Source organism: Carettochelys insculpta, chromosome 1 (assembly GCF_033958435.1).
Source record: "Carettochelys insculpta isolate YL-2023 chromosome 1, ASM3395843v1, whole genome shotgun sequence".
Lineage (NCBI taxonomy): Eukaryota > Metazoa > Chordata > Testudines > Carettochelyidae > Carettochelys > Carettochelys insculpta.
This window is the reverse complement of record NC_134137.1, coordinates 150,919,624-151,496,339: the sequence shown is the minus strand read 5'-3', so window position 1 is coordinate 151,496,339 and position 576,716 is coordinate 150,919,624. Positions and strand designations below refer to the sequence as shown.

General features: G+C 44.2%; 2 protein-coding genes across 6 annotated transcripts; both read right to left on the bottom strand.

Moving 5' to 3' along the window:
* Positions 1-99,548: 99,548 nt before the first annotated feature.
* On the bottom strand, positions 99,549-144,392 carry BEND2 (BEN domain containing 2). 3 transcript variants are annotated; one of them, XM_074993773.1, is made up of 12 exons: positions 144,348-144,392; positions 139,207-139,368; positions 124,602-124,756; positions 120,571-120,642; positions 120,303-120,377; positions 118,187-118,291; positions 111,905-112,430; positions 109,592-109,792; positions 104,728-104,849; positions 102,356-102,572; positions 101,053-101,256; positions 99,549-100,602 (listed from the first exon to the last, which is right to left on the bottom strand). In XM_074993773.1, exons 1-12 carry the CDS (start codon positions 144,370-144,372, stop codon positions 100,367-100,369), a joined length of 2,100 nt encoding a protein of 699 aa, XP_074849874.1. In that variant the 5' UTR covers positions 144,373-144,392; the 3' UTR covers positions 99,549-100,366. The 3 variants fall into 3 exon arrangements, with proteins under 3 accessions (XP_074849874.1, XP_074849866.1, XP_074849882.1); XM_074993765.1 differs by lacking the exon at positions 144,348-144,392 and having other exon boundaries at positions 139,207-139,498; XM_074993781.1 differs by lacking the exon at positions 144,348-144,392 and having other exon boundaries at positions 99,550-100,602; positions 139,226-139,339.
* A 17,069-nt stretch (positions 144,393-161,461) lies between these two features.
* NHS (NHS actin remodeling regulator) lies at positions 161,462-542,498 on the bottom strand. 3 transcript variants are annotated; one of them, XM_074993741.1, is made up of 9 exons: positions 541,939-542,498; positions 201,575-201,727; positions 195,212-195,342; positions 180,734-180,796; positions 178,404-178,596; positions 174,224-174,355; positions 170,060-173,029; positions 169,534-169,660; positions 161,462-165,607 (listed from the first exon to the last, which is right to left on the bottom strand). In XM_074993741.1, the coding sequence occupies exons 1-9, from the start codon at positions 542,312-542,314 to the stop codon at positions 164,983-164,985; spliced, it is 4,770 nt and encodes a 1,589-aa protein (XP_074849842.1). In that variant the 5' UTR covers positions 542,315-542,498; the 3' UTR covers positions 161,462-164,982. The 3 variants fall into 3 exon arrangements, with proteins under 3 accessions (XP_074849842.1, XP_074849847.1, XP_074849856.1); XM_074993746.1 differs by lacking the exon at positions 180,734-180,796; XM_074993755.1 differs by lacking the exon at positions 201,575-201,727.
* Positions 542,499-576,716: the final 34,218 nt, after the last annotated feature.

The following is a 576,716-nucleotide window of genomic DNA, read 5'->3' as shown; positions in this document are numbered from 1 at the left end:
TATTTCCCCTCTTTTTTTTGTTGTTGATTTCTTGATTTCTTTTTGTTGTTGTTGTTGTTGTTGATTTCTTGATTTCTTTTTGTTGTTGTTGATTTTTTGTTGATTTCTAAGGTCTAATAAGTTAAAAGGCTATTAACCCAAGGAGGTGAAAATTGAGGACTGAGTGTGGGGTGAGAGGTAATCTCTCTTTTCCTCCTTCTCAGTCACTAGTAAGCCACTTATATTGGGTGAAAAATCTGCTTGTAAAAAGCACTGTTTGTTTCCCTGCCCCACTTCTCAAGGGTTGGGTCTTTCTGAGACTGGAGGAGAGAAGGAGACTCTAGTTTGAACTTGGCACCTACACTGCTGGGTCCATTTGCTCATGCTCTTGACGCTCAGTGAAGATGTCTGAGGGTGTGTCTTCACTACCCAGAAGATTGACTCAGTCAGGGTCTGTCTTCCGGGGTGCAATTTTGCATGCCTGGGGGGCCACACAAAATCATACTATCTGGGGTTGACAGTTGACCCCTGTACTCAATCTCGCAAGGGGTGAGGGACATCAACAGGAGAAATTCTCCCGTCAACCTCCCTCTGTGAGGATGGCCAGGTAAGTCAATTTTGGAGAAGTCAGTTCTGGATACATAATTGTCATACCTAGAACTGCTATTTAAGATCTAGTGTAGACCTGGTCTGACTTAAAGTGTTTGGCCCCCCACTTGCTCCACCCAGTGATAACAAAGTAACTATTCCTCCCACCCGCCACTCCTCACTTGAAAGAGTGAGAGTAGTCAAACTGCCACTGAATTGCTAATGGAAAGATTTTCGTTGGCAAGTGTTGGATTGGGCCTAGAGTGTGAACACATATCCAGTGTTCCAGACAGTTCCAAATTGATTCTTGGAGCTGGCTTTCCTCCCAAAAGCTTAAATATGCCTTTCTGCGATTTCTGCTGACATCATATGACCTGGCTGGAGGATCTGAACCAACGTAAACAGAGGTTTTTAATTATTTCTTTTGAAACAATGCAAAGACACAGAACAAGAAAAAAAAACATACCTGTAGAAGCCCCCTTACATATGTCAGTGTCTCCATTAGTGGCTTTTCTAAAACCTCAGAACCATTAGATAAATGATTCTCAACTTTCTGGCATCCTGGGTTCCTTCCTTCCTTGTTGGTTCCTGTATCCTGCATCCTGTCTCTCTCCTCCTATTCACCTCTAGCAGAACACTGAGCAATACAGAAAAGGCAGCAGCATCAGTATCCTGGTACCTGCTCATTGCACCCTCCAATGTGTGAACTCTGAATTAGCTTGCATTAATGTGCCAATCATTGCCCATATTTGATTAAGCAATAACTACTCAAAAGTAGGCTCTATAATGCAAGTGTGGAGGCAACCTTAACTAGTGGCTTTGTGAACACACAGTGACTACCATGATGTGTTCAAGCAAGTCCTTATAATCTTATGGAGAGGCAGTGGATGACAAACATGGGAAGCACAGGCAAGAGAAAGTGTTAAAAAATAATTCTGAATAAATAAAATCTAAGGTAGATGAAGGGAGCCTTCGGAAACATGTAAAAGGTAGAAAATGAGGCCATAATGCTGGCAGGTGAACTAAAGAAAGTGTTTTAATGACTTAATAACAGGGATATGTTGGGAACCAATGAGGTTAATGTGTATGTGACATAAAGCAGTGGGGGGTCTTGGGTGAGATTTATTGTGCATACTAATCAAGGGAGGCTGAATATCAAATCATGGCAGAAAGATGGGGCTGTGTATCAGCATACTTGCTTTGGTTCACCTAGGGTGATCTGACACAACAGAAGAGCTGCACAGTGTCACTCAGACTGGCACTTTAATAGGGGAACAAAACACAATATTATAGTGCAATATAAGAGGAAGTCACAAGAAAGGATCAAAAAAGATAACTGGAGACCAAGTTGGCAGCCTTCAGATTAGAATGGAGTAGTCTTACTGTGTTCTGTGAGAAGAAAGATTTGTAAACATTGTATTTTCAAGATTCATCTAAAGTACTGTTATATTAAATCTAGCCTCAAAGTTACAGTTCATAAGCACAAGCTTTTAGAAGGTTAAGGCCAATATAAAATTCCCTATACATTTATTTTAATTATTTTATTTATTTTAAAAACAGCTCGTCAATGTTTGAATCCAAATACTGCAGCCCTAGAAACTTCTAGCTAAATGGAATAAAAAGAGAGACACTGTCTTCATTGATCCTCACTATACAAGTAGTAGAGGAAAACATAGAAAGTAATTACATTAAATAGAGACAAGTAAACTGGATTTTTAAAATTAATTGACTGTTTAAAAAAACTCTGAAGATGCAATTAGTAACAAAGGAAAAGATATTTTTGTTTTTTAATGCAAAAAGTGTTATTCAGAAAATATTTGCCTCTGGAATTATCATGGTTGTCTCCAAGGGGTGGTGGGGCAGGGGGAACTTTGGTTGCAAGCCGTGTACCAAACCATTTAACAATGTCCCCTCTAATTTTTTTTCCATCCACGTGCAGAGCAAATTTTGTTATGTGCAGAGCCACACCACCAGTAAAAACACAGGCTGCCAGCTGTGGGCACTCTGCTAATCAGCTGGGTGGCATTTAAATCTCTCCTGCGTGGTCACCCAAGCACTCCGCTTTTTGGGAACTTTGCTTGTAACACACCCAAACAGAAAAACTAGCTTTGAAAGCCAATGAATAGCCCAACAATGTTACAAGAAAAAGAAGGAAATTATGATCTTCTGAGATCCTATCCACTGAAGTCTAGATGAGAAAACTGATTATTGTTAACTTTTTGACCAAAACAAGTATGTGCAGGGGAGAGGGGGGAGGCAGGGGAGTGGGTACCTGTATCAATGAGTACCTGTACATGGGGATAGAGGAGATGAAAAATCTGAGAAAGACAGTTAAAATCATAAGTAAAGCTGCTACTGAGCAATTAAGCATAGAAGTCAGAGCATTTAAGCTTTCCTCCATCTCAATTACTCTGTCTGTATAAAGGCAGTAATGATCTTTGTCTCCTTTTAAATAACTTTACCCAAGGTTACACAAACACATGTGGAAAGATTAGATCCCAGGTCTTCTGAATGCCTGAGTCCAGGCCTGCTATATCACACACTGTTTCCTTCACCTGCATTTCTCTTATCAATAGATAGCTTGGATCTGAGTTTTATAGCCTTTTACAGAGTTTTACTTCCTGTTAGGAAAGGCCCCCTGCAGAACTAGATTGGAGTAAGGGACTGTCGAAGTGGGACGCTTATTTCAAAGGTGCCCCCATCGTCACTGTCAATCTGAAAAGTGAAGTTTGTTTGTGCGGCCGCCATTATGCTAGTGAGGTGCTGAATATGCAAGTCAGCGCCTCATTAGCTTGCTTCAAATTGCCTCGTTACCATGGCCCCTCCAGTAAGACGATGGTAGTGTAGCAGCAGCCTTATTAGACTCAATGGCTACATCTATATTAGCCCCTTCCTTTTGGAAGGGGCGTGGTAATGAGTGAGGTCAGAAGATGCTAATAAGGCGCTCCATGAATGTGTAGAGCCACATTAGCATAATGGCAGCCGTGGCAATTCCAAAGTGCCGCTTTTGAATCGCATGCCGCCCGTGTAGATGGGGCCTTTCGAAAGGACCCCCCCCCCCGACTTTGAAAGCCACTTCTTCCTAAAACCAAATAGGAATAAGGGGCTTTCGAAGTCCAAGGAGTCGGTTCAAAAGGCCCCTGTCAACACGGCACTTTTGAATTGCTGACACTGCAGTTATGCTAATGATGTACTGCATATTCATGGCAGTTCCTCATTAGCATCTTCCCAACTCACTCATTACCATGCCCCTTTCGAAAGGAAGGGGCTAGTGTAGACACAGCTAATAAGAGCAATAGGGGCTCTGGGCGGGGAGCGCCCATGGCAGCTGCTTCTGCAGGGCTCTGGGCAGGGGGAAGGAGGTTTTAGCCTGCCTGGCTTCCCGCAGCCTCAGGCAGCTAGGACAGCTAAAAACCTTCCCCCTACCTTCCCAGGGTGGTGCCTAGCACCACTCTGAGAAGGCAGGGGAAGGGGGTCTTAGCCTGCCTGGCTGCCTGCAGCTGTGGGAAGCCAGGCAGGCTGACAGCCCAGCAGCTTCACATTGTGCAAAACTCACGTTAAAGCAAGTTTTGCACAATGTGAAGCCGCATAAAACAAGGGTTTACTGTATTTATCTTTTCACAACGGATTACTTGAATAAGCTGAAGATGTATTGTTATTGGAAGACACTGAGTGGCACAATCATAAATGGTTTAGCTAGGTCCAAGTAGCTGACCAAGAAAGAGTAGCATGCAGCCTGTTTGAGATGCTGAGCGGAGAGCCAGTAAAGCCTGTCCTACCAGGATCTCTAACCCAAAATCTTTTTCTTAGGTTAGGCCAACACAAAGTAGCAAAAACATTCTGGGCCAGATTGTGAATCTCCAACTCACACTGGTGGGCAGCTGCTCTCCCCCACAGTTCAACTCCAAAGAGAATAACTGCTGGTCAACCTGTGCAAAGAGTTTAAAACTGGCTTGTTATGGCACCAAACAATTGCAGAAAACAGAATGGATTTTCTTGTTGATGAAGTGGGAGGGTCTTTTCCTGCATTTTGACCCAAATAAGGTTTTTTTGGCTGTATTACAGCAAATTCTGTTGTATCTAGCAGCCCCAGGACTGGGAGGTTGCTGGATATTTAAGAATTCTGGATAAAAGAGACGCACAATAAATTAAAACAAGATTAAATATTAAGAAACAAACAAAACTGTAGGTAGAGTACTTTATTTCCCACGGCAGTAGTATTGTACACTGTAATTTATACTGTATTTGCTGTATTTCTAATTACTCTCACTGTACTGTACTGATGGAAAATGTAACTAAAGTTTACTTGTGGATAAATGTTGGTTATTTGAGAGTTCTGGATGATAGAATACCGGATATGAAAGAGTTTACTGTATAAAACAACATGTTCATGCATGGAACTCAGAGGTAGATTTGAACTTGTTTCACACAAGCCAGCTGATGGGCTGGACATGAGGGTGTTACTGTAGTGAAACTGGAAAAGAATGCAAGGCTAATGGAAGAGTTTTACCAAGTCCTATGGTGCAATTCATGCCTATTCGTATTTCTGTAAACAGGCTGACAAGGGATTAAATAGCACAGATTGAAACTAAGAATGATGAATGAATGGAGAAGAAAGAAAGAAAAGAAGGAGAATGCTAGTGGGGTAATTAGGAAAGTGAAAGCACAATTGGAACTGCAGCTGGCAAGGGATGTGAAGGGCAACAAGAAGGATTTCTGCAGGTAGGGTTAACAATAAGAGGACTATCAGGGAGGGTGTGGGGCCATTACTGGATGAGGGAGGTAACCTGGTGACAGATGATGTGGGAAAGGCTGAAGTACTCAACACTTTTTTTGCCTCAGTCTTCACAGACAAGTTCAGCTCCCTGACCACAGTGCTAGGCTATGCAGTAAGGGAAGGAGGTGGGCAGCCCTCAATGGGGAAAGAATGGGTTAAGAACTACTTGGAAAAGCCAGATGCACAAAATCCATGGGTCTGAATTTAATGCATCCAAGGGTACTGAGGGCTGATGTCATTGCAGAGACTTTGGCTGTTATCTTTGAAAACTCATGGAGATCAGGAGAGATCCCAGATGACTGGAAAAAGGCAAATGTAGTGCCCATCTTTAAAAAAGGGAAGGAGGACAATCCAGGGGACTATAGACCAGCCTTACCTCAGTTAGCAGAAAAATCATGGAGAGGCTCCTCAAGGAATCAATTTTGGAGCACTTGGAAGAGGGGAAAGTGATCCATGTTGACATGGATTCACCAAGGGCAAGTCATGCCTGACTGATGTGATTAGCTTCTATGATGAGGTAACTGGCTCTGTGGACATGGGGAAATCAATGGATGTGATATACCTGGACTTCAGCAAAGCGTTTGATACAGTCTCCCACAACATTCTTGCCCATGCGTTAAGGAAGTTGTGATGGAGTTCAGGGGTCCCCAGGCACTTCACTCCACCCGCAAGCAGCAGTGACTCTCCCTCAGCAGGTAGAACAGGAAGTTTATTAGTTGACAGAGGCACAGCTCAGCACAGAGATGTCAGTACAGCAGGCAGAGATAGGCATTCCAACCCATCCTGGGGAAGGACCCTGAGGGGTGCTCCATCTGGGGTATAGCTTCCCCTCCAGCCAGGCTGGCTGCCTTCCAACTCTTTCTCCCCCACCCCCCCGCTTCTAACTGCCCACCTCCAATTCAAACCCCGCTCTGCTCCTCCCTGCTCTTTGTTCAGATCAGAGGTGTTACCTGCCAGCTTAGGTTACAGCCCCAGAGGTCATCCTTAGCCACTGTGAGCTGCTCTGCCTGTCTCACACACACATCCAGCCTGACTCTCTCACACGCACGCCCCTCCCCCCACCCCTTCACAGAAGTATGGATTGGATTCACGAACTGTAAGATGGATAGAAAGCTGGCTTGATGGACAGGCTCAATGGATACTGGTCAATGGCTCAAGGTCTGGTAGGCAGTCGGTTTCAAGTGGAGTGCCCAAAGGATCAATTCTAGAGCCAGTACTGTTCAACATCTTTATTAGTGACCTGGATGAGGAGATAGATTGCACCCTCAGCAAATTTGCAGATCACACTAAGCTAGGGGGTCAGCAAGATACATTAGAGGGTAGGAATAGGGTCCAGAGTGACCTAGACAAATTGGAGGACTGGGCCAAAAGAAATTTGATAAGGTTCAACAAGGAGAATTGTAGAATCCTGCACTTGGGACAGAAGAATCTCAAGTATGGTTACAGGCTGGGGACCAGCTGGCTAAGTAGTAGTTCAGCAGAAAAGGACCTGGGGATTACAGGAGGAGAGGCTGGGTATGAGTCAACAGTGTGCCCTTGTAGCCAAGAACGCTAACAGCATATTGGCACCAGTGAAGCTACGTCTGCAGTATTGCATCCAGTTCTGGGTCCCCCAGTACAGAAAGGGTGTGGACACATTACAAAGCGTTCAGCGGAGGGCAACGAAAATGATTAAGGGGCTGGAGCACATGACCTAAGAGGAGAGGCTGAGAGATTTAGGCTTATTTAGTTTGCAGGAGAGAAGACTGAGGGGCGTTTTCATAGCAGCCTTCGACTTCCTGAAATGGGGCTCTAAAAAGGATGGAGAGACTGTTCAGTGGTGATAGAGGGCAGAACAAGGAGCAATGGTCTGCAGTTACAGAGGGAGAGGTGTAGGTTGGATATTAAGAAAAACTATTTCACCAGAAGGGTGGTGACACACTGGAATGTGTTACCGAGAGAGGTGGTGGAATCTCCATTCCAAGAGGTTTGTAAGTCCTGCTGGACATAGTCATAGCTGGGATGATTTAGTTAGGGTTGATCCTGCTTTGGCTTCCAGCCCCAGGATTCTAAGAAGGGGATGCTGAATGGGGCATTGAAGGAAGCACTGAGATATTTAGAGTAAGCAGGCTCACTCATCTGGGGGGCCCCAAAAATGAGGCAATTTCCCCTGGGCCCAGAATGTCAAAGTAGCTTGGCACTCCAGCCATTGCCAAAGTAGCAGAGGTGGCAGCCAGAGCTCTGGGCCCATTTGAAATGCTGGGCCCAAGGGCAACTGCTTCCTTTGTGGAGCCACCACTCCATTTGCAGCTCAGAGGGAGCGTGGGGTGTGGGGCAAGGCTAAATGTCCTAAGCCCCATCCCTTCTGCACTTGGCCCCACCCCTTCTGGGGGTGAGAGCCAGCTCTCTCTCACCTTGTCCCCGGGACTGCTGCAACTCTTGGTGCCACTCAGAGTAAGGCAGCAAATTTTTGTGTTCAGAACCTTACACAGTGGGATTCTGGTCCATGACCAGTGCTCATTGGCAGTATGGAAATACAAATACTTTGCTGTTCAGAGTTGGCTTTAGCCATGGTTTCTTAATATGTGACTTCCACTTTTGTATAGGTGGGTGAATGGACTATCTGGCAGTGTGGGGTGGAGAGGAAATATCTCACAATTATTCTCCAGACTCAAAACAAAACAGCAGTCCTGTAGCACTTTAAAGACTAACAAAGTAATTTATTAAGTGATGAGCTTTCATGGGGCAGGCCCACTTCTTCAGAAAACTCATTACCCATTAAATTATTTTGCTAGTCTTTAAAGTGCTACAGGACTGCAATTTTGTTTTGTGAAGATACAGACCAACGTGGCTATCCCTCTGTGACTATTATCCAGTCTCTCTGCTTCCATTAAAAAGTCTCTACCAGTTATGATGATGAAGTGTGAAGAGAGTATAACCAAGGCAGCAACAGCCTGATGCAATAGCTTTGATGGGCAAGCCTTTCCAGTCATTGCAGTGATGCATACTTCAATGGCAATCATGATAGTTTACAATGTTGACACATAAAGTATCATTCTGTTTAGCAGGTGAGGCAGGTGAAGAAATTTCATACTTCCCAAAGCGAGAAAGGTGGGACATGAAAAGGTGTATCAACTAAAATATTTTAAATTACTTTAAAAACACAATGTTTGTGTGCAACCGGCATGATTTCCCAGACATTGAACATTTAGCTTTTGAAAGTGTGGGAAACACTGTTTTCAGCAAACCAGCATCCAATTTAGGGTCTACATGTTTATTTGTTTGCTTTCCTTTATATCATTTTTCTACAGAAGAAAATAGGTACTTTAAAAATCTAATATGTCTTTGAGTTTCACTTATTCTGGAAAACCCTTCCTGTCAGGGTCTGTATAATTTTAAAAACACAATGTTTGTGTGCAACCGGCATGATTTCCCAGACATTGAACATTTAGCTTTTGAAAGTGTGGGAAACACTGTTTTCAGCAAACCAGCATCCAATTTAGGGTCTACATGTTTATTTGTTTGCTTTCCTTTATATCATTTTTCTACAGAAGAAAATAGATACTTTAAAAATCTAATATGTCTTTGAGTTTCACTTATTCTGGAAAACCCTTCCTGTCAGGGTCTGTATAATTTTTCAGAGTTAGTGCTTGTGAAAGACACTAGCATCACAGCCCTGAAGACTGAAGCTTTCTAAGATGTTATTTGCAGTCTCTGTGGTGAGGACCGAAGATTATCAGAAGACAAGAGCAAAAGTAATGGAAGTTGGGGTGAAAATTCAACTTTCAAATGTGATCTGATGCTCCTTCTCTCCGTGTGACCTCTAAGCATGGCAGCTGGCTTTATTGTGTCTCAGTTAACCCATGTATAAAGCCATGTGATAGCAGGATCTCCCTGTGAACAATATGCTGCCACTGAACTGTTTGGTGGGCAAAGTAAATTTAAAACTCCTCAGCAGTTGTTTTACAGTTGGAAGCTGTTTCTTGTTTGCTTGAATCCACAGTCCCAAGTTATCACTAGAACATGGAAAGGGACAGGTATAGGTTTTGGGGTATAAACTGAGGGACCTCCCTGAAAATCAGGAACAGCTGAAATGCAGCTGACATACCTTCTGTCTATGGGAGGCCCCTCAAGAGCAAAACGTCACTCAAGGAGTATCAGAATAGCACAGAAGAGAAAGAAAAGAGCAGGAACAATTGCATCTTTGGCCTTGTCTCAAAATATTCTGATCAACCACAATAACTGAAAAGGCAACGGGTACATTGTCTCATGGCTTTTCTTCCTGCAGCTATGCACTCTGCAAGTCAGTATTGATTCATTTCTATTTTACAGGTTTTCTTTATAATCCACGCCTCCCCCCACCGCCCCGACTTGTTTTTATTTGTGGCTATCAGGAGATGGGAATGTCCCGTAAAGAAGTCTGAACTTTATCCCTAGGCATCCTATTGTGCAGAGTATCGTTATTACGCAACACAGAGAGCTGTCAGATGAAGAATCGAATTGAAATTACCGACCAAATTCCTGTGGTGAGGCTGTTCTTTCTTCATAATGAGAAATAAAACAAAGCTCCAGGGTGTTCATCAGCCAAAGTAATGGCATGAATGAAGTGTTCAAAATGTCTTGCTTCTCCTCTGCCCGTTTCTCAGATACCATCCATATCCTGCTCTGCCCCAGCATCAACCAGAGATGTTTCTATGCCAGCTAACACTGAAATGTGTGTAAGACAAAAGAAGAGAGAACATTTTTTAATAGAAACCATCTGATTTATGCTTTTAGACACAGAGGCTCCTTTGAGAGTTTCAACATGATATCGGCTCTTCTCTTGCTAATTAGGAGACCCTTTGTTTTTATGTTTTTTCTCAAAAAAAATCACACTATTTTATTTCCGTATTTTTAATTGAATTTTGAAGGATGTGTTACAAAAGTCTTTGGCATGTAGACAAGCAGTTAATTGAACAAGAGAATCTCTTTAGCTGAAATATTATTCAATATTTCACAAATGATGCTAATGGCTAATTTGTAGCCATGGATATAGCTCTATTTGTGTGACATTATCCTATCTTCTTTTATTGCAAGCATGTTTTCATTCTTAAACTATTTTCTTATTTCTCCAGTGGGAAAGGTGTCTTCATCTATTCGCCTTATACTTTTAGTAAATACAGTAGTCCCTTGAATTATGCGAGGGTCGTGTTCCCATGCGGTGTGCGGGGTAAGCCAGAGCTGCACAGTGGGGGGAGTGAGCTGGGCCACAGGGGAGTTGAACTGGGGGCAGGGGGCAGGTTGAACCAAGGCCACCTGGGGCTGAGGGGTTGAACCAGGGCCGGGGGAAGCGGGATTTTGAGTTGTGCTTAACTCGCGTTAATGAGAGTTAAACTCAACTTCAAATCGCGCATTTTGAGGGATTACTCTATTTGTATTATAATAATGCCAAAAGGCATCAACTGGGCTGTACTAGGTGCTGTATGAACACATAGTAAGGGACAGTCTCTGCCCCAAAGGCAATCTGAATAGACAGCAGGAGAAATAGAAGCACAAAATAGGGAAGTGATACCAACTCAAAGAACAGGTCGGGGTCAAAGAGGAAATGGAACCTAGCTCTCCCAAATTCTAGGGCACAGCCTTACCCACTAGACTACACTGCCTCCCACACAACAGCTGACAAGTGACTAGTGGTGTGTGGTCTCTAACTTACAACACCTTAAGGAGGTCTGGTTTACAGGAAGTACTGAGTATCCCTCCTGTGACAATCGTCTCATTAGATGTCACAGGTTGGGCACCCAACGATCACTAGTGACTTTTTAAAATCCTGGCATTCAGCTGTACAGTTGGAATCAATATTGCACAGTAGTAAATTTCATCCTGGATAATAGTCTCTAACGTCTACTTAAATAAACTGCCAAATGAGATGCCAATACATCTGTCTGAGATCAATTTGCTGCCAACATTCCTCTGCCAGATATCTGTTTGGGCTGCCTGCAAACCTCCCGCTCCACAAGGATCCTGAAGGTGGATTAAGACAGCCAGGAAAGGGACAGAGAGCAATACATTAAGGTAATTTTGTGACCTAAGAACACCCCCACTTAAATCCCCTGTAAACAAACCCTATTGTCTCATTGTTACACAGAGACCCACTGGTGTCAATGGGCAAATGGTTCATTATTTTCTGCAAGTAGCTGCTGTCTCAGACCTGACATACCTGCTACACCAAATACAACACTTCCATAGTGTTAGTCCATTAAGGGTAGCAGGTAAGGGCTCACTTATGGTCTTAATGTAAAATTTAGTGACAAAGGAATTACATGTCATGAATTGGTCTAGGTCTGTTCCATTCCAGAACAGGCAATGTAAAACCACCAAAGACAACTGCAAGCAATACCACTTGGAGGTAAAAAGGAATATTACAACAAACAGGGGATGGCCCTGTCAAAAGACAAAAGATAGGCTTGATATATCAAGAAGGAACCTCTGTATCTGTTCACTGAGATCTTGCTGAGCAGATGTGTTTCATGAAAGATTAGATTCTGGTTCTTGTCAAGCCAGCCAGCCAGCTCAGTGACAGATCAACCTTTTTGGGGAAAACCAAAAACTCCTTCATCAGCTAGGAAAGGTAACTCAACTGTACAGCCTAGCTCACATTTTATGGTTTTTATTTTTTATTGTAACCGGAGCTGTCAAACTATTTAAAAATTAATTGCAATTAGTGGCAGTTTTAATCAAGTGCTTAAACAATAATAGAATATCCTTTTTTGAAATATTTTTGACGTTTTCAAGTATATTGATTTCAATTCCAACACAAAATGCAAAGTGTATAGTGCTCACTTTTTACATTATGAATACTTGGAATAAAAATATAAATAAAAGAAACACTATTTCAGTTCACCTCATACCAATACTGTAGCGCAGTCTCTGTCATAAGAGCACAACTTAGAAAGAGAATTTTTTAACATAGCTGCATTCAGAGCCAAAATAATGTAAAACTTTACCTCCTACAAGTCTACTTGGTCCTACTTCATGTTCAGCCAATCGCTAAAACAAGTTTGTTTACATTTATGGGAGGTAAAGCTGCCTCCTTCTTATTCATAATGTACAGTGTTGACAGACACTTGTTTGACTCTTCAGACTTTGGCCACCCTTCCAGAGGACATGCATCTATATTCATGACAGGTTCTGCTCGATAATATTCCAATGCAGTATTCATGTTCACTTGCATCATCTCAGCCAGAGGCAGCCAGCAGAAACTTGGATTTCAACTTTGGTGTCTCAGCTTCTATAGCTGCTGAATCAGAGAGCTGCTCTTTTTAGACTTCTGACAGCCTGTTTCACACCTTGTCCCTCTCAGATTTTGGAAGGCAGGTCAGATTTTTAAGCTTTAGAAAGTAGCTTTAGAAATCTCACATTGGTAACTTCTTTGTCAAATCTGCAGTCACAGTGTTCTTAAAAAAAACATGTACTGGGTTGTCATCTGAGACTGTTTTAACTCCAGCTATACGGAGGGATGTGGATAAAACCGGGGGCTCGGAGACATACAATTCTCTCCCAAGTAGTTCAGTCACAAATTTAATTAATGAATTATATTTGTAACAAGAGTTATCAGCATGGAAGCTTGTCCTCTGGAATGCTGGTACAAGCACAAAGCGGTGAGAGGAGGGGTGAAGCATTGTCTGCTGCTAGGAGTAACCAGCAGCCAACTTCCTCCCTGTGAAGGAGCTATTTCCTCCCCCCCGCCCACCTCCTGCACGCTCCTTGGTGGTTCTACTGCAGTTCTCTCCATGTACTTCTGCTCTTCCATTCTGAATTTGAATTTTATTGCAGGGTTCTGTTTATATTAGGATGAAGCAAAGAAAAAAAGGGAATTTTAAATTTAAATTAGAGTAAAGCCATGATGTCTCATTTCCCTTTCCCCCTCTGGGCCAGAGCACAGGCCAAGCCATCTTGGACCTGGCTGTGCTCCACATTAAGTTCACAGTAAATGAAGTAATTTCCAAGTGGTCACAGTGACCCCATTGTCTTAGATCAAAATTTTCACTTTAGCTGGTATTTCTGACTCATCCACGTTTGTAACTAGGGAGCTGGGCATTTTGCCGGAGACAGGCATTATCTAACATGGGTTCGAACACCTGCCATCTGATTTAGCTTCATAAAAAGTGTTTTATGGGATGGGAACACAGCTGAGTATCCTTAAATTAAAGACATGGCTAACTGAAGGCTCTCATTTCCATCAGTTCTAGTGTGGAGTAATTTAACTGAGGTAAATGAAAGACTTAAACCAGGAGATAGGAGCATAGCATTCGGCCTAATTACTGGAAGTGTTAGTTGGGATTTTCAAGCAAGCCTAAGGAAATTTCAAACAACAAGAAGTCCTGTGGCACCTTATAGACTAACAGGTATTTTGGAGCATAAGCTTTCGTGGGCAAAGACCCGCTTGGGAAGTTGGGCATCTAATGCTTTTGCTGCTTCAAAAATCCCGGTTGTTACTTTATCCCCCAGCTATTGAAGTACATGTGATGGGAGTGGCTACAAAATGTAAAGTCCTGAAACTTGGCTTAAAAAGAGATATTTTTCTCCCAAGAGATCCTTTGTTAACTGAGTGCAGTACTCTCTAACCCTAGCAATACCATTATGGCTGGGATGGTTTAAAAAAACTTCATGGTATTAGGATGGAGGTGGATTCCTAATATTTCAGAATGTTCCTGACATTGGACCTGATCCCACACTTGTGGGCATAGGGCCTGCTTCACCCTGTCACTGCAGACCTGGTTTTCCTTTGTCCTGCATCTTGTGCTGTTGTTTACACCAGTGCAAAATGACTAAAGTGCTACTAAAGCAGGTTTGCACCTGCTTTGCCCCAGGGTAGATGGCCATGCATTGTAGGGCAACGGAGAATCACGTCTAAGGACTACTCTGTGTGCAAGGTGGGGCTCAGAGTCTAGATCTACCTGTCCCTTACTGCCCCCTCCACATCCCTTTTTTCTCACAGTGCAGTGAGCACATGATGAGCTTGGCCAGGGGCAGGGACTTGGGCTGAGGAAAAGGGTGTGGAGATGAGTCAGCAAGGGGCAATTTGAGTGCACCATGTAGTGACTAAAGTGTACACAGCTTTTCTGCACCCTAAAGCATGCAGGCACCACACCTTTGGAGACTCTATTATCCTTACTAAGACTGTTTGCTGTTAAGTGAAAAACTGCATCCAGATTTTCACCGAGAAAATCTTAATAGTCTGAGTTTTTCACAACCCAACCCCCCCAAATACACATTTTGACACTGTTGGCAATTTTTCACTAAGAAATTTAAAAAAAAAGAAATGGAGGTAACAAGGTCTTTGTCAATCAAAAGTTTGTTGCCCAGCTCTATTAATTATTGTGTGCTGCAGAGTTTGAATGGCAGAAAGAGAAACTGCAGCTGGGAGAAGAATCAAACCATTTAGACAAGAGCGTAGTACTCCTGCATTGTCAAGGTTCTTTCCTCCACATACATAGATGGACTTAAGTAGGTTGCATGACCTCCTTCTGTCAGAAGCTATTACATTAATATATGCTATTAACACTCTTGGCAATATCATCAACCAATCTCCCATTTAAAAAAAATCAAAAGTCATCCCTACCCCTTCCATCTCTTTGAGCCATTGACTGCCTCAAGTGTCTCTGAAATTGTGGTTAAATAAGTGTTCCCATACCTCCTTGCTTATCAGTTGTCTTTCAGATAATAACTAGTTCTTACTGACACTGGCCTGTGAACAGGAGCACAGATGGCCAGAAAATATGACTGGTAGGTGATAGAGCCTGATGTTTGCAAGGTGAGTGAGTGGGAACGGACAAATGAGAAGACACCTGTATCGCAGTTCATAGACTTTCCTCAACCTGGTTGTTCTCCTGCCTTATACTCCTTTCTCATCTATGGTACCTATATGGGTTCTATCGATACTTTGCAAAACCTCTGAGGCCAGTGGGCCTTCAAGAGACATGAGGGCAGAATATGGTTCCAGTGCTATAATTCTTCTGGTCAGGGAGGACTGGTTAGGACTTCCTTGGCCAGCTGGAGGAATAGTTCTTAAATGGCAATAATCACTTAGTTCCTTCTAGGGGCTTAGTGCATGGCTACCTGCAGCATCTTATGTTCAAAGAAAATTGTCTCTGCTGTGTCATTAGCAGGGGTGATTGGGCACGGAAGAAAATATGTGCTATACATTCAAAGGCTTCAGAAGTTTGAATCCATGAGTTTCTTGAAAGTCAAAGTAGGAATGGGTTTCTTTTGTTCTGCAACCTTATGTAGTAAACACGTGTAATATATCAGTTAGCAAGGACACTGCACAACTCCCGAATGATTCAGTAAAAGTACAAAGTCAATTTCTGTACACAATATTCAATAAGAAATTTTCTTGCTCTTCAGATTGACTCCTTGCATCCTGCACTGGAGGTACTTCCTCTGCTAACCAACCGTGACTCTAGAAAAAATTTCACAGCTCGTTAAGGTTGTAAAATTCATGTCAGTATTCCTACTTTAATAGCATAGTAATACAAGTGTAACAAGCTTTGAATATCTGACATTTCAGAAGGGACCACTAACCCCAACCAATCTACTGGTATCAAGCACCTCTCTCTAGGACAGTGGCTCAGGAAAAGTCCACAGTACACTACTAAGCAACCAAAGGTGGGAATAAGCATGGCAAAAAAAGGACAATTTGGTCTTGGTTCAAGAATTCCAGCATGTGTCCCCTGTCTAATTAAAGCTTGGTTTGTGATTTTTAGCGACCAGGTTCTTTTATTTAATAGTTATATAGCACTTGATACTTCCAAAGGACTATATAGATACTACCTAATTAACCTGTACAACATCTCTGCGAGGTAGGTGGATTTTATCCCAGTCTCATAGATGGGGAACCATAGGCAGAGGGCGTACTGACTTCCCTATGCACAATTAGCCAGATGAGTCTAGAGTTAATCAAATAGCTCATGTATTATTTGGTTGGAAGTTATGAAAAAATGCTTCATTCGATTCATCCTTTTGAAATATTTTTGAATTTTCTAGTAAATGAACTTCAAGGAGATTTTGAAACACATTTATTTCAGACAAAAATTAAAAGCAATCATTAAAGTGGGACATTTGTATTAGGGAGAGAGAGGCTTCAAAACAAGCCAGTGAAAATGACATTTGTGCCACACATTGGTATTGCTGAATCTGTACTTTTCACTGAAAAGAGTTTGCCAAAAATTTCCACCCAGCTCTCCTCTGGCCTGCCTGACTCTTGGATGAGCTCTTACTCCTCCAGAGAATCATTTAAGCTAGTGATCAAAAGAGGCTGCTCAGATGCCAGTTCTTTGCTCGGCTGTCAGACTTCATTCCTGCCTGCTTAAGACTCCCTTGCTTTTCCCTTTCAAGCTTATCTCTATTACTCTTCCGACCACTGCACCTGAGTCCTGTTCTCTTCCCCACCTCAGGCCCTTACTTCACGTACATTCAGAATATTTGCTCTCTAGTTCCAGTTTTAATCCATCTTCTTGAGCAGTTGGAATGGAAGTTTCATCTATTCTCAGTCCCACTCTGTCCCCCAGACCAGTAAGTCACCTCTAATGCTAATCAGACTTCAGAGAGAGTGTTGGGTTTCAGTGGACTTCTTTGAAGTCAATACTTGTACAGATTTGAAAGTAGCTGAAGCATTCCTCCTGTCCCTAACGCAGTGGATAAAATAAAAGGCGACAGCTAAGCAATGCGTTAAATACATTCCAGAACCAAGCAAAGGTGACAGGGCACGTTATTCCTTGGGAGAAAACATGGTATAAGGGCCAATGTACAGAAACAGCACGCAGGAGGCCTGTAGGCTGAGTTCCACCCCTTGCTTTGCTACCCTTTTGTTTCACTGTGGGTAAGTTACTTTCACTGCTCTGTGTCTGACATGGGGATAAAACTTCGTAGAGGTGGCATAATGCCTAATAAACAATTGCAGAAGTGCTTCACTGTCCCTGGTTGAAGGTGCCAAAGGAAGGTTAAGCATGGTTACTTCTCTGTGTACAAACGGTTGTTACAAAAGTGAAAAATAATGTAAAAATAAAACTGGGTCTAATTAAGCTCCCTATTAACTACTGTATGTGTAGGAAGAAGTGTCAGAGTTACCTTATAAAAAGCAGTTGGTTCGGTCATGTTGCCGTTGGTGAAAATTCAGGCCATGAATGGAATTTAAAAAACAAACAACTCAACAACAACAGACTGCTGTGATCTGTTACGGCTCTTCACAGAGGAAAGGATTAGAGGAAAGTGCATGGGGCAGATAATTTCAAGTGTATCAGCCCTTTGGGACTGCTAGGTATCTATCTTCACCTGCTACCCTAGCAATTTAACAAGCTTCCAGTATTCCCTGGAAGAATATATGTATCTTGTGTTCAGCTGGGCTCGGAGTCAGGCTAGCAACAAGAATCATTCTTGGGAGTGTTTTCATACCTGTGTTTTTACAGGCATTCACAGACACCTGAAAAGAATATTTGTGAAGTGAACTATGATCCTTGACCTATGGTACACACAATAAATCTGCCACCTTAACCATTGCCAGCTCTTTGGAATGAATAGCAGTATTATAAAGGCACATGTGTACAGCTACAGGGCTGTATATCTTATTGGACCCTAATTCTCAAATCAACATTTTTTAAAATCTATATACAACTATCTGTACATAAATTCTTTCTCAGGGATTTGACTCTCCCTCGCCTCTTTAAGCCACAATTCTAAGGCTGACATGTTAACTGACAGCCATGAGCATCCTTTGTCAACCTGATCAATTGCTTCAGCAATACAATCTTCAACAGATACTAGGCATAATTCACTATAGAGAATGAGATCTTTTTTCAGCTTCTCAGTGTTAATGAATAAGCTTTAGATAATATTTAATAAACAGGAATTGAAAAAATCATGAGAACCAAGGAACAAAAATATTGGTGGTAGCAACTTAGTGAAAGTTAGGTGTGTTACGATAAACTTTTCACTTCCCATTTTGTCATCTGTATAGATTTCATTGACATTGTCCAGCGCCTCTGAAAACCAAGACACTTAGATGACAGTATGTAAATGTGGCTATAGGAGCCTAACTTTGGGCAGCAAGTATGAAAATTTTAGTCTACAGAGGAAATTGGCATTTGACAGAGAACAAATCAGATTACAGATGGTAGCTATTGACCTCCTGTGGAAGAGTTAGCTATAAAATTTTAGGTAAATACGACAAATTTTAAAAATCCATGTAATTTATTCTGTAAAATCAGCAATACAAGTAAATATAAATCCATGATTCCTTTTGCTAAATTGAGCTTCTCTTAACTAACTTTAGTTTCCTAACCTTTGCTGTACTCCTTAACAGATAACACATAAAGGCTACGTCTACACGTGCACGCTACATGAATAACGTCTACACGTCCTCCAGGGCTGGCAACGTCGACGTTCAACTTCGACGTTGGGCAGCACCACATTGAAATAGGCGCTGCGAGGGAACGTCTACATGCCAAAGTAGCACACATCGAAATAAGGGTGCCAGGAACAGCTGCAGACAGGGTCACGGGGCAGACTCAACAGCAAGCCGCTCCCTTAAAGGGCCCCTCCCAGACACAGTTGCACTAAACAACACAAGATCCACAGAGCTGACAACCGGTTGCAGACCCTGTGCATGCAGCATGGATCCCCAGCTGCAGCAGCAGCAGCCAGAAGCCCTGGGCTAAGGGCTGCTGCACACGATGACCATAGAGCCCCGCAGGGGCTGGAGAGAAAGCGTTTCTCAACCCCTCAGCTGATGGCCTCCATGGCGGACCCCGCTATTTCGATGGTGCGGGACGCAGATCGTCTACACGTGCCCTACTTCGACGTTCAACTTCGAAGGAGGGCGCTATTCCCATCCACTCATGGGGTTAGCGACTTCAACGTCTCGCCACCTAACGTCGATTTCAACTTCGAAACAGTGCCCAACACGTGTAGCCATGACGGGCGCTATTTCGAAGTTGGCGCCGCTACTTCGAAGTAGCGTGCACGTGTAGACACAGCCAAAGACTCATACACTTCTTGGGAGCAGCCACGTGAGATGCTGAGATACTCTTTGCTTAGAGGTGCTTTAATACCATGAAGAGCGATGCAATATAAATAGATGGCTCTCAGCAGTTTGTCAGATTGGGATTTTCACATGTTCAGGGATGCATTTGAATATCTATCTTTTGTGCATTAAGGGCCATGTTCTCATATTACTACCAAAGGCACTAGCCACCTGGATAAATCCCTGTAAGGAAAAGACAGTGTGTCACTAGAGCTGTTGTGCTTCTGAGATTTCTTCAGCAGAGGGCACCACAAGAGAAATGGAATTAAAACCCAATATGCAATTCTTCAACTTGTTTCTTTCCCCTTTTCCTGGTGCTCAGAACTCATTGGTCTTTTCTCTGCCCAAAAGACCATTTCCTGCCAGCTGACTTTGTGGTAAGAGGGGGAAGGGGGGGAAAAAAAAAGACATGGGTGCAGTTCTGAGCTGGACTCTTCACAAAATGCAGCCCCAGGGCTACAAAAGGTGGTTTTATGCTACCTCTGGGATCCTGGAGCAGCACGAGGCTGATTTGCTCTGCGATGTAAACTAAAGCCTACTCTGATTTATGGCAAATATCCAAGTGTAACGGGTCCGTTGGTCTGTTGAACCCCTAGGAGTGGAAGGGAGACACCGCCTCCCTGGATGGCTAGTGTCACACCCTGGGCCCTTCTGAAGTGCTGCAGCAGCACCACGCCACATGGTACTGAGTGTAGGGGGCTCAGCTCTGTGGTCCAAGAAGCACTGAAGTCTCCCTGACCTTTGGCCCTGTCCCTTCCAGGGGTGCGGAGCTGGACCTGGGGCCCCTGGTGGATATAAGTCCCACTAGTCACACCTCTACAGGGCAAGTGGGCTTAGAGGCGGGAGCTGTGACAAGCAGTGGAAAAGATGTCCAGCAGTGTACCTCTCGGGCAGGGGAGCCCCAGCAGGAGTCAGGTCTGTGCCCCTCAGATGCTGGTGTTTTGGACACGCTGTTCTGGTTCTGGTACTCCTGCTCATATGAAGAGTAATGGAATTTTCAGCACAGTCCCTTCGTCGGAAACAGAATAAGGTATTTCAAAATAATTTATGCAATTTGCATAGTGCAAATTGCATAAATTATTTTGAAAACAACTTGCCACGTAGACATTGCCTAACAGTCCAATTTACAGTAGCTTCATTAACAAATTAAGATGCAGAGTTACACCGTTTAGGTGGTGGCTGGTAGCATTAGCTGGTCTGTTGGTAACCCACAGGTGGCATGGCTTTGAGCGAGCTCCCAGCTGTTAGCAGTGGCGGGGCTGAGCTCCCACCTTGAGTGCCAATGAAAATTGGCTTGCGTGCCACTCTTGGCACCTGTGCTGGTGGTTGATCACCCCTGTCCTAGTGGAATGTGTCAGTGGAGGAGTGATGAGCAACTTCAAAGCTCTCTTCAGCTAGATTAAGTCATATCAAAATCAGCTGTAATTGTTTTATCTTCCTCTGGACACTTCAGGCAGAGTAGCTGAAATCCCACTGGATCCAGGTAAGGCAGTGCAGAAGATAGAACACTATTTTGTCACCTTAATCCTGCAGAATCTTTTGCAAGGAGAGTAAGCATGTGTGGAGGGGTCAGGAGCTGATGAATCTATGCTGTTAATGGCATCCTTCCCCACCCAGCACTATGGTCAATGCCTAAGTAAGTTAATGCTGACCAAGGGAACACAAACTTCCTTCACCTTCTGCTGTGACCCACCTTCCTGGGGGAGATGTGGTTCTGGGAGCAGAGGCTAATAGGGCTAGGGCTGGCATTGCTTCTCAGGGGATCACAGCAGGGTGTGCGTGTGGAAGAAGTTCCCTAGATCCTTCTCTCCCACCCCCACTCCCGGGAGGAGTCAAATCCTGGGGGATACATAGAAGGATGTGAAGGAAAATGCGCTAGGTTGGTTTAACCTGAGAATAGGAAGCTCTGTAGCTTGAGTGTTTCCAACACATCACGAAGGGCCTGCTCTTGCAGTCACTATTTACATGAGGCGTCTCACTGAAGCCTCATGTAATGTGGGAGCAGGTCCTCAAGTGAGTTACTGCCTTTCTTACTGAATGCAGAAGCTCATTCCTTGGGTTCAAGGCCCAAGTTTGAAATCTTCATGATTTCTTTTAAATGCCCTATGATGTATATAAATCATTAGCATTGAGTGGCTTTACAAGAGCAAGTGGAAGCAGCAGCAAAATAGCAGGGTAGCCCTGGCTTTGTTCAAATAATTTTAAAGAGGGAACACCTGTGTTCTAATGGAATGATCCATGTTAGTTGTAGAACTACATGTTAGTTGTAGTATCCATAAGACGGCAAGAGGGGACTGTGAGAACAGTACAAAAAGGGTTCTTAGATTTCTCAAGCATTCTCATTCCTGAGTGGTTCTGGATGCTGAGTGACTGAAACAGTATTTATAACCATGATCTGGATGACTCATAATTTAGGAGTTTACACCTTTTAAAAATGGGATTGTCGCTGAGCCTCTTGCACACCAATATTAGAAAAGGCTGAAAAACAGTGCTTTGAAAAGACTGTCAACTTCACTAGCTCATGCAATGATCTCTCATACCAACACCAGACGTTTTAAATACCATCCACAAGCATGTCTACCTCTTTCCCCATCTCATAAAAATCACAGCCAATAAACACAAATCACCGCCCGAATGAACAGGGCCTTTCTTCTGACTTTAATATACTTACCCATACTTCAAAGAGAGGCTGAGAGATTCTTGTATCTATGTTGCCCAGGCTTCACAGTCAGAGGCAAGGCTTAACCATGTGTGCACTTGGAACAATCTGCTCTTACTTTACTTTAACATGCTTTTTTGTCCTTCTAAATCATGCTTTGCCATTTGACCTCCCAGCACACTAATACATGATCTGCTTGGGGTGGGAGGAGGCTATCAGGAAACCTCACTTAAGTCTGTAAGAACTTTCTCCTCTGTTACTGGCTGCCTTTCAGAGTCTTTGTTCCTGACCTGTCGTTCTTTCCCAAAGGCAGGTCTGGAAGCATTTTGGGATGCCATAAGTGAATGGCAACGATTTCAGGGCAAGAGAAGACCTGATTCTAAGCAGTAATAGGTGACATATAGTTAATTTAATTTCACATGATGCTGTTGGTGGCAGTTGGCCATGATGTAAATATTTTTGAGTGTTACGTTTGCTATTATTGTGCTACATACCTTCTTCTTCTATGTAATTCTATTCTCTGTTCGCCAAGTTTATGCCCAGGGTTCTGACTCCTGTGATTAAGATCAGCATCCTTGGCCAATGGCATGCCTGGATGAATGGTTTCCAACTACATGCATTCTTTGCTTACAGAAGTGATCTTCAGAGGTGCCTGACCTTCTGCACGTGCTGCTCTCGTGTGAAGTGATGGCAGGAGTCAGCTTGCAGGCTTGAGTCACTGTGTTAACTGGTGTGGAATGCTAAAGCTTGGGACTCACAAGCGTGTTTTGTTAGCACTTGCAGGGCCGGTTATTTCTCCCTTCCCCATCCCCCACTATCCCAGTGCAGATTAGAATCCCCCACTTTGGACAAAATGAATAATTTCAAATATTAAAACACAAGATTAATTTCATTTGGGAATCTTCTGGGAAACAGCAGCACTTAAATGTTTTCAAAGTCTCACATGGGATTTTAGCCATGTGACTCCCAATAAAGTCAACAAGTCACGTACTGAGCAACCCCCAGCTGCTGGGAAGACAAACTTCACTTTATGTTCTTATGATCTTTGGGGCTTTTTGGAATTGTAAAACAGGGTGTCAAGGCAGGCTTGCTGAGATGCCTGTCTTGCATTAACAGCAACGAAGGGTCCTGTGGCACCTTATAGACTAACAGAAAAGTTTTGAGCATGAGCTTTCGTGAGCACAGACTCACTTCATCAGATGTCTTGCTTTAGTTACACCTAGGACATATGGGGACAGAAGAGAAGCAATCAGCTCATTTGTGTTACAGAATCCCTTGGAATAGCTCCCCATCAAATTAAGCCCATATAGTTACTAGTTAAACCTGGCATAAAAGCAATGCCTATGAAGGAACCTGAGTGGATTTGTGCAGGATCAACTGCTTTTAACAAAGCGTCGTAGGAGGGTGACAGGATTACAGGATTAACAGAACAAGCAGGGCATAAAGGGGACAAGTGATGTCGAGTGGGTTTAGCACTAGATTGAGTTTCTGTGACATATATAATTGTGGTGGCAGCAGCAGGTGCTTTTGTTTTACACCAAGCACCCTAGTGCTGTTTGGTATGTTAGGTCCTGCAATGGTGGGGGCGTGGAGGAAGAGGGTAGGTACTATTCATTCCATTCACCTAGGGGGGGCACCCATCCAGGGTGCTTGAACAATTTGTACAGTTGGGATGCTGAGAGTCGCTGAACTAGATTGTAACCCTGTACATAATAGAAACCACTTCACACCACGGGATGCCACATTCATAGTTCCTGCACCCTGTCCCTACAATGCACTTGGAATCATAGAATTCTAGCACTGGAAGGGACCTCTGGAGGTCATCTAGTCCAGCCCCCTGCCTAAAGCAGGATCAACTCCAGTGAATTCATCCCATCCTTGACTATGTCAGGCTGGGTTTTAAAAACCTCTTGGTATGGAGATTCTACCACCTGTCCTGGTAACACATTCCAGTGCACCATGACCCTCCTGGTGAAATAGATTTTCCTAATATCCAACCTACACCTTTCCTTCTGTAACTTCAGACCATTGCTTCTTGTTCTGCCATATGTCACCATTGACAACAATGTCTCTCCATCCTCTTTAGAGCCCCCTTTCAGGAAGTTGAAGGCTGCTATCAAATCACCCCTCAGTCTTCTCTTTTGCAAATGAAATAAGCTCAAATCCCTCAGCCTCTCTTCATAGGTCATGTGCTCCATCCCCTTAATCATTTTCGTTGCCCTCTGCTGAACCCTCTCTAATGCGTCCACATTCTCTCTATAGTGGGGGGCCCAGAACTGGATGCAGTACTCCAGATGTGGTCTCACCAGTGCCAAGTAGAGAGGAATAATAACTTCTCTAGATCTGCTGCAAATACTTCTCTTAATGCACCCCAATACGCCATTAGCCTTCTTGGCTACAAGGACACACTGTTGACTCATATCCAGCCTCTCATCCTGTAATCCCCAGGTCCTTTTCAGCTGAACTGCTACTTAGCTAGTCGGTCCCCCAGACTGTAACTGTTCTTGGGATTCTCCTGTCCCAAGTGCAGGACTCTGTACTTCTCCTTGTTGAACCTCATCAAATTTCTTTTGGCTCAAACCTCCAATTTGTCTGGGTCACTCTGGACCCTATCCCTGCCCTCCAACATATCTACCTCTCCCTCTAGGTTAGTGTCATCCACAAATTTGCTGAGGGTGCAATCCATCCCCTCATCCAAGTAATTAATAAAGATATTGAATAGTACTGGCCCCAGAACTGATCCTTTGGGCACTCTACTTAAAACTGACCGCCAACCAGACATTGAACCATTGACCACTACATGTTGGGCCCATTCATCAAGCCAGCTTTCTACCCATCTTACACTCTGTGTATCCAATCTGTAATTCCTTAACGCCTGGGCAAGAATGTTGTGGGAGACAGTGTCAAATGTTTTGTCAAAGTCAAGGTATATTATATCCATTGACTTCTCCATGTCCACAGAGCCAGTTACCTCATCACAGAAGTTAATTGGATTGGTCAGGCACGACTTGCCCATGGTGAATCCATGTTGACTACTCTTGATCATTTTCCCCTCTTCCAAGTGCTCCAAAATGGATTCCTCGAGGATCCCCTGCATGATTTTTCCAGGGACTGAGATAAGGCTGACTGGTCTATAGTTCTCTGGATTGTCCTTTCCTTTTTTAAAAATGGGCACTACATTTGCAACTGCCATGAAGCCACTATGAGCTCCATGCCAGACCCAAGCCTGGATGAAGGATGAGGGTTGGTCAGGTGTGTCGATGCACTAACCATGAAACAACAATACGAATGAAATCTGATGCCAGTACGACTAAATTATAAAAGATGCCAGCTCGGACATTACCCTGGTAAAAAAGGTCCATGACACCAATCAAATGATTGGGGTTGGGCTGATAAGTTGGCTACCAAAAGAAAATTACAACTAATACATATGCTATCAATTGGAACATGGAACGTCCGAAAACTATGGGCAACGGGAAAATTAGAGCTGCTTTGGAAGGAGATAGAGAGATACCGATGTGATATACTTGGACTGGGAGAGATGCATTGGACAGCTTTGGGAGAGATGTGCAGTTGCAAGGTCATTTGGTCAGGAAATGAAATGAAGCATGAAGCAGCAGTCAGATTCCTTTTAGCAAAACAGCTAGAGCAGCATTATTAGGATACACACCGGTGAGTGCAAGAATGATGGTAGTGAGATTCAAAGCAAAACTGTTCAACATCTGAGTCATTCAGGTGTATGCACCCATGTTGGACAGTACAGAGGAAGAGATTGGGCTATTCTATAAAGACTTGACAAAGACAGTGGAGGAGATACTGAAGAAAGATGTGTTGAGCTTTGGAGGACATTGGAATGCGAAGGTTGGAACAGATAACGAAGGTTGGGAGAGAGTCATGGGAAGGTTTGGATACAGAGAAAAAAACAAACAAGGTGAGAAACTACTAGAGTTTGCTACAGAGCATGAGATGGTGATCGGTAACATAAGATTCCAAAAAAAGGACTGTAGAAAGTGGATATGGCGATTGAATGACGGGAAGTCCAAGAACATGATAGATATGATTTTGACAAGCAGAAGATGGATAACATCAGGACAGCAGTGCTGAACTTTCCAAGGCATTGATATAGACTCAGACCACAGTCTAGTGATCGCAGACATTAAGATAAAACTCAAAAGAAAATGTAAGACACAGTTTAAGAAAAGAAGAGACGTGGCAACGCTATCTGAGGAAAAAACAGGGAATGCATACAGAGCAGCGCTCAAAGAGAAGATTAAGAATATCGTCACAGAGAAAGACCTAGATAAAAGAGTCATGGGGATAGCCATCACTATAGAAGAAGCAATTGAGCAGACTGTTCCAGAAGAAGAAAAGATCAATAAGAAGTGAATCACTCAGGAGACAATCAAGTTGGTACAAGAGAAGAGAGCATTCAAGATCAGAAGACATGTTTCTGAGATGCCGGGACAGAAATATAAGGTGAAATACAATGAGGTGAGGAAAGCAGCCAGAAAGGATAAGGAGAAATGGTTACAGGATCAGCATGAAGATACAGAGAAGTATTACAGTAAATGTATGACCAGGGAGGTGTATAAGAAGATTAGGAATATCAACAGGAAATGGCAACCAAAGCAGATGGCGATCAAAGATGAGAACAAAGAAGTGCTCATGAACAGGGAGAAGATTGTGCAGCAATGGACATGATATTGCACCAATCTACACAAAGCACAGTTGGACCCGAGTGTCTCAGAGAGACTGACTGAGGAACTGAAAAGAGAAATCTCCACTGAGCATCGAGAATGAGACCAATATTTCGAAGGAGGAAGTAGAAAAAGCCGTGAAATGAGTAAAGAATAACAAGAGCCTTGGAAATGATCAGATCACGGGAGAGATGATCAAATACAGTAGAGAAAGCATGATTCAGGAAATACACCAACTAAGTAATATAGCACGGAAAGAAGGTAAAGCACTTAAGGAATGGACAAAATCCATGCTAATCACAATACCCAAGAAAGGAAGTACATTGGAGTGCAAGAATTACAGAACGATTGTCCTTATGAGTCAGCTAGGCAAGGTGCTGGAGTCGGCACAGGTCTGGATGCTGCTGCATAGCTGGAGCCAGTGGTTGTTGGCACAGCGCCTGGCTGTCTGCTGTACTGTTCTTCTGGCCTCTCTAAGTGCTTGCTGGGTACTCTGGCTCGGTGAGCGTTTGTACTCCAGGAGTGCAGCACGCTTCTTTTCAATGACTGGAATCATCTCATCAGAGTTAGCTTCAAACCAGTCGTTCGTGTTTCTAGCTCTTCTTCCAAACACCGACAAGGCCGTGTTGTAAACTGTATCCCTCAGATGTTGCCATTTGGATGTCGCATTGACGCCCCAAGGGCCACTGCGCAGATTTTCCTGGAGGGTCTCTCTGAACTTTACAGCTTTCTCCGAGTTTGCCGTCTTTCTGGCGTCAATGCGGGGCCTTCCAGCAGGTTTAGAGTGGTACAGCTTCTTGGGTCTCAGCTTGAGTTTGGAGCAAACTAGCGAGTGATCTGTATCACAGTCAGCACTATGATAGCTGCGTGTCAGAAGGACATTTTTGAGGTTATTACGCCTAGTGAAGACCACATCAAGTTGATGCCAGTGCTTCGAGCGTGGGTGTCTCCACGACACTCTGTGCTGTGGCTTCGTTCGGAAGAATGTGTTTGTGATGCACAGATTGTGGTACGTGCACAGTTCAAGGAGACGCTGTCCATTGTCATTCATTTTTCCCACACCGAAGTGTCCTACGCAGGAAGGCCATGAGGCCCAATCAGCTCCAACTCTTGCATTGAAGTCACCCAAGATGTACAGTTGTTCATGAGCAGGTATTTACGCTACAGCAGCACTAAGCATGTCATAGAACTTGTCTTTTACTTCTGGTGTGGCGTACAGGGTTGGGGCATAAGCGCTGATCAGGTGGACAGGACCAGCACAACAGAGGGCATCTTGCTGCACACAAGATCTGATGGGAAACTGTTTAACCTTGCAAGGCTGAAAGCTAAGACTAAGGTGCGAGAAGTCCTCATCAGAGACATGCTGTTCGCAGACAATGCTGCTGTAGTGTCTCACACAGAAGACCAGCTTCAAAAACTGCTGGATCGGTTCTCCAAAGCGTGCAAGGACTTTGGGCTTACCATCAGCCTAAAGAAGACGAATGTACTCGGTCAGGATGTTGCTGAATCCCCATCAATCAGCATTGACAACTATACGTTAGAGGTTGTCCACGAGTACGTTTACCTCGGGTCCACCATCACTGACACCCTGTCGTTGGACACTGAGCTAAATAGGAGGATCGGAAAAGCGGCCACAACTCTGTCCAGACTCAGCAAGAGAGTGTGGAATAACAACAAACTGTACACTCACACCAAAATGCAAGTCTACAGAGCCTGCATCCTCAGCACCCTCCTTTATGGCAGCGAGACTTGGACCCTGTGTGCCCTCCAGGAAAAGAGGCTGAACGTCTTCCACTTACACTGCCTCAGGCGCATCCTTGGAATATCATGGAAGGACAGAGTGACCAACACAGCCGTCCTCAAGCAAGCTGGAATCCCAACCATGCACATCCTCCTCAGGCAGCGTTGGCTCCGCTGGCTTGGCCACGTCCACAGGATGAACGATGGAAGGATTCCAAAAGACATCCTGTATGGTGAGCTAGCCTCTGGCAAAAGACCCCCCGGATGCCCCCAGTTGCGTTACAAAGATGTCTGCAAGAGAGACCTCAGAGAGGTAGACATCGAGCTGGACAACTGGGAAGAACTAGCAGATGACCGCAGAAGATTGAGGCAGGGGTTACACAAGGGCCTTCAGAAGGGCGAGTTGAAGATCAGACAGCTAGCAGAGGAGAAGCGAGCGCACAGAAAGCACAATAAGGACTTGCCAGACACCCACTACATCTGCAAGAGATGCAACAAGGACTGTCACTCTCGTGTGGGTCTTTATAGTCACAATAGACGCTGTAAATGAAGTCTTCAATTGAAACTTTTAATGGCGCAATCCATAGTCTATGCAGACTGAAGGATGCCTACTACCAGGCTAGGTGCTGATGATGATACTGACTGAGAAACTAAGATCGCAGATGGAAGAACATGTAGCCGACAAGCAAGCGGGGTTCAGAAAAGATAGAAGTATCATACAGCAGATATTGGCACTGAGACTGATAGTGTAGAAAGCTTGACTAAAGAACAAGAATGTATATGTTTGCTTCATGGATTTTCGAAAGGCATTTGGCAGTATAGATCAGAAAGTGACTTGGGCAGTGCTGGAGTCGTACCGAGTGGACAGCAGACTGATACGGTTCTTGAAGGATATCCATGACAGAGAGACGGAGGCAGCAGTGAGAACATGCAGGGAGTTGGGAAGTTGGTTGAAAATAAGTAGAGGTACAAGACAAGGAGTTTCAATATCACCAAGTATCTTCATCATGCATCTGGAGAGAGCGATGGACAAGATCAAAGAAGAGGTAGAAGGGATATCTGCACAGGAAAATAATTAGCTATTTGAGGTTCGCAGATGATATAGTTATCATTGAGGAAGATGAGAAGAAGCTAGGGAAAACTGCAGGTGTTAAATGAAGAAGAGAAGTGGTACAGACTGATTATGAACATCGATAAAACAAAACCAATGGTATTTGGAGCTAAGGAAATAGGAAGGAAGATCAGTATAGATGGTATTGAACTAGAAAATGTAGAGAAGTTCACATATCTGGGGAGCAACATAACAAATGATCTAGACAGTAAGAAGGAAATAGCAACTAAAATAACAAAAGCAAGAGCGAGTTTGACGGTGATGGATAAGATCTGAAAAAGCAAAGTGATTAGCTTAGGAACAAAGCTGAGAGTCTTGAAAGCGTGTGCATTCAGCAGCATGTTGTACAGATGTGAGACATGGGTGATAATGAAAGATTCAAAAACAAGAGTATTGGCATTGGAAAGGAGTTCTTACAGACAGATTCTGAGAGTAGGATGGATGCAGAAGGTCACCAATGAGGAATTATATAGAAAGATACAGCTAAAAGAGAACCTGCTGCAGAAGGTTATAAAATAACAATAATTGAAATGCAAAGGGCAAAGTTTTCAATCCACCATTAAGGAGATTTCTATTTTTGCAGGTACATGGAATTGCAGCTGCAGTTTTGCTCCCAAAAGTGCATGTGCTCGCAAAGTTAGGTCACTCTCATGTCAAAATCTCAGCCTGGGCCCAGACATCATGGCCTTTGAGCCAGTATCTCAGTAGCCAACTCTAAACGTACAAAAATCCTGAGGAAGACACACATACCCCCGCAAAAAAGTATCTTTTTTTTTTGGGTCAGTCTTGCCTTTTGGCTATCTGGTAGCTAGCTGCACCCCATTACCAACATATTTGAGAGCCCTGCAACCGTCCGAATTTATTTAGTCTCACAACAGCACTCACGAAGTAGGAAGATGCTATCCCCATTTTACAGCTGGAGAACACAGGCGTAGAGAGACTTCGACTACGCCTACGCTATCATTGCTATATCAGGGTACAGATAGCAATTCTGTACTAACCACTGAACTTGAAATAGCAGCACTGTTTCGAGCACAGTATTCCTGTTCCAGTACTCCTTGTTGTATGAGAGGTATCAGAAACTTTGAAATAGCCACTTATTTCAAACTACAGTAACATTTGGATAGCAGCAAGTTCAAAGTGAGTTGACTTACAATAAATTTTGCAATTTGCATTGTGCAAATTGTGTAAGTTATTGCGAGTTATGGCTGGAGTATACCCATAGCTTTAGAGACTTGGCCAAGGTCATACAGAGAAAGTCCATGTTCATGAAGGGAATTGAAAATGGATCTCTCACACTTCCACCCCTACCCTAGTCCCTGAGCCTCCTTTTTACCTTAGTTGCTGAATTCTCCTGCCCCCATCTAATGCGTGTGTGGCCACTAAAGTGTTTCCAATTCTCTCCAACAGATCAGGGAGGTTTGGTTCCCATGCAGGAGCTTCCACTAGCTACCTGAGGGAGCAGAGCTTCCAGCCTCTCCCCACAGCTAGGAATTCTGGTAGTTAATTAATTACGAGTTGCTTTGGCGATTACCTGGCCTGTTCACTCCCTCTGGGGCATCTGGCATTGGCCTCTGTCGGAAGCCAGAATACTGGGTTAAATGGTCCTTTGGTTTGACTGAGGCTGGCCGTTCTTACGTTCTAATTCTGGGACACACCTGGCCATCTCCAGCCACCCCTGCCCATCCCTGCCCAGCTCAGCAATTAATTAATAAACCCCTAAAACCCATGTCAGTTTTGTGCCCACCAGCCCAAGTTGTCCCTTCCCTTCAGTGCGTCTTGTCTCCCTCCGTACACCTCTGCTACTCCCATAGACAATGTGTGGGTGTGGGGGGGAGGACATTTACAGGGGACCACATGCATCCCCCCAGTGTCACTCCCCTGCATACACTGTCAGTGCCATACCATGTCTGATGAGTGCTGGGCTGTCCTGCTCCTCCCCACAGAGCAGACGGCCTGAGAGCAGCACAAACTTCCTAACTTGCACTGCTCTTGGACCGCTCTGCTGCGGGGTGGGCTAGGGACGGCCCCCGCACCTATTGGAAGCAGCGCCGCATTTCCACAGGAAGTGGAGGGGGATGGGAGGTGGGGGAGCAGGCGGAGGAGGGGCAGGGAGAGGCAGGGTACGGATGGAGCAGGGGTGGGCTGGGGGCAGGGAAGGGGAACGTGGCCCCACTGGAATCCCCATACCAGCTCCTCTGGAACTAGCGCCTCTCCCCATCTCAGGCTGGTGGGGGGAAGTTCTTGAGTAGGGTGAGGGAGAAGCTGATGCCATTCTTGGGAGCCAGAGTAAGGAAAGAGTAAAATCCCAGCAGCTAAGAATCGTTCAGCTGCCTCTTCCTCACCCCTTTCTTCGTGTGAAAAACTGGTGCCTGCTCCAATGTGTCTGATGTCTGACTGTTCTGCCTCCCTATGTTACCACTCAGCCTGGGAAAGGCAAGAGGGGCAGTTAACACACGAGGGCACTGCTTGCCTCCAGCCACAGCTTCGATCCAGGGCTGGATTTTCTCCCACCATAGCTAGACTGCTTATAGTGGGGCCAAACATCACAAGCTGGACATACTGGTATGTTGGAATAAGGCCCTTAAATGGGTCCCGCTGAAACTGACATGCATCCCAGCCCCTTGACAAGAACTGCATTGTTGCCACCCGCACAACTGAAAAGGAACTGGTGCAAGTGATAGTGGAACAGAGAGCCCAGAGAACGTCACATGTTCTTAATGCTGCCTGCCAAATTTTGCGGAATCTATGGATTGTTGCATCTATCACAGAATTCCTGTCACCCTTCCCTAGACAAAACGGAGACATGATGCTCTTGTATCCAAACCCAAAATGTGAAGTGTTGCTTGAGACAGTTCCTCAGTGCAAGGGCCATAGAGGGCAGGGGACCCATCCTGCTACAACCTCATATCGTGCCACGGCAGAGTGAACCCCCACCACTTTGTTGGATTTACTCTGTGCCTACAGGTCTGGCATCACTGTGAGGAACAGCACCAGCACCTCTGGCCGGCAGAGCTTGGGCGTGAAAGAAGGCAACTTCATGTTTAGTTGGGTTTCTGGGTTGGCAAGAAAAGAAGGAGGGAGTCGGGTTATGCCATGTATGTCCCCTCGCCCCCCTGCAGCTCCAACTCACTCACAGCCACTGTTGCGTTAAATAGAGAATTCTAACACTGTGGGAATAGTTCTGACAAAGACCCCCTCAGAACAAGAGGTTGCCTCCAGAAACTTAAAATTAATCAGAACATAAGTGATAGGAGCCTCCCTGCACTTAACTCCTGTAACTCTGGCTGTTCATCTTCTGTTAATCTGATTTACCTTTTTTGTGGTCATTCATTTAAAAAAATGGTTTAAAGAAATCTGTATTTTGCCAGGGTTTGTCACCTCACACTATGCAGGACTTTGTGATGGTTACTGCTTGGTTGATATCCAAGAGGCATCACTGCAGCTGATTCCCTAGTGCATCTTGAACGTGCTGATAGACAGTGTTCTTATCTAGTGAAATTATCTGTCAAGAAAGTGTGTGTATTAAGCTCCGACTTCATTTGGTCTTTAAATTTATGTCTAGTACGTGGCTTGGGAGAATTCAAGAGGCAGAATGAGAGGAAGGCATCTGAACGTCTTCCAGCTCGCTTAAGTTCCTTCACACATCTAACTTCAGAACTATTTCCATGACAATAGATTACAGGATGACAGGAGGTGAATTCCAAACCAATCATTTATTGTCTAAGTATCATTGTTAAGAGATGCATCAATATTGACAGACACAGCACACTATTCAGAGCTAATTCACAGGTGGCTGTCAGAAGAATCTGGTACTTTGCAAAATTCCATACTTAACATTCACGCCACTACTGTTCAGTTCAACATCACCCACACTCATCTGATCATCGACAAGGGGAGAATAGATGCAGCATGTCACAGATCACTCATCATTTTGGCCTTGTACATTTTTAGTGGTTATTTTGCTTTAATAGTACAATGTAAGAGAACGAAAGCAAAGAAACACCTCTCCTGTGACCGTGTCCTATCTTTGGTGTAAGGAAAGCATGGGCTGGTTGTTTGACTAGGGTTCTGGAAAATGGGGGAAATCTGTTCTCAGGAATGGAAGGGAAAGATAAAGCAGCCCCCTTCTTCTCCTTACAAAGGGTCTGAAAGGGGACCTACATGGTTTCAGATTTGTTTCATTGATGGTACAGTACTGAAGGCTTTGAGGGATTTATTTACTCATTGTCTTTATACAGCACATCAGAGAATGAAAAACACATAATTATTTACCTTATATGGCCTTAACAAAAACTCAGATGACCTAAGTAGCAGAAAAGAAAAGCATACCATCATAGAAACAAATAACTTTTAACCAGAAGCTTGACTGAGCAAAAATTCCCTTGCAGTGGAATTGGGCATTCACACCAAAAATGGCAGCCATAATGTAAGACAATGAGTACCATAGAATCTGTATCATTGTGATGGAATAGGAGGGTTGTTTACCTCATAAGGACAAAAATGTCTGGCTATAAACAATACTGTGCATCTTTTAAATCCAGAGCACCAGGAATCAGTTGGGTTGAAACTCACTAGTCCAGCATTTTCTCTTCCAGTACCATCCTTAATCCGGCATGATTTTCGTTAGCCAGACAACCACTTATCATGGGTGTGGCCAAGTTTCCTGTGGTCCCGTAAGTTTTTTTTTTTTTTCACAGCCACCAGTCCTGGTTCTTGGTGTTCTCTGCTGTTATTTAGCTGTAATTCACCCCTAATGTCTTCTGAGAGCCCAGTAAGCAGTGGAAAAGTTGTTAACATACTAGGCAATATCGACCTCTCAAGGTCTGGCAAATTCACTCGTTCGGCACTGGTCAGCTCCCGAGGAAGCCGGACTAGTAAAATCCAACCTGTAGTCAAAACTGTAAGCATAAACTATTGGAGTCTGATTACTGGTCTCCATCACATTCTTGAGGTATTTGCTGTTGTAACTATGACCCACAGCACCTCTCCGGACCAGAAAATGAAGTGCAGTCTCCCGTTACAGATGGGGGTTTTTTAAAAAGACTTAACTCCTTGTTTCCTGGGTACCCATTTGTATACTAGACCACCTGCATGCCTAGCTGACAGGACAGAGGATTGTACAATATACTTTACATTTGTTCACAGTCTATTTTTCACAACCATTGGATCACAGAACCTACCACAGATTCACAATTGTCTTGCTAGCAGCACTCATCTTGAATGCATGAAAATCTCAGCAGGAGGGTCAGGCAATGACATTTCTATATCCTTGCTTGTTTTACTTTTATCAACCATTTCCTTATTTTTCTTCACAAGGAAGGACAGCGAATGGAATGAACAGGTCTGATAATTACTAAAAAGGAAGTGACTAAAGCTATTCTAATATTTGCATAGGCCCCGTTAAAGCTCTCCTTCAGTTTTCCCTCGTAATGGGGTCAGGGCAGCAGACCCTGGGTGCAACCTCTTTGAGGTCGAGGGAGCGGGCAGGCACAAGCCCGCCCACAGCTACAAGATCCCCCTCGGTGGGTCCACTAAAAGAACACGGTCCCGAAATGAATCTGGGGGACAACTGAAAAAAAACCAGGGATGAGTGTGGAGGTCATAAGGCTAAAAGGAAGGAGCCAGAAGGAGACACCGAGCAAAGCAGAGAGCGGTGGACAGCACCCACTGCTCCTCAAAGGTGTTGACCGGCTGGAAGGGCGAAAGGCAGCCCAGAACCCAGCCTGGGCCAGGGAAAAGACAGAAGGAGTTTTTAAGCTCCCAGGTGGAGGCAATAGGGAGTGGTACAGGTAATCAGTTAGCAAGATCCAGCTGAGCTAACTGCTGGGAGGCTTAAAAGCAGGGAGGCAAACAGAGCCAGGGGAGGAGAGAGGGGAGAGGAGGAAGAGGAGTGTGAGAGATACTGCGAGAGAAGAAAAAGTAGGAAGGACAGACCAGGAGAAGGAGGAGAGTGCCAACAGCAGGCCTGGGGAGGGAGAAGTGGTGGGCTCCCTTCCCCAAGCCTGGCCAACAGATTTGTTAGGGGAAGAGACAAGGGGCCTAAACCAAGGTTAGATAGATGTCTATCAGGGATGGTTTAGACTGTACTTGGTCCTGCCATTGGGGCAGGGGGCTGGACTGGATGGCCTCTTGAGCTCCCTTCCAGTCCTAGTATTCTATCATTCGAGGTGGAGGGGGCACTTTGCTACATGCTGGATTGGGAATTAAAAAACCCTATTTTTAAAGTTTGCCATGGTTAGGGCTTGTACCCACAGTTTTGTAGGCAAAGTGTAACCACATTAACCCGTATTCCACTTAACATCATCGGTTTTGAGATTTTACTGAGCCACATCCTGCAGTGAGGTCCTTCCCTCTGCAAAGGCTTTTATTTTCCATTTTGTTTGCACAGATTACAGCGAGTGCGAGCATTGCAGTTGTTCTAGAATCAAGGTGACTTATAAAGCGTTGGGCTGACAAAGCTTTAGTACTCTGTCCAGAGTTACCTAATCATGTCTTTTATTATCTGCTGTTTCACAATAGACTTCCGCTGCAGCTTGCATAGCTGAAGTAGGCCCATGGTGAAGATCAGTGTCGGTAAGGCCTGAGCGGCTGGTGAGGAGGAGAGCTGCAGCCAGCAAGGCAGCTGGTGGAGGGGCGCAGCAAGAGCGGTGAGCAGACAACCAGCAGAAGGGGCTGGTGAGCAAGGTAGCTGGCAGAGAGGGGCAGCAAGCACATGCCAAAGCAGCAGAGCAAGTGAGGTGCCTCTTTACCTCCTCCTGGGCCTGGGGTGGGAGGTGAACACTGCAGGTGCTCCTCTGAACTCTGGGTCAGGACTGACCAAGGACAGCAATTTGAGAGGTGTGCAGAGAAGGGTCCAGCATGTGAAATGGACTTTTAGGATGCTGCCCTTAAGAATCCGAGAGGAAAGGGACACGGCTCCCAACTACTTGGGGGTGAGTCTTTTCCTCCTGCTTTGCGTTTATGAACCCTGTTTGTGGTATTTGCACAAATTTCCTCCCCTCCCCCTTCTATGAAACATTTCTTTTCTGCATGCAGACTCTGTGCTGGCAAATGGGGAAGCATTGCCTCTCGGAGGCACTCGGGTGGTGCATAATTTTCCCAGATAATAAGGTCGGGTATCTAGCTCGTTCTGTGCGGCATCAGTGGAAAGGAACCCATAGATATTGAACCTAGCCCTGGCTGCTGCTAACTCACATGGCAGAAGGGTTACAAGCTCAAAGCAGTTTAGAAAATTTCACTCAAAACCAGCGATTGTCAGTAAGAAATCTCCTGATCACTAACCAGTGTCTCTTAAGAAAGTTTCCTATGTTATTCTTGATTTGGGTGGCTAATATTTTAGCTTTATAAGTTGAACCTGCATCATTTGTATCGGTTAGCCAGACTTACTAAAAAGCATATAATAGGGATTATATCTCTACAGTCTTTTCATGTTAACCAATCAATCTGTTTGACATCTAATCTCTGCCTCTCCTCATCCTTCTGTAGCAGATAAAATATTTAAACACTGTAATAAGAATGAAGTATTATTTCAAATGAAATCCAAAAACTACAGTGATTTCTTTATTTTGTAGACATGCCCACTGACATTTTAAAGAGACAAGGAGGGTGAGATGCCATCATTTATTGGAAAACTTCTGCTGGTAAGAGAGACAAGCTTTCAAGCTATACAAAGCTCTTCAAAAATGCTTTTTTTCTGAAAAGGAAATAGTTGCATTTTCCCACCGTTTTTTAAAGAAATGTAAAATTTTCACATTTGATCTTTTTTAAAAAGCTCTTCCCCGCCCCCCACTTTTCACAGATTTAGAATTTTATCCTCTTTGGATTTTTTTTTCTGTTTACTATTTTCTGACTAACTCCACCTCAGACATTTTTCTTGCTCTAATTAGAAAAGTGGGTCTCAGGTTCAAGACTATCGCAGCTATGGTAAAGTAAAGTAATTGAAATGATAGGTAACTATGCGAGACCCAAGCATTTGACAATTTCAGATGTAGACCAAAAATTGTATACAGTGGAGAGTTTCTTGTGACTACAGTACTACCAACATGACAGAAATAGCTGGTACATTCTGACTAAAGAAAATGACTCATTACAGGCTAACTTCAATATTATTGAATTAAATTTACCAGGGATAAAAATAAGGATGGTAGAAAGAATGAGAACCAAATTCTAAAACAGTTTGGAAAAATTTTCTGCGAAAACGACTATTTAAAGAGCTGGAACTCGCCATTATTTACCCTCTTCACTTTCATTTTAATTTATGATCCCTCTGCATGTTACTAAGGAAAGCTGGCAGTCTAGAGAGCAGAGACACAGACTGATGCCCATAGGTAGCCACCTATATATAAGTATGTATGGAGTTGTAGGGCCCTTCCAGGAACTGCAGTGGTGAAAGGAGCAGAACAGAGAGCTACTGCTCCCTGGAGGCAGTACTTCTCACTGGCAGCTCCACCAGTGCAGCTGTACCAGTACCACCCCCCCACTGGGACAGGCACAAGGGTCACCAGTACACCCTGTACAGGAGATGCAGAGAGCTGTATGGAAGGAATGGGGGAAGGGTTTAGCAAGATACAGCTGTTCTGGAGGAGTGGCCAATGCAGGGCATGGGCTCCTGGGACCAGCAGCTCTATGTTCTGCTCCTTTTGCCACTGCAATTGCCCAGAGAGCCTTGTGGTTTTGCAGATCTGGATTTAAATCCAGGGATACACATTCGTATCAGCAGAGGGTTCCACTTCTTTCCCTATTCCCTGGAAGGCACCCTTTGATGGCCAAACGTGGATATCTCTTTTTGAGACTGGCATACCATTTTACACTCAGCTGGGGTGGGATGATAATAAAGCGCCAGAGAGCTCGAGTCAGATCTCATCCATGCTGGGTACAACACCACCAACTTCCCTGGAGGTGCACCTGATTTACACTAATACTCAGACGTTCAGACCCAAGAACTGCTTTAGAACACAAAAGTGTCACGGCACACTTACTGAAAAAATGCTTACTTTCTCATTTGAACCATATAATTATAAAATAACTCAACTGGAATGTAACTGCTGTACTCACATTTCAGTGTACAGCAGTGTTTCTTAACCTAGGTTTCATGGCACACTGGTGTTCCCAGAACAACTCACAGGAAGTATGAAGTGTTAGAATGCATTCAGATGAATTCCTTTGTATGCTAATAGAGACCAAGAGAGATGTTGATTGTATTGTTTTTTCATAGAATTATAGAAAATTAGGGTTGGAAGAGACCTCAGGAGGCCATCTAGTCCAATCCCTGCTCAAAGCAGGACCAACCCCAACTAAATCACGCCAGCCAGGGCTTTGTTAAGCTGGGGCTTAAAAATTTCTCAGGATGGAGATTCTACCACCTCCTTAGGTAACCCATTCTAGTGCGTCACTAGCCTCCTAGTGCAACCGTTTTGCCTAATATTCAACCTAGACCTACTACACTGCAATTTGAGACCACTGTTCCTTGTTCTGTCATCCATCACTTCAGAGAAGTGGCCTGGCTCAGTGGTGGGCAATCTGCAGCCTATGGACCACTAATGGGTCATCAGCAAGCTGCTGGTGGGCTGCCAGACAGGTTGGTTATATTGCATCCACTGGTACAGCCACCTGCAGTATCCATTGGCCATAGTTTACAATTCCCAGCCAATGACAGCTGCAGGAACCAGCGGATAGCATGTCCTTTTATCCCACCTCACTTAGGATAGCTTCTGAAAGTTGCCTGTAGCGAGAGACTGAAAGTAGATCTCACCCCCAGCTCCATGGATAAGGTCCAGTGCAGATTGTTTTCATGCCCAATTTCCCCCTGCCTCCCTCCATAATTTCCCTCTCCCCCACACACTCATTGGTTCAGCATTGCCCTGGAGCCGTTCATATGTCCTGTGTAAAAAGCATCAGGCCTTTGCATCAAAGGGGCAGCTGAGGCTCCATCTGATTGCTTCTGGACTGAGCAGTGGGTCAGCCACCTGGAAGAAGAGGCGTGTCTTGCACTGCAGATATTGTTAAGTTACAGGTGAAATCACATTTTGTGCATGTCAAACTTGGGCTGTTGGGGCATGATCTTGCCATCCTTGCCAAAGCAAGACAGCCATGGACTTTGGATTTTCCTTCCAGGGACTGTAATTGACATGTTAACGTCCTTGTCTGCTAACGACCTATGTCCCTTACACATATATCTTGCAAATGCCCAAAGATGTAGAGCTTCTCCTTAAACTGCTCCAGATGACTAGATGAGTAGTTGGTTTCTTCCTTAGCACTTTATATTCCTCAGAAACCAATTATTTTTATTTCAGGCACTGTGAATCCAGGGAAGTTCCTTCTCCTTCTTCAGTTCTTTACCTGACAGCATCAGTGTTCAAAATTAAGGCTGTCCTCTAAGGTTGTGTGTCCCCAGCACACACTTGTCTTAATGCAACACCGACACTGGAAATCTACACACACGAGAATTATCTGATTTCCTTGTCTGTAAATTTCCAAAGTTAAAACTCCCACCACAAACCTAATTCAGCTTCATTGCAGATTCACATTGCACACGGTCAAAATAATCTTTCCAGAGGCTGCATCTCAAATGCACACATACAGTGTACAGCCATTACTTGAGGATAACTGGTGCCGTACACACAGCTCCCTTAGCAGCCACTTATTCTGTACTGCATTATCATGCCAGAAACACATGGATTGAGCCCAAAGCCCTTCCCAGTATTCTTTTAGTGGTCTCCCACTCTGTTCGCTCATTCATGCCAGACTTGGGGGACAGTTTCTGAGAAGTATGTATAATTTACACCATCTTAAAGTATGTCAGTACACTTCTTCCCTCTTCCCACCTTCAAAGGAATCTCAAGGAAATACATTTATTGAACTACAAATGGGTCTCTGGCTGCTCACATTCTTGGGATGTTACCAAAGAGATGTGTATTTTCCAGACTGGGATTTTTGCCATTTTTTAACTTCTTGACTCACAAGTTTTGAGAGGATAGAAGCACAGCAGCTTAAGAACTAAGAATGCATGGCGGGGGGCGGGGGGGCATCAAAATCTTGCTGCTGTGTTTCTCCTCCATCTCTGCTTTTCCAGTCTTGCTACTCCTATCTAAATTAGGTACATCAATACTTACTTCAATAATAAAAGCTCCATTACTAGACCAGTAATCCCCTGGGAGTAATAAAAGGACATCCACACCATACCGCCTGTATCTTTTAAAAACTCCCCTACATCTGCCCAGCCATTAAGGAAGAAGGATCCGCTTCAAACCACAATCTGCTTAAATTCTTTGTAAGTAAATCAAACAAAAAAAGAGCCTTACCAGTTAGTGGCATGCTTATCTACTTCCAACATGATGAATGGTGGTCCTTTGCAGCATGAGCGTTAAATATAGCATTTGGACTGGCGGCTATTATTGTTTAACTTGTGTGTGTTTTTTTCCAGTGTGTTGATTTAAACCACTCAGCTCTGGTTATTTCTTTTCTGCAAGTTCATGAAAGTTGTATTCTCTAGTGAAACAGCCAGCGCAGCTGGGCTAAAAATATCCTCAGGAGCTTGAAAGCAGGATAGATAATCTGGCATAGGAGGAAAAATACCAGTGAGGACCCAGCCAGCCTCCTGAACTGCATTTAGAAGCTACAAAGAACACGGTGCGGAGGCATGTGAATTGTAGATGTTAGGCATGGAAACACTGCAAACACACTGCAAATCAGGGAAGATGGGAATCTGAGATTACTAAAGCCTCGCTATTAGGGAGCAGGGGCACCCTTGACGGTGAATTATGCACAATCTCAAATTTGGATTTTCAAGTAACTTATTTCCTGTCTTGCGGGTTTTTCTTTCAGATTTTATCAACAAAGGAAATTTGCAGTCTTGTAACTTCACTGTAGAATGCCTAATTTTCTAACCTGGGCTTCTGTTGTTGTTTTGGGAGTTTTTGAGAACTCCACCATTCTTACAAGACATTTATGCTCAAGTTACTGATATGGACTTTTTCTACTTAAACTCATCTTAGTAAATGTCTTGTTTCCCAGTACCAAATGGCCCTTTAGCCTGCATAGCCCCTGCAGAAGAAGCTCCAGAGGCATAGCAAGGAAGCGAGGCATGCCCTGAACACTCCGGTGCTACGCTCTGGGGCTCCCCAGCTGGTGTACCTGACATTTGGAGTAGGCACAAATTATTGAAGCCTCTAGCACACTGGAAGGATGCACAGCCACCATTGCACACACTCGCCTTAAGATGTGCTGCAACATCCTCAGCTGAAGAGGAGGATCCAGGACACAGATGCTTTGTTATTTTTATCTGTATCTGTGTTTGTGATGTTCCAGCTGGACTCTTTGTTCTTTCACAAAGGGAAGGATAGCACTGCAGTTGGTGCATCACGAGGAGATTAACTCTTTGTTATGAAAGACCTTTATACTAAAATTGAGCCTGATTCTGCTCTTGGTTTTCCTGATGTAAATTAAGAGTAACTCAAATGAGGTCAATGCCACTACTCTAACTGTGCATTATGCAACTGATAGCAAAATTGGATCCGTTTTCTGTATTATGGAGAAACAAAAGAAGAGAAATACTTAAAACATGATACAGGACATAAATATTTCTAAACAGAATGTCTTCCATACGCCATCATCTGCTCTCCAGCCCTTCCATTTTCAGAATTTACAGCACCAATAATAACCATATTTTCTTGCTTTACAAGTTTCTCTGCAGGTTCTAAAATAGTTGGCTATCAAACTAAATCATGAAAACTTTTAGATGGCTACCCAAGCTAAAGCATAACAAGATACCAGGACATAGTACAAGTGCAACCTAAAATTTTCTAAAAGTCAGCAACACTAAATAGTCTTTCAGTATTAGTACAGGTTTTTTGGAAACTTGTCAAGTTCACTCCAGAAACTCAGGAAAGTCACATATCCCCACACGTCTCTTCCCCCTACTGCCACCCCACATTTCTTTTCATCTTTTCAAGAAAGCTTAGAAAACAGATGGAACACTATCATTGTCATTCCCAGATGCTTTGCATTCAAAATGCCCTCTTTATTTCCTTTTCCTGGTTAGACGTTTCCATAGCCATTTTTGTTACTTGCTAAAAGCGTACACCCCAGCAGGAGAGCATGCATCACGGAGGAAGTTAACAGTAAAGTAAAGGAGACTTTCACTCAGCTTTTGTGTGTGCATGTATAACCCCTGCACCCATATATAACCCGCTGTCCTGTGTAGTAGCACCTACGCCACTTGCAGAGAGTGAGAGACTGAATCTCCTCTACAACCTTAGCTGAGGGCCAGCTGACTTTTAGCTCCAACTATAGAGGCTCATGCACTAAGCTCCAGAGTTCCTGGGTCCCAGTTTCCCTGTGGGTGGTTATACGTGTGTGTGTGTGTGTGTGTGAGGGGAAGGCCCAGGGTATCTTCGTAGGCAGTGGAGAACCCTGAAAAAGTACAGCAACCTCAGCTTTAAATTTATTTCAACTAGCAAAATCAGTAGACTCATCAGGCCAGCCTGATGCTCTTTTATCTCTTAACAGCCCACCAAATAATGTCAGTACCTAATGCAGTCTATATTCTTGATAACTTGACTAACAGCAGCGTGGATTAATAGTGAGTTATTAAACCAGTGTAACAAACCTAGGAATTATTTTCAATACAGAAAATTATATCATTTGTGTACATATCCAGCACACTGCTTACAATTTTGCAAGTCATTTGTCGGCAAATCTTTTCCTCACTCTGTACCCTCCTGCTGTGCTATATAGACCCGTATTCCCTAGCAGAGTTCTAGCTGAGATCCATTCTTTCTATGTGCGGGGATAACAACATGGATTACAATATCCTACTATAGACGTATTGTAAAACTGCTGTTCTGGTGTGTCAGTGACACAGGAAATTTCATTTTCAAGGATTCCCTGAGGGGCCAAGACAAATTGCAAAACTCACAACTTGTCATAATTAAACACTCATGCCCATTACACACAAAGGAAATTATGTGCATTTATCTAGGGCATAGAAACATTCCTATGACAATATTGTACATGAATGCCCATTATTAACCTCTAAGAACTCAGTGAAAGAACTCTCTGAAAAGCAATGCAGGTCTGGCTCAGACTAAAGGTGTGATAATAATAATGTGTAGGGTGGGGAGAGTGGGATTGTTAATAGATTTCCAGCAGGAATACAAAAGTACTAAGGTGGATACAGTCACTGTTCTCTGTTAGCCAAGGAAAGCAGAGACATATTCATTGGATAAGCTTGATACATCAACATTATATATTAACATCTTACTGCAGGCATGGCTGTGGTTTAAGAATTTAGATAACCAGGGTTGTTCTGCTCAGTTGTTTAAGAGCTCATCCATTTTTCTTGTACTGAACTATAGATTATTTGGAGGTTGTACCCAGAAAAATGCCTGCCTCCTATTTTCTCAGACAATGGCTGTCAGTCCGTAATCTGAATGGCTGTAGATAGTTCCCAAAAAGAGGGCAGTAGCATCATTGTTTGTACTGGAGAGGCCAAAGATATTTTTCTTAATTTAAAAAAAGACAAGGGGGAGAAGTTATTATGAAGAACAATGAAGAGCTTAGCAACACTAGCATCTCCGGGGGAATTTATGACCAGCTGGCATTAATACCCATTGGCTTTGCCTCAACCCCAGTCTTAATCCCTGGAACAGGGCCTGCACTTTATTGCTTCTTCATTAGAGCACAAGTCTAAAAAACAACACCAAAGCTGACTCAGGCCCACAAAAGCAGGGAAAATTCAGTGTTAAAGCAAAATAATTCTGGGAAGATTCTCTCTCACTGACATCTGTGCTATTAAGTCTAGGGAATTCTTTCTGTTACAGCAAATATATTAACAGAGGGGACAAAACGTTGATTTAGTTGGGATTGGCCCTGCTTTGAGCAGAGGGTTGGATCTGATGACCTCCTGACCTCTCTTCCAAACCTATGAGTCTATGATTCCAAAATATTTGTAAAATAATGTGATTCACAAATGTTTTTAACTAACAGAGCCAACTTTGGTTGTTTTTGTTCATGGGTGTGGTGGTCATGTTACTTGTTATGCACAAGAATGTGGACAACAGCCATGAGATACTCTTCTGAACATTTGCAGCAGAAGCATCACATTCACTATTTGCTACTCTCTTGTTCAAGTGGTTTCAGTCATCTAATCAGCGAGCATAGATGTTACCACGTGACCAGCAGTGCAAGCGGGGCAGTAGGGTGTGGTATGCCATAGTTGCAAGAGATTTATAATTAGTCCTGGAAATAGGAGCAGCAGCACCCCAGCAGCTCCTCTGGCGAAGCTGTGCAACCCCGAGCCCTTCCACACTGGGTGTCTGAGTTCTCCATCTGAACAGCAGCCAGTCCTGTCAGAGGACAGGGCAGGTCAGCACAGCTGCACTGCAAGAGATGAGGTGTGGGGCAACCTACTGGCCCAATGTCGTGCTCCATTCCTTGCTGCCATCCCTGGGAAAACCCTGTGGTTCAGGACTCTCCCAGGAATCTCAGTGGGAAAAGGAGCAGAACAGCCAGCCAACTTTCTCTCTAATCTCTTCCATCTGTGTGCTGAGGCATGTGCAAATGTGCCCCACCAATAGAAAGCAAACCCAGCCGCGGGCACTCTGCTAATCAGCTGGGCAGCATTTGAAGCTGTTCTGAGCGGCTGCACATGTGCACAGCTTACAGGGAAGAGTATTTCCAGCACTGCCCCTCGCCCTCCACCCCCGCCTGTCCTTCCACGGAGTTGTGTCTCTACCATCTCCCAGCAGCAGCCTCACCAGAGGACAGGGCTGGGGCAGCAGGACTAGTGGTGGTACCACCACCAAAGGAGTGGCCACTGTTCTGCTTCTTTCCCGGCTGCGGTTCCCTGGAGAGCTCCAGTCATGCCCCCTCCCCTCACCCTGCCCTCCAGTGGGGCTGGCTGCTGGAAACCCTGGGTGGAAGGGCTGAGGCTGAGGAGAAAGAACCATGCCAGAAGAGTCATGAGTGTGCAGCTTCCCATGCAGAGTTCTAAAGCGCAGAGGGCGAAAGGCAGAGCCTTCTAGCCTGAGGTAATGGGCGGGCGGGGGCGATCTGGGGAGTGAACAGGGAGAGGCAAGGGACCTGGTACTGGGTGCAGGGTGGGAAGGTCATATGCAACCCGTACAGAAAAGAAGTGACTTAGGAAATCAACACAACAAAAAAAAGGACGAATAGCTAAAACAACTTGTTAGAAGATCTCAGTCTGAATGGCCTGTACAAACCGCTTAAACACTACTTATGAACATTACATAGTCATAGCAAATCGGGAGTGGTTCATGAACCATGAAAAGCTGAATTAAATTTGTAAGGAAGATTATTTTTAATGAATAATTTAACCAGCTCTGTCTCAAGACATTTACCAATTTCCAAGGCATGCAACAGCTGGCAGACTGTGGAAGCAGACACCCACCAACCTCAGTATTAGAGTGGCTGATTCAGGGAGGGCCAGTTCAGTGAATGCAGATGACATCTGGTGCAATAGCCAGTTAATTTCCCTTTCTTAAAGAGTCACTGGCCTAGTGAAAGGTGTGAATGTGACATATCTTGATTTTTCAGAAAGGATTTTAACTCATTCCCACGACAGTCTAAAAAGTGATCTAGATTAAATTACTACGCAGTGGGTGCAAAACTGGTTGAAAGGTCATACTCAAAGGGAAATTATCAATGATTTATTGTCATACTCGGAGGATGTATCTGGAGGGTTCCCAAAGGCATCCATATTGGGTCCAATGCTAGTTAATATTTTTATTAAAAATGTGAATAATGAAATTGAGAGTACGCTTATGATATTTGCAGGTGACACATAACTGAGAGGGGAGGCCAGCACTTTGGAGAGCAAGGTGAGAATATAAAAAGACCTCGACAATGGGGAGAACTATTCTGAAATCAATGCGATGAAATTTAATCAAGACAACAGCAAAGTACTGCACTCAATAAAGACAAATCAAATGCACAATACAAAATGGGTAATAACTAGCTAGGTAGTAGTACTGATGAAAAGGAGCTGGAGGCTATAGAAGATCACAGATTGAATGTGTGTCAACAAGGTGATGCAGTTATGGAAAGGGCTAATATAATTTTGGGGTTTATTAACAAGAATGGAAAAGTAAGAGAGAAGCAGTCAAACACAGCTGTACTGGCAGCTGGAGCTCTGTGTCCAGTTCTGGGCACCAAGCCTCAGGAACGCTATGGACAAATTGGTGAAAGCTACACAAGGAGAAAAGGTTTCAAAAACCTTGAACACTGGGGACAGGTAAAAAAAACCTGGGCATGTTAAATTGTCACAAAAGACAACTGAGAAGGCCCTGCTAAGAGTTGTCAGATACGTTAAGGGCTGTTCTAAAAGGGATGGTGACCACTTGTTCTCATAAATAGCCACATCCTCCTTGACTGAACTGACCTTGTCAACTCTGGCCCTTCTCTTGACTGGGCCGCCCTCCTTTTCATGAGCCTATAAATTTAGACCCTACGCTGGAACCACCGCTTATGCATCTGACGAAGCGGGTCTTTGCCCATGGACGCTTATGCTCCAAAATATCTGCTAGTTTATATGGAGCCACATGACTTCTTGTTGTGTTTGAAGATACAGATTAGCTCGGCCACCCCTCTGATACTTGTCACTTGTTCTCAGTGACCCCTGAAGGTGGGCCGAGAAGCAATTGGTTCAACTGGCAGCCCTGGAAACTTAGGTTGGATATCAGGGGAAACTTTCTGACTTATGAGGATAGGTAAGCATCAAAATAGGCTTTCAAGGGAGATTGTGGGATCTCTGGTCACTGAAGGTCTTTTAAAAGTCGGACAAACAACTACTTGGTCCTGCCTCAGTTCAGGTTGCTGGACTAGATGGCCACTCCAAGTCCCTTCCAGACCTACATTTCTATGGTTTAAAGCAAACAGAAGAAGGATGCCCTTTTGCAGCAGGGATATCAGTTGAAGGGACAGAGAAGTCCCCCCTTCATTTTTCGGCGCATGCCTGACAAATGAGTCACACCACAAATAAACCCAGTTCTTACCACTGTTACCAGAGCATGGCTTTTTTCCTGGAAGAATGCACCAGAACGGAGGTCCCATGCTGTTTTTTCTCAGAGTTGCCATTTGGGAAGCCGGCTGGGCAGCTCCTGCTGCTGCCACCACTCACTCCTCTGACTCCCTGCTGCACTGAAAGAGCAGAACTTGATTTAATTAGTTTAACGTTGGCAGGAAGGATCCGGCCGTTAAACCAATAAAATGGGCTCCTGCTCTTTCAGCACAGCAGAGTGCTGGGAGCTGCCCTGCTGCGCTACTTGTGCGGGAAGCTGGAGGGTGGGTGGGGAGCTGCACAGCTGTGGTGAAGAGGAGATGGTGGCTGCTGAAGGAGCAACGCAGAGCTCGTGGGAAAGGTAAGTGAATCCTGGGTTGCGGGGAGGGCAGTTTGGGGCTGTGAGGGAGTTAAGCCAGAGGATGGTTTGAGGCTGTGGGGAGTTCTGGTACCATTTTTCTAGGAAAAAAAAAGCACTTGGTTATGCCCCTACTCAGCTGTCTCAGAGAGCTCACATGCAATACAGCTCTTTATTCTGAAAAATATGCTGAAATGACTTTTGCCAAGCTTCCTAGCCAGACAAAGGAACCAGGAAACCAGATCCAATCTCACATGAGTTGTATAACCCATTGAAACCAAGACGCCCCTCTCCCTCAAATATGTGGTAAGGATGAGGGAGAAGAAAGCCGTAAGCTTTTCAGTCATTCTAACAACAAACAAAGCTACCGGAAGCTTCATCACAAACATATCAGCATTCATAAAACAAGTCCAGACTGTCCCGGGTTTGTGAATTCAGAAACATGAGTTTAGCCAACTGACGTTATGACGAATAGAGAATTTTGAGGAATAAAGATTTTACTGCACTTATTTCATCCAGCGCTATACAGAACCCATTTATCTGAGTGTACCATGGAATACAGTTGACAACCAATAAAGAGGCACTTATTGTACAGTACACAGCCCATGGGACTAGAGTATAAATCAATCCATAATATTTGTAATAGTCTTGCTTTTGAAGTCCTGCCCATCCAAATATGGGCTCTGTGTTTTACCACTCAGCTGGTTAGTTCATAAGCAAACTCTAATAGCCATTTGGGAGCCAGAAGAATGTATATACCATAGCCTGTCTGGCTGCATTTTGCAAGTCAGGAAATAATTGCTACTTAGCACATACGATCCAACTGCTCTGATGGTCAAGGGATAAAATGCATTAAATGAAGGTTTTTTTTATGCACAGTTGCCATGATGCATTTTAGCTAGTGAATTGGATTAGTCACCATTTGACAGTAATAAAACCAAGGTACTATGTTGTATTTGTTTGGCACCCTTGGTGTGCTAGGTGTGGCCTGGAGAGAAGGTAGAATGGTTCCCCCTGCAAGGAAATAAGAGATGTAAAATAGCATCCCTTTTTCATTATTTTCACTTCATGTATATATAAACCATTAGGCTATGTCAACACTTCCAGGAAGATCAGCCTGGTCAGGATATGAGATAAATAGAGACACATGTCTCATAGAACTTGAAGGGACCTCCTGAAGTCCAGTCTCCTGCCAGGAGCAAGCACATTTCCCCCATTTGCTTTTTTTTTTTTTTTTTTTTTTTTTTTAAATCTGTGTGCCCCAGGATCCCTAACTGGCCCCCTCAAGGTAGGAACTTATGATCCTGGGTTTATCAGGCCAATGCTCAAACCACCAAGCTAGCCCACCCCCCTAGCTGCCAGGGTTCAATTTTGTGCACCTGATAGATAGAGACATGTGAAATTGAACTGTCTGGGGTTGTCAGTCAACCCCGTACTCCTTATGATAGCAAGGAGTAAGGGAAGTCCAAGAGAGAAACTCCCCTGTTGACCTCCCTCTGTGTGGAAGGTCAGGTAAGTTGATTGCATATAAGTCAATTCAAGCTACACAATTGCTGTAGCTAGAAATGTGTATCTGCAATTGACTTACCTGCCTAGTTTAGGCCAAGCCTAAGATGACTGAAAGGGAAGGTGGCAAACAGTTGAGGGTGGGTGTGTTTGCATAGTGCAGAGTATGGGGAAGAGATAGGAATGAGGCAAGCTTAGATGAGTAGGAAGGGGCAGAGGTGTACACGGTATGTAAGGTGGTAATGCGTAGCTTGAATATGATGATAGCTAATGAGTTTCCAAGAGGGGCATGATAAAAATAAGGGCGAGAAAGTTAAGTTTCACTGCAGCATTATGTCAGCTCTGGGGTGGGGAGGTACTGTGGGCTTTTCATTTACCATTGCAATTCTGATAGGTCAGATTAAGTTGTAGTTGTTATTTTGTAGGTAAGGGGGGACACTTCAGCTTGCATAGCAGTGACCCCACTTTTTATGACCTCTCGGATTCTTTTTCCTTTAGGTCACATACATTCACATGTCACATACATTCACATACATTCACATGTGCCTTATTTTTCCCTCATTTTTATGTGACATAGCTAGGTAAAATCTAACAAAGCATTCCGTGGTTGCAGTTGAGAGTTAGCAGACATAAACAATTTAATAAATACAACAAAATAAGCTGCGGGCTCCAAAAGAAACACAATATGTAATGCTGCTTTTTCTTTGAGACACACCTCATTAACTGTTAATAAACTCAAGATTCAGAAATCCCGGAGCAGTCATCTCAGCTTTTAAAAATGTAGTTGTTTTTTTTTTAAAGTACTTTTTATCCTACCCTGGGTAACGGTAACAGGGCCCAGAGGTGCCCAGGTGCATTCGACAAGTACATTCAGCAATATCACATTGGACATAGTTTGGCTGCATTTTATAGAACTTTTTATGAAGCTGTCCAGGCCTATGAACCTAACTGGTCTGGAGCACGTGGTGTTACGTGCACATTGGTTATCAATTAAGCCAGGTCTGGGAAGGCGAGCCAGTAAGTTGACAGAACTCATTCTCATGAAGGCTATGAAAGCGGATGCAGGCTCGGAGGGGGGTAGGAGACCATGCAGCTGCCTTGGGCGGTGGGAGACAGGCAGATCAAGAGCTCCTCTGCAGAGCGAGCTTAGTTGTAGCATGAGACATAGAGCAGATTCCTGTTGCTGGAAATTTTTATTTCCCTAGTGGAAGCTGACCTGGGAATTTCACAGTCTGTGTGGAGTGATATGGTATGCATGCACTGTACTGCCATTGGTTTTAAGGGGGTGTCACTCTTTAATTAGCCAGGTGGGATATACAGGGCATTTCCACAAAAACAAGAGAATGCTGCTTTGTTAAAACTACATTCCCAGGTGCTGACAGGAATAACAGGGGAGATGGCTGAAACATGATTTCAGCTGGTGAATTACCTGGTTTCTACAACCTCAGGTCCACACCTATCTATTGCAAGCCTGCATGCTGAGGCTGGTGTCTGCAATCAAAAGCCTGTGCAAGCTTTCTAGGATGTTTATACAGCAACAATCACTGGAGTATGCCGGAATGAAAAACAGAGAGAGAAACCTGGAAGCAATTTTTGTTTTGTTTTCCAGACTCTGTAAGGATGGGTCGTCCTATACTAGGGCCACTTCCTTCTTCCTCCATCTTCTACCTCCTCCTTTATTTCTCTTCCCAGCCTACTCATTCTATAGCTGTTATTGAACACAGGCAATGGTGAAAAAGGTGCATTTTGCACCTGGTTCTGAAACCAAACTGTCTCTTGTTCTGTTCTTTGGCAGGCTATTCCCTACAGAGGACCCTACCTAGCATCAAAAATGTGCGTCCTGTGGTTCACTCCATCTACCCGCCACCACCTTCTGTTTCAAACTCAGTGTTCCATGTTCCTCATACCCACAGCTGCGTTGCTGAATCACGGATGGAGAGAAGCAGTCCCTGTGGCACTGAGACCAAAACCACTCATGCGTTTCATGATTGGTTACGACCAGGAGCCCACACTGAGCCCAGACGTGAACAAGAAGCTCATGGAGGGCCTGGCATCTACAGTGGCTGGTTCTTCTCAGGAGATGAACCTCTTGCAGGTTGTGCACATTTTGATCGCTAGCAGCAACGAACGGTCCTGTGGCACCTTATAGACTAACAGAAAAGTTTAGAGCATGAGCTTTCGTGAGTTAACTCACTTCTTCAGATGCTGGTCCTGGAAATCTGCAAGGCCAGGTATAAATAGGCCAGAGTAAGGCTGGGGATAAGGAGGTTAGCTCAGTCAGGAAGGCTGAGTTGTATTCTCATCAGTAGATCTGGAGGTGTGAACTCCAAGGGAGGGGAAGCTGCTTTTATATTTAGTCAGCCATTCACAGTCTTTGTTTAATCCTGAGCTGAGGGTATTGAATTTGCAAATGAATTGTAGCTCAGCAATTTCTCTTTGGAGTCTGGTCTTGAAATTTCTTTGCTGCAGGATAGCTACTTTTAAATCTGCTACTGTGTGTCCTGGGAGATTGAAGTGCTCTGCTATGGGTTTTTGTATATTGCCATTTCTGATGTCTGATTTGTGTGCATTTATTCTTTTACGTAGAGACTGCCCAGTTTGTCCGATGTGTATGGCAGAGGGGCATTGCTGGCACATGATGGCATAAATTACATTGGTAGATGTGCAGCTGAATGAACCCACGATGGTGTGGCTGATCCAGTTAGGTCCTGTAATGATGTTGCTGGTGTGTATATGTGGGCAGAGCTGGCAACGAGGTTTGTTGCATGGATGGGTCCCTGAGATGGAGTGACTGTGGTGCGGTGTATAGTTGCTTGTTAGGATTTGTTTTAGGTTGGCAGGTTGTCTGTGAGCAATGATAGGTCTGCCTCCCAAGGCCTGTGAAAGTGTGGGATCATTGTCCAGGATGGGTTGTAGATCCCTGATGATGAGCTGTAGAGGTTTTAGCTGAGGACTGTAGGTGATGGCTAGTGGTGTTCTGTTGGTTTCTCTCTTGGGCTTGTCCTGTAGCAGGAGGCTTCATGGCACACGTCTGGCTCTGTTGATTTGTTTTGTCACTTCCTCAGGTGGGTATTGCAGTCTCAAGAATGCTTGGTAGAGATCCTGTAGGTGTTTGTCTCTGTCGGAGGGGTTGGAGCAAATGCGGTTATGTCTAAGTGCTTGGCTGTAAACGATGGATCGTGTGGTGTGTCTGGGATGGAAGCTGGCGGCATGAAGGTAGGCGTAGCGGTCAGTGGGTTTACGGTACAGGGTGGTACTGATGTGTCTATTGTGTATAAGCACCGTGGTGTCCAGGAAGTGGATCTCCTGTGTAGATTGGTCCAGGCTGAGCTTGATGTTGGGGTGGAAGTTGTTGAAGTCCTGGTGGAATTCCTCCAGAGGCTCCTTCCCCTGGGTCCAGATGATGAAGATGTTGTCAATGTAGCGTAAATAGAGCTGGGGTGTTAGTGGACAAGAGTTGAGGAAGCGCCGTTCCAGGTCAGCCATGAAAATATTGGCATATTGAGGGGCCATGCGGGTACCCATAGCTGTGCCGCTGATTTGAAGGTATATATTGTCACCGAATCTGAAATAGCTGTGTGTGAGTATCAAGTTGCAGAGCTCAGCCACCAGATGTGCTGTAGCATCATCAGGGATACTGTTCCGGACAGCATTTATTCCATCTTTGTGTGAGATGTTGGTATAGAGAGCCTCTACATCCATGGTTGCTAGGATAGTGTTTTCTGGTAGGTCACCAACGTATTGCAGTCTTTTCAGGAAGTCAGTGGTGTCGCGGAGGTAGCTGGGGGTGTTGGTGACATAGGGTCTGAGGAGAGAGTCCACATAACCAGACAGTCCTTCAGTGAGAGTGCCAATACCGGAGATGATGGGGCGTCCAGGATTTCCAGGCTTGTGGATCTTGGGTAGTAAGTAGAATAACCCTGGACGGGGCTCTAGAGGTGTGTTGGTGTAGATCTGTTCTTGTGCTTGTGTAGGGAGTGTCCTGAGCAGACGGTGTAGTTTTTTAGTGTATTCCTCGGTGGGGTCTGAGGAAAGTAGCCTGTAAAATCTGGTATTGCAGAGTTGTCTGGAAGCCTCCTTCTGGTAGTCAGACCTGTCCATGATGACAGTAGCTCCTCCTTTATCTGCCTCTTTGATTATAATGTCAGGGTTGCTTCTGAGGCTGTGGATGGCATTGCGTTCCACACGACTGAGGTTGTGAGGCAAACGATGTTGTTTCTCCACAATTTCTGTCTGTGCGCGTCGGCGGAAGCATTCTATGTATAGGTCCAGACTGTTATTTCTGCCCTCGGGAGGAGTCCACGTGGAGTTATTCTTCCTGTGCTGCTGGGAGGTTGTCTGTGTAATGGTGTGTTGGTCAGTGTTGTGTTGAAAGTATTCTTTGAGTCTGAGACAGCGAAAGTGGGCTTCCAGATCACCGCAGAACTGGATTGTGTTTGTGCATGTGGTGGGGCAAAAAGAGAGTCCCCGAGAAAGAGCAGACTCTTCTGCTGAGCTGAGTGTGTAGCTGGACAGATTGACAATATTGCTGGCTGAGTTAGTGGTACCACTGCTGTGGCTCTGTGTGGCAGGTAGGAGTTTAGAAAGTTTGCAGTCCTTTTTCGTCTGTATAGTAGTGAAGTGTCTAGTGTAAATCTCTTGTCTTATTTTAGTAAAGTTCAGTGGCGTGGAAGTTTGTGTTGAACGCTGGTTATTGATGAAAGACTCCAGATTGGAGAGCTCTTTTTTGATGTTCTCCTGTTTGTTGTACAGGACGCTGATCAGGTGGTTCCTCAGTTTCTTTGAGAGTGTGTGGCATAATCTCTCACTGTAGTCTGTGCAGTATGTAGATTGCAAAGGATTTTTCACCTTCAGTCCATTCGGTATGATGTCCATTCATTTGCATTTGGAGAGAAAGATGATGTCTGTCTGAATTTGTGCAAGCTTCCTCGTGAGATTGATAGATTTCCATTCCATACGGCTAAATGCAGTGCCTTGCATGTTGTCAAGTATCAGAGGGGTAGCCGTGTTAGTCTGGATCTGTAGCAGCAACGAAGGGTCCTGTGGCACCTTATAGACTAACAGAAAAGTTTAGAGCATGAGCTTTCGTGAGTTAACTCACTTCTTCAGATGCTGGTCCTGGAAATCTGCAAGGCCAGGTATAAATAGGCCAGAGCAACTGTGTTTCAGCTCCAATACTTCCAGCCGATGGTCTCTTCAACATGGTAAATGCTGATTGTGCTTCAAGGCCTTTCCAAACAGTTTCAGAGAGGCTTGTGTACTTCTGAGGATTCACAAGGATTTGCCTTATGGACATTCTCTTCTCCACTTCTGGAGTTCCCCAGATTCATACTGGAGTAAGTGAAATCAGAACAGGGACCATAAGGACTAATCCTGTGTGTAAGGATTTGCAGGATTTGACCTTAAAGCAATAAATGGAATATTGGTTATTTTTACAATATAAACTTCACAGCTCCATGAACCTTTAACTTAAATCCATTTTCCCTACCACGTTCCAGCTGGCTATCAGGAAATTATTTTGGCATCAATTAAATCAAAGTTAAAAGTTCTCCTTAAGGATTTGCTAAACCACACCTAAAAATTTGCATTTTTGCACTCTAGTCTGGTGAAGATGGTCTATTCCAACAGCACAGCAAACACAGCCTCTGTGAGTGGCGTAAACTTTGTCGCTCGTGCCGACATAGCACAGTTCACAGGACGGCTTATGCAGGAGCAATTTATGTCACTGAGCGGGAGGAAAATTCACGTGCCTAACTAACGTAAGTTTATTTAAGGTGACTTAAATGGAGACACAAAAAATCACTACTCAGTTTGGAAACCTTTGACAGGCGCACTCCCTGGTGCTGAGTCCTAAGAGGCATGTCCCTGAGCTTGCAGCCTCACCCCAAATTCTCGATTGCAAAGGGTGGCTTTCTGAACCTCCTCTAGACTACATATTCTAAAGCTGCTACACTTTTGGAAAAAAAGCAGGCACTCTGAAGGAGAGGTCTAGAACTGAAATAACAGGCAGGGCAGAACTGTGATGTGCTGATAAAACTGCCTGGCTGGAATGGCATATCAGAAACATTCGCCTTATGGCTGACTTTTTTTAGAGGGTGCTACGAAGTCCTTCAAGATCCTCATTTTAGTATGCACAAAAATTCATCTTTTTATTTTTACATTAAGATAGTGTCACTCTACGTAGAAGCCACAAGCATTCCAAGCAGTTTAGTGAACCCCCTGGGGACTTCACCAGAACAGAAGTGCACTCTCATCAATAATTGTACTGTTATGTTGTTGTGCAGTTTCTCCTCTAGGGCCATTCCAGCTGACAGCAGATAGCAGCAACACTGTCTTTCAGTGCTCCAGCCAATGAAAACAGAGTCTGATTCCAAAGTTGTGCTGCAGCTCAGGTTTTGGGGTTCTGACGACTTGCCATGAGCTTTAGCGAAGGATTGGTGGCTTTCCAAGAATCGTTTAATAGCTGATGAGCTCATCACTTTGATTCCTCAAAGCTCCAGGACCAGATGATCATAGAATCACCTCACCATCCTCATAAACCAAAATGCTGTTAGCTACAAAGTGGAGTCTTGATAATAGTCTACCTTTCCTTATGACAGTGAAATTATGCTTCTCCACCATATGCCATCTATATTCCTCTTCCAAGAATGTGCTAGGGCCTCCATTAGCAGCATTGTCTGTTTACCAGGATCACAAAGTAGAAATTGTTTGAAATGCTCCTATTCCCTTGGGCATATTATGCTAATATTCCAAATATACTTCAAAACAAACACAGAAATCAACTGAAAACAACAGTAGGAGAAAAATCTCCCTAGTATTTTAGATATCATCATCATCATCATCATCATCATCAATAACCGTGGGCTCAGTGCCCATTGGTGTCTGATGCCTCTCTCACTATTTCCTTCCATCTTTCCCTGTCCAGTGCAGAGTGGCTCAGTTTCTGTAGACTAGCTCCGCACCAAGATATAGACACATTTTATTAACATTTTGAGAAATACACTTCCCTCAAGAGCAACCTGACCCTCAAGCAGAGACTACAAACCAGGGGCCATGAGCATCAGCAGGGTTTTCCTCTTCCCAGATAGTCATTTAACCATGGTCAAACCTTCCCCACCTCCCGATCCCCCCAAAAGTGGGTAGGGAGCCATAAACATTAATAAACCCACAAAACTCTTTTCCTGTATGAGCAAGTATCATCTGGGTATTGAAATGCAGGTGGAAATTAAAATAATTTAATTGGATGAAGAGTTCTTTTAAAGTTGTAAACTGGTGGGAAGAGACCATGGCCCGGGGGAGGGGGGGAAGGATGGCTATCTTGGCTTTAAGCACCAAGAAGGCCTTACATTTAAACACTTGTTAATTTTGTGGCATTTGATACATTTTGCAACTTGTTTTTATGTGCATCCCTCAATAATTCGTGCATATGCACAGAAGAAAGCTAGAAAAGCATTTGTTACATTAACAATATTCAAATTGTATCTCACTCTTTGGGAGGGATTTGTTTTGTTCTCATATAAGTCTGAAGGAATGCCTGACATAGAGAATGCTGGTGGAAAAGGGGTAGGGTTAGTTTTTGAAATAAAAAAAGAACACGTTAAAAACCATTTGGAAAAATTAGATGTCTGCAAGTCACCAGGGCCTGATGAAATGCATCCTAGAATCCTCAAGGAGCTGATAGAAGAGGTAGCTGAGCCGTTAGCTCTCATTTTTGGAAAGTCATGGGAGACAGGAGAGATTCCAGAAGACTGGAAGAGGGCAAATATAGTGCCCATCTACAAAAAGGGGAATAAGGACAACCCAGGAAATTACAGGCCAGTAAGCTTAACTTCTGTGCCAGGAAAGATAATGGAGCAGGTAGTTAAGGAAGTCATCTGCAAGCACTTGGAATGTAGTAAAGTGATAGGGAACAGCCAGCATGGTTTTGTAAAAAACAAATCATGTCAAACCAACCTGATAGCTTTTTTTGACACGATAACAAGACTCGTAGATAAGGGAGAAGCAGTGGATGTGGTATACCTAGACTTTAGTAAAGCATTTGATACGGTCTCGCATAATATTCTTATCGACAAACTAGGCAAGTCCAACTTAAATGGGGCTGCAATAAGGTGGGTGCATAACTGGCTGGCTAATCGCACCCAGAGAGTAGTTGTTAATGGTGCTCAATCCAGCTGGAAAAGCATAACAAGTGGGGTTCTGCAGGGGTCTGTTTTGGGACTAGTTCTGTTCAATATCTTCATTAATGATTTGGATGTTGGCATAGAAAGTACGCTTATTAAGTTTGCAGATGATACCAAGCTGGGAGGGGTTGCAACTACCTTGGAGGATAGGGTCATAATTCAGAATGATCTAGACAAATTAGAGAAATGGTCTGAAGTAAACAGGATGAAGTTTAATAAAGATAAATGTAAGGTGCTGCACTCAGGAAGGAATAATCTGTTTCACATATACAGAATGGGAAAAGACTGTCTAGGAAGGAGTATGGCAGAGAGGGATCTGGGAGTTCTAGTGGATCACAAGTTAAATATGAGTCAACAGTGTGATGCTGTTGCAAAAAAAGCAAACATGATTCTGGGATGCATTGGCAGGTGTGTTGTGAACAAGACACGAGAAATCATTCTACAGCTCTACTCTGCGCTGGTTAGACCTCAGCTGGAATATTGTGTCCAGTTCTGGGCACCCCAATTCAAGAAAGATGTGGAGAAATTAGAGAAGGTCCAGAGAAGAGCAACTAGAATGATAAAAGGTCTGGAGAACATGACTTATGAAGAAAGGCTGAAAGAATTGGGCTTGTTTAGCATGGAAAAAAGAAGATTGAGGGGGGACATGATAGCGGTTTTCAGATATCTTAAAGGGTGTCATAAGGAGGAGGGAGAAAACTTGTTCTTCTTGGCCTCTGAGGAGAGAACAAGAGGCAATGGACTTAAACTGCAGCAAGGGAAGTTTAGGTTGGACATTAGGACAAAGTTCCTAACTGTCAGGGTGGTCAAGTTCTGGAATAAGTTGCCAAGGGAGGTTGTGGAATCTCCCTCGCTGGAGATATTTAAGAACAGATTAGATAGATGTCTATCAGGGATGGTGTAGATAGTGGTCGGTCCTGCCGTCGGGGCAGGGGACTGGACTCGATGGCCTCTCGAGGCCCGTTCTGGTCCTAGTGTTCTATGATTCTATGATTCTACATTGTCCTTTTTACTATGGCTAAGGAGCCTCGAACGCTGGAAGTGGCCTGGGCCTCTCTGCAGCGCTGAGAGGGCCTGGAGGAAACCTAGGGCCAGATCCTCAATACCAACAGTCTGGTGGCTTTCTCAAGGACACCACAGATTGTATACAAGAAGGGCCCCAGTGATACAGAAGTGAAAGAGCACCTTATCCATGTGTGCTAGCTGAGTGTGTACGTGGCCATCTAAACTTTTGCTGCATTGTACCTTTGCAGGAGTGGAGCAACTGAAGGAAAGTATTGGTGCTGTCTTCTACACACAGAAGACGCGTCTACATGTGCCGGCTACTTCGAAGTAGCTGTGCCAACTTCGAAATAGTGCCCGCCACAGCTACACGTGGCGGGCGCTATTTCGAAGTTGACATCGACGTAAGGCGGTGAGACGTCGAAGTCGCTATCCCCATCAGGAGATGGGAATAGCGCCCTACTTCGACGTTCAACGTCGAAGTAGGGAACGTGTAGCTGTTGCGCGTCCCACAACATCAAAATAGCGGGGTCCGCCATGGCGGCCATCAGCTGAGGGGTTGAGAGACGCTCTCTCCAGCCCCTGAGCTCGATGGTCGCCACGTGCAGTGGCCCCTTAAAGCTCCCCGCCCCCTGCCTTCCTGTGCAGGAAGCTGAGAGAGCATGCAGGCGGCAGCCCAGCCACATGGCCAGCCTGCACGCCCCTCTGCAGCCACACACACCCCCTCGCTGCAATGGCTGCCCCCCAGCACCCCCAGGGCACCCCCCCAAGGGGAGCCAGGGCTCCCAGCCTGGCAGCCAGGCTGGGAAGTGGCAGCGGGGCCCCTCCGGGACGGAGGCCAAGCTTCAGGACCTGCTGGGGCTCTGGAGTGAGGAGGAGGTGCTCCAGGTAATGGGGAGCAAGAGGCGGAACATGGATGCGTTTGCTCGGCTGGCCGAGGGCCTGGCCGCCCGGGGGTCACCCTGCCCGCACTCCTGACCACGTCAGGAGTAAGGTGAAGGAGGTGCGGCAGGGTTATGCCTGGGCCCGGGATGCGGCCAGCCTATCTGGGGCCGCCCCCCCTCACTTGCCCCTTTTACAGGTTGCTCAGGGCCATCCTGGGCCCCCGGCACACCTCCTCCCCTCCGGCCACTCTTGATACCTCGGCTGACAAGCCCCAGCAGGCCCCGGAGGCGGAGTCCACCCCAGAGGTAAGCCCCGCACCCCAGGGCCCCCCCCCAGGAGCCCACCCCTGGGGCACCGGAGGAGGAGGAGGAGGAGGGGGAATCCTCCTCCAGCAACGGGGGGCTCCGGATCGCACTGCTGTCCTGGAGCTCCAGCAGGGCGTCCGCCCACCGGGTGTCCCCCAGCCGTGGGAACAGACCATCAGGTATGTACCCGCCCCCCCCGGTGCACACCCCTGGGGTTGAGGGGCGGGGGTAATAGATATGACCAGGGCCCTCCCCATGCCCAGATGACCATGGCCCCAAGGACAGCAGTGGCATGTCCCTCAGAAGAGTGCATCAGCCCCTGCCCCCCACAGCATGACAGTGCCATGCCCCATCCCTGGGGATGGGGGGAGCGGAACCTAGGGTGCCCCGGGGGAAGGGGGTGGGACACCCATCAGCAGAAGCAGCATCTCCCGGGGACAGGGATGGGGAACCTGCAGCAGAGGGGTTGGGGGACAAGGGCCATGGCTCAGGGCCCACACTAACGGCTGTCTCCACTCTTCTTCCCCCACTCCTGTGTTCCGCAGCTGCACCATCGGAAGGACCAGAGAGCACCGGCGAGGTGACAGTGGTCCCAGAGAGCCCACCGGGGCCATCAGTCCAGGCCAGCCCCTCGGCGGAGCAACGACTGGCCCCAGGGCGGGGACGATGGTGGAGCCAGCACTCCAGGATGGCGACGGACCCCCAGCTGCTGGCGATCCTCCATCGGCAGCTGGAGGTCTCCGAGCAGTGCCTGCGGGTGGAGGAGCGGCGCCTCGACCTCCAGGAGTGGGCTCTGGCCTGGCTCCAGGAGGCATGGGGGGCCTTTATGCGCACGTTCGAACATGTCGCAGACTACCTGGCCTCCCCATGCCGCGCTGGCCGCCGCTCTGCCCGCCCTGCCTGCTCCACCCGCCACTCCACCCACTGCTCCACCCGCTGTCGCACTGCCATCCGCCACCGAGGGCCCCTCCGCCGAGGGGGACCTGGGGCCAGCCGACACCCACCGGCCTTATCTCCCGGTCCGCCTGGCCCCCAGCCAGCCCTGGCCAGGGCTGAGGCCGAGGCGTGGGTCGCGGCCACCCACCCCCGGAGCTGGACATTAGGGGGTGTGGGGCCCAGGACATGCCCCCCCCCTTTGAATATATCCCCCTCACTTATCATCTTTTGTAAATAGTTTGTATTAGACCCCTGTTATGTTGTTATGATGATACCTGCCCCCACCCATGTAAATAATTCTCCCCTTCCTTGTCTTCCCCTTTTTTCCTGTCATCTTATCTTATTTATAATACCTATATCTATAATATTTATTTTGCCTGTAAATAGTTACGATAATAATAATAAGAGTTCAACATATATTCTGGTTTGACAAACAACGTCTGTTTTTATTTACAAGAAAAGTGGCGGGGGTGCTCTTGGGTGCTCTGTGGTGTGGGCGTAGGGGCAGGGAGTGTTGTGGAGGATGGGGGGGGTGCAGTGGGGGGCCTGCCAGCGTTCACCCTGTGGCGTCGTCGAACTGGGCCCGCAGGGGCTCCCGGACCTGGGTCCCTTCGGGGTCCACTTGGTGACTGGGGGCAGCGGGTGGCTGCACATCAGCCCTGCCAGCCTCCACAGCCCAGCCCTGAAAGAAAGCCTCCCCCTTGCTCTCGACAAGGTTGTGGAGGGTGCTGCACGCACCCACAGTCTGGGGGATGTTGGTGGGGCCCGCATCAAGGCGGGTGAGGAGACACCTCCAGCGCCCATTGAGGCAGCCAAATGTGCGCTCCACCACCTGGCGCGCATGGTTCAGGAGCATGTTGAAGTGGTCCTGGCTGGCTGACAGGTGGCCCGTGTAAGGGTGCATGAGCCAGGGCTGGAGGGGGTATGCCTTGTCTGCGATGACGCAGAGGGGCATGGTGGTGTCCCCCACAGGGATCTCCCGCTGGGGGATGTAGGTCCCCACCTCCAGCCGGCGGCACAGGCCCGAGTTCCAGAATACCCGGGTGTCGTGGGTGCTGCCAGGCCAGCCCACATATATGTCCAGGAAGCGGCCCCGGCTGTCCACCAAGGCCTGGAGGACCACTGAGTGGTAGCCCTTCCTGTTTAAGTAACATCCTCCACTGTGCTCCGGAGTGCGGATGGGGAGGTGGGTCCCATACAGAGCCCCAAAGCAATTGGGGAAGCCCAGGGTGGCAAACCCTGCGATGGCGGCATCTGGGTCCCCAGGCCTCACGAGCCTGTGGAGGAGCAGGGCATTGATGGTGCGGACGACCTGCAGGGGAAGCACATGGGAGACCACCAATGAGGGGTGTGCAGGGTGTGTGTGGCCCTCCCCTGCCAGGGCTCCCCTCCCTGCCAGGGCTGCCTCCCCCTCCCCCCGTGGGTCCTCTTACCTCCATGAGGACAGCCCCGATGGTGGCCTTGCCGACGCCAAACTGCCGGCCCACGGTTCGGTAGCTGTCGGGAGTGGCCAGCTTCCAGACAGTGATGCCGACCCATTTCTCCACACTGAGGGCACGCCGCATGGTGGTGTCCTGGTGCCTGAGTGCAGGGGTGAGCCACTGGCATAGCTCCAGAAATGTCTGGAGGCTCATCCGAAAGTTCTGGAGCCAGCGGTCGTCGTCCCACTCTCCGAGCACCAGCCACTCCCACCAGTCGGTGCTGGTGGGTTAGCTCCACAGCCGACGGCGTATGCAGTGGGGGGGAAGCGGGGGGGGCTGCAGGGTTTGGGGTTGCTTCCTCCTCCCCTGGGGGCAGCTCCTCCTCTGTGGCTAGGATGTGATCAGCTGCCTCTTGCATGGCATGGAGCAGGGCGAGCACTGCTCCTACAGGGGCGTCTGGGTGGACCTCTGGCTGCTGCTGCTGGGTGTCCATAACTGCGTTGCCGAGGTGTGCATGCCTATGGCATCAAAATAAGCTATTCTGATGTAGCGTCCCCGTGTAGACATAGCCAGAGAGAGACAGGTGAGTGGTGCACAACCAAAGGAATGGGATGCAATGGCAAGACAGCTGCTGCATCAACCAGGTGAGTAGGGCAGGATGGGTGCGCAGAGGAAGGAGACTGACTGACAAACATGCGCTGTTGCCATAGGATTTGTTTGTGGATTTCCGGGCTCCATGAGGATTTCAGTGGTTCTGGCCCACCCTTCCCAGTACAGTGGCAACCCCCTCACTCTGAGACAGAAAACTTACAACTGCCAGGCATTTCAAACTGGTCTTCTGGGAGCAGTCTCTGGTTCCCCAAGACAATAAAGGGATAAGAATTACTAGGCCTGGCGTTAAAGTGTCTCTGCTGGTCACTTGCAGGGAAGTAAATTATTTCACAGCTTCCATCCACGCACTGCTCTCTCTTGCTGCCCTGGCACAGAGGGTTTTTTGATGGGTGAGTAAAAGATCAGCCCAGTTCTTGCTCTGTCCAAGCTCCTTTCAGTAGAACTCAGAAGGGTAGTGGGAAAAGCCAGCATTAAGCCACCTGAATTCCCTCTCCTGCCCCAATCCTGGGTCAGCTGGTCACTAGACTATCATATCATAGAATCATAGAACACTAGGGCTGGAAGGGACCTCGAGAGGCCATCGAGGCCAGCCCACTGCCCCAATGGCAGGACCAAGTACTATCTAAACCATCCCTGATAGATGTCTATCTAACCTGTTCGTAAATATCTCCAGCAATGGAGATTCCACAACCTCCCTTGGCAATTTATTCCACTGTTTGACTTCTCTGACAGTTAGGAACTTTTTCCTAATGTCCAACCTAAACCTCCCTTGCTGCAGTTTAAGCCTGTTGCCTCTTGTTCTATCCTCAGAGGCCAAGAAGAACAAGTTTTCTCCTTCCTCCTTATGACTCCCTTTTAGATACCTGAAAACCGCTCTCATGTCGCCCCTCAATCTTCTCTTTTCCAAACTAAACAAGCCCAATTCTTTCAGCCTTTTTTCATAGGTCACATTCTCTAGACCTTTAATCATTCTTGTTGCTCTTTTCTGGACCCTCTCTAGTTTCTCCACATCTTTTTTGAACTGTGGTGCCCAGAACTGGACGCAATACTCCAGCTGAAGCCTAACCAGCGCAGAGTAGAGCGGAAGAATGACTTCTCGTGTCTTGTTCACAACACACCTTGTTAATATCAGTAACAGATTCAGAGGATTGCTGTGAGTGCCCAAATGTGGCACTATCCTGGCAAGCCCCATTTCTCCCAAGCACATCTCTCATCCACCAGGGGGACACACAGCCGTATTGGAAGACTCCTGAAGGGGCTGGACCCACACAGCTTTCTTGTTGCTTTGTAATGCCGAGCAGCACGAAGCAGCCTGAGTGGGGCTGGGGATCAAAGCCTTAATTTTTTCATTATCAAAACCCATCGTAGAATCATAGAACACTAGCACTGGAAGGGACCCCAAGAGGTCATCGAGTCCAGTCCCCTGCCCTCAGGGCAGCATTGTGAACGACAGGCAAGCACGTCTTGTGCCTAAGCAGAGAAACTTTGCAAGGCTTCAGTACACACTCAAATGGCCAGTTACATCCCTATCAGTGAGTGCTGTGGACCGATCAAGAATCCATGATGCATTACTATAGATTATGAATTTGCACAAGTGTGTGTGTGTGTGTGTATATACGAACAGGTAATACAAAGTCATTCCACTGCAGGAGTCTGGTGCTGTGTGTGTGTGTGTGTGTGTGTGTGTGTGTGTGTGTGTGTGTCTGGGTATGGGTGTGTATCACTGTGACAGGGTGTATCAACTCTGCATTGGCACAGGAAGGGTTAACACATCTATCTGATGAGGCCCCACCCTCCCCTGGCTCTGCAGGGCATGCTGCAGCTGGAGGCCAGGTATAAAAGGGCTGCAGACCTGCTGTGTCTGGACTGATGGGGAAGGAGATGTTGCATTAGCTCCTGAAGGAGGATTCCTGCACACCAGGATGCTGATGCCAGCCAGTGGGAGACTGCTGCTGACATCAGCAGGGGATGTTGCTGAGGGGGCGAGATGGAGGACCCCAGAGATGGGGAAACCCCAAGAGTTGGGTAGGAAGTAACCCAGGAGCTTTTGTGGGGAACAGCTGCAGTACCTGCATCAAGCTTTGCGTGTTTTGGCTGAGGTCCTTCCAAGCTGAGGGAAGGTAACTCTCTGCCACCAACAGGGCCCTGGCTTGGCACCTGGCAGAGAGGATGGGCCTGTGTCCCTCAATAGTGGCTGCAAACCCCTGCCCCCTCAGGTGGTGGCCTTGCACACCTTGCCAGCGACTCTGGCCACTAGTCTCTGCTGCCCTGGTATGGAGGCCGAGGTATGGGCTAGGCCATGTCTGCTGAGTCCCACCACGTTGAGACCAACCAAGGCACTGTAGAGCACCACATGCCCCCTCTCCCCTGCCCTGGAGGGTGATGGTGCATATCAACCCTGAGAGACTCACTCAGAGAGATACACATTATGCACTCTCTAAAAGTCAGATTCTGCAGATGGCTCTGTGCAGGCAGTTCCCTGTACCTGTGCAGACCAGCTGCAGCACTGTGCTTCAGAAGGAAAGGTTGTCGTTTAAGGTATTTGCTTTTTGCATTCTACTGACTGTGTGCTTGTAGATAAATCAAACTATTTGACTCTTATCCCAGGCCTCTAACATTGACCAATTCATTTTCGATTTTGGCTCTGAAGAGCTATGGAGAGATTTTAGTCGGAGCTGCCGGCAGTTCCTCTTTTATTCAGCTCCCACAATGATTAATGAACATGTGTATGAACTGAGCCACTGCCTTGTAAAGTGTGGTTGTGCTAACTCCTGTCACTGGTGCAGAGAAAGCTCAGCTGTCAGCAAGTGAATGGGGCTGGGACTCAGCAAGAGAATTATTAAGCAAGGTTCAACTGCTGGGGCATTTGTACCAGTGTAAACCATTATATTAATTCAGCTGGAATGGATGGGCCCGAAGAGTGAAAACTGTTACTGTGACCCAGGCATCTGATGAAGTGGGGCTTTGCCCACAAAAGCTTATGCTCCAAAATATGTTGTAGTCTATAAGGTGCCACAGAACTTCTTGTGATTGTTACTGTGCCCCAATCACTGTCCAACATTAAACACTATAAAATACACTTCGGTATTCCTGACCTTCACCTTATGTCGTCGCATGGGAAATGAGCGTCAACAGCTCTTTTAGCCTCTTATTAATGACTCAGAACAGAAGGAAAAACAATCGATACTTTCCAGGCCAAATGCTTTAAGTAAGGCTTTCACTTGGACAACATCCCTAGATGTTCTCCTCCCCAAGAAAGCATTTCTAGACAGAACCTCCTTCTCTTCTGTGACGGTCACTTAGACTCTTGCTACACTGTGAGCTAGGGGTGTGAATGCCTTGCTTTTGTACACAGTAGCTCTCACTGAGCCAGTGCAAGTATAAATAGCAGTGTGGTAATGCTACCCGGGTGGTGGAGGGAGGCACGGCTGAGCCATAGCTGGTACTGACTAGCCTGGAGAATGCTGGAACAATTTGTACAGTGGGGCACTGAGAGCGCCTGAACCAAACGATAAACCTTCAAGCCAGGGTGTGGCAGCAACCCTAGAGCCAGTACTGCTGCAAAGTGGCGAGCATGTCCTCAGCCTAGCTCAGCCATGCCTCCACTGTGGCCACCTGTGTTACTGCAGCTACACTGATATTTATAAGTGCATTAGTTCACTGAGAGCTAGCACAAGTACGCATACAGAATCAGATGATGCTGAGCTAGGGCTATGAGTCCAATCCAGTTTCCATGAAGACAAAAGATACAAGAGGGCAGAGAAAAGATCAGGAAAGTGAAAAAGCACCTTCAGTCTCTGAGGTTGACTTTCACTCTGCTGGGGGAAGGGGAAAACAATCCTGCCACAGGCACAGTTTTATCAGCCATGCTAGGTAGGGCTACACAGCAATTAAAAACCTGTGAGGGGGTGGTGCCAATTGATTTAGGCTCACAGAACTTGGTCTAAGGGGCTGTTTCCTGTGTCAACATCCAGTCTTGGCCAGGACCCTTCAAAGTGACAGAGTTGGAGTTCCCTGTAAGCTGAGCACTTGGGCAGCTGCCCAGGAGCAAGTCAGGTGCCTGTCAGCTGCATAGCAGACAGCCCACAGCCACCCACAGAGGGGAGCATGTGTTTCTATTGCTGGTGCATGTGTGCACATGCCTCAGTGCACATAACAAAATTTATTCTTCCCCAGATGGCAAAATTAGAGGAAACGCTAGACAGGGTCCCAATGCTTGGGTACCACCTCAGCCAGAATATCTATCCCATGGTTAAACAGCTCCATAGCTCATGAATTCAAGCTAGCAGACACAAGCCACACATGGCAACCTATATATGTATCTCATAGAGATGGACAGGGCCACAAGAGGTCATTGAGTCTAGTCCCCTGCATTCACTGCAAGGCCTAGCTCCATCCCTAACAGGTTGTTGCTGTTTTTAAAATCTAACCTGCCGGGGGACCCTTAAAAGGAACCCTCCCCTGCTCAAGGATTGCGCTCACAACCCAGAGTTTATAAGGCCAATGATCTAACCGCTGCCCTATCCCACCCTACTGGGGGCAACTAACTTCTGTGTAAACATACTCTGAGAACCCTGGGAAATTTGTACCACCACCAGGCTGTCTAGAACATTGTTTTTCTCTGGTCACAGACTTGCAAAATACACAGTCTTGGCAAGATAAGCCAAACTTTTATTAAAAAGAGAGGAATGGGAGAGACGAAATCAGGTGGGGAAGGCATACATTCAGCCATGCATTTAATTTTAAGGGCTATGATCATTCAGGCAGGAAAGGAACAGGTCACACAAGCAAAATGTGTGTGTCATAAAAGCTCAACCCAAAGGTGGTGGTTGGGTTCTATTTGACATTGGTGATGTCATCTGGGTCTCTTCCATCTGATCTAGTCAGGACAAATCTCAGGCCTAAACACAATAGGATCATGCTGGGTTCCTAGGAGCCAGGGGATGGTGGAAGTGGCAGCCATCATGGTGAAGGGCTCTCCTTCCCTTGTCTATCTGTCAGCAAGTTTTTACGCCTGTCTCTTCTTGAGGACCCCAAAATCGTGTGACAGGAGGAAAAGACCCTCCTTTCATTGTCTTGGCCACCAAATAGACCTAATTACTGAAGTACTGATTTTAGTGTATTGATTTCTGGTCCCGTATTTCTCTCATGTCCCAAGCGTGATCTTAACACAGTCCTTGAATTATACCAATAGACTTTTTTGCTGATGCTAATTCAGTCTGTCTATTCTGCACCTTTTCCCCTCAGCATTTCTTATTCTAGATTAGTGTGACATTTTATTAACTTTGATTCACTTTGCAGAGTTGAGCTCTGTGTTAGGCTGAAGGTGTAGGCCCCGTTCTGAGCAGCACGGTCAATGCAGGCATCACAGGAGACTCTGGGGCTGCAGAGGCAGAGCAGAGAGCTGGGAGATGCTTGCAGAATCTGTACTATTGGAGATGATGCGTAAGCCAGGGAAAAAAGAGAGAAGAAACAGATTGACGGTCAGATCCTGGGGTGAGTGTTCAGGTGAGTGGCAGCTAGAAAAGAAAAGGCTTTACTTCTAGAGCGAAAAAAATTCCTGTTGACAGCAATAAATGCGGAAATCCAATGTGTAGTTGTCAGTCACTATTGAGAACAGAATTGCGATATAAAATAACACAAGCTTTAGCATGTTATGAATTTCTTCCCACCATTTATTTACAGGGGCAAGTTAATAGTTCAGGAAAGGGGGTTAAAAAAAAAATCCAAAATACCTTTGGTCAGTGGTTGAGAAATAACTCTGAGTGGTGATGCCCAAATGTTGTTACAATTCAGCAACAATACCTGACTCTTAAATGCTTTTCATCAACAGATCTCAAAGCACTCCACAAAGGGGATCAGTATCATTGGCTCCATGTTACAGATGGGTGAACTCAGGCACAGGGAAAGAAGGTGATACAGCAGGCCAATGGCAGGACAGGAAGTGAATGAAGGTCTGGCCTCTAGACCCCCTTAGCTGCTCACGTGTCTTACTATAGTGAAAGCTCCTACTTAAAAATTCCAACTGGTTCCTGCTGTTTTCAGTAAATGATTCTGTAACACAGTCTCAGAAGGGTAAGTGTTAGTCTATAGCTTCACAAAAGCAAGCAGTTCTATAGCACCTTAAAGACTAACAATTTTATTTATTAGGTAATGAGGTTTTGTGGGTAAGACCCACTTCCTCAGATTGGAGCGGATGAGAAGCCAGGGTTTATATAGCCGGGAGACAGGGAAAGAAGGGAGGCGGAGGGAAAAAAGTAGGGGGCAAGTCATTTGTCATTAATAGGACCAGTGAAATATGTAAATTAAGGGGCTTGGGTACCATTCCTGAGAATATCAAAGGTGGGGCAATTGTCCTTGTACTAAGATAATTGAGATCTCTGTTAAGAGCCAGGTTAAATGTGTCAAACTTGCAAATTCATTCCAATGCAGGTGTTTTCCTCTGTAATCTTGTGGTAAAATTCAGAACCCTGGGGCTCCAGATTCAGGTGGAGGATCAATAACCCCAATAGTTGAAGGAGTTTAATGTGGTGCTCTTAGTCCAGTCCCTAATTTGCAGATGTCCTATTTATAAAAGCACATCCATAACTGCCACTCTTCTTGACATTCCCAAAAGGGCTTAGGGTAGGATGAGAACAGAGAGCAACCCAAACATTTTACTCCCAGAGGTAATCCCGCCAAGTCAAGATTGAGGCACACTGGTGGGACAGGGTGGGAAAAATTGTGCTACGTCCCCTACTACACTTGCTTTACAGGCAGAGGACATTGTAATTCAGCACTTTTCAGAAGCACTGACGGTGCTTTTTAAAAAGAACTCCACAAATAAGAAGCTAAACCTCCCTCCAGCGCTGAATGTTACCTACTCAGACACAAAATAAAGTTGTCACTGACAGCATCCAAACACTGACACAGCAAAGCACAGTTAGAGGCCCAGTTGCCTACTTTTGAAAGGACATTAACAGGAGCTAGGGACAATTTCATTGAACTTTGCCTCTGAGGGGAATGTACCTGGGAAAGACACGAGGTGATGCCAGGAGCTGGGAAGTAAGCATTACCAGCAATGCTGCCTCAGGAGAATCCTAGATATCTCTTGGGAGGACAGGCGCACAAACACCAGAATTGAAGCCATCATCATTCTCCAACAACTTCGTTGGACTGGTCACATCGTTTGGGTGTCTGATCAGCATCTCCCAAAACAGATTCTGTTTTCCAAGTTGGAGGAAGGACAGAGGAGCGTTGGGGGCCAGAGGAAGCCATACAGGAATGTACTGACAGTACACATGAAAAAGTGAAGCATTGGAGTCCAAGACCATCTTCAGTGGAGAGCGGTAATCTGTAAGGGGGTGGCACAATTTGAGAGGTCCCTTCGCAGTGCAGCCAAGGAGGGTTGGAGAAGAAAAAAGCTGAAAAAAACTGCCTTGTGTCTCTCTCTCCCACAGCTGCCAGCACCTGGTGACATGAAGACTCATTATTGCACAACCACTGAGAGCAAGAGAGAGCACAACTCGACAGCAGAGTCTGCATGGGGTGCTTGCAAGGCTGGCGATACAGAGAGGCAGCAGGGGCCAGGGAGTTGGGTGGGGGGGCCATGGGCAGTAGCACAAGCCTGGGTAGGATGGGGCAATACAAATATAGCTCCCCTAATCAAGCAGGAAACGTAAACGTGCTTAAATCCAAGCGCATTAGCAGTTCCATTGATTTCAGTGGGGCTGCTCACTTGCTTACAACTGAGCACATGCCTCAGAATTTGCTGGATTAGGGCTGTAATGTTAGAATATATTATACGAAATAAGAACTGGGAAGTCACACTAATAAACTTCCTTGGCGCAGTAGCTAAAGTGAGCCAGTTGTGAAGCTTCAATCCAAATTCAAGCACCTAAACTGCAGAGCCAAACACAAAAGTGCTGGCACTTGGGGTTCTGAATTGGCCCATTGTAAAAATAAACCTCAGCTGTGAAATTGAAAGCAGGATCTAGAGCTCACTGTTTGCAAGTTTGAGTGATTTGGATTCTGGGTCCTTGTTCTGGGTCCCCCTCTAGCTAAGGTGAAGTGTACAGAGAAAACCAAACATGACGTGAGCCTCCCTGCTAACTGAGCTGGGCACACAAGATTGAGCCTAGAAATAAGTTTTAATTTATCAAAAATTCTTCCAAGCCACTATCCTCCTGCCATGACCTATGTTCTAATAGGTTTGTTAGTGATATCACATCACAGTATGATGAATATGGGGGACTACAGATACCTGAAGATCCAGAAGATACAGCAAAGCCACCAGGAGGGTTAGCAAGAGATTTCTGGTACTTGTGACGGCCAAAAGAGACACGGTCTCCCTGTAAACCCAGAAAAAGAGGGCAGTTCAAATGGAGAAGGAAAACAATTTCATAAGGTAAACTTAGAGCCAATTCCTAACACAATTATTGGGTACTGGTACTATCAGAGGAGTTCTAAAAGCTCGTATCAAAGGATTTGTTTGCCACTAGCCCTATTCCTCAAATTGATAATATGCCAGTGTAATCCAAAGCTTCTTCATGTGTAGCTCTTTTTAGATGATTCTCTGCCTGCTGTTAGCTAGTAGTGTAAAGCAGGACATCAATAGTAGCTCTAGAAATCAAAACTCCAGGGTCTTTTGTGCACCTTCCCTGAAGCCCACTGCGTACGATCAGAACCTTTAAGTTGTGGGAACCCCTTCTACTATCAGCGAGTACCAGTCTCCTCTGGTTAAAGCAAAGGTGATCACTGAGAGACAGGGAAGACTTTGGCTTTTGTAAAGGCCTCGGCCACTGAAACACTGTGTTCCTGGAGCAGGTGCTAACTTCTTTGTGCCTGAATTAACGTGGATAGTAAACCAGATGAAAACACGATGGACCCCATTATGCTACAGTACTCAGCACGTGCCACTGTCGATAATGAATAAAGCATTCCCAGTTAATACCCCCAAAACAAAAAGTAACCAGCAATACCTGTGGCAACATCCAACGTCAACACCATTGTTTGCATTGTGTCCTGAACAGCTCTATATTTTCCTGGAGTGAGTGAACCATATCCTATAATTCTACATATAATGCATTGTATTAAAGATGCTGCTGCCTCTTTTCTTGCAGTCTTTATGTAATTTTAATTTATATCTCAAACACAAAGCAATGGAAAAACCTGAAATAACATGTGCACAGTTCCAGATTATACTGGTATAGATACACCCAAACTTTCACATGCTCTTATCTGTCTTCTACGTGGAATGGTTAATCAAGATATGAACTCTTTCTATTTTAAAATGTGTTTGCTTTTCAGACTAATTAATCAATTAGCGCTGTGACTTCTGTGTTCCGTAACGTACACTACATCCATTTCAAAAACGTCTCAAAGTAATAAAGGCATATACTATGCAAAAATGTACAATGAATTTCTTTTAATGAAATACCAGATTGGGGCCCAGTTCAGACAAAGCAGATTAAGTACATATTTAGCTTCAAAATGAGTAATCCCACTTTGCTGAATAAGAATGGGATTACTCACTTTGAAGTTAAATATGTACTTATCTGTTCCGGCTGAACTGGGGCCCAATCCGGTATTTCTTTAAAAGAAATTCATTATACATTTTTGCATAGTATAAGGCATATATAGTACTGAGTTTACTCATGGTCTTCAAGCTGAATATCTGCTTACATTCTTTGCTAACTTGAAGCATTTGTTAACATAATCCTAAAATACAATAGAAAACTTCAAGAGAGTTTTGGAGTCACTTCATAGGTTTGCCGTCTTTAAACACCTCATGGAATAACATAGGGCTTGGTCTGCAGAGCAAGCATTTTTTTCTGATTACTTTTGGATGATTTTGGAACTTGTTTTCAAGTTCAGCTTCAGGTGTAGGGAACACAAGTATTTGCTGTTTGGTTGCGGGTCAGAACCTGTTATGAAATTAATTTGGGTTCCAGTGAGCAGGTGCCTACATCACAAAACCACCAACAGAATTTGCCCCTTCCTCGATCATTTCAGCAAAAGACTTCAGTGAGTGAATGGTCATTCAGGAATGAACTACCTGCTCATCCCAATATGCTTTGTTTTCACCACAGCAGTTTTTTTTTTTGTTTTGTTTTTAAAGCAGGTAAGGTGGGGGAGCTTATAAATAGAGAACTTCAATTTTTAGTTGAGAAAGGACACAATGATTACTACTGAATTGTGAGGAACTTTGGCTACAAAGTCTGGTGTTTGGTTTGGCCCCACTGAGAGATTTTAGAGAAGGTAATCTGTCACCTTTCACAAGTAGTACATTCTTTCATCTGTCATCCTGATATTTCCATAGCTCTGCGAAAGCTCCATTCCCATCCCTCACTTGTACTTGCTTTGAGTAAAGCAGGAATGTGTTATTAGTTAAGCATAACAGGGACTGTAAAAGACACTCAAGTTCTAGGTCAGTGAAATCTGGCATGTTAATCCATAGCAGACAACAAACCTCTCACGCCACTGGAACCCATATCTCCTACAATAAGAACTAATGATTTTACATGCCCTGTGGCTCTGTTACCATATGGTAATATGGAACATAAGTCATGCCAACTCCCCGTCAACTCAATGGAAAAGTGCTGTTCTTTTGGCCTACGTGTGCCAAGATCAATACAATTACAATTATAAAATACATCTGTATCACTGTGTGTCTAATCTCAATGACGCGAGGAATAATTTTATAGTATTAGGACACTCCCCAACTGTCAAGCTATAGCGAGAACCTAATTAGTTTATTCATGATTCTCAGTGCCTGATTGGGTTTCGGAAGGATGCTGTCACTGCAGCTGCTTTACTATTAATCAGACTCTTGGCTTTTCATTTGTAAAAGCCACTATCTGGGAGTGGTTTTTTAGTTTTTTGTTTTGTTTTGTTTTGTTTTTTCTGTGGCTGGAAAGGTTAATGAGCAGCATTGTATCAGCGAAGCAGCAGCAATAGTAACAAAAAAGGGAGCAGATTTGGAAATATAAACTGTGCTTGAAGGATGCAAATGGAGAAAGGACACATAAAAGAAAACAAGCTCAGAGACCAGGAGTCAAATTCTTGTCCAAGTCACATACTAAACCCATTGACTTCTTGGGTAATACTGAGGAGAGAATTTGGCCTTGGTTTTAAGCCATGAATGATGGAACAAAAAGAAACAGAGGAGAGTGACCTAGACGTGCAGTGCTTATTCGCATGGCACAGAGAGTTCCAATCTGAACTATCGCTTTCATTTGCTGCACCCCCACATTTGTTTAATTTTGAAGAGATGGATACTTGTGTGTTCTGTCAAACTGCTAATGCTGTTGGATGCTGTTCCTCAGTACTTTACTGTGGCTCATCTTCCGCAAGTAATTGGGTGCGTGGTATGGGTTGGGTTTGTAGTTATGAACCCCTACCAGAGTGTTTCTGCACTAGAGTTAAAGGTTTCCAGTTTGGGGTGATGTCCCCGTGACACTAGGGCTGATCAAGCTAGCAGGATGAGCTACATCATCCCGAGAATGTATCCACAGGATGGGATTGTTATCTCTTTTTTGGTGCCCTGGCATCAAGAGTAAGCCTCTGCAAGCTGGAATTTATACCTTCCAACACGGTACAGCCATACTGCGACACACAGTACAGGCACACTCTGTGGGGAGGGAGAGAGCTACACATTGCCATTGGCACCTCCTCTTGGCTTTCCTGGGGATTAGCTCTGCCAAGCCTTGCACCCTCCTCTGAGAGTGTCTTCATCTACCCTGTCCTGCCCTGGGGCCCCTCTCACAGCCTCCTGTTTGTGACTCAGCCCTTTGGCTGGGTCACTGTGTGGTTTTCCCTCCCAGGGCTACCCAAAGTCCTTCAAAGCAAAGTGTCTCAGGCAGTATTCTCTGGCGCTGCCCTGAAGGAGCCACCTTCCCAGTGGCCAGTACGGTAACTCAGGCCTGCCTACTACTTCAGGTGCCAGTCCAACTCCGGCCTGTTTTCACTCAGCCCTTGTTTCTCTTTCCCTGGACTCCTTCCTGCAACTGCTGGTTCCCCCACTGTTCTCGAGGGCTATGTCTACACTACAGCGATCTGTCAGCAGAAGTTACTGTCGGAAGAGCTCTTCCAGCAAAACTTCTGTCGACAGAGTGCAGCCACACATGACAGCAGATCACTCGCTTGAGCCGCTCTGTCAACACAGCAGTCAGGCTGCCCAGCCGCTTGCTTGGCAGAATGGCCAGCAAGAAGGAGAACAGACAGGGCGGCCCAGTGTCCTGGAAGCCCTGTCTGTCAAGAGAAGGACCCCCCCGCAGCAGTGCCCAGATTGGCTTTCTGTCAACAGATCTGTCAAGAGAAGTGTTCCGCCTCTGGGGGCGGGGTTGGCAGAATGCTGCCGACAGAAGGGCTGCAGTCTGTCGACTGTGGACAGAACGCATTTGTAATGTGGGCCATGTCTACGCTAGCCAAAAACTTCGAAATGGCCATGCAAATGGCCATTTCGAAGTTTACTAATGAAGCGCTGAAATACGTATTCAGGGCTTCATTAGCATGCGGGCAGCTGCAGCACTTCGAAATTGACGTGGCTCGCCGCCGCGCGGCTCGTCCCGACGGGGCTCCTTTTCGAAAGGACCCCGCCTACTTTGAAGTCCCCTTATTCCCAGCTGCTCATAGGTATAAGGGGATTTCGAAGTAGCCGGAGTCCTTTCGAAAAGGAGCCCCGTCTGGATGAACCGCACGGCGGCGAGCTGCGTCAATTTCAAAGTGCCGCGGCCGCCCGCATGCTAATGAGGCGCTGAATATGTATTTCAGCGCTTCATTAGTAAACTTCGAAATGGCCATTTGCATGGCCATTTCGAAGTTTTTGGCTAGTGTAGACATAGCTGTGGATGTTCTGTGAGTTTAGTCGACAAAACTCTCTAGTGTAGACACAGCCAAAGTATGTTGGCTCCAAACACTTGTCCTTCTTCCCCAGCAGTGTCTCCACACTTTGCCCCCGGCCTCCATCTGTTGCCAGCATCCAGGCCTGGCTTGGTTCTGCTAAGCTGAACCTCCTTTCCCTCCCACTCCAGGTGAAGCTGCAGAATTAATTGGCCTGCCTGGCCATCTCAACCTCTTACAGGCTAATGAGGCCTGGCCATGCTATCACACTGGCCTTAGTTTGCTGGTGCTTAGTTTACTTTGGTGGATCAACCAGGGCTGTCAGCTTGGCTCAGTTAAAAAAAGGCCTTTAGTCCAGGGTCCTGGGCTGCGGCCAGGGCTGTCCTGAGGGATGGGGCCTGGGGCAACTCCCCTCCCAGCCCAGTACCCCAGCTGCAGGGCCCAAGGCATCCCCCTTGTGCCAGTCCCTCCCCCACTGCACCCCTGCCTGACCCTTATCCCCTCCCGCCAGGCAACAGAGCCCAGGCATTAGCTGGGGCTAAGGGCCACCACCCTGCCCCCACCAGTCAGCTCACAGGCAGTGGGAGTGGCAACCTTCTCCATCCTGCTGCACCACTGCACTCTCCCAGCCTGCTGCACCTCGCTTCCACGCAGGTGGTGGGAACCGGGGGACAGAGGAGTGAGGCACAGCCAGCCAGGCGGGGGCAGGGTGTGGCATAGCTCAGCAGGGCAGAGCAAACTGCCACTCCCGCCATCCACATGGTGAGTGCAGGGGGTGACGGGAAACGACTCCCACAGCCATCCCCACCCCACTCTTGGTAACTCCCTGTCCCTTCTGGCCATGGAACAGTTAGGGCAGCTACCACAGGGCCCCCAAAAGTGCAGGCCTTGGGGTGGCCAGCCCTGTTCACCCAATGGACGGGACGGCTTGGGCTGCAGCCACTAAAGCCCCCATGCTCAGTGCCAGCCCTTCCTGGTGGGTGGGCAAGGAGGAGGTGGCTGCATGCATGGCTGGTCTTCCTCCCGCTGCCCCCGGCTGGAGCTGCACCCTTGTACGTGCTGGGAAGTTCAGTCTGACCCTGCCCTCACCTTGAGGCTCCACTCCTGCAGCTCCCACTGGCTGTGATTCCTGGCAAGGGGGCGGTGACTGCAGGTGAGCACAGGGCAGAATGGAGCCACCTGGTCCCTCCAGCACCCCTACGTAAGTGCCCCACACCTCAATCCCCTGTCCCAGCCCTGACCCACCCGCACTGCCTAAGGCCTTAACTCCCTTTCAGACCCTGCAGCCCAACCCGGAAGCCCCTCCTGCATGCTAACGCCTTCCCAGACCCCACATTCCAATACTGAGTCCCCTTCCACACACACCTGTCACCCAGACCGCCCCCTGCAACTCCTAGCATCCCTCTCTGAGCCCCTTCCTGCACTACAAACCCCTTAGCCCCAGCTTGTAGCACCTCCTGTGCCCCAAACACCTCCTCCTCATCCTCACTCCAGAGCCCACAACCCCCCACCCATGCTCCTGCCCCAGCGTGCAACCCCCCACCCCCACACTGAATCCCACAATTTTAGTTCCACCCTGTAGCTTAGGGAGGGGCCCACAGAATCTAATTGCCCTGAGTTCGCTTAAGAGTTAAACTGGCCCTACCTGTCTATGTGGACTTTACAAAGGGGCCTTAGGAGAACTCCTTCGCAGCCCATGAAAGTTCACTGCAGACTTTGAATTTTGGGACTGGGGGCGGGGGTGGGAAGGATTTTCAAAAAAGGCTCAGGAACAGGTTTTTCATCTGTCCAGCCCCCACAACTGAGACTGTATTTGCAAAGAGCTCAGCTCTCACCCAAGAGCCAGATTTTCTTCCCAAGTCTTCAGCACCCAGAGGAGTTCCCATTGTGCCACATCATCAGATGCCCAGAGGAGCTCATCATGTTGGGTACTGGGCCTTTTAGACTGAGGCTGACCCCTAAAATGTCTGTCCAGCCCAAAGCTAACTAAAGGCTACATAAAGGTGCCTGCTGACTTCAGTGGGATATGGGTCAGGTTTTTCTCGAGGGCCTTAAACAGGAGCTGAACTCCTGCACAGTCTGGCCCCATTGGTGGGTGCTGAGCCCTTCTGACAGGCCTGGCCCCAGCGAATAGGTTGGTTGTCACAGCAATGCAGAAGACATGTCTCCACACTGACTACTGGCTCATGTTGCTGCAACTCCTATTTAGTGTCACAACCTCTTCTATGAAAGTGGGGTGGGGACAGAACTCCTGCACCATTTGTGGTGACGTGAGAAAACCCACTTAGCTTCTCAGCAGACTGACTGAATCGTGCAGGCTAGCAGTTGCTGTCGGCAATTACATTAACAGTGCTCTGTGGTTAAAAAAATGTTCTGATTAATTACTTCTTATCTGGTGGGAAGCAATGAACACATATCACTACAGGTTATTTTCTCACACTGCAACTTTCCCACGTCCTTGTGACTTGAAAAAAACTGCCTCCTAAAATGGGGGAGAAAAGGAGTTTAAATTCTCTGGCCAGCCTACAGGAGAAGACCTGTTTCAGGAAGTACTACTACAGGCATGCTGGGCTGCTATTGCTCTCCTAGGTATGGGAGACTGCTCCATGATGTATTTGTCTTTAATAGCCACATTCTTTCTCAGGGTGTCCTTTCATTTTAATAGGAGGCATTTTCAGTCCAAATGGCATTGCTGAAGACAGGTGCAACAGATGCGAGAATGTTTTAGGGGCTTGGGATTCATTCCCTAACAAAAGAATAAAGTGGTTTTAAAAAATAATAGAACCCTATGCTACAGTGAAAAGAAAAAATAGTGAACAAAGTCATGAAAAGAACAACTTGAGTGGGTTCAGAAGAGATAAACCTCAAATAGTTTCCACCTCAGAACAGTGCGAGGATAACACAGAGCCTGGTCACAGTCTATGAAGTGTATGTCCCATTCATTAGCCAAAAGGAAGGCACCAGTAAAAACAGAGGGCACCAGTAAAAATAGATGCAGTGCTGTGTAATTATGTTGGCACAGTGGTTACCAGGAATGCATGGGAACCTCTCCCTTCTAAAGTGAGATTAAAAAGAAAAATGAGAGAGCAGCTACTCTTATCATTCACATCACTGAAAACCTACAGAACAACTTTATGTTCCTTCATGGTGGTTAAATCACAAACTTAGCAGGCAAGAGAGTGAAGTTCTGTTCCTAGACCTGCTGACTTGGAGTAAGTCACTTAACAGCTCAGTGCCTCAGTTTCCCTACCCAGGATAATTATGCTTCCCTGACTCACATAAGTACTGTGAAGTTTAATTCGCTAATGCTGTAGCACTCTGAGTTTCTCTGATGGAAATGGCTATCTGCACCGGTGCTTTTTTCATTATTACAAATGTAACTGACATGGAATTAAACACTAGAACAAGGACAGCAGCTGTTTTTGCAGGCTGGATTGTACAGAGCTCTGTACCAGCTAAGTACACACACTGTAGAAATCCACTTGGCTGGAACGTTATTGTTCTAGCAATTTTCAGGAACATCTGGAAATTCAAAGTTAGGGGTCCCCGGGCAATCAAAAGGCTGTCCTCTCACATATGCATTGTAGTCACAGTGGACTGCGAGACAGTTTGCCAAATATTTTTTCTTCAGATATGGATTCAGTAAACAAGCCCACCACCTAAAACATTTAAAAAAAATGGCAGCACCAACATGACATACTCAGCGTATGCCATTGTTTGCTCTGTGTATCACATTGCTACTGTCCAATCTTTAGTCTATCTTGTTAATTTACATTAGTGGTCCCCACATTCTCACACTGGACCTGGGGCAAAGTGGATTAATCTGGAGGGATCGTTACCAGCTCTTGTTCTTCTGAGCCTTTCACGTTACGTCCAGTGCTGGATTGCTGCATGCCAAGTGCTAGCATTACTGTCACTTTTCAGCCAGCAGGTGACGTTGGAGAGACAGCTATTAGGTACCAAAATGCTCTTGGGTATTTGAGCTAAAGTTGCATCAAATCAGAACTCCTTCAGAATGCTAAATGTAATTGTTTGCTCATAGTAATGCTGAAAGAGGAGTGTTCATATTAGGGAAATCTCTTTTGCCAAAATGAACAGTTCTGCACTGGAGAAAAAAAATCACAGATGGAGCTTTGTTCCTTAAATTATAACTTGAAATGAACACAAGGCAAACCTTAACTATAGAACACCTTAACCTGAAGCACTGTGACCCTGCTTGGGTTCAATAGCAGATGTATTATTTACACACTGGGGAGACGGTTAGAATGGTAAAGTGCTGCATGATTTGGCATGATTTAAAAATCTCTTTTAGCTCAGCCTCAGGTTTTGGAAACAAAGGCATTTGCAAGCCAGCATTGAGGTGGATTGGCAGAGCTGTGTGGAGAATTATGCAGATTTTTATGCCTGGTTTATACAATGCTTCATTGGGAAGCAAATATTATTTTATGAGCACCAAATTCAACTTCTAAGTTTAAAAAAATCCACACACTGCATTCTTCTTGCAAGAAAGCAGAATCCAAAAAACACTGACTAATTTGCCTTAAATAGCTAGAGCTCAGAAGCAGACAGGCTGGCACTGAGTCAGTTTCTAAAATAATCCATTAACAAGTAATGTGAATTGTCTGTAGGTGTTGTATAGTGGTTTCATTGTGCAGCATCTTTGACCTTTCCACCGCTCCTTTAAAGCTCATCTAGTCAATCAACCCATTTGGGGTAACGGGTTGATTCACTGAATGGTAAAGCTGCTGTCACAGTTCAGGGCAGTGGTACCAGCATGTCCCATTCATGGTCCAGCAAGGGTTCTTAAACTGTTATGTCTATTTAGCAGAAACCCCGGGTCTCTCTCCTGCTGGAGAGTTTTCTAGGCTGCACGATTCACTGCCGACATTGTGAAGTCCCCAACAAGACAGACTCAGCAGGTTTGCTTTGCTTTTCTCATCAGAGGCTACAAACACTATGGCTTGCCTACACAGGTCGCTTCTTCCGGAATATGCTAATGAAGTGTGTATGCAAATTTTCTGCATCTCATTAGCATATCAGCATATGGTTCGGAGTCTAGAAGAAGCTCTTCCAGACTGCAACATACATATGCAGACATGTGGCCTGCGGGGATCTTCCTATTATATGTTGTGCAAACCCACCTCCTTCCCCCGCCCCAGAGATATTAGTAGGACTTGAGAAAGTGGTAATGAAAGGGAGGCAAGGGATAGCTCAAAGGGCTGAGCTTTGGCCCGCTAAATCCAGGGTTGCAAGTACACTCCTTGGGGGGGGCGGGACGTCATATACAGACCTGAGGCAAACAGATTGAAAACAAAAAATCTGCCAAAGATAGTGATGGTGATAGGTCATGTAGGGGACTGGACTCCATGCTCTCTCAAGGTCACCAGGGCAAGGCCTGCCTGACCAGTCTGATCATGGATTTACCAGGGGTAAGTCCTGCCTGACCAATCTGATTAGCTTCTGTAACGAGGTAACAAGCTCTGTGGACATGGGGAAGGCAGTGGATGTGATATACCTTGACTTCAGCAAGGCTTTTGATATGGTCTCCCACAACATTCTTGTCCATAAGTTAAGGAACTACGGATTGAATCCTTGGACTATAAGATGGATAGAAAGCTGGCTTGATGGTCAGGCCCAACGGGTAGTGGTCAATGGCTCAATAGCTGGATGATGGTCTGTTTCAAGTGGAGTGCTGCAAGGTTTGGTTCTGGGGCTGGTGTTATTCAACATCTTTATTAATGACCTGGATGAGGGACTGGATTGCACCCTCAGCAAGTTTGCAGATGACACAAAACTAGGGGGAGAGGTAGATTCGTTAGAGGGTAGAGAGAGAATCCAGAGGGACCTGGATAAATTGGAGGACTACGCCAAAAGAAATCTGATGCAGTTCAACAAGGAGATGTGTAGAGTCCTGCACCTGGAGCGGAAGAATCCCAAGCATTGTTACAGGCTGGGGACCAACTGGCTCAGCAGCAGTATGAGGGAAAGGGACCTAGAGGTTATGGTGGCTGAAAGGCTGGATATGAGTAAACAGTAGGCCCTTGTAGCCAAGAAGGCTAACGGCATACGAGGGTGCATTAGGAGGAGCATTTCGAGCAGAGCTAGAGAAGTAGTTGTTCCTCTTTATTTGGCACTGGTAAGGCCACATCTGGAATATTGTGTCCAGTTTTGGGTCCCCCAGTATAAAAAGGATGTGGATTTGCTGGAGCAGGTTCAGCGAAAGGCAACAAAAATGATTGAGGGTCTGGAGCACAAGACCTATGAGGATAGGCTGAGGGATTGGGATTTCCCTGGAGCTCTGGGAGATTTGGGCTTGTTTAGTTTACAGAGGAGAAGACTTAGAGGTGATTTAATAGCAGCCTTCAACTTCCTGAAGGGGAGCTCTAAAAAGGAGAGTGAGAAACTGTTCTCAGTGGTGTCAGATGGCAGAACAAGGAGTAATGGTCTGAAGTTGAAGAGGAAGAGGTGGAGGTTAGATATTAGGAAAAACTACTTTACCAGGTGGGTGGTGGAGCATTTGAATGCGTTGCCTAGAGAGGTAGTGGATTCTCCATCGCTTGAGGTTTTTAAGTCCCAGCTGGATGAGGTCCTGGCTGGGATGACTTAGTGGGGGTTGATCCTGCTTGAAGCAGGGGGCTGGACTAGATGACCTCCTGAGGGCCCTTCCAGCCCTGTGATTCTGTGAAAGTCCCTTCCAGTTTAGGTAGGTAGGTAAAATATTCCATGCTACTCTGGCACCAAAATGGAGGAACACAGGCATAATGGTGTATTGGATCTTCTGTGCAATCCTGCCTCTACTGCTGTTAATGGAAAAACTCCCATTGACTTCTCACCCTGATTTGATGAAGGAGAGCTTGTCATCCTTTATGGGCTATACTGCTCAGTGGCAGACTAACTCCACTCCCACATTACTGAAGTTAAAGGCAAATACAATGGGACTAGACTTCAATTAACACTGAGCACTGCTGCAAATTCTACCCCTACTCTAAGTTTTAAAACCCTCTCATTTTATACATGCTGTTTGGCACCTGCCTGTTTGTGCAGCCACCTGCATTTATGTGTGCCAGTAACACACCTACCAACCCCACTGCCACATGCAGATAGATTTTTTTTATGTGCACATATGTTGTAAATAGATGGACAAGCTCCCCTGCATGAGCATGTAAAGCAGATATGTCTGAAAATATGACCCCAAGGGTTCCTTCTTTTTTCACTTCATACACAGAAGTTTCGGTTTATAATTAAACAGTGCTCCGTATTTGAGTGACCTTTTTTTTTCTTTTGAAAAAGATGACAGATTGTAAAATACAGTAATTTTCTACTAGTAACCTGGACTCAGTCCTAGGCAATCCAATGAACAGCAAACAAGAAACGAACGTGGTTTTTTTTAGTTTTTCAACAGAAAAAGAGTAGAAGGGTACGGTGACCATCCGTCCTATATTAGGCGGGACAGTCCTGTATTGGGGATGCCAAAAAGGCATCCTGACATTTTTTAAAAGGGACTCATTGTCCTGTATTTGGGCAGTCCCATCCCCCCCCCAACCTTTTTCACCAGCAGCTGCACAGGCACAGCTGCTGGTGGGAGTCACTTCCCTTATCCTTGGGGACTCTGCCACTTCCCCAGGGCTTCTGGGGATCGTGGGCGACTGCCACTTCCGTGGAGCTCTGGGAGATTGCTTGCAGCTGTGGTTTCCCCAGGTCTCCAGGGGAGGGCCGGCAGCTGCCACCTCCTTCCTGGCTCCCCGCGGCTTAGAGGAGCCACCCCTCCAAACCATATCTCCCTGGCCTGTATTTGGGACAGGGAGATGTGGTCGGCCTATAGGTGGGGAAACAGAAACACAGACATTTGTCCAAAGTCAGACATGAGGTTGGGGCAGATCTTGGAGTAGAGGCTTGGTCTAGTGCACCAGACTACACTTCCTCAAAGACTGATGAGGGTCTCCTTCCTGCTTATTCACTCTACGTCATCCCCAGGCTTTCTTGTCTGCCCTCTGCTTTGCTGTCTCGTCCCCTTTTTCTGCTTTCTTTGCGTCCATGCGTCAGGCTGCAGTGAGATGCCCCTTTTGCCTTAGGTCAGGTAGAACCTCATTTCAGATTGAAGGGCAGCGTGGGGAAGCCAAAAGTGTGGCTGGCTGCTCTGTACCTGTTCTGGCCATGAACAGAGGCTTTGCGTCTCTCAGGCTTTCAGGCCGGCACCTTTCATAAACACTTAATAAATAAATAAAATGCAGACTATTTATCAGAGAAATCAGATTGGCTTCTTTGCAGCTGTTCCATTTGTCTCTTGGGCAAACGCATATAATTAGATAGGATTTTTTTTAATTAAAAACCCTTGAATAACTAATTTGGAACCACTCCACTTCATTGGAAAAAAATGTGTTTCTAGGCACATTTTGAAGTCTGTGCGTAGAACCAGAGAGACAAGAATAGTGTTTCCCAAATGGTGTTCCGTGGACCCCTGGGGTTCCACTAGAAAATTCCATGACAGTAGCTGACTCCTCTGTGGCTCCCTGCCCTACTGCCGATGAACCACTAGTACTAAATTTAATGGCTGGCAGGGCACCAGGTGGGATCCGGCCATTAAAGCAACTGAATTTAGTGCCATTATTTCAGTGGTGGCAGGGCTGGGCATTGCAGAGAGCCCCTTACTCGCCATGCTACCTGAGCGGCCGCACCTCTCCCATGGGCCTGGCTCGGCTCACCCCCACCAGTGGAAAACCTCCATGCCAGCCTTCCTTCCACGGGGGGCATATGGCCGCCCAATGTAAGCTCCCCAGCCAGCGTCATGAATGGGTTAATCCCAGGGGCTGATCTGGGGCTGAGGCAGGTTAATTCTGGGGATGAGGGGGTGGGTTTGAAGCTGAGGTGGGTTAATCCTGGGGATTGGGGCGCGGGAGGTTTGCGGCTGAGAGGGGTTAAGCCTGGGGGATGGGGGTGGGGTTGAGTGAAGTGGAGCCTGAGAATGGGGTTCTGCAAAATTCTTTTGAGTTTAAAAGTGTTTCATGGCCAAATAGTAGGCATCCTTCAGTCTGCACAGACTATGGATCGCGCCCTTTAAAGTTTCAATTGAAGACTTCATTTACAGCGTCTATTGTGACTATAAAGACCCACACGAGAGTGACAGTCCTTGCTGCATCTCTTGCAGATGTAGTGGGTGTCTGGCAAGTCCTTATTGTGCTTTCTGTGTGCTCGCTTCTCCTCTGCTAGCTGTCTGATCTTCAACTCGCCCTTCTGAAGGCCCTTGTGTAAGCCCTGCCTACATCTGCCGCGGTCGTCTGCTAGTACTTCCCAGTTGTCCAGCTCCATGTCTACCTCTCTGAGGTCTCTCTTGCAGACCTCTTTGTAACACAACTGGGGGCGTCTGGGGGGTCTTTTGCCAGAGGCTAGCTCACCATACAGGATGTCTTTTGGAATCCTTCCATCGTTCATCCTGTGGACGTGGCCAAGCCAGCGGAGTCGACGCTGCCTGAGGAGTGTGTGCATGGCTGGGATTCCAGCTTGCTCGAGGACGGCGGTGTTGGTAACTCTGTCCTTCCATGATATTCCAAGGATGCGCCTGAGGCAGCGCAAGTGGAAGACGTTCAGCCTCTTTTCCTGGCGGGCATACAGGGTCCAAGTCTCGCTGCCATAAAGGAGGGTGCTGAGGATGCAGGCTCTGTAGACTTGCATTTTGGTGTGAGTGTACAGTTTGTTGTTATTCCACACTCTCTTGCTGAGTCTGGACAGAGTTGTGGCCGCTTTTCCGATCCTCCTATTTAGCTCAGTGTCCAACGATAGGGTGTCAGTGATGGTGGACCCGAGGTAAACGTACTCGTGGACAACCTCTAACGTATAGTTGTCAATGCTGATTGATGGGGATTCAGCAACATCCTGACCAAGTACAAAAATTGCGAAAACCAGACTATAAGGAAATCTCAGCTGTGGCACTTCCAGTTTAACCCTATATGTATTTGAGCAGTTTTTAGAACATTTTTCTGTAGTCAGTAAGCTTTTAGGATTGTTTATAGACAGACTTGTTTTAAGGGGCATTTTTATTGAGAATCCTATTAGTGATCTGGGCCAGGATACAAAGAGTACTACCAGCCTATTGTTGTTATTTGCACAAGAACAAGCCAAGCTATTCTCCGTCTCTCACCAAGCAATAAAACAATTCTTTTGGCCTTTCCACACACCATTATGCACTAACACCACTTGCCCGCTGAGATCCCCTTCTTGGGATGAGAGGTATAGCTAAAGATAGGAATTCTTCTAGACCACCTCCCCCTTTTAAACAGAAGTCTGATTGACATTTGATTGTACATCTTGATCTGAATGAAGGAACAGGCTTTGCTTGTGCTCAGCGTCTCCGATTCTTGGCTTTTAAATTATTTCCTTCCATTAATAGTCTAAATGATTGCATTGCAGTCAGGGAACAACAGGAGAGCCCTCTGGGGGTCAATTTTACACCTGTACAGTCTGCTGAATTGAAACCAAGATTGTGTAGCCTAATGGATAAACTATTTGAGTTATGTTGCCAGGACAGTGCATGCAAATCCTAAGGGAAGGGGGGAGCTATTAGAAAGTCCATCTCATTTTCAGATGAGTATCACAGCATTTTCACCACTGTCTGTCTCCCCCTTCTCACCAAGTACCTCTAAAAATCTTTTTGTTCCACCAAGCCTAACCCATGACCTTATTCTGCACCTCGCTTGCAAAAAGTGGTGCAGTTATAGAGGGCCTTATCCTGCATTGGACTCAGCAGCCTCATCTCCCTCTGATGTGGCAAGGATTAAAGCTAATGCCTTTGACAAAGCAGACAGCTCTTCTGAGCACTCTGCTCAAAAAACCAAGCAAGCCAAAAAGACAGCCTTATTATTATAGTGCCCTCTTCTGGCTACATGATATAAAAACAGAGAGGTACTTTAGGAAAGATAGAAGCTGTTTGGTTGTTTCATAATGTAGAGTTGCATAAACATATTGGTCTCAAATTGGGGGCTATTTTTGCTTGTATTTATTCTAGTGGCTACTCAGTGACAGTCACAACAGCAACAGCACAACTTCTGAAAACTTCTTTTGCAAGAGGGTGTCTACGCACAAAAAAGCAGCTCAAAAGAACACTCTCCTCTTTTGACAGAGAGCGTCCACACAGCCTTTGCTCTTTCGAAAGAATGGGCCAGGGATTGAAAAATCTGATGCCTTGAAGACGGCTCTTTTGAAAAAAAGGGCCCACGGAGCGTCCGTGCACATTTTCTTTCGAACGAAGCTTTTGAAAGGGGTGGGGGGCCCTGTTCTTGGAAAGGGAGTGGAAGAGCGCTTTTGAAAGGAGCACCACATTTTTTAGATATACTTTCTAAAGAACGTTTTTTGCGTTTAGATGCACAGGATATCCTGAAAGAGCCCCCTTCTTTCCAAAAATATTTCAAAAGAACTTGCTAGTGTAGACGCAACCAACCAAGATACTAGCTCAGTCATGTGGGTAGGTACTAGACAGTGCTTTTATTGTGCTGGTACTGAGTATTGGCACCTCAGCAGCACCAGCAGTGGGGTTGGCCAGGGAGAGGGGAAGGAGCCTGCTGAGTATTGGTGTGTTTATTTATTTATTTTGCTATTTTAAAGCAAAAAAAGCACAGTGGGTAGGTAACAGGAATGGTCTGGAACAGCAGGAGGTTTGGGTTCACCTCTGCAAAAACAGATTTCCTGAGTGACCTTGGCAAGTCATGATCTGTCTTAAGTCCCCATCTGTAAACAAGATGATGATAATGATATTTCCTGCCCCCAACTTTGTCTACTTAGGCTGTGACAGGGCTGTACCTCTTAAGTGCATGTACACCACTTAGCACAATGGGTCTAAGTCTAAGTCGCAGGCCCTCAGCATTACTGTAATACAAATTATTCTGAAGCAGTACTTCACAATCAAGTAGATTATTTAACTATTCCCATGTGTACTAGATCTACTGTAAGTGTGCATCATTTCTGTTATTCTTTACATGCTAGGATCTGTGCTTTCATAGAAAGGATTTTACAGGTCCCTTTGCAAAGAAATATTAATTAAAACTCTTTCTTTAACAGACTTTTATTCAAAGTGATTTACTATTCTCATATGTATATTTTACAGTGCATGAGAAAACAGAATTCATGGCCTTACAGAAATCCCCAGAAAATACTACATAGATCTGAGAAGGGAAAGGGAAAAAGTCAGATAGGCAGGCTTTGGAGATAGACTGGATTAAGGAGGGCATCTGTTTTGAACTGTTAAAGCTTTGTACATTTAAATGCAGAAGAGCCTCAGTACAATTCCTTCTACTGGAAGGGAAAGCCATTATGTACAGATATAAAATGGAGTCTGTACCTTCAAGGCTAAGCTAGTATTAGTCATTTTTATTCCTGATCCTTTTTTCTTTTCATAACTTTTCTTCTCTTCAAGGGCATTTTTTGCATAGCTTATTTCAGCACTAGGTTATTTCTTTCTATGAAATCCTTTGCAATATACTTCAACCACTTTCACAATGCACAAGTTTATATGCCAAATTTAATTCCTGTGCAGTCATGTCCAAAGATAGACATTTTACTCATTTCTTATTTAGAGAACAACTCATTCTCTGAAATTTTTCACCTAAGAATCCTACTGAAACCAAGCTAAATCATACCCTTCCAGGAAACAATCTTACTGTAACATCCTGAGACCTCCAGATCTCATATGCTCTTCTTTGAGTTTATAAACAAATGTCCCTAGGTTAGTAGACCACCTTTGGTATTATGATTCCTTTGTTCCTAACACACATCTGGAAATTTCAGATAGTCAGAATTAGGAAAGCTCAAATCATTGAGCTGTATTTGTTTAAACAACAGTGCTTCCCACTGGTCTTTTCTGGCTGCAGGTCACAATCTAAAACCCAGGAGTGTCCAGGGTTTAGAAATTATTAGGGTGTTACTGGGTAGGCAAGCAGAATAAAATGTCATGAAGTAGTACAATGATCCCCCAGTATGCGCAATTTCGATTCGGGCTTAACTCGCATTAACGCGAGTTAAGCGCAAATTGAAAGTGCTTCAGCCCCCGGCTCCCCCAGCTGGGGGAAGCAGGGGAGAAGCCACAGCTGCAGGGCTGCTGCCCACTGAGATTCCCCCAGCTGGGGGGAAGCCAGGCAGGCAGACAGCCACTCTGCTGCAGAGGTCTGTCCCCCGGTTTCCCTCAGCTGGAGGACTCCCAGTGGGCAGCAGCCCTGCAGCTGTGGCTTCTCCCCAGCTTCCCCTAGCTGACACCTGGTCCCCTGCTCCCCTCCTCTCACTGGTCCCAGGAAACTCACCAGGGCTGGTGCCCTCCTTAGTTTCCTGGCTCCCCTGCATTATGCGGGAAATTTGATGTACCTGGGGGTTGCAAGAACACAACCCACGTGTAAGTCGAGGGTCTACGGTAAGTCTCACTGAAATCCCACTATGAAGGGCTTGAGTTGGAGCTAATTTGTGTGTGTGAATTTTTGGGAAGTTCAGCAAAGGATTAACTGAAAGCAACAGAGTGCTAGGGATGGGCCAAGAGAGGTGAAGTGTGGTAGACATTGGACAGTGGGGTCTATGAAGAGCAAAGGAAATAAACATACCTGTGTCCCCAGCATAAATATAACTGAGTCATCCTATTATCCTTGAATTCTTTGGGATATCATCTATGTTGTTTGGGGGCAGAGGATTGCAGCAGGTAGGGAAGGTTATAAAGCTGGTCTGTTTAGCAAAATGACTTAGGTGGAGGAAAGGTGGGGGAGAGGGCTAGCTCAGTGCTTTGTTCAGTAGCCTGCTAAAACCCAGGGTTGTGAGCTCAATCCTTCAGGGGGCTGGTCTGGGGTGAAAAATATTGCCAGGAATGGTGATAGGCCCTGCTGTGAGAGCAGGAGACTGGACTTGGTGACCTCTGAACGTTCCTTCCAGCTCTATGAGATAGGTATATCTCCATATAAAAAAAATTGTAGGAGAGCAAATGAGGAGCATGAGCTCAAACACGCTGCGGGACAGGAAAGATTGAGGTAGCTCAGAAACTGGTATAGGCACAGCCTAAATCCAGGGGTGGGGAAAAGAAGTTTTCAGTGGTAGGGAAATTGGTTAAAACCAGTGCTTTTTTGCACAAGTACCCCAGCTGCAGGATTGGCCAGGGGAGTGCACCAAGTACCATCTCTTCTTCTTCTTCATTTTCTTAAAAAAGCACTGGTCAGAACACATGCCGGGGGGCATGATGGAAGGTTATTGATTACACAATGTCCAAGGTGGGTATGAGGTTTGCATTACATGCAAATAAGACAACATCTGCAAATATTCACGTCACTGAAGACACAGGATTTCTGCTATCAGTGCTTTTCCCACAGAAGTGCAGACTAATGACAATATCTTACATACAAATACACACAGATTACTTTAAGTATTTAGCTGTGTAACAAGGGTCTGATCTAAAGCCCACTGAAATCTGTGGACGCTGACTTAAATGAGCTTTGAATTAAGCCATATAGCACAACTTATTTCATTTATTAGTTGTATGGTGGTAGAGTCTGGCAACCCTACAGACCAGAACCCCAATGTGCTAGGTGCTGTATAAACACAACACAAAGTGATGTTCCCTGTCCAAAAGAGCTTACCTTTCACTGCTTCAGTATCTCCAAGACTGAGAAGGGCCACAGTATGTTTCTTTGCAACTGCTGGAATTTGGAGAATACTGAATTTAAACTTGGCCTTCTGCAGAGAAGATAAGACACAGGAAACATCTCCCCATTTAAATGTTTTGGAGATCAGATTTTCATCAATTTTGTAAGGATAGTTACAGTCATTTATTATTACAATTATTTAAGTGCTGATAGTGTTCTCAGCTCTGTGCAAAGCAAGTGGATATTTGCTAGCCCATACATTTGTTCACCGTGATCTCTTTAGGAGGGATTTTAGTACCTGGCTCTCGTTTGGTGGCTTCACAGAACTTTAAGCCTGATCCTACAAATACTTAACCATATGTTTAAATTAAGCACTTGGGTGGGTGTTTGCAGATCAATCTATAGTAAGCAAACAGTCAAACTATGGCTACATTAGTTATCATCAACCCCAAACGAAAGCCTTTACGCTGCACGTTGGCTCCCAGACGCACATACTCAGAGTAGCATTTCTCTCTTGGTTTCTGAGAGAGGCCCCACAGATTCAAACAGAAATATAGAGTAGCCACAAAAAATATGAAAAGTCATAACACTGGCTTTTTAGTGGGATGAACATGTGCTCTCTTTGCCCTCTGGCTGCCTAAGAAGAAACCTACACATGTATTACTATCACAAGGATTTGAAAAACAAAAGTGATACATGAAACTCTCGCTCCTGCTACTTTGGAGAATAGAATTTCCCATCCCTAGTGTCCCCATGACTGCTAGAAAGATAGTTAGTAAAACGAGCGTTTAAAAAGAGAAAAGCCTGCTACCTGCTGTTGCAGAATAGTCATTCTATACAGGACTTTGTATACCAAAAGGGATTGGTAAAGGCTGCTTGTCGGCTGTATTTTTTTTTAAACAAATTTATTACAATTGTATTTGCATCTCTCCTCAGAGCTAAATCAGTAGGAAAAATAATCTCCATTTATAATTCAAATGCATGCAAAGGGAGAACAAAATTTTATTGAAAATGTCTTACTAGGATTTGAAAAGGAAACCTTCAAAATGCACAGAAGACCAACATTAATTGTTTTTTTTAAATGTTTGTTTTCTAGAATACAATAAGCAGCCATTATTGATGCATTTGCTTTTCAGCAGGTCACATGCCTTAAAGAAAAACTAAATCTTCATTCAGAGTTGTGGCAATGAAATGGAAACTATTTACAATGAAAAGTCTTTTTGACCTCTTAAGTTATTTAAAAATTATTTAGCTCTGAATTCAAATGGTTTTAGAGATAAGTGCGTACAAATATAAAGTAAGGTCAGTAAAGGCAAAGAGGAAAATATCACTGAAATGTTCTAGTTTCTCTACTTTCTTTGATAAGATTTTGTTTTAACTGGAGTCTATATACACTGCATTTTCATGACATAGACACCCCAGCACTATATTTTCTCCTTCTCCACCGCTTAACAAAGAGTATAGAAGAAAGAGTCTTTGCATTTAAAATTTAAACAGGTTATCAGCTCACCCTACATGGCTTCCGCAGTCCTCTTTCCTCCCCTACCCCCCAAATTTCCTACTTAAGGGAGAGGGAATTATGCTGTGGATCGAGTAACTCAGATAACCCCCGCTCTACGTCTCTAAAGACTCCTGATTCCACTGAGCGAGGGTAGGAGGGAGATCAAGGGTACTACCACTGAATCTAGATCACTAAACCAGTAGCAAGTAAGAGTACAGAGATTCAAATAGAATGTTTATTAAAATAATTTTTACCATATTTGCTCAATGTAATCAGGATAGTTCAGCAAGTCTCTATTCAGAGATGGATTTCCAGATTTACATATAGCTACACTGTTACCAAAAATCTAGCTTCCATTAAAACAATAAACATTTTGCTAATATCGTCAATTGAAAAATGTCAACAAAAATATAGTTCTTTTTAAAATTAGGCTATTTTTCAATTTAAAGAATATTGGAAAAATTTTGACCAGCTCTATTAATCAAGAGGTGTTAAGCTGAACATTTGAAATCTGTATGGTCAGCTAAAAACGAAACTCAGAATACTGCATATTGATTGTGAAGATGCGTAACTGTATACTTTAAACAACACAACTTACTTAGGTCTTTGCTAGAGGGTGCTGTAAGCATTTCTAATGGTTTCTTATCTTTCTAAAACTCCCACAATGTAAAAAGACTACAAAAATAGTAAATATGGTTATATTTAACCTTGCATTTAAATGATAAAAAGGAATTTAGTATGAAGTTATGGGCAAGTTTTACATAAATGTAAAGCTTAGGCAGCTAATCAAACTAACAAAAAGAACATTTACAGTCAGCATTTTGGTCCAATGCCCTGTCGTCACACTGTTGGAATTGAATCAGCGATTACATGAGGGAATTACAGAGTGACTTTTACATCAAAGAACACTTATAAACACAAGCTAACAATAAATGCGTTCCTAACAACGTATCTAGGCCAGTGGTGGGCAACCGCAGCCTGAAGGTTCTAAGTGCATCCCACAGGACATGTTGTTTACTCTTGCCTTTGGTGGGATTGTCAGATTGCTCTGGTTTCCATCCACACGTTTTTATCCTACTGATATTTCTACAGTGACATGCACATAAAAGCAAGTGCATGTGACGTGAGGTGTGTGCTGACTGCATGCAACATTGTGAAAGCTGTGCGCGCCCTGTGCATGCCAATCAAAGGGCTGCTATGATTCAATCAGCACACCACGCAAGCACAATGAACAACTTAATTCTGGTTATGACAATCCTGAGGCCCTCTGAGATGGAGGACCACTCATGTGGCTCACTCAGTGCCTAAGTTGCCCATCACTGTTCTGTATATATACCCTATTCTGCACTCTCCTCTGACTTACTAAAAGGGAACACACATTCATCCCAAAACAAAGAAAATCTAAACAAATATGAGACACAAGCAACTTACTGACCTTTGGGGAAGGCTCAGGCTACGTCATAACCTCGGGCTTATGAATTCGAATTTAAGTGTCCACAAAACTTCTTGAAATTTGACCCATCATTTTTCTGGGTTGAGTTTCATGACCCCGTTGCCCTATGCAAGTTTGACAGTGTGAGTAGTGCATTGTGGGTACCTATCCAACAGTGCCTTAGCCCTGGTTGCTTGTGGGTGTTTCATGTTAAAATCCAGAATGCAAAGCAGTGTCCTAGAATTCAGAGCACCCAGTAACAGAATTCAGAATTCTCACAAACCCAACTGGGTCCCTTGTGCCACGCGTCTTCTGCGGACATTGGTGTAGCAGTGGGCAGCTGTGCTATCCGCCCTGTCTACCCCGGCTCAGTTCCATCAGCCATGCGTCCACTGCAGACATTGGTGTACCAGTGAGCAGCTGTTCATCCCTCTCCCAAACCCACACGTTCCCTGTGCCTTGCATCCTCTGTGGATGTTGGTGTAGCAGCAGACAGCTGTGCTATGAGCCCTGTCCACCTCTGCCCAGTTCTGTCAGCTGCACATCCAGACCTTTATACTTGCAGGTCTGGGTGCTGCAGAATTCAAATTCAAATTCTCCTTCAATCAAAAATTCGTGGGCTTCCTGTGACCTTCTTCCTGCACACTTGGATGCAGAGCAGCAGAGAAGGAAGAGGCCATAGATGGAGGGTCACCATGTAGCTTTGTGAGATACATTCGGGACACTTCTGGAGGCTAATAAATTCTCAGTTTAACATAAGGGCAAAACCCAGGTTTCATGACTAAACATGAATGTTCTTTCAATTTGCATGTTTTTCTTTATTTATTGGACTGCACTGAAATGTGCAGATGCTATGTTCATCACTCACAGATGTCTGCAATGGAGACATCAATAATGGTTTTGGTTTTCTAAATGTTATAGTTACTAAGTAGACAAACAGTGGCCCTTTGGACTTAAATTGTGTCAGGTGCCCTTTAATTCTGATGAATAAAGATGTTAGAACAAGGTCAGAGCTTCCAACCATCAGTAAATTTACAGACAGTCCATAAAAATTGGCTGAAATTGGACTTGTTCATAAATAAAGTTTGTAAAAAAGATTTAGGTGTCTAAATTTCACAAAAGTGCAATAAAATTTCAAAGGAGAGCAATTATTCTATAGCAATTAAATTTCTTCTGTGCTGCTTCAGCCATTTTACTGCAGAGCAGTGGAAACTGGACCATTTAGTTGTTTGTTTAGCTCAATCGTTGAGATGATGTAATGTGAATCATGTGATCGGCCTGTTATCATCATCTATGTTATCCCACCAAGTTAGCATCAGTGTGTTGGCAACATGACTAACAAAATGAAAGTGAGTTAAATAGCATATTATTCTTGTGATGTATGAATGCCAATGATTACTTTTCACTTTTGGCCATTTATGTTGTCTTAATAGAGTATAAAAATTATGTCCATAAAAAAATTTGTCTGTGTGTAAATTTTTCCCATTTTGTCCTAAATGAAATTTCAATGGGTTGGCAACCCTGAGCAAGGGCCTTGAATCTATTTTCACACTTAGATTCTGACAATATTTTAGAATAAGATCTTGCCGAAACAACACATTTGCACCAGTTTAAATAAATTCCTCCAATGATTTACCTATATTAATGCAAGTGCCTGTGCATATATGCTTATTCCAAGTTTCTGGTGGTTTATTTTAGGTTGCCTGAAAACAGATTCCTAATTCTAATCTAAGATACACCCAAACAAGAGCATGCACATAAGGGATTGTTCTTGCTTAGCTAAACCAGTTTAAAGGCCTAAGATGACAAATGAAGAATAAATGTTTTATTTTATATAATAAGATTTTGTATGAAACTTGCTTTCTGATGTGTTATCTGGTTACCTATGATTATAATGGCCAAACTGAGCCAATTGTATAACATGAAGAAGCAGTTAGCTAGTCTTAGGCAAAGTTACTCTTCCCAAAGCCTGTGTCCCTGACAGGAAACCAAACACAAATAGCCACCTTTCAAGGGCTGCGGTCACACTAGCCCCTGCTTTTGGAGGGGCCAGGGTAATGAGACACTTCGGCAGATGCTAAGGATGCGCTGGCATGGATATGCAGTGCCTCATTAGCATAACGGCGGCCGTACATGCTTTGAAAGTGTTGCTTTTGAAATGCACGCTGCCTGTACAGCTGGGGCCTTTCGAAAGAAACCCCTGATTTCTAAAGTCATTTCTTCCCAAAAGCAAATGGGAAGAAGGGGCTTTCGAAATCAGGAGGTCGTTTCAAAAGGCCCCCGGCTACATGGGCAGCATGCGTTCAGAAACTGGCACTTTCGAAGCATGTGTGGCTGCCATTATTATGCTAATGAGGTGCTGCATATCCATGCCAGCGCCTCATTAGCATCTGCCAAAGTGCCTCGTTACCAGGGATCCTCTGAAAGGAGGGGCTAGTGTGGCCACAGCCTAGTTAAAAGTACCAAACTACCTTTCAACCATGATGTGGTCCAATATGCATTATCCCCAAACAAGGAGGACTAATATTTAATACACAGTCAGTCAGTAAAGGAGCAAATATAGTCTGGTTTTATTTGTAAAATACTCTTTCCGAAGGGCAAAATACATTTTACAAAAGTTAGCAAAAACTGGTACAATTATGAGGAAAGTATTACTGTTTTTTGTTCAGTTATTTGGGTCTCTTAACAATGGAAGATACAAGTAGGTACCACATTGACAAAATTCAGCACTAGTTAGCTAAGTCTATAAATATGTCATTCGGACATTATCATCATCTGTGGATGACAGTGGAAAAATTCGCTACATATACTTAAAAAAAAAGTAAGAATTTTTGGTATTTTTCTGAGTTTTGTAACTGGAAATACCTATAAACTAGTTTCTGAAAGGGTTGATGTTTTTGCAAGGAGAATCCTAAGGAAGAATAATTATAGTTTGTTGGTCATAAATAAGAGCAACGCTGTTTCAAATATTAAATCTGAGGACTAAACAATAATGCATAAAATGTACAGTGAAAAATAAATCCATTCAAATGACTCATTCAATTCTAAATGGTAATGAAATATTCAAATGTGAATACCGCTGCACACAGAACCACCTCCATGCCCCACACAGCCCCAGTGACTGGGTTTTACTAAAAGATGGCTGCACTGAATTATTGGTAAAATTGGGATCTGTGGAACAAACTATGAAGCCACTTCTGATTCTCAGCTAAGATGCTATCAATCTGGTGTAACTCTGCTGTTTCCAGTAGCATTACTCCAGATTTACAGTGGTGAAAAATGGAATTTGGCCTCTTTACTGTTGGGGGGGAAAAAAAAAAAAGTCACACAAAACTAAACAACATGATTTTATTTTTAAGCCCAGCAGCATATCAAGAAATTGCCCACACTAGTTAAAATTAAAGCACAAAACCCCCTTTAAGGATATGTCTACACTTAAGTCAGGGGTATGTTTGCTACTTGTATAGGAATATCCAAGCTAGCTTTAGTATTGTTAGTGCAATTAAGAGACAGAGGCATAAGCTTCAGTTCTGCCACTTTGCTGTTACTTATTGTTGCACTAGCTAGTCTAAAGCTAGTTCTGGTATAACTCCATTACTGCAATCACATCTTTGATTGAAGCATAGACATACCATGAGTTACGTTATGCTAATAGTGATGAACACGCATTCTTTAGATGTATGTCTTAAGCCAATGAACATGGGTCATGAATAAGCTAGTTTTATAAATATACTTGCCTTAAAAACAGGCACAGTATACAGAAACATAGTACTGCTAGGAGACAAGCCATGACAATTCTTGTAATGGAATTTGCTTCCAAAGAATGTTTCAGGAACATGCATGATATAAATCAGATCTGAAATTTACTGGAATAACCTCTATCTCAAGTTACTGGATTCAAAAGAATTTTATACTTTTACCTTCAATACAGAGATCTTATACTCTACATACTATTTAGTAAGCAAGATAATTGTGTTATAAGCAGAAATAAAAATGAAAACAAGTAAAATACTTCTGAACACCAGTACCAGAAATCTGGGAGACCATAAATTAGTTTAAAGATGAAAAAAGCCTTCTGCAGTATGCCATATTCCTAAAGAAAATTCACTACTGTTTTACCTTTTATTATTAAACCCCCTAAATCTTACCTTAGCAGTTAATGGATTTTTGGCTAAATTATGTCTGGATATAAGCAGATGCAGCTCAGTCAGAGATAAGAGCTACATCAGCTTCTAACAAAGCTGAATGTGTTATTCTTATTTGTGAGCCTTCCAAAGCTCTATTTCTACACCCAGCTTGGACAATATATGCTACATTTAGATGTGATGTAAATGGTCACATAAACGTACACATCAGGAAGTCTGTGTAACTTGCATAGCAAGAGAAATGGAAGATGAGGCTCTTGCAGGAAAAGCAACCAACAGGAAGTTGTAAGATAAATCAGACACACCCCACCTTTGGTGTGAATATTACACAGGTTACACCATCATTTACCTCTTCTGCTGAAGTTAGCGCCAGATGTGTAATTTCCCACTAATTTCCTTCTTCATCTAGCATACATTATGTTCTTCCAAACTTCATCCCTTGTCAGTTTTGACATGACCTTATCCAGTGGTGTTTTTTTATTCCATTACTTGCTGGTCCTGAGCATTGACACCCTGCAGCCCCAGACATGGGATTGGCTGGGGATGGGGAGCTGGCTGAGTACTGGCTCCTCTTTTATTTTTTATTTTCGTTCCCCCCTTTTAACAAAAAAGGCACTGACCTTATTTTGCCTATGAACCAACTACAATTAAATTTTTATAGCTTCATTATTACAAGGAAAAAAAAAAGAAGGCCACATTACCTATGCAATGGTCACAACTGAAACAGCTCTTGGCCAGGGACAGAAAACCTTCTCTTTTGCAAATGAAATATTTAAGTTCGGTGTCCAACTATTGCTGCTGAATTTCAATTTATGAATGAAACTGTTAGTGTTGCAATGAAATGCATCATGAGCATATGCAGACGTAAAAAATGGCAGAAAAGTTGCTGTCTATTCAGAGATTTATTATGACTACTGCAGTCAATGATTTCCAAAATATAATGCTTTATTACCATATTGTGTATAAAATCTCATGGGAGAAGGAGAATAAAAAGGAATATATGTAACTATTTCTGAGGAACAGCAATCCTGACTATCTTAGAAACAATTAAGGTCTTAAAAAAGACTCTACAATTTCACCTTTAAGGGTCTGACTTTGTAAGGGTAAGATGCCAGATGCTTCTAATTACTAACAACCAACAAAACACGGAGCAAATATGCTGGATAGTTCACACAAACCACCCAGAAACCTAAAAGCTGCAATCATTATGGGTGAGTCTGGATAGGTTTAACAATTGTAACCTTAGTCATGACCGAAGACATTAAGCGCTAAAGTATGAGTCTCGATCTTGAGGACTGGTGGATTGATGCCATACCCAAGCCTTCCATTAACTTCATGGGTGGATCAGACGCATGCTCTCTAGTTGGAAGCTGAAGCAGACTTTTCCTATCCTCTGTAGATTAGGCACAGAGGGGACATGTACCAAACACAGAACAGTGGGTTATATAGATATGCTACTCCTTGATTATCCCTTCAGAAGAATATATTTTGTAATTTCAATTGAGTAAAAGAGAACCAGGATATATATACAAAAAATATTCTCTCTTAATATTCATTTCAGGAAAGAGCCAAACCACTGGGAAGAGGGAAAACATTACTTACTAACAATGGTATTGCTGTACAGGGTGACCCTCCCTGATCCAGAACTCTCCTGTCCCACAACATCCGTAATCCAGCATGATTTTAGTTAGACGGATGATCACTTGTCAAGGGTGTGGCCAAGTTTCCTGTGGCCCCATAAAGTTTGTTTACAGCCACAAGTCCTGACTTTAAGGCTACGTCTACATGAGCCCCAAACTTCGAAATGGCCATGCAAATGGCCATTTCGAAGTTTACTAATGAAGTGCTGAGATGCATATTCAGCGCTTCATTAGCATGTGGGCGGCCGTGGCACTTTGAAAGTGACACGGCTCGCCGCCGCGCATCTCATCCCCACGGAGCTCCTTTTCGAAAGGACCCTGCCTACTTCAAAGTCCCCTTATTCCCATCAGCTCATGGGAATAAGGGGACTTCGAAAGTGATGCGCCTCGCCGCCGAACGGCTCGTCCCCACGGGGCTCCTTTTCGAAAGGACCCCGCCTACTTCGAAGTCCCCTTATTCCCGTGAGCTGATGGGACTAAGGGGACTTTGAAGTAGGCGGGGTCCTTTCGAAAAGGAGCCCCGTGGGGACGAGCCGTTCAGCAGCGAGGCGCGTCACTTTCGAAGTGCCACGGCCACCCACATGCTAATGAAGCGCTGAATATGCATTTCAGCACTTCCTTAGTAAACTTCGAAATGGCCATTTGCGTGGCCATTTCGAAGTTTGGGGCTCGCGTAGACACGGCCTAAGTGTTCTGTGCCGTTATTTTGCTGTAATTTACCCCTAAATGTTTTCTAAGAGCCCAGCATGCAGTGGAAGGTTGGTAATGCTGCTAGACAATATTGACTTCGCATGGTCCAGCAAGTTCTCTCGCTTGGCACTGGTCAGGTCCTGAAGGTTTAGAGAGGTTCAGCCTGTAGTTATCTTTATCTTTCCTCATCCTACAGCAAAACCTCTGCTATAGGATTGGGAGGTTGGGGGAAGAAACATGATCTCTGAATGCAAAGTGGTGTAATACGAACCACACTCTTTTCTGTGTTATTTTTTTGGATTATATTATCCAGCTGGTAGAACAAGTTTCCCTCCCCAGACTTAACAAGCTTGACCCCGACAGGCTTTGTGAATCTTTATTCTTTTGTCCAGGGGGACAATCATTTTCTCTTTTTGATGTGCAGTGTACTTCCTCAAGGCAAAATGATCTCTCCTGGCGCAAGTACTTCACTGAAAGTAGGTGCTTGTCAGACTAGTGCCCATCATGACACCTAGCTTTAATGGCGTCAGTCATCTCTATGATGAGCATTAGTGCCAAAAGCTCAAGAAAAGAGGAACCCCAAGTCATCTGTCATTTTGGCTTTGTGAAGTATATTACATAGTGGTGCGGAAAACCCAGCAAGACTGACTTCTTTATAGTAATTTGACCAACCTACAGCATGACTGCAGCAAGGTATCAGATGGTTGTAGGACATGTTGCATTTTAGTCTGTAAGGTTGATAGTGTCGCTTTCATACGGCTTTACTGAAGTAGGGCTTTGCGGAGGACTCTTTTCACTTGATGGTGGTGTAGCCAAGACTTTTTTTCGAACTCCAATTGCAGCCTTCTTATGATCATGTCTAAGACTGCGAATTGTACTGTTTATGGCGGCTACACATGCTTTCCAGTCATATCCAGTTTCCTTTAGATCAAAGGATGGGTAGTTCTCTTGAAGAAAGTCTAATGATAAACAAACAAATAAGTAGGGTGTTAATTATTTATGCATGCTTACATATTTTATTTAGATACAATTGGGCCAAAAGAAATCTTCAGAAGCCTCCCAGTGTAGAATACATTCAAGTTAACCTGTAAGTTAAAACAATCAAAGCTAGAGTGACGATGAAATTTATTTTTAAGCAATGATGGGAAAAGTTGAAATATATGGCATAGGAAAATAATATTGGGAGAGGGTTGTTTTATTTTCTTTTTTAATGTTGTAAAGCTCAGGAGTTGGGATAAAATATATCCCCTCTTCATTCCTCCTACTGGTTGTGCCTCTAATCTCATGGCAGTTTCATAAAATATTTCATATAATGTTCAGCAAGCTGCATGATTTATTACTGGAATACAAGTTTAGTAATTTTTATTTATTTCTAGCCCATGTTTTGGAAAGAGTTTATCTGCACATACCTCTGAGAGCATTAATCCTATTGCAGTCCAGCGGACACATGCCACGTTCCAGATTACCATATACATTGCTCTTCACTAATACTTCTTCTGTAAAGAGGTGTCGAATCAGATAGCGAGCAGACAACTCTGGCCGAGACTTCCCCTTGGCTACATAGATAACTGAGAAGGGCAACTGAACATTGCGCCATGGACTCCCAAGATGTTCTAGAGAGGAAGTTGGAGAGATGCATATTTTATTTTCATTGCAGAGATGCTGTTTACCATGCTTTCAAAGGACCACGACACTGGAATAGAAGATGATGACAATTTTTGCCCCTGACATCATACTACTTATGTGAGAAGGCCAGAAGAAATAACATATCATCTTTCATCCTGAAAGATTTTAGACCACTTAACAAACTATGCAAAATATGTGCACGCTCATGAAATGACTCACCGTAGTTAGACTTTAAAATTCAGCAGCTCCGGGATGAAATGATGATAGCTAGCTACAACCAGTGTGCAACATATTGAATGTGGAAGAAAGGAAGAAAAGTTTTCATTCATGACCTGGTCTTACAACAAGAATCATGGGATCCTCAAAAATCTAATTCTATCTGAGCGAGTCTTACATATATTAATGTATAAATCTCCAGGTATCTAAATGATTGCAATAATCCCGATACAAATATAATCTGGGATTTGAGGCTTAGATTTGCAAGACAACCCAAGCAGCCAAAAATATATATATTTCATTTGCTTCATAACAGCACAGCAAAGCTCTTGCTATGCCTTCAGAAATGCTAGCTATACAACATCACTTGCTGCAGAACTATTTCCTGCTCCAAAAAAACAAACTAGTCCTTCCAAGAAATAAAAGCAGTGCTTCTTTCTAATAGGATTCAGACTCCGTGGGTGGAAAATTAAAAGAGGACAAATATTCTTTTATATTTGTCTAAACCTACTTCATTTCAGTGAGGTAGTGAACAACAGAGCGAATGAAAGTTACAATATATGTAGTAAGAGAACAGTCAATTATCAGGCCTGTTGAGTAAGAGGGTCTTGCCAATTCTTTGGTGGGCTGATTATACCTTACACAAGTCCCACCCAATCAGTCTTCCCAGGGAACTGGACAGGGAATTTCCAAAAATCGTGATCACTGACAGCCATTACATGCCACATGTGGTATCTTGTTTTACTGCTGTATTTCTAAACCATGCACTTTTGTTAATGGAAGAAAATAAAACTTAACAGCTGCCACTTCTCAATCAGCTCTGTAAAATGCAGTTTGCTTTAAACCAAAGGATGAAAGTTTCTAATTTACCCATTGGTTCTAGAGACTGCAGTTTATTGGATGCAGGTGCATGGAACATCTCTGGGACTTTATCCCAAGTGGCATTCTGAAGTCTGTTTGTTGTTGAGGTGGTCATTTTCTGAGAGGATTGAGAATTGACTTCACTGTCGTCTCCATTATAATTTAAATCCACACAAATAGATGTGTCTGGAGTGTCGGCAGGTTTCTCCTTCCCTTCAGTAGTCTCCTGAAACACACAAACAGGATTAACATACACTTTTGGAGAGGCCTGCCAGCTTTCCATTTAAGTGTGTCCAATGATTTCCACATTATTAGGAATTAGATTCCACAAATTTCAGAAATTGCTAACCATATTTTTCAATTACAGGAACCGCATGTCAGCCACTTGTTGAAGTCAGGTTCTTGTGTAACATAAGGCACTTTGGAAGCTGACCTGCATGGAGTTCCAGGTATTGTGGGGGGTGAAATTCCAGTATGATTCAACAGCTGGAAATACGTAACAAGATATGGGAAGGCCTACAAAAGTTTACAGTGAAGGTACAGTCTTGGGGAAGCATAACCTAGACCAGGGTGGTGAACCAGTTAGAGATTAAGAGCCAAAACAGTTGTGGATAGAGTGCAAAGAGCCACATATATTTCTCTGTGTGTGTGCGTGCGCACGCGCACACACACACACACAGAGTCTATAGACAGCTAGATATATAAAAATATATAATTCAAATCATTCTCTTCACCTCCCAGAGCCAGGCACCCCCAGCTCCCCTGATCCAACACAATCCCTGCTATCCTTTTCCAGGCACCTTCAGACCCCTGCTCTAACCAATCCTCCTCCTCTTCCCCAGAGGTGGCCACCCCCCAACTCTAACCCAACGTCTGGGACTCATCGGAGCTGCCACCGCTGCCGTGCACTTCTCCCTCTGGGTGTTGGGGGCACGTGCGCAGAGTGACGATGAGCAGTCCGGGCACATGGCTCCAAGCAGGAGCTTCATTTCACTGATCAAAGAGCCACATATGGCTTGAGAGCTGCAGCTTGGTCACCCTTGACCTAGACACTGAAGACTCAAGGTTTGCAAGATGGAAAAGAAAAATGGATAAAGTGAGAAATGCTGGAAGGTTACACCAGAAATACTCTGGGATGAACTGGGACTATTACCTCTGAGCAACAGGAGGACAGATGACACCTTTGTTTTGAATTAAAGACGCTAGAAGAATTATAGTACAGGTAGAGTAATGATGATATGGTTATTGCACTCAACACAAACCTCAAAAGATACTACTTGCCAAGGAAACGTTTATTGCTCACTGAACAAATGCAGCACAGAATCTTGCACATCAAAGTAACTGTAACTTAGCAAACCACCTAACAGTGTTTTGAGCGCCTGGCTATTGCAACACAATACAGGATATAGGAGTGTTAAGGCTTCTAGGAAAGAATCCTGCCCTACAGTTTTCCATTTTAACAGAAGACTGCTGAAATCAGCGCAGACTACTTTGGAAGGACACTGATGGAAGGGGTTTTGTAGACGGGGATTAACAAAGGAGTGTGCAATAATGTTAATAGACTATAAATAAATTAACTGGTAAATAAATTCCAGTGCCATGGAGAGAGCTTATTGTCCAGTACTAGATTAAAATAAATTCTTTCGTCTCTAGTATCACTGACATGAAAAACAAAAAGGGAAAACACTATTAGTTTAACCAAACAAGGGCACTTGCAAATGGTTTTATTTAAATAATACTGAAAAATTTAAGAAATAAAATATTTTAGTTCTTAAACAGTAATTTATGCTAAAGGTTAATATGTTGTGGTTTTAAACTTTTTTTTTAAAGTCATATTTATTCATGACCATTAAAAGTGTGTTTGAGTTGATCCTTAATGAGAAGGTCTTAAAAATAAATTCTAACAAGGAATAATCTGCACTAATTGTATAAATCACAGGGAGTGGGGTTGCTAACTATTCATGATCCCAATTCTGCAAAAGTTTATGCATAGTCTCAAACAATTAGGTGACTGGAAATAATTTTGACCTCAAAGGTCTTGTAATAAATAGCTTCATAACTTTGGTAATGGAGGGTAATTATTCTATAAAAATTATTACAAGTTGCAACAAATTTTTAGTACTTATAGGAAAATATTACTGTGTTTTTATTTCAGGATTCTGTGTGTGTGTGTGTCTTTTATTAATACTAAAAAACAAAGATGCTTACACCGTTCCATACATACTATCGGGACTCAAGTCAGTAGAGCTATGCTGAACCATGACAAAATAAGTCCTGAGGAGTCTTAAATTATGGGGCTCAGGTGGTAAAGTACTTATGTATCTAATTCTGTAAGAAAACATTTATCCTCTCAATAACTGTTACACCTGGAGATGACTTACTGGGTTTATTTTGGTTTCACAGCGTAAGCAGCGGATCATGGCATTGACGTTTGTGATACAGGTTTTCCAGTCTCTTCCATATTCACTCAGGTCATAATTTGGGAAATGAGTTGCAAGAAATTCTGCACACAAAATGTCAGAAGTCTTTTAAACTATGTGATAATAAAGAAGCACTAAAAGAGAGCTTTAATCAAATAAGAGAACACAATGAGAAAAATTTCAAGTGTTTACCAAGGTTATTAATGAGTTTTAGATTTTAGTTTACATTAAGTAAATGTAGGGTAGATGGGTATTTTCAAAATAGGCAGCAGTATACTTCTGCATGACCTTACAAAACCAAGATGCAGCAGAAAAGTTTCCCTGCACCTGGTAAGGAGCATTTTCATGATTCCATATACATAGACTGACTGGTCAAACTACATATCTTTAGAGATGCCAGGACTAGAAACGGGGCTAGCATACATGATTCAGTTGTTCATATGAACTGTGGTTTACTTTCTGCAAATACAGAAGAAATGAATACTTGATCTGTGAGTCTTACAAAAAGGAGTAGATAGTGTGTGCATAGATGCATGCCTTTGCATTGGGGGCTAGGAAGAGCATTTTGCAAAATATTGCCACTCTTACCACTTTTCAAACAAGGAATAAATGGAGAGTTAGGAGAAAACTGCTGACATGTCCATAATTTGTGTTCTATGCATATTATGACCTCATAATATGAAATTAATATGACCAGCACTGATTGACGAATGAGAAAAATATAACATTTACGAGCGATCAGTGAAATTGCTATGAACATTGAAAGAGTTTACAATGAACATTGAAGGGTAACTAGATCAAAGTCCCCCTCAGAACCCAAAGAAGCAGTGTGAAAAGAGTTCCCTGTTCTGTAACTGGTGTTCTTTGAGATGTGTTGCTCGTGTCCATTCCAAGTTGGGTGTGCGCTGGTGCACGCACAGTGACCAGAACCTTTTTGCCCTAGCCAGTAGCTGTAAGATTGGCGTGGTGCCCCCTGGAGTGGTGCTGATGTGGATGACCAATATATGCACTGCCCTCCCCCTCCTGCGCTCAGTTCCTTCTTGCCAGCTACTCTGACAGAGGGAAAGGCGGGATGGTTTTGGAATGGACATGAGCAACACATCTCAAAGAACACCAGTTACAGAACAGGTCTTTTCTTCTTCAGGTGACTGCTCACATGCATTCCAAGTTGGGTGAATACAAGCCAATGCCTAGGAGGCAGGGCTGGATCTCCGAACAGACTGCAGGACAGCCCTGCCCACCACAGCATCGTCCTGTGCATGCTGTGTCAAAGCATGATGTGCTGTAAAACGTATGAATTGAGGACCAGGTGGCCGCCCTACAGATGTCCTGGATAAGCACCCATGCCACATACGCCACAGAGGATGCCTGCACCCGAGTGGAGTGAGCCCTAACTGGCAGAGGGGGAACTCCCATAAGCTTGTCATGCTCCTTGATGCATGTCACTATCCGAGAGGAAATCCACTGGGAGGAGACCGGAAGGCCCTTCATCCTACCAGCTACTGCCACAAAGTCTGCATCCACACTTGCATTCCTCTTTCAAGAGAGGCATGCAAATGAGGGAAATCAAAAATGCAAATGATGTGCAGATTTACATATCTGGCACCTCATTTGCATAGTCTTATTTCAAAAGAAGAAAACCACTGCTCTTTTAAAAGTAAGCCCCATCTTCGAAAAAACCCTTCTTCCCTTTTTGTTATGGATCAACATGTAGATTGACAGGTGCGGGATGGTCCTTGCTGACGGGCCCTTGCTGGTGCCAGCAAGATGATCAATGCCTCTCCTGAGCGAATCTTGCGGAGGACTCTGTGGACTAGCAGAATTGAAGGGAACGCATACATCAGCCTGCCTGACCAGAGGACACTGAGGGCATCTGCCCAGGATCCTGCGTTCTGATTACAGGAGGAGTAAAATGCCCCACATTTCACACTGAGGTGAGAGGTGAACAGGTCCCCCTGGGATAACCCGGCTTCCAGAAAATAGAATGAATAACCTCTGGGTGGAGTGACCCATAAAGGACCTGCTGAGCTGGTCTGCCAGTGAATAGTGCACACCTGGCAGGTAGAGGGCTTTCAAAATGATGCTGTGCTGTATGCAGAAATCCCAGAGCATCACGGCCTCATGACACAGGGGAGAGGAACATGCACCTGGTCTGTTTGTTGATATAGCACATTGCCATCGTGTTGTCTATAGTGACTGACATGCACTGCCCCATCAGGTTGGCCTTGAAAGTCATACATGCTAGTCTGAGGGCTGTGAGCTCCCTTACATTTATGTGGAGTTGAAGGTCCAAAATGCTCCAAAGAGCCTGGGTTCACTACTGCCCCAGGTGTGCTCCCCACCCTCCATCCAAAGCATCCAATACTAGGGAAAGGGAGGGCTGCTGGGGGGGCAAAGAGGACTCCTGTGAGGATGGGCTGCTCACCCAACCACCAGTGCAGGTTCGACAGAGTCCACAGTGGCACCATAACCAATCCATTCTAGCCATAGTGGCAATTCTTTTGATTATGGGCAGAGCCACCTTAGTGGGACTTGTGGAGGACAAAATGTCCATGATGGGGTCCATCTCATCCTGGACTTCCTCCAGCTGCACCCCCAAGTTTTGGGCCACTCTCCTGAGGAGCTGCTGAAATGCCATGCCATCCTCCTATACCGGTGAGGCCAATGAGCCTGCCGCTGCCTCATCCAGGGAGGAAGAGGATGATAACGCTAGTGCCTCCATTTGGAGGGGAAGGGCAGTAGGAACCTGTTCAGTCAACTGGCCCCCCTAAGGGAATTATGGGGGTAACTGGGAGGCACGGTGGGTGGAGCAGGCACAGGTTGGCCAGAAAAACCCCCAACAGGTGGTACAAATGGTGCTGGTACTGCACCCTGTACTTGAGCCAGTACTGGTACCTGCCCTATCGGCACTGGAGGGACGATCACCAAAGGCGCTGGCACCACTGGGGTGCAGTCCCACTGCAAAGGTGCTGATGATGGTGCCAAGGTTGACACCAACAAGATAGATGCAGGTGGCTCTACAACAACTCTGCCATGAAGCTACTGAGAGCTCCATGCCAGTCCCAAGCCCGAATGAAGGTTGGTCAGATGTGTGTCGATGCGCTGACTGTCAAACAACAATACGAATGAAATCTGATGCCAGTACAACTAAATGTTAAAGATGCCAGCTTGGACGTTGCCCGGATAAACAAGGTCCATGATGCCAATGTTCACTGCTTCCTGCTTTTGCTCCGGAGGTGGGTCGCCCAGTGACGCCGACAGAGCCGAGTGTAGGATTGGTGGGGCTCCCAGCACTGTTGATGTTACTCCCATGCTCTAGCCCTGTGCCTCATGAAACGCCCATGGGGTCAAGAAAAGCCACTGTTGCAACACCTGCAAACCCTACAGCCGACCCATATTGTCTAAAACGACAACTATGGGGCCTGCAATTGGCATGGCGTGACCTTCTCGAGCTCCCATTGTGTCTGGAGCTTAAGTAGAATGGAGTCCAACTCCGACGCTGATTCGGAAGCTGATGACCATGGCAAGGCCCCCGGAGTCAGCACAGATGTCAAGCGTACCAATGCTGGTAACGGTGCTGGAGCATAGGGCACCCGAAACTGGTCCAGTCGCTCCCTGACTGATTGGCATCAGAGCGTTCGGCATCGAGTACAGTGTCAGTGCTAGCGTTGATGTGAGGACGGGGGTTGGACATCCATATGCCCCAACCGCTCAGTCTCAATGCTACAGCGTTGGTCCTCCATAGATGGAGGAGGACCTGGCACCGTCATTTGAAGAAGGCCTTATGCCACTCAAAACGCTTCCAGCATTAAAGGCAAGTCCAGCTCTTGAGGGCTCCCACTTTGCACTGGCTTCATCGTGCATGCCTCCTGCTCCTCAACAGTGCGTGATGGAGACTTGGACTTTGGCTGCCACGCTTGGATGTCAGCCACTGATGTCTGTTGTGCCTCTCCTTTTTTGGCACTGGAGATTGACTCCTATGGTGCTGAGAAGGCGATGGTGCCTGTGCCTGCTCCCAGTGCTGAGAGTCCTTGGATGGCACTGTGGTAGATGGTGCTGGTGCACTTTGCACGGAGGAGGCTCCACTCTCCGCTCCTGCTGGGGACTCCTGGGGTTTAAGAGCTGCCTCCATTATCAGGACTTTATGGCGTTGGGCCCAATCTTTCAAAGTTCTGGGCTTAAAGGCCTTACAAATAGGACAGCAATCACCCAAGTGTCCTTCCCCCAAGAAAATCAGACAAGCTGAATGGGGGTTGCTCTTGGGCACGCATTTGCACTTGCAACAAGTCTTAGAGCCTGGGGAGCCAGGCATTCCCCAGTTCCAAGGTGCTGACAAGGACAGAAAGCCCTGCCTCAGCTTTTAGTTAAGACACTAAGGACTAACTACCAAACACTAGAACTATTACACTTATTTGAGAACTATTTACACTACAATAGGCTACTAGCTAATAAATTGAAAGGAGAATGCAAGAGCTTCAATCACTGGCAGTATCGTGAGAAGGAACTGAGTGGGGGCAGTGGGGTGTGCGATGCATATGTTGGTCACCATATTGGTACTCCTCCAGTGGGTGCCACATCGACCCTACGGCTACTGGCTGGACAAAAAGCTTCCAGTGACTGGGCATGTGCCAGCGTACACCCAAACTGGAATGCACATGAGCAATCACTCGAAGCAGCAGCAATATTCACTACTAGGTCATATAATAGCTGGTGGATAATGACTCACCAAAAAGGTAGACTGAAGGATAAATGTAAGGTTCGTAATTAAGAATTCAAGAAAACTGCTAAGGATGAAAAGTACTAAATGTTTTATAAGTTAGCATACCTCTTACTGCAGCAACCTTGTTAGGATCCAGTGTTCTGCGCCCCCGTGCGCTGACACCCATAATGCTACACAGCAACGTTTCCTTCGGGAACAAGACACGGACTAGATAGCGTGCTGCATACTTTGGTTTCGTCTTTTGTCTGGCTTTCATCAAATAGTTTCCAAGAACCTTCACATTTCGTTTTGGGTCACCAACATACTCTTTGTAAAGCAAAAACATTTTTATAAGATTAACACAAATCTGCTAAAAGAAGGAGCTCTTCCACAAGCCTACTTTTATGACACAATCTTACATTTCCTTACATCAAAATAAGGTTTACTATACATTACCTGTCTTTGTACTCAAGGAGTTACAGAAATAGCTTCCATCAGTACCTTCTGACTCAATTAGCCTGCTTGGCTCATTTATATCAAGCACCCCAATTGATTAAGTAATAGCAACAGCATTTTTAAGAAAAGTATTTAAGTGCTAGGACGCAACATTTCCAGATGACTTACTATTTACAGACTTGCCTATTCATTTTCAAGAAAACATCTCACAAAGGTATGGGGGGGCGTGATTTGTCCATTTTATCAGGAGTGCACAAGCAGAAGTTGAACACTTCACCCATTATTTATATTTAATGGCATTCAAATTCACTTATTTTTTAAACTCGAAAAATGTCACCTTCCACACAACTGAGGCTATATATACACATTATGCACCATTACGTCTGCCTGTGTCCTGTGTGCTTTTCTACTGCCTTTTATGGTGACGTATTTCATGGAGCTACTTACAGCGATCCACAAAATTAAACATTTTGGAAGAATAAGCACTGGAGGATTTGGAGGTCTCTCTCTTAATAAAACAGCCCACAGAATCAAAACATTGCAAATCTCTGCTTTTTCCCATTCAAGAATTAGTGTTCCTTACGCACAAAATAATTAAAATGTTTTCTCAAATGTAGATCACACTGTAAGTTATGTTCACCCTTTGCTTTACAGATGAGACATTCTTTACATACTTATAAGTATTTAATAGATAAGAGAATATTTGGTTTTCACAGGAAAGCCTTTTCAAGGAAATTCTTAGATGCGCAAGTATCAGAAAGGTAGCCGTGTTAGTCTGTAGCTTTGAGAACAACAAAAAGTCTTGTGGCACCTTGGAGCAATATCTGTTAGTCTATAAGGTGCCACAAGACTTTTTGTTGTTTTAGATGCACAGAAACTCTAACACACTGCACTTACATTGTGTATTGTGTACTGGAATCTTAGCTGTTCTATACCACTGATAGTATGAGTACACAGCAGGAAAGAATCTTATACAAGTTGCACTTCTCTCGCCCAGCACCCTCGGGACTGGTCCCAAATAAGGGAATTTACTGGATGAAGGGATGTCCCTCCCGTCTCTGTCCACCCAGTCTGCAGCCCCTTCCTGTTGCCTGCTCTGTTTTTGTTCCTCCTGCCACCTCCAACCTGGTCCTAGGCCCCCACTGGGCTGACACTAGCCTGGCCACACACAGGCTGCTGGTTGCAGAGGCCAGCTCTAGCCCCAGCTGGGCTGCTGGCAAGGCCCTGGTCCTGGAGGCTGGCTCCTGCTCCAGTCCTGACCTGGGTGCTGGATGTGACCCTGACCCCATGGGTGCTGGATGTAGCCATGGCCCTGCAGGCCCCAGCCCCACAGGTGCTGGAAATGGCCATGGCCCCTGCCAGCTCCAGATTCAGAGGCTGGATCTGTCCCCTGCCAAGCTGCAGCATGATCCTGGCCCTGACTTCGCTGGTGCCAGGTTTGGCTCCCCACCAGGCTGCCAGCACAGTCCCGGCTCCCCAGAGGCTGGCTGCCACCTCTGGCCAGGGACGCAAACTCCACTGGGCTCCCCTGCCCAGGGTGGCTGGGCGCAACTATCCCATGGCTCTCACCCCTCCTCTCCCACCTGCCTCCCAACCTTCAACCTATATCAGTAAGACAGCAAAAGAAGGTGGTGGCTTACTGAAGCATTGTATCTGCTGCAAAATTAAGATATGTTAAAATGCTCAAGTTATTCTGTACCTCAAAATAGTCCATAACACGAAGAACCAACTGAGTATTTGTGTTAGTACAGTGCACATACTACGTTTTCGAATACCTGACTTTGTTAAAGTGACTTCCAGGCTACGGTGAACACCAAATAACCATAACAAACATGCTGTAAGCTTTAATACATTTTTAAAATGCAAACTGAGAAAGTCAACTCTGTTCATTTATTTTTGTTAAAGAAAAAAATGGAATGCCTTATATGCATTTTATTCACTGCAGTTATCCACCCCACTGAGCACATGTGACTTGTAACTCACCAAAACTAGGATTGATAGAGACAGAAGATGATGGAAGTTCTTTACTAATATTCGTGCTTCCTGAAGAGCCTCTGTAATTCATCATCATAGCGTTTCTTCCCAGATTGGTTTCCGGTGGGGTAGTCATCACTGATGACACCAGTGGGGAACCCAATGCAGAAGATGCTACATTGGCAGTGCTTTCCACAACTGCAGTTACGAGATTTGGTTGTGGAGGAAGGTCAGGGATCCTGTTAGCCACTGAGTATGGTGGATGCAGGGAGTGGGTGGAGACGATAGTAGGTAGGGGTGGGCTTTGCCTATGCACAGGTTGTTGTGATTCTAGTTGAAGGGTTTGTTGAACAGGCTTTATTGCCGTGTTGGCCTGGAGATGGCTCTTTTGCAGCCTAACCCTCATTGATGTGCTATGCCCTCCTTGTCCTGGGGGAGGGATGTGAAGACTTGACTCTCTTTCCATTGGCTTCTGTACTTTAATTTTTCCATGGGGTAAATGACTGGAACTTCTGTATGTAAATCCAATGGGCCTCTGTAAATGTGATTGGAAAACAATAATTAAGGTAAAGCTGCACAAATCTCTATTGTTTTTTCCTTCTTGAACAAGACAGAGTGGATGGCAGCCTAAGTAGTACCTTCTCAAAAAGCTAGCTCTGACCTCTTGACCATCAATCTAACTATTGCATGTTTTTCCATCTCTACCTTCATTGATTTCCACTTGGCACCCAGACACCAACATAGCATTCTTCTCTTGAGTTTGTATCCTGCTTCTAAAGTATTTTCCAATCTCCTGCTAGCATAACATTGTTTTAAGAGCTAAATAAATACCTAATAAAGAACAGGCTGTACATATGTTAGTAGTTAATAAAGGTTGTATCTTTGTACAATATTTGCTTAAAAATGGGGCAGCTGGTGCTGTCACCAAGCTGCCGTGTTCTAAGTTCACGTGTCTGCTGCTGTATGAAAGGAAAACATTTGGTTTTGCACCTTTTATTTTGGTTGGCTTTTTTACAATGTATGAAGTAGGCCAGGAAAATGTGATTTCGTCTCAGCCTGACGCTCTTTTTTTCTGTTTATCTGACGTATTAGAAGAAGTTCAGGTCCTATTTAGCCTGGAAGACCACATGATGGTGGGAAATTATTTGTGAAGTGATGACATTAAGGGAATAAAACTAGAGAAACTGAAAGAAGAAAATTTTTAGTAAGACACCTATTTATTTCAATGATTGACATTTTGGAAACAGAAAACCTTGTGAGAGTATGAAACAACAAATAATTATGTAACAAGGGCTAAAAATATATATCCTATAAGATACACAATTCTTCCAGCAAAAACAGGAGAGATCACAGGTGACAACAATGATTTGTAGTCTGGAAAACAGGTTTAACTATCCGCTTTGTTTATTAAAGGAGAAGTTTAAGAGACAATTTCACCATGGCCTAAGATTACCTACAGGGGGAGAAGCTATTTGAGACTAGAGGACTCCTTAGTTTATTAGACAAGATTGTTACAAAGTTCAAAACTTGAAAGCTAAAGTCAGCAAAGTTCAAAATGAAAACAAATTTAATTTTTAATAGTAAGAAAAATTAATTATTGGAACAGATCATATGGTGTGAGATATGTTTAATCATTTGGAGTTTTTAATCAATACTAAGGCCCAGATCCACAAAAGGACTTAAGCACCTAAGCCTTAGACTGAGGTCCACAAATCTCAGTTTTAGGAAGCAACACAATCCATAAAACTTGGTCCACTGCCACCTAACTGTATAGGTACTTAAACTCACCTCAGCATCTAAATTTTCAGGGGAAAAATTCCCTGAGAGCATGTATTTCTGCCTTTGGGTGTGCACACTGCTGCCTCACTCCAGACACCTAACTCCTCTCTAAGCCCAGTATGACTCATGAAGCAGAAGAGGCCATCACCTAGCTTCCCGGCAGAGCCCGACTCGGAAGGCATGCTCACAGCACGCTTTTGAAGAGGGGGCATTACCCCTTTTATAAAACTTTTAGCACAGTAGTTGTAGCACTCAGACAGGAGATGGGAGACCTAGGGTCAATTTCCCACCTCCCTGCCAGAGAGGGAGTGTGATGGGGCATACAAGCTCCCAACCCCAGCACATCTGCAAAGCTTGCACAAGATAGAGGAGGGAGTTTAAAGTGGGAGCACAGTAGCTCGATGGCAGGAAGCCAGTGCAGGTGAGCTGATCTACATCCCTGTGAAGCAGCAGTAAAGGAGCCATTATTGCTCAGCAATAGTGAACTGACCAAGTCTACAAAGACGGGACCCGCAATTTTCTGAAGGTGGATATTTTCTTTTTGTGTTTTATCTACTTTACCTTGTAGGAAGAGGGGACAGGTGGGAAGTCTCCTCAGAGGCAGCTGCACAGCACCTCATGGTGCAGGTCTTAGATGACTACTATCGGACCTTGTACTGAAAGCCTTATCTACAACCACTCGGGGGGGCGGGGGGGGGGGACCTATGGAAGCCTGGCATGGAACCTGCTTGGGGAGGACAATGGAGGTACAGTGCTTCAAAGCACAAGGCCACAGGGAAAGCTCTGAATCCCTCACTGAATTCTGAAGACTTCCCAATAATTAGACTCTTGACTTGAAATCCAAAAGGGATGGACTGAAACTGTAACCTACCTGGGGACTCACTAAAAGAACAGGACTGTGGCAGGCTAGAGCTGTAGTGAGGAAAAAAAAGAGGTCTTTCCTCCTAGGCGTCCAAATTAGCACACCCTTTTACAGCCAAGATTCTAAGGCCATACAAGACCACTGTGATCATCCAGGCTGACCTATATAATACAGGCCATAGAACTTCCCCAAAAGAATTCTAAAGCATGTCTTTTAGAAAACATTGCATTGCGATTTAAAAATTATCCAAGATAAAAGAAGATCCAGCACAACTCTTGGTAGATAGCTCCAACGGGTATTTTCTCTTACAGTTAAAAATGTACAACTTATTTCCAGTTTGAGTTTGTCTAGCTTCAACTTCCAGCCATTAGACCTTGTTGTATCTTCTCTGCTACACTGAAAAACCCATTATTTAATATTTGTTCCCTAGGTAAGTACTTATAGTCTGTCTTGAAGTTACCCCTTAACCTTCTCTTTTTTTTTTAAATCAAAATTCTGTGTGACAAACAGTTTTCAGAAGTCTATTATGTAAACATTACCACCTTTTTCAACCAAACTTGTAATTTCATAAAAAACAGTTATCAAGTTAGGTTGACAGGGTCTGTTTTCCATGAATCCGTGTTGATTGACATTATATTGCCCTCCTTTAACTCTTTGTTAATCAACTCCAGGAAAGGATGATACAGGTGTGATTACTAAGGCTACATCTACACTACAAGATAAATTCAATTTTTAATAAATTTGATTTTAACCTCATTCTTATGAATTTGATTTTAAATGTCACCTTCTTGAAATTCGACCCACCATTTTTCCATGTCAAGCTTCCATGTCCCCATTACCCTATGCAAGTTCAACAGCGTGAGGAGTGCATTGTGGGTATCTATCCCACAGTGCTTTAGCCCCAGTTACTTGTTGGTGTTTCATGTTAGAATCTCAGAATGCAAAGCAGTGTCCCAGAATTCAGACCTCCCCTAAACCCACCCACGTACCCTGTGCCACACGTCCTCTGTGGACATTGACGTACCAGCGGGCAGCTGTGCTACATGCCCTCTCCAACCTGCCCCGTTCCATCAGTTCCACGTCTGCTGCAGAAGTTGGTGTACCGACGAGTAGCTGTGCCTTCAACTCTGCCCAAACCCACCTGGGTTCCCTGCGCCACAGGTCCTTTCAGGATGCTGGCGTAGTGGCAGGCAGCTGTGCTATCAGTCCTGTCAACCCCACCAGCTTCTAACAGCTGCACATCTGGATCTTTAAAATTGCAGGCCTGGGTGCTGCAGAATTCAAATTCTAATTCTGATTCAATCAAAACTTTGTGGGTTTCCCACGACCTTCTTCCTGAGCACCTGAATGTAGAGCAGTGGAGAAGGAAGCAGCCATACAAGGAAGGTCACTTGGTAGCTTTGTGGGATACATATGGGACACTTCTGGAAGCTAATAAATTCAAATTAAAGACATGGTGCTTCCACGCTAGCCTTTATTCGCAATTTGAAATTGAAGCTATACCCATCTCGTAATACTGACATTTTGTTATCGGTGTTGAGGCTCACTAATTTGAGCTAATGGTATTTACAGTGAAGACAGTGAAGTTTTAATATTGGGCTAACTCCTTTAAATATGATTTTTATCTCATAGTGTGGACACAGCCTCAGAGAGAGAGAGAGAGAGAGAGATCTCTCCTGCAGCCTGGACTTAGGTACCTTCCTCTGTGAGGGGGCTGAGGATTATCACGTACCCTGACCACTGGCATCTCCCACTGCCTACATGATGGCTTTGTGGACTGTATGCTATGGCAGCCATCTTTCCAAAGGCTTTGTGGATGTGGATCCTATTGTTGTTCCATGATTTTATGGATGCCTAAAAGTTAGGTGCTCCAATGGCTAACTCCCTTTGGCCATGTTGACACTACAGAGTTTTGGCGACAAAAATTGGTCTTTTGTTGACAAAACTCAGGGAGCTTCTACACACAAAAGGCATTTTGCCAACCAAGTCTCAACAAAACAGAGCACTTTCCCCAACAGCATTATCACTCTCTGCATTGAGGAATAATACTTCTGATAATAGAGTTCTGTTGATAAAAGTGCAGTGTAGATGCTCTGGGGCCCTTTTGTCTCCATACAGGGCTTCCGATTCACTGGGCAGCCCTGTTTGCAGACCTTCTGGTCAGCCATTCTGTTGAGAGAGGGCTGGGCTGTCTGGCTGTTCTGTCGACAGAGTGGATTGCTCTTTGGATTTGCTTTTATGTGTAGAGGCAATCTAAGAAATTTTGCCAGTACGTCTCTTCTGACAGTTACTTCTGTCGACAGATCGCTGTACTGTAGATGTAGCCTTTGTGAACCTGGGCCTGTATCCCTCAAATGTCTATCTAAAATGGACATGCTAATTCAACATCACATTGTTGGGCAAGACACATGAGTTATCAGATTTCTTCTATGGCTTGAGATCAATGTTCCCTCTAATTTTTTCCATCCACATGTACTCAGTTTACATGAAACTGTACTTGTGATACAGGAGGTTACACTCCATGATCTTGATGGTCCCTTTTAGTTTTAATATCTATGAATCTTTGACATTCCTGTTGTAGTGATTTAAAAACGCTAACAGGCACTTTACAAAATAAAACTAAGGAAAGGCAGACTTAGAACTGTTTTCTTCATACATCATAAAGAAGTAAAATGATTAAAGATATTTTGAAAACTCTCTCTGGGGTCACTTTTAGCCTCCGGAGAGTTTTAAAGCAGTTGCTTCCCTGTGTGACCATGTGCGGGGAGTGAGAGAGAGAGAAAGAAAGGTAGGTCTCAGTGCCCCAGAGTGGTTGGCAAGATTGCTCTCTTGGTTTTGGATGGTTGAACATTCAAGTTCATGGAGTTGCCAGGACATAAATTATAACCACAATGTGCTGCTTCCATCAACTGTAACGAATTCAGAACTCCTCTGTTTGGCCTGGTGGCTCTGGTGATGAACAGACAGACTAATAGTCTTTCATTCTGTTCTGGTTTCACGACATCACAACTGCCGAATAGCTTTACTTCAGAGCAACTGCTCAGTACTGTTGATGATGACTACACAGATCTCTCAGCAATCGCAAGAATCATCACTAATGCTTTTCTTCTAAATGCAGTTTGCTAATCAATTGGAAGCCTTAATATTCTGTCTGTTTTAACAGTAGATTTAATTGTAGTAACTTGATAAAGGTGTATTTATAGGAAAGCAGTTAAATGTAGTTAATTCCCTTAAAAAAATCATACCAGACAATGTGAGAGTTATATGGAAAACTTTATTGTCAGCAAACGTCAGCAGATTAATGGACCAAAGCCCCATCAAATATAAATTGGCACAGCGGCTTTGAAGTCAGTAGAGCTTCAAGAAATTATACTAACTGTCCCTGAATCTGTTTGTCCTCCCCTCCTCACTGCAAACGGATTATACTGCACCTAGTCTAGCAAACTGATTTGTACTGGGGCCTCTTGCCACTAGCATGCCAACAAGAGGACTAAGCTCATTAATGTCAAGAAGCATACAACAACTTGCCTCTAGTAGTGGATGCTTCACCCACTTTTGTCCACAATAGAAAGCTAAAGGAGGATTGAATCCTCCAGTTTCTACTGATGCTTGTAAAAGGACTAGAAATATTATAGATCTTTACTACTCACAGGTTTGAGGAGCAATGGCTTCATCCGGCTATGTTGCATTTCTGAAACCTTTCGATGAAGCAGGTCAAATTTCTTATCCAACTTCTGAATGGCATCATACATGGCCTGGCAATAAACATGAAAGTTAATAGAACATTTCTGCTTTCAGAGGAAAAGTAAGTAAAAAGCTTTACATTTACATTTGACAAAAGCAAGGAAGTCTCACTAATATTGAAAGTCCTTCCTTATGTCTAAACTTGGAAAGTTCAGTAGATAAGAACCACATTTTGTAAGCGAATTAGAGGTTGGCTTATTTATGCACCACAAGGAAAGGCAACAACAGTACATTTTAAGCTTGAAAAAGTATGTTTCTTTTGGAAAATCTAATTTTAGTGAAAGATTCACTCTTGCTGTTTTACTATCCTGAACATGGTTGGAACTGAAAGGTGTCACATTAAAGAGACATCAAGCAAACTTAGAAGTAGTACATAATAATTCTTCTCGTGCCACTAGACTATCTGAAGTGCTATATGTGGACTTGACCACCTCCTGAGGTCCCTTCCAGCCCGAGGATTCTATGATTCGATGATTCTATAACATTTAAATAACAGGCTCAATACTACTTTATGGGCAGTTAGAGACCTTTAAAAACAGAATTATGTATTTTCAAATATGCAGCTATGCAACTGATAAATAGGTCTTGAGGTACTGGTTTCTACATTACAAACGGGAAATACACATTGGAGGGATATGCACTCTAAAGTAAAATGACAAGTGTAGGTGAGCTAGAGAGCAAAAGTTTCAGCTCTGAGCCTCAACATGATTATAAAGCTGAAGTCAATTGCACGCCCATAGACTAGAAAAAAACATTAACAGAATTTGAAAACCACTTATTTCGTTGAAAGTACCCAGAATATTGTGGCCGATCATCAGTCTTTTTTTCATGCTCAGCAATTTGCATCTCGCAGAGATTTACAAACTGACTTTGCCTTGCTTCTGCAATCAGATGAGGGTTTTAAAGTAACAGTACTGTAAAGACTCAAAATTTCATAGCCACCGGAATCACATAAATCAAACTAGAGTTCAAAGGCTAACAGCTGTCCATATATACAACTTAAAAAAAAAACCCACAACCAAATAACAGCCCTGAACAATTTTGTCCGCTATTTTTATAAGCAATGCATAAAGTCGCTGAACTAAAGGAGTAAAGGGGAAATGAGAGGTGTTTTTCAGAGTGTATGGATCACTGTTGCCCTAGCACAGTCACATTTTCCTGCTGTTTTGTGAGGTTTTGTCACACAACAATTGGGGAGAAAATAAAGACATTTTTAAGCACAGAAAAACGTGGTTATAAAACCACAAAAATTGACAGGACAGGTGAAGAATCTGAAATTACATTCAAATAAAAATGAAACGGACTGTATTTTAAAGCACCACAAAATACCCCAGCACAATGAGGTTCAATAAAATCTTAGCTTTGTAATACACAATAATTAATGTACCATGACTTCATTATGCAAGCCTGGTGCAAGCAGTAGGACATACATGACATTAACTTTTAGCCATAAGTCACTCCAAAAGGGTAGATGCTCCCTAAAAGGCACTCATTTCTTTCAGGAGTAGCCCTGCTATTACTGCTTCCTTGTATGAGTAAGGAATTCATTTAGTTTTACCTTCACTGGTGCAGTTATTCAGCTTGTCAGTTACTGCTTCAGGTAATATGAGCAATAAAGTGTCCTAAATTCATCCTGAATAACAAGAACCTTAAGATAATATTTTAAAACCAAACCTACATTGTTTCAAAATCTATCTGCCAAATATTTCCCAATATCTTTCAATTTCTTGAAGTAAATCAATGGGCTCTATTACATTTGCTGTATTAATATAAAAGTTTTGGACACACTCTGGTTGATTATGATGTAAAAAGCTCAGTAGCTGCATATAAGAACATTAATCAAAAGTGAGCAAAACACCTTTGCAGTTAAGTGAAGTTTGTGGGAATGAACAACTGGATGCAACAGAGTTGCAAATTGATGGTAGAGTAGCATATACATCAGGGATAGAAGTGTGACACACTTTTACCTTGGGTTTTTCTGTAGAGGTTTATAAACTATCTGCAAGAGAAAAAATGTGGTACCTGACAATAGTTGAGGACTTCCATCAGGGTCTTCTGCTGATCTCCTGTATAGGACGCTTCAGACACAACACTTCCCTGTTTCATTTCAAAATAAAAATGTTAAGCTGAAACTTAAAATCCTGAAGGTTTGCAACCAGCAACATAAACACAGAAACAGCTTTAGGATCTCGTATCATGTTTAGAAAAAGAAACAAAAACTGTTTTTGTAACGAACCCTCCTTCCCAAAGTAACAGTCATTACAAACAAAAATTAAATAAAAAGACTTACACATTCATAATCTGGTTCATATTCATAAATGACACTTCCACCGTCTTCATATTCTGTGTCCCTGGATCTTATCTAGAAAAAAAATTAAGAAACACATACTGTTAGAAAGAATCACAGAATACAAGGCATAAAGCAGTCTACATGTCCATATGTTTTTCAGGATCTCCAAACACTGGCTTAATATATTAAGAGTAGAAAATAATGAGAAGGATGATTTAAAACTGTGAATTAATATATTTTTCATCAGCTATTAGTCACATGAAAACAGTGACACATAAGTTGTCAAGTCAATTTTCCTTTATAAGAATTATAAATAGCTTAAAATAAAATACACAGACATCTCCATGTACATTTTATTGACATTTAAGTTTATTAAAAAAGATAAAAATACACTTTTTTTCCCATCTTATAATGCTTGCTGCATGTCCCTCAGCTATGACAAAGCTACACATATAAAGCACCTACAGTTTCACTTTTGTTTGAAGTCAGTTGCTAGTCAAGATCATTTTTGGTTACTTACATAAAACAATGGCAATAGACTGTTTACTAAAAATAAACCGCAATTTTTTAAAATTGAAATCTTTCCATTCACTGTTGCACAAAAACATATTTTACAGCTAAGTCCTTGCCAACAAGCAAATAGGTTTAATTTAAATCAGGTTCAAAGAGATTTGTTAGAACCAGTGCAAAATCATGTCAGGTGTTCTTGTTTAATATCAGGTTAGAAGTATACAGGCTTTTGTGATTGTGTAAATGAGTCAATTTAAAAACCACACATTTGTGTAAACCAGTGCAGTTTTGTATACAGACAGACCCTTATATTTTGGGAGTGAACGTGATCTGACACTGTATATCCTTGAATCCTTTAAGAACGAATGTTCTTTGGCATGACTATTGGAACAATTACTATCACTATGTGTAAGGGGACCGTTAGCCCCTTACTAAAACTCAGTGGGGGTTTTTAGTTGGCTAGCTCTTAGCATTAAGAGGGGAAGGGACCATGAGAAACCAGGGCCCTGAGATTGACAGTCCCCAGGGACCATGGGAAGAGGCCAACACTCCAGGTCAGCCAGATTGACTGGTTGGGCAGGCCAATGAGAGAATTTGGAGGCCAGGTCCTGTCCTCCATGTGAGCTGGAATTTTGCTGGGTCACTCTGAGAAGAGGAGAGAGCTAAGAAGAGCCCAAGGAGCACAAGCTATGCTGGGAGGCAGACCGGCAGTGACAGAGCCAAAGACACATGCTGCCCAACAAGTGCAAGTTGTGCTGGGAAGCAAACATGCAGGGACAGAGCCAGAGGCCCATACAGCCCAAAGAGCGCTGATTCTGTGCTAAGAAGCAGACCTGCAGTGATCAGAGAGCCAAAGAGGTCAGAGAAGCAACGCAAGGAGATGGAGGCCGGCAAAGCAACAAAGTCTATAGCTGGGTGTAGTGAGCAGCTGGGACCAGCAAAGGTGGCAGAGGTGGTGGGGGAAGAGGCTCTGGACAGGAAGACACCACCAGCCAAGAGGTCTTGCAGGCCAGACTTGAAGAGGGATTGTAACTCCAACTGGAAGAAGGGCCCTGCCATCTAGAGCCTGAAGTCCTGTGGTCACTGCCTGAGCAAGAGTGTTCAACCTGCATCCTCCACACTTTGCCTCCCCCCTCCTCAGCACAACCAGGGCCTGAGAGAGAGCCCTGGGACTTGAGCAATAGACTGTGAACTGTCCTTACATTCAGCAGACTGCTGTTTGTGAGGTCCCCGTGCCACAGAGCAAGGCTATGTAGTCTCTTTTAACCTTCCTCATTTTTCCTTATTCTTTTTAATCAGTTGCTGTTTAATAAATTGTATTCGTTTTGAACTATATGTAGTGATCAGTGGCTCAGGAAAGCATCCAGTGTGAAGAGAGAGCATCCTGGAATGGGGATACCCTCGCCCCTGCAAGGTTGAGGATTCAGCCCCGGGAAACCTGGGCCCAGACTTGTTGGGACTGCAAGGAGTCAGGGAGGCCACTGGGTAAAGGAAGTGGGAGCGAGGACTCAGATCCTTCCACTGGTCCACTTCACTGGGGTAGTGTGGAAGCTAAGAAAGTTCCCCACAGTGGTGGGACTATTCCTCTGCTTACATATGCAAGGGTGTGGCTGAAGAGCTAAGCGTAGCCTTTTCCATATGAATGCAAGGCTCCATGAACATTTTCAGAACAGAATGCTACTTAGGAGTAGGCTCTACATTGTGTGACGCTAAAGCAGATATAAAAAATTAAAAATAAAGATCTTTTCCTTGTTTATTATGTGCTCTTCTTGCATTAACGGGAAGAGCACAACAGCTATGGGCTGGTCTCTTCTCCAGGAAAGACCACTTTAAGTAGAACTGTACACAAAAAACCACACAGGTATATTAAAAGACAGCACTGGAATGCCTCTTCTTAAACTAGGAGAAATACGTTATGTTTACACTGTTGTTATAACCTGTGGCTGGCCCATACCAAAGGATTTGGGCTCTGTGACCCTGTGAGGGGAAATGGTCCCCTAAGCCTAAATATTTTATCTACAATTGAGGAGTCCCACAGCCCAAGCCCCAAGAAACCAAGTCAGCTGGCCCAGGTCAGCTGCCAGTTTTTCACTGCAGGGTATACATGCCGGTAGTTTTCCATCACATGAAAATTGTCTATAGACAGACACCACAGAGTGCCACCTGGTGGACAAAGTCACTTAAAAATAAAAGTAAAATTAAAGACAATCATTTTACTCAAATTGTGGGAAGCCATTCTTGACCAGCATAAACTATTTTGCATTTGATTAAAAAATTACACTACATTTCTGCCACATTAGTCAAATGAAAAATTATGTAATACAGCTTGCACCTCCCTGATCCGGCATGATCAGGACCTGACTGATCCCAAACCAGAGAATTTGCTGGGCCAGGGAAGGTTCCCTTGCCACTGACCTCAAAGCCACCCCCACCTGCTACCGCCCACGATTCCCTCTTCACTCCTGCAGCCCCTTGCTGGGACACACCACCAGCCCTGCTCAGCTGCAGCCCCCTTCATGGGGCTATAGGGGACCTGGCTGTGACCCCCACAGGACTGCCAGAGGATGCAGGCTGCACCCTCCTGTGTGGCTCTCTGATCCAGTAAGATCCCTGGTCCGGCCAGGTAAGGGATGTTGCCAGACCATAGAGTGCCAGTTTTAGGAGGTGCAACCTGTGTTGGCCAAGTTCAAGTACAATTTGGCACCCCCTTTTAGTAATCATGAGTTTGCTGGCTATACTTTCTTCCTCTTATTTTCTTCAGCTGGCTGTTAAAGCATAGATCTCTCATATTCTGGAAACTGAAAGAAGGAGAACAAGTGTCCCTAATGAACACTGTTTCTCCGAAAAACGAGGCTTTGCCTGTCAAAGGTTTGTTTGCAGGACCAACCTAGACTGCCAGCATTTCAGGAACGGAGCTGTCTCTTCTTCTGTGCATGTACAATATCTAGTGCTCCAACCCTAAGAAAAGCTTCTTTTCACTATTGCAATACAAATACTTCCCCTTTTGGGGATTGTTATAAGTCAATCATTCTACGGCTATGGATACACTAGAAGCATCTGTCGACAGAAGTTACTGTTGACAGGGCAATCTCAACAGAACCTCTGTCAGTGGATTGCATCTACACACAACTTGCTCTGTCGACAGAGAACTGCCAGACTGCATTGCCCTCTGGTGAGAGAAAGCAGAATGGCAGCTCCGTAAAGAGTGCTGCTCGGCAACCAGACGCCCTCTCTGTCGACAGAAGTGTCCACACGGTACTTCTATCAACAGTACTCTGTCGGCAGATTGTTATGCCACAAGTTTTTGAGGGGTAATATTGTCGAGCCAGATGCGGAGTTCGGTAGAGACTCTGTCGGCAGAATGCTTTAAGTGTGTAGACGCTTCCTGAGTTGTGTCGACAAAGACCCCTTCTGTCGACAATACTCTCTAATGTAGACCCAGCCTATATGAGAACTGAATTGCTAATAGCAGTGCAATTTGTCCAAAAAGGCAGAACTAATGTTTGTTTAGATACACTTACCATGCTATCTCTCACTAGAGAGGGGGTAAGTCGTCGTCTTTTATGCAATAATACATACTCCATTTCTTCTGGATTCCGCCCATCTCTCTGCACACTCGTAGAATGACTCATCTGTGACACCACTGGTTCACTCAATACTGACAAACCTTCCCCACCTACAAAAGCCAGAGGTAAAAGAAAACAGGTTGGAAAACTCCTCCCCCAGCAGTAACAGGAATCGTTTCAGGGTAAATTCCATGGCCTATGTTATACAGAAGATCAGACTATACCTGCAATGTCCAATGTTTGCCACTTGCCACATGTGGTGAATATGATTCCATGTTGTGGCAAATAAAGCTCTGGAGCCGTATGCAGCTCTGGGAACTTTTAAAGGTGGCTCCTCCTGAGAGCTGCATGTGAGGAGCACTGTCCGCCCAGTTCGCACATGTGTACCACCACTTGGTGGGAGAAGTGTGTGGCAGCCCCAGTGGTGGCTCTGGTGAGTAGCTGGCATTAAATTAGAATGGAGGGGTTTGAGAAGTCTGGCTCTGGGGGAGGGGCAGGGCTCGGAGTGCTTGGGGGAAGGCATTCAGTTAGAGCTGGGGGTGTGACGAATATGGAAAGATGACAGCCAGAAGTGTGGTGATCTTTAAATTCCTATTGGACACTGCTGGACTATATCATCATGATGGTCACTATTTGCCTTGGAACTTATGAATTAGACATCTTGCCATGAAAAGCAATAATAGTAGCTTATTTTTAAAACTTCAGCATCCTGGCCACTTAATATTAACTACCAAGCAGTTAGGCCAGGTCTTCATTACATTGAAAAGTCGATTTAAGACACACAGCTCCCATTACAACAACTGAGCAGCTGGAGTCAACATATCGTAGATCAATTTTTCTGGCCATCCCCATAGTGGGAGGTTGGTGGAAGAAACTCTCCCCTCAACCTCCCTTACTCCCTGAGACAGTGATGAGTACCAGGGTCGACGGTAGAGCCCTGATGGTGTGATTCATCGCATCTCCCTCTAGGTGCACTAAATCAAACCACGGAAGATTGATGGCAGTTGAGTTTATCTTCCTGTAAGTATAGACGTATCCTCAATTATTTGCCCATTATATCTTCTAATTAAATTTTATTAAATTTTCCTTCCAATTCCTCCTCAAAAATGCACTTCACTTGCCATAATTTCCACTGCTGAGTTTCATACCTTAGCTACCCATGCCTCTCTTCCTGCCTCATATCATTCTCCACATACAAGACACCACCCAACAAAAATCTACAGTCAGAATTTAAAGACATTCCTCACAATACAATACATCATTCGTATTTGCTTTACCCTCATCCCTCCCTTCCTTAAGTATTTGCTCCTCTTATCTTCAATTTTTTGTTACCTCTGCAAAGAGTTATGCAAAGAAAAAGACTGGGTTGTAATCTCTGCCAGAAAGAGCTGACGATCTAGAGCAAACTAATGGATGTTGTTTGATAAACATTTAACAGCAATACTGTGCCAATGTCAAAGCGTTTGTTTGCGGATGTAAACTTGTATTTTAATACTTTTGCAACTTTTACATGACTAATTAATCTTGCTTGGGAGTCACTGCTTCTTGAATGAGAATCATATGTCAAATTTTATCCTAAACTTTACTACTAAGTCAGAGGGCTAGATCCTCAGCTCATCTGAAATCTCCTTTGAAAGGGGATAAAAGAGATTAAAAATAGGGACAGGAAAGGAAGGCTGACAGGTGATGTGACCCTGGTTGGCATCATTGCTCCTTGAGCGCTGCTATCTGCCAGTGCAAGAAAGGGAATGATCCTCTCCTTATTATCTTGTGCTTCCCCTGTTTTTTGTATTTCACCTGCTGATTCTCTTCTTATATTTATTACGCATTTCTACAGGGCCTAGCACAATGGGGTGGTCCTTGAGTTCTATTGCTTTAAAATCACATTTAATTAGTTCGGAGGAGTGCAGCTGGAGCAGCCCCGTCCATGGTAGGGAGGTGGGCTAGCGTAGCCTCCCCAACACCCCTCTCTCATTCCCAGTCCCCTCCCCAGGGCTGCCGTGGATGGGGGGCTACTCCAGCCTGGGTGGAGTGCCCCCACCCTGGCGGCTTCGTGGAGCTGGAGCAACTCCTGTCTATGGCAGGCAGGGCCTGCTCCAGCCCCTACCGATTAACTGGCTGGTAGGCCTGATCCATTTAGGGCGAGGCTTACCAGTTAACCTGTTGAATGTTAACATCCCTAATAGTTACCTTAAGAACATGTCACAAATACCCCAAGTGCTGCTTGAGGGCTCTTGGAGATACGGCCCAATGTAGTCGAGAAAAAAAAAAAAAAAACCACAGGAAGTCCTGTATCACCCTGTAACAGATTGATCGGCACATAAGCTTTCATGGGCAAAGACCCGCTTCATCAGATACAACTAACACAGCTATCCCTTTGATACTTGTCAGAAAAAAAAAAATGGTTACTCACCTTTGTAATTGTTGTTCTCCACCATGCGTTGCTCATATCCTTTCAAAGTAAGTGTGCGTGCACCATGTGCATGATTGTCGGAAAGTTTTACCTTGGCTGCTACCCATTGTCTCAGCTGTGGAGGCTCCTGGTGTGGCACCATTGTAGAGCCCCATATATGACCCTGCTGACCTGACCACCCCTCAGTTCCTTCCTGCTGGCTATGCCAACAGTGGGGCAGGAGGGTGGGTTTCAAATAGCAACACATCTCAAAGAACAGTTACAATGGTAAGTAACCATTTTTCTTCTTCGAGTGCTTGCTCATAGCTATTCCAGTTAGGTGATTCACAACCCAAACCCAGGAGGAGGGATTGGAGTCAATGCATGGCTGACTCAAGGACAGCAGCCCTGAAGGCTTTGTCCTGCTAGACTGCTACACAACTGTATACTGTGACATAAAAGTGCGTACAGAGGACCACATTGTGGCTCAACAGATTTCCTGGAAAGACACATGAGCCAGGAAGGCAGTTGAAGAGGCCTGAGCTTGTGTAGAGTGACCCATAACAGGTGGCATGAGAGACAGGCATGGGTAACTCAGGTGTGAAAGTCAGCAGTGGAAATTATGGCAAATGAAGTGCATTTTGAGGAGGACTTAGAAGGAAGAAAGTTTAATAATATCTTAGCGAGGCTGTAACACATTTGTATACAGGATGTGATCCAGGAAGAGATGTGCTGCAATGAAATTGGAAGCCCCTTCATATGATCAGCAACAGCCAGAAAGAGCTGCAAGGTCTTGGGCCAGGGCTTGGGCCATTCAACATAGAAGGCAAGCACTTGCCTCACAATGAGAGAGTGCAGATGCTGCTCCTGCAGGGAGCTGCAAGGTTTAAGATAGAAAACAGGAAGGAAAATGTCTTGGCTGGTATAAAAGCCAGAGATCGCTTATGGAAGGAAGGCTGGGTAAACGCAGAGTTGAACCTTGTCCTTATGGAAGGCCACATGTAGGGGTTCTGACATGAGTTAGCTTCCTTGGATTTCAGGGCTGGAGCCTGTTGACCTTGACACTCCTTTTCATAAACGGAGTCCACCACCCAGGAGCAAGGGGGAGTGGGAGTGTACCTGTACTCAAACCCCTTAACCAGCACAAAGTGTTTACACTCCACCCCCGGTGCAGCAGGAAGGATGAAGGCTGGAGTTTGCCAGATGGTGGTGGCAGAGGACAGAAGGCTCTTCTTAAACAGAAGGGCAACATGTGAAGGACCCTCCAATGTGAGGTTATCTACTGTGGAGTCATCTGACTCAGTGACCTCCTCCATGGGAAGGTTGAGGCTGATAGCTGACTGATGGAGGAGGTCCTGGAGCACCCGGAAGTCCACGGGTGGAGGACCTGAAATGAAGGTACCCACCACTGCCTTGTACGGAGAGGAGCTGAAGGAGGCCAATGGGGGTGTCGTCTGTGCTGAATCCTTCTTGAGGAGTGGAAAGTTGAGGGTTCAGAGGATGACACCTAATCATAGCCTCGGGAGCCAGAAAGGTGGCCAGAGGCTGAGGAGGATGCATGGTGCCCTGTGCTTGGTGGTACACCCAAGGCATCCAGAACTGCCACTGGGGTGGAGACCACTGAGGAGCTTCCATATCCCTATGGAGAGCAAGACCAGCGCGGAGAGTACGACTGGTGTGGAGATGGGAAGTGGCATCACGATCTGAACTGATTCGCGAACGGCACCCATGCCGACAAGGAGATCAGAGATGGGAGCAGGAATTGGCATGCCAGTGAGGATCGATGTAGAGAGTGAGACTGACGTGTCGAGCATGACTGATGTCGAGATGAGGTCTGGTGTGCTGTGGAAGATGGGTGCTCAGAGCCAGACCCATGGGGAGACTCGCATGCCAGGCTAGACTGGTGTGGAAAGTTGGGTATACTCATGAAGTGAGAATGGTGCTGAGGTGCACCCATGCCTACCACTGGCGGTGGCTGAGGTGGTTGGCCCCAGGGTCCAGACAATAGGTGGAAGACCCAAACTGAAATGGCGTTGAGATGGATGTGGACCCTGAGAGACATGGTGCCGAGTGATGCCATGGTGGGCAGACTGTGTTGAAGAGCTGGTATCAGAGCTGCTCGGCATGAAGAACTTGAACAGGAGGGGCCATGTGTGGAGCGCGATGGAGACCGTTGCTGCGAGCGTGACTGGTGCTACAAGTCAGACCAACAGTACCACAGATGACCAGTTCAGGACTCAGAGTGGTGCCATGATGCCAGGCACTTGCACTGGAACAGGCACACCCATAAGTTGAGGTTTGCCCCTGGAGATATCCTGAGGGGCAGAGACCTCTTTCTGCACTGGGGACTGCATCATTTTCGTAAGTCCCCATGCCACCTGGCATGTTTCAGGTGTTGACAAAAGGCCAGCCAGCACCAGATCTCTTCTTAGTGAATCAAGGAGGATAAGGCTTGGTATATGTGATACTGAGGCATCAGAGTCACGGGTCCTAGAAGGGTTGGGTGCTGCTGGCACTGAAGACGTGCAGGTTGACTGAGTCCACGGTGGCTACTTTGGCATCTTGGAGGCACATGCCAGAGAGAGGGAACGGTGCCACACCAGAGGCTTTGGGTAATGCTGATGCTGAGATGTGTCTTCGGTGCGGGCCTGGAGTTGAAGATGGCATGCCATGCACGAAGGGCTGGGGGTGAAGAGCCTTCCCACGAAGGTTGAAATGCCTATTCTACGAGGAGCTGATGGAGTTGAAAATAATGCTCCTTGCAAGTCTGGGGCTTGAAACCCTTGTAGATTTGGAACTTAGCCTGAAGAGCTTCCTCCAGACAAAGAAGACAGGTGCCATAGGGGTTGCTCATCAGCATAGACTTCAAGCCCTGAAACATTTTTTCATTTCCCAAACTCTTAGAGGTGACGTGGGAAAAGAAGGGAGACACTTCCTCAACCACTGACTGCCTAACACTAACTAGAAAACAATGGCTATGTTGAAGAATTATTTACAACTATTTGCACAAGAGCAAGCTAAGGAGACATGGTCCTAGCAACAAGTACTCTACCACAGTTCCAACAGCCTACAGGAGCTATTGAAGGGCGGTTGGGTTGGCAGGCTCCACACTAGTGTCACTCCAAGGAGCTCCTCAGCCAACCTGACAGGTAGAAGCTAAGGTAAAACCTTCCGAGTTGTACATGTAGCGCACACACACCTAACTTGAAAAGAGATGAACAAGAACTTGAAGAACATAGGGTAAATTAAAAAAGGTTCCTTGCAACACAAACAATGTAAAAGATTGTTTTCTGTTTCAGACACACACACAAACACACCCCACCCTCGCCTGCTCTGCACTGTCTCAGCAAATGGCAGACCTCACCAATTTCACCTCCTAGGCAGTGAGAATGTATCTCATCTCTTCATTCTGATCCTAGTACCTTCCATCTAGACACCTGAGGTCCCACAAATCATAAGACAGCTCCTTTGTGCTGGAAGTTCTGTTGCATCTCTAACTACATCATCATCAAAAACAGTGACAGTACAAGTACATATAAATTCTATGCTAACCTTGCTAACACACCAGGATCAAAACTGACCATACACATAAAATTCTTGGAAACCTTACAATAACCCTTTAGCAAATTTTACTGAGCATGTGCAAATGGTAATTTCCTGTATCTTGGAACTCCGCCAGAGTTTTCATAGGGAAAGCAAAAAGCACATCCTTCAACCCAATTTTCCTGCCAAATTTCTAGTTCCTGCCTCAAATCCCAAAAGTAGAATTCGTTTAAGAAAAAAGCTGGAGCTAAGACAATATTAGCAGAACTACTTATTTCTGCTTAATTTCATTATTTGTATTACTAGAACACCAAGAAGCTATAGTCTTAGATCAGGACCTTATTTTCCTAGGTGCTGTACAAAAAGACAGTCTCTGTCCAAGATCTAAGTATAAGATAAGGATCTACGGATATAGACAAACTTATGGGAGAATACAAGGAAATAAGACAATATTTGTTAGCATGATAGACAGTGATCTCAGCACAGAGGTGGTTTAGCTGCTGTCAATATTTTTGCTGGCATCACAGCAGATCATTGTTTTAAGAAGGGATTTGAAAGAGAACAACGAAGTGGTTTTGCAGATGTGTATGACGAGCTCTTCCCAAGGATGAAGATCAGCATGGAAGAAAAAAGAAAATAGCTGTTTGAAAATTAAGAAGTGGGCAATTCAGGCTGGTATCATTGGCTGTTCTGAGGCAGGAATCAACAACTTTACGGTGAATGAGAGGCAATAGGCAGGGACAGGATAGGACATGCAGGGCTTTGCAAATGCAGACAAGCAACTTATGTTCTTATACAAAACAGAGGCACCCACATAGGTATATGAGGACAGCGGTAACTAGAGCTGTAACAAGGGTGAGGTAATTGAGGCACTTGCCTTGGGCGCGTGTGCGTGCATGCACACACACACACACCTTTCAACTGGCAGGTAGAACCCCCTGACTTTATACCTTGCTAAAACCAGCTGAACTCACAGGGGGTTTCCTTTTCTGGTGAGGCTCCTATTTTATTTTCCTGGCATGTGGTGAATCTGGCTCACAAAGCCGGCAGCAACGCCATTTTTAAAAGCCAACTAGGCAGCTCTGAGCTGCATGTGGCTCTTTAAGGAGCCAGTTGTGGCCCCAGATGCTGCTGCTTGACTCCTTCTCTGGCTCCCTGTCCAGCCACAGTGAAAGGGTAGAACTCAACTTAATTGGCTTAATGTCCAGCAGGAGGGATCCTGCAGTTAAACCAAGTCCCATTATTTTAATATAGCAGGGCAGGGAAAGAAAGGTTACTCACCGTAGTAACGGTGGTTCTTCGAGATGTGTCCCCGTGGGTGCTCCACATTAGGTGTCGGGCTCGCCCGGCGCCGCAGATCGGATCTTCCAAGCAGTTTCTGCCGGACCGCGCATGCGCCGGTGCGCGCCGCTCCCCCGCGCGCTCCCGGCCATGTGCGCGATCCGGTCCCCGCCAGTTCCTTGACCAACCGCCTCGGATGCTCCTGCAAAACACTAAACAGAGATCCGGAGCGGGGAGGATGGGCGGGTAGTGGAGCACCCACGGGGACACATCTCGAAGAACCACCGTTACTACGGTGAGTAACCTTTCTTTCTTCTTCGAGTGTCCCCGTGGGTGCTCCACATTAGGTGACTACCCAGCAGTAACCCAAGATAGGAGGTGGGTAATCGGATTATGTGCAGCTTGTCCCCGAGAGGACCGCTGCCAAGAGACGGGTATCCTCTTGGAATACCCTGTGAAGGGCGTAATGTTTGGCGAAGGTGTCACAGGATGACCAGGTCGCCACTCTGCAAATGTCTTTTAGCGCAACGCCCTTGAAAAAAGACTGTTGATGCTGCCACCGCCCTAGTGGAATGAGCCCTGGGCGTGGCCAGTAAAGGAGTCTTGTTGAGTTTGTAGCACATTTTTATGCAAGATACGATGTGCTTAGAGATTCTCTGCGAAGAGAGACATTCTCCTTTTGATTTGGGAGCGATAGAGACTAGGAGCCTATCCGTTCTCCGGAAGGACTTGGTCCTGTCCATATAGAAAGCTAGCGCCTGCTCACGTCCAGGAGGTGTAGGCGCACCTCTTTGTTAGAGTTATGAGGCTTTGGATAAACAAGGGTAAACAATAGGTTCGTTAGTATGAAACTCAGAAAGAAACTTTAGGAACAAAGGCTGGATGCAGCCGTATGGTTACCGCCTCCTTGGAAAAACAGCGCAGGGCGGCGTTGCCATAACTGCCTCAAGCTCGCTCACCCTGCGAGCTGACGTGATTGCGAGAAGAAAGGTCGTCTTCATCATAAGGAGGCGGAGGGAAACCGTGGCCAAAGGCTCAAACGGTGGTCCCCTTTTCGCATTAAGCACCAGGTCCGAGTTCCACAGAGGTGGAAGCGGTTTCTGAGGGGGGGTATAGGCTTACCAGCCCTTTGAAGAACCTGGTAACCATGGGATGGGCGAACACCGTGTGCCCTTCCTCTTCGTGTCTGAACACCAAAATGGCGGCCAGGTGGACCTGAAACGAGGATAGCGAGAGTCCTCCTCTCTTGAGGTCCAGTAAATACTCTAATATCACAGCCATAGGCACCGAAAGGGGGCTAGCTGTTTGGTAGAACACCATGCCGTAAAGCGAGTCCATTTCTGCTTGAAGGTCTTCCTGGTGGAAGTCCTCCTGCTACTTTCTAGGACTTGCTGCACTTCCTCCGTACATGTGCTCTCTAGGGAGCTAAGCCATGGATTAACCACGTTTGTAGTCGCAGGCTTTGGGGGTGCGGATGCACTATGGACCCCTGGGCTTGCGTGAGCAGATCCCGCGCCACCGGAGGGGACCTCAGTGGCCGGTCCGACATGCGCAGGAATAGGGGGAACCATTGCTGTCGATCCCACGTCGGGACTATCGGGATCATTCAGGTTCCTTCCCTCCTGGCTTTCTGCAACACTTTGTGGATGAGCACTGTGGGAGGGAAAGCGTAAAGCAGGGGGCCCCTCCATGAGATCGCGAAGGCATCCCTCAGGGACCCCCGTCCCAGTCCTGCCCTGGAGCAGAATTGTGGGCACTTCTTGTTGTGCTGAGTAGCAAACAGGGTCTATCAGGGGAAAAACCCCATGCGTGGAAAAATCGGTTGCAGCAGATCGGGACGGATCTGCCACTCGTGCGTGAGTGCGAAACGCCTGCTCAGCTGGTCTGCCTTCACATTGCGAGCGCCTGGTAAGTACGAGGCTTTCAAGGTTACATTGTTGGCGATGCAGCAGTTCCACAACCGGACTGCTTCTACACATAAGGCACGGGACCGAGCTCCTCCTTGCCGATTTATATAAAACATGGTGGAGGTATCGTCTGTACTGATCCCGACTACCTTGCCTTTCAGTTGGTCTCGAAAGTGTCTGCAGGCGTTGAACACTGCTTTGAGCTCCAGTATATTTGTGTGCAGTGACTGCTCCATAGAGGACCACAGCCCTTGCGTCACCTCTTCGCCCATGTGTGCTCCCCACCCTATGAGGGGGGCATCTGTAGTAAGAAAAACCAATACGTGTGGTTGGTGGAAGGGTACCCTTGTTAGCAGGTTCTCTGGGTTTACCCACCATTGCAGGGATTTGCGCACCTCCGTTGTGGGCGACGCCATCCTGTGAACAGTGTGTGCTGCCGGTTTGTATACGCTCGCCAGCCAATGCTGCATGCTGCGCATGTGTAACCTGGCGTTCTGTTGTACGAAACGTTGCTGCTGCCATGTGGCCCAGCGGCTGTAAGCACGTCAGAACCGGCACCATAGGGCTGAAGGTGAAGCCTTGCGCGAGGGAGCCGATGGCCCGAAAGCGAGTCTCTGGTAGATACGCCCTCGCTGTAATAGAATTTATGCGTGCCCCTACGAACTCTATGTCCTGTGTGGGGTCTGTCTTTGATTTTGTCAGATTGATAAGCAGGCCGAGCGAAGAGAACGTGCCTGCTGTGACACATATTATGCGTAGTACCTCCTCCTTTGAGGCCCCTTTGAGTAGGCAGTCATTCAGATACTGGAATATAAATACCCCCTGTCTGTGCAGGTAGGCTGACACCACTGCCAAGGTCTTGGTGAAGACTCTGGGGGCTGAGGAGAGCCCAAACGGTAGGACCTTGTAAGTCGAGGGCTGCGAACCAATCTCCATCGTCTAGTGCCGTAAGGATGGAGGCGTTTGTGATCATCCGAAAACGTTGCTTGCGCAGGTACCGGTGAGGCCTCGAAAATCTAAGATGGACCTCCCCGTGAGGAAGTACCTCGAGTAGAACCCTCTCCCTTGCAGTTGCTCCGGCACTCTTTCCACTGTCCCTACGAGCATGAGATGGTCTACCTCCTGCTTGAGCCTCGCTACATGGGAGGTCTCCTGGAGGTGGGGCCCCGGGTGGAGGTCATGGCGGTGGGAGCAACTGGGAGGGGATGGCGTACCCCGTGGCTATGATCTCCAGCACCCATGTGTCTGTGGTGATCCTTTGCCACTGGTTATAAAATGGTCGGATGATGGCCTTGAGCACTGGTTTCGTGCCCTCTGGAAGCGAGTCCATGAGGGAGGTCAACCTAATGTGGTTGTTGAAATTATGGTTCGCTAGATGCGCTGCGTAATTTGCCATTGGCAACAGTAGCGTGGAGGAGGAGTAGACCTTTCTGCCCAACAGCTCTAGCTTTTTGGCATGTTTGTTTATTCCCCCACGTTGCGACGACTCCGCCACCAAAGAATTTGGTTGTGGGTGGCTGAACAGGAACTCCATGCCCTTCGTGGGCACGAAGTATTTTTTTTTTTTTTTTTTTTTTGCTCTTTTGTGGACAGGCGGAATAGTCGCGGGAGTCTGCCATATCATAGTGGCAGGCTCCAAGATTGCGTCATCAGCGGTATTGCTATTTTGGAGGAGGCCGGAGGTCTCAGATTTTTGAGGAGCTTATGGTGTTGCTCTTGCACCTTTGCTGTCTGGAAGCCTTGCGTGAAGGCCACCCTCGTAAAACAGCTCTTGGAACTGTTTGAGATCGTCCGGAGGATGGACGCCCCCCCGGGGCCGTAGCCTCATCCGGGGAGGAAAGCGAGGAACCGCTGGGGTACGTCTTTCTGGACCCTTCCGGTTCCTGCTGATGATGGTACACCCTCTCACTAGAGGTGTGCGAGGAAAAATCTCGGGGTTCCATAACCAGTCCCCCCTGAGATGCTTAAGTCTCTGTCCCCGGTCACAATTGCCCTTGGGGGTACGAGATCGTTCGTAGGGATCTTTCCCTAGTAGATTGCCGATGGTGTCTATGCCGTGCGTGGTAGGGGCGACCACGGCAGTATAAGCACTGGTCTTGGGAAGGTGACCTAGACCACTCCCTTGGTGCATACCCTTTGCGTCTGGGGGAGGGAGACCGTCGAGACCCTGGAGAGAGCGACTTTGCCTAATAGTCCAGCGGTTCAAATCCCAGGAAGGGTGGAGGTGGTCCCAGCCAGGGTGAGGCTGGTTGCAGAAATGGAGAAGGGGGCTCTGGGTAGGCCAAGGAGGGGGGGGACCCCTGCCTTCTAGTTGGAGTCTGCAACATAGCGGAGGGCTGTGAGAAAGCAACTACACAGCCCTGTGCGGAGAGGGGCTGCAATGCCTCCTCTTGTGTGCAGTCTTCCCCCTCCCTTGAGGAGGTAACTCCGCCCCTGACATACAGGGGATCCCGGCCACGTCCGCACCGAGCTCGGCACACTCGAAGTCGGTGCCGCATGTGCGGTGTCCTTCGGTGCCGGCAGGCTGCGTGCCTGCGCGCTCTGCACCGCCGGTTTTCCGGGGGTAGGTGGTACCGGCGCTTGTTTAGCCGCCGCCCTGCCTGCGGTGCGGGGCGGCTGGCTGATTATCGAAGGGTGAGCCGCTTGCACGTGGCTCTCCGTGCCGCCGCCGATCAGCTGTTGCTGCGGCTGGGGGCTGCTCGCTCCTCCCGTCCCGCTCGTTGTTGCTGCCGGCAGGGATCGGGCTGGGGGGCATACAGGGCATTCCGGCTTCCGCACCGAGCTCGGCACGCTCAAGGGCGGTGCCGCACGTGCGGTGTCCTCCAGTGCCGGCAGGCTACGTGCCTGCGCGCTCTGCACCGCCGGTTCCCCAGGGGTCGGTGCCGCTGCCTGCGGCGCCGCTGGTACCAGCGCTTGTTTAGCCGCCGCCCTGCCTGCGGTGCGGGGCGGCTGGCTGATTATCGGAGGCTGAGCTGCTTCCACGTGGCTCTCCGTGCCGCCGCCGATCAGCTGTTGCTGCGGCTGGGGGCTGCTCGCTCCTCCCGTCCCGCTCGCTGTTGCTGCCGGCAGGGATCGGGCTGGGGAGCATACAGGGGATTCCGGCCCCGTCTGCACCGAGCTCGGCACGCTCGAGGGCGATGCCGCATGTGCGGTGTCCTCCGGTGCCAGCAGGCTGCGTGCCTGCGCGCTCTGCACCGCCGGTTCCCCGGGGGTCGGTGCCGCTGCCTGCGGTGCCGCCAGTACCGGCGTTTGCTTAGCCACCGCCCTGCCTGCGGTGCGGGGCGGCTGGCTGAGTATTGGAGGCTGAGCCGCTTCCACGTGGCTCTCCCTGCCGCCGCCGATCAGCTGTTGCTGCGGCTGGGGGCTGCTTGCTCCTCCCGTCCCGCTCGCTGTTGCTGCCGGCAGGGATCCGGCTGGAGATACTTTCCTCCGTTTCTGCGCTGATGGGGTGAGGGAGGCAGCTTTCCTTTTAAGGGCCCCGGAGGGTCCCTCCTGCTGCGGCCGCTCCGGCACTTCTGGCTGGAGGGCCTTGTCAAGAAGCAGCATTTTTTTTTTTTTTTTTTTTTTTTTTTTTTTAAAGCCTGAAGAGGACATTGTTGGTGAGTCTTTGTGTTTTTAAGTGGGTACTTAGCACCTTCTTTGTGCCGTTTTCCCCGTCCGATGGTCTGCCTTAGCCGGAGGGCTGATAGCCCTAGCTCCTGGCCTCCGGCGCTTGTTACTGGGACTGGCTGAGCTGTCCCTCTCCTAGCTTGTTCGTTGTTGGTTTTTTTTTTTTTTTTTTTTTTAACAAAATAACAAACGGCTAGCTTATAGTAGCCTAAGTGCCTGAAAAAACTTTAAGAAAAAACAGATAAAGCCATTGAATACACTACTTGGCCTTAGCCTAGTTGGATTCCGTCTGCAGCCGACGGCGGTTAAGAGGAACTGGCGGGGACCGGATCGCGCACATGGCCGGGAGCGCGCGGGGGAGCGGCGCGCACCGGCGCATGCGCGGTCCGGCAGAAACTGCTTGGAAGATCCGATCTGCGGCGCCGGGCGAGCCCGACACCTAATGTGGAGCACCCACGGGGACACTCGAAGAAGAACTGCCTGCGCTGCAGGTAGGGGAAGGGAGTAGGAGAGCTGGGGGAACTGTGCAGAGGAGGAGGAGGAGGAGGCAGCAGCTTGGAGTGAAGGAGATAGAAATCTCTGGAAAGGAACGAGTGGGTCTCTTTTTTGATGTTCTGATTCTGAGGGGCAAAGATTCCTTAATATAAAGAAGAGATCCCCATGCGGTGTGGCTTGGCATGGATCAGGTCTAAATGATCTATAAATCTGATTATAGATGCTTACATTATCTTTTTAAATCTAAAATTAACTTGTTTGTGTGTATGTTTCCCATTTTAGCCTTGTAAATAATTCACTCAGTTAATAAATTTTGGTTTGGTTTATTATAGGATTGGCAACATGCATTGTCTGGTTTGAGATTTGAGTACAGCTGACTCGGGTAAGTGACTAGTCCTTTGATGGCCCCAAATAAATACTTTTCTGATTTTTGATGTAAACTGACCATCTATAACAGTCCAGGTTGCTTTGGTGTTCTTGACGTTTATACTTGTTCCTGGGTTAGTGAACGCTAATCATGGAAAATACAGTCACTTTGGGATTCTGCCTCTCTTGTATGACATTTGCTCAGGAGATTGGCACTCATGGTTGTGAGCCACTCAAAATATACGACACAGTTATCCGCTGAAAACAGGAACTTATAATGGGGATAGGATCAGACATCCTCAAATGTAATAACTGCCAACTCCTATTAAGTATGGCAGCTATCTTTAAAAATAATATCCACCCACCATTTGGGGGGGCTACAAAACATCCACCATCCTCTCTCCCTCTCTCTCTGTGTTGATTCTGATACAACAGTTAAATTACCTTCTGAGACTTGCGCTGATGTTCATCTGTGACTACTGGTTCACAAACAGATGAACTGGAATGTTTATTCAGCTGTATTAAAAACAAAACCCAAAACACACTCTCTTATAGCAGGCAAGATGTGGAAAACAAGAGATAACAATGTGTGGCTAAAGGCCAGTTTTTCTGGGCAGCCAGGCTTCTCTGCTCTAGTGAGGTTTTATTCCAAATTCTAAGATATACCTCTCACAAAGATGTTATTTTGAACAATGAATTCTTGTGCAAATACAAAAAAAAAAATTTTAAAGCCTCATTTCCATTGAGCTCACCATTAATAGAAAAGATTCTGCAAGGGAAACTGATTTTAAAGTTGCTTGTTTTTAAACAAATAAATTCAAAACTATTATCTATTTATAAGTAGCTTTTTTAAGGTTTTGGAATCACGCAGAACAGAAAAAGGAATGGACAATACAATGTTAAAGACACAACGACTGAGCACTCTGGATAATGGGCATAAACTGTAAGAACAATTAACTGCATTTACCATATGTAAGTTGACTCACGTAACGATCATCATTGTTGACTTGAGCATTTTGTTCCACTGACACACAGTCTTGTGGGGACAGTCCATTTTCCACATCTTCAATTTCAGAATTTTCAATTATCACAGCTTCAACATCATCCTCAACTCTCATGGAAACATAATCTAAAATCATGTACAGAAAGAAAGAAGTCTGAAAAACCATTCTACACACCATTCTGACGGCTGTAGCACATTAATCACAACTAGTATTACTCACTTATTGAGCTGTACAATACTTGACTTAAACCTTTATGCTCCACCCAGAGTACAGGTCACCTACAAGTCTCCTCCACTTCACTCTGTCTCACTAAAAGCTAAGCTGTTGTACAGTTTTTTTAAAGCCTCCACTAAAAACCCATACTATAGCTTAGCTGTAATTAAACTATTTCAGTGTTTAAGAGTTAAGTCACCTTCCAACACCTGTGTTGTATTTCTAAGTGACATTTACAAGGGAGAAGCTTACAAAGCAAGTTGGGTGAGATTTTTGAAAGTACTCACATTGGCCTAACTCTGTTTTTGCAAACCGGCAACTGTTAGGCCAACCAGTACTTGTGAAGATCTCACCCTTTACGTTTAAATATTCAGTGGCACTGAAAATGGGGATTCATTATGAAAACATAATTACAAAGATTTAGGCTCAATTCCATCAGTGTAAATCAGTGAAAAATTCCATACTTACTTGTTACAGCATGGGACATACTATGGTAGCATTTGAAACAAACCAGGAATGGCGTCCCAAAAAGAGGGACACTGTGGGAGCATACAGAAAGACAAGTGCCCTGTCCCAAAAGGCTTACAGTCTAACTGTGACATGCCAAAAGTTTACACAACTGCAGTAACTGCTTTTGGTTCAGAATGTTTGCACTGCAGTTAAATCTTGCGTTTGCTTTATTTTGGGAAAATAAAAATTACACGCAATACTACGTTAGACGAATGATGAGACTGAAAAGTTAGGAAGTGTCAGAATTCAGGCTGTTTGTGCAAGTGTCACTCAGCTTGCTAGTGTAGGGTATTACTCTTGGGGGAAAATAAAAATTTTGTATGCAATATTTTAAAATGTTGCAAATTTTATTTGTCAAAATAACACTACATAATTGTGTCAGTTTCAATTATGTTAGTAATTTATTACAATATACCTGTCAACAAGCATTCTCTGTAACAACACAGGCACATACAAAAATTTCCCCAAGAATAGAGTAAAAAAAACACGACAATCCAGTTCCTGTTGCTCTGCCCCTTCCATCTGTCCTCAGACACATAGACAACCTCTACTTCCAGTTGTAGTGTCTCGCAGCCAATACACCAGAACCCCCCTCCTCTCAGGGCCCAGTTTTACAGCTCCCTCTAGCCCAGACATCCATCCCCTCCCAACCTCCATCCAATACCCACCCTCACATCCCCCAGAACACAGGGATCAGAGTTTCCTGCAAGCTGTCGTCTCCTTCCCTCAGGATGGACTGGGAACTGTTGCTGCCAGGATCCCTCTTAATCCCCCTGCCCCCCAGAAGTGCTTTCTATATGCCTTCTGAGCTCTGTTGGGTCCACGAGCCCCTTGTGGCACCCCCATAGCACTGCATTTTATGAGGAAAGGAAATTCTGCACATTCACTATTACAGTAGAACCCCCGACTTAAGCAGGGGTTGCATTCTCGCAAGTTCCATGTAAATCAGATTTCTGGCGCAACATGTGGGGAGCCAGGAAACTGAACAGGGCACCAGCCCTAGTTGGCTTTCTGGCTCCAGTGAGTGGAGGAGAGCTGAGGACCAGGCAGCACATCGCTGGTCAATGTCCTGGCCCTGGGAGCCAGGCATGATTTTTTTTCTCTCCGGCCTCCCCCAGCTGGGAGAAGCCATGCTGGGCAGACAGCTACAGAGTGGCTTCCACTTGCACTTAACAAGTCATGCATTTCAGGAGTTTACTGTAAGTTTCTGTAAAGTTCTTGCACTGTGCAGTGGTGCAAGATTCTCCCAGGAGTAATATGTATTATGATACAATTTTTAGCCTAATGCTATTTTTCCACAATACCTCTACCCGAGTTAGTGCATAACATGCCCTATGCTCTAGGAATGAGTCAAGGTTGTGTAATTAAGAAGGCTCTTTGCCCTCTACTCCTATCCAACAATCCCACCCCAACTGATCTAACACCTTTCCCCTTTGCTGCTGTCCAATTATCTCACAGTGTTCTGATCAAACCAAAACTAGGATATTCCCAACAAAAGTGCTTCAATAACACAATTGAGTCCTATCCACTCTTGCAAGAGCAGATCCTACAACAACAGTACTTGGGCACTATCCCATTAATAGTACGGTTGTCAGTTAATTACAGTTAACTCATGCAATTACATTAAAAAAATCATGATTAAAAATCACAGTTTTAATCACACTGTTGAACAATGTAGGATACCCAATGAATTTTATTAAATATTTTGGATTTTTTACATTTTCAAATATATTGATTTCAGTTTCAACACAGAATAGTAAGTGTATGGTACTCACTTTACAAAATTTTATTAGAAATATTTCCACAGTGAAAATACTCCATTTTAGTCCTGTTGTGTAATCTATTGTCACAGCACAGTAACAAATGTAGATTGAGTGTAGTTGTATAACAAAAACAAAACCCTGTAAAACTTCAGTGCTTACAAGTCCATTAAGTCCTACTTCTTGTTCAGCCAAATGCTAACGTTCACAAGCATACGTTTAAAGGAAATAATGCTGTCTTCTTCTTATTTGTATTGTGACCTGAAAGTGACAATAGGAATTCACATGGCAGCTGTAGTTGTATTTAGGTGCCAGATTTGCTAAACAGTCATATGCCCCTTCATTCTTTGGCCTCCATTCTAGAAGACATACTTACATGCTGCTGATGGTTGTTTAAAAATGCATTAATTAAATTTCTGTCTGAACACCTTTGGGGAGAACTGTATGCTTCTTGCTCTGGTTTAATCATATATTTCATGTTATAGCAGCTTTGGATGATGACCCAAGCACATATTGTTCATTTTAAGAATGCTTTCCATGCAGACTGGACAAAACACAAAAAAGGTACCAATGTGAGATTTCTAAAGACAGCGATAGCATTCGATCCAAAGTTTAAGAATCTGAAGTGTATTCCAAAATCAGAGAGATGAGGTTTGTCATCTGCTGTCAGATGTCTTAAAAGAGCAACACTTTTATACAGAAACTACAAAACCCAACCCCCCCACCCCCAAAATAGCTCTCTGTTGGTGGCATTGACCCATATGATGAAAATGATCATGCATCTGTCACCACTATTTTTGATGATTATCAATCAGAACCTGCTGTCAACATGGATGCATGTCATTTAGAATGGTGATTGACGCACTAAGGGATGCATGAATCTTAGTGCATTTGGCACAAAAATATCTTATGTTGCCAGCTACAACAGTGCCATGTGAATCCCTGTTCTCACTTTCAGGTGACAACAACGAACAGATAGCATTATTGCCTACAAAAGTAAAATACCTGTTTAGGTGAACAAGATGTAGAAATTAAAACTTCATATAAAAATTGAATTGTCTTATTTTTGTATATAGTTATTTTTGTACATAATTCTATGTTTGTAAGTTCAACTTTCATAGCAAAGAAATTGTGCTACAATACTTGCCTTAGGTCAGAGGTTGGCAACCAAAATACAGTAAACCCCTGATACATGCAATGTCAACTTGCACTAACACGAGTTGAAATCCTGAGGTTCCCAGAGACTGGGGACTACTGGGAGTGCAGCTCTTCCATCAGCTCTCCGCTCCAGCCCCCAGCTCCCACTGCTGCGGGAGTTGGGGACTGGAGTCAAGTGGAGCTGGTGGGGGTTCTAACTCCCTCCCAACTAGTAGGAAACTGCTACTGTCAGGGGTGTCAGGCTGACTCTTGCCACCCCTGACAGGAGTGGTTTCCCAGTCCTCGGGAGTAGTGGGGAGCTGGGAACCAGGTGGCAGCCTGGCTCTTGGCTTCCCTTCACTGACAGGAGCCAGAAAACTGACCAGTGATGTGCTGGTCAGTTTCCTGGCTTCCACCAGTGGAGGGAAGCTGGGAGCTAGGCTGCCACCCAGTTCCTGGCTCCCACAGTGGTGGGGAGCTGGGAAACTCACCAGCACTGGTGCCCTGGGCAGTTTCCCAGCTCCTGCAAGCCCAGCTGGTGCACTGGTCAGTTTCCTGGCTCCCACAAGCCAAGGGGAGCCAGGAGCCAGGCTGCCGCCTGGTTCCCAGCTCCTCTCAACTTGAGCAGAATTTGAGTTACATGAGCTTGCACAGGAATGCAACCCTTGCAGTACTCGGGGGTCTACTGTAGCAAAAAGAGACATTTTTTTCAAAGTCAGTAAAAAATAATTCAAGAGCTGCACTGTATGTGAATGAGACAGTCCTTAACATCAAGCCATACTTTCTGTGACCCATTTTAAGAACTGCGCACACTATTTGTAATGCAATACGTTTACTGCGGAACATTTATGAGCTTTTTACCTATTCTGTTTCCTCACACTTTACATGTGTGTTTGTACCACTATATTCCTGACTTTCTCTCATGAACACACTTTAATTATGCCAAATTTACTTCACGTTTAATTAGTTTTCTTTCTTATAACATGTTGCCCTTCACAACAGAAATTCCACAAGCTTCCTTTTCCTTTTCAAAATGAAGACTTTTTTAGCAACATGATCTAAACCAGCAACAAAGGGTCCTGTGGCACCTTATAGAGTAACAGAAAAGTTTTGAGCATGAGCTGTCGTGAGCACAGACTCACTTCATCAGATGCTGGTCTTGGAAATCTGCAGGGCCAGGTATAAATAAGCCAGAGCAAGGGTGGGGATAACAAGGTTAGCTCTGTCAGCAAGAGTGAGGCTTACTACCAGCAGTTGATCTGGAGGTGATCTAAACCAGTGGTTCCCAAACTTTTTGGCATCACACCCCCTTTTGGTTTTTGAGAAACCCTCATGATGCCCCACCTCTTTTTTTCCCCACGGGCCAGGCACCCCAGCTGCCTGTGAGCTGCCTACTTGAGCCCCTCCCTTCCGTCAAAGCCAGGCACCGCCAGCCCTTCATTTAACCCCATCCTCCTCCTCCCCCACAACCCACATTCACTCACCTTTGCAGGAGGCAGCTAGCTCCATGTGGGCCTTCGCCAGCTGCCTGCTTTTTATAGCGGCTGCACCGGGTCGCCCATGTGAAATGGCAGGGTCTGAGAGCTGGAAGCAAGGGACAGCTTTTTCTTCAGGTGGGGGGAATGACTGCGGGGTGGGGCAGCGCTGGGTTGCCTCAGACCCCATCTGGAATTTCTTCATGCCCCCCCAGGGGGTCACACCCCCCAGTTTGGGAAACCATGATCTAAACACAGGTACAGTGTCATATTCCACAATGAACTGCAAATATTAAAGTGGGAGTTATCTAACCTTAAAACGATCCCATATAATTTGCTATTTAGATATGAGTTGTTCATTGTTGGACTTTTAGACGTTCACTGTCTAGCAAAAATAATCAGGAGTGTTTTTTTAAACAAAAAAAAAACAAAACTTTGCAATTATAGCATTGTGAGCCACAAAAAAATCCTTAAAGAGCCACATGCAGCTCTGGAGCTGCAGGCTGCAGATCCCTATCTTAAGTGAAATGCAATTCTATTTCTTTTTGCAGTGCAAATATTTGTAATAAAAATAAAGGTATGCACTGTACACTTTGTAACTGAAATAGATATATTTGAAAATGTACAAAACATCCTAAATATATAAACAATATTAACATGATTAATCCTGATTAATTACATCAGTAATCCCATTGATTGCTGTGACATTACTCATGCTTAAACACCTCTCTGAAAGGACCATTAATGTGCTTAGTCTAAGTGTTATTAGTTGAGATGTCAGGCATATAAAAATTCAAGTTCAGCACTTGTTTAAAAGGCTGACTTGTTTGAGTTCTTGTGCTTGTATTGTTATGTATATAAAATAATGAACTGTCTGCATCTTAGTCAGGAAAGTTTGATCTGATATAGCCATAAACTGCAGCTAGTTTTGCAATTGTAAAGTTCTAAAATAAACCCAAAATTTGCTATCTTCTTGTCTGTTGATGCCAACAAAAGAGTTATTCCTCATCACACAAAATTATTCCTCAACATATGAGAGGTTGCAAATTTTACAACTGTTTTCAGATTTTGTTTAAATTAGTTTCTTATGAAATAGTATAGATATACAGGTTGAACCTCTCCAGTCCTACACCCTCGGGACCTGACCAGTATTGAATAAGAAAACAAAAATGTTTCTCCTGTTCAAGTTAAAATAGTCACCCTTTTAAAATGTTAGTATAAAAATAACATTCTGGATATTTAGTCATGTTTTATCTATATAAACTTCTAAATGTCTGTGCTTTTTGATACTCACAAAAATGAGGAAGCAATGACACACAGCAGACAAGTGCCACATAATATGCCCCACAAAGAAACTAGAATTAAGTCCCTGAGATCTTTTTTATCAGTGACATAAACCAACATTTTAACCCTAGTTCCTGCAAGTAATGGCTAAAGCATTAACTGACTAACTTCACAGTCAACATAAGAACAGCTGTACTGGGTCAGAGCAATGGTCCATCTAGCCCTGTGGTCAGTGCCAGATGCTTCAGAAGGAATGAGCAGAATAAAAACAAACAAAACAAAAACCACAGGGATATTTGCAAATTTCCAATAAATCTCTAATGGGGCAAAAAAATCATAAATAAGAAAAACAGTGTTATTCTTCAGCATCTGAGTTGCATCTTTTCAAGGGAAAAATAACTTTTTCCATAAAATGGAAAAAAAAAAGCCATGCTGGTCTTTGTTGAGTCGTAAGTTAAATATTACAGTAATAAAGTAAATATATTTAGTGCTAGTTCTTTAAATAATTTATTCAGTTAATCCAACATATCAATAGGCTAACATAGTGCTGCCTGGAAATGTAATAAAGAGTAAGTGTAAGCTTCAGTCATTTAACTCGCTTCTTCCTCAGAATCATTCTGGGTTTATAAGATGGCCAGTTAGTTTCAGTAGATCAGCAGGACACTATGACCCTATGGATATTCAAATACATCCCATATTTTGTAGGTTCAGAGCACAGGAAGATTATAATAGATGGAGCAGAGCTACACTCTGACTAAAGCATTCTGTGTCAAGTTTTGTCAATATTTATTTGTTTAATTTAACATGTTATGATTTTTATTTGTAGTTATTTCAGCATTCTTCAGTACACGGTTTATAAAGAACTCTGGCTTGTACTTATACAGTGCGACCAGAATCCCTTCATGAAAGTTAAAAGCATTTAAAAACACAGAGCAGACTGCTTCGTGATTCATATAGAGATAAAACTCTTCAACGTTGTATTTGACTGCATCAGAAATTTTAATTATCCCTTAAACTATTTCCTGTTTCTAGCAAGATCAAAATTACTTCTGTCAAAAATTACTACTATCAGTAGTGACATTTGAACACAAACTCCTCTGAAGCCTGGTTTCAACACAGCAGATAGCTTGCTGACTGTTACATCACTTTCCTAGTGCATTTTTACCTGCTGGAAGTGCTTCCCAAAGCACTTTGGTCTGCTTGCACTATCAGCTGACACTGTACAAATAACCTTGTTCCACTGACTTCCACATTCTGATGAAATATCAGCATGAATTACAAAGTGCATAGCACATGTATGTAGTTTTTGAAATTCAGAATGCCTGTATTCTGAAAACCTTGCAATATATACTGCAAGGTTTTGGAATCTCTTTGAGATATGGTTCGCTCTGAAATTAGTGGGGATAGATGTTTTCATGGGAAACAGAATTGTGACTTCATTCACAAATGCAGAATTAGATAACCATTATTTGATTCAGATGTATTTCTCTTGTTCATGTATATATATGCATTCTTTATTAGGAAACATTTTCAATGAGGTACTCTTCCTTGATTTCTGTCAATATCCTCCCCCTATAAACAGATTTTGTATCAGACTATCTTGTCCTTTTGGCTGAGAACAGCTGTTATATTCATATGCCTTAGGAAAAAAACAGCTGGAATATTGGTATACCTTAGAAAAAAATAATACCAATCATACTATTTACTGATTTAAGAAATGCATGGTATACTACAATTCTGATACACAAGAATGCTGGCAAGACATCTATTTCCTGGCCTAAATCACATGATTACAATCATATGACAGGAGGTCATTCTTCACTGCCATTAGGGCTACTGTTGCAGAAGACACTCTACCTTCTCTGTTTGTCAGCACAGTGTATTTCCAATAGTCTATTCAGCAATGTTTTTTTTTTAAATTGTTACTTGAAGGCTCAAATAATTTTAACTGAAAGCTTGCAATTTAGCTGTAGGCCTCCCACAGCCCAACAAACAATTGTTTTTTGCTTATAAACATTTGTCTCACTGGCAACCAATTTGTAGCCATTAAAAGCATAGACAGGAACACAGTGCAAACAGAATGAGATGAATAAAAGTGAGAGGAACACAACAGAACTGTTTTAAGAAATACATTGCAAAATCCACACAGAAATAAAGGGTTTGATGATTACTAACAAAAAGAGTTTTTCCACAATAGGACAGAATATGAGGGTAGGTCTACAGCCATGGAGGATCGAATGCTTAGGTTCGATTCTCCAGGGTGCTGTTTCGCACATGCATGAAACGGCGTGTCCCTGGATCAATGTTGAACATGGTACTCTATGCAAGCTGCAAGGTTTCAGGAATGTCCGTGGGAGGAGTGCTCCTGTTGATGTTCTGCACTAAGGACAGGGACCAATGCCAATGGCAGCAAAGTCGATTTTAGGTATGCAATTGGTGTACCTAAAATTGCATAACAGCAGTTGACATTCCCGGTAAGCATAGACGTAGCCTGTGAGACTCCCATCACAGCCTGCTCCAGAGCTGCCTGGACAACCTTGTGGGAATTTCTACAGAAAAACTGGCTCTATTAAAATTTCCATTTCCTATCAGTTTATAAGACCCTGTTTTTAGTTACTTACAATTTTGCTAAGTTCAAACATCTCTGCTGAAATTTTCCATGGTGCACATCTGCCTCGTCCTTAATTTTTTTAGACCATTTCAGTAAAAACAGCTACACCAATTCTTAAAATGAGCTCATGGAAAACGTTGTTTCACGCTTGCTAAAGCTTCTTGCAACTGTTTTAAGAAGCTGTAGTCTGAACATGCTTTGAAAGGGAAGCAGCTTGAAATTTGGAAGGGGGCTAATTTTATGACAGGAATATGACTTTTGCATATACAAGAGCTGCACCAATCTGGCCAAATCACGGGCCTTTGAAAAAAATCGTAGCATGCACATGCTTAGCACAGACATAAAGCTAAATTCCCCGAAGAGCCACGTACTAGCCCTGCTCCAGCTTCTTCTGTGTCTGTTCCTCCCAGGGACCCATGGACACAGAGAGCAAGAACAGGGTGGCTGTCCCACCTGAGCCACCAGCGCTCCCGGTGCTGCCACCCAGGGGAAGGAAGACGCGACCTGTCTAGACCGCAGCGGGAACAGGGTGAAGGGAAAAGGTGAGGGCGGAGCGGAGGTGGGGGGGAGGGGGGGTACGAGGGCAGGCCAGGAAGCGGGGTGAGTCAGATCTGCAACCACTTGGGACCGCGTTGAACAGATGGCGAAAGGAAGTCACGGTGGCAAGTGAAAGACTGAGGAGCTGGGCAACGCCCGGGCTAAGGCGGGGGACAGGGCAGCACATCCCGATCCCCGCGCCCACATCGGCCCTACGCGTCCGGCGAGAGGCGACGCCTCTGCCCCGAATAGCCCCTGCCGTGGGGCGGGCACGGCCGGTCCGGCTTAGCCACCTCCCCCAGACCCCCGCCCCATCCGCCGGTGGTTCACAGGCGCCTCACGCCACAGACAGAACTCGAGAAGCAGCCCCCCCCCCACAATAGGAGGCCACCGCCTACCAACCCCCCAATGACGCCACTGGCAACGAGCAGCCGGAAGGGCCAATAGCAACAGCAAGGTTGGTCGGAGCCGGCCAATAGAGAGGGGGAGGGTGGGCGTGGCTTGGCCGGCTCGGCAAGGAACGTTTTTGGGGTCGGGCCGTTGCGAACGATGGGGGAGCGTTTCATGCGCGCGGGTGGGGGCCGGGGGGCATCTAGGCACTTACCCTCCACAGACATGGCGCCGGCGGCGCTGCGGGCCGCGTCCCGGGCGGGCGGGAGGGAGGCGAGCCGGCCTCCGTGCAGGCAGGTGTGGCCGGAATGTGGCGTTGGAAACGGAAGCGGCTTCGCCGACGTGAGCAACAAACTGTTTTGAATCCGCGCGGCTGCGCAGTGGGGACGGGGGCGCGTCCGGCAAACGGCGGCCCGCCCGGGAACGGCCCCCGCGTCTGAGCCCTCCCCGGAGCGCCCCCTGCCCCGCCGCTGGGGAGGGGCAGCGGCTTTTTAGCGGCTTGTTCCACACCCGGCGCGCGCAGGTGGGGCCGTCCGCCGGGTTGCGGGGTCCCGGGCCGTGTCTCCGCCTGGGCGTCTTGCGCGGGGCGGGAGACGATGTGGGCTAAGGTGGGAGAGGTGAGCGCTCCCGCAGGCCCTGAGCGGGGGCTGTGCAGTTCCCGGGCCTGATCTGCGTTGCTGGAAAGCATCGGGGCCCATAAAACGTACTGTCCCTCCCTCACCTTGTGTCTCTACTAGCCCCGGACGTATCCGGCTACCTCCGCCCACTGCAGGCAACGCGGGGCGGATTGACACCCACAGAGGTATCCTGTATGGCTGTGGTCCTCGGCCTTGCTTCCAGTCGCAGCTGTAATGTGTGAGTGGGGCAGCGGGCCCTTCTCTCTGTATCTCTCTGCCCAGGGGACGAAAGTAAGGAAATGGAAGAGACCTAAACAAAGTAGAAATGATGAGCGAGGTGAGACTGTCCAGCGAAGGCAGAGAGGAGCAAGGAGGGAACACGCCCACATTAAACAGAGGAGACAGGATGCGGGTATGAGTAACATGTCAAGCTTTTTTTTTTTGGTCTTCTGCACTTATAAATGTCAGTCTGTATTGGAGGTGAGATTGATCTGATGACATGGGTCTGTCCCACGAAAGCTCATCACTGAATAAATCATCTTGTTAGTCTAAAGTGCCACATTTCTGCTGCTTTGTTTGTTTGACTACAGAGTAACAGGGCTACCTCTCTGTTACTATGTCACACTTTAAACTATGGAAACAAGCAAACTTAGCAGGAGGCATTGAAAATGACAGAAGATGCAGTCCAAGGTCCTAGTTGAAGGAAAAGCGGGAGTTTTTGAAAAGAAATGGAAGATAAATAGTAGGTGGTAGAAAGTTTTGCTTTGCACAACAATTGAAGAATGCCCTTATCTGACCAGTTCAGAGGTGTTAAACTGTACTGTAAGATTAGTAACAAGAGTGTAGTATTCTGTCTGTAACCTTGGCTAGTACTGCATAATTCAGAAGAAGAAACTACACACAAATTTGTAAATGGGGAAAATTTTCACTTAAATCTTGTTTTATATCATGAAGAATGAGGCTTGGTGTCCCACACCCTAATTGGCTTGAAATGTATCGTCTTTCAGTTTCGTTGCCTTTGTTCTTGTATTATGAAAATAAATAGGTGTGCTTGACTATCTTCTCTGTATTAATTATTTTATTTCATCACATCCCTCCTACCTATATCCTTACTATAGTAAACAGTCCCAGTTTTTTTCACTCTCATGTCACCTTCCTACCATGGTCAACAAAGTAAAGCATATTATGTCGTGTCATACTGTCTATCTTTTTTTTTTTTTTTTTTACCAACCCAGTTAATCATCTGTCAGTATTGTTGCATTTAAGAACCATTTGTAAACTATGATCTTTTATAACTTCAGAAAGTGGATGAAGGCAACTAGGTTAAGGAGATTTAGTAACTCACTGGGTTTTTTTCCCCTGCATGCCATGACTTCTGTATGTAGCACTTACTGTAATATGCCATCACCTTCAAGTCCTCATTTGTGGGCCAAACATGACATTTTTACACTTGTGTCCAATATTAAAGGAATTTTGAGACAGGCAAGACAAATCTAGTTGTAAGAGCTTTTATATGACCCTAGAAATGTCTAATTGTGCTATGAGTATGGGTAGGGTTTTTCTTCCCACTTACTATTTTGTTATGTTGGTACGTAAGTAGTAGTAGGTAGATCGTCATGTCCGACGATGACATCTTGAGCTTGCACAGGCTCATTGGTTGTGGACTCGCATGTGGCTGAGGAGTCCAAGCTTTGAACAGCATGGGCGTTCACAGTGGGGGCAAGGGAATTTTCCTGGCTCTGTTGGTGAAACTGCTGCTGTTGCTTTCTTCCTCTCACAAGCATCAATGAGGTGTACATGTCACTGCTCTTCAAAGTTGTCATACGCATGTTGTACGAGAGCATGCCAGCCTGTTCAGTCTTTTGCATGCTGCTCTAGCTGATCTGGTTTTAAACCAGCATGAGCAACGTTGGCCTTCACGCAGTCTTTATACCTCTTGCGATGCCTACCTTGATTCCTTTGCCCTGGGAGAGCTCAACGTAGAGGAGGAGTTTGGGGATTCTCAACTCCTCCATTCATATGACGTGCCCTGTCCAGTGAAGCTGGGCTTTCAGAATCATGGCTTCGATGCTCGTGGTTCCTGCTCTGTCCAGGACTTCCAGGTTCACAACTCTGTCCTGCCATCGAATGTGCAGTATTGACCTCAGGCTGCGTGTGTGGAAGCGTTCCAGCAGTTTTATATGTTTTCTGTACAAGGTCCAGGTTTCACAGCCATACAGGAGACTGGTCAGGACTACAGCCTTGTACACTTTCAGTTTAGTGGACTGTCGGATATTGTGCTGATTCAACACTCGTGTTCTCAGACGTCCTAGTACCTGGCTGGCCTGGCAGATTCTGGCATTGATTTCTTTGTCAAGGGAGCCATCATTGGCTATCACACTGCTGAGGTACTTGAACTCCTCTACCGTTTTTAACTGTGTTCCTTCAATAAAGATTGAAGGGGGAAGAACAGCAGATCCTGGAGCGGGTTGAAACAGTGAAACAGTAATTAGAGTGCCTTTGAAAACCTTGTGCGCATCTTGGTGTGATATGTGGTTAGGGGAGTGCAGTGGGTTTTTTTTTTTTATTTTATTGGTCTGGAAACGTCGTCTTCACATCTCAAACAGTATGGGTTACCTTTTAATTTTTTTAATCAATTCACATTTTTTGTTCATTTTCATATAGATATTCTTAAGCTGAGCACAGGCAATTTATAAGTGCATCACTCACTCTCCTAACAATTTTTTTTAGCGTGTGTCAATAAGATGTGTGTAACATCAGAGAGGCACACCCTTGCAGTAGCCTGCTACTGAGCAACTTGAAGGGTATAAAACCAGTCTTCTCTGTGTCTTTCAGATCTATTTCTATCTGCTACCAGATGAAAGCAACAGCCATTTCAGAAAAGCAAACTGTCCTTGCTGTAGCAGCAAACTAATTATCTAATGTGACTGATAAGAATTCTGTAAATACATTTTCCCTATCATGCTTGCAATAAGCAGTGCTGCCAGCATTCGTTCCCCATCACTTTGGGAAATACATGGAAACAAAATGTGTAGATGTAACAATCAGAGAGTATCAAGAGGACAGAAATTAAAGGAAGTATAATTGGTGAAAAAAGGAATTGATTAAAACGTCCTTAGACAAAAACAGATCTTGAAAACAGCAAATGAGAACCATATGAAGAACCTCAAGTATATGAACATGTGTCACTGACCACACTAGTGCTTCTGTTGGTATAACTGATGGCGTTCAGAGGGTAGTTTTTTTTCATATCTTGGAGCAACCTAAGTTGTACCAACAAAAGTGCTAAAATAGACATAGCCTTGTTTTTCATTATGCGTTATTGATCATGAATAGCTTCAGGAGCCTCTTCTGTCTTTAAAATTGATAATCTGGTAGATGCTTTTTAAATAAGCTGGCATTTTGAAGTACCAATTTTGGATCATATCAGAAAAGAGCAACCACTGTCTTGTGAGCCTGATTCTTCATCAAAATGCTTTTCAGACATCACTGTTTCTCCTCCATTTAAGTATGAAGCACTATGCTGGAAGAATGCTAGGTAAAACCTGAGTGTTCATTCCTTTATCTCTTTTGCTTTAAGATTCCTCTTATGCCAAAATATACTAGATGCAAAGGTCTTCCGTAGGAACACTTGCTTCTCAGGAACATTCAGAAGTCTCTTAGACCACTTTCTTGGTTCAGATGACTGAAATATAAAAAACGAGCATCTTAAAATGGCTTGCTGCCCTGTAGTTCACAATTGATTTCCATTATCTTTTCCTTCTTTGGAATTGACACAGGCCATTGTTACAGATTCATTTTCTGTAGGTAGGACAATTTGCTTAGTACACACACTCATATTTTGCATAAAGTGGATGGAATAACCCTGGCCAACCAAATATCCTCCCCTATTTTCACAGATGACTTTCCCGGCCTGAAAAGAAAAAGAAAAAAAAAAAGCAGTCAAGTAGCACTTTAAAGATTAACAAAATAATTTATTAGGTGAGCTTTCGTGGGACAGACCCACTTGAGATAGGCGTGGCTATTGATTCTGATGCTACTTCTTTACACAGCAACTACCAGCAAACTTATTCTTCAGGCTTCCACCAGCTGCTAACTTGCTGCTGAGCTGAGATGTTGGAGTATCAGGCCAGGTCTCACCAACACATGCATATTGGAATACGTAACTATGTTGCTTGGATTGTGAAAAATCCACACCCCATAGCAAGATGGTTATACTGACTTAACCCTGAACCCTCATGTAGGCAGCACTGTGCTGATGGGGAGGGTTTCTCCCTTTAACATAGCTACAGCCTTTCATGGAGATGGATTAAATGTGAGTTACCTAGTTGGCCTAAGTAAGGGGTCGGCAACCAAAAGAGCAAGAGCAGCTTTTTTTTTTTTTTTTGGTAATTCAGAAGCTGCAATGAATGTGAATGAGATGATTCTTAATAAATAACATCTAACCGTCCTTTTTGTAAACCCTTTTTTAAGAACAGTACACACATCCCACAATGCACTGTACATATTGAAGGGGGAGTTAGCCAAAGTTTTGAGATTGTATGTCATTTACTATTTAGATAGGAGTTATTCATTGTTGGGCTTTTAGATGTTTTTCGAAAATCAGGGTTCTTTGTTTTTTTCTTTGCAATTAAAGTGGCAGGAGCCAAAAAGAAGTCCTTAATGAGCCGCATGCAGCTCTGGAGCCACAGGTTGCAGATCCCTGGCCTAAATACATCTTCACTTAAGCACTACAGCCAGTGCAGTAGCTTAATTGTCAGTAGTAGTCTTTTGCCAGTAGAGGCAGTTCTGATGCTTCACTAGATATTTGTTTGCAATAAGAATCTCTCTTGCAATTAGCTCTCCCTGGGTTCCCCTCTTGCTGGCTTCAGAATCTGAGAGGTAGGAGGTAGGCTGATGGGGCATTGAGAGCTGAGCGTGGTATAGAGACCTCCTTTGGAGGTAGCTGGCAAATGGTTTTGGAGGGAGTGTATTGGACTTGGGCCCGTGGGTATCAGTACAGAGGAGTGGGAATGGATACAGGAAGACCTTGGAAGAGGGAGTTAGAGGCTAAAGGAGAAGCTGGAAAAATGAAGCAGTGTTTCAGGAAGTAAGGAGAGCAGTAAGTGTCAGAAAAGGATTAGGGGATATTGCTCAACAGGAAGGGAGAATGTCAAGGTGATAAGTGAAGTCTTGTGGGTGATGGTGGGGAGGAGGTTGGATCAAGGAGGCCATTAGTGATGTATAGTTTTTTTTATAGTCCAGTGAGGCAGATGGATATTGAAAGAAGCAGAGAACTTTGGAGGTGCAATTAGAAGGGAGGTAGCTGGGGAGGGAGGAAATATTAGGGTGATTTTAGGAGACGGGTGACAATGTGTGAAAGTGGTCATGATGAGGATCTAGTCTGACCTGTTGCAGAATACAGGGCATAGAATTAATCAAGTATTTCTTTCATCAGACCCATAATTCCATTTGAGCTGCAGCATATATATATTAGAAAGATTATCCAGTTTTTACTTAAAGCTGTTAAATGACAGAAAAGCTCTCACATGGAACCCACAAGAAAAACTCAAAAGAGGAAGACCTCAGACAACATGGAGAAGGTCTACTGAGAGTGAAGGACAACAACTGGGTACTCCTGGAGCCAGCTAGAAGTTTTGTCCCAAGGCAGTGTGAAGTGGAGGAAACTTGAAGATGACCTATGCTCCATGTGGAGTACAAGGGTTAAGAAGAAGTAGGAGTAGGAGTAGTAAAGAAAGGATTAAGCAAATAGCATATGTGGAAGGGAAGTCACTGTCAAAAAAAGGCTGAAAAAAAACCCCTTACCTACAAAGGCTATCTGGTTGAGATATTTCAAAAGAATTTTCCTGTAATTAATAAGATGGCCCTTATTATATGGTTATTGGACACAATGAAATCAAAATGTGAGTTCATCCACTATACCTGGTTCCAAAACCTCTTGTTCAGTTTAAGTTTGATATGCTTTGTTCTCTGGTTTTGGGCTGCTGCAGGGATTTCTTTGTATATTTCAAATGACAATAAATTAGTGTTTTTTTTTTTATACAAACAACTATACTTCAGACTACAAAGCCTACACATTGTAATGAATACTGAGACACTCAAGACTGTGTCTACACTGAGCCATAGTGCTGGCAGCTTGATGCAAAAGAGGGATCTCGAAAATGCAAACTGCTCATTTGCATATTTGTGCAACTAATTTGCATACACGAGATCACCAAAAACCAGCAATGTAGCTGTGGTTCTTCTGACAAAAACCTCCTTTGTCAGCAGCCCCTTATATATGGAAAAAAATCAGCGTCCATTTGCATTTTCAAGTGCCCACCTTTGCATCATGCTGCTGGCACTATCGCTCACTGTAGACACAGTGTCAGAGTATTGTGTCTGGAGTTAAGGAAAATATGAGAAATTGCCCCACCCCTTACTTTAAATTATCAAAATATTGGATAATGTAAATCATCTGGTTCTGCAAAGTGAAATACACGTTACAGAACAGGGGTGTGTTAGGAGGAGCCAGTAGACATCAGTGTCTGGGGAAGGGATAAAATCAGAATCAGTTTGAGGGTCCAAGATTGCCAAATGGTCATAGGCCCAATAGCCCACTTGGTTCTTGGACATCCTGGACACTTCCCTACTCCTCCCCTTGCTCCCAGCACTTCCAGAGAAGCCATGAATCTCCTGATTTGCACTTCATCCCCACTCCTTCCTCCCAGAGCTGGAATGCCACCAATCAGTTGTTTGTGGCATTCCAGTTCTGAGAGGAAGGGAGAGGAGTGGGAACTGTGTGTGGGACAGACAGGGAGGCTGGAAGGCCTCAGGTGCAACCTCAGTGGACTGTAGGCTGCTGCGGCCCACTGAGCTGAAGGAGGGCAACTTGCCATTCATGGCCATCCACTCCTGATCTAAGAAGCATCTACTGATTATCAAGCCAGAGCACATCTTCGAAGTTATTTAAACAAAAAACCTATAAACAAACAATGTTAAATATAAATGCTACACAGTACCACACCTACAGTTCCTCACATTCTCTCTGGTTATGATCAGTTTTTTTCAGCACCACACGTTAATAGAATTTAAAAGTTGAGCAAACTGAAATTTTACAAGAAGCTGGCAAAACCACACTTTGTACCACACACTATCTGCATAATTCTTAATGTTCGGTTTCGATTTCCATAACTCCCATGCTCACTGCTTATTCTATAACATTAATAATACAGGTAAGAAGCCTAACGTTCTTCTGTTCAGGATAAAAATCTAAGTATTGCAAGAATGTTAATAGAAAGCAAGGCTTCTTTTCTTGCACAAAAGTAATTTTTTTAATAACTAAAAATGTTAAAAAGCATGTTTTAGTATTTTAATTCAGGAGCTTTCAGATAGAAATCCATATCTGATGCACAAAATAGTCTGCATAGTTTGCCAGTCATTTAGAGTGTGAAGTTAACGCAGCTCTTTTCTGTTATAAAAAGTGAACCCCCCCACACCTTTCTTCTCCCCTTTTCTAAATTTGAGGGATCATCCCAGAACCTACAGGTTGAATGTCTCTACTCCGGCACTCTTGGAACCTGAGAGAATTTGCTGGACAATGGAAGGTCAATATTGTCTAGCAGCATTACCAACATTTCCACTGCTTACTGGGCTCTTAGATAAATTACAGCTAAACAACAGCAGAGAACACTGAAAACCAGGATTAGTGGCTGTAAACAAATTTTATGGGATCACAGGAAACTTAGCCACACCCATGATATGTGGCTGGCTGGCTGGCTGGCTGGCTGGCTAACTAAAAATCATTCCAGATTACAGATGTTGCCGGCCAAGAGCGTTCCAGATTAGAGAGGTTCATGTCATGGTAGTTTGCAGTCGTAAGATAATGGGGATAGTTTCTGGGTTTACATTAGAAACCATTGAATTAGAAAATGGAATAGCAGCACTAGTAAAGCACTAGAGAGTCTAGGTGGTTATTTAGCTCTTCTATAAAAGAGCTGTTTTCTCAACAGCTATAATTCTATGTCTTAATGTCTAAGAATCCGCAAATTTCATTAAGTACAGGTTGAACCTCTGTAATCCGGAACTCTCTTGTCTGGCAACATACTTAATCTAGCATGATTTTAGTTAGCTGAATGCCCACTTACTATGGGTGTGGCCAAGTTTCCTGTGGTCCCATAAAGTTTCTTTATAGTCACCCGTCACAGCTCTCAGTGTTCTGTGCTGTTATTTAGCTTAATTCATCTTGAAATGTCTTCTAAAATCCCGGCAAGGACTGGAAGTGTTGGTAATGCTGCTAGACAATATTGAACTGCCGTGGTCCAGCAAATTCTCTCATTCAGCACCAGTCAGGTCCCAAGGTGTCAGATTAGAGAGGTTCATCCTTTATTTCAAAATGTTCCATAGGAAAAATTCTTGGATATTATTTTTGGTTTGTTTTTTATATTAGTACTGATATACCTTTCTGAAGAAGTCTAATTCACAGCATGTAGAGGAATGGATTGGAGAACATGGATGTATCCTTATCCAGCTACATGCACATGCTGTGGAGTTAGCTATGAGCTTCCTCAGAAATGTTAATTCACATCAGATACCTTTCTTCTTGACCTCATTCTTTTCTTTTGTGCTGTGTTCTGTTACCACACGATGTACAATGCAAATAGATAGAATTTCCCTTCCTATTTTGAGTTACTTTAACCACTGCATTTCTTCCAGAGAGCGATTATGAAAGTTTTAGATATGTGCTGCTGCACTTTTTAGCTATCATCATCATCATCATCAACAACCATGGGGTTAGCACCCATTGGTGTCTGATGCCTCCCTCACTATTTCTTCCCATCTTTCCATGTCCAGTGCGGAGTGGCTCAGTTTCTGTAGACTAGCTCCACACCAATTTACGATATCATCTACCCATTCTCTGTGGGGTCTGCCTCTCCTATTTGAGCTGTACATTATGCCAAATACCAGGGTCTTGACTTTTTGCTGGAAGTTCATTCTGCAAATATGCCTGAATAGCTGTAGCTTCCATTGTACAACCTCGTGCAGTAGGTTCTCTTGGCTATAGCTTCCTGTATAATTCATCGTTGGTGACCTTCTGCATCCATCCTATTCTCAGGATCTTTCTATAACAACTCCTCTCGAATACCAATATCCTTCTCTTCAAATCTTTCGTTATCACCCATCTCACATCCATACAACATGCTGCTGAATACACGTTTTGAAAGCTCTGAGCTTCGTTTCTAAGCTAATCACTTTACTTTTCCAGATTTTATCTGTCACCTTCAAACTCGCTGTTTTCACTATTCTAGTTGCTATTTCTTCTGACAATCTAGATCATATGTCACGTTGCACCCCAGATATGTGAATTTTTCTGTGTTCTCTTGTTCGATCCAATCTACGCTGATCTTCCCTCCCATTTCCTTATCTCCAAATACTATTGTCTTCGTATTACTGATGTTCACAATCAGTCCGTACCACTTCCCTTTCTCAGTTAGCACATGCACCATTCTCACTAGCTTCGCTTCATCTTTCTCAATGATAACTAGAGGTTTGCAGATAACATAGTTAATTCTTAGTCCGGGCACTGATATCCCTTCTACCTCTTCCTTGATCTTGTCCATTGCTCTCTGTAGGTGCATGATGAAGATACTCAGCGATATCGGATCTCCTTGTCTCGTACCTCTACTTGTTCTAAACCAACTTCCTAACTCTCCTCTGCTTCCACATTGTCATGGATATCCTTCAGTAACCTTATCAGTCTGTTATCCCTTCCGCTCTCCAACACCGCCCAAGTCAGTTTCCGATCTATACCATCAAATGCCTTCTGAAAATCAATTGTAGATGTCCTTGTTGTTTCGTCAGTCTCTCTCTGCTGTCTTATTGCCAATATCTGCCTCTATCTTCCCTGAATCCCATTTGCTCATCAGCTAGACATTCTATCTGTGATCTCATGGCGGAGTTTTTTCTAGGTTTACTGGTCCCTTTAACCATAGTTTTGTACTTTTTTTTTTTTTAAAAAAAAGAATCCGGTCCTGATCTGCAGCATCAGTTTCCATCACAGAGTTGTTAAAAACTTGGGCATCATTTGCCTAAGTGCCTAAGAAAAGCCTCCATGCCACAGAGGCATTATAATGGCCTTGTTACTAACTGATGTAATTTGGAGGTACTGTACTTATTGTACACGCCCAACAGACCTCTCACTTGTCTAAGTGTTTATTAAAACAACTCGGCATCAACATGGGTCTAGTGAGACTAGCACAAGGCATGTAGCTGGGGGGAAAAAAAAGACTGCATTCTTTGGAAAAGCACAGGTATGATTTTGATGCATTCCCAGGACAGCCTAACTGGCTGAGCTTTCCAGGAGTGGATGAAAAGCAGAATCTGTTTTTGCTATTGCACACATGAGCTCTTTCAACGACTCTTACTCATTTCTGTTTCTTGGTTGAGAGGAGCACATAACATTAACAGCTAAACGATTTACACAGTCATTAACTGGTTCACCTGCTGAATAAAATACATTAGTAAGATGAATCCTACCTATTTCAAGGCCCCTCCCACAAGAAGAAATTTCATTCACTTGATTGAATTTTAAATAAATTGGCTGCATTCCCTAATACTAATTTTCTCCAAATCCTCTAGACATCATCACTGCAGATGTCAATTCTTCTGTCACATGCATCTTTTCCTTTTTAAGTGTCCATGCAGAGCATCAGAAAGCCATCCACGAATGCTTAGACTATATTTTATTCTCCTGGCATATTCAGAAAGGTTAAACATTTCCACCATTTCTTCCACAATTTTTTTTTTCTTTTTAAGTACAAGGACTGTCATTTTAAGCAGCCCTGCATTAAATAGATTTAGAGGGACCTTTATGTCCTCCCCCGACTATGAGTTTCTGATCACAACTTCCCTCACCATAATCGTGGTATTTAAGTGGCAGCAAAATCTGTTTTATTTGTATATATTATAATCTGCCTTTTGACCACCCCTTGCATTTCCAAGTGACATTCAGTCCTGGGGCTTAGTTATACCTCGGATTTTCACTGTACAGGCTGAACATCTCTTGTCCAACACCCTCGGGACCTGACCAGTGCTGGATGAGAGAATTTGCCAGACCATGGGAGGTCAATATTATCTAGCACATTCCAAATTTTTTTCTGCTTATTGGGCTCTTAGAGGACATTTGGGGGTAAATTGCAGCTAAATAACCATACAGAACACTGACAGCAAGGACTGGTGGCTGTAAACAAGCTTTCGGGGACTGTGCGAAACTTCGTCACACCCATGACAAGGGGTCCTCCAGCTAATTAAAATGCTGGATTATGGATGTTACCTGAGGAGAGAGGTCCAGATTAGGAAGGGTCTACCTGCGCAGGATGTTTGCTTTTCTGTGGTTGGAAGACATAAGACTTGTCCTTTTTTTTGTCTCCTTCCCCACTTCCAAGCAATAATCTACAGGCAAATCCAGCAGGCTTTATACTTAAGCAAAACTCCCATTAAAAACCCTATTAAAGTCAATGTCCATTTTGTCTGCATCTGGACTGTAGGGTTTTGTCCTCTGTGAACTAAAAATCTGAATTCAAGGAGAAAGAAGAAGAAGAGACCATGTGAAATGTGTAATATACTTAGAAACTTACCTTTGCAAACTGCTACATTTGCAGACTATTGATTAAAAATAATGTTTCTTTGCAGGACAGTAATGAGAATGTATGGTTTAATTGCAGTCACATTTATTTGCAGTTTCTACACACGCTGTCTAGGTAATCAAACTTTTCTGACACATTTTTGAGAGGGGTTCACAATGAAACTCACTGATTTTACGAAAAATAAATACAAGACTTAGTGTTGCACAGCTCTAAAATATACAAAGGCTTGGATTTAATGTAAACTTTGAAAACATTTTACAAAAGAAACAAATCTTTGCAACAATTTAAAAAGTTCGTATTTACAAATATTACAAAAATACAAAATGGATGCAAGTCCATAAACCATTGTCTTTTCTGCCAGCGTGAACTGGTGCTAGTACCAAAATAGTTACACTGTAACCTTCTTAATGTTTTTTAATCTTTAAGTCATAACCTACAGTATTTATCTAAATCTGCCACCATTGCAGCAAATGCACTCAATCACTGACCTTTGGCAAAAGCAAACGTTTGCTTTATTTGCTACTATTATTATTCCATGTCCTTTATGCTGCCACAAAAGAGAAAAAAAAGAATTAAGAAGAAAGTTATAATTCAGACACAGAAATAGCTGCATAATCCCAGAAAACCATTTCCATAACATCAGTGCAAACAGAACAATAGATTGAAATGGTGGTGCAGAAGTTACATAGTGTAGCATTGTACCCTGTTTCATGATGTGTTATTTTTGTTCTAAAGCTTCTCTTGAGTACCTTAAAGATACAAATCTCACTAAAGGAGTTTCCTTTTCATTTTTTTCTGACTCACAGTCTTGTTATGATTGTGAATTCTTTTTTCTTAGTGAATTTACAATCCAGCTTTATTTGGGTTTAAATCTGTTAAATAGAAAATAGAAAAACTCTGTCATAGATTTTAGATTAAACAAAATAAGTAAAACTATATTTGATGTGATAATTCTTTGAGCATTACATACAGAGGGTATATTCCTGCCTCATATTCAAGTAAAAATGTTTATCTTTTTATGGTGCCACTATGAAATTAAATACTTAATTTAATACAAGGTGATAGCAACTTATCAAAGTCAACTCACCTGTTCTTTACGTAAATTTTAGAATAAAGCATATATAACATCTTTAAGGATATTATAAAAGGGCTGTTAATATATATTTTAAGGTAAATGATTTAAGTTGACCAAATAAGACTGTTCTGCTTGATTCATCAACTTCATTTATTCATGTTTTCCAAAAAAATATTTTGAGATATGCTAAACGTATCCTGGTAAAAAAAACCTACTAATTCATTTATTTCACCTTCATTTAGACTCAGGTTTTCTTAGCTCACCTTGTTTTACACAAGCAATGAGGCTTACTTTCAAAACCCTGACCTAGTTATTTTTCTTTAAATATCTCCAGGTTTTCCTGGTATTTTTAACCATTTTTCTGATTTAATTCTTGCCTCCGCAACACACACATCCACATGCACACCCTGACCACAGCCCACATACTGCATGCTATCACACTGTATAGAAGATGGTAGGAAACCCTGAATTATATTTTTGTGGTGTACGCCAGATGAAATAGGACATATTCTAATCAGAAATAATATTTTTATTGTCATTCTAGTTTATTCAGTCTTTCCCATTTTAAGTAGAATCTTCCTCTTTAAAACATGATTTGCCTTTTTTTTTTTTTAAAAAAACCTCTGCTCTGCGCCTTTTGTAAGAAAAACCTAAACCAATTAAATTCCTTTCACACATCCCACTTCTCTAATGTTCTTTACTTATACCTGAAGTCAGCTTTTGATTGATTTCTTTAGTATTAAAGTCCATTCTGTCATCCTACTCACTCTGTCCAACTGCTTGTCACATTCCTTCCTAAAAGCTGTCCTGTGCATTAAACTATCCCATGTTCAAAAGCATATTCTACTGTAAGCAATATCAATTGCTTAAATTCTGGGCAAATAAGGCCTGATTCTCTGCTTGGCTTAAGCCATGCTACACTTTCGGAAAACTGGTGTGACAAAAGGGAATCAAGGCCTACCTTTTTAAACATTGGTTTTATTTTGTTTAAAAAATAAAGGTATAAAACAACTTGTGGTTTGAGCTCACAGCTACATTTTCTTTCAGTTTTAAGACAAGAAAATTCAAGTAACTTCAAGTAACTCGGCTTTTGTTTCCCTGCCTTCATTTTTATCAAAGCATTTGCTCTGACTCATCACCTCCCCCCCCATTCCATGCCCTCACCCTGATAAGCATTTCTGGTAAACCTAGACAAAACTAAGCTGTATGTGGCTGGCATAAGGAACCAGAGCATTCCCCATTTAACAATGAATATAAATAATGCGTACAAACACCTGTTTCCCAGCTATGTTTTTCACAGTGTCATTTCTGTAAATATTTAGGTAGCATGAATCTCATCAGCACAAAGAAAAAGCTTCACTGAAAATTCATTGCAAATATTTACTGGTAAATCAGTGGTGCTTGTTGCATGCTTATAATTTGTTTCCTTGAAGAACCAGAAACTAATCATGTTTAAAGATTATAATTCTCAGGTTATGACTTATGTATCCCAATAGCCTAATAAGAATATGAAAATAAGTACTATTTCCTTGTATCTTTTCTCTCTAATGCAATCCATGTCAGCATAAAGGGCTAAGAAGATGCTGTAAAATGCGACAGCTTGTGGCTTTGCATTAGAAATGATTTTGTTCTGTTAAAAGCATGCTTTCCATCCCTACCAATTACCACATTGAAACTCACAGCTGCACTTTGCAATTAGCTTGTTTTCAGCTAAATTTTGAAAGACAAATGGTTATTGTAAAATGAACTGGCTCTTAATTAGCCTTAATATTCTATTAATTTACATTGATCATTTCTGTCATAGAGCTGGAATTCACATCTGAGGCTTTTTGATCACATTGAAAGTGGTATTGGTGGACATGTAAATATGATGTTTGATATGAAAATGGTATTCACAGAATACAGTTTGTCTTACTATTTTTGTCTTCTATAAAGAGAGTTGTAATGCAGTAAATTATTTGCCACATGTCCACTTTTCTGATCATTCTATTTGCAGATTTTTATCAAAAATATGGTATTTACATATGTTGTTATTTTTTTCTAAATTTTGTTTCAGTTCATTGTAGTTTAAAAAAAAAAACAAAAAAACAAAACAAAACAAAACACCAATCCTGAAGCACAATTTCATTTTTCCCCCTAGGGAAGCACTACAGTAAGAGGTTTTATTCCTAAATGAGCAACTTAAAGTTATTTTTAATGCTATGAAAACTGGATGATTTTGAAATCTACAACAACAACAGAAATGAGAGTAGGATAAATGACGCTAAAGGTAAACAGAAGAGACATAGCATATATTTCTTTTTAGAAAATGTAATCGTTAGCTACAGCTCTAAATTTCTGTTTTCCCAGCATCTTATAAACACAGACACTTTTAAGCACTGATATTGCCCTGCAATTGTTTTAACTGCTACAGAGTTGGCCTGTTATATTCACATCCTTTTATAACTCCAGCACTTCCGAGTTAAGTTTCACAGTCAACAGTGTGGCTCTCTGGAGTGTAGGCAGCCTATGTTGAACTCTGAGAAGACCGATCGTCGTGGGGGCTACCATCTGAATTCTCAGTTTCTCCTTCTGAGATGGCCTGCATTGGCGTATTATACAGCCTACAGCGTACACTATAACGGCTGCTGCTAGCTGCAGGAGGTGCCCGTGAGCGCCCTACTCTCGAAGATGCTGACATAGAAAAACTCTTTGAGGAGAAACCTTCTGCGTTAACTCTAGGGGAGCAAGGAGACAGAGGGGATAACGCTTCAGGAGTTGTTGCCTGGGGAGTGTCATCAGTGTTTTGAGGGGAATCCACAATAAGCTCACTGGGAGATTTGGGCAAAATAGGGCTCTTTAGTATCTCAGTGGCTGACATCCTATAGCTAGAATCAGATCGACTGCCCTTTTTAAGGAGCAGTAGCTTAAATTCCTCATTAGATGTATTGGACTTTTTGGCATTCCTGTAAATAAGACCCGGAGACCTCTGACTGCTTGTTGGAGCACCCACGTTGCTGGCAGGTGGCACGTTGTTGGCGGGTGATGTGCTGCAAGCAGGTGCCGTGCTGCTGGCCCCAGATGAAGCTCTCAATCTGTTTCTTACAGAAAGATCTCCTGAATCTTTTCTCCCAAGTACTTTCCTTTTTGATCTGTTTAAATTTAAAAAAAAAAAAAAAAAGGCACGTATGTTTGTACATCGTTCACATGAAATAATACATAGGATTGCTACAGCACTTTATGGAAGTAGGCACCTATTAACTAATTAATCCATGCAGCACTTTCCACCAAGTGATGTAGGTTAATAATCATTGGAAAACTATAAATAGCACGTAAGAATTGCGTGTACATCAGGCATTATTTACAGAGAGGAGCTCCTGTCCCACTCTGCTAGGTCCAGTCTATACAAAAGCTTACACAGGTTTGGGGAAATTATGGAGTAATGCAACAAAAGGTGACATGTTTCCTATTTATGGCTCCCATCCTCTAGCAAGATGCAACAGATCAAATCCAACCAGGCAGCAGCAGTTGACAATTTGGCCTAGCTTTTGAATTACTGGTATGTTTTCTTAGGTGTAGCTATTATAAATTGTAACCTCTTTTAATCCACTGTAGTTGATATTAGAAAACTTCTGTTATACTTTACACATGATGGAAAAATTTCTTAAATAAAAAAATTCTAGAGCGCTGTCTTCTCTTGGGTGTCAATATCATTGCCAATTCATAAGAACAGAGCCAGAAAGCAGAAATGATCGTAGGTATTTTGCTCAGGAGATATGCATGTTGATAACAATAAGTGGCTCTAGTTATATTTGTAAATTTTCCTACTCGTTCCATAAAAATATTCAAGCAACATGGTATGTGCTTATAATAAAGCAGACTTTAACAGCCCTTTTAAAACATTAGCTAATAAGATAGCTATAGAACAGACAGAAAGGAGGAGGAGATGAATCCCAAGTAAAAAGCCAAAAATAGTTATGCAGTTGTCATCGGAGCACAAAGTCTCAGAGGAGTAACTGTCAAAACGAAAAAGCAGTCCAGTAGCACTTTAAAGACTAACAAAACAATTTATTCAGTGATGAGCTTTCGTGGGACAGACCCACTTCTTCAGATCAGAGCCGTACCAGAACAGACTCAATATTTAAGGCACAGAGAACCAAAAATAGTAATCAAGGTTGATAAATCAGAAAAATATTATCAAGGTGAGCAAATCAGAGAGTAGAGGCAGAAAGGGAGGAGAGTCAAGAATCAGATAAGCCAAGTGTGAAAAAGAGCCCCTATAATGACGTAGAAAATTCCCATCCCGGTTCAAACCACGTGTTAATGCTTTTTTTGTTTTGATAGTGTATAGACTAGCATGGCTTTCTCTCTTACTATTCAACATGCAGGGGTAGCTTTGTTAGTCTGTAGCTTCACAAAAACCAAGCAGTCCTGTAGCACCTTAAAACTATTTTATTTATTAGGTAATGAGCTTTCTTGGGTTTTACCTAATATATAAAATTGTTTGTCTTTAAGGTGCTACAGGAAAACTTATCCCAGCATAAAGTTTTTCTGGGAAGACTGGTAACAATCAGAGTTTAAGATTATGATAGTTTGAAAAAGCTATGGTTTACTTTGAAAATAATTCCATGTCTTTTTGACCCATTGTATGTAGAGCAATATTTATAAACTGATGTTCTTCTACTGAGCTACTAGTGTGAGTTAGAGGGGACGTGACAAAGCAGGAGTTCAAAATAGGTAGAGAAAGGGATGGGCTGAGAGGGTCATAGACTGCGGTTAGGGTTCTTAAGGCATACAGATGGGTAGCATGAAATCATACCTCAAAGTTGGATGCTATAGAGGAGAGAAGCAGAACACTGATGGGATGGAAGGGGGAATGAAATAGGGTTGAAGAGTATCAAAAGCATGAAATGGGAAAGAAGAGAGAGCAAGGACGGCAGTGCAGGAAACCAGGGAAACATGTATCATGTTCATTTCGGGTACATAAGAATGGGAACAGGGAAAAGCAGAGTGCTTAAAGTTTTCTATGGTATAAAAGCCCCATCAGATCCTCCACTGTTTAACCCAGGCTGATATAAGTCCCACTAATACACATACCTCCATTGGACTTCCTAACATCTGGAAGAGGGGAACTCTGCTTTGGAGGGCCTTATAAACTGCTGAAGTACAGCTGCCCTCCTGTAGCTTTTATACACCCATCCACTTGAAGCTCTTGGCTTTCGATAAATACACAGGGAAAATATCTAACCAAACAACTGTTTAAAAACAGTTAAGACTGAAGACTTATTTTAAAGGAACCTAGCTAACACCCAACAGGATTGTACTTTCTTTACAAAAAGCCAACTGTGTGGAAGTCCATAAATGCAGATTAAAGGGATATGGCCAATCTCCAGTTGCACATAAACCTTCATCACTTCCAATGACATCAATAAAGCAAAACTTAACCGCATGAGTAAGTCCATCCTTAGTCAGCAAAGCACTTGATGTGTGTTGGTAGGCAGGCATCCCTATGGGACAAAGATTTGTGATTTGAAGTATGGTAGTGCTAGGGGCTGAGGTACGCATCTCAGTGGAGGAGTAAAAGGTATGTCATGTTACATGCCTTAACTTTTCATGTCCTTTTGTGTAAGGGATTTTCTATAGAGAATGATCACAATTCACACCCAGTTTTGTGTTTTCAAATTGCCATTTTTTTTTTTAATTTAGAAAGAATCTCCAACGCAGCAATGGCTACTTTGTGAAAATGCCCACTTGGTGCTGTAATTCTGCTTCTTAACTGGCAAAACATTTTGACAAAAGAACAAGATCTTCAACACTGGTGGCTGTTGCTTTTATGAAGACAAAGAATCCCTGAGCACACTGAACAGTTTCTCAAAGAGCAAGGCCCTCGATAGAGTAGCTGTTGCTTTGTCATAAGTACTGTTCTTTGTGGGGTTGTATAGCTAAGTTAGGTGCTTTGCTAATGAAGACTATAGTTTTATGAACACCAACTTCATTCCTGAACTGGCTGAACAGTTTCGCGGAACTTTTTCTATGACAAATCAATAGTTATTGCTTCACAGAAAATCCTGGTTTTCATAAGCAACGGTGTCCTTCAGCTCATCACAAATTAAACCAACAGTTATGACAAGTAGCCCTAACATTTTTGGTTAATTAATACAATTATTATATAAACCTCAGCAGCTCCACCAAACATACCTTTAACTTCCTATACCTTACCATTTTTAAATTAGTGACCGAAAACCTTACGAGATTCAGAATGTGAATACTGAGGGAACGGATTTCTAATTGTACAGACTTCAGAACCTAGGAGACTGTTTTTCCTGAAACTGTTCAGGAAGTTCAATCATTACGCAGTGATTATGTGCTAAAAATTGGAGTTAAATACACAGTGGTTTTCATACGAAACAGAGTCTAAATCCTGCTGTTAGCGTAAAACACAACAATTTTAATTATGGCAGCCTAATGGAACTTCCCTAATACACAGGCTACAGTTACACTAGCAAGTTTTGCTGATGAGCCCTTGGTGGAATATCCACACACAAAATGCATGTTGTCAATAGTTTGTCAACAAAACTCAGCACTTTCACTGGCAGCTGGGGGGCTTCTCTCAACAGACAGGGCATCCAGGTCAACTGGTAGCCCTGTCTGCTGTGCTTCCCAGTACCTGTTTTGTTGAGGGTGTGGCTGGCAGTTCAGCTGCCCTGTTGACAGAGTGGAGCACTCTTCCAATCGGCTTTTGTGTGCGGCCACATTCTGTCGACAGAAGTTTTGTCATGAAATCTCTTCCCACAGTGACTTCTGTTAACAGAGCGCTGTAGTGTAACTGTAGCCTTACTGTCAGTAGAAATAGAACTCAATTCTCAGCACCAAAACTCTCCACCTCTTGAACTAAATAAGTACCTCCATTAGCTAATAAGAGGCCCTTATTCTCTTTAAGGTCCTGCTAGTAAGCAAGAACACTACTTACTTAGCCAGCATGAATTTACTTCTTCAACACTGTTAATCGTTGCTTAGCTGCAGATTTTAGGAGGAGATTGTATTCGTGCAGATTCCAATAAGAGTAATGCTAGCTCACCTGTGAATGACAGCAAATAAATCTTCTGTAGTGCGAGGTTTGTTTGGAGACAGAAAAACATCTTCTGCTTCAGTCTGAGAATCTTCACTCAATGGTGAAATTATGGAATCATCACTTGGAGAAGATTCTTAAATAAGAAAAGAAGAAAGTCAGAAATTTGCTACATTTTACAATAGGACCACTAATGCATTTCACAAGCTTAATTAATAATAGAATTTTCTATACAATAACATACACTTTAAATCTAGTCTAAATATTTCACTCAACTGTCAAAGTATTATTTCTTACATAAATGGTTTAGTGTGCTTTTCTTAACTGAAATGAAATAACAGGAAAATGCAAAATATATATTCTAAGAATGTTTGAAGTCAGCTAGATACTCAGCTAACTTAAATCAGGATAGCTCCCTTAAAGTCACTGACGTTAAGAAGAGTTACTCAACTGAAAATCAATACTTTTATAGGATCACTAAAAATCATCTCATGTAACCACTTCTTAAAATTACAGAATTAATTATAAAACTGACCTTTCAGTGAAGCATCATCTGCACTCCCCTTCGTCTCCTCTGCCCTGCTGTCATCTGAGGCACTTTTGGTTGGAATACCTGATGCAACATCATTTTCCTGCTCAGAATTTTTTTCATTAAGTGAATTTACAGTTGATATCTCTGATTCATAGCTGATACTCCCAGGCACTTTGTCATCATGGTGACTTACATTAAGCTGCTGCTTAGGCTGATTGATCTCTGCTCCTCCAGCTGGTGGTTCAGACTGGAATGTGGTTTCATCCACTGGTTTAGATTCCAGCTTTTGTTCACAGTCTGCAAATAATTCTTCCTTGATCTGCATAGGATCAAGGCTCCCTTTGTTTTCTGTTTCCTGGTAAATTATCTTAACTTCATCATCACTTGTGAGGACAGGTAAATCTTTCTGATACCCTTCTGTAGATGTGTTACAGGTTTGTGTGTTCTCTGATAAAGGCTCACCAACTGGATGCATTTGGTTTTTCATGGTGTTTGCTTCTAAACTACCCACATTTGCTGGAGTTACAGTTCCTTGATCACAATTGCTCTGTACCCTGCTAGATGAAACTTTTTCTGAATGCAGTTTCTCAAGGCCTGTCTCCACCGCAGAGGAGTCAATATAGGACATTATGGAATCTTCAGTTGCGTACTGACGTGATACTAATTTCTTAGCTACAAGTGGCCTCATTTTGCCTGGAGAAATGGCAGTCGTCATTAATGAGGTTTCTTGTGTGCAGAGAAGGTCTGTATTACTGTCTTTTTGTTTCACTTCTTCAGGCTTATTAATTGATTTAAGATGAACAGATTTTAGAACCAAAGGTGTAATAGCAAGGGCTGGTGGAGGATTAGGGTTTAGTGCTTCTCCTATCACATTCTGCTTATTGTGATTAAAAGCATGCAACTGATTTCTATGAGTAAATGGTTTATTCAAGACATTATGAAGAGCACTTAGGTCAAGATGAGTAGGAGGTATAATTGGAAGTTCTAGATCTTTGTTTAGAGATGCAGTGCCATCTTTAGAAGAAGGCTGCTGTAAGGAGGACTTCCTTTCTGGTACTTTTGGCTTTCTTTTACTACCCCCTGGAGATAAGGGTCCAGAAAAGAAAGCTGTGGGGAAAGAGGATGTCGGTGTTTCAGACTGACTGGAGTAACCACTAGAGGGTGATGCTAAACCAGCCAACTTTTCTGGGGAAGCCAGCTTAAACTCATTATCAACAGAAGGGAGGGATGGGGTCGTAGCTCTTGATTCAGATTGTGATGTTTGTGATTCAGAACTTTCTGGAGACTTTATGCATTCTATGACTGTAATACCCGTAGCAGTGCTTGAATTGGATAAAGACCTATAAGGATCATTAGATTTCAAGTCATTTAGAAGCCAGAGATCTGCATAGTGAGACTGTTCAGCACCTTCATCTTTAAATGATGGCATATCCGTGGTGTCAAACTGAATGTTCTTTAAACCACTGTCATTCTGATTAATCCAGGAGAGTTCCTGTTTGCTTGGCAGATTAGAGTTTTCCACTCTAGAAGGTGTATTTGAAAACTCAAGTGGCAGCTTCATTTCCCTGGAAGTGTGAGGCATGTGCTGCCCACTGTTTATCTTTGGTTCTTTCTTCTCAGGAAGATCTGTGCTGCCATCAGATTTCCTCAAAGACGAACTGCGTTTTGGTGGGGCTGGCTTTGCCTTTGGTTTCTTAAGAGAGATGCTCTGTCTTCCCTGCCTTCTGTGGTTCACATAATCCTGCCAGGCGCAGTCAGTGAGACTGGAAACAATATCTGCATTCTGGCCACTCTCAAAGCCTGCAGCTGCATAGTTACAAATATAACTCTTATTACCTTTGAGACCACAGTCAAAGTGCATGGAGGTATAATATCCTTCATTGTCCACAGAAAAGTGTGAGCTAGTGTCTGCTCTGTCAGATGGGGTTTTTTCCAGAAAGCTATCATAAGTGGCCATACTCGTAAAACTTGGGCACCCTAGGCTGTCGTCCTTTGGGCGTTCAGGGCTGAAATCCTGACGACAGGATGCATCATGATGATGATGCAAGTAATTCCATTCACTGTCACTTGTGTTGCTGTTATTGGGGTCATCAAGTAAATCTGCTACAGTGGAAGTGAAGGAGCTTGCCCTGTGACCTCGAACCTTATCTATGTGATCGCTGTATGGCTCTGTTATAAAGACACTAGATTCTTCATTGGCATTAGGAGCAGTGTTCAGTGACAATTCTGAGTCACAGTGTGAAGAGCCAGTCAGTGGAGGAGAGGCAGCAGGAGGAATGGTTTCTGAGGTCTGTGAAGGACATGTTGAGCTACTTCCACTCCAGTTGCCACTGGAGGATTGATGGTCATCTTTCTGGTCCATGTGACTGCTGAGAAGGACCCCTGCCGTGGAGATAGAATGAATGGGGCTCCCAAAGGTGTCAGAGTTTGACGAAATCTCACAGCTTCCAGAATCTGCCATTCTTGACAACCTTGACCTTCCTCTCTCGTTGACATTATGTTCTGGGCTGTGGTGGTGCTGAGAACAAGTTAAACCTATGGGCTGGTGTTCTTGTGATCCCTGGTTATTGATGGCATCATTACCCTTTTTGGGGATTCTTTCTTGGCTTGCCAAAAAGTGTTCTGCTTCATATACTGAAGTTTTGGCACCAACATCATGATTCGCTTCAGTGGCTCTAGCACCTTCACGAGGAAGACTCCGTGATCGGATACGGTTGCTCACTGTTGTAGTGAACATTGCGTCACCGTTGTCTGTCAACACTAAAATATTACCAGTTGAATGTGACAGGGAAGCTACAACACTTTGACCTCTCTGAGCTCGGATTCTTCTTCTGGATGGAGCAGCAATGAGAATTTCTTCAGTCTGGCACTCAGAGTCTCTGGTACCTGATCTCCTGTTGATTGTAGTGGAGAAGTCTGGATTTGCATGCACAATCACATTCCGTTCTCTTGCTACTGGTGATTCATCAGAATCTAGGATATATGTAAAACTGTGTGAGTTACGTGTTCACATTTGCTCACTAACAATGACCCACAGAGTAACCCAAGAAACATATTTGTTGTGGACATTTTTTCTTGCTGAGTATTGTACCAAACGTAACTTTACTATAAAAAGCGTATAAGGCACTCCTTATCCTGGTAAGATGGGAAATTCTCCTATTCCTGCAATGTGATCTTGGCACTCCTATTCCTGCAGTGTGATCATATGCTGAGCTGATCTTGCTGTGACAACACAAATATTAACTTTTTAGTTTGTGTCACTGAATGTTAACTAATAAAGACTGTTTTAATGAACTTTTGCCTTACAGAAAACTTTGGAAACATTTTTTTTAAAAAACAAAACTATTTTGATTGTATACATATGAATTGCCCTTCCCCAATTCTCTACCACCAAGGGTATTTGCATAACAAAAAGGACCCCTTTGTTTCACAGACTCTGTTTGCTTATTCCCTAATATGAACACATTCCTGGCTGGCTTCAGGAGAAGATGTATGCTAAAGAAATAAAGATGCTGAATATAATGTTGATCTCACACTCATGTTACACTGGAGCAGACTTCCACTGAATTATTTCTGATTTAAGTGAGACCAGAGTTAGGCCTCCTGATTTTATCCTAAGTTATAAAGAATGAGTGGGAAGAGAAATAAGGAAAACAGGTCAGAATAATGTTTGACAAAGTTTCTGGAAAAGCACATACAGATGTCTAATGCAAATAATCTTTTGCTTATATATGTAAGTTGTTTTTGTACAGGGACAGCTCATCATCTTGCACGATAACATCTGTCACTTCTTCACCTTAAAATCTCTTGGACAAGAACAAACTTTCACTGAATCTAGTTACTTTTTATGTACATAACTATGGTTATATAACAAAAATAAACTGAAAAAAATTAAGTAACTGATTACATTTAAACAATAAGGGTTGAACATACATATCTATATTACTCAGTAAGGCCTGTAGCATGTCAAGACCATATTGAGTAATACAGCTTTGCTTACTGTAGTAAAGAAAAACAAACAAACAAACAAGCATTTCCAAACTCTACAACCATAAAAGCATAAACTTTTCCGTGGAAAGCTCTTTGGAAAGCAGGCTACCACCTCAGATCCGTGCAATTTAAGTCAGTTATAATGCTATCTATTGAAGATTTTTATTTATACTACACCTATTTCTTGTTGCACTCTTCTGGGGATGCCAGAGATGGTTTTCCTCCTCCTCAACTTTCGTCTTCGTTGTAGTACTGATTGTGAATGAACAAGAGAGCAGCGTATACTAGCCTCTCTGTCAAAACCAACTCCTGCAACCCATAAATAGGTCTCATTAGCCTTTAGAAATGATAAACAAATGGCATGGCTGGAACACAGTGGATGTATGTGAGACTGGATTAAGCCTGTGAATAAATATAACAGAGCCTTTATACAGCTCTTATGTAAATTATATCATGGTATATCACAGTGTTACTTCTAACTCCGGTTCCCTCTCAGAAGCCTGCATTGCCAAAAGAAACAAAGAGAAAAAAATATAGACAAATAAGAAAAGGAAAACATTTAGAAATTGTCCATGGCAGGCATCTTTATCACAGCTACTTATCTGTTTGCCATGAAGACAATGATATCAGCACCTCTGCAAAGAATGGTAGTAGCCAAGATGATAACCTGGAGCTTGTCAACTATACTCTGCCTCATTTAAACAAACTAACTAAAAAACTTGTTCATAAAATCATTTTGCAGTAGTTTAGCAATTCTTGAGGAGGCCAGGGTGCTAAGGAACTATATATATGCCAAGCTTTTCAAGAACAGGCAAATAAAATATTTTTAATCCACATACAAGTTTTGAGAACATTTTTCTTAGCTGTTATATGGATCAATAGTTAAATAAACATGGAGTTAAAATTCAGTTTCTAAACCCAAATTTAGCCACTCCTAGAACTGGCATGATTTTTTTAAAGCACTCAGCACCCAGCAGCCTCCCTTACGAATCAATGGTAGCCGCCAGGTGACAAACACTTGAAAAATAGGCCAGAAACTTAGCAGCTGAAATGTGGATTTAAGAACTGAACTTTAGACACTTATAAATCTTTCGCTATACAGAACAGATGAGAACATCTCATTTTGTTTATATTTGCATGTTACTAAAGGATGGTTGGTTTTTCCTGCGCAAACGAGAGAGTTCAATGGAAGACAGCCAAAAAATAGAGGACTTAGGAGGTGCACTGGACCAATGTGTGTATTGGGGTGCTGAGAGCCACTGAAGCAAACTGTAAACCCTGCCTATACTAGACGACACTTCAGGTGGGAGTGGAGCAGCACTCCTTGTTCCAGCTCCTATGACACTATACTGTCGCTGGCTTCTCTAGCAAATGCAGAGTTACGCTCTCTAAAGTTGGCAAGGCTCATGTTTGAGAAAGTGGGCCAGGGACATAAACAGTCCAGTTGGGATGACTCTTCCAGTGGTTTACAGTCTTTAGAAAACAAAACAAAACAAAAACAATCCAATCCTGACTTAAAAAATAAAATAAAAGCTCTGTGTTAAATAGCATATAATTATATTATACATAATTATACGCAGACATACACATACATATTACACTACATAACAATGTAAAACATTAAAAAGTAACTTTCTTGTAAAAGTTCTTCTTGAAATCTACTACAGTGTAATAGAGGCTTCAGACAGATGTCCCGTAACCACCAATGCCCCTGTAATAAGCAGAGGAAGAACTTTGTTTAATAATAAACAAAAGTGCTTTAAACTCCATTAACTGTAATTCTCTAACATGAATGTTTATCAGTTTTTTTAACAAAATCAAATTGGTTTAAATTGCCAAAATTCCAGCAATTATCAGTTATTTGCACATGACCCTTGTGGCAAATGTGCCAGGTCATTTCCCACTGACAGGTAGCCTAGGGTAGTGATCACAAACCGTCGATCATGATTGACTGGAGATTCTCCCAGGCAATTGTGATCGCTGGTGGTACAGTGGGGTTGTTGCTAAAGCAGGCTCCCTGCCTACTGAGGCCCAGTGCTGCCTCTGGAAGTGGCCAGCAGGCCCCTCATGTGGGGCAAGAAGGGACAAAAGTCTCTGCACCACTGCTCCTGCCTGTAAGCAATGCCCCACAGCTCCCATTACCAAGCGCAGAGAACCAGGGCTGCCCCAGGCTCTGTGCTTTGGCTTGCAGGGCTCAGGATGGCCTGGGGCCAGCAAAAGTGGTCAGGCCTGCCTCTGCACCCACCAGTGTGGCAGGAACTGTGGGAAATAGAGTGACCCAGCCCAGCACACTCTGTTCTGCCATCTTCCAGCTGAGTCCTTTAGATTCATCGTAGTGATGGGAAAAAGAGTAGCCTGGCCCCAGCGCCATTCTGCTCTCCTGAGTGACACAGCTGGGAGCTGGGCATGGGTTGTGGAGTGGGCTGGAACAGGCTTTTAAGGGGCCCAACTCCTGCTGCCAGTCCTAGGCCTCCTGGTAAAATTCCCTGGGTTGTGTCACTTGGTTGAGGGGGTTTAGGGACAGAGAGCAGAGGTGGGGCAATGGGGGGAGCGGGAGGTGGGTGGGGGTGGAGCAGCAGTAGGAAAAGGTGGAGAGGGCTGGGGGTTGTCTTCACCTCTGCACCCTGCTAGGAATGGCCCTGCAGGGAACTGCGGCCAATGGAAGCTGCAGGGGTGGTGTCTGCAGAGAGGGGCAGTGTGCAGGTCCACATGCCCTCCCCCCCAGGATCACAGGGGCCTGTTAGCCCCTTTCTGGGAGCAGCATGGGGCCAGGGCTGCCTGAGGTAAGTGCCACCCCCTTCAATGGGTAGGTTCTGAATGGCTCTGTAGCATGAAGACCAAGAGTAGCATAAGTGCAGCAGGACCAGCTATGCTGGACCAGCCTTTCTCTTTCACCAAACAAATCTGCAGCACCCCCCCCATATGCGCACCCACATCCAAAGCCAAGCCCCTGCTCCAGCCCTTAGCCCCCTCTGAGAGTAAGCCCCATACCCGGTTCTACATCTCAAGCCCCTGCCTTGGGCCTGAGCTTGTACCACATGCCCTTGCCATCAACTCTGACCCCCACCCATGCTCCTCTTGCATACCAGACACTCTGCCCCAGCCTGGAGGCCTCTCTAGCACCCCAATCCCCTCTCCCGGAGCTTTCTCCCCTTCCCTCCCTACTGAATCCCAATCCCCTGTCCTTCTCTGGTTATAGCAGTACAAAAAGACCCACAAAGAATAAAAATACTTACTTTTCTGTTCTAAGCAGAGCTGTGCACATAAAATAATTTTTGATTCACTGGCAATTTTGAAAAGTTAAAAAAAGATGTTTTGTTTTTGACTGAAAATGAAAGTTTTCCAAATTTTTGCTACATAAAAACGTGAATAAAATTCCTTCCCAAAAACAATGTGGAAAAATCAACACTGATGTATAGCTGAATCTGCATTTTTAATAGGAAAAAAGATTCAGCTGAACTATTTCACCCAACTTGAGCTATAAGGTTACCAGTAAGCACACAGCTTTTCTTGCTGTTCACAACACTCACATCTTTAGTCACAGAGGCTGCCTAAGTTTATACTTTTAAATTAATCAAAATTGATGCAAGGTAGTTTTGGAGGAAAACTCCGATGACATTAACACTTCCTTCACTGAATCATACATGAGAAAGAAACAGAAAATGGAAGACAGGCAGAAAGAAAAGCATGCTTATTTTTGATTTTCAGAAATAAGTTATCCCTCACATTAAATCATCCATATACCTGCTGCACAGTAATATGTAAACAAATTCTTAAAATAAATAAAACATAAAAGCATAAACTAAGAGTTATAAATAAATCAAGGTGCCATACCTTTGACTTAGCAGCATGAGAAAACATCTCAAAGCAATGGCTTACATGCTACCTGACCATTACTTGCATATTTAAAATAATGCAAGTACTGTAGTATTTTCTCTGCCCTTATTTGCTCAGTTACACATGAGCATCATATGATTAACCAACTATGGCTTTCTGCATTATTTCAGTTAGCTACTGTCAAAGAACTATTTTATGTCCTTTTAAATACCAGTTGCCAGTCACATACATAACAAAATTACACATCATACTGTGTAATTTAGTATTAGATAACAGTTTGTAATGTGACACAAACACATTGGGCCAAATTAATATTAGATATAATGCCACTGATGTCAGTGGATCTACATGAGGGAGGAATTTAGCCCATTTAGCGTCTTGTAAAAAAATTAAATTCTTGAGTTCTTGAGTCAACGTCTTTACTTGTACATTGTAAAGTCCTGTGTTTTGAAACAGTATCATAAGATGTTCTGAGCTGACCACCCTTGAATCAAGCAAAAGAAATAGAAGAGACTTGTACCAGTGACATTGATGGGGATAATGCAAGAGGAAATCACTTGGGCATCTTGTTTCATTTTCTCCTCTGGAGTTGGGAGAGGTAGTGCTTTGCTCCAATTGGTTTGCTTATCCAGTGTAGAAGGGATATTATGTATTGGATTTTTCGGCCTCTGCCCTAGCATGACATCTGTATCTTCCTCCTCTGGTGGATGGGACTGTAAATGAATACATTCAAAATCAGTGTTCACTGTTTAGTCACACAAGACTAATATTTTACACAAAGCAGTAGAAAGGGATTAGAGGCAGATTACAGGGGAGCAATGAAGAGTTACAGATATTCAGAACAGTGGTACTATGGTATGATGTACAGCAAAAGACAAAAATACCTCAATATACTGAAAACATTTCTGTGTATATTAAATTTATGTGGATACATTTTGAAAGGGTGGAGGCATGCACTTCATGTGCATCTGCTGCAAGCATGCACAAGTCCAACTGATTTTAGGTCTCTAAATACTCCCTGGTACATGCCACTCTTATATGTGCACTTAACAGTGTGATAAATGTGCACACAAGGTTTTGGTATTCACAAGTATACTGACTACCAGTGAAAACTGGTGTCATGTATGTATTAATTTGAGAGTATGCATCAAGAGGTCCAAAGCATGAGTTATTAGTTGAGAAAAAAATATACATTTCACTTTTACTAATCAGCCAGGAATGCAACCATATTTATGAATGCAGGAAGAACTACTGTTTGCGTGCAACAGGTGGTGGTGATGAAATTGGTGTCAAGCAGAATAATAACCAAAGAGAAGTTTAGCTGCCAATTTAACAGGTTCAAAGTATTACTGTATTGAGAAACCATGCAAACATTTTAGAACATACTACACAAACCACTAGACATGGAAGTATAGAAAGCCAAATAGACAAGAGAAAAGTCAGTTAATTGGAAGAAAAACAGGCATTTGAAATAGAATAAACACCCAAAACTATAATGTTATTGTAGTTTCACCTCCCAAAATAAGTGAAAAACATTTCTCCTCACTTTATGATTGAAGATATATAGAAACTCTTTTGTTTCCATTTTATTTGGAAGTGGGGCGGGGGGTAAGTAGCCACATGCCTCACTCTATGTCTGTCTTACTTTCCATTTTTTGCACTTAATACATTTCTTTGTAGTGAATGATCAGTCCATGACTGGTTCAGGACATCTGCTTATGTCTTTCGTTAAATACTATGGAATATTTTTGACCCTGGCCTTCTTTCCAGTGTTAGATTCCCAGCTGGCAAACTAGTGGGGATCTTACATTTCCAGATTTTTAATTTTGTACACATTTGTTTGTTTGAAAACAAGCATTTTTCTCCCTTTCCTTGGCACCATATAATTACCTAATATTACACAATCACACCAAAATTATCATGTGTGCCATTCCTCTTCATAAAATTCCCACTTATCCTGTAGAAGCTGAAAGTCTGAAACTGGACAAACAATATTTCCAAACAAGGTTCCAGAAGTGTTTAAGAACATACTTGGCAGCCACTTATTTAAACTATTCCAGAACACTTACCTTGTAAGCGTGACCTGCAAAAATACCCACCAACCCAGGAGACAAGGTATTTTCCCTGCTTAAGAAAGACTTTTTTTTCCATATATGGTTTTAGGAAAGCTTTGCAGCCTACTTTCTCTCCTCAGCTTTTGTGCTGATCACCAGAGGACGTGAGTAGCTCTTATAAACTTTGGGCACAAAAGACTTTGTTTCCTAGGTAACTGCCCCCCACCCCCGCAAAATGTTTGGGGCATTGGGGAAAAACACACACACACACACACACACCCATTTTGTTGCTGATTGCTGATTTCTTTCCTGACTGACAATGGATTGCTGGACAAAGAAAGCATAGTGACCTGACTGCAGGCTCTCCCTGGCTGCCAAAGCTACTGTTTGCAAACAATGGGAATGACAACTGTTCAGAGAATAAATTCATGTGTTTGCTCTGGCATCATTCTGATGCTTCTTATGATTTTGAATAATATTGGTCTATTCTAAAAGTTGTAAGAAAATAAAATGCAATCATCCACATTATAGAGTCCATTTCAACCTAGATCTTAAAAGCTAATCAATAGGAGGACATGATCTTGTGGTCCAATAAACCTATTAAAGTTACCCAAAAGGGGGAGGAGGGAGTGGTTGTTGTTCCTTATTGATATGACAGTAACATAATAAAAGTTTTCTTTTAGATACTGCAACAGAGCAAGAGGATAAAAGCAAGGAAAAGAAAGTTCAGAGGTTTGAAAGGGAAAAAATGAATGAGAGAGGGCTGTTAGTTTAAGAATGCTCGTTTTTCCAATACCTTTCTACTCCACGGGGTCATGTGGCAACACTCAGTGGGGGAGGGCGAGCGGGTGCTGTTAAACTATAAACATGAAATGTGGGGGAGGAAAAAAGATAAAAATTAAAAACATACACAAAATGTTTTTGATTAAAACACATCAATTCTTTCTAGAGAAACTGGTAGAAGATATGAGTTGAGCTGTAAATGCAACCTAAATTTCCAGCTGACAGATTTGGTTTCCTGAAAAGGTGCCTTTTGTCCAGATAAACTCCCATCTCATCACCTGCTGCCTATAATCTTGTTCACACCCCAAAAGTGACTGATTCTGTACAGACTTAGCTAAACTGGCATAGCAACTAATACAGTTACATTAGAACAGCCTCCTGGTGTGGCTGCTGTTAAATGATATTCAGCTAAATATATATAAGGCACTCTGAAGTAAATTCCTTACAGATTTAAGCCAAAGCTTTGTTTTGTAAAGTGCTCATCTGAATTACACGTCAATTATCTATTTAATGATTAAGTTACAGATTTATCTGCTCAGCTAAAAATAATGGTTATAAATATGGCTGAGTCTAAAGATGATATATCTAAATCTTTCAGTTTTAATGGTAATATCAAAAATTCAAACAGCCTAAGTTTCAATCATTTGTCATTCTGGGGTAAAGACAAATGCCTTGCTATGCTTTTGCATAATGCTTTAAAGGCAAAAATAATGATGTCCAGCACATTACGTGTTCTGGCTGAACTGTAGGATATTTTGATGTCTTTTTATCTCCAAAACCTTTGATTAGTGTCTTGTTTTAATACTATGACTGGAATATTAACATCTTTCAGGTGATACATTAAAAAAACAAAAAACAATCCCATGAAACCTTGAAAAGGTTTGATTATCAGGTGCTTTGCAATTTGTTTAATAGTAACTCTCAATTGGTCTCATTTTATAGGTCACTCTCAGTAGAGAAATGCTATTATGAGCCTTTTCCCCTCCAGATTGACACATAGATTGACATATCTGCTTTGGTGACTCTCAGACCACAGTGTGAGTACCACGGGAGTGAGTATCTTTTTGCGCAGCAAGCAGACAGATGTACTGAGGCTTCTAGGTCTTTGGGTTTTTGATATTGAATCAAGACAACCTTCCTTGGAAGTATCATCATCCTGTACCCAGTACCTACACAGCAGAGACCTCCCCAATATTATTTTGCTTCCTTGTGATGCTTCCAAAATTAGGTGCCCACACATCTGATTCAGGAAGGAGGAGTAAATCAATTCAGAGACCACCTCCAATTTTTGAAAAACAGTTAGCAAGCCATCTACATTAGCTGCAAAACCAATTCTCTCAAAATGGGAAAGGGGCTAGGAAACAGGATCTTCGCACAGAACCGTGTGTGAGACTCCTGCAAATGGTTTTCAGATTTTTGAAGGGAACTGAAAGAATAATGTACCAAAAAAAAAGTTTCCACTAGCTGTTCAAATCTGGATGGTGTTATCCTTTCATCACCCATCCCAGTCATCAGACATCTGTCCAAAACAGAACCACAGCAGTACGCATTATCCCTGAAATTCAACTTTGCTGCTGAACGTTTCAAAGGACTCCTAAGAAGAGTGCTAATCAGTCAAGATGGACCTCTTGGGAGTGACAGTTTCTTAAATATGGAAATCTTTGTGCTGGTAAACAAAGGACCACATAAGGCCTATCAGCACAGAGGTACACAAGGGAGAGGAGAGAGCATCAGGTTTCCTTCTCTCCAGCTTCATGCCTCTGCTCCATGAAAGTGAGTGCAAGGACTACTGCATTTTAGCAGGCAAAACAGCATCTGCCTCCCCAAAAGGAGCAAGCAATTGGAAGACTAGGTATCCTAGAGTGTGCATTAGCTTACTTGTTCACAGAATTACTGCGTCTGTCCTAAGCAGCGGCTACCGGTATGGTCTTCCTCCTCACCAGCTCCTCTCAAAAGCCACAATATCCCCGTATGTGCCACTTATGTCCCCTGATCTCTCTGCCAACATTTACAATATTTTTTATTTACTAAGGAGTGGAGCAGCAAACGGGATACAGTAATGTGATTTTCCAGGTATCACAGTAACAAAACCAGTTTAGTTTAATAGTAGGTTTTGCTTTGCTAGCCAGCAGCTACTGTTATAATACAAGCATTTTCAGAAGTCAGTGCACAACAGAAGCTTAGAAAATGCAATCCTTTGTGAGACAGAGGCTAATCTTACATACTGATGGGGAATGATTTTTTTAAAAATCATTAATAATCATCAACAATCATAATAATAATTGCTCAATGTAGACTGCATGATGCTGGAATTACTTTCCAAGAATGACTGTTTTTCTGAAAATCCTTAAGTGGAATACAAAAATTAAGAAACTCTGTTCCAGTGCTAAAAGCAGCCATAAAATACCAAATATATATTTGTATTAACAGTCTAAAAATTATCAACACTGACAAAGGCATTCAGTACACACAGAAAGGTTTCAGAATTTCTGAATGACTTAATAAGGAAGGGTAGGTCTACATAGCAAAGTTAGTTTGAAATAACTATACTAGTGTCCACACAACACAACTGCTATTTTGAAATAATATCAAAAAGTGGTTGGCTTGTTTCAAAATAGATAAACCTCATTCTACATGGAATAATACGTATTTTGAAATAGCTATTTTGAATAGGGGTTGTTTAAACAGAATAAGCAGTATAGACAGAATAAGGTAATTACATTGCAATTGTGGCCAACAACAACAAAAAACTAAGAAGGTCAAAGGATGATGAGGGTATGCCTGACAATCTGCCCTTACCTCATTCCATTATGGAAAAAATTAAGGTAGGATAATGAAAAGAACACAGTGTCATTATTGAAATAGTTCATATCCAGAGGGTTGGAGGTTGGGTTGTTTTAAAAAGATCTCCCACAAACTCAAAAGATCAGTTTTGGGAAATATGTTGTCAGTCATGAAATCATATTAAATGCCCTGGACCATTCTGGTCTGTCAGATAATTTTGCATTTAGGCAGCTTTTCAAATTACATTTTATTTGTGTCATTGACAAACAGTGATGGCAACAGGCAGTCTGTTAAATACACATTTAGAACTGTTTTTAAAGACATTTTTCTGCATGAGACTATAAGGCCATTCCAGTCTAGTGTGTAATTAATTACTTAGGAATGTATGCTGCAAACACTGACACATGTGAGTACAGTTACTTTTATGAGAGACCCCGTCATCTTCAATGCAATTCTTTTCATAGGTGTAACTGTTAATGTGCCAAGTCTTTGAAATATCAGGTTGTCCATATAAAAATCTTGGTTGTACATATACACCATCCTGTGTTCAGCATCTCTTTGATATTAACCACTTCTGTGTAGTGTAACATACCAAACCTTAAGACTAAGCAATGCAAGTGACTATGAGAGACACCTGCTACAGCAATAAGATGAAAGAGGAAATGCAGCTGGTCCAGAGTTAGTTAATTAAAGCCTATTACATCCGCTGGCATGTAGGGCAGCGACGAAGGTCCTCAACTTCTGTCTCTCTGTGGCCATTTTCTCTAGCGTGTCCCAGTTGTAGTTCATTCTCTTCATGTCTGCCTCAACAGTACGTCAGCATGTTGTCTTGGGCCTCCCACATTTCCGTCGTCCTTCAGGCATCCACTGAAGTGGTAGCTTTACAATGGCGTCTGCCTCCCTTCTCATCATTTGCCCTATCCACCTCCAGTGTCTCCCCGTGATGATAGTGGTCACGTCCTCCAGGTGGCGTCGCAGGAGCAGGTTGAGGTTGGAGACTGTCTTTGGCTGTAGGGAGTGGAGAATCACTACTCGATTCCCCCTTTTCTCTTACCAAGAGTTTTGAGCTCCAGTGTCATTTGTGGTTTGCAAGTACTAAGGCAAGGTTTGTGGAAAAAGCAGTGTCCATCTTGCATGATGCACCTATCATGTCGCATCTGAAGTGAAAGTATTCCACAAAATGTTGGCATATCAAACTAAGTGACTGCACTTCGGACAAATACAGGAGAAATATAAAACCAAGAGCAAACTACGTATTTGTATTCCTGTATTCAAAGCTGTTTAGTGAGTGCAGGAAAGTTTTCAAGAGCGCAAAGCTTTAATTATTTATATGTTTATTTAATTTAGAGATGGCTAAACATTTTTTTCCTTCAAAATAAAATTGTATATGCTAAATGCCAACCTGCAGGAAATTTTGATGGTTGATTCCCAAACCCCGGCAAAGAGAGCAAGTGCTGACAAAGCTTTAACAGTAATGTGACCAGCGCCACAGTTTATAATTGCAAAAACATTATTGTTAACTCATTAAGGGCAAGAACAAACAAAAAGGCAAACAAAGGGATTAAGCATTGTTTATAGCTCCTGATTTCTCTACCACTGGACAGGTCAAAAAGAGAGGGCATGCTGGAAACTTCATTTCTGGAATACCTTATGAATAAAATTTAAAAAAAAAAAGCTGACCTTGACTCCAGTGCAGAGGGTCAGTGAAATACCACTTAAATTCCATAGGACTTGTATTGGCTTACTTCACCAAAATGAACATATATCTCTTCAATAACAGGACTCCACAAATTTTAAATATGAAAACAAAACCCTATATAGCGGGAAAATAAACTGTAGGACCATTTCTACACAGGCAAGATCTTCTGGAAGAACGGTGCCGTCTTTCGGAAGATCTGCGGAGCACCTACACATGTAAGACGCTCTTTCGGATTTCTTCTGGAAGAAGATGCCCCCTCTTCCGGAATCTGTATTCCATTCCAGAATCAGGAAGCGGACCTTCTTCTGGAAGAAGGCATGTGTCGATGTTCCCGGACTGCTTCTTCTGAAAGAAGCTGTCCTCCACGGCAGCAGCCTCCTGGAGAGCAGGGCTGCTCTAGACACCCCCAGTGAGCCTCTATGGTCCCCAGGTCCTTGCAGCCTTTAAAGCTGCAAGGACCCGGAGACCCCGTGGCAGGAAGCTGAGAGTGAGACAGGCAGCACATGTGGAGCTGCCTGCCACACTCCCCCAAGGCCCTGCAGCGCCCAGCGAGTACCGACCCGCAGGGATGGCTAGCCACCCAGTAACCTGCACCACCCACGAGAGCCCCAGGAACCCGGACAAGGGCAGGCAGGACCCCAAACGGGCTCCAAAATGAAGGGCCCCCTCCTGGACTGAACCAAAGCTCCAGGACTGACGAGGATGTCCTCCGGGACACCAGCGGGCACCGGAGGAATGCCCTAGCCTTCGCCCGCCTTGCCTAGGGCCTGGCTGCCCATGGCCACCCCTCCCGGACACCAGAACAAGTGAGGTGCAAAGTGAAGGAGCTCTGGCAGGGGTACACGGAGGCCCAGGATAGCACCTGCAGATCTGGCCGTGCCCCTGCCAGCTGCCCCTTCTACCGGGAGCTGCGGGACCTCCTTGCTGCAGATGACACCTCTCCACCCTGCGTCACCATGGAGACAGCCGCAACTGAGCCCCCTGCCGCACTGGAAGAGGGGGATGAGGGACCCGCCACCGTGGACATCCCATCTGATGGGGACTCCACAGACTGGTCCCTCGTCATTGTGGTGCCCTCCACCGCCTGGAGCCAGGTCCCCTCCAGTTGGGCATCACCCAACATATATGAGGCCATCTCGGGTAAGTGCGCACAGTGGAAAAGTATAGTGGGGGGAAGGGGACACCTGGGCCCCATCCCCGGGCCCTGAAGCCCTAAAGCCCTTCCCCGGGCAGGGCCCAGAGCACACCCTTGCCTGCGAGCAGCACCCAGCTCCCTCTCTCATGGAGTGCCCCCTGGGCATGCTGAGGCCCCCTCCGGGCAACAGAACTGCATCCCGAACCCCCCATGGCCATGCCCCGCCCCCAGCCCACAAGCCCATTGCTAGGGTGGGCCATGGTGGATAGCACCCCGGCTCTGCCATCATGCCCCAGTGGCCACCGTGGCAAGTGCACGCAAGCCTGCACGGCGGCCTCCCCGGCACATGCCTGTCCCATGGGTCCGTGGAGGGGGTAACCAGCTGGGGAGACTGGGGCCATGCCACCCAGGTCCCAGATGTGGTACTGACTTCCCCCTCTACCCCCACCCTCTTTCTCTTAACAGCAGTACCATCCGAGGGCTGGGGCAGCTGGATGAGGAGCCCAGGGCCCACCAACCCCATCCAGCCGGAGGACCCAGCAGCCCACCAGCTGGGCCCACACCAGCCCCCGCTGCGCTGTGGCCACTGGTATGCCGGACCTGATGCAGCCACTGTGAAGAAGAGGTCGCAGCCTACACTGCAGCCCTCCACCAGCAGAATGCCCTCACCGAAAGATGGCTGGCCGTCGACAAGGCCGAGCTCCAGTAGAGGTGGGACACTTGGGGGGAGATGGTAGAGATGCTCTGCACCGTGTCCGGGGCCCTAGCAAGCCAGCCCCCCAAGCTGCCCCCCAACAGTCCCCCCGAAGGTCCCCACTATTGGCCCCCCGTAGTGCCCTGAGGCCCCCGCTATTGCCCCCCCCGAGCCTCTCCCTGCTGCCCCCTCTACATTCCCCCCTGCTAGCCCCTCAGCTGCTCCCATGCCCCCAAGCCATGACTCTGAGGCCCTGGCCACCCTATTGCCCCCAGGCCTGCCTGATGCTGCGCTGAGGGACTTTGCAGCATGGCTTGTGGCCATGGTGGGCCCTGTGGAAGGTCACCCAAGCCACAATCCACCCCCCCCTCCAGCCCCTCTGCTGAGGCTGGACAGGATACTGACCGGCCCTACCTGCCAGTGCTTCCAGCCCCATCAGCGCCACGCAGGGGATCGTGCACCTGGGGTGGGAAGGGCGCCCACGCATGTGCTGGGGCTCGCGGCCTTCCACCCCATCCCTTGATTAGGGCTCCCCAACATTCCTGCCCCAGTCCCCATCCAGGTGTAGGTTCCCCTGCCCTCTTACCCCCATGTATATAGTTCACTCCCTATCAGGTTTTGGTTGTTACTTTTATTATTTACCATTTACATTTTTCACATTGGTAATGGTTCATGGCTAAATATATGGTAGCATTCAACACCCCCTGTGTCCCTGATTACTGTGGAGGAGGGTGGGGGGTTAAGGGGTGTGCATATGGGGGTGTGCGTAGGGGGTGCAGGGATTAGTAGTCCCCTCAGCTGAATGCCTCCCGAAGCGCCTCCCGGATCTGGAGCCCATCACAGTTAAGCCACTGGTCGGGGGCCCGCAGTGGGCTGCTGGTAGTGGGGGGCCAGCTCCACCGTCCTGCCCTGGGGCAGGGTCCCCTCACGTGCCTCGATGAGGTTGTGAAGTGCGCAGCAGGCAGCTATGACCTGTGGGACATTCTCCACCGCTACATCAAGGCACGTGAGCAGACACCTGAACTGCACCTTCCGATGGCCGAAAGCACACTCGATGGGATACCGGGCCTGTGTGAGCCAGGCATTAAACAGCTCCTGGGAGGGTGTGGGGTGGCCCATGTATGGGCGCATCAACCAGGGCTGGAGTGGGTAGCCTAGGTCGCCCACAAGGCAAAGAGGCATCATGACGTCCCCAAAGGCGCGGTCCTGCTGGGGCATGACTGTCCCGGCCTCCATCCTGCGGAACTGGGCAGAATTCCGCAGGATCTGCACATCATGTGCCCTGCCCGGCCAGCCAACGTAAATGTCTGTGAACTTCCCACAGACGTCCACCACCTCCTGGAGCATGATGGAGGGGTACTCCTTGCAGCTGATGTATCGGCTGCCACTGTGGTCCAGGGCCCTGATGGGGATATGCATTCTGTCGATCGCCTCGAAGTACTGGGGGGAATGTGAGTGCAGCGAAGCCCTCAACAACTGCATCCAGGTCCCTGATGCTCACCAGCTGCTGCACCAGCACGTGGTTGATGGCGCTCACGACCTGCAGGGGAATGGGCACACTCGTGGGTATATGCAGCGGGGTCCCTGCCCTGCTCCCCTTCCACCCCCTCCCTCCCTACCGGGCCCTCCCTGCTGAGGGACCCCTCCAGCAGCAGCCATGTAGTATCCCTTCTGAGCTAGGCCTGCCCACCCCCCAGCCCTGCTCCCTCCCAATTGGCGCCTGGGGTCCCCTGAGCCTGCCGGCCCCCTCCTTCCCTCCCTCCCCCCGGTGGGGCAGGGTCTGGGTCAGGGCTTACCTGGAGAATGATGGCCCTGACGGTAGATGTGCCCACCCTGAACTGCTGCCCAATGGATTGGTAGCTGTCCGGGGTGGCCAATTTCCAGATGGCGATGGTCATGCGCTTCTCTGGGGAGAGGGCTGGCCTCATCCAGGTATCCCGGCATCGTAGCATGGGGGCGAGCCATCTGCAGATCTCGAGGAAGGTCTCTTTCTTCATCCGCAGGTTCTGCAGCCAGCGGTCGTTGTCCCACTCCCCCATGACGACCCTGTTCCACCAGTCTGTACTGGTGGCGTGGGTCCACATGTGCTGGACCAGTTGGAAGGGGCCCAGCAAGGGTGGTGGGGGTTCAGAACCCACAGGCCTGGGCCTCTGTCTCCACAGGAGGCTGAGAAGGGTGGCCAAGAGGATGGCTAGCATGCGGGTGAGGGCAAGCCTGCTGTCCTGCGGCTGCTGGGGGTCCATGCCTGCTGGTCTGCTGGCGCTGGACAGGGAGTTGGGTCTGGCTGGTTGGGCACAGAGTTGGCTGGCCTCGGCAGCGTTTGCAGGGAGGGGCTGTTTGGGTGGGGCCCTTTAAGGGGCCGTGTGGCCAGTGGCCCCGGAAGGGTTCCCTGGCTGTGCGACCCCATCCGTGCTGTTTCCTGTCCTGTTATTCCGGAAGAGCACCATTGCATGTGTAGATGCACTCTTCTGGAAGAAGGGGTGGCTCTTTCGAGGTCCTATTTGATGTGTAGAAGCACTCTTCCAGAAGATCTTCTTCCAGAAAAAGTACCAGGTGTAGAAACAGACTAGGAGAAGTGTGAACTAGCAGTTTTAACTCAGTGCTAAAACCAGGATCTTGACGTGCTAATTCTGTCTTTAGCACTGACTTTGTCCTGGGGACTTAACTGCCCTGTCTTAGGTTGTGCATTTGTAAAATGGAAGGATTACTACTTCTCTACCTCACAGGCAACAGGTGCCAAGGATGAATTAACTCACTTTTGTAGAGTCCTTTGGAACTGCAAAGCACGTGTATGCGTTAATAATGTTATTCTCCCTCATACCAGAATTTTAAGAAGAATGGATAATTTGTCTTATGTAGCCATAACAAAATTACTGAAAGAAGTGTTAGTAAAATATCACACTATTTCCAGTGGTTTGAGCAAATAGTTGTGTGCTGTATTTAGAGATTAATATTCTGTAAGTACATGGTATCTTTTTCATGTAGCCAAGCAATACTGGTAAAAGGAAATCAAAATAGCTCTTAGTATGCGATTTTCTCCCCCTTTTCTGCTATACAACACTGTCTTGCTTGCCTGCCTACTCCCACAATTCACATCTCCATATGTTTTACTTTCCACTAGTTTTTGTTTTGTCTGCTTGTGGGTGTTTATTTTAGTTTGGAACATCACAAGTGTGATCGTTAAGATGTTGACAATCCTTTAATGATTAATGTAAGGCTTCTGTGTTTTGACAAGATAAATACAAAAATAAGATTTGTTTTCTGACAGAAGTAATACCACACATGAGCTGTGTCTATACTAGGAACTAACTTCAAAGTTAGGTGCTACTTGGAAGTAGCCAGCAGAGAGTCTACACACATTTTCCCTTACTTCAAAGTTAACTTTGAATTCCTTACTCCATTCCCAGGAATGGAGTAGGGTGTTTGTAGTTGCTCAACTTTGAAGTTGTTTACCAGTAAGCAACTTCAAAGTTATTTTTGTAGTGTGGATACAGCCATGGTGTTCTAACCAAGCACATATAATAATAATCCTATCACATCAGACTGTATGTACTATGTGTTTATACACTGCTTTACATATTCAATCGGCAGATTCAGTAGTGGGGGGGATGGGGTGGAGTGACAAATAGTAGATGCTGTTTCTGGATTGGAAGTGCACAGCACAATTAATGAAAATCCTTCAGCCCATTAGTATGTCCGGTGTGAAACTCAGTGTGTTTGACTGACTTTCCCACTGAATCATTTAAAACTGGTTTATACAAAGCACTGGGGTACATTCCATTATACAAAGCACTGGGGTACATTCCATTTTTGGCGGCCAAAGCACTGGGGTACATTCCATTATACAAAGCACTGGGGTACATTCCATTAGGGAATATTTCTAAAATGGAAGGGAGATGCAACCAGAAAACCAGTGGGCCATTTCCATTCATTAGTTGTTCCAGCTGACATCTTATCGAAGGCTGGGGAAACCACATGCTCAGAAAACAGAAGCCTCTTGAATCTTTTTCCAGACTGTATTTACAATCAAGCTTAAACTGAACTTTGTGTGTGTATATGTCATTCTGTATTTCAATATGTGAAAATGTCCCCCCTCATTTCTGCAAAGTATTTATCTCCTGAAGCTGAACAGCCAGAGATGACTGTGAGAAAGCTTGCTTTTACAAGATTTCCAGATCAACTCTGTAGAATCAAGGCTCTGAACTCAGACTCCGCACTTTTGAAGCTTCATGCTTCACTAGACTGAGTGGGGCACCAGAAGAAAAGACTGAAGAATGTGAAACAAAAGTTTAAATTGCAGCCACAGTGACACAGCATCTCAGTTTTCAGTGGCTATAGTTGGAGGTGTTACACATGGGGTTATCATGGGAACATGTCTGAGGAATAACAGCCTTGCTCTGTCAAGTCTGTGTCTTTCCCAAATTGTCTTTGTTTTCATCAAAGGCAAAAAGGGCAGAATATATTTACACTTCTAATTAGTGGAAAGTTAGACAGTAAGATGAATTTTGAACAGATCATGTCCTGGACACCTAAAAAAATGATGATCCAACATTATGTTTTTTTTTTTTCCTTACAAAATGTTATCCTTAATTTACTACTTGTGGTTCTATCTGTTCTTTACCACACACCACACAGCCTACATCTACACTACAGCGATCCTCTGAAAGAAGTTCTTGTGGAAAATCTCTTCAGAAATAACTTCTTTCAAAAGAGTGCATCAACAGATAAAAAAGAATAAAAAAAAATCTGCTCTTATGATAGAGAGCATCCACACAAACCCCCATTCTTCTGATCAAAAAATCCAGCGCCATGGAGGACTGCTCTTTTGAAAAAAGGGTCCCCGGGGCATCTGCACACGTTTTCCAAAATAATCTTTCAGAAAAAGGTGCTCTTCCTAATCTGGGAGAAGAAGAGGGCCACTGGAAAACGTGCTGTGTTCTTCCAATTTAATATTGAAAGAACACATTTTGTGTATAGATGCTCCGTGGGACTTTTTGAAAAAGCCCGGGCTTCTTCAAAAAAACTTGCTGGTGTAGACATAGCCACAGTGTTTAAGAAAGCCAAGACATCAGTTTGAACTTAAAAACCTTAAAGAACTCCAATTACATCAATGAGAGCTACTGCCAGCCACGTTTTCTGAAAATCAGGCCACATACTGTATGTTAATGTACCCAAATTTGAAAAGTTTGGCCTGTAAATTTTTAAAATTCCTCATGAATTTCAAGCTTTAAAGGTGCATTGAAACTGGCTTTTTGTTAAAGTGAGTTAGTAATGTATTTCTTTCACTGTCACATTCCTTGCAGGCAATGGAAGGTAGTACAGAATACGCTGCTGTTTCATGTATGAAAATTCTGGTTGGGTTTAACCAAATTTCCTGTCAATTAATGGCTGGGCAACCTAATCAATAATTGGCATAATGTACTAGACATTACCCATCAGCTCCCACAAGCATTTAGAAATACACAAAGAGAAGTCAACAAGCTTATTCCAGCACCTGTAAACACACTGAAAAAGTATTTTCAACAGTATTTTCAACTTTTTAAAAATAATGATGCCATTATCTTGGGGGAGGAAGTTCAGACAATTTTTGAGTAGCTCTTACAAATTTTCAGTCAAACACTGTTTGCCAGTCAGTATCTGTTTTCATGCACACACAATACCGCCTTGCTATATCGTCTGCTTTCGCAACTCCCCCATGAATATGGAGTGATCTAAACAGTATGGAGAACACTGTAGAACACCCTGAGTTTGAACTAGTTGTAAAACAAGACATTGCCACATAACTAGAGGCCAACAGGATCAACGCTCCAGTAACATTTGCTTGCTCCTGCTCAGGGGAACATTGAGCCCTGGCAGTTTCTAAAAAAAATCCAGTCCAGATGCACACAAGGCATGACTCCTCCTTACAGGGAGAAGGTGAACTTCTGGATAAGCCAACAAATTCCTGCAGTTAATGTGGCTTAACGTCTGCGAGTACAGAGCTCAGAGGGGTATTTCATATTATACAGGTGAAAGTAGTGGTTAAATCTACTAGAAGTTGCACTTCTCAAATCCAGTATTTTCTCTCCTGGCAAAATCTGTGGTCCAACAGGGGTATTGCCAGATGAGAAAGTAAGTGGCCTGTACAGGAGCCCCAGTGGGACTGGGAGCCAGAGCTCCCACCTGCCCCAAAGCAGCAGGGGCCAGGTGTTGGAGTCGCTGCCTGCCTGGTGGCAGCAGGGGCCAGGAGGCTGCCACAGGGCTGAGAACTAGAGCCCCTACAGCTGGGAGGGCAAAGGCCCTATGGTAGCCCCTCTCTGCTTGCAGAATCCTTACACTTCCCCTCATCCTGCAAATACTTTTGTTCAGGACCTTTCAGGTCTTCAGCATGCCAGATAAGGTAGATGCAACCTGTAGTCACTTGCCAAACACAGCTATGTTTCAGTTCTTCCACCACAGGACACACAATTTCAAAGGCAAGCTTCTTCCTCATCTGATACTAGCTAAGGAAGCTTTATGTCCAATATACTTTCAGAATGATTATACTAAATCAGTTCAGAGCCATAACCTGGGGTCATCTTGGAATGCTTCCCCCCTTGCCGCTCATTGACCCTTTTTCTGCCTATGCTACCACCATTCATCTATTTCTCCTTCTCCTTTTCTTCTACTTGGTCCCTAATCCCAGAATGTCTTTTCTTAGCTGAGTCACAAGACTCCCATCCTTGTTCAAGCACATAAGACTCATCTCTACGACGGTGCTTCTTTGAAATTAGGCACCTAAAATGTCCATTTAGTTAAAAAATAAAATAAATTGAACTTAGAATGCAACTGACGTTTTCCAAAAAGAAACAAAATCCTTCACAAGTTTGTTAAATCTGGCTGCACATTTTACCACTGCACTAAGTTGCATAACTAACTGGAAGCATACATTACCCTCAGATCCCTTTCCCATTGCTATACATAATTATTCATTTATTTATTCATAAACTAAGTGTGTGAGTGCACACTACCTAGCTATGCACTTATTCAGACACAGCCAGAGTATCTAGATGCAGAGCTACGTACTGTGCACATATTACAAAACGGTGAAATTCATCCCTGTGCTGATGCCAATATAAGGGCATACCTTCATTACAGGATGGATCGATGGGCAGCAATTGATTCAGCAGGGCCGATAAATGGACTAGCAAGCACTCTCCCATTGACTCTGATACCCCATCGGAATGAGATGAGTAAGCTCAGTTGACAGGAAAGCACCAACTGTCAACTTACTGCTGTGAAGACAGCACGGTAACTAGACCTAAATACTTAGGCTTCAGCTCAGTTAATCATGTAGCTGAAGGTATGTAACTTAGGTCAATGGCCCACAGTAGTATAGACAAGGCATTAAGTTGTACATATTACTTAACTACTATTAAGCCTGATTTCGGGTGAGTAATACTATTTTTACGTGTTTGGCCGTTCAGTTAGTCATTCAATAAACACAACATAGTATCTGAATGTATAGTACTGTACAATGGTACAGCAGAGTCCATTAGTAATAAAAACAACTGGTTTTAGATGGATGTGTACTCAGGACCCAGGTGTGTAACTGTGATACTGCTATCTCTAATCATTACTTGAAATTCTAGAATTTGTGGTTCTTGACAATGGTACCTTCCAAGACTCAAATTACAAACAGTAAATTCCCTTTTGGAAGTATCACACTTTGCTTAGGTGTTAGTTAAGAATGGCATATGAAGGTATTGTGGCACCTCTCTAGGAGGAATAAAATCTCAACTGTCTATCCATCTCCTAAAGCAAGCTCCCAAATGCAGCTCATAATAGCTTTACTGAAAACTACTCTGTGTTTTATTACTAATCAGGCAGAGACCAAGGCCACCTGTATTGTAACCACACAAATCCATAGGGCAGCGTTTCCCAAAGCATGGTACGTCTAACATCAGAAGTATGCAAAAGGATTTCAAGGGGTTTGGGTCAGAAAATAAATTACTAAAAATCATGAGATCAACACTGAGCCAACACTGGGAGAGGGGGTCTGCCAATAAGGTTGAAGTCCTGAAATAGATACATGAATGTTTTAAGTTTGGCTAACACTGCCATAGGGCAATTATTAAACATGATGATAACAATCATGATGAACAGCATTGTTATTAGGTCCAATAATAATATGCAACTTTAGCGTTCAGGAAAAGCTTACTGTTAGCAAGTGCCGGTCTTTTATCTCTTTCCTCTTCTGATTGTAGATTGCTGGGAAGGGAAGAAATGGGGGAGTCACCACTGAGATGGGCCCTGGGACTTTCTGCTCTCTCTTATCACCTCGGTTTCGTTCTATTTTCGAAAAGGAGAAACCAGAAGTCAGTTTTTCTTATTGATGGATTAAACAAAATATCTTCATTGAGATTTAAATAGATATAAAACAATGAAATTTAATCATCCAGCAATGAATCAGGCTGGTGGTCTTCCTCACTATTATTATTTCTGCAGTAGCAGGTAAACTGTGCAGAGGAAGACACAGTGTGTGCCCCAAGGAGCTTGTACAGTAAACCCTTGAAACATGCGACTTTGAGTTGCACTTAACTTGCATTAATGCAAGTTAAGCACAACTCAAAGCTGTTCTGAGGCTGTCTGCCCACCAGGCTCCCCCAGCTGGGGGAAGCCATGTGGGCAAACAACTGCCACTGCTGGGGGAAGCCAGGGAGAAGCGGCGCCTGGCTGCTGCCAGCGGTGAGGAGATGGGAACCAGGCTGCCACTTGTTCCCAGCTCCCCGCCCCGTGCTTGCGGGACCCGGAAAACTGACCAGAACAGGGCTGGTCAGTTTCCCGGGTCCTGGAAGTGGTGGGGAGACAGGAACCAAGCGACAGCCTGGTTCCCAGCTCTCCTGCACTACAGGGACCTGGGAAACTGACCAGCCATATGCTGGTCAGCTACCACCTGGTTCTTACTCCTAGCCACTTTGGGAGCCAGGAAACTGACCAGCTGTGCTGAACATTGATATTAGCACATCATTTCCATTTGTGAATGGCTGCATTTATATGCCCCTTCTGAAAGGGAGGGGTAGTGCAGCATGGCCAGAATGAGGTCTACCAATTTTGAAATAAGCCAACCGCTATTTCAAAATTATTTCAAAATAATGGTTGTGTTGTGTAGAGTGGTGCCAGGTTAGGTATTTCGAAATAACGTCTGTTAATATTTGCTGTGTATAGCCATCCTAAGTAAGAAAGAATAATAATGGAACTACATGATACCACTTGTAGGTACACTTTTCAGAGTATAAATGCATTTTTAAAAGTATAAAAATACAGAAAAAATAAAAAATGCCATAACACCATTTCTCATTTCTCTTCACTGCCTTTCTGCTTTGGTTGTTAGAATTTCTCCTGTCCACAAGATGGCAGAAGCAGATTAGCCTGATCGAAGGACACTTTCTATACTCTACTGACTGACTAAGGGAAAAAAAATCCAAGTTCTGCTCTAATTTTAATGCTACCCTGATTGTAATTCCTTTTAATGTCTCTCTGCAGTATTGTTAATACATACCATCCATAGTTTGCTGCAGAGTTAAAATCTACAGAGAGGTCAAAATGTGGAATTAATTGTAATTTTTAATTGGTTAATATAAGATTCACAGATTTGATCAATTATCATTAATAACAAACGGTTAACAGAAATATTGATGTTGATGCAAATCTATTTCAGCTAAAGAAGACTGCTGCTGAATATTTTAAATGTGAGTTGCACAAAAAAGTTTGTTTCTTCTGCTTATTATTTTTATTAGAAATTACAAAGAAACAGCTATACTGGGTCAGACCCATGTTTCATCTAGCCCAGTATCTTGTCCTCGTACAATGGTCAAAGCCAGATGCTTTAGAGGGAAGGAAGAAAACATGGCAATTTACTGAGCGTTCCATCCCTTGTCGTCGATGCCCAGTTTCTGGCACACAGAAGTTCAGGGAGAAGTCAGAGCATGGGATTATGTCTCAGACCATCTTGGGTAATAGCCATTGATGTGCCTGTCCTCCATGAACTTAACCTAGTTCTTTTTTGAAACCACTAATATTGTTGCCTTCACAACATCCTCTGGCAATGAGTTCCAGAGGTTGACTGTGCAGTGCATGAAGAAATATTCCCCTTTGTTTGTTTTAAGCATACTGCGTATTAATTTCGTCAGGTGACCCCCAGTTCTTGAGTTATGAGAGGGGGGTAAACATTTCCCTATTCACTTTCTCCACACCATGAATGATTTTATGGACCACTATCACAGTTCCCTTTAGCTGTCTCTTTTCTAAGTAGCCTTTTTAATCTCTGCTTGTATGAAACTGTTCCATAAACCTAACTGTTTTGTTGTCCTTCTCCGCTCCTTTTCCATTTCTACCATATTTTTCATAGAATTCTAGGGCTGGAAGGGACCTCAAGAGGTCAACTAGTCCAGCCCTCTGCCCAAAGCAGGATTAACCCCAACTAAGTCATCCCAGCACTTAAAAACCTCTAGGGACGGAGATTCCACCCCCTGTCTTGGTAACGTATTCCAGTGCTTCACCACCCTCCTGGTGAAATAGTTTTTCATAATATCCAGCCTACACCTCTCCCTCCATAACTTCAGACCATTGCTCCTCGTTCTGCCATCTGTCACCATTGAGAACAGTCTCTCTCCATCCTCTTTAGAGCCCCCTTTCAGGAAGTTGATGGTTGCTATCAAATCGCCCCTCAGTCTTCTCTTCTGCAAACTAAATAAGCCCAAATCTCTCAGCCGCTCCTCACAGCTCATGTGCTCCAGCCTCTTAATCATTTCTGCTGCTTTCTGCTGAACCCTCTCCAGTGTTTCCACATCCTTTGTACACTGGGAGGCCCAGAAATGGATGCAATACTCCAGATGTGGTCTCACCAGTACCAAATAAAGGGGAATAATAACTTCTCTAGATCTGCTGGAAATACTTCTCCTAATGCACCCCAATATGCCGTTAGCCTTCCTGGCTACAAGGGCACACTGTTGACTCATATCCAGCCTCTCATCCATTGTAATTTCCAGGCCCTTTGCTGCTGCACTGCTACTTAGCCAATTGGTCCCCAGCTTGTAAAAATGCATGGGATTCTCCCATCCCAAGTGCAGAACTCTGCACTTCTCCTTGTTCAACCTCATCAAATTAATTTTTTTGTACAATCCTCCAATTTTCTAGGTCAGTCTGGACATTATCCCTAACCTCCAATGTATCTACCTGATCCCCTAGCTTAGTGTCATCTGCAAATTTGCTGAGGGTGCAATCCATCCCCTTATCCAGGTCATTAATAAAGATGTTGAACAGTGCAGGGCCTAGAACCAATCCTTGGGGAACTCCACTTGGAACTGAGCACCAACCAGAGATTGAGCCACTGACCATTACCCATTTGGCCTGTCTGTCAAGCCAGTTTTCTATCCATCTTACAGCCCATGTATCCAATCCATACCTCCTTAACTTATGGGCAAGAATGTTGTGAGAGACTGTATTAAAAGCTTTGCTAAAGTAAAGGTATATCACCCATTGACTTCCCCATGTCCACAGAGCCAGTCACCTCACCATAGAAGCTAATCAGATTGATTAGGCACGACTTGCCCTTGGCAAGTGAATCCATGTTGACTACTCTTGATCACCTTCCCCACTTCCAAGTCCTCCACGATTTTTCCAGTGACCGAGGTAAGGCTAACTGGTCTATTGTTTCCTTTTTCAAAGATGGGCACAACATTTGCCTTTTTCCAATCATCTGGGACCTCTCACAATCTCCATGAGTTTTCAAAGATAATAGCCAAAGGCTCTGCAATGACATCTGCCAATTCCCTCAGTACCCTTGGATGCAGTAAATCCATACCCATGGATCTGCGTGTGTCCAGCAGCTCTTAACCTGTTCTTTCCCCACCGAGGGCTGCCCACCTCCTTCCCATACTGAATTACTGTGTGCCATAGTTGGGGAGCTGGCCTGTCCATGAAGACTGAGGCAAAAAAACATTGAGTACTTCAGCCTTTCCCACATCATCTGCCACCAGGTTACCTCCTTCATCCAGTAATGGCCCCACACCCTCCCTCATAGTCCTCTTATTGTTAACATGCCTGTAGAAACCCTTCTTGTTGCCCTTCACATTTCTTCCCAGCTCCAGTTCCAATTGTGCTTTCACTTTCCTGATTACCCCATGGCATTCTCCAGGCATACTCCTCCTTAGTCATCTGTCCAAGTTTCTACTTATATTCATCCTTTTTGAGTTTAAGCTCGCCAAGGATTTCTCTTGTAAGCCAAGCTGGTTGCCTACCATATTTGCTTTTCTGACTGTGCATCGGGATGGTTTGTTCCTGTGCCTTCAGTAAGACCTCTTTAAAATACTGCCAGTTCTCCTGAACTCCTTTTCCCTTCATATTAGCTTCCCAGGGGATCCTGCCCATCAGTTCTCTCAGGGAGTCGAAGTCCGCACTTTTGAAATCATTGGTCCGTATTTTACTGCTCACCTTTCTTCCTTTTTTGAGACACAGTAATCAATATTCAAAATATGAGTGTTCTAGGGATTAATATAGTGGCATTATGATATTTTCATTCTTATTATCAGTCTGTTTCCTAAATGGTTCCTAACATATTTTGAGTGCTGCTGCAAACTGAGTAGATGTTTTCAGAAAACTATCCACAATGATGCCAACACTCCTGAGTGTTAACAGCTAAATGAGACCCCATCACTTTATATGTATAGTTGGGATTATGTTTTCCAATGTGGATTAGTTTGCTTTTATCAACACTGAATTTCATGTCATATTTTTGCCCAGTCACCCAGTTTTGTAACTCTTTGTAGTCTGCTTTGGAATTAACTGTCTTAAATAACTTAGTATCATCTGCAAACTTTGCCACCTGACTGTTTACCCGCTTTTCCAGATCATTATTGAATGTGATGAACAGTACTGGTCCCAGTAGAGATCTTTGGAGCCCCTGCTTTGCCTCTTTCATCGTGGAAGCTGGCAATTTATTCCTATCCTTTGTTTCTTTCCTCTTTCCCAGCTACTGAACACCGAGAAGACCTTCCCCTTTATCCCATGGCTGCTTACTTTGGCTAAGAGTCCTTGCTGGGGGACCTTGTCCAAGGCTTCTGAAAGTCCAAATAACTACACCAATTGGATCACCTGTGTCTGTACATTTATTGATACTCTCAACCAATTCTAATACACTCATGCAGAAGGCTATGATGTAGCCATGGGCTCTTCTAGTAAAAATCATGGACGGATCACTTGCATTAGTAAAAGTCATGGACAAGTCATGAGTAATAAATGAAAAGTCAGACAGTCACCTGTTCATGATGTTCACTTAAAATACCCCTAACTAAATCTTAAGTGCTGGGAGAAGGGTGTATTCCAGTGGACACTGCTGCTCTAGGGAGGGGCAATGCTCTGGAGGTCACTCAAGAGCCCTGAGGCCACTCTGGGCACGGGTGGCCCTGGGTCCCACTGTTATTGCTGCTCCTCTGGAGAGGTACGTGTGGTATTTCTGGGGCATTACTACTGCTGGGCGTGTGTGTGTACAGTCCATGAAGCTGTAGAAGTCATGGAAGTCCCAGAAAATCATGAAATGCTGCACAAGTAAAGCTTAGAGTCTTTCATGGAGGTAATGGAAGTCATGCATGATTACATAATTACAAAGGCTGTAGAGATTCTTCCCCAACATATCATATTGTTTATGTTTTGGACAGTCCTGTTCCTTCCGATAGTTTCAATCAGTTTGCTTGGCAGTGAAATTAGGCTTTACTGGGTTGCAATTATCAGGCTTGCCTCTGGAACCTTTTATAAAATCAGCCTCACTTTAGGTACCTACCAGTCATCTGGTACTGATTTAAGCAATACGTTACATACCACAGTAGATAGCTCTGCAATTTCATATTTGAGTTCCTTCAGAACTCTTGGGTAAATTCCATCTGTTCCTGTTTAATTAATCAATTACTGTTTAATTCATCAGTTTGCTCCAAAACCACCTCTACAGTTCCTCAGATTTGTTGCCTAAAAGGAAGGGCTCAGGTGTGGGATTTCTCCTTCGTATCTTCTACAGAGAAGACTAATGTAAACAATACATTTCACTTCTTTCCAATTGCCTTCCAGTGAAGACACTTAATGCTGAACAATTGCAAAGGAAAGGAATTCAGTCTGTCCGTTTACTAAAACATCAGATTTTTTTCTATTTTGCAACCATTTAACACTTGGGAGAAAAGATGTCTTTGTTAAAATGCAACATTTCCATCCATTGAGCTTAAGAGTGAGAGCTCACAGTACACAGCTCTGAGAGACCAGTACATGATCACAAGAACACCCCTGGAATACATGCATGACGATCCTAATATTTCTAAGGTTAAAAAAACAGAAAGAAAACTTTAAAAAATAAAAGCTTTTAGATTTTTCTAGATAAGAAAGAAGCACAGCAAGGGGCAAACCCTGCTTAGCACTGCTTTAATCACTAACGGCTTCATCCAAGCCTAGCAATTGGGAATCTTTCCATTGACTTCAGTGGGTTCTGGATCATGCCCACAGCTTGGGCAAAGTGAGTGAAGATTGTGGAAGAGGTTACCTCTACGCAAGGCCCGCAGGTTCTGTTTGGCGTGGTGATGTAGCTCCTCCACACAGGGCGGTCTGGTTGAGGGGAGGAAAATATTTCTTTGCTGATGCCAAGGTGCTCGGTAGTACACACTCAGTTTACTCTCTGCGTCCAAGTTAGAGACAGCTATAGAATCAAAACCAAGAAAATCAGACATTTACTCACTGTTATATGCAGTTTATCTGAAACAACAAGCTAGGCATTATACTAGGTTAATGCCAGAAAGGGTGGTTCTGAAGGAGTCATGTCATGTCTCCCCCGCACCCAGTGACATGGATCATTATTCTTCAGTCTTCTTCTACATAACCCAACCACTCAGCATTTCTGTAGTGCTTTTCTGCTGTAGCTCTCGCAGGGCTTTATAGAGAAATCCAAGGACTGTATCATTATCTATACATTATACCCTCGTGAATAGTAACAGAGAGGTAGCCATGTTAATCTGTATTCTAACAAAGTCAAACAGCAGTCCTGTAGCACTTCAAAAACTACTTGTGGGTCTGTCCCACAAAAGCTCATCATCTACTAAATCATTTTTTAGTCTTTAAAGTGCTGCATGACTACTGTTTTGTTTTGTTATAGCTTTGTGTTATATATGCTGTGTGCGTGTGTGCATGTGTATGTGTAATAGATTTGGGATGGGAGAAATGCCACTGTGAAGACAGGGGACTGGACTGGATGACCTCTCAAGGTCCCTTCCAGTTCTAGTGTTTTATGATTCTATGAATCACAGCCACTGCCAGTGGTGCGGGGGAGGGGGGGCATTTTCCCACAGCACACAGTCTCATGAAGCCATGTGTGCCCCATCCCCATGTGTGTCAGGTAGGTGCCCACCTTCCCAGATGCCACGCCTCTGCCCCCACTCTTGCACCCTCATCCCATTCCTGCACCTTCCCTCCCACCTCACCCATCTTCTGCACTCCCTTCCAGACCCCCCCAGCCCACTCCTGCACTCTACCTCTCACCCAGACCAGGCAGTCCAAGTTCACCCCACATCCTACCTCGTACACAGACCCCACATCTTCAACCCAGCCCATTCCCCAGCAACCCCTTCTTGTGCATGGCATCCCTCATTTCTGGCTCTACTCCAGAGCTTGGGGCTGGCCCACAAAAATCTACTAGCCCCAGTCCCTGTAGCCTCTGGGGGGTGGAGCTTGAGGGTAGTGCGTTGAATGTCCTTTTTTCTGCTTCTCAGTTGGGTGGCACATCTATGAGGTTTTAGGGTGGTGGGTCTCTTCATACAGGCATGGAGGCAGGTCAGTGAGATGGGGATGTTTTTGCTTCTCACTTGTGTGTGGCTCCTGACTCATTCCTATGGGTCAGTGGCCCCCCAACCCCAAAAGGTTCCCACCCCATGCTAAATCTATGTTAGCTATTTAAGAGTCAAGGCTCGTGATCATTTTCACTTTCAAATGGCAAAACCAGGGCACAACAAAGTCAAGCAACCGCTCAAATTCACCCATTGAATCTGCATCAGCATGGAGAACAGAACCCACCACCCCAATCACCCACTAACTACTAGATTATGGCACCTTGTAGATGAACAGATATTTTGGAGCATAAGCATTTGTGGGGAAAAACCTGTTTTGTTAGCCTACAAGGTGTGCCAGGACTTCTTGTTGTTTTTGCAGTTACAGACTAACACAGCCACCTCTCTGATACTAGATTATGCTGTGTCACTGTAATATACTTTATCTTCACTGTCTCACAACACTGATTATTAGTTTACTGCATGTCAGTGCCAAAAACTAAGATTACTGAATGTGTCCACTAGGTAAATTCAAATGCTATATTTTAAAAAAGGTACTTTTTAAACAGGCATTGGCTTGTGAGGGACTGAAAATATCAACTTGTCTGCCCAACAACCTCAGAGGACTTCTTCTGAAAGTTACATGAGCTAGTCACGCATTGAGGAAGGCCAAGGGGAGACAAGTTTAAATTTAGTTTGTTCAGTCACATGGGAAGTAAGCTAACACCAATTCTGCTGTTCTGTGGTGGCCAAACAGACCTGATTTGTATCACTGTATTTAACAGCTCATTTAAAACAAAACAAAACAAAAAACAAAAACAACTCTCTCTCTACTGTTTTGTGATAAAATTGCCTGCATAAAATCTAGATTTTCTGATTATTTCTCTTTGGCAAGTTACTCAATGACCTCCACTTTCTGCCAGAAAACTAAGGAGTAATTTGTATGGTGCCTAGCACAATAGGCTTCTGTACTTTGTTGGTGTCTAGCCACTTTACAAAAAACTAAGTAATAATAAAAAGATTAGGCATACAACAAGAGAAAGAATCATGAAACCTGAATGAAAGAAAGGGCTAACATGGAGTAGGAGAGTGGAAGGATTGGAAAAAGCATGCATATTTTAGTTTCACATGCACCGCACCTTTCCAAGTTTTATGAATCAGTTATTTGCGAGGGCAGTTGCCATTTTGTGAGGGAAAGCTGAAGCAGCATGTTATAAAGAAGATAAACACTGTGCTCTCTCCTGGAGGTTTTTGTTTGTTTGATCTTTGTTTTTGTTTTCTTGTTTCCTCTACTGTAAAAATAATAATCATTCAGATTGGAAGTATATGGTTGTATTTTTTGTACGGACAGAGGAAGGGCAATCTCAGAAGGAAGTACTGGGAAGGGGGGACCACAGGACAGTGAAAGAAAAGAGGAGGACACTGCAAAGGGAGAAAACACCTAGAGCCAGCCTGGCTAAGCATAACAGAGGGAGTTGGCAGGCTATTTAAACTCTCCCAGTGATGACAACAGGTCATCCGAAGTATTTAAGCAAGGGTGTCTGGAAATGGAGAATTACAGAGCACAGTGGGAGGCCTCTTGAGTCTAGGCAAAAGCCCAAGCTTTAGGATACTTACCCTAAATTTTAGGATCACCTTTCCAGTACTTCCCTCTGGGATTTGCCCTTCCTCTCTCCATACACAAAAAAAGCCCAAACGGTATACTTTCAAGCTGAATGATTATTATTTTTAGAGTAGGAGAAACAACAACAAAAATCTCCATGAGAGAGCACAGTTTGTCTTCTTTATAACGTGCTGCTTTAGTATTCCCTCACACAATGGCAACTACCCTTGCCACTGGCCTTAGCATTGCACAGTTCTTCCACTGGTTTAATATGCACCTTTGCAGACCAACACTTCTCATGATTTTCGCCACTGTGTATTGCAACATCCCAGTGCAATATACTACATGGGGCTACGGATGAGCATGTATGTTGATGGTAGACATTTTTTGGGGGGGGGAGGTTGGGAGTTACCTTTAAGTCTCTGTTTTGAAGCCATACTCGTTCATTATTATAAACATCAGCAGACTGCATCTGCAAATCCTTGATGGCTTCTCTGTCTACTCGTAGGCTCTCATCACTGAAGAATTTGACGCGCACAATGACTAATGGATTTTTTTCACTTTGAGGTAGGGAAGCCTTACCCCCATTTTACAGAAGGGAACTGAGACATGGGGCAGATTAAATGACCTCCTCAAGGTCACATGGAAGGACTATGACTGAGCTGGGAACTGAAACTAGGTCTCTTGAAACCTAGTCCCTTGTACTATCCACAACTCAAGGCTTATATGCAGAATTGTCCAAGGGGGAAAATATATGCATGTTGCTAATGATGCTAATGACGGTAAACATGCTTTGTATCACGGGGGATAGAGGATGTTCTTCATCACTGATTTTATGACTGAAGATGCAAATAAAATGGTAGGCACAAGCCAACCCCTTTCCATCCCGAGAAAAGTTGACTCGACTTCAGCTCACTGTGTGTGGTGGTTGTAGAGAAACTCAGAGTTTTACCTGCTAATGAAATGTTCATGTATATTTCATTACATCAGCTTGAGAGGCAAATTATCGCAGTAAAATGAGCTGGGTTTGGTTGAACGTGTTTCATGGAGGTTTTAAAAATAAAAATGTTTAGTACTGTTGTGTTGTGCATTAACTATACAGTGCTCTAGGCATTCATGGTACTTTACATGGAAATTGCCTGTGCACTTTCCCTACCCTGCTGTCCCTTCCACACAATAATTATTCTCTATCAGGTAAACTTGCGCAAGCTAAATATAGGACTACATTAAAGAACAAACACGTAGCTCATTCTCAAAGGATATGATGCTAGGAAGCTTATAAAACACTGGGCTACATTCTCAGCTGGTGCAAATCAATGTATCTTCCCTAATTTCACTGGAGGCATTTTGATTTATTCCATCTTGGGGGTCTAGTCCACTAGGACAAATGAATCATAGCTGTTTGCACAATGCCCACAGAAATGATTTAACATCATTATGAAATTCTAGGGTTTCCCAGAACTATCCATTCTCCTTTTAGGCCCCCCTTTTCAGGGGTACGATTCTTCTAGATTCTGGCTGTACAAGCTCATCTGTTAGTACAGACCCTTATGTCCATTCACCGACTCATTGATTTGGAAAGTGTGTACAAAGGCTGCAAGTCCAAGCAAGTGGATGCAATGCCAGAACTGGGGCCTTTTGCTGTAAACTGTTTGAGGAAGCAAATATATCTGTGCCCAGAGCTGAACCTACAGTCTATACTAAAATAAGCAGGGGGAGAATGATTTCATGGCTAAATATAATTGGGCTAGGGCTCAGGAAATCTTGGCTCCCTTCTCATTTCTCTGCCCCACACTTGATGTAGATGCTTGTGTTAATCATCTATTCTCCCTGAGCCTCAGTTTTCTAGCTCTAAAATGGAGGTAAATATTTCATCCTCCCAACCCTTCTTTTGTCTCCTCTCTTTGGAGAGTAAGTTGCTCAGAGCAGGAACTATGTTTGTACAATGACTAGCACTAGCCTATATGGGCACTACTGCATTGCAGATAAAGTAATATTGTACATCAGCTGTAAAACAATAATCCCTATATTATCATGTCCCGACCACCAAAGTAGGCTGAAAAATCCAGGACAGGTACATGAAATATAACATTTCTGTCACCACACACAGATCTTTTTTTGCCTGGGGTATTATGCAGGTAGACAGACTAGATGATCCAAAGGTCCCTTCTGACACTAAAAGCCGATGGATTGGTGAAGAGATGATCATACAAACGATCACATTTATTTCACCATGGATCACTGTAACTATTTTATCTCTTGTGGGATGAAAAAAACAAGCTTGATTTAAGGTAGACACCATTACATTCTGGTAGGTAACGTTGGTTGGTATCATGTCAATAAGAGTCAGACACACACACACTCTAATGGCTATTCTGTTAAGCAGACTTGCAGTTTTCTAAATGGAGGTGGAACCAAGTTGATCACATTTTGCATTCATAGACCCTTCACTCCCCCTTTCCACTCCCTCCTATCCCCCTCCACCTTTTGGTTTTCAAAATCATAATGTGGCAGAGTTGTGCATGGATGCTTGAAGGTAACACAGCTCAATTCACTCAAGCGTGTGTGTTACTAATAACAACAACATAAAGGCCAAGCAAGAAAGCTTTCTGCTCTATTTATTTTGATAGATTCAGGGGGTTTTCTTGAGTCTCTCACGTGCCGTCCCACACCCCTCAGCTCCTTAGTTTCTTAACTTTCTAGTTTTTGTTATGCTTTTGGCGGTGGTGGGGATTATATTTATTGTTGGGTATCACAGCACTATTTTTGTACCAGTACTTGCCAGTACAGAGTACTGGCACCTCTGCAGTCCCAGCCCCAGGATTGGCTGGGAGGGAGGGGCAGGGAACCAGCTAAGTACCAGTGCCTCTTGTTTAAAAAAAAAAAAAAAAAAAAAAGCCCTCTGGGGTATCAGGAAAATAATTCCATATGCTTTCTGGTTGGAGTGAAAATGGGCAAAACCAAGAGTGGATTTTTTTCAGAGAGGGAGGAGCCTATATGCTAAGGATTAGAAAGCCTGGAACTGTAATGCAATGAATCTCTGCACAACAGAAACAAAACCAAAGAGGCTGCTGAATCCTTCTTAAAGTATATACACTCCAAAAGGGAAAGTAGAAAAGGACTGGACTAATGAGTAAGCCTATTCTAGAGTCTGGAGCAGAGCTCCTTTTCTGAGAGCTCCTTTTCTGATGATAATGCCTCTCGAATCTGCCAGTCATTGTTAAGAAGCCACAAATGATAGAGTAAGGGCTACACAAAAAATGAAAAAAAACCCAGGGCAAAAACTGTTTCACTATTATACCGTGTACGGTAGCCAGGTGGTCCAGTAGCCTACAATCGTTAGACATGTGGGTTAGTGGTTGGGAGTTCCTTTATCTCCATTGCTGCTGTCCTGTATTCAAGAGCTTCGCTTTCACATTAATAAGTGTATTTTTCAAGTCCTTTTCAGTTAATAAAGGCAGCATATTTCCTGTTTAGTGCAATGTAATAATAAGGCTGTATATTGACCCAGTTTAGTACTCATCTGTCTGCAGCTAGCGAGGCTCATTAGTAGCAGCTTCTGTGTACTCAAACTCTTCCATGCCTGTTCCATTGGTCAATGGTAAGTTATTGTTTGAAAAGTTTATATGCAGAATAGTCTACGACATGCAGAAAATTCATTCTGAGAAGAATTAGTCTCTCTCAAAAACAAGACCATCTGGGAACACATTCAACTTCATCATGCATATTAGTGCATAAATGTTTCATGGAGGCAATTGCTCAGTCTGACAAATTTTATTTATAACCCTGAATGTCTCAAATGATTTTTGCCCCTTATGTACTTGTGTCTTTGCTGTTACATCTGGGTGGGATGGGGTGGTGAAGCCTATAATGCTGCAAAATGTACAATCTCTTGTCTGTGGTGCATGCCCCACATTGTGTGCAACATATCAACAATCTCTGATCTTTCATGGCAACCTCTTCCGCAGCTGCTGCTCTCCTTTCTCCTGGTACATGGATGCCTGCCCAGCTTTATCCAACACATGACAGAGACCCAGAGGCACAAGTGGCCAGGAGACAGAAAAGCTGCTGGGAGATGTGAAATAAACAATGCTGCTACATGGCTGGAGATCATATAGACATCGAAAAAAAACTCTGTTGGTGCCATAAGATAAGAAGCTAACGTGATGTCAGTTTTTAAAAAGGGCTCCAGAGGTGATCCTTGCAACTACAGGCCTAACTTCAGTACCAGGCAAACTGGTGGAAACTAGTAACAAAGAGAAGCGTCAAGCATATGAACATAATTTGCTGGGAAGAGTCAACATAGTTACTCTTAAGGGAATTATCTCTCACCAATGTATTAGAATTCGTTAAGGAGGTCAACAGGCATGTCAACAAGGGGGCATCCAGTGGACACAGTGTACCGGGATTTACAGAAAGCCTTTGGCAAAGTCCCTCACAAAAGGCTCTTAAGTAAAGTGAGCTATCATGGGATAAGAGGGAAGGTCATTTCATTGCTTGGTAACTGGTGAAAAGATACCAAACAAAGGCTAGGGATAATGGTCAGTTTTCAGAATGGAAATAATTAATTAGTAGCGCTTACTCAGGAGTCTGTACTGGGGTCAATCGTATCCAACATATTCAAAAATAATGTGGAGATAGGGGTAAACAGTGAGGTGGCAATATTTGCAAATGATACAAAACTATTCAAGATAGTTAAGCCCACAGACTGGGAAGAGCTACAAAAGGATCTCTCAGAACTAGGTGAGTGAGCAACAAAAATGGCAAATGAAATTCAATGTGGATAAATGTGAAGTAATGTGTATTAAGAAAACATTATATATATATATAGATAGATAGTTGGGTCTAATTAGCTGTCACCATACAAGATACAGATCTTGGAGTCATTGTGGATAGTTCTCTGAAAACCTCCACTTAATGGGCAGTGGCAGTCAAAAAAGCTAACAATGTTGGGAATCATTAAGAAAGGGATACACAATAAGGAAGACAATATCATATCTATATAAATCCATGGTACGCCACATATTGAATACTATGTGCAGATGTGGTCACCTCATCTTAAAAAACATACATTGAAATTGTAAAATGTTCAGAAAAGTGCAACAAAAATGATTAGGGGTTTGGAACAGCTGCCATAAGAAAAGGAGATTAGTAAGGCTGCGGCTTTTCAGCATAGAAAGGAGAAACTAAAAGGGTATAGAACAGACGTCTATAATATCATGCCTGGCCTGGAGAAGGTGGACAAAGAAGTGTAGGTACAGGCTGACTTTTCTAGTTTGACACCATCCTTGGTCCTCAGGCTGAATGGAGCAATCCCAGGGAAAAGCCACCCTCCCATATTCTACAATTCTTTCCCTACCCTCCCATAGCTTTTGGTGTTCAACAGCTCAGGGCGAGAGGAAAGAGGGAGGGAGAGAAGCAGGGATGGGGGAAGAGGCAGGGTGGTTGTGGAGCCCCACAGCATGGGGCCAAAGACTGCAGGCCAAAGTCAGTGGCACTTATAAGGAGAGTACCCCCCATCTTTCACATTCCCTGACTCAGTCATATTTAGCTACTGTTGGCCAAATATGAATACTGTTTTAAATGCTTTTCTCTCACAGCAACAAATAACCTGCAGCATGGTTTCCCATAAGCCTGAATGTTTCAAGGCTTCATGAAGGGATGGACAATAACCTGACCGAAGCACATTCTAGCTTTCATTTTTAGGGCTTCATTCCTGGGAAGCTCCCTTGATCAGTGGGTTCATTTTCCTCTCTCTGTTCTTATCAGTGCCCTAGATTGTGCAAGCAGGAGGATGCTGCAGCTGGAACAGCAGTGGCTTCATGAGCTCTGATGGTGATGAGTATGAAAGAGTGTCTGTAAAGACAGAAGGCTTACGTTTGAGTGATTCATGAGCAGCTTTGTCCTTCCAACCCTTGAGGAAGGCTAAGACTAAAAACAGCTCTTATACTGTATAGCTGTGTCTACATTTGTATTCCTCTTTTGAGCTAGGTATGCAAATGAGGTAAATCAAAAATGCAAATGAGATACAAATTTGCATATGATACCTCATTTACATATTCTTATTTCAAAAGAAGAAAACCAGTGTAGACACTGTTCTTTCCAAAGTAAACCCCATCTTCGAAAGGGAAGAAGGATTCTTTCAAAGATGGGGTTTACTTTCAAAAGAGCAGTGTCTACACTGGTTTTCTTCTTTCAAAAGAAGCTATTTTGAAATAAGAATATGCAAATGAGGTGTCAGATACACGCATCTGTACCTCATTTACATTTTCAATTTACCCCATTTGCATACCTCTTTCAAAAGAGGAATGCATGTGTATACACATATTATACATACCTGTGTATATACATGCACACCCAAATGTGTATTCCCCATTTTACAAACCCAGAGTTCTGCAAAGAATAAATCTCTCTGCAACCCATCCATTCTAATGTACTGTGACAGAAAATACTGAGAACTGTAACTTGTGTATCGCTTAATAAACACTGAAATATTCAGTAATGTTATGTGCAGCTATACTGCTTCTGTGAGCCCTGTTCTGTGATAGGCAGAAACAAATCCATCAGTGGAAGCAGCTTAGTGAGCAAAATGAAAAACTTACAGAGGTGCTCTGGCTTTATTTGCAAGGCTGCTGAAGGCATGTGACTAACCAGTGTTTTCTCAGTGGTGTCTGCGCATAAAATTAAAATCCTCTCCTTTGACGGGTTCTACAGAAAGGTTATTCTGCCCCAGCTGAGCTTCTTCATGTTTATAACAGAGGGAGAGGGCTGCCTGAACATGCAGCAGCAGTGCTAGAGAAGGTCGGAAGAGTATGTTAATCAGGACAAGTGCAAAAAAGGTAGAAAACTGAAGAACCTCTGGCAAGCAAATTTAAAGCTGCTATTTGCTCAGTTTCCTCTCATGCCAAGCTACTATTTATGCCAATTTGCCACTACAGTCCCCAAAATAGAGTTACCCTATATCTGGGTTTTCCCAGACATTGATTCTCTCTTGAGCCTCCTTTCTCTGTCAGACTCCGGGTGGAATTTTCACACAACAGGGAAGGTCTGGGGGTTTCACACAGCAGACAAGCTGAAGCTCAGAAAAACCCCCAATTGGTCTGCTTCTTCATTGGTTCCTCCCCTGCGTCTGCACTGGTTGATCCACTCCCCTATAGCCACAGCTCCTGCGATCTAACCCAGTCAGGCCCGGCTCCCATGCCTGGGTAGGCGTACCACAGACAGGCACTGACTGAGGACTGTCACTGTCAGCCACCTGGACATCATGACAGTAAGGAACTCCGCTCCCCCTCTCCAGTGAGTTCCTCCATTACAGTACCCACTCCAACTCCCTAACTGCACCTCTGCCCCACACAACCTCCGTATCTGGGAAACCTGAAATACAGTAACCCTACCCAAAAAGCCCTGCAATAACAAAACAACAACGACAATGATGACTCAGCTTACTCTCTAGGAAACCAGGAGCATTTCGTTCAAATCAATTTCTCAACCGCAAACGCTTCCAATAGACATTTTAATGTACATCCTCCCCTTATGGTCACCTCTTCAGCCAGCCCCGGGGGAAGCAGCTACTCAACCGCTTTTGAGTAATTGAATTCGCGAACCTTCAGTTCACAAATTGTGAGACTCTAGTGTATATAAAAGCTGCTTGTCCAGGACCATCCCCAGTGGAAAGTGGTAATCTGTGAGGTAGTGGTACAACTTAGGAAGTCCTGCTGCAGTGCGGATGAGGAGAGGTGAAGAAGAAGAAGAAAAAAAAAAAAAAAAGCAGCAAAAACTGCCCCACACCCCTCCAACAGCTACCGACACCTGCCCCTTCTGCGATAAGGTCTGCAGTTCCAGAATCGGGCTGGTCAGCCATCAACCGACTCACAAATAGGAGGGCGACATGAAGACATTAATGAGTGACCACAAGAGAGAAAGCAAACTCATAATTCATACTGCAACATTCAGCTCCATCTCACAGCAGGGCAATGGGCAGCTGGGCAGGGAGTGGCTTCCTTCCAGCCAGATGCAACTAACACTATACATCCAGGGAAGAGACAAGTAAGAGTTAACAGGCAAGCTTTGAGACATCCAGGCTAGAATTTCCTCAACCTAAAGAGCCATGAGTTGCCCTACAAGGAGAAAGATGAAGAAATGGGGAGGAAAAAGCCCTTTAAAAGGAAGCTCAGAACAGAAGCTTTTACACCGACCTGAGGAATGGTATAAAAGTCAGAGGGCTGTATGTGCATGCTGGATCCCCCAAAGGGCTAGGGTACAATCTGGGAATCCATCAAGGCAAAAAGTAACTTGTATTAGAGAAGGGAAGTTTGCTATCACATGTGTGAAGCCTGCCATTATATATTTCTGTGTAACGTGTATGCATTTGCCTTTCCATACTAGCTCATCTTTGAATCTGTGATGTTTCTACTAAATCCACTGTTTTTGGTTTACTTTAACCCCAGCAGGCCTGTGGACGGAGTAGGTATGCCGAAGTAACATGACACGTGGATGACAAAGCAGAGAAGAAAAAATCCAAGTGTCTGGTAGTTAAGAACTTGGAAAGGGTAACTTTGGGGAGAGTTGGGACTGGAAAGGCCATTGATGTTACCCTACAAGGAATAATGAAGGTGGGACCTTTATGCTTGTGAACTGCCTTTTGGCACAGGGTTCCAAGCCACAGAAGCACAGTATTAAGGCATATCATGGTTATAGGACAGGTGGTGATGGAATCCCTCACTGGGCCAGGTCATTTGCAAAGCATCACACTTGCCATGAGTAACGGGGTGTCACAATTCTGGGAAGGAAAGATAGAGAACAGGAAAAATATTAAAGAAATACGAATAATAAGAACACAGGCTGAGGTGTGTAGGCTGTATTTTGTCTGCAGCAGAATGGCATCCGGGATCCATTTTGCTAATGTTTCCCCCCATCTCTATCTTTAATTACTCCTGACATCTTATTTATCATATGTGAGCGCCCTTACAGAGAAAGAACATTTGTTGTCTGACCTCAAGGAAAACAACTGTCCTGACTTTTATGAGGAAGAAGCTTCAAAATATAGGCAAAACTTCAAGAGCAATTAGGAACTTGAAAAAAAGAATTTGGTCCCTCAGTCACTGGGCTGGAAGCTGCATGAACATTACCTTGAGGGAAAATGAGAGAGCTTTGCCTTTCTCTTAAGCAGGCCCTTCTGGCTGGTATTCAAAGTGGCACTGACAGACTCCAGAAGAGGACTTTGTCCAAGCCTCCCCAGTCCAAGAGAAGGTGTACTCGGCATGAAACTGAAGGTAGAGGGGGAAGAGCAAATGTGGGGGAAATTGGTGGCGAAGGAGAGGAGGGAGAAAATTATATAAAACCCTCTGGGCCAAATTCTTGCCTTATGTGCACTTTTGTACCCAGAAATTGCCTTTGATATGGTTGCATTAATGACCCAGCAACTAAGGGCAGACAACAGCCACACAAAAGAAAACAATACCGTAACATTTAGGCTGGGTCTACACCTACCCCCAACTTTGAAGGGAGCATGTTAAATCAGGGCGATGGGAGATTACTAATGACGTGCTGTGGTGACTACGCAGCACTTCATTAGGCTAATTTGCCCCCACAGCAGCTCTGAAGCTTCAAACTTCGAAGCGCCAGCATGCATGTAGGAAGTGCCCGTGCTACTTTGAAGTCCCTTTACTCCTCAAAAAAGACTGAGAAATCAAGCACACAAAAGTCAGGAAATTCAAGAGGAGAGAGGCCAGATTCTGATTGTGTTTTTGCCAGATATTTCCAGACTCATTCCGTTGATTTCAATGGAAGACATGGCCACATAAACGTGCTCAGCAAGTTCTACCCACTCTTAGGGCTTACACAACTACCTGCCGCACCTCATCCCCACTATCTGCTTTCCCATAGTACAACCAACCTACTTCCCATCCAGATGGATTTTGCATCTGGATTCATTAGTATTTACCTGGCCCCCATCACCACAGAATCTGAGCGCTTGGCATTCTTTAATGCATACTGATCCTCATAACTGAGATAAGGCAGTGCTATCAACTCCATTTCATGGATAGGGAACAACAGTAGAGGGACGTGAAACCTCAGGCCCTCAATGGTATTTTACTTTCCCCCAGCCCCCCAATTGATTTAAATGAAAGATGCATGCCTAAATTCTAGGGCTGTCAATTAATGCGCATTAATATCTGCGGTTAACGCAGGGCAGATAAATGATAACAGGGACAAAGAGACTTTAATAGAAAGAAAAAAAGAAGTGGGTCTGTCCCATGAAAGCTCATCACCTAATAAATAATTTTGTTAGTCTTTAAAAAGCTACATGACTGCTGGTTTGTTTTATTAGAATACAGACTAACACCATTACCTCTCTGTTACTAATAAATTATATTGTTAGTCTTTAAAGTGCTACAGGACTGCTTTTTTCGTTTTGTGAAGACACAGACTAACATGGCTACCTCTCTGAGACGCTGGCTTACAGAATGGGAATACTTCAGTGAAAGTGCAGGTTGTGGTTAAATTTTTCGAATGGCCTGGATGAGACCAATATCCTTTGTGATGAGGGATAATGGAATGTTATGCTTTAGGTCACAGGCTGAGAGCTCTCAGGTAGGAATTCCCCTTACTCCTGTCCCCACACATGAGCCAGGCTGGCTGGTTCACTTTCCTGTGTGAGAAACTGGCCTCAGCCAGAGGCACTATATCAAATAAAACCCTGGACCTGCCACGAGAATGGCTCTTGTGGATGCCTTTTTCCCATCCTAGGGCTCTGCATGGATCTACATTAGCAGAACTCATTCTGGAATTATCACTTATAGGAAATCCAGTGCGCAGTGGGCAAAATTGCATGCTGCACCTCCCGCTGTATTGCTAACCCCAAGCATTCAAAACCTGGGAGATTTGATTTGCAAATCAGGAGATCTGTAGAAAAATAAAACTTGAGTTGTGTTTGCTTTCTGGGCTCTGGTCCCTTAGGGTTCCCATGTTCAAGTTTTTTCCTCTACAACCTTAAAGGCTAAATTAAAAAAAAAATATTGTTTTACAGCACAATTAATCAAGATTAATTTTAATTGTGTGATTAATCTGTATTAATTTTAATCACATGATTCATCAAGATTAATTGTTTTTTTTGCTTGACAGCCCTGCTAAATACTATTGAGACACTGGGCCAAATGATGTGCTCAAGCTCACATAAGAAGCCTGTGGAATAGCGGGGACTTGAACCCACATCTCCCACCTGGAACTAAGCAAATAATAGGTTTTTTTGGATTGCTGAAATTCCAAAACCATAAAACCTACTCTTTTTCAGGTTGGACCAAAACCTTTTAAAATGTTTTGGTTCAGACAAAGTCAAAACGTTTCAGCAATGTCAAAACAAAATGTTCCATTTCAGCACTGAAAAAGTCTGAACATTTGGTAACCTAGCCTAAACTATTCACACACATAATCTGAATTCATGAACAGTTTCAGTAGCTCAGAAACTGCATTTGTGGAGAAACAAACTATTCGTCCCCAAAATTTCATCCAGCTCTGCCCACGCCTAAGTCCTAGGCTTCAGCTATAACCATTAGACTATCCTTTCCCTTTGCAAATCTGCACTAGTAGAGGCTCATAAGGATCATGGAGTGAATCAGACCCTAAATATATGAAGTATGCATATGAAAAAAAAATGAATACCTTCCCCCAATTTTTCCCTTGTGAAGGCACATGGAAAAACAGGGAGCTAGAAAAAAATGTTTTTTCCATAGAATGATGACAACCACCAAAGTATTAAAAGCAAAAATAAACCTTCATATTTTACTCTCTCTCAGTCTTGGCTGGCAGCACCAGACTCTGTTTAACTGCTGGTTCAGGTAGCTATCAACATTTTCAGTTGTACTGAGTAAATTATTATGCACAATTTTAACTACTCCTGGGCACAGCAAAGGAAGACAGTCTCTTTTTTCCCTTTAAAAACACTGAGCGAAATTCTCCTCAATCCCAGTAGTCAACTCGGCTGACTTCAATGTGTTTGTCTGGATACAGTAAAAGTCATTCATATCCAGCAGCCCCAGGAGCAGGAGGCTGGCAGACATTCAAATACTCTGGCTAATGAAGAGGTATACCTAGCAATGCATAACACTAAAGAAAAACAAGATTGTGTATAATGAAACAAATAAAAATGTATGCAGAGTACTTTATTTACCAACAAAAGTAGTATTGTACCCTGTTAACTGTAAACTATTTTCTGTTGTATCATCAACATGACGCATTTCCTTTCATACACTGAGGTCTACAACTTGCCATGGTTAACGGCTGGAAGGATGCAATGCAAGAACAAGAATACAAATAGCAGATTTAAAAAGAGGAAGAAACCTACAGTGCTGGGATAGCACCTCGTGGCAGAATGACAAACTACGGTTGGGAAACCACTATATTCACGGCCAGTTAAACTATGTTTTCATGCCAGTAGATGAAATAATAAAATGTGATCTGTCTTATGGTTAAAATGCGAGTGCAATACTGGTTATTTCCAGAATTCCAGATGATAGAATGCCAGTTACAGCAGAGTTTTTACTGTGTAACAGAGAGTTGAACTTTAGGCCAGTATGTGCCATCTCCACCAAAATTACTAAACCTCTTCCAGGTAGCAGATAACTGATACTTTTTTAGTGATCCAACAGAAGGGTTGTATATGCATCCAGTTTTGGCGACAAAGTTCCCTTTTCAGATGTCCGTTCTGAACAACGGATTGCATATTGTAAATTATATGCTTACATTCTAAGTTCCAAGGTGAAGGGACCACCTTTTTGTTATAGGCTCTGTAAAGCAATTAGAACAGTAGAATCCTAGTCCATGATTTATGCTTCCAGGTGCTACCACAACATAAACTAGTGACAACAACAATGTATAGATCCAACTAAAGGTACAGTATCTTATGATCCCTATTTGCCCTCCATTATGGCTGAATATAATTTTGGTGAACATGTGGTAAAATAGTGCAACAGCCTCTTCCAACACTCCTAAAGAGGACACAACCTTCCCTTTCATAGAAAGTTAGCTAGAATATGGATATAAAAGGTCAGAATCATTCTGGGGTAGCACATAGCAAGAAGGAACATAATGCTACGGCCATTTAACTTGGGAGTTTTCACTTGCTGAAATCATATCAAACACAAGACAGGGGAGTTTGCATTTATTTCAGTCTTTGTTTTTACAAGTGAGGACATCTTACCTGGAAAATATTTTTTCTCTTGAAATAACTTTCTATGTATTTTCTAAAACATATGATTTATACATAAAACATATCTAGGGATAGATTTTGGATTCTGTAATTTCTACTTCCATCCATCTGATGAAGTAGGTTTTAACCCTGAAAGGTCATAACCTACTAAATTTGTTAGTCTCTGAGGGTAATGCTACACTATAGTTTCTATTTTGGGATACAACTGTACAACCAAATACTGTGCTCAAAATAGTAGGGTATTTCCTTCCCAGTAACCCTCGTCATATGAGGGTCACCAGGAAGCTTGAAATAAGCGCTTATTTCAAACCCCAGTAAAGTGCAGCCTACACTGGGTTTGAGATAAGGGAGCTTGAAATAACTTCACACAGTTTGCGCACTGCAAATTGTGTCAGTTATTTTGAGCTGGGGCGACAGTGTAGCCCTAGCCTAAGAGTTGGCCTACACAGCAAATTTATTTCAAAATAACAGCCCTTATTTGAAATAACTTTGCTAGCATCTATATATCTCAACTGCTATTTTGAAACAGCGGTTGGCTTATTTCGAAACAGGTTAACATCATTCCATGAGGAATAGCGTCTATTTCAAAATAGCAATTTTGAAGTAGGGGCTGTGTAGACATGGAATAGAGCCTATTTCAAAATAAGCCATAGTGTGCCCAATGGCTCTGTTTCGAAATAGTCTCCAATGAGTGTAGATAACCTATTTCGAAACAGTTGAGGGCTACTTCAAAATGCATTTTGCGCATAGCAGCATTGTTTTGAAATAAGCTCTTCGGCTCTTTCTTCACATGCCACAAAAGTGGCATGCTAATAAACGGCCTGAAATACGCTAATGCAGGGCAGATGTAAATTATGGGAAAAGGGGCCTTCCGGAAGATCCCCCAGGGCCCATGCTTCTACATGCTGTTTTGTTTGGAGTCCAGAGCTTCTTCTGGACTCCAAATCATGTGACCTTATGCTAATGAGGTGTCGGAAATTTACATCCGTGGTTTATTAGCATATTTTGGGTCGTTTATTAGCATGCCACTTGGAGAAAGTGCCATGTGTGGAAACGGCCTCCCAGAATAGCTTATTTCAAAATAAGGCTGCTGTGTAGACACACTAAGTTGCCACAGGACTGCTTGTTGTTTTTGAAGTTACAGACTAACATAGCTACCCCTCTGAGACTGAGTGGATGAAGTCAAATCAAAATGCTTTGAAAACTATTGCTTTTGACAAGTTGTTGCTATTTGCATTTATTTTTTGCATGCATCTAACATGGAATAAACACATATATTTGAGTCTCTGCTCTTTGGATGGACCAGGCCCTGTGTCTCTCAGTTCTTTCCTAATTCTCCACATCTTAGTTTATCACTGAACTATTTAAAAAAAAAAGTATGCAAATCAATAGACCAGTACTTCGCAACCCTTCCATTCCCTCCCTCACCTACCAACTATTACAATATTCAGTACATTGAAGTGATCGCCCTTTCTCATTCTCCCCCCTGACATACTTGCAGCTGACACTTTCAGTGGCTGAATTGGCTTTGTTACATGAGAGTCAAGAACCCCAAACAACTCTGTGGAGAGTCTTTGATCCCTCAAAGTATTGAAAATAACTTCTTTGAGGCCTGGCTTATAGTAAACACTGAGAGATCAAATACAAATGTCGGCATAAACAAGGGAACAAAATAGTCTTTCCTGAACCCAGTGGATCTGACAGCCACTGCAGGTTCCAGGGCGTGGGAGGGAGGATCCTGGGGGGCAAAGGGCAGAAGGGGCAGGGCCTAGGGCAGTTAGCCCTTAGTGCCACCTGGACTGTGGTAATGGCCATCTCTCAGAGCCATGCACAGCTGTGCTGCCAAGGCTTTTCATAGGGGTCAGGGGCAACTGCTCCCTTGTAGCCCCTTTTCCTCTGTCAGCGGGCCTGCCTGATGCAGAGGCTGTGAAAAAACTGAGCCAGGTCACTGCTGTCTGAGAACGCTTTTATTGGACTGCCACTGGATAACGGGGCAACAACAATCTTCAGGAGAACTTTTGTACAAAGAATTATGATACAGAAATCATGGCTAAGCACGACGGCCTGGAACAGGTGACACCTAACATGAAAAAAGAGCATGGTCTTAGATATGACAGACATTTCTCTTTATAAAAAGGAGCTCCAAAAAGAAGACCAAGGGTTGAATCTTTGCTGTCCTTCCTCAGGCACAGCTCAGAATGGCTTCAGTGGAAGCTGCCAAAATACAGACGTCAGGATTTGGCTCTAATTTGATTGCCACTACTTTACTGCATTCCCTCCTCTGTCACTGGTTGTTTCATGTATATCTTAAAAGTAGCACATTAAAAAAAAAGTGCAGTTAAAAGTGCCAGACGGCTCTAAAAACACAACTTTTTTGTCTGCTATCAGCTAATGCACAGACAACACTCACCAATATGCTCCAATCCCTTGAGGGGTGTGTGACAGTCAATCTTCATGTCTATTCAAATTTGACTGCATCTGTCAACTCCGAGGGCAACTGGCGTCAACAGTTTTTTATAACAAGGAAACTGTTCATTAAAACAGAGGCCACCAAGTAATTTCAATCAAACACAGATCAATTCTCAGGCATCTGCTCGTCATCTATGTAGTGTCAAAAATGTGCTAGGAGAGCTACAGAGAATACAAAAATAAATTCTTACAGCAGATCTTAAAATATGAGAAGACTTAGAAGCATAGGAATCATAGAACCATAGAAGATTAGGATAGAAAGAGACCTCAGGAGGTCACCCAGTCCAACTCCCTGTTCAAAGCAGGACCAAACCCAACTAAATCATCCCAGCCAGGGCTTTGTCAAGCCTGGCCTTAAAAACCTCTACAGATGGAGATTCCACCACTTTCCTAGGCAACCCATTCCAGTACTTCACCACCCTCCTGGTGAAACAGTCTTCCTCATACCCAACCTAGATCTTCCATGCTGTAACTTGAGACCATTGCTCCTTGTTCTGTCACCTGTCACGACTGAGAATAGCCTGGCATTATCTTCCTTGGAACCCTGCTTCAGAGGGCTGAAGGTTGCTATCAAATCTCCTCCTGCTGTCCTCCCAATTCTTCTCTTCCGCAAACTAAATAAGCCCCATTCCCTCTGCCTCTCCTCAGAAGTCATCTGTTGCACACTCCTAATCATTTTCAGTGTCACCTGCTGGACTCTCTCCAGTTTGTCCACATCCTTCTGTAATGGGGGTGGGGGCCCAAAAACTGGACGCAATACTCCAGATGTGGCCTCACTAGCGCTGAATAATCACTTCCCTTAATCTGCTGGTAATGCTCCTGCTAACGCAGCTCAATATGCCATTAGCTTTCTTGGTAATAAGGGCTCACTGTTGACTCAGATCCAGTTTCTCATCCACTGTAATCCTCAGCCCTTTTCCGCAGCACTGCTGCTGAGCCAGTTGGTCCCCAGCCTGTAGCAGTGCATGGGGTTCTTCTGTCCTGAGCACAGGACTCTCATACTTGTTTGGGCCAAAAGAAATCTGATGAGATTCAGCTCAATCCTCCAGTCTGCCTAGGTCACCGTGGAGTTGAGACGCAGCCAACAGCAAAGGGATCAGGAAGATGGTGTTTAACAAGACAGACAGAACAGAGAGCAGGCGTCCTGATTTATTTTAACAAAGGAGGTAATTGCCCTGTATTCAGGCTCCCTGTTGGCTGACCCTGCCCCCATCCCACTCAACAGTGCAAACATAGCTGCTGGCTGGAGAGCACATACTCAAGTGACTCCTGATTCCCAGCTACTCAACTGCTAGGGGGAGCTGCACCGGCACAGCTGCCACCCGGATGTTCCCAGTCTGGGGAAGCCGGGAGAAGCACCAGCCGGGAGGAGCACCCAGTTCCCAACTCCCTGCAGCTTGGACAAGCTGGGAGTACACTGGCACGGCTGCCGCCTGGTTCCCAGCTCCCCGCATCTTGGGGAAGCCGGGAAGAGCACCAGCACGGCTGCCGCCCGGTTCCTAACTCCCCGTGCCTGGTGGGAGCCAGGAGGTGCCCTGAGGCATGGGGCAGCTGGGGAGGTCCTCCACAGGGGCAGCAGCCCCATTCCCAGCACCCCGAGGCATGGGGCAGACAGGGAGCTGCCCTCGCCCAGGGTGTCCCGTATCTCACCCTAATCAGAAGCGGCAACAAGTCCAGCACATAGAGCACTGGATCAGACTTAACAGACTGAGGTTTTATTTCTAGCTCTGCCACTGAGCTGCTCCGTGACTTTGGGCAAAGCAGTTCACCTCTCTGTCCTACAGCCTCTCCTCGTGTCTATTTAAACCCTAAATGCCCTGCGGCAGAGCCCAAAACTGTCTCTAGCTGTGTGTTTGTACAGTGCCTAGCCACAGTGGAGCCCCAAATTGCTGGCAAGGCCTGTAGATGCCACTCCAATACAAATAAGAGGAGTTTGGTTTTTGAAAACATTTTTGTCAGGTCATAATGAAGGTTGGTTATTCCCCAATATGACTGGACCTGAACCTTTATGGAGAGGTTCTGGTTTGCACTGTCTGAGCCATCTAAGTAAAGGTCACATTTTCAAGGTAAAGGCCCTAGCAGGATAATGAGCTAAAGCATCTCTGCCAATTAGGAACTGTTTTAGGTCAGTTGACTAGATAAATAATGGATAGAGTATCATTCACCAGACAGACCACCAGGGGGCTTGCAGGGGACTCTCAATGAGCAGAGGAACAGGTTGTTCCCAGAAACAATGCCTCTAGAAAAAGATACTTCAAGTGCTGTCCAAAGCACTGCACAATATCCACTGGAATGTTTTCACCAGGACAGCTCTGGGGTAGGGAGATCACACAGGAAACCTATTCAGTGCAGACAGAAGTTGGACTTGTGCACAGAAATGAACCTGCTCAAAACACCCCTAATTAACTCATGATACTACAGATGTCTGGGGTATTTTTTTTTAGCTTTACTTATGAGAACCATTAAAACTTCTAAGCACATGCACATTTTTACATCCTCCAACAATAACATGCTACAGATTCCTCCAACCCAATATAAATGAAATGCCTCTCCTTCAACTGAGTTACCAGTTCAATCCACTCTCCCTGGGAAAGCTGGAAAGCGTGTGTCTACACCTCACTGTAAACCTGGATCTGTGGGATCTGGGCTAGGGGACTCAGTGTTCACAAGCTCAGGCATGAGTATCCACACTATACTGAAAACCTGGATTTAGAGTTGCTGGACCAAAATCTCACAGGTACACTAATACATCCACATTGCACTATACAGATCTCCTGAATCTGGTGTGGGGCTTCACTTGCATCCACACTACGAAATGACAGGTCTTAGGCTTGAACTCTGACCCACCCTCCCAGCAGCTCCTAGGACCTTCTCAGTGGTGGCAGACAGAACAAGGAGCAATGGTCTCAAGTTGCAGTGCGGGAGGTCTAGGTTGGATACTAGGAAACAACTATTTCTTTAGGAGAGTGGTGAAAAACTGGAATGGGTTACCTAGGAGGTGGTGGAATCTCTGTCCTTAGAGGTCTTTAAGGCCATCTTGGCAAAGCCCTGGCTGGGATGATTTAGACAGGGTTGGTCTTTTTTTGATCGTGTGTGTGGGGGGGGGGGGGAGGGAATTGAGGTGACCTCCTGAGGTCTCTTCCAACCTGAATCTTCTATGATTCTACGACCAAAGTCCTGATGCAAGTTGGATTGATTTGATGTATGGAAGAAAGGGATTCGGGGTCCAGCTGGAATCAGCACACCAGCTTGGTGCACAGTGTAGATGTAACCAGAGAGGCCCTGAAAAGTGCAAGAAAGTAAAGAAGTCCTGATTGCCAGATCTTCCCACCCAGCCAGCTCTTACTGACTGCCTTTTCTGGAGCAAAGAGGGGCTGGGAGCTGAGGAGCAGTAGGAAAGGAAAGAATGCTAAAGCCACCTGCTCCAGGACACCAGCAAGACCAGCAGTTGCCCTCACTGCCCGGCTCCAGCTTCCATCTGCAACTTGGCCAGTGGGTGGGGAGAGGAGATGGGGGAAGGGTGAATGTTCTCCCAGGACTGCTGTGCCCTTGGGCTGCAGTATGGAAGGCAGCAATTTCCTCCACGTCCCCAACTCAACCCACAGGCTCCGGGCCTCTGCCTGACAGGGAGCAGTAGAGCTCAGGGAGTCAGCCATGCATGGGGGATCTGAGGATCAGGACTTCAGCCCCAGCTAGTGACTTCAGCTCCGAGGGGTTGCTGAGGCTCAGATGTGAGGTCTTGAGAACTCCTCCCCAAAAGCCACAGACCCCAATTAAGAACCACGGCTATATCCTATTTAATTAACTTTCTTATATAACTGAAGGAGGAGCTGCTGACATGTGCTTAACAAGGACTGACCAGTGAGAAGGACAACAAGCAATACAGCTTCAGCAATAACAGAAGAGATGGCTGGATGAGTCGTTTCAGTGTGACCACACATCAGTCACTGGTACATAGGTAGATGGGAAATAAAAGTCAATTCTTTGGTTGGGAAGAGAGTCTCTTGCGGCAGCTCACTTGCTCTCAAATCAATCTAGGCTCTGCAAGTGGTACATGGGAATTTATTCTCTCTAACATGGTTAAACTGAGATATCCAGTTAAACAAAAAAATCTAACTGTCCATCAGAATTCAATTCTTGATTAGCGCTAACGGTCACAAACAGTGTGTCTGGTTTTGATATAACACAATGGAGACATATTAAGGTTAAAGAGTATCATGAATGAATGCCAATAAAGGGTTAACACAGGGCTTTCAGCACAGGGTGGCCAGGTAAGCCAATGGGAGGAAGAGAAACTTTTTTGAACTGAGAACAATTGCAGTCCAAGGGTCTTTGTGTGGTGCAGAGAGAGAGAGAGAGAAACGATTGCTCTTAAGCAGTTGGAATGAATCCAGTAAATACCTCGGCTGCCTCATAATCAGCCATAGATCTGTAAGTAGAAGGGAAATGTTTAGATGCATGCAAGCAGTTTATTTGTTATTTTGGGACTTGGCGTGGAGCTGCTCTGCTTTATGATTTCTTTTACCTGTACTCTGTAACTTCTAAGCTGAATCCCAGGGAAGTAATTCTCTGTGCTGCAACTGAAATGTTCGACTTGTTTTCTCTCGTTTTGTGAATGAATTACTGTTTTTTAAGCAGTGAATTGATCCCTGTGTCCTTAACAAGAGTCTGTGTATATTCACAACTTAGATAAGTGGTGTCCAAAAGAAATTTAACAATCACCACAGCACCCCTGACCTGCAAGGCACCACCCTGCCCAGCCAGGTACTCCCCACCCTGCACACCCTCCTCTCAGCCAGGCACATACCCTTTCCACGCAAACTGCTGTTGACCCACCAGAGCCGCCACCAGAGCGCCCTAAGCAAGCCACCCTGCCCTGAGCTGCCCTGTGCCACACCATGCCAGCCACCCCAAGCAAGCTGCGCCAAGGTGCCCAGCCCTGAGGTGCCCTGTGGCCCCAAGCAAGCCTCAGGAGGAGACGCCTCCGCTGCTGCCACCACACACTCGTCCCACCACGTGGTGGGGCGCGAGTGCAGAGGGGAGGAGGGTGCTCCATGGGTGCGGCTCTAATGAGCCATTTCACCACATCATGGTGTCCAGTTCGCCACATGTGGCGAACAGACAGCATATTGGACACTGTGGCCTTAGACTGAAGGGTCAGCTATCAGATCTTTGTTTCCAAGCTCTCTCCTGAGGCAGGGTTAAGAGCTTGGGGTTTACCCCACAGGGAGCCACCCCAAGTGCGTCTTCCTGAGTTAAAGGGTTTTTTTCCCTACTTGGGAGGTGGCAGTCTACCAGCCCAGGGTCAGGGAATCTGTGAGCTTTGTTTTTTAGCAGAGCCTGCAGAGGCAAGGTATTTTTAAGGTTTTGTGGGACCCCACTTTCTGCACTCAGAGTGCCAGAGTGGGGAGCCAGCCTGACAAGGAATGCTTCACTCTGAGCATTGTACTAGCTATTTTCCAGGCTTCTTTCGGGAGGTCCTCCATAACAATGGGAAAGGCAGACATTTTTGGTCGCATAGTGGTCTGTGGAAACAGGTGAAGTATTTGCCAAGTGTAGGCGCACCAACAAGGGAGGCGGGGTTTGGGGAATTTGCACAGGGCCCCTTTGACATGCACTGGCGGTGTTGCTCCATGCAGCTGGGAGGAAGAGGGGGCCAGCACTACTGCCTGGGCAGCACTAAAAGCTGATTGCCTGAGCCGCCTCTCCTTCCATGTTTGGCCCTGTCCCTTCCCAGGCATGGAGCCAGGACTCCCTCCCACCTCGCTGCAGGCCCATGGCGGTTGTTGGCCTCGCTGGCCAGCTGCATAAAGACAAAGGCCCTTCTTACGTGGGGCCAAAATTGCAAATTTTCATTCAATGAGGCTGAAAGTCTTTTCTGATTCTAAGGTCATAAACTGGTCTGGCCAAGAAACACGACTGCCCCTCACAGTCCAGTTGACTCCAATTCTGCCTGTGGCCTTTGGGCCATGACGCATAATATAAACAGTTTACGGAGTTCTTTGAGAGTATGACTAACTGAACGGTGTCTATTCCTAAACTCTGGTGGTCAGAAGATGACCCTGTGTTTGGACTCTTCCACTCTGAAACCAAAGTTATTCCTTAGACTCAGAGGTGATTGTGCCAGGGTGGCTGGAACTAGAACTCATTTGGAATCTAAAAACTTGATAGGCCAGGCCAATGAGTAAACTACATTCTCTTCCTGCATAGTTTCCGTGAAGAGCACATCACTTAGCTATCCACAGCAGAAATAAACCTGCAGAAAGAACAAAATAGTTATTGTGCCGCAGTCTACTTATCTGGTTATGTCGAGTGAATCAGATAGTAAATCAAAGCTACAACACTATTCCATATATCAATCTCTTTTCTTGCTCATTAAGCTACCTCTGCCAAGGTTGTTACAAACAGCTTGATCATCATGTCTCTCCTTGTCATTCCTCAACTTGATTTTCTTTGGCAAGTGCTTCAAGCAGCTAGCAGCAAAGCCATCATACTCTCAGTGTTTGTCTTCTCAGCAAATACTCTTTCTATTAAAAGGAGAACTGTTGCTGTCTTTCTGCCTTTTCATAGTTTGGAGAGCTATCCCAGTGCTGACATCATGAGTTGCCTGGAAGCTGGATCTCACACTCAAACTGCCAGGTGTCTCCTACTTTATTGTCCTCTTTGGAGACTTTTAGTCTGGAATTTTTTCCATCTCCCATGCAAAATTCTTTGGAAAAGAACAGAGATTGGAAAGGAACGTGGTAGGTTATACACATATGTAGATCTCTCAGGGGGTATGTTTACACAGAAGCCTTATTTCAAAATAAGCTATTCCAGAAGCGCTTACTTTGAAATAATGCTGCTACACACAAAATGCATTTCAAAATAGCACTTTGCTATTTCGCAATCAGGCGTCTACACACACATACAGATTATTTTGAAATAGAGACATCAGATGCACCATGGCTTATTTCAAAATGGTCTGTACAGTCCCTGTCTTAACAGCATCTATTTTGAAATCGCTATTCCTTGTGGAATGAGGTTTGCCAATGTTGAAATAAGCCAACCGCTATTTTGAAATCATTTCAAAATAGTGGTTGTGTTGTGTAGATGCTAGGTTAGTTATTTCAAAATCATAGCTGTAGACCTATCCTTAGAAAAAAGAAGTCACCAGATTCAACAGCTGTAAAAGGAACACAACAAAGAAAAATAAATTAATCACAAAATGTAATGTGGTCCTCTTGTGAGAAAACAAAAGGCCCAAGCAATGAACAGCATCACCTACTGAGGGTCCAAACAACAAAGCTGGAGTTACTTAAAGCACAATAGACCAACACATCCATCAGCCGTCAGATGAGGAAGTGAGTCCGAGCCATTAAAATACCTTATTTTGCACATTCATAACCACTGAATGAACCCAGAGAGAGAGAAAGCAAAGTTGTAGAAGGGCACATGCGCAGGGATTGTGTGCGCACAAACTACCGCACCGGATTCCTAAGGCATTTCATCACATTTTAGACTGGGTCAACTTGCCTGTCTGCTTACATACCCCTGAATACTGCAATATCTGAGCACCTCAAAATCACTAGTGGATCTTCTCTTCACCACTCCCCTGTGAGGCAGGGAGGTGGTATTGCCCGCACTTTGTGGAAGAGGAACTGTAGACTAAAGTGACCTAACAAAGGTAATACAGAAAGACTGCAGCTGGACCAAAAATTGGATCCTCTTCTTCCGAGTCCCACTCCAGTGCTCTGCCCACCTCCATATTCTTTCACTCAGTCAATATGTAGCCAATTCCATGTTTTTACGGTTCTCTGGTACCCATGACATTGTTATGACTTGCCTGCCCTCCTTGTTACAGGTTGAGTTAAAACCCCATACAGATTGAAGGGTGAGTTCATAGCTATCAGTGAACATGGCTCGGACCACGTGTGTGTGCGGGAAACTGTCCGGGAGCTTCTGACTGAAAATTGTTTTGGGTAGGTGGGGTGGGGGAGAACACACAGAGATTAAGAACAGAGAGACAAAGTTGAAGGCAAAGAGCAATGAAGCCTAGCAGGAGCTTGTCGGTACAGTGTAACCCTGGAGGGGCGGGGGGGGGGAAAAAAAAAAAAAAGAGAGAAATTTTGAGTGTGGTATTGGTTAAAGAAGGTTGGGGGCTGTATACCAAGCAACTGTTCCCTTTGCTTTGGGGTTCCTCCTGCATTTGGAGAAAGAGGAATTTGTACATTCCTTGCAAATAAACAAAATAGCATCAATAAAAACACCACATTTCATCAATGTCTCCCTCCAACTGGAGCGGCCCCAGAACCCTGAAATTTAACTAACTGCCTGAGTCAAAAAAGGGGCAACAATTTGTCACACATGGAACATTTTGGAGACTAAGGCCATATTTTCAAAAGTGGCTAGTGATTCTGCAAGTATGATTTGAGGTACCTTAAAAGGGTCTGACTTTAAAATACTCAGCAGCCCTCCCCATGATAAACACTCTACTTCTCACAGAATTGGTAAAGCTTAAGAAGCTTTTTGGCAGTGATTCCACATCAGGTATCTTAACATGAACCTCATCAGCAGAGGGAAGAGGATCATTCAGTCTCTGCAACAGCCTTGGCCTTTCTGTTGGGACTTCTAGCCATAGTGCCTGCTGCTCTGGGTTTGTTTTTGTGATTTGGACTAGGATTCTGCACGTGGAAGCCAATGGAGGATGCAGATTGATTTCATACAGACCATCAAACAGCCCCCTGATGGTGACGACTCTCATGGGAGGGAAATTCAAAGCAACAGAAAGGTAAAGGCCTCGTTTTTATGGCACTGAGTTTGTTCCCAGCTGAACACTCTCTTTCTGATCATGTTCAGCGATGCTCACTGCTCTGCAATTAATTTGAAACAAATATAGAGAAGGAAAAGAAAAAAAAGAAGTTGTTTGGATCCCTACAAAACACAGAAACACATTGCAATGCACTAGAAAAAGGGCCCCTAACTGCCCTGTGTCAACGGTACAGAGTATAAAATAGTTACAGTGGTTCTAGCAGAGGTTTAGGTTCTATAGATAGAATATATTGTACTAGGTGGCCACCGACGGAACATTCTTCCTGCAATCAGGTCTGTCCCAGACCTCATGTGTCTATAGCAGGTGGAGGTGGGGCAAGCGGATTGGGCCTTCCCAAACCACTTTGCTTTAGACATCAAATCAGCTATGAGCAGCATGTCCAGGCAGTGGTTCGCAAAAGCTGTTGCTTACAGAATGGTTACCATTCTTCTTGGTCTTTTCCCGCTTTTCACACTTCCCTTTCTGGGTGTGCAGGTTCACCCTGCAGCTGGGAGCGTACTTCATACTGCAGGTGGCCAAACACATTCTTGCTCTGCCCCAGCATGCATGCTAGAAGTAGTGTGGCCATGGTGGCCGTTTGGGCTAGCCATCTGGGCACAAGCCCACCCAGTTCCCTAGCGGACCTGAGGACAGACAGATGCACGAATCTCTAAAATATGTAGGTAGATGGTAAAAATGAGAAAGGAAGCCGCTTTTCTGTAACAATGTGCTTGTAACACTTGCATTCTCATGTCTGATTTTGTAAACCAGTAGCGTCTAAAGGAGATGAAACTTTAGGGGTATGCAAGACAAGTCAGACTCCTGAAAGGGCTGTGGTAGCCTGGAAAGGTTGGGAGCCACTGGTCTACTTAAGGCACCCTGTTCTTCTGAAGGTCTGCTCCCAACTATGGATTGCAATATGCATACAAAGACCCATAGTCAGCTGCACAGTCTGTGCTCTGGGGGAATTCTGTCCCTATGACTGCACTCTCACTGACATCAGCTATATTCTGTTTAGTAGATAGAAGGCTTGTGAAAGATGCTAGGCTGACAGTCCTGGAGGATAAGGCTGTCTGCTTATGTAGAGAATAGCTCTAGTTCAGGAGTCTGCAACCTGCGGCTCTGGAGCTGCATGTGGCTCTTTAAGGACTTCTTTGTGGCTCCCAATGCTGTAATAGCAAAGTAGAAAAAAACCCTCTGGATTATTTTTGATAAAAGGTGAATGTTTAAAAGCCCAATGAACAACTCATATCTAACTAGCACACAATATAGGCTCTCGAAACGTTGGATAACTCTCTTTAAAACAGGCAGTTTGTTGTGGGATAGGATACTGTATCTGTGTTTTAATTGTGTGAGGAAATAGGATATGTAAAAAGTTTGTGAACGTCCTGCAATAAACATGTATCTCATTGCAAATCATTGTGTGTGCTCATTCTTACAATAGAGGTTACAAAAAGTAGGGTTTGACATTATTTATTAAGGACCATTTTGTATTCGCATACATTGTGGCTCTTGGATTGTTTTTTATACTGAATTGGAAAAAAATGGCTCTTCTTGCTATTTTGGTTGCTCACCCCGGTCCAACTCACGCATCACTATGTACTCATCCTGATTTGGAGAGACAGACTCTCCAAGCTAGAGGGTAGTTCATTCCACAGGCCCGTTTGGTTCCTGGCCTCTCTAGCAAGAAGAGAGCACAAGCCTCATAACAGGAATTCCTGTTTTCATTGTGGACACTGAGGCCCTAGGAAGTGGATTTAGGGCCAGTCTATACAAGTGCAGTACTACTATAGCACATCTGGTGGAGACACTGATCGATGGGAGACACTCTCCTATAGACATAATAAATCCACTTCTGTGAGAGGTAGCAGCTATATCACCAGTAAAAGCTCTGCCTCTGACCTAGCCCTGGCTTGATCCGTGTCAGTGTAACTTACGGCACCTGGGGAGGTGGCTTTTTCACACCCTTGGGCACCATAAATTATACAGAAGTAAGGAATTGGCCTCAGATTGTCAACTTGTTTGAGGCAGTGATCATCACTCACCATGTATTCTTTGTAGAGTCCCTCACATACTTGGGCACAACCTTGCTGAGATGTTCAAGTGCTGGTACATAAGAAATTTCAAATAGGCCACTAAAACGTTATTAGCTGTTAAGAACTGGCTGGTAAGGAGTGGGTCACATACAGACCAAGGACTTAAAGCCGAGAAGTACCACTCTTGGCTCTAGTTTCTACTGCCAGATACAGTTCCTTGCTATGGAATTATCAGATGTCAGAACCACTCTCTTTTTCCCTCAACAAGACTACAACATTAAGGCCAAATTGTGCCTGCTTTGCTCAGGTGAGCAGCGGCACCAACTTATCAAGCATTTAACACCCTAGATCCTTTTTCCTGAAACTCCAAGGCCACTTGCATTTGATTATTTCAAACTGCTAACTAACTTGTTCCAGCCCACTTCATCCATCCAATATCCCAACTTTTCTTGTGTTGGTCCCATCCCACCAATACACAATGGGAAGTTCACTGGTAGTCAGCAGTGTTACTCCATACAAAGTGAGAGGAGAAACAAAGTAACAAAATTAACTGATTCCCAGTTCTTCTCCCGTTGATTTCAGCCAGACTAGCTTTGGGGAATGAGGGGTCTCCTCCATTCTCTGTACTTGGAAGCCATGAGACATCACTGGGGCTCTTGGCTTTCACTTACAGAAAGACAGACATCAGAGAAACCAGAGCCGGCTTATTTTTCAGGCTCAATAATGTGGGTGCGATTAATACCCTAGCCCTCAACTTTCTCTGTGTATCAAATGGAGGGACATATCTGGGCTGTTCCTGTTCACCTTTTCATTCATAGAAGACAGCTTGTATCTTTAATCACTTTGCCAGAATAAAAGCTGAGAAAAAAGTACTTGATTGCCTGTGTTATCAGACACTATTGGAAAAGTCTAGATAAGGCTGCGGAACGACCTTAGCCTATTAGTATTCCACATGCAAACACTTTCCCATAACCCACAGTCATCTGTATCCCAGCAACCCTTAAAATTTCATTCTCACTGAATTGCCAGATCTTTATCAAAATATAATTATAGTCTTAATTTGGAAGATAAATTTTGATTGCCTGTGCTGTGCCACAAAAAAAAAAAAAAAACAGGTAAGACACAGCTAAGTACAATTCTTAAAATGTATATCTATATATCCAGACAAGGCAGCAGTTCCCTTCCCCCTCCAGTTGGGAAACGTGAGCTAGGACAGAATGTTTGAAAATTCTGGGTGGACAGGGGAGGGTGTGCGGAGGGCAACAAAAAGACTAGCAAGACATCCAATGAGGTTTGCAACCAAAAAAGCACTACAGTGATTTTAAGTTAGAAGCCTGCTGTTGCATGTGGATTACAGGCATGCTATTCCAAAACTATCTGATGCAATGTGACTGGCAGTGTCATAGGGTGCATGCAGTAAGATGTGCCAGCACTTGTATTATAATCTTAAATGCCCTGAAATGCTTCTGCTATGGTGGCTCTCTGCCTGGGACATGCACTGAGCCAGCAGGCACTTCATGTTCTGTACACTATAGAGCTCTGAGCCAACCACTTTGAATCCAACAGTCTGCCAGCTGTTATCAGAGACATTCTGGTCTTATCTTTATCAGAAAGTCCAGACTTAGCTAATGCTAACAGGAGACCCCCAACACACCCTTAGTCCTGAACTTTCCCAAGCCCATGTGCTCTGCAATGACCAGCTCTCTCCTGTAACATTCAAAGGAGTAACAAGGTCTTGTCTTTTCTTTGAAAGAGAGACAAAAGCACATTACGACTCACTGATTTAAGTGGAGTGAACACATGCCTTCCTTCAAACTCAGGACTGAGCTGGTTTATAGTAAAAATAAAACAATTTATAATGCCAGGACACCAGTTAAGGGACGCCAAGTGAAAGAAATAAAAGGTAGAGATGGTAACAACCAAATGAAAGTGAAAATATGAACTCAAATGTCTGAAACTTAATTTAGCAAGGTACAGGCTTTCTTCAAGGTGGTTTCTCTCCTCATTCACTTCTCCCAGCCATGGATTACTTCTCCTCAGTCAGGACCTTCCACAAACTCAGACGGTGCTGCCTTCCCTTGTCTTCCTAGTTGAGAGATCTTCATCTACACAGGTTTCTTACTTATAAGAAATCTTTCCTTGGTTGAAGGACCCATCTGTGTCAGCAAGCTCTGACCCCCATTTCTCTCTAGTGACACATACCAAAAATATCATTCTGTCTCTGCAGCTCTCTCTCTCTCTCTCACAGTTCAACAGCCGTGTTTTCAGGGGCAGGATAACCTGCTGTTTTCCCCTTTCTGTGGGCCAGAGTGGTCGCCTTCACTAAATCAGATTGTAAGTGGGGATACTGTTGGTTTTGGTCACAGCTTGTTTTACTTCACAAGAGACAGTTTCTCCCTTTGTTCCCAGACTGTAATGAGTATCCACAATGCCTTATATAATGTTGATATATGCAATTTATAATGATTTTAAATCACCATGTCAGATGTTTTCATAGAACACATTAATTGTTACGCTTATATAAATCAACTAGTTGATCAATTGCTTACCCCTTGAGGTTTAGGCCTCATATCTTTATATCCCAGATAAAGTTCCTCTTTCCTGCTAAGGTAAAGACACCAAGCTATCGCCTTCGCTGTATATTAGTTTGTTTATCCAGTATGTAAATGGATCTTCACTGTCTCTGCCTGATGACTGGGCTGGTCAGAGAAGCAAGTACACATTCCTTGGTCAAGGGCAGACTTGTTTATCATCTTCCTTTAATGTACCTGGTTTAAATACACTTTAGTCATAATTTCAGCATAAACCATAACCCTTAATGCACATCCATTACATGAGAATATGAATGATCAGTGGGTTTACCAATGACATTCAGTGGCCTCTGTTAGATACACATTATGACCTCAGTGAGTTGGTGAAAATAAAATTGTTTGGCCAGATGAAACTCATTCCATGATACTTTTGAGCCCCTTCTCCCTAGGATGCTTCTTGGGTGTCAGTCTGGTATGTTTTGAGTCTGATCACTTTCTAAGGAAAGTGCTGATGATAAAGGACCTGCAAATTCTGTCCACTGTCATTCCTCCCTACCATCTCAAGTTTCAGTCAAATCACCAGGTTGCTTTACAGTCACTTCTAAAGGGATCTTTAAGAGTTAGTGCCACACTGACCTTCATATTCAGCAAAGTGACCAAAGGCTAATATTAATTCAAACCCTACAGAGGTAGCTTTCACAGCAATTTCCTTTAAATGAAGTCTTCTTACCCTAGAACTCTTGCTATTATGGGGATAAGCTAAAGAGGGTGCACTTTTCTTTTAATGATGATAGAGCCCTAGGTATAAAGACACTGACCATGCAATTGCCTGGAGTCTTCTAGAATGTAAAACAGCTGTTAACCCACTTAAGGTGGCCAAGATCTTTTTCACAAAAAAGACCCATACAAGTTACGCAGCATACCATAATCCTCTGCATGGCTAAACCATGTACTAAAGATAAGCTGGATCTCAGTCTGTTCCCATTCACATGGTGCAAGATCAGATCATCCATTAAGTAGTATGGAACTGGTATTGGAAACCCTGTCCCTCTGCTCACAAATAAAAGAAAAAACACCATCAAGGTCATACTTCTAGGAGAGGAGAATTGCTCCAGGCGTTTCCAAGAACTGAAACAGTTCTGAGAGTTAAAAGGATTTCTCTGTAATTCAAACATATAGCCTAAAAATCAACAGAAGGTAGAAGGGTTTAGAACCAAGAGGCAGTTAGCTGTAAGCTACAATGATTATTTAATTTTTAAATCAGGAAGGCCGTGTCTACACTAGCCTCAAACTTCGAAATGGCCATGCAAATGGCCATTTCGAAGTTTACTAATGAAGCGCTGAAATACATATTCAGCGCCTCATTAGCATGTGGGTGGCCGCAGCACTTCAAAATTGACGCGGCTCACCGCTGCACGGCTCATTCAGACGGAGCTCCTTTTTGAAAGGACCCCGCCTACTTTGAAGTCCCCTTATTCCTATCTGCTCATAGGAATAAGGAGACTTTGCAGTAGGCGGGGTCCTTTTGAAAAGGAGCCCCATCTGAGCGAGCCGCGTCAATTTCAAAGTGCCGCGGCTGCCCGCATCCTAATGAGGCGCTGAATATGTATTTCAGTGCTTCATTAGTAAACTTCGAAATGGCCATTTTGAAGTTTGGGGCTAGTGTAGACATAACCAAAGAGTCTGACTCTCCTTCCAAAAACCATACTGAAGTCCAATGGGGGTGAGGAGGGAGGGAATAGTGATTTGACAGCAATGGTATCTCAAAATATAATGCAATTATATGTTTGACCTTAGTGGTTTGCAGTCACATGCACAAGCTTGAGCTCATTGCTGAAGCTGGGGTTGAGAAGGCATTCCCTGCCCCCCCACATCCAAAGATATAGTCATAGGGACTTTGAATTATTTTTAGTGCCTTCTACAGCACAGAGTTAGGTTTATCTTCTTTAACTTGTGGGTATATCCCTTGCACCTGCATTTCTTGTAGTGGCCTTGAATTGATGTAAAGAAACAAGGCAACCAACTAGGGGCCAGGTCCAAAGCCCATTGAGTTCAAAGAAAATACTGCTATGAAACTTCTGTGGAGGTTGAATCAGGTCCTAACTACTTTTGCATCAGCTACATGGAGAGTCTCCACTTTATGAAAACCACCACTACTGACATTACTTGGCACCTCTATGGGCAGTTCATTAGGAAGATCTTGGGCTGAATGGACTTGGAAGCTAAACCATTCCCATCTTGGTGGGCGGACCCCTCTGAACAGGAGCGAGGGATGTTGGTCGGGCCAGTGTGACAATCTGCAAGTCACACACAGTCCCCTGCGTTTGGGACAACCTTACAGGGTTACCATATAAAAAAAAAGAGGACCCCCCGAAGGGAGTGTATCTGTATCACTATCTACCAACTCACCTTGTATTAACGTGTTGTAGTGTATATAGTACTTTAATACAAGTTGAGTTGCTAGATGCTGATACAGATATGCTCCCTCTCAGGTGTGTCCTCTTTTTTGAAAGATCAAATATGGCAACACTACAAAGTGCTATTGTCTCCAGATAATAGCAGTTGCAGCTCTTTCACCTGAAAAGAATCAATGTTAAAAAAACAAAACAAAACAAAACAAAACAGCCCACTGGAGTAGCAGGAGAGCAATATTCAGTCTTTACAGAAGCCCTCAGATAGGCAGGACAAAGCAAAATGCTTACCCCAAACCCATAATTTTCTCTCTCCATTCTGAATGAATGAATTTGCTTCCAGTGAAGGGTGTCCCACTGAAATCCCTGGAGAATGAAATTCTCTGTTCACAGGCAGCCAATTCGGTCCAGCAGCACACAGGTGGATGTCTCCGCATGCCATATGCATTATTTCAGCACTGCAAAGTCACCCCTTTCCTCCCAAAACTTGCACACACTTACTCAAACATAACGCCCATCAGTACTTTCTGACACCAATGACAAAGAGGCACGTAGCCAGATAAAACAGAGTTCTTGTAATCCGAAAACTAGACTGAGCCATAAGTGCCACTTTTAAAGCATTGATTCCCTTACCTCTTCCATAGGAGCCACACTGGAGGTGCAGTTGGGGTGGGAGAAGGAAGAGAACAGCGGCTTTACATTCTCAGTGCACCATGATGTGTTGCAGGAGGAAGAGTTCAAAACGACTTCTAGTCAGTAACTTGTCCATAATGGATTGTAAAAAGAACCTTATGCCTCCCTGACATTCCCCATGCCAAGCTTGTTTATAGGTTGCAAAGAATTCCCCATCTGATACAGCCATTAATATTCTCTGTAAGTAAAGCATCATGTTGATCAAAGAGCACCATTGCTCTCAGTTTTCCTCAGTCTTCTGCATTCTTGAACCCAAACCTCTGATCTAATCGCTCTTGCCATCATAATCTAAATGATACTATAACCCATCCTAGCAAGCAAGAAGCAGCTTGTTTGATTAGTAATTTCAATGCTTCTGTCAAATAAAAGGCAGGTAAGTCCTCCCCACTGGTGAGTGGGAGTACAGGAGAGGAATTATGTGACTACCTTAGCCAAGTTGACTTTTAAGCATAGCTATCTCTGCCTTCAGACCAAATAATATAAAAACAAAGCAATGACCCAACATGAACTGCAAAAAAATTTAGAGATAGCAGCATCACTTAATAACTGTTCACCATCTTGGCCTGACCCTTGTACCCATTATGGAATATCTTTAATGACTTTTATTAACAAAAAACAACAAACAAACAAACCCAACACAGCCTGACTGCAGCTGAAGATTTCAGATACAGTACAAGCAAGCAGAAAAAGCCAGCTGTGCTGCTGTGTGTCCAAGGAGCAGCCTATGACATTCTATTGATTTCTATGAAAGACAGCAACAGGGTAGGCGTGGTGAAGAGACCAGCCACGAAAGGGTTAAAGCACAGTATTAAACATCTTCTTTCAGACAATTAGAAACACCCCCACTTTATGCTCATATTTTGCACCCAGTTCTACTACAGTGGACTCCCTCCCAATAAAGACTAGCTATCGAAAGAAAAAAAAAAAAAGCACTAGAAGTCACCAAAGAAAGATTCAAATGTTCTCTGCATAGATGAATAAGTCTGCTTTCCTTCTACATCAGCATTAAATGCGACAAAATACCTGAGCCTTCTTCCTTCCACCAGTGATTTGAAAAGTACACAATTTCCTTTGCAGCAAGCTCTGTGTCTGGCAACCTCTGCATCTCCATACCTGGAGAGCAGCATAAATGCTGCATTCTAACTCTTTCATGCAATGACAAGGATTCACACACAGATACAAATCTACTACTACTAGCAAGGCAAAACTTCAATAAGCCAACAGGCATTTTGAAAACCCAACAACGACTAAAATCAAAATCTCACAGTAGAGAGAAAAAAGGGCCTTTGCTAGACCCAAAAATAAAGGATTACAAGAATTGGTCTGCATAGGAGCGAAAAATAAATTACCAGTCTGAGGACTCTCAGGCATTTAGAATCTCCAGTCAATGCTGAGAATCATTCTGGGACTGCAGGTTTTTCCTCTAACTTCATTTACCAGCTGTGAGGAATTAGTTAAAAATGACATCACTGCTGATTCTTATCAACCTCCCCCCCCCCCCCCCCCCCCGCTTCCATTCACTTACTAAAACAGCTCAGGCTGCTCCTCTCACCCCTGCAGTGCCTACTGAGCCAGCAGTCCTATGCCAGGTCTGGGGTCTGCAGCTGACCATGCCAATTTGTGTCAATGCAGGACAGCAGATGCATGTCTTGGAAGTCTTGTACAAGATCCCCACTGGAATATCTTTTAAAAATACAGTATTCTAGCCCTTAAGAAATCGTAATTGTTCTAACCTCATTATGTGTAATGCACTACAGAACCAGGTCCATTGAAAGGCAGATTTCAAGCAGTCAGGCAGTCTTCATGTTTGAAGTAATAGTGAGAGAAACAATCTCTTTTGGATTCTGCTCTTTTCCTCTTCTTTCATAAAGCAGAGGGCCCTCTCTGGTGGTTTTCTGTATCCATGTTGCATTAGGACTGCAATCTATCTCTTTCTCTCCCCCCACCTCCATATGACATCATCAGAACCTGACTGCAACTCTACTACTGTAGAAAAAATAATTCTGAACAGGAAGTACCTGGGATGAGGTCATCTAGAGGACCAAAGTGATCCTGAAGCCTGGGTAGCTTCTTACAAAAATGTCATCTGAATTTCTAAACCTCTTATTTGCTTGAAACCAGGCCACAAAACTGCCATTCTGAAATCAGGTTTGTTTCCATCACAGTTAGGCTCTATCTTCCCTATGCATCTGGGATGCACAGTGCATCCATACAGCCATAGCATTTCCCTAGCATATATAATTCACTTTGCAACTATATTTACATCTCTCACCTAACTGCTGAAGAGGAAGCCGCAGCAAAATCCCTCAGCTGCCAGACAAGGCTGGTGCAAAGAAATCTGCTTGCAGGCACACAGCATAAGCACTCCTCTTCCCTCTAAAGATCTTATGTCTAAACATTACTAAAAGGGAACCTGCTAAAAATAATTTCACCTCTGACTCATAGCTGCAGCACCTTGACTACAGCTGCAAACTCAGCAGCGAAGCAGAAGGCCAGCCCCAATGCAGGGTCTGCTGCTCAGCCTGGCTCTCTGTTACTAAGGTCACAAGCATCCCTATTTCCTGTACCTTTGTATTTTCTTCTTGGGTACTGCTGGAGCTTGTACTGGGAGTTTCCCATCCCTGATATGACCAGTAGATGCCACACAACATCCTTGGTAAGCAAACTGGCCTAACGGACAACAGCTACTTGGTTCTGCATCCTCTCTCATTCACTTCTCAGGCTAACAGCAGCAGAGTCTGAAGCAGCAGCAGCAGCAGCTACAGCACTGGCAGAAAAGAGGAGTCTGTGTATTTGTGCATGTGTATTACAAGTCTGTGTATGTACACTGTAGACATCTACGGCTACGGCTACACGTGAAGCCTACATCGAAGTAGCCTATTTCGATGTGGCGACATCGAAATAGGCTATTTCGATGAATAACGTCTACACGTCCTCCAGGGCTGGCAACGTCGATGTTCAACTTCAACGTTGCGCAGCACCACATCGAAATAGGCGCTGCGAGGGAACGTCTACACGCCAAAGTAGCACACATCGAAATAAGGGTGCCAGGCACAGCTGCAGACAGGGTCACAGGGCGGACTCAACAGCAAGCCGCTCCCTTAAAGGACCCCTCCCAGACACAGTTGCACTAAACAACACAAGATCCACAGAGCCGACAACTGGTTGCAGACCCTGTGCCTGCAGCATGGATCCCCAGCTGCAGCAGCAGCAGCCAGAAGCCCTGGGCTAAGGGCTGCTGCCCACGGTGACCACAGAGCCCCGCAGGGGCTGGAGAGAGAGCGTCTCTCAACCCCTCAGCTGATGGCCACCATGGCGGACCCCGCTATTTCGATGTTGCGGGACGCGCAATGACTACACGGTCCCTACTTCAACGTTGAACGTCGAAGTAGGGTGCTATCCCCATCTCCTGATGAGGATAGCGACTTCGACGTCTCGCCGCCTAACGTCAAAGTTAACTTCGAAATAGTGCCCAACACGTGTAGCCGTGACGGGCGCTATTTCGAAGTTAGTGCCGCTACTTTGAAGTAGCGTGCACGTGTAGACACGGCTTACGTGTTCTGGACCACAGTATTGAAGATTACTAACACCATGGTACAGATCTACAATTTTTATCAGTAACAAACATAACACACATACTATACGTGTATGTGTACAGAGATGTATGCAGTACATTCATACACATGAATCTCTACACACATACTCACACAAACATTTGTGTATGTGCTCCCTCTAGCCCAATGGGATCATGATGCAGGACTGCGGCTCCTAGGTACTACAATAATACAATAAACAAGTGACAACGACATGACACTAAGTATTTTATATGTTTAAAATCTAACAGGCAATGTATCTAGATACATAATATTAATCATTTGCACACCTATGGATTGATTGCTTATACCTGGAATCCCAAAGCACTGCAAATGTATTTATGAGCTATTTGTCACACCACCCTTGTGAGGCAGAGAAGTGCTGGTTTTGGTTCACAGATGGTGGAATGGAGGCACAGGAAAGTTAAATGAACTGGTCATACAGAAAGTCTATGTTAGAGTCAAGAATAGAAGTCAGAGCTTCTGGCTTCAGCCACAGACCTCATAATTCCCCAATATCTGTGCTGCCTAATAGCTGACTTAACTAACTTGTATTAGCACTAGGCAAAACACTCCTGAAGAGTTTTGAAGATGCTCAAAATGAGCCTGGGGTGGAAGTGGAAGTTTACTGCATGTTGTGGACTAGAGCAGAAGATGTTTATGCAGCAGGAGTGATCAAGAACCATGTTTGAATATCTTCTCTGTCTAACACACCTTCTGTACATATCCCTCTCCCCCCTTACTACTGTCTTCAAGGGGCTCTTTTGTTGCACCTTTGGTCCACATGTGAGGGCACTAGCCAATGGTTTCTCAGAGAGATAGAAAGAGGCCGCCTTCCGCAATAGCACACAAGAGTATCTTGCTGGATGGTGGGAGGGGGATGTTTTATGAGTTCTTTATATTTGAATCTTCACACAAATTTGAAGGAGTTTGTTCTCTTCCATGCCTCAGTAATCAAACTTCAGCATTCTCAGCTCTCTACTGTGTGTATCATATGCATGAGTGATTAGGTATTTCATCTACATATGGCAGCATCTGTATTACACCTAGAGCAGAACATTGATTATGTGTTGAGTACCATTTCTCTTTAATCTAGCTGTAGATCAAACCAGAAAGAAGGAAATGATATGCAGGTGTGCCAGCTAAATTGACTCAATGACTGAAATAGGTTTTGTGTTATTGTTGCATTCTTCCCCTGCGGTATGTCTATACTTAATGCGGGATGGGGAGTTGTCACACGGCGATCGATTTTCCAGGAATCATTTTTGTTGCATGTGTGAAGATGCAGCAAAATCAATCTCTCTGGGCTTGGCTGTCGACCCTAGTACTGCAGGCTGACGCACCGAGTAAGGGATGTCGGCGTGAGCCTGAAGACCCCTGATCTACACCAGGGAAGAGAGTTGATCCTGATACATTAATTCTAGCTATGCAAATAGCATGGCTAGAATTGCATACCTGTGATCAACTTTGATCCCTAGTGTAGAACAGGCCCTAGGATTGCTGTGGAGTTCTGATATATTTTAAGAGCATTGGCAGGTGAGACACATGAAATCTATTTCTTGCATTCGGATCTGGACTACAGGCATGCAAATTGTAGAGCATTCTACATGTTAGCCTCTGGCTGCCCCAGGCAGACCCTGCAGCTGCTGCACTCTAACAGGTACCAACACCCTGTTACCATAATCCTGTTTGAAACAGGACGACACCAATGTGAGGGAGGTACACTTTAACCAGTGCAAGGACAGTCTACCTCCGCGGTGTGTGGTGAACTGCAGCTCAGGAGAGCTGCACACATGGGGCGCCCGTCTGGCTGCTCCGCGCATGTGCCCCACAATAAGGTAGGAGAAGTCCATGGCAGCCAAGGCAGAGGCTGCCCCGTGGTAGTTTCTCTGGCACGGCACCTGCAGTGCCAGCTGGGAGCCATGTGACTCCTTTGGCTCCATCGCGGCTCCTGCTGCCCCGGTGCCTGCGGCCTGGCGTGGCCCCGGGGCCCACTGTGGTGTCTGCGACGCTGGTGGCCTCGAATCCAGTGGGGGTGACTCCAGTGAGTTGGGTGGAATATCGGGGGGGGGGTGCCTGGCTCCGGGAGGGGGAGGGCATTGATTTAGAGCAGGAGGGGACTGGGGCAGCCTGACTCTTGGGGAGGTGGAGGCAAAATTGCAAGGATGACAGCCACAAGTGCAGCAGTCCTTGATTTACTATTGGACTCCACTGGTGTACGTAGACAGTGAACAACAGGTTAAAGTGGTGCTCACCAACCCTTAGCTTGGGATCTGCTGGTAGATCCTGAAGCATTTGACAGGCGATCCTGACTGGTTTGGTAGGGAGGCTATCAAGTGCCAGGAATTCAGCTGCTCCTTCCCCCACTGCCAGGCTTCTCTTGCTCTCTGCCTTGGAGCCTGCTGCTTGCTATGCAGGGTGAGCAAGGGGGCACTGATGTCAGGGTGTCGCCCATCCCTCACCCCTGTACTCCATCTCCACAGAGAGAGGGGACAAGACACAACTTGGGAGGAGCCTGCGGCAGCTGCTCCTGTGTCTGAAAGGGACAATGCGAGTCTCTGTCACTCGCATACCCGCTGTGTCTCTGTCACTCACATGGACACGCTGTCCGTCATCCACGCTCACCACCTGACCGCACCCACACTTGGGGTGGTGTTACTTCCTTCCATTTCGAAGCGTGCTGTTGTAGGGTTCTGACGGGCCTGTGCTGTTTTAGTTCTCTCTTATGCTTAAATTTAGTTCTCTGCGTAGTGAGTTCCGGAATGCCTAGAGTCATTATCCCAAGGATAATTTCTCAAAACCTGCATCTCCAGATGTTTGGCTTCTAGTGGTGCCGCACAGCCGCACATTTCCGCAACATTGGTGCACGTATGTAAATTCATGCCCTTCCATGTTTTCCATCTGCTGGCCGGGAGTCTCCTGGAATTGGGCTTGATCTCCTGGAACCTCCTGCAGCCAAATTAGACGATTGGCTGCTAACAATCCAGCCAGGCAGTGGGGCTCAGGCACCCTCTCTCCTGCCCTGGTCTTGTGCTACTCTTGGAAGGAGCTGTCATGTCCCTGCAGCCAATGGGGGAGTCAGGGCAGGGGGTCTCCACCAGCTGCCTTTGCCTGCAAGCACCACCCCTGCAGCTCCCATGGGTGAGAATGGGGAACCACAGATAATGGGAGGGTAGGGGCGGTGCCTGGGCACAGTATGCAGAGCCACCCACTCCTCTCTCCCAGTGTTCCCTGTAAGCTCTGTGCTTGTACGGCCACTCAGGAGAGATTCAGATGCCGCCCAGCTGATTGGCAGAGTGCCCATAGCTCGGTTTTCGTTTCTAATTGGTGGCGTACATTGGCGCATGCCCTGGTGCACATAAAAATCCAAACATGGATTGAAAAGATTAGAGGGAACACTGATACCGCCTAGGAGCTGCTGCTGCTCATGCCGGTTGCTTTCAGGAGTGGCGTAGGACCATAGGGGACGTGACCCTGCCTTAGTCCCACTGTGCCACTGCCTGGGAGCCACCTGAGGTAAGCAATGCCCAGCTAGCGCCTGCATCCTGAACTCCTCCCTAACCCTGATCCCCCTGCTGCTCCCCAACTTTCTGCCCCCGCCCTGAGTCCTTCTAGCACATACCCTCCCTCCCAAAGCCCTGCACCTGGAGCCCTCTCCTGCATCCCTGCTACCTGCCTCAGGTCAGTCCAGAGCCCTTCCCACCCTCCAGAATTCTTGGCCTAAGACTAGAGCCTGCACCCATTCCCAAAGCCCAGTCTTCTGCCCAGCCCAGAGAAAGTTAGTGAGGAAGCAGGAAGGGAGATGGAAGTGGGCAGGGCCTCAGAGAAGGGATGGGGCAGGAGTTTGGCAAGGGTATATGGGTTTGTGGTAGATCCTGGATTGCACTTAAATTCAAAATGTGATCTTGTGTATAAAAAGTTTGGAGACTGATGCATTAGTGCAACATACAGCCAATGCAGCCCACAGCTTACATTGTGAATCCAGCTTCCCCAATCCCAGTGAAAATCACCATGGTTTTACATGCTGATAGATCTTGGAAAGTGTGCCGTAGAGGCAGTGGGGAAGAATAGCCTGCTACAGACTTGCTGTGTTTGGGATTTGTATTTAGTTGCACACACTTGTATAATTTAGAGAGGCCATGCCCCATGCCCCGTATACAAGAGCTGTCGATGCATTTTAAGAAGTAGAGCCGTGCCTGAAAAGCAAAATTTAAAAAAGTGATACCGACAGCAAGAATTTAAACTGAAGTCAGGAGTGCTGAAAAAGTGCCATTTGATCAAATAACAAATGTTATATTCTTCCTCAACTGTGAAGCTTCTTTACATGAAACCAGCAAGAACACTGTCATAAGAAAAACAGACAAGTCAAAAATGTTCAAAAAAGTCTGGGTTTGTGGAGAGAAAAACCTCCACATATAAGAAAGTAACTGATAAAATACTGCACATAGTTTCAAAATTCCATCTCTGAGTGTGAAGAAATCCCTCTGAATAGAAATGAACCAGGAGGATTTCGCATCCCCTTCCCTCCCTGTTTTCTACCTTGCTACTGTATATTAGTGTTAACCGGATGGCACAGATCATTTGGCTCAAACATCTGGGAGACCTAGGCTATATCTACATTACAGACTTACAGCAGCACATCTCCACCATTGCAAGGTTTCCTGTATAGCTGCTCCATGCTGTGGGAGAGAGCTTTTTTGCCAGCATAATTAGAACATCCCCAAAGAGCAGCAGTAGCTATGTTGGCAGAAGATACTCTATTGTTTACATAGTGCTATCCAACTGCTGCTTTTGTTGGCGAAATTTATGTCTGTTGGGGCGTTTTGTTTTGTTTTGTTTTATTTTTGCACCCCGACCAAAAATATTGCTAATATAGACAAAATCTTAGAAAATAACTAGTGCTCAAGAAAACAGGAGAAAGATAGCAATACTTATGAGTTAAGTACAATGCTGTGGACACTTGGGGCTATACTCGTTTCCTAGGTTTAAAAGAGGGTAAAAGTTGTTCGATGCTGTAAAAACTTACTATACTACTGGTCAATACACTTAACTCAGGATTTGCAACGTCCCTTTTGGCTCAGGGCTAAACCTTCTGTGAACAAATCTCAAAAGCGTGCCATATTATCCAGCATATTTTAGCCGTGTCTACACGTGCACGCTACTTCGAAGTAGCGGCACTAACTTCGAAATAGCGCCCGTCACGGCTACACGTGTTGGGCGCTATTTCGAAGTTAACTTTGACGTTAGGCAGTGAGACGTCAAAGTCGCTATCCTCATCAGGAGATGGGGATAGCGCCCTACTTCGACGTTCAACGTCGAAGTAGGGACCGTGTAGTCACTGCGCGTCCCGCAACATCGAAATAGCGGGGTCCGCCATGGTGGCCATCAGCTGAGGGGTTGAGAGACGCTCTCTCTCCAGCCCCTGCGGGGCTCTATGGTCACCGTGGGCAGCAGCCCTTAGCCCAGGGCTTCTGGCTGCTGCTGCTGCTGCAGCTGGGGATCCATGCTGCAGGCACAGGGTCTGCAACCAGTTGTCGGCTCTGTGGATCTTGTGTTGTTTAGTGCAACTGTGTCTGGGAGGGGCCCTTTAAGGGAGCGGCTTGCTGTTGAGTCCGCCCTGTGACCCTGTCTGCAGCTGTGCCTGGCACCCTTATTTCGATGTGTGCTACTTTGGCGTGTAGACGTTCCCTCGCAGCGCCTATTTCGATGTGGTGCTGCGCAACGTTGAAGTTGAACATCGACATTGCCAGCCCTGGAGGACGTGTAGACGTTATTCATTGAATTTCGATGTTGCTACATCGAAATAAGCTACTTCGATGTAGGCTTCACGTGTAGACGTAGCCTTTGTTTCTAAAACCCGTTAGGACTCAAAGTGGGTTGAGGTCACTGAACCATTTTTATTCTTGGACCAAGACCTTCAAAGCTAATCAGCAAGGACAATTGACATGAAGAAAACTGTAGATGTGGCACTGAACCCTACACTTAAAAATCCTTCTCTGTATTTATGGCCTTGAAATGAGAGACAGAAAAAGTAGCATATGAAGAAAGTTAGGATTCCTCTCTCTACAATCTTCCCTGGATTCTGCAATTTTTTGTAGATGTTAAGTTTCACTGTCCTGCCAATTCAAAGACAAAACTATCACAAGAGAAGCCTATGTGCAGTAGTTTGATGGTCTTTTACAGATGGCCTTGTAAAAACTGACTTCAGTCAAATAATAGTAGCAATCCAAAGAGGAATTCATCCTGCCCTCCTGTGTTCACCTCAAGGAAGTCTGAATTTCAAAGCTGACTGGATTACTTAAAAGCTAACCATTAAACAGAGGCAGTTCAGTTTCTCTCTCCTGCCTCCCCTGAACTTTTTTTGAAAGAAAAGAAACATTAAAGACTAAACATTTTGGCGTTACCTGTGAATAGTCACAAGATTTTTTTCTCAGATCTTTTTAGTACGAGAAGAGAACAACAGAGGCCAGATTTTAAAGTGAGCACATTCAGCACACTGGGTGCTGAGCTGAACTGGAGATCTGACCATCAGTCGCACAACGACAACTGTTGGGTGCTGAACACTTTTGAAAATCTGACTGATAAATTCGGATTCCCACAGGAACTGTAAATCACTCACATTGTACAGGCCAAATTCTGCTGCTGTACCCAGGCAAAATCTCAGGTGCTGTAGGTCCACTTAACTTCCTTCGCCCCTACCTTGCTCAGCCTGTGACTCCTCCCTGTCCAACTAAAAGTAGCTTCTACAGCCTTCTACAGCCAAGGATTTCTTTTAAAATCTTTCCTTGCCTGCTCTGGTCTCTCCCCTCCCTTAATGGCTACAGGGATTACCTCCTCCAACACAACCCCCTCAGTGCATCAAATCTCAGGTTGTTATTCAGTCAGTCACTGCTTACTGATGCAGGGAGTGATTAAAATGGGACTCTCTATCAGCTCTGCTGATCTGAGGCAGGACAATGAGATGGCAACGGGCCATGTGTCACATACTCACAGGTGGTGCCAAGGAATCCATCTGAGCTGCAGTTTTTTAATTGCCTGTTTTCCTCTTTGATTCACTTGGCTGAATGGCACATCACACATAGGCTACCCATGCCTCCTATTCCCTCAGCTGGGTAGCTCATGGAACATCTAACAGAACCCCAACACCCCCTCATTCCGTAGCTAAACACTCTTTAATTGCAAAAGAAATGATTGGGCTAACTCAGACTTTACTCATAACTTATTCAGCCAGGCCTGCAATACTTCACAGGCCTCAGTACTTGCATTCTGGGGAAGGTGGAATTGTGGTAAAAAGAAGCAAGAGAGGAGAGGGAAGGCAGGGAAGAAAGTGAAAAAGAAGGAACTGAGAGTATTGTACTTTCTCATCTCCATGTGCATGTTATGCAATTCAGAAGCTATGCATGCAAGGCACATATTATGCAGCTCACATTTTACTATCTTGCTTTGAAAAAGATTTAGGTGTAATGGCGGCTAATCAGCTGATCAGGAGCTCCCAGGGCAAAACTATGTCCAAAAGGGCTAATGAAATCCTGGGCTGCTTAAACAGGGGCTTTTCAAGTAGGAGTATGGAAGTTATTTTACTTCTGCCCTTTGCACTGGTGCAATCACTACTGGAGTACTATGTCCTGTTCTGGGCTTCACAATTCAAGAAGGATGATTAATTAGAGAGGGTTATAAGACAAGCCACGAAACTGATCAAAGGATTAAAAAACATGGCTTGTAATGACAGACTCCAAGAGCTCCATCTCTTTAGCTTAAAAAAGATAAGGTTAAGGGAAGACTTGGTCACCATCCAAGTACTTACATTGGAACCATATATTTGATAATGTGCTCTTCAGTCTAGCAGACAAAATGATCCAATGATCCAATCAATGGCTAGACAGATTCAGACTGGAAATAGGGCATACATTTCAGATAATTACCACTGGACCATTTTACCAAGGGTCACAGTGGAATCTCCATTGCTTGCCATTTTAAAATTAAGCCTGGCTGTTATCTAAAAGATATTTGCTAGGAATTATTTCGGACAAGTCCAAAGGCCTTTGGCATACATAAGCTCACACTAGATGATCAAATTGTTTTTATCCGGCCTTGGAATTTATGAATTTTTGCAAGTCACCAATCACAGGAGGGAAGTCATCCAGACTGCAGCGGCCACAGTGACAGTGAAACACTCTTCCAATCTCAAATTCTTTATGCTGGTTCCTTGTAAAGATCTTCACTGATTTAAACATTCTTTAAGCTATTGAGACACGTATGGGAACTGCCCAAAGGCCCCTCCTGTCTGTTTATTTTGATATTTCTTCCTCACATTCTAAAGTGATTGGGCTCATCCTTGACTTGTCATGATTTCAACCCTGACATGTTAGACACATGGGCACCTCTCACCTCCAGCTGTTATTCCCAGCTGTCAGTCAGTGATTGCTCTGAAAAGCAGGTTAGAGAAATGTATTTCTCTCACATCTCCCAGTTGTCCTTCATCACTGTCTTCTACATTTGGTTTTGCATGCAGTGCTCCATGTTTTAGTCCCCATGCCAAAGCCAGGTGGGGAGTATTGTAACTCAAGCTGCTGTTGTTGAGAAGAGCAAAGGAGGGGTAAATTGGTGGGGGAGGGAAGTTTTAAAAATAAACATTCTGTCACGCAGAGAAGGATGGGTAGTTCTGGAATTGGAGGGCTGAGCATTCTTGAGCACAGATATGTGGGAGTAAATGAGTGAGAGGGGCTAAAGTGGGAAGGCAACAGACAAGAAACCACATTTCAGTAGAATAAGGATATCTCTAAAGTACCGCATGTCTGGTAGTAGTCACATCCTTGGGTAACTGTGGAGGAACATCCACATACAATAGGCATTGTTTTGTTGAATGTAATATAAAACACCTTGTAAGCTTGGGTTGAAATGGAGAACATACTGCCTGGAAATCTCCAGAAAATCTCCAGTAACAAGTATTTCCTTAGAGGCTACAGCTAAGGTTTTTCCAAGCAGTTTCAAGGAGAGTTAGGCACATATCTTCCACTAAAGATGGAATCCCCTACATAGCTTTGAATATCTCACCTCCTATCTTACATGCCAGGATACAGAGAGCTATTTTGGAATACAGAATATAAACAGATAGTATGCCAAAGAGAAAGAACGTATACATTATTAAAATAAATGAGAACTAGGGAGCTATGTAGTCTGTACAACAAAGATAGATCTTGAGGCTTTGGGGGACAAGTCACAAGAGCGGGTATCACCAAAACTACTTGATGGAAATCTATTTTGGTCTCATTTGTTTATTTATGAGGATTATTTTGTGCATGCACACGCATGGATTCATGCACATATCCACAGATACACACTCTTACACTTAACATAAAGGTTTAAAACCACCTCTCCTTATTATATACCGACCAATACAGTGTTTCACAGCTACTCTAATACTGCAGTTGTTGGTTAGAATGCTGTATAAAATGGCTTGTGTTGTTAATCACTTAAAAATATTCATCTTTTGGAGCCAGACTGTTATTGAACTATAGCCCTCTTGTGTCATCAAACTCATGAAATATGACTCTTCTGCTAGCTGTAAGTTGGGCTCCTGTTATATTCAATTATATGTTATATATACTGCAATTTCTGGAATACGTCTGAACGTCTGAATTAATGAATGAATTCCCAGTGAAATACACTGCAGTTTCCTCACTAGTTTTGACATGGATGGTGTCACTTAAGAACAATGTAGCTGTGCAATAGGGTTTTGGCTTTTTGATTAAGTGATTCTATAGAGCACTCTTCACCTTGAAAATGTCTTTATGTCTGATTATTTCTATGTCTGTGTAGCTCCTCTTCTCCTGACTTATTTCACCTCATCGCAAAGGAATGAAGTATGCAAATTAATCAGAGGTAGCAAGTGACTGGCAGCATTTTCTTTGATGTTGAATTGTACATAGGGAAAAAACAGACGATGGGGTCAGTGAAGAAAAGGTAAAGAAGACAGAAGATGGACAAGAGACCCAGAGTTAGAGTTACAAGAAAACTCTAAGAGCAAGAAGTATGTGGGGAAGAACATGACCAGTACTGAAGGGGATGAGAGACGAAGGGTAAGTCAGTCAGTCTGCAGCTTCAGCTTCAGCTTCAGCTTCAGCTTGAATGGGAAGAGAGAGAAACAAGAGGAAGGGTAAAAAGACCTGATGTAAGAGGAAAGTGGGAGACAGATTAAAATGTCGAGACCTATAGGTTAGAATATGCTAGTCTGTTATTGTATCCTCCTGAAACAAGGTTCAGGTAAGTTTGGTGATAATACAGTTCCATGTGATAAATTTCAGCCATGTAATAAATCAGAGCTATATGACTGAAACGTTTCATGTAATACGCACTCTTGGCCACCTTGCCTGGCTCTGTGCTCACTAAGGACTTCATCCTGCCCTGCTCAGATCAAGGGGAGTTTTTTCATGGACTTGAATGGGAACTTCTGGGCTTCATCTGACATTTTCAAATATGTCCCCCACTAGAGAAATGGTTCCTTTTCATCCCAAATATCATTCACTCCCACAAATATTATAGTGACCCAATGACCATAACACACATATTTAGTCTTGTCCCTGGAGAAAAGAGTGAGATAGAAATGTAAGCTCTATGCAAGGACATAGGAACAGCCAAACTGCATTATTAGATCAATCCATTGGGTCCAAAATCTCGCACATTTTGTACATTTTTTACATTTAATTTCTACAGGTTTAATGGCTGTGGCAGCCATCTTGTACTGAACCTCACAAGGAGGCAGCTTCTACAGATGCTTTGGAAAATTTTAAAACTCTCCTTTCCCTTTGCTGTTAGTTAGGTTTGTGTCCAAAAGATTATTTCTAACATACAGTGCAGTGAAGAAAAACAAGTTTTATTTCTGTTTATCGGCTTTGTACTGTGATAATGATCAAAGTAGCTAAAGCTAATAGAAGAGCTCAGGGAATCTTGTCTCCTAATCCCAAATTGAAGTTGGCTGCTGTGTGTTCTATGGGTAACTGGGATTTGATCTGATACTTAAAGGTACAACACTCTGAAAGTCACTGGTTAGAAAAAAGTATACTTGTATTATTTCAATATTTAGTATTTTACAACTCTGATGTCAGAGAGGAAAAGACTCAGTCTGGGGAGAATAAGAACTAGGCTATGGCAACTGTTACCATAGCAGCATCAGACCTTGTAAAGAGGTGATCTAGGAGGGGTGTTGCCTTCAAGAAAATTAGCTTCCTCCTTTTTTGGCATAGTCAGCTGTAGCCTGGCTTTCTGTGATTGCTCTGAACTGTCTTCGTCTGGAAGACGGAGCGTGGAACTGGAAAACCAAACCACCTCTCTCTTTCCTCTTGTTCTGTTCTCAAAACAAACTCTCACCATTTTGGCAATCTGAGCAGGAAACCAGCTCTGTGGGGGAGGAGTGTTTCTTCCTTTTTGTCTCCAGAGACCACATAAAAGTAGATTCCCTCCCATGATCATCCCATTATACTCTCCAGGTCAACCCTCTTAACACCTCTCCTACCTGGCTAAGCAAGGGGTTACAAAGCTCTTTGAACTGCATAATTATCACGACCCTTCAGAGGGCAGTAGAGTTCAGGCTCTCAGCTTAGTCTCCCTGTTTTCTGCACCTAGGTCTGGATTCTGTATCCATGGGATGGTAAAGTTCCCACTGACTTCAGTGAGGCATGAGCATTCACCTACAGAGTGCTGAGTGGGGTCATGAGGGTCAGTTCTTTGTAGCACATATTTTGAAAGTCTGGGTTCCTGATAAGTTTTTCCATAGAACACATCCCCTTAATATGTAAGCACTGCATGGGAAAATTAGCTCTTCCTAGTGGAATATGTATTGTCCTCTGCTTCAGTCTTTGAATACAGAAAGTTCTACTTGAGGTATATAATATATGTTCACACTCAGCTTGCAGTATATAGTTCATGTTTTTCACAAAGACACATACTTCTTTAATTTGATGACTAGTTTGCAAGTTTTGGGGAGCCTACAACGGGTGCTCCCAGATCTCAAAGCCAGAACTACAAGTGAAGTTTTATGCTGGATTTAATTACGACACTACAACTTTGAAAAATAACTTCTGTGACTTGCTTGCTCTCTCATTCGTCACTCGCCCTTTTTTCAAACTGGCTGCTGGTTTATTTTAGGCCTTACCCGTTAAATATACAATGTATTAATTGCAATTCTATTTATGTAATGACCTATTTATAGTGAAGTGGTAAGTTTTGTCACTGGTTAAAATTTTTTTGTTTTTTGCTTTTTAACAACAGATCACAAAAACTTTTCTGACATGTCATTTCAAATGAAATGTTTTAATTTTTTTAAAAAAACAAACCCCATGTGCTTGCTTAACAAAAGGTAGGTATTTGTAAGAGACAACGGCTACAGTTACACTACAGCTATCTGCTGACATAAGTCACTCTTGGAAAGTTATCCCAACAACAGCTCTGTTGACAGACCATGCGTACAACACAAAAGCCAATTGGAAGAGTGCTCCGCTCTGTCGACAGAGCAGTCGGACTGCCTGGCTGCTCTCTCGATAAAATAGGGACCCAAAAGCACAGCAGACAGGGCTGCCCATTGTTGTGTGTGCCCTGTCTGTCGAGACAGGCCCTATGGGGGTGTTTACGCAGCAGTTTCGTCGACAGAAATTTGTCAACAGTAGAATTATGCCTCAAAGTTTGGAAGCAGAACACTGCGGGCGAAAGTGCTGGGTTTTGTCAACACGTTTTTTTTTTATAAATGCTCCACAGATTTTGTCAATAAAACTCTCTGGTGTAACTGTAGCCAATGGTCTTTCAGTCACCTGTGAAATTTTGTGGCCTTGTTTTATTCTTTTTTCAGTTCTTTCCAAATTACCTTTTGGTGATGCTGTGTATGTTGCTAATAGGATTATAGCCCCAAATTGCAGCCCAGGCTGGACTCTAAGGGAGAGTAAGACTTCCCCTGGTGCTTGTATATGGCTTCCTTAGAGCTTGATTCTGGGCATGCAGAGATAAGCACATACTGCAAGCCTGCCACTCCCTGCTGATGGGCAGAAAAGGGCAGGGCATGGATGGAGCATTTGCTTCAGTTCTATCCAACTCAGCTGAGCCATTGCAGGTGCCCTTGTGGGAGCAAATAGAAGATTACTACTCCCCCAGCGAGATTATTATTTTCCTGTGCTATTCCTGGTTTACAGCTAAATGATAGCCCATGCTCTGGGTAGCCTGTTAAATCATAATCCATAACTGGAGTTTTACAATATATTAAGCAGGACAGGTATTTGCCTGGTCCCTGTGCTACTGTAACAAAATAAAAGCTTTTATAAATGGGAATTATGCTAATGAAAATATATGGGATCATAATATACCCTCCATTGACATAGTTTTAACAGTGTTGTGTGATCCCTCAGCATCACTAATGCACCAAAGACTGATATTTGGGTGCTAACAATTAAGTTAACAATTGCATAAAGAATCCTACTGTTCACCACCTTTTTGTTCAACAGCACATATGAAGACACTTTTTTTCAGTATTCATGACTTTCCTCAATCCATATTTAAAGAAATTAGGATGCTATTTAGCACCCCTGCCCTCCCCCCTTCAAGACTACACTTATGTAGAAAGGTGGGTCTTGTATTGTGTCATTTTTATGTTGTGTTTATTGTATGTTAATAGAATTTCCCCCCTTTACAATTTTTTAAGTTCATGGGACCTAATAAATCCATGAACTACAGATATGGATGTCTATTTTTATTTTTTGTTGCTAGACTGAAGCTTTGTATTTTTGTTTCTCAGACCAGCTACACAAGTACAGCTTGTGAAGAGTGTAAATGTCTATTTTTAAAATGATAATGCAAACTACATTTAAGTAACCTTCTAGTCAAAGTATCAGAGAGGTAGCCAAGTTAGTCTGTATCTTCAAGAACAACAAGAAGTCCTGTGGCACCTTATAGACTAACAGATATTTTGGAGCATAAGCTTTCATGAAAGTTTATGCTCCAAAATATCAGTTAGTTTATAAGGTGCCACAGGACTTCATGTTGTTCTTCTAGCCAAAGAACCTTCCATATTACAGTTGTAATATAATTTTTATTTCAACATCTTGCCAGCCATCTGGCATAAACTACCATATTCTGACCTATTAAAACAAGGAACAGCTGTAATAAAATCCTGCAATTTAAAGGATGGTACTGGCCACAAATATATAATAATAAGGGAATTATCATTCTGTACTGAATGCCCAGGTAGAGATATTCAATAGTGTTCTATGGAAACGTAACATGGCCAAATGCACAAAGCTGACAGAGCACAATGATGATTTCCCTTTACTGAGGAGGAAGCAGTGGGAAAAGAGTTGCATTTCTGCCTTATTCCAATCTGTTCTGTGTGAGAGGAAGAAAGGAACATACACAGCCAAAGGGGAGAGAGAAAAGCATTGAAATAAAGATGTACTTCAGACAGCATGCACAATCAACACCCATGGAAACAAGACTAGAATCTTGAGTCTTCAAGGCCTCAAAACAGGCCACTAGAAAGGATTGTTTGACCTGGCACCCCTCCATCTAAAATGGTGGTAGTACAGCAGTCTTCATATGAGGCCCTACTTCACCCCTCCATCTGAAGTAGTCAAGGCATCAAATTCTGTCCTCGTTGAAGTCAATGACAGAACTGCCAATGACATCAGTAGGGCAGGATAACACCCCAGTTTTGGTGATTTCTCAAGACGAATCCTGCGACTTCCCTCTTCACTCATGTTTCTAGGACTGGTGAAGCTTGTGGGGAGTTAGTTGTTCTGGAGAAGAGGGTTCTGTTGTGGTGTGCTGCTCTTTAGCTAGTGGGTTTATTTGTTAATTGATTATTAAAAAGGATTGTTAGATGCTTTGACTGGAAGATATTTTTTCTGGTATATTAGAAATTTAGATAAATATACATCTCTGACAGTAATAGCAGGTCTCATCCTCCTAGAGGGGAAAGTATACACACACAAAGCAAGTACATGACATTATGAACTGCATGAAGGCAAAGATCAAAGGGTATCCGCCTGCATGGCATATGTCAGTTATGAATTTCATGGCTTTACCATGTAATTAAGTGTTGGCAAGACAGTTAACAAATCCCAACAATTTAGTTCATATACAAGGAAAAACGTCTTAGTTAGATGACGTGCTGTGTCACAGTTTGTCCCATAGGACTGAACCCCAAAGGTGGCAACCCTTGGTGAGAAAGGGAAAAGGAAGAGCTGCACAAATACATACAAAGGAAAGATAGAAAAAGGGGCATAGAAGGAAGAAAAAAACAGAAGAGTGGTCATTGGAGAACTGATAAACAATGAAATAAAACACTTCCCTTGCTATTGTTCTAAGACAAATGTACCTTTTGCCTGATATGATACTGAAACACTGCCTGACAGGTCATATTCTCCCATGATCATTAAATCTGTTAACTACAGTTTAATGTTGAAAGTATTTCCAATGGTTTATTCAAAATTCCTCATTTGTCATAGACTCTGCTCTGTTCCTATTTGATAGGAAAACAGCTCTTCCCTGTTAAAATTCAGAACCCTGGTCATCTCTTTTTACAGTAAGTCAGGGGCGACTTTCATTTTCAGTAAAAACTTCTCTCTTATAATCACATACTGTGATGCTAGTGACACATCATATTAGCACATACATTGCTAAGGCTTTTTAGTTTTGTACTTACAACAATCATTTAATTCAGTTAAATATTCTTCCTTTCCAAATGAGCAGTGCTACATAGAATCAAACAGCTGTCCCATATTTGCTTTCCCTAGTATGGCTTAGAAATAGAAAAAGGAAATAAGCTAAATCCAAAGCATAACAAAAGTTACCTTCCAAACATGCCATGATGTTGCACTTGAATCTGCAAAGACAGACTTGCTATGGGGGGAGAGGGAAGAGAGAGCAAGTGTGTATCTGCGTGTGTGTGCATGTCCCAGTGTCCTCACTGGGATTCCATTGCACAGATCCAATTGTAGGATAAGGGCCTGAATACCCTTCACACCCCAAACAACTTTTGCCTTAGCTAATTAATCATGGTCCTTATACGGCACCCATTGCTATAGTAGCCAAGACTAAAAACAATGCATGCCATGAAAGGAAAACAAAACTGCTAAAGTAATCTTTCCTCACCAGCATTTAAAAATTGCTTCCATTTGTGCTTCGAAATATGCTTTCTACCAAATCTCCCTGTTCTAACAACCACTGTGCATTATGGAGTAGATTGGTCACAGATTTCTTTGTTCTTCACCCACATAAAATTGAAAGTGACACATTACTTCCATCGCAGGCCAGACTTCAAGCAGCGGCATGTCCCCACTTATAGTTTATTTAAAACCCCAGCTTTAGGGATCAAAGGGAACGGGGTGCAGGGGGAGTGCTACTTGGGGAAGACAGGGAACAAAATTGCCCAATTTAGCTATACTCCTGTTTGACTGCTTAATGTTGGGTTCTTAAATTGCTGAAATGTAACATGGCAGGGAAATTAAGGAAAACAGAAGACAGTAAAAGTGGCCTCTACAGCCATTTTACCTTAGAAAAAATAGTATTGGATGTTCTAAAGTAATGATCCAAAACACAACAGACTGATTTTGGCTGGTGTAAATCAGTATAGTTTCGTTGCAGTCCATGGCACTTTAGTGCTTGAGACTCCTTTGAAAATCCCAGACTAAATGCTTATAATGTGCTAGGCACTGTGGAAGTACAAAATATGCAGTCAGCATCAGACATTTGGTGTGTTCGGAACGAGAAGATAGTTTTTTTTTAATCATCATTTGGCTTCTGTTTCAAAGCAACAATAGGTAAAACAGATATGGGATTGTATGTATAGATTGGGAACTAATCACTCCCTCCTTGTCATGGGCCAAAGCAAGTTCTTTTGAAAAGTTGGCCCACATGTCTTCTGGTTGTCAAACCTGTATTAAAATAGTTTGGAAATGGTTTATTTCTTACAGTAGATTCCCAAGCTGCCAATGTCACACATGGATTTATCCCCCCTTGTTCACCCCTCTTAGGCTACGTCTACACGTGAAGCCTACATCGAAGTAGCCTATTTCGATGTGGCGACATCGAAATAGGCTATTTCGACGAATAACGTCTACACGTCCTCCAGGGCTGGCAACGTCGATGTTCAACATCGACGTTGCGCAGCACCACATCGAAATAGGCGCTGCGAGGGAACGTCTACACGCCACAGTAGCACACATCGAAATAAGGGTGCCAGGCACAGCTGCAGACAGGGTCACAGGGCGGACTCAACAGCCAGCCGCTCCCTTAAAGGGCCCCTCCCAGACACACTTGCACTAAACAGCACAAGATACACAGAGCCGACAATGAGTTGCAGACCCTGTGCATGCAGCATGAATTCCCCGCTGCAGCAGCAGCAGCCAGAAGCCCTGGGTTAAGGGCTGCTGCACACGGTGACCATAGAGCCCCGCACAGGCTGGAGAGGCAGCGTCTCTCAACCCCCCAGCTGATGGCTGCCATGGAGGACCCCACAATTTCGACGTTGCGGGATGCGGATCGTCTACACGGTCCCTACTTCGACGTTGAACGTCGAAGTAGGGCGCTATTCCGATCCCCTCATGAGGTTAGCGACTTCGACGTCTCGCTGCCTAACGTCGAAGTTAACTTCGAAATAGCGCCCGACGCGTGTAGCCGCAACGGGCGCTATTTTGAAGTTAGTGCCGCTACTTCGAAGTAGCGTGCACGTGTAGACACAGCTTTATTTAGATGGTCAGCATCTCAGACAAAAATTATTTTCAAGAACAACTCAGAAGACATTTTTGCTGAAAATTGACCTTATCTTGGAAACTTTCACTAAGCTAAGCTAAGCAAAATTTGATAAAAGACCTAATCAGAGTTGTGAACATACCTAGTAATAACAGAATGGATTATGACAAATATTAAAGCTATAGAGACTTACTATGCTTTTAAGCAGGAGTCCGAGTAATTTTACTTTTTATATAATTGCTTCATCAAGTTGCTCAATATAAAACTCCAGAATAAAAAATATTACAACCTACTGATGTTGTGCTTGCAAATTCAATTTTATTCTTCTCTTTCATACAGACACACACAGAGAATTGTAATATAGAATACAGGTTGAACATCTGTAGTCTGGCACTCTGTTATCTGGCAACATCCATCATCTGGCATGTTTTTAATTAGCTGGATGACCACTTATCGTGGGTGTGACCATTTCTCGCAGTCTCATAAAGTTTGTTTGCAGCCCCTGTCATGGCTCTCAGTGTTCTGTGCTGTTATTTAGCTGTAATTTACCCCTAAATATCTTCTAAGAGCCCGGTAAGCAGTGGAAGTGTTGGTAATGGGCTACACGATATTGACCTTCCATGGTTTGGCAAATTTTATTTGGCACCAGTCAGGTCCTGAGGGTGCCAGACTAGAGGGGTTCCACCTGTACTATGTACATAGTTCTGCCATATCAAATGGATTTACATGTAAAGATTGGTGTAGTCCATTTTTAATACCGCCTTGTGTTTCGCAGTTCCTGAGCCTTATTTTGCCTGATGGTTCTTTTTGTACTACTGCCTGTCAGGGCCCTCTTTCTCCCCTTAGACTGCTTAGAACGCCAGACTTAGATTCCTACTCCGTCCTCAAAACCCATCACTCCCTATCCTCCTTTTGCTGTCTTTGAATTTTTTTCTGCTCTTTCATCATCTTTCCTTACCACCTAGCTAAATATTTTGATTCGTTCAAATGGGACATAAATCCCAGGTCCCAACTACTAGTAATTATTAAAAATTGCATGCAGTGGCAATGCATGGGGGCATGCACGGGGTCACATGCACCCACCAGTGCCCAGTCCTTCCAGTGCATTCATGATCAGCGCTGTATGAGTGCAGGGGTAGTCCTGCCCCTCCTCGGGGGTGGCGTAGCCTGAGAGCAGCACAAGGGACTGCCCTCGCACCACAGAAAGTGGCGGGCAGGTATGGGGAATGGGCGGAGCAGGGGCAGGTCAGGGTAGGGGCAGGGACAGAGCAAGGATGTGGAGGGGAGGAACTTTGGGCAGAGAGAAGTTGGGGGGTCACATTGTCGGTGCCCCCCCGAGTTATGTCACCAGTTCCCCTGAGTCCATGGCACTTTCTGTAAGATTAACAACTATCTCAATGCCTTCCCCCTTTCTGTTCCCACCATAATTTCAGTTTGCCAGACCCTTCTTTCCCCCTCCCTCTTCCTGTGGCTGCCAAATTCCTGACTGAAGAAAACTGAACCCCCCCACCCCTTCTTCACAGTCCTGCCACTTCTCTGAAGCCTCACCCCCACTCACTCCATCCCCCTTCCTCCAACTCTCACTCTTTTCCAACTTTGCTTACTAGCTTATTTTCTTTGGGCTGGGGAATGGGGTTGCTGTGAGGAGAGAATGAGGGCTCAGCTCAGGGTGTGGGCTCTGGGGTGGAGCCAAGGTGTCTAGGAGACAGGAGCGGTCCAGGGCTTGGATGAGTCAGAGGGGCAGGTTGGAGTACAGGAGGAGGTTCAGGGTGCAGGAGCCAGACAGTGCTTACCCTTGGCAGCTCCAGGAAGCAGCTGGCCTTTCCCTGGGGTTCCTTGGTACATGGGTGGTCAGGGCCCTACATACCGCCCCTGTCTGCAGGTGCCATCCCTGCAGCTCCCATTGGCTGTGGTTCTTGACCAATGGAGCAGCAGAGTTGGCACATGGGGTGGGAACAGCACACAGAGCACCTCTGGCTGCACCTGTGCCTAGGAGCTGGAGGGAGACACTAGTTGCTTCGCCGAGCTGTGCAGAGCCACCTGTGGTGGGCAAATGGACTTTCAGCAGCCTGGTCACTGTAGCCACCAGGGTCCTCTTTGGCATAAATATTCCAGAGGAAAATTGGATGCCTGGCAACCCTACTCCCTCACATTTTGGGTACCACTGCTATGTGTTATTGTCTTCCGCCTTTGGGATGCTTGCACATGTCCTTAAGTAACAGCCCAATTCTCTGAGGTGCTGTGTACCCTCAATTCCCGGCGAATGAAGTGAGAGTTGAGGGCATTCAGTATATTGTGCTGGATTCTAATACATCACCCTCTAAAAACTGGAATTGGCAGTAAGAAGAAACTTAATTTTATATTTCCCTTCTTCACCAAACACAGCTCCCTACTCTTCTCAACTCTCTGAGCAGTCCAGTAGACCTTCAGCTTGCTGGCCCTGACATTTGACATTCTTTACACTCATCCATTACGCCACAAATTCAGCACATTACTCTTCTCTTCCCAAAAGGCATAGCCTTCCCAGGGCTGCTCGATAACCATAGCACACAGACCATGCTGGATATTCTTTTGTTCTCTGTCACCAGCACCTTCACTTGACTTTTCTGCTAAGTACTAGTCTCCGTTTCTTGCAGTCCTGGATACTGACTATTTCATTTCTGTCTGGGGATTTTTCTCCCTCTTTTTTTGTCTCACATGACTTCCATTCCATTCCCTGGGCTCACACAGACATTGCCTTAAACCTCAGAAAAGGCAGTGAGATATAAGAGAGGGCTGTTAAAAATGCATGACTATTTCCCTCCAAAGGCAAGTACAGAAGATATACCACTGAAGTTTCAAGGAAAACAACACCAAAGGTATAATAAGGTATCATGTCAATATCTGTATGTTTCAAAGAGGATTTCAAATGACTTCACGTCCTTGCCAATGATAAGGACATCACAGAGACGTATTTTGTCCTCTATAGCAGTGTCCTCTAAAGGCCCTTGTCTACTTAAGTTACACCAAAATAGGTCACTGAATTAAAAAAACAAAAAAGCAAACCAAAGGCAAAACAAACTCAACTAGAACTAATACACAGAAAGGTTTGTACCACCAGTCAAAGGGGTCATCTCAGACAGGAAAGACGTTCTTGTGGCTAAGACGCTCAACAGCAACCTAGAGGTTTGGAGTTCAGTGCTTGACTCTAGCACAAACTTCCTTAGTGACCGTGAGTTGCCCTATACCTCAGTTCCCGATTAGTGAAATGCATCTTTCATCTTCCCTCCCTTAGCATTATCTGGGGAGGAGCTAACTACTTCGGTGTAGGAACTGTCTCTTACCATATGTAAGCTTAGCACCTAACACATCTGGTCCCCAATTATTATAATGGAGTGCCAAGAGCCCATGGCTGTAGGTTCCAGGCACTGTTATAATAATCACTTTTCACATCATGGGTTTGAGGATGAATCTGCGTCAGCAGCTCAGGAGCTGGTGCACTCTAATTTATGTATTTAGTTACACCAATAACTTGCTTTTTAACCCCAAAGCCATGAATTCTGCATTAGCTATGCTGTTCTGGAGAACCTTTCGTCAGTATGAAACTTCAGTTCATTTGTCCCATGAATCCGTACATGACACATGACATTGTAATATGACTGCCACTTTTCATGTCATAGACCCTTAAAAGCTCATAGTGTTGCTTCAGTGCAATATTTGAATGTCACTGTGTTAATTATGATGTTACAGCCTCACGGCCGAATGCAATGTCCTCATGAACCTCCAGTCATTAGAGGAAAATGGGGAGACAGCACATTGTATGGCCTGAGATAAATGTGGAGACTGTTTAACTCTCTTGCAGAGGAGGCCATTAGGTTGCGGAACATACTTTTAAAGATCAGACTGTCCCAGGATTTTGCATGTGGGTGATGCCTAGTGATTGCACATTCATTATTATTGTGGTACACTTACTATTACATTACTGATACCCGTCGAGGAAAGGACTGACTTTATGCTTGTACTGTTTTCTAAAGCCGTTAACAGTGTTGACCCTAGCTTAAAGCTGTATACATAGCTAACACATCAGAACACTGGACAAACAAGAGAGAGAGAGAGAGAATGAAAGAAAATGGTTTGTTCAACCCAAAATAAAATTTTCAATGATTTTTTAGTTTTTCTTAAAAATGGAAGTAACATTAAAAACAAAACACCATTTTAAACTGAAAAATCATGTTTCATTTAAAAAGTGTCAAAATGATGTTTCAGTTGTTTTCCTGAATTGTTTGGTTTGGTTTGGCTCTAACCAAAACAGTTCAGCAAACTTGTAAAATGTTTCAGGCAACCTGAAACTGCAATTTTTTGGTGAAAATAAAAGTTCCAGACAAAATATTTCATCCAGCTCTATCCTGTCATGATTGGAAACCTGTTGTACAGTCACTGAATGCTTTGCCAGGGTGTTGTATGGAGAATTTTTTGCTGTTAAGAAACCACTGTGACAGAAAACAAGTGATTGTAGCTGTTTTCATCCCTCGTTTAAACTTCACCTAATGGCCACAAGATGGCAGTGGATCAGGTTCAGAACGCTGTAAAGCACTAGTGTCCTGGCAAGAGAGTGACCTATCAACAAAGCATGTACATGTGAGCATTAAGAGAACTATTTACACCCATTGTGAGCTATCCCCCTTCCACTGTTCCCTGCTTTCACCTCACCCTTCCCTCTTCTGTGTCCTTCCGTAAGCCCCGGCAGCACTGGCAGACCGAGTTCATGTTATGATAGTTTGAGCGCAACAGCTTGTCACATTATCATCAGGGAACATCTCCCTCAACACCTTCCAAATAATAAGAAAAATGCTTCTGGGGGAACTGAATAGTCTGTTTTCATTACTCTGTTTCAGCTACTCCATCCCAGGTGGTAAGAGCCCTGGACTCCAGAACATGACAGTTACCATGAAACTGGGGTATCTGTCACCATACAGGATTACGTTAAAATGTGTTTCCAAGCTGTTGGGGACATGAACTCGAGAAAATAAAATTATTCCCTATGTTTAGTTTATTTAACTATTAACTGCTTTCCTAGGCAGGAGGGCAACTTAATGGATTGGGAACATGAGAAAGGACTCACCTCTGCATGCAAATCTGGGACTCATTTTTTTGTATGTTATTTATAGCCCATTCTGCTATGTGCTTGACATCTAACTGCACATGCTCCAAGGCTACTCTAAGGCACATTCTTATTTCAAAATAAATCGCCCAGTTCTAAATTACTGGTGAGACTTTCAAGGAGTAAAAATTGTGGCGGCTATGGTTAACAGCCAGAGGCTATCTGTGGTTAGTACAACACACCGACAGGGTGTTGATTGTAAGAGTAATTTACTGTGCACTGAAAAATTAAATCACAATTTCCTCTTGACTGGTTGTGGAAGCAATCAAGTAAGAAAGGAAGTGGAGCATTTCCATGAGGCCTGCTTTTCTCCTAATTTGCAAGACATTAGTTTCCTTCCTTATCAGTGTTTGACGTTTGGGTTTCATATTCCATTGAGAAATTGCTCCGGCTTTTCAGATTTAAAACAAAATCAAGAGTGTTCAGAAGTAGTTCTAGGTTTTTTGGTTTTGGGGATTTTTTTACTGTGAAAGCATTTGGCACTTCTAATTTACACAGGGAATCCAGCAAGTAATCATGAGGGAAAGTAATCAATTAAAAATAGAATTTAGTTATTATTCATAAACTAAGCAAGGTTAGTGTCACTCCATAAAGTAAAGCAAAGAATACCAAGACGTACTCTCAGATTATATTATTGATGTAAAAGAGAACAAGGAAATTGCTTGGGTGCTAAATGAACTCTTTGCATTGGCAGGATGAATGAATTATTTTCACTGTAGAGGATGTGACTAAGAATCCTACACCTTAGGAGGAGCTCTCCCAGACCGATGGATCAACAGAGAAGGGTTGAGAACAAATTGATAAGTTAAACAGTAATAAGTCATCAGAGGCAAACAGTTATTCACATGGGAGTTTTGAAGGAACTCAGATATGAAACTTCAGAACTATGAAGTGTAGTATGTAAACTATCACTTAAATCAGAAACTGTACTTGAGGGCTTGTGGGTAGTTAATGTAATGCTGACTTTTTTAAAAAGCTCCCAGTTGTGAACCTACCAATTACAGGTGTGTAATCTTAACTTCACTACCAGGCAAATAGTTTGAAACTACACTAAAAACAATAACAACAACAACAAACAGAATTATCCAACAAGTGCTGAGGTCCGCAGCTGCCTCTGTAATTATATCAAGTTTGATATGAAGTTGTGGCTCCACAGAACCCCAGCTGTACCAAGCCTACTGTACAGAAGTGGAATGTGGGTGCTGAGACAGACTGATGAACACTGCATTGACTTCTTTAGTTTTCATCCTGATCAGCTGCTTCCTTTTAAGTGGCAGGACAAGATCAGAAATGAGGATACTTAAAGCCAAACCCAGTATTCACTCCCTCAGCACTGGCTGGATTTTTATCAACTTTGTAAGTATGGTCTGATTATCATAGAATGGAAAACCGACAATTACAAAGTGTGCGTATCAATGAATGCCACTAGATGGCTAGTGATCACATGGATGTCGAGAGCTTTGGCAGCACAAGATTGACACCCAGGAATCTATTTTGAAATATTTGCAGGGGAGGAAGATGATCAGGAACAGTTGGCATAGATTCACCAAAAGCAAGTCATGCCTTCTCTGATGAGATAACTGGCACTGTGGATATGGGGAAAGTGGTGGATGTGATACACCTTGACTCTAGCAAACATTTTGAGACAGTCTCTCACAGTGTTCTTGCCAGAAAATGAAAGAAATACGGGCTGGATGAATGGCCTATAAGGCAGCTAGAGAGTTGGCTAGACCACTGGGCTTCACAAATAGTGATCAATTGGTCAATATCTACGTACAACCACTATTGAGTGGAGTGCCCCACGGGTCAGTCCTGAGGCAGGTTTTGTTCATTATCTTCACTAATGATCTGGATGATGGGTTGGACTGCACCCTCAGCAAGTTCATGGATGATGCTAAGCTAGGGGGAGAGGCAGATATGCTGGATGGTAGGGACAGGGTCCAGAGTGATTCAGATAAATCAGAGGATTGGGCCAAAAGAAATCTGATGAGGTTCAACAAGGACCACTGCACTGGATGGGGCGCCTTGCCCCTAGCCAGTCTCTTGATCTGGGGACCAACCTCCCTGTGCCATGTTCCACTGCCACGAAGGGAGTCCCACAAAATGTTTGGCTCTGGGCCCACAAAAGGTTAATTTGTTCCTGGCTGCAACTATGTGATCACTAGTTACTTGCCATAAAATCACAAAATGTTAAGAGTTGGGGCCATGCTCTGTGCTTCTTTACTTCTCTGCACCACCATGGTTAGCCACGCAGTGGGTGAAGCTGCCTCCAAAGATGCCACTATGGCTTCTCCACCCTGTGCACATGAACAGGAATAAGGCAGAGCCCTAGGCTCACTGAAGCACACTCTGCTTTTTAGTCTATTCAGGGTGTTGCCCCATACACTCAGTTCATTTGAGCCTCCAAGAATCTCAGCATGTCCTAGTGAACTGATACTAACAAAATGGGGGTTGGCCACTAGATGGTCCTTGCAGTCCCTTCTAACCCAACAACTCAAAACACACAAACACAGGGGGGAGGGATAGCTCAGTGGTTTGTGCATTGGTCTGCTAAACCCAGGGTTGTGAGCTCAGTCCTTGAGGAGGCCCCTAAGGGGTTGGGGCAAATAGATACCAGAGATGGTGCTTGGCCCTGTCAAGAGGGCAGGGTCTGGACTAGAGGACCTCCTGAGGTCCCTTCCACTTCTAGAAGATGTGTACCTTTATTTATTTATTCAAACCAAAACCCAGCAACAAGAACCAACAACCCTAGAGCTGAGCTACCATTTTGACTCTAAGCTCCCTAAATTGGGGAATAGGAAGATCCTAATGGAAATCTTACTACCACAACCTATCTCAATAGAGGGACCAAAGCTGAGCATTCTCATTTGGCAGTGGAAGGACATTCTAATTTCAGATCAAAACCCAGAACCAAAGTTTGAAGTTTGTCTGCTAAGAAAGTGAAGTGTTCAGCCCTCATTTATGAAGGAGAGTGCTGAAGTCACTGTCAGGGACTGTCAATCAGCTGCTGGCCTGCTTTAAATACTGGTTTAACCATCAACAATGCTGCTGTTTAATACATAAACACAATGTTTAGTGCTTACTGGATAAGGTTAATTTGCTAATTTCTTAAACAGAACAGAAACAGGTACACCTTGGGCTCCCACACACCACAGAGCCAGCCTCCCAAATGCTGCCACTTGTCAGCAAGTCAGGAGGACATTATTCTGATATGTCAATTCTAATGATAAAGCTACTTCATTTTAATAGCCTTTAATTTGCAACTGACTGCTAGCAACTCCATGAGGGCTCAAACCCATGCTTTAAGTGCGATGGCTTGTAGAAGACAAAATAGCCAACACACAACAAGGTTCAGAGGTTCAGACAAGACAAAAGATCCCCACACATTCAGTAGCAGTAGCAGTAGGCATCTTTCAGTCTGCATAGACTATGGATCGCACCCTTTATAGTTTCAATTGAGGACTTCATTTACAGCGTCTACTGTGACTATGAAGCCTTGCTGCATCTCTTGCAGATGTGGTGGGTGTCTGGCAAGTCCTTAGTGTGCTTTCTGTGTGCTCGCTTCTCCTCTGCTAGCTGTCTGATCCTCGTCTCGCCCTTCTGAAGGCCCTTGTGTAACCCCTGCCTCCATCTGCTGCGGTCGTCTGCTAGTTCTTCCCAGTTGTCCAGCTCGATGTCTACCTCTCTGAGGTCTCTCTTGCAGACATCTTTGTAGCGCAACTGGGGGCGTCCGGGAGGTCTTTTGCCAGAGGCTAGCTCACCATACAGGATGTCTTTTGGAATCCTTCCATCATTCATCATGTGGACGTGGCCAAGCCAGCGGAGCCGACGCTGCCTGAGGAGGGTGTGCATGATTGGGATTCCAGCTTGCTCGAGGACGGCGGTGTTGGTCACTCTGTTCTCCCATGATATTCCAAGGATGCGCCTGAGGCAGCACAAGTGGAAGATTGGACACTGAGCTAAATAAGAGGATCAGAAAAGCAGCCACAACTCTGTCCAGACTCAGAAAGAGAGTGTGGAATAACAACAAGCTGTACACTCACACCAAAATGCAAGTATACAGAGCCTGCATCCTCAGCACCCTCCTTTATGGCAGCGAGACTTGGACCCTGTATGCCCGCCAGGAAAAGAGGCTGAACGTCTTCCCACACATTACGGTAGATCATTATCCAGAACATATATGAAGTGGCCCCAGTCTTCATTTAATTGAAAAATGTATTTGGAAAACCATTTTATGCTGTAATACATTGCAGGCACTGGGACTTGCCACATGCTCAAGAGTGAAGCGTGTATTCTGGTGCTTTGGTGGACCAGGACTGGAATAATGTGCATCTTACAGCATTGTGTACCATGCTAATGAGAAGGGCCTGATGCAGTCCCAGCACAGTGAATACAAAGGCTTTCAGTGTGATTTGGAGAGTTGCAGAAGGCCCCCAGAAAGCAAGTGAGGTTAAGATAAACACAGGGCTAGAACTATGACCCCCCCAAACAAAGAAAGGCAGGGAAGTAGGGTCCTGTCGGGAGTGGCACTTTGATTTGCATGCCTCATAGTAAGAGTGAGTTCTCTTGGGACCCCCAAGCAACATTTGAGTCAGGATTTGGCCCTTAGCACTCACTTTCCTACCGTGTTTGTTCGCTGAAGGAGGGAATGTGCCTTTCCTGTTCAGAAGTGCAATGGACATTGTGGGCCTCACAGTAATACAAATAAATAATGTGGACTCCCTTGTGCCATGAAGGCACAACCATGTGCTGGGAGCAATATGGAGCTGCACCATCCCAGGGGCATCGCTGATGTGAGGTTATACATGGAAGGCTGAATTCCTTTTTGAACCACTACCAGCAGAAAAACCATACCCACAGCTACACCTCCAGATGCTGGCATGTACTCTGTGCTGAACACTCAGGTAGCTCCACTGGCCAAACCATATGGATCAGGGAGGCCATCCCACCACCTCAGGGAATAAAGCTGTGCCCTCTTGCTGAACAGGGGAGTAAGGCTATGTCCACCCACAGTGTTATTTAGAAATAAGCTATTCCAGAAGAGATTTTCTGCAATAGCCAATTTTGAAATAGCACATGCACACACAAATATAGATATATACACACATCGATATAGAGTGTCCGGGCGTAATAGAACCAATTCTGGATTAGTGCCCTGGGACACACTCTGGCTTACTTCAAAATAGCCTCTATTCCATGGCTATGTCTATACATGTCCCTCCCTTTCAGAAGGGGCATGTAAATGAAGCAGGTCAAAAATGCTGATGAGGCACTGATATGACTATTCAGCATCTCATTTGCATAACTGAGGCCACCCCAAGCGTGAAAAGTGCTGTTTTCGAATTGCAAACTAGCCGCGTAGACTGGGTTCCTTTGAAAACAAACACTTATTTCGAAAGCACCCTTCTTCCCAATTTTTTGGGGGAAGAAGGGTGCTTTTGAAATTGGGATTTCCTATTGAAGGAACCCCATCTACATGGCTAGTTTGCAATTCGAAAGCAGCACTTTTGACATTCTGGGTAACGGCCATTTTGCAAATGAGGTGCTGAATATTCATACCAGCACCTCATTAGCATTTTCAACCCACTTCATTTACATATTCCTTTTGAAAGGGAAAGGCATGTGTAGACAAAGATCCTGTCTACACAGCTCCTAGTCCAAAATATCTATTTCAAAACAGGCACTATTCCTTGTAGAATGAGGTTTACCAAGTTTGAAATAAGCCATCTGCTATTTCAAAACTATTTTGAAATAACTGTTTCATTTTGTAGATGCTTGACAAGTTATTTCAGAAAAGCGGCCATTATGCTGAAATAGTTTTGCTGTGTAGACCTATGCAAAGTGGTATAAGGCTTCTTGTATCCCGCTTCCTCCCCTGGCACACCAGTGGAGCAATAGGGTGCAGCCTGGCCTTTCTTCTTCTTAACAACGTCCTGCCCATGGGTGGTGGGCAATGTAGGCAAGGGAAGGCATTGCCTTACCAATAGTGCCCACTGTTTGGCCAGCTGTATAACCCAGGGCCACGCTGCTCACTGCATGTGGGGAGGCGAAAGGACCTGTGGGTGCTCTGGGGCTGGGGGCAGCAGCCTGAAGAAGGCACCAGGTGCTGTGGTGAGGGGTTGTGATTTAGCTCTATGGGACGGGAAGAGGCGGGGCCTGAGTTCCCCAGCTGGGTGTTCACCCAGCACCCAGTGTCCTGCCACTGGACCCAGATGTCTCACAAATGATTCAGTAGGAACTAGTGCAACATTAACTTACACCTATTAACATGGCAAGAGCAGAACAATGCTATGCAACTAACGCAGTCGTGTTTTTGATGGACCGCATAACAGCTCAGTCAAGAAAAGCAATGAAATTCAGAGCTTGGCATTTACCCTTGATTAAGTATTGCAAGAGGTCCCACCAGAGCATGAGGTGGTGAGTAACATATTTGCTTCATTGCTTATTCATAATGTCAAGGGGTCAGCTTGGAGCACTAACTGAAAGGTAAATTTTGAACTTCCTTGCCCAGGCTGGTTTGAGCCAGATTCGGGATATTGTAATATTAGTTTTGTTTGCTAATTTCATTATTCCAGATTTTGATTGATTACTCACATTGATTAGTACTGTACTTTGAGCAGTCCCACTGATTTCACTGCGGAGGTGATTTCAGTGGAACTACTGGAGGAAGGAGGAATCGTCCACCTCCAAAGCTGCACTGATTTAACTGATAAAACGGGTACAAACCCCTTTTTGGGCATTTCTGCTTTGGTTTGATAGTGGGTTAGTTCAGTTCAGTTTAAACTGATTCCTAAATAAACTAAGGTAAATAAAAATAAGACTTGCTTAATCAGAAATACACAGGTCCTGGACAGTTTGCATCAGTTTAATGAAATCAGTTTAAAATTGTGTTTAACCAGTGCCGCCTTCTCTCGTAGGCATGGTCTCAATATTATTTTAAGCTAAACCAAAACAAGTTATTCTGAAATCAGAATAGAAGTGTCACCCCTCTGGTTTGCACTAGTTCTAAGTCAATGATTTAAAAACTAAAACAAGTTAAACTTGTTCATCTTTTTTATGAAGACAAGGCTAAGGATGGTAGAATCTGTCTCCTTCTTTCTTTCTCTCTCTCTCTGTATAGTGTATGAAAATATACTAATGCTGTTTGCACATCTATAAACAGCAAATGATCTTATGAACCATTCCCACAAGATGAATCAGTCAACAACAACAGCTGGAACAAACCATATTGCTTACTTGAGGCAGAAAACCAAGCTATAACATTTCAGTAGCTTTACAAAACTAAGACTGCAGAGACTAGCGTAGAAACTTCTTTTAAAATAATTATTATTAGGGGACTGGTTTACTTGGCTCAGAAGCACTGAAAAATCTGGAAAGTGTTTATAAACAACTTTCTTTGTGCATATTATACCTGGAAGATTATTCTTCACGGTTTTTCATATGTGTAAGCTAAATGTCATTTTTATAAAACAATCCCAGTGGCAGTTCTGCAGGAACGAGATAGCCTGCAATGCTTCTGCCACGGACTGGTGTCAGGTGTGTGTCAACAGTCACAGCTTGCTGTTGTGGTATGGGAGGAGCTAGAGTGTGGGGAGTTGTGCTGCATGTGTCAGAAGAGATACTTAGGACAGTATCAGGAGAAGGAATTAAGACAGTAACACTTGGATTCTTGGCATGTCAATCTGTATTCTACACTTTCACTGGCAGTAATTGGTTGTCAACCTCTGCCACTGTGTTAAGTGATATCTTATTGACCTTCCCTTTAATCCTTTTAGCACCTGCACACTAGTAGTTCTCTCTTTCTCTCCCCCCCCACATACACACACACACACACACACACACACGGATTTACACATTAGTGTAATCTCTATCAGACATCAGTGGATTTGACACTAATGAGGTTTAGCAACAAAACAAAACAAAACACACCCCCACAGACCCTTTATCTGTGAAGAAACAAAGCTGAAAGAGCCAACTGTCAACCATTACAAATCAAGCCCCTCTCCTTATTTTTTACAATCCCTCCCTTCAGCTTCCCTCCCTCCAAGCCGGAGATGGATCTCTCTTACTAAACTGATCAAGCATCTGATGAAAAAATGTGTGAGAAAACTAGTGGTTTGTCAGAAGTCTTTATTTTCTGTTTCATTTGATAACAAATAATCCTGCACAGTCTGCACATTTTGCTAAGATGAACAAATGGAGCTGCTTCTCCATGGCAGCAGAATTTTACAAATCAAAAATCAGTATGATCAGATTCCAAAGATTATATCAAGGCTGTGATTAGGTGACACCACTGTTATAAATAATACTCATATCAAGACTTATCCAACAATTTAAAAGGAGAGAGATAACAAAAGCATGAAGTGTGTGCCAGATGACTAACATTCACCCATTAACACATCACTCAGTATTAATAGCCACACACTGGGAATGGCCAACAAAGCAGCAGAGAACCACCAAGCTCATTCCATACTTGGTGGCTATTGAGAGACTGATTATGCTGCAAGTTCTCAGGCAGCTCCTTTGTATTCTTTAATCCTGCCTAGTAGCTGACAGTGAAGGGCTGTTAGTGCTTAGTGAATGCACCATTCAGACAAATCTCTGCTATGTGCAAATAAAAATAAAACGATAACACAAAACTCCAAAACCACCCTGGCCAGCACTCAAAGAGCAAGGACAAAAGTTGAAAAGTTCTGGTGCTTTAAATAAAGTTTGACAGAAACTACCTGTTGTTGAAACTTTACTGCATTCCTGGGCTTTTTAAATGGAAAACAGGAGCAACTTTACAGTGAGGTATTATTTTATTCGGGAAGCCAAGCTTTTCTGTCCGTGAGATGAAGGGGAGGAAACCCTTCCCCCACCACAGCGCTAAAAAATGAAATCTCCTCTACAAATTAAAAACAAATATACCTGCAGTCTTCAGCACACAGCAGCCCAGAGCCATGGTTGAACACTCTGTTGTGTTTTTCAAGAAAATATCCCAATGCCCAACAGGCTTCTGTGCTTTTACCCATGGTATTTACTGAGCCCCAGTGATATGTGAAAGCTGACCTACTTAAGTAAGGAGGGGTGCAGAGGATCAGGGAAAACAATCTTCTGGGAGCACATGGATGGCATAGACTTTGACTGAACATCTGTACATCCTCCAGACTCCCCTTCTAGATGTACAGATGGTTTAGCCCAAGTACTTGGTCCTTCTAATCTCTTCACGGTCCAGTAGAATGGCAAATCAGAGTAGTGAACAGTAATCCCACTGCTTTTACTCTCCATCACATGAGGGATTTAACACTTTCCTGCCCTCAATGAATCTTGGGAGTCTGATTTTTTGGTTAGTGCTGCAGTCTAACAGCAGGGATCTGAACCTAGTCCTTGAGTAGTCGGGAGATGTGGGACTGCATAACGATTAAGTGAGGAGGCAGAGTGACCAGAGGGAAAAATCACTAACAAAGAAAAAAGGCATTGCTATAATCAGTCCAGGCTTTATGTAGTCATACACTGTATCCCATTCTATCTTGAGCAGAGATGTCTGAGAAATACTGGTGGGGAGGGAATTATAAAACGTTTACCGGATTCCACTTCCAGTCACTGGAATGACTTTAGATTTACACTGATGTAACAGGGAGCAGAACCTGAGCCCACCTTACGCTTCAAATTATGAAACACCTTTAGAATTTGGAACAAAAGAGAACAAAATTCAAATGCCACTCCCCATGCAATGCTTTCCTCAGTAGATTTCCCGGGACAGCAACCAACAGAGTATTCTAAAATACTGTATTTTGGATCAACATCCATGTGTATGATGCTGTGCACTGCAACGAGGAGAGAGAAAGATTGCCCCAACCTAATTTAAACAGGTACAACAATTCAGATACACAATGCACGATCTGAGCAAATGAACTAACCCATCATGGAAACTTTCTCACACAGCTTTCATATTTTTATTTTCATGCTGGCCTATTCCCCTTTTTTAAAATGATGTTTTAATAAAATAATCTTAACTGTTCTTTAGGAATCACCTCTCATTATCATGGATGCCAATAACTGGATTATGATGTTCATAATCCTAAAAAAGAAAGAAGGCGGGGAAAGGAATTTAAGAAGTGATTTTAAAATGTATAATAATAACAACGTGACAAGAATTTTCCATCTTCTTGGAGAACTAAAAAGTAACTACTTAATACTTGAATTCCCATTGTTAAGTTACCCACCTCAATTATTATGTGTTAAAGCTGAAAGGTGCAACTTGAGTTCACAACAGGAACTGAAGCATAGCAGAAGCTCTTTGATGCATTAAGACAGCTCAAGTCAACAGAAGGTCTGGATGTAATAGAGGCAGCAGCCTGGAGAACATGACCTAGATAAAAACTTCAGCCTTCCAAACATCAATAAGTGGAATCAGCAGCTTATACAGCCATGGACATTTCCTAAAGTACTTATAATTGCAATGCTCACAGCCTCTTCACCCCCTCTTCACTCACAATCCCCCTGCCCCCTTCATGTATGTGTAAGCCCTGACAATGCTGTAGCAGGAGAAAAAGAAAGAGGAAAAGAGTAAGAGAAAGAAGCAGATTGCCTTTGCGTGAGGCTTTATTTAGGCATGATTTAAAAATAATTGGTTTCTTAAAACAAAACCAACTCATACCATCTTTCCTGATCCTTAGTCAACAATGTTTCCATCCAGAGTCAGCAATTTCCTCATAAAAATAATCTCACAAATGGAAGGAAAAGGTGTTTTATATTTTATTTTCTCTAGGAAGAAATAATAATTTTAAAAGAGCTGAAACTTCTCCAACCCTGTTTTTTCCCTCAAAATGACCCCAATGGCAAAGGAAAAATATTTGCTCTCATTTCTTGAGCAAACCATGATGAATTAAGTTTTTGTTGTTAGTGGCAAAGCTGCTATTTATCTGCAGAGAATCAAACCAGATGTGGAAACATAATTGAGGGTTTGGTGGCTCAGTGAGCTAGCCTTTCAACCTTTGGAAAAAAGACCTGATGCAAAACCTGGCTCAGATCACAGATGAAGAGATGTTTGACAGTCCCAGAGTAAGCACAGTTGGTTCACATCAGCAAACTAACCACCCATTTGCATGGACTTGCTTAAAGAGGAGTTCAGAACTAGGTTAGCAAAGTGTTGCTGCTCAGAAACTGATATGCAGTGGCAGAGCATTCACATAGTTTATCACGGTTTTAAGATAGTGATAGTACTTTTTTATTTCAGGGGCACTAAAAATCTAAGGCTGATTGAAAATTTTGCATCAAACATGATGTTTGACAGAAAATAGAATTTTTGGCTAAAAATCTGCTAAAAATGCCTGCTTTCCATTGAAAAACAGATCATTCCAAAACTGGAATGCCTCCTCTGACTCCTGAAGAGCTTCAGTTTAGAAGTTCCTATAGAATTTATGGTTTGATTCCTCATGTCTCCATTCTGCTCTCTGAGACAAGCTACTCAACCAGACTACATTCTCCATGATGCACAGTAACCTGGAACTCCTACGAGGCACTGTGCAGGATCAGTTAAAAGGGAACTGTGATACATCATGGAAGGTGAAATGTGGCCAGAGAGCCATGCACAGAGTTGGAAATGGGAGCAGGACTTACTTTGCTTGACTTAAACCCCTGTACACCAAGTGAAACATAGGTCATCTGCAAGTCTCCTCCACTTGAGGAGACAACACTTCTAGCTGAATCCAGGGGCACCTCAGTTGTTGTACTTCAGTTTCAGTAGAGCTTAACCACGTTGTCCAAGGTCTTCCTCTTCTGTGTTTTCCTTGTGTGTTCCATGTGACAATTTGACAGACTATGCTGGATGATGGTTTTCTAAGAACATGGCCTAGCCATCCTCCTGATTTGAACTTCAAGTGGTTCTTGTCCTTCTCTGTTCCAAAGCTCCTCATTTGTGACAAAGCTTTGCCATTTCATGTGTAGAATGTACCTCAGGCATCTGCTTATGAATGTCTGTAGCTTGTGATTTGAAGACTTTTTAGTATGCCAGGCCTCACATCCATACAAGAGCACACTCTTTACATTTGTGTTGAAGACTTGCAACTTCATCTTCACAGATATTATTTGAACTCCATATGGGAAGAAGGTCTTGAATGCAGCTGTTGTTTTCCCTTTCCTGGCTCTGATATCCTTGCCTGTTCCTCTATCTTTGCCCATAATACTCCTCAAGTAGGTGGAAGTGCTACACATCTTCCAGGTCATTCTCTCCCAGTGTGATGGTGCTGTCTTAGTCTTTCTCTAGTTAATGCTCAGACCAGTCATTGGGGCAGTTTTGTCTAGTGTTGCAACCTTTTCTTCCAGGCTCTGATGTCACTGTGAAAGGAGGAGAACTTCATCAGCAAAATCAATGTCGTCTATCTGTTTGAAAAGTGTCCGCTGAATGCCTGGTTGATAGCCATGTGTTACCCTGCTCATAATCTAGTGCAGTGTGATCAAGAACAGGAAAGGAGAGAATAGGCACCCTAGTCACACTCCTGAAAGTACACTGAAGGATTCTGTCAAGAATTCTGTCAAGACACCATCGTGAACAACTTGGCATGTCAAGGGTTTATATGTTGAATGGATCAGGTTAATGCTTTTGGATGAGATGCCACAGTGTTGCAGCAGTTTCCACGAAGCATCTCTATCAACAATGCCAAAGGCTTTTTTGAAGTCTATGAGGGTTATGTACATGGGGGAGATCCACTCAAGTGATTGTTCTAGGATCACACTAAGAGTTGCTGTTTGGTCAGTACAAGATCTCTCGCTTCAGAAGCCAGCTTGTTCTTCCCTGAGCTGTCTACCGATTTCTGTCTTCATTTTCTCCAAGATAATCCTATTGAACACTTTTCCTGCAATAGACAGTAATGTGATGCACCTCCTGTTCTTGCATTCCTTCAAGCTGCCTTTCTTTGGAAGCTTGATAAGGCAGCCATGTTTCCAGTCATGTGGGGTCTCCTCAGCGTTCCAAATTTTCCCAGACAGATTATACATCATGTTGGCTGCGTCTACACGTGCACGCTACTTCGAAGTAGCGGCACCAACTTCGAAATAGCGCCCGTCGCGTCTACACGCGTCGGGCGCTATTTCGAAGTTAACTTCGACGTTAGGCGGCAAGACGTCGAAGTCGCTAACCTCATGAGGAGATAGGAATAGCGCCCTACTTTGACGTTCAACGTCGAAGTAGGGACCGTGTAGACAATCCGCGTCCTGCAACGTCGAAATTGCTGGGTCCTCCATGGCGGCCATCAGCTGGGGGGTTGAGAGATGCTCTCTCTCCAGCCCCTGCGGGGCTCTATGGTGACCGTGGGCAGCAGCCCTTAGCCCAGGGCTTCTGGCTGCTTCTGCGGCAGCTGGGGATCTATGCTGCAGGCACAGGGTCTGCAACCAGTTGTCAGCTCTGTGTATCTTGTGTTGTTTAGTGCAACTGTGTCTGGGAGGGGCCCTTTAAGGGAGTGGCTGGCTGTTGAGTCCGCCCTGTGACCCTGTCTGCAGCTGTGCCTGGCATCCCTATTTCGATGTGTGCTACTTTGACGTGTAGACGTTCCCTCGCTGCGCCTATTTCGATGTTGGGCTGAGCAACGTCGAAGTTGAACATCGACATTGCCGGCCCTGGAGGACGTGTAGACGTTATTCATCGAAATAGACTATTTCGATGTCGCAACATCGAAATAAGCTATTTCGATGTTGGCTGCATGTGTAGACGTAGCCGTTGACTGATGTCCCACTACCTGCCTTGATTGCTTCTGTGGGGATGTTGTCTGGACCAGGTGCTTTTCCACTTTCCAGATGGGCAATGGCTTTTCTGATTTCTTTTTTCGTAGGTCTGCTGCTGTTAATTTGCAGAGGTGTATTTGTAGGTGGTAACTCTGGAGGTTCCTTATGGGGAGGGTGGTTCAGAAGCTCTTCAAAGTGTTCCTTCCATCTATTGAGCTGCTCACTTTGGTTTGTTAGCACTCTCCCCTCCTTATCCTTTATTGGTTGATCCACTGTACACCAGGATCCAGCTAGCTGCTGTGTGATGTCATACAGCTCTTTCAAATTTCTCTGTCTTGCAGCTTGCTCTGGTGGTTGTGCAAGGTTTTCCACAAAGTTCTCCTTGTCCTATTTTGCAGCCTTTTTAACTTCTCTGCTGGCTTTTGAATACATTCTCTCAGCTTCTGCCTTGGCTGCTCTTGTTTTCCCACCGTTGATTGCTGCTTTTCTGTCCTTTAGGTCCTTCTCTTTTCTCAAAGTTTCTGGTGTAATCCATTCTTTGTGATTGCCTTGTCCTCTTTCCCAATGTTTTATCGCAGATCTCTTTCCAGGCTGTTTTCATGTTTTCCCAGATTTGTTCCATGGTTGAATCTTTCAGGACGTTTGTTAGAAATGCATATGTGTTGGACAGTTCCACTTGAAAACCAGTTCTTGTCTCTAAATCCTTCAGCTGCTCTGTGTTGACTCTCGCTCCTAGCTTGGTCACTTTTCTGGTGTACCTCTTGAGCCCGAACTTGAATTTTATCATGACCACATGGCAGTCTGAACCTACATCTGCTCCTCTTCTAGCATGGACATCCTGCATTGATCTTCTGAAAGAACTTCAGATATAGATGTGGTCAATATGGTTTTCTGTTTGATGATCTGGTGAAACCCAAGTGACCTCATGGATTTTTTTGTGTGGAAAAAGTGCTACCACTTATCACCAAAACATTGAAGGAACAAAAGTAACTGAAGTGCTCTCCATTTTCATTCATGTTGCCTAGGCCTTCTTTTCCCATGGTCTGTTCTCTGCCTGTATTTATGCTTTCAATTTTCCCATTGAAGTCACCCATCAAAATCAAGATATCCTTCTTTGCTTTCTGGTTCACCACACCTTGTAGTTTAGCATAGAAGTCTGTTTTACATTCCTCAGATACTTCGTTGGTTGGTGCATAACATTGAACAATCACTACCTTCTGCACTCTGGTGTAGAAGCTGGCTGTGGTGATGTGTGATGATACTGCTGTCCACTCCACTAAAGCACCAGATGCCTCCTTGATAACATCAAGACTATGCCTTCTGTGTATGATGTGCCCTCTTCTTCATGTTCTGAGTAGCAGTTCACCTGTTGCGAGGCGTAGCTGCCCAGATTGTGTCCATCTTGTTTCACACAAGCCCAAAGCTGCAAGCTTACACTGTTTCATCACTGCTGCAATCTGTGCTGTCTTCCCCACTTGATACACGTACCAAACTGGGTGGTTGTCCTAGATGAGAGATGGGCCATCTGTGAGGCAGTTTCCTTTTGGCTTTCCCTACTATACTTCATCCTCAATCCATGAGGATTGCCAACTTCTCCCAAGACATGCAGTTCTAAGTTTCTTTGTAAATGTTTCTGTAACTGTTTTTTTTCCCACTGGATAGGATTGTTAATCCTAAGCCAACCCCTTTTACCTCAGAAGAGGTGATCCAAATTTGTTTGGTCTCTACCCTTTGGCCTGTCCAATTTGGGCGACCCTTCCAGGTGCTGTCACTTCTACTGGCACAGCTCTCTGGGTCATTGAGACACAAAAGCCACCTCACAACATCACAGAATGGACCATGGGGTGGAATGGGGGCAGGAGGAACTCAAAATACAAGTTCTCCAAGGTCACTACAGTGGCATTTCTAAACTGAAGCTTTTCCATATTCAACAGAAATTTTGCAGCCAGACTTTTTGGTTTGTAATATTTTAAGTTAATGATTTTTTCATTTACAGGAAAAATTTCCATCAGGAAAAAGAAAATCAATTTTCTGAACAGCTCTACAAAAATCATGCTTACTATTTTGGTACACCAAGGAAATGAACACTACATTCCTTGAAGGTTATTCTAATTTTAATGTGTCCGACTGTTCCAACAAATATTTACAGTATTAGCTACGGCAGCCCCAGTAAAACCTTTGAAAAGAAACAGGGCCACAGAGAAGAGCCTTAGAGATAAACCTGGATTCTACTTGTCAGATGGAGTTTGTCAACAGATATGCTTTGCTCTGAATGGGCTACGAGCACACATATTTGCAGAGACAGTCATGGAACATTGTGGTTTCTGGCAATGACATAGTAGGTGTTGGAGGGGAAGGAGGGAACTTCTTATTTTCCTACAGTTTGTTTTCCCTTTCAACTCTGAAGCCAGACCCACGTTCCTGATTGTTTGGACACCAGTTCCTAATGCTTAACACTAACTCTGTTGCAATCTTGCACAATAGATAATGAACAGCTCATGGATACTATTCATACCTTTGTATTACATTAAATAAATTCTGCACTCCAGTCACTGTAGTGTCAGAATTTGGCTCTGGTCATGAGTTAAGCTAGGGAAAGCTCCTAACAGTGTATGTGGGTACTACAGCACAGTATCAGGTCCTATTGGTCAAGCACAGATTTTGGATTTCACATGAGGGCAACTTCATTTTACTCATTTTCTCTGAAATTTATTATTTCTTGGTGAAGATCTTTTCATCTGAAATTTCAAATTAAAACTGAAAGATGTTAGACCCATAGCAGACCGATGAAGTGGGTCTTTGCCCACGAAAGCTTATGCTCCTACATATCTGTTCATCTACAAGGTGCCACAGGTCTTCTTGTTGTTTTTAAATAAAGATCATGAATCTAATTCTTTGCTAGTGTAAAGGAGTGACGTTCATCTGATTTCAATGGGGCTGGCAAGACAATTTGGCTAGTTCTGCTAGAAGCTATTTCATAAGACAGCTGTGATTTTGATTTAAATTAGTCAAAAGTAAATAATACATAATAATACCCTGCAATGAATTACCCTGCAACCTTAATACATTCAGCAGGAATTAGTGACTACCTGTACAGAGGGAGTGTGATGTAATGCAGGGGTGAGCATTAAATTTTATAAGTGGGGTGCAGCATGATCAGCTGCTGGGGCTCAGGCTCATCCACCTCATTAAAATTTCAAAATATGCTATTGTTTTTATGTATGTGTAGTCACATCTATATGCCAATTTATAAAGGTTTTACATTCTAAATATTTATTTTCTTGCACATGCTAAAAGGGGATTTTTTTTTCATATGAGCATAACCAAAATTTCTGTCAGTTTGGATTACACTAGACAGGGTTGGGGGATGCCCTGCTAATTGCAGGAATGAAAAGTGGGGCCCGACATAAAAAGTTTGCTCAGCCCTCATGTAATGCATAGGGCACTGAGCTGAGGCTCAGGAGATGTAGTTCTATCCTCTATCCATGGTCCTGACACAGGGGCCAGCAACTTTTCCAAGGTAGAGTGACTAAATGTGACCTTTTGACCTCTATGTAGGGTCAGAGTGCCGGTGATACTTTTTAAAGTCACTAATAGTCTACTTACAACAGCTTCTTTAATAAGTAAATGAAGACGCAGAGCTTTGCCATTTAAGTAGGGGTTGGTAGCATTAGCTGGTCTTTTGTTAACCCACAGGCAGCATGACTTTGAGCAAGCTCCTGGCTGCATGGGGGTGTATGGGTTGGGCTGAGCTCCTGCCTTGCATGTCGATGAAAATCAGCTCACCTGCCAGTCTTTACGGGCATGTCAGGGCTGCTGCCCCCTGCCTGACATGTGACATTAGTTGAGTAACTTCTTTCTCTCTACCTCTGTTTCTCCACTTATCCTGTGTCTTCTTTATTTAGACCGTAGGCTCTTCAGGGCAGAATCTGTCACTTACTAGGTCTGGTCTGTATTGCAGAGTTAGGTCAATGCCAGCTGCCTACTGTCAACCTAGCTGCGAAAGCATCTTCATTCAAATTTGGATCCCGCCAACATAAATGTCTTTCTTTGCCAGTTTAGTAACACCATCTCCTTGAGTGGCATAGGGCCAAGGACGATGTAAGTAGGGCAGCACAGAGTGTCAGAGTAGACACTGAGTTGCTTATGTCAACTATTACTGGCTTTCAGGAGCTCTCTCACAATGCCCCCCAACAACAATACAACCGATACAAGTGCTGGTGGAGAGCCTCACTGCTGACACATGGAGCCAAGTGTGCACATATACAAGCACTTTAATAATTGCAGTGGCTGTATATCAAAGTAAATTAGGTGAAAATGATTTTGTACCATACGCATGACCTGTGTGTTTGTGTAGGAAAATAGGGCCATAGGCATTAAAAGAATAAATTCATGAATAAATAATCTTGTGATTTGTTTCTTCACTCTTTTCTTCTTCTGTACCTTGCGCTCATCTATTTGGCTCCAGAGATGATAGGTTTGAGGTGCCTCTTCATATATTTGTGTATAGACAACAAAGAATTAAGGCTAAGTCTAGTCCAGGTTAACCCAAAACACATGCCCTAAAAACTGGGGTCTGAAGAAAAAGCAGTCAAGTAGCACTCTAAAGACTAGCAAAATAGTTTATTAGGTGAGCTTTCATGGGACAGACCCACTTCTTCAGACCATAGCCAGACCAGAACAGACTCAATATTTAAGACTATTTACGTCTTTATTATTTATTTATGTATTATAATATTTAAATATTTAAGAATATTTAAGACTTAAATATTGAGTCTGGTCTGGTCTGGCTATGGTCTGAAGAAGTGGGTCTGTCCCACGAAAGCTCATCACCTAATAAACTATTTTGCTAGTCTTTAAAGTGCTACTTGACTGCTTTTTGTTTTGATAGTGTATAGACTAGCACGGCTTCCTCTCTGTTATTGGGGTCTGAAGAGTATGCCTCCAAGGAAGAAGGATGATTTGGTGATTAAAGCACAAAGGAAGACATGCTGCTCTTCTTGGCTGTGACTGGAGCTACATCTACATTATTGTGATGATTGATGCTCTGAGACTGATCCACCAGCGGTCAATACACTGGGTCTAGTGAAGACCTGCCAAATAGACTGAAGATCAACTCTGTTACTCTAACCCAGATGAGAAGATTAAGGAAAATCAAAGGGAGAGTTTCTCTCATCAACTCCCCACTGTGAAAATGCAGCAGTAACTGAGCCTAAGGTACATCAACTACAGCTGTGTTATTTACGTAGCTGGAGTTGTGTAGCTTAGGCCGACTTTCTGCAGTAGTGCAGATGCTGCCACAGAGTTACTATCTGATCTGAGAACAGTCATTTTGGGCCCTAACAAGCTCCTAGTCACCTATAGCAAACTATTATTGACTTCAGTGGGAGCATAAGCTGACTGTTTGTGCACTGTTTGTGCATTTCCTCCTCTCTGAAATGGTGACAACAACAGAGGGTATTAAGGAAAGATTCATTAGTGTTTGCAAAGATCTCTGACTTAATATGCATGTATAATTTATCAAAGAGCCCTACTCCTCCAGGTTCTGTAAAATGTTTGTAAACGCACACAATTTCAAACACATTCGTACTTAGGGAATGAATTACCCAGGAAACAAACAAAAGAGATAAGCACATCCTCCCTTCACATTCCATTCAATTCACCTCCTGATGAAAGAGTCTTCAAGAAATAAGAGGGCTTACGGAATGACCTGCAGATCCATATAGCCTCACACCAAAGGTGTGAAGAGTTAATTCCGCAGCTGAAGACCCTTTACCAAAAAAAATTGGACACCAACTTCTTCCCATGGCTACAAGATGAAGATTTTACAGTATCACTTAAACATCAAATCTATTATTATTATTATTATTATTATTATTATTATTATTAAAACTGGTTGGATAATCCCTTGCAGTTCTCAAGAGGAAAAATTTGAAAAAAAATCCTTTTTTCTCCAAACTCCATTGTCAAAATTTATCGTGTTTTCAAGGAAAAACTAAAACAAAAAAATGTTATGCCATTTGTAGACAAGGGGGAGTAATGGCTTTACTCCTGAGGAAAGTCTGTGTCAAAAATTAAAAACTCAGCTTACAATATTTTAAAATTCTGCCAAGTTCTGCATATTTTGTCAACACACCACCACATAATCATGCCCATATTAATTACTTTAGTAATTTATTTCAAAACACCTGTCAGCAAGTATGTTTTGTAATAATACAGACACACACAAAAAATTCTCCAACGAATATAAAGAAAAAGAAATCCAGGTTTATTTGATGCCTTTCCCTCAGAACCCTTCAAGGGGCCAGACACCTGCGCTACTTACCCTCCCTGAGTCCAGCTGCAACACATCCCCCAACCCCAGATACCACACCCAATGCCCCCTCCCAGAGCCTATCTGCAGCCTCCCCGCATGCAGACACTTGTACCCTCTCCTCCCCTAGTGCCCAATTGTGAGGTGCCCCAGCTGAGACACCCACACTCCCTACCCCTGCATGAGTCCAACTGCAGAGAACCCTCCCCCGCTGCCCAGACACTCCTATACCCACTCCCCACCAAAGCTCAGCTCCAGTGCCCATCCCAGTCTAGACACCTACCCTCTGTATCCCCTCTTACAGCCCAGCCACAGGGCACTCCAGCACGCAGCTGCAGGGCTTCCTCGACTCCAGAACACACACTCCTGCCCACCCCAGAGCCCAGATGCAGTCCCCCCCGACACTCACACTCCCTCCTTCCCCAGAGCACAGTCACGGGGCTTCCCCAGCCTAGACAACTGATCCCCAACCCCCAGAGATCCGCAGGGAGAAACAGCCTGTTGGTGGGTCCCAACCGGAGCTTGTGTAGAGTTTCCTATGTGCATCCTCCTTCCTTCAGGGCATGTTGAGGACGGCAATGGCCACGAACCCTCCCACTCAGAGGCTGGCAAAATGCAGCTTGCAGGCCAGATCCAGTCAGCCATTTACCCTCTGGGCTGGGGCTGGAGGAAAGTGTCCCATACCCCAGCCAGGCATTCAGGCAGCCTGCCTGCTGACTGCAGCCTCAGCCACACCACTCCCAGAAGTGCCATGGGCAGAGGCTCCCAGCAAGCGTGTCTCTCCACACCACTTGGAAGGAGGGGGCAGCGAGTCTTTGCACACTGACCTGCCCTCAGCCCCATCCTCACAGCTCCCATTGGCCAAAATAGGGAGTGCAGGGGTGGTGCTCGCAGGCACAAGCGGTAAGCAGAGGCCTACTGCTTCCCTCCCCGCAAAAGGTGTGCAGAGACATGTTTGCCAGCCAGCAGCAGCTGGCAGTTTTGAGCTGCATGATGCCACCATGTGTCATTGATGTCCTGCTGCACCACCAGCCAGGAGCCACCTATGACAAATGACTCCCATACAGGGCCAGAACTTGCACCTCTCACGCCCTCTCACATTCCCTCCTACACCCGCTCCTGAAACCAAGCCCCCTCCTGCACTCAAGCCCCTCCCAGGCCCTGACTCCCCTCTTACAGCCTTTCCCCATGTCAGAACCCACTCCTGCACCCCAACTCTGCCCCAGAGCCCACACCCCCTCCATTAATATTATAGAAAAGTGCAGCCTGTGACCACTTTCCACCATTCTTGAAGTGGCCACCCTGCAAAAATTATTGCCCACCACTGCTCCAGCTCCTCTTCCCCCCTCTGGGTCTTGTATTTGCACATTGGGCTCTGCTGGGTCCAGTGACCCCTAATGGTGACCAGCAATTGTATAGTCCATTTCTGTTGGAGTAAAAGGAAATTCTGTATGCACAACATAAGCCTCTTGCAGCCAGACATGGGCCGAATGCCCAGCTCGGAGATGCTTTATTTACCTGACCGATCCACAGGTACGGCTGCTCACGCTCCTGTTGGCTGTCGTTTGCTGTTCCTGTCCAATGGGAGCTGCAGAAAGTAGTGGCTCAATCCACACCACTTTCTGCAGTTCCCATTGGCCAGGAATGGGGAACTATGGCCATCAGAAGGTGTGAGCAGCCATACATACAGGTGCTCAGGTAAATAAAGCATCCAGCAGCCTGCTAGGGGCTAACCCTGACAAACCACATGGGGCCCATGGATTGCTACGTGCCCACCCCTCTTCTAGTGGTTAACTCTCCTTCTCTTTCTGGGAGACAGTCAGTCTCTTTCCCTTCACACCCATGGAGTAGGAAATTTTGACAAAAGGAAAGGAAAGGAAAGGAACTTTACAGAGCTCTCCTGTCCATACAATTCCCTCTCAGGGATTTTTCTCTAGAAGTGTGGCTCAATGTATTTTCAAAGGATACTTCAAACAACTATAACTTGTTTAGTCCTTGGATAATCTGTTGTTCTGAATCCAGACTTACTCTAAAACAAAGTTTTATTTTCATCAAACAAATCCTATATTTTAAATAAAATACCAAAAGTTGTCAAAACTTAAGAGCTGGCACACTACAAAGGACAAGAGAACATCATTCAATGCATTTGTGGTTCTCAGTAAGGTCAGCCTTGTACAATTTTATTTGTCCACTAGCCTCAGGCAAATATATTTTGAGATGGTTGAGTAATAGTCCTCTCATCGTCATCTACCAAAATGGAAAGGGAGGGACAGTAACATTTTTATCCGGTTTAGTAAATTTCCACAATGATTTTGCCATACTGAATATCATCCTAATCCACCTCTTCTCTCTCTGTTGTTCTGTTTGTATGTATATAGTACAATTACAAAACGAATATGGAATTAATATTGCTACAAGTGTGTGTATGTGGGAGAGAGCGAGTGAGAGAACTCTTGACTTATGAAATCAGGTTGCCTCTGTAATCCATGCACAGAGCTCCTCGGTCCCTTCCCTGGAGAAATCAGGATGTGAAGAAGCAAAGCTTTCTTCATTCTTGATGATTCCTAAGTAGGCCAAATCACTTTGGAAGATGGCCAAAAGTTAATTTAATATTCACCACTGACCTGTTTTATTCCTCCAAGGTTTAAGTAAAAAGTTGGGTGAAAGCCTTTTCCTCTGTTTGTCTGAAAGTGTGCCACTGATAATGCCATCCCCTGAAGCACAGTCTGCAGTGCATGTATAAATGATTTATTCAGAACTACTGCTACTTTCTTGTTCCATCAGCACATTACTGCAGCAACTTGCTAACTACTACTCAGGTAATATTCATTAGCATATGTTAACATCACAAAGAAAACCCAAGGCTACTCTGCCTGCTTTTTATTTTAAATCCCTTCTTCATCTCCCTATTTACAAAACAGAGCCAGACAGAAGTACAAAAAAACCAAATTCCTAGCTTTCCTCAAGCTGATTGCATATCACTATGCTTATTAGCCAAGAGTAGCTTATGCAGCTGTCCAATCAGCAGTGCAGAGCGGAAACCTCAGTGCTACCAGACACTTATTTAAAGTGCAAAGGTGCTGTTCCAGTTATTGGAATTACAAGAGGGAAAATGGGGAGGAGTTGGAAGATCTAAAGAGAGATTTTTTTCTTGAATAGCATATTAAAATTCAGGATGAAGCACAATATGCAGGTCTTACTTCAAATGAGTAAAATCTGGGTAATTTGTGCTATAGACCTTTATACTGAACTTTCACAAAACACCTGCTTGTCACATTTGCCTATAAGTAGTTATTGTTTAACTATGGTATTGATTAAATTAGTAGTATAAAGGGGCATATCTTCTACTAACTTTATCCCAACACATACAAAAACTCAAACATAATATGCACACACATACATAGTAATGTGTGCTGTTAAGGCAACATATATATGTCTGTACATGCAGCTTGAACCTCTCTAGTCTGGCACCTAGGGGACTTGATCCCTGCTGAATGAAAGAATTTGCTGGACCCTGGGAGGTCATTATTGTCTAGCAGCATTACCAACACTTCCATGGCTTTCTGGGGTCTTACAGTATAGTTAGAGGTAAATTACAGCTAAATAACAGCACAGAACACTAAGGGCCAGGACAGGTGGCTATAAAAACTTGGCCACACCCATGATAAGTGGTTGTTCAGATAACTATAACCATATCAGATTATGGATGTTGCTGGATGTGAGAGTGCCAGATTAGAGAGGTTCAACCTGTATACACACAGACACATGTATACATATCTACCTACTGTGTGCCCAGTTGCATAAATGTAAATCCAGAATAACTCACTGACTTTATAAATTGCCATGTATGTACAATGCACATTAATATATTGCTGAAAACCTCAGTGCCTATTTTAGAATGCTCAGCCTCTTGCATTTGGCCCTATATCTGAATAGGAAAGCACGCCCAAGTAACACTATTTAAAATGAATAGTCATGAACCATTTCTGCCCAGTGAAATCCATTTGAATCTACAGCACTGTTTAAAATGCAGTCTTCAGAAGTCTAGCAAGGTGTTATGGAGGGTTAATGATTCAGGGTAAATTCTGTCTTTGAATGGCATGGGCTCACAAATGAGGTCAAATTCATCCCGTCTTAAGCAATAGAGTTACACCTATTTAAATTGCAAGAGAATTTGGCCTACTGATTACAGTTCACTCAAGAATCTGAGGGAAGAATTTGACCTGTATTTCCATTCCTGAAGGGTGGATTCAAATCTTCAGTAGTTTAAGTAAGCTAGACTTGGTGGCCTTGATATAAAATTTGATTTATTTTGGGCTTATGATATCAGTCACAATGCTCATATTTAGATTAAACTAATTCCAGCGAAAATGGTTTCTCAGATCTGTGTTAACAATGGTTGGCACCATTCCTCCAGCCAAACTACACCCTGGATCACAGACTGGCATAAACAAGCACTGCCCCCTTTTTTCCCTTTAATCTATTTGCTCCAGGCCCCCTCAAGGGCTGAATTTACAACCCTGGGTTTAACAGGCTAATGCTCAAACCGCTGAGCTATTCCATCCCTACAGCCAGCATTCAATATCTTATTTACATTCAGTGATGATCTGTCCCAGAATTTTTAAAACAGAATAAAAGGAGCCTTGGTTCTGTCAGTTCCTCATATTGAAACTAGAATGTTCTTGGTAGGAAAAGGAACTGAACTTAATGTCTGAGTGACGTAAATGCTATCCCAGCTAAACACTACTGCCTCTACGGATTGAAAGACTCCATCATCAGTAGTATTCCACTGCTGTATTGATATGCATCAGCTACCATCTCCTCACCAGGCACTGTTGTGCATTACCCCTAATTTAATAACATGTAAAGATGTTTACATGTTATTACAGTAGGTCACAATTTATTTCTCCTTGTGGTGCACTGACCCACTGGGAGTTCTTGTGACAGGACTGTAATTAAATCATATTACTTCTGTAATTAACCAGCAAAGAAAGCTGAAGGATTCACTGTTTGCTTTAAGTGTGATTGCACAGGTCAATCATTAGACAAAATCTTCCTCCTTGTCATAATGTGACACTAACACATAGACAGTCATGGAATTAGGACCTGCTGTACATGAAGATTTTCCTGCATTCTCCAGAATATAAGTTTTCATTTAAGGAAAAAAAATAATTCTTCCTCTACTTGTAAAGAAAATCTTCCTGAAGTAAACCAATGGTTATGATGAGGTGTCCCTTTTTGGCCATCATAGAGCTAAACCAAGAAGTGAAAACCATTGTGTATGAGCTGTTCCTGAGTAGGACACAGACTACAAGTGCTCTGCCAATAAATTAGTGTTGGACTTGGTTCTCAATGTGCGGTTGGGTATGTGTTATGGGGTGGTTTATTTGGGGCCCCCTCTCCTACAGGGCAGCTTACGCTAGCAGCTTGAGTCAATACAAACCCCTCTCTGCAGGGCAGTGTGGCCTGTCGTAAGAGTCAATAGAAAGCCCTCTCAGTGGGTGAAAAGGTAATGTACCTGGGAAACATCCCAGTACAACACCAGCGTAAACTCCCAGAATACCTCTGTGATTCCCCCCCCCCCGCCCTCCCCCTGGCTCCCTAGCACAGAATGCTTGGTAGGTGGTCAGAGATCTGGGTTCTAGTCTTACACTGATTTTCTGAGTCGTGATGAACAAGACATTCATTCATGGCTCCAAGCATGGGTTTAGATAAAAAAGGCTTTAAAATGTTTTTGAAAAGGAAACAGAAATTTTCATTTACTTTCAAAACAAAATGATGATTTTGAAATCTGAACTAATGGAAAAAGTTTGATTTCATTAGTTTCTTCAAAAATCTCACCAAACTAAAAATATGTTGTTCATAATTTTCGGCAGTACATTTTTCAGCCAACCTCACTCATTCCCTGTGTGTAAAAAGGAGGTAACAACATTTTCTACCACAAAGAAAGCTATCTGTGTCAACTTCATCCAAGAAAACCAGAAACCGAGCAGCTGAAAAGGCACTGCAAGATTTATTCCATTTAGTCTGCTGACACATGCATGTTCAGAGCAGCACCCACTGCAGGCTCCATTGGTGGCAGAAATGTTTTACAGTTGTGACGCCACTGACATTTCAAATAGAAATGAATGAACTCCCTTGTATGGTGAAAAGGTCACATTATAAGGGTACTGGATCAAGAATCAGAGGGCAGCGAATAAAACACATGCAAATGAACTACAACTCTTCTTATGCAGCTTTAATTATTTGTATACAGAAATAAAGTAGTATGCAACTCACTTTTCACAGTTAGTTGTTTGGAGCAAGAGAATGCAAACAAGACTAAGATAACAAGAAGTCTTCAGATGAGGGTTACAAATGATTTATACTCTATAGTTTCTTTTGGTTTTTAGGATAACTGTATTTCAAATGGAATTATTTATCACCTCCTGACTAAATATGGCATATATCTCAGGAGAAGATCGACTTTTGTTTTCCAATCAGCAGCAATGTGATTTAACTCATGCTGGATTTGTTATAAGATAGTAAATCCTTCCCATACGATTAGAACCCCTCTGCCCTGAAATTAAAATCCATGTCATGTTGTTTGTTTGTTTGTTTTAAGAAAGTCATGAAGAATTAATTTGTAATAGACAATGATTAGTGAAAGGATTATCATTCTGGAAACATTGAATGCAAAAGGGAAAAGGTCCACCTAGTGACCATAATTTTCTTGCAATAATGGCATTGTGTCTTGAGGAGGCCAAACTCTACACCTACAGTGGCCTGTACTGTACGGCTGGGGCAGATGTTGATAGTTTAGCTGTGAACAAGTAATACTCAGGGAACTCTGTATGGGAAGCTAATGTGATGCCAATCTTTAAATAGGGCTCCAGAAGTGATCCTGGCAACTACAGGCCCAAAAGTCTGACTTCAGTACATGGTAAACCGGTTGAAACTCTAGTAAGGAACAGAATTGTCAGACACAATGATGAACATAATTTGTTGGGGAAGAGTCAACACGACTTTTGCAAAGGGAAGGGTCAACAAGCATGTGGACGGGAGGATCCTGTGGATGTAGCGTACTTAGATTTTCAGAAAGCCTTTAACAAAGTCCCTCACCAAAGGCTCTTAAGCAAAGTTAACTGTCATGGGATAAGAGGGAAGGTCCTCTCTTGGATTGGAAACTGGTTAAAAGATCGGAAACAAAGGGTAGGAATAATTGGTCAGTTTTCAGAATGGAGAGAAGTAAACAGTGGTGTCCCCCAGGGGTATGTGCTGGAACCAGTCCTATTCAACATATTTGTAAATTATCTGGAAAAATTAATAAACAGTGAGGTGACAAAATTTGCAGATGACACAAAACCACTCCAAATAGTTAAGTCCCAAGCAGAATGTGAAGAGCTACAAAAGGATCTTAATAAATTGGGTGACTGGGCAACAAAATGGCAGATGAAATTCAATGTTGATTAATGCAAAGTAATGCAGTTTGGAAAATAGAATCCCAACTATACATATAAAAGGATGGGGTCTGACTTAGCTGTTATCACTCAAGATAGAGATCTTGGAGTCATTGTGGACAGTTCTCTGAAGACATCCACTCTGTGCAGCAGCAGTCAAAAAATGCTAACAAAATGTTGGGAATCATTAAGAAAGGAATAGATAATAGGACAGAAAATGTCATATTACCTTTATATAAATCCATGGTATGTCCACATCTGCAATACTGTGTACAGATGTGATCGCCCCATCTCAAAAAAAAGATATATTGGAATAGGAAAAGGTTCAGAAAAGGGCAACAAAAATGATTGGGGTATGGAGTGTCTGCCATATGAGGAGAGATTAATAAAACTGGGACATTTTAGCTTGGAAAAAAGATGATTAAGGGGGGATATGATAGAGGCATATAAAATCATGACTGGTGTGGAGAAAATAGGTAAGGAACTGTTATTTACTCCTCCTCACAACACAAGAACCAGGGGTCACCAAATGAAATTAATAGTCAGCAGGTTTAAAACAAACAATAGGAAATATTTTTTCACAAAACGCACAGTTCACCTGTGGAACTCCTGGCCGGAGAATGTTGTGAAGGCCAAGACTATAGTAAAGTTTAAAAAAGAACTAGATAAATTCATGGTGGATAGGTCCATCAATGGCTATTAGCCAGGATGGACATAGAGGGTGTCCCTAGCCTCTGCTTGCAAAAGGCTGGAAATGGGTGACAGGGAATTGATCACTTGATGATTACCTGTTCTGTGCATTCCCTCTGGGGAAGCCGGCATTGGCCATTGTCGGAAGACAGGATACTGGGCTTGATGGGCCTATGGTCTGACCCAGTATGTCTATTCTTATGTTCTTCAAACTTGTGATGCAAATAGGCATCTTGGCTGATAATCAAAGCCAGTAAGTCAAACTACGGGCAAGACTGCATAGTTACATCTACACTAGAAGTTTCTTTTTCAACAAGAGAGGCATTTTGGCAACAGACCCCGTGGAGCATCCATACTGAAAATGCATTGTTGACATGCTGTCGAAAGAACTCAGCACTTTTGTCAACAGCCTTCTGCCTCAGGACTTCTGCCTCTCCCTCATGACGCAGAACGCCTTTCTTGACAAAATCTGTCAAACGAAAAATCCATGTGGCTACTTTGGGGGGCCCTCTGTCAGCAGACAGGGCTTCCGGGTCACTGGGCAGCCGTCTGCTGTGCTTCTGGTCAGCCATTCTGCTGAGAGAGAGCCAAGCAGTCCAGCCACTCTCTGTCGACAGAGCAGATTGCTTTTTCAATCCACTTTTGTGTGCGGACGCACTCGATGAACAGAAGTTTTGTTGGAAGATCTCGTCCGACAGTGACTTCTGTTGCCAGATCACTGTAGTGTAGACATAGTCCATATATACAGGACTGAAGAGACCAACTGAAGGAGAGAGAGAGAGAGAGAGTGTGTGTGGTCCAGTTAAAAAAAACTGGCATCTTCTGCAGCTGTGAGACCCTATGTTTGGGTAAATCCTAGATTTCCACTAAATGAAGGTGCAGCCAAATCGGTGGTATCTGACCTATGGCTTACATGCCTTTATAGACTAAGTAAAATCAGCAGTGCTTTTCATTAAGCAGAGCTGTGAAGGATTAACCAACGCCACAGTTTTAGTACTCTCTCCCAGCACTTAATTCAAAAGCCATGAAAATGTGCAAAGTATGTTCCATTATGCAATGAAAATTCACAGGAAAACTGAAGTAATGACCGCTTTTGAAAAAACAACAAACATTTCACCAAGTGAGCACATACTCCAGCTTTACACTTTTAACACCAGATTTATTTTATAGCCTTTAGAGTCAATTCAGTCATTTATATTTCATCAGCTAACACACGCTCGGGCACTATAAACATAACCCAATTCTAAAAGAAGCTGCCATTATATTCCATATTTGTACAGCAGAAACATGACAGATACATAAACAAGTAAATGACAATCTGGAGTATTTATAAAAACGTAAGCACAGCCATACTGGGTCAGGCCAAAGGTCCATCTAATTCAGTACCCTGTCTTTTAACAGTGGCCAATGCCAAATGTCCCAGAGGGTGTGAACTGAACTCGCAGTCATTGAGTGATCCCTCTCCTGTCATCCATTTCCAGCTTCTGACAAACAGAGGCCAGGGATGCCATTCCTACCCATCCTAGCTAATAAGTATTGATAGACCTAACCTACTTGAATTTACTTAGTCCTTTTTTTGAACCCTGATAAAGTCCTGGTCTTCACCACATCCTCCGGCAAGGAGTTCCATAGGTTGACTGTGCTCTGTGTGAAGAAATATTTCCTTTTGTTTGCTTTAAACCTGCTACCTATTAATGTCACTTGGTGACACCTAGTCCTTATGTTATGGGAACAAGTAAATAATATTTCCTTATTCATTTTCTCCACACCTGTCTTGATAGACCATTGTCATATCCCCCTTGGTCTCCTTTTTCTAAGATGAAAAGTCCCAGTCTTTTTAATCTCTCTTCATATGACACCTGTTCCAAACCACTACTCATTTCGGTGCCCTTTTTGAACTTTTTCCAATGCCACCCTAGTGAGAGCCCTGGGGATGGGAGACCACAAGGGACCTCCAACTGTTAGGTGGGGGAAAAGACATAGCTAGTACCTTTGTAGAGTCCTGCAGTTTCCAGATGGCTCTTTGGGAGGGAGCAAGAAAGGACAATGCCCTCAAGTGAAGATCAGGAGACAGTAACAGTAGGAATGGGGCTGCTGGAGTCAGTGAAGCCCACAGTTTGGAGTTGGCTGTGGCTGGACATCTGGGCTGGAGAAGCAAAGCTATTTCCTGTGGAGGGCTCTTGGGAGACAGGTGAGGCATGGCTGGGTTGGTGTTCTCAAAGGGGAAAGAGGAGTAGGAGAGACCCATATGGAGCAAGGTAGGTTCTAGGAGGCAGAGAGAGTGGGACCAGGGGAAAGGGTGAAACTGGAGAGATGCCAGAATAAGTGGAAGGTCAGTGTTACTTTTATTGCATTTGGACTCCTGGAAGGGAAAAGCCTGGGGAGTCATAATTCTAGTAAAAGTAAGTAGAAATGTGAATCACAAAACATCTTTTGGTTAGAGAGTTGAGGCCAAGTCAGATGAAGGATCATTTGCTTAGGTTAATCTGGAGCTATTGCTCAAAACTACATTTATGTGGGGACTGTGAGTATCTGGAATAAGGTCTGATATATGTGCCTTGGCCAGAGGGTGGAGCCCTGGAAGATACAGCAAGAGGCAGGAAGCACAGACCAGGAGCCCTTGCAACAGTGCCTCAAGGCAGAAGAAAGCACTGGGATGGTAAACTCAGCCTGTTACAAAACCATTTCACAACAAACAGCAGAGAAAATGGGTCAAATCCTGGCTTTGGTAGTGTTTGCAAACCTCCCAGGGAAGTGATTTTCAGCAACTACTTCAAAATCAAAAGAATCAGATCTTCAACTGATGTAAACCAGCCTAGCTTGCTAAGGAGCCAGCTCACATGTTAGCTTTTGTTAGGGATACAAAATAATGTAAAAAAAATTTTTTTCATTACAACATTTACAAGTTTACAGCCAAGGGTCTAAAAACATTTTACACACATTGACTCATCTTTACAAAAGCCCATGAGGCAGGGATAACCTCGACTCTGGAAACAGGGACACTGAGGCATGGGGTGTGTAATTGACTTCCTCAAGATCACCAAAGAAAGTTTTCCACATAGATGAGTTTCACCCTTCGCTCCATAAAACCCAACCCTATACAAAATGGCATTTAATTCTAGTCACAGGTCCAACTTTCTACACATATTGTACACTCCTGTACAACAAAATGGGCTAACCCACTGAGATTATAGGGAGGTCCTGGTACCTGCTGTGGCAGTTTTAGCTTCCTCCGACCACAACTTTTAATTAGTTCCATTTTTGGATGAGACTCTTTGACAAACTTCTCTCTCCCTGTTAGCAAAGAGGCAAGGGAACCAGCAGGAAAGTTGAAGGCACGGGGCACGTGAGAAACTGGGAACGGTCATAGAAGCCAGCAACCCAGGATGCAAGGAGAGAATAGGGAAATGGCTAAGAGAAAGGCTGGAGTGCTGTGAGCAAGGACTGTTGAAAGGGTGTATTCTTCCTTTGGTGGAAGTAGCGTGTTCTCAGTACCTCTGAAAAATCTTGGCTAAGTGTTCAGGCAAACTGATTGTCTGCAAAACTTAAGCAGTAACACAACCCCTCTGAAACTCTGTTTGGTTTTGCAAATAGGACTGTCTAATCTTGTCCATCTGGTCTCATTTACCTATCTAATTTATAGGCATTTATTTGGCTCCCATCCTTCTAGTATCTGAATTCTGCCCAAATATCTAAAGAGAAATAATAATAATGCTATTTTTTTCTTTTTTTTGCTGGCCCATCAGGGAAATAGGTTGTTTGGTTTATATGGTTTTTTAAAAAAAATATTTATTTATGGGTGCTTTGTGGTGTTTGTGTGCGTGTGTGTGTGTGTGTGAGAGAGAGAGAGAGAGAGATGTGCTGTGTTTAAGAGATAACAATATGAAGAAAAGCAAAAGAGAAGAAAGAAGTTTTGAATTTAATTCTGAAAGTGCTGAAGTCATTTTTACTACTTGTGGGAATGAGTGCACTGGTTTCAGTCTCATTCAGAGGGTCTGGTTTAAGTGGGGTTTGCTGTCGTCTGTACAGTTAATTCCCAAATAATGCTACCAGCTTTTTAAAAAATGAAAACAACTGAAAAGAAAAACAATCCTGGTTCTCTTTGGATAAGAACTGTCAGCAAGAGTCAACAATAGGAGATGATTAATCTACCAGATGGCATAGCATCCTATAATTAAAACACTATATGCCAAAAATCACAATCAGACAAGGAACCTTTCCTTTTCCAGTATTACCAACTGTAAAGCCTTACACTCAAAACTTTCTTTGTTTCTTATTACAGATTTGTTTAGTCATGATACAGTGCTCATTTCCTGAGCACAAACCCATGGGATACCTGAAAAGTTACTGAAAGCAATTATTGTAGATAACTTAGAATCATAGAATATTAGGGATGGAAGGGACCTCGGGAGGTCACCCAGTCCAATCCCTTGCTCAAAGCAGGACCAACCCCAACTTAATCATTCCAGCCAGGACTTTGTCAAGCCTTGTCTTACAAACATCTGAGGATGGAGATTCCACCAGCTCTCTAGGTAACACATTCCAGTGACAAGTATCAGAGAGGTACTCATGTTAGTCTGTATCTTTGAGAACAACAAGAAGTCCTGTGGCACCTTACAGACTCACAGATATTTTGGAGCATAAGTTTTCATGGGCAAAGACCCGCTTCATCAGATGCATAGTTTTTCCTAATATCCAACCTAGGCCTCGCCGACCACAAGTTGAGATCATTGCTCCTCTTTCTGTCACCTGCCACCACTGAGAACAGCCTGGCTCCATACTCCTTGGAACCCCAATTCACACAGCTGAAAATGAAGGCTGTTATTACATTTCCCCTCACTCTTTCTATTCTGCAGACTGAATAAGCCCAGTTCTGTCACCTCTCCTCACAAGCCATGTGCTCTAGACCCCTAATCATTTTTGTTGCCCTACATTAGATTGTCGTCAATTTGTCCACATGCTTTCAGGAGTAAGGGTTGCACCTAAAACTGAACACAATACTCCAGATGTGGCCTCACCAGTGCAGAATAGGGGGGAATAGTCACTTCCCTCAATCTGTTAGCAATGCTTCTACTAATGCTGCCCAGTATGCCATTAGCCTTCTTGGTAACAAGGGCTCACTGTTCACTCATATCCAGCTTCTCATGCACTGCAATCCCTACATCCTTTTCTGCAGAATTGCCACTTAGCCAGCTCATTTCCCAGGCTGCAGCAGTGCTCAGGATTCTTCTGTCCCAAGTGCAGGACTCCACACTTGTTCTTGCTGAACCTCATCAGATTCTTCTGGCCCAATCCTCCAATTTGTCTACGTCAATCTATCCTTACACTTCAGTGTATCTACTTCTCCCTATAGCTTAGTGTCATCTGCAAACAAGCTGATGGCGCAATCCATCCCATCATCCAGATCACTAATGAAAATACAGAAACAAACAAACAAACAAACAAAAACAACAGCCCCAGAACCCCCATTGAGGCCACCCACTTGATACCATCTGCCAGCTACACATTAGGCCATTGATCAATACCTGTTGAGTCCAACAATCTAACCAGTTGTCTATCTACCTTACAGTCCGTTCATTGAAGCCATATTTCTTTAACTTGCTGGCAAGAATGCAATGGGAGGATGTATCAAAAGCTGTGATAAAATCAAGGTATATAATGTCCACTGTCTTCCCCATATCAGCAGAGCCAGTTGTCTCATCACAGAAGGCAATGAGGTTAGTCACGCATGACTTACACTTGATGAATCCATACTGACTGTTCCTGGTTACCTTCCTCTTTTCAAGTGTTTCAAAAATAGATTCCTTTTTGCAGATGAGCACTTACATCTACATTCTTTTCCAATTGTCTTGGACCTTTCCCGATAGGGTGACTATATCTCCCAATCCCAAATACAGGAGAGGGAGGGGAAGGGGGGCAGTTCCACAGCTGCAGCTGCCAAGGGCTGCTGCCCCAGGGGACGTCCCTGGCTGTCCCACACCTCCGGGTGCCAGGAACTGGGTCACAGCCATGCAGCAGCTGCGCTGGTGTGCTCCCAGCTTCTCCGAGCCATGGGGAGATGGGAACTGAGCAGCGGCCGTGGCAGTGTGCTCACGGCTTCCCCATGCTGTCGGGAGCTGGGACCTGGGTGGCAGCCCATCCCTGCACCCTAACATATCTCTAACTCTGCAGGGCCCCCTGCCGGCTCCCTCTCATTGTGGCCATAGACCACATGTGTAAGTGCTCTCCGCATGCTCTCCAGCTAGCAGCTCTGACTGCGCTTGTTGAGGAAAAAAGGTCAGCCAGTAGGGGACCAAATATGGGGCAATTAGTCCCTTTGTTAAAACAAATCAGGAAACTTTTCTGGCGCCCGAAATATGGGGCTGTCCCACCCAAAATGGGATGGAAGGTCACTCTATCTCCCAACCACCATGAGTTTTCAAAAATAATGGCCAATGGCTCTGCAATGACATCAGCCACCCCTCTCATCATCCGCAGATGCATTAGGTCCAGTCACATGGACTTGTGCATGTCCAGCTTTTCTAAGTAGTACCTAACCCCTTTTTTCACCACAGAGGCTGGAGTCTGGGAGCAGACATTGTAAAGACTAAGGCAAAAAAAAAAAGCATTGAGTACTTCAGGTTTGTCCACATCATCTGCCATTATGCTGCCTTCCCCTTTGTGGTCCCATACTTTCCCTGACCCCCTTGTTGCTATTATACTTGTAGAAACCCTTCTTGTCATTCTTCACATCCCTTGCTAACTGCAGCTCCAGTTGTGCTTTGCCTTCCTTATGACATCTCCGCATGCTCGAGCAATGTTTTTATACTCCTCCCTAGTCATCTGTCCAAGTTCCCACTTCTAGGAAGCTTCCTTTTTTGTATTTAAGGTCCCTGAAGAGTTCTCCATCAAGCCAGCGAGGTTGCTATTCTTTCTGCACACTGGGATTGTTTGTTCCTATTCTCACAAAAAGGCTTCTTTAAAATACTGACAGCAAACTGAAGGGAGTGCGGGTGTGACTGGAGGGAGATGTGGGAAGATGGAGATACTGTGTGAAGTGGCATGGCTGTTCCCTTTCATCTTTTTCCCTCACAGCCTTCCACATAAGTGCACCTTCCCTGATCAAGGTGTTGGGAGCAGTTCTAATGCTCAATTCCACAACAGTGCAGGTTTTTTATTCATTATGATGATTATGACCATCATACGGTATTTAAGTGGTCTCATTGTAAGTGACTGGAACCCGAGCTGGAGCTACTGGTTTAGAAATTCCTCTCACAGCTCAGAAGTTTCTTAGGTCACAGCTCGCAGTTGAAAGTTCTTGAAATTCACAATTCTACTGACTTTTTTTTTGGTCAAACTTGCAATGAATAAGTCACAGTCAATGAGGAAATATTGCGCTCCTCTGTGAGCAGCTGCTAAAGCAGAGTTTCTCAAATTTCATTGCAACACAACCCTTCTCCAGCAACAAAAATTGCTGCATGACCCCATGAAAGGGGACTGACCCCTGAGCCCACCCAAGCTCTGCCACCTCAGGGTAGGGGGCAAAGCCAAGGCCAAAACCCAAGAGCTTCAGCCCCAGACAGGGGCTTATAAGTGACACTGAATGCCCAAGGCTAAAGTCCTCAGGCTTCAGCCCCATGTGGCAAGGCTTCAGCTTTGGCCCTAGCCAGTTGTGGGGCTTGCGATTCTGTCTTGGACCCCAGCAAATCTAAGCTGGCTCTGGCAACCACACTGAAAGGGAGTCATCACCCACTTTGGGGTCCTGACCCACAGTTTGACAACTGTTATCCTAGACACCCAGCCTTGCACAGCTTCACATAGGACACATCTCAGTGGTGAGAAGCAATCACTGATTTTGTGTGTGTGAGGCCCCCTGGACCAACAGATGCAAATGAAAGATAGACTGTTCCCCGCTCACCTCAGAAAGGGGTATGGTGCAGTGCTGGCTGTGGGGATATGGGGGAAGTCATTAGGGTAGAAAGTACTGGGGGAGGGGGAAGGAAGCTAGTATGCTGAGGGAAGCAGGTGTGGAAGAAGGCTTAGTGGAGCAGAGGACAGTTTGCAGAAGGGTTTTGGAGCACAGGTTTATGGTAAATGGAAGCATTATGGAAACACAGTGGGGGCTGGGATTGTTAAGGGTTGTGGGATCCATTCCTCCTTTCTCCCCATCAGTCTCCCCCAGTTTTGCACACTTCTCATCCTAACCCCCTGTTTTGGCCTGGCCCACTCTATCTCCCTTCCCCTCCCTCACTTGATCCCCTGACCTAGCCTGCCCCTCCCAGCCAGCCACAGCTGCCTTCTCTGGAGTGCCAGCAGTGGGAGCAGAGAGCGCCAAGCATCCCCCGGAAGCTGGCAGGAGGAACTACATCTCCTGCCTGCAACTCAGCTGAACACATGAAGTGCCAGCTGGGATGCGGGAACGTATGGCCGTTGGCGATCCTGTCAGCTAAAAATACAGACACAAGCTTCCAAAAGTGGATGGGAGCTCTTAAAAGACACATCCCCAACACCACTCCCAGAGATGTTGCTTCAACTGTCTCATTCTCCATGGACTGCTTTTTCTGCATGCTGGTGAGAAGTATGGGATCAAACTGGCTTTGCTGGGCACATCCTGGTTTGCGCAAGGCACGTTCCATGTTAAAGGGCTTCTTCTGTTAGCAGAAGCAGAGAACAAGGGAAAAGAGACACAAGCCATTCCATTTCCATCTCAATACAGAGAAGGCTTTTCAGCCTTTCACTTATTTCATGGCAGTGCTGCTATGGACTCAGCAGGCAAACCCCCAAGTTTCCGAGTGCATGCCGAGCAGCTGGCTTGTCCGTGGGTTAGCAAAGCAAGAATTAGGGAAGGCTTTCCCCACTTCTACAGCCTTTGCTGAATGAGGTTTGAGTCTCTTTTATACTTCTCACGCACACTCTCATTGCCCCGTCAGCCTGGCCTGTCCTAATCAAACAACAGAGCAGAGAGCGAGCGAGCAAGAATGTGTACACCTGTGTGTTAATCTGATTACTCTCACATCGGTGAGTGCACAGCACAAGGTTATATTTCCAGGGTAGAATTTGGCACTCTGGAGGAAGTTGCTACTTGAAGGTGGCCAACGAGCCATGTAACGGTGATACAGAAAAGTAAAGCACAGGAAATCCATTCCATTCCCTTACTAAAGCAAGCACAGCTCCAGGTTGATGGGGTTATGGAGCGTTACTTATTAAAAATCTGACTAGATCTTCTCCAGTGAACACTTATGCTTCAGACAGATGTGCATACACACAAGATAAATTGCCTATGTCAATAACTTGTAATATTTGTGGCCACGTTAAAAATGCATCTGCCAGAATCCTATACTTTATAGCTTCAAACTCAGGCCATAGTCAATCCAAACAAAGTTAATATGGAATATGAAGAACTGGATATATTTCAGAGTCCCAGAGTCTGGCTTTCAGACCACCCTTCAAATGCTTATTTGTGGACCTAATGAGATAATTGCAGAGTGACAGCTTGATTGCCTCCAATCAAATGTCAACGCCCCTGCAAGTCTAAAGTTTATAGAGTTTGGAAGCATGGTGACACTGCAACAAGAGGACCTGCACATATTTTTCACATTGTGGAGCAGACAGAAACTGTAGTCCCCTCTAGGGTTGGGAGAAGCTTTTTCACCAAACAGTAGCAGATGACATGCTCTGTTTTGGAAATGTTTTCCACTTCCATCCAAGAGAACAACAAATTGCAGTTGAAATAATTAAACATAGCTTAGATGAGATACTCCAGAGAGGAAAAGAAAAATAAAGAAAACAACAGCCTCCAAAGACCACTTACTGCTAACAAAGTTAGCTACTATACAATAGTTAAACAAGCACCTTGAAAAATATCTTAGCAATACCAGCTACGAAGTTAGAATTAGCATTATCGCTCTCCCCTGGAGTCCGAAAATCTAAAAGTCCAAATGGCCTTTTGCTCTGTGAGCTTTATGGGAGCATTCACCACTTTTTATAAAGAGGATGCTCTCGCACCCAACACAGAGGCAAGATGGCTCCTGTATGTTTGGAAATTCTACCGCATACGAAATCTTGTGCTTTTGCTCAATCATTGTCGCAGTGTCTTTCTTTGAAAGTTTGCCTGTGGTCTCCAAGAAACCCATCAGTTATCTAGCTACAAGAAATCAGAAAATTGCTCCAGTTACTCACTCCTTTAATATGAAAATTAACTCAATCTCTTTTTTTTTTAATCCTCTTTCAGGTATAACTGTTAGTTTGGTCAACAATTCAGTGCCTCTGAAAGGTGAGAGGCACAGGTGGCTTAAAATATCCTTAGAGCATCTCCTGACAATGAGACTTTCCTGTGAAGAAAATGCATAGGTCTTTTCAATTCAACCTTTCCACCCCAGTAAATACCAAGGTTATTTATTCCCTCTCTCTCTCCAGCAAGGCTAGTCTAAAGCCAATGTGTTTATGCACTTTCCTGAGGGCAGACTCAGACAAAAGGTAGACAATTTACTAACAAAGGAAGAATAACCCCAAGATCATAAAAGTAGATTGGCGAAAGAGAGGAGTGGATTCACGTGAGACAATCATGCCTCTTTTCACCTTCCTCTCCCAAAACAGCAAATGAATGAAAAATGTCCATCTGAAGCTAACTGTAAGGAGAGTTACAGTATAACATATTTAAAATGCTCATAGATTCATTTACTATTTATAAATCTGATTCCAATAAGCATGAATTCAAGGAGACTTTCTCAAATTCCAATTAGACATGAACTTCTTCATATTTTGTCATTTTCAACTGTGCGTTTGTGTGTGTACAGGCATTTCTGGGACCCTCTTGTGCAAAGGCCATCAGTGTGAGAGCTGACACCAATCTGTATGCTGGTTTTGAAATATGGACAAGTGATCTATGCCAGATCTTAATTCATGTTCCTAGAGGTGAAAGGCTACCAACTGATAGCTATCTTTCTTCCCACGCTTTTTTGTTGATAACAATCAGCAACCAATTCACAGCCTAATTCACTGTGTAAGGCAGGAACCGAATAAACGACTGCATTAGGCAATTACTGCAGTAAATACCTTCTTTCTCCTCTGTCTAATTACTCCTGTCAACTCGTAATCTAGGGCAGAAGAACACCTCCTTAGAGTTATTTTGTTTATTTTGCAATGTTGATAAAAACCACTTTGAGGGCACACTGACAATGGTGCATATTCTTTTTAGATCAATTTAAACAAATTTACAAGTCAAAAATCTTCTACAGCTATGTAACAGAGTACAAACCCTTTCTTTTCATTCTGTTGCATCTTGCACAAAGATTAGGTGTGTTATATGGTCAACAGAAGAATCCCTCCGATGAAGCAAAAAGAGGTTTATTCTAGTTTATTATGAAGAAACATTTTATATATATCAAAAATAGCCTTTTTTATTTCCCAATATTTTCATGGCATCAACAAGAATTTTGCTGTGATTGTCAAGTAAAAATATAGTACTGGAAACCCAAGTTTGGTTGGTACACAGCTTTTTGCCATGCTGTGCTTAAACAGTCACAAAACCTTGATTCTTCTGTGCTAAAGTGCATCTTTACCAAAGATTTATCACAAATCCAAAAGAGGAGCCCTCTGCTGGCTACAGAGGACTTTTGTGCAGGAGGAAACTCAGGCAGGCATAAGTACCAAAAAGAAAAAGGGAGAACAGAATTTAAAACTGGTATGAGAAAGGAGGACTCCATAAGCCACATTTAACTCAGTGGCCTTCTAAATATGTCAGTGTTTGTTTCTTTCCAGAAAGAAAACAGGAAGGTTCAGATCTCTGAGTGACTGAGATGCAGAACGTGATAAAATGTTATAACCATTCACGAGCTTCAGGTGACAAGTAAGTCAGTTCTACAGTCTCTGTTACAACGGGAGAGAGAGCCATGGGCTTGAACTGAAATCTTGGGCTTGATGACCTCCACATACCATGGGAGGTCTGAGCCAGAGCTATACTGTAGCCTAGCCATACCTCCTGTACTATGTATGGAAGCATAACACACGACAACGGCACAGAGCACAACAAGCACCAATCTATGCCATTTTAATAAGAGTGAATTTTGTTTCTAATTAGACAGTTTAATACTCCTGGAAGTTTAAGGCAAAATATCTTAGTTAATGCAAGGTCCACAATAAAAGATGGACTCTGGAAAGTGAGTTTATCTGGTAAGATTTGTCTTTAGCTGAACTGTGGTCTTTGTAGTCTTCCTATTTCGAATTACCGCAGGTTTAGGAAGCTAAGGTTAAGCCATTAAATGTTAGCATAACTGTTCAAACAGATTTAGAAGAACTGGGAAGCACCATGACATGGAATTGATTTATTTGGTGCAAGAATAGTCTTACATAAAGTACACTATCATGGTTGAAAGACTAAAGACTAAGTACAGAAATCTACCCTACTTCTGAAATATCGTCGTGTGCATTGTATGCATATGCAGACACGCCCAAAATAGAAATGTATGTAAAGTTCATATGACCCTTTGTACAATGCATATCATAGAATCACAGCAGGGGCTCGATGGCATTCCGTTTGAGAAGTCACCACTCCTACTGCTAAGCTGTCTCTGTGAAAATGCACAGAACATCAGCAGGCACTTTGTGGAATCCAGAGGGAAATGTGCCTCTGAAATGAGGAGACTGAACCATGCAATGAAGATTGCTATTGCACTGATGTATTGAGATGAACTGCCCTTGGCATTTTCAACTGCTATTGCTTCAGTTACTGGGCACTGTTTCTACAGTAAGGTAAGTCACAAAGCAGAACAGAGTTTAAAATAATACAGATCATATAAAATCAATAAAAGGAAGAGAGGGAGAGGAAACATCAAGGGAATTTAAAAGCACAAAGTCCTATATCCAAACTGTGGCATAGAAAACCTACAATCAGCTGTCTGTACATCCACTTCCACAAATATAGTAAACTCTTTCATATGTGGCATTCTATTATCCAGAACTCTCATATAACCAGCATTTTAGCATTTAAGTAAATTTCAGTTACATTTTCCATAAGTGAGAGTAAATAAAAATAAATACGGCAACTGCAGTATAGGTTTACAGTATACAACCTACTGCTGTTGGTAAATAAAGTACTCTGCATACAGTTTTGTTTGTTTCTTAATATCTAATCTTGTTTTTCTTCAGTGTTATGCATTACTAGATGTACCTCTCTCTTATCCAGAATATTTGAATATCCAGCAACCTCCCGGTCCTGGGGCTGCCGGATATGAGAGTTTACCGTATTTCTGTTACTGTCTTCAAGAGAAGGTATTTGCATATTTAATAACTTGCAAGCTACCACGGATATCTTTACGTTTCTTGTTGCAAATTCTTCTGAATGTTTCTCACTGAGCTTGCTATGTGTGCACATGTATGTAAACATCCTTGGAACACTGATAAGTCCTTAGAGGCACAAGATCTGCCTTGGGAAGACAGAGGATTAAAAACCTAGTAATTTTAGAAAGATACTGCAGCTGAGCAGGTGCTTTCACTTGTACAGACAGAAGTTAATTGTAAGACCAATTCTGGCCCACAGGCCCTTTTTATGGTTTTGTCCATAAAACCTTTTAGTAGTCTCTGCAGTTACTGTATGAAGACACAAAGGGTTCTTTCATTAGCTGCACTCTCTATGGGAAGCCAGGTCATGAAATAAATGATACCTTAATGTTCTCTTTCAAAGCTACAGTGGTTTGAAAATGAAGCTTGTTAGGATGCCACCGTACATTCCTCCTGTCCCCCTTCCTTTACCTCGTACTTAATTTGGTTTTACAAATGATTAATATTTAGCTAACTTCAAAAGCATTTGAACTGTTTATGGGATAAGTATATGCTTTAAAAAGATGGAACAGAACTGAATTTTGCTTTAAAACACCTTTCATACTCAAGGTGTCCTCACATGCCTGACAAAGTTAAGGGCCCAGTTCTGCAAGGGGCCAAGCACTTATAAATCTCAGTGAAGTCAGTGACATGAGAATGTGCTCAGAACCTCACAGGATGGTAACTCTACTTCCTTATATGGTAATGCATCAGATAATATGGGATTTGGCTTTTTTTTTTTTCTTGCCATCTACAAGAATTCACATGAAGCTTAGTAAATTAAGAATCTGTTTTATTAATGAGAGAGAATGTTTGTCAGGACAAGAAGATACCCCATCTCTCCTTCAGGACGGCACTAATCTCTGTAACTTCAAATCTTGATTTAAGCTTAAAGCAGTCCTGTTCAAAGGACAGTGCCTCCTTCCGTACAGGAACCCTGCCGCCACACTACCATGCAAGCCACCAACTCCCTATCTTTGTGTGGAAGTTGGCCCTCCTTGGACCAAATGGTGAGAGTACAACCCATTAGCTTAAGTAACCCTGAAAGTGGTTCTGGTTGGCACTGGGGATTTAGGATTACCACTTTTGTTAGCTGTCAGTTCACTAGGTGATAACAGAGGGAGGAGAGCCACATAAGGAACCCACTGAATATAACCATATTCTTTTCACTAAGAGCAACCTGAACCTCCTGTAGTAAGATGGAAGGCCTAAGCCCATTCAGCACAAGTCTGGTTTGAGGCCTAAGGCCGAGCAACAATGGACAAATCATAGCTCAAAGCAAAGCTAAACTGTGAGCAAGAGGCTGCCCTCTGCTAACAGAAGTTGGCACAGACAGGGCTGAGAGTACAGGACACTAATTGATAATTGGTCCAGGTGCAGAACAATAATTGGTATAAGTTGAAATCACAAGGTCTCACCAGCTCATTGAAAAAGACCTTGATACCTACTCCTTACAGATACAGACCCAGGTTCAAAAAAGGGTTTAAAATGATGGATAGAGATGATCTAACCAAATCATGAGGTACAAGGAGATGGGTTGCAACCTGATGATGTCAGCAGTGAGGTGTGCCTTGTTTGTACCTGTAAATGACATGGTGTCTTGGGGACCATCTTTGTCTGACCTGGGGGGGTAGCAGAATTTCCACTGTTTGTTGTCAGTCCATTGCAGAAGGTGCCTGCATATGTACAAAGTATCAGTACAGTACACTGTACCTAACACCTGTTATTTGTACCTTGCCTGACAATCAATCCTGGCTGGGTGCCTTTGATCCTTACCTGGTCTGTGGTTTTTGGGATGCCTCGGCTGCAATCAGTGGGCCCGCTTCACTGAACACACACATACACACATGCATGCACACAAGCAGTCACTTACACACAACAAGCAGCCTTCTGGTTATCACCAATGGAGCCAAAGACCCATGAGGACACAATGGCAGTAAATCTGCCATACTGTACCTCCTTTAGTCCAAAGTTTCTTGTTGGTAGGGTATGAAGAAGTTACAGGTGTTGGGGTTGAAAGCAGTGATCCCGGTGAACGGTGTTTGGGTGGTCACCACAGGAGAGATTCAAATGATGCCCAGCTGATTAACAGCTTGCCCTTAGCTGGCAGCAATCGGCAGCATCTGTTTCTACTGGTGGTGCACATCGGCATGTGTTCATGTATATAACAAAATTTATTCCACACATAGATGAGGAGAAAATGGAGGGAACATTGGTTGAAGATATCAAGAAGTATCAGTGTTTGGCACTGCTATCCACCAACAGGTGTTGAAATCCTTGTATAATTCAATTCAGCACTGTCAACCGGTGAAAGCCCTTTATGAAAAAACTAATAGAGCAAACAAATGCAAAATTTCAGACTTTGCTGATTTGGTGCCTCAACTGTTCTCTCCTCCCAAGTGGAAGGGAATACTTGTTTAGCCAGACTAGTTAGGAGGGAGTCATGTTTTATTAATCAACTATGCATTTCTGTAGCTACCATGCACTCCATTTTAAAACAGCGAACTTTTCATCCTAAGACACTCCTGCCTTGGAGAGCTAAAGGAGAGGGTTGCATGAAGGCAGGAGAGAAAGATCCCACAGAGAATGCATTTCTTGAGTTTTGCACATGGAACACTTGCCATGAAAGCTTATGCCCCAAAATATTGGTTAGTCTGTAAGGTGCCACAGGACTTCTTGTTGTTCTCAAAGCTACCGACTAACCCAGCTGCCTCTCTGATACCTGCCAGCATGTAGCGTATACCAAAATACAGCCAAATGCTCGCTGCTCCCCCGACTCCCTAATTTAAGACTTTGATACTTGGCAAAAGCACTTTTAGTTTTGACAGTTTAGATATAAACCCATTTTAATTAAATATGCAAACTAGTTGAAAGGCAGTGACTGCAAAGGTTTGAAGATAAAGCTAGAAAATCCACAAGTAAATGCAAAGCAAACTTTTCCAGAAGTGTTGAAAAAGAGCACTTGATAGCTTCACTTACTCACTATAGTTTAAGCACAGGCTATTTTGAACATAAATCTGATGGAAACGTCACAAATATTTTTAAAGAAAGAATGTTTGTTATGCTTGCAAATTAGTATTCCTAATGACAGACCCACTAGTTTGGTTTTTTATCTGTTGGCGATAAAGCTAACATCTCATCTTAAGTTCTGTTTGGCAGATGTATAGCAGATTTATAGATGTAAGGCAAAGCTATCTTGTGCAAGTCTTTCAATGGCACTCTCAAGTATTGGGAGACATGGAACACATAGAGTGAATGCATGATGGTGAGGTGTGGCACAAAACCTTTATCTGAAAGACTTTGCTTCGGGATAGCCACATTACTCATGTATACCTAACTCACAAGTATATTATGCAGGTCATGTCAAGCAAATGTCAGTACAAATTTTATGTCATAGTCCATCATTATGTATCTCATGTACATTACTTAGAAAGAGTATTTTACAGAGGTTTAAACGTATTTACTGCAATTGTGGGTTGCATGCCATTATCTAAAAGGTCCGGCGGTGTGCTGTGTGAACCCACCAATACTGTAGTTTTCAAATTGGACTATTAACATTAATAAACTCTGTGGCTATGTCTGCACTGCATTGCGCTTTCAGAAGCAGAATGCAAATGAGGGAAATCGAAAATGCAAATGAAGTGCATGCTTACAAATCTCATGCTTCATTTGCATAATCTCGCACAATCGCATGTCTGGAAGTTGATTTTTTTCACAAACAGAAACAGCCGTGTAGATGGGATTCCTTCAGGGGGAAAAAAAAACATTTTCAAAAGAGCCCTTTTTCCTATATTGTTTCAGGAAAAAGGGTCTTTCAAAAAGGTTTTTCTTTTTTTTTCCCTGAGGGAACCTGTCTACATGGTTTTTTTGTTTTTGAAAAAAATCACTTCCAGAAATATGATCATGTGAGATTATGCAAATGAAGCATGCAATTTGTAAATCAGTGCCTCATTTGCACTTTTGATCTCCCTCCCTTGCATTCCTCCTCTGAAAGGGGAATGTAGTGTAGCCATAGCCTGTGTGTGTTTGCATGACTAGGCCCTTTCTTACACTATAATTCAGTTACAGAAGTTACAGAGAGAGAGAAAAAATTAATTGTAAAATTTAAAATACTGCTAAAAGTTAAACTATTTTAGTTTTTCAATATGTAAAAATTTTCAGGCCCTTAGAATTTGTCCAAGGAGTGTCCAAGGTAAGGAGCAAATGCTCTGTCGATTGCTCAGAAGCTGAAATCCCGGTCCTTCCAGTAGTATAAAGCTCCACTTTCTAGCTCTGCAGGGTTACGATCTGACCAGCATTACACCTTTTATGCCTCTGTGACTGAATATTGCCCATTTTGAGCCAGTATAATTTTGGGGGAGAAAGTCTATATCTGGAGGAAAGAACAATGTTCAGTTGGCAGGCTGATGTAACAAAGAATTAGGTTCTGTACAGTGGCGATACAAGCAGTGTATCACAATAAGGTCCTGGTCTATAGCCGTGATTATAACAAATAACTACAATGATCTTTTGAAGACATATTTGTTTCTACGTCTCTGATAATTCTTCCTCCAACCTCACATGCAAAACCAAAGTGTTGTGGCTTGTGGCATAGACAGAGGTTGGAATCTCTCAAGATATGCAGGGATCTTGTCTACCAGCCCTGAAAAACCTGGCCAGCTGCTTGGCAAACACAAAGACTTGCTATGTCAACCTGGGGCCCTTGAATTATTTGCAGCTGGGAGAACAAGTGGCCTGTAATGCGTAACAGACAACGAGGCTGTGCTTTGTTTTGCCCAGGGCTTGTTAGCACTGAAATGTTGATATTGTGCTTTGAGGTTTGCGGGGTGGTGTTTATGTCTAGGGAAACTCATTGCATCTTTAAGAGATTTAACAGTAGGCCAGGGAAAACTCTGGTCATAGTTTTACTTTGTGTGGGGAAGAGAGCCACTAGTTTTTCTGCATTTTGGGGAAGTCGGGGTCTGTAAATGTACCCATTGAAGGTTTTTCCACTGTTGCTAGACAACTCAGGCAAATAGTCCTGCTTTGCCTCAGATGGCTGGGAGGTTGGAGCTCTGTGGCCTGGGATGAACACCATGTGATGAGTGCTGGGGGTGGGGGAACGGAGACGATCCCCTGCAGCTGTTGCCACCACTGCCACCTATCCCATTCCAGATAATCCCCGGACAGGCTGGTCGTGGAGCGGGGCGAGGAGGAAGTGGAGGGGTGGCCCACTGGGGGATGTGAATGCACCTCTTCTACCCCCACCCCCTCCGCGTACAGGCCTGACCTGGTGCCACCCATGCTGCATTAGAGGCACCCAGGCTCCCTCCCCACCCTGCTCTGGGGGGGTATCAGAGGATGGAGGACAGGCAGCCATGCTGCTCACTGGCACCCTGGAGCTCCAGGACAGCGTTGGCTGCAGCTGGGCACACACATTGTGTGTGTGTGTGTGTGTGGTGGGGGGCTATAGCCACAGTGGATGGCAGGGCCTTGGGCAGAAGGGGCATGACTGGGAGGGGTCTTGCCTTCTCAAGCCATGGGGACACCCACCACCCATGTCTTAGTCCCACTGAAGTCAATGGCAGATTTCTGAGGGGCCCAGTTTTCACTTAGTATGTCCAGTATCTGTAATCTTCATTACCTCCTAATTGTTCTTACACCTTTTCTTCTTTTCACTTTTTGTCTTTTTTATTAAAGATAATTCAGTCTCAGTCAAAAATGATATTTTGCTCCTTTGTACAATGGGACCCAGTATTTTTCCCTAATATTTCTCTAAGGACCACCTTATCCGCCATAGCTAGAATCAGCTCATAATGAATTCCCCCTCCCTCTTTGCCTTATTCTATTCTTTTCCCTGCAAGCGTTTTCTAATGCTTTATCACAACTCCACTAACTGATTTGAGCTCTGCATCACGGGGTTGTGGCCCCCCACTCTTGGGTATTTGACTCTATTGGACAACAAACCCTCCAAAAAAGGGATGGAGCAGGCCACCAACACTCCTATAAGCATCTCCTGAGGAAGGGCTTCAAATTCAGTCTTCTCTTCAGACCTCAGGCTCAGATCACTCCTACCTGCCTTTGAGCACTGGGTTTTAATTGACTGTAGCTAAGATGGAAACAGAACTGCAACAGTGATGACAGTTTCAACCTGATTCCACTTTTAATCATGAAAAGTCTGCTTAGCCTGCTTGTGGAATGTTTTGAGAGCAGAAAGTGCTGAGCAGGAATGGCCAGCGAAATGTCCCCAGCTTAGAAAGAAGTTGTAACGTTAATATTCCACTCCCAGGCTCACTCTGTGCTGTTCACATACTCTGAATGGGATTGTGGATGCCTAACAGTTATTCCATTGCCCCACCACTTTGCACCACGGTGTTGCAAGCTACAACAGGCAGTGCTAAAACACCACAGCTTTGGTGGTGCAGCAACTGATACAACCTGATGCCAGTATCACTGGTCACTTCCTTCATTATAATGAGCATTTTGCTGTTTTCCTCAACTACTGATGTAGTATTTTTCCATCTAATTCAGGCAATAAATGCTCCATTTTGTAAGGATAGCCCTTGTGCTAATGTTTGGAAAAGGCTCTCGAGAAAAGGTGTTTTCTGCTATTGCTTCCAAGACCACCAATTTAAATGGGTTTTTATCTCATTCACTTGGTAGTTTTAAGCAGCTGATACTTGGTTTCTACCCCCTGTCAAAGGAAAAACAAAACAAGAACTCTATTAACCAGTGTTCCCAGTGTAAACTAATTGACCCTAACATGGAAATTATCCCACAAAAGCAGAATTTTTATTAGCTCCCTGTTTTCTCTTTCCTTCTCAGCTCTCCCTTCCTGCCCATTTCTCAGTTGCATGGACTTGAAGGCCTCGTGCCCTTAGGGCTTCTCTACACAAAAAGCACTGCAGCTGTCCTCATGCAGCTGTGCTAATGCAGCGCTCAATGAAGATGTCATCCACCTTGATGGGAGATTTTCTCCTGTTGGAATGCATACACCATCTCCCCAAAAAGTAGTAGCTATGTTGACAGGAGAAATTTTCCATTGACATAAGGCTGTCTACACCAGGAGTTAGGTCAGTACAACTGCATGGTTCAGGGATGAGGCTTTTCTATCCCTGAGCAACGTAGCTATATTGACATAAGTCTATAGTTTAGACCAAGCCTCAGACTGCGTTTGCTTCTCTGTTACCTCAGAAGGTTAATGAAATCATTGGTTATAGTGAGGATTATACTGAAAATGTCTTTGATCTAGGAAGGTGCCTTTGTGTACCACATAGAAATGGGAAACTGTTTCCAACTACAACCCTCAGTCACACCTGGACTATTAGTTCCCAGTCAAGGATGGTGACCTTTAACATTTGATCTTGGTTCATGTTTCAAGTTCCAAGCAAGCTTCCCAGCTGCTGATTAAAGCTTGTTTGTTTAAAGCAAAAGGATCAGAAAGAGCAGTTATAATCCTACTAATTTAGAAGTTCTTCAAGCTATACCATGGGTGCACATCTGCACGAGCATGCCTACAATTGTGTGTCTGGGAGGGCTTTTTTGAGTTTTAAATTGAGGCTATTTGGAAGATAAAGATTATATACTGGCCACTTAAAACCTTTTCATGCCATATGCATCTGTCAACCTTCATGATAATTCTTCATTCTTAATTAACAACAATTGCAATTACACTAAAAACAAAAAACAACTAGGCATTTCAGTTATGCTAAGCTCCTGCCTTGTCTCTGAAATACTGTTAAACAAAAATACACTTATTTTTACAAAAGTAATTTTTATTTCATTGTTCTTAAAAAGGGGATTGTTAATTTTTTTTAGTAAATATTTTAAAATGGGAATTCCATCAAGTGCATTTTTTCTTCATCCCTATAAACTCTTATCATTCACTATGTTTCAACATAAAAGGGCTACATAACATTTCCTTATAGTTTTCGATCCTTAAGCATTGATCTAGACTGTAAGAAGGAAATAGCGACTAGAATAGTGAAAGCAAGAGGGAGTTTGAAGGTGATGGATAAGATCTGGAAAAGCAAAGCGATTAGCTTAAGAACAAAGCTGAGAGTCTTGAAAACGTGTGTTCAGCAGCATGTTGTATGGATGTGAGACATGGGTGATAACAAAAGATTTCAAAAGAAGAATATTGGCCTTCAAAAGGAGTTGTTATAGAAAGATTCTGAGAATAGGATGGATGCAGAAGGTCACCCATGAGGAGATATATAGAAAGATGCCACCAAAAGAGAACCTGCTGCAGAAGGTTATAAAACGGAAGCTACAACAGAATGGGGAGAGACTGCCTAGCGATGACTACAGCAGGAAGGGATCTAGGGGTTATAGTGGACCACAAGCTAAATATGAGTCAACAGTGTGATGCTGTTGCAAAAAAAGCAAACATGATTCTGGGATGCATTAACAGGAGTGTTGTGAACAAGACACGAGAAGTCATTCTTCTGCTCTACTCTGCGCTGGTTAGGCCTCAGCTGGAGTATTGTGTCCAGTTCTGGGCACCACAGTTCAAGAAAGATGTGGAAAAATAAGAGAGGGTCCAGAAAAGAGCAACAAGAATGATTAAAGGTCTAGAGAATGTGACCTATGAAGAAAGGCTGAAAGAATTGGGCTTCTTTAGTTTGGAAAAGAGAAGATTATGGGGAGACATGATAGCGGTTTTCAGGTATCTAAAAGGGTGTCATAAGGACGACGGAGAAAACTTGTTCTTTTTGGCCTCTGAGGATAGAACAAGAGGCAATGGACTTAAAGTGCAGCAAGGGAGGTTTAGGTTGGACATGAGGAAAAAGTTCCTAACTGTCAGGGTGGTCAAACACTGGAATAAGTTGTCAAGGGAGGTTGTGGAATCTCCATCGCTGGAGATATTTAAGAACAGGTTAGGTAGATGTGTACCAGAGATGGTTTAGACAGTACTTGGTCCTGCCATTGGGGCAGGGGGCTGGACTCGATGGCCTCTCGAGGTCCCTTCCAATCCTAGTATTCTATGATTCCATGATTCTATTTGGGCATATTTGCAGAATTTACAACAAACGAAAAATCAAGACCCTGGTATTTGACATAAGGGATGGTTCGAATAGGAGAGGCAGACCCCACAGAGAATGGAGAGATGATATAGTAAATTGGTGCAGAGCTAGTCTACAGAAACTAAGCCACTCCATACTTGACAGGGAAAGACAGAAAGGAATAGTGAGAGAAGCATCAGACACCAATGGGCGCTGAGCCCATCAGAGCACTACTCCAAATTTCTCCATTTTATCTCTTTTCTGTAAGGTTTAGTGAGAAGAAATCTCATTCCAGGGTATTCCTATATTCCTGGCTCATCTTGGTTTAGTATCTTTCAACATTCATTCAGTTATGTCAATTTTGAGGACTGCATTTGATTTGGTGATTGTCTCTTTTCTGTTTTGTTTTATGACAAGCCATCCCATTCCAGGCATATCTGATTTTCCTAGCACAACCAAACCCTTGTGTTGCTTTAAGTTATGATAAGAATAAACTGTATTCCAAATTTGATATTCCTAGCTGTTACCATTTAGGAAGAGTTCTTGATCAAATGTACAAACAGACAAACTCTCTAAAATATATATTAGATGAATCCTTCCTGACCCCTTGGATCAATGAACTTAACCTGATGAACAAAATATGATTAACTTCATTGTATTATTTTTGTTGGTCATAAAATTATCCCTCCAGTAAATAAACAAGAAAAACACAATAAGAACCCAACAAGATATTGAACCTGTCATAGTGTGGTGAGAGATCACTTAATAAATCAAACAGCCAGGAAGGGACATCTGGGCAGCAGCCTGAGAATGCCAATAATTTGTTATTCTTTTCTATTATTATGCATTTTGATAATCACACCAAAGCAGCATTGGGCAAACTTGGCTTGCCTTGGTGTTATGAGCGCAGCTTATGTATATTACCTCAAGGCCTGTACAATACTGCAGCATTATCACTGACCTAACAACATGCAGGGTGACTTTAGTTTGCAGCCATTGTAAAAAGTACTGAATCATTTGGCTCCTGCTATTATTCCTCTGGAGATCATAACTGTATTGTGCCATCACAGATAGAGCTGCTAATCCCATTCCATCCGATTATGACTACTCCCTTGGTAGTGAGCGAGTTAGCTTTCAACTTCTAGCTTTCTGAGAGCACAGGAGACGCTTTTCTCTCAGATGTAACCTTTCCAACAACACTGTTACAAATGAAACCAAACCACGCACCATCTCCACAAGTGAGGGAACCTTTACTCCATTTCCTCTCTCTGTTGTCCCCGGTGCTGCCATATTGTAGATGGGAGGAAATGGAGGAATCTGCTTTGACAGAATGGCAATCCACTTCAAGCCTTCCCACAGAGGCCAAGTGCATACACATGCCATAGGTACTTTGATCCACTATCTGACTAGTGGTGAACCACTTCCTCTGAGGCAGTTTGTCAGACTGTCAGGATCTAGGCCCCAGCAGCTGGACTATGTGCACTCTGGTGAATTTTACTTATTTTCCTCTGAGATAGGCGGCAGACAGAGGCAGATAAAATAACTCTACATTCATCAGAATTCACATAAAAACCCTGGGTGGTCCTAGGCCATCAACTGATTGGAAAAATTGCCCTGGTGGGTAGAGGGATTAGCAAAGTTGCCTTCTCTTTTCCCCAATGATACCATTGTTTCCCACCACTCCCTACGCTGCTTCACTCCAGTACTTTCTCTATTTGCTTATCCTCTACGGGGCCGACCTTCAGGGTTGTTCTGGCTCCAACACAGCCACCCTTCCAGCCTCTGTGGGAGTAACACAGCTGAAAGACATTTGCAGGGGCAGAGCTGGGAGCTGGAAGGCTGCAGCTCTCATAAGCTCCCTGCAGTGGGTGGGGAAGGTTCTGCAGAGCAACGGTGATGGGCCTGGCTGTGCTTGAACCATACCACTGCTGGTGCCTGCCTGATTCAAGGCTCCCAGAAGTGTCAGAAAAAAAAAATCCTGGGACAGTCCTGGACCAACAGACCCTGTTGGCAGTTATGTCACCAGCGTTAGCAAGAGCTTTTCCCAGCCTATCCTCCGCCTTTAGAGCTTAAAGAGGGCGACCATATCTGCCTGTCCCAAATATAGGATAGGGAGATAAGAGAGGCTGGGGAAAGAGGGGAGAAGAGACAGCAATCCCTGACTGCTAGGGCTCAACTCTGAAAAGTGTTTGATTTTTCTAGCCCACCCAGGGAGAAAGCTGCCCCTTCTCCTACCTGCAAGACACAGCTCGCTCTTTTTAAGAAAAGGAACATTTGCCCGACAGTATCATTATCAGAATCTACATGAGACTTGAACAGGCTGAAATTAAAGCAGCAGATTACAGATGCTAAAAATTGATGGTTCTCATTCCCCCACCTTCCCCCCTCCCACCGCTGCATCCGCTTTGGGGAACTGCTTTCACTCAATTTATGTACTGAAAACAAACATGAAAGGAGAGCTCTCTTCTGCCTTCAGTTGTCAGAGCAAAAACTAGAATTCCCTGAGCTCTTTTCAGAAGTGCTAATACTCTCCCCTAGGCCTTCATTATATTGCACGTACACACATACACACTGTCCTCTGCACACAGGCAGTGTGGGAAGACCCTTATAAAGCTGGGCTGTTTCTACTCTTCTGTTCCAGTAAAAAGCAGCCGAAAGCCTGCAAAAGACAAGCTCAAACTGCATTGGCAATTGAAGTTAAAATATGATTAAATCACGACTGGGGGGCACATTAACTCTAAGTCAGAGGTGGAGTGTGGTACGGAACTGGAGTGGCGCATTCCTCTCCGCTCCTAAATTTGTAGGCTATGGGGCTGTCTGATTCAGAGGAGCACTAACTTACATTAGGAGTTTTCCTCAGTTCTCTTTTCCCTGCTCTTGTGCCAAGTAAGAGCGTCACATGCAAAATATTGTGAAACTGTGCTCTTCCAGAAAAACCCCAACACAGAAGAACTGAAGGTGTTCTTCCCTCAAACCAGAGAGTACTGCCACTGGCATTAATGACTTGAATGCCCCCAGAGCATAGCGTGGGGGTCGGAGAAGATATCACACAAGCAGAGCTGTTGGAAAGGTTGAATTTCTGATATAGCAAAATTTGTTTTCATGCCACATCAGAATTCACAAATCTGGAAAAAAAATCAATTTCAGCTCAAATCAAAAGGTTTCTTCTTGACATAACCAGAACACACATGGGACTTGAATATTATATAAAAATTTATAATTTAAAAATTGAAACAAAAAAAGTCATTTTGAAAAGGCAAATAAAAGTTGTTCCATACTGAAAAGGTTAAAATGGAATGCTTCTTGCAATGCTTTTCCATGTTTTCTTTTGAAACATTTCATCAAAAGCAATTAAGTTTCCACAAAATGTTTGCTTTTAACAGATCACCAATTTTCTGATGAAAAATATTCTGCTGGAAAAATTCTGATCAGGTTTAACAGGAAGGTCAATGTTTCCCCATGTTTTAGGAGTCTGTTCTTCTAGTTATGTAATTATTCATCTTTTTCAGCACTTGAATAAATCTGATCTAATTCTAAATAAAATCTAGCACAAGCATGTAAAGGTGAGCACAGCCAATAGAGGAATCTTATCTACCAGATTTCCAACCCATGACAAAGTCATACTCACAATAGTAATATAAGTAAATACATGAATAAATAAAGTAATTTGCCCTCCCCCATGTCAAAAAGAAAAAAACAATTGTATGTTTCTCACCTTTTCATAGGCATAGTGCTGTAAAATTGGAAGCAGTCCTTTGGCATCTTTGAGACTAGCAAATTTATTTATTTTGTGGGCAAAGCCCACTTCATCAGAAAAAAGCTCCTGACCTAATACATTTGTTCGTCTCTAAGGTGCCACAGGACTGCTTGTTGTTTTTGAACTTACAGGCTAGCACGGCTACCCCTCCAAGACTTTTTACTGTAACATGGTTTAACTTGGACACGACTTCCATCTTACTATGCCTGAAAACATATTAAAATTGTGTAAGAGCAGAATCCTTTCTGGTAAACAATATATTAGAAGCTACTGCACAACAAACCTCACACAAACGGCCACACACCATAACAGCTGGAATTATGGGTGCTGTCACACTCCTTGGGTTGAAGTGGTTTCCATTGCATACAAGGATTATAGCTTGGTTCAATGGCTCTCAAGACACTCACTATATAACTTGTTTCAGTATGACTGCCATCAGGATAAACTGAAAGTCACAATAAAACTTGATCAGAAATGTTCTCTACCCATTTGTAAATGAATTCATCCTATACAAAAAGGAGGATCAGGGCTAGAGCCTCACGTAGTAGCTCTATTGTCTACTATTCATATTTACACAAGCTGAGTATCTGATCGCAAAATCCACCATAGAAATAATCCCAGCAAAAAGAAATAATGTTCAGAACCTAAGTCAAACGCTGTGGCTACGTCTACACTAGCACACTATGTCGAAGTAGCCTATTTCGACGTAAGAGCATCGAAATAGGCTACTTCAACACGTATCATCTACACATCCTCCAGGGCTGGTGCCGTCAACGTTCAATGTCAAAGTAGCAATGGAGAACGTCGAAAGAAGCCGCCCTGGAAGGAAATGGGAGTGTCCACACATACAAGTGCTCCCCATCAAAATAAGGGGCCAGCAGAGCCTCAAGCCGCTCCCTTAAAGGGCCCCTCCCAGACACACTCGGCCTGCACAGCTCGAGAGCCACAGAGCTGACAACCGGTTGCAGACCCTGGACCCCCAGCTGCAGCAGCAGCAGCAGCAGCCAGAAGCCCTGGGCTACAGGCTGCTGTGCACAGTGACCATAGAGCCCCACAGGGGCTGGACAGAGCATCTCTCAATCCCTCAGCTGATGGCCGCCATGGAGGACCCCACTATTTCAAAGTAGCAGTACGTGGATCATCTTCACACACCCTACTACGATGTTCAACGTCGAAGTAGGGCACTATTCCCATCTTCAGATGAGAATAATGATTTTGATGTCTAACTGCTTAACGTTGATTTCAAAGTCAAAATAGCACACGGTGCGTGTAGACACGACGCGTGCTATTTCAACGTTGTGCCGGCTACTTTGAAGTAGCCGGCTAGTGTAGACACACCCTATATGTCAGCAGAAAGTATGCTGGTAAGAAGAGAACAAACGTAACAACAGATAAGGTGCCTATGTATTATAAAATAGAAGCTGGGCTTAAGTAGAATCATTTATACTAGTGATGTGCAAAAACAAAACACAAACAAAAATAAACAAAATAATAAAACCAAGCAAGCTCTTGCCAAATGAGAGTCAGTGATCAAAATAAGGAAACAGAAACTAAGAGGTAAAAGACTAACTGGAATTCAAGTGGGGACTTTGTAATTTGATACAGCAGAGGCGAGATGGAAAGACATTTTCTACTCCACTTCAAAGAACTTGTTTCAAAAAGATCTGATGAAACAACTAATTTTTCATGAAAGAACAAGGAAGAAATCAGTCAGAACTACAGGAGAAACAAAAGGGATATCTGGAACAGCCTGGCCATATGTGACAACCCTGCCCCTGATTAGATATAAATAACAGCACCAAGCGGATGTTTAAAAAACAAAAACAAAATTACCACCGCTGCTACTTGAAGCCTGGCTTTGAGGGAAGAGACTTGTTTGTGTTGAATGTATTTTGGTAACACTTCCATCTTCTGTTATGTACATAAAGATTGTTGAAAGTGAGCTGAGGGTGAGTGTGTGTTAAGAACAATGTTCAATAAAGGTATGGCACTGCACACTGTTGCAGGTATGTGAACTTACTTCCTGTCTCCCACCTGTGCCTCATGTATTGTGTTCAGTCTATAACAATCATGGGTTCTGGCTGATTGAGAGACTATACAAACTGAACCTGCATGTCTGGAATGATTCCAATACGGAACTGGCATTTGCAGCATGTGCCAACAGGCACCGTATCAGCCCCCTCAATTTTTATATCACAGTTTACAGCATAGAGAGCTTTTTGTCTCTCACTTTCTTCACACTGCCTAGAGGAGAGAAGAAGAAATAAAGCTTTAAAATATTACTACTCAGCCTTTTTAAAAAAAACACAGAAGTCCCATTCTTCGTTATGAGAAGAAATTAATGCTGAAGTTCTTCTGCGCGTACAGCGTGCCTATGGAAACGAAGGTTCATTTGGATTTTGCCAGTTTGCGCATATGACCTTTTAGATCTGTATGGGTCTGTTCTCCTGCATGAATTTTGGGACTCAAGAACGTTTATGACAATGCTACAGCATTATATGCATGGAAGAGGACACACTGCTGTTAGTCAGCATTAGGATGAAGTAGCATCTGCACACACATTTACCTCTCAACTGCTCCTTATCTGACATTCATCATGACGCTGAACGCTACTTCCACCCATAAAATGGGGATCTGGATGTTCTTGGTCATTTATGTTTGAGATGTTAAGCAAGGAACTGGGCTTTGGCCAAAATCTGGAAACATTAAGTATTCTGCGGTAGACTACTAAATTCATACTGAGGTGTGCAAATACATTAAACTCTTTCATATCCGCCAACCCCAGGAGTGGGAGGTTGGCAAATAGTCAAATGTTCTGGATAAAAGAGAGGTGTCCCTAGCAATGCATAACACTAAAGGTAAACAAGATTAGATCTTAAGAAACAAACAAAATGTATGCAGAGTACTTTATTTACCAACAACAGTAGTACTTGAGAATAACAAGAAGTCCTGTGGCACCTTATAGACTAACAGATATTTTGGAGCATAAGCTTTCGTAGGCAAAGTCAATTTCGTCAAATTGTACACTGTACATTTATACTGCATTAACTGTATTTATTTGTATTTACTTTCACTATACAGTAAACCCTCAAGAGACAAGATTTTGATTTGTGCCTAACTTGTATTAACATGAATTAAGTGCAAATTTAAACCGCTCCCCCAGCCTCAGCTCCCCGGTGCCCGGTGAGCACACAGCTGCTTGTGGCATGGTCTGGGAGAAACCCCCGTGCAAGCAGTTGTGTGCTCCCCAGCTGGGAGAAGCTGGGGGTAGTGTAGCTGCCCCCGCTACTTCCTCCAGCTGCCTGTTCCTCCAGCCAACCCCCCAGACTTACATGAAATTCAATTTATGCAGAGGTTGCACAGGACACAACCTCCACATAAACCAAGGTATTACTGAACTGTACGTAAGCAAAATGTAACTAAAATTTACTTCCAGTTAAAATGTAGGTTATTTGAGAGTTCTGGATAATAGAATGCCAGATATGAAAGAGTTTACTGTAGAAATGACACGCTTTTCAAAGTGGTGAATATCTTTTAGTTCTTATGCAGAGGCATTCTCAGCATTTCTGAACAAATGCTTAGATACAGATTGGAGAGCCTAAATTTAGGCACCCATATTGTATTTCTGTTGTTCAGTATCCAAAACAGAACCTCACACTGTTTACAGTTTTTAGACCCATTTTCAGTGTTATGTCCCTTGACTTGGGCGTTTGCCCCAATATTGCACTGTTCTGCATCCCCTCAAATTTGGGACTCATGATATCAAGTGTTGGGGAGGTAGCCGTGTTAGTCGATATCTTCAAGAACAAGAAGAAGTCCTGTGTCCACTTTGTCAGAGGGTCTTTGCCAACGAAAGCTTATGGTCCAAAATATCTGTTAGTCTATAAGGTGCCACAGGGCTTCTTATTGTTCTCAATGATATCACGTGGTACAGCCAACAGTGCTACATAATAGCATTATTTCTTCTAGGTCTCCAGTCCTACTAGGAAATATGGACATAAGGAAAATAGTGAGAGAAACTGGCATTTTTGGTACAATAGATTGCTGATTGTCTAATAAATGGCCAGTTTTGCTTTCTCATTTCATTAAAGAAATGCTGTAAGAATCAACAATATGATTAAGATACAACCACACTGCTCACCTGGAGGTTGTAGTTTAGCTAGAGGCTGACTATGGTATCACTTAGGCCAAGCTGTGGCCAAACTAAAACACATCTGAAATAAAAAGGGGTTTAAAGTATTTCTCAATGTTGGAGGAGTGATTAGATTCTCTGCCACAGAGTTCAGCACAGTAGAAGTATGACTGGCTACCAAATTCAGATCTAACTGTGACTGCTGGGAAGAGTCGGTACAGACTGATGGATTTCCACCTAGCCAGTACTCAGAGAGGAGGTTTTGAATATTGCAGGGTGTTGTACCATCAAGGACATTTTTTTTAACTCATCAACTGAAGTGGCATGTTAAAGCCACAGTAGGCAAACCAGTGAGCTAACATGCTACTTCTTTCAGCACACGCTGCAAGAAGTAGAGAAGGGCTGCTGTGAGACCAGCTAGGAGGCACTGTTTTTGTGAGGTAAATGAATTCAGGTGTAGCACACACAGAATAGTCAATTGGGGATAGAAACAACTCACTTCTTAGCTGCACACAGCCTGCTATGGAAAAGAGAGAGTCAAATGCCAGGTCAAGATTTTTAACCTTATTTGATACAGCTGAACTGAGCTTAACAAGTAGGGACACAAAGCAAGAGTGGGCCTGTTCCTAAACACAGCCTCACAGATTTATAGATACGACGCCATCCACCAGGAGGACTTTATTTGTCTGAGGCTGAGGGCAAGTTGGCAAAGTAACCCTGACACGTTCTCTTCACAATATTGTCAAGAAATTTCTCCAGAAAAAAGACAACTTAGGGGCCGTCTATAAATTACCTAACACATTTTCTGGTGGTTTTCAATACTCCCCCACCTCCTTGTAATGCTCTGTAATTCTAAAATGCACACAATTAAGGACCCATCAACCCCTAATGTTTTATGCATTTTATGGCCAACCCCTGACGAAATCCATCAAGCAAGAAATATCAGACTATTGTATATCAGGATACTAATCTCACTCTGCACCATATTTATGAGAAAACATCTAGCAAGACCATTTTGTGATATAATGACCCAGATATCCATTAGCAAGGATCATCTTAGGGTACGGCTATACTTATCCAGCATTTGACGTGCTGCAATCGGTCTCTCTGGGCTTGGCCATTGTCCCTGGTACTCTGCATGGAATAAGGGACATCGGTGTGAGTCCGTGAGGCCTGGTCAATGCCAGGGAACAAAGTCAATCCCAGATACACAATTCTAGCTTCTAAATAATTGCTAGCCATTAGTGTATCTAGAATCAAAGTATCAGGATCAACTTTGTTCCCTGGTGTAGGTCGAGGCAAAATTGAACCCCAGAGGCTCAATCACGGCACACCATGGTTTGAGCATTGGCCTGCTAAACTCAGGGCTAAGAGTTCAGACCCTTCCAGCTCTATGAACAAAGTCGATTCCGGTTACACAATTCTAGCTGCACCATTAGCTTAGCTAGAATCGACATACCTGGATCACCTTCGTTCCCTAGTGAAGATCGGGGCTCAGGGTATGTCTATACTTATCATGCACACACATACACACATCTCATAGAGCTGGAAGGGACCTCAGAAGGTCATCAAGTCCAGTCCCTGCCCTCTTGGCAGGACCAAGCACCATCTCTTTTTTAAGCTATTTGACCCAGATCTCTAAATGGCCCCCTCAAAGATTGAGCTCTCAGCCCTGGGTTGAGCAGAACAATGCTCAAACCACAGTGTGCCGCTATTGATCTTCTGGGATTCAGTTTTGCCTCCATCAGACCTGAGAGGGCAACAAAGTGATTCTCCTGGAGTTATCTCGTATAGTCTACGGCAATATACAGTCTCTATGAACTAAACATGTTGAACTATCCTGGCCTATTAAAGTAAGTTCTATTTTTAGCAGTGTAATGAGATAAATAATGAGTGGGAGAGAGAGATGGAGGGAAAGACCTGGGGTGAAAAATCTTAAAGGAGCGTTGCCAGCATATCATCTCATTTTCTTTATGCCAAATCTCTCCTCACTCTCATCTCCCCTACCCCAACAACTAACACGGCCAAACTATCAATATATTGATTAGTTTAATGAAAACTACCATAGACCAAGAATATTATCCTGAAGCACCCACTTCTATGTCTATTTACACTGATGTAATTCTATGGGCCAGTGGCATTAGCCCTGATGATGTACTTCTGCACAGATGTATGCTGACTTACCACCCACTCTGCTAAAGATCTGAAACTTTGAGTTTTACTGAAAAGGGACTTTAACAACTGTCTACAGAGGGAATGCTCAGAACTAACATTCATATTCCAATTTGACACATTAACATGTGGTTTGAACAGTGATTACCTGATCCATTATAAGGGTTCTTTTACATACTTTGATGTTTTATGTAACTCTTAACTCTCCCCTCCCATGACCCATACCTCCTCTTTGTCCCTCTGCTCTTCTGTTTTGCCAACCGTGATAACAATTTTTCTGATTTGTCAACTTTGATAACAATTTTTGGACCTCTGTGCTTTATGTATTGAGTCTTTTCTGGTATGGCTATGATCTGAAGGAGTGGATCTGTCTCATGAAAGCTCATCACCTAATAAATAATTTTGTTAGTCTTTAAAGTGCTACTGGACTGCTTTTTTGTTTTATATTGTTTCTGAATCATTCATTGCAGCTATTTGCTCATTATTTTTAAACACTAGGATAATGAGAGTAGTTTAAGATAATTTAAAATGATAATTTAAGACATCTATTAGTAGCAAACTATTGCAAGTTACTGTGACAGCAAAACAAAAAAAATTTGATTGATCACAGATTCAGTGTTTTATTAGAAGCCATTTGCACTAACATGTCCCAGGCTCAATCATGCACCCTCTGAAGACAATAGTGAAAGGCCTACTGGTTTTGCACATCAGAGGAACGTGCCTATTCATGGCACATCTGGTGTGCCATACTAAAATCACACAATTCATTTTTCTAGTGCAGCATTTACAGATGATAAAAGAAAGAGAAGAGAGAATGACAGATTTTATGACAAAAAAGTACACAACATTCTGAAACAGATGTAACTAATTGCAGCATTAACCATACAGAAAACACTGTGGAAATGTTTTGCTTTATGCTAAAATTATTTTTTTTAAAAAAGGTAAATGTGTGTGTCAATGTTTTATCTGAATCTATTTTTGTTCTGTGATATTCTGAATGGCTGATAAAATCAGAGCGCTAGTTATTATTTCAGTTATAGTGCTGCAGTTATAACTTCTCTGTGCAAAAATGCCTATTTTCTGCAATATTTTCAAAACAATAGACAGAAGAGAATTCCATATGATGAAACAGCGTGGCTACGTCTACACTAGCACACTATGTCAAAGTAGCCTACTTTGAAGTAAGGACATCGAAATAGAGTACTTCAACGTGTATCTTCTACACGTCATCCAGGGCCGGTGCCGTCGACGTTCAACGTCAAAGTAGAGACGGAGAATGTCGAAAGAAGCCGCCCTGGAAGGAAATGCAGAGTGTCCACACATACAAGTGCTCCCCATCGAAATAAGGGGCCAGCAAAGCCCCAAGCCACTCCCTTAAAGGGCCCCTCCCAGACAAACTTGCCCTGCACAGCATGAGATCCACAGAGCTGACAACCAGTTACAGACCCTGTGAACGCAGCATGGACCCCCAGCTGCAGCAGCAGCAGCCAGAAGCCCTGGGCTAAGGGCTGCTGCATGCAGTGACCATAGAGCCCCGCAGGGGCTGGACAGAGCGTCTCTCAACCCCTCAGCTGATGGCCGCCATGGAGGACCCCGCTATTTCGAAGTAGCGGGATGCGGATCGTCTACACACGCCCTACTTCGACGTTGAACATCGAAGTAGGGCGCTATTTCCATATTTGGATGGGAATAGCGATTTTGACGTCTCACCGCCTAACATCGATTTCAACGTCGAAATAGCACACGGCACGTGTAGACGCGACACGTGCTATTTTGACATTGTGCTGGCTACTTTGAAGTAGCTGGCTAGTGTAGACGCACCCCATGTGTCGGGGTTGCTGACCAATTAGGGACTCAGAGCCATGGCTATAATACAAAAAGCTAAGTATTATATATTTATTTTAATTTATCCATCTAGATATAATAAAATTATAATATAATATCTAGATATCTAGATAGATAGATAGATAGATAAAAATTAACATACAATAATACATGGCTCAGTGCCCTTCACCTCTCCCAGAGCCAGCTGCCCCCAGCCTCCCCACTCTAACTCATTGCCGTCCCCCTCCCCCAGAGTCAGGCACCCCAGCTCCCTTCCCCTGCTCTTACTTAATGCCCTCTGGTTCCCCCAGAGCCAAGCATCCCCAGCCACACCACCCCCCAGCTCTAACTTGATGCCAGCGTCTCACCCTAACCCTAACCCTAACCCTAACCCTCACCTGGGCCACTGCCACTATGCATTTCTCCCATCAAGTACTGGGACACATACACAGTCACGAACAGGACTCCCAGTGTGGCTCCATAGAAGAGCCACATTTAGTGGCTCAAAGAGCTGCATGCGGTTCAAGAGTCATGGGCTGCCCACCCCTGCCATACGCCTTCACAGTTCAAAGATACAGATCAAGCAATGGCTGTTCTGAATACTTTTAAATGTATGCTTGCCATTTTGGCTGTGGATTTTTTTTTAAATAACCACTGCTACCTTATGGGACACAAATAGGCAAAAGAGTGCACATTCTCTTATGTGAAACAAAATACTGGACTGGCAAAATATGCATGACTATTATAAATGAATTTTGTCAAGCATGCAGGACTGCATTCCAAATATACTTCAACTTTTACTAGAGTCAGTGCTATCTTGGATTCAGCCTTTGAATCCATCCTAAAACTCTGGGTGAAATCCTAGCCCTACTCAAGTCAAGAAGGTTTTCCCATTGGCTACGTCTACACCACAGCAATCTGTTGACAGAAGTTACTGTCGGAAGACATCTTCCAACAAAACCTCTGTTGACAGGTCACGTCCACACACAAAAGCCCCTCTGCAGCATTTAGATTTGTGTCACAGCTCCCATTTAAAGCAATGATTTAAGTGGGCTGTGGTGCTGACAGCCGCTGCAGGCCTTGGAGCAAAGGGGCCCGGATCTGTGCTCTGGAAGGGGTGGTCCAAGGGTGGAAGGGGCAGGGCCTAGGTCGTTCAATCCTCAGTGCTGCCCAGACCACAGCACTGGTCCCTGGCTCCATCATGGCGTGCTGCTGCACCGCTGTGTCATTTCGAAGGGGCCTAGAGTTCCAGTCTCTGCTGCCAAAGTAGCAGTGGTAGCAGCTGGAACTCTGGACCCCTTTGATACACTGGGTCCAGGGTCAACTTCCCCTCCCCCACACCTCCACCCTATCAGCAGGCATGTGAATGGGTGCACACTGTCTTCTCCCCTAAATCAACAGCATCTGATGGCAAAGCTCTGCATGTACCAAGAACAGCGAGGATGGGGCAATGGCTAGGATACTAGTTTGGGACTTGGGGAACCTAGGTTCAATTTCCTGCTTTAGCAAAAACTTCCTGTGTAATCTTGAATAAGCCACTCTGTGCCTCAGTTCTCCATCAGCAAAATGGGGATAACAGTATTGCCTTGTCTTGCAGCACTGTCATAAGGAGCAATATACCAGTGATTGTTAGGCAGTCAGATAAAATGCTATTGAAGAGTATAACAGTACCCAAGCTAGACAGACAGATAGATAGATAAATATATTTAAAAGTACTCTGTCACCAGTGCTGCATAGGTCCTGATGCAGATCATTTGCCAAGACTGGCAGGCCAAATTAAGATTTTTCAGTTTTCCTTTTTATAACCTCTTATGGAAAGAATGCAATTCTCTCTCTCTCTCTCTCTGCATAATGGTCTGTCAGAAATAATAATGGCAAACATCAGAGCAACCCTATAATTATAAGCCACTGCCCAAGATAGTAAAAAGACAAAAGGAAACATAATGAAGAAGTGGATCCAAATTGTAAGCTTCTAAGCTACTATTATAAAATAGAATTTGGAAAATATTTTTGAAGAGATGAAATTTACAAAGTTGGCACCTGTCTTTTTCTCCTCCATTCCTCCATACAAGACTCAGCATGCATCATTTATATGATACGGAAACTCCTTCCCTGCACTATAATGGCAACATTGACTTGCCATGCTACAAACAGCAATAGACTCAGTTCATACTTGTTTTGTTTGTTTCAAATTTTATAGCTCATTGAGAATTCCCTGCTCTACAATGGTGACATGGTTATGACTTACAATCCTCAAATTCCTAGACATAGCTGGCACAACGTCGAAATAGCACGCGTCAAGTCTACATGTGCCGTGTGCTATGTCGATGTTGAAATTGATGTTAGGTGGCAAGATGTCAAAATCGCTATTCCTATCCAAAGATGGGAATAGCACCCTACTTCGACGTTCAACGTCGAAGTAGGGCATGTGTAGATGATCCGCATCCTGCTACATCAAAATAGCGGGGTCCTCCATGGTGGCCATCAGTGGAGGGGTTGAGAGACGCTCTGTCCAGCCCCTGCAGGGCTCTATGGTTGCTGCGTGCAGAAGCCCTTAGCTCAGGGCTTCTGGATGCTGCTGCTGCTGCAGCTGGGGGTCCATGCTGTGTGCATGGGATCTGCAACCGGTTGTTGGCTTTGTGGACCTTGTGCTGTGCAGGCTGAGTGTTTCTGGGAGGGGCCCTTTAATGGAGCGGTTGCTCTTGCCCCAGAAGGGCTAGTCCAGCCTGTGACCCCGTCCATAGTCTTTGCTGACCCCTTATTTCGACGGAGAGTGCTCGTGTGTGTGGACACTCCGCATTTCCTTCTGGGGCAGCTCCTTTCGACGTTCCCTGTCGCTACTTCGACGTTGAACCTTGACGACACCAGCCCTGGAGGATGTGTAGACAATACACGTCAAAGTAGCCTATTTCAACGTTCTTACTTCAAAATAGGCTACTTCAAAGTAGTGTGCTAGTGTAGACATAGCCACTATGTATATAGGACAGACTGCAAACACTCTTTGACAAAGAATGAATGGACATAGAACAGACATCAAAAAACTCCAAATACACAAACCTGTCAGCCAGGACTTTAATGGAGTTGGCCATTCTGTTAAAGACCTGAGGGTTTGTGTTCTACTGAAAAGGGACTTTAACAACCATCTACAGAGGGAATGCTCAGAACTAACATTTATATTCCAATTTGACACATTAACACATGGTTTCAACATGGACAGCAATTACCTGACCCATTATAAAGTACTCTTTTACATATTTTGATGTTTTATCTAACTCTTAACTGCCCCGCCCCACCCCACCCCTCCCCACTCTCCCTCTGGTCTTCTGATTTGCCAACACTGATAACAATTTTTGGACCTCGGTGCTTTATATATTGAGTCTGTTCTGCTAAGGCTATAATCTGAAGAAGTGGCTCTGTCCCACGAAAGCTCATCACCTAATAAATTATTTTGTTATTCTTGTAAGTGCTACATGACTGCTTTTTTGTTCTGGTAGAATACAGACTAACACAGCTATCTCTCTCTCAGCTTCATTAATGAAGATGCCAAGCTTTACTGGTTAGGGTGTGGCATTAACTGGTCTTTTCTTAATCCACAGGTGGCATGGTTCTGTACGAGCTCCTGGCTGCATGGGGCATGGGGGGCTGAGCGCCTGTCTCATGTGCCATCAAAAATCAGCTTGTGTGCCACTCTTGGCATCCATGCTGGGGGCTGCTGACCCCTGGACTACAACAAGGGTTTAGAAAAGTGCAGACACACAGATGTGTAGTCAATTTAAAACAAAACAAAAAATGCAATCAATTCTAGGGAGATGCACAAAAAATATTAAATAAACTCTACATATTCCTGGTACTAGCAAGTCCAGTCCCAGTACCGCATTCCCTTTCACATACAGGGACTATATGAAGGGGATTTTTTTTCAAAGCTAAAAATCTCTGGTAATTAGCCAGTCAGACTTAAATTATCTCAGGATCTGTATCTGAATGCCACAGCCAGCTCGAATGCCCCACTGACATCTGAACTTAAGCCACCAGAGACAAGAACATCATTGCATCCAATATGGCAGTGGAAGAGACTGTAGAGGGTGGAAGGTAAGTGTCCAAGGTATTTAACAGAGACAGGAGTCAAATGGAAGTCCTTCCCTGAAGAATCCATGTGGCAACCACTATTTTTCCTTTCAAAACAAAGTGTTATCACTGTTAAGGTTTTCATTAGAATACTTTCATAGGGCCCATTGAAGCTGATAGGAAGACTGCTCAAAGTCAATGGACTGTAACGTTTCTATTTTTGAAAAAAAAAATGTATATTTTGGTTATGGAAGCTAGAACAAGGGTTTCTTTTGGTTTACTTCTACAGTGAAATTAAAGCAGCCACCCCCTTTTAATATTCTCTATGCTAATACAAAACTCAGTTTCTCTCTCTGTGGGACTGTCTGTCTGAAAGTACAAACCACCAGTGAAACATCTCCCTTCATATTCCCATTAAGTATCTTGTCTTAGTGACAACGGCTGTACTGAAACACTAAATGGTCCAGAATAAAAAGCAGTTCCATCAATGCTCATCTGTTAAAAAATAACCCCAGTACTGATTTGTGGCACTGTTTTGTTTTCTTTCTCCCATCACTAATTTAAGCACCCTGGCAGTTCTTTAACAGTAATAAAAGGGAAGAAGCTACACCCAATGGGTGGATCCCCAGCTGGTATAAATTATCACAGCTCTATTAATGTGAATGAAGTTACAGTCACTTAAACTAACCAAGGATCTGCCCCCAGGCCTGGAATTGTGATAGACTCCTTTCCTCTGCAAAACACTATGTATCTAAAGACCAATAATGTCTTCCAGACTGTTGGGAAAGGGAGAAAACAGAAAGGGAGTTCCCTTGGTTAAACATCCCAGTCTCATGCAAAAAGTCATGAAGCTATGAGAGTGCAGAGCACAACATATGGAAATGATGATGAGAAACCATGTAGAATAAATACTGTAGTGGAGCCCTATTCTCTACACCTAAGGAACATATAATTATTGTAGGTTTCTTTTTAAAAAGGAACCCATAGTGGTCACTTTTTTAAAACAAAAAGCTTTTCTGAGTTTCTTGCATTTCTTTTTTCTTTTCTCCATTAAAAAAAGGAAAGAGAACTTATGCTCATTACAGAAACTAAGTGGGGTATTGTCAGGACTCCTGAAGCTGACCCATGTTTATGTCGCTTGAAAAGCCGGTTGTCAAGTCTAACACACAGGTCACTCAGACACTGGGGGAGGGAAGGAGGTGGTAGTTCGACCCGCAGCGGTTCATCTTTTAGATCATTCTTCAGCCCAAGCAGGAACTGATGACATTGCATGGCCTCATTCTAGTTGGTGCCAGTGCAGAGGCAGTGGAATTTGGCAGCGTACTGTGCAATAGGGACACCTGGCAGTGGGGTCACTGAAGATACCCAACATTGTCTGAATAAATTTCATCATCTGGTCTAGGAGTGGACTGGGTGATCCAAGAGAAGGGAGTCCCAGGCTAGCTAGCGCCTCCCCAGGAAGCAGACTGATAATGACCGCAACTCAGGTCTGTGAGGAACAATTCAGGGTGTAGCAAGAACAGGTGCCAGCACTGGTTTAGGGAACCTTGGAATTGAGGACAATCACCATTAAACTTGTCTGGTTGAAGCACCAGAGCTGCCAACCAACCTGCCTCAGCATGTAATATCACCTTCTGTGCCTGCAGGGAGGACAATCTCTGTGTGGTGTCCACTGGCTCTTCTAGAGCAAAACTGGCCTTAGTGGTGTGCATATGAGGACCATAGCTTTTGTATGGCTGCTGTAAAGGAACAGGGCATGGGTGGTCAGTCCTAGTAGTTGGAACAATGGTTCAATCTATTGGTTAAAGGTCCAGCAGGTCAGAGTCCAAGAACAAGCTGAGGGTCAGACATTAGCAGGGGACAGAGGTCAAAAGCCAGAGTCAGAGCCAGAGGATGAACAGGAGTTGTGGGTCAGAGATGGAGTGAGGAGCCATGCCTGAAGTTAGAGGCCAGAGAGGGAAAGGGAATGGAGCCAGAGCAGATCCAGGATTCAGGAAACAAGGCTGGAGCAGGGTGGGAATAGAGCAGGAGCAAGACCAAGGAGCAGGCTGGAAGCAGGAGGAGGGCAAGAACAGCTCTAGTGAGGCACAGCTAGAGCAGCTGCTGCTCTGTTGGGGTGCCAGGCTTACAAGGAAGACTGTGGATCCGACAATCATGGGATGCTGTTGCTTCTCAGTCAGCTCTAACACAGTGTGGCTGGGCTTAGTGCTTGCCTGGCAGCAATGCCAGTCAGCAATCAGGTAGCAGATGGTCCTAGCTGCACTGGCTCCTGACAAGGAGCTGCTGCTTTAAGTAGATAAGACAGTTTCACTGCAAGTTACTTCTTCATGTCTTCTTTTTTCGAGGAATTGACCAAGAAACTACCCCTTGGAGCATCAAATATTTTAAGACTGACCACAGAGAACTCTTACAGATACTAGTGTTTTCTCCACCCTCAGAATAGTGTCTTCCCTGGAGATCTGGCAACTGGAACACTGCATGGAGGTATTGTTACCCAGAGGTTGGTTAGAATAGGTATCAGCGTGGACTGAGACTCAAGAGGGGGTGTTGGTAGCTGCCAACATGTCAGCTTGCATTATGTCAGCTTGTATTAAGAAGAAAAGATGAAATAGCTGGGCACTTTAGTAAGCTATATAAGAGGACATTGCTACTTCCTTCCATTCTCGTACTCACCCAATGTTATTAATCTGCACCACTTGCTCCCTCAAGAGATTATTGAGGGAAAGGGATTAGAAATATAAAAAAAAAGTAGGAGTCAAAATTTCTGTCAGTTTGAATCACTAAAACTCCAATGATATCCTAAATATTGATTATGTAAATGATTAAAGTGAGTGAAACTGAAGAAGTTTCATCAAATATTCACCAAATGCTAGTCTGGTAGTTTCCTGAGTACTCACCTATGACAGTCATGGTAAAAGGGGTCTCTGACCAAGAACAAAGAATGACTTGAACAGCAAGACTGAGGCATTAGTTGTACTGGCTAATCTGCTCTGGAAAGTTTACACAGCACCTGTCCTAAATATGCTCCTCTCTGCCATTAGTTCTTTAGGTTCTTATGCATCAAATTCACTCACTTTTTTCTGAAAAAGAAAGAAATTGGCGTTTTTAGTTTCCAGCTGAATTTGCATAATCAGGACAATAATCTGCATCTTAAAATACCCTAAATACATATTTACAGGCGAGAAAACACACATTCAAAAGAAGCTGATAACACGCATTTTAAATATAGCTAAATACATATTTACAAAATCAAGACAATAATCCCCATTCAGGAAGGGATTTTTCCCCACTTTTCTGTTGCAATATAAACATAAACTGACATTAAACCATAAAGCCTCACATTAACTCCAGGCTACTAAGTGTCTTCAGGGTACTGCAGTAGTAGAAAGTACATGTTTAAATCCAGAAGCCTGCTCAGGATGGTAAAGAGATTCTCTCTCTGGGTTTTGTTTAATTCTTAGTTCTCATCAACCAGAATCTTTGCTTCAGAGTTTATACGATTTCATGTAAGTGACATGCCTTCATAGCAAACAAGCTACTTGTGTCCTTCTTGGGCCATCCTGTTGGCCTACTTAGCGATTGTTACTCCAGGTATGTTTTCACTATGTGGAAGATTTTCTGCAGTTTGATTTCACACATCTGGAAGAAACGCGTGAAATCAAACTATCTGGGGTAGGCAATTGACCCTTGTACACCTCAACATTGTGAGAAGTAAGGAGGGTCAACAGAAGAGTCTCTCCCATTGACTTCCCTCTGTGAGGATGGCCAGGTAAGTCGACTGTAGATAAGTTGATTCTAACTGCTCAATTGCCATCGCTGGAATTGAGTATCTAGAATTGAATTTAATGTTTACTGTAGAGCAGCCTTAGTGTCAAATTTGGGTAATGAATACTTATATATTCTGTTAATATGCTGTAAACCCTGATTCAGATTTTAAAATAATACTGCAGTGGACAAATATTCCTTTGCCGTGCACTTATCAAAGAGGCAGAGGGCAGAATGGCTAATCCACACGCATTCATAGCAGAGATTCTCCTACTTCCTTTCAGCCAGAAATTGTCTCTTTTAAAACTACTGAAAAGCAGAGAGCATCCAGAAGCACAAAAACTGCAGCTGGGTGTGTCAAGGCAAGAGGAGGAAAGGAAACAGAAGGAACAAGCCAAGCCTGTACAGTCCCAGATAGCAACCTCTCAGAGACAACACAGTTCATTAAGTTTCAGAGGGGTAGTTGTGTTAGTCTGTTTCAGCAAAACCAATGAGAAGTCCCATGACATCTTAAAGAATAACTACTTTATTTGGACTTAAGCTTTCATTGTTCAGAGGCCACCTTGTCAGACACGTGACAGTCCATTAAATTGATGAGGAAATCCTAAGAAAGGGAAGCTGCTCCTCCTTGCCCCTCACTCCCTTGTGAGTACAATCCCATTATACTACCAAGTTGCAAAGGAGAAAAATATTATTGTATCATTCCCCTCAGACTCCCATATTCTCTTCTCTTCTCCCAGACCCTCCCCTGCACCCCATCATGCCGATGTCAATGAAGCAGCCCAAGATTGCTGGGAAGCACGGGCCTTAGACTTTGTAGCCGGGACAAAAATGGCAATCCTTAGTGAACAATCAACATAACTACGTCACTGTGCTTCAGTGCAGTGGAATTTTAAAAATTAATTCATGTTCTCCGTTAAGCAACTGTTGAATTCATCTGCCTTTTTTTTGTCCCCAGGGAAACATCTCTTCTTGAATCTCTCTCAGAGATCCCAAAGGCGATTAAAATCAGAGCACAATGACATGTGTGAGAGGTAAATCTCTATCATCAAAGTACTGACCTATCTTACATCTTTGTAAATTATCCTGTGTTTAGTTAGTATAAATTCCTTGTCCTCTTCACCAGACTATCTGATCACCCCTCTCAAGGAGAAGAACTACGTGTTCAGAGTAGCATTTTGTTTTGGTAGGGTTTGGTTTAAAAATACACATTGACTTTCATTTATATGAGAGAAGACAGACTGAAGAAATGCAACATGTACTTAGAGCAGCAGCTGGTGAGGTTTGTGATGGTCTTCAGTTCCTACGGGAGTTCATTCCACTATTTGGGACAGGCCTCCAAGAAAGCCCTGTTTCCTGCGTCTAGGAGCTGTGATCTTATGGTGGAAAGTTCCACCGTGCTGGAAGAGCAGAGCTGTCAACTGTGGTCCTCAATGCAGAGCTTTAGTTTTACTTTTAGATATCCTGTGCCCAGAGCTTTGAGCACTTGGACAATAAAGATCAAGAGGTTGACTTGCTATTCTCCAAGAAGCCAATATAGCAGGCAAAGGGCACGTTTGATGCGTTTCTGCACTGGCCTTCTCAAACCTTTGTTTGGGACTCTGGGGAGCAACACGTTTTTTTAAAGTAAAAGGTAAAAGATTTCACAAAAATCCAAGTTCAAATCCAGATCTGCCAACCCTGTTGCAGATTTCAACTCTTAACCTGGTTCACCACATGCAAAGTCCCTACTCCTGAGCAACTGTACTAGATCGGGCTGGCAGTTGAGTGGAGCTTGGGGAGGTTAGCCACCAAAGTTACTGAAACCATGCAAACCAGTCCAAGAGGCTACATGGAAGGCCCCTGCCTCCGCTGAGAAACACTAACAAATTTCATCTTTGGGAATAATTGACTCCTTTATATCTCAACCACTTTTTGGGGGGAGGGGCAGTTACTGCACCTTAATTTCCCACCTTTAGTTTGATCACAGCTGCTTTTTCTGATGATGATTTTGGTCCACTTGAAATGGCCTTTGCCCTTATGGGTCAAACTTTTGTAGATAATGCTCCCTCCTCCCAACCTCTTAACTATGTTAAAACCTTACCCATCGTCTTTAAATTTTACTTTACCTTATACATTACTCCCCCTGACCCCTGCCATGCTGAACTATCCTTTCAGCTTTACCCAGACAAGATTCCCTCAGCTGGTCACCATCACTCATGTCTTTAATCAGCCGAAGATAATGTTGGTAAGACAAAGTGTGGGAGGAACTAAACTCTGACCATGTGCCCTTTACAGCTTTCCCAGGCAGGGCTGGAGTAATGTAGGTGATAGGGCCTAGGAGAGAAACAGCTCATCCCCTGCATGCTTATACTACTGGTTGAGCCTGGCCAGAATATTTTTAAAGGAATTTTATACTGAAGCCCTCACTTACCCCTTCACCTTTTTACCATTAAAATAAAAAGACTGGAAAAGGAAGAAGTTTGGCTAGCTGTACAGTTGCCCTTAGTAGACACTGTGGGCCTGGTTCTCAGAATGCGTGTTTGCACATGCAGTCATGGTAACTGCTCGTTCAAATAAAGCACACCATAGCGCACACACACAGTTTGGAAAATCAAGTCCAATATTCCCAGTCTTTATCCACAGTCGTAAGAGCTGCACTGGATGGGAAATTCCCTCCTTCCATGAATCCATGGTTTCAATGCACACTTTAAAAAGGGAGCCCGGAACTCAGATGCAGCGAATAATAATAAGCTTCAGAAGTGTCATCAGGCAGAAGAAAGTGATCTAAGGAAAAGTTGGGCAGCCAGCAGATTTGGACTGAGAAAGCTGTCACCTCTGAAAAGCACACATTTCCCCAGCCATAAAGCTGACACTGATAGCACACATTTATTTTCCACTCAGACACCTTTATTGGAGAAGTAGAAAGCTAACGTTTGCCTGATAGCAGTTAGTGTCTGCAGTAAATCATTGCAGCACCTCCCTCAAAGCATACCACCTGCCATTATCTCACAATGAAAAAAGCCTTTTGCCCTCTTAGAAATGTTGTTTGGATGTTAAATCAAAATGGTGCCTCTCAGTGGGGAAGGAATTCGTTCAGGAAGGCAGGACAAGATGACAGCTATAATACGGAGGCCCAAAATATGACCATAGTGTATGCATCGATTGATCTCAACCAGCTAAGGGTGTGCGATGAAGATTAAACTTAGTTTTGTCTTCCCCTTTGGGTGACACATAAATAGAAGACAGTGTAAGAGAAAGTACAGTAAGAAAAAGGACCTAGAGGATGTCCCTTCTAATGAGAATCAGGATTTACAGACTTCTTAGAACTTCCTATCAATTCCACACCTAAATGATCCAGCAGAGTTAACGTGAAACTATTAACACAGGATTTAATATGAAAATTACCATCTTTGATCAATTCTGGTCAGACTGCATGAGTTTTTAAAACCAGAGCGTCTATTTTTGAACTCTTAAATTATGTACGGAAAAATAAATGGACAAGCATTGACACTGGGGCCACAGGAATGAAGAAAAATGAAAGAAAGGGATTTTATTTATCATTTTAAATGGGTAGATTACAAATATTTGGTCAGATGACCTCATTGATTCCTGGACTGGAGTGAATGTGCCTGGTCAGAGTACCTGCTCCCTTTCATAGTCAGTTGCAGAGCCAGAACAAGAAACCACACTTTCTGCTCAGGCCTGTCGACTGGAGCGCAAAGGGGGCAACTGTCCTGCGGCCTGGCAATTCAAAAGGGCCCAGGGCTCTTAGCCATTGCTGCTGCCACCAGAGCCCTGGGCCCTTTAAATCTCCACCTGAGCCCTGTGTGGCAGGCTCCAGGAAGAACTGAGAGCTATCTAGGGTAGATTCGGTGTGCTGCCAGTGGCGCTCAGGCTGCCTCTGGGAAGCTACTCCCAGCTTCACCCCTTCTGCCTGTGGTCCTGCCCCTTCCACAGACCAGAGCCACCCACCTCTCATTTTGCCCACGTGCCCGGTGAGTCTGTCAGCCTCACTCTTCCTGGCCCACAATTACCTACTACAGCCACCATCTTGAGAGAGACTATCCCTCAACACAGGTCATGTGCCTAAGGGCAAAACTTCTGGAATCCTTCTGAACCTAAATATTACAAATTCACATTGAAATTTTCTGTATTCCGCATCTCTACACGGGCTTGCCTTGAAATCTGGAATATACCTGCACTTTAGTTCACATTATTTACTTATTTTTGCTTTGTCTGGACAATTATTTACACAATTATGAAGAAAAGAACAGAGAAAGTTCACCTAATTACAAACTACATTAACAACAGAAGACACTCTCCCCCCACCAAAAAAAAAAAAAAAAAAAACCAGAGTGGACAAAATGAAAAGTACATCACCAACATGAGGGAATAGCCTTCTTCTACAGACAAAAAATAGAGATAATGTAAAGGAGGAAGCACACTACAAGATATATTAAAATGTATAGATTATATTTTCACATGATAGTAATGAATTTGCAGCTGAACTAACAGGGCTTTCCCATAACACGTTGTTTGTATAGTTAAAAGGTTTCTTTCACTTTTTTCTTTTTTTCGTTTGTGTAAAATGTACATATTGCTGGTTTGAGCCGGTTTTCCCTACACTTTGCAATAGGGAACACTAAAAGCACTGGCAATTCCTTACCAACTCATCTAAAACAAACTTTTTTATTGTGCTGCTGACTATGATTATATGATTATGACATTTTATCCTTAGTGAATTTTAATCTCCTTCATTAACATATGTCTCTGCCTTGCTTTGTAATTGCTGGGTTACTAGCATTTACTTTTATAGGGATGGGCAAATGGGGAAAGAGTTTTGCAAAACACTACCTACAATTTGCAAGAAAAAGAAAGACAAGAGCAGTAAGATGAAGTGGTGGATCAGCTTCTGACTAATTCAGTGAGAGGCCAACCTAGGCTAGTGGGTGGGCTGCATGAGTGTCTGTGAGACTGTCGTAACCAAGATGATCTCCTGGGACAGAGTAGTCTTGCTCACTGTGCTTGCATATCTCGAATTTGCAGGGTGTGCTAACTGAACTGCAGCAGTGCTTTGATTGCACGCAGAGGGAGCACATAGCTTTCACAGACAGCGCCATGTGAAACCAGTGTGCACCTCACTTTAAGTGCAGGATGCTTGTGTAATACCACTAGGAAAAAAAAACTACATGGACAGAAACCCGCAGAATCTAGCAAGCCCGCATGTGGGCAACAGTAAACAAAATGTCTCACAGGCTTCACACAGCACCCCGATGGGCCACATGCATCCCCCAGGCCACAGGATGCCCACAAATGGACCAACGTCTTTCTAAAACTAAGGACTAGTTAACACTGAGAAGCTATGTTATCCCATAACTGCACACTGTGAAGTTTTTTACACCTTTCCTCTGAAGCAGGTGGTGTTGGTCACTGTCTGAAATGGGTAACTGGATCAGAAGCGTGACTGGTCCCACTGAGCGTGGTAATTCCTATGTTCCTAAAAAAGTCTGACTCCATCACTCTCGTATTCAAGCTCATTACATCCCGTCTGTCTACAGGAGAAACTTTTTAATTAACACTCAGGAGACCAGCTGGAAGTTAGGTGTCCCAATAGCTTTGGTTAGTTTCTGAACAGTGCTTTACTGCTGCAAGCTGTATGGATGCTTTTTGTAACAGCCCAAAGCATCTTATCTAGGGAAGCAGTTTTTGCTGATGGGAAAATAACACAAGTCAAATTTGCATTTAAGGTGGCTTAGTGGAGTGCCTTTTTATTCACTTGCTTAAGGTTTCTGCCACAATGTAGTTCACTGAATTCCCTGACATTTTTCCACAGCTGTCTGGAAGCCATGAGGTGTATATTCAGGGTTTCAAAGGTAGAGTTAAAGCACATCCTCTCACAAAACCCACATCTATGGATATAACTTATTGAGATTAATGTACAGTGAATGGAGCAGTACAAAGAGAGAAGCCAAGGATTTGATGGTCATCCTCTCACTATGACAGAGCTGCTCACTGACACATGGATTTATTTTGATTTCTATATCTATAATATAAAGAATATTTCATTGATATCCCAAAAACAATAATCAAAACTGGTCTTAACATGGTGAGTCAGGAATACAAACATGTATCAGACCTTACATCACTACTCACACCATTATCCAGCCTCACAATACTTCCCTATACCGAAAAATCAAAGGGAAAAATTGTACTGTAGCACACCCTAAATGTCAGAGAGTCAAACCGTGTTGAGGCAAGGGAGGGAAAGTACATTCCAAAGGAAAGGGACCTTCATTGGCCACAGCCTGTGGCAACATACACCTCTTCTTTGTTCCAGTTGGCCTCCCAAACAAAAAAACAAACAGATTTTCCGATTTATCTACTTGTGCATGCCTAGTGATTGAGGTCTAAGAAGTTCCTGGACAGACTGGGAAAACACAATACTGTGGCATCGGCATCTTAGCTCCATGCTAGGGTCTCAGCTTCTGGGGTCACAGAACCCAGAACTCCATCTTTCATTTAATAAGAACAGATATTTCTAGCTCTTGTGTACGCAAAGAAAAGCTTGAAAACTTGATCCAAATGTAAGTGACGCCTGCCCGAGTCTGCAGAGACGTTGAAACAATCACTCCAAGAGGTTCACCTGTTCACCTTAACTCTGCCGTTTGCTGCCATCTTAGGACCAGTGGGGATGCAGAATGGGAGTAGGGCCATAATATGGAACTAGAGCCATGGGAACACTGGATAGGCTGATCCCATAGTCTGGGATGCTACAATATGGTCTACATCACAACATAAATGTGGTCACTCCAGTTCAGGGTAAAGCACACGGACATGACAGTGGTATGTGGTGGAGCTTATACAGCTGACATTCATGCAGCACTTTTTATGCTGATACAACAGAAGACTTACCAAGGCTGTCAAGCCAGCACTTTTTATGAACAGTAAATTCCCTTAAAATTAATTTGAAAACAAATAGTACCATCAACTTTAACTTAGCTGGGTTATAACTTATTAGAGGAGACTGAGAAAGCAAAACTACAGTATGGATAAAAACAAAAAAGCAGTCAGGTAGCACTTTAAAGACTAACAAAATAATGGCCGTGTCTACACTAGCCCCAAACTTCGAAATGGCCATGCAAATGGCCATTTTGAAGTTTACTAATGAAGCGCTGAAATTCATATTCAGCGCTTCATTAGCATGCGGGTGGCCGCGGCACTTCAAAATTGACACAACTCGCCACCGCGCAGCTCGTCCCGACGGGGCTCCTTTTCGAAAGGACCCTGCCTACTTCGAAGTCCCCTTATTCCCCCTTATGAGCTCATGGGAATAAGGGGACTTTGAAGTAGGCGGGGTCCTTTCGAAAAGGAGCCCCGTCGGGACGAGACGCGCAGTGGCGAGGTGCGTCAATTTCGAAGTGCCGCGGCCGCCCGCATGCTAATGAAGCGCTGAATATGCATTTCAGCGCTTCATTAGTAAACTTCAAAATGGCCATTTGCGTGGCCATTTCGAAGTTTGGGGCTAGTGTAGACGTAGCCAATGCGTCTGAAGAAATCTTCTTCAGATCTGAAGAAGTGGGTCCGTCCCACGAAAGCTCACCAAATAAATTATTTTGTTAAGTCTTTAAAGTGCTACCTGACTGCTTGTTTGTTTTGATAGTATATAGACTAATACAGCTCCTTCTCTGTTACAGTATGAATAGCACAAAGTCACAAAGCTCAGCGTAGGATCCCTGAGCAGGATTTACAAGACTATTTGTAAATCAGATCTATACACCTCATTACAAGGCTGTCATGGGATCAAGTCGTTCCAAGAACTGAACATCACACACAACACACACGGTGAAATCATGGAGCTTCAATTAGCTTTCATCTTTGCCAGTTCCACTCCTATGTGTATGTCCAGCTCCTGTTGAAATGAATATGAATACACCGAGAAGGGAGTAGACTGGTATCAGTGAGTCTACTGACATGCTTAAACTTCACTGTGAATTTCAGTATCTGGCTACATTGATCTAAAGCAGGGGTGAGCAAACTTTTTAGGTCACATCCCCATTTTCAGCTCTGTAATTAGTTGCCACACACCCCCCACAACCTGTGGGAGGACCACAGGAAGGGATGCGGGGAGGGGCTCCCAAAAGGGCTGAGATGATCAGGAAAGATGCCTGAAGGGGGAGGGATGCTTGCAGTGAGGACACCAGGAGGGACCTCAGGAGGCTACGTCATCAAGCCGGGAAGTCGCCAGCTGTCTCTGCCACTTGTCTCAGGGCCTCTGTACACTCTGATTGGCCCAGCAGCGGGGAGGGAGTGCATTCCCTTGGCAATGCAGCAGCAGAGGCAATGCAGGAAAAATCAGATTGGCTCTGGCATGCTAACACACTCATACCTACATGGATGGAAACTGAAAGGGTATTAGTTCAGCCAGTTCCCCCTTCAGGTCTGCTTGGTCCCTCTTTTTATCCACTGAATTAAAATCAGTTGTCTACAATGCTGGCTACACAAATGGTCAGTGCTACTGTACCTACTACTACTACTTAAACCGTTGTACTCCGAGTCGAGCATAGATCATCTACAGGTTTCCTCCATTTCACTCCGTCTTGGGACAAAACTTCTAGTGACTGCAAGAGAACCTCAGTTGTTGTCCTTCAGTCTCAGTAGATCTTCTCCATATTGTCTGAGATCTTCCTCTTTTGCGTATTCCTTGCAGGTTCCATGTGAGAGCTTGATGGACTCTGCTGGACAATGGTTTTCTAAGAGTGTGGCCTGGCCAACCCACTTTCTTCTCTTGATTTGAACTTCAAGTGGTTCTTGTCCTGCTGTTCCAAAGCTGCTCATTTGTGACAAAGTCTTGCCATTTGATGTGAAGGATGTACTTCAGGCATCTGCTTATGAATGTCTGTAGCTTGTCATATGAAAATGTTTTAGTACACCAAGTCTCACATTCATAGAAGAGCACACTCTTTACATTTGTGTTGAAGAGCCGCAGTTTTGTCTTTGCAGATATGAACTCCATATGGGTTGGAGAGTCTTGAGCGCAACTGTTGCCTTTCCTGTCCTGGCATTGATATCTTTGTCTGTTCATCCATGTCTGCCCATAATATGCCCCAAGCAGGTGAACTCCTCCACATCTTCCAGGTCATCCTCTCCCAGTGTGATGGTGGTGTTGTAGGACTGGTTAATCCTCATTGTCTTGGTCTTTCTCTTGCTATTGCTCAGTCAAGTCATTGAGGCAGTTTTGTCTAGTGTTGACCTTTTATTCTATGCTTTCATGGTGCTGTGAAAGGAGGGCAACACCACCAGCAAAATCAATGTCCTCTAGCTGTTTGAAAAGTGTTCGCTGAATGCCCCATTGATGGCCACCTGTTGTACTCTTCATAATCCAGTCCACTGTGATCAAGAACATGAAACGTGACACTAGGCACCCTTGTCACACTCCTGAGAGGATGCTAGAAGATTCTGCCAAACACCATTGTGAACGACTTGGCATATCAAGGGTTTGTATGTGAATGGATCATCAGATTTCATCTTCACTGTTGTGCCATAGCTCCTACCTGGCTTGAACATTGGGAGGGAAAATAACTATAATGAGGAAGAACTGACTGATCAAAGGCATTGTACAGATAAAGGCCCAGATGCAGTAGGGGGTGAAGGGTGCCAGTACACTTCCTCAGCCCATGTTCAGTTGCTCTCCTTTCCTCCCTGCTGCACTGTGCAGGAGAAGCCTGCAGGGCATGATAGGAGACCAAAGGCATCCTGGGAGGTGTAGTTCCTTGGCCAGCTCCCTACTTCGAGAGCTGGTCCAGGAACAGGGAACAGACTATATTTCCCACCATTTCCTTGTCTGATAGCAACAAGAAAGGGATGGGGAGGAATATTTTCTAATATTATTTTTCACTTATGATATTACACTAAGATTCCAGAAGGTAATTTCTATAAAACCTTTATTACTTTATAAATCTGTATATATTATAACAAAATTATTTTACCAATCACTGGTTCCACTCAAATTTTTCATTAACTCTCTTATGCACACTCATTGTGTGATTATTTTGAACTCCCTGATATTTAAAAATATATCTACATTTACAAAAAAAGCACACACACACACACACACACACACAGAAATTCTTGAATATAGGCCTGAGATATCCCAGTTAATCATAGGCAAGAGTTTTGTCTCTTTTGTAACATTAGAGGAGTATTATGATCTCCCACCCTCAGCAGAAAGGCTGAAATTATAGCTGAAACACTTGCTAATGTAACAATTTGGTCTAGGTGCTCCAGGACATGCCAGAGGCCCCACAGCTACTGGAAATTCTGGAAACATTTGGACCTATATGCCCTATGTGTGCTTTACTAATGATGAGGAACTGCACAGGTGTGGAGTTGCTTGTGAAAGCAGTGAGTTAGATCAGCCCCTAAAAGTGGGGTAGGGAACCTTTTTTGGGTCAGGGACCATTGCCCTACAGAAAAGTCAGTTGGGGGCAAAAAAACTCACTCACCTCTTGCTCCAGCACAATGGGTAGTGGGGTGGAGAAGCGGGGACAGAGGTTCAGGGCTTCCCCCAGACCAAATTAACTCTTCTGGGGGACCTGGGTGGCACCAAAATATGGGGGTCAGGATTCAGTGTGTGGGAGGAGGCTGCCAAGGAGCAGGTGTGGGGTCTGGGTGGGAGAAAATGTGCAGGAGCAGGGAGGGATTGGCGGGGACGCACAGGTGAGGGTCAGGAGAGGGCTGGGGGGAAAGTCTGGGAGATGGGGAGGGGCACTTATCTCCATGTGTCACTGATGCCACCCCCTCTCTGGGGAAAGGGCAGCAGAGAAACATTCTCTAAGGAGGTTTTTCTCACTGTCTCTCCCAGGCACTGCCCCCCTATTACTCTGATTGGCCAGAATTCCAGCCAATCAGAGCAGCAGATGGTGGTGCCTGGGAGAGGTGGGGAGAAAAGCCTCGCCAGGGAGCCATGAGCTGTTGTTCCCCCAGCCGGCAGAGGAGGGAGCAAGAGCAGTGGCAGCAGCGTAGGCAGTTGAGGAGGGGAGCCCCAAGCCTCAGGGGCTGGATCTGGACAAGCCGTGGTCTGGATCCAAGCTGGGGGTTCCCCCCTCCATCTTAAAAGAACCCCACTGGCAGAGCAACATTACAGAACATAAAAATGCTTCTGTGGATCTCAGGCTATGCCTGACACAGCAACAGATTCTATGCAAAGTGTAACAGACGCCGCACCGAATGATGGGGCCTTATCCCCTCATGTTTGGTGGCACTTGAATAACAAAAATGGAAACCGGGTAAATACACTACGGTGAGGATTCTCAGTGCACTGTCACTTCCTTCTGACAACAAAAATTACTACACAACATGAGGGGAGGGGTGGCCTGGGGAAGCCTGACCCCTCCTGCCTTATATAGGGAGAGAGGGGCAAAACTGAAGACCAAGCACTTCAGCACCAGGTAGGGGGCCTGTAACCAAGCTATGCTGCTCAGAGCTGAAGCCCTCAGGCTTCGGCCCAGAGCGGTGGGGCACAACTTCAGCTTTGGCTCCAGGCCACAGAAAATCTAACCCTGTCCTGATGACCCCATTAAAACATGGTGACAACCCACTTTGGCGGAGTCACAACCCAACATCTGTGAACCACTGTAATATGGGACCATCCAACAGCCAGGCAGCTGTGGAAAGAGGTGGACACAAGAATGAAAACAATGCTTAGCTTCAGCAACCAAACCTCCACTGAAAATGATATGCTGGTATATCCTGCAACACTGGGTTTAATGCCAATGCAAAGGCTTTGGTTATTGAGGGACACTATGATTACCAAGGGCATAATTTTACAAAATCAAAGGAGTAGGCTTATGCCTAGAATAGAACAGTAGCATCTGCACTAGCCTGAGCAGGGGAAGAAAAAGACTTGCTTATCAAAGTAGAGAGCAAATCCATGTATTCAAAGAAATATGGACCCTGTTTCCTGATATACTTGGACAAAGGATGCTGAAATAGCTCAAATAATGCCGGATTTCCATTGCTACTAACCTCTCTGCTTTTTCCCTCTTTCCTCTTGCCTCCATCACTTTCTTCCCTTTTTTTGCCTGTTTGCGTATGTCTTTACATATATTGTTACTCCCACCCTACCATGTCATATGTTCAGTGCTTTTTTTGTTAAAAAAAGAGGAGCTGGTACTTAGCTGGCTCCCCGTCACCCTCTCCCAGCCACTCCCCTGGCTGGGGCTGCCAAGGTGCCAGTACTCAGCACCAGAAAATACCAGCACAAAAAAAAAGCACCGTGTGGCTGTGTCTACACTACAAAAATGACTTTGAAGTTAAACTTCACAGTAAGCAACTTCAAAGCTGACTGTCTACACATACCCTACTTTGAAGTTAAACTTTGCTGCAGGGCACTACTCCATTCCCAGGAATAGAGTGAGGACTTCGAAGTTGGGCTCTGAAGTTAACTTCGAAGTAAGTGAAAAATGTGTGTAGACTCTCTGCTGGCTACTTTGAAGTACTGCCTAACTTCGAAGTTAAATTTGAACTTAGTTCCTAGTGTAGACGCACACTATATGTTTAATATTACCTGATTTTGCAATGTCTGATCTTGCAGCTTTGGCAAGTTGTCACATTGCACAATTGCATACTTTTATTGGCTAGCCTGTGAAATGTGGGGCATTTGGTAATATACACAAGCTGTCAATCATTTACCGTATTATTGTTGTTTGTTGCTTTATGAGAATTAATAAAAAAAATTAAAAAAATAAGAGGGAAACATTTTATTCTAAATCAACGGGAGGCAGAGCAGCAGAAGAGACGGGGCAAAGAAACCCATGTGTATTTTCAGGAAATGCTCGTAAGTAGAAGCACAAGTAGGGAAGTTCTTTGGCTGTCTGCAATACAGTCTGCGTCACATTTGCATATTACTGTTGTTTACCTGTCTTTTTATGAAGCTCCCTCCAAGAAAGAACAAACACAACAGAGTTTCCTTGCAGCCTAAAGGAAACTGGGAAAACTGGAAAAACAGGAAACAGAAAAGAAGGGCCCTCACATCCCTGGACAAATTGACATTCTGACCAGTTTACAACAATGACTAATTCCTCTGCCAGAAACAGGTCTCAGCCTTGAGGCTACAGCTGAAGTGGGGGCAAAAGTGGGATGAGGCATAGTATGTTCTCTGGCTTCCCACGAATGTCCACAATCGGGGTCATAGGGCAGATGGAAGGGAAGGAAGTTTACACTAAACAGGGACCTAACCAACATGCAGGAAAAACAATCCCAGTGGTTTCCACCCATCACGGTGTGTTGGTCTTATGACAGTTCTCTCAGGAGGCAAGTTGAAACGTCATGTACAGGTTGAACCTCTCTAGTCCAGCAACATCGATGATCTGGTATGATTTTAGTTAGCCAGACAGCCACTTAATCATGGGTGTGGCCAAGTTTCCCATCGCCCCATAAAATTTGTTTCCAGCCACCAGTCCTGGTTCTCAGTGTTCTGTGCTGTTATTTAGCTGTTATTTACCCCTAAATGTCTTCTAAGAGTCCAGCAAATAGTGCAGGTGTTGATAAAGTGTTAGATAATATTGACTTCCCATCATTTGGCAAATTCTCCTTCAACACCAGCCAGGTCCTGAGGGTGCCAGATGAGAGAGGTTCAACCTGTAGTGTATTTGAAAAATGTTTCAGACTGATGGGTGATTAAGTAAAATTAACATACAGCCCAACCCAAAACCTTAAGAAAATGTCAACTACCTCGGCTTCAGACTCATGCAGCTCAACCCTCACTGCACTAGGAAAATGATCCTGTGTCTGGCTGACCACTGACAGTGTGCAGATGCATTTTCTTAATGACAGTCTGGACATGTTTATTTGTCCATGCTCAGGTTTGGATCTTTGTTTTCCCTCATCTTTTCCCACTGCCAGAGCAACCCTCCACATTAAACTCCTGCTATTTTCAGGAGGATTATCTTTCCCTGAGTTGTTGCTTTTTGAAGCCATACAAACCACACAAGCCTCACCATGGGAAAAGGCTACTTTCCCATGTAGACTCAAATCATTCTCAGTCATCTTTCTCTACCAGTCCCCTCCAAGTGTAAATGCTTCACTTTATGGTGCTGAGTGGAATGCTCATAATATTCACTAGGAAGTGAAACATATGAATGGCCATACTGGGTCAAACCAAAGGTCCATCTAGCCCAGTATCCTGTCTGCCGACAATGCCCAATGCCAGCTGCCCAAAGGGAATGAACGGAACATGGAATTATCTACTGATTCACGCCTGTCTCTCATTCCCAGCTTGTGGAAAACAGGCTAGGGACACCCTCTCTGCCCATTCAGAGAAACAGGTTATAAAACTAAACCCTAAATCTATAAGAAACTGGGCTATCCTTATCCCAGAAGCAGTTCCACCGAAGTTACTGGAGGTGCTCTAGAGATGACATGACCTAGTGTCTTTAGTAAATCTGTGTAATACACAGGATAAGTAGCAATCCCATAAAATTCCCAAGTACAACTGCAATGTTGACTTAAAATACACCAGTGCATAACTATACCTGGTTCCCTCTTTAAATGGCACGTAGTATACATGTGGGGTGAACATAAAGATCTTCCCCACCTCTCCTATGTGCAATATGCTTAAAGGCGACCTAGGGGCTGTTACAGAGTATCTCCCAAGAGATACTCTTCCTTAAGGGGGAAGAGAGTATACAGAATATGCTACCCCCTTGAACCATACGCACATAGCTGGCCGGGTCTTCAGGCTTCCCTCGAAAAGGGACTTGGGTTTGTGCTAGCCCTCTGAACAGAGGGGAACTTCACCCACTAAAAGGGGACTAGACAAAGGATTTAGTCATGTAGTGCTAGACTATCAAGTAGCTCCAGAAAACATCTCATGCAGGTGTTTAAGCACTGATCCAAACCCCAGATGTCCCAATGATTTCAATGGACTTTGATTCACACCCTCAGGCTGTGTCTACACTAACCAAAAACTTCAAAATGGCCATGCAAATGGCCATTTTGAAGTTTACTAATGAAGCACTGAAATACATATTCAGCACCTCATTAGCATACGGGCGGCCACGGAACTTCGAAATTGACATGGCTCACCCCGACGGGGCTCCTTTTCGAAAGGACCCCGGCTACTTTGAAGTCCCTTATTCCTATGAGCGGATGGGAATAAGGGAATTTCGAAGTAGGCGGGGTCCTTTCGAAAAGGAGCCCTGTATGGACGAGCTGCGTCAATTTCGAAGTGCTGCAGCCGCCCGCATGCTAATGAGGCACTGAATATGTATTTCAGCGCTTCATTAGTAAACTTTGAAATGGTCATTTGCATGGCCATTTCGGAGTTTTTGGCTAGTGTAGACGTAGCCTCAGTGAGCCATTGTCCTGTTACTAGTACACTGAGATTCCTTTTGAAGGCAACAGCTAGGCTGAATATAATGATTGGGAAACACTGGAATGTAAACAACTCAATCTCCTCTTATTTAACCAGGATGTCTAGGGTAGAAAAAAAGCAATGACAAATCACAGACTCCTAAACTCCCTTGAATCATGCTTTTTTAAGATAAGTTCCTTTTGTTTTTTCTTTTCAGCAAATGAACTGTATTTTTAGGTGGAGAAAGGGTTTTTGGAAAGCCTTTCCCTTTTCTTGTAGGCACAGTTCATATGTTTATTATCTATGGCCGAAATACTCCTGTACTGTAATAGCTTACAACTCCAATAACTCCAGCATCCCAGCAATGCTGTCTTACTTGATCAGAAAATGACTGTCTCTCCCATTTAGGTCACTACCCAAGACAGAAAGGAATGACACACACACCTCCAGCACACAGACACAAAGGCTACGTCTACACGTGCCCCAAACTTCGAAATGGCCATGCAAATGGCCATTTCGAAGTTTACTAATGAAGCGCTGAAATGCATATTCAGCGCTTCATTAGCATGCGGGCTGCTGCGGCGCTTCAAAATTGCCGCGCCTTGCCGCTGCGCTGCGCGTCCAGACGGGGCTCCTTTTCGAAAGGACCCCGCCTACTTCGAAGTCCCCTTATTCCTGTGAGCTCACGGGAATAAGGGGACTTCGAAGTAGGCGGGGTCCTTTCAAAAAGGAGCCCCGTCTGGACGCGCCGCGCAGCGGCAAGGCGCGTCAATTTTGAAGCGCCGCGGCAGCCCGCATGCTAATGAAGCGCTGAATATGCATTTCAGCGCTTCATTAGTAAACTTCGAAATGGCCATTTGCATGGCCGTTTCAAAGTTTGGGGCACGTGTAGACACGGCCAAAGAGAGACAGAAACATACCACAACCTACTGGTAACTTGACTGAATGTAAAAACAAATCCTATCTGGTTTTGTTTTTTTTAATCCAATCTTTAATTTACCTTGTACATTTTCCATCTTAAAATGCACTGTTAAGTAGCTATGGAATGGAGATTTTATAAATCTTTAAACAGCAGGCAACTCTCTCATTCTTTCTTGTTATTATAGGCTTCCATAACTATTTTTATTTAAAAAATTAGTTTACCATGCTATCCTTCCCAACAGCTCCACTTTACAGTAATATTTTATGTCAAATAAGAGATCAGCTGAACACAGTTTATAAACTATAAATACAACAATAACAAAGCATTGCCTAGTGCAGCTGCTTTTTGTCAACTGAAGATAATTCCTTTTATAAATATAATTGGGCTGTATTAGTTGGTGCCTTTTTCTCATTACATACATTTGGCAACACAAAACTAAGCCACTTGGTAGCTGGTCAAGTCAAAAAATAAAAACATGCAATTATTCATGCAAAACCATGCAACCCCTGCTACATTTCAAAAACATAGGGCCTTGCAGTGCTTTCAAGTGGTTTTATTCCAAAATGAGTGCAAGCCGTCCGGCTAAACTCTTGTAAAATGCTTTGGAAAGCAACAGACACATGTGCAATACACTTGCACGATGCTGATCCAATCCTGCGAAGCTAACTCTTACCAATAGCCCTTAGGCGCACAAATATCCTCACTGAAACTAGAAAGTAGAGTCCTTGAAATGTACAAGTGTTTTCCCTTTCTGTATTTCATTACCTGTAGGATGATCAGATTGTCTAGTGACAGTCCCAATATTCTGGGCTTTGTCTTGCACAGGCACCCTTTAAGGCCCACCTTGTCCCAATGTCATACTTACTCTCTGGTCACTCTAATTAGGTGTGTCCTAACCATTCCATAAAACCCTTCTATAAACTACTCTTGCCTACACTAGTATTTGGGGGGGAAATCTGCTGCCATGATACTACACACACCACCAAGAGGCAGCAATAATAGCCGAGCTAGTTGCACAACATACTTTGCATAGCATACTTAGAGCTGAGTTAGCAGCCATGTCATTAAAGAGGCTACCCACTGGTGCACACTGGTGCTCGCAGCTTGGCTAGCAAGGGTGAATGTCAGGAAGCATAGGCGCTGGAACTGGGGGTGCTGCTGTAACATGCTGAAATGGTTTCCATTGTATACAGGGTTTACAGTTTGGTTCAAAGGCTCCATTATACAAACTGTTCCACTTGCCTGTCAGGCAGTGCTTCCAGCAGACTCCGCCTCACTGTGTACAGAATCCCGCCACACTGAAGTGAAGGGTTAGGGAGCAAGAGCGTCATTTTGGAAGGGAAGGATTAACAGCCTTGTGTACTGACTCGCTGCTTTCTCTCTTCCTGTTCCCCTGACTGTCAGGGAGTGAGGTGAAAGTACACAGGTTTTGTGAATCATTCATCTTCCTCTCTGACCAGCCAGGAGTAAGAGGCATGCACACAAGCCACGTATCTTCCCCTCATTCCCTGACAGCCAGGGAACGGGGGAAGAGCAAGCGGTGTACTGGTACACACAGCTGCTGCTCACCCACTGTCCCAAAATGGTGCCCTTTCTGGGGACAGAGAGAAGAGAGAGGGGGGAAATGGAACTTTTAGCTCTGACTTGTTTTTTTCAGTTGGGAGAGCTTCAGTGGGAATTGTAGCATTACTTACCATTAATTTTACTTGATCTTACTCTTTTTTTTCCCATCAAACCCAGAAATCATCTGAAGCGTAAAATTATTCCATATCTTCATAAATGGGAGGTCACAATCACAGAGAGGTAGCCGTGTTAGTCTGTATTGCCACAAAACAAACCAGCAGTCCTGTAGCACTTTGAAGACTAACAAAATAATTTATTAGGTGATGAGCTTTTGTGGGGCAGACCCACTTCTTCAGATGTGGAAACGGAAGAAGTGGTCTGCCCCATGGAACCTCATCACCTAATAAATTATTTTATTAGTCCTTTAAAGTGTTAAAGGACTGCTGGTTTGGTTAGAGAGGTTATAATGAAAGCCCTGACAGACGCACAAGGTGGTGGCATTGCAGTCATTTGGAACAGGGTTTTTTCCCGGGCTGGTATTATAGCATCATGAATGGAAGATAGTAAAATGACAAGAACAACTTTATTTTGTGTGAACAATTTTTACAGCAGCCTTACCATCAGAAAAGGCCTTGCATAGCATGTACCAGCGTCACATACCCTCCCCACAAGAATCAGAATATTTAGATATTATACACAGGTATATCCATAAATTGTGTAGACCATAACACTACTGTTTTCCAGGAGACTGAAACGCAAATTGCACATAAAGGCTACGTCTACACTAGCCCCAAACTTCGAAATGGCCACGCAAATGGCCATTTCGAAGTTTACTAATGAAGCGCTGAAATGCATATTCAGCGCTTCATTAGCATGCGGGCGGCTGTGGCACTTCGAAATTGACGTGCTTCGCCGCCGCACAGCTCGTCCCGACGGGGCTCCTTTTTGAAAGGACCCCGCCTACTTCGAAGTCCCCTTATTCCCATCAGCTCATGGGAATAAGGGAACTTCGAATTAGGCGGGGTCCTTTCGAAAAGGAGCCCCGTTGGGACGAGACGCGCGGCGGCGAGGCGCATCAATTTTGAAGTGCCGCGGCCGCCCGCATGCTAATGGAGCGCTGAATATGCATTTCAGCGCTTCATTAGTAAACTTCGAAATGGCCATTTGCGTGGCCATTTCGAAGTTTGGGGCTAGTGTAGACACGGCCAAAATGTAATATGGGGTGTAAATATGATCATGCTACTAGGCGGAGGTATAGATTACTATAGTGAGAATAGCTATAGAATGTTCATGCTAAGAATAAGTGGGCTATAAAACTAAATTGCACCAAATAAATCAAATTGTTCTTGATAGATGATCAAAATGGAAAAATTATGATAGGAAAGAAATAGTCTCCCAGATTAAATTAAGACAACGCAGAACTATATGAGAAAGCATGGTGGTTAATTGCGATGCTAGGTACAGAACAGAGTAACATGATCAGGACCATTTCTTAAGGTATGTCTACACTTCTCAGAAGATCAACTCCTTCGGGGTCAATCTTCTGGGGTTCGATTTAGCACACATAAGCCGTGTCTACACGTGCACACTACTTCGAAGTAGCGGCACTAACTTCGACGTTAGGCGGCGAGACGTCGAAGTCGCTAACCCCATGAGGGGATAGGAATAGCGCCCTACTTCGACGTTCAACGTCGAAGTAGGAACCGTGTAGTCGTTGCGCGTCCCGCAACTTCGAAATAGCGGGGTCCGCCATGGCGGCCATCAGCTGAGGGGTTGAGAGATGCTCTCTCTCCAGCCCCTGCGGGGCTCTATGGTCACCGTGGGCAGCAGCCTTTAGCCCAGGGCTTCTGGCTGCTGCTGCGGCAGCTGGGGATCCATGCTGCAGGCACAGGGTCTGCAACCAGTTGTCGGCTCTGTGGATCTTGTGTTGTTTAGTGCAACTATGTCTGGGAGGGGCCCTTTAAGGGAGCGGCTGGCTGTTGAGTCCGCCCTGTGACCCTGTCTGCAGCTGTGCCTGGCACCCTTATTTCGATGTGTGCTACTTTGGCGTGTAGACGTTCCCTCGCAGCACCTATTTCGATGTTGGCTTCACGTGTAGACGTAGCCTTAGTGCGGGACATACTAAATCAAACCTTCAGGGCTCTACAGTCAGCCCTGGTACTCCTCATTCTTGTGAGACGTAATGGAGGTTGATGGGAGAATTTCTCCTGTTGATCTCCCTCTGTGTGGATGGCCAGAAAAATTGATCTCCGATATGGTGATTCCAGCTACACAACGGTCATAGCTAGTACTGCGTATCTTGGATTAATTTTTTTGTCTAGTGTAGGCCTGGCCTAAAATAGCCAGATTTTAATCTGAAATCCCACTGATAGTGGCCTGCAGCATGTTGCTTTGTGGTCTGTTCACTGTAACATACATTTTACTCATGGAATCCCAATTAAGCAAGGCATGCAAGCACATACTTAGCTTTAAGCATGTTTGAATTCTTGCTGATGTCAGGAGAACTATTCATGAGTTTACAGTTAGGCTCATGCTTAAACATCTTGCTGAATCAGACCCTAAAATAATGTCTCCATGTGATCTCCCATGATTACACTGGCTATTCTGTCAGCATTTCAGAAACCCTGTAAACAGACCACCGTTTTCCTGCTGCACTAGGTCACAGGTGAAGGCATTCCTGTTTCAGAATCTTTTCAGACTTTAGCTTCCTTTAGCTATGAAAAAAACCACTATGCAACTCTCCCATTGTATAAGTCACATGGGGCAAGCAACACATGAGGAGAAAAATATTCCGACACAAAAATATTCTCTGGACCTACTGAATCTGAGAGGTAAAGCACCCCACTCCTACCAACAAACAAAACAACAGCTGTTGTAAGAGTCTCTCTCCCCCACCCTCCTTGTTTCTTCCTAACCTCGGTGCCGTTAAAAATGTAGAGCAGTGTTTTACACAAGTCAGTCCACATGTGAGGTTTGGTGGTTAACATGGAACATTTCTAAAGAAATCTTCCATCCAAATTTTAATAGGATTTCAGCCACATCAAAGCTTCTAATTTTTAACAATTTTAATCCTTTCCAGCCTCTGGCTGTCTCCTCACCAAAGTCAAGTCAATTAGTTAAGAAGTCATTAGAAAAGCCCTGGGATGTGAAAGTTGTGTCTCAAAGTCCAGTCCCTTTCACTACTTTTGCCCAAGGCTCTGACACAAACATCATGAGACTATTTCACCACCAGTCTATTTGAAATATATAGGTACACTGAGTCTGATTCATCTGTTTTGTTTTTAACTATACAAACGGGAGCACAGAAAGATGACAGTTGCACATAAACAGACAAGCACATACCAGTGAAACAACAGACCCATTTGCTGAGGTATTGACCGAAAACCATGAGTGAGCTCCTGCAACCGACTTCCCAGCAGCAAATTATTTCCCAACTTGTGACAATATCACCAGTGATGCTGACGCACACAGATTTTGTAAACAACAGCTTTACTGGTAATAAAGCTATGAATCCCAGCATACATAATCTCCAGTAAGTGTATCTCCATCACTGACGGCCACTCTGGAAGAGGTAGCTTAGATCAGCCCTCAAGAGTTATTACTGTCACGTCAGTTTAAGCCTGCTCTGACCAAGGTGAGATGTCACAATGGTAAACGTGCCTGAGTCTACGCTTCAGCATACAGTGGTGCTACCACCAGTTGAGCTGTAACCACTGGCAGTTATGTGCTCAAAATATCCTTATGGAGACACAGTCAAAGAGAGTGACATTACCACTAGCTCCATTAGACCTGGCAGCCAGAAATTGACTAACTCTTCTGCAGGACTACTAGGTTTTGTGGGGCCCCTTAGGTTTGGGGTGGAGCCAAACCTGGGGGTTCAGAGCAGGGGAAGAAGCTGTGGGTTGAGGCAAGAGGGTGGGTGTGTCATTGGAAGGTGCGAGGGCTCCAACTGGGGATGTGGGCTCTGGGGTGCGGCTGCGGGTGAGGTGTATGTGGTGCAGGGAGCCCCAGGCTGCAGTCATAGAATCATAGAGCAACAGAGCTGGAAGAGACCTCAAAAAGCCATCAACTCCAGCCCCCGGCTCTAAGCAGGACCAGACCCATCAGATCAGCCCAGCCAGGGCTTTGTTGAGGTGAGACTTAAACACCTCCAGGGATGGAGACTCCACTACTTCTCTGGGTAGACCATTCCAATGCTTCACCACGCTCCTAGTGAAAGAGTTTTTCATAATGTTCAACCTGGACCTTCCCAACCACAACTTGAGACCATTGTTCCGTGTTCTGCCATCCGTGACCACTGTGAACAGCCTCTCTCCAGCCCCTCTGCAACCTCCCTTCAGTAAGTTGAAGGCTGTTATCAAGTCCCCCCTCAGTCTTCTCTTCTGCTGACTAAACAGTCCCAATTCCCTCAACCTTTCTTCATAAGTCATATGCTCCAGTCCCCTAATTATTTTGGTCGCCCTCCACTGGACCCCCCTTCAGTGTATCCACATCCTTCCTATAATTGGGAGCCCAGAACTGGACACAGTACTCCAGATGTGGCCTCACCAAAGCTGAATAAAGAGGAATAATCACTTCTCTGGATCTACTGGCAACACTCTTCTTGATGCAACCTAATAAGCCATTAGCTTTCTTGGCTACAACGGCACACTGTTGACTCATGTCCAGCTTCTCATCCACTACAACTCCCAGGTCCTTCTCTGCAAAACTACTACCGAGCCAGTTGGACCCCAGCCTTTAACAATGCTTGGGATTCTTCAGGACCAAGTGCAGGACTCTGTACTTGTCCTTATTGAACCTCATCAGATTTCTTGCAGCCCAGTCTTCCAATTTGTGTAAGTCACTCTAGACCCTGTCCCTACCCTCCAGCGTATTTACTTCTCCCGCTAGCTTAGCGTCATCCGCAAACTTGCTGAGGGTGCAATCCAACCCCTCATCCACATAATTGATAAATATGTTGAACAGAACAGGACCCAGAACCGAACCTTGGGGCACTCCACTAGAAACCGACTGCCATCCTGACACCAAGCCGTTGATCACTACCCTCTGGGCCCGACCTTCTATCCAGTTTTCTATCCATCTTACCATCCATTTATCCAATCCACATTCCTTTAACTTGCCAACAAGAATATTGTGGGAGACCGTATCAAAAGCTTTGCTAAAGTCAAGATAAATCACATCCATTGATATTCCCCTATCCACAGAGACAGTTATCTCATCATAGAAACTAATCAGATTAGTCAGGCATGACTTGCCCTTCATGAATCCATGCTGACTATTCCTGATCACTCTCCCCTCCTCCAAGTGCCTCAAAATGACTTCCTTGAGGAGCCTCTCCATGATTTTTCCAGGGACTGATGTAAGACTGACCAGCCTATAGTTCCCTGGATCATCCTTCTTCCCTTTTTTAAAGATGGGCACTACATTTGCCTTTTTCCAATCATCTGGGATCTCTCCCGATCTCCACAACTTTTCAAAGATAACGGCCAAGGGCTCGTCAACAACATACGCCAACTCCCTCAGAACCCCAGGATGAATTAGGTCCGGGCCCTTCAATTTACGTACATTTAGCTTTTTTAGATAGCTCCTAACCTGTTCTTTCCCCACCAAAGACTGTCCACCTTCATCCCACAATGCATCACTTATCTCATTAGTCCGGGAGCTGTTTTTGTCCGTGAAGACAGAGGCAAAGAACGCATTAAGTACACTTCAGCTTTCCCTACATCATCTGTCACTGGGTTACCTGCCTTATCCAGTAGGGGCCCCACACCCTCTCTGATCACCTTCTTCTTGGTAACATGCCTGTAGAAACTTTTCTTGTTATCCTTCACATTCCTCGCAAGTCGCAATTCCAGTTGCGTTTTCGTCTTCCTGATAACTGCCCTACATTCTCGAGCTATACATTTATACCCCTCCCTAGACATCTGTCCAAGTTGCCACTTTTTGTAAGCTCCCTTTTTGTGCCTAAGTTTTCCAAGGATTTCCCCATTAAGCCAGTCTGGTCTCCTACCATATTTACTTCTCTTTCTGCGCATCAGGACAGTTTCTTTCTGCGCCTTCACTAGCGCTTCCTTAAAATACTGCCAGTTTTCCTGGACACCTTTTCCCTTCATGGTCGCATTCCAGGGGATTCTGCCCATCAGGTTCCTGAAGGAGTCAAAGTCTGCTTTTCTGAAGTCCAAGGTGTGTAATTTGCTGCTCTCTTTCCTTCCTTTGGCCAGGATCCAGAAGTCTACCACCTCATGATCACTGCTTCCCAGGTTGTCCCCCACCTCTACCTTCCCTATTAGCTCCTCCCTGTTTGTAAGCAGCAGGTCGAGCTGCGCACAACCTCTGGTTGGGTCCTTCAGCACTTGTACCAAGAAGTGATCCCCAACATTCTTCAGAAATTTCCTGGACTGCTTGTGTACCGCCATATTGCTCTCCCAACAGATGTCAGGGTAATTGAAGTCCCCCACGATTATGAGAGCCCGCGATCCGGAAACTTCTCTCAGTTGTCAGTCAAGGTGTCTGGAATGTGGGAGGGAGTTCAGGGCGGGAGGCTGGGGGGACTGGGCAGGAGCTGGGGTGCGGGAGGCGGCTCAGGGTTGGATTGTGGAGTCTGGGATGGAGTCAGGGGCTCAGGTACAGGAGGCTGTTGGGGGTACAGGTCTGGGAGGGAGTTAGAGTATAGGATGGGGACGAGGTATGAAGTTGAGGGGCAGGTGCTTACTGCAGGATGCTCCCAATTGGTGGGGGAGGGGAACAGGTGGTTCTATGAGGCCTGCATTCACTTGCAATCACCACCCTCCACTGCTTCCATTGCCTGGGAATTTCAGCCAATGGGAGCAGCAGGGAGCGGAGCCTGCCATGGAGGGCAGCGCTGCTGGGACAGAGCTTCCCAGTGCTGTGCCTATCGTGGCAATGCGGCTCCAGGACAGGATAAGGGAGGGGTGGAACAGAAACACACAGACCCACCTCCCCAACTCAAGTCAGGCAGAGCCACCCCAGAACACAGCACACATGGGCTGTAGGGGCTGGAGCATAGGGCCCTACACTAAGCCCCACCCTCCATTGTCTGGAGCCAGAGGCTATTGCCTTCAAAGCCCCATTCTTAATCCAGGCCTGCAGGCATCATATTAGTGCTTGCCAAACAGAAAAAAAGGACTAATCCTTAATGAAAGATTTTTTTTCCAGCCAAATTCTGTGCTCACCCCTCTAGCCATCTCACAGTCGCCAACATGCACGTGAGCAGAGAATTTGGCCTGGGGTGTTTTCCACTCACGATGTGAATTACAAACACATTTAAAACAATTAAACACTAGCTGGCATTTCCTTTTACATAGGGGATTAACATCCCCCGAGAGTGCCACAAAGGGCTGTGCTGACTGCCAACAAATTTGATGATCTCAGATGAAAAACAGGGACGAAGGGACCACGTGAGTTCCATCTAAACTGTGTGGCAGGGGCTCAGGACTACAGCAGGGAGAGATGCCATTCCCCGAAGCTGATGTGGCCAGGATAGAGGGCCTTCTGCCTGCCAGCCCCTACCCAGAGCTGCCATGGCCAATGATGGTAAAGAGGTGCTGACAACCACTGTGCTAGATAAAAGCAGAGTGGACAAAGCTTCTGCAACATCTGAAACCCCACACACACAGTGTCACTTATTTTGCATTTTTAATACACATTTCTCCCCCCCCCGACCCACACACCGCCTCATGTATGGTTACAGTATATCAGAGCCAGAAATGGTTTTCTTCCATTCCAGGACATTTAAAGTGATGACTGAGCATCGGGGATACTCTACAAAAGTCCACCTCCTCCTTCTGCACCTCCTCCCTCATTTTAAAATTGAATTTAAAAATGCACAAAGATGAGGGCAGAAAACATACTGTAAAAATGTTGATGTGCCACAGAATGTGAAAAGCCATTCCATCATGGAGCAGAAACTAATTTCACTGTAAAACCGGCATGTAGCCATACCTGGAATTTTTCACTGAGTTCAGGGTGCCACATGACCAGAAAGATACCGGGAGACTGGTGGGAATTTGGAGACCTGCAACAAAATGGTCTGGGGATGGAAGACTTGATAAAAGCTCTCATAATTTGTATTATATTGATTGCAGAGGCTGCCAAAGTTCTCAAACAGGGACCAGACCCCATAGTGCCGGATGCTGTCTTTGCATAAACCCTCAAGTTATGCAAAGGTTGCGTCCTGGGCAACCTCCACGTAAATCAAACTTTGTATAAATTGAGGGGAGGGGTTGTGGAGATCCCTGCAACTTCCCTGGCTGGGGCAAAGCTGGTGGCTGGAGCAGAGACTATAGCCGGTGGCTCCGGCTCTCCCTGCAGGCACGTAGGGGCCAGACTGGGGAGGGGCAGGACACCTCATGCTTCAGCTGCGGGCCACGTGGCGCAGCCATGGCACCCCTGCTGCCTGCCAGCCATGGTTGGCTTGACCCCGGAGCTGCTTCAGCGGCGGCAGCTCCAACACTGGTGTGGCTTTGCCCCGGGCAGATCCAGCTGTGCCTGCTCCTCTCTGGCCCCAGCTTTGCAGTGCTGGGCAGCCGAAAGGCAGAAACTGCCTCCTCAGGAGCCCCTGAGACAGCCGGCAGTGCGGGGGTAAGTGGAGAGGGTCCCTCCGGACTCGACTTGCGTTAATATGGAAAATGCGTAAATCAAGTGTGTGCAAAGCGAGGGTCTACTCTACTAGAAAAAGAGTAATTAGTTCCTGCCCACAGAGCTAACAATTTATTTAAATCTATAGAGTTGGTTTAAAATCTTGTCCAAGCAACAATGGATGGAGACATGATAAAAGCCTACAAGTTCAAGAGGGTCAACTATCTGGTGTCATATGCATGGAATAGTCTCCAAGTTTTAAGAGTGTGTCTCTGCCTCTTGCTAAAATTTACATAGACGGGAGTTTTCTTCTTAGGTTTTCTGAGTTTGCCATCCTTCCATGCCTCACATTGTCTCTCAACAGGCCATCTAACTAAGCAGACAAAGTTGACATTGACTCTTCTGGCTAGCATCTCTGGGAAGTGGTAGAATAAAGCTTTTGGTCATTCTGCAATAGCTTAGCTTTAATGTGTGGGTGAGATTCCCCCAGAGACCTTTCCACTTAGCTTACCCAAAACATATTTTACAGTTCTAAAAGAATGCTTCATCAAGTTCTCCGGGACCCCAAAAACTCTAGCTTGTCTTTTACTTTATTAAGTATGTAACAGTTCCTTGCCTGCACAGGCCAAGCCAGGGGCAGGGAGTTTAGATTCAGAATGATATAGTAATTCCAATTCACATTACACACCATTCAAATTACATACATCTTTCCCAGCTACAAATATCTATTCTTCTTGTATGTAAAGACCAATCATTTTGTAGATTGCATAAGGACCAGTTTATTTACAGATTGTGTAAGGCAAACTTGTCAAGTTAGGGTGTTTCTGTCTATTTTGTTTACTACGAAGATACACAAAATATGCAGTGTTGTAGCCATGCTGATCCCAGGACATGAGAGACACAAAGTGAAGTAATATAATTTATTGGACCAACTTCCGCCAGGGAGAAAGCAAGCTTTCAGGCTTACACTGAGCTCTCTCTCTCTCCCTCTAACCAACAGAAGTTGGTCTGATGATCAGCTTAGTTAGTTTTTGCCTCCCTTCTTTATTGTAAACATATTCACAATAGTTAGTTGTTTTCAGCAATTATTATTTTTAGCCTTGTTCAGTAGTTACTTCTTCAGGCTGGTTTGTCCTAATTTGGGCCTGCTCATTTCAGCTTAGTTAGAAACACATGGTAACCAGCAGAAATCCAGCATTCAAATAGTGAGTGCGTGGAAGCTACATGCTGTGGCCCTGAACAGAAGAGGCAACCAGACCAGGAAGATGATGACAGGAAACAAGCAGAACTGCAACTTGCTTGGAAGTGAATACCTGACAGAGAGAATACAGGTTTGTGGTTGTGGAGATGGGGGAACACTAACTGAAGAAGTGAGGTTTTCTGGATGAGTAAAATAAAACGTGTAAACTATCTCTACCAAGCCTTCAAATCACAGAAGTCCACAGAATCACAGGACTGGTAGCCAGTCCAGTCCTCTGTCCTGTTGCAGCAGGACTAAGTATTATCTATACTCTCACCTTGTGTGCATCCACTCCAACCAGTTTTGGAAATCCTTCATCTCCCTCACTCTTCACATGAGATGGTTTGATTTCTGTCAGCTTAGGGGCATGCTGAATCAGGCCAAGAGCTGCCAAGTGGAATCAGTGATCTGTTTGGTTGAGGGTTTTATTTTATTTTGTGTCCCTCTCCCAAGATGTAAATTCCTAGCCCTTGCAGGTAAGGGTGGCTTCATTTCAATGCTGCATTTCTGCCTTGGGGGAATCCTCTCACTACACGGACAATAGAGAAGAGACAGTTCCTGAAGAATTGCTCTAGGATACCATTGTTCCTTATCTTCTGGAAGATGAAAAGCTGGCAAGATAAGAGGGAAAAATTGTTGTTTGCTTCCTGCCTAGTCTATTAATCAGAATATCTGTTCCTCAGATACAGCAACTGTAACCATTCTGCCACGAATTATAAATCAAGGGGAGAACAGCACATGCAGGCTCAGCCTGTTATGAGCTGCATTCCCACAGGCGAGCTCTTGAGCAGAATCAACCTGACAGCTGAGGGGACAGGGAGGATCTCAGCAGCCACATTTCAGCTTCCTCGCCTAGCCTGTCATGTGACATGAAGCCTCCAGAGCATGACTTTGCCACCCTCAGGGTTCGAGGAGTTGAGAGGAGAGAGGTGGGTTGAACTAGGGAAATATATTGTGAAGGACAGTTTGGAGTCAGAGCAAAAAGCAAAAATGCCAGGCTCTGGAGTAGACGCCAGATAACCCCAGCACGCTCTTCTAGATCAAGGGCATTCAGAAATCCATTACTGCATTCATTACAGGTGTTCTACATACAGCCACTCCTGGCACAAATGACAGCTCTGTCAAGTACAAATAACTACAGAGGGGGAAAGTAGAGGAGATAGAAAGAAACCAGAATGTTTCTGCTCTCAGGCACCCAGAGAGATGTGCAAGTACACTATGCCCACTTCCTACACACTGCTCACCTCACCAGGACAGTCTGTGGGTATTTCCATTCACTTCTGCAGCCATGATGGACACACAATATTCAGCTGTATGAATAATACTCACTGGTGGCTAAAGACTTATTGCTAGGTGCAGCTAGGAGTATGTATATTAGAACTGGTCTGCATTCATCAGAACTTCCCACTAAGTCCAAGCAGTTTCCACAAGATGGGAGCAGGTGGTATTGTTATACATATTTTTTTGCAAGAAAGGCTGAAACCAAATAAAATTCACGTTGCTTTAAACTTCCATTACCCACTTAGTCAAAACTCAGCCCAAGTGGCTGGAAAGTTTGCTAAGGCTTGTGAATCTTTGTGAAATTACTGGAGTCTAACTTGAAATTAACTTGGGCTGATATATGGTTTTGCACAGAAATGCTTTAATTTGTTCTTGCTGAGTCTGTTCAGCTCAGCTGAACTCAGCTGTTCCTTTTTGAACTAAGTTTCTCCGAACTTTTGAGCTTATTCAAACTAAAGAGTCGGCAAAAATCTTGGCTTATAAACCCATGAAAAGAAATTAAAAAAAAAAATCTCACCAACTGCTGTGAAGAGCTCTGCACAGATCTAGCGGGCAGTTAGGAAATACTCCAATAAAAAGATCTTTGCTGGATTTTAGATGAAAAGGCCTCTTTGTAGTACCATTCTATAGTGAATCAAATGGATGGTTGCTACATGTCCTTCATTCGGTACGATCAATAGTGGCATCATACCAAGACAATGAGGGACTTTAAAAAATAGTGACGGTTTAGGAATGAGCAGGATTGCGAGGTTGGTCATGACTGGTTCCCCTCAAGATGGGAGTGGTGTGGGTTAGGATTTAGGTCAGTACGGAAGCCCAGGCCAGCTGTGTGCTTAAGTCCAAAACACCACACCCCATCCAGTGGCTCCACCAAAACCAATAGTGCAGTTGAGGGTAAATGACGTTTGCCCACTTCTCATCGGAGGCACAGGGAGTTTAGTTTAAATTAGTTTAACCACTACTCTCTTTTTACCACTACATCACAGGCAAAACCCTTTGATAAATTTAGCCAGTTTTCAGATAGCTCCAGTTGTAATGCCAATAGACCTCCCCTCACCCCACTTAGACATCCTCTGTGTGAAGTGAACTTCTCATTTGTGCTCCTGTCAGTTAGTGATAATGCCAACATATAGCTGGACTGTCGTATTGAATCAAAATCTACATGTGCCCTTCCTTTTGCATGGCAGTAACGTCATGCACTCTGGCTTAAAATGATGTGGTTTTTGATTTTGTTCAAGGATGCAAGCATTTGTAGCCTGATCAATCTGTATAGAATTATAAGCAAACTTCAAACACTTTCTGGGTAGAACAATTGTGACTCCTAGGCATGTGGTATAGGGCTTTCACACCATTGACTACACTAAAATTATGTTTAATGTACAGATCACATCTCCTGAGTTCCCACTGACAAAATCCTTTTAGCAGCAAAATTTTTGTTTTTTTAATGAAAAATCATTTTGGGAGTTTAGCTGTATCACAGTTGTACCCCATAAAGTTGGCATTGGCATCTGCAGCTCTTTACAGGTCCAGATGACACTGGTATGCTTTCAAGAATTTCAAACTAATCCTCCCGCCCATGTGCATGCAGTTCAAACCTAAGAAAATGGCTTCTTTCTAGGATTTTCTGCTTCTCATCTATTTGGCAGTCCCATAAGAACTGCCCCATTTCTCCCTGTAGTTTGCTATTTCTGCTTCTTGGCCTTGGCTGGAACCTTGAGCTTCACTAAAATGAAAGACTAAAGGGAGGGAGGAAAGAACAACCAAAAATCTTCACAATTCTGAACCATTTCAGATGAGAGCCCTTGGATTTGGGTAAAGATTTGGATCAATCCTTATTTCATCTTAATGTGTATGCTTAACTTTATTGTTGCAAGTACATTGTTCTATTATCAATGCAACAATTCTATTTTCTTGGATTTGTTCATCCTTAAAATCCAGGAGTACAATGTTAACTGTAACTGAGCCCTATGTATAGGGCTTTATGTTTCCTCATCCCAGCACTTGGTTAAAGACCTAGATGAAATGTTTTCCTTTTTTTTTTTTTTTTAATTTACTGCGATGACGACTTGGATTGAAGTAATGTTTTCTCCGTAGTTCCATCTGACTTGTGCTTCTCCCCTGAGAGTGTCAGGTTGTGAAACTGCAGAGGCAGGCTGCCCAGCTATTGCAGCTCCTACCTGAACTCACATGCCCTGAAGGAACTTGCTTCCTTTCCCTTCCACTTATAGGGAGGAAGCACCATTTCTTGGCTTCCCTTAAGAAACAGAGATATCTTTGCTTAATGCAGTCAAAACAGCAACTGAAACCTCTTCACTCATGTGCCATCAGGGACACTTATTCTTTTCAGCTCTCCTCTGACAACAAACTGAAAGAAATACTCCAAAGGGTTAGGGTGAGCACAAAAAACAAACATGGTGCCACTGCCGCTATAGTTGAGAAGAAATTTTTTTTCTATTCCTCCTACATAAAAAAGGTCTCCAGTTGTCCTGGCAGGCAAAACCAAAATTTTGTTTGGCTGAAATGCCAAATATTTGGGCTATCTTAAGAGGATATTTTTTGGTAGTCAGGGAGGAAAATTTAAGTTAATTTTTTTTTTACTATTTTTGAGATAATGGAGATTGAACATTTAAATATTTTGTTTTATAAACATTTTAGACACCTTTTCTGCATGTGGAGACATACAAAAAACGAGTCCTTTCAAATGTGCAAATAGAAGACTCAATTGTACAAAGTGAATGGCTCATTCAACTCCCATTAACTTCATTGGCCTTTTAAATACTACAGTGTCATTGCTAATTAACATGAGTGTCCATAGATTGTATTATTTGAGAAATACTACCTGAACAGGTAATCAAAGAATGTTTCATGATCCAAATGACTAAGAGGCAGAATTATGGTTAAATCTTATTCCTTGGCTTCTGAATTCTTAACCAGGAATCTTTAATGTTTTTATTTCAGTAACATATGTTAAGTTGTAAAACATATTCCTACGTGTAGTAAGACAAAATTCTGTACAAAAGAGGCCAAGCTGTGACAGCTGAAGTGACCATCTCTTGACTTTGCCATAGAGTAACAAAATATTTTCCCCAATTTAATTGGCAGTAAGACGCTGTCTGGCCATAAACTAACCAGTTTTGTCTGTTACTGCAGCAACATCAAGAGCACTCAGTTGGTTACAGTCAGGGATCTGGGTGCATGCATATGTGCTCACACACCCCCACCCCATTGCAGCACTGATCCATTCATGAAAACAAACAAAAGAAAATCTTTCTAGATCCCAAAAGGAGCACGTGCAATAAACAGGACAAGAGCAGGTGCAAAGATGGTTTAACATTAAACCACCAAAACCTCAGCAGTGTTTCTTTAAAGGGAATTATTTTCCAAAATGTGAGAATGAGGCGGTGTGTTATAGATGTGCACTCATGGAAGCAAGGCTCACAGCAAGTCATCTGGCCAATATAACTCAAAGTCTTATGCTTCATCTGTTCTAGGTCAGTGAGCAAGAGCTGCCGATACGTTAGGGTTTAACAACAGAAGTAGCACTCACAGGTTTTTTCTGATTCACCAGAACGTATCTTTGTTTAAACACACAAACCTCCATCTGGTTCACATTGCACAGCAGTTTCTTTATGTTGTGTGTGGACAACTAAACACAGATATTTATAAGAGGGATGAGCCTTTGTGTCCTTGTTACTTCACAGGTATTCAGAAAACAAGCAAAAGAGCTAGCTTAGATCACTTACCAGCATGGAGAATTTTCTTTTTTCAAGAAAAGACAATATTAGTTTTATCAAAGCACATGGTATCCCCTCCTGACTGTCCCCAAACAAGTGGGTTGTCTGAGGCAGGATTACTACAGTAGCTGCCTCAGACAGACCCGTAAAACTTTATCGGGAATCAAGTGAAGATTATCTGGTTAGAAACTCAGGTGTAATGGGCCCAAGCCAGAAGGTACAGATCCAGATTCTAAATTCTCCAAAGTCCAGAGTGCTTTAAACCTGTTTGTTGTGAACCCACGACTCCCTCTTTCTCTTTTACATTTATAAAGTTCCTGTGTCACCAGTATAAGACTGCCACACCTATACTTTAAGGCTCCATCTACACTACACAAAAGCAGATCAAAGGAGTGATCTGCTCTTTCATAAGGGAGTGCTTACACAGCCCCCTCCCCCAATGGAAAGAATGGGACAGGGATCAAAAAATCAGGTGCCATGAGGACTGATTTTTCAAAAGAAGTGCCCTGCGGAGCACCTACACATTTTGTTTGGAAAGAAGCTTTCAAAAGCTGGTGCTCTTCCTGGAACAGAAGTGAAAGAGCGCTTTCGAAGGGAGCACTGCATTCTTTTGACTCACTTTTGAAAGAACACTTTTTGTGTGTAGACGCTCCACGGGATCTTTTGAAAGAGCCCCCTTTTTCTGAAAAATCTTTCAAAAGAACTTGATAGTGTAGCAAATTAACAGAGAGGTAGCCGTGTTAGTCTGTATTCCAACAAACCAAAGCAGCAGAAATATAACACTTTATAGACTAACAAAATGATTTATTTGATGACCATGTTTGGTGGGACTAGTGATGAAGTGTGTCTGTCCCACCAAAGCTCATCACCGAATAAATCATTTTGTTAGACTTTAAACTGCTACATTTCTGCTGCTTTGCTAGTGCAGATGCAGCCAAAGAATCAGATAAAGATGCCCCTATGGAATTGGATAGTGGAGACCTCTTAAAGTTTTGGCATCTTTTGCTTACACTTTTGAGCATTCAGTTGTGTGTTATGCACAAGTTCTTGTTAATTTGTGATATTTCCTTCCCTTTAGTTTCTTATTGCAAGAAGACTTTTGTGAAAGTAAGTCTTCCACTCTCTGGAGGAACTTAAAAAAAAGAAAACAAAAACAAAAACAGAAAACAAAAACAAAATGGACTTGGGCTTTCAGAGAGTTCTCTCTAGTTTTAACTAGCCTAATGTAATGAAATGAATGAAAAATCATCTTTCCATAACTGAGTCAACCTAATTACAGTGTTGCCAAAAACATTTGCCCAACTCTGTGAAAGGGACAACATGAGACGAGCCAGTGCTTCAATTTTATATGTAATAAAAATAAATATGTAAACTAGAGCATTTTGAATGATAGTATAAAAATTGACCTTTGTCTCCTTCTGAATTTGGAGTTCATATGTTATTCAGAATATAAATGTTTCCTTTCTGATCAGTGGTCCAAGACTGGTGCTCAGGAGAGGTCTCAAACAACTGCACTGATCCAACAACATTTAGAGCTCTTAAGATCATGTGTAAGACCAAGATTTAGTCATGGTTATTTTTAGTAAAACTCATGGATGATCATAGACAGTAAGCAAAAATTCACAGGCTGTGACCTGTCTATGACATGTACGATATACCCCTAACTAAATCTTGGGTGCTCTAGAGGAAAGAGGGGCCTCCAAGGGCACCACAGGTGCTCTAGAGCAATGGACAAAATGGGGATACCACTGGCATTTTGGGGGAAGGGCAGTAGTGTGGGACCTAGAACCTCCACAGATGTTCTGGGGGTTGGGAGGGGTGGCCCAGGATCACCACTGGTGGTAAGTGGTGGAGACAGGAGGCTCGACCTGAGACCACAGCTGCTGCGCAGAAGAGCAGGGCCTGTCTGCTCAGGTGGGCTTGAGATCAGTTGCACTGGCTCCTGCAGAAGTCATGTGGGTCCTGGAAAGTCACAGAATCTTCAACTTCCATGACCCCCATGATAGACTAGTTACCTTAATTATCTGATACTGGACTTTTTTAAAAAATCACACCATTTCTGTAGCTATACCAGTATTTTGATGCTGCTATTACATGGCTGGTCAGAGTTAAATATGAATGCTTTCGGAAGCCAGGTGACAGGCTGCTCTCTCATACGCTACACAGCAGCAACACGTCTTTCTGGCTCTAGAGATTCTCAGGATAGTGGCCACAAAATTGATGTCGGAATTGAAGAGGATGGGGAAGGGAGAAATGGACAAAGCTGGTCAAAATGATGTGTTTTGAAAGATAAACTGTAAAAAAAAATGGCATGTTTACAATTCGTTTCTCTAATGTGTAGGTAAAAAGAAGTTTTATTGTTCCAGGCTCCTTTTCTTTTAAAGAGGGACTGCTATGGGAACTCATCAATCTCTCGGGTTAACTCAGCGAAACTTTCCAACTCATTGCATCGGAAGCTCTGTTGCTGAGTTTAACATACTGCTGTGACAATTCAAAGGCTATAACTTGCCAGGCTCCTTGTGCCTTAAGTTGCAAGTGAACTCAGGTTTGGGAAAAAGCTGAGTCGCCTCCCATTAAAGCTTTGTGGGGGCAAGTGCTTGGGTGTCTCTTCAGGTGCATTAAGGATGGCAGGCAAAACAACCCACTGGTCAGAGATCCTTGCAATCCCAAAACCCAAATGGGCAGAGCAAGGGGAGAGTTCTCTTTAGTTTTGAATCTCAGCTCTTTGATTAGTTTTTGCCAGGCCCTCCAGTTATACCACACCTTGGTTATGTTTGCTTTCATATTAACCAGAACCCTTTCAGTTCCCTGTCACCTAATGAAGGAGAAGCACCCAGGACTAAGGTTTTTTTGTGTTTTCCTTCATCCATCTCGGCTTTGATAAGGCACTCAGAAGTTCCACAAGATCTGGTTGACTTTCTTTTTTTTTAAATCCTCCAGGACTAAATCTCCTCCAGCTGCACCTGTTGTGGTGCACACCAAAGGCAAATACTTTGCTGCAACTGTTTTAAGATACCTCCCCCCTCAGTCTTCTCCCTTCCCTCTCCCTTTGTGCACATAACCAAAACGGTCAAATACTATTCACTGAGGACAAACACAGAGCTGACCGCGGGAATGGTAGGGTATGAGAGAAGAATCTGAGGGAGGAACCATGGAGTCATTAAAAGTTTTTGTTACTAATACACTTGAGATGTTTTCAGATCACTTAAGCTGATTTGTGTTGTTCTTGGCAAGCAGGACATAAAAAAATAACAGAGTCACAAATACTACTTGTGAGAAGTGTTTCCTGTGTGGGCTGTGGAATGGTGCTGAAGATGATGATGATGATGATGTGGAGGGAGGGCAGTAGAAAGGGTTGTGGGGAATGAGGAAAGAGTTAATTTTTCAAGTCTCCATGCTTTTAATTCAAAGCATATTGGGCTCAATGTTGTTATAATGTGAGGTCTGATGATGATAATTCAGCACCACCTGAACAAACAGTCTGCAGGGTAGTTCATACCAGTTTGCTCGAAGTAAAAGGATATCAGTCTGTTCTCTTGTGCCGTGACACAGTGAATCATGTGGAAAAAATGGGGAACCAGTCTTAATGTTGGCCTCTTGCTAGATGAAGTACAGGCTCAGCAAGGACAGTGACTGGGGGGTTCTCAACGAATAGCAAACAAGATGCCACACACCAGAACATCTGTTAGAAAGACAGGCTGGAGAGGGTACGAAGGGGGTACATATGAGGAAAACAGTACTTGGCTTTCCTTCCCCCATTCTCCAAGCAGCAGACTCATGGCGGGAAGACTGACAGTGGTCCTTTCTCTCTCAGAACGTGCTGGGTCGTCCTTTGCACTACCTTTCGTGTCTTCCCCATAGTAAAGGTACCCACTCATCAGCATGACTGTTCCCTTCCCCCAGGCATTTTCACCTCTCTGTGATGGTCATTCCTACTCTTCATGATTCACTCCTCCTGCCCACGAAACACAACTATATATGTGCACTCTCCCTGAGAACTAACCAGGCTCCACTCCCTTTACTCACTCTAGCTATTGGACAATTTCCCATTAGATGTGTCCTTCCCCATCAGATGCAGGGTCTGTCCTGTTTCACACAATTCTCTAGCAGAAGAGGGAAAGTAGAACAATTTAGGATCAATTAAAGGCTAAAATCTGATCTCCACCTCTGTCTGGCAACCTTCATAAAAGGAGATACACAGGTAGCACAGATACTCTACCATCCTCCTGCCTCATGACAAAGAAGGTGTATCAGGAGAAACTCTGTAATCCAATTGTCCCAGGCCCATGGAGCTGCAATCAACATAGTTCAGATACAGTTTAGAATTTGGGCCTAAGTGATTTGACCAAGGTCACAAAAATTTTGTGGCAGAAACCAGAAGATGAAGAGAGAACTAGTGAGCCTCAATCTGATGCCTTAACCACAACTAACCATCTCTCTCCTTCTCTTGTTCCTCTTTCCAGATCTCCTTCCATAGAATCATAGAACACTAGGACTGGAAGGGACCTCGAGAGGCCATCAAGTCCAGCCCCCTGCCCCAATGGCAGGACCAAGTACTATCTAAACCATCCCTGATAGACATCTACCTAACCTGTTCTTAAATATCTCCAGCGATGGAGATTCCACAACCTCCCTTGGCAATTTATTCCACTGTTTGACCACCCTGACAGTTAGGAACTTTTTCCTAATGTCCAACCTAAACCGCCCTTGCTGCAGTTTAAGCCCGTTGCCTCTTGTTCTATCCTCAGAGGCCAAGAAGAACAAGTTTTCTCCTTCCTCCTTATGACTCCCTTTTAGATACCTGAAAACTGCTATCATATCTTCCCTCAATCTTCTCTTTTCCAAACTAAACAATCCCAATTCTTTCAACCTTTTTTCATAGGTCACATTCTCTAGACCTTTAATCATTCTTGTTGCTCTTTCCTGGACCCTCTCTAATTTCTTCACATCTTTTTTGAACTGCGGTGCCCAGAGTGATACACTCTATCTTAAATTACCTTCCCTGCCCCAGTCTCTCAGAAACATTCTTTCCTCACGACATTGCATGCCAAAGGCCTATACAAGTCTCATCTTCCCCACAAGGAAATACGAAAACAAACCAAACCAAAACAGAAAAACAACAGACTGCCAATTCTAAAGGTCAAACAATGTAAAGAAGATGCACACTAACTAATTTCACCTCTCAACCATTGTGCTTTTTATTAACCAAATATTTTCCCAGCTATCTCACCTGTCAGTCTAGAAGCTCCGTGAGGCAGGGATCTGGTCCTTATACTTGTTCAAAAGTGTCTCACGCATACTGTAATATTGTCATCCAATAATGTGGCAAAATTATAAGTGTTTAGATCTTTTGTAGGAACAAAAGAAAAGAACAACTGACCAGAAAGGAAGAAAACAACTGGATTTATTAATAGTTTCTACTGGAGCATTTTGGTTGAGTTGAATGATTTACAGATTAGCACCTAAGGTGGGAGCCTATGGTCACAGTGGCACTGTCTCATATCAGAGTGGTTGATGTAGACATCTATGTCTATATTCCAATTTGTAATAAGAGTCACTATCTGAAGAGACTCTGCACCATTTTATGATTCATGATTAGGTGTCTTACGCATGTTAACAAGAATGGGAGCAGCCACTTTGTAAGTGGCGACTACTGCATCCCTGCATTACGATCTTCAGTCGTAACTCACTAAGTCTGGACACACAATAAACTACTTCATGATGGAATCTAGAAATCTGAACAGAAATGGTGGAAGTAGGTCACCTCCCTTTCTAATGACTGCAAGGAGTGTTGAGAGCAAAATAAACACCATAGAAAACGAAGACGTGGTCCTGATTAAATTTAAACACTACTTGGCTGAAGAAAACTAACTTGAGTGATCTTCCCTTTATTTAAAAGCACACCTTCTCCAATTTGCTCAATACAAGACAGGACCCAGCTCAAAAATACAAGTAGCCCTGCCTTGACCAAAAACAAAGAAGAGGTAAAGAAAAGTGCAATAACTCCTTGACATTTTTTGTTTTATTTTTACAACTGCCTTGCTACTTGTATTTGTAATTATTCATAATTGAACTAAAAAGTTGTTAGAAATTGGCCCAGATCTGAGGATTTTATAGTAAATTAAATAATGGTTCTATGATTTGCGTGTGAATTTTCCAAACAGGTTTGGTCAGTGAAATGACACACAAAGGTTGTGAAAGTGCAGACAGAAGAAAAATAGTGCCTTATATCACAAACAGGAAATCAGAGAAAAAGGGAGAGGCTGGGAAGTCACTGAATGTTTTGTCAGGGCACAGAGAGAATGTTGGCTGGACACACACACACAAACACACACACACACAACCTGAGGTTGAACCATTACATTAAATAACAAGGGGGAAGAAACAAAAAGATTTAAAATAATTATTTTTGCAGGACTCCCAACAGTACCGGAATACAAAAACACAGGTCATATTACCTCCCAGAGAACACATCAGGTCTGAGGGTTTCACAGATTCATAGGTTTTAATGCCAGAAGGGACCAACAGAGTCTCTCATCTGACAACCTGCATAATACAAGCCAGAGTTACCCTGCACTGGTTGCAAAGTTGCCAGAGTGTAGCTGAGGGTAGAAGTTGCCCCTCCTACTTTCTCTTCGTGATGCATATGATCTTTAATTACTGTTGCAGCGGCAGGAATACTTCGCACACTAACATTTTCCCCACTAATCCGTGACAAACCAGGAAAGCCGATATTTGTAGCACCAGACCCAAGAGCCATGAAATTGTCAGTTTTGCCCATGATTTACACTGGTCCTTGATAATCACCTCCACACGACAAAAAGTTTCCCTATCAGACTAGACCACAGTGGCAAGTAAATAACTCATGTTCCGAGGTCACTGTTATTTGCCTGGCTCTTTGTGTCTGGATAAGGTTTTCCCCCCAATAGGGATTTTTATTTTATTTTTCTTATTTGAGGAAGGGACCTTTTCTACCTGAGTGCTAGAAATCCTGCTGAAACTCTCTTCCTGACAACTGTGCCAAAAATAAGAGGAACACCCTGCTCTTGCTCTTAATCTGGCCCTGACTGAAAACAACAGAATTACTCATGTGTTTAAAGTTAGGCATCTCCTTATGAATCTTGCTGAATGAGGGCCCATGCTCTTACTTCTATGGGAAATTCTTGGGGCATAACCCCTACAGCTGGCAATGCCATCACACCAGCCGTGCATATTGGTTTTGCATCATCTGTCACGCAGCTCAGTCTCTTGTGACACTTGTTTACCTTACATTGAAAAGCCTGCCTGACCTAATACATTTGTATCAGATAGAATGGAATACTGAAAGCATGTTCCTGTGCAGATTTCTCTCTCTAAACTTGTCTGATCTTAAACCATTAGCTGCAGGAGAGCACACAATCTTTCTGACTTGTACTCAATCACTGAGATTTGGGGAGGGGAGAAGGTCTGTTGATGATTTGGTATGCAATAGACCTATGTGCAAATTGTCATATGCTTCTTTCAGCCCATTTCTGCCCTGTCTGATAGTGGATTCTTATTCTTATTATTTAAATTATGGGAAGGCTCTTATGGTTTCCTTGTCCTCACAGCATTCTGAAAAGCTGGCAGCAATGTTGTTGAGTGTTAATTTGAGAACTGTCACTCAAGCTAGCTGTAAATGCTAAACATAAACATGGGTAAAATGGTGAAAGGAAGAAGAAATTAAAATATACAGTTAGTGACATTTTGCAACTCTAAATTTCATCCTCTTTAGGAAGCGCCCTGCATGATAAAAAACAAAACAAAACAAAACAAACTCCACAGAATCGGAGAAACCAGTTTCATTATTTCCTAAGTACAATAATAGAATGTTGAGAAAACAAATCTACTACTAGGTGCAAAAGGCAGCAGAGAACTCGGAAGAGATAGACAGAGAGAAGCAGTAACAATGTCCTGGATGAATACTTAACAGAAATCCAGAATCTCTCAGGGAGTGTGGTCAAACTACTGTTTACAATTCCACACAAACAGCAGTAGGGGTCATCGGAGTGATTACTCTTCTGGTATCAGGAGACACAACCCTCTCCTTCTCAAAATGCACGTGTGAGTGTGTAAAAATACAGTAAATTCGCACACCCCATCATTCATGCATGCAAACAAACCCGGAGCACAATGGGGAGGAGATGCCCCTGTCTCCCAACTCCTGGTCCTTCTTGTCTGGTTTCTGGTTTGTCTGTGTGAAGAAAAAAAAACAAACCTACAGTGACTAGGGGCCAGGGTGACATAGGACTGAGTGACTCTTGGGTATCAAGAAACAAGAGGGTCTGCGTGAATGAATGTGGAAGCATGAGGTGGTGGGGAAGGCTCCTAATTTTATATCTTGTGCTTATCCATAAGAATTCTGAGTGTAGCTCTGCAGTGACATTATAAACCCTTCCCTTCACACTGCACGCTGTCAATATGGAATAAAGGAATAATGAAGTATTATTTGGGGAGTGAGGAATCTGCTAACAAAATGTGAGAAATACCTAACGATACAGAGAAACTACAGTTTCCTGTTCTCTGCTGTAACTGCATAAAATGTAGGGGCACTAGCTGCCAATGGTTTGGGGAGCATTATCACGTTGCTCTGTAAAGGACGTTGTTTCATGATAGCCATTCTTGAACTGAGGTAGTTGACATGTTTTATCTTTGCTATTGGCCACGTGCAGAAATAGATGACCACACAAAATATCCCTCACAAATTTCTAAGAACCAAGGTCACCACTATTTCACTACCTTTTCTAAAGACTTGTGTACTGTGATAGGACATAATTGCAGTGTTCCACCCCAGAGGTAACGGAACTTCAGGAATGAATGACTCACGCTTATATGATCAATAAAACACTTTAAGGTCTGTTACAATAAAAGAGACTGTCTATAACATTTGGGTTACAGGCTTACCTTTCCTTTCTGTTCTGCTAACCCCCAGCCTTCCCCCCGAACCACCCCGTTCTCTTTTGCTATTTTTGCACAATCATCAACTGCATCATCAAACCCCACAGCAACAGTGTACTGTAATAATAAAGTCAGGGATCACACAACACCAAGGTACCTGGAACTCTGTCGCCAAGGTGACCATCCGTCCCATTTTCGGCGGGACAGCCCCATATTTTGGGAGCCATTCTGGAGTCCCGATTTATGTTGCAAAAGGAGCTAACTGTCCCGCATTTCACAGGCTTCACCAGCTTCACCCCCCGTCTGGGGGAGATGGGAGTTGGGAGCCAGACTGTGCAGTGGCTCAGCTGCCAACAGGCTACCTGGAGCTGAGCTAGGGCCGTGGGATTTGGAGCGGGGAGGGGAGACTTCAGGGAGTTTGGCTCTGGGACCTGGATGTGGGGGCAGGTTGGAAAAGGAGCTGGAATTGGATCAGAGCCCTGGGGGGGTTGAGTGGGGCCACGGAAGTTGGAGCAGGAGCCTAGGCTGGAGGGGGGAGTGGGGCTGCTGGAGCCGGAGCTGAAGGGGGTTGAGCCAGGCTGCACAGGTTGGAGCAGGACCTGGGGCGGGGGGTTGGAGTGGGACTGCTGGAGTGGGAGCTGCAGCCACAGGGGGTTTGAGCAGGGGGGAGGTGCTGGAGGAGCTGGACCTGTAGGGCGGCGCGGGCTGCCACCCACAGCTCGGGGAAGTCAGGAGCTTTGCTGGCGGGGCAGCAGCCTGGTTCCCAGTGCCCCAGCTACGGTGACCAGCCGTCCAGTTTTGGCTGGGACTGGGGTCATTCCCCATGAGCCACACTTGGCTGGGGGAAATATGGTCACCCTACTCTGTTGCAGGTCTCTCAAATGTTTTTTCTGGCCCTGTAGTTAACATAGCAAGAACATGCCCCACCCACCTGACATTTATAACAACATGTCCTGAACCTAATACCAGAGGGGCTAATAAAGGAAACAGACTACTCAATGCACAGCAACCTGGAAAGGAGGTGACATAGAAAGGACACTTGCTGCTGCCTTGTCGTTAGTATTATTCTATGATGAGGGCCATCTTGGATTTGTGGCACACCCTGAAGGCAGCCTGCGCATTCCAGCATGGTTGTGCCGTGTGCTAAGACTGACTACATTTAAAATCTTGGACCAACCTGCAAAACTGCTGGGAAGAACTTTTCAGAAAACAAGTTCACCTCCCATTCTCCTTCCCTCCAGCTCCCTTGCGTCAGCACCTTACTACCTTACCTGCACATACACATGCAACGGGAAAGTTTGGTCCAACCCAGATTCAAGAGTTTATAAGTGTCTGATGTCTTGAAACACATCCTCCCTCAAAGCCAAACAACAATGGGGCAGTAGTTCTCCTCTCCCCAGCCTGCGGCTATCGTTGTGCATACAGTCCATGGACAAACAGGCAACGACAGAAATCAAAGTATTTTGTGGTTTTGGAGAGCTAGCTTCCGGCACATTAAAAAAAAACAAAACTGAATTTTGCAAATATTTAAATGCCATAAACTCTGAGGGGAGCAAGAACTGAAGGGAAATGGATCCAGTGCCAGCACATTTTTGACCGCAGTAGCATTTGGGTTTTTACTCCTTCAGACTTACGAAAAGAGAGAGGAACAGAAAAGTAGAAATAAAGGCAAACACTGGCTGTTCCTCTGAGGACTCATGCAAAGAGCAGTTCTGCAGTGCTCACAATTGCTCTGTTGCCCTGCTCCAACATGCCTGATGGCCTACCCTGAAGCACTAGATAAATGTGCTATTTTCCTCTCACTGCTTTGTGAATCATGCCATAACTAGATATTTGTGATTTATCTGGAAAACAAGAGTATATTGGACCATCCAAGGAGGAAGGTCGATCTACTCCCAAACCATCTGCACTTGATTTCTCTGCTGTTAGCAACGCGCGCTCTCCTAGCCAACTATAAGTGGCTCTGACGAAAATAATACCTGCATAAAAGAAGATGTACAAGTGCACCACATAATTAATTTTATTCATGAGTAAATATGAAAAACATCCTCTCACCCTCTCAGCATCCTATTTCCAGATGCTCATGTGGCGAATACTTGTGTCTTTCAGGCCATGTCTGATGTTACATTGAAGGCTAGATTGGGCAAAGAAGGCACAAAGCCCTTTGCAGAGCATGGTACCAAGTTCCACTGCCACTGGGGAGTCACTGGACCTGCTTGTGCTTGAGGAGGTGCAATCTCTCTGGGACAGTGTTCACTGCACACAGGTACAGTGTGTTGAATTGTCCACTAGCCTGGCACAAATTGCTCCCTTCAGCCTGCGGGGCGCTGCGGAGAAAGACAGGCCATGGCCCTATCTCCTCCACTCCCCTTTCAAGGTAACTGGGAGAAGAGGGTCCTCTCTGTTCTCAGACAGGAGGGCACATAAGACTTACCTGCAAGGCTGGGGAGGAGGCCTGGGTGGTGGTAAACTGGGCAGCTGCCCTGGGGCCTGCTGATTTAAAAGGGACCTCGGTTCCAGCTGCTGCCACTACTGCAGTAGTGGTAGCAGCCAGAGCCAGCCTGGGCCCTTTAAATTGCTGCCAGAGTGCACTTCAGGTGATGTTAAGAGGGCTGGCTGGACTAGCCCCACCCCTTCTGCCTGAACCCCACCCCTTATGGGAGAGAAGAGCCACTTCCTCTCACTCCCACCTTACCTAACAGCCTGGTAAATCCCCTGCCTGCCCCTGTGTGGGACATGAAAGACTGGGGAAGAGGGTCCCTGCACAGATAACCCCTGGATGGATGGTATCCACACCCTGAAGTAGATGCAGGAAACAGGTTTGTTCATAGTTGAAGTTTTCAGTCAGAAATAAATTAGCAATGACACTGGTTAAGACACCTGCATAAAAGGGACTCAGTCGTTGGCTTGTTCCAGGCATCTACTGGAACAGAAGTTTTCATATGCTCTACTGAAAAAGAAAATGAAACTTAATTTAAGAATAAAAGGTTTGCTGCAGACCTCCAGTAGCGTCTTTTTATAACCACTGCCACCAAGGACCAAGCAAACAAGCCAAATTATAATTATATTCCATTTAGGAACCAGTGAAAGGCAGAGGCTGACACTGCTAGAAATCCCAGCAATTGAACAAGAGCACAGAAGCAGGAAATTGAGGGATGAGACATAAGTGTAAGCTAGCGATCAGGAATACAAGTATTCAGACCAAAACACAGGTCCCCGGTTTGCCACAGCCTGGGTATTTATCCCGTTTGACTTTTTTCTTCCAAAAAAATATTAAAATAGCAAATGATTCATGAGTCTCATGGAAAGAAATCACATATTTGAGTACCAAGTTCAGAGCTGTCTTTGCTGAAATGTATATTTGCTGTGTGCATTTACCAAGTTTCTCAGAAATGTCTTTTCTTGTGCGTATTTTTGTTAATATTATGGCAAAGCACTTTATTCAGTTATTTGGTATAATTGTTTCAACATTAGTATTAATTGGCACTTTTTCTTCATAGATTTCCAGGTGTTTCAGACAATTGGACCAAATATCTCCACCCCTGTTTTACAAATGGAAAAAGTGTAAGACCAATATTTTCAAAATTGCCCACACATTTGAGGTGCCCCAAATCTGGGCACCCATGCTGAGAAACCAAAAGTCAAGTTTTCAAATAAGGTCAGCTCCTCTGAAAAAGTAAGCCACCGTGCAGCACTCATTAGTCTCCCTGAACAGAAATTACCTTGAGGGTCACCATTCATCAGGCAAATAGCTTAAGAAATGAAGCTGCTTTCACTGGTCATGTCCATATGGCCCTGGAGCAAAGCATAGGGAAAAGGGACTGGTGACAGAAGGGGATTCAGCTGGTAACAACAGCCTCTTCACTGCTGAGAACAAAATCTCACACGACTATGCTAATTAGCCACACAAGTATGTAAATGGTGAAAAATGGAGAATCATTAGCTATTTCTAGAAACCTCATGAGCATAGTGCCGTCAGCAGCAGCGCTCTGCTCCGAGGCCGTGTAGACATGAAGTAAACTCTTGAAATAAAGTCCACTGAAATCAACGAGAATTTTTCTTTTTATTGAAAAATGAGCTTTAATTCAGTTACTAGATGCAAGTCTCCCTCCTTCCTTTATTATCAATCAAACTTGTTAGTGTATTCAGCCCACTAAGCAAACAAAGCATCAGTTCCGACAACCCCTACTTTCTGAGTCCCAACTGCTTATACCTAGACTACAGAAGGAAAATCTAGCCCAGAATATGTCATAATCCTAAAACCTTCTTATAGGCGATACTAAGGGGAACCACTAAGCTGCCTGTTAAAAGTTTGAAGTTCGCTGTCCTGCCCATTCCAATTTTCAAAGAGTTATAAAGGAAGCCATTAAGATTGTGTGTGCAATTTTGCACACAACTTACTGTATACACTTCACTATGTCTAAGCATTTGTGTTTCCCTGCCAACCTTGTCAAATTCAAACTGGAATGTGGACCCAGGTTGCAGGTTTAATAGGTGCAATCAGCCTTCACATGTACAAATACATGTGTGCAAAAGTACCACATTAACCAAATTGAAGGTGCAATATTAGAGGCCATTCTTTGCCCAAAGATTCTACAAAAAGTGTGTGAAATAAAAGCATGTGTGTAGTGTGTGTGTGCAGAAACAAACATAAGTTCCCATTTTGACATACTAAGTCACAATAAATTCTGTGTACTACTTTGTTTCTCTCATCTGTTTCTGTCTAGAATCTTGTTTCTGAACAGAGTGAAATCTGTAGGGTGTTTAAAGGCAGCTCTCCGCGGCAAGGAATTTAAAATGTGCGTGTGGTCAAACTCTATGACTATGTCTACACTACATTCCTCTTTTGAAAGAGGAATGCAAATGAGGGAAATTGAAAATGCAAATGAAGCACTGATTTACAAATCTCACACTTCATTTGCATAATCTCGTCTGATTGCTTTTTTTAGAAGAGATTTTTTTCCAAAAAAAAAAAAAAAAGCAGTGTAGAGAGGCTTCTTTTTCGAAAGAGCCCTTATTCCAGAAATAAATGAGGTTTACAGGGTTCTTTTGGAAATGGTTTTTTCCCCAAAAGAACCCCATCTACACTTTTTTTTGGGGGAAGTGCTTCATTTGCATTTTTGATTTTCCACACTTGCATTACTCTTTCGAAAGAGGAATGTAGTGTAGACATAGCCTATGTGGCAGAAGCCATGATGGATGTTGCACACCTACCTGCATGTAGCCTCAGTTTAGGAAACAGTGAGGTAAAAAGAAACATTCAAATTATTATAATGCACTGGCACTATATTTTTATGCTGCAATAAACTAAACAACCTTCCTCCTCTTCCATCTTCATTCAAATCCTTCCAGATTTCATCCATTATCAGGGAGACAAATCTGGTCTTACCACACTAAACTGCAAGTCAGGTGATCTGAACAACATATGGGGCAAAGGAAGATGGCCCATCTGGGACTTTTTTTTTTTTGATGGATACCTCTTCTTAGCTGTGTCTACACGTGCACGCTACTTCGAAGTAGCGGCACTAACTTCGAAATAGCGCCCGTCACGGCTACACGCGTCGGGCGCTATTTCGAAGTTAACTTCGACGTTAGGCGGCGAGACGTCGAAGTCGCTAACCTCATGAGGGGATCGGAATAGCGCCCTACTTCGACGTTCAACGTCGAAGTAGGGACCGTGTAGACGATCCGCGTCCCGCAACGTCGAAATTGCCGGGTCCTCCATGGCAGCCATCAGCTGGGGGGTTGAGAGATGCTCTCTCTCCAGCCCCTGCGGGGCTCTATGGTCACCATGGGCAGCAGCCCTTAGCCCAGGGCTTCTGGCTGCTGCTGCGGCAGCTGGGGATCCATGCTGCAGGCACAGGGTCTGCAACCAGTTGTCAGCTCTGTGTATCTTGTGTTGTTTAGTGCAACTGTGTCTGGGAGGGGCCCTTTAAGGGAGCGGCTTGCTGTTGAGTCCACGCTGTGACCCTGTCTGCAGCTGTGCCTGGCACCCTTATTTCGATGTGTGCTACTTTGGCGTGTAGACGTACCCTCGCAGCGCCTATTTCGATGTGGTGCTGCGCAACGTCGAAGTTGAACATCGACGTTGCCAGCCCTGGAGGACGTGTAGACGTTATTCATCGAAATAGCCTATTTCGATGTTGCTACATCGAAATAAGCTATTTCGATATTGGCTTCACGTGTAGACGTAGCCCTTGTGTCCTGCCTTGGCTATCATGGTTTATGTGGGAAGCAGCAGAACATAAAGAGAGGGGCCTCCCTGAATGATATAAGTTAATACATGTGCAACCCACTGGATATCTTCGGAGGAGAAGCACTTTCTATTTAAGAAATAGCACATGCTTGCAGGCTGTAAGCAGTTCCAAGCAATTCACCATAAAGGAAACAAAGCTAGCTATTTGTAGGTAGTCAGTGCCATCTGTCAAGCCAACTAATAACAGCATTGTTCACATTGCATCTTGCTACATGGCTGGTGCTAAGGCCCTGATGCTCCTACTGTAACAAGTCTTACTTGACTGATGCCATCAGTTGCACACACAGCAAGAGCTCCCCACCCTCAACCCCAGTGTATCCTAGCAGCAGAGGCTGCCAATGCACTTACAGCACAGTTCTTGCCCTGCCAGAAATAGGATGCTATCAGGCTCACCTCATCTAGTGGTCTTGGTGTAGTTGCACGCCTCATACCAGTCAATGGGAAGGGAAGTGGTGAAGGGGGAGAGGAATGCATTAGAACTTGACAGGCAAGAATAAAAACAAGGGAAAAAAGCCCAGCTGGCTTACAATAAAAGGGAGAGGTCCTGTCCAGTTTAAAATAGCTGAGTGGAAACTTTTGCCAGCAGAACTAAAATATAAAATAAATGGACTGGTAACAACATCAACCTGCAACTTGAAATTAAAGGATAATGCACAGGGAGTGGTACCTCTTCCTGGGCCTTTTCAATACTATGCTTTCTTCCATCCACTGAGTGCTGTTAACTGAACTTGAACCAGCCTAATAAATAACTACTATGGTATAACTGCTTATTCTTCCACCCTGCCCTTGCAGAAGGAGTTAAAGGAAGGGCAGCATTAGAGACGACAAAGCTTACAGAGGAGGACTTCACTCATACCTCAGATAACCAGGAAGAAGGCCAAAAGGGGCTTGTTCAGTCTCCTTCTTGAGTAAAGACTAACCCTAGCTAATGCAAGGATTATGTAGTCCAAGGTGGTGCACTGGTCAGTTTTTTGTGGCTGAGGATCCCTGCTTTTTCCCACAAAAGCAACAGGTATAATCTTGAACAAGACATAGTTGTTGGCTAGACAGTTCCGCCCTTTCTTTCCTCCTTTGTCACTTCTCTGCCTCTAGAGCACATCTGTTCCCCTCAAGGTGAGCTGTGACTTTGATGCGTGATGTTGCTCTCTGCACTTCTGAATCTGTTGTGCCACCCAGAATATGTCAGCTGTGCCTTCAGACAGCCTGACATCACACTGTGATTTGGGGAGGAGCTCCTTGGCCAGGGAGAAAGAGGGTTTAGTAGGATCCAGGAAAAGATCTTCCCTGCGATAGACAGGAGGGCAATACCTCTGTAGTTCCCTTCCTGCACACAGATCTCTCCTCCTTCTTGCATGGTTTATTAGTGTTGCGGTTCTGAAACTCAGGTGGAATTTCTTTGCAGCTCCAGATTTTATTGAGGAGTTGGCAAAGTCTGTGCTGGAGAATTGTTCCACCAGTGTTAAAAACATCAGCTAGGATGACGTGCAGATGCCAGATGCCTAGTGATTTTTTGTCTGTGCAATCACATGTCAGACTTGCTCAGATGATGGGGAATCATCAAGGTGTTTCATTGCTGAGCAGTGTGGAATAGACCATACAATGGCTTCAGAAAGCGTGGAGTCATGGCTTAGGCTCTCAGAGTGGTCCTTCCAGCATTGCTTAGTAAACACATTGTTTTTGAAGAGGATGCAGCATTCTGCGGATGTAAAGATAGTCCTGTGAAGCTTTGATTGCTTGAATGCAGCTTCTCACATCATCCTAGTCTATGAAATTCATGTTTTCATTGGTTGGGGGAATCATTCTGCCAGTTACAGAAAACACTTCTTTTCTGTTGAATTAATGCTAGGATTTCCTCATTGTAATTGTCAAACCAGCCTTGGTGCTGATGAGTAGAATATTTTTGTGGACTCTCAGCACAGTGAATGGCCAGAAAGAACTGCCATAACTGCTAGAGAACTAGCAAAGACTCAACATTGACTGGACAGCTCCAAGTTAGATGCATAGGGCCGACGAGGGGCAATTAAAAAAGGAGGATGTGGCTACACCTTCTTCTGGAAAGCAAAGCCACCTGAAGAGAGACACATTCATGGGAATGACTTTGCCATTAAAAATAAGATTGCCAATCAGGATTTTATCAATGCATTAAGAAACCTCCCCATACACCTCTAAATAGTGCAGCTGTACTTCTCTGCTGCTGGGAGATCTTACTCCCAACTTTCAAAGATAGTCCTGGCACGACTGAGATTAATTACTGCAAAGTATCTGTCTGACTTCGGATCAAACCGATGACCGATTCATCAGTACATCCTGGTGGTGCAAAATAGCCATAAACATGTTTAGAGAAAACTGTGAATAGCCAGGACACCCATACACCTGGGCTGACCCCCACCTGATAGCCAGAATGGCTCCTTGGGCAGCCAACACATGACACAGCTGTCCCAAGGCTGATTTCACTTAGGCCAGGAAGCAAACCAGTGCTAGGATAGCTCCAGGTCTGGAGAGTATAAAAAAGGTGGCTTAAAGCCACTTTTACCCCACAATCTCCTACTTCCATCCAAGGAACATAGCTTGACCAGAGTGGAGAATCTGGACTTTTACTGCTGGTGCTTTTTCGAGAAGCCAGGGATGTTCTTTGTTACCTAAGTATGTTGTATAAGGCAGGAGAGTAAATGGGGAAGTTTTGTAAATGTAAGAAATTTATACATCCCTCAAAGTCTGGTTGCTTAAAGAACGCGATTTAGGACATGCAGATCAGCAAACAATTGCACATATGAATAAGCAGAAATCTTTCAAGTGCCCAGTGAAACTTGAAATAAGCAATCTGTGTGTCAAATCTGATACCAAACAGCACTCAGCTACTGTAGATGCTCAATTATGCCATGTAACACGCAGTTTTGAGTGAGAGGGGCTGTTTTTATTTCCAAAAAAGTTTTGCACATGGATCACCACCTCCTGCCTTATGATCAGGTTACCCTTCCTATTTCTGCTCTCATTTTCACTGTTGTGCTCAAAGTTCATTCTCCCAGTGCCCCTGCATTCTAGCATCTAATGGCTTTTGCAACCAAAAAGAAAATTAAAGTACTAGGCAAAAACTTGTTTTTGCTGAGGGCCAGAGAGATGCTAATTTCCTGAAAATAAGAACAACTGTTTGCCAAATCATGTTTTAGCCTCCTCAGAAAGAACAGTTTGTTAATTCTATATGTGCAATATTGGCTGCCTTGAAAATCTTACATTCTATGCCTGCACCTCCTATTGGCAGAGTTAAAAATGACTTCATCATGTATTTTACTACAAGAGATGGAAAACATGAGTCCAGTGGATTTGCACAGCTGCACTTGGCAGTTCAGTTTATATTGGACTGTAATGCACATAATTTGAATTTGGGCTCCTCTCAAATGACAGTGTTAGTTGTGATCCATGTATATGGTAGAGGCTAAAAATAGAGGAGATGGGCCAAGAGAATACTGGCAGGACACTATGCAAAAAACACAGCAGGCCAGTAGGTACTGGATTTCCAAGCATCTGCTAATTGAAATATTTGGGCTAGGATGCTGAAATACATATGGGCCCTCTTCCTCTGAAAATGCAAAAGGCACAGGGCTCTGTGGTACGGTAAAACTCAGGGGAGTTCCCAACATCATCCTCATTAACACTGTACAACAGTGATTTTCAGCCAGTGTCTACCAGTTTGCAGAGCTACCATGAGGGGAAATGCTGATCCCACAGGACCCTTTTCAGACCAGAAGGCAGCTAAAATGCTGCTTCCGGGCTGGAATGAGCTGGAGGGGAGCCCACCCCCACTCCCTGCTGTGGCAAGGGGGAAGGAGGGAGGGCAGCAGCCCGTTGGAGCTGGGATGTGGTTTAAATGCCATGTCTCAGCTCCAACAGGCTGGCAGAGAGAGAAGCCTGTTTTCTCGAGCTACCTCTCCCACCCATGAGTAATCAAGTAGCTGCTGAAATTTTCAATGGTGACTCATTTACTCAACACCCCTTGCATGGCGTTGGGCAGATTTTGAAAATGGCTCTATATTCACTGTCTAAGACTGTGTATTCTGGTGTGGATTTGAAACATTAAGGTCTTTGATTCTTGTTTAGCTTCTTGTATGCACTACTATGCTGCCAGCCTCTTTTGTGAGACTGTAACCACAGTAAATGTAAGTAAACGTGATGTTTATGAGGAATCGATCCAGCTGAAAAAAGTGGGTGTGCCACAGAATTGTTTGTCTCATTGCAGCATACCCTCTTACCGAAAAGATTGGGAACTACTGCCATAGACTGAGAGCCCCAAGAATTCCTCTGGCCTTCCCCAGTAGGCACCCTTGAAATCGACTTCTGGCTGGGTCTAGTGAGCAATTCCATGAGCAGAGCTGATATATTAACCCACTGCGTGCAGAGCATGGCATGGTATCACTCTAGCTCCAGATTAGAATGATCCCTGTGAGTCTTTGATGCTTCTGGATAGAAAGGCTCAGTGTTCCTAACCAAATGAATGCCAACACTTGGATAAAGAAGGGCATGGGTTGTTCCTGAAAATCCATCCACTTTTCAAGGAAAATGAATCACATCTAACTAATACAGAGGCCAGAATTTGATCCAAGGTATTTATATTAGGTCTCTGTTTGTTTCTGTGAAATTACACACTGTTTTTCTCCATTTATATTTACTGAAGTTCTCTGTTTAATGGGTGTTCTCACAGCGTATCTAGGCTGGTCTCTGACTTTGTAGAAAAGATGAAAAATCTTTTCCCCACCCTGAAAACACCAAGCCCATTTCAAAATCCAGTCTATTGCACCACAGTGTGATTTTATGGAAGGCATAGCTAAAGGCTGGCCATTACAATGCATTTTAAAAGAAACAACAACTGACATGAGCAAATACCTCACCTATAAACTCTTCTGGGATTTCTTTTGGTCTCTTTTATTTAGCAGCTCGCACAGTGGGATTCTGCTCCATGACTAGGGCTCAGAGCACAGACGGTCAGACAAATAACCAACAACAAAAGTTACCTGTTTAGGCACCTGTGTTCCATGGGTAATTGTGAATATAAATAAATGGCCCCGGCCCTACACACCAACCCTCTCAACTCTTTCATTGTCACTGGGCACCACGCCATTTTTCGGTTCTCATTGAAGAACCTAACTGACATTACACACAGAAGGGCAGCCTGGTGAATACCTAAAAGAGTACATAAATGTCTGCGCTGCAGTATTCATAGTTCCTTCTTCCTTCTCTGCCTCCATTCCTTTCTTCTCCTATAGTTACATGCAGAACATTCGCTACAAAAAGAGGGGCTTTCAGTTATTCACATGAACTTTGGGTTCATCAAAGGTTCCCAGCTGGCAGCTCTGAGGACTGAAGCTTGCCAAGGATTAGCCGCCAAACAAGTGCAGCATAGGTGGTTTTGGTGCAGGCACCCCCTTGCAGCTTTGCTAGCATGCCCTCAGCTTGACTGATGGGAACTACCTCAAAGGGTCCTCTGTACCCCGTCAGTCCTTGGAGTCCCTCTGCTGGCACAGCTCGTTCCAGTAGCATGAGTGTTTTTGTAACAGGGAGGCCAGCCTTCTGGAAACCATCAGAAACCAAGCAATATGAATCAATTTCCCATCAACATGCAAATACCACTGCCTAACACGCTCCCTTCTTTGGAGGAAAAATCCAAAATTCCTGGCCAGCTGAGCACACTGAGGCTACGTCTACACGTGAACGCTACATCGAAATAGCGTCTACACATCCCCCAGGGCTGGCAAAGTCGATGTTCAACATCGACGTTGCGCAGCACCACATCGAAATAGGCGCTGCGAGGGAACATCTACACGCCAAAGTAGCACACATCGAAATAAGGGTGCCAGGCACAGCTGCAGACAGGGTCACAGGGCGGACTCAACAGCCAGCCGCTCCCTTAAAGGGCCCCTCCCAGACACAGTTGCACTAAACAACACAAGATCCACAGAGCCGACAACTGGTTGCAGACCCTGTGCCTGCAGCATGGATCCCCAGCTGCAGCAGCAGCAGCCAGAAGCCCTGGGCTAAGGGCTGCTGCACACGGTGACCATAGAGCCCCGCAGGGGCTGGAGAGAGAGCATCTCTCAACCCCTCAGCTGATGGCCACCATGGAGGACCCCGCAATTTCGTTGAACGTCGAAGTAGGGCGCTATTCCTATCCCCTCATGGGGTTAGCGGCTTTGACGTCTCGCCGCTTAACATCGATGTTAACATCGAAATAGCGCCCAACACGTGTAACCGTATTTTGAAGTTAGTGCCGCTACTTCGAAGTAGCGTGCACGTGTAGACACGGCTTGAAGGAGACAAAAATTAGCCTTAGCATTGAACCTTGATGTGAGTGATCGGCTCAGATTTCGGGGGGCTTTCTCACTCTGCATCAGTCTGCACAGTTGATCACTCTATCTATGGAAACAACCTGACAGTTAAGCAGGCATAGTGAGCCTATCTGGTTTGATGCTAAGAGACAAGTGCCTGTCCTTATTTTTTTGTTTTTAACCATTCTCTTGGGGGAATCTTAGTCCCCATTAAGCCCTATTAATTGTGCCATCTTGACAAGCGGATGGCTCTCTCCCCTTCTCCAGCAACATGCTCAGGAAGCTGTCCCACTGGTCCTGCGCTTTGTGTCATTCCATTCTCTTTTCAATAATATGCTGGGAGCAGCTTTACTTTTGTTTCCCGGGCTGATCCCTCCATCTGCTCAGTGACAATTCAGCAGTCGTGTTCCTGTCTCCTGCTGCTCTGAACCCCAGCACCCGGCCAACCATTGTCTCTAATAAATCAGTCAATCCCCCAAAACAAAAGCTCCCAAAGCTGGACAAATCCTTCTGACATCGGCTCGACAGTGAAAAAGGGCTGAATATGGATTTTGTTTTTTCCTCTTTGGGAATTGTTCAGCTTTACTGACCTCTAATCAAAAAGTCACGGAAACAAAAATCTAACCCCACCCAAATGTAAACTTAAAATGGCCCTTCAGATTCACAAGAAAATTCACCATGTCCCCAACTTGTGTTCTCACTTTTAGCTTCCTGAAATAACAAAAAAAAGTAATGTTTTTGGCACACAGAAATTAGCCTCCATGCACACTGAATGTATTTCTTCTTGCATGGATAGTACTACAGTGACCATGATATTATTATCCTCCAGAACAACACTATAGCTGCGTCTACACGTGCACTCTACTTCGAAGTAGCGGCACCAACTTCGAAATAGCGCCCGTCACGTCTACACGTGTCAGGCGCTATTTCGAAGTTAACTTCGACGTTAGGCGGCGAGACGTCGAAGTCGCTAACCTCATGAGGAGATAGGAATAGCGCCCTACTTCGACGTTCAACGTCGAAGTAGGGACCGTGTAGACGATCCGCGTCCCGCAACGTCGAAATTGCTGGGTCCTCCATGGCGGCCATCAGCTGGGGGGTTGAGAGATGCTCTCTCTCCAGCCCCTGCGGGGCTCTATGGTCACCGTGGGCAGCAGCTCTTAGCCCAGGGCTTCTGGCTGCTTCTGCGGCAGCTGGGGATCTATGCTGCAGGCACAGGGTCTGCAACCAGTTGTCAGCTCTGTGTATCTTGTGTTGTTTAGTGCAACTGTGTCTGGGAGGGGCCCTTTAAGGGAGCGGCTTGCTGTTGAGTCCGCCCTGTGACCCTGTCTGCAGCTGTGCCTGGCATCCCTATTTCGATGTGTGCTACTTTGACGTGTAGACGTTCCCTCGCTGCGCCTATTTCGATGTTGGGTTGAGCAACGTCGAAGTTGAACATCGACGTTGCTGGCCCTGGAGGACGTGTAGACGTTATTCATCGAAATAGACTATTTCGATGTTGGCTGCACGTGTAGACGTAGCCTATAAGTGTCTACCACAAACTTGTGATTCATCTTAGCCTGCAGACTTTGGTCCCGACCGTAACTCATCGCTGTTAGCACTTAGCACTTGGAAGAGGTACAAGTGCTTCCCTGTAAAGGTGCTATTTTAATTATACCATCCTAGTGATGGATTCTATGCACGATGTTTATTCTTCTGCATATTGGGGGTTTTATGGTGTTTTCTTTTAACCAATATGGTAGTACCAGCTAGAAGACACACACGCGCACACACGCGCACACACACACACACACACACAGAGAAACAAATTAAAGGTGTTGGCTCCCCCGAAGTGTCTCATTCTCATTTCAAATAAGTCATGAACTGTGAAAACAGAGGTGGGGAAGACATGATAGATTTTCAAAATACCTTCTAGACCAGGGGCCAGCAAACCGCAGCATGGGTGCCAAGAATGGCATGCGACCCAATTTTCTTCAGCATGTGGGGTGGGAGCTCAGCCTCGTCCCTTCTCCCCCGCCATGTAGCCAGGATCTTGCTCAAACCTATGCTACCTGTGGATTAACAAAAGACCAGCTAATGCTACCAATCACCCCCTAAAAGATAAAGCTCTGCATGTTAATTTATTTATTTATCCATGAAGCTGTTGTAAATAGGACTATTGGTGACTTTAAAAAGTATCACCAGCAATTGGACTGTACATAGAGGTCAAGAAGTTCAAATTTTGGCATTCTGCCTCATACAGGTTGCTGACCCCTGGTCTAGCCTATATGCTCTTCTTTTACCATGTTTGTACAGTGCCGTGCCAAGCACAATGCAGTCCTGATCCATGTCTGGATCCCCTAGATGATACCACAATACAAATAATCCTTCCTCCTCCTTGGATTGCTTTGTTGCAGGTCTGCAATAGGACTTAGCTAGTGGAGTCTGCAAGAAACAGTCTTTGCTTTGGAGCAGGTCTGCAATAGGACTTGAGGGTGGGGGGAAAGTCTGCTTATAAAAAAAAGGCATTTGGCTATTTCTAGCACAATACCCCATCACAACCTACTGTGGTCACCATGAGTTTGCTTTGATTTTCTTGTTCAATATTCACCAAAGGTCTGACAGAGGAGGAGCTGTCAGTTTTTAGAAGAGAAATTTGGCCAAACGTCTAAGGCTTTGACTAGAAGCTGGGGAAAGGTAACAGTTTCCAGATTAGGGGGGTGAAACACATTACAAAGCCCCCATGGGCTCACAAACATTCCTTTAACAAATATTCCAATCTCAAAACTTCTTCCAACCTGGCTACAAGAACTGCCCAAGAATTCCAAATTACTCAGATTTACAGTACAACAGCTTTAAAAAGAGAAACTTAAAGCCCTCCGGGGTGAGGGAGAGTAAAGTTGGAAATATCTCCACACTTAACAAATACTCAACTTTTCTTACCTCCCCAATTCTCCCAAATGAACTTTTTTTTAACAGAGCATCCCCACTTACATTTAAACACCAAAGCACAGTATTTTAATTTCCCGTTACACACCATATAATTCTTCCAAGGCTAAATCTGCCATTAAAATCCGACGCGTCCTACAAAATCCTGGCTACATGTCATTATTATGATAATCACACACATATTTTAAGGACAGTTCACCTTCAGGTTCTTGGGGCTATTAATGCTGCTCAAAAGCTTCAATAAATAATACTTTCAACATTACTTATTTTTTTTATATTTTTATCCTGCATGAAGATGATGGAAAACTTTGTTTTTCCTTGTGTCCAACAAATGTTAACGATCTGTTTGCATAAGAAAACCTTCTGATTTATCTTTTGACCTTCTATGTATATCATGATAAGGATTACCAGAGATCATTTTTGGTGATAAATGTTTTCCTCCACCTTCATTTTGACAAACTGAAAAATACAAAGGTCAGAAGACATACAAAGAGAGGAGTGATCTTTTGATATTGTATGTAATCTTATGGGCTAAGTTTTCAGAGAAGGCCTCTGCATTTTTACTGCATGAGCTTCAAGGCCAAGACCAGGTTCTCACGTTTTTTCCCTCTAAGCGTCTAATACTTGTTGCACCCCTCAATAATAATTAATCAAAAATTTGCACTTAATTTTTCACGTAGGATTATTTGTGCCTGCAAATGACCAAGCCAAATTTGCAGGCACATCAGATTATGTTTGGGTAACCTGTGTGCAAATGTTCCACATATCTTGTTAGACAGCATATAGATCTAAGGATTAAACTGTGAAGATATCTTTAGCATTTGGATTGATGCCCCTTGGAAAATGGGCACCATAGCTCCAAAATCATTATTTAAAGTTCTAGTTCTGAGCAAATATTTTACATGTGTGAAAAAATGGGGGCTTTTCAGCCTTCCTCCTAAAAAATTTTTTTCCGTTTCTTTTAAAAGATATCTTCAGCAGCTGTATTTAGTATTGTACATATAAACCTGTCTCAGATACTCACCAATTTTCCCAACTAACTATCCTCAGAGTTTACATATGCTTCTTCCAAGTCCCTGCTCATTACCTCTACTGATTACTACATCTGGCATGTTTGTATCCCCCCAGTTCCCCACCCAACAACTCAACGTGCCACACATACAGTAACCTGGTGTAGCTTCCCCAAACCCCAAGCTAGCTTTCAGACAACACAAAGAGCTGTCCTTTTAGACAGTCCTAATTTCCAGTCACATCTCTTTCCCCTTAGACTATGTCTAAACTAGCCTGGATGATCAACCTGCTCAGGGTATATCTTCTGAGGTTTGATTTTGAAATTGACCATTCAAGGTTTGCAGTCAACCCCCGTACTTCTCGCAAGATGCAAGGTGTAAGAGAGGTTGACAGGAAAAACTCTTACATAAACCTTCTTTAGTAAGGACGGCCAGGTAGGTGGATTGGAGATAAATCGATTCTAGCTACGCAATTGCAATAGCTAGATCTGTGCATCTGCAGTCAACTTTGTTTGCCTATGGTAGACATAGCCCTATTTCTGCTATGGGCCAAACCCTGAGCTGATACCCAGGTAAAATCCCAATGGATGTAATAAATAATTACTCATCATTTGTATTACTACAGCACCTACAAGTCCCCAATTCTGGATGAGGTTCCCATTGCACTAGGCACTATACAAACACAGAACAAAAAAATGGTACCTGTCCCCACAAGCATATTCTATTCATCTTCCAGCTTTCTGACAGACAAGTAGCAGGGCCAGGTCACTGCATGACTGATTCTAGCAGTGTGATTGTTTCTATGTAATGCAGGGCATTCTCAAGCACAGTCCTGGAATAAACAGGTAGTCAGGGTATTCATGAGGAGTACTCATGCAGGGACCTGTTTGTTTGTTTGATACTGTATGTGCCAAGGCACTGAAGAGTATTATAAAACAACCATTGCCTTTGAAGTACCTGGCCCCCAGTGTGGAATTCTAAACTGGTTGCCAAAACAATCCAGCACAAATCACAAATTAACCTCGCCAGCCTTTGATATAGTCAGAGAGGGCCGGGCAGCACTTAGGTGCAATAGAGAGGAGTCGTGGAAGTGCCCTGAAGGTCAGGAGGGAGAAGGGAGCAATCTTCCCTCCTTTAAAATAAACAAACAAATTCACAACCACAACTTGCAGTGGTGTCCTTTCTGTGACCTTCTTAGGCTGTGTTTATCAAGATGGGGACTTCTACTGCTGAAATCATTCCAGTCGCTATACCTGCCAGCAGAAGGTTTTCGCTGTTCGATCACTCACACCAATGTGCGGGAGAGATGTGATTCTCACATCTCAGCTTATAAGCAGTGGTGAATAGACTACTGAAGTTTGAAACCCTGATAATTGATAATTCAGTGGAGAGGAGAGGAGGGGGACACAGGACCTAGTGATGCAGCTCTAATGAGGCGCCAACTGTCAAGTTTTCAATGCTTCACCCTAGGAAACTCAGTCTGTCTGTGGGATACCCTCCAGTTGTTCTACTGTCTCTCTACCCTTCCCATGCCCCATCTTTCCCATGTTCCCACACACATTTTGATGGCTGAATGTTGTTGTGTTTCCCACTGATTCCTTTCCCACCCTCCCCAATACACCCCTTTATGCTCCCCGGGGCCCTGTCGTCTCTTCACATTCTCAGCTAGGCTCTAAGTTTGTCCCTCATGCTACAGTCACAGCTGTTGTCTATTGTCACCCTCTCTCTAGGTGATGTGTGTTTTTCCCTTTCATCGAGTGCTTGTGTGCTGTAGAGTTCCATACTGTAGATACCGAAGTGACCCACTGTAGTGTTATGGGCTTAAACCATATATGCAAGGCAATTCGCTGGGCACTGGCTTGAACTGCTCTAAACACGGATTCACCTCTTCAAACCTCTGAAATGTATCTTTTAAAGTTTGCCCTCCCATTTCAGAAAAATTAAAGCAGGGTTACCGTACAAAACAGAGGACCCCGCTGAGAGGGAGTGTATCTGTATCAGTATCTCCCAACTCACCTTGTATTAATGTGTATAGTATATACAGTTCATTAATACAAGGTGAGTTGGGCGATACTAATACAGGTACACTCCCTCTCAGAGATGTTCTCTTTTTTGAAAAGTCAAATATGGTAACCCTAATTAAAGGAAAAAATCTGAGCCTGTTCTGGTCTGGCTGTGGTCTCAAGAAGTGGGTCTGTCCCACGAAAGCCCATCACCTAATAAATTATTTTGTTAGTCTTTAAAGTGCTACTTGACTGCTTTTTTGTTTTGATAGTTTATAGACTAGCACGGCTCCCTCTCTGTTCTTAATTAAAGGATCTGAATAAATTTTAACTCACTGTTCAATTGAACTTGGATATACGAAGAAAACAAAAGAAACGCAAAATTCAGGGAAAAAAGGAAAAAATGAATTTCACTAAGGCATGTCGCTTCTGCTACCCTCAAATGGGTCCAAGAAAATTCGTGTTGTTTAATACTGTACTGGCATTGGAAAACTTCAGTGACTGCACCAATGCCTCTTTACACATACTGGCATCAAGGTTAACAAAAATAAATTAAAAAATACCTAAAAATACACAACAGACTATTTTTTTTAAGTTTTGTTTTCTAGGAGAGGCAAGCAGGAAAATGGAGGTTAAAATAACAAACCTAAGATGGAGGTATCTTGAAAAACAACCTACACTAAAGGATTAGATTTATTATTATTCCTGGTCAGGGCTTTACTTCTGGCGGCACATGCTAGTACTGTGTTTTTTTTAAGAAAAAAAGCACTGTTTCTAGTAAAAACAAGAACCACCACCACCACATTACAATATTATAACATCCAGTATTATACAGCAGGGGCTTCAAAAAGTACAGGTGACTGTTCCTGTTATATTTGCAACTACTGCTGACTGAGAATTTTTTCAACTAAGCTTTCATTTAGGTCAGAATGTCAGTTCTTTGAAATTAAAACTGTCCAGGGCAAAGGGCTGGTTTTGAGAAATTTCCCATTAAAAAAGGGGAGGGGTGGCTGACATTGTTGATTTCTCCCATTTCAGTATTTTCAAAAATTAAAAAAAAAATTGGATTTCGTGTCAGATTGGCTTTTTGTTGCCAAATGTAATTTGAATGTATAGTAAAATATGCAAAAATAAATGTAAAAGGAAAAAATAACAAAACAGTTATAATGAAACATTTTAAATCATGCAATCAAAAAGATTCAGATTTTCTATTTGTGAAAATTTGACATCAACCTCAGTTAGACTTGCCATATTTTTTTTTACTATTTCAACAGATGATATTGCTATTTAATTTTCAGCATTTTCAGTATTCATTTTTTCCCTGTTTAGTATATTCTCCCAATTATCCCAAAAGGCTGGTGGCGAGGTGGGAGGGGGAGGGGACTGTGCGTCACATACCCTATTTGGGGAATCAGGAGTCTAGATAACCGAAAGGGCAAAATCCATTCAGTACTGGGTTGGCCTTTCCCTGCAGGTTGGGGGTCGTCCTCCTCCCCTGCACAATGGTGGCCAGGAATCTCTCGCTTTGTTATCCACATCCCTTCCTTGTCCATTATCATGAGATAAATACGGGGTGACAAGGAATGTTTGGACAATTGGGTTGGATAAATAGGAGTTAATTGTGTTTAAGTTTTCACATTTGTGGGAAATTGTCATGATGAGGGGAAGAGATAGACAATTATTGAATGACAGACAATGTGGTTCCCAAAATTAAAGCTTTGTAACTTATAAAACACAAACTGTCAACTTCAGATATCAAAATATACAAAGCAAACAGCCTCAATACAAATGAATACAGTTTCAAGCAGCATTTTTCTTTGCCTGCCTGTAAGTGTCCATCATCAATGGAAGTGTTTTGTCATCTGCGTGCGTATAATGAAATCAACATTTACCAATAAAAATCAAACTCTTCCAGCCCATTTGTAGTACCCTTGGGGTCCAAACAGTAACACCTTTCTCCTGCAATTACAGTCCCAGTAAATCAAATGTGATTATTAGTCCCACTGAAAGAAGAGGGCTACTCAAGGCATAATGGGAATAAGCATGGCAGAGAATAGCTTTGCAAGATCTGGCCCTTCGATTATTATATTCCTTCCCGTTCAACTCTACCCCTCCCCCAAAAGTAGAGCAACCCATTTTAATCCAGCTAGCCCAACAACGCTAACTGTCCTGTTCTCTCTTAAGGTATGTCTATACTTACTGGAGGGTTGGCACGCCACGATCAATATTCCAGGGATTGATTTTGCCGCGTGTGTGATGACGCAGCAAAATCAATCACTCTAGGCTCAGCCATTGACCCTGGTACTCCTCGCTGACACGCAGAGTAAGGGACGTTGATGTGAGCCCAAAGAGGCCCGATCTACACCAGAAAAGAAAGTCTGTCCTGATATGTCGATTCTAGCTATGCAAGTAGCATGACTAGAATGAGTATCTGGGATCGACTTTGTTCCCTAGTGTAGACCAGGCCTCAGAGAACTGCTTCTTGGGTTAAACCACAGCAGGGACTTATTACTCAGAACTTAGGTCCCTGTAAACTGTATAAAAATGGCACAGCAATAAAAGCAATAGACAACGGTTAGAGAAGCTAGCGTTTAAAACATAACTGTGAAGTTATTTTTGAAGATACCAACGAAAACTTTACTGTGCAGCCAATGTGGCAAAGCGATGCAGGCTTTTCCACTCTGTGACCCTCAAGCCGAGATAGTAGTAGTTGTGCACCTGTAAAGCAAGAGCAGGAATAACTTATAGACGCAAGAGTTTACACATCAAGTGAAATCAATTAGCTCATTAATGGGCAGCCAGGAGAAGATGCTGAGATTTAACAGGTGCTACCTTCCTATCTCACAACCACCAGCTGGCAAGAGGCAGGGACTTTCTGCAACAAATAAATAAATATATAAATAAAATGTGCTAACATGCATTATATATAAAAAGCAACACAGAAATAATTCTGTTTCTTTAATCTTCCCAGGACTGGCTTGTAAAAAAGCACAACAAAAAGCTATTTGTGTACAGTTGCAAGGCTTAGTGATTACTTAAAAGGTGATGTGCTATTTTAACGTGGACAATGCAGGGATCAGTATGAAAGGTGCAGCACTTTTCCTTGGAAAAAAACTGGTCAGCTATCCTTTTATGGTTACAGCTGCACAGAAGGGAACAACACGCCATGGCCAAATATGGAGCCAGGCTGAAGTTGCTGAGTCCATCATGTTCTCTGGAACAAACCCACTTATTTTCCTTTTTTTCACTGCACATTGTTTGCAGCTAGAAGAGCTGTAATAAAGGCATCATTTTGAATCAAGCCAGTGCCTTCAGTTAAAAATGTTTGGTCTGGAACATACTGCAGAGTCTAATTAAATAACTACATTTGCAACTAGAATGATAATGAAAAAACAGCATTTCTGTTTACATAGCACCTCTTTTGACAAGCAACTCAGAGTAGTTGACAGTATGCAGAACATCAAGCTGTGCGAGGAGAATTCTGACGTGCTTAGAAAAATAAACCCATCCTAAACTTGTGCGGAATTTTGTGGGCATGGGAGAGAGAAGCAAAGTGTTCTTTCTGAGATTCACAGGCCAATATGGTACCTAATGTACAGAGCATTTTGTGAATGGACTATCGAAAGGAAGTGAGCACTTATGGATAGATGGGGTATTGTTGAGGGAAACTAGAGGAAAGGCCACTTGGAGCCTGGCAGAAAGACCAAGATATTATAACCCTGATTTCAGCTGCCATGTCTAGACAGTGGCAGGACACACATGGGTGCTCATGAATGCCTGTGTTTCACTGATCTATACATTGGCAGTTCAGAGAGAACACACTGGCACGTCACTGGAGGTGTGATTTTCTCAACATTTTCATTAACTCACGGAAATGAAATCTCACAGCTCATGCAGCCAAGACGGTTCAGGGACTGGCCAGTGCAGTAGCTATTGCAATTTATTCCAGAAAGCAAGTTTAGAATCAGATGAAATTCATCTGAGATGTAAATAAATAAGGTCCTGAATGCAGTGCCATTCATTTACATGATCAATATGAACATAAAAAATCTAGTGATGATAGCAGTGTGTCTTAAGGAGAAGACTGAGCAAGAACCTTAGGATCTGTGCTGACTTTAAAAACACTTTTTCTCTCAAAGTGCTCGGGATAAAAATTAGCTTTATTATTGGTTTGCTTACCTGAAATTAGAATTGAAAGTACTGAAAGGATTAAAACATTGTCTAGTTGTCCTAGTAGCTGTCAGTCAAGGATGAGAGCAGCAATTCAGTAATCTGAGAAATGTACTAAATTAAATAATCAGAATTAAACATTGCAGGTATAGGTTAAAAATTAAAACCGGTGAATCTTTTTAGAATTAATGCTGCAATTCTGAGTCTCTCTCTCTCTCTCTCTCTCACACACACACACACACGCACACACCCACCCACCCCCAGAACAGTTCAACACACTTTTTTTCTATTTTCTCCAGCTTTTGAATAGCTCTTTTAAGCACGCACTTCCTGAAAATTAGTGACTGGCAAGTACCGTCTAGCATTAGTTTTCAAGCTTCACGTTTCAGCTCTCACAGACTGAAAAGGAGCCAAAAAGTGAAATGACAAATTTGCTCCAGGTGTAACTCCATTGGCTTCAACAGAGTTGCACTGAAAGTGAGCTTGCTCCCTATTTCTGTTTCTGTTTTGTAACTAAAGCACAGTTGATACTTCCTCCATTGTGCTCAGTGGACCCAGTCATCATGCTCAACATAGTTCAACACCACCTTACTGTGGTCCAGCCAGAGGCTGAATTCCAGCAGCCTAAGGGCTGGAACAACCTATGCTGGCTTTTGCATTATTGAAGTTCACCCGCATGCAGTGTGCTTGAACCTTCTGAATGCCCTTTCACTGGCCCTGACATACCTCTCTACACCAAGGGAGGTGAAGAGGGACTGACAGAAAGCGAGGCTGGCTTTATACCAGCTGAGGATCTCCCAACAGAATGCTTAGCTCCCCTTTAAGGTCGCTCTGAGCTGTTCTGCCAGCACAAAGTGACCTTAGTTGGGCAAAGTGGCTGCTTCAATGAACCTGAATTTTTTATTATTTTAAATAGAAATTCTGAACCTTTCTTTTCATTAATTTCCATTATAGGGAAAAGTTAATTTTACTTAATGCAAAATTTAATGCACAGAGCAATATGTCAGGGGGACAGAGAGAGAGAGATTGAGAAAGAGAGAACAGTTTCATAATGTTACAGCTTTCCCAGTTGCTATAAAAATATCAGTCACTTACATGGTGCCATTAGTATTGATGGCATTTCACAGACAGACAAGAGGCAGGGGCTGGACTCTGTTTTCAATACGGCTTTATAAATGAGGAGTAATTCTGTTTACATCCATACAAATGAAATCAAATATTAGTATATGGTCTCCATTCCACAAAGCTTACTTGATCACACTGACCATTATAATGATTAGTAAAAAAAACGTATGTCATGGAAGGAGGGAAAAATGGGTAGAAAAGGGGAATGGGAGAAACCACTCTTGGGCGTGCAAGTCTATGGTCTCTTTCATGTTTCTTTATGTTTATAGGGGACCAAGGATCTTTGCTTTCAAAATCTAGGTGTGGCAGTGGGAAAGAATACGGTAAGCAGAGTATAATGGTGGGATAAGAGATAAAAGACATGAAGATAAATTTGCTATAAAACTTCTAATGATCTCCTGTTTGGGTCAGTTTACTGATGTCTCAGGATGGATACTCATATATGGTACAGCAGCAAAAGCCATATACATTCAATGTCCTATTCACTCAAATAAGGTAACTAATAAAAGTGGAGTGTAAAAATATCTTTGAATGGGAATTAGTACAGGTTGAACCTCTCTAACCCGGAACTCTCTCATCCAGCAAACTCCATAATCCAGCATAATTTGAGTTAGCCAGACGACCTTTTATAATGGGTATAGTAAAGCTTCCCATGGTGCCACAAAGCTTGTTTACATCCACTAGTCCTGGTTCTCAGTGTTCTGTGCTGTTAATTAGCTGTAATTTGCCCCTAAATGTCTTCTAAGAGCCCAGTAACCGGTAGAAGTGTGGGTAATGTGCTAGACAATATTGACCTCCCGTGTTCAAGCAAATCTTCTTGTCTGGCTCCGGTCAGGTCACAAAAGTGCTGGATGAGAGAGGTTCAGTCATCTAATTCTGTCAAGACACAAACACTGCTCTGAATCTACTGAAGCCAAAACCAGAAGAGCAAGACCAAGAGATGATCTATTTTCATTTGGACTCAGCCACTCACCTTCACACAACATAACAAGCAAACGCCCCTGCTGATCCATGTTAGTATGGTCTAGTTTGCCCACCTACAAAAGTTAGGGATGCATTTATGGTGATGACTCACGGCACAACTGGAAGTTATGTGTGCATGCACATGCACATGCACACAGGTGTTCTTTATATGCTAAAAAAGAGCCAATTTTATATAATCCAATGAATCAAGAAAATTTCAATCTTCTGCTTCTGACCAAAGTTTAAGGTACATTTGAATCTTTTTTAAAAATAGTTTCTAATTAGTGATATTTTCATATCAATCTTTCTTCTTAGACACATGTAATATTCCCATTGTCTGAGTACCTGATGCTATAAAATCGTAACATACTACCAGATCCTCAAGGTCTGGCCACATAAACATGAGCATTAAAAATCTCCATGTATATCTAGGGACTGAAGTAAAAGTGGAGCTGGTGGCAACCTGCCCTCGCTACTAGGGGGCATTCTTCCTGACAAGAGCTTGTACTTTCACTGTACTCCCCTGCAGTCTCTCTCTCCCACCTATTCTTTCCTGGTTTATATTTAAATTGTAAGCTCTTTGGAGGCAGGGGCTCCTTTTCTGTTCTGTGCCTATAAAGCACCTAAAATTATTAGTCTATAAGGTGCTACATTAAGGCCTTTTTTTTTTTTGGTGAAGCTACAGACTAACGTGTCGAGCCCTCTGAGACTATGAAGCACCTAACACAGTGGTAGCTGGCCCATGACCAGGGTTTCTAGGCACTACAATTACACAATTGCAAATCACTGTGACTCTGGAGGCACCATCTTTTGGATGAGGTATAATCACCATCTCTTTAGTCAGGACTATTTGATTAACGGAACCATATGACTGTGCACATGAAAATGGCATGGCATTGCATAAACTGGCATGAAAACACCCATTGCCCTACTGCCTTCTGGCTTTCCACATGATCCCAACTTCCAAAGGTGACCAAATATCTTGTTTTTAAAGGGACAGGCCTGTATTTAAACCCTCCTGCAGGTGCAGTGTCCCCTTTAAACTGTGTGCTCCTGCAGTCACTCAGGAGAGATTCCTACACTGCCCATCTGATTAGCTAGGTTTGTGTGCCTGAGAGCTGAACTCCTTCCTGCCCACACTGTAGCTGGGGGAACAGGAAGCAGCTAAGTTCTGTCAGTGGCTAGCAGCAGCCTGGAGGTGTCAGCTGCCTTTTGGGGCAGGAAGGGACAATCTGCTTTTAGCTGTGGTTGCGGGGAAGGGGACATGGGAGAAGAAGAGATGAACTTTGTGAAGACATGGGAGAGATCATCCCCCCACATCCCACTGCTACTGGAAGCAGTTTCCACCCTTCCATCACATACACTGCCAAAAGGTTGCTGCTGGCTACATTCTGGTGTGAGCCCCGGCAGAAATCTGGGGTGGGTGGGCGAGAGAGGTGACCCTGTGTGGCCACCCACATGTTGCCTCAGGAAGATGCAACTCCAGTACCAGGAGAGGAGGGTCCACCCTGTGGGGGCTAGCCAGGAATAGAGAGAAGAGTGTTGGGCAGTCAGTTTTGGGTCAATTGGTCAGTCACATACATATATCCCGTTTGTGTGAGAGAGGTTTATGGGATTTTCTGTGCGTCACCCCTCTCCATAAGTGGAGGTTTGGGGTGTGTATATGTCACCACTTCCTGTGAGAACATTAAAGACAACTCTGCAGTGTTTCTGTTTAGACAGGGCTCAGTCGGCTTAATGTTAATTTGAATTTCTGTACTGCGTAATGCTGATAGACTGCTACTGAATTCATCTGAATACAAGTACTTTTACCAAGTGTCCTATGTTCAGCATAGGGAAAGATGATCACCCTACAACTCACTGTTTTACAAGCTTTCTCCAGCTATGGTTGACAGTTTTGGTTGGATGTATTCCTGGAGGTTCCATCACATGACAATCTTTAATTAAAAATTAAAGTTCAATTTCTGGAGACTTCAGTGCAATCCTGCAGGATTGGTGGCAACCCTATTCTACACCTCTGAACATGTGTCATGTTTTACCCATAATGGGGAGCTCAGTGCACTTCCTGCATCACCTCCTGTAGCTCTGCCCTTAATGGGGCAGGGCATGACCCCATGAATGGGAGGCCCTTTGCAGCTGAGTGAAGCTAAATCAGCCCACCCCCCACTCAATTTCCTTTTAAAGGTCTGGGGCAAATGGGGCTGAATTACTATCTGACTAGAGCGAAGGAAGGAAGGAAGCAGCTGTCATCCAGGACTCCTAAACCACATAGTGGTATGATGCCATTCCTGCAGGACCTGGAGCAGGGTTGCCAGGCATCCAGGTTTTGACCAGAACACCAGGCTGAAAAGGGCTCCTCATGCAGGGCCATCCCTAGCATCTCTTGTGCCCTACGCAGCCCAAGTGCCTGAACCACCCTTGAAGGGGTTTTGGCCCCTCTGCCAGGGGAGGGTAAGCTATGCTCAAGGGCTGTGGCAGTAGGAAATGAGGGGAGGGGCAGGCCCAGAGCTACAGGGCGCATAGCAGGGCAGGGAGACAGCAAGGGTTGGGTCCACCCACAGCGGGGGTTGTGCTCACTGAGGTGGGTGGGAGGCCCCATGCTCACTGAGGCCGGTGGGAAGCAGTACAACTTGGCCCAACCCACTCCACTTCCACAGCTCCCAGCCGTGGTGCCCAGTGGTGCCCTCTAGGGCTGCATATTTTGCATATTGGTAGGAACGGCCCAGCCCCGGTGGCTCCAGTAAGCACCACTGGCTGGGCTGCTAAAAATCTGGTCAGCGACACGCCAGGGCTAAGCTCCCTGCCTGCCCAGGCACTGCATGGGTCCCAGAAGTGACGACTTGGACAGCTGCTAGGCTCAGGGACAGCCACAGGGGCTCGACACACTGCCCATGCCCCAAGCGCTGGCTCTGCACCTCCCATTGGTCAGGAACTACAGCTGACAGAGCCGCAGGAACAACGCCTGCAAGCGTGGGCACTGAACAGAGCTGCCTTGCCCCTCCACCCAGGAGCCAGAGGAACATACTGCTGCCTCCAGAGCTTCAGGGATCATGACTTAGGCCCATTGATGGGGATGCAGGGAACAAAGGGGGAAGTTGCCCCGGGCCCAGAATTTCAAAGGGCCCTGAAGCTCCGGCCACCACCACAGCTACACTGGCAGTGGCAAAGGCCAGACTTCTGAGCCACTTGGAAATTTCGTGGCAGCGCTTCTCCAGCTGCTCACGGCCGTAAGGTGAAAGGACAGTGCTGCAGTCCAGGAGGCACTGAGGGCTGACTGCCCTGGGCCACACCCCTTTTGCTCTGGGCCCTACCTCTTCCGGAGTGCAGAGCCAGGCCCCCTCCCACCTTGCCCCAGGGCCCGTGGCGGCTGTTGTTGCTGCTGACCAGGAGCTGCTTGAGGTGCACACCCCAAACCTCCTCCTCCATCCTAACCCCCTGTCCCAGGTTGGGAGCTACTCCCACACCCAAACTCTCCCAGAACCTGCCTCCTGCCCCCATCCTTTACCCCTGAGCCCCTCCCACATCCCCAGAGCAAACAACCCCGTCCAGAGCCCACAGACACCCCTGCACTCCAACGCCCTGCCTCAGTGCTGAGCCTGCTCCACATGCCAAACCCCTCAGCCCCATCCACATCCCCCAACTGCACCCTGTACCCCTACTTCTAGCCCCACCCTGGAGAACTCACCCCTTATTGCACTCCCATCCCCTTCCACAGCCTGGTGAGAGTGAGTGAGGGTGAGAAAGAGGATGCGATGAAGGAAAGGGAACGGAGTGAGCACTGCGGTGCCATTGCAGAAGGGGACAGGACTGGGGGCATGGCAAGGGTGCTCTCTCTTCTGCAGTTAGAAATTTGGCAGCAGTTTGGAGCTCTGAGTGAAAGACAGCACTGGCATTCCTCCGCTGAAGGGCAAGCCAATACTATGAACTACTGCTACATCTCTGCTTTCTGCTGCATTTTAAAAATATTTCCAGAAAAAAACATTAAGTCTTGCTGAGTTTGTAATACGTTTAGATTGTCACAAGTGCTGACTAATAGCCTTGATTAAAAATCCTAGGGCTTTTATTTTGGTACAAGGAAGAGCTAATTTCAGTTCAGTTAATTACCTGAGCTTACGTGAATTCCCCCTGCAGTTTTAATAGTGCACAGCACCCTTCTATGCTTCTTTTCTTAAACTGTTGCTGTGTGCAAATATACAGTGGCCCCATCCATCCCACACCACAGGCGGGTGAAGAAAATTCCTGTCTGACCCTTTGCGGGTTGCCAGGGGAATGGTGGCAAAGTTGTAAAGTGGTTCGAGAGCTTGTACTACAGAAGGGCAAAGTATATTCCCTAACACCATGACTTGATTTTGCCTTTTTACATTTATCAGATTGTAGGATTTATAGCTTGTAGCTACTAGGACTTCTTTTCTGAGGAATGAATATTTAAATGGGAATTCTCAACCCTTCCGCAGTAGCAGCAGCCATTTTATGTTCCAGTACACCATTCTAAAGAAGAGGTGCAAAACACACACACATAAACACATTGCTGGTGACCACCTCCCTTTTATCTTGTCTTATACTGTTTAAATATAAACCAATGGTCATTTCTGACTGAGAAGCTATAGTTTTTCATTGTGTGCATGGAAAAATTTAACTTTATTTCATTATTCCTAATCTATGAATGGTGATAAAATGTAAAAAGGACAGATCTCTTTTTAAACAACAAACTCTCTCCATAGGGCAAAATGCTTCTTTACCATACAATATCTTTCACTTTACACAACAGGGTGAGGCCAAGACAGCAGGCGGATCTCTGGGAACCTTGGACGTGGTAAGCCAATGCTGGTGCTGTAGAGCTGTCAGTATTTCTGTGAACTGCATTAGAATGGCATTGGATTTTTTGTGAACGTCTTCAGCCACAAAGTGGTGAGTTTCCGAAAAAGGATGTGAAATTTGGAGAGAACAACAACATAATGATTATATGGTGCTTTACGTAGTTAATGCATTGTTCAAACCTCTATTCCTCCTCACCAGACACCCATCAGGCAAATGGGCCACTGTTATTACCCCCATTTCAGAGACAGAGAAATTGTGGAAAGGAAATTAAATGCACCACAAACGAAGTTAGTGGTAGAGCAAGGATCCACATTCAGGAGCTTCTGAATCCCAAACTACTGCTAATTCTTCCCCTAAATACGTAAGAATAAAATTTGAGCGCCAAATTAATTTGACCATATAATATCTTCTGCCAGTTAGTGTCCTTTGTGATGACTATTCTGCACCCTAATTAATACACAGTCTCTCTTCCTCTGAGACAATTGGGATACATTTTAAGCTCTCCTCCTCCCATCCCTTCTTTCAGTTACAATACCCAGAGGTCTTCTCTCTCACTGCTGTTGTGGGGATTTACCAAAGCTAAGGCTTCTAATATCAAAGCTGTCCAACATTACTGCTGCTCTATTTATCTGCAAAGAAGCTGTTTTATACATGTACGAGAGTTTAGGTCGCAATACAAAACAGAGTTGGATGTATCATGCTGCCACACAAACTCACGCAAAGCCCATCTTTCAAATACTGTATTCCAGCAGAGTATTTTGCAGCTGAACTCTGTATCTGGGTAGCTGGCTCCAAAAGCAATACATTACATATTTAATTGAATTCAGAATAAAAATTGTGTGTGTTTGCAGAATGAAAACCACAGATAGTTTCCTTTCCAGCTTCTCTATCTCAACCCCCTCACCCACAAAATAATTGCCAAACTAACCAGCATCTGGCATTTATTAAACAGACAACTATTAAACAGAAAAAATGGCTACTTCTGACTGTTCATTGGGTCATGAAACTGTGGCGCATTGTTGCCAGTCAAAGACCATTTATATTTCTAAGATGAGAAATATTTGAAAAATCCCTGTCCCATACGTCAGGCTGCTTGGTAAAGCAAAAGTGAAACCTAAACTCTAAAACCAAGCAATTCAGAAGTTAAGGCAGAACACTCAGAGGCTTGTAAAATCAACAGAACTTAAAGATGCAGCTGGAAATTCTTATAAATACCCTCTGCAAATTAACTTTTTAACTCAATAGATTATAATGACTCCGTTGCAGGAGAAAAGGTGCTTAAACAGGAGAAGCATGTGAAGTGGCATATCAATGTTAAGGCTCTTGGGCATGGATGAGGCCACTAAAAGCAAAATAAGTCTCAAGTCAAGAGGGCCAGTAGGATACAAGACCTTATCTCCTCTCAAACACTATCTTTAGCTTTTGGGCAACTCACTTGAATTGTCTGCCTCAGTCTTCCCAGCTGTCCATGAGGAATAATCAAACAAAAAGCAGTCAAGTAGCACTTTAAAGACTAGCAAAATAGTTTATTAAGTGAGCTTTCGTGGGACAGGCCCACCTCTTCAGACCATAGCCAGAACCATAACCATCTGGCTATGGTCTAAAGAAGTGGGTCTGTCCCATGAAAGCTCACCTGATAAACTATTTTGCTAGTCTTTAAAGTGCTACTTGACGGCTTTTTTGTTTTAATAGTGTATAGACTAGCACGGCTTCCTCTTTGTTACTATTCAACATGAGGAATAATATGTCTCTACTTTTCTAGAGTGTTTTTAGGATTAATTAATATTTATTTGAATAATACCTTTGAAGTATAAACATGCTATATTATTCTATGCTGTGCTGATTTAATCAAAAATAATATATTTATGTATACGTCTACCAATAACACATAGACATTTCAAAATGCAGGCCATACAGTGAGTATTGCCAACATTAAGCACAAACAAATGAGTCAGACCCCAAATAATGATTACATTGGCCTAAAAATCATGAGAATTTTAAAAATAATTCTTCATTTGTCTTTTGGATTTAGAAGCTTCAGAGTTTACACTTTCAAGGAAAGAAAAGCTTGAAAGTATGAACTCTGGAGTTTCCAAATAGAATACAACAATATAGCACAAAGAAAGTTGAGATTCTCTTAAAACGAGCAGCACGTGAGGCTTTGAGAAAAGTATCACTCGACTTTCGATAAAATTGTGAGAGCTGGCAACCCTGGAAAAGGCTACCGCTGTGGCCCAAAATTCAGTGCGATGAATATGTTCTGTTCACAGCTTCTGCAACTGAGTGATTAGCAGGAGTCATTCTGACAGAAGATTGATGGAATGAAACTCTCCCCCAAAGCGATTTCTAGAAGAAAACAGGAAGAATGTCTTCTGAAGGATCTTCGGAGAACAATGTTGCCTCTTCCTCTTGTGGCTCTAGATCTAGTCAGACAGTACGATCCAGCCCAGGTTTTCCAGCTGATAGCAGTCTAAAGTTTGAAGGAGCTGCCACTGGTGCCCATATTCAGCAGGTTCATTTACAGCAACTCCAGAGAACAATAAAAACAAAACAAAAAATAGCAATAATTGCAATCTCTCATCTGATTTCAACCCTTAGGTCTTAGGCAAATGTGTCTCAGTCAGACCCATCAGGGGAAAAGGAGAAATAATAGAACTTGCCAAAGAGTAACACAGATTTCTGTCAGAGAACAGCTGAGGGACCAGAGCTGTGATTTACCTAATAGCAGTGCCCTCTTTGGCAGGAGAAAAAGTGACCAGAAACCTTGAGCTTAAAGAAGAGCTCTGTGTGGTTGGAAAACTTGTCCCTCCCACCCACAGAAGCTGTAGATCTGAAGAAGTGGGTCTGTCCCAGGAAAGCTCATCGCGTAATAAATCATTTTGTTAGTCTTTAAAGTGCTACAGAACAGCTGTATTTATTTTGTTAGAATACAGACTCACACGGCTACCTCTCTGTTACTATCACAAAAGCTGGTTCAATAAAAGGTATTATCTTGCCCACCTGATCTCCCGGTGGATTTCTATGACCTTTTGAGGAGACAAAGAAAAGATCAGTTGATACAAAAGCTACAGCGGTCAGCTTTTAAAATTCCAGTTTGTGAATTCCCCAATAAGGAGTCAGGGCTGGGTGTGGTCCCAGCACTAGTTGCTATCTGTGGCGACTCAGAGCTGAGCACAAAGATAAGGTAGAGCTTTCACCTCTCAGAATAGCCCAGCAGTTCTCAAACTGGTGGGTTGGGACAGTTTTAATGGAGTCACCAAGACGGCATTTGAGGTTTTGGGCTCAGACTGAAACTGAAGTCTGAGCTTCACCCGCTCCTGGGGTGGTAGGGGTTAGACTGTGGCTTCCTCTACTCTTTTCCCTCTACTCCCAAAATATTAGAAGATACCTTCACAACAGAGAAAGCTACCAATGCCCCTCCACCTGGGTCATGTAGTAACTTTGTTGTCAAAGGGGAGGAATGGTGCAATGAAGTCTGAGAACCAATACAGTTGCTAATGCAACACATGTACCATTTCCCCAACACGGGGATGTCAATAGAATTATGACAATTAACATCAGCTAAGGATGTAACACTGTGTATGACCTAATTTGGTTCATCGCCCACTCTTTTGAGAACAGAGGCAAGTTACACAGTTCAGACCATCTCCTGTAAGTTTTATCCTGGACAGCTGTTCAGTGATAAGTGAGAGAAATATGGAGCCAGATCCTGACACTTGGTTGGCTTTCAGCAGCCAAGGGAGATGACATTTTAAATTCATTTTTCTATAGTTAATGTATTTACATTGCATATTTGGCATGGACGGGGGTATAAGAAGCAAGGGGAGGCAATACCTTCTCTGTGTCTTAGTGCTCATCTCTTTCCCCCCACACCATTCCTATCCCTGTTCTGACTGTTCCTCAAAGCTCCCACAGCAGGCTCTTGCAGCTTTCAGACTGGTGACTCTTCCCCCGCTTCTGATGAAGTGGGTCTTTGCCCATGAAAGCTTATGCTCCAAAATATCTGTTATCCCATAAGGTGCCACAAGACTTCTTGTTGTTCTTCCCCCAAAGTGGATCTGTTAATTTAAACTTGCAAGACCTATTAGCATAACACTGAACCTGTGAAAGAGCCATTAAGGGCTAATGAAACCATTAAATGGGCATGTGCCTGTCCAAAATTTACTGACAAAACTAGTTGTGCATGATTATTTCTATAGGACCTTAGTTTAAAATTTGCTTTAAATATTTCTTTAGTTTGTTGCTGAAAACTGTAAGATCATATCTCTAAAAAAATCTTTGCCTAGATATTTAGATGCACAATGTGAGTACTCAGCTTTAACCTTAAATGATGAGATCTTCAGACATATAATTTTTAAAACACATTCTTCAAAAGACCATCCTTATCAAAAATACACATTTTGATTTTAATTACTATAGTGTAAACACCTGTTTTCAAAGTCTTCCCATCTTTCCTGTCCATTCCTGCTCTCCTTCTACCTGCATAGCTAACCAGTTAGAGACAAAAAGCCAAAAGAGCAGTGGATAGAATACAAAGAGCCACATAGATAGATAGATAGATAGATAGATAGATAGAATGTGGCTCAAAGCTCTCCTCCCTGCCCTCCTGAGCCAGGCATCCCCAGGCCCCGCTCTAACCTCATCCCTCTCCCTTCCTCCAGAACCAGGTACCCCCAGCAATGCCACCCTCCCCGGCTCTAACTCAATGCTCTTCCCCTCCCACAGAGTAAGGCACCCCCAGTCCAAACACACCACTCTATTTCGATGCCAACAACTCACCAGAGCAACCACCTCTTCTGTCACTCCCACAGAGCTGCTGCCACGTGCTTCTCCCACCAAGCACCGCAGCACATGTGCAGAGCAGTGGATGGCACTCCCAGCATATGACTCTGAGGAGGAACCGCATTTAACGGTTCAAAGAGCCGCATGTGGTTTGAGAGGCCACCCCTGCCTTAAAGGGACAACATTCCTTTTCTTCCAGATAGCTGGACTAATGTGTTTCCCTGTTATTTGTGTCTACCTGTTGAACTAGTTTTAAGAGAACCATACACCAAATTCAGTGTTTTATTTATATATATAAAATCCTTTGTTCTGCCTAAATTATGGGAACATTTTTGTCATAAACATATAGGCCGTGTCAACACTACAAAAATACCTTTGAAGTTGCTTACGTCGAAGTGCAACTTCAAAGTAAGCAACTTTGAAGTGGAATGTCTACACACACCCAACTTTGAAGTTAAACTTCGAAGAAGAGCACTACTCCATTCCCAGGTAAGGACTTCAAAGTTGGGCTCCCTACTTTGAAGTTAACTTTGCAGTGAGGGAAAATGTGTGTAGACTCTCTGCTGGCTACTTCAAAGTAGTGCCTAACTTCAAAGTTAGTTCCTAGCATAGACACACTCTTGTCATGAAAGTCACACAAAAAGAATTCATGTTCCCTTTCTCGAAAAGCAATTAATTTTGTTGTGAAGACACTGAACTACTCTGACTGAAGAATTTAAAATAGTGTCTTTGTTTCAGTGAGTTTAAAGAAGTGGGTAGCAAAGAAATGTACTCAAATCCATTGGCTCCCAATCCCATGCCTTATCCACAAGACCATTTTCTGTTCCAGAGAAGATGAAATAAGTCTACTTTTATTAGAGACACCCTAAGTTAATCTATATCTTTTGAGATAATTATTTTCTTTACAGCAAATCTGTCTGTATTCTTCAAAGGTTCTTATTGTATCGACGTTTGCGTTCATTAATGCAGCAGAGGGACACATTTTCACTAGGAGCTGTACAAACAAGCTAAAACAATTCTTCAAATAATTTCCTAAAGTAAGCCAGTAAAATTGGAAATTGTCATTTTGTCTAAAAATGAACTCTCCTGAAGTTTTGTCACACAGCATGGGATGAGAAGACTCTAAGAAAGAGGAAGGAGATACTCCAGATAGGCAGCCTAAAGAAATGAACTCAAAAATTATATTGTGTTCCTTCTTGCTTTATGGTTTGTAAAGATAAAAGCCAGTAAAGGAATGTAAAACACACACACTCCCTCCCTTCCCTCTATATCCCAAAATGAAAGCCACTCCGCTTTGATTTTCCTACATAATCAAATGAGTCATATTTAGCCAGACATTAATGTGATTAATACTGAAGAGCAAACCGCTATTTTAAATTTGCCCCCTGGCAGTCACGCTGTTTTTTTCCAGCACCCTTTCCAGAAATTTGCACAAATGAAACAACCTTCCTTCCCTCCACAAAGACACTAACAAGAGGAGGCTTGTGCCAACAGACTCCATGATTCTGAACCAATGCTCTTTTATTCACTTTATGCACAGGAAAAGCATGCTGAAAAACTGAACATTGAAAAAAACGAATACCCCAAATTTGAAATATTTCAATTGTGAGTACTCCTCCGGTGCCTCTAGGGACTGGTAGTTTGGGGCCTCATGATTACACTCTCTTCTCTGAACCAGGTTCCTCAGCTGGACTTCATCTCCCCTGATGCACTCCCACTATGCGATTGCTATGAGGGTGCTTTATGGGAGACATAATCCAAACCAGGAGCCCTGCCTACAAAGAGAATGAGGGCATGAGACACCTGAACTACAATTCCCTTGTGGTACCCTGTCTGTGGTTCAGAATAAAAAAAAAATTGCTTTTCAGCCAAAATATTTTGCAAACCAAAAAATAAAATCTTAAAACTTTCCACAGGGGGGAAAATATTCACCACTCAGTTCTCATGATCAAATGTTTACAGTACAACAACAAATCCTTACCTCAATAGAGCCAGGCCCCAAGAGCACCTACGTACTGAACCAACATACAAAAGAAGATGTGGTCCTTGCCTGGAGGAACTTCCATTCTAACAATGAAACATTGTCCATTGTGACCCACAGGTGCTAGGAGATGGACACAAGCAAATACATTCATTTCTATATACGTATTATAATAAAATGCCAAATCTTCTCGTCAGTACTACATCACCATAAATTGGCTGATTTTATAGGCACTGTGGCCAGGCTGTCTTGTGAAAAGATGAGGATGTTGTGTGTTTAAGAAGTGCCATGGAGCTGCAAACACTTTTGTGAAAGAAGCTGAAAAACAGATAGATAAGTCTACCCTTGTAGACAGAGCAGAGAAGCATGGACAACACAGCGAGAAACTAGAGCCCAAACAAGCAAAGGTAGAGCTGTGAAGAAGACAATAAAGAAGATTGCATGTGAAGCGGTGGACTAGAGGTAGCCAGTGGGGATATTTGAAGATGAAGGGAAATGGACAGATCAAAAGGTAAAAAAGACACCATTTGAATGGCTGGAGTAGGAACAATATGGGTGTTAGGGAGGCCAAAGAGCAGAAGGTTATGAAAGTCAAAATGGAAGCTGAGGCCCTGATGGAAGCTCTGACTGTTGGAAGAAAATAAAAGAGTCAAGATCCAGACAGAGTCGGGACGAGAAAGAGGTGTGGGCAAGAGTGACAGTGCACCTGGTGGTGTGATCAGCAGTGAGAGAAGACAAAGGAAGTCAGAAGCAGGGGGAGCAGCAGAGAAGAGCCCCATCTCCCCACCACAGTCCTTCATGGATAAGGTAAATCGAACAGCTGGCGGGAGAAGGGTCAAGAAGGGAACCAGGCTTCTGTTAGAGCCAGATAGTGGAGGGAAATGAGAAGAACATAGATGACAGTGATAATTTCATAGAGACTGAGAGATTATTCCAGAGGAAACAAGAACAAGAGAGAGAGAGAGGAGCAGAAGGAACTGAGGGACCTGTGGGATGAAAGTTTTGGGAGGAGAAGATGGAGCTGGTTGGATATGATGTCACCAGAGCTAAGAAGTGGAAGAGAGACGAGGTGGAGAGGAGAATTATATATGGGAAGGGGACAAGGTAGGGCAAGCTGAAGAAGGAAACAAGGGGATGGGAGATGTAAAGTGGAGGAGAGGAGATCACAGCCCAGAGAAGGCATGAGGAAAGAATGAGGATAAGCTAAAAGAAGCCCATAAGATAGGCAGTGAGGCAGTCAATAATCAGTTAGACCATATTAAATAAGCAATAAATGCAGAGGAATTCTAGGAAGGTGGGGAACAAATTACAAGAAATGAAGATTGGTTGGGCTGCTTGTTCAAGCCCAGCCTTGGCCCGGACTACTGTAAAACACCAACAAATCCATGGCTCAGAAAACAAGCCATCAAGAGAAAACGAAGGTCGAGAAAAGAGATGGGAAAGTGAGGCCACGGAGCTCTTCTCCACATGAGGAGAGGAGTTCTCTCTGACATGCCCTTGAAAGTTAACTCTGTCAGAGGGAAGGAAAGAGGGAGATGCAGAGTAGGAGCACAGTGAACATTGGGAAACATGAGAACACACTAACATGAATTTCCAAAACAGGTGCCTTTGAGGGGAGAGGACTTTCTGTCCCCCAAACATGGCTATTTTCCAGACTGGGTCATAAGTGAACTTGGCTTCTGCTTGAGCATAGCATGAACTTCAATTTGTAATGCTGACATTTGGTTGTCTTGCAAAAGGATCTGTGATCACTGCTGTTCAGAGATGGCTAACTCATTCGAAATATTGTGATATCATGATAATGCTAGCAAAAACACTAGAGCTTTACCTTTCCCCGAGGGGAACCTTCGGTCTTAATTTTCCACCCTGGGCAGTGGCTTTACAGTCCAGAGGTCTCTTGGGTTATGTGGGACCAATAATCCTACCTGACTGCCCTCCTGACAGATCCCTGTCAGAAAAGCAGAGACCAAACAGGACTCCTGCCCACACCCTTATCCATCAATGGCATCTGTGACAAACCTGAACCATGGAATAATGTACCAGATGGCAGTGTTCCTGGGGTCTCCAAACTCAAAACTAGACAACTGTTTGGGATAGGGGAGGAGGCAGAAAAAAAAAACCATATTCCATAAAAACTTGCACTGAGAGCAAGCAAGCTCTTAAACTGACAGGAATGTTAGACAAAGAGAGGTCAACACAGAACGTGACAGTGTATGTAGGGCTTGGGGACCATCCTAGCTCTAAATTTATCACTGGATTCCACCTGGCTAGAATGAAGCAAAACAAAAAGCTGGCATTTTACTGAGCTTTGTCTTAAGTACCGTATGATTTTTCTGACAAATAGTTGAAAAAAGGAGAGCGAAGAAAACATTTTAACATTTGAACAGGAACATAAAACATGACATTAACAAAAACCTTAACCGAAGAGAGGCTGCCACTTTTCCTTAATGGGCCCTCCTAACAGCCCTTAGTACACTGGTAGCCAGCAGAGATGAAAATATTTTAAAACAAACAGTGAAACTCTTCTTTCCACCCATTTAACAGAGACTTGGGGTACATCTTCACTGCTGAGTTCACCTGGGTTAGACACACCACAAAGCCATTCTCCAGTTACTGTGTCATCACTGGTGCAGTGTTCCCCTTTGTGTGTTGCTACAACTTCTGGGGGCATATCCCATTGTTCTGTGCCCTGCAGTAAGCTGAGTCACTACACAATGCTATCCCAGTGAATTGGGGTAAAACTTGTCTATCCTTCCACTCGTGTGGGGAATTGTGGGAAGTTACTGGCAGCATTATGCACTTGAAGAATTAGCCTTTGTCCTCATGAAAAGTAAGTGGGTCACCAGGCCAAGTGAAACCAGAACTCAGGTTCTAGCTGCTCCACTCCAGCTGTGCCAGTTAGCCTGGGATAGAAGCACCACTAAACATACATTGGTAAAAGAGATTTGTACAGGCATAGGAGGCGATTAGGGACAAATAAAAAACCTGGACTAATTGTGCAGTGAAGCTATACCTCTGATGTACACGTTGGAGGAGCACTGAGTGGTGGAAGGGGAAGGTGGTGAGCCAGGGAGGAGTGACAGGTCTTCTGTCCAGTTGGTAGTATGAATTCCTAACAATTTTTCCTCCTATTTCAATAATTATCAGTTGCTGTCCCTGATTGAAAACACATGCCCAAAACACCTGCTGCACACGTGCATTATTACAGCATCATGCAATCTGAAATATCATAAATTGTGTGTCTTTAATTGAGCTCAAAGTACAGTAGAATCTCAGAGTTATGAACACCGGTGGAGCAGAGGCTGTTCATTACTCAGACATATTTGTTACTCTGACTGGTACTCAGCAAGAGAATTTGCCGGACAACAGGAGGTCTAGCACATTAACAACACTTCCACAGCTTACTGGGTTCTTAAAAGGTATTTGGAGTAAATTATGGCTAAATAACTGAGAGTCTGGACTGGTGGCTGTAAACAAAGTTTATTGGACCATGGGAAATGTGGCCACAACCCATGATAAGTGGCCATCCAGCTAACTGAAATCATGCTGCATTACAGATGATGCTGGACGAGAGAGTAACAGATTAGGGAGATTCAACCTGTACAAAAGAATGTCACTTTTTTAAGGTCTGATGATATTTTGCGAACAGGGATAGAAATGGGTAACATATCCATTATGAAAGTGAGTATCCAAGCTCTTTAGAGAAACAACATCCATTCTAGCCTGGGTATTTCCATGAGATAATTTAGTTGTGAGTGTCACTGGTCCAGAGCTGCACATATTAAGTTCCAGACCAGGGTAATTTTCATTCCTTTCTCTGACTTGATTCTGTCTCCCGCATGAGGTGTGCAGCCGAGAAAGGCATGTGTTTGCAGTAGTTTATTTTATTAGAAAATGGCGTGTTGCCAAAAAACAGTATGATTGAATTGAAATATTAAAAGTAGTTCCTGCAGAGTTAAGATTATAGTGGGCAGGGTCCAGGGGAGAAGATCAGATTTGCAGAATATTCTACTGTAGCAAAGACTGTAGGATTTTATTCCATGGTAATCATGACCATGTGTGCTACAAATATCACACACACACATACTCCCAACATCTCAAACTGGACATAAAGCATTAAATCAGTGAATGGTAGCATATATAGTAAAAGCCAACAAAGAAACCTCTACCATCTTGATGAAATGTGATGGATAACACACAATATGAGTGAGGAGGAAAATAACATGCTTATAAAAGTATGGTAATGGATATGTTTAAATGAAACTTGTTCACACTTGAAATAATTTATGTACAAGTCTATTAAACTTAGATGAAGTTATACAACATATAGGACATAAAGGTAATCAGTTTGATAAAATAAGTCAGAAGGTACATTGTTTAGGTGTGTAAAATGGCAACAGATCTTAATGGAAGAAAACAGGTATTTGGGCTAAAGGCAATGCGAAAAGGAAAGGCATCTATAATCTAACCAGAGAGAATATGAATGAGATCATACTCAAATGTTTAGCTTTGGAGAAACAGAAACCAGGTTAACTGTTTGCATAGTAAGACTAATCTCACTTTTGTTAATGAAAATGTGAGCTCACACTCTCCAGTTTTTACCAGATCTAATATGATATCTGATTTGTTTGTATCGGCTGCAGGAGAGGGCAGGGGAATTAGCAATCAGTGAATCTCCTTAAGCACAGGGTTAATTTACAATAAAGTAAAAGTGGTGGGGAGGGAGCAGAAGTGCACAGCTAACTGACCAAATCATCTGATGTGGCACAGTAATCAGAGCAGAGACTGTACTATCATCCATTGAAACAACAAACCATTCACTAGACATTGTTTTTTTTTCTATTTGCTTCATAGGATGCAGATAGATTGAAAATCAATGCAGCTGGAAAATCACATCTTTTGCACCTTCTACAGTCAACTAAAAAAACTGATGGCTGAAGGCTTGGGAACAAGGCAGAGTGAATTTTTTATCCATTTGCACTGATTTCTTGCTTTGTGCATTCATTAACCAGCACTTTGTATGTAGTCAGTTTCATGGTATTGTCATGTTTTAAAAATACACTTATGAATATCAGTATTTGAGCAGAAAGATCCTTATACATTTTGTAAAAATATTTAATGAAATAGGTTTCTGAGCACATCCTTCACATAGCATGTCCACCAGGAACTGGAATTTCCTGCAATTAGCCAATTTAAAATATCAAGTTGACTCAGTCCCTTTAAAGTGCTATATACGGGTTTGGTTGCATTTCTGTTTCTGGATCTTTTGTTCAATCAAGAAAGAAAATTAAGAGGCCGGACTTGTTCTAATAAAAATGGAATGTCCTCACAAGGAAGCTCATTTATGTTTGCTGGAGAAAGAAACAAAGACAGACAGACTGACAACCAAGCCAGGCTGCTGGCCAAATCAATTATTTGTCTCTACCAGCTATTTAACTGCATGTTTGCTCCTGTAACAAAAATGAATGTCTTGCTGGCCCAGTCAGTTGGCAGACAGACAGGCAATATATCTAGGGTCATCCTCAGGGCTGGGCATTCCAAGCCTTAGAGAGAACCTCCTTCTTAGGCAAGACACAGAGAAACTATGGCTGAGGAAATCATCAGAACACCAAACATTCCTGAAGGCATGATAGCCCTTATTTAATGCCGACACCCTGTCTAACAATTCCTTTGCTACCCAAAACACTCTAGTGTTCTTTAAAAGTATCCCAACACAATTCCACTCTTTCATTCTGTTGAAATATAATGAGTTGTGTGCTATTAGACCAATTCTCTTTGTTAAATTCTCACCAAACATCTGGAATTGAAAGGCTTGCAAGAGAGACATTTTTATATAATTGCTGGGAAATAAACTCCTGAATTTCTGCAGTAATTTGGCCAAGGATGGCTTATGGCCAAAGAGAAAAGGACTAAACTAAGAGTGTCAGAATAATAGGACTATAATTTATTTTTAGATGTTCTATTATCTAAATCAGAACTACACAACGCACAGTTAAAAGAGGACTGAAGAGGAGGAAAGGCCCTACTGGACATATTCAACAGTTCCCCATGATTTATTATCTTGCTTCCAGAGAAAATACTTCACTAGTGCTGCTGCTATAGAAACAAAGCTATATTGGTATGAGTGTGTGTGTTAGCATTGCTTGCTGAAAGAGTTTGCTTCATGGCACATTATTAGTTGTTATTGTTATTGCTATTCTGTGCAAGGGATCAGCATATTAAAATAAAATATAAAGTTGTGAAAAATGTCAAAGACCAGTAAGGATGTGTGACAGAAACACAGAAAATTTTACAGCTATTCTCAGAAAAAGGAGGTACAGATTGTTTTAGGTATTGAGGTGTCTAGAGATGCAGACAGACCTCCAGTGGGATCTTCTGTAAGCACCTAAATACCTTTACCAATCTGACCCATAGATATTTGGCTCCCACGCTTTCAGAAATAGTACTAGGCTACAAGCATAAGCAAAGAAGAACAACAGAAATGAAGACAGTTAATTTGGATGGAAAAAAGACTGTCCACTTTCAGGCCCTATTCATTCAGAGATTCTGCACTAGATATAGTAGTCAACCACTAATACGTGATTTTAGATACGTCAATTGCATAGCTAAAATCAGCTTATCAGTGGTCGACTTCAGTAGCTGTCTATACAAAAGAAAGTCGAAAGTATCATTTCTCACATCGACCTTCCTTAATCCTCGATGTTTGCGAGGAGTTCCGTGGTTGACTTTGATGCCGGAAAGCGCTGTTACGTTCAGGCACGAAACAAAACCCCAGAAGATTGACCCTGAGTGGATCGATCTTCCATGGCACTATAGACATAGGCTGAGACACTAAGAACTAGTTTCAGTACAATGTAACTAGTCATAGAGTGGAATCCTGACTCCAATGACAGCCATGGCTGAACTCCCATTGCCTTCAGGGGGACCAATATTTTATCACAGTGCATAAAGTTAAGCATGAATACAAGTCTTTGAGGGATTAAGACCTAGAGGATGTTTTGGCCTGCTGACTGGCCCTGATTCAGCAAAACACTGAAGTCCATGCTTATTCAGTAAAAACTATGAGCATGTATTTAAAGGTAGCATGAGCTTTTCTGAATGGAGGCCTTAAAATAGTATCCCTCAATTATGCCAGCACCAGGGATGTGCACTTAAATTTAAAATAAAATGGGAAGAGTAATTCTAATTACCATGCTTAATGAAAAGTAGTAGCACTTTTACTACAGAGGTTTCAGATAACAAGGGAAGGCATTCAGTAAAAAGTGCCATAAAAATATGACCATACTTTCAATTTAATGTACAAAGCAGAAAACTGCATGTTTACGTTTCCAGTAGCAATGATCAAAAAGATTTAAAATTTAAAAAAGAGGGTAAACTTTGGTTGAGAATTTTCACAAAACCCTTCTTATTTTCCATTGAACTCTAATTTCCAATGATACAGTTTTGTCACTAACCACGTAAGCCATATAACAGGTGGAGTAAATAATTTAAAGGCCATTTTATTTCTGCACTCTCTTGGGAAAGGAATGTTAAGTAACGGACATTATAGTCTTGAATGAGTTTGACCAAGATGACTATATTGGATGCAACCTCTGAATTCCACAATATTCCAAAGCCTATGGGGTCTGAACAGCATCCCGGCACTACCTGTACATCCAGATTCTCTAGCATATTTCCAGGATAAAGGTACCCATGGTATCCTCGTGGTCCAGCTGCATTAGGCCTCAAGACTAGTGGTAATCCCCCAAATCCTCCCTCCCCAGAACTCCAACCTTGTGATTTGCTCTAGTTTACAATGTACAGAATTCCAGAATTACATGACAATTAAAGCTCGTAACGCAGTTAACAAAGGAACTTCTTAACCATATAGTCAACAGTCACTGACAAAGCACAAGAGCTATAGATGTAAGGAAAAACACCTACATGCAAAATCCCTCCCTCCAGCGTTCTGTCCACTCCAAAGTTGTTTTAGTTTTGTTTAGTGTCCTTTTAGGGTCCCAGAGTTCTCCTGCACTCCACTCCTCCTGCTCAGTCTTCCTGTTGGCAGCTGGTGATCAGCCAGTGAGAAGCTCCTATACCCTCACTCAAGAAGATCCAGTTTTAAATAGAGTTCTGCAACCCCCATCCTGGGTCCAAACTGGGAAAACTAGTTTTTATGGACTGGACTGCTGCTAGCCTACCATTCTAGGACCATCAGGGTTTATGACTCTCACTGGCTTTCTCATTGCTAGCCCCTCTTCTAAGTATAGGATTTCAGCTCACACTTCCTCTGTGTGTCAGCCCAAGACGGAGGTTGCAGTGCACATGTGAAGGGATGCAGCACAGGTTGCAATCAAAACAGCATTCACAAAACATACTAGGGTTTGCAAACTGATGGATACTACGTATGCATTCATCACAGCGTGCATATATAAGTACTTATATAGTATGAATACAATTAGCAAAATAAGCTCTAAAGCTAAATGGTGGAAAAGCTTTTGACTTCTAAATGAAAAAAAGGAAGGGAATGAAATCCTAATATACTTCAAGAGCAGCGCAGCATTCTCAGACATTTGATGGGAACTCATTTATTACATAGCTTCAATTATACCTCTGCAAGGCTGTGGCCAGGGTTGTTAACGACACAAGCAACGCTGAAGATATTGCCATGGGGAAGGAATTTTAGTGCTTGTAATTTGGTATTGCCTTAAAATGTAACATTTTTGGCAAAAGAAATATGAAAGCTACCGAAAATATCTCTGGCATGAAAAATATTAACTTTTCCTCAGAGGAGATAGTCTCAGGAATGGAAAATGCCAAAAAGAAAAAAAAACCAGAGCTCATAAAAACACTGTTTCTAGCACAGAAATATACTACAGTAAGAATTTGGAAGTCGGTCTCCGAACCTTCTGTGGTCTGATCTTTTGCTCTTAAAATCACTGGAATGCCTACGGTTAATTTCAATGGGAGATGAAACAGGTCCATATTGACCAGCTATGCAACAGGTGGCATACTGTGGGAATGAAAAAAACACAGGAACTTAAAAGTCATGTGTGATGGCTCCATTCTTAAGTTTCATGAGAGAACATTCTCAAACTCTATGAATGAGGAGGAAAGAGAAAAGGACAGACTAGAAACTTAAACTTAAATTGGACATTTTGAACCTGTATTTCTAAAAGACCACTGAATGTGTGAGTGTCAGTGGAGTGGAAGGTGAAAATTTTCTTTAGCTGTATGTTTTATAGTGCATGTTATGAAAACTAAGTATTCCAACACAGGACACTTATATTGACATTTTATTATTTCATTTATTGGGGGCACATTGCAACCTGGATTGTGTTTTTTTAAGGACATAAGGGCTGTGTCTACATTACCACCTTCCTTCAAAGGAAGAATGGTAGGTAATGAGGCTATTCGGAGTTTACTAATGAAGGGCTGCAGTGCAGTGCCCCCCCCCCCCCCCGCCCCGCAGCAACTCTGAAGTTTTAAACTTCAAAGTACCAGCACACGTCTAGCCGCGGTGCACTCGCCGGTACCTCGAAGTGTGGGGGCATCTTCGAAGTCCCCTTACTCCTCAAAACACATGCCAGTACTTCCAAGTTTATAACTTTGAAGTTGCCGCGGCGGGGGGGGTGGAATATGCTTAATGAAGTGCTGCCTATGCTGTTAATGGCCAATAGCAGGGGAGTGAATGATGTCTTTTTGCAACAGAAAAAACTAGAACCTCAGAGTTATTCAGAGTGGTTCTGCATGAAGGACAGGGAAAATCCGCAAGCTCCAGGACTCTATGTTCCCTTATTTGTGCCGCCAGAGAGGTGATAGCTGGAAGTCTGCATTTAAAGTTCAGCTGTCCCAGAACAACAGACTGCACAAAAGAGGTAGACATGTGCAGGCTATGGAGTTCTAGACTATAACCTGTGGCTTCCCTCATTTTCAGTACTAAGGGACAACTCAGAGAAACAAGCCCTCCCGTGCAGAACTGGACATCTTGGCTCAAGATGTCACATCAGATACTGGCACCATAGATTCTGCAGGCTGCTCCGCATTGGAGAAAAGAACAGCTACTGTTTTCTCCATTTTAAGCACTCTATTTTTGGTCTTTGGTTCTCTGGCACGATACCAGTGTTCTCTCAGCTACACAAAGTTTGCATGCTCCAGGATACAGAGCTATCAAAAAGGTTTTTAAAAAGGAAACTAGGACTGAACTGAGACCAGAAGGTTGTCAGGGCCAACTGGCAAGAAGCACAGAAGGAATGTATAGCAACTACAGTAATCCGAGTCAAGTATGTACATCCTCGCACATCAACACAATGTCTCATGAGGTCTCTAATGAAGGTCAGTCTCTGGTCATCAATAACTTTGTGAATATAAGGACGTATATTACATAAGGAGCTACTTATATATACTGGAAATATGTTCTTAAAGGCTGCCTGAGGACTGGTCCTGATCAGAAAGATCATATAAGTTTTCTGTCAGATGAGAAATGTTTACCTGTCTGGCTGTTTACATGGACATTGAGAATTGCATAGGGATGAGATTGAGGGATTGAGCGACACGATCCTGGGCTACAGTACGTCACCATTCACCAATCTAAACCTAATGGACATGAAAGACTGGGAAACCCTCCAAGAAGTACGACAAGAAGGACTCGCCCCTTTAGGTTCCCCTCTACTGGAGGTCTGATGGCCCGGCCACACCAGTCCCAGAAAAGGTTAGTAGAAGTAGTCCTCCATGCCATCTAGAGCAGCAGTATGGGATGCAATCAGAGAGGGGCTGCAGGGGCAAACAATATGGCCCCAGCAAGCCCATAAAAGAGGATCTGCAGTGCAAAATAGAGTTCAATGCTTGGCTGGTGCGGGAGGAATATGGATGGTGCACCTGGCTGGCTGAAGGAGCTACAGGATCTCAGACAGGGCAGTGCTGGCAGAGGCTGGTGGCAGCTCCAGGCTGACAGCTGGGACTCAATCAGGAAAGGGCTCTGAGGCAAGGCAGAGAATGTACTGGGCTGAAGGGAAGTGGCCAAGGGAATCACATCAGCAATATAGCTTAGTTAAAGTGACATGACAGGCAGTTGCTATCTTTAGGGCCCCTGGGCTTGGATTCAGACTAGAGGGGAGACCTGGGTCTCTGCTCCCAGCTAATGACAAGTGTGGCCTGGACTTTCATACATCCCCATGGACAGCTGAGGCCAGAAAGGACCAGTGAGGCAAACAGTCTCCAGAAAGGAAGCCCTGTGGGCCCCTACAGCAGGTCTGGGACTGCTTGAAGAACAGGTGAAACTGGACTGTGCCCTGAAGGGGCTGAGAGACAGCCCAAAGTAAGGTTCTAGCATAGCTTCTGCTGGGCAGATTGGGGACTGAGCCAAACAGACAGCACATTTGCTTCATGGGAAAAAGGGTCTCAGCTAGGCTTGGATGAAAACACCAGAGAGAACTTTGGGTGAGAAATGTCTTTAGATGGGAGGTTAACCTGTTAGTTAAGACTTGTGGCTGAAACAGAGGCATGATCGGGGGCTCAATCCTGCAGCCAGGTGCCTACGTTGGGAACAGCAGCAGGGTCCCCTGTAAGCTCCATGCGTTGGCAGTCACCCAGGAGAAACTGAAATGCTGCCCAGCTGGTTAGCAGAGCACCCACAGCCTCCCACAGCCGGCAGCAGGTGTTTCTATCGGTGGTGCACACTCACACATGCCTCGGTGCACACAACACAATTTATTCTGCACGTGGATGGAAAAAATTTGAGGGACTGTTGAGCAATTGGCTTGGCAGTCCTGAGATTTTCAGTGGGAAAGAGCTGGGTACTGCAGAGAATGCGCCAAAGACTCAGGGTTGGTATTTGCCTGTTGCTATCTGTACAGAGAAAGCAAGACCCAGGGAGACTTGGAAGGCAATGTGTGTGTGTGTGTGACACCTGAGCCTAGTGGTTTCAGGGACTGGATCCACTGCAGGTACAGACAAGCTTGTTTTATGCTAGCGATAGGTAAAGGTGAGGTCAGTGAGCCTAGTTTTCCATAATTAAAATAATATTCTGAGTACAAAAAAATAAAACCCACGTTTTTCAGCGATTAATATGAAACACTGATCTTCTGTTTCCCTAGCCACAGCACATCGGTAGCAGAGGAACACGGTGCTATAGACTAGAACCTCATTTGTGCAAGCCCCCGTTCTCCAGGTCTTCATATAAACCAAACCATCAGCCAGCCCAGCTGACAGCAGCTGGGGTTCCAGTTGCCAGCACTATGTAACTGGGGTTCTAGCTGTCAGCCTTGTCAGCTGGGACTTGCTGCCTGAGCCCCTACCCCCACCAGCTGAAAATAAAGGATAAAAGCTCTTTGCCATTTCTCTTGATTATCCCAATTCCTGATGACATGATCTGGCCCCAGTCCCAATTCGATTGGATATATGGGATTCCACTGTACATTTAAAGCACATTTAAAAACCAAGCAAGAGGGGGGGGTTGCACACACTGAATAAGTGGCACTGGTATTGTAAGTAAAATGTAATTAAGATGTTTTTTATTTTTTCACATAATGTAAAAAATAAACATGCTCTGTAAAAATGCAAATTCTGCATTTTCCCATGGGAAATTAATTTGTAGGACCACATAACCTAGGATTCCTCACACACAACCTTCACTGGTGCTAACAGCAGTGAGTGGGAACATTGACAAACCAAACACTGCAAAACCTGAGAGAGATTTCTGGAAGCTAAAAGAGGCAAACCGAACTCCAGATTTTAAAAAATAGTCAAGAGACAAGCCAGGAAATTATAGCACAGCAGGGCTGACATCTGGCAGGGGAAAACCTTTAAGGGATGTGATACAAGAGCACCTGGAAAGACAGTTTGATTAAGAATAGCCAGCACTGATTCAGACTCAGGAGGTCATGCTTAACTAACCTGCTGGATATCTTTGAAGATAATACTGCCCCTGCAGATAAGAGAAATATGATGGATGGCAAACATTGTACTCAGATTAGATTTTCCAAACAACATTTGACAAGATTCAACATCAGAGATTAATCAGGAGGGTAAATCATTGTGGAATATGGAATAAAAGAATGTGCCAAGCAGAACAATGGCTTATGAATAAGAGGTAAAGTGCAATCATGGATGGACATTTTTCAAATTTTCATAAGGGTTAATGAGGAGAGGAGTCAGTTTTATTTGGGGAAAGATGTTGATTATTATTTGAAAATGTTGCTCACACGAATTTTCTCATGACCTATGTCTCAGTTTGGCAAAGGTTTCCAACTATTGACTCCTCTTACAAACTTTATTTCAGGAGCTCTATTGTTCAGAGTATACATTCTCACAAAAGTGCAGAAAATAAAGTCTGTGTTTACTGATGCTACTCTGTGTCTGATACTGAAACTGGGAGCAGAGTAAATGAGAATTAATGCAAGTAGTTCAAAAGGACTTGGCTCATTCAGATGGCAAGGCCAGCAAGCTTATGGAAACTGCAGTCCAATGCGGCAAAATGTAAAATAAATTAGTTTTGAAGCAAGGAATTGAAACATAGAGGCTAAATGCAAGAACTATCAGTAAGCTGCACAGCAGATTTAAAAGAACAGGACTCAAACTGGTATTGGCAGAGATCTAGACTACAACAGAAAGAGGTGGCTCTTTTAGGTCCTGAGACAGGAGTCTAACAAATGCTCTGTGCTAGTCACTATACCACAAGAAGGATACTGTTGCCTTGAAAAGAGCAGCATAGAGAAACAAAAAGTGAAACCAGATTCTTCACTATTTCAGGGCCTTAAACTATGAGGGTGAACCAAGAGCATTATGCTTATTCCCACTAAAATGGTTTAGAATGGGTTATTCTGAGGTGAATTAATAGAAGATTTTCAAAATCATGAAAAAGAGGACAACCATTAGCACTTTTGGGGAGAGGAGAACGAGAGTAAAAATAATAAGGGGCAAAAATTAAAAATAAAGCAACTAGGAGTAAATAGGGAATATTTCATTCACAGGGTAATAAACATGTGGAATAAATTAGGGGGAAAGCAGCTGAAACAAAAGATTAGAGACAAATTCAAAAGGCACCTGGAATTGTTTTAGGAGAAAAGGGGGATGTAGGGGATATCGTGGAAAAGCATAAAGTTGAGATTCATATAAGTTTTAAAAAGACAAGCCTTTTAGGCCAATTGTGCACATTCTTAGCTGTAAAGGAGAATTTTCTGTGCTGCTGCCATCACAATACCAGAGTGTGGTGATTAGAGAAAGACTATCACCACAGGGCTCTGCTCTCCTTCTGCTGCTCTGGGCCAAGCCTTCTGAATTACACAAAAGAAAAACCACTCACCCACATGCTTTTCACCCCACTCCCTAGGCTAAAATGAGGAAACAAATTAGCTTTGAAAATGCCACCTAGTTCCACCGTCCATGTCTGCCTGCAATGTTTGTTAAATGTACTATTCCCGCTATTCAGCACACACCACACCCAACACTAAGTTAGTCACAGGAAAACAGAGTGATAAGTGACAACTGCTTTGTTACTTTTAACAGGAACCTTCGGGTTCTCATTCTTAACCTTGAATTTACCATTACAGACCACATGGCAGATTTCCCACTGGATCCCTTATGGGGTGACCAGATAGCAAGGGTGAAAGAAAAACTGGGGCATGGGTGTGAGGGGGCAATAGGTACCTTTATACCGGGGGTCAACAACCCCTGGCACAGATACCAAGAATGGCAGGTGAGATGATTTTCACTGGCACATGAGGCAGGGACTCAGCCCCATCCCTCCTCCCCCCATGCAGCCGGGAGCTTACTCAAGGCCATGCTGTGTGCGGATTAACAAAAGACCAGCTAATGTCACCAACCACCACCTAAACAGTAAAGCTCTGAATCTTCATTTACTTATTAATAAATCTGGTGCAAGTGGGACTATTAGTGACTTTAAAAAGTGTCCTTGGCACTCTGACCGTACACAGAAGTCCAAAGGTCAAATTTTGGAATGCTGCCTTGGAAAGATTGCTGACCCCTGCTCTATAAGACAAAGTCCTTAATATCAGGACTGTCCCTATAAAATCAGGATATCTGGTCACCCCTTAATCCCTGAGGCGCTCACCTTTATTCCCTGTAAGTCAACTCAATAACACATCCAGTTATGAGAGGGGTCTCTGATGGGCCTTTCCTTTTCAGACCGAGAGAAGAAGGGGAACTAAGGAGTGGGCTGGCAGAGAGTGACAGACAGCTGCCACATTCCAGCTATGCTGGACCCTTGGTTTGGAATCCGCACACTTCTTTCTCCTCCTTGAAAATCCCCTGGCTGTGATTTTGGAAACATTCACAGTGGTCCTAAAACCCAGAGGAATTTACCCTCCTTCCTGAGAAGCGGCCATAAAAAACTGAAGTTAAATTAACACTCATGATTGAAGTGATAGCTTGATGAGTGAACAGAGCATTGGAAGAAGAGGGCTAATAGATGCAGAACCCTGGAGCTGGTGGAGGGAAGCAGAAGACCAGAAGACAACAGAGATGCACATAATCTGCCCACAGGTTGTGCAGGGGAGTATGCCACACAAATGTCCTAGCTGCCTCCTTTCAAACGCGTAAGTGTGCTCTTTCCCAGCAGTTGCTGCATACAGTTTGGTTTTCTCTTTTGAGGAGCAGGGGGATCTGTGGCTAGGTACTGCAGTCCTTATAGGCCCACGGTGACACACATCTCTATGGGGACTGTGACACGACATGCCTATGCATTTACATGACATGTACCAACTCACAGTCATACAAATATAGCTTCATGTCAGGCTGCTGCAACATGCTCACAATAATCCCCAGTAACATATAACACCATGGCTTGTAGAGTCCCCCCTGTCTGCTGCTAAGAACTCATTACATCAGCTGGAATAAGCTGGTGTAATGGAGTGGTACAAGAACTGAGGGTTAGCAATGAAGAGTACTTGTGGACCATTTAATGCGAAGGTCATTGGCTAAATAGACGGTAAGAACACTAATACCCATTATCCAAGAATTCTTCATTACTTTTCTGTTAAATATTATAGAAAAAGTTAGTGAGCATGTACAGAAAATAACACTACAGTAACCTCTTTCATATCCGGCATTCCATCATCCAGAACTCTCAAATAATCAGCATTTTAACCATAAGTAAATTTTAGTTACATTTTCCATAAGTACAGTATAGTGAAAGTAAATATAAATAAATACAGAAAATACAGGATAAGTTGTTGGTAAATAATCTGCATACAGTTTTGTTTGTTTCATAATATCTAATCTTGTTTTGCTTTAGTGTTATGCATTACTAAGTATACCCCTCTCTATTATCCAAAATAATTTGACTATCCGCAAACCTCCTGGTCCAAGGGCTGCTGGATACGAAAGAGTTTACTGTTTTCACAAGCACCTTAAGTCACTGGCACTGCTATGGATGTATGTCCAGACTAATTCCACCAAAGCCAATGAAGTTGTTTAGTTGTAGCTGAGATCAGACTTAGGCCTTTTCAATTAAGACTAAAGGTTACTGATGGATTAGCAAGCACTCGCAACTACCGACATTTAGTTTGTACTCTATCATTTTTTAAAATGGCCAAATAAATGTTTTAATTTTGTTTAAAAAATTGCTTCCAAATTTAAAATTTAAACGCTCCACTTCACCCTCAAGCTAAATTATTTGGATGAAATCTGACACCCCGGTCTTAAATAACTGTCATGTAAATACTAACAAGCCTTTAAAAGGTAATACAAAGTATTTTACATATCTTAAAAGTAATCGTTGTACTCACTAGTATTTATAGTGCCATTTAGAAACTGCAAACATGAATGAATTTGAAGCTGAAATCTGCTTGCTTACTAAACATTTTTGCCCTCTGTTGCACAACACTTGGATTTGTTATTGAACAGACGATCACAGATGACAAGCTGCTGGCATGTATTTTATTTGTATTTATTTAGAGAAAAACACACCTGGGAGAACTGATTAGAGAAATGAAGAGTTATTTGGACTTTGTAAATGAATACAAAGGAACCAACGGGGGGAGGGCACGGGACAAGGAAAGTGAGACTTGGTCCTGTCAATTCTGACAACACTTCTGCATCCTTAATGGCAATTACAGGGATGGGATTTGAAAAATTACAAATGGAAGATGCAAATATTCTATGAAAGAGGTCACCATTCTTTGGACGTATCCCAATTCAGCCATCACCACTCCTCACACCGTACCTCAGACCACTACTCCTATTCCTCTGAGGGTCTTGTGGTTAAGAGAGTGGGACTCAGAAGACCTGAGCTCAATTATCAGTTGTGCCACATACAACCTGTATAAATTTAAGCAAATCACTTCATCACTCTCTGCCTCAACTTCCCACAGCAATATGGGGATAACTGTATTTTCCGTCCCTCACAGAAGCAAGTCCTGGAAGGGTAAATTTCATTCATGTTTGCAGTTTCCAAATTCCTCACGAGGATGAGAGCCATAGAAGTGTTCAGACAGATCTAGATATCCACCTGTTTGTGTTAGTCTGAACATCCTGCAGCCACTAGAGATGCAATAAGTGCATTACCAGCACTACTGAGCTTCCCTAACAGGGCTAAATGAGCGCCCTTTGGCACTGAACAGCACACATAATGCGTAGAATTGATGTGACTAATTGTGTTTGCAATTAAACAATTCAGAGCTGAGCTGTCAGACATTAAAATGTAAGAAATGTGACTGCAACATACTATCAAAGTCGTTTGCTAAAAAGGCTAAATGAGTTTTATTCCTTCTTTCATAATCTAGGGCTGTATTTCCCATGCTTTCCATGGGATACCTGCCACCTGCTGTTCACTTTCCAGGACAACTGTTGGATCGTGTACACCCAGGCTCTGAAAAGCCCACCTAGGTTTTCTGTCTTCCAAACCTCCAGCAGAGGATCAGTCCCCTGACTCCTGGCCCAAAGGGGCCTTTTAAAGTGTCCACTCAGTGTAAGATCAGGGATTTCTTCTGGATGTTGTGAATATTATTATGTGTACTATAAAAACAGTTAGCACAACTTAGTAGAGACCAAGGACCAAATTCGTCACTGATGCAAACAAAGTTTTGCCCATTTATGGCAGCAGAGAATTTGGCCTTTGGAATGCCCTGTCAGCCCTGCCAGCCTTCCGCATGCCAGCTCCACTGCTCACTACGGAAACTCCATTTGAGAATTTCTCTGTGTAGAACTAAAGACAAGACCTGCCAGAGCCATCTGTTTTTTCATCGGAAAGTTCACATCTGGATGACCCAATTAAACACATACAACTCCAGTTTCCTCCCAGAGAAAAGTGGTACCATTCAAGCCAGAACATAATTACAAATACAAAATAATATTCCATTACACGGGTACTATTTCACTTGCATTCGCTGGCTGCTTTGTTTGATTAAGCATGTTCAATTAAAATAAAACCAATAGTGGTTCCTTATTTGCAGCACATTTTCCATTTCTCCAAAACAAAATGCTGGGTTTGGACATTAATTAGTGTTTCTTTTATTAGTGATCAACTGAAATTATAATCAAAATGATTGGAGTCATGCTTTGATTTGAGAACTGCTTCTTCCTTCCCAGTAGAAATAATTTGAAATGAAAATGGGCAGTAGTTCTCAATTTTAAAGCAATGAACAAGGATTACCACTGCACTCTATCCATAAAAATATTCCCATGGACTTCAACAGGACAGGTTATTAATAAGAGCAGCAGGATTTGGTCTTCAAAATACATACGTATGGTCTGGCAGAAGCTGTTACTCCTAAATCCTCCACCAAGATCATCTGAGCAACAGAAGTAGTTCAATAGTTACTGCTGCAGCAGAAAGGCCCAGTTATGGAACAGGAAATAACAAGATACCACATTTTTTGTTTCTCTCCCAACAGTCAGGGCCTCCTTCTTTGCATATGGCTCCACACTGTGACTCTGCTTTGGAAAAAGCAGGGAGGAAGACCCATTGTTGCATAATGGCATATCGACTGGTGAACAAACACATCATATTTCCACCAGGGCAGGAGTATCTGCAGCCATACAGTTATGTTAGCAATTGGACTAGTGGAGATGTATGCTGAGGGACAACTTCACGCTGGAATGTCAGGGTGGTTGTCCCACGTCAGTGGGACAGCCTGGCCTCAACTCACATGAGACAAAAATCTCCCAAACAGCCTTTAAGAGGCCTTTGACTAAGACCAGTTTTACACTAGATGTTGAAGTTGAGCGTAGATACGCAATTCCAGCTACGGAAACCACGTAGCTAGAATCAACATATCCATGATCATCTTACCCGACCATCGTTACTAAGGGAGGTCGACGGCAGAAAGTCTTCCATCAACCTCCCTTACTCCTTGTGATAATGAGGCATATAGGTGTCAACTGCCAAGCCCTGACAGTTCAATTTCCCATGTCCCCACTAGGTACATGAAATCAAACCCAAGCAGATCCACCCTGACCAGGTCGATCTATGAAGTAGTGTAGACATACCCTCAGTATCTGTCTGGCCCGAAGATAGGTGTTAAGATGGTGAAAAGAAATATGGTTATAATGAACTGTCCCTGTTGTGCTTCCCCCCACCCCCATTTGTTTGTTTCCTGCAGACTTGGCTGAAAAGGAGTTGAACAGGGCAGGCAGATCGCTGAGGACTGAAGAAGGAAGAGAAGGGAATGAGAGGCTCTCATGCACGAGTACAGTGACAGACATGGAGAGGAGTGAGGAAAGTGTCCGGGGGTGAACCACCTATTAAAATAAAGTCTTAGAAAAAGCACAGCTCTTCCAAGACACAGACTGAACTCTGCCATTGGTAATATGCTGCTTAGCCTCTTTGCTCCTCCCACCTCCTTCAGTTCTGCTTTGGGGCTTGCTTCCAGGGCAGCCCGGGGATATTCTGTCCCCCACCCCTACTCCTTTGCCTGACCACAAAGGGTTTGCCTGGGCTGGGACAGGCATGGAAAAGAGGGGGGCTGGAGGAAGGTGAAAGCTGGCTCTGCAAGGCTACTACTCCTCTCGGCAAGCATGTGGGTAGTGAGGCGGTTTGGGTGCAGATTAGGTGGCATCACAGTAATTTCCTTCCCTATGTGCTGCGAACACAGCTGTCTGGGCATGAGGTATGGAGCGTGCCATGTCTGGCAACATGCAAAAGCAGTATAATCCCACCCAGTCTTTGGCAACATGGGAGGTCAGGGGAAAGGCTAACTCAGAGCAGTACCTCCAGGGCACAGTTCCTTTTGGAAGCCGTGCTAGGAGTGACTCATCAGTGCACCACCTGGTACGTAGCCTGGGAGTAAATTCTCACTGTAGCCATTAGATAGTAAGTTTCTTGTGGCAGGATTCTTGTCTGAACAGCATCTACTGCACTGAGAATCTAATTCACACAGACTAACCACAAGAGTGACACCTTAAAGGGAGAGGGTTTGTTACAGAAAATGACAGTAGAGGACCTTAGACTGTGTGCGTCTAAAAATATAGGCCTCTGATCTTTAGTATTAGCAATAATGAAATACACTGTGATGGCATTTAATCCCATTACAGTGCACCAGCCGTAACAGACATCTATGGCAATGATAAGATTACCGCGACTACTTTCTCTCTCCCTACTTGTGATTGGCAATGTTTTTTTTTTGTACCAAAAAAAAAAAAAAAAAAAAGAGGAGCCAGTACTCAGCCGGCTTCCCTCACCCCACCCCCCGCCAGGGTTTCCACGGCTGGGGCTGCCTGCGGGGCTCTGTGTCCCAGCCAACTCTCACCTGCAGGACTGGCAGGGTCCACCCACCACCTTCCCAGGATTCCTGTGGCTAGGGCTGCCAAGGTGCTGGTACTCAATATGGGCAAGTACCAGCACAAAAAGAAAAAAAATTGGTGATTAGTATTCTGTAAAAGGATTCATTATAACACAGAATGTTTCCACCTTGACCCTTCCCCTCAGACACGTAGGGGATACACTTAAGAAATCTTTTACAGTGGGATCGCACAAAATATACATGTTGCAGTGCCAGGATACAAGCTGATGATGTCACTAGCAGGGCTGGTTTTGAACAGAAAAAGAGTTTTCCTCTAAATGCAATTTTTCTCTCAAAGTGCCTCCTTTCTACAGGAATGTTTGGCTTTGCATCCAAAAATGGAGTCACAGAAACCGAAGTGGTTTTGGTTCTCAGCTGAAAACCAACTGTTTCAATATTTCCAAAGCAAAACTTTCCATATGGATGAAAGCGAAGCCTTTCAACATTCCCGAATCAAATTATTTAACTTGCACTTGGTTCCACATCAAACCACATCCTCCTGAGCCAGTCTGGCTCCCACAACAGGTCATCAAGAGGGGAGACTATGCGTTATGGGAGAGAGATACCCTCCAGGGAGCCTGGCCCATAGGGGAGAAAGGAGGAACTACAACTCCTGTGCAGCACACAGACAGACAGAGAAACAATTTGACCTCCACCTGCCCCAGAATGAAATGTCTTGATTTGATTCAGCAAACTAAAATAGTTTTTTTTTTCTTTCCCCAGGTAAACCATTTTTGACCAAAACTCAGACTTTTCTGTGGAAAACCACCCTATTTTTTGACCGTCTCTAGTTGCTAGGTTCTTCAGAGGCAGCCACCATGCTTGCCCTTAACCACATCAGGTCATCTTACACTCTGGTGAGACAGAAGAAATATTCCAAGTTTCCCCAAGAAGCCAATTTATTAATGAAAACAAAGTAGGAGTTTGAATTCAAATAGCAAATGGAGGGTTCCTCAGAGTGCACTTACTTCCATTAAAATCAGAGAACTGCTTCAGAGAAAGTAAGAAATGACTCAAATTTTCACCATCACACCACTTTCAGATTTCTATCTTCTGTACGTCCCTTCCATTTTATTTCCCTTTTCCTAATAGAGACCAGAAGATGTAATCCTGAATTACTGAGAAAAAGGCCAGTCTCCTGAGATTGAGAGCCTTATGTTTTGCTTTTGAGGATGGAACCAAATTTCAGAATCCGCTGAGGCTCATTTCTGCCTAGGTGTACAGTAAACCTGCGAGTTATGCAGGGGTTGCATTCCCACAACCCCAGTGTAACTCAAATTTTCACACAAGTCGAGGGGAGAGGGGCTCTTTTGGACTTGCAGGAGCCGGGTGATGAGGAGCTGGAAACCAGGAAGCAGCCTGTTCCAGTCTCCCTGCCACCTGTGGAACTGGGAAACTGACCAGCTCACAACTGGTCAGTTTGCTGGGCCCTGGCAGCACAGGGGACCAGGAACCAGGCTGCCGCTTGGTTCCCAGCTCCCCACCCCTTGTAAGAACTGGGAATCTGACCAGCCATGAGCTGGTCCATTCCTGGGTCCTGCAAGCTGTTTCCTGCACACCTGGGCTACGTCTACACGTGCACACTACATCAAAATAGCTTATTTCGATGTAGCGACATCAAAATAGTCTATTTCGATGAATAACGTCTACACGTCCTCCAGGGCTGGCAACGTCGATGTTCAACTTCGACGTTGGGCAGCACCACATCGAAATAGGCGCTGCGAGGGAACGTCTACACGCCAAAGTAGCACACATCGAAATAAGGGTGCTAGGAACAGCTGCAGACAGGGTCACAGGGCGGACTCAACAGCAAGCCGCTCCCTTAAAGGGCCCCTCCCAGACACAGTTGCACTAAATAACACAAGATCCACAGACCCAACAACTGGTTGCAGACCCTGTGCATGCAGCATGGATCCCCAGCTGCCACAGCAGCAGCCAGAAGCCCTGGGCTAAGGGCTGCTGCACACGGTGACCATAGAGCCCCTCAGGGGCTGGAGTGAGAACGTCTCTCAACCCCTCAGCTGATGGCTGCCATGGTGGACCCCACTATTTCGATGTTGCGGGACGCGGATCGTCTACACGTGCCCTACTTCGACGTTCAACTTCGAAGTAGGGAGCTATCCCCATCCCCTCATGGGGTTAGCGACTTCGACGTCTCACTGCCTAACGTCGATTTCAACTTCAAAATAGTGCCCAGCATGTGTAGCCATGACGGGCGCTATTTCGAAGTTGGCGCCGCTACTTCGAAGTAGCGTGCACATGTAGACGCGGCCCTGGAGAGCAGCAAAGCTGAAAGTGATGGCCAGAGTGGTCACAATGGGGCATTGTGGGACACTTCCAGGGGGCCAAGAATGTCCAATGTCACAACGCTCCATCTGCACTATCCTAAGGTCAACCTTGCAAGGTCCAGTTTAGCGTTATTCCTTGTGAAAAGCAGGAGTACAAAAGTTGACCTTACAAGCCCTTAAAATCAAGAGAATGGAACCTGTATTGTGGACTAACTCCTTATAAATTCAACCTAAGTGACCTAAATTCAAACTAATCTAGTGTAGACAAAGCCTAAAGGAACACATACTGTGATCAGCAGACATACTGATGCCTTGTAGGGATTCTTTCTGATAATACCAGCTCCTCTCTAACTGCAGTCAGTCCTGCACATCAGCTACCTGAAGCAGAGACAATATAATAAACACTGTGGCAAACCTACCACTCAGAGAAACAACATATTCACATGGTACTATTTTGGCCAAGAGTTTTGACCTTGTTTAAAGACAGACCTGTGCTTGGAAGATGGTAGAATTATGCATGGAAGTTTCCATTACACCCAGGCACACCAGAGTAGAAACTTTGGATTAAGTATCCTACTAGTACCCAGAAGAGAGGGTTGGGCTCCCCTCACCCAGGCTTCCTCCCCCCCACATAAACACAGACTTCTGTTTTTTTGTTAAGCCTCACACCTTTTAACTTCGCCAAGAATGTGCCAGTCCTTTCCCTCTGCCTTTCAACAGGCAGTGAAATTACAGCCCTTCATCTGCGCTCACCCTCCTAGGCTTGTAACACTACACCAGCCAAACTGAGCGGCCACGAATCTACAAAGGGGGCTAAGAAAAACGTGTGATGGAGGGGGAGGCATGGGGGGATAGCTGGAGGAGGGGACACCCAGGAAGACAGAATGTTTGGAGGCTGAGAGAACTAGGGCAGTTCTCATTCAGCACCACCTATGCCACCATGCCACGGAAGAGAGAGGTATCACACCTTTCAGACCAGAGCAGGCTGCTTGCTTCATGCACAGTGACATCACTATCCTTTCAGGTCCTCATTTTAAAATACCTTCAAGATAACTCTAAGCAGGGAAGAGAAAGAAAGATGGAAAAGTAATGCTTATCTATTTACATTACCCAGAGGAAAATGACACGTAAAAAATATTCCAGGGAGAGAGGCCCCCCTTTTTGTCCTGCAAATGCGTCAACAGGTGACTATGGAGCGGGTGCAGTTTCTCACCATTTAAAATTCCTTGAGAAGACAGCAGCTCTGATGCTATTCGCTGCAGCCAGTGTTTATTTTCATTTTCAGGAATGTCCGTAGGGCGTACTGCCCTTGCTACTTGCAATCCATAGAAGTAAGGGATTGGAATCCCAGTGCTGACCGTGCCTCTGGCCTTTGGGTCACAGTGGTCCCCTGCACGCACACACAAACCCCTTGTATTGCCTTTTTGCTCTTCTGTGTTTGCTGCGGAAAGGATGGGCATGGAAAATGCTGCTGCGAAATAAGGAAGTAATGCAGAGATGCAGCAGGTGACAAACAAAATGTCCTGTCCCCTCCTGAGAACATTGTTTGTGATTAAGTTTTTACCCATCTCTTTAATTATTACATTTCAGCTTCCAGCTTTACCTTTTAGACATTGCCGTGATAGAAAAGCACTGCTCAGGGCCGGCTTCATGGCTAATGCATCCAGCAGACAGATTTCAGACTGAGCCCCAGTCTGCATTACAGTTAGGTCGACATAAGGTAGCTAATGGCAACCGAGCTATGTCAGTGTACGAACTACAGCCTTACTCCAACCAATGTAAGCACCTCACTACACCCACATCATGACCCCACCCCCCACAAGAGGCATATAGCTTATGCCGGTGTAATGAGGATGATGCAGCGTCCATGTAGACAGTACATGGGTTACACTGTCTGTCATTTTGGTCACATTTCATGGCTCTGGCTTGGGCTCCACCTGTACCCTGTCTCCCCACTGGGTGGCTGACTGGACTCCCCACCCGATCCTCACGTGGACACAGGCTGGTCCTAGGGTCCCAGCTCCCTGTTAGGAACCTGGCTTTACCAAGGCTCCCGGATCCCCATAGGGAGCACAGGCAGCTGCCCCAATGCCAGTGAGAAGCAGGGAATGGGGGAGGGGACCACCAGTGGGGAGTCAGGAGCCTATACAGCAGCCAGGCCCCCTACAGGGAGCTATGAGCAGACCTGAGAGCCCAGGCTCTCAGCTCCCTGCTCTTAGATGGGTGGAAGCACTCCTGGTGAGGACACATATCACCCACCAAAGGAGGGCAGAGTAAACATGCATCTCCACAGTAATTACTCTACTGGCAGTAAGTCAGTCAATCGGTCGACTTAAGCGTTCAGTGTGGATATGCCCTAAGAGAGGCACGAAGAGCATACTGTACTTTGCCTGGGCTTCATTTTCACTATTCCAAACACAGGCATTTGGGAACTAAGATCTCTATTCAAAAGAGCCTGCCATGGACATTTGCACACTCCCCACCCAGCCCCCCACAAGAGGGGCTCTGAAAATTGAAAAGCCTAAATACTTGTTTGGGACAATTTCTGAAAGAACCCGACTATGACATGTTGAGAGTAAGTAACACTGTAACCCACAGATGAGAGAGAAGCAGAGATGTTCTACGCTCTGAAAGGAAAGATCACCTTGTGGGAGAGGCATGAAAGGTTTTAAGATGATCATGAACCCAGAGAAGACTCAGACAGAGGAGAAAGGAGAGATGCATAGATGGCTTTTCTGTCTCGTCCCCCACAGAAGGCAGTATATTATGGAGTACAGGCACTATTTTATAGGACGCAGATGACAAAAGCCTCTTCTTTGCTTGAAAGAGTTTGAATGAAGGGGAGAAGGACCCAAGGAAGGAAGAATGAATGGTGGTTCTCTAAGCACTAACCATACATGTGCTGTGCCGCGCCAGTACGCCTTTCAAGAACTGAAGCATTGGTATCCAAGTATTATTTCCCCTTCACTGCCTCACAGAGAGCCAGTGGCATCTTAACAGATTCCAGCATTACCTTAGCAATGGCCAATGGAGCAGCTGCACTCCAGAGGGCATCTTGCCCGCACGTCCCCAAGCTGTCAGTTTGCAGCACGTCACTCCAGCCATCCGAAAGAGAGGCCAGCAGAACAGGGAAAGCTCAGTTTGACCTGCCCAGCAACATTCTCCACAGATGGAAATCCCAGTCACATCTCATCCTGTCTCATCCTGACCTCCAGAAATCAAAACTGACAAGGACAGCTAACTTCAGAACCCATTTCCAGCTTCACCTGAATTCCCAGAAGTCAACCCGCACGCCTGAACCATTTTGATGGGCTTCTTGCCATTTGTGCCTGGCTCTGAACAATTTACAAATGCCTGTTTACCAGGCATCCCTTACTCCTTTTGTCTTAACTAAGAATTCAGTGTCAGAAACCAAACACCATGCCTAGCAGCTGAAATATGTTTCAGGAAGTATGCAATTGAATGAGTTAGGTTAAGGTAGCTAAATGTGCTTAAGAGGTAATTGGAAATAATTTGCAGGGTATCAACTCCACAAATAAATTAAGGATTACTAGTCTCCATAGCAATATCTATTGAGGAATCTCCAGAGCTCATTGAAGAATTACTGAACTTTCTCTCCTATCTGCTAGATCTGTAGGTGAAGGTAATGAGTAAAGACAAGTCTGTCAGCAAAATTCTGCTCTTTAGATTTGCATAAGAGATCTCAGCTCCAGCACCCTGCTTTCCTTGCATGAGCCCACCAACAGGAGAAATGCACACAAAGAGCAGAACATTACATTCAAGATATCTTGTATGAATCCAAGAGCAGCACCTTACCCCTAAGGTGAGGTGTCCCAGGGGACTGTCTCCTCATTCACACACCTTCGGTGGCACTGTCCCTGCTTGAGGCTAAATATTTTCTAACTCTCCTTCTTGACGAGTATGGATCCACACTGCCCCAAGAGGGAAAAGCAGCTAAGTCACACATGTGTGCTACATACTCATTCATTCAAATTGTGTGCAAACACATCCCTGGGATAAATGATCCGCTCTACAGATTAAAACCTCATCAGTTACTGAGCGACCCAGTGCACACTCTGAAATTGTTCACGTAAGAGTAAGGTATGGACTTAAGGGCCACTAAAATCAATATGAGTCTTTCAGTTGACTTCAGTGGACACTGGATTGGGTCCCAAGTGAATAAGCACAACCAATCAACCATAACAACCACCAGCACTGTGATGTACTTCGCTCATTTATTTGGCCAATTGTGGTTGAGTTGTAATTATTTATGGTAATACTGCAGCATGCACTACGTAAGTTATTGTTACACATTTTGTAAACACAATGAAAACTTAGAAAGATGAGAATTTCTTCCCACATCTTTTTATTGAATCTTTGTAGAAAAGTGGACAGAATCTTTGGAATTTGCTGCCCTTAAATTACTAAATGATTTACATGATGTTGCTCTGGTCCTTAATTTTTGTTTTTTGAAAAATAAAATTAACATGTACATGTTTCATTTAAATCAGTGTTTCTCAACAACCCTTGGGGATACACTGAGGTTTTTCAGGGGTACATTCACTCATCCAGATATTTGCCTAGTTCAACAACAGGCTAGATAAAAACACTAGTAGAGTTAGGACAATCTAAAAGTTCATTCAGACTTGTTTCTACTGCTTCATATGCCTTTCATTGAAATGCAAGTACAATATTTCTATTCCAATTCATTTATTTGATAATAAGATGGTAGAAAGTCCGCAAGTTTTCAGTAGTAGTCTTCTGTGATATTTTTGCGTGTTTTTGTAAGTAAGTAATTTTTAAGTGAGGTGTAACTTGATGGTATGCAAAACAAATCTGACTCCTGAAAAGGGTACAGTAATCTGGAAGGTTTGAATGGCACTTGTTTCAAGACCTCAGATTACCTCAGAAACATGCTTCTCAACTGGTGGTACATGTACCTGAGAAGTCTGGGAGGACTTATTATTATTTTTAAAGGGGATACTTTATTAAAAAAAAACGTTGAGAAACACTGATTTAAATCGTTGCTCTGGGGTGGAGATGGAGATGAGCAGCTCGGTATGCAGGCTGACCCAGGGAGAGAGGACTACCCAGCCCTCTGTCACCGCAGCAGCTTGGGGCTAGGTGAGAAGCACCCCTCCATGGCCACTGCACCTCCAGTGGGCACAGCTGGGGGAGGGGTGTATGTCCCCCTCCCCCGGGAATACATCCAGGTTTGTCTGCCCCTTGCGCTCCCTAGGCAGGGTAAGCAATGCAGCAAACTGTCACTTTCTCCTTGCTCCCTGACAAAGGGAAATGGACAACAATGTCCCCATAAGAATTGGGAAGAGGAGGCGGAGCTACAGTCCACCTCCCACCCTTCCTAAGAGATGCTTAGGGGATGAGAGACTCAGGGCTGAGGCAGTCCCAGATCGGCCCAGCCAGCCCCTTTCATCTGCCTGGTTTTTCTGTATAGTTTTATAAAAAGCAATCCCATTCCAGGCACGCCCCATTCTCTTGGCACAACCAGACTTTTACTTGGCTTTTTGCTGGGACAAGAGGAAGCTGTATACCAAATTTGGTGGTCCTAGCTCTTATGGGTTAGGAGGAGTTCTTGAATCAACACAGAGGCAGACAGACAGGTAGACAGACAGACTCTCTTAAATATATGAACAACTAGAAGTCCCGTGGCACCTTATAGACTAACAGACTGTTTTTGAAGATACAGACTAACACGGCTACCTCTCTGAGTCTTAAATATATCGTAAATAATGGAGATTTCTTACCATGTGCACTTTTACATTATATGAAGGAAGCCTGGATATGCTTCAGGAAGCATATCGTTATGCATCTATGCGTCATTTTAGTGTGCATAAAGTCCAATAAATTAAATTACACAATAAAAGTGTGTGGTTTAGCTAAGCGCATTTTACTGAGATTTGATTATACTGCCTTCCCCACCACCCCATCTCCACACAAGATAGAACAGGCAACTTGTGGATTATTTAAAGAAGGAAGTTATTAAAAATGGTTATACAGATTGCACCTCTCTAATCCAGAACGGTCTCATCTGGCTAACTCTGTAATCCAGCATCATTTTAGTTAGCTGGGCGAACACTTATTGTGGGTGTGGCCAAGTTTCCTGTAGTATCGTAAAGTTTGTTTACAACCACAAGTCCTGAATCTCAGTGTTCTGTGCTGTTATTTAGCTCTAATTTACCCATAAATGTCTTCTAAGAGCCCACTAGGCACTGAAAGCATTGGTAATGCGCTATTGACCTCCTGTCATCTGGCAGATTCCCTCCTCCAGCACCGGTCAGATCCAAAGGGTGCCGCAAGAGAGAAGTTCAACCTGTAATTGGACTGACTGAACACAAAAGACACAGCCCGATCCGGCATGCTTTCCTCCCATTAATTCACACAGAAATATCCAACTGTCTTAGACATCTGCAGAGAGCCCAGCATCCTAGTATCTAAATGATGAAAATAATAATAAAAGGGAACAAAAACATTGGAGAATATATTACAGTAATTTACAAAAAAGAATCTACTCAGGTTATTCAGCAACATAAGTGCCTAACTTAAAGCACCCAAGTAGTTCTAATTTTCAGACATAATTTAAAAACCTTAATAAATCAAGGCCTAAATTAACTTTTGAATTAACACATACCCTGCAAGAAAAGTAAAATAGTGCTCACTCTGGCAACATAAAAAAGTTTCCATCTTATATCTGAGCAAAGGAAAGAGATGGGAAGGGAAAGCGTAATAAGAAGTGACATAGTTCGCCTTTCCTTTCTCAAATGTCAGCACTCATTGATCACTAAACCACTTCAACAGCTTATTAAGTAAATGTCACAGAAAGTTACCAGCACTCTCCTATTAATTTAAAATATACTTGTAAAGTTTACCTTAGGAATGTAATTTCTTTTTCAATAAAAATTGCTCTCTCTGTTCAATTGGGAGCATTTTGGACCTAACCAGCCAGGGTGTGAAGCTGTTGATAATACAAAATGCACGTTTAGTAAGCAGTCATAGTTACCGTTGCAATAAATTTTAAAAGTTGCTGTGTAGCTCAGTTCTGGTATTTCTTTATCATTTTATGGCATCCTCCCTATTTGGTTTTTCACATTTTTCTAATGTATTTTGCTCCCAGGATTTTGTATCAACTCTAGTAAAGCAGCGGCCATCAATCATTCTTTGGGAGTTAATGCCAAATAATAATAAGCACTTTAAACCTTCAAAGCACTGCATAAACTTTAACTAATTTTCACAACATTCCTACGAGGTAAGCAAACGTGTTATTATACCCATTTCAGTAGAAAATAACTTCCTTTTGAGAACAGCTTTGAACAACCATGTTAACCGTATTATAACTTACGCATGGTGACTGCAAAATCTGGCAACCTGAAATATTTTTAGTGTCTGTGAAGCTGCTTGTATTTCAAAAAATGGATTTGTAGCCTGGCGAGTTTATAATTGGTGACACAGAGACTCCAGGGGGAGTTCTGGCACTGGGATTATAACAAATCAGTCATTCCAGGCTTGCACATCGTCCACCAGACAATTCAGTCTCCCACAGAACCAAGAGACAGACAGGGATTCTCCACTGCTCTTCTTTGCATCCAACACTGACTGTTCCTTCTTTTCATAGACACAAGACTGCAGCAGAGATCGAGCCAGTCATGGCACTGGTGAACAAATTCAAACACAACCGCTACATTCGTTGTCAGAGTCGGGACTCGACTGACATTTTTTCAGTAAGAGATTGTCTGTCTTTTCATTGAGTATGTACGCAGTGTTGTGCAATGGGGCCCCAATCCCCTACTGGGGCCCCAAGGCTCTGCTGCAACGTAACCAAGCCAGCTGCCTAAAACACCAGTAGCCCTTTTCCCTTTGTCTGGGCAGGATAGTTAGAAACCTGAGGATGTGTGAGGGAAAACACCAACTCCCTTCCAATTCAGAAACCAACAGCAACATTCAACCAGATGCATGAAAGGCACACACACACTCAACCCAAGACATCTGATTCCAACGTACGGTGTAAGGAGGGGGCTGACATACTGTGTTTTTGCAAACTCTTCTGTTCTAACTCTTGTTTGCTATCCACCGAGAAACAAGGGAAGAATGGGCATTAAAAATAAAAACGACACATTTTTAATTCAACAGCTCCCAGAAAGACCTAGCAAAACCCTTACTCCCTATTTCCCCTTAGAGAAATGAAAGAATTCCCATCTTTCAATCTCAGCATACAACCAATCACATTTATCATGTGACTGCCCATTCAGCAGAAAAGCGGCAAATCAGCAAGCAAACTAGAATAAAGTAATCTGGGGACTTTAAAGCTGCAGCACTTCTGTGCTGCCTCCCCCACCCCCGATCTCTTTCACCCCAGAATAATTTTCAACAACAGATAAACCAGCACTTTCATTTCTTCTCCTGATGGCGTAACAAGCTGGCAACTAGCGTGACATGTTGCAGGGAGTTGCACACAGATACTGAAATCTGAAATAATGAGATTTCTCTCTCCTATGCAGCGTGAAATGAGAGGCAAAACAGCCAGGCTGCTGTAAACAGGCTTGTGGGAGGAGGAAGAGGATGGTTTAATCCAGTTAGCTTACTACATGTATTTAAAAAGAAATCGCCTTGCAGGCAAAACACTGGGAAATGTAGATGTGCAGGACAGCGTCTGCCACAGAGCTCTGTGTCTCGAGCCAGAACAGCTATCTCTGAATCTCCAGTACAAGTGCCCTGTGCCCTGTGTGCTGCAACCAAACGAACGGATGCCACAAATAAAAACACAAGGGAGCCGTGAGGAAAGAAAAGGAAGGGGATAAAAAGGCTACAGTAAATCAATTAGGACAAAGTCTGCTTCAGTTTGTAGACAGCATCCATAATTGCTGTGTGCATTGTTGGTGATGAATGGGGCTGTTACCACTGCGGCTTGTCATTCTTCTCCTGGCTGGGAACCAGCAGAATGCTGATCCATGCTGAAAGTCTTTAGTTATTGCTAAATAATCAGGGCAAGGTGTCAGCTGTGGGCTCATGCTAACTTGTCCCATTTTCCTTTCTTCAAACCCATGCTTCATTTTCAGGCAGACCTGACACACCCTGCCTCTTGCACAGTAGGAATCTGGTGTTTCTTCCAGCTGGGGATTTGAGGGTTGTTCCAGTTTTCAAATAGATGACATGGAAAGCTTTCCTTCATAACAAACTTAAACACACCGAAGGCTGCGGAATATTGCACAGGGCTCTTAACTGCTGAAACATCAGCTGTGTGCTGGACCCATTAGTGATTTACGCTTTTCTGCAGTGGCTTTGTAATCAATTGCCAGCCTTGAAGGTTCATGCTAACGGCTGCAGGCGTGCTAGAAAGCCAATGGGTCTGCTTCTGCTCTCCTTCAGACCAAGGGGAATCTCCAGTGGAGTCCAAACCAGTATAAAGCCAGCACAAGTCAGAGGAGAATCAGGTCCTGTCCTGTGTGCTCCTTGCTAAGGTAGCTTGGGGAGGGGACAGAAGACACGCCTGTTGTAACAGTTTCAGTTAGACTTACCACATCTTACTTCCCTAAAGAAACTCCCTCCTGTAGCCCATTGAATTTCAAGGAGTGGGAAAGAGTTTTGTTGTGTGTTATAGTGAGGTATTTATAATCTCAGTCCTGGTGGATAATCATGAGGGGCCTCGGGGAGGAGAAGTTCGTGAGAGGCGATTAGCGAGGTTGCACCTGGAATTCAGTAGACCCACCCCACAGAAAAATGAAGTTATAATTCATTTAGGTCATGATCCTGGGTAGTTCAGGTCACACATCAGCTCCCACTGAATTCTGGGTCAGGTCCTTGCATGTGAAAGCTTCAATTCATTCCATTATTTTCAGTGAGTCATTTACAGTTTACCCAGAAACAAAGCTCATAAACAGTCCTTATAAACTGAGGAAACGTTACAACAACCCACTCCTATTGCACAGCAGCCTCAGCCCTTTCCTTTCAGGTTTGTTAAAAAAAATGCGGGGGGAGCTGATTTTAAAAATTCACATGCCACTGAATGCAATGTTCAGTGCAGCCTATTAAATGACCCCATTGAGGGGAGGCAATGAACAAAATTATAAATAAAAGGTGAACCCATCATAGCAACTGTCTAATCATTTTAAGTAGCATAAGGAATATCTTTAAAAAATTGCCTAGAAAAGACATTTATTGTTTCTAAAGCATAAACAGTGCTATATACACAGGTGCACACAGGTCCTATCCTGAATCACTTGGGCCTCATCTACACATAAAAGATAGGTTGACATACTGATGTTGGACTGAGGTACAGAAAAACCATATCCCTGACTAATACCCATCTAACCATGCTCATCTAACCCACTTTGCAGCTGCAGGTATGTTCACAGAGAAAAGCATCTGTGAACACAGCCACCAGTGTTTGAAGAAATGGTATTCCTAGATTGGTGGGAAAATCCCCTTCCATTGATGCAAACTGCATCTACACTATGGGGTTACATTGGCATAGCTGCACTAGGGCTGTGTGTACGCTACCAAAACAATTTCAAAGTTGCTTACTTCGAAGTACAACTTCCAAGTGAGCAACTTTGAAGCTGAGTGTCTACACACACCCTACTTCAAAGTTAAACTTCAAAGTAGGGCACTACTCCATTCCCAGAAACGGAGTAAGGACTTTGAAGTTGGGCTCCCTACTTCAAAGTTAACTTCAAAGCATGGAAAAATGCGCGTAGACTCACTGTTGTCTATTTCAATGTAGTGCCTAACTTCGAAGTTAACTTCAAAGTTAGTCGCTAGTGTAGATGCACCCTACCAGAGCTATATCATTATAGGCTGTCTCCACTTCCAGCAAAAGCGATGCTTCTGCAGTTGATCTTCTGGAATTCCATTTAGTGCACCTGGTAGGGAAACGCTAAATCAAACCCATAGGTGTTCACATGAGCACTGGTACACCTGCCCTTCACTGGGAGTAAGTTAAGTCGATAGGAGTGAATGATTTGCCTGAGCCTATTTCAAAAAATGTGACAGGGATGCTACGGAAGACTCATGTGAGCTATCAGAACACCAATTTCTCTTAAATGTGGAGCTGGTCAGGAATTCTTTAACAAAATGTTGGCAGTTTTTTGGTTAAAAAAATGCCAATTAGTTTAAAGTTTTAAGTGGGGAAAAAGTCAGTTCTGAAGACACTATCTGGGAACCAGTCACTCAGGTTCAGGATGGAATGTCTGGTGAGAGAAACCTAACTCAGTGTAGCTGATCTGCCCAGGTGAATGACTTACTTAGAAAGCTATTTGCTACTTTGGATGGTAAGGGAAGCCTCTCCGTATCTCTGTTTTTGCACAGAAATTTTCAAAAGGTCTCAGTTTCATCCTCACACAGAAGGGAAAGATTTTTGAACTCTTGAAAATTTTCATGGGCTGGAAATTCATTTCTACTAATATAGATCCATTACTGAAGTATCAAGAGTGCCTAAAACTCTTCACTGTATTTATCTGAACAACATCCACTGTACAGATAAACTGAGGCAGAGAGGGGCCTGGTAACTTGCCCAAGGTCACACAGGGAGTCTGTAGCAGAGTAGATACCCTAACTCATATATCCCAAATCCTAGACTGGAACTACTACCCCAGAACTATCCCTTCTCTCTAATACTCAGCTCCTACATACACCATCAGTGAACCATGTCTTCGTGCCAGTAAGTATCAAGACATTACAACGCTGAGATCAGCAGAGTAAAGACACATTCTGTGACAAGGGGACGTTGGATAAAAAGAGAAAAGCTGGTTGAGATAAATGCTCTTGTACCTCTATGCTGGTCCTTCCAAATAGTAAGCATGCACCTCAAATAATCTGTAGTAATTTGTTCGTCTCTCGTTAGTGTTTTAGTAGTTTAAAAATATGTATCTATTTTGTTAACAAGCCCATTCTAGCTGGCTTGGTTTTACAGGTATCAGCTATGACATAGCTCACATATTTTTACTTTGCACTAGAAATGCAACAGTCATCCTGCAATCTCTGCAATGCACAAGGTACTGTATGATTATGGCCTCCTAATGGTATTGGGGGTTTTAGAGTAGGGAAGTTAACAGAGGGTGGTAAATTTCATTCCCATAGACTCTTACAGGTCTGGACGATCATAAACACTTGATTCCCACTGATTTTGTGTTTCTAGATTGTTGGAAAGCTTTGTTCCACTGCAAGAGAATATGCCTTTGGCTTTGGTGAGACTCCTTCGGAAGCAGAGTAATTTTTTTTCTATATATGACTGTTTCAGGCAGTCCAGTTTACATTGTTTTACTTTAATGGACAAATACGAAATAAAACGCATTCTTTTTAAAGAACATTACAGCCCTGCTTTGGTACCAAGATGGACAACTGCAGGTGACCTACCAGACCTTTTCCATCTCTATCATGCGTGATCATTCACGGTGAGCAGCATATACTGGGAGGATGGGAAAAATCTCTGAGAGAAACACTCACCTCCTTGTCTGTTTATCTTTCAGGGCACATATGACTTTACATGCAGCTCTGTGTACTTGTAAAAATCTTAATTTTGTGTGTCATTGAAAAGGTGCCAGAGTGGCAGACTTGGAGTCAGAAACTCTTTCTCTGTAGTCACAGAATGGATATAATGCAAGTGGCAACAGTGCAAGCAGCTAATCCAAAGGCCTCATTTGCCATCATCCAATATGATTCAGTCTTAGAATCACAGAATCATAGGGCTGGAAGGGACATCAGGAGGTCATCTAGTCCAGCCCCCTGCTTCAAGCAGGATCAACCCCAACTAAATCATCCCAGCCAGGACCTTGTCAAGCCAGGACTTAAAAACCTCAAGGGATGGAGAATCCACCACCTCTCTAGGCAACACATCAATGCATTCCAGTGCTCCACCACCTCCTGCTGAAGTACTTTTTCTTAATATCCAACCTACTCCTCTCCTTCTGTAACTTCAGATCATTACACATTGTACTGCCATCTGTCACCACTGAGAACAGTTGCTCACCATCCTCTTCAGAGTTCCCCTTCAGGAAGTTGAAGGCTGCTACTAAATCACTCCTCACTCTTCTCTTCTGCAAACTAAATAAGCCAAAATCCCTCAGCCTATCCTCATAGGTCATGCGCTCCGGCCCCTTAACCTTTTCATTGCCCTCCACTGAACCTGCTCCAGTACATCCACATCCTCTCTATACTGGGGTCAGAACTGGATGCAATACTCCAGATGTGGCCTCACCAATGCCGAATAGAGGGGAAAACCCACTTCCCTAGATCCACTCGAAATGCTCCTACTAATGCACCCAAATATGCCATTAGCCTTCTTAGCCACAAGGGCACACTGTATACTTATGTCCAGCCTCTCATCCACCATAACCCCTAGGTCCCTTTCCGCTGTACTGCTGCTGAGCCAGTCAGTCCCCAGCCTATAACAATGCTTGGGATTGGTCTTGTCCCAAAGAGAATTCTTCTAAGTAGGAAGTTCAGTTTCCAGGAGCATTTATGCATTGACATAGCCCAGTGACTTGTGTAACAGGAGAAAAAAGTATTTCTCTCTCTAATGCAGATATTTTATATACCAGTTTATTTACTGCAATATCATGATGTGAGTGGACGTCTCACCCCAAACACGTCTGTATTGCTATTTCATCTTTCACTGCTCTCTTCCCCTCTTTGTCCATACACCAAACAATCTCTCTATTCTATAGTTACTTGAGACTTTCACTCACTACATTGTATCTGATACTTACGTTGACATTGTAAACTGTGATTGTTAGGTTTTACAGGATCAAGAGAAGAGGGAAATAGGAGAAACAATACTAATCTAAAGCACATCAAACCAGGGCAAGACCAAGGAGGCCACTGGCTCTTATACAGTAAAACCTCGATTTAACAGACCCAGATATAATGGACTTCAGAAATAAGGGACGCTGCCTGCCAGCCCTCCCATCCTCCCCCAGATAAATGCTGGAGACTCACCAGAGCTGCTGCTGGAGCCGGAGGAGCTGCCACTGCACCAGCTGGGGCCAGAGGGGCCAGAGAAGCCAGGGGACGGAGGCTGCGGCAGGACACAGGATGTCTCCTGCCCCAGCCCTGTGTGCACGGAGCATGTCAGTGCCCAGCCACCATTGCCTGCAATGGTGCGAGGAGCAGCCGCCATGGTGTCGGAGGTTGCTGCCCACTGGCAGGCTGCGGGAGGCCACACTCTACCTTTGTGCAGGTGGCTCAGAGCTGGTGGCTGGAGGAGCTGCAGCGCTGAGCGGCAGGAGGCGGAAGGAGCCGGGCCGGCACTCAGCTCCCCTCCTGGTAATTGGGAGAGGGAGATGGAAATGTGATGGGAAAATTGGTGAAGGAGGGGGAAGGGAATATGAGGAGGGAAGAGGGCAGGAGAGAGTGATGGGCTGGGAAGGTCAGTGCATCATTATACAGTAAAACTATTTGCATACAATGGACTTTCCACATTAACGGACGCCCCTTCCCCCCGCTTTAATCCATTAAATCAAGGGTTTACTGCATTGTATATCTCTGGTTTTTTATACATATAATAGAATGTTGTTGAAATGTTTTTCTTTAAAGCTTTTCTAAGCTTGTTTATCCCCGGGGCTAGTACTTCGTATTAGAATTTTAGTTCTTCCATAAAATACTTAACCAGATATTTTGATTCAGAAATCAGTGTTTCTTAAACTATGTTCTACGGAACACTGCTGTTCTGTGAACAACTCACAGGTGTGCTGTGAACTTCTGACACTTGTTGGATATATAGCACTGATGGCATATATTTTCCATTATTAAAATCAGATCCAATGTTAATTCTTTGTTGCTATGATACCTGACTAAATTACTACTTTTTTTTTGTCTGATTATGTTGCTGTTTGGTTTTTTGGTTTGATAACAATTTTTTTTGAAGAAAATTTTCATAGGTGTTCCACATTCAAAATATTGTTTGATATTCCATGGTCTCAAAAAGATTCAGAAACACTGTGTTAACCAATCCTTGGGCTTCCTAGCTATAAAACCAAAATGACCCTTTCAAAGCTGACACTCTTCCTGTTTCGTGGTTAAGTAATTGGAAGGGGGAAAAATTTGGAGAAGAGGAGCTAGTTATATGCGTTGGTTTCATATTTGAAAAGGTGGCATACACTTAGCTTTTCCCAAATGGGTAGTTTCTTAATTATCTGTATGGATTTTCTGTCTGGTCTTGTTACTGCTACCATTGCATCTCATTAGAAGGAACTGTTCAGTTTCAGACAATCTCACAGTGGTGGTTCTTGGATGCTTTTGGAAATTACTGTAATTTATTTATAGTTTGTGTTAGGGAGGCTAGAACTCCAAAGCCGTGCTAACAACCGTTTACAAAGTATTAGATGTGCAAATAATGGAATTTTACTCAGTAACTTTTATTGGCATTCTAATTAAATTATGAGAATTCCTTTTGTTAGCCAACACATAGTTATTGGGTAGCTGGTCCCAAAACAGAGCTAACTCATGATAGTTCAGATAATAACAAGAAGTCTTGTGGCACCTTATAGACTAACAGATATTTTGGAGCATAAGCTTTCGTGGGCAAAGACCCACTTCATCAGATGCATGAGTGGGGTGTGGGTTTCAGAGGGGTATTTAAAGAGTGGGTTCCCAGTCAGAGGGAGGGCCAGAGCTGACAAGGTCTATTCAGCAAGGTGGAAATGGCCCAGTATCAACAGTACTTATCAAAGGAGGAAAAAACAAGTCAGATCAGATGGGGGATATGAGCTGTTGTCAAAGTCTAATGGGGAGATACTAGCACCCAGAGCAGAGAAACTGCCTTTGTAAGCTGCAAGCCACTCCCAGCCGCCGTTTAATCCTTGCTTAATGGAGTCAAATTTGCAAATAAATTGCAGCTCAGAGATTTCTCTCTCCATCTGATTTTTAAAATTTTTTTGTTTCAAAACTGTCACCCTTAAATCTGTTGTTCTTGAAGCTACAGACTAACACGGCTACTTCTCTGATTCATGATGGTTCAGGGGATTGGCTATGGAATATGGAATATTTCACCTATATGTTAACATACACTATATGTTAACAGTTCAAATCACAACCAGTAGTAGCTGAAAGGCACTGATGGCTAAATAGTACCCTGTGCGTGGTGAGTTAGTAGTCACACTTGACCCTCTAACACAGCAGTTCTCAAACTGTGGGTCAGGACCCCAAACTGGGTCACAAACCTGCTTTAGTGAGATTCCCAAAGCTTTGTGTTAGACTTGCTGGGGCCCAGATTCAAAGCCAGGGGTCTCAAATTCCCTCCTGCAATAGCCCCCCCATAACTCCTCAGGCTGCGTCCCCGGGGGAAAGGTTCCATGGGGCAACAAGAGAGAGAGAAGCTGTGGCAGGAAGGGGCAGGCCTTGGGAGATAGTAATGGACAGTCCCCACCCCCAGCTCACTGGCCCTCCCAATCCAGATAGCACAATTGCTCCAGCTTCAGCCCTGTGTGGGGAAGCTCAGGCTACAGGCCCCCTGCCTGGGTGTGAAGCCCTTGGCCTTTGATTTTAGCCCCCACTGACCCCAAGACAGCGGGGTTTGGGTGAGCCCAGGCATTAGTCCCACTTCTGAGGTCATGTAGTAATTTCTGTTATCCCAATCGGGTCACAGTGCAATGAAGTTTGAGAACTTCTGCTCTAGCAGATGGGTGTCCACATCACATAGGGAGCCATTATAACTAGTAGCTTGTTAGCACTTTCATCAGAGAGGTCAATATCTGAACATACATGGATAGTGACCTAACTTTCCCACTTGTTGGAGTAGCCCAACAGTGTACTGTACACTCTTGAGAATGGGTCAGGAGGTAATTTTGCATTCCAATGCCTATACTGTATCTTGTCTATGAAGTGACGAATTCACCCCTAACAACCTAAACTCATTTTTTTAAGGACTCGCTTGTGGAGATGATCTTCATGGTACAGGGCATCTCCCAATCCCTCCCCACAGCCCTGGAAATAGCTTATTGTCAGACTGAGAACAATTAAACCTTAGCAGAATTTTTTTTTCTTCAACCTTTGTAAGCATAACTCACTGTCATTAGAGGAAACTGGATTTATGCATCTCAGGGGAGAATTTTCTACCCCATTCTCTTTAGTGTGGGTAGCAGTGCAGATGTACTTTAAAATACAGTAGGGAGTCTTGAATTACAGGGCAAGAATTCCAGCATTCCAACACTGACTTATCAACACTCTAGGAGTGAGCTGGGCTTTTAAAACAAAAAGAAATTTCTGTATTGGGTCAACTGAAGGTCCACCTAGTCCACTGTCCAGTCTCAGACAGTGGTCAGCACTTGATGTTTCAGAGTAGAACTCAGGAATTCCCAATAAAATGTGTTTTTTTTTTAATTGAAACTGTGTTTTCCATAAAATCAAATATTTCTAGGAGAATTTGTTTTTGCTGAAAAATTTGACTTTCCCCTGGAAATGTCTAACCAAAGTGACTTATTCTGGATTGGGTCAAACTGAACTGAGCTCTTGGGATGCCTCATGGGTGCTGTAATTCAGTTGCTTCACGCCTCCCGTTTTCCTGCCTCCCATTCTTCTCTCTGGGCTGAGCTGCTGCGCTGGACTATACCTCCCATGATGCAATGTGATCTCCCCACTGGCCAAACCACTGCAATGCATCTTGGGAAATGTAGTCCATCTTGGGAGCTCACCCTATGGAGGAAACTAGAAGCAAGAAAAAAAGCAAACTATCACTCCCATCAGGCATCACTGCTACACAAGAAGACAAACACAACTTTGTTTCCAATTGATCAGAAACAGTGCTTTAACATGTCTGAATCAAGATTTTTGTGACACAGATAGCAAGAGACATGAGCAGTCAAAAACATGAGCAAACTTGCACCAGAGCATGGCAATTTAAAAGGGCCTGGGGCTCCTGGCTGGTGCCACCACAACTATGGCAGTGGAGCCCTAGACCATTTAAACCACCACCAGAGCCCTGTATCAGAGAGGTAGCCATGTTAGTCTGTTTCTTTGAGAACAACAAGAAGTCTTGTGGCACCTTATAGACTAACAGATATTTTGGAGCATAAGCTTTCGTGGGCAAAGACCCGCTTCATCAGATGCATGAGTCGGGTGAGGGTGGCGGGGCATTTCAGAGGGGTATTTAAAGAGTGGGGTCCCAGTAAAAGAAGGGCCAGAGCTGACAAGGTCTATTCAGTCAGGGTGGAAAAGGCCCTGATCAGTGCAGGCCAGGTAGTGCTGAAGGGCTGGCTGGGGGGTAGGCTAGATCTCAACCCAACCTCTTCCACCCAAGGCCCTGCTCACTTTGCCCAGAGGCCCAACTATTCTGTCAGCAGCCCGGCTTACTACAGTTACACATACCCCCTTGCACACTGTAACTGAGCAGGACTAGGCAATTCATTATTTCTCTCACTCTTTGCAGTTTGTTTTCATTATGCATCTGATAACATTTTGTGACTGGCACATTCATTGCTTTCCTTATATCCCATGCACCTCCCCAGGCTCTGCAAGAAGATGCTTGTCAGAAATAATACTAGCAAACGTGAAACTGTACGGTCAGGAAGGTGTGCGCACAGAGAATACGAGAAGAAGTTCTGTGGCAGCTGGCCCACATTTTGGCCGTTTACATACCAAGCTCTGTTTAAAACAAAGTCATAAGTATGTAATAATGTTTTTGGTTGTTTATGGAAGTCGGCAATCCAGAGGCAAGGAAGTCTGGGTGAGCAACAAAAAGCATCCACCCTGTTTCTAAGGAATTAATTCAGCCAAAAATTGGTCCAGAAATTAGTACGAAGTCACGTAAGCTCTAAAATTTATATTTGCTAGACCTGTGGTGTAATTCATGGGAGGGAGAGAAAATAGCAGACCTGAATTATCACTGCATCACTCCTATGCATGCCACTGTAATTCCTTTGAAGTCAATACAGTCATGTTGTCATAGAATCAGAATAAGATTGGGTTAAATCGGGCTCAAAATAAATCTGTCCCTCGTTTGGAGTGTTGTCTTGGTGAAGGCAATCTCCTAAAGCAGTGTTCCACGAACAACACACAGGTGTGCCATAAGCATCTGACACTTTTCTGATATCATACACTGGTGGCTTATATCTTCTCTTATTAAAACAGATACAATTTTCTTCATTGCTGTGATACCTGATTAAATTACTTCATTTTGGTTTTGCTGTAAATGTTGCTGTTTTTTTGTTTTTTTTTTTGTCTGACAATTTTTAAGAACATTTCCAAAAGTGTTCCAAATACAAAATATTATTGTTTGGTGTTCTGTGACCTCAAAAAGTTGAAGAAACGCTGTTCTAAAAGAGCTAATCTCTCACATCATCACAGGCTGTGAAGTTTCTGCATGTGTGGGTATGTTTTACAATGGGTAGATATGTGATTTTACTGTATGTAAAAAACACTCCATTCCGATATTCCATAACAAAAGATTGGATGGCAATGCAGCAGTTTGCTGTTGGGCAAGACTACTGATTTATTATTGCCATATCCTGCCTGTGTTGCAACTCCTCAGCATAGCACACCCTGGCAGCCATTTCTGTTGCTGTCTTTAATTTTAATAATTAAGCCAACTTTTCCTTCTTACTTCTGTTTATCTTGCCAACAGTCTGTTTCAAACCAAACCCCATTCAGCCTCTCCCTGCCAAATCCCTGCTGACCATAAATCACTGACCTTCTAATTATAAACCATATAACTAGACTGCATTACTAAAGGCTTATGACTAGTCCAGTTTACCCACCACACTTGCAAACCTGTTTCGTATCCCTTCAAGGTAATCTATTTTGAGCATAGGGGCCCTTCCAGTTCTCTATTACCTACACATGCCTTAAACCCCTGACAACACAGGACTTTCCAGACTACCCTCATCTGTTTCCCAATGGCTGCCATATGGCGTATAATTCTCCTTTGCCTTGTGGTAAATGAGGTGAGCCTGATGCCAGCCAGATAAGGACAGCAAGCCTTGTTTTGTTAAAACTAAACATGAATACATACGCCCACTTCTGTGCAGGTATGCAGAGATCTCCACCCTCCACACCACTGCATACACACAGTCTGTGTATGTGATATTCTTCCCTTAAAAAAGCTAGTCTAATTAATACCCAAACATTGACAACCTCTTGTTCTCTAGAATTCTTCACCCAGATACAGCCCTCTTAACGCACTCAGAAAAGCTAACAGTGTTTCCTTCTGGACTCTGGGACAACTCACTGAAATGAAGTGTAGGGCCTAGACAAATTATTCAGAAAGAATAATGGTTTATGAGGCAGCTATCAATACTACTCCTTTGACTGAGTACAGCTGCCTCTGTAGCAATACTTCGAGAACATGCACAACTGGAAAGACAAGCAGTAACTGGGAAATTTTGTAACTCATGCTAGTTTTTACTTCCTGACTTTTCTGAAATTTGTCTTAACTATGCAAAAGACCTACCATCTCTCTCTCTTTCACACACACACACACACACACTAGGTATTATGCTATCCCCTCCTCCCTTACAAATGTGCTGAAAATTTGTGGCCTGTATGTTTCCCTCCCTCCTCTGCAACCCACTACCCATCTCCTGAAAAATTCTATAATTAAAACATAATCGGACTCTTGGAAATGGCAGAGCACTCAATGCTGACATGGCAAATAAAACTGTAATGGAAATCTATATAGCAGATAGGGCTTTATCCACACTGATTGAAATAAATAGGAGGACTTCTATGGACCTCATAGATTCTTGATCAGGTCCTCACTCATCTTCCCTCACTCCTCTCCCCACTCAGAAATCAAGAAATAATGTCATATTCTTCAGAAAGTATCTCCTCTTACTTGCGTTGCCTTTGTAACTCCACAGGTCTCAATTCACACATGAGATTATCTGCAGTAGGCTTTCATGTCCACTGTCACAGAAGGTCCCAGAAATGTTTGACTGAGTTTCAAATGAGATCACCTCTGTCTTTATACTCACTTGTCTCCTGCCAGAATTCATGTAGTGACCCAGTACATTTGAGTAGATAAGTCTTTCAAGTCATAATTTAAGAGATGTCCTGGCTCTGCACTATAAAATTTGTCCCAGATGCTTACTCCAGTTTCACCTGTCTGTTTCATGCACAATGAGCTGCTCTTGACAAAGGCTGTAATTACAGGCAAGGAATGAAGGATTATGACTTCAGGGAAACTCCAAGAGATCTTACAAGATATTGTTCATAGTCTACAAGTGACAAACTCTGGATTTAGAGGAAAGTCACCGTACAAGAACACATTCTATCTTTAAACCACAGGGCATGCAATTTTCACTCCTACAGCTTCTCCTGTATTTTGTGCTTGAATTGCATTTCAGAACATCACAGTACTGATGGACACAAGCCGAAGAAAGCATCAAAACATCTCATATCCTAATTAGCTGAGTTTCCACATGTCCTTTCATTCTTTCATGTAATATCATAGATGAAGTGACCTTTATCTTTCAACTCCTTTATCAGACTTGGCAAATGAACTAGTTTTCATAATCCATGCCAACCATTACAACAAATCAGCTAGGGCTGACCTCAACAGATTTCGTCTGCAAAACCCAAATAATTTTATTTTGCCAAATTCAAATCAAGGTTGGTCTAATAACCTATTTCAAATAACATTTGTAGCTAAAAATATTTTATGCAGATTTTGACATATTTTTCATCAAATATTTATTCAATTATTTTGGATTTTCACAACCCCAACCGCAAAATAATATTTTCAGCAAAGAACTGCATTTTCTTATCACGAACAATTATACAACTTTTGTTATTGATTCCCGTTTGAAAGCAGCCCTTCAATCACTGGAGATGCCAGCATCCAACCTTAAGCCATGGAAAGCAAGGCGTAGTAGCAGGACTGCAACCATCACCTACAGCTTACAAGTGCATAGGCCATACCCAAGAACTCAGTTAACAAACAAGGAGGGGAAAAGCAAAAAAAAAGGGTTTCATGTTCACTTCCTGATCATATCGTTAGGGTAGCAGGAAAGTCAAGCGGATACGGGGAGCCAACAGTAGCTTACTGAGCACAGAATTCTTGAAAAGGTGTGGGAGTTAACCAGTTTATCCAGATTCTTTCCCATAAACACTGTCAGTCACTCAAACTGGCCTAAACAAACAAATCACCCCTCCCCAAGAAACCCCCACCACTCCACACCCTCCCCACAGAACTTAACAATGCAGTTACACAAAGGATGCCTTTGTCCTCTCTTTGCTGCTAGAGAGATTACATGGGAAAGCATCAATCTAAACAACACACACAGGAACCTCTGACCCAGGGAACTAACCGCTAGTTGGGTAGTGATAGTGCTCCTGGCATTAATGACAGGCACTCCCTCATGCTTCTGATCAGGCCCCCTACACAAATACAGCCACATCTGTCTTCCCAATTACCCACTCCCAACGCTGAAGCAGAATATGAGCTGGTGGTTCCCAGTTGGCAGCACAGGCTATTTGTGTGGCTGCATGTCTCCTCCCTGCTTCTCCTTTTCCCCTCTCCCCCCGAACCAACCAACACGCTTCAACTGACAACAGTACTAGCTCTTATTTATCACGCCGTTATGGCCTGAATCCAGACACAAGCTGGCAGGATCAATGGAGGACTAGCATCATCCTATTCAGCTACATACAACCTACTTGTCATCCTTTTGGAAACCAGTGACTCAGATGTAACTTTATTGCGGGCTGGCAGCTGGTGGGATTGGGCAAACCACACAAAAGGAACAATAAGAAGACACAATGACATGCAGAGCACAGAGCAGAGGGTCTTAATGGAGCCCTCATTCAAGCCCCGGCATAATTAAAACAACATTACCATTCTCAACGGCAGATTTTGCCTCCCATAGCCAGCCTCTTGGTTGGTGTTTTGTTTCAGAAATTTACTCAGCCTGGCAGCACTGCATTAAAAACTAAAGATCATGTTTTATTTCTCTCCCTTGTCCTCGGACCAAAAGCTAGCATTTTACAAACATGGGCAGAGTGTACCCCACAATACAAACCACAAATAAACAGGATTCCTTCCCTGTGGGGCTGCCAAACACCAAGGAGACTCTGATCAAATAAGGATTTTTTTAAAAAATCTCCAACCAAATCTCTCCCCATCTTCAGCCAGATCTCTGTCAGATGCTTGCGTTCTTACTTTTATTGCATATCGGGACTTTCATTATTAAGCTCTTTGAAAGCAACATATCTAGGAATGCCCACCATCACTGAAATACAGGGACAGAACACGGCAACAGTTTAATAACACATAAAGATACTATGTCACAGTTTCAGACAGAAAGCAAAGAATGCATTACCAAAATAAAATGCAGAATATAATTACTTTTCTTGAGCCTGACCAGAACACCAGTCATATATTCAGAACAACTATTCTTTCTGAAAGTGACAGCCACACTTATCTAATATGGAGATTATCTGCCTCACCTGTCATCTGCCCATCGAACTATCTCCCCTAGAACTTCTAATATTTCAAACAACTACCAACCCCATCAACCACAAAGTGTCAGGGAAATATTTCCTTCTTTTGTGCCCCAAATGTTACTTTCTTTCCCACAGCTGCTAATCAGAAGAGCCAATAGAAAAGAGGAAAGGGTAAGGGAGGAAGACAAGAAGTGTATACTAAACACACCTCTAGCTCCTGGGACAGAAGATGCTGCTGCTGTTTTTAGCAAGAGTACATGGCTATACTCTCCTTTATTTACATCAGTCTCCAAGTTGCATATGTCTATTCAATTTAAAGCCCCAGCCACAAACACCCTTTCAAGCACCTCAGATTTCTGAAAGGTGCTTCCTTCTCTGTTCCTCCTTTCATCTTAGAACCTCCCTGGTACAGCAATTGGATGGTATCCTGTTATTGTAACCCCATTCCCCTGCCTCACATTTTTGAATCTTCCCTCACAGTGAGTAACTCTAGCACTTGTCTCATCAGCTGTTCATCTCTTCTGGAAGCAGTGGAGGAGCGAAACTGACTTAATTCCTGCCAGTGTTACTGCTAGCCACAAAATCCTAAGTAGCAGCAGTGAAAATTAACAACACGGTGATCAGTTTCCACTGGTTCTCATTTGAAAAAAAAATCATTTCTTCACAGAACAAAAGGAGACTTCGAAATGTTTTAATGGAAATTTAGAATCTGCAGAAACTGAGGGTAATTGTTAAGGAATACTTTTTAAATCACCCATGGGCTAGTAGATTTTCAAGACACATCATCAAGTGTATTTTCTATACTACAAATGCTGCATACAGCCAGGTGGACATCCAAAGAAAACTCTCCCACTGCCTTCTCACGTCATTTTGATATTAGAAAGAAAAGTGGGTGAGGTAATAATCTTTTTTGAGCCAGCTTCTGTCGACAAAATACACACCCTTACAAGCTACAGGAAATTCTTTCATATCCGGCATTCTATCATCCAGAACTCTCAAATAACTGGCATTTTAACCAGAAGTAAATTTTAGTTACGTTTTTCCATAAGTATAAGTATGGTGAAAGGAAATACAAATAAATACGGAAAATACAGTATAGGGTTTACAGTGTATAATACTACTGTTGTTGCTACATGAAGTACTCTGCATACAGTTTCGTTTGTTTCTTAATATCTAACCTTGTTTTTCTTTAGTGCTAGGGATACCTCTCTGTTATCCAGAATATCTGAATATCCAGCAACCTCCTGGTCCTGGGGTGTCGGATATGAAAGAGTTTACTGTACACAGAGCTCTCCTTCAACCTGTTCTCTTAAGCTGGCCCCGCAAAAGATACTTACTTATCCATCTTGTCTCTAATATCCTGGGACCAACACAGCTACAGCACTGATTTGTACAACACGTCATTTTGATTCACAATTTTGACTTAGAATACCTGGTTGCATTTGTTTAAGAGAGTGCTGAATCAATCTTAAATCATAACTGCAGCAAATAAATCAGTTATGCTCATACACGTGGTGTCTCTAACCCAGCTGGGATAGTCTCAGAGATGACATTCATGCTATTCAAAGGAGAACTAGAGGTGAGGCAACCACACACACAGCACTTCTGGCATCCCCATGGGTGTAACAGGTGGCATCACTGGCTATCAATGGCCAGGCAAGGACCAGTAATCAACTACAGCCTCATCAACCAAAAGCCACATTTTCAAAAGGTTTGTATGCCTATATGAATATGTATAAAAATATCCATACACCACAATCATCTCCAACTGTAACCATACCACAGAGTGAGCAGCAGCTAGACTGCTGTATGAAAATTAACTAACTTCAGCAGAGGGAGTCCAAAGTGCCTTAAGGTGAGAGCTGGTAGTCTGATGCTACCCATTATAAAAACCAATTTTCAGTTGCTTATAAAAGGTTGTGTGTTTTTTCCCCCAAACTAACTGGTCTGGCTGAAGTTTTCATGGGGCTGATACAACCATAAGTCTACACCATACACAGTGGCTACGTCTACACGTGAAGCCTACATCGAAATAGCTTATTTCGATGTAGCAACATCGAAATAGGCTATTTCAATGAGTAACGTCTACACGTCCTCCAGGGCTGGCAACGTCGATGTTCAACTTCGACGTTGCACGGCACCACATCTAAATAGGCGCTGCGAGGGAATGTCTACATGCCAAAGTAGCACACATCGAAATAAGGGTGCCAGGCACAGCTGCAGACAGGGTCACAGGGCGGACTCAACAGCAAGCCGCTCCCTTAAAGGGCCCCTCCCAGACACAGTTGCACTAAACAACACAAAATACACAGAGCTGACAACTGGTTGCAGACCCTGTGCCTGCAGCATGGATCCCCAGCTGCCGCAGCAGCAGCCAGAAGCCCTGGGCTAAGGGCTGCTGCCCACGGTGACCATAGAGCCCCGCAGGGGCTGGAGAGAGAGCATCTCTCAACCCCTCAGCTGATGGTTGCCATGGCGGACCCCGCTACTTCGAAGTTGCGGGACGCGCAACGACTACACGGTCCCTACTTCGACGTTGAACGTCGAAGTAGGGCGCTATTCCTATCCCCTCATGGGGTTAGCGACTTCGATGTCTCGCCGCCTAACGTCGAAGTTAACTTCGAAATAGCGCCCGGCGCGTGTAGCCGTGACGGGCGCTATTTCGAAGTTAGTGCCGCTACTTCAAAGTAGCGTGCACGTGTAGACACGGCTAGTGTGTGCCGGGGGGAGGGTCAAATCCCTAAAAGCTTGACTTTACCTCCTTTTAAGGTATGTTGTTTTAGGTGAATGCCAGGCTAATGACAGAACTGAGAAAGGGCATAATGTCCTGGAACACAAATCCTGAACCCGGATCCACAGAGTTCATGGGAGCAGCCACAATCCAATCCTTCACTGGATAGTAGGCATAAAATGTATTATCTGGCACCATTGCAGTTCAGCCCCAGTGTGAGGATCCTATTGAGGTCCCAGTGGCATAATCCCAGAGTAGCTGATTGGTCCTCTGGCCCTACTTAAGCCAGGAACAGAAAGCTGGTCAAACAACCGAGTTTACCCGTGCCCTGACCTGCCCAGCCCAGCCTAGCCCAGCCTAGCCTAGCCCAGCCTGCAGGCCTGCCTTGTGCTTCCACATCCTGCAGTTTGATTTCCTGGCATATGACTTGTTCCTGGTCTCCAATCTGGCTGTGGTCTCTGTTACGGTCATGGTTCTGATCACTGTCTCCTGCTCCTGGCTTCCCAGTATCCTGACCCAGCTGACTCTTAATGCCTATCTCATGACTTTAGACTGTGACTCCTACTATTAGATTTGGCTGTCTGTGACCTGGCCATGACATATGGATTCTATCACTATCAAGCTAGGACAGGCATAAGTTTGTATCTGATAGGATGGCCACAAATAAAGAGCAGATTTGGGTTCAGTGTTTGTACCTTCTTTTTATCTTGCACTGTTTCCTTCCCTCTTCTTGAGGCTGGAACTAGCCTCCAATTTTAAGTAAAAAAAAAAACTAATACATCAAATAAATGACAAGCGTAATAAATAATGGTAGCTCATTAATTTCATAAAAGAATGCTCTTCCCCCACTTTTTGGAAGAATTTATGTTGCTGCTATAAAAGGTTCACAATATACCATAATATGAAACATCCCTTCTGATTCAAACCAGATAAAGTGACACACACTATACTTCATTAACTAGTTTTGCAAATATTTCACAGGACCTGAAGACTTCCTGACTTTGAGTAAAGGGTTTTAAAAATTAATGTTTAAATAAATGTTTCTTCAACCCCCTACTACCATTCTTTGCTCAGTTACCTAACCATCCCCATTATTACAGTGTCAATGAATGCTAGCTGTTGGGTTTTTGGTTTTGTTTTGTTTTTTTCCTAAGCTTGCCATACTTTAAAATAAGAAATTCTGGAACTGCTTTGATCCATGGGGAAACCTCAGGGTCAGTAGTGAGGGGTATAACAACTAGGGAAATTAAACTATTAGCCTCTAAACTGAAGCTTCACAACACTGAAAAAGAAATATATAGGTTTTCAAAAACACAGAGGGGAAGGTATCAGCTACAGATTGATGAGGATTTAAACATAGTATTTGTTCTGAAATTTTCAAATGAGATTTTTATCTCTGTGTCAGGCCCCACATTGGTATTCTGGCTCTCCCAGCTGTTGCCAGTGTTTAAAAGCTGTTGATTGATACAATTTGGTGGCGTCCCTGGTGTAAGGAAGTCTCAGGAGTGTTTTAACAGAGATTTCCCTGGATTAGTTAAAAGTGGAGCTGTTCTTTTTTGGCTCCCTTGATAAACACACATGGCTTTTATGTTTGTTTTTTGTTTGTTTGTTTGTTTCTTTGCTTTTTTTTTCTTAAGGAGATTGACAAATTCAGCATGGATAAAAAAGTGTGAAGCAAAATTGACTGAGCTATTCTCTTTTTAGAAGGTAGTTTTCAACAAGTCAGCTATATGTTAACTTGACAACACAGCAAACTCAGTGTAGCTCTTCCCTTCACAGCTCTTGGCACCACAGATTTCCAAACAGCTTTCTACATGAAGAAAGAAAGAAAGAAAGAAAGAAAGAAAGAAAGAAAGATGAGATTGAAAGGCCTAGAACTGTTATGGCACCCCCTTTAAAATTCACCAGCTAAAGGAAGGAGAGCCTTCTGTGTACTATAAAACACCACAGCCCTGCAAAGCGGCTGGAAAAGCTGAAAGCCATTTGGAGCCTAAGACCTCTGACTTTGCAAGGAGGTGGAGGTGGGTGGAGGGAGGGAGGTGGACTATTTTAGCTACTTCCCCTGCTTTGGACATGGTGGGCACTGCCAGCTTGGTTGGAGTGAATACCACATGTGCAGTCTGCAGTAGCAACACATCTAAGAATTATGCTGTAGCACTGGATGATGCCTTGCAGATAACTTGTTCATAAGAACATAAGAACATAAGAACATAAGAATGGCCATACTGGGTCAGACCAAAGGTCCATCAAGCCCAGCATCCCATCTGCCGACGGTGGCCAATGCCAGGCGCCCCAGAGAAGGAGAACAGAAGACAAGTGATTTATCTCCTGCCATCCATCTCCTGCCCTTGTTATGAAGGCTAGGGCACCATACTTTATCCCTGGCTAATAGCCATTTATGGACCTGACCTGCAAAAATTTATCAAGCTCTTTTTTAAACCCTAATAGAGTCCTGGCCTTCACAGCCGCCTCGGGCAAGGAGTTCCACAGGTTGACTGTGCGCTGTGTGAAGAAAAATTTCCTTTTATTAGTTTTGAACCCACTACCCATCAATTTCATTTGGTGTCCCCTAGTTCTTGTATTATGGGAAAAGGTAAATAATTTTTCTATATTCACTTTCTCCACACCATTCATGATTTTATATACCTCTATCATATCGCCCCTCAATCGCCTCTTTTCCAAACTGAAAAGTCCCAGTCTCTCTAGCCTCTCCCCATATGGGACCCTTTCCAAGCCCCTAATCATCTTAGTCGCCCTTTTCTGAACCTTTTCTAATGCCAATATATCTTTTTTGAGGTGAGGAGACCACATCTGCACGCAGTACTCGAGATGTGGGCGTACCATAGTTTTATATAGGGGAAGTATGATATCTTTTGTCTTATTATCGATCCCTCTTTTAATAATTCCTAACATCCTATTTGCCTTACTAACTGCCGCTGCACACTGCGTGGATGTCTTCAGAGAACTATCCACTATAACTCCAAGATCCCTTTCCTGATCTGTCGTAGCTAAATTTGACCCCATCATGTAGTACGTTCAGATTAATGCCAAGTACTAGCAGGCAAGGAGAGGGCTGGTAGATTCTCACCGGCACCAAATGGAACCCAGCTGGATTGGGTTCCATTGTTTGAATCCACCACACGAGTAAAGGTAAGGGATAGTAATGATAACAATGTAAACAGGGCCCCATGTGTTCCACTATGACAGAATTTGTCAAGGCAGTGTGGCAGGAAGCCAAGCAGGTTTGGCTGGCAGGCTGGGCTCCAGCGAAAATCTGCCTGGTTTCCATTAGAATTTCATCTGCATTAAACACATTCTCTTAAATTCAAATTGTCATTTTCCAAAGGAAAACTGTTTTGTCAGAAAATTTCTGATCAGCTTTACTAAACATAAACTGATGCAATATTTTCTGCCTCCAGCCTAAAAGAAAGCTTGAGAAGCACGAGCAACAGTAAGTCTCGACCTCTCTACTATACCCCTTTCAGGAATCTGATTTGTCTTATGCATCTTCAAGGATGTGGATGTGCTGGAGCAGGTTCAGTGAAGGACAACAAAAATGATTAAGGGGTTGGAGCACAAGACCTCTGCGGAGAGGCTGAGGGACTTGGGCTTGTTTAGTTTACAGAAGAGAAGACTTAGAGGTGATTTAATAGCGGCCTTCCACTTCCTGAAGGGGAGCTCTAAAGAGGAGGGTGAGAAGCTGTTCTCAATGGCGTCAGATGGCAGAACAAGGAGTAATGGTCTGAAGTTAAAGAGGAAGAGGTGTAGGTTAGATATTAGGAAAAACTCCTTCACCAGGAGGGTGGTGAAGCATTGGAATGCATTGCCTTGAGAGGTGGTGGCTTCTCCATCCCTCAAGGTTTTATGTCCCGGCTTGACAAGGTCCTGGCTGGGATGACTTAGTGGGGGTTGATCCTGCTTGAAGCACAGGGCAGGACTAGATGACAGCCCTATGATTCTATGATCCTTAAGTTTCACCTCATTCAAAAACTGCTTACAAACTCAGACATAAAAATACCCAAGTGTGACAGCACACTATTGCTGAAAAGTTGCTTACTTTCTCATGAGAACATTGGAATAGCCATATTGGATCAGACCAAAGGTTCATCTAGCCCAGTATCCTGTCCTCTGACAGAGGCCAATGCCAAGCACGCCAGTGGGAATGAAAAGAACAGGTAATCATCAAGTGAACCATTCAATGTCACTCATACCCAGCTAGGGTCAAACAGAGGCTAGGGACACCATTCCTAATCATCCTGGCTAATAGCTATTGATGGACCTAACCTCCATGAATGTATCTAGTTCTTTTTTAAACCCTATTGTCATCTTGTGTGAACCAGTACTTCCTTTTGTTTGTTTTAAACCTGCTCCCTATTAATTTCTTTTGGTGACTCTCTAGTACTTGTCTGATGGGTGTAAACAGTACTTCCTCATATAATTCTCTACTCCAGTCATGATTTTATAGACCTCATTCACATCCTCCCATAATTGTCTCTTTTCCAAGAAAAGTTTCAGTTTTATTAATCTCTTTTCATACGGAAGCGGTTACATCCCCCTAATAATTTTTGTTCCTCTTTTCTGAACCTTTTCCAGTTCCAATATATCTTTTTGAGATGAGACAACCACATGTGCATGCAGTATTCAAGATGTGCATGTGCCATGGATTTACAAAGAGGCTATCTGATATTTTTGGTCCCGTTATCTACCCCTTTCTCAATGATTCCCAACACTCTGCTTTTTTTGACTGCTGCTGCAGATTGAGTGGATGTTTTCGGAGAACTATTCACAATGAGGAGTGCCATTCTTTGCCTGGTGGCATACGCCCTAACTTCCCAAACCTCCAACTTCACCCCTCATCAATATTCGCTGTACATCTATGAGTTCGCCATAGGGACATTTTTACCATATCAGAAACTGATGGGGAGGGGGGGACGCAGCATTAAACAAAAGGTGGTATGAAGACAACCAGCTCTAACTGTATTGATCATTCTAATTTTTAATTCATCACAAGCCTCCATGTTTAAATTTAAGCCACATTTTTGCAGACTCGCCCATTTGTAGCACCTGAGAGCTTTAGAATCCAGGAATCTTGTCACATGCTTCAGTCCAGCAAGCCACAGAGATCACAAGCTCCTTGGTATCATGCACAAACAGATTAGTGAGTACAATAGCTTAAAGCAGTACTTATCTACCTTTTCTTCACCCAGCACCCAAATAAGCAGGGGGGCGGGCACACAGACTCATGAGCCCACCCACCACATTTCTGCCTTCCATTTGGTCCGGCTTCCTGAAGTGTTTATGTAGAAGGGCAGAGCAGTGATGTGGTTCCTTGGCTTTGCTGCTGCCTGCCAGTGAGGGGTTGTGAGGCAACCTCTTCCATCCGGAAGGGTGAGGAGAGGCGAATCTCTCTTCTGTAGCAATGCCACAACTTTTGGTTGTGCCGTCCACCAACGCAGACAGGCTGGATGGCTGAATGAGGTGAGTCTGGGCTGAGAAGTAGCCTTGCCTTCCTCGGGGAAGTCCAAGCCACAGCTCCCTTGAAACCTGCTTGAGGATCCCTAGTGGGGCTATGGACCCATAGCTGACAGCCAGTGGTCTAAAGTATGAGAGCAGAAGGACAGTGCAGGTGAAGAAGCAGATACTGCCAGTGCTGGTAAGCACTTCAGCAAGGAACTGCACAATGAAAGTAAATAGGCATTAATCAGAAGAAAGTGTGAGATACAGTAGTCTTAAAGTTTGCAATAAAAGGCTGTAGGTCCAACAGGAAAGTGAAGAGGACTCACCACAGTACGATTACCAGCATTTTGGCAAGCAAAAGCCACTTGCAACAAAAAGACCATCTTCCGCCCCTGTTCTCAGTGGCTATGTCTATACTAGCCAAAAACTTTGAAATGGCCATGCAAATGGCCATTTCGAAGTTTACTAATGAAGCGCTGAAATACATATTCAGCACCTCATTAGCAGGCGGGCGGCCACGGCACTTCAAAATTGACGCGGCTCGCCGTCGCGTGGCTCATCCAGACAGGGCTCCTTTTTGAAAGGACCCTGGCTACTTCAAAGTCCCCTTATTTCCATCTGCTCATAGGAATAAGGGGACTTCGAGGTAGCTGGGGTCCTTTCGAAAAGGAGCCCCGTCTGGACGAGCCACGCAACGGCAAGCTGCGTCAATTTCAAAGTGCTGCGGCCGCCCGCATGCTAACGAGGTGCTGAATATGTATTTCAGCGCTTCATTAGTAAACTTCGAAATGGCCATTTGCATGGCCATTTCGAAGTTTCTGGCTAGTGTAGACACGGCCAGTATTTGTTTTACTTCAAACTTTTCCAACCTCCGCGTAGTGCTGGGAACAGACGTCAGTAACACTTTCAAATGTCAAAGTCCACAGGAGATGGATAGTCTTCCAGAACAAATGATTATACTTCCAAAGTAACTATCCATACATGTGCCTTAGACTATTAATGTTAAAATCAGGGAGTCATAAAATAAGATACATGCAAAGGACAAGAGACTGAAAGTCATGATAGGCAAGAATTTTATCCACTCCAACTGAAGGGTTCATATGCAACTAGATGTCAAGGATGAAAAGACAATGCCCAACTCCATGTTGGTTTAGTTCGTATGTATATATACACAGACACATGCACACACATGCTGGGAGTGTGGGTTTAGCTAAGCAGGAGTTAAGGCTAGATTAGAATAGCTGTTGAGGAGAAGAAATAAAGTATCTCACTCATTAGTCTATTCTCAGTTTCATCTACCTCTACTTCTGGAATGAAAATAGTTTAGCGCTCCATCTTTCTCCTTGCTCAGAGATCCAATTTGTTATTCTGTATTTTATTTTAATAATAAAACAGTGCTACAAAAAGTTATATGTGCCTGAACACAATTAATACTAGCAGAAAGCCCCAGTAGCATTAAAATATCCAAAAAAAGGAACTCTGCCACCTTTCTAATTTTGGTAACTGGACCTCTGAGCCCCCGGCTGGCTGGACCCCTGAGCACCGCAGCACTTCATTAATAAACTCCCAACACCCTATTTACCATCTTCTCTTCAAAGTAGGGAGGTAGTGTCAACAAGCCCAACGGAACTGATAGGAAGAGGAGTGGGCTCAGTAACTGTGTATTCTGTGATTCACAACCCCCCTGCTGTGGGTAGGTGGGGTGGGAGAGGACAAGCAGTTTCAGCATTTTGTTTCAATTATTCTCCCCTCCCTGTCTCCCTCCCCCGAGTCCTGGAAGTTAGGGTGCAATCCAATTCCCATTGCAGTAAAATAGCCTTGCCATTGATTACAATTGGCGTGAGTTGGCTCAGGCCCTTGAATTGAGAATTCAAGCATGTTTCCCATTTGCAAGGTAATAATAACCACATCCTGAACTAAATGAACTCTAAGGGCAAAGATGTAGCTCTGAGTTAACAGGAAGCATCATCAAGTTGTCATATTGAGAGCCCTAATAACTCCCTCCTGAGTTACAGCTCTATGGGTATGCCCACACGGCAGCAGGGAAGGGTGAGTCCCTGTGAGGACAGACACATCGGTCAGCTGAGAGCAGAATCAAACCTGGGACCTCTGGAGTTTAATATATGAGCATCTACCCCATGTGCTAAAAACCAGCTAGTAGCTTAGGTTGCAGAGCAGACTGGTTATTCTTTCTGGAAGGGGTCTCAGTACCACGAGAGGGAAGAGTGCACCGCACCCATGAGGTGTGTGGTTAACACTAGCTCACCTCAAGCTAACACAGTGAACGAGGTGCTGTGAGCCATTGAACCAAACTGTAAACTCTGTATGTCATCAAAATCACTTCAAGCTGGCAGTACAGCAGTAGCAGCAGCATACCCCCGCACTCTTAGGGTACATCTATACTTATGCGGGGCTCAGAGCACCACTGACCATCTTCCGGGGATCAATTTTGCTCTGTGTGTGAAGATGCAGGAAAACCAATCTCTCTGGGCTCGGCTGTCGAGCCTGGTACTCTGTGCTGACATGAGGAGTAAGGGATGTTGGCACGAGCCTGAAGATCCCTGAGCTACACCAGGGAAGAAAGTTGATCCTGATACATCGATTCTAGCTATGAAAATGGCATAGCTAGAATTGCGTATCTGGGATTGACTTTGATCCCTAGTGTTGACTAGGCCTTAGTTCCCACGCAGTGTGAATGCTGCAGCACAGTCAGTGCTTTGGGCTAGCCACCTGAGTCATACAAGGTGTTGAGCAGGCCTGGACCTGAGACCAGTCCAAGCCACTGCCTGTGCCACAGCGTCCACACTGATATTTTCAGTATGCTAGCTCTGGAGCCAAGTTACCGTAAGTCTGGCTAACCACGCTGGGAATCAGACTTCCGAACATTGTGAATCTAGTTGGCCACCTAGGATAAGCAAGAAGATGGTACGTGTCTGGAAGCATGGTGCCTGTGAAGGTCTGGAGCAGGCACAAAGTGTCCAAGCACCCTTAAGCATACAGACCTCCAGCAAGTAACACATTTGGGCTATGTCTAGACTAGAGGGTTTTGTCAGCAAAACAGACGTTTTGCCAAGAGAACCCAAGGAGCATGCTGTTTTGTTGAGAGAGCAGCCAAGCAGTCTTGACTGCTGTCTGTCGACAGAGCGGATTGGCTCTTTTGATCTGCTTTGCATTCTGGCCACAACCTGTTGACAGAAGTTTCATCGGAAGATATCTTCCAACAAAATCTTCTGTTGACAAATCCCTGGAATCTAGACATAGCCTTGGAGAAAAAGAGACAGGCACTTTCCACTCCCACTACAGCCTTCCAAATGCTTGCTGGTGACGACAACTGTACGCTCCCCACATAACACGTTCTCCCACCCTGGGATGAGGTGTGCTCCCACAGAACACAGATAGGATGCACTTGCAGGAGAGTCAGAGGAAGTCCAGCTGGACAGGGACAGGCTGAGAAGGTATAAAGACAGCAAGCAGAGAACAGCAGAGCCTTGCATTTGTAGTTTGCAGTCACTCCCTGCCAGAAGGGAGGTGCATCTGGAGCTACAGAGCCTGGCAAGGAGTTAGAGAAAGGAGTGGTCTGCAGTTACTTCTTGGGAGCAGTGTTCCCACTAATTTTTTCCACCCATGGATGGAATAAATTTTGTGATGTGCACTAAGGCATGTGTAGATGTGCATCACCAACAGGGAAATCAAATGAGGGAAATCAAAATTGCAAATGAGGCACAGATTTGCATATCTGGCACCTCATTTGCGTATTCTTATTTCAAAATAGTTTCTTTCGAAAGAAAAAAACCAGTGTAGACACTGCTCTTTTGAAAGTAAACCCCATCTTTGAAAGAATTGTCCTCCCTCATTTGCATACCTCTTTCAAAAGAGGAATGCAAGTGTAGACACAGCCACTGTGGGCACTATGCTAATCAGCTCGACAGTACCTGAATCTCTCCTGGGTTGGCCACCCAAGCACTCAGCTTACAGGAGACACTGTGTGGGAGGAAGGAGTTTGGGCTGGTAAACCCAGAGGAGGAGGCCAGAAGGTAGAGAAGGGAAGTAGAAAGAAGTCCAAGGAAATAGCAACTGAGAGCAAGCAGATTGTAATTACTAGACCTGGGCTGGACCCTGGAGAAATGGGTGGACCTGGGGGTCCCCTGTCAGCTTCTGGGGAAGTGGCACAGTCTGGGGAGTAGAGTGAAAACTGCCTGAGACAAACGAGCAAGACTCTGATATCCTGAAAAAGGGAAAAAGGACATAAGTGAGCTAGCTAGAGTGAGCAACTAAGTCACAAAGAGAGAGAGGGAGAGAGAGACAGACAGACAGCACTCCACCAGTCACAGAGACAGAAAAAGGGGAAGAAGGGTCAGGCCAAGTGGAGCTATTCCCCAGGTAAGCCATGAGGGGGTGCACCAGCTGTGAGTGGCAAACCTCATTATACACCACACTCAGGGCACCAGACTCTATTGGCAGCATTGACAAACCACTCATTCCCGCACCCCAAAAGCATGGTGGCCTCAGTAAGGGTACCCTGTGTGGGATGGCAAGGGTGGCCATAATGCAGACAGAGCACAAGGATTTACACACTATACTACTGCTCACTCAGTAAATGTCCAGAACGTGCTGACTGAATGAGACCACTTCATTTCTGCATAGTTACTGATACTTGCCTGATGACAGTACCCTATTACCCAGATGCGCCAGTCACCAATTGACTGAAATAGTTCTGCAGATGTTAAATTATGAACAATTCTGATAACTTTAAACATTGTCTTTACGTTATTTTCTGCATGCTATTAAAGCTTAATTTATTTGTATGTTTCCATTTTTGTTCTACAATAAAGTAGTTCTATAACAAGTAATGCATTACTGACAGGGCAGAGGGAACAAACAGCTCAGTTATTTGTTTTAGAAGGAGCATGTAATAAAAAAGATTCAGTCTACTGTATTGTGCCCTTTATCCCTCTGACTAAAGGCAAGGAGACCGTGTCCAAGAAAAATTTCCTGCTCCAGTAAATCGCAATGTGGGACCCAAGCCCAAAGACTCACAAGAAGTGTCAGGAGCCAGTAACCAGCTGTGTAACCTGGGGGACTGGTTGATCTGGGTGTGGCTTTCCTGCTGGATTGACAAGCCTGCCTGGAAGTGGCTGATACAGAGAAGAAGGGGATGTTTCTCTGATCACATGATTCATGGAGCAAGGGAGGTCTGAAGAATCTCTTTGGGAATGAGTTCAAAGAAGAGCACATTGTTCTGGGAAATGTTTACAGACAGGAAAAGAGGAAGTTTTTACTTTCATTGGCTCGTTCTGTTGCAAAACAGCATGTTGACCAAAAGTCTGTCAGGAAAGAGAGAAAAGAAATTGTTCTGTTCTACAGAGAAGCTGGTCAAAGGAGAGAAAATTCAGCTCCACTTTGGTTTGGTGTGAGTTTTGATTCAAAGGAACATCCAAGTGAAGAAAAGGAATTAAGCCCTGGATCCTCACAGTACTCCAAGCCAACATGCCTCACAAACAAAGTGGCAAAGAAAAGGCAAAACATAAAGGAAGTATAAAAGTTCAGGTTCAAAGGGAAATTGTTAATGTTAGCACCCACCCTTCCTCCCACCCTCTGCTAGATGCTTTTCAAAAAGTACATCTCCTACTCTGAAGACAGTCTGAGGCTGTACAGACAAGTGGAGAGAGGTTAGGGTAAGGCGAACAAATAAGGACTTACATATGCATATCAAACATTTACTACAAGCAGCAGAGCAGAAGTGAGTCTTTAAAGAGGAACTTAAATCTGGAGAGAGTCTGGATCTTGTGGATGAGCTCAGGTGAGTCTGACCATGCACAGGGACTGACTGGAAAAAGGCCTGGAGACGACTGTTTTACAATTACTAAACTTCATCTCATGTCCCCTTCACACAAACCAATCCCAGTTACGCAGATGGCAAGACAAGGCTGGAATGGAAGGGTTTTATAGCCCCCACATAGCTTCCTCGGACCAAGGTGGGAGGCAATGGGACCAAATGCATTTTAGAAGCCAGCTGAGCAGAGGCAAAAGCCATCCACCCAAGATTTTCAAATCTTTCTAGTTAAAAGGCTACAAAGGGAGGAGGAGGAAGAGGGGACTGCCTTACAGATGAGGTAAAGGAGGAAGGGGAAAGACTAGAATTCTCTTTCCAAATAAAAAGAGCGATAAAGGAGAAATGGATTGTGCAAAATTTCTCTTTTCTTCATACTACTTTTTTATTCAGCCAAAAAGATAATTTTTGTTTTCTGTTTGGGGATTTTTAAGCCTAATACAAGAAACAAGCTGGAGAGATTTCTTTCATTTTCTTGGCAAAACCTGTAAAATGAAGAGCTCCTCAAACATAACCATAACAGTGCTGCTCTAACATATATTAACTCCTCAGCTGACGGGCTGGAGCTTTGGAAATCATGGGTCCCCACAGTTCAGCAGTTTAGAGACGTTTTGAAATGTTAACCTATTTGACAAGATATTAGTCAAAAGCAATGCCAGAGTGTGTGAATTAATGGGATCCATATGTAACCGCTTCATAGTAAACACTCAGTTAATCCTGTGTAGCTAAATGGTATAACAAAGGAATTAGCTGGTGACATCCACTTAGGAAATATGATCCAATCTATATTATGATTTCTTTCTAACTGCTGAACCAGTTTTGACACATATAAAAATGTGGTTTCAATCACACAAAATTGCACCATAAAAAAGCCTTTTAAAGGATACCAGACCTGTGGGCTCTAAACAATGTGCTGAAGGGAAGGAAATACACCAAGGTACCAAGTTTGAAAGGGGGGAGGGAACAAGGAGTCCCTCAGCCATTGTAACCATTAGTGAGATCACACATTTTGTATCATTTGTTTCACTCAGTGCTGGACCTGTAATAAAACATGCAGCATCAGGCACAGCCTTGAGGAAGAGAAACAGTAGAATTCCCCAGGCTGGCTCTTTCATCTCCTCCCCCATCCTGGTCCTCATTTACATTAACTTCTCAGTAAACAGTAACAGCTAATGGAGCAAGAACACAACAGCTCTGGACTGGTTCAGAGACAAGGCTGACTAATAAAAGAGGGAATGCTGAGGAAGTTAGAAACAACCCAAAAGAAGAGCAAACAAGATCCTATTCTCAACAGCTTGGTGCTATCACACAGCTAAGAAATAAAACAGAATGAAAATTGAGATCCTCTGGCTTCATGCTGTTAGAAGCTTCAATATGCAGAAGACAGAATCGCACTGATTCTGCATCCTGGTCTGGTCTGCACGCATTACACCACTAGTTCAACTTTAGTATAAGGCCAATATAAAGCTGTTTTTCCAGCAGGTGAGCTTGTGTCAATTTACAGGGGCAACTTAAAGTGATATAACAAGTTTTTAATCTGTTCTTAAAACTGATGAAGTTTGAAGACCTATGTAAGTGATGGGGTGAAACTTGGATGTAGACAGTCCCTAAGAGAGAAGGAACATCCCAGAAAAGGGAAGTGGAGAGCACAGTCGGCGTGTGCAATGCACACACAAGCCCTCTGAAGGTCTGTGCGGAGCACTGAGAACGATGGCGTCTGAATGCTACACACAAGTACAACGCTGAGAAATTTAAAGCTACAGCAGGACACAGACCACAAAAGGCACCTCAGTTTCATAGCTAAATATACCCCAGCATCAAGAAATAGGTTGCTACATCTCTTTGAGAAGGTTGGCACTTCTGTGATGGCTTCTGGATTACTGCCTTTCCCCTTAGCATGGAGAGACACCGACCCAATTTTCTGACGACTCCAGCAACTTTTGAGGAAACAAGCCCTCTGCAATTCTCAGAGAGCGTGTGCACAAGCATATGGTTAAAAATACACAAAATACTTTTAAAAAAAGCAATAAAATGCCATTTCCTTATGCCACTTCAGTCCTTCCTGCTGGGAGGGAACATGCAGTAAGATCACAGCTTTTGCTGTTCATGCGGTTATTTTGCTCTGCCATTCAACTGAGGGAGGACTGATGTATCTTCTTTGCTTCTGCAGCACTGAGTAAAACTTTAAATAGTGCTCGGGCTGTTTCTAAGTGCCCATCATAAATATGGAATCTTAAGGCTGTACTGCACCCGATCTTTAAAGTAAGACCTCACTAACAATTAGACCAGTTCATACGCTGACAGTATTTCACAGCAGTGCCAACAGCTGTGGCAGGCCCAGGGGCAAGGTAGGAGAGGGGCGTGGCTCCTCACACCTAGGAGAGGCGGGGCCAATGGTAGAAGAGGCAGGGCTTAGGACAGTCCATCCCCTATGCCCCGTCACATCGGCAGACCAGGTATTCCATAAAAGGGTCTTCATTCCTTCCTACAAGACAGGTCCTGAACAACTCGCTGATGGGGAGCATATTCAGAATCTCAGTCATGAGGACAAATGGGGACACTGAGGGGTTTGTTTTATGGTCTTCAGTAATGCACATCTGCCATGTTTCTGAAGACATTAATTTTAAACCTTGTAATGCAGTGTCTGCCATAAAACCAGAGAGAATAAATGGATTTAGGATGGACAGCCACTGACAGGTTCCCCCACAGGAGTTAAAAACTGGACTTAAAATTCAAGAGCATTCCTCAGCTGCATCCCTAGTCATATTTGACCCTCCTTTCTCATGAGAAAGTTCCCAAACAGCTAGAGTTTAATTAAACAGCCATTGAACAGGCCTAGGATTTACACTGGCAAATTAGTGCCCATTGTGTTGAAAACCTCACCTTCAGTAGATCATCAATCCCTGATTCCACCGATTTATATGATATTCCAGGTAACATTCCCATTTCCCATTCAACAGGCTCCTAGCAATGCCAACATCAATCAATGTCCATCAGTGTAAGAGGGGGAAAAATAATCAGTGTAAGAGGCAAAACTGAAGCTCTCAATTTTTTTTTGTGTCCTGGACCACATGGTGACACAAAGACCGGAGGGCAGACATTACATAACATCTCCATGGCAACAACATCAAAAGCTCGCATGGAAAGGACTCTTGTGAAAGTATTTAATACATGTTGAAATGCATTTTAATGTGACTTAGCGTCCGTTAATAAAAAAGAGGAGCCCATGTCACGTGATTTGTCAGATCTTCATATCACCACTTGGAAACTTCTGGAATAGACCATAGTCTCAGGATAAGACAGCCTGTGGAGGAGCAGTATACCTCTGAGAGTTCCTCTTTACCTGTGTCACACTACTCAGAGGACAGGAGGAAAAGAATTCCTCTCACAACCCCTCTAAGTCCTGATCTAGACACAGGTTTTACACGGATTGAACAATTTCAGTTAGGTGTGTTGTTTTATACACAATAATTCAAGTGGTAAAACACCTAGTGCAGCTGTAGTTATAGTGATAATAAGGGTGCCTTTTACCAGCATAGATTATTCGCCTTCACTACAGGAACAGCTATGCCAACATAAAGGTACCTATAGTATAACTCCCTCCGCATGCTCCTCTCCGTCCTTCACTCTGGGATGAACTAAAAAGTACATTATGACTTCCCTAAACCAGTAGAATTCAAATAATAAAAAACACTGATTGTGGACAAGCCCCAAGTTTTGTCTGGTTTTCTCTTACCAATTTTTGGTAGTTACACTGGGGCTACTATATCCTAGCAGCTTCTTCAGATGCTCTCCTTGCCTCCCTTGAGCAGCTCCAGCTGTCACACAGCTGGCAAAGTGAAGGTGGTTATAAATGGAAAGGGTGTGAGCCCTCTTGTTGACAACCTCCACCAGCTCCACAGAAATGTTAGGGCCATGACCCTGGTGGTTTTCATCCAGCACTCCGCTACTTTCCCCCACACCAAGCCAGCACACATCCTCTGTACAAAAACTGGTGCTAGCTGCAAAAAGGCTGCAAAAAGAACAAAATGCTCCTCCAGAAACATTTCACAGGTCCTTGGAAATCTTTCCCTTCCTTACAAGCTACCAGCGTCTCTTTAATAGGTGACTTATTCATGGATACAGGCGCCTGCTTGCTAGACAGATCAAGAGGAACTTGATCACAGCATTCAGCTCATGTCTGTGTTTGATGAGACAGGCTCCAAATTGAAACGAATTTTCTGTCCCAACACTGGAAGATCCCTCTCCAGGAAACAAAGGGTCCTGTTACTATTATATAGGACTTCACTGTCATATTTCCCAGGAGAAAGGGAGAAAACACTGAAGGCCTGCATGTATGTGCGTGCGTGTGCACATGCGCACGCACACGCACACACACACTCACTCACTCTCTCTCTCTCTCTCTCTCAGCTGGAAGTTAAAGATTTAAGCAGTAAATCTCATGATGAAATAGGTGTTCAGCAACTGAACAGCTTTCCTAGGTAGCTTTCAAGTTGTTTTGGCCTTTTACATTTTCTATTTGCCTTTTATATAAAAACGTACCTGATAAGATTGGTTAGCTGGACAGAAGCCATCCAACACTCCCAGCATGGTGAAAGAGGGGCAGCCACAGCTTTCTCCCCCTCCTGACCTCTTACTTTTTGATTTTTTTAAGTGAATTCAGTGCTCACAGGAAAATATGAGAGATTAACACAGTGATCCTGGGGCATAAAACCCTGTGTCAAGAGAGGTGCCAGCCCTCTGACCAGTGGGCACAGGCACAACACTTGTTCTGAAGGGAAAACCACAGAGTGGTTCAACATCTGTGCCACTTCAGTGCTTGGCCTCCATACTACAACATGGATGTCTATTAGTGTTCCCTGTAAGCTGAGCACTTGAGGGGCCACTCAGGAGAGATGCAAATGGCACCCAGCTGGTGAGCAAAGCACCCACAGCCTCCCACAGTGGGCAGAGTGTGTTTCTATTGGCGGTGGACATCTGCACATGCCTTGGTGCACATAACAAGATTTATTCCACACAGGGATGGGAAAATTAGAGGGAACACTGATGTTTATTGCAATGATTACGTGGCAAGTGAGATCCTCTTCTGTTCATGAACTGGACTGAGACCATTCACTCATTTCACCCAAGACATCCCATGGCAAGCACTAGTGACCAAGAAAGGAAAGGCTACATATCCCATTAATAAAGCCCTGAGGTCCCCAGTCCCACAGTTTTGCTTTGACATTGTACAGATTTTAATTTAGACTCCTTTGATGAGTCTCTCTTCCGGTATTTCCTCCCAGCCTTTAGACTAGCACCGTAATATATAATGGTGGCAAAAAATAACCTGCAACAGCAACGTTGACTTGGTCATCAAGAGGAAGAATAAATAAATAAAGCCGTTCTAAACTGGAAGTGAGGAGGGATGATTGACTGAGCAGAAATACACAGCAACAGGCTACAGGGCCTTGGCAGCTAGAGAGAATTTTTAACACCCAAAACAAAACAAGGCAATGGAAGCAAAAATGTCACATAAGAGTCCCCAGCCGAAAGGATAACCTAGTTCTCCCAGCATGGGCGCCTTTCCTGAGGCAGCCTCTCCAGCAGCTCTTCAGATATCCTTTCTCCACCTTCAGCAGAGGACAAAGGGTAGCTGGAATTAACCCATCAAATATCAGACATTAATGGCCACACCCTTCGCAGCAATTCCTAAGGAGATAGTGGGGATGCATGAAACAACATTCATGGAACCATGTTTGTTCAGAAACACGGTTCTCAGTAGCCCTACAACCTCAATAAATAAATAAATAAATAAATACATAAAATTAAAAATGTACAGCTCTGGATATCATTTTACTAGTCAGCCAGGTCATCTACCCACTTTTGCCAACGCACGACTTTAATCATGAATCTCACAATATTTGGTATTTTTCTCCAGGCCTCAGCTGCTGGAGACAGGTGATTAAAAGAAAGCCAAGATTCTCAAATATGAAAAAAAACCAAAAAAACAAAAGAAGTTTTTAACCCTTATGTTGTGGAGAAAAAAGTTAATAACACAAACCCTGAAAGCTCAAAAACTAGAGCATGAACAAACAGGACCCCAAATGTATTATGTTTTGAAATCTCATTGGGTCCAAATTTATGGGTCTGGGCAATGCTATCTGCCATAAATGCTCAAAGGTATGTACACATAAAGAAATCTGTTTAAGTACAATGTGTTTTCCAAACTAGTCACGGTCTAGTAACTGCATCAGTTGGACTACTTTATGCCAGTCTTAGGGCTCTGTATGAAGTCTCACTGGAGGCGAAAGGAGAAAGCTACTTTTCAGGGCTGTCCATCTCCTAGTCATCACACTGTGTAGTTCCTGCTGGGAGCAGCTGCTTTGGGACATTGCTCATGAATGTCTGAAGATGTTTGGCTTGGGGTACGTTGCTCCCTTAGGTCTTTCGCCTGAGATCTCCTGGTGTGTCATCTTTAGTGCTGCGCAGACTTTCAAGGCAGGGCCCCAACAAATGATGCAAATTACTTCCAGAAGACTCATCTTTCCAGCTTCCGCTCACATCTCTCTAGTCCAGCAGTGGGCAAGATACAGCCCAGAAGCTGGCACTACAACTACAGTGTAGGGAGAGCTTCAGGTGCTGCTACAACCCCCAGCAAAATCTTTCAGTGCCTAGCGAGAGGAAACCACCCAATGGGCACTGAGAGATTTTGCTGGGGGTGAAGGCAGTAGAGAAAGCCCCACGGTGGTCCCCAAAGTGCAGAGGGAAATATGGACCAGCCAGTGGCCTAGAGCTCAGAACGCTGCTGGCCAGGAGCTGCTTAAATAAGTGCATCCCAGCCACAGCCTCCTTCTGGCACCACACCCCAACTCCCTCCCACGCCCTGCACCCCAAATTCCCTGTCCCAGGTCACTATTCAAACCTCTGCACCGCCCTCCCCAGGTCACAACTCCTTCTCAGACCCTGCACCCACTCTTACATCTCACCCCCACGGCAGAATCCTCTCCTGCACCCCTACCCCATTCTGGACCCTGCATCCCAACCCCTTGCCTAAGATCACAGCCTCTTCCCCTTCACCCAAACTCCCTCTCAGACCCCATCACCTCTCCTGCACCCCCGTCCCCTACCGCAAGCTCCCTCCTGCACCCAGCCTCCATCTCAAATGCTGCACCTGGTCCCTGGAGAAGCCTGGCCCTTGTCCACTCACCAGAATGTTGGCGTGCCCCCTCCATCTAAAATTATTGCCCCCCCACCCCCGCTCTAGTATATCCTGCTAGAAAGAGACATAGATTATGGATCCAACCTTCTCCAAAGCTCATATCTGAGGTTGAGTTTGGGTTTCTTGCTAAGTGCTTCCCCTCAGGTCCTATTTACATTTTTCTAAAACACCAAAAACTATCTGAAAGCATCATCTTGAGGGGGCAGTAAGACCACAGAACATGAGGGAGCAGGAGCCTGGGCTACAGTTTACCCCCTGCTGACTGGAACCAGGTGGTGCCTTTCCATCCTGATGCAGGGTTGCACAGGCTGCAGGAAAGCAGAGTACAAACAACTCTCTCCAAAACTGCCACACTTCTTTTAAAGGCATTCATTGCATACCGCAAGAAGGATGCTCCTAGAGAAACATATCATATAACTCTGCTTGCCCCGGGGACAGCAAAGGTTCTCAGTGTTGCATCATTCATCAAAACCAGCAGCCACTGCTACAGGAGATTCCATCAAAGCTAAGCAGGCAGGGAACAGTGTAGTAAAGGCGACGGCATCTAAGTGAGAAGTGGGAGATGGATCAGGGAGTAGTTATCAGCTTCTCATTTTGGGAAGGAAGTTGCTTATGAGTAAAGGATAAGTAGTAAGATAAGCACTGGAGCAGTAAGTTGGGGCTTTCTCATTCCCAGGAAAACAGGCAGTATTCTGTAAGGTGAAGTTCCAGAAACTTTAGAAGTTCATTCATTGCCTTCAGCAACCTTAGACTAGGATCTAACAGACACAATACACAGCAATTCTTAGCGGGTGCATAAATATACAATGTGTGCAGGATTATAAAAGTAAGAGAAAAGATCTCTTAGGTCACCTTGTCCCCTCCCTCAGTCAAGCATGATTCTTTTCTACAGTACGCAAGTATATGTTCTACAGTACTTATATAAAACATGTTTTTTATATTTGAACAGTTTGTACGGGTGATTTGCTCATATATAATCTAGTGACTTTAAGCATTTGGACCAGAGGAGGTGTGGTGGTGCAGGGAATTAAAATCAACAAAAGCCATCCAAGTTGTCACTGCGGAGACACAGCAAACCATTTTTTTCAATAAATAAGTACTTTAGATTCCTGTACTATTGTGCATATTTGCTGACTGTAAAGTGGTTACTGTCTTTTGGAAGTCAGGTATATGTCACACAAACAGTCCTTTGAGGAAGGCTTCTAACAGCAGACTTCTAACCATTCTACCTGGTCAACACATCACATTGACCAGATAAAACATAATGCTTTTGGAAAAGGCATTATGTTTTCTTTGGTCAGTGAAGCTCACACTGAAAATTTTCTCCACAGGCTGTGCCTCAGCTGACTTCAAAAACTTAGAGCCAGGAGGGAAGTTTCATACCTATACGTTGTGTTTCAGTAGCTCTCTAATTAACTATGTATTTAACCTAAAGATGCCATTTAAAAAAAACTTATTTCACCTGCAAGTCCAGCAGGTGTTACAGGTTATCACATACTAAAGTTATTCTTTTATATAGAGAGGGCTGGTTTAACTGCTCTCCTCGAGAGCGGGGGCAGGAGTTGGTTGAAATATTGGACCCCTGAAGAAATGAGCGGGTTTCTTTCATGGGACCAGAATTTCACCTTGAGATGTCTATCCATATGCCTGCTACAGCAGTAGCAGTAGCAGTACAAACTTTGCCACCTCAGAGTGGTAGGGAACTAGCCTGGGAACCAGTGGACCTAGCATCAATTCCCTATTCCTCTACAGATGATGGCGATAGAAGGCTATTCTTGCCTCTGTTAGGGTTGCCCACTCTGAGTGAAGCTATTCCAGGAGAGTTTTTTCCCCAAGATGTTATAATGTCATTTTCTTAACATAGCCTATTACAAGCTCCAGGAGTTGGCAACCCTGCCTTCTATTCTTTTCTGTGGACACTGCTGACACGGGTGTGCAATCTCAAGACATTCTGGTAGGGTAGATGCTCATGAAAAAAATAGGACTGAGCCACTCCACCTTAAGAGTACAAACTGTCAAGTGAGCATGTAATTGGGATGAGAATACATAGCATATTCCACCTACATATGTTTATTTGTTATCCATTTCCCACCCACCCCAATCTGTGTTAGAGCCATCTGTTGTCCATACAGTCTGCACTTAGAATAATGTAAGCTCTTCAGGGCAGGGACAGTCTATTACATTTGTACCATGACTAGTATAATGGTGCCCTGGCCTCTAGGCAGTACTGTAACCCAATACAAATAATTAGACATATAAAATTTAAGAGGAACTAAGGATTGAAGAACCCCACATTTACGGAATGGAACACCTCAGTTACAAAAGAATGTTGGCCAACACTCAAGTGAGGCCTGTACATTGTTCTCTTTCACAAGATGAATCTGGCCCAGCAAATCTGCCTGTAATTCTAACATAAGCCAGTAAAAGGCAAAAACATTCAGATGCTCAGAATGTTTTTTGTTTTGATTTCATGGATAAAGAGAGTCGTGTGTTCAGTCCTCATTGGGATCCAGAATGAATCCCTCCCCTTCATGCTCATCAGCAACTTCATCGTGCCTAGAGATGGTGTTGTGCCCACTGTGATTCTTTTGCCTTGGGCCTCCTAAACCAATCTGACTGCTGGATGCAGGACTGCCAGGTGCTTGATTTTCAACTGTTATGCCGAGTCAAATGGGACCCTGCAGACTCTGGTCAGCACTATTGATGGGGCTGGTAAAAGTCTGGATGGCAGTACAGTGGAGCTAAGGCACTCTTCCTACCAGTCCTGGTTCTGCACAACTCCCTGAAGCAGCTGGTATTTCAGGCTCATCAGATAAGGGGTGTCCAGGGGCTCCATGTTCAGCCCCCACCCAAGTGCCAGCTCCTGTGGGCCTGGGACCATGTGCATAGGAAATGCAGGAGTGGCACCTCTGGGTGTAGGCAGCATACAAAGCCCCTTGCCCCCCTCTGCCTAGGAGTCTCAAGGAACATGTTAGCCATTTCCAGGAGCCACCGGGAGCCTGCCTTAGCCCAACAACAGTGTGAACTAGGAGCTGCCTGAAGTAAGCACCACACAGCCAGGGCCTGAACCTCAAAATCCCTCCCTCATCCCAAACCCATCTCAGGTCAGAATCCTCTCACACAGCCTAACTGCCTCCCAGAGCCCACACCCCACACTCTTCCTGTGTCCCAACCCTCTGCCCCAGCCCTGAGCCCCCTCCTGTATCCCAAGCCCCTTATCCCTGGCCCCACATCCTAGCTGGAGCCTGCTCCCCAGCCCTCCATCCCAGCCCTGAGCTGCCTCCTGCACTCTGAATCACGCCAGGGTCCCCTCCTACACTCCAACCCCCTCTTCCCCAGCTCCACCCCACAGCCTGCATCCCCAGCCAGAGTCCTCACCCACTTCCACACCCCTGCCCCAACCCTAGCGAAAGTGAACGAGGGTGGGAAAGAGCAGGCGACAGAGTTAGGGAATGAACAGGGGGTGAGGCCTCAAAGAAGGGGCGAGCAGGGGTGAGGTCTTAGTGATGGGGCAGGGCAAGGGCACAGCCAGGGTGTTTGGCTTTGTGGAATTAGGACACTGGGAAGCCTACCCTAGCTGCTAAGCAAAAGACAGTGATTAGCAGAGTTAGGAACCCATCATCTAAATGTCTATGATAGCAGGAACTCACCAAACCAAGGTGATATCAGGATGGGCTGCTCACAAACAGCAATGGGGCTTTTTCCCTCTCCTCCCCCAGCCCCGCCATTTTTGAAGAGCACAAAGCTCTGTTTCTGGTGATTAGGTTGTTTCTTTTGCTCGTGTTTGTGTGTTTCCAAACAAGAGAGCAAGCCCCATGGGATTCACTAAAGACAAGGCAAACTCGTGGGTTATGAAATGCTTTGAAAGCTGGTGTCTGTGAAATAAACCCTCCCCCTCTAGTTACTACTGCAGTCAGTATATGGATTAGATTAGAGTGTTCTGTGTCTCTCCCTGGGCTCCGCAGCTTGGCTCTCTGCAAAGTTAGAGTAGAACTATGGGCTATAATAGTGAGGGGCCCTTCTTTAAAAGCAGAGTTTTCTCACCCAACTCGTGTCATCAATCTTTTTCCTAATAATGCCGTATTTTGCCAAACCATCCACATCTTCCTGTGCTGCGCTGCCCCACCACCAACGCATACCCAGAGCATTCAGCAATAAGATCAGGACAACTGTATGAAGCAGCTCTTAAAGTGATTTGGGGCACAGTCCTAGGATATTGTCCCATCACAGGGACCTGATCTCAGTAGCACACTAAACCATCCTGGACTCATTTTTCATACCGCATCACGTAATGGGGGATAACTGCTCTGCGATCAAGTCACAAGTTTCACAACAGTCTGATATTTCTACTCCTCTGGAAAGGGAAGAGAGGGTTTCATTTCATTTAGAGTCTTATTTAAAGTACTATGTGCCATTTAAAAAATATCACAAAGCCTTATGGATTGCTCATGTCCCTCAATCATCTTTCTAAAGCATGCACCTGGTTTGTTCTCATCAGCATTGACTTCAAGTCATTCTCCTGGCACTGAGAAAACAACACAATATGAAAAGAAACAGCAAACTAAAGAGGACAGACAATCTGAAGTCTGCAAAGGTGGTCACTGCTTGGATGAAAATCCGCTGCTTTAAGAAGAACTGGCTGCAATCTGGGATAAACAGCTGTCTTGTGTTCGATTCATGTGAGGGGCTGACAGACCACCAGCATTATTAGGGAGTAAAGTTTTACCTCCTCCCACTTGAGGAAAACAAGATGTAGTTTCTGGCCAGCACTCCATTCATTAGTGGCTGACTGCCGCTGTGAAACGATGCAGTGACGGTGCGGGGCAGATATGCAAACAAAGACTTTGCCATAGATGAAGGATACTGCCTCAGCAACAGGATAAAGGGGTGTGCACACAATAGGCTCAATGGTGAGATAAAGATATATTCTGCTGGTGGGAGAAAAAAACCCAACAAATCTTTGTATTTAATACAGTTTTATGAGTCTTCCTCTCTTGGCTTTGTGCCTTTTTCATGCACCGACTGCATGTGGAACAGCCTCCTGTCTCCTTTGTACGTAGTGTCCTACGTCTCTACAAACCCCAACTTTCCCTTCAAACTACTGCATAAATGAGTGCCTCATCCCAAGCGCCCCCCTCTTGGCCTCACAGCAGCCCAGCAAGTGGCTCCTCACCTTGGTTTCCCTCTTGAGCAATCCACAGGACTCTGTCTACTTCTGACTCTTCAACAGCGCCCCATCTAGGGGTCAGTTTATTGCAAACCCCTTCTGTAAATGTAACCCACACACCTCCTGGGTGCAGTGTTCGGTCCTGTCTAGTGGCACCGAGACCACTTACAGACTAAATAATGAGTCTGATCTACAGTGTTGGGTAATAGCAAACCGGTTTTTGGCACTTGCTGTGGAGGCTCATGCTCTAAGCTCCAGAGGTCCCAAGTTCAATTCTGCCTGTTAGCATTACACCAATCATCTGTAAGACATGTCCCAAGACATACTCCTTATCACCTCAGCACACGTGGTCCTTGTTCTCACCATTCCCCCAGTGTTCTTCATCACAGCTAGGCTCCTTAGCCATACTCTTCCAGGACAGCCAGGAAGCAATTCCTTCTGGGGCGCAACCCTGATCTTCCCAGAAAGTCTCCACAGGCTCTCTGCTGGGAGCAACCCCTGCTTCCTCCAGCCTTTTTGCTGATCTTCTGGGTTCATCTCTCCAGCAAGATACCAGCAGCTATCCCACTTATTTCAGTCCTCTCTTCCTTCAGCTTGGGCTTAGAACCAGCTGCTCTGTCCTTTTGCCTTCAGCCATCTACAATCTTCTGGTTCTGGCTTGGGGACACCAGACAGCAAACCCTTCTTGCCACTCTCAGCAACTCAGCCCTCAACAAGGAACCCTATTTATTGCTGGTAACTTCTAGCTCCTGCCAAGTTTTTATAGCCCTCTACCCCAGTTGCTGCCCTACCCTTCTAACTGGCCCCTTTTATGTAATGACTTTGGCTTAGTGGACATGCACCATTTCACACCTATATTGTCCTACTCAGGACAGGATTTTGTTTCCTCTCATGTCTGTAAAGTGTCACATCTATTTATGTTGCTACCTAAGTAGTAGCAGTCCCTCTGTGACTTCCCATATTCTACCTCCATAGGAAGCTCTCTTGAGACTGCATGATAAAAAACCCAAATCCTCTCACATGCAGACCTACATCTGTCTGTTCCTAGCCTATGACACCAACGCTGCCATGAAACAGCTGTGTAAAAAGAGTAATAAGCTCCTTTTTGTTGCATAAGCATTTTATTGTCTTTAATATATGCAACTTGCAAGAAAGTAAGTAGCTACAATCATGCTCTCAAATGTATTTTTTTAATTTTCCTGTTACTGCTATTAATGTTTAATTAATCTTCATAAGGCACTTTGAAGTTGTAAAGCACTGCAGTACATAGGAGTTAGGCACCTGCAATTACTCTGATTGCCCACACAAAAATATGCTAATTGCACTTGAAAATTACAAGTTCGCTATTTGCACATCCAATTAGTCAAGCTGCGTGCACAATCACGGTAATTGTGCAGGCAGCTTGTTGAAAAATCAGACCAAAAAGTGAATTATAGTAATTCAATCGGCCCCTCTCTTATTTCCCCTCCTATGTGCTGTACTGTAATTTTCTGATTTTGTGCACGACTTAATGGAGAGATTTCTGATTTTTCTTTTCGTACTCTTTCTTCTTATAGAATAAAGATCACAAAAGGAAACTAAAAGAATATAGCTAAGCAAGTGAGAGTTTAAAGGGCACTGTGTGATCATATACAAATACGAACACACTTTGTTTCAATTTACAACTCTTTTATAACACTTTGACCAAAAATCTAGGTGTTACCTGAATGAGTTTGAGCATGCACATAAACTAAGGCTCTCAGACACACAATGGCAATGAAAAAATGCATTCACATATGAATCTGTACAATTTTGGAAAAAAATCCTTCTCAGTTTATTGCCCATCTATTTATGCACACACACAAACACATACAATGGAGGAGACATATTTGGTCACGTACAATAGTCCATCCTGCTGCCAGCATTCCCATAGACCAATTTTGTACTGAATAGCTCAAGGGAAGGAATTTCTGCCAGTTCCCTTGGAAATTTCCATAGGCTAAGACAGCTCACCAGTAAAAACCATTTTTCCCGATAATTAATTTTTTCTGCTTTCACTTGATTTCATTGATGATTACAGATCTGCAGCCTCTGCAACAGCCTAAATAAGCAGTTAACCCTGTAAGCATCCCCCTTCAAGAGAGAGAAGAACAAATCCCAAGTCCACTTAAGTCTATGAAAAGTGTCCTATTGATTCCAGTGGATGATAAATCAGGCAATAAGTGTAGGGTGGTAGTTAGGCCAAAGAACAGAGCCAATATACTTGTATTCCATTCATAGCTGCCTTAGAGTCCCTGTGTCACTATGACCAAGTTGCTTAAGTTGTCTGCCACCGAATGTGCTCTTGTACATAACAGACACAATAATAATTGCCTCCTTCACTGGAGCATTGGGAGGTTTCTTGTTTCTAGCACTGTTTACTCTATCCAAATAAATAATATGATGACACCTTTAAGGTTCTCACAGCAAAAGTGCTATCAAAATGCAAAATGTTATTACTGGCACTTATTGAAAGTTACGTCCCTCTTTCAGTTTGTCTCACTGATAGAGGTTTAGTTCTTTTAATGGTTTTTTTTTTCATGAAATCACTTATCAATCATCTCTTAATTCCCTGCAGTCTGTCTCTTTCTGATTTTGAGTCGCCCAACCCTCTGTGTCCTGAGTGCCCAGCAGAGCTACAGCTCAGGTTTCACACACACAACATGCATCCAGTAACAGCCAGCTTGCAGGTGTATGCATGTGTTTGGGGGTTGGCAGTTTCAGCACAAAAGTACACCTTCACGAAGCATATGGGGCAGCAGCAGAGCCAACCAGGAAAGTCATTTGAAAGTGCAAAGCCCAGGAGCAAATATAAACCAGATCATCAAAACTCTTTCCTGCAGCAGGTAGGAATCCTCTTCCCCAACTATACAGACAGAGAAACAGGTGTTCCATGAGACGCAGAGGAGATGGAGGGAGAGTCAAGGCTAGAACTCAAACACACTCCTAACCCCAGCCCCATTGTGCGCAGGGACACATGCTTCGTGTGGAGCTCCTTGTGTTTCTGTGACAATACACAGAAGTTAGGTGGGGCTATGGCAGGGTAGATCCTTCAGTTCTCCACACTGTGGCAGGGATGTAGAAGCACGGCATGGAGGGCTCCATCAGGTTACAGCCTCCCTGAAGCAGCTCCATCACCTCCCGGTCATGGCTCCAAGATTCCGTCCTACTTCCATCATAGACAACCAGGCCTTTTTGGCATCGAATCCTTATGACACACACAAGGAGGCCCCAATAGTATTAACATCTCAGCAGTGGAAAAGCTGAGTTGACCACATTTTCTAATGGGCTGGTTTTCACTTGCCTATTTTTGCACTGGATTCTACATGTTCTCCAGCAGCAACCTTTGATTCCTTGCCCCTTCCCCTTCACAAAATTAAACATGTACTTATTTTTCTAATCTTACCATAGACAGCTCATGTGGGTCATGTACAGAATGGATGAGGAAATGAGGATATGACATTAAAACAAACCTGTCCTATACAGACATTTAAATAGGGGGGAGGAATGGGGAAAACACAGGGTGAAATTGCAGAACTGCTGTAAAAACCAATAAAATGGCCCTTCTCTAATTTCTCTGAAGGTCTTTCTAGGGTTTTATTCCCAGCAGCGCTCCTTGGATACCTTACATTCGCCTGCAGAAACACTTGATGATTCTGTACACCAAATCAAAGTGAATTAAACATTAAAGCACCACAATAACATAGCAAGTCTGCAATGTATAAAAACAGGGAGAATGTGGCGCTGAAGTTTATGAAGCAGTGGACTGGGCCCCTCTCTCCCACCACAACTCTTACACCAGCTTAAATTGTTAGCATGAAGATAGGGATCCTCTCCTTAATGTTTTCAAAACTGCACTATTTTAGCACCAGCCTCTCTCCCTCTCTGGGATTATGCACATTCATTCAACAAGCTGATGTATATTTATGTGCGATTTTGGGGGACTAATGTTTTGGCTTTTTGCTGAATTCTAGTTTGTTCATACAAGTACAGGTTGAACCTCCCAGATCCAGCACCTCCCCATCCAGCAACATCCATGGTCTGGCATGATTTTAGTTAGCAGGATGACCACTTACAAGGGGGGTAGCCAAGGTTCCCGTGGTCCCATAAAGTTTGTTTCCAACCACCAGTCCAGGCTCTCAGTGTTCTGTGCTGTTACTTAGCTGCAATTTACCCCAAATGTCTTCTAAGAGTCCAGTAAGCAGTGGAAGTTTGTTAATGCTGCTCGACAATATTGACCTCTCGTCGTGTAGCAAATTCTCTGTTCGGTATCAGTCAGGTCCCGAGGGGCCAGACAAGAGGGGTTCAACCTGTATTATAGTTCAAAAGAGTCCTTCCTTAAACATCCTAAACATTCCTCACAAGAGGAGTCCTTTCTTCTTTCAATGAGAGGGGAAGAAAGACATAAATACACACTGCCTGAACCTTATTACTATCATTCTTCCTCAGTCACACTGTGTAAAAAGCATCAAAGAGATGTCTTAGGCCCAGGTGAAACCCTGGAGCACAGTGCACAGACTCTGACTCTCTTATCTGACTCGCCTAGGAGCTGGCAAAATGACAGGATGACAGCAAGTTGTCTTCTGAAGTCTGCTTTCTGTTCTTTGCCTCCACTCTTTCCCCTCCCCCTCAGCCGTACATGTTTACCAGTTGCCTTCCCACTGGCAATGCTGCCAGATTACAACAGGGGAGAGAAGCCAAGTACCTGTAAATATCAGATGTCGCAAGTAGCTGTCACATAAGCATCCCATGGTTAGATGGAAACAGACTTAGGATTCAGGGACTGGCTTTTGTGTGAAGGAATTTAAGGGAACAAACAAAAATAGTCCGAGTGTGGGAAATAGATCAAATGAGCAAGCCAGAGAAGCACACTGGAGATCTAGTTACGACAAAAGTAATTCTGAAGGCCATCAAAAGGAAAGGGACCATAGCATGTGCCAGCAATGCCCCCTCCGCCACATACGGTAGACAAAATGGACAGTCTCTGTGCCAAAGAATGAATGGACACAAATCAGACAGCAGGAATTGGAACACTGTAGGGGAACGCTTTAACCTCCCAGGACATTCAATGATGGAACTTAAAGTGGCCATCCTTTTACAAAACCACAAGATTACAGAGGGAGATATCTGCACTGGAATCCATTTGCAAGTCTGACACATCTAAATTAGGCCTTAACAGAGAGCTCAGCTCTCTTATGCATTACCTGCGCAATTTCCCCACCTTTGATATTTGCAGGAATGGGACACATTGGCTGTGTCTACATTACCTCCCTACTTCTAAGGGAGTATGGTAAGTAGGGGGTCAGGAGATTATTAATGAAGTGCAGCACTTCATTAATAATCTCCTGACCCCCTACTTACCATCCTCCCTTCAAAGTAGGCAGGTAGTGTAGACAAGCCCATCCTGCTTAACTTAGGGTACCTCTTGCCTACAGGGAAGACTGACCCTGCCGCCCTTGATCTTCCAGAGCTTCATTTAGCACACCTAGTAGGGACGTGCTAAATCAAACTTGCAGGGCACCTGCATAAGTGCCAGTACTCCTGCACCCGCATTGCGACTAAGGTGAGTTGATGGGAGCAAACACTCTCCACAACTTCCCTAAGTGGAGAGGATGCAGAAGCCCAAATTAAGGCACATCGACTCCATCTACGTAATTAACATAGCTGGAATTGTGTACCTTAATCTGACCTTCCGCTGTAGCATAGATCCAGCCTCAATTTGCTTCATCTACTGGTCCAACTAGTGACAGGTAACGCCTTTTTTCCCCTCCTTCCTTTGCCCCCACCCTCCTTCCTGGTGTATCAACCCCTGATTCCAATTGTCTGTTCCAATCATCTGAAGAAATGGGTCTTCCCCACAACAGCTCATGATCAAATAAACTTGTTAGCTCTAAGGTGCTACAGGACTGCTTATCATTTCTGCAATATGTTCTCATGCATTTTCCTTGCACCACTAAGCTGCGTCTACACGTGCACGCTACTTCGAAGTAGCGGCACCAACTTCGACGTTAGGCGGCGAGACGTCGAAGTCGCTAACCTCATGAGGAGATAGGAATAGCGCCCTACTTCGACGTTCAACGTCGAAGTAGGGACCGTGTAGACGATCCGCGTCCCGCAACGTCGAAATTGCTGGGTCCTCCATGGCGGCCATCAGCTGGGGGGTTGAGAGATGCTCTCTCTCCAGCCCCTGCGGGGCTCTATGGTCACCGTGGGCAGCAGCCCTTAGCCCAGGGCTTCTGGCTGCTGCTGCGGCAGCTGGGGATCTATGCTGCAGGCACAGGGTCTGCAACCAGTTGTCAATTCTGTGTATCTTGTGTTGTTTAGTGCAACTGTGTCTGGGAGGGGCCCTTTAAGGGAGCGGCTTGCTGTTGAGTCCGCCCTGTGACCCTGTCTGCAGCTGTGCCTGGCATCCCTATTTCGATGTGTGCTACTTTGACGTGTAGACGTTCCCTCGCTGCGCCTATTTCGATGTTGGGCTGAGCAACGTCGAAGTTGAACATCGACGTTGCTGGCCCTGGAGGACGTGTAGACGTTATTCATCGAAATAGACTATTTCGATGTCGCAACATCAAAATAAGCTATTTCGATGTTGGCTGCACGTGTAGACGTAGCCCTAGTGAGCCACAGAGCCCTTACTGGTAGTCCCAGGAGAGCAGGTTGGCCACATGAACGTGGAAATGCATTAATGCTTTCCTATCATTACTTGTTCACGTAAGTGGTTGGTGCAGTTGCCACGGGGCTCTGCACTGAGTGCAAAAGGGAGAGGTGTCTGCACAAATCATCTTTTTATTAAAACGTGCTCCCCACAATAAAAATTGTTGTGGGAATCTTTGGTATCTGCCATACAGCTATTTATATACATTATTAGATGAAGAGCACATTTAGACTGACCCAAGACTCTGTCCAAGTCTTTTTATAGACCACGACATTAGCTTCATTTGTTCAATACTTGCCTTGCCAAATGCTCTTCCTTTCAATCTTTTTCAGCTGTAGGGATTCTAACTGCCAGACTGTACCTGGGTTGCTCAAAACTGACCTCATTTAGAACAGGTGAAGCTCCTATGTGAGTTATAGCATGCACAACTGAATAAGCAGTAGAGGTTACTTGCTGTTTCCAAGACATTATTCTGCTATCAAATTGAACAGTTATGATTTTTTTAAAGTGACTCTGCTTGAGCTATATACTGCACAACCAAAAAGGGGAAGTAAAGCTCCTGGAACAGAAAATGTCCCCACTTAAAGAAAAGTTGATTCTGTTTCCTTAATGTATAATTTTGAGTGTTCTGTTTGTTACAAACTCTTTATTTCTCATTTAGTCAATTATCTAGAGTTATAAAAAATTGTAAGAGGGGGAAAAGGCCTAGTCCAATAGTGACCCTCATTCATTAACACACTGGTAATACAGATGAGGCTACATCTCACCACAAGTAATCCATATAGACATAGGCAGATGGCAGCAGCGTAAGCAAATTTAAATTATTCTCTTGAGAAAACCCCAAATGCTTGTTATTGTCAGCCTTGGCAAGGACAGAAGAATGACACATACATAACGCACTCATTAGTGTTAGGGATAAAGGGATATAATGGGAAAGGCTTTTGCAGAATGGTAGATCATCTTATTTTAAGTTTTTCAGCTTCCTCCGCCTTCTCCTTCAAGTACCATATAACTTATTAAAAATATACAAATAAAACCATAATGGACCACACAGAGAGGGCAGCCACTATTATGAATGGCCTGAGTTTTACATGGGTACATAGAGGGATGGGGAAATGTTGTTGCGGACAAATCTGAAATGAAGTTAGGAGTTTTAATTTATAAACACCTGCTTTTCAAGAATGTCGACCTTTTCAAACTTTCCTCTCTTTCTCATATCAAAAACCTTTTAAAATATTCAGCCATTATTAGATCAAGCATTTCTCTACAAAGGACAAAGAATGAAATATGGCATTTCAGCTGTCAGACTAGACAAGACTGCAGAGTGATGCCTAGAGGAGAGGACAGACTTTAAGCTTCACTGACATATATTCCACAAATAGGATGCTAGGCAGACTTTTTGGGTCAGTGGTAATCAGCAAGAACATTAAAGCCCAGTTGCACTGCAGAAGTGGGAAAAAAACAACCCTTTCATACACTGATGGTGGAAGGCACTAAATCATACTCTCTGTGCTACACAAACCAAATGAGAGACCATTTACTTGCAGAAGTAGTCTATTAAAGAAAATGGCACTAGAGCAACTAGGACTGAGGAAATGGGTGGCATGATTGTGCCTCCAGAAAGTTAATCATGTACTCGACTGGCATTGTGCATACTTAGCTGCAGCATTAACTGGCCAGCAGATACTTGAACCAGTGATTCATTAGTCTAATGAAAATCTCTCTGGTTAAAAAGCCACACACATTGTAGAAAGGGTCATGATGTTGGTATATCAGACATGGCAACCTACAACATAATCTATCATAGCACATAGGTCACCTCAAATATAATATAACATAATATAGTATAATATAATATAATATATAGCAGAGCACAGCAGAGAACAGCATTGCTTAATCACTCTATGATAGTTAGCAACTTTAGCAGGTTTGTTTTCTTTTCTCTTGAATAGTTAAAAAAGGCCTGTCTAAGTGACTGTCAAATCGTTTAAAGCCCAAATTTCATTTCCCATTAAAAATGCACATTCTAATAAAAAAAATGGGTCCTTATTCCACCTCAATGGAGCCTTTCCCTCAATTATGTATTCAAGCTCTGAGCAGTTTTTAAAAAATGAAATATATATGCAGCAGTTGGGTTGTTACTGCACTTAAGTCTATGTAAATGGACTTCAATGGCAGATGGTGCCCTTTTTAATGCTTAAGAGTATACTATGCTTAATTTAAAATCTTACTAAGGTGAAGTAGAACCCATTTTCAACTGTAGCACACAACTATTAAAAAAAACTAAATTAGTTAAACACCAAGCCCAAATAACTGCATCAGTTCTCTTAAGAGGTCAGTCATAAATACAGCTGGTTTAACTTTGTTTGAAATCTCTGCCAAGGGTTATACTTAAGGGATCAGCATGATCTCTACCAAATGCTAAAGAAAAGACACCTCTCAACTCTCACCTGTAAGCAAAAAGTCCTGGGACACAGATTGGACAAACAAGTAACTCTCAGTCCTGTTTTGATGACACCTGGCCTATATGGCTCAGTTGCTAACCCTGGTCCAGCAGATCATGGATTCAGTTCCCAAAAGAGGTGGTTAGTTCATAAAAAAATATTGGCTGGATCACCCAGCTTCTGTGGAAACCGCTCCAGAAAGGCACTCAAGGGGAAGTAAATTCCATGGAGATCCCCTTGAGGAGATCCTTCCAAATTCTTCCATGAGAGGGTGAAGGTTTGCCCATGCTGCATAAGTAGAGGGTCTGCTCCCATATCATATACAGATCTCGTATGATCCAACTGCAGAGACAATTCAAACCTCCATGCAAACTTTGAGGTCTCCTTCCCTCCACTCTCACCCCACCCCTTCTAACTACATGGAAGGATAGCTCCATCAGAGAGACAGAGTTTCCCTGCCCTCTGTGGACTTCATGAAGGGGTTTTTAAGATGAAGAGGTAGGCCACTGAAGATGGCAGAGGAGAAATTAATGATCTGCCTCAGTAAAGACCAGTTCTCATGTCCCACGTGTTATAGGCCTGAGCCAATGCTCATTGAGTCCCCTGGAAATTCTCCTTTCAGACACCCCCAAGAACAGAAAAGCTGCCCCCTGTCGCAGCAATACTACTATGTGATTGTGCATGTGCGCACTTTTTAAAGTGCCGCTTGCCTCTGAAAGGTCCTACTTAAGACTGAATTCATCACATTATTCGAAGTCCTCTGTGCTGGTTGTTGACAGGAAAACTACTTGCTGGTGTTTCTAACTGGACACTGATAGCATAACAAAATGCTACGTAAATGATCAAAGAGCGTCCTTCATATAATCAGGCAACAGGGAAGCTTCCGGGGTCATAGCTCTACTGTACATCACTACGACATTAAAAAAAATAAAAATAACTCATAAGGATGATATATGATGAACAGCTGGGATATGTTAAAAGTATTTTACTCTAGGCTTGACAGGTTTTAGTAAATCACAGTTTAATCACACTCCCAGGCCATCAGTGCGAGTGAACTCTGGAGTTGCTCAGTGAGACTCAGAGAGAAGATGTACAGAAGAGCAGAAAGGCTGTTTTACCAGGAAGGAGACAGTCATTTGTTATTTCAGTTTCCAAGTAAGGGAAGTGTGAAGGAACCATAAGGTTGCACAAAGAGAGAGAGAAGAGCAATTAGATCACCCAGCCCATTCCTGTCACTACTGGAATGCTCTTTAAAGTAAACTCGTGTACTTTGCACAGAGTAAATGCCAGCAATTGAGGCTAAAAGGTTCCCACCTTTTCCCTTGAAAGATTATTCAATAGTATAATAGGACTTCATTGTTAGAAGGAGCAGCCACTTTTTTAATCTACATGGCTGTGCTCATATGCAAACAAATACAAATTAATGTTTCAAGTGGCTTTTGAGGGACCATTTTCTGAGGCTTAAGGACTCACTGAAGTCAATGCAATTTCGCTATTGCTTTCAGTGGGACCAGGGTCCAGTTCTGTCTCACACATTTGCTTAATCATCTTAATCCAGTAATGCTCTTGCTCAGTCTAAAGAAAGTGATCAAGTTTATCTGGTCTGATTTATTCTTTCTGAATGGACAGGCTGGTATACTGTTCATTGTTCCATTAGCCTCTCAAGATTTACAGTCTCAGGGTGAAATTCAGAGGTGATATGTAAAACTAGTGTAAATTACACTTTGATAAGAAGATCTAAGATAGTAGGGCTTATTTTCCAAAGAGCTAAAATAATGAAAAGTTACAATGGAGGTGGAAGTGCGTAGAGCACTTTTGCTGTCCAAGTTACATCTTCTTCTTCCCGTTTATTTCTTGTTTTGCCTGCTCTGTCCCTCTCATCCAGCCTCCTGCACCAAGCTACACCAAATTAAATTCTTCAGCACTTGTTTACCAGCAAGAAAATTATGATGTATTTATGCATTATGCTGACTGTGGTCTTTTCTCCCTACACATCTGTTCCTTTAGTTAACTAGAGAAATTAAGTTAGATGTAAGAAAACAGTAATTGTCAGAATCACTCTCACACTCACACAGTTCCCTCTAATGCTTGTTAATGATTCATATCGTGTCTGGAATACTTTTTCTTGGCCCGCTGGTACGGCCAAGGCTTCTGTAACTCTTCGGTAATGAAATTTCCACAATCATCGCCTGATTCTCCCTCACCTTCCCCTTACAGCAATTTAACACTAGCGTATCTTCATGCTCTTCTAGGGATTACTGCTCTGAAGTTAGGAGACAGAAGGGATGAGGTCATAACTGATATCGGATGATATCTTAATACATTTTGTATTACATCAGCCCCCTTGGCTCTCTCATATGCTAGTGCCAACCTGGCTAGAACAGCACTACTCACAACTTCCACTGTGGTAAACAAAAGCCAGACACTACACACTTTAGTTAACTTCTTTTATACTCTAAGCTCAGAGTCATCCTGACCTGTTTGCTCTGTGTGTGTGTGTGTGTGTGTGTGTGTGCGTGCACGTGCGCAGTCAAGGGAAGACAAAGGGGGCAGTTGTCCTGGGGTGTGGGGCTCTGGCCGCCACCACCACTGTTACTGTGGCAACAATGGGTAGAGCCCCAGAAACTTTAAATTTCTACCAGAGCGCTGGACTACCCACTCCACACAGCTCTGAGGGCTGGGGCTCGGGCCCAGTGCCATGGCCCAGGCAGCAGTGAGACCTGGCTGCCCAGCCTTGCCCCTTCCACCTCAATCTCTGCCCCTTCTGAGGGGGTGGCACTGGGCCCTCCCACACAGTGACCCAAGGGCCTGTTGAAGATTGTCCTAGGTTGTCTTTAGTTTGTTTACAATTAAACAAATTTGTTCACAGCTTATTCTGCAGTGGGTTCTAATGATGTTGCTGGTGAAGTCATTTGAAAATCAACAAAAGCAAGTTTAAAAAATACAAGACGGAAAGTACTTTTTGAGCTTACACTTATTGAATATTTTGAATCTATAACCTTCATACAAAATGGCAGAGTTGCCAGAATATGAAAAGAATCAGCAAGGAAAGATAGTTCTGTGGAAGTGTGCTAATTATTTCATCCATCTACGAATGTGTGTTTATCTTAAACCAAAATACTTGTCCTGAGCGCCTTGGAACAAGAGAATGCCAGTTACAATGGAGTGCACATTAGTTTTGTGATGTTGATCAATATCACGAAGACATGGACTGACAACACCTTCCTGCATCATGAAAGACTTTCTATATTTCCACATAGGTTGCTAACCTAGAAAGATCAGAGAAATACCTAACCAAACACATCCTCTACTCATTCTTGACTGAAGAAATATTTGTGCTGGGCCAGATTCCCATCTGGAACAGGCAATGGATGTAACTGAAAGTGAGATACTGAAGGTTGGCTTTAGTACAAAGAGTTGTAGACACTATTCTCTTTCAGTGGAAAATAAAAACGGCTTTTAAAAGTTAGCTGCCAACCTCCAAGCAACAGGAATGGAAATAATAGGTTCATCTCCAAATTTCAAAACAGTACTGGAAAAATGTAACTGGGAAAGGAAACATAAACAAATCACAGGCCTTGTACTCTAACATGGCTTGGGAATTGGTATAGTCCAGACGAAACCTTGAACAATATTCGGTAACTATCAATAGAATACAGATCATTATTTCATTACTCTGGGCTGTATTACCAGGAATGTTTAAGCAAGACACAAGAAGTAATTTTTCCACTCTACTTAGCGCTGCTACAGCCTCAGTTGGAGTATTGCATCCAGTTCTGGGCACCACACTTAAGGAAAGTTGTGGACAAAGTCCAAAGGGGAACAAAAATGATTAAAGCTCTAGAATCTCTGAGGGAGACTGAAATAAGTTGGAGTGTTTAGTCTGAAGAAGACTACAGGAGGACAAAATAACAGTTTGCAAGTATGTAAAAAGTTTTTTAAAAAGGAGGGAGGAAAATTGTTTTCTTTAACCTGTGAGGATAGGAAAAGGAGAAATGGGCTTCAAATGCAAAAAGGGCTGATGTTCGGGTTGGACACTAGGAAAAAAATCCTAAGTGTCAGGGCAGTGCGAAGTCTCTGTCATTGATGGTTTTTAAGAACAGGTGAGATTAGCAGGAATGGTCTTGTTATTACACAGCCCCGCCATGAGCGCTGAGGACTAGACTAGCCGATCTCTTGCAGTCCCTTTGGGAATGTCTACATAGCATAGTTATTTTGAAATAACTGTCCTTGCATCTACGCAATGCAATCACTATTTCAAAATAATTTCAAAATAGCGGTGGAGTTATTTTAGAATTGGTAACCCTCATTCAACAAGGAATAGCACTTATTTCAAAATAACTATTTTGAAATAGATACTGTTAAGATAGGGGCTGTGGCCACACTAGCCCCCTCCTTTGGGAGGGGGAATAGTAATGAGGCACTCTGGCAGAATGAGGCACTGCCATGAATATGAAGCACCTCATTAGCATAATGGCAGCTGCGCTTGCTTCAAAAGTGCTGGTTTCGAAACCCATGCCGCCCATCTAGCCATGGGCCTTTGAAATGACCCCCCGATTTAGAATGCCCCTTCCTCCCATTTGGTTTTGGGAAGAAGAGGCTTTTGAAATCAGTGGGGTCATTTTGAAAGGCCCCCAGCTACACGCATGGCGTGCACTTTGAAACCAGCAGTTTCGAAGCGCATGTGGCCACCATTATGCTAATGAGGCACTGCACATTCCTGGAAGTGCCTCATTAGCATATTCCAAAGTGCCACATTACCAAAACCCTTCCGAAAGGAGGGGCAAGTGTGGCCACAGCCTTTGTGTGTAGCAGTGTTATTTTCAAATAGCTATTCTGGAACAGCTTATTTCAAAATTAGGTTGCCTTCCAGCCCTATGATTCTCTGAACATTACTTAGTCTCTATTTACAGTCCAACATAGGCATGTTCAAAACACAGCTGTGGCACAAATAAGATACTGGTCCTTCTCTTTTAGCCAGTGTGGACACATAGAAAAGGTGCTTTAATTTAAACTTCTAAAACTGTTAGGTAGGCTAAGGCTATGCCTACACAAGGCTTTTCTGCTTAACATTTCCCAGCATTCTAACATGGGCACAGCTCCAGAACCAACCCTGGAAGCCCTGGCATGGACAAGATGGTAGCAGCTGATGGAATTTAATCCACCATGCCATCTGAACATATTTAGGTTACTAGGTGATGAAAGATGCCAGCAGCCAATCTATAAAGGAGCTCCAACCTTGCTCTCCCACTAGCAGAGGTGCATCCCGGCTAGAGCAACAGAGAGAGCACTCCCCTAAAACCACCAGTACAGGCAAGTGGGGAAGTCCCCACCAAAGTCAAATGCAAAACTCCCACTGAGTTCAGTGGCACTGGGATTCCATCCAAGGCCCACTGTGGATAGGCCTTAGAAGAATTCCTATGGCTGCATTAAAACTTGAAGAACGGATGAACTAGAATAGAAACAGGATTCCACTGTGAGGTCTCAAATTAAAAGAAAACTATTTAGGAAGCGATAAGTATCATTTGCAGCTTTTATCCAAGTCTGAGCTCAAAGTATTTCCTTCTTTTCTAATTAAAAATAAAGAAATTAATGCCAGAACAACAGACTCCAGTCAATAAATCCAACAGAAGGATCACACTAATTCATTTCCTATTTAAACAATGAAATCAAACCAAGATTCGAGAAGCCATGGTTTGTTGCTATTATTCAAGCAGGCACCACATGCACTCTGCAGTGCTTTGATGTGGCTGCCTGAGGCAGCTCATAACAGGAGTAGTACTATTTTAAAATGAAAACAATTGTAATTAATAGTTAAGAACAAAATAGAAATCAGCTTACCATTCTGCACAGTGAAATTAGGCATTTTCGGTACCTGTAATCCCAGACAACACCCACCCTAAAACTACAAAGGTTAGTTTTAGCAGGCCCTCAGTCGTTGCTAGGTCTCCCTTGATATGAGTGAGAGGAGGCTGCCAGCACAGTAACCTCTTCAAGGGGGCCACAGCTCCAGAATGCTTTCCTGCCTCAGATGAAAACAGCCCAGATTCAATAACCTTGCAGGCACCTTAGAGGGCCAGAATGTGCCAGACCTGAGGCAAGGTTGGGAGTGGGACTTACCTCTGGGCCCCTAGAAGAGGCAGGGCCTAAGGTGGAAGGGTCGGGACTTGGAGTTTACAGATTTATAAGACAGGTGCAAGCAAACGATATGAGTTTTAACACAGCTGAATATATACGTCTGGGGACAAAGACTGTAGCCATATGTGCAAGGTGGGGGCCCCATCTAAGGAAGCAGTGTTCTGAAAAAGATGTTGGGATCATGCGGGATAATTGGGTGAATGAGGGCTCCTGGTACAATGCTGGGCCAAACGGGCTACTGTGCTTCTTGGATGCATATGCAGGGACTCTTGAGCAGGAGCAGAGAGGTTATTTTACCTCTGCATTTGGCATTGGTCTGACTGCTGCTGGAATACAGTGTCCACTTCTGCTGTCCATAAACTGAGAAGCATATTGATCAATTGGTGAGGTTCGGTGACGAGCCACAAGAGCGGTTAAGGAATTAGAAAACCTGCCTTTAGTGACAGACTCCAGGAGCTCGAGCTATTTTGTTTAACAAAGACAAGGGTAAGGTGGAGACATGATCGCAATCTGTTAGTACCTAGACGGGGAACAATTATTTCATAACAGGCTCTTCCATATAACAAAGGGAAGGTATAACGCCAGTCTGACTGCAGTCTGTCTGACTGCATCCAGGTTACTGGGTGTGCGGCTGGAAGTCGAGCCTAGACAAACTGAGACTAGAAATAAGCGGCAAATTTTAACAGTGAGAGAAATTACTCATTGGAACAGTCTACCAAGAGCTGTGATGGATTCTTTATCTTGGACAATTTTTAAATTACAATGGGATGTTTTTCTAAAAGACATGCTTTGGAATTCTTTTAGAGAAGTTCTCTGGCCTATACTGTACAGGACATCATCCTGGAGGACCACAATGGCCTCTTATGGCCTTGGAATCTAAGAAACTTCAGTTTGAAAGTCAGAGTAATATTCTAACACTGCTGTGGGAGAGTGACAATACATTTTGTTTCAATATCATTACTTGTTTTTTTGCCTGGGATGATTCAAGAAGACAGAATCCAATGAACATTAACAACACTAACTAAAAACCAGAAGACTCCAACTGAATTCAAAGTGGGGCTATTTTTTGTCATTACCAATGTCTGCCTTTGTTTCCAAAAGCCTGAAGCCAAGCTCTCAAACTTTAAGATGCACCGATTAAAGGAAAGGATAAGTACAGAACTCGACACAGATAGAACTAAAAAAATATTTACACAAGGCTCATCCTTAGAATATTTATTGTATTATTGTTTGTGCAGGGTCATGGACATTCACATTTTGTGCTAATATACATGTTTGAATATAAAAATGGATAGTCTCTGAAAATTGAGATTTGTGTTTTCTTGTATTATAGCTGGATAAAAGAGATATTTGATAAGAATTAAGAACTAGTTTAGATCTGTAGCTTTCCTCTCTGTATCATACTATTTTCTAAATCTAAATTGGTTTGGCACTAAAATGTAAATCATAATCAAAATCTGACTCTTACAGGGAAGACAGAATTTTTAAAGGGGCGCACTTTGTAACTTCAGAGTTCACAAGATGTAAAAGGAGCACTATAAAATCAAAATTCCAGCTTAACTTTTTTCAGGTCCCTCTCAAATGAGTTGATTTTAAAAACAGTGCACACTTTCAGGAGAGAACTATCTCAACAAAATCACATGTATACAGTAGTTAAATTCTCTAAACTAACCAACTTATAATCATTGTTCTTTGATAATATTTCAGTTTCCAGAGGAGAAATGGAAAGGTCCTGGAATTGCCACCTTCAGAACACATTGCAGGACCTACCTACTAAAGCATTGTTCCTTCAAAGAAACAAAAAGAGAAGAAACAGGGAAGAGAGCAATAATTGATCCTGGAAACAGGAGAGAGGACTGTTCTTTAATGGACAGTTCCCTGTAAAGCATGCTTACATGTAAAGCTTCTAGATATCACAGTGAAAAACACATTGAAAATGTACCTTCACCACACCCCAACACACACACACAAACATTTGGATTTTTTAAGTCACTGAGATTAATTCCATAGCTTTCATAACTGTGAAGGGAAAAAAAAGTGTTACTTTTGTTGTTATTAAATGAAAGCTGAATCTCACCTAATCATCTGACTCCAGCTGTAGGACTTTAAGAAGAACATCACGTATCACAAGGCTTTGATAATATCCTGAGAGCTGGCAACATAACCCACACACTGACTCATCCATCCATCCATCCATCCATCGATGACCTGCAGACAGTAGCCTCTGCCACCATCCAGGTTCCTGTCTTATCAGCTTTAACTACAAATGTCTAATCACAGAACTCCCTAAATGCACAGTCAGCCTTAACACAAATCGAAAGGGTCAATAAAATAACTGTTGTGTACATTTGAAGATACTAGCACCAAAACCAGTAACATCACCATCATATATTTCTACTGTATTTGTACAGTGTGATTACCACATTTTTAAATATGCACTGCTCTGACTTTTGTAAAGATGGTGTCAGCATTTCATTGAATCTCATCTTTCTGCAGCCTGGAACCAATCCAACTCGGCTGTGTTATACAGGCCACATAGCTTAGAAGAGCAGCAGAACCTCTATTTTAGCTCCAAAGGGCCAGGAATGGGCATCTTACAAACGCTGTGCTTTAGGACCTTGCAACCGCTGCTCCCTCCATAGTGATGTACAGCATATACCTCGATCCTCATCAATATAACAAAAAGGAAGCTTCTTCTATGATGAAACTCCCAGGAGGACTACAGCGGGCATGGACAACGTATGGGAAGTAGAAGCAGTTCTAGAAGGGCTGTACTGGTTCTCTCAACCCTTTCTCCAGGGTTGGTTCCTTCCAAACCACAGCACTGATCAGCTAGATCAAACCCCGTTTACCAACTTATGCACACAACACATAAGTTGAGCTCAGCACGGAGAATTTCACATGTTGTAGGACAGTTCTGAGGTAAAAACAGTTCCTGTGATTCCACAATAGGGTCCAAACTGTCTGATCCCTTGAGCAATATTTGTTATTTCTTTCAAATTCAGTCATCCAACAGAATTAGATCGTGCCCAGCTCTACACGGATGCAGAAGGGCGACAAGCTGACACAAGATGTCTCATTTGCCTCGAATCCCCACACAGAGGCTAGTTACAAACATAATATTTAAGAGCTGCAGTCTGGCATAGCCAGCTCTCATATAGCAACAGCAACTCATTTCAGCCTACCCCATCTGCATATCCTTATACTGAAGGTCCAGGCAAACTCCTCACACAGCTTCATGAAGGTGGTCTGCCTCGTGAAATTTCTAGGCCCACTGCTGGTCATCCCATGACAATATGCTCTGATCACTTTGTGCTTGGGGCCCTAATCCAGAACCACAGGTCAGAATGTGGAAATTCCTCAAATAGGAAAGTCTGCACCATTTCTGTCTCCGTTCCATCATTCCTGCACAAAGCTGGGATGATCTCTTTAGCAGAGAAAGCGAGGAGCCTCTGAAGAAAGGCCATCCATCCCATCTGGGGCCAGATGTCTGCCTCCTGTTCCCAGTTCTTTTTATGCCAAGATTTGGTACAAGCTTATGAGATGGAAGAGTCCCAGACCTCAGGCTTCAGCCTGAGCCCTGAAGTCTCCATAACAATGAAACAGGCCCACATACCAAGCCCATGAGCCTGCGTCAGCCAGCACGTTCCATCCATGGGCGTCAAATTGCTGCGTTCATACCCTGAGTGACATGCCCTAAGTGTCATAGCTAAATATGTTGTGGAACAGATTGTTTAGCATAAGTCGTTAACATATTTTTCAAGGACCATTCAAGTTGAAGTGGCCCATTAAGACCCTCCATTGACAAGGGGAAAAGGAACAGATGGAGGGAAATGGCAGTTGGGGAGACATTGTTAGTGGGTAACAGATTGCTACAATAAGCCATCTATTCAGTGTCTCTGTTCAGTCCATGATTTTAAAAGTCTAGCAAAGTTATGAATTTAAGCTCCCAGGCTAACCTTGTGAAGGCATTGTGCAGGTTCCAATGTACAGAGAGACATTTACCCTAGAAGAACAAACCCCACCACATTTTAAGTTTCCTGCATAAATATTCTACGTGGGTCTCTCATTCTTGGTCTGTCGCACACTGTACCCTGAACTCAGGGGCTTTGGCAAGTTGAGAAGCATGATGCACACAGAACCATAGTAATACGAGGATGGACATGTAATCATATCCATGGCATAAACCTACAATAACACTTTTTTAAAATTAATGTGCAAAAAGAAAATAGTCAGATCTCATTCTGATGCTCCACTGAACTGACATGGTAAGACTGTTTTTATATTATGGAGGGCAAAGTCTTAACTATTAGCCCCACTGACAGAGTTAGAAGGAGTCTCAAGTTTCTTAAATGAGCTCATAAAACTCAACAACAGAATACAGAGATGAAACAATAACCCAGTCTGGTGCTGTTAGCAAGGGAAGAAAGAGAACTACTGTTCCCTTGTTCATTACTACAATATACCATCATATATTGCTTCTGTGTAATCCAGCCATCTTCAAGTTCTGTAATTAGTGTCCACCATCATATCATATGTGTAGTATACACTTTCATTTCAGAATTCTTGGTATGGTGGCTGGGGGGAGGAGGCATTAACCCTAGACGCATTCCCTCTCCACCCACACAAATATAAGAGACCACTATCTTTCTTCTGTTCCCTACAGAATGGTTCTGTAAGTGGTCATTTAAACGACAAAGAAAGTTCAGGGTTCAAAAGAGACTTCCACTGCTTAATACACTGAAATTTACATTTTTAAAAACTGTGCCCCCCTGCTGTTCAATTCTGTATGAATTTACGTCTGGGCTTTTTCTTATCAGAGGCTGTGTTGTGTGGACACAAAAAGAAATCAGGTCACTCGATCAAGAGAAGCAAATTTCCCCAACCAGCCATTGTACTTCATGAAGAATAGAAAGTGAGTTTTATTTCCTCCCCATATTTGGCAGATTTCTAACATTATTCTTGGGGTATATTAAATATCGACCATTTAGGCCAAGGGACTAACAAAGAAATGTAATTAACTATTATGCAGTGCTGGGGTAAAGATCAACACTGTGCTAAGAGAAATGCCTCAGACTGCCTGTTGTAATACAGTCCAAGATATATGTTGTCTATTTGAACAAGATAATTTCCCTGCTTAAAATTTTCATCTCCATTCCCATATCTCTTTCCTTTCTTTGAACATTTTACTATTTATTATAGATGTTCTCTTCCTGTGCAACATTTAAAATAGACTCAGTATATTTACACTTATCCACGTGGGACCATAGACCTCCCTGCATACAAATGCCTGAGGTAGACAAACTAATCCATAATGGCTCTTGTGGAGCCAGAGAACTGACACGTTTTTTTTTATATTATCCTTCCAAAATCCAGGGGCCCTTCTGACTATACTGGGACTGTGCATGGGCACCATTGCCCACACTGGCAGATCTTTGTGGAGCACCCAGGCCTTCATCTGTTAGGATACGTTTACACTGCAGGTGCTATTTTGGGATACCAATGTATCCCAAAATAGCAATGCCATGGCATACCATGGTGCCCGAAATACTGCTCTAAGTCAAAATAATTTACACAATTTGCATAGCACAAATTGTACTAAATATGTAGAAACACCCACATAGGGTAAATATAGCCTTAGAGATGAAAGCCCTGAAGTTTATAATTGGGGCAGGGGGTGGACTGAACCCTATGTATGAGGAACAAATTAATGATATACGCCCAGAAAATGGAAAATACCTATATACGCCATGGAACTAAATAGAACAAGAAGGCTTAATTCTGGGGGGGAGAGGGAGGTACATGGCATATTGGTTTTTCAATAGGTGATTTATACTGGCAAGGCATGGAGATAGTTTCCCTGCAGAAGCAGTAGTGGAAGCCTACCGTAAATGTCTATCTATCTGTCTATGTAGATATAGATATAGATGTAGATATATGGCAATCAAGCTCAAAGGGAGGACAACAACAACTGACTGCGTAAGTTCGGTGTCCCCTAATGGCCTAATTGAGAGGTGGCTTCTTTATGGTCTCACAATGTCCTCCTACATTCTCAACATATTTTAAAATATATCTCCCCTTTTGCATTTAAAGTTAAGCAACCCATCCTGCACATTATTCATTTTTATAATGCATGCTAATAGCATCAGAAAGCTCTATTTTCAGCGACCAAATGTCAGGTAGCAAGTACACCTGGTTTATCAAAGCCTGACCATGTTAAAAAAAAACAGCAGAGGTCATGAAATCCATCCCTATTTAGTTACGAAATATGTGATACATTCTATGTGATCGAGTAGGGAGATCAAACACAAAAACAAAATAAAAATATCTTCCTGCATTAAAACCATAAGGAGTTCACTGTGTGAGCTCTGACCAAATACAGTTTGATGCAAAACTGCCATAGGCTTAAATCATGGCTAATTGGTCAGGCAAGAAAAGCACAGGATATCCATAATATTTTATTTTTATTTTTAAATATAAGAAAAACCCAACATTTCTCCATTTCTTCTTCCACGCATAACAACAAACACATGCATGCAAACCATCCAAGTAGAAACTATCTGCACCGATTGAATAACTGTGAGGTTAAGTTACAGGCATTTTGAGAGCAAAAGTACCAATAGCTTCAAGATATCACTGTATTTCTATACTTCGGATTCCATTTCAGACCATGGTTGGATGCACCCTCTCTCTCAAACTCCCCAACCCCTTCGCTCATAACTGACCCCATCTCCACCTTGAACCTGATAAGACTATATGGCCCACATCAGTTCCCCTGAAAAATGTCCAAGCAGTGATATGGATCAGAATCAACAAATCTGTGGGGTGGTTTTCTGTAGGTTTGGTTGACAGCTCTGCCTCTTCCCCAGTCCTAACGGGGTGAGAGGCGAATTTATTTTGGCAAAGAGGGAGGACAGGCTAGAGACTAGAACTTTTCAACCTGATTTGCCACAGACCTCTATCTGAATGACATGAGGTGGTGCACCAGTGCATGACCCCTTCAAAAATCTTCCTCTGCTGTTCCCTGAATTAATATGTTAGGACCTCCAGAGGTCATCGATCCAGCCCCGTGCCCCAAGTAGGATCAACCCCAACTAAGTCATCCCAGTCATCATTTGGAGCCTTGTAATGTCAATACTGATATTACACAGTCTCTGCGAAAGGACTCCTCTTGAAATCAAGAGCAAGCCCCCACAGCGGGCCACTGCAGCTTCAAAAAGATCAATGGCTACAGAGAACTTTTTCACCTGAACTGGACTCATCAGCAACAAGGTCCTAGCGATGCTCTCTACTGGATACTGGGGCTGTGTCTAGGCTAGCCCCGAACTTCGAAGGGGGCATGGTAATTAGGGTGCTGGAAGACAGCGGATGAAGTGCTACGGTGCATATGCAGCACTTCATTAGTCAAAATCTCCCCCGCGGCAACTTTGACGTGCCGGCTTGCATACAGACGCAGGTCAGCCGGGGGTACTTCAAAGTGCCTGCTCTCCTTTGAAGTCCCTTTACTCCTACATGCAAGCTGGCACTTCAAAGCTTCACACATGGAAGTTGCCATGGGGGCACCGCACCTCAGCACTTTGTTAGTAATCTCCCAACGTCTCCAAACACTTTCTATGCAGCGCAGCACTTCGTTAGTGATCTCCCAACATCCTAATTACCATGCCCCCTTCGAAGTTCGCGGCTAGTCTAGACACAGCCTGGATTAACTTCCCTGTAATAGCCTCATCACTTGTGTCATTTAGAACCACCCAGCCCTCAAGAACGTACCACAGTGTGGAATCCTCCATTTCCTACGATATGGATTAGATGGATATGTAAATCTTCATCACCAATATTGATAGGAAAATTCAAGTAGCTCACCGGGTATTTTGTTATATTTTCCTTTTTCATGGGTCTATGTTGTTTAAGGAATGACAGCAAGCTCTAACTTGGGAGCTCATAGAACATGGCTCCTCCCAGATGAGACCAGTGTACTGTGCCTTCTAATACTATATATTCTCCTGTTACAAAGGACTCTGGTCCCACAACATGCTTCTCAATTCACATGACTCCAGTGAACAAGCTCCTCTTTGAATTCATTTTCAATTAATATTAATGAAGAGACTTACTCTTTTGGCTTGAATTAATGTTTTCATCCCATTTGGGGATTTGTTTCTCATTTTGATCTTTTGAGTTAGAGAAGTTAATGAAGATTGATGGTTTCCCTGAGGAAAAGCAGGTGAGGAGATAATGCACACTGGGATTATATCATCCCAGTAAATCTTCCTTTCAAAACAAACATGGCTTTCTCTTCTCGCAAAACACTTTTCCTTATTTTTTTTAAAGGAAAACGCAATTTATAATAACACATTTACACTCGGAACTAACGTCAAAGTTAACTTCGTAGTTAGGCACTACATCGAAGTAGCCACCGGAGAGTCTACACACATTTTTCCCTTACTTTGAAGCCCAACTTCAAAGTCCTTACTCCATTCCCAGGAATGGAGTAGTGTCCTACTTCGAAGTTTAACTTCGAAGTGGGGTGTATGTAGATGCTCAACTTCGAAGCTGCTTACTTCGAAGCTGCTTACTTCGAAGTAAGCAACTTTGAAGTTACTTTTGTAGTGCAGACACAACCTAAGGCTTCCCGCTATTTGGCCAATTAAAAATGGTGATGGCACCTAACCAAATTGTCCATGTCTCTAATATCATTAGTTTGCAGTGCTAATACATAATTGTCAAAAGGTTTTGCAGGCCTTACATATGACTAAAATCAGAGGAATTAATTATTCACATGAGCAAGGGTGGCAAGACTGGGCCCAAAGTTTTAACAGGTAGCTTCTTTTTAAAAATGGATAAAATACTTAATGCACAGAACTGATACATAAGAATATCAGTACTGTTATGTGCACTCTCATACAAATGGTACAAATCTGGGCAGATATAAAAGAGATTCACAAAAAGGTGATAAAAATGATTAAGAGTATGAAAAGATTTATGGATTAGAAGAGTTTGAAAGAATTAGGGATGTTTATCTTAGGTAGGTGGGAACATGAAAGAGGAACACCAAATAATAAGAAGCCCGGTGGCACCTTACAGATTAACAGATATTTTGGAGCATAAGCTTCCATGGGCAAAGACCCGCTTCATCAGATGCATCTGACGAAGCGGGGTCTTTCCCCATGAAAGCTTATGCTCCAAAATATGTTAGTCTACAAGGTACCACAGGACTTCTTGTTGTTTTTGAAGACACAGACTAACACAGCTACCCCTCTGATACTTGACACCAAATAATGAATGCTACAGAGAAAGACCCCTTGGAATATTTTATTTACCCTACCCTGAGACAAGAACATTAAAAAGCATTTTCAAATTGATTAAAACATCCATACACCCTGTACAGGTTGAACCTCTCTAGGCTGGCACTTCCTCGTCAGGCAACATCCGCGGTCCAGCATGATTTTAGTTAGCCGGATGTCCATTTATCATGGATGTGGCCAAGTTTCCCGCAGTCCCATAAAGTTTGTTTACAGCCACACGTCCTGGTGCTCATCTTCTGTGCTCTTATTTAGCTGTACTTTAACTTTAAATGTCTTCTAGGAGCCCAGTAAGGAATGAAAGAGTCAGTAACACTGCTAGACAATATTGTTCTCCCTTTGTCCAGCAAATTCTCTGGTTCAGCACCAGTCAGGTCCCGAGGGTGCTAAACTAGAGGGGGTTTAACCTGTATTGTTAACCTGTGGAACTCATTGCTATATTTCAGCACTGAGGCCGGAAGTTTAGTAGCGCTCAAGGGCTACGTCTACACGTGAACGCTACACCGAAATAGCTTATTTCGATGTAGCGACATCGAAATAAGCTAACATCGAAATAAGCTATTTCGATGAATAACATCTACACGTCCTCCAGGGCTGGTGCCGTCGACGTTCAACGTCAACATTGGGCAGCACCACATCGAAATAGGCTGCGAGGGAACATCTACACGCCAAAGTAGCACACATCGAAATAAGGGTGCCAGGAACAGCCGCAGACAGGGTCACAGGGCAGACTAGTGCTTCCGGGGCAACAGCTAGCCACTCCCTTAAAGGGCCCCTCCCAGACACACGCAGCCTGCACAGCACGCGGTCTGCAGAGCCATAGGCATGCACACCTCGAGCGACGCAGTCATGGACCCCCAGCAGCAGCAGCAGCAGCAGCAGCCAGAGGTCCACACAGCTGCCCCTGAAGGAGCAGTGCTCACCCTGCTCCATGCCATGCAGGAGGCAGCTGAGCACATCCTTGCCACAGAGAAGGAGCTGCCCGCAGGGGAGGAGGACGCAACCCCCAACCCTGCAGCACCCCCCCCGCCTCATATGCCGCCGGCTGTGGAGCTACCCCACAAGCACCAACTGATGGGCGCGGCTGGTGCTGGGAGAGTGGGACGACGACCGCTGGCTCAGGAACTTTTGCATGAGCCGGCAGACATTTCTGGAGCTATGCCAGTGGCTCACCCCCGCACTGAGGCACCAGGACACTGCCATGCGGCGTGCCCTCAGTGTGGAGAAACGGGTCGGCATCGCTTTCTGGAAGCTGGCCACTCCAGACAGCTACCGATCCGTGGGGCAGCAGTTTGGCGTGGGCAAGGCCACCGTCAGGGCTGTCCTCATGGAGGTAAGAGGACCCATGGGGGGAGGGGGAGGCAGCCCTGGCAGGGGAGGGGAGGGGGGCCCTGGCAGGGGAGGGCCACAAACACCCTGCTCACCCCTCATTGGTGCTCTCCCATGTGCTTCCCCTGCAGGTCGTCCGTGCCATCAATGCCCTGTTCCTCCACAGGCTCGTGAGGCTTGGGGACCCGGAAGCCGCCATCGCAAGGTTTGCCACCCTGGGCTTCCCCAATTGCTTTGGGGCTCTGGATGGGACCCATATCCCCATCCGCGCCCTGGAGCACAGTGGAGGACGCTACTTAAACAGGAAGGGCTACCACTCAGTGGTCCTCCAGGCCTTGGTGGACAGCCGGGGCCGTTTCCTGGACATTTATGTGGGCTGGCCTGGCAGCACCCACGACGACCGGGTGTTCAGGAATTCGGGCCTGTTCCGCCGGCTGGAGGTGGGGACCTACATCCCCCAGCGGGAGATTCCTGTGGGGGACACCACCATGCCCCTCTGCGTCATCGCAGATGCGGCATACCCCCTCCGGCCCTGGCTCATGCACCCGTACACGGGCCACCTGTCAGCCAGCCAGGAGCGCTTCAACATGCGCCTGAACCACACGCGCCAGGTGGTGGAGCGCACATTTGGCTGCCTCAAAGGGCGCTGGAGGTGTCTCTTCACCCGCCTTGATGCGGGCCCCACCAACATCCCCCAGATTGTGGGTGCATGCAGCGCCCTACACAACCTGGTCGAGAGCAAGGGGGAGGCCTTCTTTCAGGGCTGGGCTGTGGAGGCCAGCAGGGCCGATGTGCAGCCACCCGCTGCCCCCAGTCCCCAGGTACACCCCGAAGGGACCCCGGTCCAGGAGTCCCTGCAGGCCCAGTTCAATAAGGCCGCAGGGTGAACGCTGGCAGACCCCCCCACTCCACCCCCTCCCATCCTCCACAACACTCCCGGCCCCTACGCCCACACCACAGAGCACCCAAGAGCACCCCCCACACACTTTTCTTGTAAATAAAAGCAGACATTTGTTCGTCAAACCAGATATATGTTGAACTCTCATTATTATTACCTTAACTAACTATTTACAGGCCAAATAAATATTACATATATATATATATATATATATATATATATATATATATATATACATATATTATAAGTCAGATAAGATGAAAGAAAAAAGGGGAAGACAAGGAAGGTGGGAACTTTGTACATGGGGGGGCAGGTATCAGGATAACAACATAACAACAGGGGTCTAATAGAAACTATTTACAAAAGAAGATAAAACTGAAGGGGATATATACAAAGGGGGGGGCCACGTCCTGGGCCCCACATCCCCTAATGTCCAGCGCTGGGGGTGGGCAGCCGCGACCCACGCCTCGGCCTCAGCCCTGGCCGGGGCTGGCTGGGGGCTGGGCGGACCAGGAGATAAGGCCGGCGGGTGTCAGCTGGCCCCAGGTCCCCCTCGGCGGAAGGGCCCTCGGTGGCAGGTGGCGATGCGACGGCTGATGGAGCAGCAGATGGAGCAGCGGGTGGAGCAGGCAGGGCGGGCAGAGTGGCGGCCAGCGCGGCATGGGGGGCCAGGTAGTCCGCGATACACTCGAATGTCCTCATAAATGCCCCCCATGCCTCCTGGCACCAGGCCAGCACCCGCTCCTGAATTTGAAGGCGCCGCTCCTCCACCCGTAGGCGCTGCTCGGCGACCTCCAGCTGCCGACGGTGGATCTCCAGCAGCTGGGGGTCCGTCGTCGTCCAGGAGTGGGGCTGGCTCCGCCATCGTCCCTGCCGTGGAGCTGGTCGGTGCTCCGCCGAGGGGCTGGCCTGGAGTGATGGCCCCGGTGGGGTCTCCGGGACCACTGACACCTCGCCAGCGCTCTCCGGTCCTTCCGATGGTGCAGCTGCGTAACACAGGACGGGGGAAAGAAGACTGGAGACAGCTGTTAGTGTGGGCCCTAAGCTGTGGCCCTTGTCCCCCCACCCCTCTGCTGCAGGTTCCCCATCCCCGTCCCCGGGAGATGCTGCTGCTGCTGCTGCTGCTGCTGCTGCTGCTGCTGGGTGTCCCACCCCCTCACCCCAGGGCTGCCTAGGTTCCGCTCCCCGCATCCCCAGGGATAGGGCATGGCACTGTCCTGCTAGGGGGGCAGGGGCTGATGTACTCCTGTGAGGGACATGCCACTGCTGTCCTTAGGGCCATGGTCACCCGGGCATGTGGAGGGCCCCGGTCGTGTCTGTTGTCCCCACCCCTTAACCCCGGGGGTGTGCACCGGGGCAGGTACATACCTGATGGTCCACTCCCACAGTCGGGGGACACCCTCTGGGCGGACGCCCTGCTGGAGCTCCCTGATGGCAGGATGATGTGCAGCCCTGCGTCGCTGGAGGAGGACTCCCCCTCCTCCTCCTCCTCCTCCTCCTCCTCCGGTGCCCCGGGGGGGGGCCCCGGGGTGCAGGGCTTGCCTCTGGGGCAGACTCCGCCTCCAGGGCCTGCTGGGGCTCGTCAGCCGAGGTATCAAGAGTGGCCGGAGGGGAGGAGGTGTGCCGGGGGGCCCAGGATGGCCCTGAGCTCCCTGTAAAAAGGGGCAAGTGACGAGGGCGGCCCCAGATCGGCCGGCCGCATCCCGGGCCCGGGCATAACACTGCCGCAGCTCCTTCACTTTACTGCGGACATGATCCGGAGTGCGGGCAGGGTGACCCCGGGCGGTCAGGCCCTCGGCCAGCCAAGCGAACGCATCCGCGTTCCGCCTCTTGCTCCCCATTACCTGGAGCACCTCCTCCTCACTCCAGAGCCCCAGCAGGTCCCGAAGCTCGGCCTCCATCCAGGAGGGGCCCCACTGCCTTTTCCCAGCCTGGCTGCTGGTCTGGGAGCCCTTGCTCCCCTTGGGGGGGGTGCCCTGGGGGCGCTTCGGGGGCTGGCGGGTGGCCATCGCAGCGCTGGGTGGTTCTGGTGACTGCAGAGGAGCGTGCAGGCTGTCCGCGTGGCTGGGCTGCCGCCTGCACGTTCTCTCAGCTTCCTGCACAGGAAGGCAGGGGGCGGGGACCTTTAAGGGGCCGCTCCACACGGTGACCATTGAGCTCAAGGGCTGGAGAGAGCATCTCTCAACCCCTCAGCTGATGGCTGCCATGGCGGACCCCGCTATTTCGATGTTGCGGGACGCGCAACGACTACACTTTCCCTACTTCGACGTTGAACGTCGAAGTACGGCACTATTCCCATCTCCTGATGGGGATAGCGACTTCAACGTCTCGCCGCCTAACGTCGATGTCAACTTCGAAATAGCGCCCACCACGTGTAGCCGTGACGGGCACTATTTCGAAGTTGGCACCGCTACTTTGAAGTAGCCGGCACATGTAGATGCGGCTAAGGAGAGATTAGCTTAAAAGTGATGTGCATAACAAGAATATCAGTTTGCATGTAAAAGAAGAGAATCAGTTGGATGGGCTTCATGGCTCAAGCCAACTGCTAACTGATGGGGTTAAGAAGAAATTTCCCATGCCCACAGGTTATTCTTCAGTTACCCACTGCATGGTTTCTTCCACCTTCCTAGGCAGCACCTAGAAGAACCCACTGTCAGAGGCAGAATGGACCAGGGGGATGATCAAGTGTGGCCAGTGCTATGTTCTCCTGAGTAAGTAGGTTTTATATGGAGGATCCATGTGAGGACTGTGGGGGACAGAATGCTCTGTCCCAACTTTGAGCTAAGATATGGGGAGCCCTGTTCAGCCACTCTCCCAAGTTATTATTACAGAATGACAATCTGTGGCAGCTCATGGCTCCTGCTGTCACCATGCTCTCAGTGAGGGCTTTTGGCCAGTAGATCTGTGCATTTTTCCACATCTCTCTCTCTCTCTCTCACACACACACACACACACACACACACACACACACACACACACACTCACTCACTACTTAGTTCCTCAGGATGACTGCCACAGAACACAACTCTGCAACATGTAGCTACTATGATGTCCCTGTGTCCCTCAGTTGCCAACCTCCATGGCTTTCTTTGCAGCAATGGTTTCCAGGAGTGTTGGCCCATCCATAGTTGGAGGGTGCCAGAGGGCACTATTGTGTGAAAAGGTGTAGTGACTGCTCACACCAGTATCAACCATCAGCAAGTGGCACATCCTCATACCCAACACTGGCTCTCACGCTTTTCGACACATGCATACCATGGATCAGAGGTGCGTGGCCTTTTTTCTGGAGGGTCACACAACAGCAAATTTGATTTCCTCCTGATCAAAGCCCTTATTAGCAACTAATGAAATAGAGGAGTAACAAGGCACTTTTACCGCAAGCAAGAGAGACACAGAACCTTGTTCAAAATGTCTCCATTCCTTTTCCATTGTAGATGTGGAAGAAGCAAATTAAAAACAAAACCTTCAGAGGCAGATATTGGTGCTCAACTACTTGCTTTCATCTCATTGTTTACAAAATCAGGACAAGCCTGTATAGGAGAGACTTTATCCTGGAAGATCACATTGAAAAAAAAACAAACCTCAGAGGGGTGGGGATAAGAGGACGTATGATATGTGATAAATACCTCTCAGACTGCAGGATATTCTTTGCATGTACAAGAAAAATATGCAAGGAAATATCTCAGCCACATTCAGTCTCTTTAACATACACCCTCACCTTCTTGTGTAGTAACTGGGAGGGAGAGGAATAAAACCTTTACCTCTCTGGATAATGAACCAACAATTAGCTCTGCTGAAAGCCCAGAATCTTTTTACAATCTCGTCAGTATATAGGCTTTATTCAGCCTTTTCTCTTGCAGTACAAACACAATCCACACCAGTTCATCCATCATACTATCAGAAAGAAATGCAGCTGCTGACATCAAGGGCAAGTACTACTTTCATGGAGATACACAGGGGGCTGGATCATTTTATGAGGACAGACAACTGAGTGAGAGAATCCTCACTCAATGCAACTTCCTACAGCGTAGTAGTCTTTTCACCTGCAACTTAGAACTCTTTCCAAAGTGCCCTCCTGAAACCCTTTTCAATTGCTAATTTTGTAGTTTGTGTTACTTTTTGTTTAGTTTTGACACAACCAGTACGTTCAGCAAGAAGAACACAGTACAAATTGGATAATCTTAGCAGATGAACATGAAGCAAACTTTTCCATGAGGATTTCACCACTGTTATAAATGAAAAACTCCAACACGGAGCTGTAGCTAAGGCTCTGGTGGAGAGTTCACTTTGTCTTTTTGCAACTTACTACTCTCTATATCTTCTTAAGACCTTCCAATTAAAAATGACTATTTCCAACCAAACGTTGGCTTTTGGGGGGGCGGGGGAGGGGGTTTCCTATCAGTGGAGCCACCAGCATCCATGAGCCCTGAGCAACGTGGCAGAGGCCACAACCCCACACTCCTGGAACGGAGGGGCAGAGGGTGGAAGGGGTGAGGCTGAAGGCAGCCAGCCCTCAGTGCAGTCCAGAACACAACACATCCCCTCACAGCCCTGACCACTGCTCACAGCATGTGGTCTGGCGCTCTGACACCCTGCTCTGGTGGTGACTTAAAAGGCCTAGAGTTCCAGCCACCTCAACTTCTACTGTAGCAGCAGCTGTAGCCTGGGGCCTCTTTGATTAGAAGGGCCCCAGAGGCGACTGCCCATCTCTGCCACAGACTGTCAGCAGACCTGTTTGTCATAAAGTTTATAGCTGACTTAAACTTTTTGCAGACTTCCTCACTGACGCATAATCAGTGACATCAGAAACATAACAATAATGTTCATTAGTTAACTGGAGGCAGAGCTAGCAGAGATCATACTTTTTTTTTTTGGCAACCTTGCTAGAGGACCAAATCCTGCTTGCCCCCCCTTTTTTATTGATTAAAGAGACTACACATGAGTAAGGTGAGCAGGACAGGCTCAGCAAGTGGTAAGGTAAACATACACATGTATATCTTAAAGATAATAGGAATCCTGAGAACCTTACCAGCAAACTGTTAATGACTGAAAAGTTAATGTACAAATGTAATCAAATAGCAAGCAAGAGCTGGCTGGAAAATGGTTTTACCATCCTGGGAGAATATGATGTTTCAAACAAAATGTTCCTGTTCCAAATCCAGATAAGGAGTCAAAATCTTCATAATTTTCATGAACCGATAATCCAAAGAAAATATTTGGTTCAGGTCAAGTTAAATATTTTATTCTGATAATTTCAAAACTTTCATTTCCATGTTGACTTTTTTAGTCCTTAATTTGTTTTTCTCTAAATTAAAGTTTGAAACAAAGAAAATTTGAACCAAAAAATGAACTTTTCTTTCTCAAATGGAAAATGTCAGAACCAAATAGAAAATGTCAAAATGGGATGTTCTGACATCTTCCAAACTTTGTTGCAAATATCTCCCAAAGCAAACCCTTTCCCATGCCTAGTTTAGTTTCAATGAATCGGTAAATAGGTATTCTTCAGCTGGAAAACTGTCAGTAAAAAGATTTTTCAATCAGCTTTATCTCAGGGGTACTGAGCAGTCCAGTGATTCCCCCCACCCCTGATTCTCTGAACATCATAGATAAGCATCTTCTTCTCTGAGACATGCCCGAGCTCAGAGGTTCTCAACCAGGGATCCGGGGCACACTGGGGGGCCACAAGCAGACTTCAGGGGGACTGCCAAGCATGTGTGGTATTCGACTTGCTGGGGCCCATGGCAGAAAGCTAAAGCCCCCACCTCCTCCCCACCTAGGGCTGAAGCCAAAGCCTGAGCAACTTAATGTCACTGGGCCACATATGGGATGGGGCTCTGGGCAACCACCCCACTTGCTACCCCGTAATGCTGGTCCTGGTTTTTATATGAAAAAAACAGGTGGGTCATGGATATTTTTTTGCACGGGAAGCCCCACTCTCCTCTACGGGGTTCAAGTAAACTGTGAGTTTAAACTATGTCATGATTCTGCAAACCTTTGAAATATTTTCTTCTCTCCTTTGGGATTTCTCAAGAGGTGGGAGCTACCAATCTTTGACTTCAAAGCTCAGCAAGACAGAAGAAAGGTAGAGTTCAAATCCAACATATGCTGTATTCCTCACCTGCCCCAGCTGTTTGGATATGTAATTCTGTAATTAAAATGTTCTGACTATACTTGGAGCTGACTGTTCAATTAACAGGGAGATAAGGACAGGTAAGACAGCGATGGGTGACCATGCACTACACGAATCTAGGTGGAAAACAACAGAATGGCTTCAATTATTTTACATCACTTAATACATTACAAGGGATAATGCTCCTTTATTGCACTCAGTGCCTGACCCAAAGCCTACTGAACTCAGTGAGAGTATGTCTTCTCTGCAAGTTCTTATAATGGATCAGAGCACTGAAATTAATGCCTACCCTCTTAGAGGATAAATGGAAAAGCATAGCACTTGAGACTTTCAGTCATGGCACCTCAAGCTCCTAAACGCTCCAAAGGACAAGATTATAGAAGGGGTACACGATCAAAGCAGAAAATCCCACATAGCCTTACTCTGCCTCCTAAAGCTGTAGATTTTAGAACTTCCCCCTGACATTATTCCCTGTAGCATGAGGCTTGAATATCTTTCACAACTGGACCTTGACCAGCTGCCCGGTTGAACAGAACTCAGGTGTTCTGCTGGGATGGGGAGTATTGATAGAAGGAAGGGTCTAAGATTTATCCTGCGGTTCTGAATCACCTACCTATTGAATTCCAGATTTGAAATCTCAGCAGTCTCAGCAGTGCCAACAGACACCGCGGACCCCAGGACAAGCTGTGGGGGGGAGCAGTGCCATGCCCCCAGAAGGGGTGAGGCTGAGGGCAGTCAGCCTTTAGCACCACCCAGACTGTGGTGCCTCTCCCCCAACCCCACCTCCAAGCCACATATGCACCCAGTGCAGCACTCTGGCAACAATTCAAAAGACCTCTGACAGCTCCTGCTGTTGCAGCAGCAGCAGCAGCAGCTGGGAGCTCCAGGCCACGTTGAATCAGCAAGCCCTGGGGCAATTACCCCCTTTGCTCCCCTACAACTGCGGGCCTGGTCAGTCTCAAATCACAGCCGCATTCCCTTCTGGCAATGAGAAGCCCAGTCACACTACAGGAGGGCAGGTTTGCAAAACTACAAATCTCATGCTGTAAAACCAAATGAACTAAGCAACGGATCGGAATAGAACCAGTGAAGTGGGGATCAGCAAGTCCCCGACTGGTCCTGAGAAAAACTAGTCTATAACGGAATCATTCTTATGAGAGAGGGTTTTCAAAGAAAAAGACTCTTTGTTTTCTTTCATCTCTTGCAACACCAGTAGCTATAAGAAGAAAGCTATTTTATTTCCCCCAAATCTTTCCCTATTTTTTTTCCTGCAGTACCAACCTAGCTAGTGGTCCATTCAGATTGCACCATTATGCTGCTTACTCTACCCACAATGTATTTTTAAGAACGACAGTTCCAACAGAATGGAGTGTCAGAACCAGGCCCACCAGGCAGGGCGGAGAGGGGACGCGGGGCAGTTGCCCTGAGGTGAAGCATTTCAAAGGGGCCCAGAGCATCAGTGGCTGGAGCTCTGGCCCCCTCTGAAATGCCGTGGCAGCTCTGAGAGAGTGTGGTGGGGGGGTCAAGGCTGACTGCCCTAAATCCCACCCCTCTGCCCTTGCCCCCGCCCCTTATGCAGGTGGGGAGCTGGCCCCCCTCCCACCTTGCCTCCAGGCTCAGGGTGGCTGTCAGCCCTGCTGGTCAGAAATAAACACAATGGAAGTCTCCACTTGTCAGTAAGTGGAGCGTGTTTAATTCTAATCTACACCTAGGCAAATCAAAAAACTATGGTGCTAAGGGACAAGTTGCTCTCTCAGAGTCTCTCCTAGAACTCTATGGGCACAGCTTCATTTCTTGATGAAATCAGCTCTGACTAGCTCTCCCCAGGAGCCCCAGACAAATCTTGGATGACCCAGAAACCTGTTTGTTGGAGGTAAACCAGGGTTATCTTTCTTGAGAGGACTAATACTGATGTCATGGATGTTTTTGGGGGGGTGACAGACTTGCTGGGCCTCGGCACAGTGTGTGGGGGGTGCTCTGTGCTCCTGGAATGGGCAAGGCCTCAAGAAGAAGGAGCAGGGCTGGGACGTCCAGCCCTCAGTGCCACCCAGAGCATGCCATGCTAGCTCCCCATGCTCCAGCCATCCCTGAGAGTCACCAAAGCGCACCATGGGGTGCTCCAGTTCCACTATAAAGGGCCCACGGGCCCAGCCACCACCACTCTTGCAGTAGCAGTAATGGTGGCCAGGAGTCCCAGGCCCCTCTGAATTGCCGTGCTCCAGGGCGATTGCCCTTTTTGTCTCCCTCCCTCCGCCATGTTGGCAGGCCTGGACATTTTTAAAAACAAAATCCTCAGGTCAAGGACAGCTACAATGGCTCCACTTTCCCACCTCCTCCTCAATGTCTAGGGAAAGCAAAAGTGGAAGAGTAAAGATACAATCTTTCCATCACTGTAGAGTTATAACAGTAATATGATAATAGTAATATAATAACTCTGCAGTGTAGGATTAGTGGTCACAGACTCCATTGTAAGTGAGATATAAGAACTAGTACAATTCTTGTAACATTTAAGCCACATCTACAAGTGCCAGCTACTTCGAAGTAGCCGCGCCAAGTTCGAAATAGCGCCCACCACGTCTACACGTGGCAGGTGCTATTTCGAAGTTGAAATCGACGTAAGGCGGTAAGACGTTGAAGTTGCTATCCCAATCAGGGGATGGGAATAGCGCCCTACTTCAACATTGAACGTTGAAGTAGGGCACGTGCAGACGATCCGCGTCCCACAACATCGAAAGAGCGGGGTCCGCCATAGTGGCCATCAGCCGAGGGGTTGAGAGACGTTCTCTCCAGCCCCTGAGCTCTATGGTTGCCACGTGCAGCGGCCCCTTAAAGCTCCCCACCCCCTGCCCTCCTGTGCAGGAAGCTGAGAGTGCGTGCAGGCGGCAGCACTGACACGTGGCCTGCCTGCACACCTCCCTGCAGCCCCAATCCACCACCTCCGCTGCGATGGCTGCCCGCCAGCCCCCGAAGCGCCCCCAGGGCACCCCTCCCAAGGGGAGACAGGGCTCCCAGCCTGGCAGCCAGCCTGGGAAAAGGCAGCGGGGCCCCTCCTGGATGGAGGCCGAGACCCGGGACCTGCTGGGGCTCTGGAGCGAGGAGGAGGTGCTCCAAGTAATGGGGAACAAGAGGCGGAACGCGGATGCGTTCGCTCGGCTGGCTGAGGGCCTGGCTGCCCAGGGTCACCCTGCCCGCACTCCTGACCACGTCAGGAGTAAGCTGAAGGAGCTGTGGCAGTGTTACGCCCGGGCCCGGGATGCGGCCAGCCGATCGGGGGCTGCCCCCGCCACTTGCCACTTTTACAGGGAGCTCAGGTCCATCCTGGGCCCCCAGTACACCTCCTCCCCGCTGGCCACTCTTGACACCTCGGCCGACAAGCCCCAGCAGGCCCCAGAGAAGGAGTCCGCCCCAGAGACAAGCCCCGCACCCCGGAGGCCCCCCCAGGAGCCCACCCCTGGGATGCCGAAGGAGGAGGAGGGGGAATCCTCCTCCAGAGACAGGGGGCTGCACATCACCCTGCCGTCCCAGAGCTCCAGCAGGGCGTCCGCCCAGAGGGTGTCCCCCGACCGTGGAAGTGGACCGTCAGGTATGTACCCACCCTGGTGCACATCCCCAGGGTTAAGGGGTGGGGACAACAGACATGACCAGGGCCTTCCACATGCCCAGATGACCATGGTCCCAAGGACAGCAGTGGCATGTCCCTCAGAAGAGTGCATCAGCCCCTGCCCCCCTAGCAGGACAGCGCCATGGCCCATCCCTGGGGATGGGGGGAGCGGAACCTAGGGTCCCCCGGGGGGGGAGGGGGTGGGACACCCAGCAGCAGCAGCAGCAGCATCTCCCGGGGACGGGGATGGGGAACCAGCAGCAGAGGGGTGGAGGGATAAGGGCCACGGCTCGGGGCCCACACTAACGGCTGTCTCCACTCTTCTTCGCCCCCTGTGTTCTGCAGCTGCACCATCAGAGGGCCTGAAGAGCACCAGCGAGGTCTCTGTGGTCCCGGAGTGCCCACCGGGGCCATCGCTGCAGACCAGCCCCTCGGCGGAGCACTGACCAGCCCCAGGACAGGGCCGATGGCAGAGCCACCACCACCAGAGGACAGCCACGGACCCCCAGCTGCTCGCGACCCTCCGGAGTCAGCTGGAGGTGTCGGAGCGGCACCTGCAGGTGGAGGAGTGGCGGCTGGAGCTCCAGGAGCGAGCACTGGCCTGGCGTCAGGAGGCATGGGGGGCCTTTATGCGCAGGTTCAAGCACATAGCGGAATACCTGGCCCCCCCATGCCACGCCGCCTGCCGCTCTGCCCGCCGCTCCACCCGCTGCTCGGACCGCCACTCCGACCACTGTCCCTCTGCCGTCCACCACCCTGGGGCCTTCCGCCGAGGGGGACCTGGGGCCTGCTGACACCCACCGGCCATACCTGCCAGTTCGCCCAGCCCCCAGCCAGCCTCGGCCAGGGCTCAGGCCGAGGCAAGGGTCGTGCCCGCCAACCCCGGGCGCCAGACAGTAGAGGGGAGCGGGGCCCAGGACGTGGCCCCCCTCCCCCTTTGTACATATCCCCCATCATATATATTTGTATATAGTTTGTGGTACACCCCTGTTCTGTTATATGGTACCTGTCCCCCCATGTAAATAGTTCCCCCCTCTTGTTCTTACTATATATACATAGATATATATATAGATATAGATATAGATATATAGATATATATACGTATGTATGTATGTATATTTATAGTTTTAATAATAAGAGAATTCACTGCTTTTTGGTCTCAAAAACAACAGGTCCATTTTTATTTGCAAGAAAAGTGGGGGGGTGCTCTTGGGTGCTCTGTGGTGTAGGCGTGGGGACACGGAGTGTTGTGGAGGATGGGGGGTGCAGTGGGGGGCCTGCCAGCATTCACCCCATGGCCTGGTCGAAATGGGCCCGCAAGGCCTCCTGGACCCGGATCCCCTCGGGGTCCACCTGGCGACTGGGGGCAGTGGGTAGCTGCACGTCAGCCCTGCCAGCCTCCACAGCCCAGCCCTGGAAGAAGGCCTCCCCCTTGCTCTCGACCAGGTTGTGGAGTGCACTGCACGCGCCCACAATCTGGGGGATGTTGGTGGGGCCTGCATCCAATCGGATGAGGAGACACCTCCAGCGACCTTTGAGGCGGCCAAAAATGCGCTCAACCACCTGGCGCGTATGGTTCAAGCGCGTGTTGAAGCGCGCCTGGCTGGCTGAGAGATGGCCCGTGTAAGGGTGCATGAGCCAGGGCCGGAGGGGGTACGCCGCATCTGCGATGACGCAGAGGGGCATGGTGGTGTCCCGCACAGGGATCTCCCACTGGGGGATGCAGGTCCCCGCCTCCAGCCGGCGGAACAGGCCCGAATCCTGAACACCTGGGTGTCGTGGGTGCTGCCAGGCCAGCCCACATAAATGTCCAGGAAACGGCCCTGGCTGCCCACCATGGCCTGGAGGACCACAGAATGGTAGCCCTTCCTGTTCAGGAAGCGTCCTCCGCTGTGCTCCGGGGCACGGATGGGGATATGGGTCCCATCCAGAGCCCCAGAGCAATTTGGGAAACCCAGGCTGGCAAACCCCGCGATGGTGGCATCCGGGTCCCCAAGCCGCACGAGCCTGTGGAGGAGCAGGGCATTGATGGCGCGGACGACCTGCAGGGGAAAGACATGGGAGAGCACCAGTGACTGGTGTGCAGGGTGTGTCTGGCCCTCCCCCCCAGGGCTCCCTCCCCCCAGGGCTGCCCTCCACCCCAGGGCTGCCCTCCACTGGGTCTTCTTACCTCCATGAGGACAGCCCCGACGGTGGCCTTGCCCACGTCAAACTGCTGCCCCACGGATCGGTAGCTGTCTGGAGTGGCCAGCTTCCAGACAGCGACGCTGACCCGTTTCTCCACACTGAGGGCACACCGCATGGCGGTGTCCTGGTGCCTCAGTGCGGGGGTGAGCCACTGGCAGAGCTCCAGGAATGTCTGCCGGCTCATGCGAAAGTTCTGGAGCTAGTGCTCGTTGTCCCACTCGCTGAGCACCAGCCGCTCCCACCAGTTGGTGCTCGTGGGGTAGCTCCACAGCCGGCGGCGTGTGCGGCGGGAGAGGGGGCGGAGGGCAACAAGGTCTGGGGCTGCTTCCTCCTCCCCTGGAGGCAGCTCCTCTTCTGTGAATAAAAGGTGTTCAGCTGCCTCCTGCATAGCATTGAGCAGGGGCAAGCACTGCTCTTGCAGGGGCGGGTGGGTGGACCTCTGGCTGCTGCTGCTGCTGCTGCTGCTGCTGCTGCTGCTGGGGGTCCATACTGCTTCGACGGGTGTGCATGCCTGTGGCTCTGCAGACCGCGTGCTGTGCAGGCTGCGTGTGTCTGGGAGGGGCCCTTTAAGGGAGTGGCTAGCTGTTGCCCCGGAAGTGCTAGTCTGCCCTGTGACCCTGTCTGCAGCTGTTTCTGGCACCCTTATTTCGATGTGTGCCGCTTTGGCGTGTAGATGCTCCCCTGCAGCACCTTTTTCGATGTGGTGCTGCCCAACATCGACGTTGAACGTCGACGGCACCAGCCCTGGTGGACGTGTAGACGCTATTCATCGAAATAGCTTATTTCGATGTTGCTACATTGAAATAAGCTATTTCGATGTAGCATACACGTGTAGACGTAGCTTTACATTGGTAAACATTTGGACTTGCTGCTAACACACAGCTGTCCTGGAGCATTAGGTCGGTCCCAAGCCTGTCCTGGCCAAAAGCATGTCAGAGAAACTTGTGCTGTCTACAGTTCAAGCAGACTCTACATGCAGACTAGTTTTCCCTGTCAGCTGAGCACTTCAAATGCCGTCCAGCCAATTAGCAGGGTGCCCACAGCGAACAGCAGCAGGTGTTTCTACTGAGAGTGCACATCCTCGCATGCCTCTCTGCACATAACAAAATTTATTCCATGCACAGATGGAAATATGTTGCTGGAGCATTCACGCAGATGCTTTGTTGTTGCTATTGTTTTAGAGTAACATGATTATTACAAAAATGTAATATAAATTTAAAATAGGTGAATGAGTTAGATGCAGGTAAATGGGGGAACAGGGAAGGATCAGAATAAGACCACACGCACAAAATGTCTTTGAGATCCCATCTGGCGTGCGTGAATGTAATTTTTTCCACTCAATAGTCTTAGACAAGCTTTACATCCTGCATAGACAGGCTTCTGCCAGTACCACCACCGCAGTACAACCTTCTCCCAAGACAAGCCGCAAGTCCAGGCTATGGAAATATAAGCCAAAAAAAGAACGTGCACGTTATTACTTTGGGCATCTGTGGGCTCTTTCTGACTGACGTTAAAAGAGGGCCATAAAGAGTTGCTAAAAAGTGCACCATTAGCACTCAGCAGCCAGAGAGTATACAGCAGACATTTATTAAACTTCTCAGCGCTCTTTTTTAATTAAACCAAGTCCCACGGCATAATCTCATATCTACCCAACTGTAATTAATCAGGACATGTAGCCTGTAATATAAGGCAGCATTACAGCTCACTCTTTCACCACAAATCCAGCTCCTGGAAAAGTGGAAGCTGCAGATGTCATTGTAACTAAAGTTTTCTCTTTGAAGGACAACATGCAGGAGCTCTCAGTACTCATGACCCTTATTTGTTTAGGGAAGCAAAGGGGAAATGTCAACTGCATGTGCTGATGATATTTTTTGGCCTGATAGGACTTCATGGTATTGAAAGCAGTGGTCCATTAAAGAGAGAATGTTTTAACATTGCCCTGTAATACCTCAATCCTGCAAAGTGCTAGTCACTTGCAGACCATACTTAAGTGTGTATCTGATCAAGTGGCTCTTTTTCCATGAAAACTTAAGTTCCAATCAATCTCTGAAGCTGGGTCTACACTACAAAGTTCTGTCTACAGAAGTCACTGTTGACAGCTATTTCCAGACAGAACCTCTCTCTGCAGAACATGTCCACAGCTGATACAGCTTTCCCTGTCAATGCCCTCTGTCAACAGAGAGCAACCAGACTGCCCAGCCCTCTGTCAACAGAACTGCCAAATGGAAGCTCGTCAAACAGGGCTGCCAGGTTAACTGGAAGCCCTGCCTGCAGCCCTGTCTGTCAACAAGAGGGCCCCCAGGAGAGTCTACACTATTTTTCTGTCTATGGAATTTGTCATAAGAGGCGCTATGCCTCAAACGTTCGAGACAGAACTCTGCTGGGAAAAAGGTTGTGTTCTGTCAACAGATTCTTGACATAATGCATTTGTAGTGTGGGCACTCCCTAGTTCTGACGACAGAAGGCTTCTTCTGTAGACAAAACTTTGTAGTGTAGACACAGCTTTAGTTTATAAGGCACCAAAAGACTTCTCGCCATTTATATATATTAGGTATTTATGTGCCATCCATCACCTTAATATCAGAGCGTCCCACAATGTCATCTGTATTTCTTCTCCCAACACCCAGTGAGGTAGGGAAGTGTTGGCATCCCCATGTCATAGAAGACAAAATGAGACAGAGGGAAACTAAGGCACTGTCCACATTTAAAAGGTCTGGTACAGCTATGTTGGCAAACCCTCCTAGCATAAGCACAGCTTACTCCAGCAAAACAGCCCATCTCCCAGTCAAGGTTATACTTGTGCTCTGAGCAAAAAAAGCTATACCATGTTAAGTGACTTTCTAGCAAGTATAACAGCATCTCTGCTGTTGCTTGTGCTGGCATTGCTAAGACAGGTTTCAAACAAACCTCACCAACATAGCTATACCAGCAGAACTGAGAGAGTGAACCATGCCCTAAGTCTGAGTCGTGCCCAAGGTCATATTGAAAGCCTCTAGCAGAGCAGGGAACTGAAAACAGGTCTTTCTAATTCTAAGCACTAGACTAGCACCTTTCCTCCCCAGCCCCTGTTCTAGAGCTGAATGTACTCAGCATTCCTGGGAAGCAGCCACTGCCTTGCAGGGTTTGGGCCTCAGGTTTGCACCTGAAGGTTGCACTTACTGGTGGCAATTTGGGCTGCAAACTAGCAGCTTTCCACCTTTTCTGTTAAAACATTGTAAGTCCTTGGCCTGAATGGAAATAACTCTATGGTGTTTCCAGTTGTAATCTATCTGTGTCAGAATGAGGCAGGCTTCAACCAGTGCATGAGATGAGATGAACAATCTAATTTTACAACAGATCAGAAAGCATACCTTTGGGACAAGAGTTTGGGAATCATAACCTCTGTGTTTACGCAGTTCCTGTGAAATTCACCCCTTGCAATAAGGGCCACACACTTAAGTCTCTCTTGAATTTTCATTTGAAAGCTTAAGTGGGACTTGGGCCAATAAAAAGACCAGGCAGAACTCAAGTGCTGACTTTCATCCTTAATTAGCGATGCAATATCTAGTGCCAACCACCAGCATGTACTGTAGAAAGAGAATCTCACTCACAGTGAGATTCCATGGATCGGAACATTTCTGGAATTAGCAATATAGGCACGGGGCCAAATTTCAACCTGGCATAATCTACTGAAGTTAATGGAATTATCTCAGGAAGGAAAGTTGACCACCATTCGCAACTTTCTCAAAACTATGCATACACGCTATATCCCAGCTCAACATTATACTGAATATTTGTGCCCCTTATCCCAGTACAGAGGGCTAAACTTTGTTTCAAAGCAAAATTACTCAGCGCCCAAGAGAACAATGATCTTCTTGTGATCCAGCTACATAGAGATAAGTGCCACTCTCAAATCAGGCCTTTGGAAAGCACAAGGCAAAAGACTGTAGCATCTTTGTGCTGTTAAACTACCTGCAGCATAACTTCTAGAACCAATGCCAAGAGGCCATTCACTTCCTGTTCTCCACCCACACCATTCCTTCCCTACAAGCCTTCGTCCTCCCCATTCCCCAAAAGAATCCTTTCAAAGAATCAACAGCCCAGAAGAAAGGCACCATGCAATGCCAACAAGTGATTCTCACTGGATCCAGCCACGCTCCAAAAGGCAAGAGGACTTTAAGGATGCAGCCAATGAAAAAGCATCATCAGCTCCTCCAAATCTAAGGAACTGCATTAATAACAATGAACGCAACCTGGCTAGTGCCAACAGTGCAACCTAGCAGAAAGGAGATATGTTATCTACAGAAATGGCACTAAAGTACCTTCCCAGGACAGAACTTGGTACCTTGGGCTCCCACCTTGCAGTGCATATGCTGCCTGGTCTGCGACAGGCTGTCTGGGCAGCACTGTGCTATGCTCCACTTCTGCGGGATGTGGGCAAGATCCAGGGGCTGGCTTGAAAAGAGAAGGGAAATGGCTGTTTGTATTTAGAGAAGAGAGTGGGCTCCCACCTCGTTATATGAGATTTTATTCAACTCCTGCTAAAGTTAACGAGCAGCACACACGTAGAGAGAGATTCATGCCCACAGCTGAAGACATTCTTAAGTATTTTTAATTCTAAATCATCAAAAAAAAATGTAGTCTGAAGAAAAGATTGAGATAGCACAATCAGCCTGTCTGTGCACTGAAATCCTGACCAAACCCTCAGCCACATAAACTCAAGCCTTCAATACTGCTACATGTTTGTGATATGCACTCCATCACTCAGCCCTAGGCATTTGTCCATCTGGCCTATGCCACTGAAATCAAGCTGCTACAAAAGAATATATCACAGGCAAATAGCAAGAGGGGCCAGAAGGTATCCCTACCTATAGCTCTAGAGACGACAAACCTATGGAACTACCTCCACACACAGTGTTACCGTGCCATAGCTCCACTGTTGCAGCTGAGCCACTGTCGTGCTTTAGTGAAGACAATACTGCACCAATGGGGGTAATTAATCCACCGCCCTGAGAGAATGCAGCTACGTCAACAGTAGAAACTCTCATGTCAACATAGCGATGGCTACATGGAACACTAGGAAAGTGTAACTATATCACTCAGGAATGTCAGTTTCTCACACCCTGGTTACGTCTACACTAGCACACTACGTCGAAGTAGCCTATTTCGACGTAAGAACATCGAAATAGGCTACTTCGATGCGTATCGTCTACACGTCCTCCAGGGCTGGTGCCGTCGACATTCAACATCGAAGTAGCAATGGAGAATGTCGAAAGGAGCTGCCCTGGAAGGAAATGCAGAGCGTCCACACACACAAGTGCTCCCCATCAAAATAAGGGGACAGCAAAGCCCCAAGCCACTCCCTTAAAGGGCCCCTCCCAGACACAATTGGCCTGCACAGCTCGAGAGCCACAGAGCCGACAACCGGTTGCAGACCCTGTGAACGCAGCATGGACCTCCAGCTGTAGCTGCAGCAGCAGCAGCAGCCAGAAGCCCTGGGCTAAGGGCTGCTGCACGCGGTGACCATAGAGCCCCACAGGGGCTGGACAGAGCATCGCTCAACCCCTCAGCTGATGACCGCCATGGAGGACCCTGCTATTTCAAAGTAGCAGGATGTGGATCATCTACACACACCCTAGTTCGACGGTGAACGTCAAAGTAGGGCACTATTCCCACCTTCGGATGGGAATAGCAATTTCAATGTCTCGCCGCCTAACGTCGATTTCAATGTCGAAATAGCACACGGCACGTGTAGATGCGACGCGTGCTATTTTGACGTTGTGCTGGCTACTTCAAAGTAGCCAGCTAGTGTAGACGCACCCCCTGAGCAACACAGTGATGCTGTGGTGCAGACCTGCTCAGGTTTGACTCTATTTACAAAGCAACAAACTAACGCTCAGATTTGTCTGCAGTTCTGAAGATAACCTGCCATCAGTGAATCTCAGAACTATGCCATTGACTTTTATCGGTTTACATAAAACTCATCTCTCCCTTTCACTGGGCAATTAAGCTCACAAGGTAGCTGGCACTGCGAGTTCACTGGGCGAGGTGTTCAACTTCCAAGGTTAACTTGCTCTTTATTTCATTTTCAGTCAGTTGCTGAGGTATAATTTGGGAAGAATACTCAGTGGAGAGGTGCCTAAATTAACACATCCAAACTATAAGCACAATGAAAAATCACTAGCCCCGGTCCCCAAACAAGAAGCCTGACTGTTTTTTGTCCGAGATCATCCACTGCATCCAGTAAGAGAGATTCCTCAACATCAGTGTCAACTCAGCATATTTAGGTCAGCCTCAACTGCAGCATGTCAGTGAGGATACTCAAGTGTGGATATTGTTCACCTTTTACATTTCACAACAGTCTTCTTCAGCTCTCCTCAAACACACACACCCAGATTTATCTGTGGCTTTGAGATCTAAAAGAAACTCATTACCATGCTAGACCAGAAATGATCCACAGCACTATCTTCATCCTTTTTAGTCTGCACCATAGCTACAGTGCTACCAACTGGCGCCATTTTACTGCACGTAGTAGACGGACTATGCCCTGGAATTTCCCAGTACAACACAAGTGCGGTTGGTTTGCATCCACGCATCAATCCGCAGGATCATATTTATTCTAAAGCTTTGCCACTGTCAGTCCTTGATTCACTTTAAAAAACCTGTTTCCATTTTCTTGGAGAAAAGCAAAACAAATATCGTAGAGCAAATGAGCGATCTTAAAAAGCCGGGCTGAGACACCACATTGTGCCAAACTCTGACCATTTGATGAAGCAGGTTGTAATTTTAAAAATTACACACACTAATCTCTGCTTTGTTTGGACAGTGGGACTTACACTGTACCTTGGCATTTGTGTTTGCGAAAGTTGCTGCAGGTATGGCTGTGATAAAAATTCATCTTCTCATGTACTTGCTAAGTTCAATATGATCAAGGTTTTGAGTCCTTTAGTCGTTGTCCTCTGCCCATAAAAATTTCCTCCTTACTTACTTTCCTACACAGCATGTGTACGTGCACATACACACAGAACAGGTGGCTCTGCACTGGGCTAGTCTATCTCAACAATTGAAAAGAGGGTTCAACAGATAATCAGATAATGAAGCAGCAATAGGACCACATGTACCAAGATGTCTCACATCCCAGTAATGCAACTGCCAAACTAATCCCTTCATCAAATCATGTTTACTGTCACCCAGGGATTAGGCTCCAAGAAAAATCACTAAGAGTTGCAACATTGTATAGCTCCCTCTCATATTTCATTTAACCAATTTCCTTTTTATTGTGAGCTAAGGCAGCTGGGGAACAGCCAGACAAATGATTATTGCTAATGAACATTCATAATGTGCATTAAATTACACCTGGATTACTACAGACATGAATATAATCCACATTTACACCTATCAGCGGTAGCTGCAATATATTCATTAATTTATGGGCCCAACATTCTTCCTTACTCACAAAGCCCCCATATGCCTGAATTCCCACAGGTTACATGCAAGGGGAGTGACCATGCAGGGGGTCTTCCACATCCCTGATGGCTTCAAACACCGTGATATAGTGTAAGCCACTGGAGCTGTGTTTGTGCCAGCATCTGAGAAAGCAGCTTCCCAGCAGTGGATTGCTGTGGGGCAGATGGGGAAGAGCATGCAAATTTCATCTCCTGCAACCTCAAGTAAAACTGACTTATAAAGAATTCAGGGTTATCCTCAGCTTTGGGAGTTCAAATGCAAACTCCCTAGGGCTATGTCTGCACTAACAAGTTCTTTTGCATGATTTTTCAGAAGAAGGGGGCTTTCTCGAAAGATCCCACAAAGCCTCTACCCACAAAAAACACTCTTTCAAAAGTTAATTTCGAAAAATGAAAGTGCTTTTCCACTACCATTACAGGAAGAGAGCCCCCTTTTGAAAGCTTCTTTCGAAAGAAAATGTGTAGACACTCCTCAGGGCCCTTCTTTTGGGAGAGCAGTCCTCATGGCACTGGATTTTTCGATCCCTGGCCCATTGTTTTGAAAGATCAAGGGCTGCGTGGACGCTCTCTTCTGAAAGAGCAGGTCACTCTTTTGATCTGCTTTTTTTTGTGTGTACGCACTTTTTTGAAAGATTTCTGTAGTGTAAATGTAGCCCCTGCATGCGGAGTATCAAATCCCCTGGAAATCTAGTGGTTCACCCAAGAGGTGCACTCTTTCCTCAGAAGCTTTATGCTTGGTCTAAGAAGTGATTGAACATGCTTCTCCTGTCCTTTCTGCTGCACTTAGCACTTCACCAGGAACCACTGTCCACTAGGGAAGGAATCTGTTTATGATGAGACTTACCTCTCCCCTTCCTTTGGGTCAGATAAACAGCCCTGGGAGGAACATAGAAGAGAATTCGATTATAGCCTTGTGTTTGGACTCAATCTTCTTTTCTGAGCCCTGCACAGACACAAAAGCTTGCGGGGAGGGATAGCTCAGTGGTTTGAGCATTAGCCTGCTAAACCCAGCATTGTGAGCTCAGTCCTTAAAGAGGCCACTTAGGGAACTGCAGCAAACAGATTAAAAAAAGAAATCTGTCAGGGATGGTGCTTGGTCCTGCACCTCCCAAGGTTCATTCCAGCTCTGTGAGAGGTATATACACAGCTGATTCATATATCCAGTCTATGGGTAGCTGCAGATTTTCAGACTTTGGATCCTCAGCCATCCACAATCTGGAAACATAGTCTGTGGCTATAAACTAGATGACAGCAGATGTGTCGGGTTCTACTGATTGCATGTCTCTCCCCCAGCCTCACAGAGCATCTATGATTCATAGCAAAACAATTTTGCTTAAAATAAAAAAGCAAGTTATCTGATTTTACCAAATGCTGAGAACAGATAAACACAAATATTAGATTACAAAAATGTTGCTGCTCATGCTCACTTTTAAAATGGTGCTTTACTTTTATTGCTGGATTACCTCACTTTTATTATCAGCAAACTTTAGCCCGCTGCAATCTTACTATAGCGGCTGCAATCATATTATGCATCATATGCTACAGCCTCAGAAAACACAACACAGAAATAAATAAAGATACAAAATAGAAGTAAGTAAAAGAGGGATCCATACAGAAAGCCCACTTTTTGCATTTGGAGCAACTCAAGCTCTGAGCATACCACACAGCTGGCCAAAATGGTGCATCTATTTCCTACTTGGTAGAGCAATAGCCTGAACCTACTATTGCTGAGCATCTACATGCTGCAGGACTGGGCTCTCAAACTTAAAGCTACTTCTTCTAAACATTCACAAGCTAAACAATAACTTTTAGAGAGGGAGGAAGGGAGAGAGAAAGAACTGGCAACTTATGACTATTTTTAAGATCACACACAACCTCATGCTTATTGGTCTTAATCATAAGCACATGTTGACAGGACAGCTTCTCAGAACTTTCCCAGTCTCGTACTCCAAGTGGCTAAAGTTCAAAGTCCGACTGTCCCTCCAGTTGAAGGCAAAAACAAAACCTCAGCAGTTTTGTAAGAATTACAGTGATCCTACTGTACATTTAAAAAGTCACTCTGTGCTGAGAAAAACACGGCAGATACATTCAGTGTTCATTGAATTTACTAGAGTTCCAAGTGTACCACTCCTATTGTAATTATAAACAGCTTTTTCATGAGATTTCAATTCTTACTTGCTTTCCCCCACTCTTAAAAAAAGGGTTTATGGAAGAAGAGAGCAGGGAGGAAGGAGAAGACTCTGAGATTTATAAAAGAATTGTCAAATATATAGATACTGCAGTTTAAGTTAAAATATGGTGGGAGTATATCTACCAAAATATCCATCCTAAAAACATGCCAGCTGTTCAAATAGGTAGTGCATTAGAAGCAGTTAGATGTAATGAGAACATAAACTAAAGTCCTTGGGGAGATATTTCAAATGCAGCAGTATACACTGCATACTATCTTTTATTTCAATCATGCTATAAACCCTGCCTTTTTGAACAGTTATCTCTTCTTGCAGTTACTTACATACTGGTACATAAATTAAAAATCTAGAAGCAATTAGGAATGAAGCTAAGACTCTTTTGATGCTAACACATCAAAAGAAGGAAAGAAATTCCCTCTCTGCCCCCAAAGCACACTCAGTAACACAGCAAAAGTTCCCCTCTTCCAGACTAATTGCTGAAGTCGCTGAAACAGAGATTCTGATGTCAAACTGATTATATGGTGATTCAGATCACTCACAAGCACAGGTTTTTGAAAAGCCCAGTTATCTGACTCAGAAGACCCCACAAATGTGCCCTTATGCTGTAAAATACAGCCTCACAAGCTGCTCATATCTCCTCCACTTCAGGCACCAAAACATTGCCATTTAAGATCAATGGGCACCGTGAGGTGGCGGTCCTTCAAATTATAGAAGATATAAAGAATATTTGACAGGAGTCCAGGGGATGAGATAACAACTGGGGACCACGCCTTGGAGCTATAAGCACTGGAGACCCCCAGAGTAGCAAGAAACATTCGAGAAATACAGAAATTCCACAATGCAGTTGGAGAATCATCCTCATCTGGGGGATTGTTTCCACATAATTCACATCTTTCTTCATCTAGCTCATCTTCATAAAGGTCTACGTTTCTTTTCACCTTGTTCTCCCATGTGCAGTCTCACCTTTAAAAGGAGCAGAAGAGAGGCAGAGCAGCCCTTTCTAGCTACAAAGCAGCGGCTTACCCTCACTGCACAGTAACTTTGCTTGGAGGGCAACAAATATGTGCCAATGAGCCTAGAACAACTTTCACTCAGAAACTCCTTCACACATTCGCCGAGTCCTAATGGAGTATGGAGAACAGCAATAAGTTTAATTACTCTTACGTACACCAGCAAAAGATGAGACGGAGACTAACTAAATGCTAGCATCAACCAAGTTGCTCCACTTCACTACATTTGCACCATTCAAAGTTGTCTTATCAGCTGAGGGCTGTGCCCTGCACTGAGCAAACAATTAGAAAGAAACTCTCCTAGAGAATGCATTCACACTACCTTTGTTCTGGCAAGTAAATAACTGGGCTAGGTTGGCACTGTTTGGCTGCTAAACCACAAGCTGGATGGGATGAGGTTGGGGCCATAGGAGTTCTACACAGGTGGCAATTCCTGAGGATTTTCTGCTTGTCACAGTCAGTGTATTTCCGCAGTGCTGGAGAAAGCTAGGCCAGAGCAGTGCCTGCATAAACAGGGCCTTTCAAACAGGCTGCACTCTCCTATACCGACTTTCTGTTCCTGGCCAGCTTGGAGGGCAGGAGCGAAGCCCCAGCTGAGCAGCAGCAATGCCCAGAAAAAATCTTTTCTGGTCCTTGCACTTAGGACAGCAGCTTTTGGCTGGCTCACACATGGGGAGCGTGGTAAAGAGTAGCTTCCTGTGTCCTCTCCTCATCCTTGTACCATGACAGGATGATACGCCAGCCATAATATGATCCTTATTTCTCTGGGCCATAAAACAGGCAAATCTATGAAAGAAAAAAAGCTATGTTTTGTAGAGTCAGAGAAGCATTTGACTAGCACCGTTGCGTTTGACATCACTGTTTGCTTCCAATAATTCCTTACCTCAGCTGAAGAACATTTCAGAACTAACCAACGGGGTCTGGAAACACACCAGGTTCTTCCTCTTCTCTCGGCCAGAAATCAAACTCTTACCTTTCCTGCGTGGAAAGAGATAGCTAATTGACTCTTGCCACTGAGAGTTTGAGGAACCACAGTCCCTTTCACCTCCACTTCCCCCTAAACAATCTATTTTAAAAATGAACCTTACCAGAAGGGAGAAAGGAGGTATAATGAAGAAAGAGATTTAAAAAGGACACAGACACAGAGCTTTACCCACATTCCTAAACTATACAATAGATACCAGCTGCAGGTTATGTGAAAATATGTACTCATGTTATCAGATCAGATCCTCATTTGGTATACATCACATGTGTATCTAAGTCTTCTAACACCAGTTTTATGTATATGTAACTCTTCTGACCTTAATGGAGTTATCCTAGTTATGCTAGCTGCGAATCTCATTCAATACCTCTAATTAACACTAGAGGCCCAGTTGCAGCTTTGCTTGCAAGCAAAGTTGGGCTGGAAGAAAGTTCTAGACAAAAACTTGTAACACACATTCAAAGTGTTTGGGCCCAGCCCCACACCGACTGCGGGAAGGGGCTAGGGCTGGGGCTGGCACAGTGGGGTGGGGCTCTGCCAGGGGGCTGGGCTGGGCCAGCCCCGTGCTGTCCAGGGGAGGGGCTGGGGCTGAAGCTGGCATGGTGTGGGGGGGGGGGCGTTGGGGGAGTGGGCTGAACCCCACCCTGGCTGGGGGAGGGGATGGGCAGGCCCAGTGTGGAGCGTGAGGGAAACATGGTAGAACCTTGCCCAAACAGACAGACAGTGGAACACAGCAAAAGTAATATATATGTTATAAGGCCTGTTCTCCTCCCATACCAGTGTAAGCCAGAAGTAGCCCCATCATTTCCATTCAAGTCTATGAAGTTACCCAGACATATGACTGATGTGAGATGAGAATCCAGCTCCTAATATTTGAATACAAATAATTTGTAATACAAATTAAATATTTTAATACATATTAAATTCTCTTTTCTGCAAGGTTCTTCAATTAGCCATAAAATCCCAAAACAGGCATATATCTATGTTGTGTAAGAGTTACTGAATTTTCTCAGTTAAAGTGCTCGAGTAATATCCAAGCACCATTGAAGACAATGAGAGATTTTCCCACTTACTTCAGTGGGGTCCTGAATTTTATTCCTTTTTATTTTAGGGACAGATTATAGTATATGACACAATGTCAGTCAAGGTGGCAACCACAGATTCCAAAGCATTAGGTCACTGCAGAAGTCCACCTGTAAGAGTCGTTGGTAGGAGTTTCTACACATCGCTTAAAATAGATGAAAAAAAAGCCTTCCACCTGACTCCTCATATTCTTCTCTATTTCAGAAACTAAGTTTCATCATTAATCTGTAAACAGAGACAACTAGTTTCCTCTTTTCAATGGCTGTGTTTAGTCTAATTTATTGTAAGGCACAGAAACTCTTAGCCCATGTTTCTTCTCTTCCATTTATTATTGTTTCAACAGCAGCAAAAAGCAAACAAACCAACCAACTTTTCCGTTCTCCAGATCCCACAGTCCCTGCTCATTTGACATCAGCCCTCCAATCCTATAATAAGCAAACCAGTGAGAGAAGTCTTCTGCTTTCCCACACTACAAGAGAAATCAACTGAAATGCATATGTTGGATCATGTAGTATTAACTGGAGAACTACACTCAAGAGTGCCATAGAGAAAAGTCTTCTAAAAAAGTGGTGGGTGATAAAAAGACAGAAATCTTGCACATTTCCAGAAAGACAAAGACCAGTGCTCTGTCATTCCCTGTTTGTGTTAGAGAAAGACATACTGGAGGCACTGATTATCAGGTCCAATACACAATTTTTCTTTCCATGGTTTTCTGCGGGCCCCAGTTCCTAGTTCAGGGATTTAAATGTACAAAATTAAATGTTAAAAAAAGTCGCTGAGGCTCTGTTATATATCACATACCTTTGATTGCAACAATGTGTTTCTCCTAAAACACATAAAACAAAACATAATACCCTCCATTCAGATGTTTCAAGTCTGTCTTGAATTCAGAATAGCACTGGTATACAGAATTAAGGAAAGCTGAAAATCTCTTCTTTACGATAGCTTTTGGTATTGGAACTGGACAGAGGATGGTCATCCAATATTCTTTATCTCCTGTCATGTCTCAGCACAAGAAGAGCCTAGATTGGAGCTGCAGCCTAACGACATTCATTTGTCTCAATCTCACAAAAGCAAAGTACTGCTATTATTTATTGCTTTTTAATGGTTTAAAAGGAGACACCCAAGGTTATTTTAAAGTAAAACACACCCTTAAAGAGGCCTGGGTTTTTTGATCAAGCAACCCATAACTAAAGCTTTCTGGGACAACTTCATTTAGGGGATTTTTTTTTAAAGATTCCATTTCAGCAGTAATTGGGGGACTTCAACATCATAAAATGAAGAGACACTATCATTTTCAGTACAGATCCAATTAAAAAAATTATTAAAAATATGGTGGTGATGTGCAGGAAGGTGCACAAAGATCTTCATTATGGATTAGTTTCCTGCAGTGTTGGAAACACATACCTGGCAGTATTCAACTAACCTATGGGAAAAGAGTGAAACTGACAAAAAGCAAAAGTGAAACTAACCAGTCAATTTTCAGTGACCAAGACAAGTTAACTGCAATAAGTAAGTGTACAGAATAAATGACAGAGTAAATTTGCAGGTAAAGAATTTAAGATATTTTTATCTTGATACTGTCCCTTTAAAGGAAAAAAAATGCAAAGTAGCGAAACTTCTTATAGCACTCTGGAGCTGCTCCCAGGAACTTGTGAAAAATATAGTAACACGCAGTGTTCCTCCTCCCTTGGTAACCACAGCACTGAACTTGGATATGTAGCAAAATGTGGGAGGAAAAAGTGAGGAAATACTCTTGCGGATTAAACTTTGAAAGGGTATTCATCTTCAATAAGATATTTATGCTTTTTTTTCAAAAAAATAAAAATTCAGCACTTATGGAATTCTTAGAGCTCACAGGACTTTAAACCTCCCACTGCCTATTCAAAGCTGGTTACTTATAAACCTTCCCTGGCCAGTAGAGTGGCCTACATAATCAACTTCTGGAAAACTAAAGTTTTCATTTAAAAAGGGTTACACTTGTAGCCCTTGTGCTTATGAAGAAATGGTTCCAGATAGGAAGAGATGCCTTGCTGCTTTCCTACATTGCTGCTTTTTCTGCAGTCACAGCTTATTCTTCTAGCTTTTTCAATAGGCAACACTGTAAAACTACTAAGATTCTTGGCAGTTTCATTCTACTATTCAGAAGGAAGGAATAATAAACAATAGTGAGACCATCAGGGTCATGTCACTAATACCTTGCATTTTCTTCAGAAATCTTTAGCGGCAGCAATTTATATTTATGTTTAAACTGAGAGTAAGAGAAAGGTAGAGAATAATCGACTTAGGTGTGGCAGGGAAGGAAAAGAGAAAGCTCTTTCTTGTCTTCAACCGTTAGGGAGGGATAGGATTCAAGTTTCTTAGACCTGCTACTAACTAGAGACTTACACGAAAGCTGGAAAGTTAACTAGGATCCAAGAACTTGACCATGATAGGAATCCTAGTAGTGAAGTGGGGGTGTTTGAATATGGGATTGAAGGAAAGGACAATCATTCCCCTTCACCTAGACGACGCCCTTCTGCCAACGTTGGAAGTATATTCCTCTAGCTGACAAGTATATTACTCTAGCTGGGTAAATTTCCCAATCCCCATTTTGAAGCAGAAGTGAGAGGAAAATTACAGATGTACAGCAGAAAAGCTCAAGCTAAATTTATTTAAAAAACAAAACAAAAAAACAGTCCTGAAGTCTTTATTAGTCAGATAACAATGACCCTGAGACAAAAAGTCAAAGCCCAAAGAAGACTGCAGAACCGTGGTGATATATTATTATAAAAGCAAACTAAGTGCCACTTCCAATACAGTCCTTTAAGTTTTCTTCTGTGACTTTCTTATGATCCCTACTATTATATTTAATTTCAATAATTGTAAATCTTTAAGTTGAAAAATGTAAAATGTATTACTTATATTATATAATACATATATCCCAAAGTTGATTATTTTCTCTCTCTATATATATATATATTCAAAATGTAAAGTGTATTGCTTTCTAGAATATTTATATACATTATTATTATACACCAGTTTTAGAAACTTTTTCCTGTTCTTTACAATACCATTCTTTATTTTTTTTCCTCAAAAGTGATAACCTGACTTAACAATATGTTGGGTTAAATGAATACCTCAAATAAATTATTGACTTCAAAAGGAATACTTCAGAGGTGGATTGGAGCACTAGCTAGATGATTTATAAAAAAAAAATCTTATCAACTGGCAAGTTCATTAGGAAAGAGAAAAAGGCTCTGAAACTTTGCCACTCAATGTTTTGAGCACCTCTACTAACAGCCAAATAACTGGACGGTATTATTCTCAAATCAGTGTGCTGCAATTAGCGATGTTGTTACACCAACGGTTTGTAGAGTAGCAAGACTTTTAAACATAAGTCTTTTAAAAGTGTGTTGAATCTGCAATTCTAATACCATATTGCACAGCATACCCTGATATGCTAGTAGTGGACCAAATTCAACCTTGGTATTACTCCATTGATTTCAATGGAGTTGAGCAAAAATCCTCCATTCAGATCAGTGAAATAATATTCAGGATGAGTTTGATCTGCCATGTTTAAAAATAAATCACATATGTTTTTGCCAATAGAACTATGAATGAGGAAGGGTTCATGGATCGAATGGACTGGACATGCTATCTTCAGGCACTGCATGATGGGATATGCGCTTTAATGCAGTGATGGGCAACCTAGGCACCCCCCTCTACGTTTTTGAATTGCCTTGGGTCACCAAGTCTTCCTGACTTGTCAAAATGGGCCCCCATCTGGAAAAGGCTGGGAACTGCTCCACTACATGGATGAGAACCAGTAGAATTTGGCAACCCTGTGCATGGATAATGGTAAACAAATGCAGGCCTCATGTGGAACCCCAATGGGTTGCATGCAGTTCTCAAGGTGGAGGTTGCCCACCACTGCTTTAATGTGCAAGGTGGAATAGTCTGTGAACCATTTGCTAAATCTACAAGGGTGTGAAAGATAGATACGTGACACTAGTACATTGAATGCTTAGAGGTGGTATGCAGGTGTGAGTAGCCGTGTCAATGGTGTATAGAACATATGAAATGTAGGACCATTTTTCCTGGGCTCTTCCAGAAGGGCATTCACAAGACCTAATCACTGGGGGGAAGCTACAGCTTCACTATCCAGATCTGGGAGTGTGTGCATGGGAAGGTGGGGAGAGAGAATCAGCAATGTCTTTTCCCTCCAAAAAAGCTGAATTTTTAGCTCCTGAAAAAGGCACATTCCACTTTTATCAACACTTGACAAGTCTAGACATTCTAATGAAGATCATGGAGTTATACTAATGTAAGATCAGTGTGTCATACAGTGATTTGCATACATAGTACATAAATGCAATCCACGGGGGAGAGACCACCACAAAATATACCCAGCAAGGGCTAGATTCAGCTCTCATATGAATGTAACACCAGCATAATTTCTCTGATCTCTGTCTAGTTACTTTGGATTTATACTATTATAAATAAGAGCAGAATATTGACCAAAAAGGATTAGTTTCCTCACTCAGTCCCCTCCTTTCATCACCCAAACCTCTTTCCCACCACATATTTCCAATCAAAGTAAAAAACTGAACAAAAGCCCCCACTCCAGTTTCACATTACTACCCGCTCTGAAACACAAACCTTCCACTCATCACCTCAGGCCAGATCCTCAGCAGGTGTATAAGAGCACAAATCCACTGAAGTCAGTCTGGTGCTACGCTGATTTACTCCATCTGAACCTCTCATCTTAAATATCTGTTTTTAACATCTAGGACGTGCTTCTGTTCAACATCACTGTAAAAAGTTCATGGACTCACAGGGGGTTAAATTCCTACTTTACACAGGTATAAGTGAGAGGAAAAAATGGACAATGAATGTTCAAATGTCATGCTCACTTCTGAACATCTATTTAAAAGAATGGGCATGTTTCAGCCTCATTTAGCCTGTGTGCAGCTGAAATAACTTCACTGCACTTGGTTGAGCTACTCTGGATTCATACTGGAGTAACAGAGCAAAATCTTTCCTGGTGTTTCTCTCTGGGCATCACTCTTCTACCATTGGCAAGAGAAGAAAGGGACTCAAAATATTTTACTATGTTATTTCAAAGTTTGAGTCAGACATCTCACCTAAGAAAAATACATATTCACAAGTATTTGGGAAGTGTAAGCATCACTGGGAGCCTGAAAAACGTTCTTAACGTAAGCCATATTCTGCAGCTATTAACAGCTATTAGAAGTACAGAACCTGTCACTGCTTTTGACTGGAGAGAAAGCAGGACGACAGCATTCATTGCTCACAACAACAGTCCAACAGTGCCTGGATCACAATAGATTTTTTTTTCCAGGAAACCCCAGCATTGCTATTCAAAACAAAAGCCACTGCTCAAACTTCATGCCTTCGTGGCCTTGAAAACTGACTACCAGCTTATCATTTATATTATTTCTACTGAAGACCCTGGAATTTGAAGCAGGACGTCAATAATAGTCTTAAGGAAAGGGGAAACTGGCACTGACAGAGGAGGGAACAAATGAAGGCTGGGGTTGGAAAAGTATCAGAGATTCCTGGGGGAAAAAAATCCCATGGGAATCCTGGTATAAATCCTGCAGCATCTCTTCGGTCATAAGCATGGCCATACCGGGCCGGGCCAAACCAATCATCCATCTAGCCCAATATCCTGGTGTCTAACAGTGGCCAATTCCAGACGTTTCAGAGGGACTGATCAGAACATGGCAATTATCAAGTGATCCATCCCGGTGGGGCGGTCCCGCATGAGGCAGTGGCACACAGAGAATGGAGTTGTCCCCCTGATCCTCCTCATGATCACTGATGGTCCCAGACCTCAGGAACTCCTTCTCTTTGCACCCAGTTTTGGCCTTCACAACCCCTGCTGTGAAACCCTTCGCTGGCTATGCAGTCCCAGAAACCCTAGTGAGGCAGCTCCTTATGTAAGTCAGAAACCACTGACATCATCTTTCTTGCTACTGAGATGGGCTGGTGCGCCCCGCAACACACTGATCCGCAGCGGACTGTGCGGCGACTCCCTGGGAAGCCGCCTCTGTGCCACAGAAGCACACCCAGGGAGCCCCTGGCACCCGACCCAAGTCACCCAGTTTCAGCCCTTGTGCGCTCAGCGAGCCCCTTCCCCGGCCCCCGCACCCCGTAGCCCTCCCCCCCAGGAGATCTCCTAGTGGGGGCCCTGAGCCGCCCTGCCGAGGGAAAGGTAACGCTGAGCCCCACAGCCAAGCGGCCGGGCTTGTTCAGCGCCCCCAGTTCCCCCGGGCGCGGCGGGGACGGGACCCGGAGAGGCGATGAGCGGCTCAGCCGCACCTCCCCGGGCTGGAAGGCAGCGGCGCGCCGGAGCCGAAGGGATACGACTCGCCCCGGGGTCCCTCCAGCTTCACACCCAAGTCACACCCCGCAGCGCGGCTGGGGGCTCGTCCGGCGGCGGGCGCCTGTGAAGCCGCGGTGAGAGTGGAGGAGAAGCGGGCGCCCCCGCTCAGCGACTCAGCCCCGGCTCGGTTCCGGAGAGCAGCAACTTTTCTTGCCCGGCAGCGCCCATCTGCTGCCGCCGGCTTCGCCTCCGGGCGCCCCCACACCCCCGGCCCGGCCCCGCGGGCTACTCACGCACTGCCTCCTGCTTGGGGTCCAGGCTGCGCAACACCCCCTGCACCCCGCCGATCTTGCCCTGCAGCGCCCGCACCCGGCGCTGGGCCAGCTGCAGCTCCGCCTCGATCTCCTGGAAGAGGGTGCAGGCGTGCCGGGCCACGTCGGACAGCTGCCGGAGGATCCGGGCCAGGGCCCCGTTACTGACCGAACAGAGATCCAGCATCGTCAGCGCCGCCGCAGCCTCTGCGGGCACCGGCCCGGCAGCAGCCTCCTCCGGCGCGGGCTGCGCCGCGTCCCGGCGCTCGGAGCCGCCCCAACTCTCCTCCAGCAGCGAGACGGCCGGCTGCTGGCGGCACAGCCGCTGGGGCTCCACGATTCGCTTGGCGAAGGGCATTGCCGCTGCCCTCCGGGGCCGGCCGGCCGCACACACGCTCCCGGCCCCGCACGCCGGGCTGCTGCGCTCCGCGAGTCCGCTGTCACCAGCTAGCGGCCGGCCTCGCCCGCCCGCGCCTCCCCCATGCTGCGCGCCCCGGGCCGCCGCCTCCGCCTGCCCGCGGCTCCCTGCGCTGGGAAGTCACCGGCGCCCAGCCCCGCTCTCCCCTCGGCTGAGCATCAGCCGCCGGGCGGCGAGCTCCCCTCCTCGCTCGCACACGGCGCCGGGCAGCCCGAGGAGGGGCGGAAAACCCGGCGACAGGATCCGCCGGCGGGAGGAGGAGGGACGAGGTGGAGAAGAGAGCTGGCCCCGCTCCGCCAAGGGGAGGCGCTGCAGGCGCCGCCAAGGGGAGGAAGGGGCGGGGGTTCCCGTGGTGGGGGAAGCCGGGCGGGGAGCGGCTTCCTGCTGGGCTGCAGGTCTGTAAACAACCCATGTGTGCGGGGAGGGCGGGAGAGCTCCTGAGGTCCACACAGGTGCTGGAGCGGGGGGGCGGCTCCCCCTGACTGGGAGTGCCGCCCACGAGAGATCGGGGTGGCAGCTGGTTCAAGGACTCTCAGCCCTGCGCCATACACGTTGTTCCTGCCCGGAAGGTCTGCCAAGGCCGAAAGCTGCCTGAGGCATCACTGAAAAACACCCTCTGGCGACCCCTTTGCTGCTGGGGCCCCTTTCAAATGGACCTAACAGAGGCCCCAGGGGTGCTTGCTGGTGGGCGTGGTGAGGGAAATCGGAGTGGGTTGTGTATCTCCCAGCTGCTGCAGCCTGTAACCTAGGTCCGGGAGCTCATTGCACAGTGGGAACCCTTCTAGGGTTGTCAGATTTTTGGAAAATGTGTGTGGGACAGGCAGCCCCATCCGTGGGATCCCCAGCCAGGGCTGCCTGTCCCACATAAGATTTCCAAAAACAAACCGCAGGATCTCTGGTCGGGGAGCCCCAGATTTCAATCGCCAGCTCTGTGGGACATTTTTGTGTCATTGCGGTAAGCGGCACTGCTGACTGAAATCCAGGACAGTCCCGCAGATAACAGGATGTCTGGCAACTTTACAGCCTTGGACTGTAGAGCCTCAGTGGCAGGGACTGCATCTTTTCCAGGGGTCATCTCCTGTAGGTTCTATCCTACGTGGGACTTTGGGGGCTACCCCAGCATTTTTAATATTCTGGTAAGGTGATGGGTTTACTCCCATCTAGGGGAGCACATTTCTGCTGCAGTGTGAGCACTAGTGAAATATTCAAATGGAGAAAAACAAATTCCATGTTTTGTTCCCCCCTACTCAAGAGAACTACCTAGAAAATCTTCGCTCCTTTTCAGGAGCCTTAGGTATTGCAGAAGGCTTAAGGTATCAGCATGTGTGTCAGAATACGAACTAACATTTTCCAAACTCTCAGATGAGCTGCTCTCTCCAGAAGCAGGAAATACAGACCCCCTGGAAAAGCTATTTTTCAGTCCCTTAAACAAGGGGTATTGTTTATGACAAATGACATTCTATTTTGGAATGTGATATTCTGAAAGTCAAGCCCTAATCAGGAAATGTAACATCTGTGGGTAGAATAGAAAGATATTAGCACACATCACACAACTGTGGGGGTGTTAACATGACCCAGCCCACGAAGGACGTACTGTCACACTCAGTGTCTCTTTCCAGGCACACTTCTATTTTCCAGACATAGGCAAAAAATAAAAACCACAAAACCAATTCTTTGGCCCACCCTGAGCTAACGCTTTCCTTAGGAGCATTTCCTCTTTGCCCCCCTTATGTCTTCCCATTTCAGGGCCTACTGAAGGATTCTTTCTTGCTCTCTCAGGTGAGCTTCACTTCCCACTGTTTTTTTTCCCTGCGGTCTTCCCTTTCACCCACCTACCCACATGTTCCTCCTGCAGCACACCAGAGCCAGCTTCTGGGTCTCCCCTTTTCTCCTCAGGCAGCTCTCTCTTGCTCCCCTACATTTTTTAATATGATCTCTGTGCCTTTTCTTAAACCAAAGTGGGAGGTTGCTGAGGTGTCAAGGGTGCACTGTATCTCTGTTCCCCATTTAAAAGAAGCCAATCACCTTATGCCCACAACATCAAAAGAACGTGAAGGTTGCACAGTCATGCACTAAAAAGTCAAATTTACCCATTGCCTATGTAAACTTAATTTGGTCCTCATGTGTGTATGCATTATTGATACAGTCTTTAATTACATGATCACATGCTATTTTTTTCCATGGGCACCCTGCCTCATTCACTGCACAGGATTATTTATAAGCCTCTGCAAAATATGTTCATATTTTCAGTTGCGATGTATGCCCAAGAAGAAGACATCTCAATTGTAGAGGGCACCAGCCAACAAAGCTAGAGCTGGATTGCAAGAACAGAGCCCTAGGAGCAAACCTACCCCAGATTACAGCAGTCACTAGTCATTGAGGAGCTCACTGTAAAGGAGGCTGCTATTGGCCATTCCTAGTGCCTCTGTCAAACAGCATGATAAACAGATGGATTAGGCTACCTATACAAAAGGCAAAAGCAGGGTTTGTTTGGTTCTACCGTACAGCTGCTATCTACCCTACCTGCTCAGCCTTATCCCACCTCTCTGCTCCTAGCAATTCAAGACTCTCTTCTACACCCAGCTAGGACCATGCAGCCATGTTCAGACTGTTCACCGCTACCATCTCTTCTTTGCTGTTACTCAGCTATGCTGCAGGTAGCCAGATCTTGCGCCTTATCTATTTTCCCCTTTCTTAGTCATACGGCAAATGGCTCCCTAGTGCGTTTACTCATTCTTCCAGCTTTCGTGGGCCTTGTGACATAACTCATGTTGGAAGAGCACCTAAGCCATCAACTGATCCCCATCAATTCCACATATTTTATATTACTCGTATGTGGCACTAAAGGTTGGGAACAATATTAACAATGAACACAAATGAAATTCTTCAAGAGGGGCAGTACCTATTGGTGCCACATTTTTTCTAATCTTTTCTACTACTATGTGCTTCCCACCATTTTTCACTTTCTTCCTCTGTCCCTTGTTCCACAATCATGTTCACTTTGCCCCTGTGTTGCAGTTTCTCAGCTGTAATTGACCAAGACATTGGTGACAGTCTCTTCGCTGTTTGGATGCTGGGCTTCAGCAGGATCACTAGACATACAATGGTCACAGCTTGGCTGCCCTTGGGTCAGACACCAGCTCCTGTGGAACCTACCAACACTTGTCATTAGTAAGTTTCAGCAAAGACCTTTTCCCTCCTCTCCCTGTTGTCCTTAGCATTCCTCTGAATGTAACAATTTGACTGTGGACACAAGTCTTCGTGTCAGCTAAATGCTTTTGTGATAGCAGCCTTCCTCTTGGCTGACACATGGTGGATTGAGCCAGGGACCTCCAGCACTAATGCCACAAACTTCTGTAGCTTGAGCTATAGAGCCATGATTTTATAGTGGGGAACAGTGATAACTTAGCAGAGCTGTAACACACACTCACCTGTGGGTTACACAATGGAACAGTTTGGTCAGGAATATGTCAGTATGAGCCAAATCTCATTAGCTGGAATTGACAGGCATAAGCAGACCTCAAGAACAAATTATTCCAGAAAGCACAGTAAACTCTTTCATATTTAGCAACTTCGGGACCAGGAGGTTGCCGGATATGCAAATATGCTGGTTAATGGAGAGCTGCTGAGGAGGCACATGCAGGGCTCAGGAAAGGCAAAGCCACAGGATCCCTGAACTGGGCTGGGGGAACACTCACAGCGCCAGGATCAGGAAGAAGCCTGCAGTGCTGGGGCTGGGAGGAAGCCAGCAGCACTGGGGCTGGGCTAGTGCCAGCAGTGCTGGGGCTGAGGTAACACCAGCAGCACTGGGATTGGAAAGCCAACTGGGTTTGGGAAGAAGCTGGCAGAACCAGGCCCAGGCAGCCAGCTGGGACTGGGAGGAAGCCAACAGTGCTAGGGCTGGGAAGAAGTTGTCAGTGCCATGGCTGGGCTAATGTCAGCTGGGACTGGGGCTGGGGCTGGGGCTGGGGCTGGGGCTGGGGCTGGGGCCAGGAAGAAGCTGGCAGCACCAGGGCCAGGAAGCCAGCGGGGATGCTGGGGAACTCTGGCAGTGATGGGGCCAGGGAAAAGTGGCACGTTTGTGCTGGTTATACAAGAATTCTGGCTGAATGAATACCGGATACAAAAGAATTTACTGTATATCCATCAAGAACAAAAGGGATTTGGTGCCTTTTTATTTTATTTCGGCAGGGCAGGTATTATGTTGTAGAAGATAGCGGGGGCTAGTGTTCTCTCTATTTTTTCCTCGATGTGTAGAATAAATATTGTTCTGTGCACTGAGGCATGTGCAGAGGTGCACCACGAATAGAAACACATGCTGCTGGCTGCGGTTGCTCTGCTAGTCATCTGGGCAGCTCCTGAGTCTCTCCTGGGTGGAAACCCAAGTGCTCAGTTACAGGGAACACTGGCCAGGAGCACCTGCTGCTAGCTTCAAGCTCTTTAATCTGGGCATCCTGAGGCAGATTGAAAATTGGTTGATTGCTGTGACAGCGAGCAATGGAGAATCCAGAAAGCTGTTTACATTGATTGCTGAAGAACTGGGTAGATCTTCTGAAATGATGGAACATCCGCCATTCATGCGCAATACCCATGAACTCAGCAATGGGAATTGTAACCACAGGAGCCCCTCAAGATTACTTTGGAATATTCCGTGGCTTCCCAATCCAGCAACATGTAATAAGCCATCGTCCTAGACAGGCGTCAGGATGATGTAGACTCACTGGATTTGGGGCATTATTCAAGCAAACTAAAATTTGGATTTCTTAAAACTGGAGTGCCCAAGCAGGGGAAGAGGCTGATTAGAACTCCAGGCTGCTGTCATTTGCTCCCATTTCCACTGTTGCCACGACCAGATGCCTGCTGGCATAGTTTTGCTCAGTTATTTGCATGATGTTGTTGCCCCGACCATGGTTTGGTGTGTGTCTTCACTGAGCTCTGCTCCAATAACAGCCCACTCTTTCATTCTCAGCAAAATACGAAGTAGACACGTCACAGACAAACTGTTGTAATGAATTATCCATTTTAGCCTAGTGAAAGTGATCACTGTTAGAAAGCTCACTCCACAGCTTAGATGGACAATAGTCCACATCTCTGGGTCAAAGCAGAAAGTAACATTCATTCATTCATCACATCAAGGCTATGGAAAACAGAACAAACCAGAAAAGCCATATCGTCAGTAGAACTCATTGTGAGCCTCATCCTACTCCATTTTGTCTTTGAGTTCTAAAGAAGCAGGATAAAATACTGCATCCTGGTCCAAAACAGGATCTGAACTGGGTAAAAGACTCAAAATTGCTCTACTTGAAGGGACACAGTTAAGCTGACTGTCTGAAAAGTGGAAAAGATTTTGAAATTCAATGTTCTATCAGAGCCCTCTTTAAATAGCCTGTGCTACTTTAAAAATGCTGTAAGAAACCACACGGCATGAACCAGTGTTTTTCAGCTCTTACTTGATATTTAAAAGGGCTTTTGATTGGGCTCCAACAGCAATACCATCCTACATGCTAGGGCCCATTCCTCTACACAATCCCCTTTTCCATTCTGCAAGGGGAACGAGGGAATGAATTGGTGACCTTAAGGGCTAAAGCCACATGCCCCTGCCTCATGAGCTAAAAGCCAGCTGTCCCTCAACTAAGGATGTAGAGCAGACGTCACTCTCCCTTGTCAGTGGTTTCATTACCTCTGGGTTACATACTTCCCTCAGCTGAGGAAGCATCTCCCAAGCTTCTGAAACCTTCCAGCGGCTCATCCCAAATGAGCCCCCCAGTTGTATGGCTGATGGTCCCAGGTTGTCATCAGGAGGGAATGAACCTACAACCTTAGGGGTGAAAGCCATATGCCTTACCACATGAGCCAAAAGCCACCTGTCTCTGAGCTAAAGCTGTAGGACAGACTTCACTCTGACTTGTCAGTGGTCTCAATGCCTCTGGGGTTCCAGTTCCATGAAACTTCATTGGCATTACAAGCTGTAACTGTGTTGCCAAAGAGAGGGGCAGAACTCTCCCTTCCAGTATCTGTCAGAAGGAAGTCTAACCTGTGTCTGGTCACAGCGTTACAGAGTTTGTGTCCATTTATTATCAGTGTCTGTGCTATGCAACGCGGTGCCACTTCTGACATTTCCTTTTCCTCCAGGGATCAGACACAGTTTTCCCTCATCACTTTGTGAGGGAGCTCTTAGGGCTCCTGAGAAACTCTCTGACATTTCCTGGTTTGGGAGATATTGAAGTAGGAAGTGTTTCCCATCTCAGTCCCTCCTCTGCTACCTTGGCTTGCTTTGTACTCATCCTGCTTTCCACCAGTTTACCTTCTGTTTCAGTTCTGCTGCTGCTGCTCTTCTTAGTATTACTATGCTAATTAATTGTATTATTGTAGCACCTAGGAGTCCTAGTCATGGATCAGGGCAGCTGACAGGTGGGTGGGGTGAAGAGGGCAGTGGCCCTTGCAATTTAACAGTACCCAGGGCAAAGAAAAATATTGGCATTCAAAAGGAGTTGTTATAGAAAGATTCTGAGAATAGAATGGATGCAGAAGGTCACCAGTGAGGAATTATATAGGAAGATACAGCTGAAAGAGAACCTGCTGCAGAAGGTTATAAAATGGAAGCTACAACTATATGGACATATTTGCAGAATGAACGACGAATGAGAAATCAAGACCCTAGGATTCAGCATAATGGATGGTTCGGATAGGAGAGGCAGACCCCACAGAGAATGGGTAGATAATGTTGTAGATTGGTGTGGAGCTAGTCTACAGAAACTAAGCCACTCTGCACTGGACAGGGAAAGATGGAAGGAAATAGTGAGAGAGGCCTCAGACACCAATGGGCACTGAGCCCACGGTTATTGATGATGATGACGATGAGGGCACTAAGCCAACGCCGCTACTACTCCAGCAGTCATGGCTGCAACCCTGGGCTCTTTAAATCACTGCTGGAGCCCGGCAGAGCATGGTCTCATGGCACTGAGGACTGCATGAGGGAGGCATGTGCAGTCCAGGCAGTGCAGAAGGTTGGTTGCCTGAGCCCCACTCCTTCTGTCTAAGGTTCTGCCCCTTCCGGGGGGAGTCTGAGCCGAGCTCCCACCCACGCACACATTGCCCAGGGCCCTGCAAAGTCTGTTGCCAGCCATTGTACTAGGTGCTGTACAAACCAAACAGCATGTCTCCCTCATGTGGAAGAATGTGTACCCACAGCAAAACAGAGACATGTACTACCTATGATGTGCTGTCAAAACGTATTGCAAGCACGCTGACAAAATAGACAAGACAAGAATTTGTTTTCTGTGATTGCTGTTCCTGTAGTTAGATATTAGGGATACAATTTTCAAATTGAAATGCGATTTTTAAAATTGACTGTGTTCCTTTGAACACATCTTTAGGCAGCCTTCATACACTAATTGGATTTTACTGTGAAGAAGTAAATTTAACAAACTTCATTACCACTCTGGAAAGTTAATATTAGTTGCACACATAATAAATGTTTTCATCAGTGGTATCAGTGATGAAAGACAGAAAGAAACCAATTGAAACAATGAGTAATGTAAGCTCATCTAATCAGAAAAGTAGTTTTATATTCAAACATTTCTGAAAAGAATATTGAATGCCAGCACTGGGAGGTGAGCAGAAGGAAAGAGGGGAGGGAGGAGGAAGTTGCTTAAGTGTTTTAAATCATTAGCTTAAAAGAGAGAATTAAAGGGCAAGATTACATCCAAGAATATGCAATTGATCAGAGACCAAAGGAAAAATGAATTTGTCAGCATTTGGGGGAAATACCAGGCCTTCTGGCAAAGTTAAGGGTTTCCAAATAATTTCAACATAGTTGAAGTACTATAAAACAATTGAGTATCCTTAGAGTATCCTTTTCATTATTCTAAGTCTCAGTTTCCTAAGGGTACTTTTTAGCTAGATGTAAATTAATCTTTTAAAAGTGTTGTTTGTGCCCTTTCCTTTACTCAAACTTGCTTCTGATCAACAAGAGTTGTTCAAGAAATAGCATCTCAGGCAATAGCACTGATTCTGGCCTCACTTGGGAGAATCTCTACTGCAGCTAAGCGGCATAGCAAAGTTCCTAGCAAACCCACCCCTTACTTCAGCCGAAGCATAATGAAACCTGGCCGCTGAAGATGCAGGGGAAACGGCTATGGGGAGCTCTATGATACCAAGTACAAACATTAAGAATGAAAACACATTCTCTTAGGAATTCTTGAAACACATGAGGAGGGAGGCAGTTTACTAAAAAAGCAATGTTGCCTTTACATTGTCTGGAGGGATGAGGGTGGTAGGGATCCTTTCACTTCCACTGGGAGATGGACCTAATACAATGTTTCTGGCTTCTGAATGACACCTCACTTTACACCGCCTGGCATTTTAAACTCCAGATTGCAGAAGACTTTACAGTGCATTTCCATGTAGCACAATGCCATTGGCCAGTCTATTTAACTTTGGAAAATCCAGGAGGACCTTACAGATGTCAGTGGATGTTTCACCTGCATCAAGATTGCAAAGTTTGCACAAAGTCCAGTGATGTGCTGTATTGACCGGAAATGTGAAGTGAGAGCTATAGTAGTGATGATCATTGGTCTGGTAGTCGTGTGCAAACATGAATTTTTCAGAGGTTCCCCATAACAATATAACGTGTTAATTGCGTACTGGAAGTGTTGCAGCTATCTACAGTGCAGTCTGAACTTGTGAGTAACTTCATGTTTCCCGTTCTGATGGCTAGTTCCTTTTTTCCTTGTTTTGGATTCTCTTCACTGTGACACAAATAGCCAGCAGTGCACGTCACCAACTGCTAGCTCTGGCACCTGCCATTATCAGACAAAACCCAAATTAACCTTTGATCATTATAACCCTGCCAGTCTTTTGTCATAAGCAACCTGCTGACTAATTTATAACTGCAAGTTGCCTTGTGACCAAATACTGAGCGGCTGCTCCTTATGTGATAGTGCTCTAGGAATATTTCTTCCACTGTAGATTATTAATACTACACCTTCAAATTATAACAGTTTTTTTGGAATTATAAGCATAAATTACTTACACTGTAGGTTAGAACACAAGAACAGCCATGCTGGGTAATACCAAAGGTCCATCTAGCTCAGTATCTCGTCTTTTGACTGTGGCCAGTGTCAGGTGTCACAGAGAGAGTGAACAGAACCAGTAATCATCAGGTGACCCCTCTTCTGTCATCCATTTCCAGCCTCTGACAAACAGGGGCTAGGGACACCATTCCTACCCCTCCTGGCTAACAGTCACGGATGGACCTAACCTCCATTAATTTATCTCACTCTATTTCTAACCCTGTTAAAATCCAGGTCTTCGCAACATCCTCTGGCAAGGAGTTCCACAGGTTGACTGTGCATTGTGTAATGAAATACTTCTTTTTGTTTGTTTTAAACCTGCTGCCTATTAATTTCTTTTGCTGTCCCCTAGTTCTTGTGTTCATGGAACAAGTAAATAATGTTTCCTTCTTTACTTTCTCAACACCAGTCATGATTTTATAAACTCTATAGCTTTCAGAGAGGCCATGTCAATGAGGCACTTTGGAAGATGCTAATGAGGCGCTGACATGAATATGCAGCACCTCATTAGCATAACAGCAGTTGCGCGCATTTCAAAAGTGCCGCTTCTGGAATGCTGCTGCCCATGTAGATGGGGAGCCTTTTAAAAGGACCCCCGACTGAGAAAGCCCCTGCTTCCTAAAACTAAATAGTGCATTTTCCCATAGGCACCTTTCGAAAGGCCCCCATCTACTCAGGCAGCAGCATTCTGAAACCAGTGCTTATGAATCACACGTGGCCACCATTATGCTAATGAGGAATGCATATTCATGTCAGCGCCTCATTAGCATCTTCTGAAGTGCCTCATTAACATGCCCCCTCCAAAAGCAGGGGTCAGTTATAGATGCAGCTTATAATATCCCTCCCCCTTAGTCTCCAATTTTCTGAGGTGAAAAGTCCCAGTCTTTTTAATCTCTCCTCATATTGTAGCTCTTCCAACCCCCCAACCATGTGTATGCAGTATTCAAGATGCGGGCATGCCATGGATCTAAACAGAGGCAATAAGACATTCACTTCTTATTCTCTATCCCGTTTTTCCTGTGGGTGAGGATTCTCAGCATACAAAGGAAAAAGAAATTTGGCAACTGCCGACTTCCATACCCAAGCAGAGCAATTGTCCACCTAGTGAGGCACAATCTTCCCGTGCAATGACTGTGCTGTTATTTTTTTCAGGCACATGATGATAATTCATAGAATCGAAAGACCACCAGGTCATTTAGTATGACCTCTTCAATATTGCAGCTAAATCAGCAGTTCTACAGTAATATTTTACAATGGGCAAAGAGATTGGACACAGCAGGTTTTTCCCTGACGCCCAGAGCTGTGCCAGGATGAGGCGAGGTTGCTGCCTGAGGCTCCATGCCTCCGGGAACACCACAGTGGCCGCCCCAGCCGTCTTATGGATGGGAGGGGGGAATATTACCTGGGGCAGGGCAAAGGCACTGGGCACAGGCAGCGGCAGCAGCAGAGGGTCACATCCCTTTGTCTTCGTCCCCTCACACACACACACACACACACTATGCAGCATGAGGTGCTGCATGCTTTGCTCTGCTTTGCTCTGCTCCGCTCCGCTGTGGCCTCCCAGCCTGCTGAGCCCCGCTTCTCTGTGGCAGTGGAAAGCGGCGCTTCTTGCTGCCCACGCAGAAGCAAGGCTCCGAGGGCTGGGAGGGCACAGCACAGTGGAGCAGGCTGCTGCTCACGGCCAGCGATGAGTGCAGGTGTGTGTGTGGGGTGTCTGTGGGGAGGCAATGCCCTGCAGCTGCTGCCTGTCCTCCCTGACTGTGCTCTGCTCCGGGTAATGCCTGGGCAGGATGATTATAGAGGGGGGTCAGGGTGGGGGTGAAGCAGGGAAGGGACAGGGCCTGTGGTGGCAGGGTGGGGGGGGTGTGCCCAGGACCTCATGCCTAGGGCATTGGGGGGGTTCTGCAGACCCCACCCCCCCTCTTAGGATCACCCTGTTGATTCCAGCAGTACATCAGCTTTTGATATGAAGCTTAGCCCTTGCAATTATTATAGTAACTGGTGTCACCCGTAACGGTTTGCTATTTTGCTAAGTTCTTTGCTTCATTAATATCTGATGAAAGCAAGTCCTGTGGGTGAAGGACACATACTACACCCATGGAGGAGGGTGGCTACTCATAGCACAGAGGCCCCTGAGAAAGGGTAGGATGTATTGCTGCAGCCACCCTCCCCGTGGGTTCTGCCAGCGTGGAAGAGATTCAGTTTTACCCAGAGTTTCATATTAGCCATGCTCTCCAGCCTGTAGTTGAATAAGTGTACACAGGCCCACCAACAGCAAGTCCAGCCCTCGGTCCCTCAGGGCAGAACTGTCCATGAGCTGCCAGGCACACACAAGCCATAGTCTGCCTGAGACTGGGCAGTGCGCTGGTTGGTGCTCAGCGAGTGGCTGGCTGTGCTGCTGGGTGTGCTCTTCCAGCACAGCAAGGGTGTCCACATGCCTGCCCGGAAGGGTTGCTAATGGTCTAATTGCACAAACCCAAAGACCCTTGACCGTCCCAGTTCCCTGAGGCCACACCCTTGTCCTGCCCTTTCCCAGAAGCCCTGCTCGCACTCACTCCGTGCCCCCTCCCTCCAGCTTTCACTCTCCTCCATCCTCACTCACTTTCACCAGGCTGTGGCAGGCGGTTGGCCAGTGGGGTGGCGTACAGGGTGCAGGATGCATGAGGGAGTTGGCGTGCAGGGCTGCACTTTCCTTGGGTAGCTCTCAAATGTGACTGGCACACCCCTCTGGCAGTGTCTCCTAGGCAGGGAGATCGGGGAATCTCCATTTGCCTCTGCCCACAGGCACCACCCCTGCAGCTCCCATTGGCCACAGTTCCTGGCCAATGGGAGCTGCAGAGTTGGCACTCAGTGTGGAGACAGCATGTGGAGACTCCACCCACCAGGGCCATCCCTACCAATAGGTGAAGCATGCAGCCATATAGGGCACCATGCAGTTTGAGGAATCAGATTGCCCCCAAATTCTGTTATGCCCCATTTAGCTGCGTGCTGTGTGTGGGATGGTGCCAGCTTTGGTGGCCAGCCTTACTCTCCGGCTGGACCCCTATGGGCTGCACCCAGCAGGGCCATTGCTGTGGGTGCAGTAACTGGGACAAACCCTATCTCTGCCCCCATCCTGTCTCCATTCCACCCATTCCCCCAAGTGACATGGGCCTGGGGGCCTAGTGGGAGCAGCAAGGCTTGGTGCCCCCCCCCACACTCATCAGTGATGGCAGCTAGAAGTGGAGCGACCCAGCCCCAGTCTGCTCTACTCCCCTGGCTCCCCATCATGTATTGCCGCTTCCTATCACTGGTGAGTGCGGGAGGCTGTTCCATCCCTTTCCTCAACCCCCCTCTTCCAAGCAACATAACTGGGAGCTGTGGAAGTGGAGCAAGCTGGGGCCAGGTCACTTGGCTTCCCACAGCTCTTGCTGAGTGCAGTGGTGAGCCTGATCCCTGCAGTCTCTCTGTCCTGATCCTGCCCCCTGCCACAACTTCTGACCCTATGGCCCTGCACACAGCCCCCCCCACAGAGAAGCAGGCCCTGTGTAGTGCACCAAAATTTCTAGGGACGGCCCTGCCCTCATGGCCTGCAGAAATATTCCAGCTGCTTCCAGGAGTGGTGCAGAGCAAGGCTGGGAACCAAGCCTGCCTTCACCCTGGTGTGCTGACAGCAGCAGTGGCAGCCCAAAGCCCCCAGACCCTTCTAAATCACCTGGGCCTCTAGACAATTGCTCCCTTTCTCCCTCCATTGGCAGGCCTGAGTCTATCTACTTTTGCCCTGGCTATGCCCCTCCCTGACGTACTCGTTAGCCAAGCCAGCGCTGGGTCCTCGAGAGACTGAGGTATGTAGGCTGCTTGTGCCACTGTAAACACACACCCTCATGCCCTCTTTTGCAAGCTTTCTACCTTTGGGATCTGCCAGCTGGATTCCAAATGTAGAAAATTTACTAAAAGATTGGCAGGGAATCAACAGCACATAGCTGTGTTCCAAATCCTGGCCCAGAGCGCAAGTGAAAAGGAGTTTAGTGGTTTCATCCTAGTCCTTTCTGTCCATATTCCAAAACTACAAAAGTATCATCTTCAGAAAGCCCAGAGGTCAGTAACGGCAGGGATGTGTCAGATGAGGTTTGAGGCTCATTGGTGTGAGCGTACAAGCCAGAGTGTATCACTGTGCCTGCATCAAGAACAAGCTTCACTGGAAAATGCCAATTCATCACACCCAAAAAGTGTAGCAGGAAAATTTCTCATTCAATGAACTCTTGGTGAATTGCAGGCAGGGTTCTGACAGAGCTTCATCCCTGGTTCCCTGATGGCCTCCTGTGGAATCCAGAGGTTCCAGGGTGTGGAGCAGCCCATGCCATGTGGGCTGTTTGAGACATGGAGGCATTAAGCTTGCAGGATCTGCAGCATACCCACAAGGCCAGGACTTCCAAGTTCCTCACCGTGGATCAGGGAGCCTGAAAGCCTGCAACTCCAAGTTCTAACTTCAGCTCAGCTCCTGACTCTGCAGCAGAGAGCCTCTCAGCACCAGTTTTGATTAAGTTTCTCAGGACTTCCAGTCAGCCCATTTCTAGGTGGAAGACTCAGTGGCTACGTCTAAACTAGAAGCATCTGTCGACAAAAGTGTCTGTCAGAAGGGATGTTCCAGCAAAACTTTTGTCAACAGATCGCATCTACAAATAAAAGCAGATTGATCTATGGATCCACTCTGGAAACAAAAGCGCTCCCCGGAGCATCTACACAGCTCTATTGTCGATAGCTTCAGTCAACAAAGTGCATTTTGTGTGTAGACGCTCTGCAGGTTTTGTGAACAAAACCCCAGTTTTGTAGCCAAAACTGTCTAGTGTAGATGTAGGTAGTGAGCGGCCCACAGCTGGCAGCAACAGTCCAAGAGTCCCTGGCAAGAGGGAATGACAGAAGCAGCTGACTGCTCTGTTTTGGTGCAGGGGAAAAATAAACTGGAACTGTTAGACTTTTCCCAAAATAGAATTTTCAGAACTTCCTTTCAGCAGGAGGTTTGAAAATGTTTCCATTTTTATTGTGAAAACTGGAAGATCGAAAAATTCTGAAGGAGGTCTCCAGGGAATGCCGCTCCACAGCCAGTGAACAGGGGTGTCAAAAGCTTCAGGGGCACAAGAAGTTTGCCAGGGATGGACATAAATGGGTTATATAAATGAACCACCATAAGCACTTTGCCAGAGATTGTGCCTCATGCCACTTGATTTGCCAGAAAGCCATGTCCTTTTGGGATTTCCTATGACAATGACAATGATGAACTAGATGTCACTAGTTTTAACCCCTTGCCTCCCATGAGGCAATCACTGGTTTTTAGCGAGATAAAATAATTATGCCATTTTTATTTCTTTGATTAATTTCTTCATTTTCCACCCTTTTCTCCAGGCTAGAGCCGAAGGAGTAGGCTTTCACTCAGTCCCTTGACAACACACTCCAGTTCCAGCCTGGAAGGGTTACCCTGCAATAGCATGGAAAGGTGCCCTTACCCTCAGCAATTTAACACTTCCTTTAAAGCACTGAATGCTGGTTGTGTTCATCCAAAAGCTAAACCAGTCATGACGTGAATAATAAGCCACACAGATATTTGAGCCAGGATCATTGGGCTCATTTCTATGTGGAATCTTCAGCCACATCTGATATAAATCATTCTGAACCTGAGCCAACTTGTGGTCTCATCATGACTGGGCAGATCAGCTTTTTTGTTTGACTAACAAATAATACTTTAAGTGCTCTGAAAATATATCACAAAAGGAAAAGTCTGCTCAAGTAACAGTGATTATAGTTTCAAAGAGAAACATGGTTTATGGAAGCGTAATTAGTCATCTGCTCTTAAACTAGATAAACGAAGCATGGAAATTGAAAGGCTATCTTTGGGCTTTAAGGAGATAGAGAAATATGTTAAATAATGGAATGTCACTAGACTCTACATTTGTTTTAAGGCTGAGCCAAGCTATTATCACCTTTTTTACATCCACATTTTACTCTTTTCTGTTCAATGGGATCTGCACTTGTGTATAAACACATGTAATTCTATCCTGTTTACAGTGGAGCTATGATATATTTAAAATTATTACCTAAATTTTTTACATTAACACTGTCTGCTGGCAAGAGACGAGCCCTCTCCTCTTAAGTAATTATGGCTCCAAGCGGCACTAATGAAGTTGAGCAGGCTGAGGCTTGTACTCTGTTGTCTGGAGGCGTCGACAGCAAGTCTGTGGTTGTGGTCACACAGGATTGGAAAGTGGCTTAGCTTGCCAGTCAAAACAGCATGCAGGACAAAGTTTATCGCTCACTTATTCCAAGGGTGCAAGGAATAGTCAAATCTACATTCCTAGGTGATGTTGCAGGGCTCAGCTGAAGGATTTGTACCCAGTCAATAGGTTGTTTTCTTCCTTCTACACCCCAAAGAGACTTTATTTTAACACTTTAAGGCTACGTCTACACGTAAACGCTACATCGAAATAGCTTATTTCGATGTAGTGACATCGAAATAGTCTATTTTGATGAATAACGTCTACACGTCCTCCAGGGCTGGCAACGTCGACATTCAACATCGACGTTGCGCAGCACCACATCGAAATAGGCGCTGTGAGGGAACGTCTACATGCCGCAGTAGCACACATCGAAATAAGGGTGCCAGGCACAGCTGCAGACAGGGTCACAGGGCGGACTCAACAGCAAGCCGCTCCCTTAAAGGGCCTGCCCAGACACAGTTGCACTAAACAACACAAGATCCACAGAGCTGACAACTGGTTGCAGACCCTGTGCATGCAGCATGGATCCCCAGCTGCAGCAGCAGCAGCCAGAAACCCTGGGCTAAGGGCTGCTGCACACGGTGACCACAGAGCCCCGCAGGGGCTGGAGAGAGAGCATCTCTCAACCCCTCAGCTGATGGCCGCCATGGAGGACCCCGCAATTTCGATGTTGCGGGATGCGCAACGACTACACGGTCCCTACTTCAACGTTGAACGGGCGCTATTCCTATCCCCTCCTGGGGTTAGCGGCTTTGACGTCTCACCGCTTAACGTCGATGTTAACATCGAAATAGCGCCCAACACGTGTAGCTGTGAGGGGCGCTATTTCGAAGTTAGTGCCGCTACGTCGAAGTAGCATGCACGTGTAGACACGGCTTAAGAGACTTTGTCAAAAAGAGGTGCAGCTATCAAGTGATCTCTGGTTGCATGCTTGTAAGGCCTGGCTCTTTGACACAGGCATGAGTATGGAGCATGACTGTTGAAATCATTTGAGTTACTTATAGCTGTTTGAAACCAGTGTAATTAAGAGGATCAGAGAGATAACAGTCACCAGCTCAAGAGTAAAGAGTAGCATAAGCACAGAACTAAAGGGTCTTGATTCTCTTCTCACTTACACTCGTATAAATCCAAAGAAATGCCACTGAAATAAATGAAAATACACTGGGTTAAAAAAGAGGGGAATCAGACCCAATGTCTTCTAACCCAAAAGACAGAAGACTTTACCACTTGCACTGAGAATTTTTCTTTAGGTCTCATAATCTTCTGGGATGGAATATCAGGTGTAGCTATGTGATCTTGAGCAACTAGCTATGCTCAAAGGATAATTGATAACTTAGTGTCCTGGAATTAAGGAATTTATTTGCAATAATGGATCTTTTGTCCTTTTGGGGAAAAATAAATATACACATGGAAAGGAAACTCCGACCTGCAAAGAGTAAAACTCAAAGGTTCACTAAAATAATCAACCAGTGAAAACAGATTATAGAGACTTCAAAGACTGAAGATATTGGTTCAGAATGTCAGCTCTCTTTCAAATAAATGTTATTAGTTAATCCTTAAAATTTGGTTTTGGCAGATGACACACATTTCCTGCAAATGCAGAACATGTTCGCAACAAAGGGAGCTTAAGATATTTTCATAATGTTCAAAAAAGCCTCCATAAGTACACGTTTTTGGTTCCATCCATTCAGACCAGCCTGAGAGGAATCCCTGATCCCCCATATAGGTGTTAAAATGTGGAATAGTTTCTGGGTGGACTCATTTAATGTGGCTATTTAGTCCTCTGTGTGCAAGTCCTTCAAGGGAAAAATCAGAAGACGTGTATGTACACAATAACAGTAAAGTCAAGACCATTAAGAATAATAAAAAAACAAGATGCATACCAAAAAATAATGTCTATATAGATGGAAAATGATGAATAGATACAAATACAAATTTCATTTCCCACTGCTTTCACATTTATGCCAATGTCAAGATGCTTCAATTAAGCCACTCCTTCAGCAGGTACATTCTCTCTCAAGGTCTTCTTTCCAAGTTCATGGCCTCTTATGTTTCCCTCCAGGATTTATACATTGCTAATCTTCATTAATCCACTCAGTCCAAACACCAGACTGATGCCAGCCATGTTCCATATTAATTATTCCATTAAACCAAGTTCAACTTCAAAGTGTCCAAAAAACCCAACTGTCTCACAGTGACAATTTTCCTGCTGAGGTTTTCTTTTAAAACTTTTCCCCCAAAATGCCAAAAGCTGTATCCTGCTGTTTCTGTGACAAGCAATTGCAAGAAATTAATATAGACCTGAGATGCCTCTGATGGTGAGTAAAATAGAGAAGGACCATCTGGAGAGAGAGTCCTGATATTTGCATGGAAACGTATCACCATTTTCAACAATCTGCAGTTCTCCTTTTGACATTGATTACAAGACGTAGCTCTCATAGAAATACCAGTACTATACTGGGCTTTATAATTCAATCCAGAAGCAAAAAGCGATGTGAAATTCAAACTGTGTTACAAATGAAAAGCAGCATTTGCAGGAAGGAGAAAGATATAGAGCATTTGTTCACAGAGCCTTCAATTTACAGAACTGGAGAGCCAGGATCTGGGAATGTGTTATATATAAAAAGCTTATAATGCATTGACACGTATGTGTATGTATACATATATTATAGGCCGAGCTGGGTGCAGAGTCTGTAGTTAAGATTGGCTAACACATTCAGTTTTTATATTTACTATAAAATGAGTACATACCTTGTGGGTTGCTGGTTCTCCTTTGATCTTTAACTAAAACACGCTTCTGATTATATTTATGTAGATTTATATGAAATGGAATACACATAAAAGGGTTTTATCAGCATATATTTGGGATGGCCCTGTTACTCAGAAGTCATAAAACTCTAGTGACTTGTGGAGCTCATTCAAAAGAGGGCTAATGAAAATCTTGAACCTGTACCACTCCAATGTACCACTCCATTATGCATTCTTTATAGGACCCCTATTGTATTAAAGGAACTATTTTAACAGTGTATTGGTGATTTTAAAGAATTTCTTGGCACAGTTTTATTCATTTCTTCCCATAATATCTAAGTAGTCTGCTTTAATGTTCATGAGTCCATTGTCTTAAATTTACCCAAGGTAGTTCCACCACCCCTCCATACATGATAGGCACATAGTTTTAAGGTCTGATATTTGAACTCCTTCCCATTGACATATTTTTTTCTATTGGAAACCTCAGAATGTTCCCTTTGAGTTTGTATAAATAATTCCATTTCTAGTCCTAGTGGACCGCAAACTATCAGACCCTACCACTGCTGCTCTTTCAGAACAAGTTTGCTTGTTCGTCCAAGATCCCAAAGCAACATAAATTAGGATGGGCAGAGAAGACAACATTTAAACTGGGCATAACTAAAACAGACATATTTCTTCAGTTCTGGAAGAAGTGGGCCTTTCCCACGAAAGCTCATCACCTAATAAATTATTTTGTTAGTCTTCAAAGTGCTACAGGATTGCTTTGAGTTTAGTGAAGATACAAACTAACACAGCTACCTCTCTGTGACTATTTAAATGGCAGCATTTTTAGTAGGGCTTGTCATGCCAGAACTCTGCAGATCTGTGGGTATCTGCTTTATAGCTACAGGTATCTGCACTGGCAAATGCAGATATGGCTATCGGTGGATCATTTTTGCAGACACAGATGTAAGTATGGGTACCAGTTTTGTATCTGTGCAGGGTTCTACCTATGTTTGCTGTACAATGGGGCCCAATCTACATTTTAAAGAAGATTAAAAGAAAAAATGCTGTTTGAAGTAGCCTCAGTGGAGCTAGGGTGTAAAAACCTGGGTGCAAAATGCTAGTCTTCTAAATCCATATGTATAGACATCTAGATAAATGGCTAAATTGTCAACAACAGCATCTAGTGACATCATCTCTCTAGTTTTATTTATGTTCTCCCAGAAGTATCAAAACATCTGTGATAACGTTTAACTTGGAATTATTCTTACACTAACAATGTTATAAAATGAATTGCAAAACAAGAGCTCACTTAAAAAAATTAACACAACGTTAAGTGATATGGAATATATTATTGTCCTAACTCAAACTAGAACAGGAACAAGTAACTTTGTATTTGGAGGGTCTGTATGTAATTAAAACATACCCAGTGTGCAGAAGGTCTGTATAGTTTTGATATTCTCCATATAGCCTAATGTCCTTCAGGCTCATGATATAATACTGTGAGGTAGGAGGAGCTGCAGCACCAGTCACCTTTACCAAAGGACAGCAACCTACCCTTGAACAAGGTCCCTAAATGCAGAAAATAAGTAGCTCTAGGGGAGCTCATCTCTAAATGAGAGCGCACCAGCTCTCCTCTCTCTTTGATTGTAGAGTTCTGTACTAATATTCACCATCATAGCATCTCAGCACCTTCTGGGTTAGATGGGCCAGTCCCTAATGGACTCTATGGACTCTCGAGTACATATCAGTTTGGGGGTTACAGAAATGGTCTGCTTGCAGTAGGCTTTGGGGGATATTTGTTCGGGTGGAGGCAAAGCATAGCAAAGCACGATGGTTGTGGTGAATGACATTTTTGGTTGTACAAAGGAGTTTGGCAGATTCCAGGGCATCTAGCCAGACAGCATCAGCCTCCATGTTAACCACAGTCAGTGGGAGCTGGCACAATATCACTCCAAGACTCCATGGCATTGAAGCTGTTTATGAAAATAATTTATATGGAACCTGAAACTTTGGGTCTATGATTGCTAGTCGCCATTCATCAAGTTAGGATAAGTCCCTTTCCAGTGAGGCCTTGCAGGAGGGCCATTTGGACATAATCTTGAGCTCAAAGAGGGCCTCAAATTTAGGCCCATCTTAATTTTTTGGCATTTGATACATTTCACAATTTGTTTCTATAAGCGTCCCTCAATAATTAGTGCAAAATGCAAATTGTCTTTTTTTTCAGTGCCTTATTTTGTTTTCCTGTGTCATCATTTTTATTTTTATTATGGCTAAGGGTCCTCAAAAGCTGGAAGTGGCCTGGCCCTCTCTGGACCTCTGAGAGGGCCTGACTAGAATGGGAGCTTGTTCAGGCCCTGTACTTGTAAAAATGAGGACTGGCATACTTCACTCAAGGACTTGGCAAGATTTTGGTCCTCATGGAAAGTATTTATGATCTGAATCCAGCAATTCCCATCTACCTCCTAGACCCTTTCAAGGTCAAGTCAAGTACATTGTATTATTATTATGAACGGAGGGGAGGGAACACAGAAAACCTTCCCATTGGTTCAGAATTAACTTCCTGTTTCACAAATTCAGAAAATGCTATTTTAGTTCAGGGCAGCCAAATCCTCATCCAGGGACAGACAGAAAAAGGACAGTCAGGAAAAGGAAAAAGTCTCAAAAACTCATCATCAATGTTGTAAAAAGTGAAGAGGTGAGAATGACGATTAATGGGATTTTCAAGAGTACTCAGCATTGGGCCAAGCTGCTCTTTCAAAGTCAGTTGAAACATTCACCCTGATTTCTATAGGCAGACTAAGGCCAAAGCTGAGCAGTTGTGAAAAATCGTGAGTTCATATGAATTTCATGTAGTGGCTAAGAAGGATTTGAGAATGGAGAATGTGTCTCTCCGTTTCTTTCTCGTGTCCCTCTGTCCTTATTTCCAGAGATTCTGACCATCCAGGTCACCAGCATAGGATGGCGGCAATGGGGCTGACAGCCATCACGGGACCTGGGGCAGGGGCCTGGCTCTGCCCCCAGAAGGGGGTGGGGTCTAGGGCAGTCGGCCCTTAGCACCGCTCAGATCGTAGTCATGATGCTCACCCCTTTCCTCAGAGCTGTGTGGAGCAGCACTGTGGTAGCATTTCAAAGGGACGCGGAGCTCCTGTTGCTGCTGCTGCCAAAATAGCAGTGGCAGGGGCAAGAGCTCTGGGCCCCTTTGAAATGCTGGGCCCTGGAGCAACAGCCCTCTTTCCCCTTCCCTCCGCCCCCCATTTCCCCATTGGCAGGCCTGGATGGAGGACATTTACGAGTGTTCACAGATTTGCTGATGGAAAGGAAAGGGTTATTTTTACATAATGTAGCATTCTTCAAAAAAAAATTCTACTTTGTCTCTTAGGCCATGTCTCCACCCTGGGGATTATCACAGCACAGCTATGGTGCCTTAGCTATGTCGGCATAACTCCACAGTGCAGTCATAGCCTACAGCAAGAAGAGAAGTGGGTTTTCTGACACTGTAGGAGCACCACCTCTTCTAAGGATGGTGGTTACCTCGAGAGAATCTTTCTTCTGTTGATTTAGCTGGGATTCAGTCAATATAGCTATAGTGCTGAGGTGTGGGGGGGTTTTTGCACAGTTTGGCTTTAGAATTTAGGACATTCGTCATGGTACTGCTGTGTGGAGCCATAATTACTCTTGTGGAAGGCTGTAACATGTCTGCAGAAGTCAACCAAGAGGGCGGGAGGTGGGGTGGGAGGAAGACGCTGTGACAGCAAACAGCAAGCAAGTTGTATGTTACCGGGTGGAGCAGACTGTGCTGTTGCCATACATGCAGAACAAAGACCTGGTTTAAGTTATGTAATCTTTAAATAAAAGAATGACATTGAACACGAGCCTTTTGCTTTACTGTGAAGAACACTACAACAGGAGAGCAACACAACATATAATGTACATGCAAACTCTGCCCTCCGATATTGTTGGTGCTTCAGTATGGGGAAAGGAAGGGTCTAGCTGATCAGCAAACCTAAATTAAAAAGGCATATGGCCTCTGCCACCATCTGTTCAGCTGTGTGCTCCAGTTTCAGTCAGCTATCTATTGACTGGGTGAGCTTAGGCAAATCCCTTAGCCTTGCAGTGCCTCAGTTTCCAATTTAAAAAAAATCTGAAGAAGGATAATAATATCCACCCTCTTTCATAAAGTATTTTGTGATCCTCAGCTAAAAGGCTACACCTATACAGAGTAGTTTTACTACTACTGACCAGCCAAATAATCTTATTTTTAATGACTTATGCCTTAGGCAAAGAACAGCTAAATAACAACAGACCAGTAAGACATTTGTGTCAAAAAGAAAGGCATCTGCAGTTTAACTTTATTTTTTTACCTACAGGAGCTCTGCAAATAGCAGAACTAAGTAGCCATAAAAAAATCCAAAGATTGTAAATGAATGCTGCTCAGAGATTAAATCCTATCAGATGTTCTCTCCTCACACAATGTTATTCCCTAGTAATGTTGGCAGCTTGGGCTCAATTCATTAGATTAGGACCGTGGATAAACAAAAATCCACTTTATTTTGTTTATATCACTGACATTTCTGAAATTTGCCCTATCATCACTTGTAAATGTTTGTGCTGCCTTTCATGTTACACATACTACTGAACAGGGGGCTGGTGAAAAGTGACAACAATGGCTCCATGTACAATTAGCACATACCTGGATTACTGATTAAAGGACTAGACTTGTGTGACCTGGGGCAGATCAGTAGGGCTCAGCCCTAAATACTTGGGTTCGGTGTCACGTGCCCTCAAATTCCACTAATTTTATTTGCGGGTGCTCAGTGCTGCATTAAGTATTCAGCATCTTGGTATTTGGACACAAGGAAATAGGAAGGAAGATCAGTGTAGATGGGATCGAACTAGAGGATGTAGAGAAGTCCACCTATCTGGGGAGCAACATAACGTATGATCTAGACCGTAAGAGGGGAAGAGTTACAGAACAGTGAAAGGAAGAACAAGTTCAAAGGCAATGGATAAGATCTGGAAAAGCAGAGCGATTAGGTTAGGAACGAAGCCGAGAGTCTTGAAAACGTGTGTATTCAGCAGCATGTTGTATGGATGTGAAACATGGGTGATAATGAAAGATTCAAAGAGAAGAATATTGGCAGTTGAGAGGAGCTGTTATAGAAAGATCCTGAGAATAGGATGGATGAGGAAGGTCACCAACAAGGAATTATGTAGGAAGATACAACCGAAAAAGAACCTACTGCAGAAGGTTATACAATGGAACTTACAGCTATTCGAGCATATCTGCAGAACAAATGATGAGTGAAAGTCAAGACCCTCGTATCTGGTATAATGGATGGTTTGAATAGGAGAGGCAGACCCCACAGAGAATGGGGATATGATATAGTAGATTGGTGCGGAGCTAGTCTACAGAAACTAAGCCACTCCGCACTGGACGGGGAAAGGTGGAAGGAAATAGTGAGGGAAGCATCGGACACCAATGGGTGCAGAGCCCATGGTTGTTGATGATGATCTTGTAAGATTGAGCCTTTAATATCTGTGCCTCAATTTCCCCACCTGTGAATCCTATGTACCTGAAAAGGCCGTTTTGATGCTTCTTCCAGCAATGCTTCTAAACCACCTTGAGCTCTCAAAAGACCCCCTAGAAAGAGCATTAATCCCAGCCTAAACTTTTCAAGTACAGTAGTCCCTCTAGTTTTGTGAGGGTTGTGTTCTCACACACCCTTGTGCAAGTTGAATTTCATGCAAGTCGGGGGGGTAGCCTTTTTCTCTGGTGAAAAGCACATTCTGCAGCTGGGAAAGCAGCAGGAGCACCTGGAGCTTCTTTTGAAAGGTAAGTCCTGGGCTTGGGGGAAGACAGATAGGGAGGGTTAAGCCTGGCAGTGGGCTGGGGCCTTGGGAGGAGGGGAGGGGGGTTAAGCCTGGGGTGGTTGGAGCTGCAGGGGGGGTGGAGTTGAGCCAGGGCCGCATGTCTGGGGGACAAGGGTGAGCCGGAGCTGCACACAGGAGGCGATGAGCCAGAGCTGCATGCAGTGGGGGTGAGCTGGAGCCGGGGGCATGTTGAAATGGGGCTGCTGGGGGTTTGAACGAGAGCCACGTGGGGCTACAGGGCTTAAGCCAGTGCCAGAGGGGTGGGATGTTGAGTTGCACTTAAATTGCGCATTTTGATGGATTACATTACCAGATCCAGTCAATCTACAGTGCTTTAAAAAAACACTGTAGCAAGTTAAGGCTATTACATTAGATAACAACTTGAGAGACAATTATATGCAGTAACAAAACTGAAAGGAGTTTTCTGTTGATCACTAACAAGCATACAGAACACACAGGAGAAATGTTTATTGGATCAAATTTGCTGAGAAGGAACATTTATTGCAAAGAATACCATTTATTTAATTAATCTCTATATAATTCTTTCACTAACTATTTTAACAAGAACAAGACTCACTAGTTGAATGACAAGTCATCTTCACCACCCAGTTTCTCTTTCTACCAGAAAGTCGTCATTGCAACTATGATCTCATGGGACAGGAGTGGGGTGGGTAGATAGTGCTGTCACAGTCCAGCATCTGAGGATGTGAGCTGCAGCCCACAAAAGCTTATGCCCAAATAATTTGTTAGTCTTTAGAGTGCCATGGGACTCCTCGTTGTTTCTACAGTCAGTGCTATGACTTCATTACAGGATCAAACTGGAGGAGGAGGAGTTAGATGGAAGATACCTATTGTGCAAGATTAAGAACAGGCCTGAAGCTATGTTACAGATCCAGTCTCCACAAATTTCATAAAGTGCAAAACCTAGACAGCAGATCATATCTTGCCAGGCTTATCTAACCTCTTGTTCAAACAGTTACTTTGGATAATCAGTCAATACGAACATAGGGAGAAAGTTGCTGCTTTTAATGCTCATTGTACACCAAATTTTCACTTTATGCTTTAGCATTTGAATTGGTTGTGGTACTCTAACTCTCAGCACAGCCAGGAGATTTACAGAAGTGTTATTCCACACCTAGTAGTGATGCTGTTTCAATAAAGAGTGTGCCTTTATTGAAACAGCATCACTACTAGGTGTGGAATAACACTTCTGTAAATCTCCTTGTCATGTACAAGTGGGACACGATAAAGTAAAATCTAACTGAAGTGGCAGTTCAAGAGACTGACCCAATCCATTCAAATGACCTCTATGTGGAACACATTTAAATTCAGTGACACAATTCTGATCAAGTATGAGATCATAGGGTTACATGAAATGAACAGACTGAAGTGCAAATTGGTCCTGAGAGCCAGTTACCTTGGTCTCCATAATTAAGCTAATGCTTTAGTTGAGGAGAGCAAGGGTTAAGGTTAATTCTCCAGTGGAGGTCCTTTACTGAGAAACAGCTTCTAATTTTATTTCCAGCGGGGCTCAGACACATTCTAAGTATGACAGGAAAAAAACCCTATGAAGCTGGTGTCAATATATCAGGGAGATGATTAGAGCCGTTTATGGAAACTCTCAAAATGACTCTGCTATAAAGAAAAAGAGTGTTGACTATAGGAAGTAAATTATCAGGCAATTAACACTCTATCTACATAATAAGGAAGCAGAACAAAATCAGAGGAAGGAGATGACATCACATGTAAAGGAAATTGAGCTGAATCTGCCCTCCAATGGGTGAAACATGCTATTAGCAATACACAAAGAGTTGCCAAACTGCAATAGGATTTCCAACATGATAGTCAGTCAGGCTGAAAACTTTAATGTCACACACAGGCTGCTGGAATCACCCGGGGCCAGATGTAGGCCTTGGTTGGCACACAGGAGAACAACTGAAAAGCCAAGAACCCTGGGGTGCAAATTCCTCCACAGCTGTGGCCACAGTGGGTGTATGGCCGGGGGGGGGTGGATTAGGGGAAATGGGCTGCGCATTTTCAACACAGGCACCGGTCCTCTTGTGTGCCTTTCCTGCTGGGATTGACACTCTCCAGGCAAGAGCAATTTCCACACAGGTTTGCAGAGGGGCTGCGCCCATTCTCAGTCTGCCTTGGATTCAAGAATACACTGGCCTGGACCCTCATGTGAATTGGCATCACCCCATTGACTTCAATGCCACACCAATTTACCGTCCTGACAGGATCTGAACCACTGCTTTTTCCTCTCTAAAACCTTGACATTCTGAGCTCTTAACTAGCTGCAAAATATGGATGAAAAGCTATACATCCCTGGAGATTTAATGGATGAATTGTTTAATAAGGACCAACAACTGCAGACAGTTTGTTGCCATTCTGTGTGGCTAGGTTGATTTTGTGTCAGCTTAACATCTAGCTCTTCAGCTCTGGTTTGGCAGCTTTAATGAGGGCCTGTATCTGCCTGAGTATCACTAAGGGGCCCCCAACTGACCTTTCAAAAATATGTTACTACTATTTATTGCTGCTATTAGATTAGTTTCTGAAGCTCCATTAATGCTCCTGTTGTAAACAATAGACACCATCTGACAGGAAATGTCCCTTTAGAGTAGAGGCATTGCTATGTGATATACTGTGCCTTGACAGCATGATCTTTGTACTTGGACATAGCCAGATTAAAAAGCTATTACCGCTCATCAAAGAATTAATCCATTAACTCACCAGGGAGGTATAGTTTTCCATAAAAATCTTGTGCCTGACAATCTACTCATAGGACCAAAGGCTTAATAAGTGGAGTGGAAAAAGCCATATGCATAGTGGGCCATATCCTTAGTTGGTTGGCTTCAGTGAAATTAATGGAGCGCTCTCATTTACACCAGTCAAAGAGTTGGCTCCGGATCTTCAGACTATAAATTCACATCATTCTCCTTTTCTAGCAATATGGTTCAAAGAGCGCTGAGTGTATTCCGTTATGTAAAAATACCATCCATTATCCCTCCCTACACTAATGCACCGGCCAAGTGTGACCTGCAGTTGCTTTATGCTGACTTAACATGAGTTGACCACAATTTGTAGTGTAAACATGGCCTAACTATCTACTTCTTGCTCTTTCTACCCACAATGTTACGGCCAAGTATCGGCTGACATCACACAAGGGTTCTGCCATCTGTATGAATCAGGGCTCTCTGCTTGTTGTCTAGGATAATGTGGTCACAAAATGATGCTGCAGTTTAAAAGTATACATCACACTCAAGTGAAAGAGATGGCGTTTCTCGTTTGCAAAGCAGTCTGGGTCTACCATATAGGCAGAATCATTCTGCTGATTCCCTGTCCTGCTTTTAAGTTACTTCTGTGGGTGAATTTCTTTTTTAAACTGAGAGGCCCTGTCTAAAAGTGGTAGATATGACTTCAACTCCTGGTAGGATTCCTTTCTTCTTGATAACTGACAGTCAATTTTTGTCGTGCCATTTGCTTTCTCAAAGAGCTGCAGCTCGGTTCCTAAAATTCAGATATCTCTTGAGGTCCATGTTTCTAATGAGGAAATTCACTATGAATACTGAAGAGGAGCATGCAGCCTGAGCAGGCATTTTTGAGCATTAATGCTGGGTCTACGCTACAGAGTTCTGCAAGAGGCCTTCTGTTGACAAAACTAGGGAGCGTCCACACTACAAATGTGCTCTGTTGAGACTATGTTGACAGAATGCAGCAGTTTTCCTGGCAGAGTTCTGTCTTGAAAGTTTGAGACATAGCACTTCTGTCAACAGATTCTGTCAACAAAAACATAGTGTAAATGCTCTGGGGAGGGGCCTCTGTCGACAGAGAGGGCTTCCTGTTCACTGGGCTGCCCTCTTTACAGAGCTTCCCTTTGGCTGTGCTGTCAACAGAGGGCTGGGCATACTCTGTCGACAGAGTATGTTGACGGGGGAGCCTGTATTAGGTGTAGACATGTTCTGTAGACAGAGGTCTGGTCCACCCCTGCACTCAGCAGTGGTGGAGGCAGGAAGCAGAGTGACTTGGTCCCAGCTGACGCTGCTCTGCCAGCTCCCAACCATGCCTCAATGCTTTCTCCATCCCTGTTTGCAAATTGCTGTTAGCTCAGTCCAAGCAAAGATCTGCTTCATCAGATACATGAGGTGGGGGGGGGGTTCAGAGGAGTTCACACCTCCACATTAGAATCTGGCAATGGGCCAACATCCCCCCCCCGACTGATTGGACTTGTTTTTTCTCCTCTTTTGATGTATACTACTGATAATGGGCCATTTCCACCCTGACTGAATAGATATTGTCAGCTCTGGCCCTCCCTTTTACTGGGACCCCCCTCTTTAAATACTCCTGTGAACTGCCCCCCCACTGATGCATCTGATGAAACGGGTCTTTGCCCATGAAAGCTTATGCTCCAAAATATCCGTTAGTCTATATGGTGCCACAGGACTTCTTGTTGTTAACCTAAATGATGGGTGCATATGTTGGTTGCATAACTGGTTGGAAAACCAAACTCAGAGATTAATTATTGGTGGTTCACAGTCAAACTGGAAGGGCATATCAAGTGGAATCCCATAAGGATCAGTTCTGGGTCTAGCTCTGATCAATATCTTCATCAATGAGTTAGATAACAGCAGAGAGATGACACTTATAAAGTTGTGGATGCCTCCAAGCTGGGAGGGGGTGCAAGTGCTTTAGAAAAAAGATTAAATTTCAAAATTATGTGGACAAACTGGAGAAATGGTCAGACGTAAACAGGATGAACTTCAACACAGACAAATGCAAAGTACTCCACTATCAGTTGCACATATGCAAAATAGGAAATGACTGTCTAGAAAGCAGTAATGTGGGGAAAACAATGGGGACCATTGGGGATCACAAGCTAAATATGTCTCAACAGTATAACACTTGAAAAAAGCAGACATTATTCTGGAATGTATTCACAGGAGTGTTCTACACAAGACACAAGACATCATTGTTCCTCTCTTCTCCATGTTGATAAGACCTCAGCAGGAATTCTGTGTCCAGTTTTGGGAACCACATTTCAGGACAAATGGGGACAAATTGGAGCAAATCCAGGGAATTCAAAGTCTAGAAAAACCAGTCTCATGAGGAAAGACTGAAAAACCTGGATTGTTTAGTCTGAAGTTGAAAAGACTGAAAGGGGCCATAGGTGTTTTTATATACATAAAAGGTTGCTGCAGTGAGAGGAGAGGAACAATGATGTCTTGTGTCTTGTGTAGAACACCCCTGTGAATACATTCCAGAATAACGTCTGCTTAAACTGCAGCAAGAACAGTTTAGGCTGGACATTAAGGAAAACGTCGTAACTATCAGGGTGGCGAATCACTGGAATAAATTGTGTAGGGAGGTTGTGGAGTCTCCCTCATTGTTTAATCAGCTCTTAAAAATCTCCAAACACCTGTCAGGGATTGTCTAGATAATACTTAGTCTTATCGTGATGGTAGGGAACTGGAGTAGAAGACACTCAAGGTCCCTTCCAGTCCTTCAGTTCTATGAAACAATACAAAATCCGGCAACTGTTTGAGTAGGTACCAGGCAAAATTACTGAATACTGGCACCATTTTCTGCTAGTGGTGATTTTAGCTGATATATTGCTCCTGAGGGAAACAAAGACATGTAAAATACTTGTGCTTCAGGCATCTCAAAGCCACCACAGCCTGTATGCCACTATCCTGCTTTCTCCAAAAGTGCCTGCTGAAGTTATCACTGAATGGTGAGGGAAATTATCCTTCTGTGGAGGAAGAAGCAAGGCTGCCATCTCTAGAAACCTGCGGAAAAGGATTGTGGAATATGTCCATAAAAAGTTTCATCGAGATCTTGCAGAAGAATACAAAGGACATTGCCACGTACATTAACAAAGTGCCCCAAATCTTCCCCTGTCCCTTGACTCTACAAGGAATGAAAAGCAGATAATTTTACCTCTGTTTGCTGCATTCCTATTGTGTAGTTAAAACAATGAAAAATCAATATCTGAGTATTGCTAACTTGTGGTTGGGCTGGGTGCCATCTTTAAACATTGTAAGGAAAAAATGCACATATGTGCTTACTCAAGATTTGTTCCCCTTCAGTGGTCTCGTTCATAATTGGCTGGCAGCATATTCTAGGCTGTGGTGGGTTTCAGAAAGTTCCTGGCTTGTGGTATAGCTGCACCCACCCAATATGTAGCTCTCCCTTCTGCCTGCTCCCTGTTGTTCAGAGGTCTGTATCTCAGAGCCGCTGAAGTATCCTTAGCAGTTTGCAGGGTGTTGATGGGATTTCCACCAACTATGGCAGAGAGCATGCTGAAAAAATGGCAGGTCTGTGGCTTGGCATCTGATGGATTGCTGGCTTCTCAGGTCTTGTGGTATGCCTGACACTGTTCCTTCACTTTCACGTGGCACTGCTGCTGATCCCTGTCATGCCTCTTTGCCTGCATCCCATGTGCAATCCTTTCATAGATGTCCACAATTCTACAACCGGTCCAGAGTTGTGCCTGTCCAGCCTCTTCTCCTCATTGATCCAGGACTTCCTTTCTACCCCAGGTAAGAGCACATTTAGTGCATGGAACCAGCCTGATCAGTTGGACAGTTGTACACAACAATGGAGAGCTTCTAGTTAGGTATCTGCCAAGAGTAGATCACAGTCACATTGCATCAGCCACAGTAGTTCAGCTACAGCTCAACACCATTTGGGGAAGTGGTATTATTAAGCAGCTGTACTGGGTGCTTACATTGGGCGGAGACAAATATGAGCATAGACCCATGCACAACTAGGTCAGCGTAAGGTAGGTTGATGAAAGTTACATTATTAGGACTTATTCAAATATTACTTTTGTGAAGAAATGGTGAAATATGACAGAGGCGGAGAGAGTCCTCCTACCGTCCCAAGCAATAGGTCTGATGTTTTTTCACGGTAGGTTTCATTGTTCTACATTGTAAGATACTGAAGGAGCTTTTTAGTGCTATGCCACCCATTCTCTATAAAGGCAATTTGAAAGTCCTCATGTAAGTCACCTAGAAGACCTTGGCTTTTTGACTCCATGGCTATGATTACACTAGCCCCCCCTTTTGAGAGGGGGGATGCAAACGAGACACTTCAGGATATGCTAATGAGGTGCTGCAATGAATATGCAGTTCCTCATTAGCATCACGGTAGCCACAGCACTTCAAACGTGCTGCTTTTGATTGCGTGTGGCTCATCTTCACAGGATCCTTTTCGAAAGGACCCCACACACTTCAACATCCCCTTATTCCTGTAACCAAATAAGAATAAGTGGATTTCAAAATGAGCGGGGTCCCTTCGAAAAGGACCTCGTGTAAACGAGTTGCACGTGATCAAAAGTGGCACTTCCAAAGTGCTGCAGCCACCATTATACTAATGATACACAGCATATTAATATACACAGCATATTAATGGCAGTGCCTCATTAGCATCTTTCGATTAGGTTCGTTATCATGGCCCTTTTGATGTTCTGGGACTAGTGTAGACATAGCCTATGGGTTATTTCAAAATAGCATTATTCCATGTCTTAATAGCATCTATTTTAAAATAGGAATTTTGAAATAGGCGTTAATCCTCCTGTAATGAGGTTTACTGCTACTGGAATAGTGCACCCACTATCTCAATTTTATTTCAAGATATCATCTGCATTGTTTAGATGCTGCCAAAGTTATTCCAAAATAACTGCTGCTTTTTCAGAATAACTTGGCCACGTAGACACAGCCTTCCCTACACCCCAACTCAAGATGGCAGGTGCTTTGTTGACTAGTTGCCAGACTGAAATTCAGATTTGGAGGGCCACTAATTAGATTAATTTTTAATCCAGCTGATCCTAAATTGTGTATTGGTACAAGACATCAATATACAAGGGTAAGCTTCCCAGGCTTGCTGTCTGGTAAGAAAGAATTTGTGCCTATGAATGTTCTTGGGTAGCACAAGATCATTTTGGACCCCCTAGGTTTCTCCCAGTCAAAAGGTATTGCTATTAATTCAGGTTCTATTTTCTGCCGCAGTCAAACCAAAACAATAAAGAGGACGTTAAATTCTACACCTTCATTGGCAGATGTAGCACTCTTGATCCATAGTTGATTGTTTGCCAGCCCTAATGACACACCCATCCATGTATGGAATTGAGTGAAGGTATGAATCATTTTCTTTAGGAGTTTAACCCTCAGCCTTGATCATTGCAGGGATTTGTTACACACCATACCCATCTTTAGTAGCTGTAAAATGAGTTGTAGACACTAGATTTGTCATAGGAACCCAGCCCAATCTGTGACCTTCAGAGGATTTTTCCCTCTGCCCCTCTCACCCTTAGACCTGGAGAAAATCCACAGTGCACAGCCCAGCTGCTTAGGCTACATCCTTGGAGAATTATTTGTGTCTCTATAACTAGATCATTGGGTCTTTTTAAACTGGATGGGACAAATTAGTTAAGTTATATTTGATGTCTTATACTGCATTCTCTGAAGAAGTGGGTCTGTCCCACGAAAGCTCATCACTGAATAAATCATTTTGTTAGTCTTTAAAGTGCTACATTTCTGCTGCTTTGTTTTATTGCATTTTCTGTTCGTCTTGGCTGTAGTCCATCAGACTGGAGTTTGCTCTTCAGTTAATTGCAATTTTTTTTTTAATCTGACATTCTCCTTTCAAAGATTTTCAGGAAAGTGCCTCCCTTTGATCTGATACAGCTACAAAGAAATTGCATGCATGCTGGGAATGAGCGACAGGGAATGGATCACTTGATGATTACCTGCTCTGCTCATTGCCTCTGGGGAACCTGGCACTGCCGCTGTTGGGAGACAGGACACTGGGTTAGATGGACTTTGATCTGACCCCGTATGGCCATTCTTATCTTCATAGGTAATGTTCAGTGGTCTAACCACCAAGGCTGTGTCTACACTAGTTCCTTACTTGGAAGGGAGGATGGTAAGTAGGGTGTTGGGTGTTTATTAATGAAGCGCTGCGGTGCACATGCAGCACTTCATTAAGCAAATTCCACCCCCCCACAGCAACTTTGAAGTGCCAGCTCGCCTCTAGTGCGGCTAACCAGCCAGTACTTGGAAGTGCCCAGGGTATTTCAAAGAACTGGCGGGTGAGCTGCAGCTACACGCGAGCCCACACTTCAAAGTCTAACACATCAAAGTTGCCGCGGGGCAGTGGGGGGGATTTGCTTAATGAAATGCTTCCTATGCACCGCAGCACTTCATTAATAATCTCCCAACACCCTACTTACCATCCACCCTTCCAAGTAGGGAGCTAGTGTAGACAAGCCCCAAAAGGTACTGAATAGTTCCAATCAATGATACTTCTGATATAGTGTTTTTCAATCTGTGGTCCACAGACCCCTGAGGGTACACAAACTATGTCTTAAGAGTCCAAAAGGGAATGTTCCTCAATTTGAAATTTCTTAGGGGTCCACAAATCAAAAAGAAGTTGAAAACCACTTTGAGCTAATGCAAAGAAAATTAATTCAAAAACCAAAGTAAAAACAAAGCTTGTCATGACAGAGCAATTCACAGGGTGTGGAATGGCAGCAGAACTCAAAGCTTCTGAACCGGGATTTCAGTTGTGAAGGGCAAGACTAAGTTGAAGACAGTGAAAATTGTTTAATTTAGGACATAGTTGAAGTATATTTATTCTCTCTTTAATCTCAAGGTGAAGAGACTGGAGGTGCATGCTCCTTAGATTGTAAACTTTCTCAAGCAGAGACCATCCTTTTGTTCTGTGTTTTTATGTTGCCTAATACAGTGGGGTGCTGGACTAGGACAAGAGTTACTCAGTGTTGAAGTAATACAAAAACTAACCACTGCGCAATAAGCTGTCCTATAAACTGTATTTGTAGAAAGCCCAATTCCCCCAGGGAGAATACTATCATAGTTATAGTTAATGCTAAATAAGTTTGAGGAGTAATCAATAACTCTGGAGTGAAGTACTGCCTGTTGAATTCAATCCTAGGAAAAAAAAGTTGGACTACAGAAAATAAAGCTGGCAAATGGAGTCCTATGCCATTGGTCCCACTCAGCTGCTGGATGTTCTTGTTTCCACTATTCCTTATTTTTACACTATCCATTTATTTTTGGCTTCTTCAAAGAAGAGTGACAATGGTATGGGGGAGACTCACTTCTTGTGTGGACACTTGGAGCACTTTTGTGACTATGAAATCCTTCAAAGCAAACTAGAAGATGCAGAAACGCTGGTGATGATGGAAAACTTATGTTGCTTCCCAAAAGAAAATGGCCAAAGTAGCAAATGTAGAATCACTTTAGTGACTGTACTGCTCTTAAAACCTTGCTCTGTCGGGTTGAATGAACCTCACCATGGCAGATATCCTTCTCAGAAACTCTGTCTTCCACAGATGGGAGGTCATGCCAAGTCATGCTTACTGCCACTAGAATATGCTGTGTGACCTGAGAG

What these genes read in the sequence shown, in the direction of transcription:
- BEND2 (XM_074993765.1), bottom strand. Translation starts at nt 139,420, where the DNA reads ATGGTGTGTAGAATGGTTTTTCAGACTTCTTTCTTTCTGTACATGATT. An exon ending in CTCTAGTGAGAGATAGCATG is followed by an intron (nt 120,643 to 124,601) that starts GTAAGTGTATCT and finishes TTTTTTTTCTAG; the next exon opens with ATAAGATCCAGGGACACAGA. An exon ending in CTCTATCAATCCTAGTTTTG is followed by an intron (nt 109,793 to 111,904) that starts GTGAGTTACAAG and finishes TGCTTTACAAAG; the next exon opens with AGTATGTTGGTGACCCAAAA.
- NHS (XM_074993741.1), bottom strand. Translation starts at nt 542,314, where the DNA reads ATGCCCTTCGCCAAGCGAATCGTGGAGCCCCAGCGGCTGTGCCGCCAG. An exon ending in TATCCCCATCAATGTCACTG is followed by an intron (nt 174,356 to 178,403) that starts GTACAAGTCTCT and finishes TATGGGTTGCAG; the next exon opens with GAGTTGGTTTTGACAGAGAG. An exon ending in AAGAGTGCAACAAGAAATAG is followed by an intron (nt 173,030 to 174,223) that starts GTGTAGTATAAA and finishes CATATATCCTAG; the next exon opens with ATTCTGATGAATCACCAGTA.